General features: G+C 46.4%; 8 protein-coding genes, 5 long non-coding RNA genes, 9 other non-coding genes and 2 pseudogenes across 123 annotated transcripts, besides 42 other annotated features; 15 read left to right on the forward strand and 9 right to left on the reverse strand.

The window, feature by feature from the left end:
* KIAA1755 lies at window positions 11282–61514 on the reverse strand. 17 transcript variants are annotated; one of them, XM_024452012.2, is made up of 14 exons: window positions 61277–61514; window positions 46708–46905; window positions 42204–42708; window positions 40307–40504; window positions 31981–32104; window positions 28926–29019; window positions 27933–28019; window positions 26444–26560; window positions 24317–24415; window positions 23228–23376; window positions 20409–20547; window positions 19023–19145; window positions 18032–18253; window positions 11282–14522 (listed from the first exon to the last, which is right to left on the reverse strand). In XM_024452012.2, the coding sequence occupies exons 1-14, from the start codon at window positions 61277–61279 to the stop codon at window positions 13821–13823; spliced, it is 2760 nt and encodes a 919-aa protein (XP_024307780.1). In that variant the 5' UTR covers window positions 61280–61514; the 3' UTR covers window positions 11282–13820. The 17 variants fall into 17 exon arrangements, 16 of the variants coding, with proteins under 16 accessions (XP_024307780.1, XP_024307776.1, NP_001025035.1 ...); XM_024452008.2 differs by having other exon boundaries at window positions 40346–40504; window positions 41361–42708; NM_001029864.2 differs by having other exon boundaries at window positions 41361–42708.
* Window positions 18294–19493: an enhancer, noted in NCBI's record as "BRD4-independent group 4 enhancer chr20:36845917-36847116 (GRCh37/hg19 assembly coordinates)". NCBI's record gives its function as "activates an origin of replication core promoter dependent on BRD2, P300/CBP, MED14 and CDK7 cofactors, and independent of BRD4, by STARR-seq in HCT116 cells {active_cell/tissue: HCT116}" and the evidence as "EXISTENCE:reporter gene assay evidence [ECO:0000049][PMID:35650434]".
* Window positions 19908–20409: an enhancer, noted in NCBI's record as "H3K4me1 hESC enhancer chr20:36847531-36848032 (GRCh37/hg19 assembly coordinates)". NCBI's record gives its function as "activates a minimal SCP1, AML or CMV promoter by ChIP-STARR-seq in primed H9 embryonic stem cells {active_cell/tissue: H9 hESC(primed)}" and the evidence as "EXISTENCE:reporter gene assay evidence [ECO:0000049][PMID:30033119]".
* Window positions 47221–47721: an enhancer, noted in NCBI's record as "H3K4me1 hESC enhancer chr20:36874844-36875344 (GRCh37/hg19 assembly coordinates)". NCBI's record gives its function as "activates a minimal SCP1, AML or CMV promoter by ChIP-STARR-seq in primed H9 embryonic stem cells {active_cell/tissue: H9 hESC(primed)}" and the evidence as "EXISTENCE:reporter gene assay evidence [ECO:0000049][PMID:30033119]".
* Window positions 52742–58640, forward strand: LOC124904900 (uncharacterized). Its single transcript, XR_007067581.1, has 3 exons — window positions 52742–54049; window positions 57865–58042; window positions 58408–58640. It is a non-coding gene; the product is annotated as an uncharacterized LOC124904900 (long non-coding RNA).
* Window positions 53748–54340: an enhancer, noted in NCBI's record as "H3K27ac-H3K4me1 hESC enhancer chr20:36881371-36881963 (GRCh37/hg19 assembly coordinates)". NCBI's record gives its function as "activates a minimal SCP1, AML or CMV promoter by ChIP-STARR-seq in primed H9 embryonic stem cells {active_cell/tissue: H9 hESC(primed)}" and the evidence as "EXISTENCE:reporter gene assay evidence [ECO:0000049][PMID:30033119]".
* Window positions 60954–89726, forward strand: LOC149684 (uncharacterized). The gene is made up of 2 exons (NR_104170.1): window positions 60954–61135; window positions 89495–89726. It is a non-coding gene; the product is annotated as an uncharacterized LOC149684 (long non-coding RNA).
* Window positions 61272–61771: an enhancer, noted in NCBI's record as "H3K4me1 hESC enhancer chr20:36888895-36889394 (GRCh37/hg19 assembly coordinates)". NCBI's record gives its function as "activates a minimal SCP1, AML or CMV promoter by ChIP-STARR-seq in naive H9 embryonic stem cells {active_cell/tissue: H9 hESC(naive)}" and the evidence as "EXISTENCE:reporter gene assay evidence [ECO:0000049][PMID:30033119]".
* Window positions 80937–81046: a silencer, noted in NCBI's record as "silent region_12898". NCBI's record gives its function as "represses an Ori minimal core promoter by ATAC-STARR-seq in GM12878 lymphoblastoid cells {active_cell/tissue: GM12878}" and the evidence as "EXISTENCE:reporter gene assay evidence [ECO:0000049][PMID:35858748]".
* Window positions 87398–87899: an enhancer, noted in NCBI's record as "H3K4me1 hESC enhancer chr20:36915021-36915522 (GRCh37/hg19 assembly coordinates)". NCBI's record gives its function as "activates a minimal SCP1, AML or CMV promoter by ChIP-STARR-seq in naive H9 embryonic stem cells {active_cell/tissue: H9 hESC(naive)}" and the evidence as "EXISTENCE:reporter gene assay evidence [ECO:0000049][PMID:30033119]".
* Window positions 99156–99671: an enhancer, noted in NCBI's record as "H3K4me1 hESC enhancer chr20:36926779-36927294 (GRCh37/hg19 assembly coordinates)". NCBI's record gives its function as "activates a minimal SCP1, AML or CMV promoter by ChIP-STARR-seq in naive H9 embryonic stem cells {active_cell/tissue: H9 hESC(naive)}" and the evidence as "EXISTENCE:reporter gene assay evidence [ECO:0000049][PMID:30033119]".
* Window positions 104935–138284, forward strand: BPI (bactericidal permeability increasing protein). Of its 5 annotated transcripts, NM_001725.3 has the most exons (15): window positions 104935–105132; window positions 108346–108460; window positions 109709–109837; window positions 111270–111431; window positions 112653–112716; window positions 119192–119255; window positions 120962–121053; window positions 124649–124825; window positions 125553–125612; window positions 127044–127211; window positions 128367–128434; window positions 131827–131869; window positions 135209–135272; window positions 136377–136453; window positions 137925–138284. In NM_001725.3, exons 1-15 carry the CDS (start codon window positions 105003–105005, stop codon window positions 137961–137963), a joined length of 1452 nt encoding a protein of 483 aa, NP_001716.3. In that variant the 5' UTR covers window positions 104935–105002; the 3' UTR covers window positions 137964–138284. The 5 variants fall into 5 exon arrangements, with proteins under 5 accessions (NP_001716.3, XP_047296349.1, XP_047296350.1 ...); XM_047440393.1 differs by lacking the exons at window positions 128367–128434; window positions 131827–131869; XM_047440394.1 differs by lacking the exons at window positions 131827–131869; window positions 136377–136453; window positions 137925–138284.
* Window positions 135114–136313: an enhancer, noted in NCBI's record as "BRD4-independent group 4 enhancer chr20:36962737-36963936 (GRCh37/hg19 assembly coordinates)". NCBI's record gives its function as "activates an origin of replication core promoter dependent on BRD2, P300/CBP, MED14 and CDK7 cofactors, and independent of BRD4, by STARR-seq in HCT116 cells {active_cell/tissue: HCT116}" and the evidence as "EXISTENCE:reporter gene assay evidence [ECO:0000049][PMID:35650434]".
* Window positions 142980–143756: an enhancer, noted in NCBI's record as "OCT4-NANOG-H3K27ac-H3K4me1 hESC enhancer chr20:36970603-36971380 (GRCh37/hg19 assembly coordinates)". NCBI's record gives its function as "activates a minimal SCP1, AML or CMV promoter by ChIP-STARR-seq in primed H9 embryonic stem cells {active_cell/tissue: H9 hESC(primed)}" and the evidence as "EXISTENCE:reporter gene assay evidence [ECO:0000049][PMID:30033119]".
* Window positions 144537–145314: an enhancer, noted in NCBI's record as "H3K27ac-H3K4me1 hESC enhancer chr20:36972161-36972938 (GRCh37/hg19 assembly coordinates)". NCBI's record gives its function as "activates a minimal SCP1, AML or CMV promoter by ChIP-STARR-seq in primed H9 embryonic stem cells {active_cell/tissue: H9 hESC(primed)}" and the evidence as "EXISTENCE:reporter gene assay evidence [ECO:0000049][PMID:30033119]".
* On the forward strand, window positions 147261–177792 carry LBP (lipopolysaccharide binding protein). The gene is made up of 15 exons (NM_004139.5): window positions 147261–147419; window positions 150327–150441; window positions 151590–151718; window positions 155063–155218; window positions 156125–156188; window positions 161483–161546; window positions 164754–164845; window positions 165355–165531; window positions 167548–167607; window positions 169774–169941; window positions 171517–171584; window positions 172059–172101; window positions 173851–173914; window positions 174716–174792; window positions 177404–177792. The coding sequence occupies exons 1-15, from the start codon at window positions 147296–147298 to the stop codon at window positions 177446–177448; spliced, it is 1446 nt and encodes a 481-aa protein (NP_004130.2). The 5' UTR covers window positions 147261–147295; the 3' UTR covers window positions 177449–177792.
* Window positions 154691–155251: an enhancer, noted in NCBI's record as "H3K4me1 hESC enhancer chr20:36982312-36982872 (GRCh37/hg19 assembly coordinates)". NCBI's record gives its function as "activates a minimal SCP1, AML or CMV promoter by ChIP-STARR-seq in primed H9 embryonic stem cells {active_cell/tissue: H9 hESC(primed)}" and the evidence as "EXISTENCE:reporter gene assay evidence [ECO:0000049][PMID:30033119]".
* Window positions 155252–155811: an enhancer, noted in NCBI's record as "H3K27ac-H3K4me1 hESC enhancer chr20:36982873-36983432 (GRCh37/hg19 assembly coordinates)". NCBI's record gives its function as "activates a minimal SCP1, AML or CMV promoter by ChIP-STARR-seq in primed H9 embryonic stem cells {active_cell/tissue: H9 hESC(primed)}" and the evidence as "EXISTENCE:reporter gene assay evidence [ECO:0000049][PMID:30033119]".
* Window positions 158902–159403: an enhancer, noted in NCBI's record as "H3K27ac hESC enhancer chr20:36986777-36987278 (GRCh37/hg19 assembly coordinates)". NCBI's record gives its function as "activates a minimal SCP1, AML or CMV promoter by ChIP-STARR-seq in naive H9 embryonic stem cells {active_cell/tissue: H9 hESC(naive)}" and the evidence as "EXISTENCE:reporter gene assay evidence [ECO:0000049][PMID:30033119]".
* Window positions 163370–163539: a silencer, noted in NCBI's record as "fragment chr20:36991245-36991414 (GRCh37/hg19 assembly coordinates)". NCBI's record gives its function as "represses an EF-1alpha promoter that drives an FKBP-Casp9 reporter gene in an ReSE screen in K562 erythroleukemia cells {active_cell/tissue: K562}" and the evidence as "EXISTENCE:reporter gene assay evidence [ECO:0000049][PMID:32094911]".
* Window positions 190039–190240: a silencer, noted in NCBI's record as "fragment chr20:37017902-37018103 (GRCh37/hg19 assembly coordinates)". NCBI's record gives its function as "represses an EF-1alpha promoter that drives an FKBP-Casp9 reporter gene in an ReSE screen in HepG2 liver carcinoma cells {active_cell/tissue: HepG2}" and the evidence as "EXISTENCE:reporter gene assay evidence [ECO:0000049][PMID:32094911]".
* Window positions 213083–217791, reverse strand: LOC124904901 (uncharacterized). 2 transcript variants are annotated; one of them, XR_007067582.1, is made up of 2 exons: window positions 215885–217791; window positions 213083–214446 (listed from the first exon to the last, which is right to left on the reverse strand). It is a non-coding gene; the product is annotated as an uncharacterized LOC124904901 (long non-coding RNA). The 2 variants fall into 2 exon arrangements; XR_007067583.1 differs by lacking the exon at window positions 215885–217791 and adding an exon at window positions 214624–214635.
* Window positions 217792–221366: 3575 nt separating this feature from the next.
* Window positions 221367–236107, reverse strand: SNHG17 (small nucleolar RNA host gene 17). 67 transcript variants are annotated; one of them, NR_185950.1, is made up of 9 exons: window positions 235976–236107; window positions 235283–235405; window positions 231820–231891; window positions 227198–227282; window positions 226714–226827; window positions 224385–224538; window positions 222866–223020; window positions 221785–221877; window positions 221367–221679 (listed from the first exon to the last, which is right to left on the reverse strand). It is a non-coding gene; the product is annotated as a small nucleolar RNA host gene 17 (long non-coding RNA). The 67 variants fall into 67 exon arrangements; NR_185963.1 differs by lacking the exon at window positions 224385–224538 and adding an exon at window positions 228459–228545 and having other exon boundaries at window positions 222871–223020; NR_185936.1 differs by lacking the exon at window positions 224385–224538 and adding an exon at window positions 228459–228545.
* Window positions 222426–222553, reverse strand: LOC124904974 (small nucleolar RNA SNORA71). The gene has a single exon (XR_007067761.1). It is a non-coding gene; the product is annotated as a small nucleolar RNA SNORA71 (small nucleolar RNA).
* SNORA71B (small nucleolar RNA, H/ACA box 71B) lies at window positions 225974–226109 on the reverse strand. The gene has a single exon (NR_002910.2). It is a non-coding gene; the product is annotated as a small nucleolar RNA, H/ACA box 71B (small nucleolar RNA).
* Window positions 226820–227119: an enhancer, noted in NCBI's record as "tiled region #13566; K562 Activating DNase matched - State 14:Gen5'". NCBI's record gives its function as "activates a minimal TATA promoter and a strong SV40 promoter by Sharpr-MPRA in K562 cells {active_cell/tissue: K562}" and the evidence as "EXISTENCE:reporter gene assay evidence [ECO:0000049][PMID:27701403]".
* Window positions 228085–228222, reverse strand: SNORA71A (small nucleolar RNA, H/ACA box 71A). Its single transcript, NR_002911.1, has one exon. It is a non-coding gene; the product is annotated as a small nucleolar RNA, H/ACA box 71A (small nucleolar RNA).
* SNORA71C (small nucleolar RNA, H/ACA box 71C) lies at window positions 230446–230583 on the reverse strand. Its single transcript, NR_003017.2, has one exon. It is a non-coding gene; the product is annotated as a small nucleolar RNA, H/ACA box 71C (small nucleolar RNA).
* Window positions 231242–231742: an enhancer, noted in NCBI's record as "H3K4me1 hESC enhancer chr20:37059106-37059606 (GRCh37/hg19 assembly coordinates)". NCBI's record gives its function as "activates a minimal SCP1, AML or CMV promoter by ChIP-STARR-seq in naive H9 embryonic stem cells {active_cell/tissue: H9 hESC(naive)}" and the evidence as "EXISTENCE:reporter gene assay evidence [ECO:0000049][PMID:30033119]".
* On the forward strand, window positions 231572–237495 carry LOC124904958 (uncharacterized). Its single transcript, XM_047440636.1, has 3 exons — window positions 231572–231723; window positions 235242–235384; window positions 235621–237495. Exons 1-3 carry the CDS (start codon window positions 231572–231574, stop codon window positions 236265–236267), a joined length of 942 nt encoding a protein of 313 aa, XP_047296592.1. The 3' UTR covers window positions 236268–237495.
* Window positions 234500–234579: an enhancer, noted in NCBI's record as "active region_17856". NCBI's record gives its function as "activates an Ori minimal core promoter by ATAC-STARR-seq in GM12878 lymphoblastoid cells {active_cell/tissue: GM12878}" and the evidence as "EXISTENCE:reporter gene assay evidence [ECO:0000049][PMID:35858748]".
* SNORA71D (small nucleolar RNA, H/ACA box 71D) lies at window positions 234641–234778 on the reverse strand. Its single transcript, NR_003018.2, is given in 1 exon segment — window positions 234641–234778. It is a non-coding gene; the product is annotated as a small nucleolar RNA, H/ACA box 71D (small nucleolar RNA).
* Window positions 235860–236149: an enhancer, noted in NCBI's record as "active region_17857". NCBI's record gives its function as "activates an Ori minimal core promoter by ATAC-STARR-seq in GM12878 lymphoblastoid cells {active_cell/tissue: GM12878}" and the evidence as "EXISTENCE:reporter gene assay evidence [ECO:0000049][PMID:35858748]".
* Window positions 236170–236229: an enhancer, noted in NCBI's record as "active region_17858". NCBI's record gives its function as "activates an Ori minimal core promoter by ATAC-STARR-seq in GM12878 lymphoblastoid cells {active_cell/tissue: GM12878}" and the evidence as "EXISTENCE:reporter gene assay evidence [ECO:0000049][PMID:35858748]".
* Window positions 237496–242814: 5319 nt separating the features above from the next.
* Window positions 242815–242948, forward strand: LOC124904975 (small nucleolar RNA SNORA71). The gene has a single exon (XR_007067762.1). It is a non-coding gene; the product is annotated as a small nucleolar RNA SNORA71 (small nucleolar RNA).
* Window positions 247269–247318: an enhancer, noted in NCBI's record as "active region_17859". NCBI's record gives its function as "activates an Ori minimal core promoter by ATAC-STARR-seq in GM12878 lymphoblastoid cells {active_cell/tissue: GM12878}" and the evidence as "EXISTENCE:reporter gene assay evidence [ECO:0000049][PMID:35858748]".
* Window positions 247433–251700, forward strand: SNHG11 (small nucleolar RNA host gene 11). The gene is made up of 5 exons (NR_003239.1): window positions 247433–247791; window positions 248245–248402; window positions 249441–249509; window positions 251115–251226; window positions 251312–251700. It is a non-coding gene; the product is annotated as a small nucleolar RNA host gene 11 (long non-coding RNA).
* Window positions 248268–248822: an enhancer, noted in NCBI's record as "H3K4me1 hESC enhancer chr20:37076132-37076686 (GRCh37/hg19 assembly coordinates)". NCBI's record gives its function as "activates a minimal SCP1, AML or CMV promoter by ChIP-STARR-seq in naive H9 embryonic stem cells {active_cell/tissue: H9 hESC(naive)}" and the evidence as "EXISTENCE:reporter gene assay evidence [ECO:0000049][PMID:30033119]".
* On the forward strand, window positions 248862–248997 carry SNORA71E (small nucleolar RNA, H/ACA box 71E). Its single transcript, NR_002972.1, has one exon. It is a non-coding gene; the product is annotated as a small nucleolar RNA, H/ACA box 71E (small nucleolar RNA).
* Window positions 250148–250283, forward strand: SNORA60 (small nucleolar RNA, H/ACA box 60). Its single transcript, NR_002986.1, has one exon. It is a non-coding gene; the product is annotated as a small nucleolar RNA, H/ACA box 60 (small nucleolar RNA).
* Window positions 273343–273412: an enhancer, noted in NCBI's record as "active region_17860". NCBI's record gives its function as "activates an Ori minimal core promoter by ATAC-STARR-seq in GM12878 lymphoblastoid cells {active_cell/tissue: GM12878}" and the evidence as "EXISTENCE:reporter gene assay evidence [ECO:0000049][PMID:35858748]".
* RALGAPB (Ral GTPase activating protein non-catalytic subunit beta) lies at window positions 273622–379637 on the forward strand. Of its 13 annotated transcripts, none has more exons than NM_020336.4 (30): window positions 273622–273848; window positions 289182–289397; window positions 293709–293911; window positions 298132–298295; window positions 300226–300412; window positions 309856–309987; window positions 316971–317149; window positions 318285–318433; window positions 318563–318779; window positions 322276–322477; window positions 325557–325724; window positions 326183–326297; window positions 326674–326821; window positions 331946–332010; window positions 333509–333638; window positions 335853–335986; window positions 340555–340737; window positions 341820–341971; window positions 347022–347209; window positions 349468–349574; window positions 351850–352002; window positions 354646–354855; window positions 359074–359232; window positions 363311–363476; window positions 366138–366257; window positions 367875–368011; window positions 370667–370775; window positions 371548–371626; window positions 374929–375077; window positions 375553–379637. In NM_020336.4, exons 2-30 carry the CDS (start codon window positions 289212–289214, stop codon window positions 375744–375746), a joined length of 4485 nt encoding a protein of 1494 aa, NP_065069.1. In that variant the 5' UTR covers window positions 273622–273848; window positions 289182–289211; the 3' UTR covers window positions 375747–379637. The 13 variants fall into 13 exon arrangements, with proteins under 13 accessions (NP_065069.1, NP_001269847.1, NP_001269846.1 ...); NM_001282918.2 differs by having other exon boundaries at window positions 335865–335986; window positions 366135–366257; NM_001282917.2 differs by having other exon boundaries at window positions 273622–273706.
* Window positions 273703–273902: a silencer, noted in NCBI's record as "silent region_12899". NCBI's record gives its function as "represses an Ori minimal core promoter by ATAC-STARR-seq in GM12878 lymphoblastoid cells {active_cell/tissue: GM12878}" and the evidence as "EXISTENCE:reporter gene assay evidence [ECO:0000049][PMID:35858748]".
* Window positions 317342–317411, forward strand: MIR548O2 (microRNA 548o-2). The gene has a single exon (NR_039605.1). It is a non-coding gene; the product is annotated as a microRNA 548o-2 (primary transcript).
* Window positions 338529–339238, forward strand: RPS3P2 (ribosomal protein S3 pseudogene 2; annotated as a pseudogene).
* Window positions 361469–361985: an enhancer, noted in NCBI's record as "H3K4me1 hESC enhancer chr20:37189333-37189849 (GRCh37/hg19 assembly coordinates)". NCBI's record gives its function as "activates a minimal SCP1, AML or CMV promoter by ChIP-STARR-seq in primed H9 embryonic stem cells {active_cell/tissue: H9 hESC(primed)}" and the evidence as "EXISTENCE:reporter gene assay evidence [ECO:0000049][PMID:30033119]".
* Window positions 365653–366153: an enhancer, noted in NCBI's record as "H3K27ac hESC enhancer chr20:37193517-37194017 (GRCh37/hg19 assembly coordinates)". NCBI's record gives its function as "activates a minimal SCP1, AML or CMV promoter by ChIP-STARR-seq in naive H9 embryonic stem cells {active_cell/tissue: H9 hESC(naive)}" and the evidence as "EXISTENCE:reporter gene assay evidence [ECO:0000049][PMID:30033119]".
* Window positions 378511–378711: a silencer, noted in NCBI's record as "peak4208 fragment used in MPRA reporter construct". NCBI's record gives its function as "represses an SCP1 promoter by STARR-seq MPRAs in K562 erythroleukemia cells {active_cell/tissue: K562}" and the evidence as "EXISTENCE:reporter gene assay evidence [ECO:0000049][PMID:32103011]".
* A 2338-nt stretch (window positions 379638–381975) lies between the features above and the next one.
* Window positions 381976–389242, forward strand: ADIG (adipogenin). Of its 3 annotated transcripts, none has more exons than NR_172017.1 (3): window positions 381976–382153; window positions 386808–387036; window positions 388880–389242. NR_172017.1 is itself a non-coding variant. In NM_001393816.1 (3 exons), exons 1-2 carry the CDS (start codon window positions 382030–382032, stop codon window positions 386924–386926), a joined length of 243 nt encoding a protein of 80 aa, NP_001380745.1. In that variant the 5' UTR covers window positions 381976–382029; the 3' UTR covers window positions 386927–386940; window positions 388880–389242. The 3 variants fall into 3 exon arrangements, 2 of the variants coding, with proteins under 2 accessions (NP_001380745.1, NP_001380746.1); NM_001393816.1 differs by having other exon boundaries at window positions 386808–386940; NM_001393817.1 differs by having other exon boundaries at window positions 386808–386922.
* Window positions 401169–401710: an enhancer, noted in NCBI's record as "H3K27ac-H3K4me1 hESC enhancer chr20:37229033-37229574 (GRCh37/hg19 assembly coordinates)". NCBI's record gives its function as "activates a minimal SCP1, AML or CMV promoter by ChIP-STARR-seq in naive H9 embryonic stem cells {active_cell/tissue: H9 hESC(naive)}" and the evidence as "EXISTENCE:reporter gene assay evidence [ECO:0000049][PMID:30033119]".
* Window positions 402588–451432, forward strand: ARHGAP40 (Rho GTPase activating protein 40). Its single transcript, NM_001164431.3, has 15 exons — window positions 402588–402858; window positions 424138–424337; window positions 427774–427994; window positions 429706–429781; window positions 430281–430429; window positions 435399–435564; window positions 438487–438578; window positions 439540–439617; window positions 440006–440165; window positions 442505–442587; window positions 444483–444689; window positions 446826–446966; window positions 447736–447905; window positions 449422–449477; window positions 450536–451432. The coding sequence occupies exons 1-15, from the start codon at window positions 402722–402724 to the stop codon at window positions 450625–450627; spliced, it is 2028 nt and encodes a 675-aa protein (NP_001157903.2). The 5' UTR covers window positions 402588–402721; the 3' UTR covers window positions 450628–451432.
* Window positions 409062–409562: an enhancer, noted in NCBI's record as "H3K27ac hESC enhancer chr20:37236926-37237426 (GRCh37/hg19 assembly coordinates)". NCBI's record gives its function as "activates a minimal SCP1, AML or CMV promoter by ChIP-STARR-seq in naive H9 embryonic stem cells {active_cell/tissue: H9 hESC(naive)}" and the evidence as "EXISTENCE:reporter gene assay evidence [ECO:0000049][PMID:30033119]".
* LOC391247 (GINS complex subunit 2 (Psf2 homolog) pseudogene) lies at window positions 415150–416311 on the reverse strand (annotated as a pseudogene).
* Window positions 446996–447115: a silencer, noted in NCBI's record as "silent region_12900". NCBI's record gives its function as "represses an Ori minimal core promoter by ATAC-STARR-seq in GM12878 lymphoblastoid cells {active_cell/tissue: GM12878}" and the evidence as "EXISTENCE:reporter gene assay evidence [ECO:0000049][PMID:35858748]".
* Window positions 467252–467396: an enhancer, noted in NCBI's record as "145 bp enhancer 112/113 fragment used in the MPRA reporter construct; PK_construct_3170". NCBI's record gives its function as "activates an SV40 promoter by MPRA in K562 cells {active_cell/tissue: K562}" and the evidence as "EXISTENCE:reporter gene assay evidence [ECO:0000049][PMID:23512712]".
* Window positions 467315–467332: a transcriptional cis regulatory region, noted in NCBI's record as "GATA motif; enhancer activity is reduced when this motif is scrambled". NCBI's record gives its function as "necessary for full MPRA enhancer 112/113 activity {active_cell/tissue: K562}" and the evidence as "EXISTENCE:site-directed mutagenesis evidence [ECO:0005528][PMID:23512712]".
* Window positions 475236–475345: a silencer, noted in NCBI's record as "silent region_12901". NCBI's record gives its function as "represses an Ori minimal core promoter by ATAC-STARR-seq in GM12878 lymphoblastoid cells {active_cell/tissue: GM12878}" and the evidence as "EXISTENCE:reporter gene assay evidence [ECO:0000049][PMID:35858748]".
* Window positions 486722–486922: a silencer, noted in NCBI's record as "peak4211 fragment used in MPRA reporter construct". NCBI's record gives its function as "represses an SCP1 promoter by STARR-seq MPRAs in K562 erythroleukemia cells {active_cell/tissue: K562}" and the evidence as "EXISTENCE:reporter gene assay evidence [ECO:0000049][PMID:32103011]".
* Window positions 492641–493864: an enhancer, noted in NCBI's record as "VISTA enhancer hs2620". NCBI's record gives its function as "enhancer in: hindbrain (rhombencephalon)[4/6] | midbrain (mesencephalon)[6/6]" and the evidence as "EXISTENCE:transgenic organism evidence [ECO:0001131][PMID:17130149]".
* Window positions 514795–515296: an enhancer, noted in NCBI's record as "NANOG-H3K4me1 hESC enhancer chr20:37342659-37343160 (GRCh37/hg19 assembly coordinates)". NCBI's record gives its function as "activates a minimal SCP1, AML or CMV promoter by ChIP-STARR-seq in naive H9 embryonic stem cells {active_cell/tissue: H9 hESC(naive)}" and the evidence as "EXISTENCE:reporter gene assay evidence [ECO:0000049][PMID:30033119]".
* On the forward strand, window positions 525265–530151 carry SLC32A1 (solute carrier family 32 member 1). Its single transcript, NM_080552.3, has 2 exons — window positions 525265–525893; window positions 528231–530151. The coding sequence occupies exons 1-2, from the start codon at window positions 525504–525506 to the stop codon at window positions 529416–529418; spliced, it is 1578 nt and encodes a 525-aa protein (NP_542119.1). The 5' UTR covers window positions 525265–525503; the 3' UTR covers window positions 529419–530151.
* Window positions 527120–527657: an enhancer, noted in NCBI's record as "H3K4me1 hESC enhancer chr20:37354984-37355521 (GRCh37/hg19 assembly coordinates)". NCBI's record gives its function as "activates a minimal SCP1, AML or CMV promoter by ChIP-STARR-seq in naive H9 embryonic stem cells {active_cell/tissue: H9 hESC(naive)}" and the evidence as "EXISTENCE:reporter gene assay evidence [ECO:0000049][PMID:30033119]".
* Window positions 527872–528532: an enhancer, noted in NCBI's record as "H3K4me1 hESC enhancer chr20:37355736-37356396 (GRCh37/hg19 assembly coordinates)". NCBI's record gives its function as "activates a minimal SCP1, AML or CMV promoter by ChIP-STARR-seq in primed H9 embryonic stem cells {active_cell/tissue: H9 hESC(primed)}" and the evidence as "EXISTENCE:reporter gene assay evidence [ECO:0000049][PMID:30033119]".
* Window positions 527965–528259: a silencer, noted in NCBI's record as "tiled region #3832; HepG2 Repressive DNase matched - State 20:ReprD". NCBI's record gives its function as "represses a minimal TATA promoter and a strong SV40 promoter by Sharpr-MPRA in HepG2 cells {active_cell/tissue: HepG2}" and the evidence as "EXISTENCE:reporter gene assay evidence [ECO:0000049][PMID:27701403]".
* Window positions 529193–529852: an enhancer, noted in NCBI's record as "H3K4me1 hESC enhancer chr20:37357057-37357716 (GRCh37/hg19 assembly coordinates)". NCBI's record gives its function as "activates a minimal SCP1, AML or CMV promoter by ChIP-STARR-seq in naive H9 embryonic stem cells {active_cell/tissue: H9 hESC(naive)}" and the evidence as "EXISTENCE:reporter gene assay evidence [ECO:0000049][PMID:30033119]".
* Window positions 532283–532808: an enhancer, noted in NCBI's record as "H3K4me1 hESC enhancer chr20:37360147-37360672 (GRCh37/hg19 assembly coordinates)". NCBI's record gives its function as "activates a minimal SCP1, AML or CMV promoter by ChIP-STARR-seq in naive H9 embryonic stem cells {active_cell/tissue: H9 hESC(naive)}" and the evidence as "EXISTENCE:reporter gene assay evidence [ECO:0000049][PMID:30033119]".

Consider the following 543619-nt stretch of genomic DNA (forward strand, 5'->3'; position numbering starts at 1 on the left):
TTCTGGTCAAAACCAGCCCATGCTTAATCCTGGGTCTCCTTCCAAAGTAACCCTGAGCCATTGCTGCAGTAGGACTGTATTCTCAGTCAGAGTTAAGCCTTTTTTCTTACAAACAATGAAGGAGGGCCGGGTGCACGGTGGTTCATGCCTGTAATCCCAGCACTTTGGGAGGCCAAGGTGGGCGGATCACGAGGTCAGGAGTTCGAGACCAGCCTGGCCAACATGGTGAAACCCCCTCTCTACTAAAAATAAAAAGATTAGCCAGGCATGGTGGCAGGTGCCCGTAATCCCAGCTATTCGGGAGGCTGAGGCAGGAGAATTGCTTGAACTTGGGAGGCGGAGGTTGCAGTAAGCCAAGACTGTGCCACTACACTCCAGCCTGAGCAACACAGTGAGACTTTGTCTCAAAAAAAAAAAAAATGAAGGAAACATAAGCAAACAGCTCCCACCCACACGTCAGCCCTGGTGACCCCAGCATTTACAGTAGAGTTGGCCAAGCAGATGGAGAAATGTTGAGACAAAACTAGCTGGGAAATGCCTCCCAAGCCACAGGATGTGATTATGTGTGGTGGGCTGGAGGGTGGAGCTGGGGTCCTGGCATGGACCCCCAGAGCAGAGGCCTTCACAGAGCAGCTGGGTGGAATGGGGTCCCCGCCAGAGGCTGGGGTGCACCAGGGTCACGCGGCTGCCGCAGATGATTGCAGAGTGGAAGGAATCACTGAGGTCAGAGTTGCCGAGGCTCTGCGGGGAGATCTGAAAGCCTGAGCAGCCCCCAATCAAATTAACAATGGCTCCCTGACCTGGCTCATTCCTGAATTCCACCTCCTCCACCATCTGATCCTCTCCCCAGCAATGAGAGTGAGTTGGAGGAGGAGCCCTGGACTCCAGACAGGGAGGGACTCGCTGGGGTCTCACAATAAGCCAGAGGCTGAGCTGAGACTAGAACCCAGGGCCCTGCCTCTTCCACTGAGGCAGTCCAGCAGAGGCCTCTGGGGCTTCAGAATCCCTTGTATGTACATGGGTCTAGGCCGGACACAGTGGCTCATGCCTGTAATCCTAGCACTTTGGGAGGCTAAGGCGGGTGGATCACCTGAGGTCAGCAGTTCGAGACCAGCCTGGCCAACATGGTGAAACACAGTCTCTACTGAAAAAAAAGAAAATTAGCCAGGTGTGGTGGCACATTCCTATAATCCCAGCTACTTGGGAGGCTGAGGCAGGAGAATTACTTGAACCCAGGAGGCGGAGGTTGCAGTGAGCCGAGATAGCGCCATTGCACTCCAGCCTGGACAACAGAGTGAGACTCTGTCTCAAACAAAACAAAACAAAGCAAAACAAAACAAAACAAAAAGGGTCTAATATTAATAATCATGCCACCTCCCACTCATGGCACTCACATGCCAGTGCTTCACCTCACAGAACCCCCCAACAGTGCTAGAGGGTAGGACTCCTCTGTCACCCCCATTTCCAGAGGAGGATATGTGACTTAGAGAATGAATGGTGGAGCTGGGACAAGACCCCAAGCCTGGCACTTGCACTCAGGGGCACGTTTTGTGGGTGGGAAGCGGCCCTCCCTGAAAGTGCTGGCATGCTAGCATACCCCCAGCCCTGTTCAAGTGCTTGGAAGCTTCCTGACCCAGGCCACTGGCAACCAGAACTCCCAGGGCCCCTGGCTGAATCCGGCTATGTTGTCAGGAGTTCCTGGCAAGTGTGGAAGCAGGTGGGCCCCACAGACTTCCCAACCCCAGCTATCCTAGCAGCTGCAGCCAGGATAATTGTCCCCATTTTTTTTGGGGGGGGGGGGTGGGGAAACAGAGTCTCCCTCTGTTTGCCCAGGCTGGAATGCAGTGGTGTGATCTTGGCTCACTGCAACCTCCACCTGTGCATCAACCTCCAGGGTAGCTGGGATTACAGGCGTGCGCCACCACGCCTGGCTACTTTTTTGTATTTTTAGTAGAGGCGAGGTTTCACCATGTTGGCCAGGCTGGTCTCGAACTCCTGGCCTCAAGTGATTCACCCGCCTTGGCCTCCCAAAGTGCTGAGATTACAGGCATGAGCCACTGTGCCTGGTCAATTGTCCCCATTTTAACAGATAGGCAAATCGAAGCCCAGAGAGGAAACCAGGCCACCCTTTCCAGAGGGGTTGAGGCGAGGAGCAGAAGCTGCAGTTAGACCCTAGCTCCTTCCCCAGGGTGAGCTGGATGCGTGGGAACCATGGAGGAGCAGGCACGAGTGAGCGGCTTCCTCCCTGCAGATCTCAGCAGATCAGACAGTCGCCATGACTCATCCCCACATCCCATCGGCCCTGAGGCTGCCCTGGCCTGGGACTTCCTAGCTCCAGTCTTGTTGCTCAGGGGTGTGGAGGACACCAGATCTACCCTTACCCTCCACCCATGCCTGGGGAGACATTGTTCTTAATGAAACACACCAGATGGGTGGGGTGACCATGTCATTTATTGGCCAAACCAGAACAATTTGGAGAGCTATTAATAATGATGTGGTGATTGTTAGCATTAACCAGGACTGGCCAAGACAAGTAGGGATGTCTGGTCTCTCTATTGACAACTGCAATAGTCATTGCCTAACTCCAAGTACTAGACGCACCAATGTCAGTCACTCAGGCATCAGCCACAGGTTAGGGCCAAAGTGTTCCGGGGCAGGTATATTTTTGAGAATTCCTCAAGTCAGGGGGCACTCCTAGGGGAATTCAAGTCTACGTGTAGGACATACTTTGAAATGAGACTGCTGAGTTTGCATCTTGGTCCTACCATGTAAGGGCTGTATGAGCTCAGACCCGTTACCTATTCCCTCTGACCCTGAGTTTCCTGATCTATAGAACCAATTGACCCCCGTAGAACTGTTGCGGGAACAAAAAGAGATAACTCAGGGTAAATGACCCACAATGCTGGCACAGCATATATGCTCAGTAAATAAGAGGTCGTTATTACTTTGTATTAATGTGATTATTAACTATGCTGAAAAAGGCAGACCTCACACTTTCAGATATGGCCTTGCCCTGGGGTTACTCACAGTGTTGCGGGGAATGAAGTCCAGGCTAAGGGACTGAGTGCTGGGCATGAAGGACACACCGAGGGTTGTGGGGTTCGGAGATGTAGGAGAGGCTTGGGTAGGGGCATCAGGGTGGGCTTCCTGGAGGTGGCCCCTGGGCAGGGTCATAATCATGTCAAGATTAAGGTCCTAAGAAACACCTGTTTCTAAAGAGCTTATCGTGCTCCCTTTTCTCAGTATAACTACATAAGAGCTCACTGAAGTTCAGCTTTTTATCTTCATGACTTCAATGGTCTCTTTGGGATGTCAAATATCAAGTTCTTTCCCCCAAAAAGTTCATTGAGCTCACATTAAATCTGCTTATTGCTCCACCCAGGCCAGGAACAGAAGCCCTAGAGCTTGCTCAAGCATGAATGGAGGATGGAAGTGGAGGCTTAGGGGCAGGGGGGTGACCAGGGGAACCCTAGCGAGCAGGGCAGCCTGACCTGGGGGTGGAGGGAAGGGTCTGAGCCCGAGCCAGGGCCGTTGCTGCCTCTGGGCCTCTTGAGTCTGGCTCTGAGCCTGTCAGCTTTGGTTTTTCCTCAGTGGGGACCACCTTTCTGTTTTCTACGGACATAGCTGGACACAGTGGTCCTCCGCACATGCTCCCTCCAGAACCCACCTAGCATCTCTGATTCCCAAAGCCAAATCCTGGGAAAAAAGAATCTTATTGGTTACCTTGAGTCACGTGTCTATCGCCTCAACCAGTCAGCCTACAACCAGTGGCCGGTGGCACGGTAGAAGCAGAACTGATGGGTGGAGGTTGTTGGACATTTACTATGGATAGGTAATACTTTGACATGTAGAAAAGGGAGAAGCCTTTTCCAGGAGGAGGGTACAGCATGGGCAAAGGCTTTGGCGGCAGAGAATCGGGTGCTTAGTGTGGCGAACACCGAGTGGCTAAGTTCCTATTAGCCTTCCTGTGGCTGCTAGAAGGGCAGCTCCCTTAGCCACAACCCTGCCCCTGTGCCTGGAGCCACAGACACGGCCCAGAGAGGGCAGTCCGGTGAATCAGCAGCAGAACCCAAGCTCAAACTCCTACCTCCTTTTTCCCAGTCCATGCTTGAGTGTCTAAGGCATAGGAGGGAGTGGGGGGAGAGGAACAGGGAGAATGAAATCAAGAAATAACAGGCTTCACAGGAGCGGTAATGACATTTTAACTTAAAAATTGCAAGGAGATGGGGGCTGCGGAGGTGTATGCAAATTTCATGTAGATGAGATGCAAATGAGCCTGCCTGCTCCTGCCTGGCGCACCTGGATGTGGCTCAGTGACAAATCCTAATGGGCTCTGCGTGGCTGTGTGATTGATTAGCAAGGCCGGCTGGGATGACAACTGCACTCCTCTCCTGGGAGCTGGGGGAGAGGTGAGACTCTGTTTCTAGGCAGACCTGAACCCCCTCTGATAGGGGACCCTGAGGGGTGGCTCTACTAGTTCAAGGATAGCAAATTTAGGGCACATCTACTACTTATATCCCTGCCAGCACCCATGGCAGACATCATTAATCAAACATAGAATTCTTTCTTACTGAGCCAACCAGGTGCTGTAGGCAGCCCCTACTAATCGAAAAGATTTGGCATTCATCCTTTCATTCATTCATCTGACAAACTTTGTTAAGTTTCTTCCCTGTGCCAAACATACATTGAACAGGTAGACTCAATTTCTGCTCTCATGAAACTCACAGTTTAGTAGGGGATATAAGCATTAAATAAAATATTGCAAAATGGCAATCGAGATACATGCTATGAAGGAGAAGTACCTGGTTTTTAACAAAAGAGGATTTTGACCACTTCAGAGTGGTCAGGAAAGGCTGAACCTCTTGCTGGTATCTGAAGGATAAGGAGGGCTTAGCTAGTTGACAAGGCTGAAGCCTTAAGATGAGAAAGAGCTTGTAGCAGACACTGTCAGTGCTACACCCAGATACCCTATGATCACTTCTTGTTGCTGTGCTTCCCTCCTCTGGCTTCTCTGTGTGTGTATGTCTGTGTATTTTAAACAACTTATTTTGAGATATAGCCAATCCACCATGCAATTCACTCATTTAAAGTGTACGATTCAATGGTTTTTAGTATATTCACAGATATGTATAACCATCACCACAGTCAATTTTGGAACATTTTTGTCATCTCAAAAAGAAATCCTGTATCCTCGAGGGATCACTGCCATATCCTCCCACCTCCCCTATCCCCAGTCCTAAGCAACCACTAACCTACTTTCTCCATATATAGATTTACCTATTCTGGACATTTCTATAAATGGAGACATATAATATGTAGTCTCTTATGACTAACTTCTTTCATTTAGCATAATGTTTACAAAGTCATCTATATTATTACAGGTGTCAGTACTTCTTTCCTTTAAACAGTTTTTATTGTGGTAAAATATATATAACACTTACCATTTTGTTTTTAAGTGTGCAATTCAGTGACATTAATTACATTTGCAATGTACACCCATTACCACTGTCTCTTTTCAAAACTTTTTCATCACTCCAAACAGAAACTCTCTACCCATTAGGCAATAACTCCCCATTCCCACCTCCTCTCAGCCACTGGCAACCTCTTAACTACTTTAATGTCTCTATGAATTTGCCTATTCTAGTTATTTCATATAATGGACTCATACATATTGGTCATTTTGTGTCTGGCATATTTCACTTAGCATAATCTTTTCAAGGTGCATCCATGTCGTGTGTATCAGAACTCATTCCTTTTTATGTGGCAAGATAATGTTCCATTGTATGTGTGTGCGTGTGTGTATATATATATATAACAAAATGTGATTATATAAAACAAATGGAATTATATGTGTATATTTTGTTTATTCATTCATCTGTTAATGGACACTTGGGTTATTTCCATCTTTGAGCTATTGTAAATAATGCCGCAATAAACATTGGCATACAAGAATCTCTTTGAGTTTCTGTTTTCAAATCTTTTGGGTTTGTAACTAGGAATGGAACTGCTAGGTCATTCTATGTTTAACTTTTTGAGGAACTTCCAAACTGTTTTACACAGCAGCTGCACGGTTTTACATTCCCACTAACCATGTATAAGGGTTCTAATTTCTTCATGTCCTTGCCAACATTTGTTATTTGCTGCATTTAAAACATCATAGCCATCCTAGTAGCTATGAGATGGTATCTCATTGTGATTTTGATTTGCATTTCCCTATTGACTGGTGATGTATCTTTTCATGTGCTTGTTGGCCATCTGTACATCTTCTTTGGAGAAATAACTATTCAAGTTCTTTACCTAGTTGGTAATTGGGTTGTATTTTTTTGTTGTTGTAGTATAAATTCTTTACATATTCTGTATATTAAACTCATCAAATATACAATTTGCAAATATTTTCTCCCATTCTATATGTTGCCTTTTCACTTTCTTGATAATTTCCTTTGATGCACTAAAGATTTTAATTTTGATGAAGTCTAATTTATCCATTTTTATTTACGTTGATTGTATTTTTGGTGTCATATCTGAGAAGTATCTATTGGCAAATCCAAGCTCATTAAGATTTACCCCTACTTTTTTTCTATGATTTTTGTTGTTGTTGTTGTTGTTTTGAGATGGAGTCTCGCTCTGTTGCCCAGGCTGGAGTGCAGTGGCGGGATCTCGGCTCACTGCAAGCTCCGCCTCCCAGGTTCATTCCATTCTCTTGCCTCAGCCTCCCGAGTAGCTGGGACTACAGGCACCCGCCACCACGGCCATCTATTTTTTTTGTTTTGTTTTGTTTTGTATTTTTAGTAGAGATTGGGTTTCGCCGTGTTAGCCAGGATGATCTCGATCTCCTGACCTCGTGATCCACCTGCCTTGGCCTCCCAAAGTGCTGGGATTACAGGCGTGAGCCAATGCACCTGGCTTTTTCTGTGAGTTTTATAGTTTTAGCTCTTATATTTAGGTTGTTGATCTATTTTTAGTAAATTTTTTAATATGGTGTGAAGCAGGGGTCCAACTTTATTCTTTTATGTTTGGAAATCCAATTGTCTCAGCATAATTTGTTGAAGAGACTATTCTTTCTCCATTGAATGGACTTGGGACCCTTGTCAAAAATCATTGGCCATAGATGCATGGGATTATTTTGGGATTCAAAATTCTATTCCTTTGTCCATACATTTATCTTTATGGAAGTACCACACTGTTTTGATTACTATACCTTTGCAGTAAGTTTTGAAATTGAAAACTCTGGGTCCTCCAACTTTGGCCTTCTTTCCAAGATGTTTTGGCCATTTGGGGCCTATTGCAATCTGTTTTAAATTTGAGAAGTGGCTTTTTATTTCTGGACAAAAAAGCAGTTGGAATTTTGATAGGATTACATTGAACCTATATATTGCTTTGGGTGGTATTGACGTCTTAACAATCCTATCCATGAATATAGTGTGTCTTTCCATTTATTTAGGTCTTCTTTAATTTCTTTCAGTAATGTTTTGTAGGTTTCCGTGTATAAATCTTTCATCTCCTTGGTTAAATTTAGTACTGGGTATTTTATTCTTCTAGTGCTGTTGTAAATGAAATTGCTTTCTTAATTTCCTTTTTGAATTGTTTGTTGCTGGTATATAAAAACACAGCTGATTTTTGTGTGTTGATCTTCTAACTTGAAATTTCGCTGAATTTATTAGCTGTAGTAGCTTTCGTGTGGATTCTTTGGGATTTTTGAGATATAAAATAATGAGATCTGATCTTTTAAATATATAAATAGTTTTACTTCTGCTTTTCCAGTTGGATGCCTTTTTCCCCTTTTTCTTGTCTAACTGCGCTGGCTAGAACTTACAGTAAAATACTGAATAGCAGTGCTGCAAGTGGGCATTCTTGTCTTTCTCCTGACCTCAGAGAGAAAGCTTTTAGTCTTTCACCATTGAATTTGATGTTGGTTGTGGGTTTTTCATAAATGCCTTTTATCATGTTGAGTATGTTCACTTTTATTCCTATTTTTCTGAGTGTTTTTATCATGAAAAGCTATTGGGTTTTGTCAAATGCCTTTTCTGCATTGATTAAGATGGTCGTGTGGTTTAATTTCCTTTATTCCATTAATTTGGCATATTACACTGATTGATTTTCTTATGTTTAGCTATCTTTGCACTTCGAGAATAAATCCCACTTGGTCATGCTGTATAATCCTTTTAAGATGCTGTCATGTTTGGTTTGCTAGCATTTTGTTGAGGATTTTTGCATTTATATTCATGAGGTATATTCATAAGTTTAGTAATTTTCTTTGTGATGTCCACATTTGGCTTTGATATCAGGATAAGAGTGGCTTCGTAAAATGTTAGGAAGTGACTTCATTCCTTTTTAATGGCTAAATAATATTTCATTATGTGTATATTTTTAAAATCCGTTTTTAAAAAATCCATTCAACAGCTAATCAACATTTGGGTTGCTTCTACTTTTTGACTATCAGAAATAATTCTCAATAAGCATTCATGTATAAATTTTTGTGTGGATATGTTTTCATTTCTCTTGGGTATTGACCTAGTAATGGAATTGTTTGGTCATATGATAACTTGATGTTTCACAGTTTGAGGAACCGGCAAACTGCTTGCCAAAGTAGTTGCACCATTTTACATTGCCACCAGCAGTGTATGAGAGTTCTGATTTCTCCACATCTTCACCAACACTTGTTATACGTCTTTTTATTATAGCCATCTTTGTGGATGTGAAACAATATCTCCTTGTGGTTTTGATTTGCATTTCCCTGATGGCCAGTAATGTTGAATATCTTGTCATGTGCTTATTGGCCATCTGTACATCTTCTTTGGAGAAAAGCCTATTCAGGTCCTTTGTCCAGTTTAAAATTTACTATTATTAATAGTAGTATTTAGCTGTGAGAGCTTTTTACATATTATTGATACAGAATATTATCTTTTATGGGCCCACACTTGCAACTCTCTTCCAAGGTCTGCCCTGGAGCTACCAGACTCTGCTTTGTGCCACATGATTCTGCAGAAAGCCTGAAGTGCCTTGGAGGTGTAAAATGTCCTCCAGAGTTCCCCCACGCAGTCAGGCAGAGGCAGGGACTTGGTCTGAAATTGCACCTTGGCTTCCCTCCCTTCCCTGTTCTGCTTGCCTTTCTGGTTTCTCTTGTGATCACCTCTTCAATGAATCACCTGTACCTGAATCCTCACCCCTAGGTCCACTTCTGGGGAACCTGACCCCAGAAAAAGCTTGGAATGGCTGAGGAAATGAAAACAAGTTAGTGCTTCTGGAACTCAGAAGACATGGAGATTGAGATGAGGCTGAAGTGGAGGGCAGAGGCTGACAACACAGGCTTTGTAGATCACAGAAAGGTTGGATTTTCTATCTGGAGAGCTATGAGGTGCTACTGTTCAGGGTTAAGCGGGGCTGACATTATATTACATTTTGAAATACCCCTCTAGTTTCTGGGTGGAGAACAGATGAAGGGGATCCAAGTGACTGCAGGAAGACCACTGCGGACCCTGTTATAGTTGTCTGGGGCTAGAGGATGGAGGCTGGGATGAGGGTGAGGACGATGGAGGGAGAGAGAAGTAGAAGATAACAGAGAGATCAGGAGAGTGGATTTAGGGGTTAAGGGGAGGTTTGAGGACAACTTGCAAGTTTCCAGCCTGGGTACCTGGATGGATGGTCAGTGCACAGAGAGGGAAGCAGGACTGGAAGGGCAGGTCAGAGATTCCACATGCAAAACACCACCAGTTTTCCTTCCTGGTCTGACCTAATCCCTCCATTTCACAGATGGGGAAAGGAGGTCCTAAGGAAGTACCTGACTACCCAGAGTTCCCCAGCATGCCCCAGGCAGAGGGCAATGGGACCCCCAGAGTCCTGCCGCCTATCCAGAGCACTTACCCTACAGGGGACTCTCTGGCTCTGGCCTCAGAGAGCTATTTTCAGCTGGGGTTTGAGACGAGGCAAATTTGTCCTGGGCTGGAGGCCAATTCACAGCCCCTGGAGAACAGGACATCTCTGCTTTATGAGGTCAGACTGTATTCTGACCCCAGCCAGCCACCCTGTCTGGGTCTAAAGTGGGTGTGACAGCCACCCTGTCTGTGTCACAAGGGTGTGAGGGGCCTACCTCAAAGTGGCTGACAAAACACACGCTCATCCACAATCCTGGGTTTGGCATTGATCCAGAACCAGGCCCAGACCCTGTGCTTTCCCCTTCTTGGCCCCTTTCCTGGCTGTGTGACCTTGGGCAAGTCATTGCCCCTCTCCAGGCTTTAGTCTTCCCATCTGTAAAATGGGGCCATCTCAGAGTATGACTTCTGTGACCCAAAGGGTTGTAGTAAATATCAGATGGGAAATAGATGGACAAAAAGTGCTTTGCGAACTGTAAAGTGCCTAGACTTCTATTGGGGCTCAGTCCTATGTCTGCCCCACATCACTGCCCAGCAGTGAAAAGTCTTTTCAAAGCTTTGTTCCTTCACAAGATGGCTACTCCTCTGGAAAGGAAGAAGTCTTGGTGTGGAACACAAGGATCCAGAGATCTTATTTTCCTGACCCAGCAGGCTTGGCAAATCCAGTGGACAGATGGAAAAACTGAGGAGCACCTATCTACTCAGAGGCACTAGGCTGTTAAGCCTGGATTCAAAAGCAGGGCTCTCCAAGATGAGAAAGATCCTCATCCATCCAACGCCTCCATTGGAAAGATGGGGTAAACTGAGCACCAGAGAGAGGAAGCAACCTGCCTCGGGTGACCAGGCCATCAGCAACAGGGCAGAGTGGCACCTGAAGTGCCTGACTTCCAGGCTGTGCTTCTCTTTCTGTCTCTTGCCTACCAGCCCCTTGAGCTTGAAAAAAGTGTTCCCATCACAGTGGGATGTTGACAGTCACATCACTGGCTGACTTGGGGTTCCTTGAAAGCCCATCTTCTTCCACCACAGCAGGCTTCAAACTTTGTTTAAAAATCCCATGGAGGGGCACTGTGGCCTCTGCCTCCTCAGAGCAGTCTCTCAGGGGCTGAGGCTTTGCTGATTCAAAGCTATGTCATCACTCGCAGGGAATCTCTGGGGGAGGCCATGCCATGCCATGCCCCTACTGTGGGCATATTTGGGCAAAGTCAATAAACTAGGCCCAGATCAAGTCCAGCTCTGCCCCTCACTGTGGCACTGGGCAAGGTACCTCCAAATCTCTCTGAGTTTCAGCTTTGTCCTCAGTAAAATAGGGTGGAATCAGTCCTCATAATGTTGTAAAAAAAATTCAACAAGCCCTGTAAAGCTTTTAGAGGATTTAGCTCAAAGCTAGGCACAAAGAAAATGCAAAAGAAATGTTAGCTGTTATTATTCGATATTTTTATACATTGTTACTCATTATGACATTTCATTTCTGCATTCCCTTCTTCCCCAGGGGATGCAGTGAGGGGAGAGATTGTTGGGGTACAGTTCTTTCTGGGGACAGAGGGATGCACAAGGTAACCTTGGGGACTCCTCCCGCCCAAGTATTCTTAGATTACCTGTGCCCGCTTTGCCCCCCTTCCTTCTAGCAGTAGCTGTGGTCTCTCACAAGTCAGTTTCCATCCCAGCACCCCAGTTTCTGTGGCTCCCTGCCTGTGGTACCCACTGGCTGGATGCTGTTGCTATGGCAACAGCATTTTAAAAGCCGTCGGCCCTCTCTGAGGCAACAGGCATGGATGGAGATGGGCTGATCAACGCCTCTTGCATCTTTGGGCCTGTCTGGATGGAAGGCAGGGAGGGGAATGCAAGAATCAAACCTGGCTTTGGGTGGAGGACTCAGGCCCCAGCCCCGGGTGTTCCCCAAATGCACCCCCACTTTGCTGAGTCACACAGGAAGAGCACTTGGCTACAAACGCAGATTCCAGCCACCTGCCAGCACCAAGAGTCTATTTTAATGTCTGGGGTAGGATTCCCTAGGAAGCCTTTTGACCGGCTCTGCTCATGGCTCTGAGGCAGGCAGGCCCTAGACCACACCTGGGGAAGTCTTCAGTCTTGGAAGATTCCTGAAGCCATTTTAGGTATCAAGTGTGTGACTCTTGGCTGAGACAGCTCCTGAGAAGCCCTAGTTGTCCTCCTGTGCCTGGCCCAGGCCTGCCTCTCTCCCCTTCACAGCCTCATTGTGGGGGACCTGTGCCCCACAGCCTCTTTCTGGAGCCAGGAAAATTCAGAGCTAGGTGACCAAGAGGCCACTTCAGTAATGCATCCTACTGCAGAGGTAAGGCAAACACTTTCAGCTTAATGACACTCCAGAGAGGCGCTGGCAGGGGCCACTCTGGCCAGTATGAAGGGTGGGGCTTCTGGATGCTCCATCTAAGATCCGACAGATAGGCCCCTTCCCACGGTCCCCAACCACCAGGACCCAGCTGCCCACAGAACCCCAATGGTACTGGGCCACAGAGGCTGGGCATAGAGAAGTGGAAGTTGGGCAGGGAAGGGGACAGAAGACATTGAGTTCAGGGAGGCTTGGTGGGGAGGTGAGAGAGAGGAGGGACCTCTAAGGCGGAGAGGATTCTCTCTGGAGGACAAGGACAAGGTTCCACAGGGTTCCTTGAACTTGAGAATGAAGGTCCCATGCCTGCTGAAGAGGCCTTGTGAGACAGGGAGCACAGAAGACATGTCCTTCCTTTCTAAGCACAGGAACCGGCCTCTGGCTCCAGGAGGCAATTCTCTTTGCCAAGACCAATGGAGCTGGCTGTGCGTGCTGTCTACGAGTGCCAGCTCCTGAGGGTTGGCAGATAAATGCTCTGGATGCCTCACGCCTCAGGGGGTGTTCAAGGATTCCATGCTGTCTTTCAGAGATCTCCAGAAAGATCCAGCTACAGTTGCCAACATGGAAATTTGTATGAGGGTGGGGCACAGTGGCTCATACGTATAATCCCAGCACTTTGGGAGGCTGAGTCCAGAGGATCACTTGAGCTTGAGATCAGCCTGCCTGGGCAACATAGCAAGACCCCATGTCTACAAAAAATAAATAAATAATAAGCTGAGCATGGTGGTGCATAACTGTAGTCCCAGCTACTTAGGAGGCTGAGGTGGGAGGATTGGTTGAACCCAGGAATTTAAGGCTATGATTGCACCACTGCACTCCAGCCTGGACACCAGAGTGAGACCCTGTCTCTGGTGGGGTCGGGGGGGGTGGGCGGAAAAGGCAATCCCAGCACTTTGGCAGGCCAAGGCAAGAGGATCACTTGAGCCCAGGAGTTTGAGACCAGCCTGGGCAATGTAGTGAGGCCCCATCTCTAAACATAAAATACAATGAAGTTTTAAAAATTAAAAAAAAGAAAATTTGCTTGACAACATACTCTTTATTCCCTTTGCAGATTCGCCTCCTACTCCCCCAGCAGAGGTTCCTGGATCAGCACCAAACACACTGATCCTTAAATCCTCATCTCAGGGTCCATTTTCCTGGAATCCAAGACAAGGAAGCACTCCCGAATCTCCCCGAGGATTCTGCCTAAGGGCAACACTGGCCCTCGTACCCGAGGGGAGAGCTGTGTATGTTCCTGAGCTGCAGGTGGGTGTCTGCCTGCCTGCGAGCGAGACCTCTGGAGGGGTCTGTGCCGACAGGTCTTTCCACAATGAGAGCCTGGAGGGATGGAGCCAATCACACCATTTATTGTGCCCTGGTTCTGACGCCCACTCTTGCTATTCTGCATGGGTGAAGATCGGGTCTTCCAGGAGTTTTCTGGAGCCAGGGGCAGGTCGACAGTTCTCATCCTCCCAGCAGAGGCAGAATGTAAAACCAGTGCTCCATGGTGACGTCTCACTGGGACTGACCAGAGCTCCCAGCTACCCCTCCAGCTGGGCCCTGGCCCAGTGCTCCTGGAGGCTGGTGCGACTGAAGGGGCCTCTCAGCTAGAGGGAGGCAAGGGGACTTGTCTGGGGTGAGTCCTCAAGGGATGTCTGTGAGTCTGTCCCCTCTGAGGAGAAGCTGCCCCCAGTGAGGCGAGGGACCTGGCTCTGCCTGGGGGGCTGCTGCCGGAAGAAGGTGGTGGCAAGCAAATGCTCGCGGGCAGGGTCAGGCAGCTTGTGGGAGCCTTTGCCGTCTTCAGCCTCTGCAGCCTGGCCAGCTTCCTGGGGTGGAGAGCCTGCCTGGAAAGTTCTGTTCTGTTCCCCTCTGGGGGGCCCAGGAGGCCAATAGGACTTTGGCAAATGGTCCATGCCCAGTGAGTCTAGTGGAGGCTGATCCCACCTCCCCTTGGAAGTGACCTCTACACTCACACCCTGGCCCTTGGCTGCCACCCCTCTTCGTTCTGGGCGCGCTGAGTGAGCAGCTGGAGCCTCTGGGCAAGAGCTGTGGGTCAGTGCCTTCTCCAGGAGCATCCGGATCTCCTCATGCCTGATCCGGGCCTCCTCCCATAGCTCCTGGCCCAGGCCTGCCCGGCTCAGGGAGGCCACCTGCAGCCCCACGGCTGCGAGCTTCTCAGCAGGGAACTCAGATGCCAGTCGCTGCAGGTAGCGGTGGAGGCGGCGCTGGTCCCCAGGACTGACCCTTGAGGTCTTGTCCAGCCTGAGCTGGGCCATCAGGTCCTGACAGTCCATGTGGAACCAGGTCATCTGGGGGACAAGAAGAGAGGGAGGTGGGGGCTCAGGCTGGAAGTGGGACCATGGAGGACTGAATTAATAAGTGCCCAATGCCAGGGCCCCGCTCAGCTTGGCCATGATCTTCTCCACTGACCATGATGACCCTGGTTTCCCTCTCTTCCCTGGGGTGCACACACCTGCCATCTGGAAACAGCCCCCAAGCACCCTTAGAATCATCAGACACCTTTTTTTTTTTTTTGAGATGGAGTCTCGCTCCATCACCCAGGCTAGAGTGCAGTGGTGTGATCTCGGCTCACTGCAAGCTCTGCTTCCCAGGTTCAAACAATTCTCCTGTCTCAGCCTCCCGAGTAGCTGAGGCTATAGGCACCTGCTGCCATGCCCAGCTAATTTTTGTATTTTTAGTAGGACGGGGTTTCACCTTGTTGGTCAGGCTGGTCTCGAACTCCTGACCTCAGGTGATCCACCCGCCGCAGCCTCCCAAAGTGCTGGGATTATAGGCATGACCCACTGCGCCCAGCCCATCAGACACCTTCTAATAGACCTACGGGCCAGCAGGGACTTAGCCCTCTCTGGGGCTCAGTTTCTTCTTCTGTAAAATGGAAGTTGCACTAGATGATCATGAAAAGCCTTTTGAGAGGTGAAATTCCTCTCCATGGTTGTATTAACCCTTGAGAGTGCTGTGAGGGAGGAGTCTGCCTAATGCTTATTGAGCACTGACCGTTTGCCAGGTTCTGTGTGTCTCAGGCAGGATTGCACTGAACTGCACCAGCAGCCCATTTCACAGAGAAGAAAACTGAGGCTCAGAGAAGTGAACTCACTTGCCCTAGGTCACATAGCAAGTCAGGGAGGAGCTGGGATTCCACCTCTGATCTGTCCTCCAAGCACCTTCATGGGCAGAAGGAGAAACCGGCCAGGCAGGGGTGTGCCCTCACCATCACACCTTGAGACTGTCAGCCACACCAGGCCCGCAGGCCCCCTCCCTCCAGCCGAGCCTCTGCCTCATTTTGTGATTCTGTCTGTCCCCGCTTCCCCCACAAAACGTCTGCAGACTGCAAAGAAGCCAACACGTTCCCAGCCGCTCGTGAAAAACATAATCTTTCTCTCCATTAATTTAGAACCCGATAGCGAGCTGTTAGGCTGTAGGGATTGGAGAACCATTTTCTCCGAAGAGACCATCTTTCCACGGATTAAGGGAACTTGACTTTAGATAAATGGCTTCATATTCGTGCAAGCACACGGAGCTCATGGCCGGGAAAGAGCTCCATAAATCTCCGTTAGTGGCACCATTGTGTTATTATTATTTAGGACCAAAGCTGCTGCACACACGCTCCCCACCAGGGGCTGAGCCTGGTGCTGGGCTGTCCCATCATCTGTCTGTGTGTCCAGGACTTGACCTTCCAGGCTAAGCTGGACAGAGATGGATAGCACCTCAGAAATCATCTTGCCCAACCCCTTATTGAACGGATTGAAATTCAGGGCCAGTGAGGAAACAGGGCCAGCCCAGTTCCAACAGCGAGAGTTGGACTCAGAGTCAGGGTTGCTACCTCCCCCGTATGACTTCTAGGCCTGGCACAGACGCCACCTCCACACAGGCCATCCCCAGGCTTCCAGCCTATCCTGACTCCCCGCACAGCCTCCCTGAGACCTTGTGGGCCGAGCCCGTGCCAGGCACCATGGATAGAGCCAGGACCAACTCGAACCCAGTCCCTGTCTCAGGGAGCTCGCCTCGCAGGCACCATGCAAGAGACAAGCGAGTGACAAGGACCAGGACAACTTCAGGTCAAAGTGAGCACCCAGAAGCGACAAAACAGGGTGACGAGAGAGAACCAGAGTGGGCAGTCAGAAAGGGTGTCTGCAAAGAGGGGATGTGTGAGCTGAGAGCGGAAGAAAGACAAGAAGCCAGCCGGTCAACGGGAAGAGCTTCCCAGGCTGAGGGAACAGCACGTGCAAAGACCTCAGAGTTGGAGCACGTTTGATCGATCCGGGAAGGCCAGTGGGGCTGAAATTGGCTGAAATCAGTGGGCAAGGCAAAGAAGCTACCAGATGTCTTTAACCCTGGAGGCACTACTCCTCTTCTTCCTCCTCTTAATGATAATAATAATATTGATGTTAATAACAATTCTGAATTTGAACAAAGCCCTGTGCCAGGGGTTACTTCCATTGAAATCTGTCATTAGCTGGTAAGGCTGGCAGTAGAGCCAGATGGTCTGGGTTTGAATCTCTGCCCACTCAGTTAGCTGTGTGACCCTGGGTGAGTTATCTGACCTCTCTGTTTCCTTAGGTGGAAATGGGCATAATAGTAGTACCTGTCTCATAGGATCGGGGCGACAATAAAATGATACGTGAAATGACTAGAACAGGGCCTGGCTTGTCATAAGAACTACACGGCCATTAACTATGGTCTTAGCAAAGAGCTGAGGCCTAGAGCAGTGAAGACTGTGGTTGAGGTCACAGAGCTCACGCAAGGACATGAAGCCCCAGACTCCAAGGCTCGGATTCCGCCTGTATCGTGCTCTTAACTGTACACAGCTGGAACTGGGGGAGCCCTTTGCTGCCACTGCCAACATCTGCCTCCCTTGCCCACTGTCCCAAGGAGACAGAGAGTGCCCTGTCCTCCCAGGGCCCCAGGCGTGAGTTGACCAGAGTCCCTCCTGCTGCCCTCTGAAGCAGCCTGTGATCGCTGTGGCCTGCACGTGGGGCTGGCCTGACAGCTGGGAGGCTGGGGTCAGGTCTTTCTCATGCTTTGTCCTTGGTGACAAGTGCAAGGGGCAGCCAAGGGCACTGGGTCTGGGCCAGCCATGGGGGTCCCTGTCCCAGCTGGACCACACTCTCCCAGGCTGCTCCTTTGTCCCCACAGACCTCAGTTTTCCCATAATTTTTTTTTAAAGAGAGATTTGGCTACATGAATTTAGGACAGGTGGCAGCTCCTAAATCAAATCATCCTTCACCACTGCCCTCTTTGGGCAGTTTTCTCATCTGTAAAATGGGAACAACATTGGTTCCCTGTCATCAAAGAGGTATGGATAAGAATGAAGTCAAGTAAGGTGTGTGAAGTGCTCACAGGAGGTCTGGCATGGTGTACACACTCAGAAATGTGCACTCCCCTCCCAACAACCCCTCATCCTCACCATGGTCAAGCCTGCTTGGTGAAGGGATCTGTCGTCATTTCTCTTCTCTTTGGGGAAGCATATAAGGCATGTCACGGGGTACCACAGACACATCTATGTTCAAATCTCAGCTCTTCCCCTTCCTCTGTTTTTTTCCTGTTACAAGACTTGGGGAGTGAATCACGATGAGCCTCCGACTGTGTCTGGGTATCCCTGTCCCTGCTGTGCCCCCAGCCAGGGGATGGGGGTGGTGTCTGTGCAAGTGGGTGGGGGGGGGCTGTGTCTAGGTATCCAAGGGATGGGGGCGGTGTCTATGCAGTCAGGCCATGGGGCTGTGTCTAGGTATCCCTGTCCCCACCATAGCCCCAGCCAGGGGATCGGGGGGTATCTGTGCAGGTGGGCCGCGGGGCTCACCCTCTTGCAGAAGCGGTGCAGGTGGAGCAGCGTCTCGAGGTCCGTGCGTTGCCGCTCGGCCGCCATGTAAAAGTGGGTCAGCTCAGCCTGGAAGGCCCGCTGGGTAGAGGCAAAGGCTGCCAGCTCTGGGAACTCTGCACGTTCTGCCTCCCCAGCCCCTCTGGCTGTAGCTCCCAGCTGAGCGGCCTGCTTGGACAGCTCCAGGCCTCGGCGGTACTGGGCCTGAGAGGGGAGAGGAGGGGGCGCCCACTCAGCACCCACCTTGGCTGGGGCCTCCCTCGGAGGTCAGCAACCTCCAGCTGCCTTGCTGGCGAGCCAGGAGACTTCCTGAGCTTCAGTTTCCTCATCTGTAGAATGGGGACCCTAATAGCACCCACCTCACAGGGCTTAGCTCCTGGTGAGGGTTGAACAATTAAGAGCAGTTATCACGCTTCTGGAAGTCTCCAGGCCCTCGCCATGGCAGTTCACTTTGCCTAGCCGGGCTCTGCTTAGATGTTCCTTCTGGAAAACTTCTCTGACTCCAAAGGCTCCTGCTCTGAGTCCCCACATTCTCCCTTACTGTGCGCTTCCCTGTTTGTCCCCGCCCCCGCCCCCGCTCCCCACTGGCCTGAGAATTCCTGAGCGCTGATACGGGGCTGAATCACCCTGTGGTCCAGAGCCTTGTCACATCGCATCACGTTGATGCAGCTTCCCTGCCCTCCAACCCCCGGCTCTGTGAGGCTGAGTTATTAGGTCTAGGATGGGGCCCTGGAAACTGCATTTTAAGAAACCCTCTGGGGGATTCAGAATATTCTTTGGGCTTGGCCATCTGGTAAGAATCTCTGGGGGAGATAACATCTCAGCTGAACTCTGCAATCCAAGCTGGTTCCCTCACTGTCTCTGGAACTTTTCTTGCTCTTTCCCACCTCCACAGCTTTGCCCTGGCAGTGCCACCCCCTCTAACGCCCTCTCCATCTGCTCCAGTCCTGCTCCTCTGTTGTCTGGAACGCACTGCAGCCTGGAGGAAGAAGTTCTCAAATTCTGCGTGGGCTTTCTCCACTGTCTCCAAACTTCCATCCTTGGGGGTCAGTGATTGCAGGCACCGCCTTCCTTCCTGCTCCATCCAGTCGCTGACCTGGGGCAGGAGAGGCAGATTTGGACATGAGGGGCTGCTAGGAGACCTCCCTTGTCCAGCTCCCCCACTTCCTTGCAGGCTGAGGTCTTCTGTCTTCACTCATTCAGTGGCTAGGCCTGTGACCACTGGCTTGGACTGAAATTCTCCCAATTCTGGGCGTGGGAAGAAATGACTTGGGGAGGGGGAGTGTGTGGTCATGTTCTTCAAAGCGGGACCCTGGAGGGCATCTGGCCTGGCCAACGCCCTCAGTGCACAGTTATCTGAATGAAGGCACAGGGTGGTGAACTTCAGGCTACTCTAACCACTCAGAGACGCCGGATCATAAAAGGGGTGGCCTCAGGGGTGATGAGCTCCCTGTTCGGGTGTGTGTGTGTGTTTGTGTGCGCGTGCACATGCAAACAGTGCTGGAGAAGAAGCTGCAGGCTGCAGAGGAAAGTCCATGGGCCTGCTGGGAACTCACCATGTGAACATGGTAAGCCACTCCCCCTTTCTGGGCCTCAGTTTACTCAGTGGTAAAATGGGGTAGACATGAAGATTCAATGAGGGATAGAGGGTATATAATGGCTCTCAACCCCGAGTGGAAGTTCCTTTCTTATTCTGGGGCATCTTAAAGAGCCTATTCACTCACTTTATCTTCACAGATCCAATGTAGCACGTACTGATATTACCCCCCATTCAACAAATGAAGATACTGAAGCACTGAAGAGTTAAACATCTTGTCCAGGGCCACACCACGAGTAAGTGCTGGAGCCAGGAATGAACCAGGGCTGTCTGATGCAGGAGTGTGCCGTGCCCCACAGCTCCAGGCTGACAGGAATGTGTTGGTTCTCGGCACCGGCAGTCAGATGAAGCCACACCAGGTGCAGGTTCCAGAATCAGACCCCGAGATATGCAACCACAAGCAGGTAACATAATGTCTCCCAGCCTCAGTTTCCTCATCTGTGCAGTGGATGAAATCCTAGCACCTTCCCCATGAGTTCAGAAAGCAATGATGTTCACAACGGCTCTGGCCCAGGGCTTGGCACAGAGTTGGCGCTCAATAAGTGCAGCTCTTGGGGCTATGTTTTCACCCACTGAGCACTTATTGAGCACCAGGTCATGTGCTACGCCCCAAGGATGCCTGCCTGGCCTTTGAAGGATCGCCAGCTTGGTGTCCTTTCTCCAGAACAAAGCACCTGACTAGGGACGGGCCCAGAGTCGGGGCTTTCCTGTGGAATGTGGCCAGGCAGAACCCCCACACCCCAAGCCAGACACCCCTTTCACCTGGTGAATGGCAGCTTCCAGGCGGCCCAGGCGGACACGGAGCTCCAGCTTCCCCAGGAGGCTGTTGGAAGCGGTGACCAGAACATGAAGCTGCTCGTCCACAAGGCTGTACAAGGCAGTGGCTGCAGCCAGATGGCTCCTGGGAGGTGGGCGGAGGTGAGAAAAGGCCTCTGTTGCCCTCTTCACCCTGCTGTACTTCTGTCCCGCATAGGCCTGCCCCTCCATCTCTGTGGCCCCAGCCTGGGTTTCCAGCTAACTTGCTGTGTGACTGTGGGCAGGCCCTTCACCAAGGGCCTCAGCCTTGGTCTTCCATGGGACTGGGAGGACAAGAGAACACAGTAGGAAGTGAACTGACCCTCCCCCTTCCCTAGAAGGGAATGAAGCTGGCCGGACAGATCTGGGTTCAAAGCCCAGCTCTGCTGCCTTCTAGTAGGAGGCTCTGTGCAAATTTCTCAACCTTTCTATGTCTCTGCTTTTTATTCTGTGAGGTGGAGATAATCACAGAACCCACTTCATAGCATGGTTGTAAGGATTAAATGATCTAACGCCCTGGCCCTCAACTCTAGCTATACATTATAACCTGCCCTGGGAGCTTTAACAAATCTTAGTGCCCTGCCCCAGGCCAACAAAGTCAGACTCTGAGTGCAACCAACACACTGATGTTTCCCTTTTTTTTTTTTTTTTTTTTTTGAGACGGAGTCTCACTCTGTCACCCAGGCTGGTCACCCAGGCTAGAGTGCAGTGGCGCGATCTCCATTCACTGCAACCTCTGCCTCCTGGGTTCCAACGATTCTCCTGCCTCAGCCTCCTGGGTAGCTGGGATTACAGGCACGCACCACCATGCCGGGCTAATTTTTGTATTTTTAGTAGAGACAGGGTTTCACATATTGGCCAGGCTGGTCTTGAACTCCTGACTTCAGGTGATCTGTCTGCCTCAGCCTCCAAAAGTGCTGGCATTATAGGCATAAGCCACCACGCCCGGCTGAGACACTGATGCTTTCTAAAGCACCTCAGGCGGTTCCAGGGACAGCCAGGGCAGAGAACCAGCGCTCATGCGTGCAAAACACTTAACACAGTGCCCAGCGCACGATGTTTGTCAGGTCCGTGCTATTTCTATTGCAATGGTGGGAAGTAGCTGCAACATGCCTGCCGGCCCTGCCTCCATTTCACAGATGGGAAAACTGAGGTCAAGGGAGGGGAATCGACTTGCAGATGACAACCTGAGTTGGAACCCCACCCAGGGCTGTTTCTGCACATAATTTTAAAAAATGCTCAAAGCCACAAGTCACTAAGGAAGAAGTGTGGATGGGATTTCAGGCATGGTGATATTTGTGTGAAGGGAGGAATCTCCAACCCTGCTCTGCCCTCCTCTGCCTTCAGAGGGAAAATGGAAGAGAGAAGATGGAAGAAAAGCTTTTGACTTCCTGGAGGGTGCTTTGCTCTACCTCAGCCTCCCCATCTGACTGCAGCTCCCCACGGGTTGCCACCCTTGCAGGGAAGAGGTGTGGCCCAGGGTGCGTGAATAGGATAGAAAATCTCTGCCTGCCTGGAGAGGGAGGGACGGAGGGACGGGGACAGCCTAGGGGCTGCAGGGACCCGCTGCAGAACAAACGCCCACAGCAGCTCATGTGGGACCACAGTGACCCCTGCTGGAGATGCTGGTAGCTGCGGGTCTGCGGGGCCTCGGATGGACAGGAGGGGCCTGGGCTGGTGGGGCAGGTAAGGGTGGAAGAGGCTGAGAAAGGCAGTGCCAACCCCCACCAGGCACTGAGGGGCAGGGAGATGACCCCATACCAGTGCTGCCCGTGCGTCCATCTGTGTAAGCCTGCTCTCAAGTCTAGTGCAGCTCTGGGTGGTGTGTTCAAGATTCTGGGACCAGACTGCCTGGATTCAAGTCCGGGCCCCACCACATCCCAGCTATGTGACCCTGGACTAATCACTTACCTTCTCTGAGCCTCAGGTTCCTCCACTGTAAAATAGGCATAATATCTGCAGCTACCTCGGAGTGAATTAAGTGAGCTGGTATTTGTAAATCCCTGAGAAAAATGCTGGACACATACAAAGTGCTATTTAGGTCTTGGTTCTGTAAACAAAATGTTCTTAAAAGCTCATGCATACCAGCCCTTGACTTTGAATATAAGTAGCTGTGTTCTAAGAGGGTGAAAATACTTGCAATTACTGACCAATTTAATGACTGACTTTTCCCCACCCCCTAAATTTAAGAAAGCTGGGACTTTCCAGGAATGTCTATAATTTATTCTGGCTCTGAGACCCCTGAGACACCATGAGGTTCTCACAAGTGTGTCTGAGCAGCCTACCGGGAAAGGCAGGGCCGGGTAGGGGTTAAATGCCCAGAAGGCCTGGCTTCAAATCCCTTACCAGCCGCTGTCTAGCTGCTATTTCCCTTCGCTGAGCCTCAGTTACCCATCAGCCAAATGGACAATGTGGACCTCACAGGGTTCTTGCCAGAAATAAATGAGGCAGGCTCTTGCAGGGGTTCAGCGTGGTGTGTGGGTCAGAGAAAGTGCTTTTCCAAAAGGGTGACCAGAAATGGGTAGGCGACATCCTCTGATGCCCATCCCAGGCTCAAGATGGCTGGGGCTGAAGGAGGGAAAGCAGAGAAGGGGCGAGGAAATTGCCAGGGCTCAGGGCAGGTTTCTGTGACCAGGCGTCAGCCTGGGATACAGGCCCTGCAACTACTGCAAAGCTGGGCGCCCTCGGGGCTCAGCTATGTGTGCCCTAGGTGGTGTGGTCCCAGCTCCAAGCTCCTGGGCCAGAAACAGGATGGGGTGGAAGAGGAAAGGCCTGGACGTCTGTACCTGACATCAGGGCTGAAGTCCAGCCTGCTGGCATCATGCTGCAGCCTGGCCAGGGTGGCTCCACCTTCCCGCTGGAGGCCCAGTAGGCCGGGGTCCCTCAGCACAGCCTCCATCAGCTCCTTGGACTTGCTCAGGCACCTGGTAGCCTCCTGCCAGCGTAGGGAGGTGCCCTGAGGCCCCATCCCCACTCTCCCTCTGCAACCTTCCAAGGCTCCCCACACCCAGATCAAGTCCAACTCCCAGTTTGGCATTCAAGGTCCTCCAGAAAGTCTGTCATTTCTGTCTCTAAAACATCCCCTCTAGCCATGTCCCCTCTCGTCACCACGGCAACCTCATTGGTCCACCCTCCAGCATCTCTTGCTGGGACACCCATTCCAGCCTCTTCGCTGATCTCCCTGCTGCCCTCTGGCTCCCCCTACAGTCTGTTCTCCACATGGCAGTTGAACGGATCTCAAAGTGCAAATCTGATAACCCCTGGTTTAAAACTCTCCAGTGGCTTTCCCTGCAGGCTTCGAACTGAATCCCAGCCCAACTCTTCCTTGGTCCAGCTCCTGCTGCATCTAGAAGCTCCACTCATGCTTCTTTCCCACTCATTCTGCTCCACACTGGCCTCCTTGCTACTCCTGAACACCCCAGGTATAATCCCACCTCAGGGCCTTCACATGTGTTTGCCCCCTGCCTGGAGCACAGCCCCCCACAAAGGCAGGCTCCTTCTCAAACTTCAAGCCTCAACTTAAACTCCAGCTCTTCAGAGAGGCCCTCCTCCCTCCCTCATTATTCCCAATCTTACTTCCACAGGACTTGACACAATTTGGAATGACATACCCATTTATAATAGTTTGCTTTTTAAACTACCACCTCTGCCACAGCACCACGAGCCCCAAGAGGGCAGGGATAAGTCAGTTTGCTCCAGGCTGGTCTCCAGTGCAGGGTACAAAGTGGGTGCCCCTCAAATATGAGTCAAATGAATGATGAAAAACAGGAATAATGTCCTCCCCCTTTTCCCCAGGCCGTCCCCTTCTCGAAGCCCTTGGTCCATGGGGTCTGGGGTGTGATGTAGCTTCCCCAGTCACCATGCTCCAGGCTCACCTGCATCCCCCCAGGGGGGTCGGCCTTCTCGAATTCCTCGATGGAAGCTTGTAGCAGGGAAGAGGCCTGGTGGAGGTCAGCAAGGAAAGGGTCCAGCTTCTGCAGGACAGAGGACCAAAGGGCAGGTGTCAGCCCAGGCCAACCAGGAGGATGCCTCTTGCATCTCAGGAGCACAGAGGGGAGGTGGGAGGCAGTGGCTCTCCAACTCCAGGTGCATCAGAAGCATCTGGAGAGCTGGTTAAAACACAGGCTCTGGGCTCTGCTCCTGAGGTTCTGCTTCAGTTCCTCTGGGGCGAGGCATGGTAGAAAGTGCATTTCTAACAAGTTCCCAGGTGTTGCTGATGCTGCTGGCCTGGGGAACCACACTTTGAGAACCACTGGTGTTGAGTATGAGTGAGGGAGAAGAAAGGAGACAGGCCTGAGCGACTCCCAGGCCAGTGGGGATACCATGATTGGTAAGGAAAGGAAGAGGGCAGAGTTAGGGGAACATTTTCAGCTGAGTCCCACTTCGGCCCAGCTCCATCACTTACAAGCTGTGAGACCTTGGGCAAGTTACTTAACCTCTCTGTGTCTCTGCTTCCTCCTCTTTAAAATGGAGATCATAGTAGTTCCTGCCTTATAGGGTTGTGTGAGGATTAAACCCATTAATATATGCAAGGCACTTAGAACAGAGCCCAGCCCATACTGTGTTTATCATCATTCTCACTTCCATGTAGTGGGTCTACAGGTAAGATTTCATGTAAAGGAAAGGGTTTAAAGCTAAAATACAGTTCAAAAACCAGTGGATTCATTGGAGGCCTCTGGAAAGGGAAGCTAGGACCCTGGGGGACAAGCGGAAAAGGAGATTGTTCAGTAGGTATCTTTTTGGACCATTTGAAATGTGAATATACTTACTGCCTATTCAAAAACACACAATTTTAAAAAGATCACTTGGGCAAAAAGTAAATAAGCCACCATGTTACACTGTTAGTATAGACCGGCGGTTCTCAATGAGGGGTGACTTTGCCCCCGGGGACATTCAGCAATGTCAGGAGACTTTTTTAATTGTCATAATTTGTGGGGTGCAAACAGTGGGTAGAGCCAGGGCTGGTACCAAGCATGCCGCAATACACAAGACAGCTCCCAACAAAACAGAATTGCTCAACCCCAAATGTGAATAGGTTAAGGTTGAGCAACCCTGGTCTAGAGAGGACCCGGGGCGGGCATTGATGGGCATCGGTTTCGGTGTGGTTTAAGCCCACCGAAAGGCACCCTCGCCCTATGTGTCCTCGTGTACTAAATTGGGTATGAAATGCCCCCTCTTGGGGTTGTGGGGAGGAGGGACTGTGATTACACAGGAAAGGAGCCCAACACTGGCGGCTGCCTTATTTCCTCCCTCTTATAGGAGGGAACCAGACCCTGAGCTTCCTGAGTTGTGTGGGTCCATAGAGCAAGTGCCTGTAAATTTATTTTATTTTATTTTAAGATTCTTTTTGAGACAGAGTCTCACTGTGCCACCTAGGCTGGAGTGCAGTGGTGTGATCTTGGCTCACTGCAATCTCTGCCTCCTGGGTTCAAGCAATTCTCATGCCTCAGCCTCCCGAGTAGCTGGGACTACAGGTGCATACCACCATGCCTGGCTAACTTTTTCTTTCTTGTATTTTTAGTAGATATGAGGTTTTACCATGTTGGCCAGGCTGGTCTCAAACTCCTCACCTCATGTGATCCACCCATCTCGGCCTCCCAAAGTGCTGGGATTACAGGTGTGAATCACAGCGCCCGGCCCTGTAAATTTATTTTCAGTTAACATAGACCTAGCTCTTTACCCGTATTAACTAAATTAATCCTCACAAAAACCCCATGAGGAGGTACTATTATTATCCCCTGTTTAGCTGATGAGGAAACCAAGGCTCAGAGAAGGTAAGTAACTTATCCAAAATCACACAGCAGAGCTGGGATTGCAATGTAGGCAGCCTGGCCCCAGAGCCTGAGCTCTTAATCATTTGACTCTGTACCTTCACTGTAAACATTTGTTGAGTGACCGTTTATTTTTTAGCATAGCAGGGTTGATGGATCCATGGGACAGAAGAGTGAAGAGAAGAAGAGAAGGAGTGGGGGTCAGGGGCTAAAGGCTGTGACGGTAAACACCTGGAAGAAATGAACCCACTCGGTGTGGCAGTAGGGGAAGGGGCCTTCCAGGACTGCGGGCAGCTGGCTGGGGTCCACATGGTGGCTGAGGGCCTTCAATGAGGTCAGCACCTCCACCTGCAGACCAAAGAATCAGGAGAACCAGGGACTCAAAGTGAGGACAGTCATTTTAGAAGGTCCTGCCCAGATCCCTGCCCCAGCACCAGTTCATTTCCCACAAGTAAGGTTGACTCCAGCTTTAAAAGTTGCTTTGCCAGCAACCAATCTTCTCTGGAAACTCTGACAAATCAAAATTCAGAACCAGACCCTGGTTAGGGAATGGCAAATAAACAGCACTCATACTGCCACTCTCCTAGCTTGTGCCCAAGGCAGACATCATTAATCAATCATAGCACTCGTTCCCTCTGAGCTTGGCTCTTTCCCAGTACAGCTCTCCGGGCAATCATACAAACTGATGGAAGCTGGCCCTTGTGATGAAACTTCTTTGTAATCTTTGCACAGTTCCCTGAGGAGCCAAGAGCTGTTTCCTTCTTGGGGCTGGTGAGAAAAGTCACTAAATCCCAACAGTGTCCTCTAAGACATGGAAGAACTAGGTGACTGCTTCTGCCAGGCAGAGAAATTTGAGGTTTATGCTGGGAATAGCTCCAGATACCTAGGCTTGGGATTTGGTGGATTCTGTGGTTTTTTTGGACCCACCTGATATTCCTGCTACTCAAAGTGTGGTCCATGGGCCAGCATCGCCGGCATCACCTAGGACATGTTGGAAATTCAGAGTCCCAGGACCCACCCAGAACTACTCAATCAGAACCTGCACATTAATGTATTTCCCCAAGAGATCAGTAAGCACATTAAAGTTGGAACAGCACACCTCCAGCCCACAATCTGCCTCTTCACTAACCAGGAGGAAGGAGAGTTTTAAAATCACATCCCGAAGCAGGACAGAGGACTGACTGCCCTTACTCATTACTGTGGTGTATGGCACTAATTAAAGGGAGCTGCAGGGCTCTTTCCTGCAGAGTCCCGCTTCAGCTCCACATCTGTATTAATTAGGGCGAGAAATACAGGAAGAGCAGGTGTGACCGCAGTGTGAAAAAGGCACTGGAGTCAGGTGACTCCAGCTCTGCGTCTAGCTTGCTGTGTGGCCTTAGGCTTCAGTTTCCCCCTCTGAAAACAAAGGGAGGAGGGATGGACCAGATGAAGCTTTTCAAATAGGTTCTATGCCATGTGCAATTCTCGATCATGTGGCAGCACCCACCAGGAGCTGCTAGGATTGCCAGAGAGATATCACTCTGTGACTGATTTGACAATGCCTGCCACGGATCTATACTGGGGATTGGTAGCGCTTAGGCCTCGTATTTATTGCCTTACACTAGATTACCTCCAGGCCTCTTCTAGCTCATGAATTCTGCAGTTCTCCCTCTCCTTAACCCCAGCTCAGCTCGAGCCCAACAACTCCCTTCCTCAACCGCCGACCCTGAGTCCCCCTCACCTGGACGTCAGGTAATGTCTGCAGCTGGAGAGCCGCCTCCTTCTCCCCCAGGAAGAGAATAGCCCGGATAGAGGCTGGGACCTGAGCCTGTCAAAGACAACCACTGCAGAGTTGCTCTGCCCAAGGCTTCATGAAGCCTCACACACTTTGATTTCCTCCTTCATCCCCTGTAAGATGCAGGCAAATGGGTCACAAGGACAGAGTGGGGTCCCTCCATGACTGGAATCTTTGTGTGATACGTTTGGACCGTGAATCATTGGTTAGAAGTCATGAGAGCAGCAGGTTCAAGTTGTGTTGCAAATCTTTCCAGATGACCTGCCCCTCTGGGCCCCAGTTTGCCCATCTACAAAGCAAAGGAGGTCAGACCATAAGGTAAGCAGATGCAGAACCTCCATTGACTCTGCTGCCCATAATTGCTGGATAGGAATCTTCTCTCCTCCCTTCTCAGCTCATGAGCTTTATGTGATCTAAGTCTGAGCCAATCAGTGTGTTGCATTCACCCCCAGGCCACAGGGTTGGGTGTGGAGGGACTCCTGAATCCACTGTAACTGAGACACAAAGAAATTTTTGCTGAGACCTCTGGGAAAATAATCTCTTACTCTTTCCTAATGGATTTAAATTAGAGACCATGTGAAGTCAGAGCTGCTGGGAGCCATCCGGCCACCAAGGGGCGCGGGGTGCCAAGCGGGGTGGCTTGGCATCCTCCAAAGAGAACGGGGCCAGAAATGGAGAGAGAGGAACCAGGTTCTAATGATAATATCTGAGCCCTTGGATCAGGCCATACTTGAAGCTGGACTTGGCTCCTGGACTGTCCATTGACATGAACCAATGAGCTTCAAGCTTGTTAGGGCTGAGTTTTCTGTTGGCTGCAGTAAAAGTCCCTGCCTGAGAGTCCTGGTCCCAGCCTTAAGCACCCCCGGACTCTATGAATGTCAGGAGGCCCCTGGTGGCTCCCAGGACTTACTAGGCTAAGGCTCTCCACCTCCCACTCACCTGGGTGGCCTGCAGGGCGCTGACCAGACCGGGCTGTGGGGGCTGTCTCCTGGCGTCAATCAGGACCGCCAGCCCCTTGGCTTTATCTTCAGGCCTGTGGGTGGTAAACAGAATTGACAGTCTTGCTGGATGGCCTCGGACAGGGGGCAGGACCTAGTGGAAGGTGAGGGAACCTGGCTGCTAGAAACCTTGATTTACTGGTGAACTCTTCATCCTGTTAAGACCAAGTTCCAATGCCCCTTCTAGGAAGCCCTCCGTGGTTCTTCTCCAGGCAGAGCCTTTTGCTTCCTCTTTGGTGCTCCTGCAAGACCTCATACAGCCCTCGTTTATAGCCCTACTATTCCTAACTCTAGCAACTAACCCAGGTACAGTAGGCAAGTCACTTGGGACTCATCCACTTTTTTGTGTAGGCAGAATCCTTATTTTGCTCAAGAATCCAACTCCCTCCAAAAAGCCAAGTTCCCCCAGAGCCTGGCTTCTGATTGGTTGAGGCCAACAGTAGTGACGTAATTCCTCTGGCCAGTGATTGGTTTAGATGGGGAGGGTCATGTGACATTTCTGGCCAATGATATGTGAGGGAAAGTTTTCCAGGGAAAGAGGCTTCTGGGAAAGACATTCCCTCCTTTAAAAAGTTCTTAACAAAGAGATATGAGGCAGAGACATACAATGATACATTTCCTTAACAGATAAAACATTTTAAATGGGAATTTCTGTTGATTGCAGCCAAAACACCCTCCCTGGTTCAGCCACATTGCACTGAGCTTACAGTGGGCCACTTTTCAGTGACTATCTTAGGATTTTCCAAACTGGCACAATTTTCAAGACTTGTTAAAATACAGATTCCTCACCCTACTCCTCTCCCATCCCCACCCCTCTAGCCATCTGGCCAGTGGGTACAGGGTGGCCAGGGAATCTGTGTGGTTCCAAGCACCCTCGGCCAGTCTAATGATCAGGCAGGATTGAAAAATAGCCCCCAACTGCCCTCAAGCCTTACAACCACTCAGTGCACAGACAAAACCTGAGGTGGCCCAGTGGGAGGGTAGAGCTGTGGCACTGCCATTAGTACCTTGTGGTCTGGGCAAGTTATTTCATCTCCCTGAGTCAATTTAATAATGATAGTACCGGCCTTATGGGCTGTAGTGAGGACTGATGAATTCATTCTTGTAAAGCACTCAGTGACTGCACAGAGTAAATGGGATGTAAATATTTGCTATGATTATCCTAGAAGGGGAAACTGAGGCACAGAAAGGCCCAGTGGCAGATAGTGACAGGAGGCTCTGGGAGGTGATTTCAAGTCTCTGACTTTATGTCCTTGCCTCCCTCTGGCGATGCCCATGCTGGACAGTGATTTGTTTCCAGACCTGTCTCTGCTACCAACCTGGAGGCCCTTAAAAGTCAGGGCCCGGTGTGAGGTGCCTCTGTCCCTAGCACCATGTAGCATGAAGCCAAGCCCAGAGCAGGGGCCCAGCCAATGTTCATTCAGAGCACAAGTGGAGAAAACCAGCCCAGCACACAAGCACCTGGTGTGCACTGCACTCCACAGTTTACATCCTCTACACCCCCTCATCCCTGCCACTTGTGCCCAGCTTGGTCCTTAGAGCCCTCTTGGTCATGCCCTTTATTCAGGCGAGCCTTGGGGAGGGGAGATTATTTCCCTATGGTTGCATAGCCAGTCGGTGGGATCCCAGAGCTCTGTCTACCACACTAGTCACTTTCCACCACAGAAAAAGGGGGTCCCATCTCCCACTCAGTCCAGAAAAGCCACTCCACCTTGGACAAGAAGAAAAAAAATGTTAGTGACCAGCAGGTGGCAGTGATGGCTCCAGTGGGGTGGGATGCATGAAGATAGTTCCAGAGGGTTCCATCACCTTCCACCCCTTACCCCCAACAGCAGACCTCTAGGTTGAGTTGGGGCTTATTAGCCAGTCCTGAGCAGCATCCCCTCTAAGACTGCCCTGGCTAGGGGCTGGGTCCCGAGGAAAAGAGGGCGCCTCTTCCCCAGCCAGTCCATTAAGTCTGAATGGTGGCAGGGGTAGGAGTGTTAGGAGGAGCATTAGAAATCAGCCTGAGTCCACTCATCATTCATTCACTCACTCACTCACTGACTCACCCACTCATTCTTTCACTCTCTCATTCATTCATTTACTCATTCACCCCTTTCCTTTGTTTATTCAAATATTTATAATTCAGATGACAGCTCAATTATCACCTCCTCAGGGAAGCCTTCCCTGATTTCCCAATTGAAATTAACATCCCCTATTCTTCTTACTCTACAACAGTGGTTCTTAAAGTGTAGTCCCAGGCCCAGCACCTGTTATCACCGGGAAATTTGTTACAAATGCAGATTTTCAGGTCCCACCCACCTTCATCAACTGAATCAGAAAATCTGGGGGATGGGCCCCTGCAATCTGTTTTAACAGCCCACCAGGTGATTCGAATGCACCTTCAAATTTGAAAACCGGCCAGGCACGGTGGCTCACGCCTGTAATCTCAGCACTTTGGGAGGCCGAGGTGGGTGGATCACCTGAGGTTGGGAGCTCAAGACCAGCCTGACCAACATGGAAAAATGCGGTCTCTACTAAAAATACAAAATTAGCCAGGTGTGGTGGTGCATGCCTGTAATCCCAGCTACTCGGGAGGCTGAGGCAGGAGAATCGCTTGAACCCGGGAGGCGGAGATTGCAGTGAGCTGAGATTGCATTGTTGCACTCCAGTCTGGGCAACAAGAGTGAAACTCCATTTCAAAAAAAAAAAAAAAATGAAAACCACTGATCTACAAACATCACTGTTTTCTTCATCACACTGACACTCCTGAAAGTTTCTTGGCCATGGTTTGTTTCTTGCACTCTGTCCATCTCTCCCACCAGCCTGACAACCCCCCGATGGCAGGGACTGAGGCTGTTTTGCTTTCCCCCGGCATCTGTCTGGGGACTGGCTCTGTGAACAGACGACTGGATGGAAGGATATGGTGCCTCTCCACTCAGTGTCTGGTCCAGGGCTCTGGGCCCAGAGGGTTGAGGTGGGGATGGAGCAGTCAGGGTGGCCCAGATCCTTACCTGGGGATGGTACACAGGTAGGACAGTAGCTTGGTGACCTCTGAAACTGTGCACCATGGTGCCTCCCAGGCCCCCTCTGTAGTTGACACCAGAAGCAGGGGCCGCCCGGCCCTGTCCCGGCCACCTGGAGGACAGAGGGCACACGTGAGCAGTGAGAACTTGTGGGGGGCCCTCTAGGGACCTCTCCTGTGGCCTGCAGACCTTTGGCCGTAACGGTTCCTTTGCCTGGAACACCCTTTCTCTCCTTCTCCTTCTGTGAACTCTGACTTCTACTTATCCTTCAAGACCCAGCTCAAACACCACTTCGTGAGAAAAGTCTTCCCTGAATCTCCTCTGTGCAGAGCACTCCCTCTGTATAAGATACGTGGGCAGGCAAAGCTCATGGCATGAGCTCTGGGGTCACACAGAAAGGGGTCAAGTCTCTGCTCTGCAGTGACTCACTGTGTGTCTGTGGGCAAGTCAGTGCACCTCTGAGCTTCAGTTTCCTCATCTGTTAAACAGGGAGAATAATATGCTGAGCTTATTAGGTTATTTCAAGGATGAAATCAGACAGCTCCTGAGAAGCACTTAATACACAGCAAGAGCTCAGTGAATGATTGAGTTGCTCAATCGTTGGTCGTTACAATGATCACTGTCTCTGTTCTCGTCTCCAGTCCAAGGGGTGGTGAGCGTGCAGCCCTGTGGCCACCAGCACTATTTCTTCTTGCAGACTTTCAACCCTGGGTTTCCGACAGGCTATTTCCTGTTCCAGGAATCTGGGCGGTGTGCCTCACTCTCCCCACAGGAGTCATGAGGCTGAGGCTCCGGGAGCCAGTACAGCCCATCCTCATGGGGAGGAAAGGGGAGGGCAAATACAGCAGCAGGGAAAGAGGCTCGGGCCTTGGGAAACCACACCTGTCTCGCAGCCTGGACTCAGAGCCCTGCACTTCAGTCACCTCACTCCAGGATGCCCTGCAATGACCACCAGCCACTCCACGTGGGCACCACCCTCTGCAGCGTGCAAAACCCTTCACAGCTCACGAAGCCTTGGACAAACCTAACCACCTTCACAAGTGCCGCCTCACAGGGGTCCAACCACCTGGAACATTCTTTCACATATGTCTTAAAATCTGATATAATTTTTAAAATAAAAAAAAAATTTGTGGCTGGGCACGGTGGCTCACGCCTGTAATCCCAGCACTTTGGGAGGCTGAGGCGGGTGGATCACGAGGTCAGGAGATCGACACCATCCTGGCTAACATGGTGAAACCCCGTCTCTACTAAAAAATACAAAAAAATTAGCCAGGCATGGTGGCGGGCGCCTGTAGTCCCAGCTACTTGGGAGGCTGAGGCATGAGAATGGCGTGAACCTGGGAGGTGGAGCTTGCAGTGAGCCGAGATCTCGCCACTGCACTCCAGCCTGGGCGACAGAGTGAGACTCTGTCTCAGAAAAAAAAAAAAAAAAATTTGTGTGTATATAAATGTGTATACATATATATCAATGTTATCCTCTTGATATTATGGATTTGATCTTTTTCCTACTATTCACTTACAAATTTCGAAAGTAAAGACATTTTGTTGGGGATAAGAGGGGAGACTTGAACAGAAACTGGAAATTGATTAGTATGAGGACATTCTTTTTCATTTTGTTAGGGGGCCGGGTGCAGTGGCTCATGCCTGTAATCCCAGCATTTTGGGAGACCAAGGTAAGAGAATGGCTTGAGCTCGGGAGTTCGAGACCAGCCTGGGCAACATAGCAAGACCTTGTCTTTACTAAAAATTAAAAAAATAATTAGCCAGGAGTGGTGGTGTGTGCCTGCAGTCCCAGCTGCTCAGGAGGCTGAGGTGGGAGAATCGCTTGAGCCGGGGAGGTTGAGGCTGCAAGAACCATAATTGTTTCACTGCACTCCAGCCTGGGTGACAGAGTGAGACCTTGTCTCAAAAGAAATTTTTTTTTATCTGTTAAGTGTACTAAATGGTATTGTGATTATTAGGGAACACACTGAAGTATTTAGGTGATAGAATATGAAGATTTGTAATATTTTTATAAATACTTCAGAAACAAATAGATGAAGCATGACAAAATGTTAAGATTTATTAAATCTGGGTGATAGGTATGTGGGTATTCATGATACTATTCTGTCTACTTTTCTATAGGTTTGAAATTTTTCATAATATAAAAGTCCAAAAGAAGGTGAAGTCATTAAACCATGAAATAAATGCACAACTTGTGAAGGTGGAGGTGCGGGTACAGGTCCCTCCAAAATCCTATCGCAGCTGTTTGTTGGGTCCCTTGGGTCAGGAAATGCTACATCACATACCTGGGTCCATTTTGCTGATGAGGAAACTGGGGTGGGGAAGCAGCTTCCCAGTCCCCCATGGGCTCAGGTACCCAAACTCTCTGCAAGGGTAGAGACCATGCCTGATTCACCCCTTGAATTAGGGGTGCCTTTGTCTGCTACACACCTGAGGCCTGGAGCTCAATTGCAGCTCTGATGGTGCTGCACTCCCCTGCTCTATAACCTTCTATGGCTCCTTGTGGCCTTGAAGAGAAACTGCAAGCTTCTGGACCTGGCATTGAAGTGTCTCAGGCTCTGCACACTCTTCCATCCTCATTTCATACACTAGGTGTTAGGGGCGAAGCTGTGTCCCCTGCCCCTCCAAATTTATATGTGGAAGTCTTAACTCCCAGTACATCAGCATGTGACTGTATTTGGAGATAGGGTGTTTAAAGAGGTAATTCAGTTAAAATGAGGTTACTGTGGGCCCTAATAGAATATGGCCAGTGTCCTTACAAGAAGAAATTTGGACACAGAGGGAAGACCCCATGAAGATACAGGGAGAAGATGGGCATTTGCAAGCCAAGGAGAGAGGCCACAGAAGGAAACAACCCTGCCAACACCTTGATCTTGGACTTCCAGCCTCCAGACCTATGAGAAAATGAATCTCTGTTGCTTAAGCCACCCACGTTATGGCAGTCCTGGGACACTAATATACTAAGTCTCCCCTTGCCACCAATGACAGATGATACCACCCAGCTTTGTTCACCCTATTCCTTCTGCCAGGTATGCCCTTCTGTCCTATCTCTATCTGGTGAAATCCCCCTCATCGCTCAAAGACTAGCCAAGATGCCACCTCTTCCTGGAAGACCTCCTTACTGCCTTCCCTCTTTAGAAGCTCTTCCCCAGTCCCAGGTTCCCAAAGCAAATGTAGGCCTCTGTGAGATCCTGCAAGACTGAGAGCCCTTACGGGTGTGCACTGGGTCAAACTCATTGTTGCATCCCTGTGCTCAGCACAAGGCTGGATAATCAATGTCTGTGATTGATTCATGAAGGAATGGAGGGTTAGAGCAACACCTCTCAAACTTTGATGGGCCTGGGGATCTTGTTAGAATGCAGATGCCAGTTCAGCAGGCCTGAGATTCTGCCTCTCCCCCTAGCTCCAAGGTCACGCTGATGTAGGTAGTCCCCAGACCACACTTTGAGCAGCAAAGGGTTCACACACTCAGGACATTCCACACTGGGACACAGTAGTCATACGATTAGTTCACATGTCTGGTTCCCCACACTGCCTGGAACAGGGCCCTGCACACACCCAGTGCCAGCTGAGTTGATTACAGCAAGGGGCAGTTGTCCACCTGATTTGTCTTCAGCTGGGCCAAGGAGACCCTTTTGCCCCAAATGTTATCCTCACCTACCAGCTGGCGCCAGAAATACCATCATTAGCATCTCAGAACCGTGGCTTGAAGCTGTGCTGTTCACAGATATTGTGAGCCTCAGGTGAAAATGAGGATGGCAAAATGAGGGTGGTGGGTAAGTCGGGGTTGCCCAAAGTTGCTGAAAAATGTGTTGCATCTGCCAGCAGCATGAAGAGTCACTCCAAGTTTGGGGAGGGAGGAATGGTAAGTAATTGAATTTGCAAGCAATTAAAAGCATTTTTTCATATCAAAACGAGTGTGAATGTATTCTATTTATGGATATTTAAAATGTATAGAAATTTTAAAGGCAAAAAGGATTTCAAAGATCTATATGGAGCAACTGAGAGCTCAGGGTGAGGTCTCAATCTCAGGGGCTCTGTTCATTCTCTTCTGCATTAGGGATTTTCCAGTGGAAAGACAGGGAAGCCCTCTCCTAAGGCTTCGTGCCTGTGGCCCCAAAGATGTCCATGCCCTAATCCCCAGAACCTTGAATATGTTACCTTACATGGCAAAAGGGACACTGCAGATGTGATGAAGGGCAGGACCTTGAGGTGGGGAGATTATCCTGGATCATCCACTCTAATCATAGGAATCCTTAAAAGCAGAGAACTTTTCCTGGCTTTGGTAGGAGCAAGGTGCCAAGATGGATGGGGGGTGAGGGAGATGCAACATTGCTGGCTTTGAGGATGGAGGAAGGGGCCACAAGCCAAGGAAAGTAGTGGTCTCTAGAAGCTGGAAAAGGCAAGGAAATGGAGTCTCCCTTAGAGCCTCCAGGAAAGAATGCAGCTCTGCAGACAGCTGGATGTAGCCTAGCGAGATCCATGTTGAGCTTCTAACATACAGAGCGATCAGATAATACATTTGTGTTGTTTTACGTCACTAATTTGTAATAACTTGTTATGGCCACAATGGGAAACACAGTGCCTATTAAACAAAACCCCATCCCCAGCATGGGAGCAGACATTCACACCTGCATGTTGATCAGTTTCTTTCCTGAGAACAGATCTTTATGAAAACTTTACGGGGAGACCTGCTTCACAGGGCTGGCTTGGAGCAGATCTAGATCTTGAAGCACAGGCTCTGGGGACTGTTTGCCCTATAAGGAAACTCCAACAGAGGCCGGTGTGGACGCAGAGACACCAGCGAGGAGACCACTGCAGCAGGCAAGAGACCACGCTGGTTTGGACTTGGGTGGGGTGAAGTCAACAGATTCTGAATACAATTTAATGGGAGAGTTGACAGTTAACAAATTGAATGTGGGATGTAAGAGAAAGAGCAATCAAGGATGATGTGGTCATCTTTTACTGCCATGAGGAAAGACTGGAAGGTTGGGAAGTGTGGGGTGAGGGGATGTGAAGTCAGGAGTCCATATTTGGGCATGCTAAGTTAGAGATGTCTGTGAGACCTCCACGCAGAGACATCAAGTAGTAAACAGCTGGATGGATAAGTCTGGAGTTCATGGCCAGGGCCCAGGCTGGAAAAATCAGTGTCGGGGTTGTCAGCCTGGAGAGAGCATTTACAGAAAATATTCCACCTCCAGGATGAGATCGCCTAGGAAGTGAGTGTGGATGGAGAGGAGAAAGGGACCAAGGACTGGGCTTTGGGGGCCCTCCAGGATTTACAGGTTGTGGAGATGAGGAGACAGGAAAGGAGGCTGCAAAATTGTGGCCAGTGAGGTGAGAGGAGGACTGGGTGACTGAAGATCTAATGGCAAGTGAAGAAAGCCTTTCAACAGGAGGAAGTGGCCATCCATGCCAAATGCTGCGGAAGGGCCTAGGGTGATGAGGACTGAGAATCGACCCCTGGATCTAGAAACATGGAACGCAATGACGACCTTGACAAGACGTGTCTCAGTGGCACAGTGGGGAAGGGATTCTGATTAGAGTGAGTGGAAGAGAGAAGGTGTGGAAACAGGGAACACAGACAACTGCTTTGTGGAGTTTTAATGTAAAAGGGTGAGGGTGGGAACACGGGGGCCTAGAATAGCTCATTTCAAGCTGGGCAATATTGCAGCGTGTTCTCATCCTGATGGGAATGGCCCAGAGCCAAAGAGGAAAGATGATCCTGTAGGAAGGAGAAGAGAATCTTGCTGGAGGGATGTCTTTGAGGAGGTAAAGAGGAACAGAGCACGGGTTCAGGGTCAGCCTCAGGCACATGGACAATTCATCCATACTAGAATGCTGAGCCTGTGGGTACAGATGCCAGCAGGTAGGTGAATGACCTTCCTTCTGGTCTGACTGAGTAAGCAGAAGCAATTCATAGACTTCCTTCCAATTGCTTCTGCTTACTCACTCAGACCAGAAGGAAGGTCATCAGCTGAGATTTAAGTTGGGGAAGGTGGTGTTGAAGGTCAAAGGAGAGAGAAGGTGTGAAGTCATCACACAGGACTGTGGGGGAGTCATTCAGGACTCTGGAGGTGAAGTAGGATCCACTAGCACCATTGGGACCCCCAGAGGTCAGTGGTCAGGAATTCAACACAATTAGCCTGCACAATTGTGTGGATTTTTCCAGCTTCGTTCAGCTTGAGGGTGCAGGTGGAGAGTTGGATCTCACGGAGGTTGGGATTTATCTGGGTAAGTGTGAAGGTGGAAGAGGAAAGCAAGCGAGTGAGTGTTTGAAAGGAAGTGATTACAATGTGAGCCTGGAATCTAAGCTAGGAAGAAGGGATGTGAGGATGTGACAGAAGGTGGGGGAGACATAATGATGGGGAAGGGATGTGGTGGAGAGTGAGGAAGATATGATGATGGGGAAGGGATGTGGTGGAGGGTGGGGAGACATGCTGGAAAAGGGGAGTGAAAAGGTGGTTGAACCAATAGGTTCAAGGTTTTGGGAGGCCTGAAGATGATGAAACTTGGGGCAGTGGGTGACCTGGAAAGAGAAGCAGTGGTAATAAAGGAGAGGGAGCCTTAACATGAAAACCCGGCGGGGAGAAGTTGGTTACGGGGGATGCGATGGGGGGAGTCATGTGGGGAATGAGGACAAGATCACTAGAGAAGAGCAGGACAAAAAACGGACAGAAGGAGCACGCATGTGGACGTTGCTCATTCACACAGCAAATGCTTTTTGCACACATGCTACACATCAGGCATGTGCGAGCTAACAGTGCATGTTGCAACCCCCAAGAATTACAACAAAAGTAACTGAGGGAAGAGTGACAGTGAGCCAGGTCCTATCTGTCTATTCTCCTCCTCTCAAGGAGGCCCAGAGAGGGCAGTGACTTCTCCAAGGACACACAGGGAGCTAATGATAGAGTTAGAACTAAAACAAAGGTCACCTTCCTCCCATAGCAGAGCCTTCCATGGACAAAATCTGAGCCCTTGGCCCATGATGGCCCTAAGAGGATCATGAGATCCTTTGTGTACAATTAATATGGAACAAACAGCAGGAGCTTCAGCAAAGATGACCAGGAAAATGACAGATAAGGTCTCCTGGGAGCTGCAAAAAGACAGGGCAGTGCTCAAGGTCCTGAAGAGATATGGAAGTCTGTGAAGTAAAATAGTATTTCAGGACAATCAGTCTCCAGAAAGCACTGTGGTTCTCTTGTCTCTGGACCTTTGCACATGCTGTTCCCTTTGTCTGGAACGCCGTTCCCAACTCTTCACCTGGATAATTCCTACTCATACCATAGGACTGGGCTTTACGTTACTTCCTCCGGGAAGTCATCCTTGACCTCTACTACCCTAAGCCTGAACCAGGGGACTCATCTGTGCTCCCACAGCCCCCTGTCCTTCCCAACTGTCACACTTTGTTTACACTGGGTTTCAATAATCTGTTGTGATAACCTGTTGGCTTTTCCCCACCACTAGAATATAGGTTTCCTGATAGCAGAGAACACATCAGACTTGTTCTCTTATGAATCGCCAGTGCTAAGCCCAGGAACCAGTAAATGTCTGTTACAACAATGGGGAAATATTAAATACGAGTGATAAGACCTTCTGTATTGGATGCTGCTAGTACCCCAAACCCAGATCCCCTCAGCAGGCAGAGAACCCATCCCCAGAGTCTGAAAGTATCAGTTGTCAGTGGCTCACAGATGCCCCCTCTCTGAAGAAGCACTCTGGGCTGAACTGGATCACTGGCTCCCCCTGCCCCACCCCATTCCAGGATCAGCCCGAAGTTCCTGCAGTTCATTAATGACGGACAGACTGGGGATCAGCCCACAGTTAATGACTGACAGACAAGGCTTATAAAAGGCCAGTCCCCTACACCTTCAGCTGGAGCCAGCTCTGTGGGGCGGGTCATGCCCCAGTGCTCTCCTTGGGGTCAGCCCACAGCCTTGCTTGGCTCCTTCCCCTGCCTTGACCCTCTGTCCTTCTCCTCAGAGCCCTCCTCCAATAGGTCACTTTCCCAAAAATCTATGTCTCAGGCTCTGCTTCTGGGGAACCCAGTATCCACCTTGGCTGCTTCACTGATGGATGGACAAGTAGACAGATGGACAGACAGATAGATGGGTGGATGGATACCAACAAATTGCTTTCATCTATTCCAATTCTCCCATGGGAAAGATGAGGAAACTGAGGCCCAAGGAGGCTTGGTCTAGAACCTAGGCCTCCAGGGCATTCCCTGCCTCCCCTCCACCCAACAGCAGCTGAAGATGCTCTGGGGCCCCCAGCTCCCTCCCTACCACCTCCTGCTTGAATCCCCTGGAACCTGGCAGGCATGCTATCCTGGAGCGGAAAACCTTGACACCTAGAGCCCCAATCCTGGGCTCAGGCCCTGGGGGCTCCTCCTCCAGGGTGGGGCCTCTTTCTGGGGAGCCTGCAGAAGCTTCTGGCAAGGCAGCCTTTTCCTCAGTCAGTGGGCTGGGGGCAGTGGCTGGGCCAGATGTTTTGGTCTGAGTTGTTCCAGCTGGGAAAAAGCAACAACAAAGAAAAGGACGTTAAGCAGAAGATGGGCTTTCTAAGGGGAAAACGTCTCCTCTTTCTCTTTCTGACTAATAATAGCTTACAACTATTGATCTCTCCCATGTGCCAGGCATTGCGCTAAGCCCCTTACTTCTAGTGTTACCCCTCCCCACACCTCACTTTTTTTTCTTTAGTGACAGAGTCTCACTCTGTTGCCCAGGCTGGAATGCAGTGGCATGAACATAGCTCACTGCAGCTTTGAACTCCTGGGCTTGAAAGATCCTCCCACCTCAGCCTCCCGAGTAGCTGGGGCTAAAGGCATGCACCACGAAGCCCAGCTTTTTTATTTATTCCTTCCTTCTTTCCTTCCTTCCTTCCTTCCTTCCGTCTTCCTTCCTTCCTTTTTTCCTTCTTTTCTTTCTTTCTTGTAAATTCCTGGCCTCAAGCCACCCAAATTCTCCCGCTTCAGCCACCAAAGCACTGGGATTACAGGATAAGCCTCTACACCTAGCTTCTGGTGTCGCTTTGAACCCTCAAAATAACACTGTGAAATAGGTGACATTCCCATTGCACAGATAGGGAGAACGTGGACTCAGAGAAACTCAGTACTTGGCCAACGTCACACAGCCAGTGTATGGCAAAGGTGGAGTGTGAACTCAGGCAGTTGTAACACAGTCACAGTGCCTTGCTCAATTCCAGACACATGAGACTTCAAGCCCCTTAACATGCCACACTGTATACTAAACCCCTGAAGCTGAGCCAGCCCAGGTGGTCTCTATCACTTACAACCAAAACCACCTAAAATGTGATCTCAACCAGACAATAACCTCCTTGTACAGCTGAGCATGTGGGCATCTTACCTTTCCCCAAAGATTTGGCTCGGTTGGGTTTAGGAGAGTAGAGGGAACACAGGACTTTCCAGGGCCCATTGTGCTGGAGTGAGGCTTTCTCCGGGGTCACAGAGGGTTGCCTCTGCCCTCTCAAGAATGAGAATTTGAGCCCAGGAGTGGGGGGCTCAGGGGAGGAGGTGTTTCTGCTAGGGCAGGGCATGGGCTTGGGAAGTCTCCCATTTCTCTCTTTGGTCTTCACCTCTATCTTTGTTTCAGAGGCTGCAGCTGCAGGAGAAGCTGGGGACAGGCGGGGAGAGGAGGCTTGTCTTGGTCCAGGCCTGAGCTGCACCATATTCTCTGGGTTTCCTAGAGGTCCCTGCATCTTGGAGGCAGCTGGCTCTTGTGAGACACCTGCCCTGAGACCAGAGGCACAGTCCAGTGCGTCCTCAAGGACATTCATGTAGGAGCCTTGGGGCGGCCTTTCTGAGTTGTGGGTGGGTGCTTTAAGATTGACCTTTCTCCTGAAGCCCAAATTATAGGGCCTCTCCTCAGAGCTTTCTGGCTTTGTGCAAGCCCGATTTCCCAAGGAAGGTCCTTCATTGGCCTCTGAGAGAGGCAGTATCTTTTGAAATAAGGGAGTTTCCTTAGTTCCAGCTATCTCCTCTAGTGCCCCAGAAGTACACCCACTGGATGTGCCTGCCTCCCTACTGGGAGACTCTCCTCTGCTCTCTTGGGAAAAGCCTAGGAGAGCCACATAGTCTCCCTCGAAGTCCTGGCTGACCACCTCGTCCATCCTGAAAGCCACCTCCCCACACCGGGCTTGCTCCACCTTGATGAGTCCTGGATACTTGCTCCCATATGTCCTGCCCTTACCCTTGGCCAAACTCTGGGCAGGAAGCACCTGGTTGTCTGGGGAGCTGGCCTGGTGCAACTCTTGAGGGCTGCTCAAATCCAGTGCCTCTAATGGAAGGGGCCCCCAGGCTTGGCAGAGGGCATTCACTACTTGGGGTCTGTCATCCACAAACTCTGGGCTGGTTATCTTGGTCCAAGGCACAGGGGCAATCCCATTTTCTGATGCTACCAAGCAGTTGTGTAGGGGATTTCCCTCAAAGTCACTGTTGATGGCCTCCAGCCATTCTTGGGTGAAAAGTATAGGGTAGGCTGGCTCTGGAACAGGCTTCTTGTCCACTGTGCAGAGGTCCAGGGAGAGGCATTTGATCATGATGCAGACAGACTGCTCCTCCTGGGGCTCCACTTGGAGGTAGAAGTCACCCTGGCGCAATAAGAGAGGGTTGAGGGGTGCCAAGTGGACCACAACTTCATCCCTCAGACAGAGTGGCCAGCCCTCGTGTAAGAAGAGGCAGTGTGAGTAGGGAGCCTGTGGAGAGAAGGGGATGGCATCAGAGAACCTGGCCCTGAAAGGCTCCACCCTTGGATTTGCTCCTTTCCCTCTCCCACGTGGAATCTGGAACAGGTCAGGGACTAGGATGAGGCAGCATTTAGGAGGCACTCACTGTCAAGGTTGTGCAAAGGTTGACTCTCCTGCCCCACCCTCGTCCTGGCCCTGACCTTGGAAATCCTAGCCTACTGACCCAAGTGAGAAAGCTCAGAGCACCATGCACTAGTTAGCAATCGGCTTTCCCAAGTGGTCCCCTTGCTTGGCTCATGCTCCCTTCCTCTCTGCATCTATCCAGAACATTTCCCAACCCAATTCAAGTCTTAGCCCTCCATTTTAAAGCCAGGGAGACGTGGTTTAGACAAACGTCTATGTTGCTAATTTGTGCAAATTGCTTAACTTCTTTGAGCCCCAATTTCCCTATCTGCAAATAGGATAATAATACATGTCAGTATTACTGGGTTGGTATGAGGATTAAGTGAGATTATACAGATGGCCTCAATTTATGGTGGGGTTATATCCTGGTAAATCCATCATAAATTGAAACTATCATAAGTCAAAAATGCATTTAATGTACCTAATCTACAGAACATCATAGCTTATTTAGACTAGCCTATCTTAAAAGTGCACAGAGCACTTACATCAGCCTACAGTTGGCCAAAATCATCTAACACAATGCCTATTTTATAATAAAGTGTTGAACATCTTATTGAATTTGGATAGTGTATGAGGGTGAAGTAGAAACAGTATTGAATGAGAAGTCAGGAAATCTGACCCTGCCACTAACTTACTAGATGGCTGTCCAGTTTTTCCTGACCCAAAGGTTATTCTGGGCCTGAATGTTTATTTTTTATTTGTTTGTTTATTTATTTCTCATTAAATAAATGAAGGCTTATTTGTTTATTTTTTATTTATTTCCCATTAATGGATAATAACACGAAGGTGAAGCAAAACTTTAAAAAGAAATTTTTTTTTAACAGGAGTTGCCAGAAATTCCCTGTATAGGTGGGTACAGAGGGTCATTCTGGAACAGGCTGTGACCCAAGTGATCCCTCTCAGTTGAGCCTGTCCACTGGGCTGTGCGGGACCAGTGTTCAACAGTGACACCATGTGGCAACAACGGAAACAACAGCTCCACTGGGCTGACAACAGGTCTTTAACTGGCTTTTGGAAAAAGAGTCTGAGTTCTGTGGATTGAGTAAGTCCCAGACAATCTTATATAATTTGGATGTGTGTAGGGGAGATGTACAGAGAGTGAGACTGAATTTCCTGCTAATTAAACAGGTGTTTCCTGGAATTATTGATTGCGGAAATAGTGAGATCTGACCATAGTTATACCTTATGTTGATAAACCCATTTATATCAGTCATATTGTAGATTGGGCTGCCTCAGAGAAGCTTAATATCCATAAACCTTCATGAGTCTGTAGGTTTTCTCGACCCTTTTCACTTAGCCCTCTTGGGTTTGCAACATGCTTTCTCTCTCACCTTCTCATTGAATGAGAAAAAACAGCCCAGCCATTTTTTGCAAACAGCAAAGCACCAGAGTGATGATGGCTTTGCTCATCTCACTTGACTTTCACAGTAACTCAGTTTGATGTAGGCAGTCCAGGCATTATTATTTTCATTTTACAGATGATGCAACTGAGGCTCAGTGTGGTGAAACATTTGGCTCATAGCCACACAGCTGATAAGCATCAGGGACTTGGACCTAGGCCTTCACATTTCAAGTCAGCTGTATCTGTCCCCAAGCCCCACCAGACTTCATGTGAAGGTGGCTGCTTCTGGGTGATGGTGGCTGGAGAGGCAGACTTTGAGGCTGCCATGCTCTTATTTCAGATGGAGAAACAAGGAAGTGGGATAGCGATAGCCAATAGCTACTGGGCACTTGCTGCATGCCAGAGTCTTTGCTAAGCCATGTGTTGTCATCTCCATGTGTTGTCATCTCCATGTGTTAGGTGCTGTGTTATTAACGTTTCTGCTTGACACATAAGGAAACTGAAACTCAGAGAGGTGGCATGGATCTCCAAAGTTCACAGTGATGAGCTTGGATTTGAACCTGGGGCATCTGAACCCAGAAGCCATCCTGTTAATCACACATGACTTCCCATTGCTCTGAGATTGACAGATATTTGCCTATCATTACAATTAGATTAAACTCACCTACAAGGAAAAATAAAGACGCGGAAATGTTGTTACCTTGAGGAAGCGGCCAGTGCAAATGAAGTTTAAATGGCCAAATAAGGGAAGTGGGCAATTGTGTAGCTTGTCAGGGAGAAGAAATAAGGATGGGGGAGCATCTGCATGAAATAGTGTCATGTGGAAGTGGCTGCAAATGCTTCCATGAGAAGCTCCCTTCTTCTCCAATACTAGTTCCCATGTATTGAGCTATGATCTATGAGCCAGGCTCTGTGCTAAGCATGTAAAATAGATTATCTCACTTTCCTTCTGGTTCCTAACCCTGGACTTTTAGCTGCCACGTTCAATTTATTTCTACCACTGGAATGACGCACACAGTCCCCACCCTTCCTTGTTGCTTCTGATGAGCTGTGTCCCTGACAGGCAGTGGGCAACTCAGGACAGGCTGATGGGACCTTAGAACCTCTTTGTGATTCTTGAGGCTGAGGTAGCAGGAGGGTGGATGTTAATAACAACAGAGCAGGGAACAGTAGGGAAACCCATGAAGGGAATGGCAAGTTCCTGTGGTGGGCATTTGACGGCTTGGTCTCCTCAGGCTTCTCTCATCCTTTTCTGTTTTTTGTTTTTTGTTTTTTGTTTTTGAGACAGGGTCTCACTGTGCCACCCAGGCTGGAGTGCAATGGCGTGATCTTGGCTCACTGCAACCTCTGCCTCCTGGGTTCAAGCGATTCTCCTGCCTCCAAGCGATTCTCTTGCCTCAGCCTCCTGAGTAGCTGGGACTACAGGCATGTGCCACCACGCCCGGCTAATTTTTGTATTTTTAGTAGAGACGGGGTTTCACCATGTTGGCCAGGCTGGTCTCAAACCCCTGACGTCATGATCCACCTGCCTTGGCCTCCCAAAGTACTGGGATTACAGGCATGAGCCACCACTGCCGGCCTTCTCATCCTTTTCTTAAAACAGCTCCACCCTCTGACCATAGAGGTAGACACGTGACTCAAGCTTGGCCAATCCTGGTACCCCACTCCTCTGGCCACAGTGATTGGTCCAGGAATGGGCATATGACCCAAGCCTGGCCAATCAGGATCCTTCCTTGAGATTTTTCTATGTGCAGTGGATGGGAAAGAGTTTATTTTCCTCTCTAGGATAGAATATAAATCCTTGAGCTTCCCTGGGTTCCAGCCTTGTGGGAACACTTAGCCTGGAAGAATAATGCCAACAAGCAGCGCAAAGCAGAGACTAGGGACAGAAAGGATCTTCAAGGGATTTGATCAGTGGATCAACTTGGGCCTGAGGCCTGATCCACCCTTCCCTGGTTTGAGTGAGGATTCTGTCATTTGCAGCCAATGAGTCTGGCTAAAACACTTTTCTCTCCACTTTGCCTTGGCAGAGGCCTCCCTGAGATCTGAGTTTGAAGAGGTCACAGGGGAAGAAAGCAAGAGTCCTGATGCCTCAGGGGCTCCAGGGAAGCTCTAGGACCTTCTCTGCTATTTCCACTGAAGCTGCCTCACTTCACCAAAGGCACTTGGCAGTGCCCACAATGTCAGGCGCAGGGCAGGCTCCCCAAGACCAGGGAGCCCCCAAGGATGCCTTTACTCAGGCCTTCTTCTCTGCTGGTGACAGTACAATGTAATGAACTCATAGATGTCACAAGGTAAATCCCCTTCGATCTGGGGGGCTGATGTCTCCCCCTGGGCAAGCAATGATACTTGGAAAGTCCCCCCACACCCTCAGCTCCCCGTGAAACAAGACACAGGCCAGCCCACCTCCTTCTCTGCCCGCCTCTAGCCCCATGACTTTCTGGAACAGCTTGTTCCCTGTCCCTGTTTCCCTCTTGACTTACACAGGCTGCTTCTCGCACTTGCTCACACAGGCGCTTGGCAGGGATCAGGAAATCCAGAAGGAAGCTCAGCCCATCCCCCTGGAAGCCAGAGTCCAGGAGACGGAACACCTGACCCAGGACGGTGGGTGCTGTGGCCTCGAAAGGAGGATAGAGGCCCGCCAGGGCATGCTGGATGGCTGTGTCGAGGGATGGAGGGTCCTGTGGGGGACAGGAGGAGGGGGTGATAATAGCAATGATAATAAGGGCAGAGACCACTTCCCGTGACCTTCCAGGCCCCATATGCCTAAGGCCCCTGCTAATTCTCTGACCTCCTCTCCTACCCCACCCCCCTCACTCATCACTGCCAGCCACACTGGCCTTCTTTCCTGTCCCTCAAACACACTAGGCACAATCTCACCTCGGGGCCTTTGCACTGGCTGTTCCCTCTGCCTAGAATGCTCTTCCTCAAGACAGCCTCATTCCCACACCTCTTGCAGGTCTTTGCTCAAATGTCATCTGCTGATCCACGGAGACGTGGAGGAATAGGGGTGGGGGGTGGGCATTCAGGTCAGGGTCAAAGGGAAAGAGGATTTTGGCATTGCCCCAGTCTGACCGCCTGGCTGGCCTGCAGGCCTGCAGCCTGAAGCTGAGCCACGAGGGAAGCCCAGCCCAGACCAGACAGCCCCACTCCACATGCAGATGGGAGAGTGAGAATAAGTGATTGCTGTTTTGCCACTGAGCTTTGGGGTCATTTTTCACACAGCAATAACTGATACAAGTCCACGGCTGCAGACTGTACAGCCAGCTGCCTCCCATGGACCTCCTAGATGCCTCTCAGCCACCAACCGCCAACATATCAGACCCAACCTGGCAACTTCCCAAACCTGCTCCTCCCCCAGTCCTACCTCGGTGATGACCCCACCGCCCAGTCAGGCTCCTAGGCCAGAAATCTGCTCACAGCACTGCTTCTCCTCCTGCCTCCCAACCCACAATCAGCCCTCAGTGTGTCCCACACCACTTCCCCTCCACCAACAGCTCTCCAGCCAGGTGCTCCGCGCTGTCCCCTGCCCCCGCCCTGATCCAGGCTTCACCGCCTCTTCCAGGAAGGGATCCAGAAGGCAGTCAGCCCGTCCCCCTGGCAGTCAGAGTCCAGAAGAGGGAAAACTGGGCCCAGGACCCAGGATCACCTGACTCCTCTCTTTGGCTGCCAAATTCTCGTCTGCCTCACCCCAGCCATTTTCCACCAGGACCCCAGAGCGACCTTTCTCAAATGCAAACCAGACCTCATCAGTCTCTGCTCCAAACTCCTCAAAGGTTCCCACCGTCTTCAGGAAGCATCAGCCTCCAGGCATCCAGCTCCCCTGAGATCTGGCAGCTGCCCTCCGCCCCCGCCTCCCCTCCAGCCTCGCCACCCCTCTCCATGCTTCGGCCACAGTGGCACATGCCTTCCCTTGCTCACCTCGAGGCCACCGCACATGCAGTGGCTTCCTGCTGGAATGCCCTTCACTTCCACCCCTCCTCACCTGGCCAACTCCTCATTCAAGACTCAGGTCAGCTGTCAACTCCTCCAGGAGATTTTCTTGGGTGCCCCCAACTACCCCAGGGAGATCAGGTGTCCCCTTTTCTGGGATCCTATAGTACCCCTATTACAGCGGTTCCCATCTAAAGGCAGGTGTAATGGGTAGAATGACCTCCAATGACGCCCTCATCCTAATCTCTGGAACCTGTGAACGTGCTGTTACAAGACAAAGGGGAGTTAAGGCTACCAATGGAATTAAGTTTGCTAATCAGCTGACTTTAAAACAAGGAGACCATCCTGGATTAGACAAATGGGCCCAGTGTAATCACCAGGTGGAAGAGGATGCAGAAGAGGGAAGGGTAAGAGGAAATGTGACTATGGGCCAGGGGTGGTGGCTCACACCTGTAATCCCAGCACTCTGGGAAGCTGAGGTGGGAGGATCGCCTGAGGCTAGGAATTTGAGACCAGCCTGGGCAACATAGTGAGATCCCATCTCTTATTACATTAAAAATCGTAAATAGGCTGGGTGTGGTGGCTCATGCCTGTATCCCAGCACTTTGGGAGGCTGAGGTGGGTGGATCCCTTGAGGTCAGGAGTTCAAGGCCAGCCTGGCCAACATAGCAAAACCCCATCTTTACTAAAAATACAAAAAAGTAGCCCGGTGTGGTGATGCATGCCTGTAATCCCAGCTACTCGGGAGGCCAAGGCATGAGAATTGCTTGAACCTGGGAGATGGAGGTTTCAGTGAGCCAAGATGGCGCCACTGCACTCCAGCCTAGGCGACAGAGCAATAATAAATAAAATAAAATAATAAATAAATAGCGGAAATATGACAACGGAAGCAGGATCAGAGAGATGTGATGTTGCTGGCTTGGAACATAGAGCGGGAGCCAAGGAATGCGGGCGTCTCCTAGAAGCTGGAGAAGGCAAGCAAATGGATTCTCCCCTAGAGCCTCCAGAAGAGAAATAGCCCTGCCAAGACTTTGTTTTTGGCCCAGTGAAATGCATGTCAGGCCTCTGATCTTTTATTACCTGCAAGGTACTATACTTGTGTAGCTTGAAACTAAAGTGCATGATCATTTGCTACGGTGGCAACAGGAGGCAGGTACAGTAAGCACTGGCTTCTTTTCCTCTTTGGGGCCTCGGTGTCTGCACAGGACCAGGCACAAACAGGTGCTTCATAAATTTTATGGCAGAAGAAACAAAATGTCCCTCTCTGAATCACAATTTTTCTTTTCCTTTTCTTGTCTTCTCTTTATTATTATTATTATTATTATTATTATTATTTTTGAGACAGAGTCTTGCTCTGTTGCCCAGGCTGGAGTGCAGTGTTCCGATCTCTGCTTGCTGCAGCCTCCGCCTTCTGGGTTGAAGCGATTCTCCTGCCTCAGCCCGAGTAGCTGGAATTACAGGGATGAGCCACCGTGCTTGGCCTTTTTGTTTGTTTGTTTGTTTGTTTGTTTTTAAAGACAAGATCTTGCTCTGTTGCCCAGACTGGAGTGCAGTGGTGCTATCTCGGCTCACTGCAGTCTTGACTTCCTGGGCTCCAGCAATCCTTCCACCTCAGCCTCCCGAGTAGCTGTGGACCACAGGCACCCACCACCATGCCTAGCTAATTTTTGTATTTTTGGTAGAGATGGGGTTTCACCATGTTGCCCAGGCTGGTCTTGAACTCCTGAGCTCAAGCTAGCCACCCGTCTCGCCTTCCCAAAATGCTGGGATTAGAGGCATGAACCACCACGCCTGGTCAGAACCACCATTTTTCTGTCAAATAGACAAGTTGGACTAGGCCAGAGGTTTCCACCCAGGTATGGTCTTAGGACCCATAGGTCATGAGCCTCACGGGGGCCCTTCTGGTTGCCCCAGCCTGGTTGCAAGCTCCAGGTCCACCTGTTGCCCAGGGGGGCAAAGGGAGATGAGAATAAATAAGGACCCCACTCAAAGGGAGCTTACTTAAGGAGGGAAAAATCATTTTAGTAAATGAGGCCCCTGAAGAAAGAGAAATACAATAGGAACTCTGAGGAGGAGGAGGGTGGCATTTCTCAATGCCAGCAAGATTCCAATGCCAGGAGGCTTTTACAGAGGACTGAGGCTCCCTCCCACCCGTAGCCCACACAGTGCTGGGCGCAGGGGACCGCCATCACTATTTGTAGAATGAATGAGTGAATGAATGAGTGTCCACAGCCCATTGTGATGGAAACAGGGTCCGGGCACTGCCGTGGCAGTGAGCTCAGAGAGGATGATGGACCGACAGGCATCTGGTGCTGAAATCACATGTACCCAGGAGGTTTTACACTGAGGTGGAGGGAGGGGCCTTCAACTTGGCAGAACAGGGAAGGTCTCATCTGGCCCGGTGTCCTCTTCTAATCCCCCCCCAACCCCCACCAATCATGGTCAAACTCTGACATTTCCCACCCCATGCAATCCTGGGAGCAGTCCCTTCCCCTGCCAGGTGCCCTCCCCACTCCCTCCCTCCTCTCTCCTGAGACTTGGGCTCTGGCCTCTCTGTTGAGACGTTGGCTCCAGCCTCTCTGTGCAGCCTTGAGTAGGTCCTTTCCCTCTCTGGGCCTCTTTCCTTGTGTAAAGAAAGCATATTGAGCTGGGCTAAGCTTGATTTGTTTTGGTTTTGGAAATTTAATCATTCATGATGACTTTTATGATGTTTAGCATCTCCTCATACCATGCATACTATTAGCACTTACTATTTTTCTTCAAATCCACTCACTTTTTCAAAACTTACATAATTGTGTTTTTCAATGAGACTCTGTATCATCACAGTGGTTATGCAAGTGCAGCCAGACTGCCCGGGTTCAAACTCTGGTTCTGTCACTTACTGGTTGTGTGTACCTGGCAAGTCAGATTTAACTCGTTGTGCCTCAGTTTCCTCATCTGTAAAATGGAGACTGTAATTACACCCACCTTAAGGAGTTGATCAAGATTGGGTGTATTGAGGTAATACATGCGAATTCTCTGCACAGGACTAGAATTTAGTAGGTGCTCATTAAGTAAGAGCCATCACTACAATTTCTGTGGTCATATTATTATTATTATTATTATTATGGTGTGTGTGTGTGTGTGTGTGTGTCTGTGTGTGTGTGTGTGTGTGTGTGGTTTTAAGGAGCAGAAAGTTTAATAGGCAAGAAAGAAAGAAGGAAGAAGAAAACAGTTCCCCTGTATGGAGACAGAGGGAGGAGGATTCTAACAAAGAGAAAACCCCGTGTGCTGCAGAAAAGTGGCTGCTTCTACGAGGAGGTTGGAGGAGATGGTGTCTGATTTGCATAGGGCTCAAGGGATTGGTTTGACCAGGCATGTCACTCATGTAGCCCACGAAAAAACTGGCCCTACTACCCTAGCTTTTTAATATGCAAATGCAGGGCGCCATGATGTTCTACACAGGTGGGGATATGTGGGGGCGGCCATGTTACCAGGCACATGTGGGGGCAAGGGCAAGAAGAAGAAGGTAGGAATCACCATGTTTGGGTGGATCTGTGGCAATATTATAACTGTTATTACATCATCACTATAAATGGAGAAATAACTGTAAACTGGCATAAATCGAATGTAACTCCAAAAATAAACTGATGATGCATTGGATGGTTTTTGTATTATTTCATTTATTAAAATATATTTAAATATATTACTTATATAAAGTATATTTTTTGTTTACTGTTTGTATTTCTGTGAAAATAAACTACTTTAAAAAATAAAAATAAACAATGAAAACGAATAGTACCATTAAATTCTAGGGACATCTGGTCACCTCTTGGAGCCTAAGGGGGTCTTCTCCCTCTCTTTCTCCCAAATGCATCAGAGAGATGTTAAAGACATCTTATCCCCAGAGGAAGTCTTTCTCCTTAGGTCTGGAGAAGCTCAGGGAATTTGAAAGGGACTGATTGTCCATCACATGGTTCCATGTCATTTAGTTCCAGTCTGTGACATACCTTGTGTCTAACCAGGCCCGCATTCCTGGCCCCTATACTATGCTCATGACCTTCTGGACTGACCCAGGGAACCTTGTAGTGCAGAGGGACATAGAAAACTACCTGCTCACAGTGGTTATACCTGGGCAATGGAGTGGGGGTGGGGGGATGTGTATACTTCTATTTCAATGTCTTTGCAATGAGCCACTGCTATTATAGTCTTTTTTTTTTTTTTTTGAGACAGAGTCTCACTTTGTCACCCAGGCTGGAGTACAGTGATGCAATCTTGGCTCACTGCAACCTCCGCCTCCCGGGCTCAAGTGATTCTTCTGCTTCAGCCTCCCATGTAGCTGGGATTATAGGCACCCACCACCGCGCCCAGCTAATTTTTGTAGTTTTAGTAGAGATGCAGTTTCACCATGTTGGCCAAGCTGGTCTTGAACTCCTGACCTCAGGTGATCCGCCCTCCTCGGCCTCCTGAAGTGCTGAGATTACAGGCATGAGACACTGTGCCTGGCCCCATTATAATCTTAAGTATCATTTTCGTCAAGTAAAATAAACAAATTTAAAGGGCACAGGTTGATGCCTTTTTAACCTATGTATGAGCCCCTGTAACCACTTACCCAGATCAAGAGACAAAAGAGCTCCATACTCCAGAGAGAGGCCCCTTGCCAGTTGTCTATGTCATCACTGTGGTCTGCATCCTAACCTCAGGGAAACAGTGAGTTAAACTATCTTTCCCTGATGTGCCTCAGTTTCCCCTTCTGCACATAGATGGGATTCTGATTCCTATCCTACCTCACTCAGATGATTGTTCTAGACACACAAGGAGCTAATTAATGGATGTACAGGGTCTTGGGGAAAGTCAAAGGCATGGCCGCTGCTGTTATTGCTATTCATTCTTACTTATTTTCACTCATCCTGTCAGCCCAAGCTTAAGTCCCAGCCTCTGTGTGAAGCATCCCCCATCTCCTGGTCCCTCCCTGTGTCCACTACTGTCACCCCAATGATAACAACAGTCTCCAGGCGGCTACTGTGCCCAGGTCCCCTACTTGCATTCTCTTGCTTAGCCCACACAACGATGCCAGGAGCCAAGTAGGAATGACCCGTTTTGCAAGTCAAGAAACCGAGGCTGATCTTGCCCAAGACCGCACAGAAGAGAAAGACAGAGCCAGGATCCAATCCAGATTGGGGCCTGCCAAGTCTGCCCAGATCTTCCCCTGTTTCCTGCCGCCCCCTCTGCCTGGGGACCACCAGCTGTGGGGACTGACGATCCCAGCTGCCTGTCCTTCCCAGTTTCTAGTAGAGCCTGAAGAAACTGTTTACCTCTCACAGAGCAAGGCTCAGAGACCGGGACACCCTTAGCTTTCACAAATTGGCTTGGTTTGCCACACACTGTTACCATTTAAGGGGCAGCCAGTAAAAAGGAAGTATGTTCCGAGTTAACAGAGCTCCGAGCTCTTGGCCAGCACATTACCCACTACAGGCCTGAACCCCAGGGGCTCATAAGCCATCCAAGTATTGGAGGAAGCACACTGTGGTGGGTGTGGGGGTGCCCAGGCGGCTGCAGGAAGGAACGCTAGCCACTCTCATTCCCAATCCACCCGGCAGCCCAGCCTGGGACCACAGGAACCCAAACACCAGACGTGGGCCCCTCAGCATGATTTCCATGAAACTTAATAGATGTGTTTCCATTCCTTCCCAGTGAACACAGCCCGCAGCCCGGCAGGAGCCAGGCTGTTCCCAGGCAGGAGCCAGCGGGTGTGAGGCTGAAAAGGAAGAAGGTGAGACGAGCCACAGCCCCCTCCCCTGCAGCCCAAGGTCAGAGAAGGAGCTCATCAAGGGGACAGGCAGAACCAGGCCCGCACTGCTGGCTCCTATACCATGCTCACGACCTTCTGGACTGACCCAGGGAAGCTTGCAGGTTAGGAGGGACTACTTGCTCACAGCGGTTATAACCTGGGCAGGGGAGTAGGGGCGTGCGTATACTTCCATTTCAATGTCTTTGCAATGAGCTGCTATTATTATAATCTTAAATACCATTTTTATCAAGTAAAATAAACAAATATAAAAGGCATAGGATGATGCCTTTTTACCTATGTATGAACCCTGTAACCACTTACCCAGATCAAGAGACAAAAGACCTCCACCACTCCAGAAAGAGGCCCCTTGCCAGCCAACTCTCCCACCCCTGACTATTGGAATTTTTTTTAAAGAAAACAGTGTCATACCGTATGATCTATAGTATGAATAAAACCATGTAAGCCTAGAAAAAACTCCAAGTGGACATTAAGTAAAGTGTTAACTGCAGTTACCCCTGAGGGCTGTGCGGGGCAGGGGCCTCGTAAGGCAGCCTTTTAATTTTCTTCATAGTTTCCCGGATTTTCCAAACATTCCGTAACCAGCTTGTATAGCTTTTATAATTAGGAGGGGAAAAAATAAAAGTGTGAGAGTATGTGTTTTTAAGGCTGGTTCCCTTTGTAAATGGTCTCACCAGATGTTGTTAGCTGGACTTTCTGAGATGTGGATTAAGCTTTTCTTTTCTTTTCTTTTCAAGAAAGAGTTTTGCTCTTGTTGCCCAGGCTGGAGTGCAATGGTGCCATCTCGACTCACTGCAACCTCTGCCTCCTGGGTTCAAGCGATTCTCCTGCCTCAGCCTCCCAGGTAGCTGGGATTACGGGCACCTGCCAACACGCCCAGCTAATTTTTTGTATTTTTAGTAGAGACAGGGTTTCATCATGTTGGCCAGGCTGGTCTAAAACTCCTGACCTCAGGTGATCCACCCACCTTGGCCTCCCAAAGTGCTGGGATTACAGTCATGAGCCACTGCACCCAGCTGGACTGAGCTTTTCTTAAAGGTCCAGATTTATCCATTTACTGCAACGGGCAAAGATTTTAGTATCACTTAGCATCTGCCGCCTCCTTACTTGGGAAGAGAGGACTGAGAAAAGCCAAAATGGACAGAGTCCTAGGGCTACCTTCAAGCTCTGCCCTGTTCCTTGGGGAAAAAAAAAATGCCTAGGGAGGGTGAGATTATGCCCCTGACTCTCTGGGTGATCCTGGCCTCAGTTTCCCCACCTATAAAAGGGAGGCACTAAGCATATCTATCTCCAAGGGCCCTTCCAGTAGGGGCATTCTAGAATTCAAAGTATAATCAGGGGCCGGGTGCAGTGGCTCATGCCTATAATCCCAGCACTTTGGGAGGCTGAGACAGGAGGATCTCTTGGGGCCAGAAGTTCGAGACTAGCCTGGCCAACATAGTGACAGCCTGTCTCTATAAAAAATAGGAAAACTTAGCCAGGCATGGTAGCTCATGGTAGTCCCAGTTACTTTAGGCACTGAGACAGAAGGATCGCTTAAGCCCAGGAGGTGGAGACTGCAGTAAACTATGATCACACCACTGTACTCCAGCCTGGGCAGAGCGAGTCCCCAACTCCAAAAAAAAAAAAAAGTATAATCTATTTCAGGAAGGTTTGGAGCTGGGATGTGGTTTCTGAATGGGATCAGTTAATCCTCAGTTGGTGAGAAGGTTTAAAAAGATCTGTCTTGGCTGGGCACGGTGGCTCATGCCTGTAATCCCAGTACTTTGGGAGGCTGAGGCAGGCAGATCACCTGATGTCAGGAGTTCGAGACCAGCCTGGCCAACATAGTGCAACCCTGTCTCTACTAAAAATACAAAAACTAGCCGGGTGTGGTGGCGGGTGCTGAAAATCACAGCTACTCAGAAGGCCGAGGCAGGAGAATTGCTTGAAACTGGGAGGCAGAAGCTGCAGTGAGCAGAGATTGGGCCACTGCACCCCAGCCTGGGTGACAGAGTGAGATCTGTCTCAAAAAAAAAAAAAATCTGTCTCTTCCATCTTCCTGCCTCAGGCCTAGGGAGAGTCAGTCTAAACCAACAGCCACAGGTATAAATAAGTGCTTCCAGGGGCCTGACAGGTAACATGAAGACAGACACTGGCTGAGTGTGAGAAAGCACTCACTTCCACCCTTTGGAGATAGTCAGCCTCAGCACCAGGGAAGCAATGGGGAATAGAGGGGCTTGGGGCACACACCCCCTCTCATCAGCATCAGCTGAGTGTTGCTTTGGCCCAGCACCACCTGATCTACTGATTTTTCAGTAAAACCTCCCAATTTTGAAAAAGTTGGCCAAGCCAAACACATCTGTGAGCCAGATACGGCCCAGCGGGTGTCAGGTTGTAATTTCCAGTCTCAATGACCTGGGACACTCGTCCTGAACTTCTCCAGGCTGGAGATTCTAGAACCAGCATTCTGTGGCTCTGGCTGCCAGGAAGTTCTTGCTCACTTCCAACTAAAACTTCTGCTTTAAGTCCTTTTTATTTTTGTGTGGGTGGAGGTATGAGTGAGTATTGGCTCGTATAAAAAAACTTTCAGAAACTGGGAAAACAGCCCTGATGCAGTGAGCCGAGAAGCAAGTGGCTGTCAGAAGACCCACGTTATAGTCCAGCTCTGTCTGTATCATCTGCATGACCTCGACCCCCTGCCCCTCACTGAGCCTTAGTTTTGTATTTGTTCCTTTCTCTCCCTCTCCCCTTTTCCTCTGCCTTGGGCTCACCATCTCCCACCCAAACCACATCATGATCACAATTGTAACCAGAGCTGCTTCCTACTGTCTTGTGTGTTAGGCCCCTGCTAAGCATTTTTCATTAACTATTTTATCTCAATAATTCTATGGGCTGGGTATTTTTATTCCCATTTTACAAGTTAAGAAACTGAGCTCAAGGCTCTACTGCTACTAAATGGTAGCACTGGGGTATGACCCTGGGCACATAACCACCAGCTGTCCTGTCTCTTTCCCCGGGCTCCCTGCTACCACGCCAGGCTCCTCTTAGTCATCATAGTGGGCTTCCTAACACAGAGATCCAACTGTGACCCTCCACTGCTCAACAACCTCGGGTGGCTCCCTATTGCCTTAGCAACTCACTGGTCTGGTGCTGTGGCCCGTCAGTCAGCTCCCAGCTTACCTTCCCTACTTCTTCTAAACATACTTTATGCTGTAGCCCAAGGCTTTCCAATCATCATGGGCCCCTTTCATGAGGTTCTTTCTGCCATGTTCACATATTCTAATTTGTTATTGGCTTACTCTTTTTTATTAATTATTATTTACTTAACGTTTGACTTTTTGTCAATTCTTTTTCAACTTAAATCTATTTTTTGGCTGGGTGTGGCGACTCATGCCTATAATCCCAGCACTTTTGGGAGGCCAAGGCAGGAGAATCGCTTGAGCCCAGGAGTTCAAGACCAGCCTAGGCAACAGAGGGAGGCCCTATCTCTACAAAAAATAAAAAGTTAGCTGAGCATGGTAGCACGCACCTGTAGTCCTAGCTGCTTGGGAGGCTGAGGTGGGAGGATTGCTTGAGCCTGGGAGATAGAGGCTGCAGTGAGCTATGATCATACCACTGTACTCCATCCAGCCCAGGTGATGGAGCGAGACCCTGTCTCAAAACAAAAAATTATTTATATTTATTATTATGTGTTTGTGCTGTTTAAATTCCTTCCTAATACTCATTAAGATGAAAAGCTGTAAACTAAAAATTGTTCATCTAAGTGCCATCTAAAATCTCCCCTCCTGGAACCTTTGGTGGATGCCACATCTTGGAAAGTGCTGCCTGGACACACATCTGTGTCTCTGCTTCCACTGCCCCACTCCCTGGACTGAGCAACCTCCTGCCCACCCTTCAGAGCCCTTCCAGACTTGCTTCTCTTCTCTTTGCTTTTCAGGACACATGTGCTTCCAGGCAGAAGGATGGACCCCCACCACCCATCAGACACAGCCTAGAATTATCTGTGGATGAACCTGCCTTCTCCATGGACTGCCAGCCCCCAAAGCAGGAACCACGTCCTTATAGAGGGCCTGGCACACAGTAGGGAACTGGGGTGGGGTACTGCCATGCAGCAGGTATGTGGGCAATGTTGAATGGATTAAACTGAACTTGGCTAGGGTGGTGGCTCATGCCTGTAAACCGAGCACTTTGGGAGGTTGAGGTGGGAGGATCACTTGAGGTCAGGAGTTTGAGACCAGACTGGCCAACATGGTAAAACCCCATCTCTACTAAAAATGCAAAAATTAGCTGGGCCTAGTGTCACACACCTATAGTCCCAGCTACGCAGGAGGCTGAGGCATGAGAATTGCTTAAACCTGGGAGGCAGAGATTGCAGTGAGCCAAGACAGTCCCACTGCACTACAGCCTGGGCAATAGAGCGAGACTCCATCTAAAAAAAAAAAAAAAAAAAAAACCTGAACGTGACCAGTTTTTCTCACAGGTGGCCCACAAAACAATTTTGGGAGAACATAGATTGATGTGAAATCACAGCGAGAAAGTTACTCCAGTTCTCTTCCATTCCTCACGATGACACCAAGGACAATACCTCAGTCTGGAGCCAGTCTATCTCGAAGACCTCTCAGGCACTTACTCATCACTCTGTTTAACAAAAGAAAACAGTCCTCGGGCTTGAAATTGTTCACCACCAACCTCATCCAGCCAGAATTTACTAACACAGATTTGCCTTCATTGAGTACATATTTTTATAGTTACTTTTTTTTTTTTTTTTGAGACAAAGTCTCGCTCTTGTCCTCCAGGCTGGAGTGCAATGGTGCGATCTCGGCTCACTGCAACCTCCGCCTCCGGGGTTCAAGTGATTCTCCTGCCTCAGCCTCCCGAGTAGCTGGGATTACAGGCACCTGCCACCATGCCCGGCTAGTTTTTTCTGTTTTCAGTAGAGACGGGGTTTCACCATGTTGGCCAGGCAGGTCTTGAACTCCTGACCTCTGGTGATCCGCCAGCCTCGGCCTCCCAAAGTGCTGAGATTACAGGCGTGAGCCACTGCGCCCGGCTTAGTTACTTTCTATTTATGACAATGGATACTGATTTTTTCATGGTTGTGATATAAAATTTTCTATTTAAATATATTTTTCAGTGTACAAAGTAAGTTGATTTAAAGAAAAATATTGAGCAAATAATAAGTAGTAGATTTTATCATTTTCTTATATATTTTATCCAGTAAGTGGATGTGTAAAAGTTGTTTCAGTGATACTAACATTTGGGAACCATGGGACAGGATCAACCCTAAGCCCCTTTGCCATAAGATTCTCTGACATGGGGGTGCCCCCAAACACTAGACAGCTGTTAATCAAATGCCCCACAAAAATTACAGCTATGATGGGTTATCATAAAGGAAAGATACATGACATGCTAGAGTAAGAGTCAGGGAAATCAGGGAAGGCTTTCCTGAAGAGGTGACATTTGGGTGAAGATTTACCGGGTAAATAAGAATTCATTAGGTGAAGGTATTCCTCCAAGCAGGAACAGCATGTGCAAAGGCCCTGGGGCAGCAGGGAGCGTGAACCATAAGAGGCTCGCAAGCAAGGCTGGAGTGGCTGGAGCACAGAAGTGAGGCCAGGGAGGTAGGCTGGCAACAACCTTTATTCTTTAAAAAACAGGCAAGGGAAGGAAATCTGCACATTGTTCCCAATCTGGAAAGAGTTGCTCACCCTTTGACAGGGGGCAGACCAGTGCCTGACCCTTGATCTGAGGATCTGGGGTTCAATGAGGGGTTTCTAATGACTAGGTTAGGTGTGAAAGCAGGAGAGGCTTGGCAAACACCAGGTGCACGCTGTGGCCCTGGAGTGACCATGACCGCCGAGTGCAGGCTCAGAATTCAGACTGTCCTAACTTGCACTTTCTGGGTGGGGTGACCTTGGGCAGCTACTTAAGTTCCCAGAGCCTGAGGTCCCCATCTGTTGGAGATAGCCGCAGGTCTAATCTTAGAGTTGGTATGAGTTACTGACTCCTGGATGTAAATCACCTAGCACAGGGCCTTGCCTGTAGGGAGAGGTGAATAACCACTGGCTTATGAGAGTATTTTCAAACAGCTCCAAGAGCCATGTGTGTGTACACCTGTCCCCGCAGTGCATGGATGTAGGTGCCCGGTTTTGCAATATGTCTGTGGTGTGTATGCCAATGTATGCCCATAGTTTAGCAGTATGGGGGAGCAGGTGCAGAAGGCATGGGTGTATGAGAGGGTGTGAACATGTGTTCAGCTGTGTGAGTCAGTGGGAGCATTCAGGTGTGCTCTGTGCGTGCATGTGTATGTGTGTGTGCATGTGTACGTGTGTGTGCATGTGTACGTGTGTGTGAGTGCCTGCGTGTGTGTGTGTGTGTGTGTGAGAGAGAGAGAGAGAGAGTATGAACACCTCTATATGGAATTCTTCTGCTTGTGGAGATGCATTTGCTGTGAGTGAAAACCCACACAAATTCAACATGGTTGGTCACAGTCACAGGGTTAAAGCCTTGGCCTGTCTTCACAGCTTTTTTCAAAATCCTTACAGCCCCTGTGAATCTGCCTGGGGCTCTTGTATCTGTCTGGAGCTGGGCTGAAATCCTCCAAAAACAGACTTTTCTTTCATTCCCTGTTGCCAGATACTGGCACAAACGCATCCCTGCCACCACCACCACCACACACACACACACACACACACACACACACACATTCTCCCAGAATGTCTCAACTTTTTTCAAGGTTCCAGCTCCAAAAGTCCCTTCCTCTTCCCTCTCCCCAGCCAATTCCCATGGAAGCACCCTGGGTTTCAATGTGTATATCTGACTTTCCATAGCTGAGTCTAAAACAGCAAAAGCATCCCAAGTTTTGGTAAGCAGTTCTCTCCTTTTCACCCTGGACCCTTAACCCTCCTCGCCCTGCACTGCCTGGCTGGCCTGGGAGGGGACTTTAACCCCCACCACCACTCTTCCCCATCCAAACTCCCTGCCGGGACAATGTGCATATCACAGTCAGTTCCAAAACAAACATGCAAAACCACCCCGTTTCAGCCCTCAGCCTCAGGGCTGAGATTCAGGCTCAGGTCTAGGGGTTGGGGAATATTAAAGTTTACAAGTACAATCTTACTCCATCCATACACACACATGGAGAAGCCAGGAGAGGACGCGGCCAGAGATGGGCTCCTGCCCTTGAACCCCTGCTGGGGTGGAAGCAGGTAAGCACAACCCTGCCAAGGCACTGAGGGTCGTCTCAGTGTAAAAGGCCAGGGCCACCCGGGGCTGTTCTGCAGGGAATGGGGAGGGCTGTGCCCACTGAAAGGGGGCAGAGCGAGGTGGTCCAGGCCTTGGCGCGTTACCATGGTGACGGGCTGCCAGCGGCGGGCGGCGCGGCTCCTCTCCTGGGCGCGGGGTCTGTGGGTCCGCGGGTCCGTCTGTCTGGGGCAGCCCTCGGTCCCGCCTAGCCCTGGAGCCAGGGGATAGGGCAGGCCCGGGGCACCGACCCCGGCGTCATCTCGGAGGAGCGGCCGGGGAGGACAGGGAGAGAGACTGAGAGAGAGACAGAGAGGGACTGAGGCTGGAGACGGCGAGAGACATAAGGGAGCCGCGGGCGGCGCGGGTCGGGCCACCAGACGGGGGGCGGCAGCAGAGGCGGGGCGGGGCGGGGCGCGGCGGGACAGCGGCCCCTTTGTGCCTGAGCCCTTTGTGCCCAGCCCGCGCGCCCCGCCCCCACCGCCCCCCCTTCCCTCCGTCCACCCCCTCAGCAGCCAGCTGGAACCCGAGGAACCCGAGTCCGCCCCGCCAAGTTTTCCTCCCCGCTCCTCGCTCTTCCCACGGCGCACCCGGCCCGGACAGCCCCATTGTACAGACCCGCAGAGCGAGGCCTCGAGCCGCAGCAGCCGGGTTAAGCGCCCGCGGACCTCGCTGGCAGGCCCAAGTTCGAGTCTCCTCCTCCTACACTTCCCAGGGAGTCACAGACTCTCTTAAGCTTCGATTTCTTCATCTGTAAAATGGGGTGGGAGGAGGATGATGATGATGATGATGATGATGATGATGATGATGATAGTGCCTGCTGCTTAGATTTGGTGATGAGGAGTAAGCATCTGTCCCAGCGCCCTTGAATTCTCCCACATTATGCCCCATCATGACGGCCTAATTCAAGGCTTTGAGGTGATGATGGCTGTGTGCGAGTTCTGTTCTTGACTCTCAGATAATGACCTTGGCCAAGTCGGTATTTCCTACTGAGCCTCAGCTTTGGAGTGAGACTAAGAAACTAGATGACCGCTAGGGTCTATATGTGTGTGTCCCCTCCCAAATTCGTATGTCCAGACCTAATCCTCAGTATGATGGCATTAGGAGGTGGGGCCTTTGGAAAGTGATTGGGTCATGAGAGGACAGAGCCCTCACGAATGGGATTAGTGCCTCTCTCTATATATATATATACACCTACATATATATACCTATATATATACATATATACACCTATATATATACATATATACACCTATATATATACATATATAGGCACTAATATGTATAGGCATATATACACACACATATATATACACACACATATATATACACACATATATACATATATATACACACACACGCACACACATATATATTTGAGATGGAGTCTCACTCTGTTGCCCACCCAAGCTGGAGTGCAGTGGCATGATCTCAGCTCACTGCAACCTCTACCTCCCAGGTTCAAGCAATTTTCCTGCCTCAGCCTCCCGAGCAGCTGGGATTTTAGGCACCCGCCACCACACCTGGCCAATTTTTGTATTTTTAGTAGAGACTGCATTTCGCCATGTTGGCCAGGCTGGTCTCGAACTCCTGACCTCAGGTGATCTGCCCACCTCACCCTCCTAAAGTGCTGGGATTACAGGCGTGAGCCACCATGCCCAGCTTAGTGCCCAAGAGGCCCCAGAGAGCTAGCTGCCTTGCCCCTTCCACCATGGAAGGACACAGCGAGAAGGGGCTGTCTATGAACCAGAAAGGCCCAGAAACATAAGGTCCAGAAAGAAGGCTCTTACCAAACACCCAACTTGCTTGTGCCTTGATCTAGGGCTTCCCAGCCTCCAGAACTGTGAGAAGAGAATTTCTGTTGTGTATAAGCCCCTCAGTCTAAGGTATGTTGTTATAGCAGCCCAGACTAAAACAGTGACCAAAGTTATTCCTGGTTAGATGGCTCAGGGTTTTGTCCATTTATTTATCAAACACTGTGCACTGAGTCAGCCTGTCTCCCCCACTAGACTATACATTACTTGAGAGTCCCGGCCCTCAAGTAATGTACAGTCTAGTGGGGGAGACAGGCAAGGAGCAGATAAACAGGAAAAATAAAAAAATAATAACTGTGGTAACTGCTAAGAAGGAAACAAACAAATGTTGACATTGGGAACAGTAGAGGGATCAACTTATAGCTGGTGGTCTAGGAAGCCTGGGTCTGAAAGCCTAGATCTGAAAGGGGAGGAATTAGAAGAGTGGAGATGGGGAGACGCAGAGGAACCAAGTTCTAAGCAGAGAGAACCGCATATGCAAAGGCTCTGAGGCAATATTAAGCTTAAAGGAGCTGGGGAGTAAGTGAAGAACTGAAAAAGACGAGTGTAGTTGTAAGGGTTAGAGTTCAGACCCAAGCCTTATTCACAGCCCATCTCCCACCCCACATAGGTTAATCAGTCTTTTAGCAGAGAAAACCTGAATTAGGAGCCATCCTATCCCAACTTTTGATAAGTTCCTTCACATCCCCGACCTTCACTTGCTTATCACTAATTTGGGACTAATAATCCCCTGCAATATTTCCACAGCCCAGCAATCAAGTAAACTCTCTCTACAGGAGATGGTCTGGATGGTTTTAGTATCATGACTCCAGATGTGAATTTAGGAGAGAACAGACTTGATGTTCAGTACAGAATTCCACTGAGAGTTGTGGGGTCACAGCTTGAAGGTTTTAGAGTCCCAGGTTGCCATGAGACAGAATTGACATGACAGCCAGCGTTCTGGGGTTGCAGGCAACAGAAGCGGATTCTGAGTTAATTAAGCAGAAAAGAATGGATTGGCAGTCAGAGAATCAATGCGAAGGCTGGGGCCTATCCTCTGGAAAGCACTGGAGTAAGTAGGATGCTCTGGGGGGTCTCGTTATCGGAAAGAGTTGGAAACGTTTGAACACATGGAATTACATTAAGACAAACAAACACACCAAAGTAGAACTTTATATGTGTCAGGTAGTTTTCTAAGTATATAACAGTTATGAAGTAGATTCTATTATTGTCCTCACTTTACAAATGAAAAACTAAGGCACAGAGAGGGTATGTAGCCTGCCCAATGTCAGATAGCTAGTAAACTGTGGATTTCAGAATTGGACACAGCTATCCAATTCCGTAAGTTATGTTATTAACCACTTTGCTATGCTACCTGCATAAATCCTAACCATTCTCTCTGCCCTTGTGTTCCTCACTGATGGACTCAGAACCTTAAAAGAGCCAGGCATGGTGGCATGCTCCTGTAGTCCCAGCTACTTAGGAGGCCAAGGTGGGAGGATCACTTGAGCCCAGGAGTTCAAGGCTGCAGTGAGCTATGATTGCACCATTGCACTCCAACCTGGGAGACAGAGTGAGACCCCATCTCTAAAAAACAAACAAACAAAATAAAACCTTTATAGAGAAATTCTAATTGCGTCATGTGCCCAGGGCCTCACTAAGACTGCACCTACACATATCAGGAATAGTTGGTCACCCAAAAGGAAATTAAATTGCATAAGAAGGAGAAGAAATGAATATGAAATTGTCCATAAACAAGTGCAATTACAGCCTGGGCACAGTGGCTCATGCCTGTAATCCCAGCACTTTGGGAGGCCGAGGTGGGCAGATTGCCTGAGCTCAGGAGTTTGAGACCAGCCGGGGCAACATGGCAAAACCTTGTCTCTACTAAAAATGCAAAAAAATAACCAGGCATGGTGGCGCACACCTGTAATCCCGGCTACTGGGAGGTTGAGGCAGGAGAATCACTTGAACCTGGGAGGTGGAGGTTGCAGTGAGCAGAGATCACACCACTACACTCCAGCCTGGGTGACAGAGTGAGACTCTGTCTCAAAACAACAACAACCACCACCACCACCACAACAACAAAAAGGTGCAATTACGGTCTATCCATTGGGCCTCTCAACATACTTTATATCCTTGTTCACAGGCATGTTCTTCCAAAACTCCTCTCTACTGATGTGGTATAGCAGTTCCATATGCAACCAACAATGTGCACACACACATACACACACACACCTCTATGGTTTGTAGTCATACTGTGTGTGACCTCAGGGAGGTTCACTTTTCTGAGCTTCAGAATCGTCTTTTGTAAAAGATGGGTAAGATTCGTCATGGGGAAGAATAAATAAGTTAATGAATGTAAAGTGCTTTGCACTGTGTCTGGTACATAGAATTAACATGCGTCATATAAAATAGTGCTGTTATTCCAAAAAATAGGGAGGAGGGAATACTTCCAAACTCATTCTATGAGGCCAGTATTACTCCAATACCAAAACCAGACAAAGACACATCTAAAAAAGAAAACTACAGGCCAATATCTCTGATGAATATGGATGCAAAACTTCTTAACAAAATACTAGCAAACTGAATTCAACAATACATTAAAAAGATCATTCATCATGACTAGGTGGGATTTATCTCTGGGATGCAAGGATAGTTCAACATATGCAAATCAATCCATTCTGTTGTGATACATCACATCACATACATCACATCAACAGAATGAAGGACAAAAACCATATGGTCATTTCAATCGATATTGAAAATGCATTTGATAAAAGTCAACTTCCACTCACGATTAAAAACCCTCAAAAAACCAGGTATAGAAGGAACATACCTCAACATAATAAAAGCCATATATAACAGACCCACAGCTAGTATCATATGGAATGGGAAAAAACTGAAAGCCTTTCCTCTAAGATCTGGAACACAACAAGGATGCCCACTTTCGCCACTGTTATTCAACGTAGTACTGGAAGTCCTAGCTAGAGCAATCAGGCAACAGAAAGAAATACAGCGCATCCAAATTGGAAAGGAAGAAGTCAAATTATCCTTGTTTGTCGATGATATAATCTTATATTTGGGAAAACCTAAAGACTCCACCACAAAACTATTAGAACTGATAAACAAATTCAATAAGATTGCAGGATACAAAATCAACATATGAAAATCAGTAGCATTTCTATATGCCAACAGTGAACAATCTGAAAAAGAAATTTAAAAATAATCCCATTTAAAATAGCTAAAAATAAAATTAAATATCTAAGAACTAATTTAACCAAAGAAATACAAGATCTCTATAATGAAAACTATAAAATATAAAGTGAAAGAAATTGAAGAGGACACCAAATAATGGAAAGATACTCCCAAAGCAATATACAGATTCAGTGCAATCCCTATCAAAATATCATTGACATTCTTCACGGAAATAGAAAAAACAATCCTAAAATTTATGTGGAACCACAAAAGACCCAGAATAGTCAAAACTATCCTAAACAAAAAGAACCAAACTGGAGTAATCACATTACCTGACTTCAAATTATACTACAGAGCTATAGTAACCAAAACAGCATGTTACTGACATAAAAACAAATACATAGAACAATGGAACAGAATAGAGAACCCAGAAACAAATCTGCACACCTACAGTGAACTCATTTTTGACAAAGGTGCCAAGAACATACACAGGGGAAAAGATAGTCCAATAAATGGTGATGGGAAAACTGGATATCCATATGCAGAAGAATGAAACTAGACCCCTATCTTTTGCCATATACAAAAATCAAATTTAAATGAATTAAAGACTTGAATCTAAGACTTTAAACTATGAAACCACAGCAATAAAACATTGGGGGAACTCTCCAGGACTTCGGTCTGGGCAAAATTTCTTGAGTAATACCCAACAAGCACAGGCAACCAAAGCAAAAATGGACAAATGAGATCACATCAAGTTAAAAAGCTCTTGCACAGCAAAGCAAACAATCAACAAAGTGAAAAGACAACCCACAGAATGGGAGAAAATATTTGCAAACTATCCATCTGATGAGGGATTAACAACCAGAATATATAAGAAGCTAAGACAACTATATAGAACAAAATCTAATAATTTGATTTTAAAACATGCAAAAAGATTTGAATAGACGTTTCTCAAAAGAAGATGGCATACAAATGGCAAACAGGTATATGAAAATTGCTCAACATCATTGATCATCAGAGAAATGCAAATCAAAACTACAATGAGGTATCATCCCACCCCAGTGAGCATGGCTTTTATCCAAAAGACAGGCAATAACAAATGCCAGCGAGGATGTGGAGAAAAAGGAACCCTTTTACGCTGTTGGTGGGAATGTGAATTAGTACAACCACTATGGAGAACAGTTGGGAGGTTCCTCAAAAAACTAAATATAGATCTACCATATGACCCAGCAATCCCACTACTAGATCTATACCCAAAAGAAAGGAAGTCAGTATATGGAAGAGATCATCTGCACTCCCATGTTTGTTGCAACACTCTTCACAATAGCCAAAGTTTGGAAGCAGCCTAAGTGTCCATCAACAGATGAGTGGATAAAGAAAATGTGGTACTTACACACAATGGAATACTGCTCAGCCATAAAAAAGAATGAGATGTTGTTATCTGCAACAACATAGATGGAACTGGAGGTCAGTATGCAAAGGGAAATAAGCCAGACACAGAAAGACAAACATCACATGCTACACTTATTTGTGAGATCTAAAAATCAAAACAATTCAACGAATGGAGACAGAGAGTGGAAGGATGTTTATCAGAGGCTCAGAAGGGTAGTGGTGGGGGGTGGGGGTGGGGGGGGTTGGTTAATAGGTACAAAAACATAGTAAGAATGAATAAGACCTAGTATTTGGTAGCACAACAGGATAACTATAGCAAATAATAATGTAACTGTGCACTTCAAAATAACTAACGGTATAATTGGATTGTTTGTAACACAAAAGACAAATGCTTGAGGGGATGGATACTCCATTCTCCATTATGTGATTATTATACATTGCATGCCTGTGTCAAAACATCTGAAGTGCCCCATAAATATATACACCTACTATGTACCCACAAAAATTAAAATGAAAAATAAAAATAGAATAAAATAGTGTTATGTTAGGGGCCGGGAGTTGTGGATTCACCCTCCAAATACACAGGCTTAACTGTTGGACTGGACTTGGTTCATCTCTCTGGGACTTTCCAGTGGATCTTCCAAGGACTTCAAGCATTCACTTCCTTCCTCTCTCTCTCTGGCAAATGAATAACTGAATCATGTGCCAATTGCTACACTAAATTTTGAGAAATAACCAAATCCATCACTAGTCTTACATATATGGTGGAGTGAGAAAATGGGGAAGGGCTGTGGAAATGGGCTCTGTTACTGGTTCGCTGTGCAGCTCTCTGCATGGGGCCACAGTTTCCTCAGCATAAAATGGTGATTATATAATCTCTCCTCATGAGGCTCTTGTAAGAATCCAGTGAAATAATGCATTGAAAGGGTTTAACACAGTGCTTGGCATATAACAGGTTCTCAGCAAATGGAAGCTCTGCCTGTGATTTTGAGATTTCCAGGCCTAAGTGCCAGGACACCTCACCAGGGGACATGCTTACTTGGAGGAAGGGAGTTGCCTAATTTAAGCAGGATGTCATGGGATTCAGAATGCATTCATTCAATCATTTAATACATATTTATTTGCTCCTAGTATGAGGATGCTAAATACTTGGCAGGTGTGCATATACTCATCCCTCCCATACCCATGACAGATGTCACTAATCCATCATGGAACTTTCTGCTGAACCTAGAAACTGCCCCAGAGTCCTCCTCAATAGAAAGTGCAGGCAGCTGCTACCAATCAATACATGTTGACATGAAGACGATGCTTATTCACCATCTGAAGTTCACAATGTATGAGGAAATGGGCTCCAGAGGCAGAAGCCTCCAGAGACAGAAGGCTTGGGTTTGCATTTTGCCATAGGTCCTTATGATAATGTGTAGGCACTAAAGGAGCGTATCAGCCTTGGAGTGGACCACTCAGATCTCCCTTCAAGACAGAGTCTGTGAGCTGCAGATGTCTTCAGGATCTGCTTCAGCTTTTGAGCTGAGGCCACCTGCTTCCTGGGCAGCCTGCAGCTAAACACACTGTGAATGAGGTTTCGTTATTTCTGCCTAATATAGGATTTCTCTATGAATAATCTTTGTGCCAGAGTCCCCTGTTGGGCTGGCCAAGACCTTCTCAGAGCTGCGCCACAGTCTGAAGCTCTTGCTACCCAATCCTTCTTCATTCCCCCTCTCCTTTCCTAGTCAGACCTGCGTCAACATCCAAAGGCTCCCCTTTTTTCTCCTGCTCCCTCTCCCCATTATCCTTTGCAGGCATTACCCCCATGCATCTCTTGGCATTCTTAACTCTGTCTTTGGCCTCTGTTTCTCAGAGGACACAGGTGACCTCAGCACTGAGCTGCAGAAGACTGGGCTGGAAAGGAGTGGTCCTCATCTTCTCTGATGGGGAGAATAGGGGTGGCACAGAGGTTATTGTGAGTGCTAGGGGCAAAGAGTGACCCAGAACAGGGAGGCTGAAGGGCACCTCCCTCAGCACGAAATTGGCCTTCCCTATCAAGTACTCTTTTTTTATTTTTGAGACAGAATTTTTGCTCTTGTTGCCCAGGCTAGAGTGCAATGGTGCAGTCTCGGCTCACTGCAACCTCCACCTCCCAGGTTCAAGTGATTCTCCTGCCTCAGCCTCCCAAGTAGCTGTGATTATAGGCGCCCACGACCACGCCCAGCTAATTTTTGTATTTTTAGTAGAGACGGGGTTTCACCATGTTGGCCAGGCTGGTCTCAAACTCCTGACCTCAGGTGATCCACTCACCTTGGTCTCTCAAAGTGCTGGGATGACAGGCATGAGCCACCGTGCCTGGCCAAGGACTCTTGATTGCAAATGACAGAAACTCAACTCAATCTCAAAGTAAAAAGGGACTTTAAGCGCCTTATAATGGAGAAGTGGTGCCGGAGCTCTGTCATCATTCTAATAGCTTCTTCCCTATGACTAGAGAAGTTGGCCTCCAGGCCTATAAGGTCTCAAGCTGGCAATAATAGTATAAAGACATCATCAAAATAGTAATCTCAGGGAAGACCCTGATTGGCTTTGCTTGGGTCACATGTCAATTCTTGAACCAATCACTGTGACCAAGGTAATGAAGATATTCTGATTGGCTGGAATAGATTCTATGCCCACCCCTGGGTGGGAGCACATGATGATGGCTCTACCAGGGCTGCATAGAGAGAGGAGAAGCTCTCCAAAACAAACAGGGGGATGGGAACACAAGGTAAACAACAAAACCTTTGGTGATCATTATCCACTTCAGAAACACGGAGAAGGAAAAAGACAAAAAAGACAGCTTCTTCTCTCAATGACCTCCTCTTTTCACAGGGGAAAATCTGATGTTTAAATGTTTCCTGATGAGGTCCTAGGATGGGCTTTGGGGAGTGACCTGTGGGTAGGTTAGGGACCTCAAACACTGTCTCACCCTTTCCTAGGATGCCCACAATCTCGGTGGGAAGGATGAGATGGAAATAACCTATGGAAATAAAACCTCTTAGAGCTCCTAAAAAAGACTGAAAACTTACCTTGTTTAACTGTCCTGATTTATGCCAGGGAGCTTCACCCAGGGAGGAGTGACTCACGTTGTCACACTGTCCAGCCAGGACAACAATCTGTTATACTTCATCTGTCCTTAAATCGGCCTCTTGATGGAGCAGCCTGTGCTGTATAAGCGGAGACCTTGAGTTCAGGCCCCTCTCTACCCACTAACTCCGTGAGGCATCTTGGGGGTTTGCCTGAATTCTCAGAACCTCAGTTTTCTACCTGTAAAATGGAACCCATAACCTCTGCTTTGCCTGTTTCCCGTCTGCTGTGAGGCAACAACACACGCATTTGTCACGTCTCACTAGGGATGGAGGTCATAAGATGCATTTATTGAGTGTCCACTCTGTGCCAGAGACAGCGTGCTGGATGCTGGCCATATCAGGGTGAACATGACAGACAGTCCCTGCCTTCATGTAGCTCACAGTCTAGAAGAGAGTCAGATCTTAATAATGAGTGCCTTATACAAATGGTGGTAAGGTCTTAAAGGGGAAAAAAGAGCACAAATCAATGGAACCCACTGGAGGTCCAGGAGGGTGGCCCTGAGGGCTTAAGCTGGGATTCAAAGAGAAAACATAAGAAGTCAGGGAAGGCTGGGCTCGGTGGGTCACACCTGTAATCCCAGCTCTTTGGGAGGCTGAGGCAGGCAAATCACGAGGTCAGGAGATCGAGACCATCCTGGCCAACATGATGAAACCCCGTCTCTACTAAAAATACAAAAATTAGCTGGGTGTGGTGGCGCATGCCTGTAATCCCGGCTACTTGGGAAGCTGAGGCAGGAGAATCGCTTGAACCAGGGAGTCGGAGGTTGCAGTGAGCCGAGATTGCGCTGCAGCACTCCAGCCTGGTGACAGAGCAAGACTCCGTCTCAAAAAAACAGAAGAAGAAAAAGTCAGAGAAAAGCATTAAAGTCAGAGGGAACACCACATGCAAAAGGCCTGTGGCAGGAGAGCATGTTGGAGGCAGAAAAAAGCCAGAGAGTGATGGGGACAGGGACACAAGAGGAGGTGGGAGGCATGGGCAAGGCTCCGTAGACCAGAGAGTTTGAATTTTCTCCTTAGAGCCATGAAAACCCATGGGAAGGAATTCAGGAGGGAGTAATATTATCAGATTAGGTTTTTCTTGACCACCCCCCCGCCGGCTGACTCCCTTCAAAAGGTTCCTCCAGTGCCTGGGTGGAGGAGACCGTGGGAGGGGGCAGGGGCTACAGGGAGACCCACCAGCAAGGGGGCTGACATGGGGTGCTGGAGAAGAGTTGGGCTCCAAGGGTGGTGGAAGCCAAAAGCCAGGGCTCTGGGGGGACTTGGGGCTGGATACTCCAAGTCAGGGGACATAGAGGGCTGTGTAGCTCCCCCCAGCACATCCCTGAGCCTCTGGAGAAGTCCTTCATCTCTGGAGTTTCTCTTTCCCTTCCAGTCCAGCCCTTTCTTGTTATTGTAGGACAGACTCCATCGATGACTCATTCAGGACTTGGGTTTCTTGTTCCAGCAGTCTCCCTTCCCCTGATTACTTTGGGCTCCTCTGGGCCTGCAGGCCTCGCCCCTCATCATCTGGGGAGGCAGCCAAGAACCTTGCTGGCTGGGTGAGCTCTACGGAGGAAGGAGCCGGGACCCTCCTAGCTTCAGGCCCCACCCATGCTTTCCTGCCTCTGGTTTTGCTCTCCTCTTTCCCCCGCCAGGGGACCCCTGTTCTGCAAGTCCTGCTCCTCCTTCCAGGACCACCTCCCCTGGGAAGCCCTGCTAGGTGGCCCCGCACAATCTTCTCCACCCTGCTCAGTGGCACCTGTCTTTTTATTCAACCCCCAGGAGCCCACCTTCTGGTGAGTGAGGCAGGGGTGTATTGATGGAACTACAGACACAAATATGGTAGGAACCTAGAGGAGGGAACCAATAACACCCCCTAGAGATTGGGTCAGATGAGGTTTCCCAGAGAAAGGGACATTTACACCTGGGTTTTGAAGGAGGAATAGAAGTTCATCATGGGGAGAAAAATAAGAAGGCATTCCAAGCCAAAGAAACAGTGTGTGCAAGTTATTTCTGTAATGCATGAAAGGGGCCCAGTGCATGTAAATGTTTGTTGAATGAATCAATGTTTGGGGGAACATTGAGAAATTTGGTGTGGCTGCATCAGAGCTTGCAAACTGTCAGTGGATAGGCCAAATCAGGCAAAGAGAAGGTTAAAAAAAAAAGTGAAAATGGAATTAATTCTCAACATCTAAAAATTGGGAGGCTTCACAGACACTCCGGAGCTGGGCAGCATCCTCTGCCTTTAGGCGCATGCTATCCAGCTCACCAGAGTCCCCACCTGGCTCAGTTTACTCATTCATGCTACTCCTTGGGCCCTGTGGACATTTGAATTTGCACCCCTACCTACTTGTTATACTCCTCAAGGTTCTGGACTGTGAGCTACTCACAGGGCCAGGCACACAGCAGGTGCCTAATACATCTTTGTTGGCTAAGTGGATAGATGGTGTGATGATTTTAAAATATGTCCCCAAATTTCTTAACACTCTGGAGCCCCCTTCAGTGTGGGCTGAACTTAGAGACTCCCCTGTAGACAGCCAAATGTAGAAGAAGTAATAGCTTGTGATTTCAGAAACTAGGTCACAAAAGACACTGTGGCTTCTGCCTGGCTGTTTCTTGGATTGCTTGCTATGGGGAAAGCCAGCTGCCATTTTGTTAGGATACTCAAACAGCCCTGTGGAAACACCCAGGTGGCGAGGAACTGAGGCTTCTTCTTGCCAATGGCCGGCACCAACTTGCCAGCCATGTGAGTGAGTCACCTTGGAAGCAGCTTCTCCAGCCCAGTCTAGCCTTAGATGATTGCAGCCCAAGCTGACAGCTTGACTGCAACCTCATGAGAGACCCTGAGTTACAACCACCCAGTGAGGCTGCTTCCAAACACCTGATCTACAGAAACTGTGTGAAACAATAAATGTTTATTGTTGTCTCAGATGCTGAGTTATGAAATAATTTGTTATGTTACGCATCAATAGATAACTAATATGGATGGATGGCTGGGTATCTGGATGGCTGGATAGATTTATATAGAGCGCATTAGGTAATGGAGGAAGTCCCATTGGGAAAGAGGGTCAGAGCCTGGAGAGCCAGAAGAAGTTTGTAATCCCTGGTCATCTCTAAGCTTTAGGGAGGTTATTCAGGCAGCCAGAGGAGGAGAGAGTTAGTGAGTTTTGAAGCCAAGAGGTCATCAGAGGCTAGACCACTCATCCTGGGGAGACAGCCTGCCCTGTGTCTCCAAATCCAGCTTCCTCAAGCAGCAGTTCATACTAGTCCTTCCTACCCTGAGGTCCTGGCTCCATCATTCCTCGGCCCCAGCTGGCCCTCAGAATTGTGGAGGAGGTCAAGACTTCAGCATTTTTCAGAAGCCAAGTCATCCTCCTCACTCAGAGTCTTCTTTGTGTGGAGGAAGCAGTTTCTCGACTGGTGGGGGACTCAGGGCAGGGTCAGTAGCCTTCAGGAACCAGAGGAGGGTATTGAGAAGCTGGGACCCTCTGTGGAGACCCTGCTGGCCCCAAAGGCATGGTGGAGAGCCACAGCCACCAAACATCCATAGGATTAGGTCAGCCCTAAGATCCAGTATATTGGTATTGTTTGAAATGACCCAACACATGTCCTCGGGAAACATATGTACAATGGGCCTGGCACATATGAGAATTTTTTAAGTAAATCAAAACTGCACTGAAATGCCATTTTTCATCTATCACATTGGCAAAATTTCAAAAGCTTGACAATACCTGCTGGTGAGGCTTTGAGCAAATAGCTACTCTTATAAATTGTCAATAATGCCTGTTGGCAATAAAACTTCTAGGAAGGAATTTGTAATATAGAACAAAACAGGATATGCATTTACTCTTTGATCCAGGATATTTACTTCTAGGATTTATCCTAAAGATATAATTCCACAAATATGAAAAATGTGTATGCAAGGTTATTTATTGAGGAATTATTTATAATACAAAATGTTGAAAATACACAAATGCCCATCTGTAGAAAACTGGATGAATAAACTATGGTACCACATGAGAGAATGTTATGCAGCCATGAAGGCAAGAAGGAAGATCTCTGTAAACCTACAGGGAGTGATTTCCAGCATATATTGTTAAACAACAAAATAAGGTAAAAGCAAAATAAAGGACTACCTATACTATGCAAACTTTTAAGAAAATAAAAAAGAAAACATTTATTTATTTACATACATATTTAAATAATTATGCAAAAGAAACCCAGGAAGGATAAATCGGAAACTTATTGCAAATGGTTACTCATAAGAAGTTAGTGGGAATATCAATGGAGAAGAAAGAGATGGGAGTGAGATTCCTCTGAATATATTTGTACAGGATTTTTGACTTTTTAACCATGCAAATATTTTACATTCTCAAAAATAAAATTAAATAAAAAGATAAAAATGTAAACTGTAAACTTATAAACAAAGAGTAAAGAGATGAGCTTAACTAAATGTCAAATAATAATATAGCCACACAAAGAAAATAATTTAAGTAAGTGTAACCACAGGAGTCTAGGTATTTAGTGTTATAATTCTAAAACTACTATCTCTGTGTTGTATGATGGAAGAAATGAGTAAATGTGCTGATGTTTTGGGACTCAGCGTTCTCACTATGGGAAAAGGAAGTCAAAAATATGGAGTGGAGGAAGGATCTGTGGCTATGGCTATGAGTGTTAACTGGAGACATTGATATGAGCAGACCAGGGAAAAGCAACATACCTATAGCAATTAGCACACCCAGGGCCCAGATCTTGTCTCCTAAATGCCATCATTCCCTACTAAACAGAACTAGTGTCCTTAGAAAAATGGCTGATTCCAGGATTGGGCAGGGAAAGTGAATGGTGAACCTGAAGCATCTCATGTCAAAATGCAAGGAAACACTCAATGAATGATGAGGCCAAGTCTAAAGGAGCCAACTTAAAGGGGCTCCCACTAGCCAAAGTCCAGACAATTTGATTCTCAAGAGAAGAACGATGAGGTTTCTCACTGTTGGAGTGAGAGATTACCAACAAGCAAGGGACTAGAATGATCCATGTGGCAATGGATTTGACTTGGAGACAGTAGCTTCCCAATGCAGATAGGTAAGTTGATAGATAGTTGCATACAGAAATGTTTATAGGTATGTGTATATAAAGAAGTTCATATATACATATATTTTCTTGTTCTATCAGCTGAGAACACTTAGAAGCACTGACATTGCAGTAGCAACAAGCACACTTAACATCCAGGTTTTGGTGTCTAATTCCATTCTCCAGTAAAAGAAAACAGGGATCCCTGGAGAAATGGCTGATTCAGGCTGGACATGGTGGCTTATGCCTGTAATCCCAACACATCGGGAGTCTGAGGCAGGTGGATTGCTTGAGCCCAGGAGTTCAGGCCAGCCTGATCAACATGGCGAAACTCTGTCTCTACAAAAAATACAAAAATCAGTTGGGCGTGGTGGCATGTGCCTGTAGTCCCAGCTACTCAGGAAGATGACGTGGGAGGATGGCTTGAGTCTGGGAGGCAGAGGTTGCAGTGAGCTGAGATCACACCACTGCACTCCAGCCTGGGCAACAGAGCAAGATTCTGTCTTAGAGAGAGAAAGAGAGAGAGAGAGAGAGAGAGAGAGAGAGAAATGGGTGATTCAAGCAAGGACTGGGGTAGAAAATGTACAATGTACAAGATGAGCCTGGAGCATCATAAGAAAATGCCTTAAAAAAACAAAGAAATCCACAATGATGGAAGGATGTGAAAGGGACACAGAAAACAACTGAAAGAGCTTCTAATGACCAAAGCTGGATGGAACAACTTGAACAAGAAAATAAAGCATACACTGATATAAATAAATGAGTGCATAAATAAACAGTCACTTGTCCCTTATTGACAGGGATGCTTTCTGATAAATGCATTGTTACAGGGATATGTTCTGATAAATGCACTGTTAGGCAGTTTCGTCATTGTGTGAACGTCAGTGTACTTACACAAACCTAGGTGGTATAGCCAGCTACACATCTAGGCTATATGGTATAGCCTAGTGCTCCTAGGCTACAAACCTGTACACTGTGTTATTGTACTGAATACTGCAGGCAATTGTAACATAATGGTAAGTATTTGTGTATCTAAATATACAAAAGGAACCATTAACATACACTTACCATGAATGAAGCTTGCAAAACAGGAAGTTGCTCTGGGTGAGTCAGTGAGTGAGTCGTGAGTGAATGTGAAGGCCTAGGACATTACTGTACCCTACTGTAGACTTTATAAACATTGTACACTTAGATTACATGGAATTTATACAAATATTTTTCTTTTTCTTTTTTTTTTTGAGACAGAGTTTCGCTCTTGTCACCCAGGTTGGTGTGCAGTGGCACAACCTCGGCTCACTGCAACCTCCGTCTCCTGGGTTCAAGAGATTCTCCTGCCTCAGCCTCCCGAGTAGCTGGAATTACAAATGCCCGCCACCATGCCTGACTAATTTTTGTATTTTTAGTAGAGGTGAGGTGTCACCATGTTGGCCAGGCTTGTCTTGAACTCATGACCTCAGATGATCCACTCGCCTCGGCCTCCCAGAGTGTTGGGATTACAGGCGTGAGCCACCGTGCCAGGCCCTAAAAATATTTTTCTTTCTTTAATAATAAATTAAACTTAGCCGTAAATTTTTTTACTTTCTAAACTTTTTAATTTTTAAAACTTTTGACTCTTTTGTAATAGCAACTTAAAACACCAACACATTAAACCAGTGTACAAAAAATATTTTCTTTCTTTATATCTTTATTCCATAAGCTTTTTTCTATTTTTAAATTTGTTTTAATTTTTAAACATTTTTGTTAAAAACTAAAATGGAAGGCCAGATGCAGTGGCTGGTGCCTATAATCCCAGCACTTTGGGAGGCAGAGGCAGGAGGATAGTTTGAGGGCAGGAGGATAGTTTGAGGCCAGGAGTTCAAGACCAGCCTGGGTAACATAGCAAGACTATCTATTAAAAGAAAAATTAGCTGGGCATGGTGATGCATGCCTGTAGTCTCAGCTAATCTGGAGGCTGATATAGGAGGATGGCTTCAACCCAGGAAGTCAAGACTGCAGTGAGCTAGGATCCCTCCACTGCCTTCCAGCCTGGGCCACAGAGTGACACCTTGTTGCTAAAAATTAAAACAAAAAATAAAAATAACTAAACTGCAAACACAGGCCGGGTGCGGTGGCTCACACCTGTAATCCCAGCACTTTGGGAGGCCAAGGCTGGTGGATTACCTGAGGTCAGGAGTTCAAGACCAGCCTGGCCAACATGGGGAAACTCCATCTCTACTAAAAATACAAAAATTAGCCAGGTGTGGTGGCACAGGCCTGTAATCCCAGCTGCTTGGGAGGCTGAGGCAGGAGAGTCGCTTGAACCCAGGAGGCGAAGGTTGCAGTGAGCCGAGATTGTACCACTGCACTCCAGCCTGGGCGACAAGAGCAAAACTCCATGTCAAAAAAAAAAAAAATGCAAACACACATATTAGCCTAGGCCTACACTGGATCATGATCATCAGTACCACTACCTATCACCTCCACATCTTGTCCTACCGGAAGGTCTAGGCAATGGGAATTTCTCAGCTCCATTATAATCTTACGGGACCACCATCGTTGTTGACCGAAGTGTTATTATGCAGCACATGGCTGTAAGTGTGAGAGATTAGGCAAATTTCCTGTGCAGAAGAATTCCAAATAGTTTATGTAGATACTTCACCCCCAAGAAGACACAGCATAAATAAATAACTTCCACTCCTAAAGTGTGGACTGCACATAGTGACTTCCTTCCAAAAGTTACAGTATGGGAAAGAGGAGAAAGAGTAACTTTACCGTGGAGAAATCTGACAAATATGACCTCGGCCAGGTGATCAAGGCCAATATCAACAGTAATAAATTGTGTTAATGCTACATACTCTTGATATGCTGTGTAAGGATGGGGCGCTTCAGATACAGGCTGCCTTAGACATCTCTATTCTGCCCCCACCTGCCTTGCAAAGATGTCCTCAGGGAGAGAGTAACTGTCTTCTCCAGGGCCACACAGCATGCTGGGAGGGGCAAATACCTGACTGGCCTCTTCACAGCATCAACAGAGTTACCACACCTATTTCACAGAGAAGGTAAGGGGGACCCTGAGGGCTTGTACAATTTGCCCACATCCCCTTACAGTGGTCCAGCTGCAAAAAAAAAAAAAAATAGTAGAGGGGCTCCCCAAACCACACACACCCCAAATAGCCACAGCTTAGCTCAGCTTCCTCCCATCCCTGGATTCTCAGCACTGAGATGTCTCCCTCCCCGACATTCTAGCTTCCTCTCCCTCTTTTCCCACAGGGACGGCCCCTTTCCCTCTATGGCCCCACTTCAGAGCTCTGGGGCTACCCAAGGACACCCCAGGCCTCTTCCTTACGGTATGAACAAAACTGGGCAGATGCTATGGCGGTGGCGCCACGGAGGGGGCCGGGGTCATGTTGCGGCCTCACGCAACAGGCGGCTGGGAGCTTAAGTCATGGTGAAAGGGCTAAATTGTCCTGTGCAGCTGTGCTTGTTTTTCTTCCCCGTTTCAGTCCGCAGCCCTGATAGGGGAGGGGGTAAGCTGGAGGCGGTCACTTTTTTTCCTGCCTGTGTTCCCCCATCCCAGGGAGTCCTCCAAGACTGTCCTCCAGGAGCCTACACGTGCTGCTTTCACCTGGTTTCTTATAAAGCAGAGTCTCGGGTCTGCGGAGTGGGAATGGGTCTTCATGGATCTAGCTGTTGAAACATCAGAATGATCCATGGGGGTGCAATCCAGGCAGACATCTGCCTCCCCCAATAGGATTAGAACCCCAGGGGCTAGGAGCAGAATTGCAGTGTTAATAAACACAGATGGTTAGTTAGACCCAGCTTGACTATACAGATTGAGAAAAACTGGGGCCCAGAGAGGGACAGAGATTGCTCAGGGTCACTGAATAAGACCTATGGCTAAACCTAAGCTAACTCCATTCATTCATTCATTCATTCATTCATTCATTCATAAAAACATTCACTCAGCATTGACTACTTCCGGCCCTTTGCCAAGGGTTTAGCAGGGCGGGAGTTGGCTCACAAGATGCTCACAATAAGCAAGCATGTATACAACAAACATCCTTCAAAAGTGCAGTGACAAGTACTGCAATTGAGATGTCTGAGATACCACAGGAGCCCAGGAAGGGTACTTGACCAGGCAGAGGGGAAGTGGTCAGGGAGGGATGCCTAGGGGAGCTGATAACACAAGCAGAATCCTAAAGGAGCCATAGAATATATCTATGCAAATGGCCAGGCACTGTGGCTCATGCCTATAATCTCAGTACTTTGGGAGGCTGAGGCTGAAGGTTGTTTGGGAGGCCAGAAGTTTGAAACCAGCCTGAGGAAGGAGTTGGTTGAACTTGTTTGTTTGAGACCAGAGAAGCAAGACGTCATCTCTACAGAAAATACAAAATTAGCTGGGCATGGTGGTGTGCACCTAGCTACTTGGAAGGCTGAGGTGGGAGGATGGCTTGAGTCTAGGTGGTTGAGGCTTCAGTGAGCTATGATTGTGCCACTGCACTTCAGCCTGGGCAACAGAGTGAGACTCCATCTCTGGAAAATATGTGTACAAATAATTTTTTTAATTAAATGAAAATTTGAAAAACAAAGGAGGAAGGACCCTCCAGGCAGGAGGATCAGCATGAGCAGAGGTTTGGAGGTAAGAGCGGTGTGGGTGGGCAGCAAAAAGCAGTTCAGTGTTGCAGGAGCCCAGATTTGTGTGGCAGGAAGAGGCAAGAAGTTTATTGCACCTGCTGAGTGCTTACTATATGCAGGGCCCTATTCAGGCACTGGGTTTAGGCACCATGAGCAAATGTACACAAAGCCCCTGCCCTCATGGCTCTTCCATTCTAGGGGAAAGACAAGAAAAAAACCAAACCAATAAGCAAACCAAGGCATAATATTCATGAGGAGGTAAGTGCTGAGGGGGGAAATAATGCAGAGTAAGGGGCTCCTATTTCATGACAGGTAGCCAGAAAAGGCGTCTTGATGAACACATCCTTAGCGGAGACCTGAAGGAGGCAAGGTAGTGAGTGGCGAAGCATTTGGGTAAAGCATGTTCAAGGAGGAGGGAGCAGTGAGCACAAAGGTCCTGAGGCCTGAGCAAGGTGAGGCTGGAGAAGGTTGGCAGGAGCCAGTTCAAAAAAGGACCTTACATGACATGCTAAGAAGTCACTTTCCTCTTCTTCTAGTAAAGTATAAGAAGCCAGTGTTGGGGCTTTGTGTTAGTCCATTCTCACACTGCTATAAAAAAATCCCCAGCTGGGTGCAGTGACTCATGTCTGTAATCCTAGCACTTCGGGAGGCCAAGGCAGGCAGATCACTTGAGGTCAGAAGTTCAAGACAAGCCTGGCCAACGTGGCAAAACCCCATCTCTACTAAAAATACAAAAATTAGCCAGGCATCATGTCACAGGCCTGTAATCCCAGCTACTTGAGAGGCTGAGGCAGAAGAATCGCTTGAACCTGGAAGGAGGTTACAGTGAGCTGAGATCGTGCCACTGCACTCCAGCCTGGTGATAGAGCAAGACTCCATCTCAAAAAAAAAAAAAAGAAGAAGAAGAAGAAGTAGAAATACCTGAGACTGGTAATTTATACAAGAAAGAGGTTTATTAACTCATAGTTTTACATTGCTGGAGAGGACTCAGGAAATTTACAATCATGGTGGAAGGCAAAGGAGAAGCAGGCACCTTCTTTACAGGGTGACAGGATGAAGTGAGTGCCAAGCGAAGCGGGAAGAGCCCCCTTATAAAACCATCAGGCACACACTCACTATCACAAGAACAGCATGGGGGAAACTGCCTGCATGATCCAATTACCTCCACCTGGTCCTGCTCTTGAAATATGGGTATTATGGGGATTATAATTCAAGATGAAATTTTGGGTAGGGACACAGCCAAACCATATCATTCTACCCCTGGCCCCTTCCAAATTTTATATCCTCACATTTCAAAGCACAATCGTGTCTTCCCAACAGTCCCCCAAAGTCTTAATTCATTCCAGCATTAACCCAAAAGTCCAAGTCCAAAGTCTCATCTGAGACAAGGCAAGGCCCTTCTGCCTATGAGCCTGTAAAATCAAAACCAAGTTAGTTACTTCCTAGATACAATGGGGGTCCAGGCATTGGGCAAATACACCCATTCCAAATGGGAGAAATCGGCCAAAAAGAGGGGCTACAGGCCCCATACAAGTCTGAAATCCAATAGGGTAGTCATTAAACCTTAAAGTTTACTATGTAAACTTTAAGTAAACCAAAATGATCTCCTTTGACTCCATGTCTCACATCTAGGTCATACTGATGCAAGGGGTGGGCTTCCAAAGCCTTGGGCAGCTCTGCCCCTGTGGCTTCAGAAGGTACAGCCCCCTTCTCAGCTGCTTTAGTTGACTGTCATTGAGTGCCTGTGGCTTTTCCATGTGCATGGTGCAAGCTGTCAGTGGATCTACCATTCTAGGATCTGGAGGACAGTGGCCCTCTTCTCACAGCTCCACTAGGTGGTGCCCTAGTGGGAACTCTATGTAGGGGCTCCAACCCCACATTTCCCTTCCACACTGCCCTAGCAGAGGCTCTCCATGAGGGTTCCAACCCTGCAGCAGACTTCTGCCTGGACATCCAGGCATTTCCATACTTCCTCTGAAATCTAGGCAGAGGCTCCCAAACCTCAATTCTTGACTTCTGTGTACCCACAGGCTCAACACTACATGGAAGCCACCAAAGCTTGGGGCTTTCAGCCTCTGAAGCAATGGCGTGAGTGGTAACTTGGCCCATTTTAGCCACGACTGGAACTGAAGCAGCTGGGAAGCAGGGACGCACCATGCCTCAAGGCTTCACAGAGCAGCGGGGGCCTGGGCCCAGCCCACAAAACCGTTTTCCCCCCTAGGCCTTGGGACCTGTGATGAGAGTGGCTGCCATGAAGGTCTCTGACATGCCCTGGAGACATTTTCCCCATTGTCTTGGTGATTAACATTTGGCTCCAGGTTACTTATGCAAATTTCTGCCGTAGGCTTAAATTTCTCCCCAGAAAATGGATTTTTCTTTTTCTATTGCATCCTCAGTCTGCAAATTTTCCAAACTTTTATGCTCTGCATTCTTTTGAATGCTTTGCCACTTAGAAATTTCTTCTGTCAGATACTCTAAATCATCTCTTTGAAGTTCAAAGTTCCACAGGTCTCTAGGGCAGGGGCAAAATGCCACCAGTCTCTTTGCTAAAGCATAGCAAGAGTGACCTTTACTCCATTTCCCAAAAAGTTCCTCATCTCCATCTGAGACCACCTCAGCCTGGACTTCATTGTCCATATCACTATCAGCATTTTGGTCAAAGCCACTCAACAAGTCTCTAGATAGTTCCAAACTTTCCCATATCTTCCTGTCTTCTTCTAAGCCCTCCAAACTGTTCCAACCTCTGCCTGTTACCCAGTTCAAAAGTCAATTCCACATTTTTTAGTATCTTTATAGCAGTGCCCCACTCTTGGTACCAATTTACCGTATTAGTCTGTTCTCACACTGCTGTGAAGAAATATCCAAGACTGGGTAATTTATAAAGGAATGAGATTTAAATTGGCTCACAGTTCCACATTGCTGGGTAGGCCTCAGGAAACTTACAGTCATGGTGGAGGGCAAAAGAGAAGCAGGCACTTTCTTCACAGGGTGGCAAGATGGAGTGAGTGCCAAGCAAAGGGGGAAGAGCCCCTTATAAAACCATCAGATCTCGTGAGACTCACTCACTGTCATGAGAACAGCATGGGGGAACCCTCCACCTGGTCCCCCCTTTGACACTTGGGGATTATGAGGATTATAATTCAAGATGAGATTTTGGGGGGGACACGGCCAAACCATATCAGACTTAGAAAACAATACCCCAAAATGAAGGCCTCAGAAGTGAGTTTCTTCTCTGACCCCCTCCTGCCCTCCTAGCTCTCAGTCCTATTCCTGAAGGCTAGCCATAGAAACTAGCATGTGCTATAGAAACCAGAACCTCTTCTCCCCAAAGCTAGTCATAAAACCTAAAAATACTACTCTAATTTTCCCTCCAACTTTCTGTATAAAAACTGGCCATAAAGAAATGATCTTTCCTTTGACTGTAGGTCATAAGACCCCCCATTCCAGAAAAGGTCCTGCCCCATCCCCAGAAGGAAGGAGCACTGCTCAGAGAGGCCAAGAATAATCTAGATAGGCGGGTCATGCTGGGTTCCCACTCATTCTATCAGCATTCGATCAGACCTTTTTGTCCAGTCGTATTTCTACATGGCTGTTTATACTTCATGGAACCTAAGCATAAAAATGAACAATTTCCTCTGTATCTTTGGGTCTTCATTCTAAAGACTCCCGTGAATACACATTAAATACATTTGTGTACCTTTTCTCCAGTTAATGTGCCTTTTGCAAGGTGATTTTTCAGAGAACCTTTAGGGGGCTCTCCCTTGGCCCCATGCCAGCAAAAGGTTTAAACAGAGAGGTGGGGGCATGCCCCAGGTTAGATTTTCAAGTTCCTCTGACTTCCATGTGGAGAATGGACCAGGTGGCAGCAGGAGGGCCAGTGAGGCATCTGTTACATGGACCGGGCTGGAAGTGATGGTGGCCTGGATGGTGGACGGAGGGCATGGGGGGCTGAGGAGGAGAAATGGGGTGCTGAACTAACTAGCAAAGGGGCAAACCCATAGGGCTAGGCTGGTTGCTGTTGCTGGGTTGGTCAGGGTGATGGCAGGTCATGGGAGGAAGGCAGGCCCACCTCTTAGACAGAGGCAAGCAGGGATGAGCAAGGCTGGGGAAAAGACACATTTAGTTTTGAACGCCTGAGCCTGAGGCTCCTATGGGACATCCCTTCTCAGGGATGATGATCTGGGGCTCCAGAGAGATCTGAGCTGGAGAGGAGGTTGAGGAGTTGTCATCATGATGGGGGGTTGGGAGTACTGCCTGACCCACTTGTCATTTGCCTTGGCTCATGACTATTGAACTGGGAGATAAGGGGGCCCAGGACAGAACCCCAGAACCCAGGAAACCCCCAGGGTTAAAAGATGGAATAGAAGCTCACAAGGAAGGGAACCAAGGAGTTGTCTAGGCCCCAAGGAGAATGAGGGGAGTGCCAAAGGATGCTTCAGTGGGAAAGAGACAGGCAATGTTAAAGTTGTCCCCAGACCTACTAAATCAAGGACGAAAATATGTCCCTGGAATGTTGGCAGGCAGTAAACAGAATGACACTGCTCTCAACAGACTGATGTGGATCTATCTGCAAGGTTGGCATGTGTCTGTAGTCCCAGCTACTCAGGAGGCTGAGGTGGGAGGATCGCTTGAGCCCAGGGGTTTGAGGTTACAGTAAGCTATGATCGCACCACTGCACTCTAGCCTGAGTGACAGAATGTGACCCTATCTCTAAAAGTAAAAATTTAAAAATGCCAGGCACGGTGGCTCATACCTGTAATCCCAACACTCTGGGAGGCCAAGGCAGGCAAATCATTTGAGCCCAGGCGTTCAAGACCAGTCTGGGCAACATGACGAAACCCCGTCTCTACAAAACATACAAAAATTTGCTAGGCGTGGTGGCACATGCCTGTAGCCCCAGCTACTCAGGAGGCTGAGATGGGATGATCACCTGGGCCTGGGAAGTGGAGGCTGCAGTGAGCCAAGATTGCACCACTGCATTCCAGACTGGGTGATGAAACAAGATCCCCCCATCTCTAAAAATAAAAATTAAAAGAGGCCAGGTGCAGTGGCTTATGCCTGTAATCCCAGTACTTTGGGAGGCCAAGGTAGGCAGATCACTTGAGCCCAGGAGTTCAAGACCAGCCTGGGCAACATGGTGAAACCCCATCTCTACAAAAAATACAAAAATTAGCCAAGCATGGTGGTGCATGCCTGTAGTCCCAGCTACTGGGGAGTCTGAGGTGGGAAGATCACCTGAGCCTGGGAAGTCGAGGCTGCAGTGCATGGAGATCACAGCACTGCACTCCAGCCTGGGTGACAGAACAAGACCCTGTCTCAAAAAATAAAATTAAATTAAAAGAAAGGTTGTATTTGTTCCCTACTGCTAGGTACCAAATGACTCCACAGCCTAGGGGCTTAAAGTGGCAATGAACAGTTTCTGTGGTCCAGGAATTCCGGAATGGCTTAGCTGGGTGGCTCTGGCTCAGAGCCTCTCATGAGGTTGCAGTCACAATGCTGCTGGCCAGGGCTGCAGTCATCTGAAGGCTCAACAGGGGCTGACGGATCCACTTCCAAGATGGCTCACTCACATGGCTGATGAGCTGGTGCTGGTGTTGCCAGGAGGCCTCAGTTCCTCATCCTGTAGACCTCTCCACAGGGCTGCCTGAGTGTCCTCACAGCATGGTCTCCCCCAGATCGAGTGATCCCAGAGGGAGCACCATGGGCCACCGTGTCTCATGACCTAACCTCAGAAGTCACACACTATTTCCACAATGTCCTAGCACGGTCAGCCCTATCCAGTGTGGGAGGGGATATTCATGAAGGCAGGGATTCCTGGGGACCATCTGAGGCTGGCATCCCCAAGACAAAGAAAGTGTAAACATGAAGTTCTCAGCAGTATGTTTCATTCACAAAGATTTGTGGAAGCTTTTTAAAGGCCCCCCAACTACATAACACACGATAGCTGATATGGTTTGGATCTCTGTTCCCACCAAATCTCATGTAGAATTGTAATCCCCAGGGTTGGAGGTGGGGCCTGGTGGGAGGTGATCGGATCATGGGGGCAGAGTTTCCATGAATGATTATCACCATCCCCCCTTGGTACTGTATAATGAGTGAGTTCTCACAAGATCTGGTTAAGTGTGTGGCACCTCCCTGCTCTTTCTCTTCCTCCTGCTCCAGCCATGTGAAGTGCTGGCTTCCCCTTCGCCTTCCACCATGATTGTAAGTTTCCTGAGGCCTCCCCAGGAGCCAAGCAGATGCCAGCATCCTGCTTCCTGTCCACCCTGTGGAATCGTGAGCCAAATATCTCTTCTTTATAAATTATGCAGTCTCAAGTATTCCTTTATAGCAGTGCAAGAATGGACTAATACAAAATCTTGTGCTTATACTGTCCTAGAACATCTCTGGAAGGATGTACTGTTCACTAACTTTTTGAATCTCACATTTTTCTATTCCTCTAATAAATATATGTTTTAAAAATAATTATCGGATAATCAAAAGGAGTGTCCACTGAGTTTGGAAATACGTTTTTTCATATATCCAACCCACAGATATTTGCGAAGCTGCTACTGTGCATCAAGCTTTGTTCTTGGCACTGGAAATGGTGAAGGGAACAGAGCTTCGCCACCCTCATGGGCTGGGTTCTTTTCCTAGGGCTGCCATAACAAAATGCTACAGATGGAGTCACATAAGCAAGAGAAATGTATTGTCTCACCATTCTGGGGGCTAGAAGTTTGAAATCAAGGTGTCAACGGGGTCGGTTATGTTGAGGGCTGTGAGGGGAGGCTCTGTTGCAGGCTGGCTTCTTAACTTGCGGGCGGCCGTCTTCATGTTCACGTGGCATCTTTGCCATATGTACGAGTGCCCACATTTCCCCTTTTTATAAGGACACCAGGCTATTGGATTAGGGCCTACCCTAATGACCTCATTTTAATGTGGGTTCCTTTGTAAAGACTATTTATTCAAATAAGGTCACATTCTGTGATATTGTGGGGGTTGGGAATTCAACATAGGAATTTTCAGAGGAGGGACATAATTTAACTCGTAACATTGGCCTTACGTCGAGTGAGGGAGATGATAAGCAAAGGGGTCTATAGGGCCTCAGGAGCCCAGGGAGCTGGAGAGGGAGAAAGCAGCCCCGGGGGAGGTCCACAATGGGCAAAGGCAGGGTTGGCCTGTGGGTAGAAAGTGGGTGGGAGCAGAAGAAGTGGATGGAGGGTGGAGAGTCACCAGGAGACACGTGCAGCTTTGAGGAGCTTTGGCTGAGCAGGGAGTCCAGAGTGGTGGCTGGAGGGAAACCTGGGATCTAGAGGGAGTCTTATCTGATTTTATGATGAAAAATCTTGTAAGCTGAAAAGACAAAAAAAAATGCAGAAAAGGAGGGCAAGGCCGCAGGTTGAGGGTTGGGCCTCTTCTGGGTGCGGAGAGGAAGAGAGGGAGGGAGGAGAGGCAGGTGTGTGTGCATGGTGTGGGGTAGGAGATCTGCTGAGTAAGGAGGTGCCAGGCTGCAAGGGCCCTGAGGAGGGAGAAAGCTCAGGGTTTGGCTGAGGGACACAGGAAGCTTGCAGGGAGTGGGGGCTCCCAAGCCCTCTCTCAGCCCTCAGACCTCCCTCCCAATCCCCGACCCACCCCGGCAGCTTCTATCCTTCCGTTTCCTTCCCATCTCTCCCAGGGTCCCTCCTACGGCCCGTGGATCTGTCCCTCCCCACAGCTGTCCTGCTGATCAATGGATGCTCTGTTCTCTCTGGCTCCCCTCCACGTGTCCCCGCCTAGCAGGGGCCATGGCCTCACCCCGGGGGTGCACAGGCCTGTGGTCAAAGCAATCTCCATCTGGCCACAGGGAAGTTCCGCCTCCACAACTATGACAATATTTGAAATTCTTCAGAAGTTGCATTTTATGTTATCACACCCATTGGGTCCTGCCCACCTTTTGAAAACCCTCCAGGGACCCCCGACTGCTCAGAGAACAAAACCCAAACACTTTAAAGTGACCTCCAAGGCTCTGCATGCTTCAGCTTCTGCATTGCTTTGTAGCAGCGTTTTATCTTGAAATAATTTTAGCTTTACAGAAGAGTTGCAAAGACAGTATGAAAAATTCCAGTATTCCTTTTCTCCGGTTCCCCTCATGTTAACATCTTACATCACCATAGGACATTTATCAAAACTAAGACATTAACATTGGTACAATGATGTGTTACTTTTGTAGGAAATGATAGTAATTATGGATTTTTTTCATTTTTATTGTGGAACATGCCATAGAGACAAAGGCATATATGTACAGTCTGAAGAATAACAATAAATACCCTTGAACTCACCAATCCATTTAAGAAATAGAATACTGCTGTTACCCCCGACACTCTGCATGCTCCTTCCTGATCAAACCCCCCAGCCTCAATGATTGAAGCAGGGATGTTAATTTATGGGGGTGACTGATGACATAGAAAGAAAGAATTGATTACTTACAATTCCAAGACAAGGCATCACACAGTGCCACAGAGGGCCACGGAGGCAGCACCAGGAAGCCGTGCAGATGCCTGCGTCATGCTTCCTGCACACCCTGTGGAGTGTACACCCTTGGGTGAGGAGGTAGAAGCAGGGGCAAAGACAGCACTGGGCCAGAGGCTTTATTGGAGTTTCCAGGACAAATGCAAGGCAAGGCAGACTAAACATCGTGCTCTCAGAACGGCACACAATTTAAAACTCATTAATTGTTTATTTCTGGAACTTTTCAATTATTTTCGGACCGAGGTTGACCACGGGTAACTGAAACCACAGAAAGTGGAACCGCAGATAAGCGGGGGCTGCTGTATAGCATATGATCATCTTCATGTTACAACGCTTCTATTTTCTTTTTTGAGACAGAGTCTTGCTCTGTCACCCAGGCTGGAGTGCAGTGGCGCAATCTCAGCTCACTGCAACCTCCACCTCCTGGGTTCATGCGATTCTTCTGCCTCAGCCTCCTGACTATCTGGGATTATAGGTGTGAGCCACCAAACCCAGCTAATTTTTGTATTTTTAGTAGAGACAGGGTTTCACCATGTTGGCCAGGCTGATCTTGAACTCCTGACTTCAAGTGATCCGCCCGGCCTCGGCTTCCCAAAGTGCTGGAATTACAGGCGTGAGCCACCGCCCCCAGCCAATGTTTCTATGTTCGATTGTTAATGGCGATCTGGTTTCTCTCCAGGTGCACAATGCTTCTTTGAGTATCTCCGTGTCTGTGGCTGATATCCAGATGCAAGGCTTCTTCCGGGCATCCCTGGGAATGGGAGTGCATAGACATACTGGTCAAATTACAGCACAGCCTCTACACCTTTACTGAAGATGGAAAACTGTTTTCCAAAGTTGACTTGCCTAACATGATGTAACTATCATGCAAAAATAAAAATAAAATTAAGAATAAAAATTTAAAAATGAAAGTTTACGTGTTCACCAGCTCCCTCCAGACGCTCATCTGCCTTTGGTGCTGTCTGACTTTGTTTGTTTATTTATTTATAGAGATGGGGGCTCCCTATGTTGCCCAGGCTGGTCTCAAACTCCTGGACCCAAGCCATCCTCCCAAAGTGCTGGGATTACAAGTGTGAGCCACCACGCCAAGCCTGACTTTAAGATTTTTGCCAATCCAGTGGGTATGTAAAGATATCTCAGTGGATCTTAATCCACACTTCTTTGATTGATAATGAGATTGAGCATTTTTCTCATGTTTTTAAATCACTTATGCTTCTTTTATGAAATTCCTGTTCTTTTGTTCCCCAATTTCTATTGTGTTATTTATCAATCTTTTTCTTATCGTTCATAGGCGTTTTTCTATATTATGGATGCTACTCCTCGGTTAGTCATGTGTGTTTCAAATCTTGCTAATTGTGACTCGTCTTTTCATTCTCTGAATGGGGTCTTTTCATGAAAGGGCCCTCTAAATTTTAATGCAGTCAAATTTGTCAACTATTTACTTTATGGGTTAAACTTTTTAATCTCATTTTTTTAAGTTTCATTAAAGAATCTTTTCATAAAGATGCTCTCCTATATTTTATTATAAAGTTGTAAAGTTTTACCATTTATATTTAAATCCTTAATCCATCTGGAATGGATTTTTAATGTGTGGGATGACATACGGAATCATTTTCATTTTCTTCCATATGAATAGCGAGTTATTCTGGCACCATTTCCTGGGAAGACCATCCTTTTCTCCTGGATTCGCGATGCAGGCTGTGTTATCACCTTTTCATATATGCATGAGAAAAAAAAATGTTAAGGAAAAAGCCAAGTGAAATAAAATGGTAGGCAACACTTTGGCCCAGCAAGTCCATGTCTAAGCATTTATCCTAAAGAAATAACTGTAAATGCAAAAAAAAAAAAAAAAAAAAAAAGATTTGTCGCAAAGATGTGGTTTATAAGAGCCAAAAATTAGCAAACAATCTCATTGCATATGCAACAAAAGAAATTGTTTAAATAAATTTTTGTACATCTATACAATGGAACATTATGCAGTAATCTAAAAAGATATGGTAGATTTTAAGGAGGTGACATGGAAAGAAAAATTGAAAAGCGCAGACTATGGAACCACATACAGATACAGTATAATCCTCACTATGTAATCTAGAGGCATGTTCTTAGACAAATTACAAAAGAGGGACATGCAAGCAGTTGATCTATATTATCTGACTTTAAAAAAAATTTGTCATCCTAGCATCCCAGTATATTATCTGAATTTTTATAGTGATATCAGGCAATCATAAATAAAACATAGTTCACTTTCTCCATGTTAAAAAAAAATGATGTTGCATATGCTTAGGATAATACCATAAGACCCAGCAACCCATTCCTAGGTATTTTCTTAAGAATCTAAGAACATTTATGTTCACACGAAAGCCAGTATGTGAATATTCATCATAAGCCCATTCACCCAAAACTGGAGGCAACCCAGATGTCCCTCAACCAGTGCATGGATAAATAAGCTGTGGTTCATCCACACGATGGAATATTACTCGGCAACAAAAAGAAACATTACTGATGGATGCGACACCATGGATAAACTTCAGAACACTGTGCTAAGTGAAAGGAGCCAGACCCAAAAGGCCACATACATTATAATTCCATTTATATGGACATTCTGGAAAAGGCACACTTATAGGAGAGCAAAACATCAGTGGTTGCCAGGGGCGGGGATGGTGGGAGAGATTTACTATAAAGGGGCACGGGGACATTTTGGGGGTGAAGGAACTGTTCTCTATCTTGATTATGGTGATGATTACATGACTATGGGTTTGTCAAAACTCATAAACCTACTAACTACAAACTACCCACTAGAAAGGGAAAACTTTACAATATGTAAATTACACCTCAATAAAGAATCGCAAGCTATAAAAGGTGTTGCAGGTTATACCTTTGTAAATTAAAATACACCAACAATGTGAAAGCTAAAGAAAAATATGTGATGTAAGAACATTTAATGATATGGAAAAACATTCACAGTATCGTCAAATGAATATCCATGTTGCACAACGCTGTAATACACAAGTCTATGTACACAAAGGCATGCATACATGCACACACCGGTAGAAAGAAAAAACTGCTGGATAAACGCCGCAAATGGTGTCCACAGGTCTCTCTGAGTGGAGGGGTCACTGCTGGTCTTTATTTTCTTTCGCTCCCTGGGTTTGCTGTTTTCCCACGACGTTTCCCACAGTGTGTCCCCGCTGGAGTCCATGGCTGACTCAGGGAGGCTGGGAGGAGGTGGCCACTCCACAGCTGGGAAAACCGCAGCCTCCCGATGAACCCTGGCTGACGACCTGTCTATGTTTACTTTTTCTCCCTGGGCAGACAAGACAGGAGACTGGAAGAAGGGGCCAGAAATTCAGACTCAGAAGCCCCCTCCAGAGGCCACAAGGCAGCCTGGTCCTCTCTGAACCAGTGGCTCCCACTCACTGGCCCCTTGTCTCTGCCTGGACTCCTGCGGATGAGTGGAAGGCCAAGAGGGCGCCCTCTGGTGCCCACTAGATCGACTCCCAATTAATCACTTAACTGTGTGACCCTGGGCCAACTACTCAACCTCTCTGTGCCTCGGGTCCTCCTCTGAACATGGGGATAAAGACAGTGCTTGCCTCGTGGGGATGTTGTGTGTGTATACATGCATACACACGTGTGCAAAGAGCTTAGAGCCACGCCTGGTACCATTTACATGCTCAGTAAATGTTTAGGAGGATTGTTGTGATAACCCAGCAGACTGATGTGTAAGCCTATGGTCCCATCTCAGGGCATGTGGGTGTCACAGGATCGTAGTCCTAACAGCCCAAAAATAATGTTAAAATGACTCAAGGACTTCACTTATGCTTCTGAGCATCCTGAAGGAAATAGGCACAGTCTACAGAACTACTTCCTAATGCTCCCCTTAGTTCAACTGTCCACTTCCTCAGCACAGTCCCTGTATGTCTTTGGAGGTCCCCCTTCTCCAGACCTCCTTCATTCAGCCAACAGCGTTTATTGAGCACCTGCTCTGTGCCAGCCAGCTGCTGTTCTAGGCTCTTAGAATAAATCAGAAAACCAAATAGATGAAAAATTCTCATTGTTCACAAGTAGATTCTAGACGTCTCCCCAGAGCAAAGCCCAGGCCCTTGGCCTTCCTCTCCCCTGCCTCTTTCTTCCTCATTCTGCACCCAGAACCCAAGAAAACGCTGCAGCCCTTCCTGGGAGGGCAGGAGAGAGGAAAGATCTGAGTTGGCCAAGCCAGGCTCTCCAGCAGGCAGGGCTCCAGCAGAGGCTGGGCACCTTCAGCCATCAGCAACTGTGTCCCATTACCTGTGGAAAGCACCAGCCCTGGCCTGGAAAACAGTAGGAGTTCATCAAGAGTGGCTTTGTTGTACAGTGGTTGTCTTGTACCCAGTTGGATTGGCAGCAGCTTCGGGGCACGAGGAGCGACTGTTCACTCCTTGGGGAGCTTGCAGCACAGGGCAAGGTGCACAGTAGGCACTTGGTGGCTGGCAGGGCCCTCTGGGGCATCCTATGGGTGAATATCTTGCTGAGCCCATGGAAGGCCCATGTCAGAATCCAGTAATGTGCTGGGGAGGCGAGCTGGGGTGGGGTTGGAAGTGGTGCTCACCAGCCCAGCCAGGGTTCCTCTTAAAAGTCACAGTGCTCGAAGCCAGTACAGTGCCTCACCCCTTTTTATGCCCTCACCTGGCTCATCTCCCATCCATTAGTCCTCAAGGTACATCTGTGAGTCCCATGGGTCAGGTAGTGGGTGCAATGGGAGGAGATGAGGGTGTGGACTTGTCCTCAGATCTACCTCTTAGTACCTATGAGAAGTCAGCAACCACCCTGACCCTCTGTGTCTTCATCTGTAAAATGCATATATTAGTCTCTTCTTTGGTGGAAAGGATTAAATGAGATGTTGCATATGGAGGCATGTGAGGGTTTTGTAAGTGCTCATTCTCCCTTTTGCCTCAGGAAGAAAGCCTCCACCTTCAGACTATCAGGCACCTGGGGACAGACCCCAGGACACTGCCTTTTGTGGCTCTTGCCACCCATGGTCACCTCAGTTACTCAAGCCACACATGCATGTTCGTGCATCCCCCACATATACACAGAAACTCACGGGCGTTATATCAACCAGGGTTCCTAGCTGCAAGCAACAGAAAGCAACCATGACTGACTTAAGCAGAAAAGGAATTTCTCAAAAGAATATTATTTGATTTATGGAATCACAGGAAATCATCCAGGTCTCTACCTGGAAGGCAGAATGAACCTTATTAAAATCAGTTGAGATGCGCACTTAGCATTGTGCCTTGCACAGAGTAACTGCTCAGGAAAGGTTATCCAATAATAATGAAAGCATGTCTTATGGTGTGACACCTCTGCTCAAAATCCTTTCATAGATCCAATTGTCTACCATGGAAACCCGGCCTCTGGGCTGTGGATACTTGTGATGGGAGAGGTGGTGCGGGCTCCGAATTCTTTCCAATAGTCTGCAAACCCGCAGAGCCATGAAGCATTGTCTGTAGGCCAGCACTCATCCTCCACCCCTCTGCCTGCTTCTCCGCTCTCCTAGTTCCTTCTCCCTCCTCTAGGAATTCAGCATTGCCACTCTGATTGGCTGGATTTTGGGACATTGATTGAGCCTTGTTTTCTAGTGGGCAGGAGGCTCTGTGTCTTAAAGGCCACTGGCCCAGCTGCCAATGAATCAGTACTTTGTTTCCCCAGGTAGAGTGGGGGCAGGGGGCAGGGAACGGGCAGGGCAAGTTTGGGGCATTCTGCTCCGAGGTCCCTCTAGCCAAACGTTATCAAATCTCATCCAACATGCTCCTGGCTCTCCATTTCAGATGTCTGTAAACTGGGGACTACAAAATGCAAATATGTTTAAGAGTTGCTAAATTTGCAGTGACTTTTTCTCAATCAGTGTTTTGCAAATCTAACTACTATCATAGGAAGACCTTTATACTTGAAAAACTTGGCGGGTCACTCACCACCCAGATCAAGACCAAAGCATGGCTGTCAGTGCCTTCGCTTAAACAGTTCTCTCCACCTGGCCTGCCCTTCTGCCATGCCCCTCCTAGGCCATCACAGATGCCAGCTCAGAGGGGCAGTTCCTGCTGGCTGCATGGTGTCCCACCTGGACTGTGTCACCAGCCTCTTCACAGCCTCTAGCCTTCGGTGCTCCCTACCTGACCACCCATACGTCTAGCAGGCAGACGGACGGGTCCAGAAATGCACACCTGGTCACCTTGATTGCACTGAGCCCTGCCCTGCAGTCAGTTACCTGGGTTTTCCACCAGGCATCCATTTAGCTTAGTCATCTTCCTCTGGGACAGTGGCCGTTTGATGGTGACAGACCTAGGCCCAGGTTTCTAAGAATCAGGAAGATGAAGCAACAGGGAAAGCAGGTTGACCCTCGCTTCCTTCCCCTTCCACAGGACGGTCCTGCCCCGGCTGACAGAGGAGGGGTGAGTCCTGCTGCTTCCTGGCCTGTAAGATGCCCCTCAAGGTCGGGCGTGGTGGCTCACACCTGTAATCCCAACACTTTGGGAGGCCAAGGCGGGCAGATCACCTGAGGTCAGAAGTTTGAGACCAGCCTAACCAATATGGTAAAATCTCATCTTTACCAAAACGACGACGACAACAACAACAACAACAACAAAATTAGCTGGATGTGGTGGTGTGTGCCTGTAATCCTACTCAGGAGGCTGAGGTGGGAGAATTGCTTGAACCTGGGAGGTAGAGGTTGCAGTGAGCTGGGACTGCACCACTGCACTCCAGCCTGGGCGGCAGAGGGAGACCCAGCCAAAAAAAATGCCCCTTAAGTTTCCCAGCCTGAATATATTCAGTCACCTGAGCCACTGAGAGGCTCCCCCGTGGCTCCAGTCAGTGGCAGGAGCTGGAAGTCTCAGGAGAGAAGGAAAACGGAACCCAAACCTTTGCAAACACTCAGACCGGCTGCTAAGTGCCACGCACGCGTTTGATCACACTGACTCCTCCGGCGAGCCCTGTAAGGCTGGCGTTACTATCCCACTTTACAGATGAAGGAACTGAAGGTGGCTGAGGTAGCGACCCTTCCTAATGGGTGGGAGTGGGATTGAACTGAGCCACACAGTCAGCATTTATCCCCCCAACAAAGAGTAATAACTGCCCCCGTGGCCCAGGCCTGGCTTGCCAAAGGCTGTACATTCTGTGTGGAATAAACCTAAGATGCTGTGGGAGGGAGGGAGTTCAGGGAAGGCTTCCTGGAGGACACGGTGCTGCATGCCAGGCAATGGGAAATGCATCTTCAAAGGCATGGAGGTGTGACAAAGTTTCACATGTTCAAGGTTATTTCTCTAAGTTAGTGTTTCTCGAGGGGTGGCATCAACTGGGAGCTTTCCAAGCCTTGTCACCTACCCTGTACTCAGGATCAGGGCGTGGGGCTTGCTTTTGGAAATCTGCGTGGTCATAAGCTCCTGGGTGGTTGTACTTGAAAGTGGCAGTGCGAGAACCAATGGGGTGGGATGTGGAGGGCCCTGTGAGCCTGTTAAGGAAGTGGGCCTTGCCCCTTGGTGATGTGAAGCAGAGGGGGGATGGTGCTGGTGTCGGCTTCAGAGAGATCTCTTTGGCAGGTGTAGGTGACCAGCTTGGAGCCTGGGCACCTGAGACAAGGCCGGAGCAGCCATCAGGAGGCCAGACAGCAGGAATCAAGGTCTGGACTTCAGAGTGGTCAAGAGGATAGAAAGAATAGAGAAAGAGAGAAGGCAGGCTTGAGGAGGGCTTCCAGGTTCCAGCTTTATGGAGGAGGCGAGAGGGGGCTGGGTTTGGAGAATTGGTAGAGCCGAGACAGCAGTGCAGCCCTTACACCCGGGCAGGTCAGGACCCCACAGGCCCTATGCCTCAGGGTGCCCCACACCTTAGAGTGCCTTCCTCAGAACTTTCTAGGTCCCACCTGGCACCTAGAACCAGCTAGGCATGGCAGTGTCATCCGTGTGGGCACCCCAGGCCCAGGGTCAGGCCCCGATCTGCTGTCTCATTCCTCATTTATTCTCTATGGGACACTTTACAGCCCTGGACCCTGAGGAAGGGGTCTGCCAGGTGCCCTGAGAGCTCTGGGACTCATCCTATGAAGTGTCCTGGGGCCCTGAGGCCAGGTCCCAGTTTCAGGAGGGTGCCTGGAGAGCTGATCATCCCTGCTGGCCAGCGCAATGTTACTTTGGTGGGGTCATGTGAAATTGGGCTGCCAGAATGGTCCTCAAATGCTGATTTGAGGTGACTCCAAATATTTGCCTGCCCAGGGCTCTGCCTAAGGACAGCCGTGGGTGCAGGGACACTTGCTGCTGGTTGGTATCTAGACACTGCCCTGATATCCCTGGGTGCCTTCCTGCTACCCTGGCCACCCCAGATGGGGTGACTCAGGTGAGGTCCTTGGGGAGGCCACCCTGGCACCCACTGGCCAGTGACTCCCACCTGCTGGCCTCTCCTCATGTATTACACCTCCACCTTAATCACACGGCCAACCGCAATATCCCCAGCAATAGGGCCATTTGATGTCGCATGATCTGCTGCACTGAGAAGAACGCAGCGTCGCTTCTGTGGTTTCCCTGCTCAGAGGGCACGACCTGAATCCAGTCCCAAGGAAACAACAGCCAAACCCAAACCGACAGACATTCTGCAAAGCAGCTGGGTTGTCCTCTCCAAAAATGTCAAGTCATGAAAACACTGAGAAACTGTTCCAGCTTAAAAGAGACCAAGAGCCTGGGCACAGTGGCTTACACCTGTAATCCCAACACTTTGGGAGGCTGAGGTGGGCGGATCATGAGGTCAGGAGTTCGAGACCAGCCTGACCAACGTGGTGAAACCCTGTCTCTACTAAAAATACAAAAATTAGCCAGGCATGGTGGCGCTTGCCTGTAATCCCAGCTGCTCGGGAGACGAAGGCAGGAGAATTGCTTGAACCCAGGAGGTGGAGGTTGCAGTGAGCCGAGATCTCACCACTGCACTCCAGCCTGGGTAGTAAGAGTGAAACTCCATCTCAAAAAAAAAAAAAAAAAGACCAAGAGACATGAGAAGAAACTGCAACAGGAGGTCCTATATTGGACCCTAGACCCATTCACATCATTATTGGTACCATTGGTGAAATGGGAATGGGGTCAGTGGATTAGCTGGTAATACTGTATGAATGTTTGTGCTGTGATAGGCCGGGCACAGTGGCTCACACCTGCAATCCCAGCACTTTAGAGGCCGAGGCGGGTGGATCACAAGGTCAGGAAATCGAGACCATCCTGGCCAACGTGGTGAAACGCCGTTTTTACTAAAAATACAAATATTAGCTGGGCATGGTGGCACGTGCCTGTAATCCCAACTACTTGACAGGCTGAGGCAGGAGAATCACTTAAACCCGGGAGGCGGAGGAGGTTGCAGTGAGCTGAGATCGCGCCACTACACTCCAGCCTGGTGACAGAGTGAGATTCTGTCTCAAAAAAAAAAAAAAAAAAGTGCTGTTTGTGCTGTGATTATGCAGGAAAGCATCCTTGTTTTTAGGAAATACAAACTAAAATATTATGCGTGCACTTACACCCAAATAATTCTGGAAAAATATTTACATATATATATGTATACACATATATATTCATATATAGATACATCTGTAAAGATAAGTGTAGTAAAACATTACTAACTTGGACAATCTGTGTGAGATAAATATAGGAATTTTTGTACGATTTTTGAAACTGTTCTGTAAGTTTGGTATTATTTCAAAATAAAAAATTGAAAGCAATTTTACAGTCTCAACAACCACAAATTATAATAGACATGGCTACCATAATTGAGCATCTAGTATGGACTCCAATGCATTGGCTCATTTAATCTAACATTAACAACACAAGGTAGATATTATTCGTCCTGTTTTACAAAAAACGAAAGATCTCAGAGTGGTTAGTGACTTTCCCGAGGTCATACAGCTTGAAAGCAGCAGAGGCCAGAATTGAACCCAGGCCATACTGGCTTAAGAATCCGTGCTGTCAACCTCTGAGAGATGGAGAAATGAGCAAGTAAACAGACGACAATTACACAGGGTGGCAATTATGGAGACAGACTCTGAAGGGAGCCCAGATAACCTGGAAGGCTCCATGTAGGAGGCGATATTTGAACTGGGCCTTGAAGCATGTATAGAAGTTTTCCACTTATGGAAAGAAAGTCTCCAGGTAGAAGAAATGGCATAGTCAAGGGCGCAGAAGCTTGAAAGGATAGGTCCCTGGAGGTTGTTTTTCTGGGCCTCACCACCCTGTGGGTAAAAACGTGGTTACATTAAGTGTCACTGGCTTTTTGTCATTGCCTACAAAGTGCCCCTCATGCTTCTCCATGAGTCCACAATCCACATTCACCTCCGTCACATAACACAACAGGAGGTGCCCCTTCCCCTCATTTTGAAACCTTCAGCATCCCTTTGCCACTTTTCTGCTTGTGTGGCCTTAGGCAAGTTACATAACTTCTCTAAGCCTCAATTTTCTCATCTGTGAAATGGAGCCAATGATACCTACTTTCAGGGCTAGATAAGGATTAAAAGAGAATGTCAGCCAAGGGTTTGGCTTGGTTTCTGATATGGATTAAGCCCATCAAAGATGGTGGCTGTTCTTATGAATGAGGACCCTAGATCCCAGAGAGGGGCAAAGACTGGTCCAGGTTCACACAGCCAAGCAGAGGCAAAACCAAGGCTCCACCCCAGGCCCTGGTCCCCACTAACCTCCCCCGAACCCCAGCCTGCCAATGTTCCCAGCTCGTGCTCTCCCTAGCATAGGGCAGAGCCAGGCCACGAGCAGCTCTCTAGCAGCCGAGGTTCTCTCGGGGCTCAGCCTGTTGGGCCTTGGCTGGGCACATACGTATTTCCTAATGTGGCCGAGGGGAAACAGCCCCAAGTGTCAGAGGCTGTTGCACATTTGGCAACAGCCAACTGCCGGTATTGCTTTTCTTCCCGTGATCCTCCCTCGGGCTGGAGGAGGCCAGGCCTGCCGTGAGCCAACATTGTGACACAGGCGCAGCTCTCCAGTTTCCTGAGCAAAAGAAGCCAGAGAGGCACCCTCCCTTCCACCCACCCCTGGAGAGCTGCTCTATCTTGTTTTCCTTTCTCTCAGCCTTCAGCTTGTCCCAGAAACTGCCCTTTGTGCAGGGCTCAGGCCTTCAGTCTGAGAAACCACCCTCCTTCCATCAGCCCCCAGGCACCGATGCAGATGCCTCCCCCCGGAAGCGTTGGGGGTTTGCCAGGCCAGACTGAGCTTGTCCTTAGTCTCCAAGCACTTAGGGTCTAGAACTATGCTCTGACTCTTCTTTTAATTTATTCACTATTGAGTAAATCTTGTGTCCCACTCTGGGATTGCTGTGATAATAATAATTAATATTAGTATTAATAATAATGAGGAAGCTCAGCCCCTACCCTGTGCCCCTTGGAGGCTCATATCTTTCTGACCAGATTACTCAAAGGAGCCCTTTTATGAGACGTGAAGCTGGGAAGGAGACAGACAGTGTTTTTTAGCATAACAAAGCAGGGGAGACACCCTCTTAAGAGTTTATGCCATAATACAAAATTAATACAAATTGTACAAAATGTCTGATTCTCTTTTTTTTTTTTTTTTTTTTTTGAGACAGAGTCTCGCTCTGTCACCCAGGCTGGAGTGCAGATCACAGCTCACTGCAAACTCCGCCTCCCAGGCTCAAGTGATGCTCCCACCTCAACCTCCCAAGCAGCTGGGACTACAGGCGTGGGCTACCATGCTGGCTAATTTTTGTATTTTTTGTAGAGACGGGGTTTCGCCATGTTGCCCAGGCTGGTCTCAAACTCCTGGACTCAAGCGATCTGCCCACCTCGGCCTCCCACCATGCTGGCCTGATTGTCTTTTCCACACTGCACCTTGAGGCTGGATCTCCAGGTGGGCCTGCTTCTCTCCTCCCCTTCACCCTCCAGCATCTACCACAAGCTCCTCCTTCACCTGCAACCCCCTCTCAGGATGAAAGAATGGCTGGCAGCATAGCCTGGAAGCCGGACACACAGAGGAAGGGGGACCCTGGTGGGTGAGGGAGGGAAAGGGCTAGAAAATCAGAGCTGAGGGGAGGGAGAGTACAGGGCCTCAGGTGACCACAGAGGTGACCTCATGTTAAACCCAGGCAAGACCTGTGCCTGAGGATGGAGCGTGGGGACAAACGAGGAAACAGGTTCAGCAAGTTTAAGCAGCAAGCTCACAGTCACAGAGCGAGGAAGTGGCAGAGCTGGGATCTGGGCCCAGGTTTGTCAGGTTCCAAACCATGCCCTTAACAGCCTTGCTGTGCTGCGGGGGCTCACATAAGGCAGGGAGTGGCTGCTTCTCCTCCAAGCCCCTGGCGGAGTGGAAGGCTCACAGAGGCAATGTAAGCCACAGATTCCTCTATCTTTGCCCCTATCCAGTCCAAACCCAGAGGCCAGAGGGCCAAGAGCTCAGTTTCCAGTGCCCCTGGCTTGTTTTCCTGGGGGCTCTGAGGCTCTCCAGCCAGCTAGTGATGAAGGTTGACTTACGATTATTTACTGAGCACCTTCTCTGTGCAAATCGATTCACACCTATTATCTCATTTCATCCTCAGGAACAACTGCCATGATGAGCACTGTTTCCTCATCTTTAAATGAGGAACCCCAATTTCAGAAAGGTGGAGGAACTTGGCCAGGCTCACAGAATAGGGTAGCATGGCTGGGACTATGAACCCAGGACTGCCTGGCTCTAAACCCAATTCACTTTCTTCTGGAAAAAGTCGTCAGCCTAAGGACGGAAGAGCAGGAAAATAGACAGATCCAGCCCTTGAACTGACCAACTCTTGATCCACCCCATCTGTGAATTTCTACTGAGAAGAATATATTTTCCCTATGATTTAAGCTGCATCAAATTGAAATAGCAGGAGAAGAGTTTTGGGGGATGACAGGATTCTTCTATATCCTGATTGTGGTCCTGGTTACAACACATAGCTATACATGTATCAAAATTCCTAGAACTAAAAGGAACTCTAGGAAGCAAATATGGCAGAATGTTAAGGTTTTATAAACCTATGTGGTCTATTCTTTTCTTAGGTTTGAAATATTTTATAATAATTTTAGGGAAAAGAAAAAAACAAAAAGCAGGAGGAGGAGGAAGAGGAAAAGGATATTTGGGGAAAGTCTGTTTAGATGGGATGGCTGGAGCTGCTGCGGCCATCTTGCAACCATGAAAGAAGCCAGTGTAAGAGCAAATCTGAGACACGGGGATGGGAGAGCAGAGAGATGGAAAGATGATCCTGCAGATGTCGGTCAGTTGCTGAATCAATCAGAATCTCAAACCTGTCCTCCTCCCTCTGGACTTCCTCTCTGCCATAATAAATTTGTTTATCGTTGAAGCAATGTGAGTTGATGGTTTCTGATACTTGGGTTGAAGACACTGTTACTGATACAGGATACGGGGTCAGATCTGAAGCAGTGGGGCAGCCCCATGGCCAGCAGCAGTGCTGACAAGGAGACTGTGGAAAGTCACTGATGTGGCTCATCTAGATGTGGCTGGGCATGAGACATCGGGGAAGCCAGTGGGGTTGCTTGTTCAGAAACTTGCCAGCTGGGTTTTTTTTTTTTTTTGGTGGGAGGTTGTGGGGGGACAGAGTCTTGTTCTACCATCCAGGCTTGAGTGCAATGGTGTGATCTTGACTCACTGCAACTTCTGCCTCATGGGTTCAAGAGAGTCTCATGCCTTGGCCTCCTGAGTAGCTGGGATTACAGGTGAACACCACCATGCCTGGCTAATTTTTGTATTTTTAGTAGAGACAGGGTTTCACCATGTTGGCCTGCCTGGTCTCGAACTCCTGGCCTCAAGTGATCCACCTGCCTTGGCTTCCCAAAGTGCTGGGATTACAGGTGTGAGCCACCACCCCCGGCCGTCAGCTGGTTTTAAGATTCTAATTTTATAGCAATGTAGGTCATTGTCATGTGATTTCATCTTAATGTTCCTTTCCTAGCTGACACCCTCACGGATACCACATCTACCTGGGCCTTGGGGAACTCAGGAACTTCGAGCAACTAAGAGCTGGAAGTGTTCAAAAATGTGCAAGATAATTTTTCAAAAATCTAATTTTTGTGACAAGTCATCAATCTATGTGTTCTGGCTGCTACTTAGAGCAATCTTCCTGGTACAGATGCAGACATCTGAGTCTGGGGGCTCAAATCACTTGGAAAAAGGGAGAGCTGGGGTGAGGGCCTACAGTCATGAGTCCTCCTGGCACCTGCCTCAGGTAAGGGAAAATCTTCTCTGCGTGAAAGGAGGAATGACCATGACAGTGATGTGATCGCTGCATCTCAGTTTCCTTGTTTCCAAAATGGTGAAGAGGTCAGGCACGGTGTGGCTCGGCCTTAATCCCAACACTTTGAGAGGCTGAGGCAGGAGGATTGCTTGAGCTCAGGAGTTCAAGACCAGCCTGGACAACATAGTAAGACCTCATCTCAATAATAATAATAATAATAATAATAATAATAATAATAAAACAAAATGGGGAAGAATCATCCCTCTCTCAGGGTTGTTTTTTGGCTTGGAGATGATGCATATGAAGCATCTGGCACACAGTGGATGCTTCACACACGGCCACTGCTTTCATTCTGAAGCAAGCCAGAAGAATTCTAGTTGCTGCAGATGGAAGCAGGAGGGGAGACTCTTTTAGAACCAAACGAAGAGAGGAAGAAAAAAACTTTTAAGAAAAAAAGAAGAAAACTTCAGAAGGTCTCACGTCCTCCGAGCTCAGCGGACTTCATTAGACTTTCATAAAGTCCAAAGTCGGGGAGACAGGGCACTAGGGGGCTGATGAGGACCCAGCGGGAGAGAAGCTGGCTGCCCCTTCTGCAGCCCCGCCCCTCCTCTCATCACCATGGAGACGGAGCAGGCTGCCCAGTGGGGTTCCTGCCCACCCGAGGCCTGAGGCTGCTGCAGAGGGAGGGGCAGGGGCTGAGCAGACAGGGACCTGTCTGGAAAGCTGGGTTGGCGGTGGGGAGTGTCTACATCCCCCCAACTCCCAAGGCGCTGAGGGATTCGGGCTGGTGTGGGATGCATCTGGAGGGCTGTGTTTTGATCCTCGCTCTGCTAGCAGCTTGCTGAGTGACCGTGGGAAGAACGCTTCCCCTGGTGAAGCCTCAGGTTCTACATCTGCCAAAGGAAGGAGTAAAAATGTACAAAAACAGAAGCTTGGATAAGAAAGCTGTGGGATGAGGAAGCAATGAAATATTTAATGCTGGAGAAGAACATTTGCTACCTATTGTTTCTCGAAAAAAGGGAACTTTACCAAACTGACCAGGTGATCCCATATTGGTTAACAAACAAACATGGACTCTCTACCTATGCTTACCAACAAAAGAGGGAGAAAAGAAATACTCTAAAATACACTTTGGCTTGTCTCCGGAAGAGGGAGTTATATGTAATTTGTATTCTCTTGTTTCTTTCTCAAATTTTGGCCAATAAACATGGGTTACTTTTAAAATCAGGATAACATTAATAGCTAGCATTTGGATATTTATTTTGCACGGGCAGTATGCTAAATGCTTTACGTGGTTTTAAGCTCATTTTATCTTCTCCACAATCCAGAGAGGGAGCAGTACTATGTATTTCTCTTCTGCAGAAGAGAAAACCGAGGTTCAGAGAGGTTAAAGGGCTTGCCTGAGGTCGGACCACTAGAGAATGACAGGGCTAAGATTTAAAACCATAGCCAAGATACTAGACTCTAAAATGTGAGCATTGAATCATTACCACTACTGCCTCTCAGGACAAGAAAACACGAAAGCATCTGTTTTCTTAAATGTTTTACTATCAAAAATACAAAAGAAATCAAAAGTAGAAAGAAAAATATGAATCCTTATGTCTGTGCCACCCACCTTCAAGGGAGTCTGTAGATGGGGGCATTTGGGTGGGGACACAGAGCGGGGAATGGGGTGCCTAGGGAGGGGAACCAATCTACACACACACATACACACACGCACGCCCGCGCACACACACGCATGCATACATGGACATGCGAGCCTCCCAGGCTGCACTTCTCCCTGCCTGTGGGGCCCTAACCACAATGGAAAACCACAGCGGCCCTCCCTCTTTCCCACCCTCACCAGGTTCCTTCCTCCTTTCCACATTCTACTGACTTGCATTTCCCCAGCCGACTCTTTTATAGCTCCCTGGTTCAACCTCAAGGCCTTGAGGTTTTGGCAGCTCTGGAGGATGAGAGAGAACATGGCCAGGGGCCCTTGCAACGCGCCGAGATGGGCGTCCCTGATGGTGCTGGTCGCCATAGGCACCGCCGTGACAGCGGCCGTCAACCCTGGCGTCGTGGTCAGGATCTCCCAGAAGGGCCTGGACTACGGTAACTGGATGCCTCCCTTCCCTCCTCTCCACCCCTGAGGAGCACTTACTTAGCATCTACTGTGTGCACCCCTTTAGATCCAGCACCTGGCACACTCATAGCACCTCAGGGCAGGTCCCCTTGCCCCCATTTTATATATGAAGAAACTGAGGCAAAGCGAGTTGCCTAAGATTGCAGGGCTGGGATGGCAGAGCTGGGATTGGAGCACTGGTCTAGAGGACTCCAAGTCCAGTGCTCAGACCCCTGAGGGTCCTCATGGTCCCCTCCTTCCCTCTATGTAACCTCCACCTTTGACTTATAAGCCCTTCTCTTCTTTCCAAAGCCAGTTCTCAGCCTTGCCATTTGCCTCTCGTTGCTGAGGAGGCTGAGCAGGGTCAGAGGGAGAGTGTGGGAGGACCTCCCCACCCCGTGCTCTCCCCACTGCAGGGGCTGGCGGCCATACTGTGCACAGTGCTCCACTGGGTGACACAAAGAGGGTCCCCCCAGACCACTCACCCCAGCCCAGGCAGAGGAGAGAAAGACCTGCTCTAACCTGTGCCAGGCATTGAGCTAGGAACTTTACACACACAGTCTCTTTTACCCTCACTTCAGCCTTGTGTAAGACAAACTGCTGCTATCCACATTTACACGTGAGAAGTGGGCAGCCTGGATTTGAGCTCTGGTCTTGCCTGATGCCCCAGCACGGGGTTGCTCGATGCTGCCTCCCGATGGCAGAGAGATGACCTGCAAAACAGTGGGTGACACCCAGCCCCAGGGAAATCAGACCAAGGGGAAGGCAGAGCCTCACCAGTTGGGGTGCGTTGGGAAAACAGACAGGACTCAGGGGACCTGGTATCCCACCCCTGAATTCCCACCCCAGCCCAGCAGGACATCACTGAATCCTAGAGCTGCAGACAGAAGGCCACAGAAGACAGAAGAGCTAGGGGGAAGGAGTATGGCCCTGAAGCCTGTCGACACAGAGGCTCAGTCAGGGTCTTTAAGTTCAGTGGTCTTCATGCTCCGTCATAGCAGCCTGAGTTTCCCCTTCTACCCAGGCCCCTTGTGCCAATCGGAGTGAGTTTTCTGAAATGCAGCAAATCCCTACACATCCTCCCCTGGCTCACATTCTCCATGGCTCCCTACTGCCTTCAGAAGCTATCCTGACCCTTTGGCATGGCATTTGAGACCCTTCGAGGCCTGGCCCCTGTCAACTTACAGATCCTGGCCACTGCACATTTTTTTTTCCCTCCACACAGTGACCAGTTATGTGTCATTTACTTTTGAACCCCCAGAAAGCCTTCTCTAGGGCATGGGCTCTGGGACCAGAAGGCCTGGGTTCAAATTCTGCCCCTTGTCCGCTGTGTGGCCCCTAGCAAGTCACCTCAGCTTTCTGAGCCTCAGCTTCCTTATCTGTGAAATGGGGGTAGTGACAGGACCTACTTCCTAGGATTGTACAAATTCATACATATACGGAGCCTAGAACAGTGCTTGGCACAGAGTAAAGCTCGATACATTTCATTGATATTATTATTTCCTAACTGGCTCCGAGAAAACCCAAAGTCTGGGCTCCCTCATCTTACTACTTACTCCTTTTCAGGTAATGTGTCTGCCTTTTAATTGGTTCTTTGATGCTGTTAGCCACATTATAACTGGTGGTAGAATTCCTGCCATTAGGACATTATTTATTCATCTAATAAATCTTTTTTTGTTTTGTTTTGAGACCGAGTCTCGCTCTGTGGCCCAGGCTGGAGTGCAATGGTGCCATCTCAGCTCACTGCAACCTCTGCCTCCGGGGTTCAAGTGATTCTCCTGCCTCAACCTCCCAAGTAGCTGGGATTACAGGCGTGCACCATCACACCCAGCTAATTTTTTGTATTTTTAGTAGAGACGGGGTTTCACCATGTTGGCCAGGCTGAACTCTTGAACTCTTGACCTAAAGTGATCCACTTGCCTTGGCTTTCCAAAGTGCTGGGATTACAGGCGTGAGCCACCGCACCCAGCCTCATCTAACAAATCTTAAGTGCCTTCAAAGTGTCAGGCACAATGGGAATGTAAGGGACACACGAGTAAATAAAACAGATTGCTGCTGACTTCAGGGGGCTTACATGTAATAGGGGAGAGACATTCGTCAGAGTCACGTGAATAAATGCATAATTACAAATGGTAACAGGGGCTCCGAAAGAGCAGTCCACAGCATCATGAGAATAACACAGGGCGTTGCTCTGATCTACTAAGCCAGGGAGGGTTCCCAGAGGAAGTGATGAATGAGCTGACTAGAAGCTGACCGGGTGAATATGGGAGGGAAGAATTTCTTAGGGAGCAAGAATAGCATGTGCAAAGGCCCTGGGGAGACAGTCCAAAACCCAGAGAGGTGGGAGATCTGTGGGGGTGTAGCATAGAGCAAATAACAAATTAAGTATCCAACAAAAACTAGCAGGAGGCATAACTGGGTGTTTCAGGGGTGATATTTTAGACCAGGGGTCAGCAAACTACAGCCCTCCGTTTTTGTATGGCTTATAAGACAAAAATGGCCTTAATGTCTTTAAATGATGGGAAAAAAATCAAAAGGGCCGGTCATGGTGGCTCATGCCTGTAACTCCAGCACTTTGGGAGGCTGAGGTGAGAGGATCACTTGAGCCCAGGAGTTCGAAACCAGCTGGGCAACATGGTGAAACCCCAGATCTCTGCAAAAATGTTAAAAAAAAATTTTTAAAAAGTTAGCCTGGTGTGGTGGCGAACACCTGTGATCCCAGCTGCTAGGGAGGCTGAGGTGGGAGAATGACCTAAGTGCAGCGGGTCGAGGTTGCAGTGAGCCGTGATCATGCCTCTGCACTCCAGCCTGGGCGACACAGCGAGACCCTGTCTCAAAACAACAACAAAAGAAGAAAAATACTATCTCACAACATGTGAAAATTATATGAAATTCTCATTTCAATGCCAACAAATAAAGTGTTATTGGAATACAGGCACATATAAGAACATGATATTGTCTATGGCTGTTTTGTGCAGTAATGGCAGAGCTGAGTATTTGTGACAGAGGCAATATGGTTTCCTATAAAGGGTCAGTTTACTATTTGGCCTTTTCTAGGAAACCTTAATTGATCCCTGTTTTTGACCCTTCCAGTGCCACTGTCCATGCTACGAACAGGGGCCCAGGGTCCAGAGCCTGCCCTGCCCCTCTGTCCCCTGCTCCAGGCTGTGCCTCTCACTGTCACCCCTGCCTTCTCCCTTCAGCCAGCCAGCAGGGGACGGCCGCTCTGCAGAAGGAGCTGAAGAGGATCAAGATTCCTGACTACTCAGACAGCTTTAAGATCAAGCATCTTGGGAAGGGGCATTATAGCTTCTACAGGTGAGGCCTATCAGAGCTCAATCCTCGATTTGCAGGACTTGTAGTGTTCTGGGGACACCAAGAGCTAGAATGCAGAGCCACAAACTCCTCAACTCACAGAGTTTCATATCCCAAAGCCTGCATTTACATCATCCCAAGGGGAGGCAACCTCCCAGCTGAGCGTGGAGGAAGCCACAAAAACCACGACTCCCAGGAAGTGTGTCATGAACCCCCAAACTCTGCGCCATATGTCAATTAGAATGTGCAAGTTTTCAAGGTCAGAAAATCTTTTCTAAAATGGCTTAAGGCAGAATGCATTGGCTCACATGGCCGGAAAGTCTCTGGAAGAGTCTGGCTTCAGGTTCAGCTTGAGGCAGGCTTACATGTCACTGGGCCCTGTTTCTCTCTTGCCACCTCTCAGCATCACTTCCTTGGACAGGCCTAATTCGCAGGCAGTGTGTCCCCTCCAGAGGCAAGACAGCCACCAGTAAGTCTCTCTAGATCTCCTGCTCAGCACTCTGAACAAAGAGCCCTAAGACTCACTCTGACTGGCCCACCTCAGATTATATACACAGCCCTGAGCCAATCACTGTAGCCAGGGAATGAAATACACTACTTGGCCGAGCCTAAGTTGCAAGCTCCACCCCCGAAGATGGACGTGAGGTCAACTTTCTTTGGAGTGGCATGGAACAGATATGGGGAGGGGCTTCCCCTAAATAATCTAGTAGTTCTGTTATCACAAGAAGGGGGCTGTGCACTGGGCAGAAAACCCATAAAAGTCCTCTACAGTTTTATACACCCATTCATTCACAGATATTTTGAGCACCCACTGTGTGTCTGACACAGCAGGCTTTGGGGCTGCAATAGTGAAACAAGACAGAGCTATACAGAGCTCTTCTGTACAGAGCTTCCAGTGAAAGGGCCTTCTATTTTATCTTCATTGATTGCCACACACCCTGCAAAATAGCAATCACTGTGCCCATTTTACAGATGAGGAAACTGAGGCTGGGGTAATTATGCCCAAGGTAACCCAAGAGTATATTAAAGAGCAGGATTTAAATGCAAGTTTTTTCTGACTTCAAAACCTAAGCCACTCCAGTTGCCTACATATCTGCCAAGCCTGCTTTCTTAGCTTTGGGCTCCTCCTGGAATGGATGGAGTGAAGGACCAGGTGGTGGGGGACGAGTCTGCATTAACCATTAACGAAGTCCTCATGTGTGCACCTAGGAGTATATGAAATTATATGACATTCACATTTCTCCTTTGCAGCATGGACATCCGTGAATTCCAGCTTCCCAGTTCCCAGATAAGCATGGTGCCCAATGTGGGCCTTAAGTTCTCCATCAGCAACGCCAATATCAAGATCAGCGGGAAATGGAAGGCACAAAAGAGATTCTTGTGCGTTTCCATGCTTGCGGTTTGTTGGGTGTGCTCTTGGTGATATTTGGACGGGATTAGAGAGTCAGCGTCTCTGGAATGCCCAATTTTTGCCTTGCCTATTACCACCTATAGCCACAGCGTTCCTCAGGAAATTCTTCACATGAGAAGATTCAACATAACCCTTGATTAATAGCTGAGAATTTATCCACATCTCAGTGCAGGATACTGGCGAGGCTGAGTTGGTGTATGTGGCTTAGGGTGGAAATCTAAGTGGAACCTTTAATTTATCCCGTTTATCAGTTAGCTATTGCTGTGTAACAAACCATCCCAAATTCTGTGGCTTAAAACAACAATCGGCTGTCATCACTTATGTATCTGTCGGCTGGGGCTTAGCTGATCTGGGTTGGGCTTAGCAGAGGAGGCTTGGCTCCACCTGTGTCTCCTCCTCCTTGGACCAGTGGGTTATGCAGAGCATATTCTTGGTGATAGCAGAGGTGTAAAAAGGGAAAGCAGGAACACACAGGTCCTCTTAAGGCCCAGGCTCAGAATTTATATACCATGGCCAAATCATTTCACGTGGCCAAGCCCAAAGTCAAGGGCAAGCAAAGGCACCTTCCTCAACCCTGCCATGATAGGCAATGGCAAGGGTATGAATGCAGGGCAGGGTGAAAAATAGGGGCAAATAACCCAAACTACAACTCCAAATCTAAGTCCTGGGATCTCTCCACAGCTACCCTGCCCATTAGCAATAGTGGTTCAGACTGACCATCGCTTTAGGAAGGTCTCCTTTCTAGGGAATCTAGGGAGGAAAATGGAGGAGAAACCACCCTGGCGGATGAAAGGGGCGTGAGTCTGCCCGCCCTTACAAGAACTGCTGGATGTGTCTCCTCCCCACAATAAGAATCACTTAACTCTCTCCCTGGGCTGTTTTGCATCTGTCTTTTCCCTTAATGATCACACACAAAAACAAAAGAATGTCCACTGTCTCAACCAAAACCCATTTCATCCCTGAAGGAGGAGTTATTAACCTCATTACTGAATTAATGGGGGCATTAATGAATGAAAGTCATTGGCCCCAAACACCCAGCTTTTTAGTAGCAAAGCTGAGACACACACTCTGGTGTCTGACTGCTGATCCAGGGTCTGAGGGAGGAAATGGAAGCTCAGAGAGGTAAGAAACATGCCCAAGGCCACACAGCTAGGGCAGCAGCTGAAGCAGTGGTTAAGAGCAGGTTTCTGCCAGGCAAACATGAGTTCCGAATTCAGGTTGGATTCCTGACTCTCCCATTCGGCTGCTATGTGATCTTGGGCAAGCTGCCTCTTCTCTCTGAACGTACCTCCTCACCTGGAGTGGGGATAATAACAAAACCCGCCTTCCAGCACTGGGGCAAAGTTTGAATGTCAGTGGGAAGAAAGGACTTGTCCCACATTCCTCTTTGTTCTTCTTCAGAAAAATGAGCGGCAATTTTGACCTGAGCATAGAAGGCATGTCCATTTCGGCTGATCTGAAGCTGGGCAGTAACCCCACGTCAGGCAAGCCCACCATCACCTGCTCCAGCTGCAGCAGCCACATCAACAGTGTCCACGTGCACATCTCAAAGAGCAAAGTGGGGTATGGACTCCCGGGACTGTGGCTGGGAGGAGGGACTTAAAGAAGAACTCTCCCAATCATCCCTGTATTCCGAAAACACATCCAGAGTGCCACCTGCATGCCAGGCCTTGCTCAGAGGCCTCAGGCATGGTATGGGGGCCAGGGGCCCACAGATGAACCAGACACTGTCTCTTTCTCAAGGCATCATTTGTTCATTCCATACTCATCCAGCAGACTTTACTGAGCACTTACTATGTCCCAGGCTCATACTAAGCACTTTACATATGCACTAAATTATATCCTCATCACAAATCTGTAGGCATTCATCTATCCATCCATTCAACAAATACCTAGTGAGAATCAGCTCTGCACCAGGCTCGTGCAACATGGTCAGGAAACAGGAGTGACAAATGAAAACTTAGCAAGAGCTAATATTGGTCAGAGGCTGACTGTGCCCAGCACTGATTTGATCACACTCATTATCTCATTCAAGCCACACCATGACTCTGTGAGGTCGGTCTATTATTACCCCATTTTCTGGGGAGAAAACCAAGGCATGGAGAGATAGGCAATAACTTAAGTTGCTACAGCTAATGAGTGTTCAAGTCCAGGTCTATTTCACCCCAGACTCAGCCACACAGTCCTGTTCTCTTAAAGTTTTCAGCCCAGTGGGGAAGACAATCATTAACCAAAGCATTGCATGAATGAATGGCCCACACAGAATTACAAAAGGAGACAAGAATTAAGAAAAAGAGGTACAAACTTCTATGAACGCAGAGAACCAGAGGCTCTGACCGCATCTGGGAGCAGGCCAATTCTTCCTTGGTGAAATGACATTTGAACTGAGATGAAAGGATAAGTAGGCATTAGTTAGGGAGGTGTTGGGGAGGGGGGTGTTTTAAGCAGAGGGAAGAGCATGTGCAAAGGCACGGTAATGGGAGGACACACAGGAGAGAGGACATGGCAGGCCAGTGTGGCTAGTGTGCAGCAAGGGAGGGGACTGGTAAGGAATGAGACTGGGACGGGGGCCCAGCCATGCAGGGATTCAGGAAATAGCCTCATGAACAGGTCACTAAATCGGGGAGAAGTGTCTGATGGGGTGTGTGCAGTTAGAGCTCAGAGGAGAGGGTGCCAAAACCTGTTTCTAGGAGGGAAGAAAGCTTTTGAGATGAGGCAGCCTCCTGAATCCAGCCCAGGGACAATCAAAAAGCCTCATCTATGTCCCTACTTGTTCATCTCTAGGTGGCTGATCCAACTCTTCCACAAAAAAATTGAGTCTGCGCTTCGAAACAAGATGAACAGCCAGGTAGGAGGGGCTCAGAGCCCCATCAGCAAACAGAGGAGAAGGGCCCTTAGTAACCACACACCTCCCCCTTCTACGGACACTCTGCTGTCACTCCAGACCCCTTGGTAGTCCTTATGGCCCTTTGAAACCACAACCCCAGCTCTAAAATCCTGTCATGTATGTTTTGCTGAAGAGTCCACCAAGAGACCAAGAGACAATCACTTCCCACACTCCCAGCAAACTTTCCCTCATGCCAAGCTTGGGCCACCTCTGCTTTTCCCCAGCCTTCCTCCCTGCTGAGAAAATGCCATTCTCTTTCTGCCTCCCTCTCTTCCCATAGCCCTGCTAGCCTCCCTCCACCCCACCCACCCCAAGTTCCTTCCTTGATGCTCCCCATTCAGAACAAATGCCATTGATGAAGCTGCAATTCTGGCCTTTGGCCAAACCCCAGCCATAGCCCATTCCCTGAGGCTGGAACTAGTACAAGAGACGGGTATCAGCCAGCACTTCCCGAACCATGCCCATAGCCTAAACCCGCAACCCACATACTTCAGTTACGGGATGAGGCCATTCATTTGGCTGGTTTTCCATTAACAAATTATCAGTTTTTAAGAATCATCTGAGCCTGTCTCAAAAAGCAAAGAGTTTTGCCTCTCTCCAGAGGGCAATGGAAGCCACTGAAGGTTTTATGCAAATGGGTGACTTGGCCAGATCTGTGCTTTACAACAATTTCCCTGTCCACTGTGGGAATGACTGGAGGGGCCAGGAGTAGGAGCAAGGAGACCACTGAGGAGTCTCATGCGGTCTTCTAGGTGGAAGATGTTGGTTTCCTTGTTAAAGACACTGAAAATACAGATGGGGGGCATCAATCAAGTGAGATCATCTATCTGAAGATACTGTGTCAAAAGCTTAAAAAGCAAGAAGTCAATACATGTTTGTCAAAATGCATAACACAGTGGACTATAGAATGGGTTTTAGAGTCCCATGGCAAGAGTGGAGCCAGTGGCTCGGTTGGGATTAGATGGGACAGTTCCAATGAGCAGGACATTCCCCAGCCAAAGTCTCAGGGTAGGGTCTCAGGGAAGGTTTTGGCTTGGGCTCCAGGGCTTAACTAGCTGTGTAACCTTGAGGAAATTACTTGACCTTCTTGAAACTCAGTTTTACCATCTGTAAAATGGGGACATTAGGCCGGGCATGGTGGCTCATGCCTGTAATCCCAGCACTTTGGGAGGCCAAGGCAGGTGGATCAACTGAGGTTAGGAGTTCAAGACCAGCCTGACCAAATGGAGAAATCCTGTCTTTACTAAAAATACAAAATTAGCTGGGCATGGTGATACATGCCTGTAATCCCAGCTACTCGGCATGCTGAGGCAGGAGAATCGCTTGAACTTGGGAGGTGGAGGTTGTGGTGAGCCAAGATCATGCCATTGCACTCCAGCCTGGGCAACGAGAGTGAAACCCTGTCTCAAAAAAAAAAAAAAAAAAAAAAAAAAAAAAGGGTAGGGGGGACATTAATACCGTCTTCACCAAGGCACTGTAAGGATTCATGAGATAACCCAGAAAATGTGCTCACTCACTAGGCTAGCTCACCCACAGTTCAGCTGTCTGTATAATCAAGTAACAGTCTGAGAGGAGTGTTGAGATATATTTAACATTTGGAACAATTACAATGATTATTTCTTAGTACCATCTAAAGGTGGCCCCTCTATAGCAGCCAAGCTAATAAGTAGTAATGCTGCTGCTGCTGTTGATGATGATGATAATGGTGAGGTTGATGATGGTAATGGTAATGGTGGGGATGATGGTGATGATGGTGATGGTGAGGATGATAATGGTGATGGTGATGACGGTGATGGTGAGGTTGATGATGGTGATGGTGGGGATGATGATGATGGTGATGGTGAGGATGATAATGGTGATGGTGATGATGGTGATGGTGAGGTTGGTGATGGTAATGGTAATGATGGGATGATGATGATGATGGTGATTCTGAGGATGATAATGATGATGGCGATGATGGTGATGATGGTGATGGTGAGGTTGATGATGGTGATAGTGAGGTTGATGGTGATTATGTGGTTGATGATGGTGATAGTAATGGTGGAGATGATGAGGATGGTGATGGTGATGGTGGTGATGATTATGGTGAGGTTGATGATGATGATGGTGATGGGATGATGATGGTGGTGATGGTAATGGTGGGGAAGATGATGATGATGATGGTGGTGGTGAGATTGAGGATGGTGATGGTGGGGATGATGATAATAATGATGGTGATGGTGATGGTGGGGATGATGATGGTGGTGATGGTAATGGTGGGGAAGATGATGATGATGGTGGTGATGGTGAGATTGATGATGGTGATGGTGGGGATGATGATAATGATGATGGTGATGGTGATGGTGATAGTGGGGATGATGATGGTGGTGATGGTAATGGTGGGGATGATGATGATGATGGTGGTGATGGTGAGATTGATGATGGTGATGGTGGGGATGATGATGATGATGGTGATGGTGGGGATGATTATAATGATGATGGTGATGGTGGGGATGATGATAATGATGGTGATGGTGATGGTGGGGATGATGATGGTGACGGTGATGGTAGGGATGATGATAATGATGGTGATGGTGATGGTGGGGATGATGATGGTGGTGATGATGATGGTGGGGATGATGATAATAATGGTGATGGTGATGGTGGGGATGATGATGGTGGTGATGGTGATGGTGGGGATGATGATAATGATGGTGATGGTGATGGTGGGGATGATGATGGTGGTGATGGTGATGGTGGGGATGATGATAATGATGGTGATGGTGGGGATGATGATGGTGGTGATGGTAATGGTGGGGATGATGATGATGGTGGTATGGTGAGATTGATGATGGTGATGGTGGGGATGATGATAATGGTGATGGTAATGGTGGAGATGATGATGATGATGATGGTGATGGTGATGGTGAGACTGATGATGGTGATGGTGATGGTGATGGTGGTAAGTATACACCGATTTAATAGGCATTTTCTTCCTCCAAGGCAGGAGCTCATCCTGGGAAGTTTCAATGGTGATAGCGAGGTTGATGGTGATGGTGATGGTGGGGATGGTGATGATGTTGGCCCATATAATATACTGAGTGTTTACAGTGATCTGACACTATGCTAAGAACTTTTTCCATGGATTCCAGCATTTAATCCACACATTCTGGCATTTAATCCCCTGTGAGAGAGATTCCATGATTATCCCTATTTTACAGGTGAGTAAACTGAGATACAGAAAGTGGAAGTAATAGTGCTTGGATTCAAATCCAGGATACCCTGCCTCAGAGATGAGCCTCTCTCTTAACCATAAGATCCAATTTAGAAGCAAGTACTGGCCTGAATGAATGAATGAAGGAATGAAATGTCATGATGCCAGGAGGGTCTGGAAATGGTGAGAAGTGAGCCAGGGAGTCTGCCCCCAGGGAATACAGCATGTAGGGCTGGTGTCTGAGGGAAGGAAGAGCCTGCGTCAGTACAAAGTGTGCATGAAGGGAAGAGCAGGGAGGGAGCTGGGATCCCACCAGGATTTGCTGCGATCTGGAGCCATCTGTTGGCCCTGATGGGTGAGCAACACTGATGACAATGCCTGAGGGGCAGCTCAGGAGTCCAGCAGGGCCTCAGCTGCCAGCTGTGCTGTCCTCTGTTCCTGGGTCCTTTGGAAAAGAGGTGCAGGTTCCTTGGAGAATGCCAGTCCAGGTCCTCTTAGGACTTCAAGAGCCTTATGTGGTAGAAACACACTTCAGGGAAACCAAATTTTCTCCTTCCCTCCTTCTCACTGCTGTCTTCCCTCCTTCCTTCCTTTCTTTCCTTCTTCCCTCCTTCCTTCCTTCCTTTCCTTCTTCCCACTCTTCTTCCTTTCTTTTCTTTTCTTTTCTTTTTTTTTTTTTTGGTGATGAAGTCTCTCTCTGTTGCCCAGGCTGGAGTACAGTAGCACAATCTCAACTCACTGCAACCTCCGCCTCCCGGGTTCAAGAGATTCTCCTGCCTCAGCCTCCCGAGTAGCTGGGATTACAGGTATCTGCCACCATGCCTGGCTAATTTTTGTATTTTTTGATAGAGACAGGAATTCACCATGTTGGCCAGGCTGGTCTCAAACTCCTGACCTCAAGTGATCCACCCACCTCGGCCTCTCAAAGTACTGGGATTACAGGCGTGAGCCACCACACCCAGCTCTTCCTTTCTTTTCTCCCTTTCTTCCTTCCATCCCTTTCTCCTTTTCTCCCTTTCTTCCTTCCTTCTTTCTCTTCCCCTCTTCCCTCCTTCCCCTTTTCTTCCCTCCATACCCCAGGAAAAATAACTTGATTGGCAGTGTAGAAGAAGGGGTAGGGGAGGATAGAGGTGACCTCTAGGCAGATGGTGCAGCCAACCCTAAGGAGGATTAAGAACCTGAAGAGTTTGGTTTGGGATGTGCCAGCCTTGGGGACCAGTAGGACACACAGGGACAGTTGTCCTTGAGGCAGCTGGGTCCCCAGGCTGAAGCTCAGAGGAGAAGCCTGGGCTGCAAAGTAAGGCCTGGGTACTGGCCACATGTTGGGAGCAGTGGAGGTGACTCCGCCTGGGATCCCAAAGACAGATGCTGAGTCAGGGTTTGGGTGCAAGTCATTTATTGGGAGGGGTTCCCAGGCAGCGCAGTGAGGAGGTCGGGAGGCAGGGAAGGGCCTTTACTGAGTGGGTTGCTGCTATGGGCAACTGGGACTCAGTCCTGCTGGCAATTCTCAGAGGAATGGTGGGGAGCACACCTCAGAATTGTCCCAGAAGCGGGAAGAAGGCTGGGGTATTTGTCTACCACCTCCTACCCTTCTTTCATTGAAGGCTGTTCTTAGGGTCCTAACTGCTTGGCACTTCTGAGCACAGTCCAGAGAGTGTGGGTGAGGCGCTGCAGCATCTGCCACAGGGGCCATGGGGATGCCTGAAATGGCTCAAGAAGAGGGCCTAAGTGGAAGGGACAGGGAGCCAGGAAGAAAGCCCAGAGAAGCTCCCACATCTTCAGTGAAGGAGGAAGAGCTTGCAAAGAAGTCTGGGGAAAAGCCTGCAGGGGATAGGAAGAAAGTGGAAGGCCTTGGTCACAGGACTCTAGAAGGAGTGTTTCTAGAAGGGAATGGGCAACCACACCAGGAGCTACCCAGTAGTCAAGAAATGCAAGGACTGAAGAGACTGCTGGATTACTGAGGGAAAGGTCATTCGAGAGCAACATCAGGAGAGGGAGGGAAGGAGCTTGTCTGACCACCAGCCCCAGCCCCAATCTCTTAGTGAGGAGAAGCCTGTGGTTTAAATCCTATATTCTAGCTATCTATTGCTTGAAAACAAACAACTCAAAATTTGGTATCATAAAACAACCACCATTGTTAACATTCATGGATTCTGTGCATCAGGAAAAAGGCATGACAGGGATGGCTAAGCTCTCTGCTCCATGAGGTCTGAGGCCTCACCTCAGAAGACTCAAAAGTTCCATGTTAGAATTACCTGGAGAGTTCCTCTCTCCCATCTCTGGTGCCTGGGCTAGGAAGACTTGAAGGCTCAGCTCTGCTGGGACTATTGACCCAAGCCACTTCCATGGTCTCTCCACAGGGCTTGGGCTTCTCGTAGCATTGAGTGGGTTCTGCACAGCCTTTTATGACCTCACCTCTGAAGTTACACAAAGGTCAGGTGTATTGTTGTGTTCTGTTGCTTAGAAGCAAGTCGGCAAGCCCAGATTCTAGTGGCAAGTTCACAGACTCCATCTCTTGGTGGGGGTGTGGCAAAGCCACATTACAGAAGAGCAAATGGAATGGAAAATGTAATTTGCCATGTTCCGTTTTACAGATGAAGAAATAGAGGTCTAGATAAATGGAACAACTTCCTCAGTGTCAAAGTCAGTGTGTGGCCCAAGTCAGATTTTCTCAGGCTAGTGTTTGTTCCATTGTGAGTCATGGGCTAGGGGACAGGGGGATTGGGGTGGAGTGGCAAAGGCAGGTAGGGAATGGCTTCTCTGGCCATACATACCAAACATGAGGGTGCCCACCTAGACTTAAGCAGAAACACTGCCCATGCTCCCAGAAGCCCAGGTAAGGGAAGGCTGGCCATTGACTACCTCGTATTTGTTTATTACCTCATTCCACAAAGGATCTGAGACAGCAAAATCAAACAGAAACAAAAGAAAAAACAAAACAACAACAGCAACAAAAAAAAAAAACCTTATAAAATAGAAAACATAAACCCTCATCAGTTCCACACACCAGGGCAGGAAATAGAATGCAGTTATGTGGGCCATACAGTCATATACAGTTATTATTTCTAAGCTACATGTTCAACTCTGAGCTTCCTGGTGGCCAAAAAGAAAAGGGAAACTTGATTGGCTACATAATTTTCAAGAAAACATTCAAGGAAAGCAAGGCATATCTGGCCCGTTATTGTCAAGGGACATTTTTCACTATGGGAAGACCTTACTGATTACTTGTTTGGTTCTCCCCAGGTCTGCGAGAAAGTGACCAATTCTGTATCCTCCGAGCTGCAACCTTATTTCCAGACTCTGCCAGGTGAGGGCTGGATGAAGATCAAGGATAGAAAGGAACAGAAATGGGAGGGGGTGAGGACGTCAGGGTGGATGTGATGGGGCCGGCAAGTTTCCCAGACAGCCCTGGGCCTGGGTGGGAATGAGCAGAGTAGTACATTATTTTCAAGAGGCAGCTAGCATTGGGTCAAGTCCTTGTGCTAGGTCCAGAAGTGAGGAGGACAAACAGCCCATACTACCTCATTCCCTCAGCTCTGCAAGGGCCAAACAACAAAATACCCCCAGCTCTCTGAGGCCAGAGACACATGACTGGCCTGAGATCTGATATTGGTCACTTCTTTTTGGATCTCAGTTTCCATGTCCTTAAAATGGGGACAGTAATCTTCACCCCCAAGTACTTGGCAAGCTGCAAAGAACTGTGGCAGGCACTCAGGAAATTGTCCGCTCTCAGCCTCCCAACACTCCCCTGAGAGAGGCATTATTCTCCCCGTTTTACACAGGAGTAACCTGGCCGGGGTCACACCTGTAATCCCAGCACTTTGGAAGGCCAAGGCAGGCGGACCACCTGAGGTCAGGAGTTCAAGACCAGCTTGGCCAACATGGAGAAACCCTGTCCCTACTAAAAATACAAAAATTTGCCAGGCATCATGGCAGGTGCCTGTAATCCCAGCTACTTAGGAGGCTGAGGCAGGAGAATCACTTGAACCCAGGAGGCGGAGGTTGCAGTGAGCCAAGATCATGCCACTGCACTCCAGCCTGGGTGACAGAGCAAGACTCTGTCTCAAAAACAAAAAACAAAACAAAACAAAAAACACATGAGGAACCTGAGGCTCAGAGAGTAGGTGAGACTTGTCCAGAGTCATGAAGCCATCAAGAGGCAGAAGAAAGATACAAATCTGGAGCTAAGATTTCCTTCACTCCAGAGCCTGGGCTTTCAGCTGCTCTCAGGACTACCTTGCTGTAAAGCCTGGCATGGTTGGCACATAGTATATGCCCATTTAAGAGGCATTTTCTTCCTCCAGAACAGGAGCCCATCCTGGGCAGGTTCAATGCAGCTGCAGTGCCCAAGGTTTGGCCTCAAGAGGCAGGAAAAAGATTTTGGTCTGAATGCCAGCTTCATCACTCACCAACCATTGAACAACTTGGATTTCTGAGCCTTGGTTTCTTCCCTGCTAACTGAGAAAAGGGATATTTATTTAATTCTCATTGATTACTACTGGGAAACAGAGAAACTCTCCAGACTTGAGCCAGCCAGGGCTTAGCCTTGTCTATTATCAATGATCCTAACAATGATCCTCTCTGGCTTCTGAGCCTCTGCATGGACAGGGCATTGGGCATCCACCTCCTCTCAAAACCCTCCCAGCATCTGTGAGGTCACTAGGATTCTCTCTGTTCTACAAATGACAAAAAGTGCTCAGAGAAGTGCAAGGACTTGTCCAAGGTCATCCAGAGTTTGGTTCAAGCCTAGGTCTCTCTGTGCCCTTGACCCTGTGTCTTAGCGACTCATCTCAGGGCTGTTGGAAGAAGAGAGTAAGGGGGTGTCTGTGAATGTGGGGTGTGGGTTCATTTTCCCTTAAGGCGAGCTCCCTTAAGGAGAGCTCCCTGGAGAAGGTGGGAATGAAACTTGCACTGCAGCTCTTGATTCAATTTTAGGGGATTCTGATCCTGCATTTCAGCTTCCAGCGATGCTGCCGTGGGAGCCAGCTCATGGTCCATTTTCTTTCTCTCTAGTAATGACCAAAATAGATTCTGTGGCTGGAATCAACTATGGTCTGGTGGCACCTCCAGCAACCACGGCTGAGACCCTGGATGTACAGATGAAGGTGAGGCTGACACTGAGAATCATACACCCTCACACCTCTGTCTCAGACACTCCAGGGCTCCCCAGTCCTTGGAAACAAACTTAACAATGTCCCCTACTTCCTATCTGACTCACCACCACCCTCTCTACTCTCCCCGCCTCTCCCTGCTCCAGTCACACTGGCCTCCCCGCCATTCCCCGAAACACACCATGCCTGCCCCACCCCCCTCCAAAGGCCTTTGCCCTTGCTTTTTCCTCCGCCTGGGTACTCTCCCCCAGGTTTCCACACAGCTCTCCCTTGCTTCCTTCAAGTCTTTGCTCAAATATTCCCTCCCTAGAGAGACCTTCCCAGACCACTCTCGCTGAAATAGCTCTCTCCTCTTCCCCCACATCCTGCTTTATTACCAATACACACACACACACACACACACACACACACACACACAGAGTCTCTAGTCTGTCTCCCTCACTATGATGAGGGAGAAGGGGCTGCGACTATTTTGTTCACTACCACATGTGCAGCACCTAGACCAATGCTTGGCACATACTAGGTGCTCAATAAATTATTTGTTGGATGGGTGGATGGATGGATGGATTAGTGGATGGATATATGGATGGATGGGTAGGTGGATGGGTGGGTGGGTGGGTGGATGGATGGGTAGGTGGGTAGACAGGTGGATGGGTAAGTGGATGGGAGGTGGGTGTGTTGGTGGGTGGATGGATGGGTGGGTGGGTAGACAGGTGGATGGGTAAGTAGATGGGAGGTGGGTGTGTTGGTGGGTGGGTGTATTGGCGGATGTAAAGGTAGGTGGGTGGGTGGGTGAATGAATGGATGGGAGGGTGGGTAGATGAGTGGGCGGGTAGGTGGATGGGTGGGTGGGTGTATTGGTGGATGGATGGATGGATGGATGGATGGATGGATGGATGGATGGATACATGGATAGATGGGTAGGCGGATGAGTGGGTGGATGAATGGATGGGTGGGTGGGTAGATGGGTGGGGGTAGATGGATGGCTGGGTGGATGTATTGGTGGGTGGATGGATGGATGGATGGATAGATGGAGTTTTATTTCATGCTGCTCCCTCCCTTACTCACCACCCTCCAACCAGACACACTGGCCTTACACTTCCTCAAATAGGTTAAGCTTCCTCTCACCTCAGGGCATTTGTCCTAGCTGTTCCCCCTGCCTGGTACTCCTTTCCTTCCCAATGCCCACCTCTACCCCGCTGGCTTCTTATAGTACCATGTGGATCTCCACTCAGCTGTCACTCCCAGAGCAGCCTTCCCTACCACCCCAGCAAGAGTGGGTCCCACTCTGAAATTCATCCTGGATTGTGCCTCCTTCAGTCCTTCCATATTGGTGATTTGCTTGTTTGTTTACAGTTATTTGTTTGCTTCAAAACACATTCAATGTGAAAAAGAAACTTTAGAAACTGCAGAGGAATGCAGAAATAAATATAGGAAAGAAGGAAAAAAAAGAGAGAGAGAGAGAGAATTACCCGAGTCTACAACCTAGAGATAAGCATCATCAATAAATAAGTGTAGATCCCTCCAACCCTTGTCTTTGCAGAAACAGAGGAAGATACACACACACACACACACAGAGAGAGAGAGAGAGAGAGACAGAAACAAATGTACACATATATAGATACAAAAACAAATACACACAAAACCCACAATATAGAAACAGGAAAAAATGCACACATATGTACTCACATATAGACAACAAAATACACACAGACATATATTTTGCATGTGTCATATTATATATTCTGCTTTACAACTTTAAAAACTCAACACGTATCATAGGAACATCTTTGCCATCCATGAAATGTCCTCTTGCAGCCCTTTACTGGCTGCTTGGATTTTCAGCGGACAGCTTGTGGTAATGTACGAGGACAGTGCCCCCTCCTGGGACACTTGGGCTTTCCATTTTTTTTTCCACAAACGTAACCAAAGCTGCAGTGATCATCCTTGCAATCGTGTCTCTGTCTATCCTTGAGTATTTCCTAGAAGTGGAATTGCTAGACCAAATGGCATACTAAGAAAAAAAAATGAATACCCACATATATCTAAGTGATACAACAGACCAAAAGATTAAAACAATAAGTAATTATCCTCAGTGAATAAGAAAGGTCTTGTTTATCTCCTGGGCTCCTGCCCAGAGTTGATCACTGACAACCATGGAGTGTGTTAACCTCCCAGGTCCCTGGTTCTAAGCACTCACATAAATGCATAAGAAAATCCATCTAGATTTTGCTGATGCTCTACATGAATGGATACACACTGTTCTTCCACTTGCTTTTCTCACTTAACAATATGTATTAAAGATAAATCCTAGTCAGTACATAGGTCCATCTTTATTATTATTATTTGAGATGGAGTTTTGTCTTGTTGCCCAGGCTGGAGTGCAATGGCGCGACCTCCACTCATTGCAACCTCTGCCTCCCAGGTTCAGGCGATTCTCCTGCTTCAGCCTCCGGTCACTGGGATTACAGGCTCCCGCCACCACGCCTGGCTAATTTTTTGTATTTTTAGTAGAGATGGGGTTTCACCGTGTTGGCCAGGCTAATCTCAAATTCCTGACCTCAGGTGATGCACCTGCCTTGGCCTCCCAAAATGCTGGGATTACAGGCGTGAGCACTGTGCCCAGCCCATCTTATTATTATTAAGAGTTGCATGTATTCCATAATATGGAGGTTATGTTTGTTAATTTTAAGTAATAAAATAATTCTAAGGTACAGAGAATGCTATACACTTCCAAGTACCCAACACACAGATTTAAGAGATCTTACCATTTTGTCATATTTCCTTCTGATTTTTAAAAAAATTTAAAAAACTGTAGAAATAACTAACGAGGCCCCCTTGGGTGCCTCTCCCCCCACCCCAGAACCATGTTGATGATGTTGGTGTGTGTCCTTTTTGCCTGTGTTTTTATACTTTTTATGGGCCTTTAAATTTTACATAAGTGGTATCCTACCATATGTATCCATCTATAATTTGGTTTTTTAAGCTCAACATTTATTTGCTAAATAAATGATCTGCTTTTGCAACATATTGCCAAATTGCTTTTCAGAAACATAAAGAACAACCTTAACAGCTTATGAGTGCTCTCACCAAACACTGGGTAGCATCAGTTTAAAGCACACACGACTCTCAAAACAATTTTCCTCTTTTCCCATTTTGCTAAGTTTACCGACGAAACAAACAGGATTTCACTGTTCTTTTCGTAGGGTTTCTGTGCTTACTAGCAAGGTTGAGGTTGAGACAATGGAGTGGTTAGGAGAACGTTCACTGGACATTGGAGGCCTGGGTTCAATTTCTGGCTCTGCCACTTACCAGCTGTGTGACCTTGGGCAAGTCACTTCACCTCCTTGTGCCTCAGTGTCCTCTCCTATAAGATGAGCATAATTATACCTGCCTTCCCAGGACTGGCATGAAAGGCACTTAGAAAGTAATGCCCAGGAGGCTTTTGATGCTACTGTTAGTTTCTGGTCATTGCTTTTTCCTTTGCAAGTGTACAATTGGTGTCTTCAGTCCATTTTTTCCTGGATGGAGATGTTGACTTATAATTCCTGAAGAATATCTGGGCTCACTCTGTTGCCTCTACCCCCAGGGGGAGTTTTACAGTGAGAACCACCACAATCCACCTCCCTTTGCTCCACCAGTGATGGAGTTTCCCGCTGCCCATGACCGCATGGTATACCTGGGCCTCTCAGACTACTTCTTCAACACAGCCGGGCTTGTATACCAAGAGGCTGGGGTCTTGAAGATGACCCTTAGAGATGACATGGTAAGGCCGGGCTCTGGGTGGGTGTGGGAAGAGCACTGGACCCAGAATCCTGCAGACCTTCCAGACAAATCTGGAAAAAGCTTTTCTCACATTGGGGTAGGTTAAAGTGTTGACTCTAGAGTCAGCTAGAGCTGAGTTCCAATATCGGCCCCACCCCTCTCCAGCTGGGTGACCCAGGTCAATTACTGTACCTCTCAGAACTTGTTTTGTCATCTGTAAAACACCAATAACTGGCTTTCTCCAAAGGGTGTCATGAGGATTCAATGAGATAGTAATGCCTGATTAAATGAGATATTAGTCTATGAGAGGACCGAACACAGAGCTTTGAATGTAGGAAGTGATGAATAAGAAACATAAGGGCTACATTGATGAGTACTTGTCAGATTCTGTCATCCAGTCCTAGCACCATGCTAAGGCAGAGGCAGACTTCCTGGAAATGGGGCATCCTATGAGATTGGTTTGCAGGCAGATTGGGCTTTCTCAGGAGCAAAAAACAAGCAGGCGGTCACTGACCAGCTCCTGACCATTCTGGGCCAACTGCTGCAGAAGGTGTGGTTTGGCTTCCAGGCTGGTTGCTGCAGAATTTGTGGGTCAGTGCTCTGTTGTCACATAGGGGCTGGCCACTGTCTGTGTGTGCAGTCAGCCTCTCACCCCGATACAGAACTCACCCCCTCTGCTCCGTCTGTAACAGCATCCTCCGAGATCCTTTTCTCATCTCTTGCTACAGATTCCAAAGGAGTCCAAATTTCGACTGACAACCAAGTTCTTTGGAACCTTCCTACCTGAGGTATGGAAGACCTTGCTTTCCTTTAGTGAGCCCCGGGGGTTCTGGGAGGACAGGGCTTTGCTGAGTGGATGATGAGAGCCCTCCACCCAACATAACACACACAAGATCCAGAAACAACCCAGCATGAAAGGGTGGAAATAGCTTCATCCACAGAACAGAGAAAAGCTCCAAGCGCCCAGTTGACCAGGTGTGGGAGTAGATGCTGGCAGGAGGTGGAGGGAGGGTCTTTCATGCAATAAATTCTTATTGAATGCCCACCATGTGCCTGGGGCCCTGTGCTGGGAACCCAGCAGAATAGGGCACCTCCCTACCCTCCTGGAGCTCCCAGACCAGTGGAGAGAGAAAAATATCATCCAGATATCCAAAACAATAACAAAAATAGTGTGGACTGTTACCAGTGAAACCAACAGGTGGATGAGGTTACTTTAGACAAGGTGGTCAAGGACGCCTCTGTCTTTATCTGCTCAGGCTACCATAACAAAATGCCACAGACCTGGTGGCATAAACAACAGAATTTATTTCTCATAGCTCTCGAGACTGGAAGTTCAAGGTTAAGGTGTCAGCAGATTTGGTTTCTAGTGAGGGCTCTCTTCCTGGCTTGTAGACTGCCTCCTTCTTGTGTCCTCACAGGGCCTTTTCTCAATGCATGCATGGTGGCGGGTGGGAGAGAGCTCTCTGGTGTCTTTTCTTATAAGGACACTAATTCTATCAGATCAGGGCCCAACTGTTATGAACTCACTTAACCTCAGTTACTTCGTTAGAGGCCCTTCTCCAAATGCAGCCACACTGGGAATTAGGGTTTCAACATATGAATTTGGGAGGACACATTCTGTTCATAGCAGTGTCTCTGGTGGTGAAACCCCAGAAATTTCTATACAGAGAAGCTCTGGTTGGGGGGAGAGGTGTGGCTGCTAGGGGTGTCCAGGAGTGTTGTCTTGAAGCTTCATTTGCATAACAATCACATTATTTTTACTCAGACTGTGGGTTTACCTGGGGGAAGATCAGAGACTAAGAGAAAGGGGAAGAAGGTCACAAAGGCCCTCCTTAGTTCCCCCTTGAAGCCACTACTGCTGTCTGAGAAAGTAACATCTGCAGAGACCTGAAGGAAGGGAAAGAGCCGAGAGAAGAATGCGAGGAAAAGTATCTAACAATGGGGAACAGAGAGTGCAAAGGATTTTAGATGGCAAGAGAGCTTGTTGAGTTTGGGGCACAGAAAGAGTTCCATGTGGCCAGAGATGGAAGACAAGAGGCAGAGGTACATGTGGTGAGGTTGGCAGGGTGCCAGCTGGCAGACTGTGCAATCTTAGGATTTATTCTAAGAGCAATGGGAAGACATTGAAGGTATTTAAGTAGGGGCAGGCCAAGGTAGGATTCAGAAACATTTTAACAGAAACTCCTCCTTTCGTTGATTGTCTCCACTGGGGGCTGCAGGTGGCCAAGAAGTTTCCCAACATGAAGATACAGATCCATGTCTCAGCCTCCACCCCGCCACACCTGTCTGTGCAGCCCACCGGCCTTACCTTCTACCCTGCCGTGGATGTCCAGGCCTTTGCCGTCCTCCCCAACTCCTCCCTGGCTTCCCTCTTCCTGATTGGCATGGTAAGCAGTTCCTGGGTTGGACAGATGAGGAGCCCCAGACAGTCCCAACAGCACTGTCTTTGGAGTCAGGAGACCATGTGAATCCTGTCTGGATTCAAACCTGGACTGTGTCACTCCGGAGCCTGAGGCTTGAGTCACTGTACTCAATGGTGCCGACTCCTGGAGGTATTCATTCACCCAGCCATTCACTAGTGCGTTTGTTTACTTATTCATTCAATTATTCATTCAGTCAATTTCTCATTCATTCAATTATTCATTCCATGTTGGCTTGAAATATGTGTACTGTTCCAATTCATCCATTTATATCTTTAGTCATTCAATTATGCATTTGTGTATTTGTTCATTCATTCAATTATTAATTCATTCAGTTATTTATTAGATTGTTGACTTGAAATATGTTATACATTTTCTGATTCCCACTTGCACTCATTTATTCAATTATTCATTTACTTATACCTTTGTTCAATTGATCATTCATTTGTATATTTGTTCATTTATTCGTCCATCATTTATTCATTCATGCATATCTTTGTTATTCTTCAATTCACATATTTTTTAATCCTTCATTTGCCTCAGTTTTCACTCCATTGTTGATTTATGCATTCATCCCTTTGATCACTCCATCACTCCGCAAAGATTTGGTGGCACCCATATGGCCACTGAGGGTGTGGTTCAGACACTCTCTGCACCAGGAAGCACTTAGAGGCCTTAGGCAGGTCTACTGGGTCTCCCAAGCTGAGACCTGTTATTCCCACTTTGCAGACAGAATAGGTCCTAAGAGGTCATCCAAGACCACACAGACTGCACAGAACAGCTGAGGTGGGAACCGGGGACTTCCTTCTCATATTTTTTGAATGAATTAATGAATGAGGGATTGTGAGAATGGGGCTGGCCTGTCTTATGCAGCCTCTCCGAGAGTGGCCCAAGAACTCTGAAATGGTCCTGGAAGTAGAGAGAGAAAATGGAAATTGACAGTTTAGGACTCAACAGCCACAAAGCCAAGGGAAGTCTCCCCACTCCTCTGGCTCTGTGGGCCTGACCCCACAGTGTATGCTGCCCTGCTGAGCCGTTGTGAAGCTGACCCTTCTTGGTTTGGAGGCCTTGCAATCAGGTGCCTGGGTCAGGGCACTTCACCCTGGGTTGTTGTTTTGGCAGCACACAACTGGTTCCATGGAGGTCAGCGCCGAGTCCAACAGGCTTGTTGGAGAGCTCAAGCTGGATAGGTAAGTGGGCCTGTGAGAGGAGGAGGGGGCTGCCCCTCTGTCCTTGGTGTCTGTGGGATGACAGTGGTCCTGTGATATACAGAAGCACTGCATTGTTGTTTTCCTGTTGGCTCATCACATTAAAACCTCAAAGAGTGTGCGATGGCCACAGTATCCCCATTTTGCAGACCATGAAACTCATGCTCAGAGAAAAAGTGACTTGCTCGAGGTCACACATTGTAGGTGACCAACCATCTCAGCTTACCCATAAATGTCCCGGTTCTAGCAGTGACAGTCCTGTGTTCTGGGATATGGCCAGTCCTCATGGCTGGGAGGCGTCAGCTGATGATCCCCACTGAACCACAACAGCATGCAGCCACTGCACGTCCCTGGCTTTCCTTGACACTAGGAGATCCCGCTTCAACTTCTTCTCACCCCATCCTTGGGACTTTAACCACCATCCTCTGCTGGGAGACTCTGGAATCCACATGGCCCTGATTTGAGTCCCAGCAAGGGAGTTTGTGGTTAGGAGTGTGGCCCCAACATGAGGCTGCCTGCGTTAAAAGTGTGGCTCACCTTGGCAAGCACCAAAACGCTGCCAACTTCAGTTCTCCGACTGTCAAATAAGCCCAGTAAGGCCAGGCGCGGTGGCTCACGCCTGTAATCCCAGCACTGTGGGAGGCTGAGGCAGGTGGATCAACTGAGGTCAGGAGTTTGAGACCAGTCTGGCCAACATGGTGAAACCCTGTCTCTATTAAAAATAAAAAATTAACTGGGCATGGTCAGGTGCCTGTAATCCCAGCTACTGGAGAGGCTGAGGCAGGGGAATGGCTTGAACCTGGGAGGTGGAGGTTGCAGTGAGCCGAGATCGCCCCATTGCACTCCAGCCTGGGAGACAGAGTGAGACTCTGTCTCAAAAAATAAAAAATAAGCCCAGTAATTACTTTGCCAACAGCATTATTGTGAGCTGAAATGAGGTATTAATATGTGTTGAAGTGTTTAGAACACTTCCAGGGATAGAATAAACACTCAATATGCAAGAGGGAAAGAGAAACAGAAATGCAGAAAGAGAGAAATACAGGGCCAGGCATGGTGGCTCACGCCTCTCTCCCAGCACCTTGGGAGGCCATGGTGGGAGGATCGCCTGAGCCCAATAGTTCAAGACTAGCTGGGGCAACATAGTGAGACCTCGTCTCTACCAAAAAAAAAAAAATTGTTTTAATTAGCCAGGCATGGTGGTGCATGCCTGGGGTCCCAGCTACTCGAGAGGCTGAGGTGGGAGGATCACTTGAGCCTGGCAGGTCAAGGCTGCAGTGAGCCATGTTCCAGCCACTGTACTCCAGCTTGGGCAACAGAGCAAGACCCTGTCTCTAAATAAATAAATAAATAAATAAATAAACAAATAGATTTTTAAAAGTAAAAGAAATACAGAAAGGGAGTTTCAGACATAGAGAAAGAGACAGAGACACAGAGAGTGACACTCAGAGAAGGAGACAGACACAAAGGAAGGAAGGGAGGGGAGAGATGTAGAAAAGGAAAGGTAGAGAAAGAGGGAGACACTCAGAGAAACAGAGGGAGGGAGTCGGGGGGCAGAGAGAAAGAGACACCATATGCAAGCAGATGTGATGGCCCCCCGCAGTTAGACCTGGCACCCGCCTCTTCAGCACATTTGCGCTGTTTTCACGCCGCCTTGACCCACATCCCTGCCCAGTCCCGCCCTCTCCCTGGCACCAAGTCGTCCTTCTTCACCTTGAGACGAGCCCCAGAGGTTTATGTGCTACTCATTTCTCCTGGCATCATGTTGACAAGCATTACTGCTTCAGAAACGTATAGATTTAATTTCTCTTAAACACCCATGGGCCTCTAAAGTAAAGGAGCTGGAGAGGATACAGCTGGGTGTGGGCTGAGCACAGGCTTTCTGGAATATGCAGGGGATGGGGATAGGGTATGAGAATCCACGGAGCAGAAATCCTGGGGCTACTGACTCTTGAGGAGCAAGGGCAAGTTTTTAAGCTTTGTACAGTGTTGGAGACAACCAAGGCTTTGCCTTCAAGGAGCCCTGTTCGAAACCCTGCTTTATTTTATTTATTTTTTTTTAGACAGAGTTTTGCTCTGTCACCCAGGCTGGTGTGCAGTGGCATGATCTCAGCTCACTGCAACCCCTGCCTCCCGGGTTCAAGCAATTCTCCTGCCTCAGCCTCCCGTGTAGCTGGGACTACAGGTGCGCACCACCACACCTGGCTAATTTTTGTATTTTTAGTAGAGACATGGTTTCCCATGTTGGCCAGGCTAGTCTTGAACTCCTGACTTCAAGTGATCTGCCTGCCTCAGCCTCCCAAAAGTGCTGGGATTACAGGCATGATTCACCGTGCCTGGCCAAAACTCTGCTTTATTATAGCCTGGGCAACATAGTGAGACCCTGTCTCTACAACAAAATTTTTAAAAATTAGCTGAGCTTGGTGGCATACCCCTGTAATCCCAGCTACCTGGGAGGCTGAGGTGGGAGGATCACCTGAGCCCAGGGAGGTTGAGGTTGCAGTGAGCTGTGATTTTGCTGTGTAGTGCAGCTGTGACTACACTCTAGCCTGAGCTAGTGAGACCCCATCTCAAAGAAGAAAAAAAAAAGCAAACCGTGCTTTGCTAATTGTTAGCTGTGTGACCTTGGACCATTGTTTGATCTCTGAGTATGTTTCCTCATCTGTAAAAATGAGAGTAATGGCCCTTGCCTCTTGTAATGTTACTGGTATTCAGTGGGATAGAGCGCCCAATACAGCTAATGAATGGTTGGGGTTCAATAAACAGCCATATGTTCCCCCCTTCCTCTGAGATCACTGTTAAAAATGTCATAAAGGCCTTAAAGGGAAAATAGTATATTGGCTCAGGTAACTGAAAAATCCAAGGCTTTCAGTCAAGGAAAGACCCAGGTGCTCAAATGATATCCTTAGGAATCTGTCTCCATCTCTTGGCTTTGCTATCCTCTGTGCTGGCTTCATTGCCCAGCAGGCTGTCACCAAGTGGTGGCAAAATAGTCACCAGGAGCTTCCTTATTTTCCCAGAGAAAAGAGAATACCTTATTCCCAATATTCCCAGCAGAAGTCCTGGGACTGACTTTCATTGGGCCAGCATAGGTCAGAGGTACATCCTTGCAGCAATGACTGTAGCAGAAGAAGTGGACTATGCCCTTTGGTCAGCATGGCCCAGAGCTCAGTGTGGGGTCAACGGCACTAACAATGCAGGGAATGTGTGAATTCTCCAAAGGCAACATCGGGGGGCTGTGACCCGTGGAAGGGGAGTGGATACTGGGTGGGAAAACCAGACAGTATCCACCAGAGTGGGTCTCTCCTCTCTAGAGACTGGGTTCTCATGCTAGTCAGGCAATTGGTGGTCTCAGTCCCCTCCTCCCCCTCTCACAGGCTGCTCCTGGAACTGAAGCACTCAAATATTGGCCCCTTCCCGGTGAGTCTGAGGCCCTTGGTGGCTTCTTCCTCCTTCTGACCTGGCGGCGGGGAGGGGGACATGTCATAGGCTCAAGGCATTATTTAAGAGGCTACTGGCTCATTTGCATTTAATTTGGTTGTGAATTAATAGTTCAAGGAGCTTCGTGGGCAGAGGGACCTGAGCCAGAATCCCTGCTCCATACTTACTAACTGTGAGGCCTTGGGCAAGTCACTTCCCTTTTCTGAACTCCAGACCTTCCCCACCTGAGTGAGTGTAGTATGGTTTAAATGGGATTAAACATGCACAATCTGGTAGAGAAAATCTGCTCAACAAATGTTTGTTGGATGAACAAATGAATTACTTTATTGAGCACCTATTATGTGCCAAGTACTCTTCCAAGTATGGGGTAGGCTGATGCATCAGACAGGGAAGTGATGCCTTCTCAGAGCCTTACATGGCAGTGGGAAGACAGCACAATAAGAAATGAAAGGCCAGGCATGGTGGCTCATGTCCATAATCCCAGCACTTTGGGAGGCTGAAGCAGGAGGACTGCTTGAGGTTAGGACTTCAAGACCAGCCTGGGCAACATAGCAAGACCTCATCTCTTATAAAAAATAAAAATTAGGTGGGTGTGGTGGCATGCACATGTAGTCCCAGATACCTGGGAGTCTGAGGCAGGAGGATGGCTTCAGCCCGGGAGTTCCAGGTTACACAAGCTAAGATCATGCTACACTGCACTCCAGCCTGTGTGACAGAGTGAAATCTTGTCTCAAAAAAAAAAAAAAAAAGAGAGAGAAGATCGTTTCAGTCACAATCAAAGCTATAAAAACCAAAGCGGGGATGGGCGGAAAGTGATGAGGGAGAATGAAGAGTCAGAAGATGTGATCAGGGAGGGCCTCTCCGAGGAGGTGACGTTTGGACTGAAGGAGGAGAAGGAGCCAGCAGAGGAAACAGCAGGGGCAAAAGCCCTGTGGTAGAGACAAGCTTGGTGCGTTTGGGGAATGAAGGGAGCCTGTGTGTCTGGAGCAGAGCAAGTAGGGGGCATCGGAAGAGATGTGGCCAGAGGGGCAAGCACAGGCTAGCTCATCCAGGGTCTTCCGGGCTGAGCTAGAGGAGGGGAGATTGTTGTGTTGCACAGGCAGTGAGAAGCCGGTGCGCTGTTTCCCTGCAGGGAGTGCTGTGAGTCTATTTATACCTTTGTAAAAGCTTCCCCTGGCTGGGGTGGGGGGATAGATTACAGACAAGGGGTCATTGAGGAGGCTGGTGTGTTTGTCCACGTGAGATGCTGGAGGTTGGGACTCAGCCAGGCAGAAGAGAAAGATGGTGGATTGGAGATATATTTTGGAAGTAGATTTAGAGAGACCTTAGTGAGAGATATGAGCCTCTTTTATAAAGTGCATTTAAATATTTAATGAATATTTTGCACACCTTCTTTTGCACCCAGCACCATACTAGGCACAGTGGGGTATAACATGTGGTCAATGTCTGGCAGATTTAGACACAGCACAGAAGCCTCCCTCATGGCTGTGTGGTGAGGGAAAGGATTGTCCAGGTGACTTCTAGGGTTTTGGGTGGAGCAGTTGGATGAATGGCAGAGCTACGTACTGACATGGAGAAAGGGCTGGTAGGAGAGGGAAGAGCAGGGAGAAACCCAGCTCAAGTAGGTGGTTCGCCTGCCCAGGAATCACTGCTCATCATTAAGTAGATTTGCCGCTACTGCCCTCACGAGGGGCATTGATGACGAGTTGCCCCTGTTAGTAGTAAGTAGTCGCCCATGCTGTTCAACACCAGCCACACAGAGCACCTGCCCTGTGTCTAACGTCAGAAGCTGCAGTCTGCTGATCCTGTCCAGCGTCTTGCTACATTGACCTGAATCTCCTGGTGGGCTCTGGTTGAATCCCAGTTTCTGCTGCTCTGGAGAACATTTCCTTAGATTCCCGAGATGCCCCCAAGTTCCCCACCAAGTGAGTGCCTTGTAAGCCCTCCAACCCCAAAGTCATACCGTCCCAGTGTCCCCTTCAAATCTGATAAAAATCCAGCCAGCCATTTCTACCAAATGAGATTCCAAATGAAAGGACCAAATGCAACCTCACTGTATTTTCATGGACTTACTGGTTCCAAGGCTTTCTTGGTGGCTTGACTAAGTCCATAACTAATTTCTACTTCTGTAGAAACTAGAAATTTTAAGTTCCCAGGATTCATAGGAAGGAGGGCACTGCATTTGGTGAGGCCAGGGAATAACAGGCCAGGAAAAGAGACTCAGTTGTTCCAGAAACAAAAATGTATATATTTACAAATTGTAAATGTCACAACTACAGGCAAGCATCTTGAGGGTTTTACACTATTTTTAATTTTTTTTATTATTGCCAAAGAAAAATATATGCACTATAGGGCAATCAGAACCTACAGATTTGCAAAAGAAAGAAAATAAAAACCATGCATATTTTCATCACTTAGTTAATAATTTGGAGTATATCCTTCCTGACCTTTTGCTATGCCTATTTAATTAAAAAATGGAATGATGTGATTTCTATAGCCTGGTTCTCCTCACTCAAAAACATATCATGGTTATGTCTGTGTTGTTACTTACATTTCTACAATATCATTCTTAACAGTTGCATAATATTTCCTTGTATTAAAGTATTACCATTTTCCACCAAGTGATTCCCCTATTGTTGGACATGGAGATTGCTTTTAATTTATTGTTTTGGATAAATTTGTTGCTTTGGTCAACATTCTTGCATCCACATTTTTTCCTACACCCTACATTATTTCCTTAGGATAAATTCCTCAGAGGCATGTTTGCTAGCCCAAAAGGCACACGGGTCTTGCTGTGTTGCCCAGGCTGGTCTTGAACTCCTCCTGGTCTCAAGTGATCTTCTCGCCTCAGCCTCCCAAAGCACTGCTGTTACAGTCATGAACCACCAAGCCCAACCAGGCACACACAGGCTTTGGAAGAACATTGTGCCAAATAGCCGTCAAAGAGGTTGATTTGATTTGCCCTCTTACTGCAGTGTCTGAGAGGACTCATTTTTTAAGCTAAGCTTTTCCCATTTAAATACTCTCTGATGAGCTTCCTCATGATTGTCGTGAGTTGTAAGGCCTTGCACCTTACAATTGAGAACATGCTTTACATCTGGAACCATTGGAGCAAAAGAAACCACTTCCATGACCTTGATTGGGCTGCCAAGTATTCACATATCACTTGCGTCCACCTCTCAGCAGTTTTCCCAACTGCGCGGTTGCTGAGCAGCGCTAGGGGAAAGGAGGGTGACAGAGGTGGGGTGATGAGGACTGCTGGACCCGCAAGGTTCTGGCGATGCAGGGCCATCCTCCCATCCTCCCTCTGATTTCCAGGTTGAATTGCTGCAGGATATCATGAACTACATTGTACCCATTCTTGTGCTGCCCAGGGTTAACGGTAAGGAACTTTGAAGAAACCATTCATTTTCAGTCATGGGGGAAGAGGGTGGGGTTGATTACCCACAGCCACCTGTTACCTGGCCCCAGGTATGAGGGCTGGGCAGTGGTGATGTCAAGTGAACTTCAAATGGCATCTGACCCAGAAATGAATGCAACAAAAAGGAACTCACATGAGTTGACTTACTACACATGGGTTGATTCATTATTGCGTGAGTTTGTCCTTACAAAACCCCCATGAGATGAAGGATTATTAACATCTCCAACTTTTATGGCAGGAAGCGGAAGAACAGAATGGTTTAGTGACTTAGGTCACAGAGCAGGCAAGAGATGGGGCATGGGTTTGATCCTAGCAGTGAAAACAAAGCCCATGGTCTCTTTCCAACTTTGGAAGCAGGATGAGGGGGTTCCCTGATAACCCCTCCCAGAGCTTAGATCACCACGCTGGTAAGAGCTTCAGGCAGGCCGGCCCCTGACCTTTGAGAGTGAGGGGCAAAAGTACTAATAGAGGCCCATATAACCTGTGACTAGGATATTTAGAACTTACCAATTAATCCAACAAATTATCATATGAAATATGATACATCAGTCCTGGGATCTGTCCTCCTACCTTGACAAATGTAGCTTTGTAATGACCTGGGAGGCCACGTTCTAATTTAGAGTTCTCCAAAGTTCCGTGTCAGAATGTGGCAGTATGTGGGGGGCTTGCCCTGGCCACTGTCCACCTCTGGCTTTATCCTAAATGTTGAGGGGTTTCATGCTCACATGCATAAATACCCCTATTACACACCACGCTCTAGTCACACCATTGCAAGCAGCAGATTTTTGGTTTAGTGTATACCAGCAGTGCTGCACCCTCAGGAGGGCCATCATGGGGATGGAGTCCACGCAGGTGCTAGAAGTGGACTTGGGGTTGATGGACAACAGGTGGGAGGTACGGACTCTGGGGCAGCCTTCCTTTCAGGCATGTATGCCCATGCCAGTCCCTACCTAGGGCCAGGCATGCTGGTTCAGGGAGGCTGTCTACCCAGGCTCTCTGGCCCTCCCTCCTCCCCTGCCCTTCTCTTTCTTTTCTCCTGGTCCTCACCATCGGTCTCTGTCACAGAGAAACTACAGAAAGGCTTCCCTCTCCCGACGCCGGCCAGAGTCCAGCTCTACAACGTAGTGCTTCAGCCTCACCAGGTGAGTCCCGGAGTCTTTTCCACAAATCTCCCCTAACGATAGTGACCAACAGCAGCCTATGGCTGCAATGCTTCCTGCATGCCAAGCCCTGTGTGAAGCGCCTTCTACCCTTACAACAACTCTGGGATGTGGGTGCTGTTAAAAAACAAAGAAAGACCAAGGTTCAGAAAAGCCACACAGTGTTAAATGAAGTCCAGATTCAAAGCCAGGCTCCCGGCTTTGAACCATCACTGCATCGTTCCCACGCTACACTCGGCAAAAATGAAATGCATTTGTGGGCCAAAGAGCCTCTTTTTTAAGGTGCATTTAAATATTTAACGAATATATGTTGCACACCTTTTGCACCCAGCATCATACTAGGCACTGTGGGGTATAACATGTGGTCGACGTCTGGCAGATTTAGACACAGCACAGAAGTCTCCTTCGTGGCTTTCGCCCAGGCTGACTTCCGTCTGCATTTGACACTGATGCGCTTCCTGGGCATGCTTTCTTCTCTTAGTTTCCAGCACTCCCCTAGCTCTTGGTTGTCTACCTGCCACCTCCTCTGCTTGTTCTCCTGCCCCTTCTCTGCAAGCTGGAGATCTCCAGGACCCCTCCCCAGGCCTCTTCTCTTCCCCCGCCATTGGCAAGCCTTCGTCACTCTTGTCAACCTCTTCAGGCTTAGCTGCCACCTGCGTGCCACCCAATGTCCCAGACATGCTTCCAGTCTTTTTATTTTTTCCAAACTCTCAGCTTGTGCATTCGCAGGCTCCCTCAATGTCTCCACCCTGAGGCCTCTTAAACCCAGCATGTCCCCACAAAGCTGTCACCTCCGCAGCGAAACCGTCACCCAGCTTGCATTTCTCACCTTGGTCAAAGGCTTTCCTGATAACTTGTGGCCCTCCTGGGGAGCCTCGCATCACCCAGATCCCTCCCTCTCCCTTTCCCCCAATGTCCAGGCCATCAATCCTCAATTCTTTAGACCAGGGAGCTAATTAATGGGGCTGAGAGACTGTAGAAAAATAACCAAGAGTGCAGAGGAAACACATACCGCATATTCCTCACATTTTACCAAGTTCGTGTTTTAAAAAAAATGACCCATGGCACAATTTAATTTCTTCATTTCTAAAAATCCTGAGTGAAGGACACAAAGAAGCAGAGAGAAGTGGTTTTGCAGCCTTGATTGGAACAAGCACTCCCTTGAGCTGCCATGAGGCAGGGACGACAAATGAAGGCCTCTAAAACAGCCCGGGGGGTCTCCGTGTCTAAGAAGGAGGCAGCTTCCAGGGAAGCTGCTGACAGATTCGCAGATGTTGGCAGCTGTGGATGTGTAGATCCGGGCAGCGAAACACTGAGTGACCCCCACTGGCCCTGCCTTTCTCCTTCCTAAGAGGCAGGCTCCCAAAATGTCCTTCTTAAAACTCCAGTAGCTCCACACTCACAAACAAGGGGTGCATCTTCAACTGGTGACAACATTCTCATCTCTCCCTAGAACTTCCTGCTGTTCGGTGCAGACGTTGTCTATAAATGAAGGCACCAGGGGTGCCGGGGGCTGTCAGCCACACCTGTTCCTGATGGGCTGTGGGGCACCGGCTGCCTTTCCCCAGGGAATCCTCTCCAGATCTTAACCAAGAGCCCCTTGCAAACTTCTTCGACTCAGATTCAGAAATGATCTAAACACGAGGAAACATTATTCATTGGAAAAGTGCATGGTGTGTATTTTAGGGATTATGAGCTTCTTTCAAGGGCTAAGGCTGCAGAGATATTTCCTCCAGGAATCGTGTTTCAATTGTAACCAAGAAATTTCCATTTGTGCTTCATGAAAAAAAACTTCTGGTTTTTTTCATGTGGATTCTGTGTGCTGGTATTGTTTCTTGTTTTATGTTCATTTATTTATTATTCATTGGCTGTAACCAATGTGGCCGGCAGTGCCAGTTTACAGCACAGATACAATCATCTCTTTTTATTTCTATAATTAATCTCTGGAATCCCCACAGCCTCCATTAACAGAAAGTCTCATTGTTCCAAATGTCCTTGTGATTTTCTTAGTCCAAATTCCTAATGTCACACAGAGAGGGTCTGGAGAGTGGGTCAGTCCACTATGCTGTTGTTCTTTCCACTACCACATGGTGTGGCTGTTGACCCGTCATTCTGCACAGCCCATTGTCCTGTGTAGTCACCTGTCCACTAGGACTGTTGCTCCCGTCACTACCACACGGTGTCGCTGTTGAAAAGCTAGCCTGCACAGCCCACCTTCCCTGCCCCACACTTGGGCTCCCCGTTTCATCCATGTTCTCCTGCCCAGCCATTGTCCCCAAAAGCAGAACAATGGGCCAGGTGACAGAGTCCATTGGGGTTTTCTGCTTCAGTCACATCTTTGGGTGCAATTAGCACTTCCCCATGACTCTCCCAGCTCTAGTGTGGAAGCCAGATCACCAACCCAGACTGTCTTTGGAATTCTGGGGAGTTTCCTTGGGGGCTTTGGGCCATTTCCTGCCATGGGACATCAGAGGGGGCTATCTCAGCCCATGAGATGGGGTTTTATGGATTGTACTTCAGATTGATTGAGGAGTCCTGGAAGGCCTTTCTACACTGCTGACATGTGCTCTGAGACCATAAGGATGAGCAACAACACACTGGAGGAGTTCGATGCAGACGGTGGAGTGGGGGACCACATGACCAGATTTAGTTTTTAAAATGTTTTATTGTGACTTCTGAAAGCATCAGAAGGACAAGAGGGCAAGGGATGAGCACAAATTAGGAATGTGTTGTTATTCAAGCTTCAACCAGATTGGTGATGGTAAAATTGAAGAGAAGCATTTGTAGCGAGCAAAAGCAGATAAAAGGTATTTATTTTATTTATAAAGAAAAATGTACACACTTCTGCTGACATCATTGATTCTCTGTCAAATGGAGTTAAAGGCTCTAGGGCCACACAAGAAGGGAGGGCCATTGATCAAACACTCTCAGGAGTCAAGCAAAGGGCATGAATGATCTAATTTAATCCTGATAGCATTCTTCATCCCCCAAGATGGCAATTGCTCAAACTTTTTTGGTTGTTTGTTTTTGAGACAGAGTCTTGCTCTGTCACCCAGGCTGGAGTGCAGTGGCACGATCTCAGCTCACTGCAACCTCTGACTCCCAAGTTCAAGCGATTCTCCTGCCTCAGCCTCCTGAGTAGCTGGGACTACAGGCATGTGCCATCATGCCTGGCTAATTTTTGTATTTTTAGTAGAGATGAGGTTTCATCATGTTGGCCGGGCAGGTCTCAAACTCCTGACCTCAGGTCATCTACCTGCCTGGGTCTCCCAAAGCGCTGGGATTACAGGGGTGAGCCACCGAGCCCAGCTGTTCAAACATTTTAAATTGAGTTACCCTTCCCTGATCACATAGCCAGCAGGTGGCAGAGTTGGAATTCCCACCTTATCTATTCCCACATGTCAGAGCCCATGCTTTTTTTGCTCCTCCCCGATGTCAAAATGTTGTCTGTTCTGGGGGACTTGGCACGTTTAAAGCAGAACTTCTTTGTTCTGTGGCATAGGTTGTACACTGTAAAACATAGGTTGTACCAGGTTGAGGAAACAAAAGTCTTTCTCTAATTTGTCCACCAGTAGTATGCATCTTTTTCTCCACTAGCCAGGGGCTATGGAGGCCCTGAATAGAACAGAAGAGCAGCTAGCAAGGGCGGAAGGAAGAGAGAGAAGGGAAGCACAGCGTGGGATAGACTGGGAGGCCATGAGGACTGTTAAGGGCTCTAGGTTTTGTTCCAAAAGATAAGGCAAGCCACTGGAGAGTTTTGAGCAGAAGAATGTTACAATCCAATTCACATTTGTAAAAGAGCCCTCTGGCTGCTGGGGAGACTAGCTGGTAGATATGGACACACACCTGCCATCCCCCACCCTCATTCTCTTTGGAGTTAACCCCCTTCTACACCTGCCCTCTACTTTCTGTAACATATAGGCACCCCCTGCTCCACACTCTATAGAAAAAAAAAAAAAAATGCAATTATTAGGTTGGTGCAAAAGTAATTGCGGTTTTTGCCATTACTTTTAATGCAAAAACCGCAATTACTTTTTTTTTTTGGAGACAGAGTCTCGCTCTGTCACCCAGGCTGGAATGCAGTGGTGTGATCTTGGCTCACTGCAACCTCTGCCTCCCGGATTCAAACCGTTCTCCTGCCTCAGCCTCCCAAGTATCTGGGATTACAGTCTCACACCAGTACGCGCGGCTAATATTTTGTGTACATATATTTTTAAATATAGACAGGGTTTCTCCATGTTGGCCAGAGTGGTCTCCAACTCCTGACCTCAAGTGATCCACCCACCTTGGCCTTCCAAAGTGCTGGGATTACAAGTGTGAGCCACTGAATCCAGTCTTGGCCGTTACTTTTAATGCCAAAAAAAATAATTACTTTTCCATCAACCTAAATCTTTCTTGGACCTGAAGATTGGTGCATGAAACACATTGTGCCTGCGAACTTCTCTCTAATGGCTGAGGAAAGGCAGTTGCTTGGGGGTTAGGGTTTGAGCAGCATTCCCCAACACACTCCAAAGGTTCTGCCAAGTTGGCTACAGAACCACTATTTGAGCAGCTTCTCCCTTCAGGCTAAGCATTGTCTGCTGCAGATGACTGCAAATGTGTGTTTGGGGTTTCTTTGGGTGACGTTGAAAATGTTCTAAAATTAAATTCTGGATTGTACACTTTAAATGGGTGAATTTTATGTATATGAAATATATGTCAATAAAGTGGCAAAAGACAATTGAAGAAGAAAAAAAAGAATTGTTCACTCCAAACTGCCTAAAAGCTCACCATCAGAGCAGCTTCCCTTCTGGGATAAGCACAGCCTTCCTGGGGTTCCTTTTGGAAATGCTGACTTATTAAATAAATATGAGGGAGGAGTACCCTCTGCAAGGAGAGAAGGTGGGGAGGGGCACAGGAAGACTAAGCACTGTCTTCATCATTTTGCCATGTCCCGCTAGTGGCCATGAGCAGCCCTGTCCCTGGGTCTATCTCTTCAGGCTTATGATCCTATTTAATCCTCATGACAACCGCTAAAGGTAGCCAAGGTTGCCCTTGTTTTTCAGATGAGGAGTCTCTAGAAAAGTCGTGTGGCCTGCTAAGCTAACTGTTCAGAGCCTGGGCTCTGGAGTCACCTGGCGGTGGTTTCAAACATAAATCCGGCCCCCTCAAGAGCTGTGTGACTTTGCAAATGTTCCTTAACCTCTCTGGCCCTCTATTTCCTCCTTTGAAAAGGAGAGTTAAAATCTTGCCCTCTCGGCATGAGGTTATTGGGAAGAATCAGAGGTATGATTGATAGGGTCATGGCACAGTGGTTAAGAGTATGAACCATGATCCCAGATATCTTGGGTTTAAATCCCACGTCTGCTATTTACCAGCTGTGTGACTTTGGGCAGTATACTTAATTCTCAGGTTTTCTATTTCTCATCTATAAAGGGAACATCATTATAGTACCTACCTCATAAAGTTGTTATGAGAATCAAATACATGTCAAATCCGTGGTACAGGGGTTGACAACAGTAATCCAAGTTTGCTCTAATTTGAATAAACGCAGTTCTTCTTACTATACTGTAAAGACTATATCTGACCAGGTGCAGTGGCTCACGACCTGTAATCCCAGCACTTTGGAAGTCTGAGGCAGGTGGATCACTTGAGCCCAGGAGTTCGAGACCAGCCTGGGCAACATGGCGAAACCCAGTCTCCACTAAAAACACAAAAATTAGCCGGGCGTGGTGGCACACACCTGTAGTCCCAGCTACTCAGGAGGCTGACGCACGAGTATCATTTGAACCCAGAAGGCGGAGGTTGCAGTGTGCTGAGATCACACCACTGCACTCCATCCAGCCTGGGTGATGGAGTGAGACTCTGTCTCAAAAAAAAAAAAACAAAAAAAATACTATATCTGGCTACAGTAGTATTCCCAATGCCTGCCACATAGTTGGTGATCAGTAAGTATTTATTTTAAAAATGATCTGGGATTTCAACCCACATCTGCATAACTCAAAACATTTATGCCAGTGATTCTCAATGTATGATCCAGGGCTGTCTGCCTGAATGGGCCTGACCCCAAGAATCAGAGCCCCTGGCTGGCCAGAACTCTGGATTTATCCTCTCCAGTTCAGCAATAGGCTCACAGTGTAACCTGGGCCAGTTCTCCCTCTCTAGGTCTCAGTTTCCCCATCTGTAAAAGTAAGGGCTCTCTGGGGTGAGGAGCTGTTTATCCACATGACCAGCCCTGCTCCATGGGGGCTCCTGGTATCTCAAGACACGCAACCTTCAAGCCACAAAGGATCGTCACTGACGTTACTACTTTTATTTTGTAAGCCCGCATGTCTCAGGGCTCATGTGTGTGTGTCTGTGCGTGTGCGTACACAGGCACACATTCAGATCTGCAGGTGATGTGGCTTGGGGAGAGGCTGCCATAAATATTAAACTCCCAACTCCAAAGTACCCTGCAGAGATTCAGAACTGCAGGAATTCATAACATCATTCTCTTTCAAGAGTCAGTGTTCTCAGGAGTGTGGGCACCGTCATAGAAAACTATCGAAAAGGAGAGTGAAGCATTAGAGAACTGCTGAGCTTGGAGGGAACTCGGAGCTCATTTAGTCCCTTGTTCCCGAAGCTCCAAGCACAATCCGTGGTCAGCAGCATCACCCTCACCAGGGAGCTTGTTAAAATGCAGAGGCTCAGCCCCAAGAGGAACATGATGGATCAAGATTTGCATCTAAACAAGATCCCTGGGGGACTTGACTGCACGTCTTTGTTTCTGAAAAGCTGTCCTAGTCCCCAGCCCTCATCTGCATTTGGGGGAAACATGAGGAACAGAGAGGGGTGGAGTTTGTTCCAGGTCCCCCAGCCCATTAGGAGCAGGGCCTTGACAAAAAACCTGTAAGACTTTGGAAAAGGATTCAAAGCTCTCTGCGAGAGGCAGGCGTTTGCACAAAAGATGAATAAGTGCAGAAGAAATGCTCAGTGTTGCTAATTGTGTCCAACAGGGTTCAGGCAAGAAAAGAGAATCCAACTGCATTGGTTCTTGGGATTTGAATAAAGTGGCTATTTCTAGAGTTGGGGGACAAGCTTGAGGAAACCAACCAGGGACTGTTTTTCCTAAGGCTCAAGCAGCAAAGAAAAGCATCTGGGTATCCCAGCCCAAGGAGATAATAGGAGCCAAGGACAAGGCCTTATCAGGAGGGACACAGCCAACTGCCACACTTGTGATCTAGAGAAGACAGCAGGGAAAAGTGCCCTGACATCTGACCTCCTGCCATGCCACCCTCTGGCTGAACCCAAGTAGAGATGAGGAAACTGAGTCACAAAGTGCCCAAAGTCACCCCGTGGGGGAGTCAGGATTCAAATCCAGGCCATCTGGCCCCAGAGTCCATAAAGATAAACATAAGGTTTGTTTATTCCTTTGGCAATTATCTACTATTTGCTGCTCAGTATTCTAGACACTATGGATTCCAAATTCTGGGTTTTTCAAAATCTTTTCAGTAACACTTTTGTAGTGAGAATATTATCGGTGGCGAGTCCGCAACACTCCCAGCCCTTGTCTTCTCAGAGGAAAGAATTCAATTGAGAGACGCAGGCAAGTTTTAAAGCAGAGGCAAAGGTTTATTGAAAGAAGCAAAGTACAACTGAGAGATCAAGTGCCCCGCTCAACCTTTGGCTCGGGGCTTTTATACACTGGCTTGGTTCTGGGGTTTCTTCTCCTCCTTGATTCCTCCCTTCGGTGGGCTGCTGCGCCCTCCCTGCATGCGCAATGGCCTGCCAGCACTTGGGAGGGGCCGCATGCGCAGTGTGTTTACTAAGGTTGTGCGCATGCTCACTTGGGGTGATTTTCCCTTACTGGTCCGTCGCCGCAAGAAAAAGGTCATATACAAGTCAGACTCCAACATTTGCCCTTCTGCTCGACCTTACCAGGGAATTGTGGTTTGCTGGCTCCAGATGATGTCAACTATCTGTTAGGGAACTCCTCTCCCTCTTGGCGCCATTCGTGGCCACTTATCATGTCAGAGGGACAGTTTTATGATCGCCTGTCCATCATTTGATGCACTGCCATTTCTGGGGGCCCTCTCCTGCACAAGAACACAATAAACAGCCTTGTTAAAAGAGTCCCTATTTCACTGCAATAAGACTGAGTGGTGGCCAGAGTGGTAGCAGCTGTTGCTTTTGTGGAATTGGATGGACAGCCTGGTAGGAGAAAGGCCCAGGGGTTCTGACCAGCAGTGGGGTCGTGCTGCTCCCTGAGGCCTCTGCTGGGTCCTGGGCCATCAGCAGGGACCTTAGCCAGCAGTGGGCACCTGCAGGGGTGGAGGCCAGGCCTGGGCCATGTGGCAGCTCTAAGGTCCAAAGATTGCTGCTGTGGGAAATTCCCACCCCTGCAAATGACTCCCAGCCAGGGACATCCTTAAACTGCTGCCAGAGGAAGAGTGACATCTATGTCCCCATAAGATCCTTATGCTCCAGAATGTCCTCCCCCACTCTCCTCCCCTCCTGGGCAGGCTGAGGTCCAGGAAGCAAAGGCCCCTAGGCACACTGGGGATGCACCTGTGAGCCCTTTCCTGCTCCAAAGCCTCCCAAAGGCTGGCTCCTTACCCTGAGGCCTCTGCTCAGCTTGTTGCCTCCCAAGAGAACCCTGCCCTGACCAGAGTTTTGGAATGGCATCCTGCAGACCTGGACTTAAATTCCTGCTGGGTGACTGCAGCCTACATCACTTCACCCTGCCAAACCTCAGTTTCTTCATCTCAAGACAAGACTAAAATATCCACCTGGGGTTGCTGATGCAAGGATGAGAGGAGACGTGCAGCTTAACCAGCACAGCGCCTGCACATAGTAGGTGCTCAATAAATATCAGTTTCTTTCCAATTTCTGCTGGGTGCTGCAAGGATCTCAGGAAATGGAAGACTCAGCCGTGCCTGCAAGGAGCCATCAGACTGGTGGTGTGGGGACTGAGGGGAGGGACGGATGAGGATCCCAACAAACCTCAGCCCCAGTGACAGGAGCAACACGGTACAGAGGAGCAGAGAGGCCTGGACTGTGGGGTTCCCTGTGCTTAACGTGGGACATTCTGATCTTAACCTCAGTGCCTGCCAGTGCTGTTTGTGACCTATTGGGAGTCACCCTGTTAATCCCACCACATTCAGTTGGTTGAGGCCATCATGAAAACCTGCCCAATTTCAAGGGAAGGGGGCAGAAACATTACCTTTTGATGGAAGGAATATCAAAGAATTCGTGGGCATATTTTTAAAGGACCACAATTATCAAAAAGCAGAGTGGTTAATGCTGTGGTGGGGAAAGCGCAAAGGGTTCTGGGACCTCAGAGGGGACCCTTTCTAGAATCCAGAGAAGCATGGGAGTGGTCAGGGAAGGCTTCCTGGGGGTGAGGGCAAAGCAGAACTCACAAATGTAAGCAGGGCTGGGGCAAAACTCTAAAAATTAAACACAGTCTGTACTATAAATTTTGTTTTCCAGAATGAAATTTTACTATCTTTACTTACTGCGAATATATGCCCGGGACCATACCCCCAAGAAAATAAAAATTTTAGAGGCTGGGCATGGTGGCCCAAGTCTATAATCCCAGTATTTTGGAAGGCCAAGCGGGAGGCTTACTTGAGCTCAGGAGTTCGACACCAGCCTGGGCAACATAGCAAGACCTCGTCCCTACTAAAATACAAAAAATTAGCTGGACATGGTGGCTCACACCTGTAGTCCCAGCTACTTAGGGGGCTGTGGTGGGAGGATCACTTGAGCCCAGGAAGTTGAGGTTGCAGCGAGCGATGTTCATGCCACTGGACTCCTGCTTGAGCAACAGAGTAGACTTTGTCTCAAAAAATGAAAAAAGAAAAAAAAATTGTACGTATCAACAAGCAAAAACTTTTTTAACACTTATAATTCTACCCCCACAACCAGAGACAATGCCTCATGACTCCTTGCTAAATATTTTCCAGATTGTTGAACATAGAAGCCTATTTTGAACCCCCCAAAATAGAACCTTACTCTATGGTGCCATCGGAAACGGATGCCTCATGACATCCCTTTCCTTGCCAAGAAATACCTTTATTTCTGCAGCCTCACTTTAAGGGGCATGTCATAATTCATTTAACCAATGCCCTTCTGGTGGATACATGAGGTTGGGTCTCACTTCTCCTGTCCTGTTTCCCACAGCATAGCAGTGGTATCTTGGAGCAGTGATTTACTGGCACACTGACTCAATTATGTATTTAAGGGCAAGTCCCTGAAATTGAATTCCTGGGTCACAGGGCATGCAACTGTTTAAACATTTGCCAATTGCCTTCCAGAAAATTTCACCACCAGCAAGGTTTGAGAAACACTGTTTTCCCATTGGGGGAAACATTTATTTTTTAAATAAACGAGCCAATATATTTTAAAAAAGAGAGTTTGGTTGGTGCCAGATGTAGCTTCACTCTCAACCCTGCCCTCTGCTGGGGGTGAGATCTCAAGGGAGCTATGTGGCTTTTTTGAACCTCAGTTTCCTCATCTGCTAAACCAGGCCTTCCTAGCCGAGCTCTTAAGAGACTGGCTGAGATGAGGCAAGATGAACAGTGATGAATATGGGGTCTTTCTGTGGGGAGGGTGGACAGGGATGATCATAGGAGTCAGGCTTCCTCATCCACTGATCTGGGCAGTGAAAACTGGCTTCTAAGTATGACCTTATGACTTCAGTGATGTCGCAAGCAGGTTCCAGTCCCTGTGCCTCCCCTTCCCGCTCCCAGGAACCCATCCAGCCTCAGGAACTGCCCCCAGCCATCGAGCCTTGGCTACTTAAGGGACCTGGGCCCAATCCACAGCTGGGACAGTCCTGGCCCACTGCACTGGGAATCTAGGATGGGGGCCTTGGCCAGAGCCCTGCCGTCCATACTGCTGGCATTGCTGCTTACGTCCACCCCAGAGGCTCTGGGTGCCAACCCCGGCTTGGTCGCCAGGATCACCGACAAGGGACTGCAGTATGGTAAGAAGCCACATCTGCTGGCTGGACTTGGCAAACCCACGCTCCAGGCTGCTCTGGGTACAGTGGGGACAGGGAGTGGGGACACAGACCGGACCCTCTCCCTGGGGCAGTGCCACCTTCTGGGTCAGGTGGCTCTGGCTCCTATTCTGGCCTTACTGCCCACCAGCTGAGTGCCCTGGGCATGTTATTTGTGGTAGTGAGGTCCTCCACCAGCCAACAGAACACAGCTTTGCGTGCAAGTAGTTGATTTGGGAAATGATTCCAGGAAACACTGTAGGGAATCGGTACTGAGATGAGGAAGGGAGGGCAGCCAGGAGAGAGTGTGCAATTAAACCAGCCACCACCTCTGATGATGGGAACCACTCAGCTGGGAAAATTCTGCGTAAAGTTTGGAAACACATGCCTCTGAACTGGAAGTCAGAATTGTGGTCACCTCTAGAGGCAGGCAGAGACCCTGAAGGGCATGAGGGAGGTCTGCCGGGGTGCTGGAAGTTGCCATATCTTGATCCAGGTGGTGATCACATTCCTGTATAAACATTAAAAATTATTTAGCAATACCTTTAAAATTTGTGCCCGTTAGGTACTTTATGTATATTATTCCTCAATTTTAAAGAATGGGCAGGCCAGGCACAGTGGCTCACGCCTGTAATCCCAGCACTTTGGGAGGCCGAGGTGGGTGGATAGCTTCAGGCCAGGAGTTCGAGGCAAGCCTGGCCAACATGGTGAAGCCTCGCCTCTCCTAAAAATACAAAAATTAGCCAGTCTTGGTGGCAGCCAACTGTAATCCCAGCTACTTGGGAGGCTGAGGCAGGAGAATCGCTTGAACCCGGGAGGCAGAGGTTGCAGTGAGCCGAGATCATGCTGCTGCATTGCAGCCTGGGCAACAGAGGGAGACTGTCTCAAAAAAATAAATAAAAATAAAACAAAGAATGAGCAAAAGTAGGAGTATTTTTTTTTAAATACTGAAACAAAGCCTCCCGACTATCCAGGTGGCATGGGAACTGGGATATTTATACACCACAGTGATTGATTGAGGGCTTCTGGGCCGGGGGTTTGTCAACTCCCCAGCACTTCTGTCCTGTTGCATGTACCTGCTTTCTGCAGTTCCAGGACAAAAAGCCTCGGGACATACAGGCTCAGGGAGGCAGACATTGGCAGCTGGGAGTCAACTGTCACTCACTGGAAAGACTCAAGGATATGGACAGGCACTGACCACATGTCTTCTCACATCCCTAGAGCCTCAATTGCCTTACCTATTAAATGAGATAACAACATTCCCTTAGATAGGGTTGTTGGGAGCCCAGACTGGCTCGAGACAGGCAGAGGGAAATCAGGGAAGGATTCCAGGATATAGTAAAATGGAAAAGACAGTGGGAATTACCCAGGGACAAGGGGTAGCGTTCCAGGCGGAAGGACCCCAACATGTGCGTTTGCTAGAGGGAGAAGAGCAAATTGGAAAGAGGTGAAAGGGGAGGCTGCTGGTCATCTGTGTACCCATGTCTGCCTTGGGGACAGAAACCTGGGCCCCTCAGATCTCGGAACAGTGGGACCTGGTAACTGCTACTTGCATTGAAACTGTAAATCAGGGAAGTTTCTCTTTTGTTCCTTTGCACTGTGCACACACACCATGTTTATGTAACCAGTCCTCTGAGGTTGGACATTTTGGTCCTTTCCATATTTTTTTTTTTTTTGAAACGGAGTCTCACTCTGTTGCCAGGCTGGAGTGCAATGGCACAATCTCAGCTCACTGCAACCTCCGACTCCCTGGTTCAAGTGATTCTCCTGCCTCAGCCTCCCGAGTAGCTGGGATTACAGGCACATGCTACCACGCCCAGCTAATTTTTGTATTTTTAGTAGAGACAGGATTTCACTATGTTGGCCAGGATGGTCTCGATGATCCACCCGCCTCGGCCTCCCAAAGTGCTGGGATTACAGGCGTGAGCCACTGCGCCCGACCCCTTTCCATATTTTTAATAATATAAACCCTATTTGCTGTTCCAGGCATTTACTGAGTGCCTGCTGTGTGTCAGGCACCAAGCTAGGAGTGCTTGTTATCCTCACAGCCCCCTTCTTGCTTTGCAGTTTCAATGGCATGCCAATGAGGAAAGTTTAGTTTAGTTTAGTTTAGTTTAGTTTAGTTTAGTTTAGTTTTGTTTTGTTTTGTTTTGTTTGAGACAGAGTCTCACTCTGTCGCCCAGGCTAGAGTGCGGTAGTGCGATCTCGGCTCACTGCAATCTCTGCCTCCCGGGTTCAAGTGATTCTCCTGCCTCAGCCTCCTGAGTAGCTGAGACTACAGGTGCCTGCCACCATGCCCGGCTAATTTTTGTATTTTTTAGCAGAGATGAAGTTTCACCATATTGGCCAGGCTGGTCTCGAACTCCTGACCTCAGGTGATCTGCCCTCCTCGGCCTCCCAAAGTGCTGGGATTACAGGCGTGAGCCACCACGCCCAGCAAATGTATTGTTGTCATTGCTATTTGACAGATGAACAAAGTGAAGGTTGTTTGGGGACTTTGTCAAAGTCACCCAGCTAGAAAGATGCCCTCTTTCTCTAGCCCCCAGATCCTTCCAGTTTCTTCTACACAGGCCAGATGTCATGGAGAACAAGAAGGAGGACTATCCGTCCAAGCGCACAGCACTTTTGCCCTTGGGGATTTGTTGGCAAAGGCATTCCATTTCCTCATCAGTAAAATGGGCATGAACCTAACAATGCCACAGAAATGCAGGGACACCTCTGAATGTCCCTCATGCTACCTGGCACACAGAGGGGCTCATATCCTGTCATTGTACTTAATGCTAATAAGGATGTTGGCCCCTCTCTTGAGGACAGGTGGGAGCCACCGTAGGGTTTAGAGCAGGGGAGGAGGCAGGCAGATCAAGCTGACTCCCAGCTATTTCCTTTCCACAGCGGCCCAGGAGGGGCTATTAGCTCTGCAGAGTGAGCTGCTCAGGATCACGCTGCCTGACTTCACCGGGGACTTGAGGATCCCCCACGTCGGCCGTGGGCGCTATGAGTTCCACAGGTGGGGCTCTCCCTTCTGCTGCGGCTCTGAAGTGGCTGGAGCTGGCTGTCAGGGGGAATTGGAGAGTGAGGAAGAGAGAGCCTCAGGATTGGGCTGTGGGGGGACCTCTCCGGGGCAGACAGTGGGATAGTTCCCTGAAGAGCTCAGAAGGAAATTCTGGGAAGGAATTGAGCTCCTCCACTCAGTCACGCAGCAAATATTAAGGAAGACCTACTGGCTGTGTGATCTGAGCCTTGATTTCCTTATCTGTAAAATGGAGTTGATCTACTTCCTCCTTCAGAGTGCTCATCCAAGATCCAATCTGGCCACTAGATATAGTTTGGAAGAGAAGATAGACCTTACACTTTAAATGTAGTAGCCCAACGGTTAGAGCTGAAGTTTGTACTTGGGGGAGTCAGGGAAGGCTTCCAGGAGAAGGTGGCATTTGAGCCAAGTCTTCAAAAGATTACTAGACTTGAGCAGCTGATGCTTTAAAAGAGCGTGAACTGCTTTTTGAGGGATGGGCAGTGAAGAAACGACAATCAGACTCGTAGCACATTGTACCCCTCCCTGCTCACTGCTGTTGGGCGTTTCCTTCATTCCTGCCTTCTTTTATTCAGTCCATCAGCAAAAATCTATTGGGCACCTACTATGTGCCCGGCAAATAAAATAGAACTTGACCGTTCTTTTCCCACTGTGACAACCTTGCTGACTTTTTTGGGGTCTTATCTTAAGGCTGCCACCATCTTCCCTGAATCTGTTTCCCCCCTACCTGGATGTATTGAGAGAGAGGAGGGTTAGCAGGAACTGCAAACCCAAAGGGATATGTCTACGGACCTTCTCAGGATGCCACCGGGGGTCATTAGATTCATGGGTTCTGATGCAGACTGCAAAACCGTGAGCAATTGCATCCCTTCCTCAAGGTTCTATTTCCCCCTTTGTGGAAAGGGAGCAAGAACACTGCTGACCCCTTCAGTGTGGCCCATATGGCATGAAGAAAGTAACGTGCTTAGCATGGTCATAAGATCGATGCCTGGGGCACAGCAGGTGCTTACCTGGAGCAGATCCTGCTGGTCTAGTCCCCACTGTGGAGAGGGGAGGCGCAAGGTCCCTGGTGAGGCTGGGTCCAGGCCCAGGGCTGACACCTCCTTCCATGTCTCTCCCTTCAGCCTGAACATCCACAGCTGTGAGCTGCTTCACTCTGCGCTGAGGCCTGTCCCTGGCCAGGGCCTGAGTCTCAGCATCTCCGACTCCTCCATCCGGGTCCAGGGCAGGTGGAAGGTGCGCAAGTCATTCTTGTAAGTTGGCTCTGCTCCCAGGCCCTGGAGCTCTTGGCCTTGGCCTTCGCCCCATCCTTCTTAGGTCCAAGGTGTTCCTAGCTTATCAGAAAGGCCACGTGATGGACAGATGGAGTCCAAGCCCGGAGGTGGCCTGGGGATTGAGTCCTGGCTCTTGGATGAGTGTCTTTCTGTCTCTGAGTCTCTACTTCCTCATCTCCCAAAGGGGACGGGCCTGCTTCCTTGATGGAGTCATGGGAGGGCTAAGTGCGGTAATATCATGTCTCCTTGGTTTGCTTCCCACAGAAGCAGACTTTAGGGCAAGAATTCCAGTGCAATACTTTATCTTGGAAGCGATCTGAGGAAACCCACAGGGGAGTGGGGAAGTGAGGAAGGGAAGGGAAGGGAAGGAAGTCAGCCTGGTGGGCAAGTGAAGCTCTGTCTAGCTGGGGAACTCAGGGACAGCGGAGAACACGCCTCTGAGTTACTCCAGCCCCACGCTGTCACCCCGTCCTCCTGCTTGCCATTGGCCAAGGGCTGCTTCCAGGGGCTCTGGCTCTCAGGCACTTTGAACAGTTCTCTGACCTCAGAGGCACTTGGATGGAAGGGGTATTCATGTGCTAGGGCTGCCATAACAAGCATAGACTGGGTGGCTTAAGCAGAAATGTGTTTTCTCACAGTTCTGGAGGCTGAGGGCCAAGGTCAAGGTTTTGGCAGGCCTGGTTTCTTCTGAGGCCACTCTCTTTGGCTTGCAGATGGCTGCCCTTTGGCAATGTCCTCACGTGGTCTTTCCTCTGTGCTCAAGAAATCCCATTTCTGAGGCCATGCACGTTGGCTCACCCCTGTAATCCCAGCACTTTGGGAGGCTGAGGCGGGAAGATCACTTGAGGTCAGGAGTTCAAGACCAGCCTGGCCAACATGGCAAAAATCAGTCTCTACTAAAAATGAAAAATAAATTAAAAATTTAAAAATTAGCCAGGTGTGGTGGCAGGTACCTGTAATCTCAACTACTCAGGAGGCTAGACAGAAGAATCGTTTGAACCCTGGAGGCAGAGGTTGCACAGAGCTGAGATCATGCCACTGTACTCCAGCCTGGGGGACAGAGCGAGACTCCATCTCTAAAAAAAAAAAAAAAGAAAAAAGAAAGGAAAGAAACCCCGTTTCTCTCTGTATGTCCTAATCTCTTTTTATAAAGACACTAGTCACATTGGATTAGGGCCCACCCTAATGGCCTCATTTAAATGTAATCACCTCTTCAAAGGGCCTATCTCCAATACTGTGACATTCTCAGGTACTGGGGATCAGAGCTTCAACATCTGAATTTGGGAGGCAGGTGGTGACACAGAGCAGCCCATAGCAGAAGGAACAGCCCAAATATGGGTGATATGACCATATTTATACTTCAGACCTGCACTGCCTAAAATAGAAGCCACCAGCCATGCCTTTACTGAGTACTTGAAAAGTGCCTGGTACAAGTTGAGATCTACTCTAAGTATGCAACACTGGATTTGAAGATTTAGGATTAAAAAACAAACAAACAAACAAAAAAACAGCAGCTGAGCACGGTGGCTCATGCCTGTAATCCCAGCACTTTGGGAGGCTGAGGCAGGTGGATCATTTGAGGTCAGGAGTTCAAGACCAGCTTGGTCAACATGGTGAAACCCCATCTCTACTAAAAATACAAAAATTAGCTGGGCGTAGTGGCGCATGCCTGTAATCTCAGCTACTTAGGAGGATGAGACAGGAGAACCGCTGTAGCCTGGGAGGCGGAGGTTGCGGTGAGCCAAGATCACGCCACTGCACTCCAGTCTGGGCAAGAGAGTGAGACCCTATCTCAAAATAATTAATTAATTAGTTAATTAAATAAAATAAATTAGCCACCACACCTGGCTAATTTTTAAAATTATTTATTATAAATAAATAAATCTCATTAATATTTTTTATATTGATTACATGTTGAAATCATACTATGTATTACTAAAATTAATTTCAGCTCTTTCTTTTTATCTTTTTAATGTATCTTCTGGAAAATTTAAAATTACATGTGTGGCTCTCATTCTATTGCTTTAGAAAGACGGCTGGTTTATATGTTACCTACATATGCACATTTGTTCTAGTTCCATGAAAGGAACTGGCCACACTCTCTTACCCTGGCTTTTGTCACTGAAGTATCTTAAATATCTCTTTCTATGGGCATATGACTATCTACCTCATTTTTTTTCACTTTTTTGAATGTGCTTTTAAAAATTGATAGGAAATTCACGGAACATAAAATTGATTATTTGAAAGTATACATTCAGTGGCATGTAGTACATTCACAATTTTGTGCCATGTCCACCCCTATCTGACTCCAAAACATTTTCATCATCCCAAGAGAAAATTCCTTACCCATTAAACAATCATTCCCCATTTCCCTTCCCCCAGCTCCAGACAACCACCACTGGGGTTGGAGACTCCTGGAATAGACCACATTTTGCCCCATTGTTCTCAAAGGCTGCATAACATTGGGTGCCCACAGCTTATTCAACCTGTCGCTGCTAGCGGACATGTAGGCTGCTTCCTTTTTTTTTTTTTTTTTTTTTTTTTTTTGCTACTGCCTATGATGCTTCAGTGAGCTGCCCCACACCACGCGTATATCTTGGCAGGAAGAGCTACGGGATAAAGGCTTAGAAGTTAAATTACTGGGCCAAAGAGTATGTATGTTAGAACGAGGAGAGATCTCACTGATTTGTGTTTCAGAAAGCTTGTGCCAATGTGCACTCTCCCAGCCACAGTGTCTGGGACTTCTGTTTACTCGTACATTCAATAGCATTGAGTACTAAAACTTCAAAAGTTTTTTTTGAATCTGATAGGCGAGAACTGGTGTCATTGTTATTTTCATTTTTAATGACTTTTACATGCTTATTTTGTACTGCATTTCCTGTTCATATCTTTTTTTTTCTTTTGAGTTGTTCTTTCTTTCCTTGTTAATTTATATTGGCTTGTTCTTTGTATATTAGGGAAATAAGCCCATATATTAAGGAAATTGGCTCTTTAGATGTCTCATACTGCAATTTTTTTTTTACTTTACATATGGCATTTTTTTTGTCCACTGAAGTTTTAATTTTCTATGCCGACAAGTTTATCAAGGATTTCCTTTATGGCTTATGAGACTTGGATATTGCCTAGAAAGGCCTTCATCCAGCCCTGCCTGGAAATACTGGATCTGGGCTTTCTTCTAGATCTTTTATGGCTTTATTTGTTATTCTTAAATCTCTGCTCAGCTCCATGTATTTGGAGGTCAGAACTGAGCCTTCTATTTTCCCCACAAATGGTGGCAGACCCCTGGTCTAGGAACTAACCATGGCTTCTCTTACCTCCTCCAGCAAACTACAGGGCTCCTTTGATGTCAGTGTCAAGGGCATCAGCATTTCGGTCAACCTCCTGTTGGGCAGCGAGTCCTCCGGGAGGCCCACAGTTACTGCCTCCAGCTGCAGCAGTGACATCGCTGACGTGGAGGTGGACATGTCGGGAGACTTGGGGTAGGTCTCCATCGGGGCACTGCCAGCTGGACTCCTGGTTGCAGCTCCCGGCCAATCCAGCGCTCAGCCTGGCCTCCGATAATTGCAATGATCCAGGTGGCTTGCACAGGCACTTGAAGATCATTCTCTGGGGAACCCTGTTGAGATGAACAGACTTAAGCCAGGAATATTGGTGCATCATTTTCATTAAAAAAATAAACTTTCATTCACCTGACAAGGGGACCCTTGTCAGGTGAATGAAATCTGGCTATTTGGAGGAACACAGAAACTTTGGTTGAAGGAGAGTTTGCGAAAAACATACAAGTCCTTGGACAAGTCATTTCATCTCTTCTAGTCTCAGTTTCCTTGATTAGAAAAGTGTGACCGGGTGTGGTGGCTCACGCCTGTAATCCTAACAATTTGAGACGCCAAGGCAGAAAATCGCTTGAGCTCAGGAGTTCAAGACCAGCCTGGGCAACGTGGTAAAACCTGTCTCCACAAAAAAATACAAAAATTAGCCAGGCATGATGGCACATGCCTGTAGTCTCAGCTACTTCAGGGGCTGAGTTGGGAGGATGGCTTCAGGCCAGGCGACAGAGGTTGCAGTGAGCTGAGATTGTGCCACTGCACTCCAGCCTGGGTGACAAGGTGAGATCCTGTCCCCCACCCCCCCGCAAAAGAAAAGAAAAATGTGGATTCTCAAGCCGCTTCCCCAAATCTGCTGAATGTGATCATGCGATTGGGTGCCGCAGGCACTGGGAAGCCAGACACACCGAATCAGGCTGGATGTGCTGGGACACAGCAGGGCGCCGGGAAGGGGTGGAGAGGGCTCCCTTTGTGGACTGGCCTGACCAGGGACCAGGGCCTGGCTTTCCCAGGCACCCGGCCATCCCCAAGTTCAGTGGCAGACTGTGCTTCTCTCCCCAGGTGGCTGTTGAACCTCTTCCACAACCAGATTGAGTCCAAGTTCCAGAAAGTACTGGAGAGCAGGGTAAGAAGGTCCAAGCCTCTGGCCTCCCCCGAGCTTGGCGAGGGCTGAATGGAAGACCTCACTGACCAATGGCCCTGGACCAGGCCATGGGGGCTGGTTTAGACGTACTTGGGCCCAAAGCCCAGGGAGGACAAATCATTTGCCCAGGTCATGGAGCTGTTGTGGGGCACGCTGGGGACAAAGCTCCAAGTCCGTTCGGTTGGGCAGAAAATGGTCAACTGCTTGACCAAGGGTTAAACAGCAGGGGCTAAACAGAGACTCCAGCCCCTCCCTCTGCTCCACCTTGCTCAGTGCCCCACACTGCCCTGCATTCCACCAAGGTCCGAAAGGAAACCATTCCTCAGGCGCCTGCAAGAGACCAGGCAGGAAAGCTCAGCGAGGGCGTGGGCCAGGTGGGAACTGGGCGAGCTCATGAGCACCAGCCCTGGATGGGGAGGCAGCAACACTGTCAGACTGGCCTGTTAAAAAGGAGTATGTGAAATCTTCAGAGTGTATCATCTTTGACTAAATCAAAAAGATGTCGTGTTAACTTTCAGTTCCTCTAAACACTCATTCATCCCAAAATCCCGTTTCTGAGATATTAGCCAAATGGTATCTGTAGCAATGACTGTGGGAAGGGAGAAAGTGATGGAGGAGGAAAGGGAAAAAAACACACACACAAACACACACACACCACACCCCACACACACTCCCTCCCAGCACACACACACCACACACACATCCTACACACAAGCACCCCCCACACACACGCACATACCACACCCCACACAAACACACCCCACACACATACCATACCCCACACAAACACACACACCCCACACACACACCCTACACACAGACAGCACCCACACACACCACACGCACCCCCTACACACACACCACACACACCCTACACACACAAAACACACCACCCACAGACCACCCACACCCCCTACATGCACACACCACACACACCCTCCACACACACACAAACACACCACCCACTCACACCCCCCACACCACACACACGCGCACACACACACACACACACACACACACACACACACCCTCGTCTGTAGGTCCAACCTCTGGTTTGGCTTTGAGTGCCCCCTCGTGGTTGAAACAGGAACAGCAGGCAAACCCCGCATTTTGGGTGTGGCCAGCTGTGCTCTTTCTTTTCTGGTTCTGGGTCCCTGGGATTAAGTGACCCTGAGAAATATGCCAATCTACTCAGGCACCCTGTTGCCATATTGCTGTGCATAACAATAGTAATGTAGCACAATTATAATTATCACAGTAATCACATACCATAATTATTGTTTTGATAAATGTATATAATTAATGCTGTACAGAATATATTATTGTATAACTATTCTGATTTATAACAAAAATGGCTGCTATTTCTTGAGCCTGTAGCTTGGCCAGGGATAATGGGCTCAGCAGTTCACGTGCACAGTCCCTCTGGATCTCTCTTTTTTTTTAATTGAGACAGAGTCTCACTCTGTCGCCCAGGCTGGAGTGCAGTGGCGCGACCTTGGCTCACTGCAACCTCCACCTCCCAGGTTCAAGCAATTCTTCTGCCTCAGCCTCCCGAGTATATGAGACCACAGGCACGTGCCACCATGCCCAGTTAATTTTTTGTATTTTTAGTAGAGACGGGGTTTCACCATATTGGCCAGGCTGGTCTTGAACTCCTGACCTCATGATCTGCTCACCTCAGTGTCCCAAAGTGCTGAGATTACAGGCGTAAGCCACCACACCCAGCCAGTCCCATTGGATCTTAACCTCGACCTTGGAAGGAGGTGCCATTTTCCACATGGACAGAGGAGGCTGAGGGGTGGAGTAGCTTTCCCAGTGTCACCTTGCTGGTGAGAGGCTGAATCAGGATTGGAGCTTCCTAGAATGTGGAGCAGCTTGTACCAAAGCCCTTCTAGGGCTAGGTGTCTTGGGAAAGATGGAGATCTCACCTGACCCCTGATCCTTAGAGATCTTCGAATTATCTTCCAGAAAAACTAAGAGCCTGACGCAGGCCTTTCTAATTCCCCACTCAGGGTGGGATGTGGTACCTGGACCAGCAAGGCTAAGGAGAAGAATAAGCACTCACGAATGCTTGCTCTCTGGGCGATATATACTCACTATCTCTATCCCCAACTTCCCAAAATATTACCAGAAAGGGGTCCTGATCCAGAACCTCAAGAGAGTGTTCTTGGATCTCACGCAAGAAAGAATTTGGGGTGAGTTCATAAAGTGAAAGCAAGTTTATTAGAGAAGTAATGACGGAAAAGAATGGCTACTCCACAGGCTAAGCAGCAACATGGGCTGCTCAGTCGCGTATACTTGTGGTTATTTCTTGAGTCTGTGCTAAAGGGGTGGATTATTCATGAGTTTTCCTGGAAAGGGGCGAGGACTTCCCAGAACTGAGGGTTCCTTCCCCTTTTAGACCATATAGGGTAACTTGGAAATTGCCATGGCATTTGTAAACTGTCTTGGCACTGGTGGTCATGTCTTTTAGCATGCCAATGTATTATAATTAACATATAATGAGCAGTGAGGATGACCAGAGGGCACTCTCATCGCCATCTTGGTTTTGATTGGTTTGGCCAGCTTCTTTACCGCATCCTGTTTTATCAGCAGGGTCTTTATGACCTGTATCTTGTGATACCAGTCCTGCTGACCTCCTAGCTCATCTGGTGACTAAGAATGCCTAACCTCCTGGGAACGCAGCCCAGCAGGTCTCAGCCTCATTTTGCCCCTGTTCTAGATGAAGTCACTCTAGTTATAACACCACTGACAAAAACACCCTGGGAAGCACTTGGCCTTGCCATTGTATCTTGTGAGTGAGAACCAAAAAGCAGAGAGAGGTTCTGCAAAGGTCAAACAGCCATTGGGGACTGGGCAGGATTTGAATCCAAATTTACCTGGCTTTCCTGCTGCACCCCTAACCACTACCCCAGTCGCATCCTCAGGAGGCCCTGCTGTGTGTCTGCAACTCAGGCATCCCATGCCTCCCCTGCCCAGTCCTTCGGGTCCCTAAAGACTGGGGCATCCAGGCTCCAGGCTTTTGGGATGGTCTGATGGGCTACTGTCTGAAGGAAAGGCAAGAAAGGAGCGGTCTTCAGGGAGATGGATGGAGTTTCTTGGTTCCCTTGCAATCAACCACGAATGTTCCTCACCACACTTGACCTTGCTTTCTGGCAGCTCATCGCTGCTAAACTCCTCTCCCAGAAAATGGAGCAGCTGCAAAGAGAGGTTAAGATACAGCCCTTTGCCCTCCCAGCCCCCAGCGTCACCCTTCCATCAGCAACCCAGCGTCTGATGGATGGTGCCTGCTTACCCTTCAGCACAGAAGCCATCTGTGACCCCTGCACTAGGCCAGGGCTCTGCATGTCCCTCTCCTTCACTGTACATGTGGATTCATTGCACAAGAGGTGGTAGCTGGCTAACAAAAAGAGCTGTTTAAAGTGAGGACTTTCTCATCGCACATCAACAAAGAAAATATTGACGTATGAACCCAAATGTTTTAATGGTGGAGTTTCAGGCAGCGTCTCCAGTGCCCCCTCTTCGAGCTGTGTCAGTGAAGGCCCACAGCTATTCTTTGAAAATGGTCTCTTGATTGACATTGCCCTTGGTCTTTCCTGCATAAAACATTAAACTGCTACAAATTCCATCCCAGGTTTCTTTAACTGCAATGAGAATTTAAAGACATTTGCAAAGCCATCCCAGTGTAGAATCCTTCTTGATCTTTATGATTTTTTTTCCTCCTAAGATTTTCTGTTGTCTGTTCCAAATTTAATCTTGCTTTTAGAGGGGTTTTTTTGTTTTTCGTTTTTTTGGTTTTTTGGTTTTTTTTGCACCTCACCTTTCCAGAGTATTTATCTTAGGTTTTCATAGAAAGAACCCTTATAGCTGGGGCCGGGCATGGTGGCTCATGCCTGTAATCCCAGCACTTTGGGAGGCCGATGGGGGTGGACCATTTGAGGTCAGAAGTTCTAGACCAGCTTAGCCAACATGGTGAGACCCCAGTCTCTACTAAAATTACAAAAATTAGCAGGGTGTGGTGGCACATGCCTGTAATCCCAGCTACTTAGGAAGCTGAGGTAGGAGAGTCACTTGAACCTGGGAGGCAGAAGTTGCAGTGAGCTGAGATTGTGCCATTGCACTCTAGCCTAGATAACAGAGCAAGACTGTGTCTCAAAAAACAAACAACAACAAAAAAAAAAACTCTTTTCTCAATGATATTGCATTAGTGTACATAATAAATAATTCGAGTAATTACAAAAGCAAGTACAGCAAACAGGTGGTAGGCTTTCATGTGGACTCCAGTAGGGCCCAGTTGGACTTTTCAAAGTCTATCCCAAGGCTGCATCATAAATAATTCGGGTGATTACAGTGGCAAGTACAGCCAACAAGTTTGGAAATGCACATTTCCTTCTCTTGAGAAGCAGGCCGCACAACTGGTGGCAATTGTGTGTGAGTAGCCTACAGACCCCAGCATTCAGTCTTCCAGGAGTACCAGCAGGAATGGGGAATACTGATCAGTCCAGCCAATCTGTTCAGGATGACCATTAAGAACTATCTACAGGCCGAATGTGGTGGCTCACGTCTGTAATCCCAGCACTTTGGGAGGCCAAGGCAGGTGGATCGCCTGAGGTCAGGAGTTCAAGACCAGCCTGGCCAACATGGTGAAACCCCGTCTCCACTAAATATATAACAATTAGCTGGGCGTGGTGGCACATGCCTGTGATCCCAGCTACTTGGGAGGCTGAGGCAGGAGAATCGCTTGAACCCAGGAGGCAGAGGTTCACCCAGGAGGGTGAGCCGAGATCGCAACACTGCACTCCAGCCTGGCCAACAGGGCGAGACTCCATCTCAAAAAAAAAAAAAAACAAAAAAACTATCTACATTAACTGTATGTTTATTTGTGTTTATTTCTAGTTAGTGTCTAGTTCTGCTATTAAACTCTAAATTCTGAGAGGCCAGGACCTCCCAAAGGAAAACTTTGTAATGGTGGAGTTTCAGGCACTGTCTCCAGCCAGTGCCCCCTCCTCAGGCTGTGTCAGTGACTCCCTAGCTCAGGTGTCCAGCCCTGGGACAGACTGAAAAGTCCAACTGGACCCTAGTGGAGTCCACATGGGGGCCCACATAGTTTTATTGTTTGTATTTCCTTGGTACCTGGCTCATGACAAGCACTTATAAATATTTGTAAATCAGTGATCACTGAGCACATGTGTGGAATAATGTGACTGCAGTGATCAGCACGGGGCCAGACCAGAGCTGGGGAACTCACTCAGTCATTCTCTTCCCATGTTTTTCAGATTTGCGAAATGATCCAGAAATCAGTGTCCTCCGATCTACAGCCTTATCTCCAAACTCTGCCAGGTAGGACACCCCATCCATCCCGGGACACTTTTATTTCTGTTAATTTCTATAAGAGCATATATATATCTTATAAAATAGTAAATGGGGCAAAAATATAGAAAGTAAAAATTAAGGGCCAGGCGCAGCGGCTCACACCTGTAATCTCAGCAGTCTGGGAGGCCGAGGCGGGTGGATCACCTGAGGTCAGGAGTTCGAGACCAGCCTGGCCAACATGGTGAAACCCTGTCTCTACTAAAAATACAGAATTAGCCGGGCGTGGTGGCGCATGCCTGTAATCCCAGCTACTCGGGAGGCTGAGGCAGGAGAATTGATTGAACCCAGAAGGTGGAGGTTGCAGTGAGCCAAGATCACGCCATTGCACCCTACCCTGGGCAACAAAGACCGAAACTCTGTCTCAACAGAAAAAAAAAAAAAAAGAAAGTAAAAATTAAAAGTTCATTTTTCTCCCCCACTTTTCTTCCAAGAAGTAACTTCTGTTTTGGGTGTATCTTTTCAGATATTTTCTTTGTATGTACAAATATAAATACATGTAAGCATATAAATAGACATTCATGTATGTATTATTTTGTTCATGAATCTATGTGTATATGTATTATTTTAAATATATATGTTCATATACATATAGTATAGGCATTGTTCCAGATTTCTTTTTTTTGAGATGGGGTCTCACTCTGTGTCCCAGGCTGGAGTGCAGTGGTGTGATCTCGGCTCACTGCAGCCTCAAACTCTTGAGCTCAAGTGATCCTCCTGCCTCAGCCACCTGAGTAGCTGGGACTACAGGTGCATGCCACCACACCCGGCTACTTTTTGTATTTTTTGTAGAGACAGGGTTTCTTTATGTTGCCCAGGCTGGTCTCGAACTCCTGGGCTCAAGTGATCTGCCCACCTCAGCCTCCCAAAGTACTGGGATGACAGGCACGAGCCACTGTGCCAGCTTGATTTCATTTTTAAAAACTTTTTATTGAAGTATATTTATAAAGAAAAGTGCTCAAATCATAAGTGTGCTGTTAAAGAGTTTTTACATGCATGTAACCAGCTCCCAACCGAGAAACAGAACACGGCTGGTTTTTCAGAGCCCCTGGTGTCCCCCTCGGTCACTGCCCAGCCCTCCAGGGTCACCACCATCCCAACTTCTACCAGCAAAGATTAGTTTTGCACTTTGCACATGAATGGAATCAGACAATATTTTGAGTCTCTTTTCAAAAGCCAGAAGGCTTTCTTTGTTCAACTTTAAAATATGAGGTCAGGGCTGGGCGCGGTGGCTCACGCCTTTATTTTTTGTTTTCTTTTTTTTTTTTTTTTTTTTTGTGAGACGGAGTCTCGCTCTGTTGCCCAGGCTGGAGTGCAGTGGCGCAATCTCGGCTCACTGCAAGCTTCGCCTCGCGATTTCACGCCATTCTCCTGTCTCAGCCTCGCGAGTAGCTGGGACTACAGGCGCCCGCCACCACGTCTGGCTAATTTTTTTTGTATTTTTAGTAGAGACGGGGTTTCACCATGTTAGCCAGGATGGTCTTGATCTCCTGACCTCGTGATCCGCCCGCTCGGCCTCCCAAAGTGCTGGGATTGCAGGCGTGAGAGCTCACGCCTGTAATCCCAACATTTAGGGAGGCCGAGGCGGGTGGATTACCTGAGGTCAGGAGTTCGAGACCAGCCCAGTCAACATGGTGAAACCCCGTCTCTACTAAAAATACAAAAATTAGCCAGGTGCCGTGGTGGATGCCTGTAATCCCAGCTACTCGGGAGGCTGAGGCAGGAGAATCACTTGAACCTGGGAGGCGGAGTTTGCGGTGAGTTGAGATTGTGCTACTGCACTCCAGCCTGGGCAACAGAACAAGACTCTGTCTCAACAAAGAAAAAAAATAATAAATAATAAATAAACAAAATAAAATATGAGGTCAGGTCAGGCTTGGTGGTGCACACCTATAATCCCAGCACTTTGGGAGGCCAAGGAGGGAGTATCACTTCAGTTCAGGAGTTCAAGGCCAGCCCGGGCAACATAGCGAAACCCCATCTCTACAATAAATACAAAAATTAGCCAGGCATAGTGGTGTGTGCCTGTAGTCCCAGCTACTTGGGAGGCCAAGGTGGGAGGATCGCTTGAGCCCAGGAGGTCAAGGCAGCGGTGGGCTGAAATTGTGCCACTGCACTCCAGCCTGGGCCACAGAGTGAGATCCTATCTCAAAAAGAAATGAAATAAAATAAAACATGAGGTCCATGCATATTGTTGCATGCACCTGTAGTGTAGCTGGTTTATTCTCCTTGCTGCATAGTATATCACCATGTAGATGTTTCCCCATTTATTTGTTCATTCTACTGTTGAAGGCCATCTGGGGGGTGTTCAGTTTTAGGCCATTATCCGTAGTGCTGCTATAAATGTCCTAGTACCTATGGTCGCATGTCTTTGGGTATATATCTGGGAGTGAAATTGCAAGCTCGTCATATCATGTGATATGCCCAGATTCAGCATTATAAGATCCTGCCAAACAGTTTTCCAAAGTGGTTGTAACAGACCTTATTTGTTAACAGCCGTGTAGTGTTCCATCACATGGATGTGTCTTCATTTATTTAATAAGTCCCCCACTGATGGACATTTAGGTGCTTTGCTGTCCCTTGCTATTGCCAACAGGGCTGCAAGGAGCCATCTACAAGTGGAGTCTCTGGATCCAGGGTGCACACATTAAGCTCGGAGGGGGAGACCCTGGCAAATTATCTGAGATGTTCTCTGATGCCTTAGCTCCTAAGCCCCTATGCGGTTATTTGCTGACATCACCTTTACCAGAGGTCCAGGTCGGCAACCCGGTACTGGGACTTGGAACATTCATCCATTCAGGGTTTTGGAGGGGAGTGTCTGGGCCCTCTGGACATGCCATGCCTGACCTTCCTGGTTATTGGCTCAGCATTAAGCTCCAGGTGTGGCTGGAGAGGTGAAGCCTGGACTCATGGTGTGTGTGTATGTGTGTGTGTGTGTGTGCTTGTCTGGAAACTGCTTAGGCCCTAGGCTGAGCATACACCCCCACCATTGTTAACTCATCCAAGGGAATCCATGTAGTGTCTTTCTTGAAGAAGCAATTCTTTGCCTCAGGGCCGGGCTAGTAGGGGGATTCTGAAGAAAGTCACAGGGAATGTGAGTCAGCCAGAGCCCTTGCCCCTCCTCCAGCAGCTGAAAGTGTCATCTGGCCCCTAATTCTGCCCTGTCCTCATTCACAGTTACAACAGAGATTGACAGTTTCGCCGACATTGATTATAGCTTAGTGGAAGCCCCTCGGGCAACAGCCCAGATGCTGGAGGTGATGTTTAAGGTGAGGGTCCTGGGGCCGGGCTGCGTGGGTGAGGCTTTCCCTCAGGGTCAGCCATTCTTTGGGCCACCTGTCCCCCCAACTTCAGATCTGTCCTCATCCTCCCAGTGGTTCCCGCTTTGTCAAGGGCCGGGTGATATGGAGTGGTGGGGAGTGTTTCCAGAGCTAGGATTCTCCCACGGCTGTCTTACACCTCTCAGGTCTTAACGCTTCCCTCCTCCTTCTTCCCCTACTTTGCCTTGCCCATCATGCAGAAAAGGCCAATCAGAGCGGGTCTTAGGGAGTGTAGATGGGCCTAGGGCATATAGAGGGGCTGGCCAGGACTTCCTGTGGGTTAATGTAGCAAAGCTTCTGGTGAGCTTTTCATTAAAAGACATAACACTGCCTTTAATGGTGGAGTTTCAGGCAGTGTTCCAGCCAGCGTCCCTTCATCGGACTGTGTAGGGGAATACCTAGCCCCTGCCCCACGATAGGCTTTGAAAAGTCCAATTGGACCCTATTTCCCTCTCCAGGGTGAAATCTTTCATCGTAACCACCGTTCTCCAGTTACCCTCCTTGCTGCAGTCATGAGCCTTCCTGAGGAACACAACAAAATGGTCTACTTTGCCATCTCGGATTATGTCTTCAACACGGCCAGCCTGGTTTATCATGAGGAAGGATATCTGAACTTCTCCATCACAGATGACATGGTGAGGATGGTGGCAAACAGGTCTCTCAAATGAACACATAACCTACCGCTCCTTCCTTCTTTCCTTTTCACCCCTGTTGACATCAGTCAAATAGTGAGTTATAGCTAAGAGAAAAATCAACACCAAGAAAAATATGTTAGCACAATCTCCCTTTTTACTTTGGCAACCAAGAAACTCAAAGCCAAAGTTCTTTCTCCCATGGCTGGGTGTGGTGGCTCACGCCTGTAATCTCAGCACTTTGGGAGCCTGAGGCGGGCGGATCACTTGAGGTCAGGAGCTTGAGACCAGCCTGGCCAACATGGCAAAAACCTGTCTCCACTAAAAATACAAAAATTAGCCAGGTGTGGTGGTGTGCGCCTGTAATCCCAGCTACTTGGGAGGCTGAGGTGGGAGAATCGCTTGAACCCAGGAGGTGGAGGTTGCAGTGAGCCAAGATCATGCCACTGCACTCCAGTCTGAGCAACAGAGTGAGACCCTGTCTCAAAAAAAAAAAAAAAAAAAGCTCTTCCTCCCTTATAACAACTGTGGAAGACTTTGCAGCTTACTTATCTGTGTTTTGCTTTTCTAGACCTGTTTACTAGTCTAGACTTGTTAGTCTAATTCATATTTTCTCTCATCCTGATGATTTCTGGAGGTTTATTAAAAAATATTTTAGTGAATGAGGCCGGGCAAGGTGGCTCATGCCTGTAATCCTCGCACTTTGGGAAGCCAAGGTGGGCGGATCACCTGAGGTCACGAGTTCAAGACCAGCCTGGTCAACATGGCAAAACCTCATCTCTACTAAAAATACAAAAATTAGCTGGGCATGGTGGCACATGCCTGTAGTTCCAGCTACATGGGAGGCTGAGGCAGGAGAATTGCTTGAGCCCAGGAGGCAGAGGTTGCAGTGAGCTGTGATCTCACTACTTCACTGCAGCCTGGGCAACAGAGTGAGACTGCATCTCAAAAAAAAAAAAAAAAAAAAAATATATATATATATATATATATATATATTTATATGTGAATGAGGCAAGATAATACATGCACTGATAAATGCATATATTTTCAGAGAAAAGGAAATAAAGACCAAGTGAAAATAAAGCACAATTATAAAGACACTGAGCCCTTAAATTAATTTCTTTAACATCTCAAACCTGTCGGGGAGCTTCCTTGTAGCTAAAGTGAAAAAGATACATGATTTCATGATTCATGGTGAAAAGGAGAGACAGTCTTCCTCACACCCCCAAAACAACTGTTTCCAATGTGGCTTTGTATAAGGGAGACTGAATTTTACAGTGGATCTCACCTTTAATGGTTCTCCAGTTTATCTAATATTTCTGGGTTTCAAAAAGTTGTTTCTTGAAGCACTTCATAAAAGTTGAGGCCTCATGAATAATGTCAGGATGGTGGGAGAAACAGTGTGGTTCGGCTCAGACGGTCCAGCTTACCCTGGTATAAGTCAGGGGCCGTCTGGTAGATCGAGGGTCATTTTGTCCTTCTGATGGCCTCCTACACCTGCACAGGCCTTCGCTTCTGGCATCGTGTTTGGTTTACCCATCCTACTGCGGCACGGGCCTCTCTTTCAATGGGATGATAATAGCTACGTTTTATGGAGCACTCACCATGTGCTGGGCCTTGTGCTAGGATGTTCGTTTAGGCCTCACAGTGACTCGAAGGTGGGGACTATTGTTATCCCCATTTTATGGATAAGGAAGTTGAGGTTCAGGGAGATGGAAGGGCTGGCCTGAGATCACAAAGTCAGGACACAAACCGAAGTCTGTGTGACCGCAAACCTCACCCTCGCAGACCCTCTGAGTGGGAGCCACACATCAGCTGCCCCCCGGGGAGAGCGGGCAGGATGCTGAAGTCCCATGTGCTCTCCTTGGGTGAATGCAGGACAGGCATCTCCTCCCTGCCAGGGTAACCCAGGCTGTGGAGAAGCGACAGTCTTGCACATCCCCCTGTCTCCCCAATCTTCTTTAGACCTTCAGCTCCAGCGGGAGCACCCTAAAACTTCTTCATGTCTCTTTGCTGCAGATACCGCCTGACTCTAATATCCGACTGACCACCAAGTCCTTCCGACCCTTCGTCCCACGGGTAAGGAGTCCCTTAGTTCCCCATGAGTGCAGACCGAGCCTACTAGACTCCAGAGGTTTCTCTTTAAAACCTCTGCATCTCTCAGCTTGACCAAGAGTGAGAAGGCCGGGATGAGACTCCCACTGAAGGCTGGGGTGCTGCTCCTTTCAAAGCCTAAATAACAGAGGCCACGCCCCATATCTTGTGGGACCACAGCTTGTCCAATCTTTTATTGGTGTTATCTAAGAATCCCAAGGAATGCTGGCATAGTCCATAAAATGTACCCTAATGAACAGCAGCTAACAATTACAGGGGGCTTCCTAGGTGCCAGGCATGTTCTTGGTTCTTTAAAAAATTATTTTTTGGCCAGGCATGGTGGCTCATGCCTGTAATCCCAGCATTGTGGGTGGCCAAGGTGGGTGGATTGCTTGAGTCCAGGAGTTCAAGACCAGCCTGGGCAACATGACGAAACCCCATCTCTACAAAAAATACAAAAATTAGCCAAGCGTAGCGGCACATAGCTGTAGTCCCAGCCACTGGGGAGGCTGAGGTGGGAAGATCACCTGAGGCTGCGAGGTTGAGGCTGCAGTGAGCTGTGATTGCACCACTGCACTCCAGCCTGGGCAACAGAGTGAGACCCTGTCTCAAAAAAAATTATTAAAAATGTTAGTTTTTGAATGGGAAATAAATTCTCAAGGTTCAACATTCAAAAGATCTAGAAGGTTATAGAGTGGAAAGTCTCACATCCACTCCTATTCCCTAACCACCCAGTTCCCATCTCAAGTTTGCCAATATTACCAGATTTTACATATCTTTCTGATGATATTCTATGTATATACAGGTTCACTATCTCTTATCTGAAATGCTTGGAAAAGCAACTCTGCCTACCTTCTTAGTGAAGCATTTTACCCCCTCAGCCTTCCAAATGTCTCCCTTCTAGAAGAGGATGTAGGTTTTACATATACATAACCAAAAGGTTCATGGGAGTGCTGTTTTTCCACGAATAGCCTCCTAAAAAGGAAGAGTCTTGCCCCAAATTAAACTCTGTACCTATCTCTAGTACACAGAAAATTAAGAGCACTTTTGAAATGGTGGAATCTAGGGCTGGTCGTGGTGGCTCACACCTATAATCCTAGCACTCTGGGAGGCCAAAGTGGGGGGGTAGCTTGAGGCCAGGAGTTCAAGACCAACCTGGACAACATAGCAAAACCCTGTCTCTATTTTAGAAAGAAAAGTTAAAAAAGAAAGAAAGAAAGAAAGAAATGTTCTGTGGAATATCATATTAAAAGAGTAATACGAGAAAATTAAATATTTTTTTTAAAAAAGAAATGGTGGGATCCAGCTGTGTCATATTTCGAAAACACTGGCATCTGACCTCAGCATGCCCAATTAGCAGAATGTGATGAGGGGATGGAGAAACCTTGGGAGAGGTAGGGAGGGAGAAAAAATGGGCCCAACTTTTCTGGAGGACAATTTGGCAATACCTGCCGAAAGTTTTAAAAGCATTGCTGGCCAGGTGCGGTGGCTCACACCCGTAATCCCAGCACTTTGGGAGGCTGAGGCGGGCAGATCACCTGAGGTCAGGAGTTCAAGACCAGCCTGGCCAACATGGTGAAACCCCATCTCTACTAAAAATACAAAATTAGCCGGGTGTGGTGGTGCACACCTGTAATCCCAGCTACTTGGGAGGCTGCAGAAGGAGAATCGCTTGAACCCCAGAGGCAGAGGTTGCAGTGAGCTGAGATGGCACCATTGCACTCCAGCCTGGGTGACAAGAGCAAAACTCCATCTCAAAAAACAAAACAAAAAAAGAAAGCATTGCTGTCCTTCAACCCAGCAACTCCACCTCTAGGAATGTTTTCCTGAAAAGAATAGCCAAGGGTGCTCACAGGAGGTGGTCATTATAATGGCAAAACCCTGGAGACAACTTGATGCCCAATAGAGTTTAATCCATCGCAGGACCCATACATAACGAAATACAACACAGCCGTGAAATAGATGGTGCAGACTCTGTGTCTGACATGGAGAGATGGCCAGTTTTGCCACTAGGAGAAAAAGGCACAGAGAATTTTGTTGGAAATAAAATCAATCGAAAGCAACTTCCAGCTTTATCTGACTCCCTCAGGCCTCTCCTGGCAGACTTGTATATTTTCTTCTCTTGATGTAATCTCCTAATTCTGCTCCCAGTTAGCCAGGCTCTACCCCAACATGAACCTGGAACTCCAGGGATCAGTGCCCTCTGCTCCGCTCCTGAACTTCAGCCCTGGGAATCTGTCTGTGGACCCCTATATGGAGATAGATGCCTTTGTGCTCCTGCCCAGCTCCAGCAAGGAGCCTGTCTTCCGGCTCAGTGTGGTAAGGTTCAGAGCCTTTGCAAATGCTGTTTCCTTTTCCCCACATGCTTTTCCCTTTTCCCCACATGCTTTTCTCCCCACTCACCACCTGGGTAATTCCTCCAGGTCTCAACTTAAATATTACTTCCCGAGAGAGGGCTTTCTTGCTGGCCCTTACCCCCAATCTACCTTACGCCCCTTGCCACTTTTTCTTGTAACACCCCATTATCTTTCTTCTCAGCGTTTACTACAAAGATACTTTGTAGCTGTCTGCAGGTGTATTTGTTTAATGCATGTATCTCTCACTATGTGAGTCTGGGCTATTGTGGGGAGAAAGGTATACTGGTGTTTGTCTATTTGTCTATTTTGACCTTGGAAGACTACATTTCCCAAGCTTCTTTGCACTTTGATTTCCACCCAGGTCAACCAATGGGAGGTACTGTCAGGAGAATGATGGCGGGGAGGAAGGATGAAGCCAGAGTACTATTTCCTCTTTCTTTACCACGGCAGAGGCTCTGGCTGTGACTATGTCTCCTCATGGTGACTTCCATAATTCCACCTCCACTCTTTGTTCCTCTAGTCCTGGGGTGGATACAGCCTCCTGTCTCTGGATAATCTCTGGGTGGCCTCACCAACTCTTTACTAGCTTCTCAACAATTCCATCACTTGTATAACCAATTCCCCGTATTAAATTCCCTCTGCGTTAAACATTGAGAGTCAGTTTTCCTTTTTTGATGGACTCTGTCTAATAGGGAAGGGATGTTGGGTCCTTTGGGGGCCTTGCTCCCTGGATGGAGAACTCTGCTCTCTTGTTTCTTGACTTTTGAAATCAACAAGTCAAATCTCTACCAGGGTAATTCTTCCTAGAGGCTATATCTGCAATTTAATATTGTTGTTATTGTTATCAAAAGTGTCATTATTAATATATTTTAAATTAAAATATAATTTACTGTCTGGGTGTGGTGGCTCACATCTGTAATCTCAGCACTTTGGGAGGTCAAGGCAGGAGAATCACACAAGGCCAGGAGTTTGAGAGCAGCCTGGGCAACACAGCAAGACTCCATTGCTACAAAAAAGAAAAAACAAATAGCCAGGCCTGGTGGCATGCACCTGTAGTCCTATCTACTCAGGGGGTTGATGTGGGAGGATCGCTTGAGCCCAGGAGATTGAGGCTGCAGTGAGCCATGATTGCACCACTGCACTCCAGCTGGGCGACAGACAGAGACTCCATCTCTAAAACAATAATAATAATTTATTAATGTTGTTACTAGGGCTGAATCTTGACCTGAGATAACTAGAAATGATCCTTTTTAGAGCTTTCCAAGGGTAGGTACTCTATACCTTCTCTTAGTAGTCTGTTCAAAGTTTAACTGCTAACATAAACAACAATTTCAAGTAAAAATGTTCAAGTCCAAGTTCAAATATTGTTTGAGCACCTACAGTGAGCCTTCTGGGAGTCTATGATCTAGTGGGCAAATTTCCTGCTTTAGCTCATTGAGCTGTTTGTTGAGAGGAGACAGTTGGTCCCTCGTCATCATCCTTCCTATACATACAACCTTCATCACTTACACCTGCTTCCTTCTTCTGGCATTTCCAGGCCACTAATGTGTCCGCCACCTTGACCTTCAATACCAGCAAGATCACTGGGTTCCTGAAGCCAGGAAAGTAAGTTGGCCTCCTACCTACATGGGGGTGCCCAGCTGGACTCCATCTGTATGCTGTAGCTGCTTCTCTGTAGCTGGTGGGAGGGGGGGCCACCATTTGGAAAGGACACTTACATTTCACCCCAATTGGCCCAATTCTTCTGCCCCACTGGTCCTGCCCCCACAAATCTCAAATTGTTAAAGAATTCACTAAGACTGTTACTTCTTAATGTATGAATTTTAGAAGCCAGCTATATGAACTTCCTGAAATGATAAAGAGTGAGCTTTTTGACACTATCTCATCTGCCCTGTGACAGTCTTCCCGATGTCATTGTATCACTGCTTTTAGTTCCTCAGTCATCTTTTCCACTCCTGCTCCCGCCCTACCTTTGGCCCTGTGCCTTCTCAAGCCCATCCTTTCTCGCTTCTGGGGACCCCCGCATTGCTTAAACTTGCATAAAGCCCACACCTTTTAATCTTCTCTGATTCATTACAGGGTAAAAGTGGAACTGAAAGAATCCAAAGTTGGACTATTCAATGTAAGTTGTTTTTATTGATGACATGATTAGAATGTTAATTAATTTGGGGTGTTTCCTAAGCAATTGCTATGGCACCTATAATAGGAAATACAAAAGGAGAAGAGTTGATTTTTTGCCCTGCAGAAGTGTAAAAGGTCTCGAAAACACAAGACATAGGGCCAAGGAACAGTTATATCCTAGTATAAAACAATATATAATTAAGTCATCTACTGAACAGAATTCTCTTAACTGCAAGAGACAGAAAGCCAATTGAAATCATCTTAAGCAAAGAGGAGAAATATATAGGATTATATAATTGAAAAGCAAAAATAAACGAAAAAACTAAGACCAGAGGTTTCAGGCATAGCTGGATCCAGGTGTTCTAATTAGTGCATCAAGAATCTCTCTCCATCTCTCTGTTCTGTTTTCATTTGTGTTAGCTTCACTCTCAGGCAGGCTCTTCCAATTGGTAGCAAGCCCCAGAGTTTCCTACAGTTTCAGTTTTTTAAAAAATTTGCACACACACACACAAAATCTCTGTGCTAGCTCTCATTGGACTAATCTTAGGCACCCAGTCTTAAGCCAAGCACTGTGGCCAGAAGTCAGCCCAGCATGGATCTCATCTACACTCCAGGAGGCAGGATTTGCAGTCAGCTACATCCAAAGCACATGGACCAAGACTGGCAAGGAGGGTTGTTCCCTGGGGGAAAATAGACTCCGTTATCAAAACAAGAGGGATTGAGTGCTGAGCAGGTAAATCCAAGAAGTGATTTCCACAAGGTAGAAAAAGTGGTGAAGTAGACGGCCCCAAATAAAAGGAGGAAAGAGAACGTGAAAATCAGTGTGGGCCAAAGTTATGGAGAAGAGCTTTCTGGAAAGAGGGAAGGAGGAGCTGGGTAGACTTTAATGTGTAGTCGTTGGCTTCTCTTTTACCATTCCATGATGCTGGCCTCCACTGACCACCTCCACCTGTGCCCTGCCTCCCAGACTTTCCCGAAGCACTTATGAAGTGGAAACAAACACAGAGGCGGTGGGGAGAGATGCAGGGACCCTGAAGCTAACTCCTTTCAGAGAATAAAGGGTGGAGTGAATAATGGTGCACTCATATTGTATCTGTGCGTGTTTACTGCAAAGTAAAACATTCAAGTGAGAAGTTTCACAAAAATCCATCCTGTCGGGTTTTCAGAGCATGAAATGTAAAAACAAAAACTACAGACTCAGATACATTTAGATTCGAATCCTGATGCTGCTGCCCAGTTTGTAGTAAGTCCCTTTCATTCTGTAGGCCTCAGTTTCCCGATATATGGAATAGGGACATTAATATGAACTTTGAGGGGTTGTTGTGAAGATTGAATCAGACATGCACGTAAAGCTCTGAGCTCTCTGCTTGGCATATAGTGGGGGTTAGAAGTTGTGTTTCATGATTTTGGTAGAGAAGCTTATTTTGTTTTTATTAAATTTTTTAAATTATGTAGGTAGTTCAGGAAAAACATTCTCACTGTAAATAAAACCGATACTAAAGATAAGGCTAAGGACATGTCAAATGTTGATGTTCTTCCTTTAGAGGAAAGACTGTCGGGTGTGTAACTTTCCAAAATTTTTCTATTCACTTGCATACCAAATGTTCATCTCAAAAGAGTTTTATCTTATAAAATAGTAGCATGATGTAATACTAGTTTGCTTTTCCCAAGCGTTTTGCTATGTTGGCACACACAGAACCACCATGTGGCCCTGTGGCGATGTAAATATATCTCTCCTGTTCTCTTCCAGGCAGAGCTGTTGGAAGCGCTCCTCAACTATTACATCCTTAACACCTTCTACCCCAAGTTCAATGGTAAGAATCACTGTGGATTTTTCCAAGTCAAAAGTGAACACTGCTGTCTGGAGGAAAGAGAGTTGGACTTGGAAAACAGGGCTCTCCTGGGGGCTGTATGACCGTGGGCAAGTCACTTCTCTCTGAGCTTAGTGACCTGCCTGTGACATGGGATCGTTGAAGTTGGCCTCATCTCCCTCCAGGGCTCTAATGAGGGTTGGGGGCTGGGACAGCTCTTTGGAGCACGGGAAACCTCCTTATAAGCGGGACAGAGGGACACATGGAAGTGCCCCACATCCTGAAGAGGCAGGTCAAAGACTGAGGACCAAGTTAATATAGAAGGCACAAGGCAGCCGCCTCTGAACTCACATCTCCCAGTCAATTGCCCAACTGCCTAGTCAAAAAAGAAAGCAAAAAACTTAAATCCTGTTTCCATGAAGCTTTGCTTCTTTTGGCTGCAACAGAGAACAGGACGGGCAAAGGGCAGGGAGTGGAACGCCCTGTTCTTTATCTTATCATGAATGTGTGCTTCCTCCAGACAGCACCATGCCTGATAGCTTAGGCTCCCAAGTCAGCCTCCCTGGGTTTAAATCCCCTTTCTGACACTTCCTGTGTGACCTAGAACAAGTTACTTGGCCACTCTGTGCCTCAGTTTCCTTATCTGTAAAATGGAAAGAATAATCACACCTACCTCATAGTCTTGGAAATCACTAAATGGGAATATACTGAATATAGAGTTTGCAGAGAACATTTTCGGTAAAAATCTGTCTCTAATTATTATTTATTCACCAATCTCTTTCAATGTTGTGCTTCAACCTCTAGATAAGTTGGCCGAAGGCTTCCCCCTTCCTCTGCTGAAGCGTGTTCAGCTCTACGACCTTGGGCTGCAGATCCATAAGGTCGGTGGGTTCAGGGGGGCTCTGAGGATGTGTGAGGGAGGAGGTGGTTTGCATGCTAGCTTTGGGGCCATGATTCATGGGTGACACCCAGCCCAGCCCTGCAGCTGGGAAAGTCTGGCCAGGGGCAGGACGGGTGCTCCTGGGCCTTGCCATATGCCACAAAGCCATCCACATGTCCTTCAGAAGTGGCACCTCTGCTGGTGCAGGTGGCATTTGACACAGCCCTATGCCACCACCACATCCCATCCCTACCATGAGGGGCCTGAGGGAAGCTCAAGACCAGCTCGTTTTGAAAATACTGCGGGCCGGGTGCAGTGGCTCACGCCTGTAATCCCAGCACTTTGGGAGGCTGGGGCGGGCAGATCACGAGGTCAGGAGTTTGAGACCAGCCTGGCCAACATGGTGAAACCCCATCTCTATTAAAAATACAAAAATTAGCTGGACATGGTGGCAGGTGCCTGTAATCCCAGCTACTCAGGAGGCTGAGGCAGGAGAATTGCTTGAATCCAGGAGGTGAAGGTTGCAGTGAGCCGAGATCACGCCACTGCACTCCAGCCTGGGCAACAGAGCAACACTCCGTCAAAAAAAAAAAAAAGAAAGAAAAAAAAAAGAAAGAAAATACTGTAAGTCCTAGACGTAGCATTAGGTCAGGTTCTGAAAGTCATTTGTAAGTTTTAAGCTTTTCTTCTAAATTTTAAGGTTGAAGAGCTTTATTATAAATACCTGTTTGGCATGCCTCCCCATTTAAACAAGTACTACAACCATATATACTTTTTTTTTTTTTTTTTGAGACAGAGCCTGGCTCTGTCACCCAGGCTGGAGTGCAGTGGTGCGATCTTGGCTTACTGCAACCTCTGCCTCCCAGGTTCAAGAGATTCTTGAGCCTGAGCCTCTGGAGTGGCTGGAACTACAGGCTCCCGCCACCACTCCCAGCTAATTTTTTTTTTTTTTTTTTGTATTTTTGGTAGAGACAAGGTTTCACAATGCTGGCCAGGCTGGTCTCAAACTCCTGGCCTCAAGTGATATGCTCACCTCAGCCTCCCAAAGTGCTGGGATTACAGGCATGAGACACCATATACAGCCAACACTATATATGTTTACAAAAATTATTCATAAACCTATTGCTCCACTACAAGCACAGTTTGAATTTTGGTGTACTTCTAGTGCTTTTTGTTTTAAGGGTTTTTTTTTTTAAGTTTGTTTGTTTTGCACAGTTGCATTACTAGTGCTCATACCTGTTTTCTTTCTTTCCCTTTTTTTTTAAAACTTAAAACAAATTTTTTTTTAGGCCAGGAGCGGTGGTTCATGCCTGTAACCCCAGCACTTTGGGAGGCCAAGGCGGGCAGATCATGAGGTCAAAAGTTTGAGACCAGCCTGGCCAACATGGTGAAACCCCATCTCTACTAAAAATACAAAAATTAGCTGGGCATGGTGGTGCGCACCTGTAATCCCAGCTACTTAGGAGGCTGAGGCAGGAGAATGGCTTGAACACGGGAGGCAGAGGTTGCAGTGAGCTGAGATCATGCCACTGCACTCCAGCCTGGGCGACAGAGCAAGACTCCATCTCAAAAGAAAAAAAAAATTAACTTAAGGTTCTTTTTAAAGCTTAACTTAAAAACTATTTTAATATCAAGTGAAATAGTGAAAAACTATTTTCATTATTCAAACTATTATTCTGACCAAGCATTTTGTGGTCTATCTGTGCTTCCAATTTTCAGGTTATCTTTTGAGGTGAGATGAACTGGGTTGGCGGACTCATTAGCAGGAGGGGGATGCTGCGCTGTGCCTGGTACATTGTTAACAACAGAAAATAATAGCCATTAAAGGGAATGAAGGGCAGGGGGGATGATTAGGGACCTAGAAACACTGGCCAACTGTTCTATCTAAAAAACAAATGTCGAAAGCCCTTTTGGGCTCTGAGATACTCAGCACTTAACTGCTCTTGAGCATTTATAAGTAGTCAGACAGATCGTTGTTCAAAGCAAAGATTGAGTGACAGTTCATACCATCGGCCTCAGTTTTCTCCTCTGTAAAACGGGACATAACCGAAATGTCAGTGGGCTTTTGTGATGATTTAGAGGGCAAGTATGATAGCTTCTAGCTCAATGTTTGACATGTGGAAAGTAATTAGATTTATTATATATTATAATATTCATTAGAATTTTGAGGTCAACTCTGCCCATGTGTCTAACCGTCTAAAACAAAGGATGGATCACTGTGGGAAAGAACTGAACTTGGCCTTCGGTTCAGAATTCCTGCCCCTCTGGGTGATGGAAACGTAAGAAGAGCAGGAGAGTACACCCTAGCAGTTCACAATTTTTCATTATTTGCCAAAGAGAGAAAATTTAGGTGACGCAAAGGACACTTAGAGGCCTGCCGGGCAGCAGCAGCTCGGGGAATGACAGATCGATCTCTACCTTGGAGAAGGTAGCTGGGAAGAGCTGTGCTTTACGGAGAGCTTGGGGACTGAGGCACACTCGCAATTTATGCACTGACCTGGATTCTGGCAGAGCTTGTGTTTCGTGAGACGTGGGCTCCCTTTCAATCGCAGATGCATCTTTTTGGAGTAGAGGATGCTCTTTACCATCCTGTCCTGTCCTGTTTTTCCTAGGACTTCCTGTTCTTGGGTGCCAATGTCCAATACATGAGAGTTTGAGGACAAGAAAGATGAAGCTTGGAGGTCACAGCTGGATCTGCTTGTTGCATTTCCAGCTGTGCAGCACGTCTCAGAGATTCTTGAAGAATGAAGACATTTCTGCTCTCAGCTCCGGGGGTGAGGTGTGCCTGGCCTCTGCCTCCACCCTCCTCCTCTTCACCAGGTGCATGCATGCCCTCTCTGAGTCTGGACTTTGCTTCCCCTCCAGGAGGGACCACCCTCCCCGACTGGCCTGGGATATCTTTACAAGCAGGCACTGTATTTTTTTATTCGCCATCTGATCCCCATGCCTAGCAGAGTGCTGGCACTTAGTAGGTCCTCAATAAATATTTATTAAATGATGAGATGATGGAATCACCTGGTATTCTAGCTGAGCCTCATCACTGCCTGCCCTCTTCTGACCTCAGGGGTCTTTGGATAGTCAGCCACATCTATGGTCTCCAAGGCCCCTTTCTCATCGCCGCTGCTATGGGAGCCTCAATGAGAGAACCAGGGATTCTGTACATCATGTAGCCCTGGATCTGGCGCTGGTGCTCCGTCTCTAAGGCCCTTGTCCTGTCTCAGGCAGGGGCTCACTTCGACATCGCTCCCTCCCTCATTTCTTGCCTGCTACAGCCAAGGGAGCCAATGATCTCCCGGAGCAAAAACTCAGCCTCCCGCTGCTTTTCCCTCATTGAAGCAGGTGTAAATTAGGAGGAAATGGATCTGTCTAAGTTTTTGGTCCAACCCCAATAAAAAGCTCATCCAACTGTTGTTTATGAGCCCCAAGCCTGGAGGGAGAGGCCGTGATTTCTAATTACTGAACAATGAGCCTTTGATCAGACTAATAAAGAGTCATTTCCAAGTTATGTAGTTGGGCTCCCAGGGACTGGGAGTCAGAAGACTCGTTTGATAATTTTTTTTATTGTGTTAATGAGCAGATGGATGGAGCTTCAGGCTAGCAGATAATTCACAGGGAATAATCCCATTTACCCTGTGTGTGACAGAGATGTGTTCCAAGATGGGACGATGTGTTGTCGCCCAGCTGGTGGCAGGGTAAGCTGTGGCTTCAAGCCCTCTCTCCTCTCCATTTTTGTTCATTTGTTTGCCACCATCCATCCCTATGACCGACTGGCAAAGGACACAGGCTTCATCCAGTACTAGCCATGTGGCCTTGGGAAGGTCACTTTCCCCCTGGGGTCCTCATCTATGAAATGATGATGATGATTATAGTAGTCAATTCCTGGGACTGCTATAATGACTGCATTGGGTAATCTATGTGGAAGGATTTATTTAGCCAAATGGGGATTCCATATTTATTGGCTGGGTGTGCTTACTAAGCACCTCCTATTTGCCAGGCTTTGGGGTCCTCATGGGGAGAAATACATGGAGCATGGGCTCCATTCCTGATCCTGCTTTTAAGAGTGATACTTCCTCTCCCTCTCCCTCTCCCTCTCCCTCTCCCTCTCCCTCTCCCTCTCCCCACGGTCTCCCTCTCCCTCTCCCTCTCCCTCTCCCCACGGTCTCCCTCTCCCTCTCCCCTCTTTCCACGGTCTCCCTCTGATGCCGAGCCGAAGCTGGACTGTACTGCTGCCATCTCGGCTCACTGCAACCTCCCTGCCTGATTCTCCTGCCTCAGCCTGCCGAGTGCCTGCAATTGCAGGCGCGCGCCGCCACGCCTGCGTGGTTTTCGTATTTTTTTTGGTGGAGACGGGGTTTCGCTGTGTTGGCCGGGCTGGTCTCCAGCTCCTAACCGCGAGTGATCCGCCAGCCTCGGCCTCCCGAGGTGCCGGGATTGCAGACGGAGTCTGGTTCACTCAGCGCTCAATGGTGCCCAGGCTGGAGTGCAGTGGCGTGATCTCGGCTCGCTACAACCTACACCTCCCAGCCGCCTGCCTTGGCCCCCCAAAGTGCCGAGATTGCAGCCTCTGCCCGGCCGCCACCCCGTCTGGGAAGTGAGGAGCGTCTCTGCCTAGCCGCCCATCGTCTGGGATGTGAGGAGCCCCTCTGCCTGGCTGCCCAGTCTGGAAAATGAGGAGCGTCTCTGCCCGGCCACCATCCCATCTAGGAAGTGAGGAGCGTCTCTGCCCGGCCGCCCATCGTCTGAGATGTGGGGAGCGCCTCTGCCCCGCCGCCCCGTCTGGGATGTGAGGAGTGCCTCTACCCGGCCGCCCCGTCTGAGAAGTGAGGAGACCCTCCGCCTGGCAACCGCCCCGTCTGAGAAGTGAGGAGCCCCTCCACCCGGCAGCCACCCCGTCTGGGAAGTGAGGAGCGTCTCCGCCAGGCAGCCACCCCGTCCAGGAGGGAGGTGGGGGGGTCAGCCCCCCGCCCGGCCAGCCGCCCCGTCCGGGAGGGAGGTGGGGGGGTCAGCCCCCCGCCCGGCCAGCCGCCCCGTCCGGGAGGGAGGTGGGGGTCAGCCCCCTGCCCGGCCAGCCGCCCCGTCGGGGAGGTGAGGGGCGCCTTTGCCTGGCCGCCCCTACTGGGAAGTGAGGAGCCCCTCTGCCCGGCCAGCCACCCCGTCCGGGAGGGAGGTGGGGGTGTCAGCCCCCCCCCGGCCAGCCGCCCTGTCCGGGAGGTGAGGGGCGCCTCTGCCCGGCCGCCCCTACTGGGAAGTGAGGAGCCCCTCTGCCCGGCCAGCCGCCCCGTCCGGGAGGGAGGTGGGGGGGTCAGCCCCCAGCCCGGCCAGTCGCCCCGTCGGGGAGGTGAGGGGCGCCTCTGCCCGGCTGCCCCTACTGGGAAGTGAGGAGCCCCTCTGCCCAGCCGCCACCCCGTCTGGGAGGTGTGCCCAGCAGCTCATTGAGAACGGGCCATGATGACAATGGCGGTTTTGTGGAATAGAAAGGGGGGAAAGTTGGGGGAAAAGATTGAGAGGTTGGATGGTTGCCGTGTCTGTGTAGAAAGACGTAGACATGGGAGACTTCTCATTTTGTTCTGTACTAAGAAAAATTATTCTGCCTTGGGATCCTGTTGATCTGTGACCTTACCCCCAACCCTGTGCTCTCTGAAACATGTGCTGTGTCCACCCAGGGTTAAATGGATTAAGGGCGGTGCAAGATGTGCTTTGTTAAACAGATGCTTGAAGGCAGCATGCTCGTTAAAAGTCATCACCACTCCCTAATCTCAAGTACCCCGGGACACAAACACTGCGGAAGGCCGCAGGGTCCTCTGCCTAGGAAAACCAGAGACCTTTGTTCACTTGTTTATCTGCTGACCTTCCCTCCACTATTGTCCTATGACCCTGCCAAATCCCCCTCTGCGAGAAACACCCAAGAATGATCAATAAAAATAAATAAATAAATAAAAAGAGTGATAGGTGTGCTGAAAAGAGCCAGTATTGATTCCAGCCTACCTGTTTTGGGTCCCTGGGCAAGGTATCTCCAAGCCTCAGTGTCCTCTCCTGTCAAATGAGGCTGGGAAGAGCTCTTGGCGGGATTATTTTGGAAATTGATGGGTTCAGGTTAAGCTTCCGTGGGTGCCCAGAGAATAACCAGGTGGTGGTCAATGGATGACACAATTAGATCACCTGTCATACTTGGTGTCCCCAGAAGCAGACCCTGAAGAAAAGAGGTGAGTACAAGTATGACGGTGTTGCAAAAGTAATTGTGGTTTTTGCTGTTACTTTCTTTTTTTTTTTTTTTGAGGTAGAGTCTAGCTCTGTCGCTCAGGCTGGAGTGCAGTGGTGCAATCTCAGCTCACTGCAAGCTCCGCCTCCCGGGTTCACGCCATTCTCCTGACTCAGCCTCCTGAGTAGCTGGGACTACAGGTGCCTGCCACCACGCCCAGCTAATTTTTTGCATTTTTAGTAAAGGCAGGGTTTCACCATGTTAGCCAGGTTGGTCTTGATCTCCTGACCTCATGATCTGCCTGCCTCAGCCTCCCAAAGTGCTGGGATTACAGGCGTGAGCCACCGCGCCTGGCCTGACTCCCAGTCTTTTCTCCAGTTAATCTTTCCTGGGTTTTTGATGAGATTCCTAGGAAGGGGGTCTTAAGATAATTGCATTTCTTTTGGAAAGAAGTTTTCTTATTCAGAGAAGGAAATTCCAGACAGAGTCCCTTCTGGTGCTTCAGGAAAGAGGATCAGAGAGCTAAGGAGGTGAGGGAAGATCAGAGGGAGACCTTGAGTCTGCTTTTTTAGTTCAGCATATCAATGTGCCATATATTGGCGTATTGTTTTCCGAGCCCCAACAGTGTTATATCTCGATGGGGTAGTACAGGACAACACAGCTGGCCCTAGAGTCCCATAGCAGGTTCTGACGCCCTGAAATCTGACTGTAAACATATGAGTATCCTGGACAGCTCCAACCTGTAGAGAAGGACTGGCCTTGGGACAGGAGGTTCTGATCTCAATAACCGGAAGAACTGGACTGTCAAAGAACCTTCAAGAGACCACAGACTCATTGCTGTGTAGATCTCATTCTCACACAAAACCAAGATGCCACCTTGGAGCGCCTCCTCTTGACTACAACCTGTTCCTCCCTTCTGCCCTTCTCTGATTTCCCCTCTCCTCTCCTCAACCTGATCAAGACCTCTAGCCTCACCGGTGTCTTCCAGGCCGCTATTCTGATTTAATTTGTCTCCATAACTAAGCACAGTTCATCATCTCTAACAGAATCCTTTCATCTCCTGACAATCCTACTTTCCACATCCCCAGCCTGGGGCCTAGGCGTAGGTAAGAGAATTAAATTACTGGAGGAAAAGGCAGGCAGGCTATAGCCAGTTGAGGTCTCCTTCCATCACCAAAACCATAGTTCTGTCTGAATGGCCTGAGCAGCAGCAACAGCCTAGAAATTGGAATACATGATATTTCTAATGAGGCTCTCAGGTAAGGTCTCAGAACCCATTCAGTCTCAAGACATGCTTTTTGTTTTTGTTTTTGTTTCTTTGAGACAAGGTCTGGCTCTATCTCCCAGGCTGGAGTGCAGTGGCACAATCTCGGCAAACGACAACCTTCACCTCCCGGACTCAAGCCATCCTCCCACCTCAGCCTCCAGCATAGTGGGACTACAGGCATGCACCACCATGCCCAGCTATTTTTGTGTGTGTGGGTATTTGTTGTAGAGATGGGGTTCTGCCATGTTGCCCAGGCAGGCCCTGAACTTGTGAGCTCAGGTGATCCGCCGGCCTCAGCCTCCCAAAGTGCTGAGATTACAGGCAGGAGCCACCATGCCCAGCTGCATTTCTTCTTTCTTTTTATTTATTTTTTTTGAGATGGAGTTTCTCTCTTGTTGCCCAAGCTGGAGTGCAATGGCATGATCTCGGCTCACTGCAACCTCGGCCTCCCAGGTTGAAGTGATTCTCCAGCCTCAGCCGCCTGAGTAGCTGGAATTACAGGCGCCCGCCACCATGCCCAGATAATTTTTGTATTTTTAGTAGAGACTTGGTTTTATCATGTTGGCCAGGCTGGTCTCAAACTCCTGACCTCAGGTGATCTACCTGCCTTGGTCTCCCAAAGTGTTGGGATTACAGGTGTGAGCCACCATGCCTAGCCTGCATTTCTTTCTAAGAGCCCAAGATGTAGCTTAGAAGAAAAGACACTAGCATGCCAGGATAGTCCATATTGTGCTGTAAGTGAAGGCAGCATGGAGAAGTCTTGGCAATATAGGTAACAAGGTCAGGGGCAGCCACAGGTCTGAATAGGTGGAAAGATGAGAGCTGCTGGGTATAGTATCAAAGGGTTAGGCAAACAATAGAACCAATAAGTGTGCGTGTTTGGAAAGGACAGAAGAAGAAAACAAAATAAACAAAACCAAAACCAAGTACAGCATTGGGCCCCAGGGATTAGAAAGTCAAGCAGGAGCTAGCACGGCCAATGCACTTTGCTTCTTTCACTGGAAAAGTCCAAAATATATTTTCCTATTAGTACACAGAGATCTTCTGCATTTGATTTTTAAAATTTAACACAGCTACATAATATTCCACATTTGTGTATGTACAAAACAACTTCTTCATTCTTATTTAAAGATGCATAGGATCTCCTGGTGAAAGATACAATTTATTTAACCAGTTCCTACTTATGGGTCATCAGGTTGTTTTAAAACTTTTGCTTTTATAAATAATGTTTCAGTGAATACCTGTATTCATATGCCAATTCATACGTGTGGAGGTACATTGTAGAATAAATGCCCAGAAATCAAATCCTATAACTCTGACTCTTTGGTTAATTTAGCAGATTGTCATTTGCTCACTTTCTCTTCTTTCCAGACTTTCCCCTTCTCTTGAGGTGGTGCCTGGGTATACAGGGATGTTGAAGGGGTCCACATGGCATCATGAGAGTGGAGTGAAGCAGGACATAGTAAAGAATTTAACCTTGCTCAAAGAGAGACATGGCTTTTGTCCTTGGCCCCTGGAAGGTAATCTCTAAGCCCTTGGAATGCTTGCCTGGTAAGAGTGCCTTTGTTTACCTGGGGGCATTGGTCCATAACAGATAGTCTAACAAGGGGAGCCACGGCAGGGCTTTTGTTCACATCATATCAGCTTAATCTCTGAAGATGCTGAAGACTGAGCCCAGCCACATGGGCAGCCAACCAGATTGGCATGATCAAGGCCCCAAAAGACTCTGGAGCTTTTCAGATGATTTTCAGGAGAAATGACTGAGCCCAAAGAACAATAGCCTGGAAGGAAGTTCCTATGAGTGCTGTGGGAAGTGGTGGGAAGGTGAGGGGCGGAACTTCACAATGCACAAAGGTTGTCTTATTATGCAGATGAAGTCTCCCCGGTAATCTCTGAGCTGCACTCAGAGGATAGATGAAGAAGTCTGGGCGTGGCGATTACTCCAAGTCTTTTCTCTGGTTAATCTTTCCTAGCTATTTGATGAGATTCCTAGGAAGGGGACCTTAAAATAATTGCTTTTATTTTGGAAAGAAGGTTTGGCTGAGTGTCCCCAGTTGGCAATACTTCATGTGTATTGTCACACATCAATGCTAGAAAAGTGATGCTGTCCACGACCCCAGGGAGAGAGGGCAGCTGGAAGCTCTGCGTTAGAACTTTCTTGGACTCTGCCCTATGTTGCTCTTCCCTTGGCTGATTTTAATTGGTATCTTTTTGCTGTAATAAAATATAACCATGAGTATAACAACTTTAAGTGAGTTCTGTGAATCTTTCTGGCACATTTTCACACTTAAGGGTTGTCTGGGCCACTCCTGAACTTGCAATTGGTGTCAGAAGTAAGAGTGGTCTTGTGAGCAATGCTGCCTCTAACTTCACACAAGGAGTCTTCTCCTCCTCAGCTCCTTCACTCACTGGACATCCTGCTGGCCACAGATGCTGCCTGAGCATGAGGCCAGTGACACAGAGACCTGTTCCCTGTGGCCTGGTCAAGGCCTAAAGTCCCTCACCTCCTGCCCCCAGCTGCTGCATCTTCAGATCTGCTACAAACCCTGTATTGATCAGGCTTCCTACCTGCAAACTTTAGCATCCACTCTGGGTAGTATAGGCAGAAAGGGGTTTGTTAAAGGACATTAGATTGTTCTCAAATGGTTGGGAGGAGAAACAGAGTTGAGGCTGAGCTTCCAAACTGGTCACAGGGGTTAATCAGATGCAGACCACACCAGGACATATAAGCTCACTTTCTCATTAGCCCCACTGATTTTTTAAGGTATTCTATCATACACCAGGATCAACATATACTTATAAAATTCCTTTGTCTTTACTATTTAAGATTGCAACACTTATTTAGTGTTCAATTATCTGCTTGTGAAATACTTCTTAGCCCAGTGCTTCTCAAACTTCAATGTGCCTATGAATCCCCTGAGCATCTTATTAAAATGCAGATTCTGATGCAGCAGGTCTGGGGAGGAGCTGAGAATCTAACCATCTTCCAGGTATTTCCAATGCTGCTGGTCCTTGAGTAACAAGATCAAGTAAACTTTGTGGGAGTAAGAAATTTCTCACTGCTATATAACCCCCTAGAACAGCACCTGGCACATAGTAGGTGCACAGTTAGACATTTGTCACATGAATGGATTTGGCCCATAGATCCAACATGGTCCAGCTTCGCCCTCCATCCAGCACTGTGTGAATTGTTGGTCTACAGAACGTTCAGTGGTCTGGAGCCCAGGAGAGAAAACTGGAAATTTCTCAAAAGCCAAGTAGTGACAGAAAATGATTCAGTCGCTGATATGGTTTGGCTGTGTACCCACCCAAATCTCATTTTGAATTGTAGTTCCCATAATCCCCAAGTATTGGGGGAGAGACCCAGTGGGAAGTAATTGAATCATGGGGTGGCTACCCCCACGCTGTTCTTGCAATAGTGAGTGAGTTCTCATGAGATTTGATGGTTTTTTGTTTGTCTGTTTGTTTTTTTTAGATGGAGTCTTGCTTTGTCACCCAGCCTGGAGTCCAGTGGCACAATCTTGGCTCACTGCAACCTCCGCCTCCCAGGCTCAAGTGATTCTCCTGCCTTGGCCTCCCGAGTAGCTGGGATTACAGGCACCTGCCACCATGCCCAGCTAACTGTTTGTATTTTTAGTAGAGACAGGGTTTCACCATGTTGGTCAGGCTGGTCTTGAACTCCTGACCTCAAGTGATCCACCCGGCTCAGCCTCCCAAAGTGCTGGGATGACAGGCGTGAGCCACTGCACCCAGCTGAGATCTGATGGTTGTATAAGGGGCTTTTCCCCTTCTGCTCAGCACTTCTCCTTACTGCTGCCCTGTGAAAAAGGTAACTTTCTCCTCCTCCTTCTGCTATGATTCTAAGTTTCCTGAGGTCTTCCCAGCCATGCAGAACTGTGAGTCAATTAAACCTATTTCCATTATAAATTACCCAGTCTTCGGTGTGTCTGCATAGCAGTGTGAAAACAGACGAATACAGTCACCTTGTTGAGGTCAAGTGGCCAATTTTTGCAACATTGCTAGATCAGGGTCTCAGTGAAAAACCCCCTTTTAGGAAGAAGGCACAAATTTCCCATATAGAAAAATTCTAAGTAATGTATGTAAACACTGCCCTGCAAGAAGTTGGGAGCACAGCTCTCTGCCCCTTAAGTATGGGCTACACTTAGTAACTTGCTTCCAAAGAATAGAGTATGGAAGAGTGGTGGGGAGTAAATTTATCGAGAAACCTGACAAATACTACATTAGCCAGGTGATCAAGGTAAAGATACTCAGTGATAAGTCATGTTGATAGTAGGCATCTTAGTTCAGGCTACTCTAACAAATTACCATAGACTGAGGGACTTAAACCACAAACCTTTGTTCTCAAGTTTTAGAGGCTGGAAGTCTGGGATCGGGATGCCAGCATGGCCAGCGAGGGCCCTCCACTGTGTGGCAGGCTGCTGACTTCCCACTGTCTCTTCACGTGGTGGGGAGCAAAGAGAGGGAAGCAAGCTCTCTCATATCTTGTCTTCTGATGGCACTGTTTAATCCAGGTTAGCGTAAAGCTGCCTTATTTTGAAGTTCAGCCTAAAGATTCCTCTGTACATCGTGAACTATAACCTAAATGGAGTTGTAAACAGACCATACCCTACTCTTGTGCCAATCACCGAGTTTTGGCCAATCAAAAGTGGCCAACTGTTTAAACCGTTCAAATAAGGCAAACATAGAGCTGTAACCAATCTAGCTGTTTCTGTACCTCACTTCCGTTTTCTGTACCTCACTTCCGTTTTCTGTACATCACCTAACTTTTTCTGTCCATAAATCTTTTACCACCACGTGCTATGCTGGACTTTCTTGAGCCTGCTCTGGTTCAGGAAGCTGCCAATTCGTGAATTGTTCTTGTTCCAGTAAACTCTTTTAAATTTAATTTAGCTTAAGTTTTTCTTTAGGCTGGATGCGGTGGCTAACGCCTGTAATCCTAGCACTTTGGAAGGCCAAGGCGGGCAGATCACTTGAGGTCAGGAGTTGGAGACCAGCCTGGCCAACATGGCAAATCCTGGTCTCTACTAAAATACAAAAGTTAGTCGGGCGTGGTGGCGTGCATCTGTAATCCCAGCTACTCAGGAGGCTAAGGCAGGAGAATCGCTTGAACCCAGGAGGCAGAAGTTGCAGTGAGAATGAGAAGAGATCGTGCCATTGCACTCCAGCTTGGGCGACAGAGTGAGACTCCATCTCAAAAAAATAATAAATTAAAAATAAATAAATAAAATAAAATAAAGTTTTTATTTTAACAGTGCTAATTCTATTCATGAGGGCTCCATTTTCATGACCTAATTACCTCCCAGAGGCCCTACCTCCAGATATTATCCTATTGAGGATTTAGATATCAACATATGAATTTGAGCAGGAAACAAATATTCAGTCCATAACAGTAGGTGTCTCTGACATGGTGAGATGAGAATGGCACTCAATGGTCTTCCTCCCCAAAACCCGTGGTGAAAAACATCAGACAAACCCAAATTCAATGGCATTCTACAGAAACTGTTGGTCAGTTCTCCTCAAAACTGTCGAGGTCATCAAAAACAAGGGCAGTGTGAGAAACTGGCACAGCCCAGGGGAGCCTCAGGAGACTTGAGGACTACATTCAGTGTGGCATCCTGGGTGGGACCCTGGAAAATGAAAAGGACATTAGGGAAAAAAATAATAAAATTTGGATAAAGTTATATGGTTAATAAGAATATGTCAATCATTAGTTATAATAAATGTAATATTAATATAAGAAGCCAACAGTAGAGGAACTGGGGACAGGATATATGAGAATTCTCTTTATGACCTTTACAAATTTAAAATTATTTAAAAAAAAATTTTATAAAGAAATTGAAAATTATTTTTTATTTATTTACTGAGACAAGGTCTTGCTCTGTCACCCAGGCTGGAGTACAATAGTGTGATCACAGTTCACTGCAGCTTCCACTGCCCAGGCTCAAGCAATCCTCCCACCTCAGCCTCCCGAGTAGCTAGGACCACAGGTGCTTGCCACATGCCCAGCTAGTTTTTGAGTTCTTTGTAGAGACTGGGTTTCACCATGTTGCTCAGGCTGGTCTCAAACCCCTGGGCTCAAGCAATCCACATGCCTTAGCTTCCCAAAGTGCTAGGAGCCACTGCACCTGGTCCGCTTTAGTATTTTAAATCTAAAACTATTAAATCCTTTACTGTAAATCTAAAACTATTCCAAAATAAAAAGCTCATTTAAATCTTTTTTTAGGCTGGGCATGGTGGCTCACGCCTGTAATCCCAGCACCTTGGGAGGCCAAGGTGGGTGGATCACCTGAGGTCAGGAGTTAGATACCAGCCTGGCCAACATGGTGAAACATTGTCTCTACTAAAAAAATACAAAAATTAGCCAGGTGTCGTGGTGGGTGCCTGTAATCCCAGCTTTGTGGGAGGCTGAGGCAGGAGAATTGCTTGAACCCAGGAGGCAGAGGTTGCAGTGAGCCAAGGTCACACCACTGCACTCCAGCCTGGGTGACAGAGAGAGATTCCGTCTCAAAAAAAAAAAAAAAAGTTTCTTTTAAACTTAGAAAAAGTTTTTCATCCATTGGCAGAATGTAGACGATCAGAAGTCACCAATTATCTGCAGAGGAAATCTTGGGCCAGAAAGAAAGGTCATCAGCTCAGTCCTCCCCAGTAGATGGCAATAGCAGTTAATTTGTTGGTGGCTACTTTGAACTTGGGAGCCAACAGAATCTACATAATAGGGTTTCAAACACCTTTCAGAACCGATCTTGTATCGCAGATGCAGGAAGAGAGTTTAGGTTTTCCTCTTTAGTGTGTCTTCTTTAGGAATGAAATCTTCATTGACACATTAGTGGGTGACTGGTATTTAATGAGAGGCATCAGAATGCTGTGATTGAAGAATTTAAATTCCCCATCAGGGCCAGGAGCAGTGGCTCACACCTATAATCCCAGCACTTTGGAGGCCGAGGCAGAAGGATTGCTTGAGCCCAGGAGTTCAACACCAGTCTGAGCAACACAGCAAAACCCTGACTCTTAAAAAAAAAAAAAAAAAAAGGCCCCATCAGGGAAACACATCCCCAGCTCAGACTCCTCACACAATAAAAATAACACCAGGGCTGGTCCCCACACTCCTCCAGCAATGCTCCCAAAGGCTGCTGCCTGTCTTCTAATGGACTTCGCTCTGCTCCTGAACGCAGGGCTCTGTGAAGGTCCCTCAGGCTCAGTCCTGGGCCCTCTTCTCTTTTTCTGCCCTCTGGCTGTTTTTAAAAAGATGTTCTCACATTCCTAGGGGATGTCCGCCTCCAAAACTTTGAAGACTATCCCCAATTATCCTGTTTCCAGTCCAGCCTTCTCTTCTGAGATGCTGGCCTGTCCCCTAACTGCAGGCTTGATGTCCCCTTCAGACTAACTGGATTTAGGGAGCTGCACCCAGTTGGTGTGCCAGGGGAAAGGTAGAGGCATCCTGGGGATTTCTCCTGGAGTCTGGTGCGTAAATTCCCCCACAGCGCATCCAGCTGGGCCTGCATCTCCCAGCCCGCAGAGGAACGCTGGTAGTAAAACACAGCAGAACAGATGGCTGCTTTATGGGCCAGAAGAAAACGATTTCCCACTTGAGGCCACTAAAGAATCCAGGGCTCAATTCTCTACTTTCCCTTAGAGAAGGCTTTCCTCCCATCTCAAGTGATCTCATGGGGCCATTAGTACAGACGGAGCGGAGAAATCCCAGGGCCAGGTGGGCTGTTTTTAAAATAATGTTCTCACCATCCCACCTTGGAACGGAGGGTTCGGCCCAGAGCTATCACCTGCATCCTCCAGATCCCATCAAGCCCGGCTTTCAGTCCCACCCTTCCACCCCACAGCTAGCTTTCTAGGACCTGCAGTTCAATCAAAAGTAGCTCTCACCCCGGAGGTGGAGGTTGCAGTGCACCGAGATCACACCATTGCATTCCAGCCTGAGCGACAGAGCAAGACTCCATCTCAAAAAAAAAAAAAGTAGTTCTCTAAGAACTGCCCCTGCGCACTGCCACATTAAGAGTCAATATCAAATGGCTGAAATGAAAAACACAGATAAAATCAAAGTGTTGGCAAGAACATGGAATAAATGGAAAGCGTGTGCCCCGTTGGTGGGAGTGTATCCTCATTAGTTTGGGCTGCTATAACAAATTACCATAGACTAGGTGGCTTAAACAACCAACATTTATTTCTGATAGATCTAGAGGCTGGGAAGCTCAAGATCAAGGTGCTGGCAGATCGGGTGTCTGGTAAAGAACATCTTCCTGATTTGCAGATGACCATCTTCTCATGGTATCTTTACATGTCAGAGAGCAGAGAGAAAGGAAGCAAGTTCTCTTGTATCTCTTCTTATAAGGGTACTAATCCCATCACGAGGGCCCCATCCTCATGACCTCATTACCTTCCAAAGGACACATCTCCAAATACCATCACATAGGGAGTTAGGGTTTCCACATATGAATTTTGGCTACAGTCTCAGCTACTCTGGAGGCCAAGGCAGGAGGATCATTTGAGCCCAAGTGTTCAAGTCCAACCTTGGCAACATAGTGAGATCTTATCTCTTAAAAAAAAAAACCACTGCATAATATTCCACTGGATGACTATTTCCCAGTTTGTTCAACTATCCCCCATTGATAGACATCCAGTTCTTCACCACTATAAACATATGAATTGAAACATAAACACTTAGTCCACAGAATATTTGTAATTTGCATAGTAGAGTGCAAAGTGGTACAACCATTGGAGGACTGTTTGGCAGGATGTATCCGCTAAAGTTGAACATGCATGATGAGCCCCATGACCCAGGAACTCCACTTTTCAGTATGTACTCAACAGAAATGCCTACATCTATTTAAAAAAAGATGCATACAGGTATGTCCATAAAGCAGTTTTCGTAATAGCCCCCAGGTGGAAATAACCCAAACATTCAGCAACAGTAGATGGATAAATGGTGGCACATTCACACAATGGAATATTAAACAGCAATGAGCATGAATGAACTACAACCACATGCCACCACATGGGTGACCCCTGCAAACAGGATGCTAAGTGAAAGATGCCTGGCATGATTTCATTGATACAAAATTCAAAAGAAGGCAAACCTAACGTATAGAAGCAAAAGTTAGACAAGTGGTCAGACTTCAAGGTGGGGTGGGGGATAGTAACTAGAAAAGGATATGAGGAAGCTTCTGGGGTTTTGGTGATGTTCTGCTTCTTGATCCACGTACTGGTTACATTGGTGAGCTCACTTTGAGAACATCTGTCTCTCCATATACTTGTCTGTGTATATGTTATACTTCAAAATAAAAGTATCTATCTGAAGGGTATGTCTGTATTTATGAGACTCCTTATAGTGTCTTTGCTCACGATAAACAAAGCACCATTTTTCAGATTTTTTTCATCCATATATATGAAGATATACATTGTGTACAGCTGCTTATTATGGCATTGCTTGTAATAGCAAAATAATAACAAAACAAAAATGAAAGAAACCTGTATGGTCCTTAATAGGATACTGGTAGTTATATTATGGTATATAGCCATGCAAAGGAATACTATGCAGCCATTAAAAAGAATGAAAGAATGAGGCCCATCTATGTGTGCAGACATAGAAGAATGTGAAGAATTATTAGGTGGAAATAGTAGACTGCAGAACAGTAGGTACAGTATTATCTTCTTTCATGCATGCATGCTTATATGTGTACAGGAAATTGCTAAGAGGTTACCTAAGATAGTGAAACAGAAGTTACCTCTGGAGAATGGAAATGAAGCATTGGTAAGGCTGCAAAATTTTTACTTTCCTTTTTGTGCCATTGTACATTATTTGTATATTTTTAAGCAAGCAAATACTACTCCTTAAAAGTAAATTATCTGGCCAAATGCAGTGGCTCACACCTAGCATTTTGGGAGGCCAGGATGGGATGATTGCTTGAGGCCAGGAGTTTGAGACCATCCTGGGTGGCATAGGGGGACCCCGTCTCTACAAAAAAATAAAATAAAATTTAATTTAATTTAATTTAATTTAAAAATGAATTTTTAAATGTATTAATTTCCTATTGCTGCTGTAACAAATTAGCCACAAACTGCGTAACTTTAAACAACATGAACTTATTATCTTTTAGTTTTGGAGGTCAAGAGGGCTGCATTCCTTCAGGAAGCTCTGGGGGAGAATCTGTTCCCTTCTTTGTTCAGCTGCTAGAGGCTGCTTACATTCGTTGGCCTGCAGCCACTTCCCCCATCTTCAAAACCAGCAGCAGAGCATCTTCTCTCCTCTCTGACCTCTACTTCTGGCCTTACATCTTCTTTAACTCTGATCCTTCTGTTTTTCTCTCATAAGGACCCTTGTGATTGCACTGAGCCCACCCAAATAATGCACGATAATCTCCCCATCTCAAAATCCTTAACTTAATCACACCTGCAAAGTCCGTTCACCACGCGAGGTAACATACTCATAGGTTCAGGGAATTAGGACATGGACATCTTTGGTGAGCCCATTGTTCAACCTGCCACAAATGTATATCAAAGCAATTAAGGCACACATTTTAAAAAATCAAATGTGCAAAAGGGCTTATCATAAGAAGCAGTGGTCTCAGAGGTACCACATTTAATTCCTGAAATGTTTCTGGTTTTAGTTCCTTTGATGGCTAGCTCAAGATCTCAAATAACGTTCCTACATCATTTTTTAAATTTACCAATTTTCTAAAAATTTGCTGAGTACATGAGGACTTAGCTTGTCACCCCATTTTCCTTTCCTCTCTCAAAATACTATGTAACATAATATTTTTTGTTTCTCTATTGGTGTGTTTGTAATTTTAGATAATACATTCACACATATTTCGTGCTCTATCAACTATACCTATATGACTTCCCTTTACTCACTGTGTGACCTTGGTGGGTCTCTCTGAGCCCAAGTTTCCACATCTAAAAAAGTCACAAATGTGCAGTAGTCTCACTAGCTGGCTGTCCACCGAACCATTTCTCTTTCCACCTGGACACATGGTTGAACTACATTTCCCAGCACCCCTTGCAATTAATTGTGGCCCATGTGACTGAGTTCTGACAAATCCATAAACACCACCTGTATGATCCCCCACTACATCTTTCTCTCTCTCTGTCTCTGTCTCTGTCTCTCTCTCTCTCTCTCTCTCTCTCAATCTCTCTCTCTCTCGTCCCCCCTCAGCCAGCTGGATGTCGATATATTGACACCCAAGGTGACTTGGGATAAATGTGTTGAAGATGGCAGAGCCTCCAGCAGCAGTCTAGGTCCCTGAATGATTGTATGGAGCAGAGCTTCTCCCATCCCCAACTGTGGCATGTGGGCTTTGCAAAAGCAGAAATAAACCTGTCAGTCACTGAGATTTGGGGATTTAAACATTAAACACGAGCTAGTGTTGGTTTTAATTGGTACAGAAAGTATAGCAACCCATGAGACTACTGAATTACTTAAACGTATGTAAGTATATTAAGGTTTGTAAGTTGCTTAATCAGTAAATGCTTAACAAATGGAAACTATTATTATTAGTAACACATTCCTTGGACGTCAGGGTTCTCCCCTGCTTCCCCTCCCAGAGACTTTCTAGTTTGCCCTGTTCAGTTAACTCTTCCTTTCCCTCAGCAAGAAAATACGTGCCTATCTAACACCATAAATAATCAAATAATCTCTCCTTGTTCAGAACTCAGCTCCACAATTCAATTGGCAACCGATCATGTGGTATTTTCAACTGCTATTTAAATATTTTGCTATCTAATTTCTCCTAGTTTTATGTCTAACCTCCCTAAGTAGATTATAATTGCCTTGAGGGCAGGAAACAGATATTACATGTCTTTGTATCACCCACGGCTCAATGCAGTACTGAGTCAGGCACTTAATACGTATCTGGTGATTTGATTTGAAGTCTCTTGTCACTTAACCTAGTGATCCAATCTTTTCCCAAGTTATGGGCTGCCCTAGGCTTTTATCATATAGCTCCTTCAATTTATAGCCAGCTGTTAATTATCTCCAGATCTTGCCACTGCGCTTCTGTGCATGCTCAGCTGTCCCCACCTTTCACTTTAATTTCTCCTGTTCAGATCCCAGAGCCGCCCGCAAAGGATATCTCACCCTGTTCTCACTGATGATGGTTCTAAGCTGCCCACTGGGGCTTTGAAAGGTACTTGGAAGGTAAATGAGCCACAGAATGTTAACCCAGGAGGGCGGAAACCCAGGGCAGCAGGAAGTAAGAGAGGACCTTGAGGGTCTCCATTTTGCAGGGTGCTCAAGGGCCAAAGGGAAGGGAGGCCCTGGCAGGTTGAGGTGACCTTTACACTTTAACACTTTGGTGAGTTTCCTTAACACCTTCCCATTTCTGAAGAGCCTGGACGTGGTTGAGGTCTTGCAGAGAACGAGTAGAGAGTGCGGTGGTTTCAACTGAAATAGTCCCTGTCAATCTAACAGTCCAATATTTGTAGTTACTTCTCACTATGGATTCAGTTGTGGTACCCCCAAAAAAGATATGCTGACCAGGTGGGGTGGCTCATACCTGTAATCCCAGCACTTTGGGAGGCCAAGGCAAGTGGATCACTTGAGGTCAGAAGTTTGAGACCAGCCTAGTCAACATAGTGAAACCCCGTCTCTTCTAAAAATATAAAAATTAGCCAGGCGTGGTGGCGGGCATCTGTAGTCCCAGCTACTCAAGAGGCTGAGGCACGAGAATCGCTTAAACCTGGGAGGCGGAGGTTGCAGTGAGCCGAGATCACACCACTGCACTCCAGCCTGGGCGACAGAGCAAGACTCCATCTCAATAAATAAATAATCAAAAAAGATATGCTGAAGCTTTAACCTCCAGGACCTCAAAATGTGATCTTATTTGGAATAGGCTCTTGATAGAGGTAATCAAATTAAAATGAAATCATCAGGATGGGCTCTAATCCAATATGACTTGTGTCCTTATAAAAAGGGAAAATTTGGACACAGATGCAGCTACACGCAGAGGGGAGGTGATGTGAAGACAACTATGTGATGCTGGAGGCAGAGATTGGACTGATGCAGCTGCCATTCCAGGGATGCATGAGGCTGCTGGAAGCTAGGAAGATGCAAGGAAGGATTCCACCCAGAGTCTCAAAGGGAGCATGGCCTGTGGGCACCTTGACTTCTGACTTCTAGCCTTCAGGACTGGGAGACAATCCATTTTTGTTGTTTTAAGTAACCCAGTTTGTGGGGACGGGGAGGTGGTTAAGAAAGGGTCTCACTCTGTCATCTAGCAGGCTGGAGTGCAGTGGTGCAATCACGGCTCACTGCAACCTCAACCTCCTGGATTGAAGTATCCTCCAATCTCAGCCTCCTGAGTAGCTGGGACTACAGGCATGTGCCACCACACCCAGCTAATTTTTTGGTGTTTTGTAGAGATAGCATCTTCCTATGTTGCCCAGGCTAGTCTCGAACTCCTGAGCTCAAGCTATCCTCCTACCTCGGCCTCCCAAAGTGCTGGGATTACAGGCATGAGCTACTGTGCCTGGTCTAGCTTGTGGTATTTTTTATGGCAGCCCAAGAAAACGAATACACTTACTTTCCCTTATCCATGCTTCCCTTCCCATATCCATAAAGGGGCACCTAAAGTCAACCTCTCAAGAGTGGGAGGGTTTTTAGCTGAAATAAAGATTTAAGTTAGCCATGCAAAAGTCAGCTTCTCACTGAGTTTCCAAAATAACTGCAGCTGTTCCAACTATTCTTCTGAGAGGAAAACCTTTAGAAATGTTCCCTGGGAGATGGGCTCCCAGGTTGCCAAGCCCTTTTCTGGAGGGAATGTTCCAGACTCAGCTCCCTTGGGACTTTCCCTGCTGTCTGTACGAGTCTCAGACGTGCTGAAGCAGAGAATCAGATGGTAGTGGCTGCTGATGTTTGGTGCCCAATGGTCTGGATAAATTCTTTTTGTTTCCATTAGAACATTCAGTTTCCCCAATCTATGTGCTCTTGGGAGGTGGAGAGAGAAAATCCACTCATTCCACAAATATTTATTGAGCCAGCACTGTATGCCAAGTGCTGTCATTGTGCTTGGGATTTATCAGTAAACAAAACAGATCCAGAAAATTCCCACCTTTATAAACATTACATTCTAGGATGGGAAGAGACAGGCAATAATAAATGAGAACAAAAGTTAATTAGATAGTAGGTTAAGAGATGATAATGGTTATGGGAGAAAATAGAACAGAGTTATAATCCAATCTTTATCCATTTTGTTACTCAAATTATCCCAGCTTTAGTCGTTAGAAATGACTTCAGGATGGCCCCTACATCCTTTGGCTATGTCCCTGTATTTGCCTGTTTTCATACTGCTATAAAGAACTGCCCAAGACTGGGTAATTTATAAAGGAAAGAGGTTTAATTGACTCACAGTTTGGCATGGCTGGGGAAGCCTCAGGAAACTTACAATTATGGTAGAAGGCAAGGAGGAAGCAAGGCACCTCCTCCCAAGGCGGCAGGAAGGAGAAGTGCTGCGCAAAGGGGGAAGAGCCCCTTATAAAACCATCAGATCTTGTGAGAACTCACTCACTATCATGAAAACAGCATGGGGGAACTGCTCCCATGATTCAATTACCTCCACCTGGTCTTTCCCTTGACACATGGGGATTATGGGGATTACAATTCAAGATGAGATTTGAATGGGAACACAAAGGCTAACCATACTAGGCCCCATTATTTTCTGAGCACTTCCTCACTCTAGCACAACAGTATGTGTGCCAGGTTCATCTTTTACTTCCCCTGCTAAAGACTTGCAATCTCCAAGGAACTCTAGTTCCTTTTATTGAAAAATGGTATTTGGAAACCAAGATTTGGGTGCTAGATGTCTAGATGTGCTCACTGCTACTGGGATGCCATTGCCTCTAGGGCTTCTGAGAGGACAAAACTAGAAACTTTACATAGGACAATTACTAACAAGCATACACATAAAGCCATATTTATTTCTATATTTATGCATCTGTATAATTGTTCAAAACCATGGGTTCATACTGATATTTCTGATTCTCATCCAACACCACACAGGATTCATTCTAGCTCCTTCCTTATTTCTAACTTTTTTTCCAACAGTGAGAACCCTGGCTCTAATTATCCATAATCTGCTTTCCTTTTTGTTCAATCCAAATAGACACATATTGACTAAACAGAGCACAATATTTGTATGCAATTCTTTTTATCTTTGACCTTACAATATACAGTAAAAATGCTGTCTTCCAGAGTTGCTTAGTTCTTTTATTCCCCACATCCTTCAGTGGGATTATCTCAGTCATTTGTAACACAGGTTCATTTGCTATAGCTTATATGCCATTTGGGGTTTCTCCCACATATCCTGGTTGGTTTTGATGATTTATTTGTTTACTGGGCATGTGAAACATTACTATGGTTCTGACAGTCAAGGCTATACAAAAAGGTGTACTCGCCAGCATTTGGCATTACATTTTTTTTTTTATTTTAGCCATCCTAATAGGAGAATAATGGTATCTCATTGTGGCTTTAATCTACATTATCCTAAGAGCTAATGATGTTGAGCATCTTTGGTGAGTTACCTAATCAAGTCTTTTACAGATTTTCTCATTGGATTATTTATTATCTTAAGGTTGAGTCTAAAGAGGTTATGTGTGTATGTGTACATATACATATATATATATTCTAGATACAAGTCTTTTGTCAGATACATTAATTGGCACGTTTTCTCCCAGTTTGTGGCCTGCCATTTCATTCTCTTAACAAGGCTGTTCACAGATTACAAGTTTTTAATTTTGATGAAGTCCAACTTATTATTTTTCTTTCATGGCTTGTGCTTTTGGTGTAATATCTAAGAAATCTTTACCAAGACCTAGGTTTTCTTTTGTGTTTTCTTCTAAAAGTTTTATAGTTTTGCATTTTATATTTAGATCTATGATTCATTTTGAGTTAATTTTTGCATACAGTGTACAGTTTGGGTGAAGGTTTATTTTTTGGCCTGTGGATGTCCAATTATGCCACCAATATTTTGGGGGAGCACTATTCTTTCTCCATGGAGTTGCTTTTGAAACTTTTTCAAGAATCAGTTGCCCATACTTGCCTGGATCTATTTCTGGACTCTCTACTCTGTTCCCTGGGTCTGTGAGTCTGTTCCTCCAATACCACTGTCTTCATTGCTGTTGTTATTACACAGTAAGTCTTAAAAACAGGTAGTGTGATTTCTCCAACTTTATTCTTCATTTCCAAAATTCTTTTAACATTTCTAGCTCTTTTCCCTTTAAGAGTACACTTTAGAATCAGCTCATCTATATTTACAAAAACTCCTGCTGGAACTTTGATCGGAATTATATTAAACATATAAATAAATTTGGAGAGGACTGTCATCTTTGCTGTGTTGAGTCATCCAATCTGTGAATGCAGGTTGTCTCTCCTTTTATCTGGGTCTTTGATTTCATAGCACTTCATAGTTTTCAGCACACAGATGCTGTACATGTTTTGTTAAATTTATACCTAAGTACTGCACCTTTTGGAGCTGTTATAAATGGCACTGCATTATTAATTTCAGTTTGCAATTGTTCATTGCTAATTTACAGAAATATGACTGATTTTTCCATGTCAACCTCTCACTGTCTGACTATAATTTGTTATTCTCTTACTATACTACTGGATTCCATTTATTAATCTTTTATAGAAAAGTTTTGTTTCAATATTCATAGATGAAATTAGCCTGTGAATTTCTTTCTGCTATCTTGTCAGGTTTGGATATTTGTAGCTTCATAAAAATAACTAGGCAGTTTATCTTGTTTCTCTCTATGCTCTGGAACTTTGATGAGCTTTGGAATTACCTTACTGAAAGAAACTATGAAGTCCTCTTGGATGACTTCCTCAACTAATTCCATAGTTATCAATCTGTTCAGGTTTTCTGTTTCTTCTTGAGTCAGTTTTTGGTAATTTGTATTATTTAAGCTTACTTCGGTTTTAAATCAAGTTACATTTCAAGGAGACTAACATTGAATTGTGTTAAATATGTTTTTATAATTTTTTTCTCCCTTTTATCTTTATACTGTATAATATCATGCAACAGTTAAAAAGAAAAAGTGAATCTATATATGCTGACACGGAAAGATCCACAAGACATAATTTTTAAAAGCACGTTTCAGAAAAACAGAGAATCAATTTTTTAACAGAAAATCTTATTTTGAAATTAGAACTCTGATTTTCATATACAAAATTGACGTAAAGGGGTCTGAAAAGATACCCACGAATAACTACTTGATAGCAGTATCATCTTTAGACTGAAGCCAGAAGGATCCCTGCCTTGGGCTTTGATTTTGGAGGAACCCACTCAAGTTCCCTCCAGATGCACCGTATCCCACAGGGAATATGCCAGAGGGACATGCCCGTCTACAGCCACCACCCTCCTCCCAGAACAGGCCTCATGTGCCTGGAACCCTAGAATTCCTTTCCAGGGCCTGTGAGGGGCTCACCTCATTATGTCCTCTTGGGAATGGAGTGCACCACTGTCGTGACCACTGCTAGGCCCAACCGGTAACTAATGGGTGGCTGTTTGAGGAGGGTGTGGAGGAATTTGAATGTGCAGGTTGGAGTCTCCATACACATGTGCATAAGGAGGCCATCATGGTGTAGACAGAGCTGGGCGTGGGAAGGAAAGGGAGGCCTTATTGCCACATCCTGGCAAGGAACTGGGGAAAAGTCCAGACAGTCTAAATCCAAATCTGGCTCTCCAGCTCATTATGAAGGTATATTTGTCCAGATAGGAGGATAGAACATTTTTATTCAACTATTTGTTAGCTGGGTTTTCAGAAACTATCTAGACATATATAGGAATTACATTAAACCTACCCACCCTCAGTTTGACTGCCCCACCAATGTCACAAGCACGTCTTCTTTATCACGTTACTTCTGGGGAGAGGTTGGGACTTGAGGGCAAACAGGAGAAAAGGGGTGTTATGGGTTGAATTATGTACCCCCAAATTCATATGTCAAATCCCTAAATCCCAGTACCTCTGAATGTGATTGTATTTGGAGTTGTGGCCTTTAAAGGGGTGATTAAGTTAAAATGAGGCTGCTAGGGTGGGTCCTAATGCAATCTCAGTTCACTGCAACCTCTGCCTCCCTGGTTCAAGTGATTCTTGTGCCTCAGCCTCCTGAGCAGTTGGTATTACAAGCATGCACCACCACACCTAGCTAATTTTTGTATTTTTAGTAGAGACGAGGTTTCCCCATGTTGACCAGGCTGGTCTTGAACTCCTGACTTCAAACGATCCACCTGCCTCAGCCTCCCAACATGCTGGGATTACTGGCATGAGCCACCGTGCTTGGACATGATGTCCTTATAAGAACAGGAAATCTGGGCACACACAGAGATGTCAGGGCACTTGTGTACAGAGGTACAACCCTGTGAAGAGGCTGCAAGAGAGTGGCCATCCACAAGCCAAGGAGAGAGGCCTCAGAAAAAAACCCAGTCTCTATCATAGACTTCAAGTCTCTAGAACTCTGAGAGTATAAATTTCTCTTGTTTAAGCCACCCAGTGTGGTATTTTGTTAGGGCAGTCCTAGCAAACTAATACAGAGGACTTCAGCTTTTTGCTTTATTATTTCTTATTTGACTTTTGTTTCTTAGGCACATATATCCATGCATTATTAATGTAATTAAGAAATAACATTTGTAGGAGTAGGTATGAAAACGAAATACATGTTAAAATGTTCTCCTCATGCTTATTTTTCTATTCTCATTTCTAATTGTGCCTTCTACGCCTGTGTGTGTGTGTGTGTGTGTGTGTGTGTCTTGATTAGGCTAGATAGTGGCCTATCTGTTCCACTATGTGGTTTTTTTCCACTATGGGTCAGCTCTTCAATTGATCAATTCTACTTTTATTTTGTTTTCTGATTCATTAACTTCTGCATGCCTTCATTCTGTTCTTCTTTTCTTAGATTTATTTTATTGCTCATTTTGTATCTTTCTCGGTTGAATGCTTGATTCATTTATCTTTTTCTTTTTCTTTTCAGAAATACATGTTTAACTGATGAATTTTTCCCAGGACTTTTTCCTCCCCCTTCAAACCCTGGTTCCTTGGACAGATTTGGCAACAGCTTTGTAAGTGATATTAGAAATAGTTGGCTGGGCGTGGTGGCTCATGCCTGTAATCCCAGCACTTTGGGAGACCAGTGCAGGTAGATCGCTTGAGCTCAGGGGTTCGATACCAGCCTGGCCAACATAGCGAAACACTGTCTCTACAAAAAATATAAAAATTATTTCCCGAGCATAGTGGCAAGCACCTGTAGTCCCAGCTACTTGGGAGGCTGAGGCGGGGGGATGTCTTAAGCCCAGGAGGCAGAGGTTACAGTGAGCCATAATTGCACCACTGCACTCAGCCTGGGTGATAAGAGTGAGATGCTGTTTCAATCAATTAATAGAAATAATTGTCTATGATAATTAAAAACAGGATTTTTATTTATTTATTTATTTTTCATTTTCCCTTTAGGCGTATTTAATATTTTCCCCCCAGGCCGATCATTCTCAATGTACGAACATGTGTGCACATGTTACTAAGACAATTACCATGTTAATGAAATATTCAATTTGAAAAAGAAAAGGAAATTAAGTGTTTAATACTGAATTTTCCTTTCAATATGATTTTAGCTCTATCTCATCACTTGACACATATTGTTTTCCTTTTTTTCCTCAATCTGGCTCGAAATGGCAATTTCGACTTACTCTTGTTCTCAAATGGAGTTGAAGAGGGGGTTTTAAATTTTTCATGTGGTTGGGTTTTTGTCTCATTTCTACTTTTGTTTTAATTTCTGGTTTTATTGCTTGGTGGTCAGAGGCCTCTACTATTTCTATTATAGGGAAAGCTACTAATATTTTCTTTATAACCATAGTGTATTTGTCCATTTTCACACTGCTATAAAGAAATAGCCGAGACTGGGTAATTTATAAAGGAAAGAGGTTTCATTGACTCACAGTTCTGCATGGCTGGGGAGGCCTTAGGAAACATACAATCATGGCAGAAGGCGAAGGGGAAGCAAGCTTGGACCTTCTCACATGGTGGCAGGAGAGAGAAGAGTGAGGAGTGAGGGGGGAAGAATCCCTTATAAAACCATCAGATCTTGTGAGAACTCACTATCATGAGAACAGCATGGGGAAAACCGCCCTCATGATCCAATCACCTCCCACCAGCTCTCTCCCTAGACAGATGGGGATTATGGGGATTACAATTCAAGATGAGATTTGGGTGGGGACACAAAACCTAACCATTTCCACAGTCAAATTTTATCAATGCTTTCATGGGTGTTTCAATAGAAGGTGTATTTTCTCTTTTTTTTTTTTTTTTTTTTTTGGAGATGGAGTCTCACTGTCACCCAGGTTGAAGTGTAGTGGTGTGATCTCGGCTCACCACAATCTCCACCTCCTGGGTTCAAGCAATTCTCCTGCCTCAGCCTCCTGAGTAGTTGGGATTACAGGCGTGTGCCACCACATCCAGCTAATTTTTGTATTTTTAGTAGAGATGGGGTTTCACCATGTTGGCCAGGCTGGGCTCGAACTCCTGACCTCAAGTGATCCACCCACCTAGGCCTCCCAAAGTGCTGGGATTACAGGCATGAGCCACCACACCCAACCCAGAGGTATATTTTCTGATTGCGGGATACACAATGCAATATTATCTCTTACATCAATCTGATGAGTTATTTGATTCAGATCCTCCGTATTACTGTGTGACCTGTGGCTTATGCTAAAACTTTGGGCCACCCTTTATCCAATGTGGTTCAGTCCATTTACCTCTGCTCAGCCGGCCTTGTGCAAAGGTGACGTCAGTGTGTGGTCCCATCTCTCCTCTCTCTACCTTACCCTCAGGCTGTTGGTTTGGGTTAGCAGCCTAGCTCAGACAACATAAGGGCTGCAAGATCACTGGATCCTCTTGACAGCCCAGGTTCCCGCCATGCTGGGGCTTGAAGACAAGCTCAGGGAGTGACCTTCTCTGATTCTCCAAGCCCACCTCTGCCCTAAGTTATCATATTTCTGGTAAAGGTGTGGGCCAGACCCTTCAGGACTCTGCCACTTACTTTTCAGGATCCTGTGTCCACTGAGATCTGGGGGATAAGTAGGGGCAGTTGAGATCTTCCTTAAGTTTTTCTCAAGTATCTATCTCTGAGTCTGCAAAGGTACGCTTGCCAATTTGCTCAGATCTGCCACATTCATTATAGATGGCATGCTCTTCCATAATTTGCTCTGCTATTTTGTTGTTGTTGTTGTTGCTGCTGCTGCTACCTGCAACAAAACAGGGTGGGGTGGGGTCTCACTCTGCCATCTTTTGCTCCTCATATTTATCTCTGCCAATTGCTTCTGACTGTTGCCACAGTCTACGAAAGCTGACAGCTGGATTCTCACCAAATTGAGAGACTGTGTGTTGAATCGTCTGATTCAAAATAAATGCCATTCATTCTGTGTATAGCTGGAGCACCTCAAAGGTCACTGAAACTGGAGTTCAGCAGGAGGCCTGTGTGCCTGCTGGTGACGACAGACTAGGCATGCGTGTTAAGATGCGGTGGAGAAAGAACACGGTGGCTTCACATCATAAGTCAGAAGAATAGAGATGCTCCCAATTGTGTCTCACACGGGCGATTCTGCATGGCCTCCAAGTGAGCAGCAGCCAGGCTTTACTGGCTTAATGATGTTCTTTTTCACTTCCTCTGCAACATCAGGGAGTTTATGGAGTTGTATATATATACAGTGTTCTCACTGGTCATGGCAGCTCATGCCTGTAGTCCCAGCACTTTGGGAGGCTGAGGTGGTGGATCACTTGAGCCCAGAAGTCCAGGAACAGCCTGGGCAACACAGTGAGAACCCATCTCTACAAAATAATTTTAAAATTTTTTAACTTAAAAAATTTAAAAATTAAACATAGTATTTTCAAAATTTCCTTGTTTTTCCTTTAATGTTTTACGTTTCACTTTCTCCTTTCCATTTTGTTCTTTTTATTCTGTCTCCGGATCGTGTAACAAATTTGTAAGCACCAGTATTTCTAATGTCCAGGAGGTACTTTTATGATTCCACTTTCCCTTGAACAAGACCTTATTAGCTCTTTCATTATAATATATATATATATTTTTTGAGATGGAGTCTCACTCTGTCGCCCATGCTGGGGTGCAGTGGCGTGATCTCGGCTCACTGCAAGCTCCACCTCCTGGGTTCATGCCATTCTCCTGCCTCAGCCTTCCAAGTAGCCGGGACTACAGGCGCCCGCCACCACGCCAGGCTAATTTTTTGTATTTTTAGTAGAGACGGGGTTTCACCGTGTTAGCCAGGATGGTGTTGGTCTCCTGACCTCGTGATCCGCCCACCTCGGCCTCCCAAAATGCTGGGATTACAGGCGTGAGCCACTGCGTCCAGCCTTTCATTTTAATTCTTACCTCCTCCTCACAGTCTGTCTTTTACAAAAACATCTATTTTTAAAAATTATTTACTATTATAAAAAAAGCCTAGAGGGCTTAAATTTATCTGATACTTGACCATGCAGAAAGTTGACTTTTGATATGGGTACAAGTCAGATTGCACCCTACCCCAGTTTTTCTAGTTAATTCCAAAGTCCCTTTACAAAGGAGAAACTTGAGGCTAGGTGTTTGTTAATTGTCTTCCCTTCACCTCCTTATCTATAGAAGTTGGTATTAGCCCAGAGGACTCTTTTGTTTATTTTAACTGGCAATTACAATGTGAAAACCTTCCATATGTGTATCAGTCAGGTTTCACCAGGTTATGCTGCAGGACAAACAACCCCAAGATCTTAGCACCTTCCCACCACCATGGCCTATTTCTCACTCACATTATACATCAGCTGTAGCTCTGCCCCATGCCCTCTTCATTCTGGGATCCAGGCTACAGGAGCAGCTGTTACCTGGAACATTGACATTATCCTGGCAGAGGGAAAAGAGAAATGGCAGAACCATCTTATTGCTCTTAAAGTTTCTGTTCAGGAGCACCAGGCCACTTCCACTCATCTTTCAGTGGCTAAAGTAAATCCCATGGCTGCACCTAATGTCAACGTCATGGGAAATAGAATCCGCCAGCAAGGGTGATTTGTAGGGAAAGCCCAGTAGGAAGGACTGATATGGAGTGGCTGCAAATGTTTTGAACAAATAATGCAGTCTACCAGAAGAACAAATAAGCAATCTACTATCTCTGCATTAACCTTGCACTTATTTCATTGTCCCTTGCACGTGTGTTTTTATTATGAAATATTACAGACATACAGAAAAGTGCATAAAACATCACTATATACTACAATGAATATGAATCAAAGGGCTGGTCCATATTGAGTTGAACACATCTTTTCTTTTTCTTCTTTTTCCTTTTTTTTGAGATGGAGTCTCACTCTGTCACTCAGGCTGGAGTGCAGTGGTGCGATCTCAGCTCACTGCAACCTCTGCCTCCCGGGTTCAGGCGATTCTCCTGCCTCAGCCTCCCGAGTAGCTGGGATTACAGGCACACGCCACCACAACCAGCTAATTTTCGTATTTTTAGTAGAGAATGGGTTTTGCCACGTTGGCCAGGCTGGTCTCGAACTCTTGACCTCCAGTGATCTGCCCGCCTCGGCCTCCCAAAGTGCTGGGATTACCAGCATGAGCCACCATGCCTGGCCGAACACACCTTTTTATGTACAGAGGGTAGAACTTATTTTCTGCAAAGTGCCAGAGGATCATTACAATGATTCAAGAGGTTTGTGAGTCCAAATGATACTTATTGTCTAGAGAATCTCAGCTGTCCTTCTGACCCCAGAGCCTTGACTCTGTGTATCGGAGTTGCAGATGAGCTTCCTGATGAATGTGATGGGCTGGCAGCTACACAACCTGGCCATGGATCACCTCCTCCCAGCATGCACCAGTGAAAAGTAATGCCTGTTCATTTCACATGCACCATTTCCCTCCAGCTGCTCCTCTGGATTTGAGCTTGGCCTGTGTCTTCCCAGGACAATAACATGAAGGAATTCACAAACATAATGTTGACAGAGGCCAGACACAAAAGACCACATGCTATACGATGCCATTTATGTAACATTCAAAAATAGGCAAAACTAATCTGTGTCATTAAAAGTCAGTTAGCAGTTTCCTTTGTAGGAGTGCTGACTGAATGGGAGATTGAGGGGGTGCTTCCAGGGTGCAAGTAATGTTATTTCTTGATCTGGGTGGTTACATGTTTGTGTCCACCTTGTGAAAATTCTTTGAGCTGTACAACATATGATTTGTGCATTTTTGTATATGTGTTAGATACTAAACTTTTAAAAAATATATTGGGTAAAAAGTGCTCAGAAATGCTGCTTTTATAATCATTACTTACCTGTCATCTAAGAAAGTCAATGTGTGTAAATTATGAAAAGTGATTTCTGGCTGGGCGTGGTGGCTCACATCTGTAATCCCAGTGCTTTGTGTGGCTGAGGTGGGAGGATGGTTTGAGCCCAGGAGTTTGAGGCTGCAGTGAGCTATGATTGCGCCACTGCACTCCAGCCTAGGCAACAGAGACCACAGCAAAAAAATTAAAAAAAAAAATTATCATAATTTCTGTTTATTGGCTGAAGTGATCTCATGACAATCATACCCAGTTGAGCCTTTGCACTAAACATAATTATATCAGTTGGGAATTAAATTCAACTGCAGGGAACCAAAAAACAAACAAACAAAAAAACAAATAAAAGCATATCAGTCAAGACAGAGGTTGTTTTTCTTAATAAGGAATTTGAAGAAAGGCAGTCCAGAGCTAACAGGGCAGCACCACGGACATCAGGTACCCAGTCTCCTTCTAGCTTTTTTCTCCACCATCCTGAGAATGTGACCTTCTTCCTCATCCTCCCAAGGGGGATGCTGTGCTCCAGTCATCATGACCACGTTCCAGGAGGAAAGAAAGAGAAGATCAAAGAGCAAAATGGACAAGTTAGACAAGTCTAATCCCTTTTAAAGAGTTTTTCCAGGAGCCCACCTCTTCCTGATTCAGATGTGGTCGCTCAGCAGCCTCCTACCATGCAGGCAGCTACTCCAGGACCCAGTTCCTGCAGTGCACGGCAGCCAGCAGCACCACAAGGCCAGCAGCTTCCCGCAGTGTCCCCACCTTTGGCGATTTTGTAGCAGAGTGCCTCTAGTGAGACACCACTCTGTGAATGGCTTTCTCTCACTCCGTAGAGGACAGTTTCCTGGCAAGTTCCAGAGGACAGATTTCTAGCAGATTCTACCAACAAACACTGCAGTGGCTTCTCTGCCATCCAGGGAACCACAGCTGTGCCCTCTGCAACAAAGTCTGGATCTCAGCCTTGCGAGAATGGGGGAAGGGAGTTGGGGGGAATTTTATCTTAACCCTAAGAATGGTGGCTGCTCTTTATTTTTGTATTTTATTTTTGAGACAGGGGCTCTCTCTGTCACCCAGGCTGGAATGCAGTGGCACAGTCTTGGCTCACTGCAACCTCTGCCTGCTGGGCTCAAGCCATCCTCCCACCTTAGTCTCCCACGTAGCTGGGACTACAGGCACATACCATGCCCAGCTAATTTTATTTTTTGTAGAAATGGGGTCTTGCTCGGGGTTTCGCTGTGTTGGCCGGGCTGGTCTCCAGCTCCTAACCGCGAGTGATCTGCCAGCCTCGGCCTCCCGAGGTGTCGGGATTGCAGACGGAGTCTCGCTCACTCAGTGCTCAATGTTGCCCAGGCTGGAGTGCAGTGGCGTGATCTCGGCTCGCTACAACCTCCACCTCCCAGCCGCCTGCCTTGGCCTCCCAAAGTGCCGAGATTGCAGCCTCTGCCCGGCCGCCACCCTGTCTGGGAATTGAGGAGCGTCTCTGCCTGGCCGCCCATTGTCTGGGATGTGAGGAGCCCCTCTGCCCTGCCGCCCAGTCTGGGAAGTGAGGAGCGCCTCTTCCTGGCCGCCATACCGTCTAGGAAGTGAGGAGCGTCTCTGCCCGGCCACCCATCGTCTGAGATGTGGGAAGCGCCTCTGCCCGGCAGCTGCCCCGTCTGGGAGGTGAGGAGCGTCTCTGCCCCGCCGCCCCGTCTGAGAAGTGAAGAGCCCCTCCACCCAGCAGCCGCCCTGTCTGTGAAGTGAGGAGTCCCTCCGCCCGGCAGCCGCCCCGTCTGGGAATTGAGGAGCGTCTCCGCCCAGCAGCCGCCCTGTCCGGGAGGTGGGGGGCAGCCCCGCCCCCCCGGCCAGCCGCCCCATCCTGGAGGGAGGTGGGGGGCAGCCCCCCCCCGCCAGCCGCCCCATCGGGGAGGTGGGGGGCAGCCCCCGTCCGGCCGCCGCCCCGTCTGGATGGTAGGGGGCGCCTCTGCCTGGCTGCCCCGTCTGGGAAGTGAGGAGCCCCACTGCCCGGCAGCCACCCCGTCTGGGAGGTGTACCCAACAGCTCATTGAGAACGGGCCATGATAACAATGGCAGTTTTGTCGAATAGAAAAGGGGAAAACGTGGGGAAAAAATAGAGAAATCAGATCGTTGCTGTGTCTGTGTAGAGGGAAGTAGACGTAGGAGACTCCATTTTGTTCTGTACTAAGAAAAATTCTTCTGCCTTGGGATGTTGTTAATGTATAACCTTACCCACAACCCTGTGCTCTCTGAAACATGTGCTGTGTCAACTCAGGGTTAAATGGATTAAGGGCAGTGCAAGATGTGCTTTGTTAAACAGATGCTTGAAGGCAGCATGCTCCTTAAGAGTCATCACCACTCCCTAATCGCAAGTTCCCAGGGACACAAACACTGCGGAAGGCCGCAGGGTCCTCTGCCTAGGAAAACCAGAGACCCTTGTTCACTTGTTTATCTGCTGACCTTCCCTCCACTATTGTCCTATGACCCTGCCAAATCCCCCTCTCCGAGAAACACCCAAGAATGATCAATAAATACTAAAAAAAAAAAAAAAGAAATGGGGTCTTCCTATGTTGCCCAGGCTGGTCTGGAACTCCTGGGCTCAAGTGATCCTCCTGCTTCAGCTCCTAAAGTGCTGCGATTACAGGCATGAGCCACTGTGACTGGCCTATTACTATTTTAACAGTTCTTGGTTTGCTCTTCAGAAAACTGGGAGGGGTTTTCTCTTCACCTTGCAGAGTGAATCATCTCTGGCTTAGGAACCCCAAAGTGAATTCTAACTCCTGTGAGGTCCTGGGGCATCCAGAAAAGTCACTATGAAGTGATAGGAGGATAGCGGTGGGAAAGGCCCGGTTCCAAGGAGCAAACAGGAGGTACCAAGTGTTCCTGGTAGATGTGAGCTTGAATTCACCAAAGCCCAGCTGTTTCTCCAGAAAGGAAACTCCGTTGAAAGTGCAGTCTGCAGCGCCATCTTTTGGCCACGCCTGGGAATGTCACAGCTGGAAGGAACACTGTAGACAACTGGTCACCTAGTATGCTGGTGAACCCTGCAAGTTCTTAGGCACACTCTCAGAGGTACGACTCAGCAGGTTTGGAGGATTCACATGTTTATCAAGTCCCTCAGGGTGTATGTTCTCATGTAAGTCGTTCAGTAATTCCTTACCTTCCCCCCATCTGGAAACCCCATTTAAAGTTGTCAACAGGCCAGGCGCAGTGGCTCATGCCTGTAAATCCTAGCATTTGGGAGGCCAAGGTGGTCAGGAGTTCAAGATCAGCCTGGCCAACATGGTGAAACCCCGTCTCTACTAAAAACACAAAAATTAGCCGGGCGTGGTGGCACATGCCTGTAATCCCAGCTACTCGGGAGGCTGTGGCAGGAGAATCGCTTGAACCCAGGAGGCGGAGGTTGCAGTGAGCTGAGATCGTGCCACTGTACTCCAGCCTGGGCGACAGAGTGAGACTCCATCTCAAAAAAACGTAAATAAAATAAATAAATAAAGTTGTCAACAAAAATGTGCACAAGACTGTGATGCAGTGTGTAGGTCACCGTGGTGCTCCTGCCCAAAACGCCTAACCCAAATCTAACCATGAGGAAACATCAGTCAAACCCAAAGAGGAACTTTCTACGACGTGACTAGCCTTCACTCTTAAAAAATGTCGAGGTCACGAAATACAAAGAAAGTCTGGGGAAATGTTACCGACTCAAGGAGACTCAGAGACAGGGCAAATGAATGCAGGAGGTGATCAGAGATTTTGTTTTGTTATATAGGACATTGTGGGAAAATTGACAAAATCTGAATATGGTCTGATCATTAGATAATAGTATTGTACCAATGTTAATTTCATGATTTTGATAATTTTACTATATTTGCATATTTGTATTAATTTGTACCAATTGTGCTATATTTGTACAATTATAGTATAATGGTATATAGGAGAATGTCCTTGCTTTTAAAGAATGCACACTGAAGTATTAAGGGGTAAAGGGCCAACAAGTCTGCATTTGACTCACAAACACTTCAGGGGGAAATACGTATATACATGTTTATATGTTTCTATGTGTGTACATATATGTCAATATATATTTTTGTTTTGTTTTGTTTTTTGTTTTTTTTTTTTTGAGACAGAGTCTCACTCTGTTGCCCAGGCTGGAGTGCAGTGGCATGATCTCGGCTCACTGCAACCTCCGCCTCCCAGGTTCAAGCAATTCTCCTGCCTCAGCCTCCCAAGTAGCTGGGACTACAGGCGCGTGCCACCATGCCTGGCTAACTTTTTTTTTTTTCTTTGTATTTTTAGTAGAGGCGGGGTTTCACCGTGTTAGGCAGGATGGTCTTGATCTCCTGACCTCGTGATCCACCCGCTTTGGCCTCCCAAAGTGTTGGAATTACATGCGTGAGCCACTGCGCCCGGCCCTGTTTTTTTCTTTATGTGTATATTTGTAATCTTGGTGAAAGGTATTCAGGAATTCTTTGTGCTACTTTTGCAACTTTTTTAAAGTCTAAAATTATTTTTTTAATGAGAAGTTATTTTTTTCACAAGCCTCCTGAAAAATAGCGTTATAATGCCACCATTCAATTACACGGTAAGACAGTAATACCCCACCTTTCTATGGAGCCCTTGGAGGTGCCAGGCATGTGCTAATTTGAGGTTTATCTCATTGAATCCTCACAGCAATCCTAAGAAGGAGATGCTATCATTACCCCCAGTTTTCAGATGAGGAAACCTTCAGCTCAGAGAGGTGAAGTGACTTGCCCAGGGTCACACAGCCAGTAAGTGATGAAACTGTGTGGCTGTGCTCTCTGAATCCAGAGTAATTTAAAAAGTCCAAGTAGCAGCACATAGGATCCACAACACTGGATGACAGGGGTCGCGCTGTTCAGAGGACTGGGGGCCACTCCCATGGCTGCAGATCGAACTCTACAATCACCTTCAAATGTGCCTGGGCCTTTGCTATGCCTCTGCCCACCCTCCTGCTGCTCCTGGCATGTGCTGCTCACTGTCTCCACCAGTCCCTCTCCTACTTCCTCTTCTGGAATAGACTATCTCTTCCTCCATGTCCGCTTCCCAAGCCCTCTACCTGGGAGAACACTCTCCGTGCTCTGTGGTTCCACAGCCCTATACCTATCCCTTTCTCAGGGACTATCCCACTCTTTTTTTTTTTTTTGACAGAGTCTTACTGTATTACCCAGGCTGGAGTGCAGTAGTGCAGTTTCAGCTCACCACAACCTCCGCCTCCCAGGTTCAAGTGATTCTCCTGCCTCAGCCTCCTGAGTAGCTGGAATTACAGGCACGTGCCACCACGCCTGGCTAATTTTTGTATTTTTAGTAGACGGGTTTCGATATGTTGGCCAGGCTGGACTCGAACTCCTGACTTCAGATGATCCGTCTGCCTCGGCCACCCAAAGTGCTGGGATTACAAGCATGAGCCACCGTGCCCAGCAGACTATCCCACTCTTCACCTCCTGCTGCAATTCCCCTGGCAAAGCAGAAGAGTGTAGCTGTAGCTAGCTCCAGCTGGGGACTCAGCCAGGCCTGGAACCAAAACCTGGCTCTACCCATCACTGGCTGTCTGATCTTGGGCAAGTCACTCGGCCTTTCTTAGCATTTGTGTTAGTCTGTTCTGCATTCCTATAAAGGAATACCTGTGACTGGGCAATCTGTAAAGAAAAGAGGTTTATTGCCGGGTGCAGTGGCTCACGCCTGTAATCCCAGCACTTTGGGAAGCTGAGGTGGGCGGATCATGAGGTCAGGAGACCGAGACCATCCTGGCTAACATGGCGAAATCCCATCTCTACTAAAAATACAAAAAATTAGCCGGGCGTGGTGGTGGACGCCTGTAGTCCCAGCTACTCGGCAGGCTGAGGCAGGAGAATGGTGTGAACCCGGGAGGCGGAGCTTGCAATGAGCCAAGATTGCACCACTGCACTCCAGCCTGGGCGACAGAGCAAGACTCCGTCTCAAAAAAAAAAATTAAATTAAATTTTAAAAAAGAGGTTTATTTGGCTCACAGTTCTTCAGACTGTACAAGCATGGCACCAGCATCTGCTCAGCTTCTGGTGAGGCCTCAGAAGCTTCCGATCATGGCAGAAGGCAAAGGAAGAGCAGGCGCATCATATAGCAAGAGAGGGAGCAAAGAGAGAGAGGAGGAGGTGCAGGCTCCTTTAAACAACGGGCTCTCTCGTGAACTAACAGCAAGAACTCACTCATTACCATGGGGAGGGCACCAAGTCACTTAAGAGGGATCTATCCCAATGACCCAGACACCTCCCAGCAGGCTCCATGTCCAACATTAGGGATCACATTTCACCATGAGATATGGAGGGGACAAATATTCAAACTGTATCAGCATCTTTTAAGTCAAACAGAGGTATTATAACCCAATTCATTATAAAGAGTTTTTGGGCATTTAATATAACATGTGACAAGCAACAAGTACTTAATAAGTGTTAGCTACTATTTTTATGTCCTATCTCTATAATGACTGTTTTACATTTTTTCACAAAAATTAATTATAAGCATGTGTTGAAGTTTTATTTTAAGCTTGTCACAAAGCCAAGTCAGTAGTTCCCTTTTGTTATGGATATTTCAAAGGAAAAGAGAATGGTTGGATAATCATTATTAAACTGAATACAAGACAAAGAATGTATGATAATCATCCAAATGGTTTGGGTAGCTAATTTCCCCAAAGAGGTTTTAATCTTGTTAAAGTTTATCAGAAAATTGCTTCAGCATTTATCAGGAATGCTCATGTCCTCCCAGAAGGAGGTTGTGAATTGTATCACGAAAGTGTTCTATTCCAGGCTGTGATTGGGATGTTCTTCTTAATCATACCCATAAGAATCGGCAGAGCACCGTGTCTCACTCCTGTAATACCAGCACTCTGCGAGGCCGAGGCAGGCAGATCACTTGAGGCCAGAAGTTCATGACCAGCCTGGCCAACATGGTAAAACCCTGTCTCTACTAAAAAAGAAATACAAAAATCAGCTGGGCGAGGTGGCATGTACCTGTAATCCCAGCTACTGGGGAGGCTGAGGCATGAGAATCACTTGAACCCGGGAGGCAGAAGTTGCAATGAGCTGAGATCACGCCAGTGCACTCCAGCCTGGGTGACAGAGTGAGACTCCGTCTGAAAACAAAACAAAAGAATCATGGCCGACATTTCCTGAGCCTTCACTATGCATCTAGTCTGGAGCTGTGTCACAGGCCTGGCCTTGAAACAGGTTCTGGATGCATTTCATCATTGTCACCCCCCACCCCCCAGCATGCTCAGTTCGGTGTAGGACTCTGCAGATGTCTACAACATGCTGATGAGATGGGTGAGTGGGAGCAGCGGCCATCATGTCCCAGGCCTTTGCACAATGTGCAACATACAACACCCTCTCCACACCACCAAGATGGAAATAAACAGGTTTCTGAGAGTAGAAAGAACCACCCGTTGCTCCCCCAGTTTCATTGGGTATGAGTTTGTGCTGTTTGGGAGAATGACGTGCTAGGTGTTTTGTCCAACACCATAAAGTAGGCTCCTTGTCAGGGAGATAACAAGGCGCTTTGTTCTGGCCACAGAGCCGGGTAGAGCATCCAAAGGCTCATTACCAAGCATGGATGCCTTTCCTCTGACAGACAATGAAGAATTGGATCCAAGTTGCTCATTAAGTTCCTTAGGGAGTTGTTGGACATCTTGCTACTGTATGAACAAACAGATGGACCTGGCTGCTGGCTGCAAGGATATTTTAGAAAAAGCAGGTCTGCCTACCCATTATGAAGAGTAAAATATTATACTGGGATGGGGTGCATCATCTCCAAGCTGGTTTGGGGGTGAGGTCAGTGGTTCTCAAAATGTGGTCCTCTGAACAGCAGCATCAGCATCACCTGGAAATTTGTTTGAAGTGAGAATGTGCCCGGGTGCGGTGGCTCACACCTGTAATCCCAGCATTTTGGGAGGCCGAGGCAGGCTGAGGTCAGGAGTTCAAGACCAGCCTGGCCAACATGGCAAAATCCTGTTATCTACTAAAAGTACAAAAATTAGCAGGGTGTGGTGGTGGGCACCTGTAGTCCCAGATACTCCAGAGGCTGAGGCAGGAGTATCGCTTGAACCCGGAAAGCGGAGGTTGCAGTGAGCCGAGATCGTGCCACTGGACTCCAGCCTGGGCGACAGAGCGAGACTCTGTCTCAAAAAAAAACAAAAAAAAAAAAAATGAAGAAGTCAGGATGCTTGGTCCCCATCCCAAATCTGCTGAATCAGAAACTCAGGGGAGGGGCCCAGCAATCTGTGCTTTAACAAGCATTGTAGGTGATTTGGATGCATACTTAAGTTTGAGTTGAACTGAATTTTTTTTTTTTTTTGAGACAGAATCTCACTCTGTCACCGAGGCTGGAGTGAAGTGGTATGTGATCATGGTTCACTGCAACTTCTGCCTCCTGGGTTCAAGTGATTCTCGGGCCTCAGCCTCCCGAGTAGCTGAGATTACAGGCACACACCATCACACCCAGCCAATTTTTTTGTACTTTTAGTAGAGACAGAGTTTCACCACGTTGGCCAGACTGATCTCGTCAGGCAATCCACCCACTGCAGCCTCCCAAAGTGCTAGGATTACAGGCATGAGCTGCTGCGCCCAGCCCTGAGTTGAATTAAATGGTAATATCTTTTCCTCTTTCCTTCTTATTTCACTTCCTAGCATCTTCTCTTTCTCACTATCCTCTCCCATCCCTTCTCCCTCACAAACCAGCAACACGTTCTCAGAAGCCACTGGGATTTGATCTAAGCGCTCAGGTGGGTTGCAAGACCTTTTGAGAGATCACCAGGATGGGAGATGATCAAGCTCCAGAACACTGTTACATTCTCCCAGTGGAACCTGAGAGCAGACCTGCCTGGATGAGCTAGGAGACATCTTGATGGCCATCTCCGGCCATGACAGCACGTATTTCTGAGGCAGAAACAAATCCGGCCAGAGTGTAGAGCCTGTGCTGCCCTGGAGCCAGCTTTAATTGATCATAAGAATGTTTGGGGCAAAATGGCATAGGAAAAGAACAGCAGTGGGAGAAAAGGTGAAAACCATAGGTAACCACAGAGAGGCCTGGAGCAATGGAGCTATTCAGAGAAAAATACAACAAACAGCCACCAGGATGGATTTGTTAGAACACATCAGCATTGGCCGGGCGCGGCGGCTCTCACTTGTAATCCCAGCACCTTGGGAGGCCAAGGTGGGCAGATCACCTGGGGTCAGGAGTTCAAGACCAGCCTGGCCAACATGGTGAAACCTCGTCTCTACTAAAAATACAAAAATTAGCCGGGTGTAGGGGCACATACCTGTAGTCCCAGTTACTCAGGAGGCTGAGGCAGGAGAATCGCTTGAACCCAGGCGGTGGAGGTTGCAGTGAGCAAAGATCACGCCAGAGTATTCCAGCCTGGGAGTCAGCAGCGAGACGCCGTCTCAAAGAAAAAGAACATATCAGCATTTACTGAAGACTCAAGTGGACTTCCTACAGATCTGGGGCTGATATTCAGAGGACGTTCAAGGAAAGGGTGACTCCTGAAGGCTGGAGAACAAGGGACACTCCTATTACACATGCAAAAAGAAGATACAGCCCAACGGCTCATTTCAATAAATATTTGCCAAGTGCCAGCAATTCTCCAGGGTGCATGCTGGATTTTTAAGCAGGATGCAGGTCTGGTACCTCACTCTGGTACTGTGGCCCCTGCTAGGAAACTCTTCAGCCACATCCTCAGCCACCTCTGGGTTGACGTAGACCATTCAGGATCCCAGGGCAGCTCCAGGATGCTAAATTCCAAAGGACTGAATTGCTATGGACTGAACTTTGTACCCCCAAAAGTCACATATTGAAGCCTGATGTGGTTTGGCTGTGTCCCCACCCAAATCTCACCCTGGATTATAATAATCCCCATGTGTCAAGAGCAGGGCCAGATGGAGATAACTGAATCAAGGGGGTGGTTTCCTCCATACTGTTCTCATTGTAGTCTCAGGAGATCTGATGGTTTTATAAACGGGAATTTTCCTGAACAAGCTGTCTTGCCTGCCACCGTTAGTAAGACGTGACTGCTCCTCATTCCCCGTTCACCATGACTGTGAGGCCTCCCCAGCCATATGGAACTGTGAGTCAATTAAACCTCTTTCTTTTATAAACTATCCAGTCTCAGGTATGTCTTTATTAGCAGCGTGAGAACAGACTAACACAAAGCCTAACCCTCAATGTAACTATATTTACAGATAGGGCCTTTAAGGAGGTAATTAAAGTTAAATGAGGTCATAAGGGTGGAGCCATAATCTGATAGAATTAGTGCCCTTATAAGAAGAGACACCAGGGAGGCCATTCCCTCGCTCTCCACCATATGAGGACACAGCAAGGCAGCCATCTGCAAGCCAGGAAGAGAGCTCTCATCAGAAATTGAATCAGCCAGCACCTTGATCTTGGACTTCCTGGCCCCCAGAACTTTGAGAAAATTAACTTCTGTTGTTTAAATCACTCAATCTATGGAATTTTGTTATGGCAGCCCAAGATGGCGAAGATACGTCCCTCTGCCCAACCACACCAAGCTGTCCAGTTGCCATGGCTATACTACAGTTTAGGGCAGGGGGCAATTCAAGAGGTGGCCTCTTGCACAGTGTTAAATGGGAAGCAAAGTCAATGTCTCCTCTCTTGTTCTCAGTGTTCTCTCTAATGTACTTGCACCCTCTCCAAGTCAAAGTCCAGAGAAGGGAAATTGGGACACCCATGTGAGCCTCTTGTCATCTGCTTCTCTGTTCCCCTTCTTCTTCCTTAATCCCTCAAGGTCAAAAAAACAAAAACAAAAACAAAACAACAACAATAACAAAAAAAAGAGCATCAGGTAAAAACCTTTTGTGACCCCTAATTATATCTTTCTTTCTGACTCCAGCTAAGCCTTAATGGTAGACAAAAGTGTCTACTCCACATCCCTGTAAAATTTTTGGGAATAGATTCTCCAAGTTTGCTTACTGGTATAAAGGAGTAATTAAAAAAAAATATTGAAGAATCCTGCCTTGCAAGCAAGGCTACTGTCCTGCTGCATAATCCTATTTTTGAATGACAAAGACTGACTAACACTGTGGCCTTCCTTGGCATTCAAATCTCCCCCTAGCCAAAAGGATGCCAGGGATATATTAGAGAAACTATGATGTTCTGGGAAAGAAAAAAGAGAAAAGCATGTTAAAATAAAAAAAAAAAAAATCACCCCAATTTGCATATATACATATAAATCTTTTTTTTTTTTTTTTTTGAGAGTTTCACTCTCAAAACTCCTGGGCAATAGGAGTTTCACTCCTGTTGCCCAGGCTGGAGTGCAATGGCGCGATCTCAGTTCACTGGAACCTCCGCCTCCCGGGTTCAAGCGATTCTCCTGCCTCAGCCTCCTGAACAGCTGGGATTACACGCGCCCACCACCAAGCCTGGCTAATTTTTGTATTTCTAGTAGAGATGGGGTTTCACCATGTTGTCCAGGCTGATTTCGAATAAATCTTCTTTTAACCAAAAAAATGGTATATCACATTTTACATACTTCCCTGCTCTAAGCTTCATTTGCCTAAAATTGTATCTTCATCTTTCTATCTTGGAACATAGACATCTATCTTGCTGTCTACCTCTATCTCCCTACTCCAAGTCACCAATATCTGTCACCTAGACAACTGCCATAATCTTCCAACTGGTCACCTTGCTTCCACTCTTGCCCTGGTATAATCCGTTCTCCAAACAGAGAGAAAAACATTTTTTAAGTAAAATCTGCTAATGTCAAGATTTCTGCTTCTAAATAGAAGGGAGTAGTTGACAGGCCAATGTTTCTGCTAAGAACTGGAAAGGGTGGATAAAATAGAAAACCATCGTTTTAAAGGCATTGGAGAGCTTTGGAGGCAAAGGACTGGAAGCATTAAAATTCCACAAAGGGGACCAGGGGTGGTAGCTGACACCCGTAATCCCAGTACTTTGGAGGCTGAGGTGAAAAGATAGCTTGAGCCTAGGAGGAGTTTGAGACCAGACAGGGTCTCAACATAGCAAGAACCTATCCCTTAAAAAAAAAAAAAAAAAAAAAAATTAGTGGCTGGGCGCAGTGGCTCACACCTGTAATCCCAGCACTTTTGGAGACCAAAGTGGGTGGATCACAAGGTCAGGAGTTCAAGACCAGCCTGGCCAAGATGGTGAAACCCCATCTCTACTAAAAATACAATAGCTGGGCGTGGTGGCGGGTGCCTGTAATCCCAGCTACTCGGGAGGCTGAGGCAGAGAATTGCTTGAACCCAGGAGGTGGAGGTTGCAGTGAGCCGAGATCGCACCACTGCACTCCAGCCTGGGTGACAGAGCAAGACTCTGTCTCAAAAAAAAAAAAAAAAAAAAAAAATTAGCTGGGCATGTTGGTGCACAGCTCAGCCTCCCAAGCAGCTAGGATTAAAGATAACCATTAGCATTCTTTCATAATATTTTTAAATTAAGGTATTTATATTGCTTTGGACATAATGCTATTGCACAGTTAATAAACTACACTATAGTGTAAACTTGATTTTTTTACACAAGGGTCTTCACTAGGTTGTCCAGGCTGGCTTTGAACTCCTGGGCTCAAGAAATCCTCTGCCTTAGCCTCTGGAGTAGCTGGGACTACAGGTGCACGTGCCACCACACCTGGCTAAAATAACTTTAATGCACTAGGAGACAAGAAAATGTGTGCAACTCACTTTATTGCAGTGGTCTGGAACCAAGCCTCTGAAACACAGCTACATATATTTATCTGGGCTGGGATCTCCTTGAGGACACAAACTGCCTTACTCACCCTTGTATCCTTTTCTCCAGCTTAGCGTCTGGCTCCCAAGTAAATGCACAATGCTTTTTGAGTGAATGAGCCTCACTCTCCCAGCTCTCCATTCTCCTGGCTGTCAGTTCTGCTGTGGAGTCTCCAACCAGCTGCTTCCTCAGGCCCTCATACTGGGCACATATCCCAGCAAGGGCCACGCCTCCTTGACCTAATCCTGGCTCTTGGGCCACCTTGGTTAATGGACTGCTCTTCTCAGAGTTCCTCAGGCCCTTAAGACCTGGGATGGCTCCTGCCTCACATGCAACAGTGGCGAGAGGCACCCATGATGATCTGATGCCGGATGAAATATGCAGACTTAGGTACTGTATTACTGCTTAGACTTAGGTAATGTATTCTACTGCTGTCCCCTCCACTGTGGCAGACATCTGTCATCAGTTACAGCTTCCTCAAGTGGACCCAGATTCCTTCCCCTGGCATCTGTTCAAGCAGCCACAGCCAGTTGGCAAAAGGTGGCAAAAAAGTCAGGATGGTCCTCAAAGGCCAAGGCAGAAAAAGGACCTGTGACTTCTGGATGCTTCTGCAGGGAACTGACTGCTGGTATGGTGCCTTTAAACATAAATGCCTGCCCCTTAGGCCAGGCATGGTGGCTCACACCTGTAATCTCAACACTTTGGAAGGCCGAGGCGGGTATTTACTTGAGGTCAGAAGTTCGAGACCAGCTGGCCAACATGGCGAAACCCCATCTCTACTAAAAATACAAAAATTAGCTGGGCGTTGCGGCACATGCGCATAGTCCCAGCTACTTAGGAGGCTGAGGCACAAGAATCACTTGAACCTGGGAGGCAGAGGTTGCAGTGAGCCAAGATCACACCACTACACTGCAGCCTGGGCAACAGTGAGGCTGACTCAAAAAATAAAAAAACAAAAAACATGAGAAAAAAAAAAAACAAAGAATGCCTGGCAGACCATTAATGTGCCAAATTCATCAAGACAGGCTTACCAGCGTGATTTTTGCCCCAACTCCAGCCAAGGTGGTTTTAACTTCAAGTGGGGAGATTAACTGCACCTTTTCACCATGGCCCCTGGGACATGTGTAGATTCCTCCCTCTGTGAATCAGAGATGACAGTTCATGCGTGCACATCCTTAGATCATGTCATTGCTGCAATTTTTCTTTCTCTTAAAAACAGGTCTCACTCTGGCACCCAGGCTGGGCTGCAGTGGTGCCATCATTAACTCATTGAATCCTCGAATTCCTGGGCTTAAGCAATCCTCCTGCCTCAGCCTCCTGAGTAGCTGGGACTACAGGAGTGCGCTACCGTGCCTGGCTAATTTTTTGTGGAGACGGGGTCTGCTGCCTAGGCTGGTTTTGATCTCCTGGCCTCAAGAAATCATCCCACCTTGGCCTCCCAAAGTGCTAGTAATACAGGCACAAGGCACCATGCCTAGGCCTTGCAATAAGTGACTTTACCCTAATCTCCAAAGCCTGAACTTAAGAGTACCCCTCAGTTCCATCAATGGCAGCTGCTCCATGTTCACCCTACTCCCACTGTTACCCCATAACCTGTCCTCTCAAGCTGACACCATGGATTTTTACATCCCACACATGCTGACCAACTTGTCCCAGTTTGCTCAAGATCTCCCTGGGTTTAGCAATGAAAAACCCACTTTCTGGGAAGTCCCTCAATCTCAGGCAAACTGGGACAGTTGATCTCACAAGTAGGCATTTACTTATGAGCCACGTCATCCAGGACACTCCAGCCTTCCTGAATGACATCAGACCTGTCTCACTCCATAATCTACCCTGACTATTCTGCAATGCCCTGAATTATCATGGGTCCTAAATGCCTAAATGTGAACCAACTACCAGCACTTGTTCACCTCCTAGTTCCAAATGTATACCTCAAACAATATCCTCTGAGCCAAGGAAGAGTGAAAATCAGATCTGGCCTATGGCCTACCTTCTCCAAAGCCAGCCTGGCAGGCTCACAGGTTGTCACTGATTTAAGAAGCACATGGAGCAATTCTGTAAGGTTTATTGAATGGGTGGGTAAAAAGTGAACGACAGCTACAAATTCAAAAATAAAACTCTTGGTTATTAAAGTCATTCCAGGCATGGACAGAGGGATGCGAGGCTGGCCTTCCCTGTCCACGGTCCTCTGAGGCAGCTGAAGTCTCCCATGTCTGGACCCCGAATCTTGTGCAGATTGAACAGTGGATCCGGGGTGCTCTGAGCAGGCAGCAGGGAGCAGCTCTGGTGACGCTTCATGTGGTAGCCTCACTCTCCATTCTCTGCCCCTCTCGTGCCCACAAACACCACCAAGAGATTCTGAAACAAAGGACAAGTGAGACCAGTGATTTGAGGTTCCCATCTGCATAAACACGGACCAGCTGAGCCTCTGGCTGTGGGTTCTGGCTCTTGGCATCAACTCACCACGGTGAGAAATATCAGCAAACCCAGATCCCAGATCACCAACTCCATGGTCTTAGGACTTCCTTGGACTGTCCTTGGATCTAAGGCTGAGACCTAAGAGGGTAAGAAAGCATACAAGTATTTAGTCTCCAGGGCCATCTCCTCCTCCCCAAGCTGACACCACTGAGAGGGGTCCCATTCAAGCAGGGCGAAGCTCCTCATTCACGCACACCAAATAAAAAATCCCAACAGAAAGGACATGAAAGGACAAACATCTTAGAAGTTTCGTTTTTCTTTCAAGCAGTTCACAATCGGGGCAAATGACCAGCTAGAGTAATCCACAGGAATACAGCTTTCCTAGCCCCACCTGCAACTTTCTCCATTTGTTCGACATTACTGATGGTGCCTGTGGAAACAATGTGGATTTCACATTTCATGAAGCAAAGCCCGTGATTCGCAGTTCTCACGTGTGCCCTTCACTGCTATCTGAATTCATTCCAGCGTGGGGCCCAGAGAGAAATGCAGACTGGTTTCTGGCAGGAGGATCCCTAACATGAAAAGACAAAATGAACCCTCAGAAGTCAGGGGGTGGGTCTAGTCACCACATCACATGGGCCCACAAAGGCCCAAGCTCTGAAAGCCTAGTTGGAAAAAGGCTGCAGCGTGGGAAAGCTCCAGGGTTTGAAAGGGAAGGCTGGACCAACGCAGGGAAGATGTCTTTCAGCACTCCTACCCCTGCACTGTTAATGATCGGGACACAGGCAACCCATGATCACTTTTGGATACAAGAGCAGGGAAGGACAGAAAGAGAGCCAGCAAGGGAGGGAGGCTGGTGTCAAGGGCCTGAGGCAGGGAGAGCAGCCCAGCTGAGCAGAGGCCCAGCCACGGCCACCGTGTGTCCTTCTAAGACCCCAAAAGGAGTTAAGACACTTCCAGCATTAAAAAAATGGAAACGCTTTTGGGTTGGAAAAGGTCAGGAGCATATGGTCCTAACATCATACACACACACCCTGAAAGAAAAACTCACTGCTAATCCAGATCACAGCACACTATGGACACACCAGCGCTCAAGGGAGGAGGACGGTTCCCCCGGGGAGCTCACTTTACCCACGCAGATTTCCGGAGGCTCTTCCTCTGCAACAGCCACTGAAAGCATGTGAGGGACAGCCCCACAGCAGGACAGAACGTGGAACCACGGGATACCACTTTCACCTTGCTTCCCCTACATCATCCAAGCCCCAGGAACAGCACATGACTCTGCAGGATGCAAAGAAACATATTCCAGACAACAGTCCAAAAATCCCACCTTGCGGACCCATGGTCCAGCGCCCTGCTACTATGAAGACAACACATCCCATGGAGCCTCTGCACACAGCAGACCCATCTGAAACAGACACAGAGAACACTTAACGCAGGGGCTGGCAGATCATAAGCAACCCACAAATGCCACTGTCTCTATTAGTACTTACAGCCACATTATTGTCTCAGGAACAAGAAAAACGTAACTCTAGGAAGAGGTCGGCAAACTATCTGTGAGAAAAATGGCATCTATGCTATCCTATGTGCCCACTCTGTGCTGCTTATCAGTATACATTACATAGACCCAGCTATCCCTCTTCTGGACACATACTCAATGGAGATCAAATCACACCTCATAAAGACATCTGCACTCCAATATTCACTGCGGCATTACTCCCAATCGCCAAGATACGGAAACAATCTAAGTCTCCATCAACAGATGAATGGAAAAAGAAAATGTGGCATACGCACACACACACACGCACACACAACAAAACATTATTCACCCTTAAAAAGAAGACCCTTGGCCAGGCGCGGTGGCTCACACCTGTAATCCCAGTACTTTGGGGGGCCGAGGTGGGTGGATCACTTGAGGTCAGGAGTTCAAGACCAGACTGACCAACATGGTGAAACCCCATCTCTACTAGAAATACAAAAAATTATCCAGGCGTGGTGGCATGCACCTGTAACCCCAGCTACTCGGGAGGCTGAGGCAGGAGAATCACTTGAACCTGGGAGGTGGAGGTTGCAGTGAGCTGAGATCGCACCACTGCACTCCAGCCTGGGCAACAAGAGCAAAACTCCATCTCAAAAAAAAAAAAGAAGACCCTGGGCTAGGCATGGCAGTCCATGCCTGTAATCCCAGCACTTTTGGAAGCGAAAGCAGAAGGATGGTTTAAGCCCAGGAGTTGGAGACCAGCCTGGGCAACATCGCGAAACCCCATCTATACAAAACATACAAAAATTAACCAGGCATAGTGGCATGCACCTGCAGTCCCAGCTACTCAGGGAAATGAGGTGGGAGGGTCACTTAAGCCCAGGAGACAGAGGTTGCAGTGAGCAAACACAGTTCACTGCAACCTCTGTCTCCTGGGCTTAACTTCAGCCTGGGTGACAGAGGGAGACCCTGTCTCAACCAAAAAAAAGAAAAAGATAGAGAAAGATCCTGTCATTTGCCACAACATGGATGGACCTGGAGGATATTATGTTAAATGAAATAAGCTAGACACAGACAAACAGTGCATATCTCACTTATGTGTGCAATGTTAAAAAAAAAAAAAAAAGGTCAAGCATACAAAGATAGAGAATAAAATGGTAATTACCATGGGCAGGAGCTGAAGGAAATAGGGAGATGTAGGCCAAAGGACACCAAGTAGCAGATATACAGGATGAGTAAGTCTAGAGGGCTCACGCACAACATAAGGGATTTCTGTGAAGCAGGTTTCAGCTGCTCCTCACACACACTAAAAACGGTGACTATGTGAGATAACAGACATGCTCATCGGCTTCACCATAGTAACCACTGTGCTATCTATATCTGTCCCATTATTCTATAACATCATGTTGTAAACTCAAATATAGACAATAAACATTTTAAAAACAGGTTGGGTGTGGTGGCTCACGCTTGTAATCCCAGCACTTTGGGAGGCTGTCCCAATTATTTGTATCACATAAGGCCAGGACTTCGAGACCAGCCTGGCCAACATGGTGAAACCCCATCTCTACTAAAAATACAAAAATTAGCTGGGCGTGGTGATGCACATCTTTAATCCCAGCTACTCGGAGGCTGAGGCATGAGAATCACTGAACCCAGGAGGCAGAGGCTGCAGTGAGCCGTGTTTGCACCACTGCACTCCAGCCTGGGCAACAGAGCAAGACTGGGTCTCAAAAAAAAAAAAATTAAAAAAAAAAGAAAAAAAGGATGCCAAGGCAAGAAGGCTTTTGGAGCAGGCCATGCCTGGCAGTGATCAGCACAGACCTGGGATGGGTAATGAACAGGTGGGGTGGGAGAGCCCCGCACCTACCATCTAGTGTGTAAGAGCTGCATTCATACATCTGACTATACCTATAGCATATTGTCTCCCCCGATTACTACTCTAGCCCTTGCCACCTTAATCTAAGGCCAGAAGGAAAATCCACCTCTGGTAGACCATGGACGCTCCTCACAGCCAGGACTGAAGGTGGACTGTAACAGCTGGCTTGTTCTAGGACATTTTTAACCCCAGCACTGCTCAATGGGATAAGCCTTGTCACCTTACAACAATGTGTCTTCTCATTTACTGTTTGTCCAGGTGCTACATGTCAGTTACCAGGCACCATGTGAAACAAGACAGAGGCACTGCCCTGAGGAAGCTCACAGCACAGTGGGCAGGAGAAGCAAACCAACAATTCCCAGACAGTGTGACCAGTGCTGAGAGGTGGGAAGGAGTGTGATGGGGAGGCAGAGAGAGCTTCTGGGGGGAGCTCTAGGAAGGGGTAACCACTACTGTGGCTCCAAAACTAGCTCAGAGACATAAACTCAGTGTGGCAGGTCCCTGCTTCACTGTCCTTTGACAGGAGCCTCTGAGTCCCATGCTAGGCACAAGGGACACTCAATGAACCATACAGCACCAGTGTATGGTAGATGCATGTAACAATAGCTTCTTAGGAAATGAGGGTTGCCATGTGGAGGTTACTGGGGGAAGGTGCTATATAATCTGCATGCATTTTACAAGTGGATGAGGTGCCCCCATCCAGCCCCCCACCACTAGACTGCTGACTGCCCTCAAGTTCCCCAGATAAACCCTGTTTCCTTCACTGGCTCCAGGTCTCTTCTCCGGCCTGTTGAACCTGGTGCCATCCCTAATGAGGTAAACAGGGGTCTGGCACGACAACCAGGTACCAGGAGGTAACATCACTGGTGAGAATAAAGGCATGTACGAAAGCTCCAGAGTTTGGAAGGGATAGGAGTGGACCCTTCAAACACGGGGAAGCGCTTTCATTGATTCCTCTCCCTGCACTATCAATGACCAGGGCAAAGGCAGCCCACGATCACTTTCGAATACAGGGACAAAATAGGGCAGTGAGTGAGTTGAGAGGGGAGGCACTGACAGCAGCTTAGGAAGGGCCCAAACTAAGAGACCTGGAAACAAGTCAGTGACCAGATTTGCAGCCTAGAATTGCAGCAGCTGCTTCTGATTCCCAAAGATTTCTAACATGGTTTGATTTCCCAAACTTTAGCATGAATACGAATCACCTGGAGACCATGTTAAGCCAGATTGCTGGCTCCAGATCCAAAACTTCTGATGTAGTAGGTTGGGACAGGGCTAAGAACTTGCACTTCTTACAAGTTCCCAAGTAATACTGATGGTACCTGGTTCTGGGACCACAGTTTGAGAACCACTACTCAAATGCTTCCCTCATAAGAGAATGAGATGGAAGATCAACTCTGGGTGAAATGTTGAGAATTCACTGGATTAGGAAGTCAGGGATTGTGTGATACTATCCACACGTCGGCCAGGCCTGGACTTACTATCCATAATCCCAGCACTTTGGGAAGCCAAGGTGGAAGGATTGCTTGAGCCCAGGAATTCAAAACGAGCCCAAGCAACATGGTGAGACTCCGCCTCTACAAAAAATTTCTAAAAATTAGCTGGGTGCAGCAGCACGTACCTGTGGTCCCAGCTACTCAGGAAGCTGAGGTGGAGGATCACTTGAGCCCAGGTCGAGGCTGCAGTGAGCCATCATTGCACCACTGCACTCCAGCCTGGGTGACAGAATGAGACCCTGCCTCAAAAAAAAAAAAAAAAAAAAAAAATCCATAAATCACTTCATAACAAGGATCGCCACCAAGTCCAGAGAAAACCACTAGCTAATTGCCTGCCTCCAAAATGCAGTACTCCTCCCACTTCAACAAACTATGCCAATCCACACTAGGATGACTCAGAGCCCAAGGGGAGCTCTGTAAGCCCCACCGTGATTCACACAGTGGAGTCGCAGAGTTCGAGGAAAAGAGGGTGTCACATGTCCCTGTGGGCCTCAGTGGAAGAGCAAGCAATGGGAAGCAGCCTCTGCCTCCCCTCTAGTGACCTCAAAGCCTTCGTCCTTGCGGCCTGAACACCAGTGCATTCTCTAGAGAAGCACCCAGGATTCATACCTTACAAGCACCGCAGCTCAGCCTCTTCTTGAAGACACGTCACCTGGGGCCACTGGGCACACAGGACAGAGGTCAGCTGACAATCCTGCAATGACAAGAAGCCACACATATCACTTCTTATAACACATTCCACTATCCAACATGTTCAACAGGAAAAAGCGACCTCTCAATCGGGGTGGGATGGGCTAGACGGCGGCTGCATCAGTGACTTCCCCTTGGTCCTCCCTCTCTAGCTTTATTCCTGATCTTACAACTCCACCCATTCCTCCAGGGGCAACCTGAGAACCAGTCATCCTCAGGGGAGCCCCAAAGGCCAGCACAAAAGGCAGAGGAATTAAGAGCTGGAATGGTGGCCAGTGAGTGACACCAATGCACACCTCAGAGGGTCGAGAGAACAGGCGAAACTCTTGGGTGGGAAGTGAGGGAAGTGTTTTGCCTCTCAGAACCCGGCTGTGCTCCCCTTGCAGCAATGAGCACTTTCTCTTTCTTACGACAAACCCTTCAGGACCCCCTATTCCAGGCCAATGACATGTAAAGATGTAAAGATGCTACCCTATCCTGTCCCCAAGTTACACATACACACACACACACACACACACACACACACACACACACGGGGTCAGCCCTGCTCACCCCAACCTCAAAGTCTCCCTCATGTTTATATGCCAATATTGCACTTATTCGAAACTGTGCTATCCACTGCGACACACCATGACTCATTACATATCACATTCCCTTCCTGATCTACCCCTCAGAACACAGAGCCTGGTTTCTGCAAAGAGAGGTCAAGCTGAGAAAGACTTAAGCATGATGCCCCCCCGCACTGACTTTCATGTGGCAGCCAAGCAAGCGCCGGACTCCTCAAGGGCTGGCAGGAGAGCAACAGGAGTTGTGTGAAAGCTTCAGGGTTCGGATGGGATAGGGTGGACCCTCCAAACACGGGGACAACCTCTTTCAGCGTTCCTCTCCCTGCACTATCAATGACCTAGGCACAGGCAGCCTATGATCACTTTCGGATGCAGGAGCAGAAACAGACAGGAGAGCCAGGAAGGGCAGGAGGATGGTGCCAGGGCCTGTGGGATGACCCAAGTCAGGGACAGTACAAGACTCCTGCAGCTGCCATCTGTCCTGTAAAATCCCATAAAACCTAACCACCAAGGGGAATCAAAGGGGAAACACCTCTGACAAAAGCCCTGGAAAAATCTGGGGACTAGAGAGCAGGATCATGGGGTCACGTCTGTAAAAATCAATTATGCCCTACCTTTGTTTTCTGTATCAGGAAATTGAGATTCAAAACAGGTCAGATGGCCCTTGGCTGGCATCTGGGAACTTGGCTCTCGGGATGTTCCTAGTCAACAGTTTACTGATCAGAACCGTTCACTGGACACAGTCTCTCCGTGCAAATAATGTGGCACAGGCACCTGTTTTCCTGAAAGTCTGGAATTTTGGTGCGTGCTAGGCAGGTGGTGTCTACATAACCAGATCCCAGTAAACACCCCGGGCATGGAGGCCCTACTGGGCTTCCCTGGGCAGAAACACTGCACACAGGCTGAATGCATTTTCACTGCTGAGGGGAGAATGGGTTCCATGTGATTTCTGAGAGAGGGAGGGAGCATGAGGAAGCTGGCACAGGGATTCCTCCAGACTCAACCTGCATCTTTTTTCCTGAATCATTTGGCTGTGTACCCCTACAATGTTGCTAGGTTAAATCTTAACCATTGATTACAACTGGAAAGAAATCCAGCCACTTTCCATTATGACATGCTGCTAATGCACTGCAGGAAAAGCCCCCAGCGCTCGCCCCAGGCAGCTCCCTGCAGGGGCCTCCTCCTCCACAGCCCCTGAAGGCACAGAAGGAGGGGCCAGCTCCAATCCAGCTTTCCCAGGGAAGAGGAGTCTGGATCTGGGAATCCATAGGACATGGCTCCTCTTCTCATCCTCACCTCTCCCTACGTCACCACCAAAGCACCAGAAAAAAAGGGGACGTGACTTTACAGGGTGCAAAAAGCCAAAATTCCAGAGATGGACAAGAAACCTTACCTCGGGCCCTGCGGTCTGCCACTCTCCTGCAACACCTCTCACTAAGCATCTCTACAGTGTTGCATAGATGCTGACTAAACCGTTCTTCTCACCTGAACAGCCATGACTTCTTTTAGGAATGAAATAGCAGCTTATCTCTAAGAAAGGGGCTAGAGAACTTCTAAGGCAGGGATGATATCCGCTTCATCTGTCAGGCCAACTGTTACTAAGTTCAAGAGGATGCTGGGGCCATGATGATCTTGGGATGTGCTGTTTCTCCAGCAGCGTCCAGCAAGCAGCTGGGGAGGTCGTGGGGAAGCCGTGCAGAGGCTGCTGCCGTAAATCCCTCAGTGATCTTCTCCCCTGCCTGTCTCTGGTCCTTGATTCCTTTCCCACAAGCTGGAGGGAAAATCCTCCCCATACAAGGGAAATCCTCCCCATACAAGGCTGGAGGGAAATCCTCCCCATACAAGGCCAAGGCCAACAGAAATGAGTTACCTCAGAATCCTGTGAAGGGGTGGAAAACACCAAATCTGCTCCCACCAATCCCACACAGGTGCTGACTCAGTATTTTTCTCCAACACCCCAAAATGTAATGAACCCGATCTCCTTACAGTGGAGGGACTCTCCCTTTCTCGTTTTTCTTTCTTGAGACAGGGTCTCACTCTGTTGCCCAGGCTGAGTGCAGTGGCATGGTCATGGCTCACTGCAGCCTTGTCCTCCCGGGCTCAAGAGAGCCTCCTGCCTCAGCCTCCTGAGAAGCTAGGACTACAGGGGCATGCACCGCCATGCCTGGCTAATTTTTTAGTTCTTATAGAGGCGGGGTTGCCCAGGCTGCCGTTTTTCCTTTGTCCCACACTGTCAGAATACTGACCATCTGGCAGACATAACAAAGTAGGGAACAAAATTCAGACACTGCCCTTGAGACCACAGCAAAGAGAGCCAGGAAACAAGTCAGGCAACAATTTCCACAGGTTCAGCTTGGTGCAGGGGCTGGATAAGGACGTGGAAGGAGAGGTGTGGAGGCAGAGAAAGCTTCCGGGAGGAAGGAGCAGGGCAGCCCTATCTCAGCTCCACACCCAGCCCTTCTGCTCCATGAGGCCAAACCCATCACCCCACACCCTTCCCTCATGTCTCACAATAACTGCCCTGGGCCAGGGAGAAGAGCAACACAACCCACTAGATGATGCCAGGCACCAGGAGCCATCTAAGACGTGGTGGGAGGGAGGAGGTGTGGGAAAGCTCCAGGGTTTGGAAGAGACAGGAGTGGACCCTCCAAACACGGGGAAGTGCTCTCGGCAGTTCCTCTCCCTGCACTACCAATGACCAGGGCACGGGCAGCTCATGATCACTTTCGAATGCAGGGGCAGAAAGGGCAGAGGGCAAGCCCAGAAAGGAGGCCAATGCTGGCATTCCGGGCAATGGTCTCACCTGGAACAGAACAGCTGACAGGGCAATGAGCAGACTTACAGCCTAAGATTACAGATGCTGCTTCTGACTCCCAGAGATCACTTACCACTCCCTGCCAGAAGCAGAAAGGAAGGCAAACATGGGCAGAAATATTGAGAATCCTGGGGCTCTTCTCAAAGACTGGGCTGGCCGGGTGCAGTGGCTCACGCCTGTAATCCCAGCACTTTGGGAGGCTGAGGCAGGTGGATCATCTGAGGTCAGGAGCTTGAGACCAGCCTGTCCAACATGGTGAAACCCCATCTCTACTAAAGATACAAAAAAACATTAGCCAGGCATGGTGGCAGGCACCTGTAATCCCAGCTACTCGGGAGGATGAGGCAGGAGAATCATTTGAACCCGGGAAGTGGAGGTTGCAGTGAGTCAGGATCACGCCATTGCACTCCAGCCTGGGCAACAGAGACTCCGTCTCAAAAGAAAATAAAAATAAAAATAAAAAAATAGGCCGGGCACAGTGGCTCACACCTGTAATCACAGCACTTTGGGAGGCCAAGGCGGGTGGATTGCCAGAGGTCAGGAGTTCGCGATCAGCCTGGCCAACACCATCTCTACTAAAAATAGAAAAAATTAGCTGGACATGGTGGCGGGCACCTGTAATCCCAGCTACTCAGGAGACTGAGGCAGGGAGAATCACTTGAACCCGGGAGGCAGAGGTTGCAGTGAGCTGAGATCATGCCATTGCACTCTAGCCTGGGCGACAGAGCAAGACTCTGTCTCAAAAAATAAATAAATAAATAAATAACAGACTGGGCTGGAGGGTATCAATATTGGCTATCTGTTCCACTGAGGCTTACATAAGACTGCTCAGCCGGGCACTGGGTATGAATCCAGGCTTGAATCTGAAACGCAGCCCCTCTGTCCATTCCAACACATGGTTTTCCTCTCAACATGACAGGGTCTTTGTCAGGGACTCTCAGAGCCCCAATCAAGCTCAGGGAGCACCTTCTTGGCAGCAGCCCCACGAAGGCAGAAGAGGGCCCAGGCCTGTCCCTGCCTGCTGAAGGAGCAAAGACAGGAGCAAAGGGAAGCAGCCTTCACCGGTGTCCTCACTCCCCACTCCTCAGCACCCAACCACCTCTGGCCTCACAACCTGCAGAGAACTTGAGCTCTAGAGGACTGAGCAGGACCCCACTTACCTGGGACCTCAGGATCCATGCTCTCCCAGAGGACGCCTCTCACACACATGGGGCGGCAGTCATGTGACACTCCTGCAGGGCACAAGAAGCCAAGATGTGACTGATGCACTTGGCACTGCTTATGGCAAGTCCAGGAAACCACGATATTCACCCACAGAAAACACACCAGGGGAATCAGTGTCTCAGGAGGTGAATGTACTGACAGCTTGTCTAGCCCATCCTGGTCACTGACACAGTCCCCTGAGGTCATCCCGTCTGAAATGGACAATGGTGCCTCTACACAAGAGGAAAACCTTGTAACTTTTCCTTTATTACCAATAACCAAGACACAAGCAGCCTGTAATCACTTTGCACACAGGGGCAGAAAGAGATCCAGGGCTTGTTGAAATTGGAGACCAACGTCAGAAGCCTGAAAAATGGCCTGAGCCAGGACAGTGGCACAGCAGAGCACAGGATGAAGCAGCTTCCATCTTGTCCCACATAAACGGAACCTGCCCCAACCAGGAGAAGTAAAGGAAAGACCCTCCAGATGAGAAAGCTGGCAGACTTCTTCGGACGTGGAAGATAGGGACGGTGTGATCCTAAGAAAAATCACCTCAGCGTACTCCTGTTTTCCAGACGAGAAAACTGAAGATCACAAAAAGAACCAAAGCTAGGGAGTAGTGGTAAAGCGTTTGGGACCAAGGTACAGGTAGGTTTGATGCCAAAGCCCTCCAGCTTTTGAGTCAGATATTCCAAGACACAACAATGATAAGGGATCCCTAAAGATGCTAAACCCAAGCAGGCACAAGAGGAACCCAATGTATTCATGATGGCCCCAAAGAGGGTAAAACTGGGGCCAGCACAAAGACACTCTTACCTCACCTCTCTCTACTTCCCAGACATCACGCCCAGGGAACCTGCATGCACCCACCCTTGTGGGACACAAAGCCCCAGATCTCCAGAGGACAGACCTCATAGAACACCATGGTCCACCTGCTTCCTGGCAGGGTGGAGATACCTCTCATGGGCCTCTCTGCACCAATCAGCCTCCTCTGCCAGAATCAAGAAGCCCTGGATGAGCTATCTAGACATCACCTGGTCAAACCCGTTCTGGAAAGGACAAGGAGAGTACTGGCACAGAAGCCACCAGGTGGTAAACATTTCCTAAAAGTTGGCTAGTGTTAACAGTGGTCTACGGTCTCAGCAACACGAAGAGTTCATCTAGAGAAGAACCAGTCATCAGGGACAGCTTAAGTCTCATCTTATGCACATATTGTTGAATTTGTGATCCTGAAGCAGTACACTGAAGGGGACTCTGAACCTAGGACAGGTTCTGGTGTGGCACACCAGCGTGGCGCAGTCTAGCATACACAGTAAGGGCTATGATGGGCAGGATGGCCCATCTGTCATCTGCGGGTCAGGGCTGATTACACATCTCACTCTTCTATCAGCCATGCCTAGCTATACCTCTGGCTTTGGTCGCTGACATCACAATGACAATCCTGTGGGGAAATTAATCCTGGTGGCCCACGGACAAGACCGTCAAAGAGAACACCATGGGATGACCACTGGGCCAGTGGGAAATAGCTCTGACCACCCCCACACAGGCTGCCTTGCTCAAAACTACTTCCCTGACATGCATCAATGTGCTAAGCCCTGTCACCTTACAACTGAAGTCTTTTTTGTTGTTGTTGTTTAAAGACAAGGTCTGGCTCTGCAGCCCAGGCTGGAATGCAGTAGCACAATCTCGGCTCACTGCAACCTCCACCTCCTGGCGCATGCCACCACACCTGGCTAGTGTGTGTGTGTTGTAGACAGGTTTTTGCCATATTGCCCAGGTTGGTCTTAAACTCCTGGGCTCAAGCGATCCACCCACCTCAGTCTCCCAAAGTGCTAGGATTACAGGTGTGAGCCACCACGACCAGCCACAGTTGTCTTTTTCCAGCTCCTGTTTTTTGTTTTTTGTTAGGGACATAGTCTCACTCTGTCGCCTAGGCTGGAGTGCAGGGGCATGATCTTGGCTCACTGCAACCTCCACCTCCCAGGTTCAAGCGATTCTGGTGTGCCTCAGCCTCCTGAGTAGCTGGAATTATAGGCGTGTGCCACCACACCTAGGTAATTTTTGTATTTTTTAGTAGAGATGGGGTTTCACCATGTTGGCCAGGATGGTCTTGAACTCCTGGCCTCAAGTGATCCACACTCCTTGGCCTCTCAGAGTGCTGGGATTACAGGTGTGAGCCATTGCACCCGGCCCATCTCCTGTTTTTCATTTGTTCCATAACTGCTGAAAATCAACCATCTACCAAGCACCAGGTAAGTCAAGAGACAGGACTCAGATACTGAGACAGGCGAAGTGGCTCACACCTGTAATTCCAGCACTTTGGAAGACTGAGGGAAAATCACTTGAAGCCAGGAGTTCAGGACCAGCCTGGGCAACATAGCGAGACCCTGTCTGTCCCAGCTATTTGGGAGGCTGAGGTGCGAGGATCACTTGAGTACAGGAGTTCAAGCTATGATCACGCCACTGCACACTGCACCTCAGCCTGGACAACAGAGTGAGATCCTGTCTCTAAAAAAATACAATAAAATATTAAACAAAACTCAAGACACTGTCCTCAAGGTCACAATAGAGAGAGGCAAAGACAATCAAGCCAGTAATTGCCACAGGGTGTGACTAGTGGGGGCTGCAGCTGTGGTTTCACCACCAATCCTGAGGCAGGGACTCACCCCTCATAGACCCTGGTGAACGCCTCATGGAACCCTGCACTGAGCCTTGCACAGGGAGCACTCACTAATAAGACACCAAGTGCCAGGAGGCATTTGAAAGATGGTGAGAAGGAGGTGTGAGAAAGCTCCAGAGTTTGAAAGGGACAGGAGCGGACCCTCCAAACACGGGGAAGCACTTTCCGCGATTTCTCTCCCTGCACTATCAATGACCAGGGCACAGGCAGCCCACGATCACTTTCGAATACAGGTGCAAAAAAGGGCAGGTGAGCCCACGTCAGCGTGTTAGCTGCCAGATCTCCAGAGGGAGGCTCACCCCCCAGGGAAGAGAAGGGTACCCAGGACCCTGAGAGCCATCATCACTTCACAGGCAGATTCCATCTGTCCCCACCCAGAGTCCACAGGAAAACAGACTTCTGGTAAAAATGCCTCGGCTGTACATTCAGCCCACCAGTTCTGAGTATCTACACGTGGACAGGCACCGTGGGTTCAAAATCAAGAAAAACAGCCAAGGCCTCTGCCCTCAGAGAGCCTTTGCAGTTTCCCTACTTTACAGAAAGTCAACCTCAGGGGAATGAAGGAACTTAGCTAGCATGTGACCCCAAGCGCAGCCCGTCTCCTAAGTCACGCTTTGCTCTGCACCCGCTTTGCCAGACAGTTCTCAGAACTCAGAACTGGCTGAGCTCATTGACTGTCCCCTCTACTGCGTCCCACAGAAGGGTCCTTCCCCAAGGTGCGCAGAAGCAGCGGCACTTACCCAGGGGCATTCTCACCCCGCGGACAGTGGAAGCCCCTCAGGGGGTGCAGATCAGAGTGCTGCAGGAGAGAGAGGGCGCTGGCTGGTGCGAAGCCGTCCGAGGTGCAGCACAGCCCACAAGGCCTAGGCAAGGAAAAAGCACGGGGAGGGGGCTTTAGTACAAGGCCCGGGGACAGAAGTCCAGACTCTGCCCCACTGGAGTGCTGGCAGCGTCTTCCATTTAAACCACAGCTAACTGGTCTGTAAAATGAAGGTTCTAACACCTACTTTTAAAAGTTATTGAGGGGAAAACGAGTTAACGGTCTCAAGGACGTGGCACAATGACTGGCACTTTGTAGGCAACAGTCAAGTGGCTTTGGAGGCTTCCAATGCCAGGAGTCGGGGGCGGGCAGCTAAAGTCGCCGAGCCCTGTTTCCCGCCATCCAGGGGCACTAAGCCTCCCCGCAGAGTAGCTGCGCGGACAGGGGGTCTGACGACCGCACGTGGCCCGCTCAGCACTGCCGCGGCCAAGGGCGCGACTCACCTGCCAGTGTCTTTCCCGAGGACACGCGAATCCTGGGGGGCTCACTCCGGCAAAGAGGACGAGACACTGCACCAAGGACAGGGCCTGACCTCTCTGGCCGCCTTCCCCGGGGCCTCAGTTTCCCCCGATGGTGAGAGTGGAGCCGACCATGCGCCCTGCTGTGGACTCACCCGGCGCCCTGGCGTCGAGTGGCGGCGGAGACCTGACAGACAGCGTGGGAAAAATCAAGATGTCTGCAGATTTCGAGAGATGGGGTGCGGTGGCGTGCGATGGCGAAGGACGGCGAGGGACGGCGAAGGACTGAGGCCACACGACAAGGAAGCTACGCTCGTTTCGCGCCGGCGGAAATACAGACGAGAGCGCGAGCTGCGGCCTAGAGCGGTAGGAACCGACGCGAGCAGTCCTGCAGCGTCCCCTGGCGGAGCGGAGGCTCAACGCCAGACTCTGGAGGACTTGGGATAATTTTCGAAAACTATCTGGAAGTTTAGAAGTAAACTTCTCCCACTTGCTTTGCTTTTCTGTTTGTTCTGAAGATGTTCCTTGGTCACTGATTCATTATTAATCTGTAGGAATGGCCAATTTTCCATGATAGGAGCTGTTACTACGATGAGGGGACTGTGCTTAGTTTGGACTTCTTTCTGCAAGGGTCCAAAGGCATCTGTCTTTGATTCACCACTGTACTCAGTACCTAGTTCAGTGACTAGCACAGTTGAATGAATGAATTCTACCCCCGCCCCATTCCTTTTTTTCTGAACAATGTCAGACCGAGATGACTGAGTCATGGCCTGAGACTGGAATGTGAGCGTGAGAAGATGAGCCAAGAGAGATGCACAGCGGGTAACTGCTTTGCTAAACTCCAGCCTCAAAGTACACGGGATGGAGGGTGGAAAGAGTCTCTGAAGCAGAAGAGACCTGACCAGACTGGCATCTGAGGAACCTGATCAGATTTGCACAGTGACAGAGACTGTAGACAGATGTCCCATGTTCCCTGCAACATACTGGAGACAATCTTGGGAGGGGACTCATGGCCCACAAATCCTCATAAGCATTGGCACTGCCTGCACCCTGGGCAGGATGTGCCTCTTCGGCCTGAGACAGCCCTGCTACTGACTCTGCCCATGTTCTGGAGTGCAAGCAGCCCACCCTTGGGCCTGATGAGGAGCCCACGCCCCACCCTCCGCCCCGCTCCAGTCAGATTCTTGGTACTCAATAGGTCAGAAGGACAAGAAAATCCAGTCCTGATCTATGCAACCATGAGGGAAATGGGGGTCCCTGAGGTGAGATCTGCTCCATATTTTGTACCTGGGAGAGGCCCATGGGATTCCCAGACTGTGAGAACACTGGGAGTCTCTGTGATGGGGAGGGGCTGTGGGATGCTGCTATGGTTTGGCTGTGACCCCACCTAAATCTCATCTGGAACTGTACTTCCCATAATTCCCACCTGTCGTGGGAGGTAATGGAATCATGGGGGTGGTTACCCCCATGCTGCGGTTCTTCTGATAGTGAGTGAGTTCTCATGAGACCTGATGGTTTTATAAGGGGCTTTACCCACTTTTGCTCTATACTTCTCCTTGCTGCCACCATGTGAAGAAAGACATGTTTGCTTCCACTTCCGCCATGATTGTAAGTTTCCTGAGGCCTCCACAGCCATGCTGAACTGTGAGTCAATTAAACCTCTTTCCTTCATGAATTACCCAGTCTCAGGCAGTTCTTTATAACAGTGTGAGGATGGACTAATACAGATGCTGTGGCTGAGAGGACACTGGGCAGGGTGGTCAGGTGTGCCCACTTGTGGCCACACAGCCCTGGTGTCCTCTTCTGCCTCCCACTCTTGCTGTTACTCTCCATGTGACTTTGGCTAAGTGACCTAACTTCTCCGCCCCGCCTCAGTTTCCAGTTATGGAAAATAGGCAGTCATAGTTCCCTGCTCATAGCGTTGCTGTGAGAATTAAATGGAATGATTTATATCAAGACCGTAGCACAGAACAAATATCCAAGGCCTAGTAGTTGCTATATTATAGTATTTCTGAGAAAGCTGAGGGCTTCTGTCACCGTAAGGACTCTGGGATTCTTTATGAAGCAGAGGAAATGTGCTGTGTTTGAAAAGTCTAAGATGGCATTGTCAGCCCGGTGTGATGGAGCAGTCCTGTAGTCCCAGCTACTCAGGAGGCTGAGGCAGGAGAATCACTTGAGCCTGGGAGGTTGAGGCTGCAGTAAGCTGAGATCACACCACTGCATTCCAGGTTGACAGAACGAGACCCTGTCTCAAAAAAGAAAAAGAAGAAGAAAGATAGCATTGTCCAATAGAAATATAACACAAGGCCGGGCATGGTGGCTCACGCCTGTAATCGCAGCACTTTGGGAGGCTGAGGCAGGTGGATCACCTGAGGCTGGGAGTTCCAGACCAGTCTGACCAACATGGAGAAACCCCGCCTCTACTAAAAATACAAAATTAGTAGGGCATGGTGGCACATGCCTGTAATCCCAGCTACTTGGGAGGCTGAGGCGGGAGAATCGCTTGAACCCGGGAGGCGGAGGTTGCGTTGAGCCGAGATCTCGCCATTGCACTCCAGCCTGGGCAACAAGAGCGAAACTCCATCTCAAAAAAAAAAAAAAAAAAAGATAAAAAGTAAAAGTAAAATTAATTTTAATAATTTAACTGAATATAACCAAAATATTATCATGTCAGCATGTAATCAATATTTTATAATTATTCATGAGCTATTTACTATTCTTTTTCTTGTATGAGATCTTTGGAATCTGGTGTGTGATTTACATTTATGGTACATTACAATTCCGACTGGCCACGTTTCCAGTGCTCTGTAGTCACATGTGGCTGGTTGCTGCTGTGCTCCCCAGCACAGATATAAGGCAATCTGGCTCTCATCAGCCCTTTGGAGCTGGAAGAGACACAGCAAACAGTAGGCTGAGTGCATCCACAACCCACACCCACCTCCGCCGCCCTACCTATGAGCCTGAAAGGGCTTGGCCTCCTGCATATTCAGATTGAGGCCTCACCAGGCTGAATCTTCTGGGCTGGCAATTAAGGCCAAGGTGCCCTCAGAAAGCTGGGAACGGGCAGAACTGCAGATTTTCTGTAGTTCCAGATTTTCTTTTGCACTCCTTATTCTCATAACACTAAGGAGGGCACCTTGGCGGGTTCATTCCTGCAGCCCCAGTGCCTATAGGAGGATGGACACCTAAGAGGAGTGGTTCATGCTTGTTCCACGGTAGTGGAACAGGATGTTAAATTAGCCGGGCGTGGTGGCGGGCGCCTGTAGTCCCAGCTATTCGGGAGGCTGAGGCAGGAGAATGGTGTGAACCCGGGAAGCAGAGCTTACAGTGAGCCAAGATGACACCACTGCACTCCAGCCTGGGTGAGAGAGCGAGACTCCGTCTCAAAAAACAAACAAAAAAAAGGAAGTTTCAGCTGACAAATGACAAGGTCAGGAGTTCGAGACCAGCCTGGCCAACATGGTGAAACCCCATCTCTACTAAAAAATACAAAAATTAGCCAGGCATGGTGGTGGGTGCCTGTAATCCCAGCTACTCGGGAGGCTGAGGCACGAGAATCACTTGATCCCAGGAGGCGGAGGTTGCAGTGAGCTGAGATCACACCATTGCACTGTAGCCTGACTGACAAGAGTGAAACTCCATCAAGAAAGAAAGGAAGGAAGGAAGGAAGGAAGGAAGGAAGGAAGGAAGGAAGGAAGGAAGGAATTGAAAATCCAATAAAATTGCTGTTGTGATAAGCAAAAATTGATTTGAGTATTGGCAGTTTTTGAAGTTTCCGTGATAAAATAGCAGCTGCCTTCCAAAGAAGGTGCTGGACCAAATGCAGAACTGAGGAAGGAGATAACCGAAACATCGTTGCTTGTGACTCTTGAATCTTCTCTTCCAATTGGAGGGTAGTAATGGTACAGTATTAGAAATGAAAAAGAAGGCGAATGATGAATTGTATTTCTTATGAAAAAGCAAGAGCTGTGAGTCTCACCCCCTGCCCCCAAAAGGGAGAGACAGGGAGGGAGCCCGTGCATCTCACCTTAACTCATTAAGAAGCACTTTAGCAGGTCACAAGGGAGCTTGACATTTGTCACTCAAAGTTGGGGAGCACAGGTGACTGGGGCCCAACCCACTCCTGAGTCAAAGGTTCATAGTCTCTTTCTGTAGGAGTAGAATCTGTGGTATGAATGTCTGCCTGGGACCCAGGAGGTCCCATCCATGAGGGAACCTGCTAGGGTGAGGGAATTCCAAGAAGAGGGTCTGTGCACACATCAGTAGGGATGCAACAGGCAACAGGAGGAGTCTCTCTGAAGAGCCCATGAGAAAGGCCACAAGATCAACCTCTGAGAAGCCTGGGATTGATAGGGAAGGCCACAAGAGAAATAATCAGGATTAAACATCTCCCTAGCTTGGAGAGGGCGCGGGCTTCTTACAAAAGCAACAGACAAGAGACGTCTCCCCGCTCCTTACCCTTTACTCTACCTGTTTTTATCCTGGAAGTATTGAGAGTGGGTAAGTGGACAGAAAATTCCTGTTGAAGAGAAACATATCTGGATACATGAAGAGAGAAGCCCCACGTCCCTACCCCAGCCTATCCCGTACTTAGCCCCAGCTGGTGGAGAGAAGTCTTACCTATGGAAGATCATTGAAAACATAGTAATGCGTTAGACTGAACATTTAAACTTGTTGAATGGATTCAGCAGATCCTTAACTAATCCTGGTGGGGTTTTTTTATTCTTTTTTGAGACAGATTCTTGCTCTGTCGCCCAGGCTTGAGTGCAGTGGTGTGATCTCGGCTTACTGCAACCTCCGCCTCCTGGGTTCAAGTGATTCTCCTGCCTCAGCCTCCCGGGTAGCTGGGATTACAGGCATGTGCCACCACGCCTGGCTAATTTTTGTATTTTTAGTAGAGATGGGGTTTCACCATGTTGGTCAGGCTGGTCTCAAACTCCTGACCTCGTGATCCACCCACCTTGGCCTCCCAAAGTGCTGGGATTACAGGCGTGAGCCACCACGCCTAGCCTTTTTTTTTTTTTTTTTTTTTTTGAGACTGAGTCTGGCTCTGTCGCCCAGGCTAGAGTGCAGTGGTGCGATCTCGGCTCACTGCAACCTCCCACTCCCAGGTTCAAGCAATTCTCCTGCCTCAGCCTCCTGAGTAGCTGAGATTACAGGCGTGCGCCACCAAGCCCGGCTAATTTTTTTGTATTTCTAGTAGAGATGGGATTTCACCATATCGGCCAGGCTGGTCTCAAACTCCGACCTTGTAATCCACCCGCCTTGGCCTCCCAAAGTGCTAGGATTACAGGCATGAGCCACCGTGCCTGACCCTACTGGTGTATTATTAAAAAATAATAAAATAAAATTGTTGAATGGAAACTGTGTTTTCCATTTTTAGTGATTGCAAGACTTTTTATTACCTAAGAATGATCAGAGAAATTCTAAGGCTTTTGCCTTATATTTTTCTAGGGGCAGGGGAGAGACGCTCCCACTTAGCAAGTCTAAGCAGACATATCAGGAGTCCTGCTTTCAACATACTCGTTGCAAAGGATTGGACTGTAGCTGGGAAGACAAGGTTCCACCACAGGAAGTCTGTGACCTCATAGTGGCTGAGAAATCCCTGGGGCCTGGAGCCCCTTCACCAGAAGAGATGGAATCATGGCTGGCTGGACAGCTTCTTCCAAGGAGTTGGTGCCCGGAGTCTAGGTGGGAAGTCAGCAACTGACCATGCAAGGCCTGCAGGAGCTCCAGACCCATCTCCACACCAAGAGTGACCACCGTGCTGCAGATTTTGTTGTATCTGTCCATTCTCCTCCTCGGCTTCTTACTGCTCCTCTGTTACTGCGTCTTTCAGTAGCCCATTTGGGTGATGAGCACTCTCTGGGGGTGCTATGGGGGCATCTTTGGAGCTTGGCAGCAGTGTGCTGTGATAGAAAACAGGTAGATGGGCTGGGCGAGGTGGCTCACACCTGTAATCCCAGCACTGGGGGAGGCCAAGGCAGGCAGATCACTTGAGGTCAGGAGTTTGTGACCAGCCTGACAAACATGGTGAAATCCCATCTCTACTAAAATAGAAAAATTAGCCGAGCGTAGTGGTGGGTGCCTGTAATCCCAGCTACTCGGGAAGCTGAGGCATGAGAATCGCTTGAACCCAGGAGGCAGAGGTTATGGCAAGCCGAGATTGTGTCACTTCACTCCAGCCTGGGCAATAGAGCGAGACTTTGTCTCAAAAAATAAAATAAAATGAATAATAAAAGTAAATTAAATTAAAAATGAAAATAATAAAAGTAAATTAAATTTAAAAATAAAACAAAATATAAAATAAAATAAAAATGATGGAGCATCAGAGACGCTTGGGTCCCAATCTCCTCTGCCACAATCTAGCTCTGTGCCCTATTCTTTTTTTTTTTTTTTTTTTTTTTTTGAGACAGAATCTCGCTCTGTTGCCCAGGCTGGAGTGTAGTGGTGCAATCTTGGCTCACTGCAAGCTCTGCCTCCCGGGTTCACGCCATTCTCCTGCCTCAGCCTCCCGAGTAGCTGGGACTACAGGCGCCCACGACCACGCCCGGCTAATGTTTTTGTATTTTTAGTAGAGACAGGGTTTCACCATGTTAGCCAGGATGGTCTTGATCTCGTGACCTCGTGACCCGCCCATCTCGGCCTCCCAAAGTGCTGGGATTACAGGCTTGAGCCACCGCGTCCAGCCACTCTGTGCCCTATTCTTAACCTCAATTTACTCACCCCAAAAACAAAGCTGTGAGAGAAAGGAATTTCTACTATTGTTGTTGTTATTGTTCTTATAACTACAATCCTGATCTTTTCCAAAGCCAAGATATTTCCCTCTCTTTTACCAGAAGTGTGTTCCCTTTAATTCCCCAGCAAGGAAATTTTACAGGGTTTGGAGAACAGGGTGGCCGTTGCTGGGCTCTGTGCTCACTGGGCTGCTCTTTCCCATGCTGGCCGTTGGCATCTGCCTCCCGCGCTGTCTCATGCTGTGCTCTCTTTCTGTGTCTGCATTTGAAAGTGATCATCAGCTAGCCTGTGTCTTCGTCATCGATAGTACAGGCCGGTGAACTGCGCAAAGCATTTTCTGCATTTGGAGGGTCCATCTCTATCCTTGGAAATGCTAGTGCTTTTCTCACATTCGACTTCTCTTCTGTGAACACTCTCAAGCCTCTGGGGCATTGTGGGCTGTCATTTTGTTTGGCCTTTCTCAGCTTGACTTCTTGGCAAAAATTAGGCTGTGTATATCTGGGACTATTTGTTGCCCAGGACAAGATTAACTACTCAAGGGATGGCTGAGGCTCACAGAGCATGAGCCCTGCACAGAAGAGGTAACATTTCACCAGCCAGGTGAACTGTACGGAAATTAACAATTGAGTGTATGAATACATACAACATTGAGTATAGATCGTGATTATGATAGGATTTAAAGAAAGATGGCTTCTTGGAGATGGTGTGCTTTGGTGGTTTTCTGTTTGTTTGTTTTTGTTTTTTGAGACATGGTCTTGCTCTGTTGCCCAGGCTGGAATGCAGTGGCACGATCAGAGCTCACTGCAGCCTCAACCTGCTGGGCTCAAGCGATCCTCCTGCCTCAGCCTCCCAAGTAGCTGGGACTACAAGCACATGTCATCACACCTGGCTAATTAAGAAAATTTTTTTTGTAGAGATGAGGTCTCACTATGTTGTCCAGGCTGGTCTCCAACTCCTGGGCTCAAACGATCCTCCCACCTCAACCTCCCAAAGTGCTAAGATTGAAAGTGTGAGTCATCGTGCTTGGACCTTGGTGGGTTTTTCTTTTTTTGGAGACAAGGTCTTGCTATGCTTCTCTGGCCTCAGGGGACCCTTCTGCCTTAGACTCCCTGGTAGCTGGGACTACAGGTACACACCAATGCATCTGGCTCTTGGTGGATTTTTGAAGTACTCAAATAGGAGTCCTTTAAAGTTGCAATGGGAAGGCTCTTAAGGGTCAGGGGGAGAAAGAGGAAGACTCTGAAGCTGAAGAGGAGGAAGGGATGGGAAGTGGACACCTGTGCTGGTATGTGGATAAGTTAGGAACCGGAGGGGGCAGTATCCCCCCATCTCATTGCATGGCCTGTAATAGATGATCTTTAAATGTTGATGCAAAAGAAGAAAGGGAAATGCTCATTGTGGCAACAGGAGAGGGCTCACTTAATTCTGAAATGTAAGAAAAATTACTTGTGTCCCAGTCTGCTCTTGGCTCTGAGGGCTTAAAAAAAATGAAAAAAGGCTGGGCGTGGTGGCTCATGCCTGTAATCCCAGCACTTTGGGAGGCTGAGGCAGGTGGATCACTTGAGGTCAGGAGTTTGAGACTAGACTGGCCAAGATGGTGAAACCCCGTCTCTACTAAAAATACAAAAATTAGCCAGGCATGGTGGTGGGCGCCTCTCATCCCAGCTACTTGGGAGGCTGAGGCAGGAGAATTGCTTGAACCCAGGAGGTGGAGGTTGCAGTGAGCGCACTACTGAACTTTAGCCTGGTCAACAGAGCAAGACTCCATCTCAAAAAAAAAAAGAAAGAAAGAAAAAGAAAAAAAAGAAAAAAGCAGGACAACTTAACTGATTCGAATAAAATAAAATTAGGGCCAGGCATGATGGCTCACACCTACAATCTCAGCACTTTGGGAGGCTGAGGCAGGTGGATCATTTGAGGTTAGGAGTTCAAGACCAGTCTGGCCAACAGGGTGAAACCCTGTCTCTACTAAAAATACAAAAATTATCTGGGTGTGATGGCGTGTGCCTGTAATCCCAGCTAATCGGGAGGCTGAGGCAGGAGAATTGCTTGAACTCGGGAGACGGAGGTTGCAGTGAGCTGAGATCACACCACTGCACTCCAGCCTGGGTGACAGAGCGAGACTTTGACTCAAAAAACAAAACAAAACAAATAAATTAATGAAATAACAAAAGCAGAAAACGAGCATAGGGCCAGGCCTGGTGGCTCATGCCTGTAATCCCAGCATGAAAGTACATCAATAGGAAATGTATGTCAGTGTTGTGGAACAACATCTCAAAAACCCTTGGAGGATGTTATGGACTGAATATGAGACCAAGGCAAGAGGATCGTTTGAGACCAGGAGTTGAAGACCAGCCTGGACAACATAGTATGACCCCATCTCTACAAATTTTTTTTTTTTAATTAGCGGGGCCTGGTGGCATGCGCCTGTAGTCCCAGCTACTCAGGAGGCTGAGACAGGAGGATCGCTTGAGCCTAGGAGGTCAAGGCTGCAGTGAGCCATAATTGCACCACTGCACTGCAAGCTGGATAACAGAGCAAGACCCTGTTTCAAAAAAAAAAAAAAATTGGCAGGCTTCAGTTGGAAAGTCTTGGCCTCAGTGCCCTTGAAGGGCAGGAGTAGTGCTTCTGCCTTGTGAATGCCTTCTGACCCCACCAATGGGGAGAGGTGGACACGAGAGCTGGGCAGATGGAAATCAGTTGTATCTTTATCAATGGTGACAGCTGGATGTGACCACCTGCAGGCTCCCTGACACCTGCTCCTCCTTCCTTTACCTCTGTTGCAGCCCACCCTCCAACCCCTACCACATACACTGCCATGCTGGATAGTGCCTGCCGGGTGAGCTTACTCAGGAAGGAGTGGGGACTCAGCCAAGGATCCCATGAACAAGCAAAGCACAGACACCCTGAGGGGTGTGCAGCCTCAACAAGTCCTAACCCACACTCAAGACAAATTAGATGAGGGACCTCAGAGATGGGTGACTCCTCCCAGAGCTCCAGAAAGGGTGGAAGTGCCTATCCTTGGCCCAGAAGGTAATTTTGAGAATTGAGAGCTTGAGTGTGAAAGGTTGTAAAAATCAGGCCGGGCACAGTGGCTCACACCTGTAATCCCAGCACGTGGGAGGCCGATGTCAGGCAGATCACCTGAGGTTGGGAGTTTGAGACCAGCCTGGCCAATATGGTGCAATCTACTAAAAATACAAAAATTAGTCAGGCTGTGGTGATGTGCGCCTGTAATCCCAGCTACTCAGGAGGCTGAGGCAGGAGAATCCCTTGAACCCGGGAGGCAGAGGTTGCAGTGAGCTGAGATCACGCCACTGCACTCCAGCCTGGGTGACAGAGCAAGACTCTGTCTCAAAAAAAAAAAAAAAAAGTTTGTGGAATTCAGAATAGCATTTCTCAGAAAGCCCCGCTACTGCTTGCAAACCTTTTTTTCTAATGACCGTGCACAGGTTTCACTGTCACAGGTTTAATTAAAGTCTTCTGCTTGATCTCAAGTAGCGTGGAGAAAAAATTCCTCAAAAGTGTTGCCATTCAGAGATATTTTCAAGGGACTTTATTAGAAGGACCATCATTTAAGGATGAGATGGTATGACAGAGGGTGACTCTGCTACACCAGGGAAGAACATGCTAGGGAAAACACCTTCTTTCTTTTAAGTCAAGTGTTTTCTGTGTCATCAGATTGCCCAATCATCCCTGGCATCTCTGCTTCTCAACCATAGGCTATGATGTGTATGGTGCTCCCATGAGTTGTGCAGTACACGACCTGCACAACCATATGTGGCAGTCCTGCCTACCCTCAATGGAAGCAGGATGGAGATGTTCCCCTGGGTAAACGTGGCATATGTCCCTCACTATAAGCAAAAAATCAGAGCAAGTGTGAAGTCAGAAGTCCACCCAGAGAGAGAGGCAGAGTTGCAGGACAGGGATGGAATTCCAGTTCTGGTGTTTGTTGTCTTGGAGGCCCAGCTTGACCTCTGCCCTTCCCTTCGCTTGATTATATAAGTTTTCCAATAATGTATTTTATTTTTAAAGCGTAAGTTAGGTTTCTATCACCAACACATTCTATCTAAAAGCCCAAGTCTTTTCCTTAACTTGTCCTAAATGGCCAGTTATTAAGAAATTCCATTGAGGGTTTGGCTGTTGCATACAGCCTTGTGGGCATTTTGCTTATCCACGTTGACTTTCTCATCTGGGACACTGGCCTACGTAGTACGTGATTCCAGCAAACAGGGCAGTATGTTGAGCTCTTGAAATAAGTATGTTGTGACAGCCTTTGTTACAGCATTAAAAGAACAGTCTACTCTCAATGGCTGACCCTTTATTTGTATGCTGACGTCAAAAACAAAACAAGACTGCAGACACACTCTTGCCAATGCTAGAAAGGATGCATGTTTGAAGTGGATTTTTTTCTATTTTTTTGCTTGGAGAGGAGGGTGTGTGGACACCAAGCTGGCCATGGTCCAAGCTGACCTATTTGCCAGCCGACCCCTGTCTGGGCTGCCATAACAAAGTGCCATCATGAACTGGGTGGCTTATAAACAACAGAAATTTATTTCTCACAGTTCTGGAGGCTAAAAGTCCAAGATCAAAGGCACCAGTAGATTTGGTAAACTAGGAAGCGGTGAGGGCCCACTTCCTGGTTTATAGACTGATGGCTGTCTTCTCACTGTGTCCTCAAATGGAAGCTGATGTTTCACAAATATTTTCTGGGTAAATGGATGGGTGAGTGAACTCATGAAGGGATGCTCCATTAGATGAACGCTTGGATAAAGGGCGTTAGTGGAGGGACAGAATTGCAGCTCCGTCCTCCCAGGGGGCGCTGCAGGCACGTCTGCTTGGGCAGGGGCCCGGCGGAAGCGCCGCTCTAGGCTGCAGCCGCGCCCCCAGCCGTATTTCCGCGGGCGCTGAGCACTAGAGAGAGCGTCTTGTGGCTGCGGCCTGCCCCTCAGCCTCCTCCGCGCGGTTACCCCTGTACCCGCCGCCATCCGTCCTGGCGCTCCGGATGAGTCAATGAGGGGCAGGGCCCGAGGAGTGGTCTTCCCAAGAACCCCTGGTGGCCTCCCAAGGCCGGTGCTGTGTACCTCCTCCCCGACAAAAGGGGAAACTGAGGCCCCGAGGGGAGTGGGAAGAGCCGGCTGGACGTCAGGCCCAGCCGCTGGTGCAGTGGTCCGTCCCCTCTGCCGGGGTGGGCCCCTCGGGTTTCGCGTGTCCTCGGGAAAGAGACTGGCGGGTGAGCCGCGCCCTCGGCCTTCGCTGGGCTAAGCCGACCCCATGCAGACGTCAAACCCCCCTAGGTCGGCACAGCCTCTCTGCGGGGAGGCTTAGTGCCCCCTTGAGAAACGGCTTGGCAACGCTGTGCCCGGGGCCTTGCACGCGGGCTGAGGGGGCTAGAGACCTCGCGACTTTTACTCCCCCGACCCCGATCTCCGACTCCTGACTTTGGAAGCCCCCAAAGCTGCTTTTCGGTTGCCTACAAAGTGTCGGTCATTGTGCCACGTCCTTGGAACCGTGAACTCATTTTCTCCTCAATAACCTTTAAAAAGTAGCTGTAAAACCTCCATTTTACAGACCAGTTGGCTGAGGTTTAAATGGAGGACGCTCCCAGGGCCCCAGAGGGGCGAATTCCAGACTCCTTTGCCAGGACCTTGTACTAAGCCCCTTCCCTACGCTTTTCCCTGCCTAGGCCTCGTGGGCTGTGCGGCTATCCTGGAGACAGATGACAGCTCTCCCTTGGATGGCTTTGCTGGTTCCGCACCAGCCAGCGCCCCCATTTTTCCTGCAGCACCCTGATCTGCACTCCCTGAGGGGCTCCCACTGTCCGCGGTGTGAGGATGTCCCTGGGTAAGTGGTGCTGGTCATGAGCACTTTGGGGGACCCTTCAAATTCCCTTCTGGGGGACCCCAGCGGAGGGCATGGTCATGAATTCCGAGAACTGTATGGCAAAGCCGGGTGCAGAGGAGAGCCTGGCTAAGTTCTTTCATTCTCCTGAGCTTGACTTTCTGTAATGTAGGGAAACTGCGAAAGCTCTGTAAGTGGGGAGATCTTGCACGTTTTTCTTGCTTTTGAACCCATGATGTCTGGCTACTTGTAGATACTCAATATTTGTGGGATGAATGAACAATTTAAGCCTTTTTTTTTTTTAACCAGAAATTGGTCTTCTGTGACTTTCTTGATGGGGGCAGATGAGATCTTTGTACTGCATTAAGTGGATAGCGCTCAGGTCCTTTGGGCTTGGCGCTTTGGCAATCTCCAGGCAGCTCACTTTGGCCTCTGTTCCTGGATCCCCTTTGCTCTTTTCTGCGCCTGCATTCGTAAGTGATCACGGGCTGCCCGTGTCCTGGTCATTGGTAGTGCAGGCAGAGGAAATGCGGGAAAGGTTGCTGTGTTTGGAGGGTCCACATCTTCACCCTCCTGTCCCAGGAGCTTTCCTACACTCCTCCTTCTCAAAGCTGCACACACCTGGGGCCTCCAGGGGATTGGGGGCTGCCGTGTGTGTTATATCATGATTAGAGCTTTCACTTCCTGCTCCCTGCTGTTGGGAACCAGGCTGTGTGTGTTGCTTAAATTCCCCTTGATGACCAGCAGAGTCACTGCCACTCAGCCATGGCACACTGCTGTAAACCTGGTTTTGATCTCCTTTCAATCTTTTGCTGATTAACTACACATTGATCAGTGTTGGCCACCCTCACCCTGCCATAGACCATCCGCTGTCTTCCTCTGTAGAGTTAACTATTTTCTCTTTTATGAGGAAATAGTGTGTTTGCTTAGGAGTGTTTACTGTCTGGTAACTACTGTGCTAAGCCCTTTCCTGTTGCCTGCCATCCCTGCTGCGAGCAGGGACAAGCTGGGTGCTCACTCATGGCATCTTATCTGTTGCAGATAGTCCACTGTGTGCAGAGGCATGGGAGTTGTCATGTTGGGAACATGCTAGACCTCAGTATCCTTGAGGTAAGATCTCTGGTTCATTCTCTGGAATGTTGGTTCCTTGTATCTAGTACAGTTCTGTACATGTTCCCAGGGGCTTTGGGGTTGGTGTAGGGGAGCTGAGAGGTGAGATGAGAATGGCACTGTGGGTCCCCAGATCCGCTGTCCACCCAGCCAACCCAGATCACCTCTGGCCTTTCCTGTGCCTTCCGGGCTTGCTGCTGGGGGGAAACCTCCAGAGTCCCACTTTGGTAATAAGAGGTCTCTGCCCTTTCTCCCTGGGCAGCAGGATGTTGTAATGGAAAATGAGTGGACCTAGGCTTCAGAGACTCTGGTCCCCTGGCTTTGAATCCCCTTCTGCCACTATCCCAGTCAAGGACTGATTCAGAACCTAATTTTCTTCATTTGGAAAATAATGTTCTGATAGAGGTGACTTTTGTGGTACTTGAGACCATATGATTCCTATCATTACCAACCAATATTTTCCGATTGTTTTTGCCCCATGTGACTTCTCTGTGATTCCTCCTGGCAAGGAAGTTTTACAGGAAAGCAGGGCCACTTTTGGGATCCTGTGCTGGGCTGGATCATTTTCCTGGACTGGACCTAGTCCACAAGCTGCTGGCATCTGTTTCTCCTCATGGATCTCTCTCTGCCCTTGTATACACCTGCATTCAAAAATGATCACGGGCTGCCTGTGCTCTGGTCATCAATAACGCAGGGAGAGGAATTGCTGAAAGCCGTTTCCCGTGTTTGGAGGGTTCACACCTGTCCCTTTCAAATGCTGGCGCTTTCACACACTCCTTCTCTCCTGCCAGCACCTTCTGGTCTCAGGAGCATTGCAGGATGTTGTGTGAGTGAGTGATGGGAGACACTTTAGTATGGCTTTTTTCAGCTTAGCCTCCTGTTATCAGAGAGCAGTCTCTTTCAGTGTCAAGGTTTGAGTACTAGATGGTGGAGAAAGCCTGTGTGAATTATTTTTAATGAATAAGTGTGATGATGGGTGGCATACAGTCACTGCCTTAAGATTTTCAAAGAGAAGCAGCCTTTTGGAGGTGGTGGGCCTGGGCAGGTCTTTCAAGGAGTGGGATGTGATGGGCAGTAGAAAGGTATTCCAGGGAGGGGTAGCAACATGAGAAGGTCTTTCAAGGATTGGGATGTGATGGGCAGTAGAAAGGTATTCCAGGGAGGGGTAGCAGCATGAGAAGGTCTTTGAGTCTGGGATGAGCAAGAGTGTCTAGTCCCACCAGGGAGACAGATGTGTAGGCAAGTAATGACAGCATGGAGGGATGGCTGCTGGGGTGATCCTTGGCTCCCAGCACGGCGAGGTGGACATCTATGGGAGGGGCCCTGAGAGGTCTCTTGAGCTGTCTTTCTGCCAGTTGCACATCTGCTCAGTTGCCTGTTAAGACTCTTAAGACAGTTTTGCTGGACTCTTAAGTTTTTATTTTGATATTCTTTGGGAGCATTGAGATTCCTTTTTGAGATGAGTTTGGTATGAAAGAAACTGGCAACTCATACCTGATTGATTAACTGGGGGCATTCCCATTGACATCAGCTTGAAGAAAGACGACAGAACACTGGAGACCAAGTACTTACAGCCTTCTGCTCTGTGGCCCCTCCTCACTCCAGGGATGCTGCCTTGGGTCTGGAAACTGTTAGAGGAAACCCCAAGAGGTGCAGGCACTGAGCCTCTCAGGACAATGACCTGGGGTCCCAGCTCCCCTGGAGGGGCCTCCTCATGGTAAGTGAATGCCAAGAGGTTAAGTTGGCCTGTGTTTCCGAGGTGGAAATTCCAGGTCGCTGGCTTCATTTGTCTTCTCTTTTAGATTGTTTGGGGGTTGATCACAGACCAAGAGTGACGAGTGATGTCACCCTGTGACTCATGGCTGGACCTTCTTGCCCCTATTGTCTCAGCACAACATTATTCGACTTTTCCCTCAGCGTGGGTGGGCAGAGGAAAAGCCCTGTGGCTCTGGGGACTTGGGATCCAGAGTTGAAGACCCTTCAGCTGGCTCTGCCCTGCCAGTGCCACAGAGTGCCATGGCCCAGGAAGACAGGTTTTCTTCCATCTAGGCCAGGCCATCCAGTGGCCATCCTCCGTGTCCTCCCGCCTCCTCCTGGTGTGACTTCTGAAAACCAAGAATTTGTTCCTGTTGACTTTTTCTGTGCTATGGACCATTGTCCTCTCACCCACTCAATAAATCTTGAAACATGCCCTGCTGCTTGTTCTTTCATTTTTGTGTGTTTGGTTTTTTTTTAATCAGTATCTCCGTGTGCCAGCAAGACTGGGTGTAGAGAGTGGGTCACAAGGGCAGGTCTTCTGGTTCTCACTCATTAAGACTTTCCCCTTGACACATACCCAAGGCTTGACCTAGGGAATGTGAGATGGGACGTGGGATTTGGACCGGGGTTGAACAATAATCCCAAGTGCATCTAGGGGTGGGGGGGTTCAGGCTTAGGAGAGAAGGGGAACTCTTAGGATTAAGTTGGCAGGGGAAACATTTGAGCCAAGGCTTTGGGAGAGAAGACTATGACGGGATAACTTAGGGATGGAGGCAGGGGCTGGAGTCCTTGAAGAATGCAAGAGTGCCCTGAGCTCAGGTGGTGGATTGCAGGTGAATGTAGGAGTTGGTTTTGAGCAGAGGAGAGAGTGGAGTATATGAGGAATAGCTGCACTTGGAGAGCTCTGGGGGTGTGGCAGGCAGTGCCAGCCGCTGGGGCTTCTGTTACCATGAGATAGATTTGGTCTTTGGGGATTCTCTTTGGTAGCAGTGATCGCAGTGATGTGCTTACGTGTGCATTGTATGTGTGTCACCACCTCCATATGTTGCTCTGTCCTCATTTTTCAGGTAAATTTCACACAAGAATGCTCCCAAAGGCTATGGTAGAAAGTTGGGAGTCAGTTGGTCCCACTCCTTCAGTTGAAATAGAAATCACTGTGACTAAGCCGGGCATGGTGGCTCACGCCTGTAATCCCAGCACTTTGGGAGTCTGAGGCGGGTGAATCACTTGAGGTCAGGAGTTCGAGACCAGCCTGGCCAACATGGTGAAACCCCATCTCTACTAAAAATACAAAAATTAGGCATGGTGGCAGGCACCTATATTCCCAGCTACTCAGGAGGCTGACGCAGGAGAATCATTTGAACCCGGGAGGTGGAGGTTGCAGTGAGCCAAGATTACGCCACTGCACTCCAGCCTAGGCAACAGAGTGAGACTCTGTCTCAAAAGAAAAAAAAAAAAAAAGAAATAACTGTGACTAGGGTTGAGGGAAACCAGGCTGTCAGGCATCTCTGATGACCTCTGCCAGCAGGAGACATTCTTGGCTGAAGAGTCCGCTCTGCCAGCCATCTCTGGCGAGGGCCTTATTTCTGCATTGCCCCCCTCCTTATTCCTACCCAAGAACCACCTGACACCTCTGGTTTGCTCTCTTGAAGATCCCCCCACCTGCTGCAACCCCTCTCTAGCCGGTTTTATCCAACTGTGGCCTTTGTCCTTTAGTGAGAAATGACCACATTTCCCCCACCAAAGAAAGGGGGCCAAAATTCTCCCCTTTTCTGAGTCCACTATTTTTAGTGAAGTTTTACACTGGTTGGTGCCTTGAATTGGTAGACCTGTCTTTCCTTAGCAAACTGACCCCTCTCATAGCTAAGCAGGTTCCTGTCAGCTAATAGGACAAGTGTCTACACTACACTCCCTTCTTTAATCTCTCGTTCTCTTTCTCTCTCTCTCATGCTCTTCTTGACCCACTACCTCAATCCTGCAACCTGGGGGTCCCTTACGCCCTTTTTAGTTTGTTCTATGGGAGGCAACAATGATGGAGTACTGAAAAACAAGGGAAGAGGTGAGATTGCCACGCAGTGGGGGAAGAGAGTGTCAGCTATAGAGATAGGATCACTTACTGTGGCTTGGCCCCCTGGCATAAAAGTTTTCTTACTAAGCCAGACTGGTTGATTTGTGGAGGGTTCCCTCATTTATCACCCTATTTTCATGCATCCTAGTGGTTGCTGGCTGGATGTGAAGGTTGGTGAACTAATATGTTAGAAGCTCTTAGCATAGCACTTGGCACATAGGAAGTGCTCGATGAAGGATAGCTCCTCTCAATCACTAGAACTTCCTTTCCAATTGTAAATGGTCCTCATCGCTGGCCCAGCCTCTTAGGTCTTTCTTCTCCTGCCCTCTGCCACCCTCGCCCGACCCTACCCTCAGCCTCTAGCCTAGACTTCCCATTCTCCCGAGGAGACAGCAAGGCCCTCCTCACTCTGCCTGTGGCCTGCCTGTCCACCCTTTTCTCACACAAGCACCCTAGGCCTCAGCCACCCTTCTGCTTAAGGTCCCTGAACATGTTCTTTTCCCGGCCTATGCGCCTGGAATGCATCCTCCGCTTCAAGCTCAGCTGACTCAGCTTGTGTCACTTTCTTCAGGAAGCCTTTGCTGGCGGAACCTCCACCCAGACTGGATTCCCCGCCCCTCCTTCCATTCATATCAATTATCAGTTCTGTGCAGGCACAATTCTAGGAACTGGTAAACAAAACAGGCAAAAGAGCAAATCCCTGCTTTGTACTTACATTTTGGAGGACAAGGACATATCATAAAACAAAGTACTAAAATAGGTAGAATGCTTGAGAAATGTTAAGGAAAAAAAGTCATAAAGCAGGGAAACAAGATAGGAAGTTTGGGGACCAGCAGAGGGAGTGGCATTTTAAATTGAGTAGACACGACGGCCTCCCCAGGAAGGTGAGATTTGACTAAAGTGAGGAGCTCTCACTGCTGGGCGTTCACTGCAGGCTGTTTAAGCCGCCATCACTGCATGGACCATGGACAATAGGAAGCTTTTTCCTGGCCGAGCGTGGTGGCTCACGCTTGTAATCCCAGCACTTTGGGAGGCTAAGGCGGGCGGATCACGAGGTCAGGAGATCGAGACCATCCTAGCTAACACGGTGAAACCCCATCTCTACTAAAAATACAAAAAATTAGCTGGGCGTGGTGGTGGGCGCCTGTAGTCCCAGCTACTCAGGAGGCTGAGGCGGGAGAATGGCGTGAACCCGGGAGGCGGAGCTTGCAGTGAGCCGAGATCGCCCCACTGCACTCCAGCCTGGGCAACAGAGCGAGACTCTGTCTCAAAAAAAAAAAAAAAGGAAGCTTTTCCTTTGGATACCAGGTTCAGTGAAGTGGGGAGACAACAGGCATCTGAGGCCACTGCAGTGCTGCTTCTGATTATGAACGTTTCACCATGTTGTGAAGGTGCAGCTGAATCAAGCCAGGATTAACTGGTCAGCACCTGGATGGGTGTGTCTAGAGGCCAAGCTCTGCACCTGTCAGCTCCCCATCCCCCTCACCTCCAACCATAGCTCAGTGGTCTAGGGAAGCTCAGTCACCCAAGGACAGCCTTGATAGGCCTAACCCATCACCTTGGTCCAGGACCCATAGCAGTGATCACTGAGCCCTGCAGTGTTTCTGCTGGGAGAGTTCTGCATGTCAAGAGACTGAGTAATTGGTTGCAGAAACAGGAAGAGACAGAGTAATTAAGTCTTAACAGCAGCCTAGGAGCATAGAACATTGAGCTCCTGTTGCAAGTTTCTAGAACTCACAGGTGGAGAATGAAATTTCAGTTTCCAAACCACGTTCGTGCTCCTCCAGGCATGACTGTGAGCAGTATTCTGATTTGCCATGAGGCCTGGGGATTCAGTTTTTTCTGAATTTTTATAAGGCATGGCTATGTGACCAAGATTCCTTTTCGTTTTTTTAAAAAATTTTTTAGTTTATTTTTTGAGACAGTCTTGCTCTGTCACCTAGGCTGGAGTGCAGTGGTGTGATCTTGGCTCACTGCAACCTTTGCCTCCTAGGTTCAAGTGATTCTTCTGCCTCAGCCTCCCGAGTAGCTGGGATTACAGGTGTGCACCACCACACCCAGCTAATTTTTGTAATTTTAGTAGAGACGAGGTTTCTACTAAACCCCCGTCACGTTGGCCAGGCTGGTCTCAAACTCCTGACTTCAAGTGATTCTCCTGCCTCGGCCTCCCAAAGTGTTGGGATGACAGGCGTGAGTCACCATGCCCAGCCTGTTTTTAATTATTTATTTATTTTAAGACAGGGTTTTACTCTGTCGCCCAGTCTGGAGTGCAGTGGTGCAATCTGGACTCACTACAGCTTCAACTTCTTGGGCTCAAGCAATCCTCCTGCCTCAGCCTCATGAGTAACTGGTACTACAGGTGTGCGCCATCAGGCTGGGCTAGTTTTTGTATTTTTTTGTAGAGATGGGGTTTTACATTGTTTCCCTGGCTGGTCTCGAAATCCTGGTCTCAAGTGATCCTCCCAAATTGGCCTCCCAAAGTGGTGGTGTTACAGGCATGAGCCACCACACATGGCCTCTTTTTTTTTTTTTTTTTTTTTGAGAGCCCTTACATTCACTACTTCCATTACTAAAGGGAGCAAAATGAATCTTTTCTCATTATAGTCAAAAAGCATACCAACATAATGCCTGACGGGTGGAAGGTGCTCAGTCAACATTTAGGGATGAGGAATGATACCAGCAGATGCCTTGATAGTGTGCGCCAGAAATGACTCATGCAGGCCCCTCTGCCTCTGTGGGTACGACTGATAATAGGTGGGCCTGGTGAAGTCACTAAGAATCTGATGTGGCTGGGCAAGGTGGCTCGTACTTGGAATCCCAGCTACCCAGGAGGCTGAGGTGGAAGGATCACTTGAGTCCAGGAGTTTGAGACCAACCTGGGCAATACAGTGAGACCCTGTCTCAAACAAACAAACAAAAACACACGAAAACCTGATGCTGTCACTTAATTGCTATGGGGCCTGGAGCACATTATTTTGCCTCCCTGACCCTCAGCTTCTGGCTGTCTAATTTGACCATCAACATAGCACTTACCCCAAATAGCAATGATGAAGATGATGCATGTTAAATGCGTAACATAGTAACTGCCTTGCACGGAGTGCTTGATAAATGTCTGCTGTTTTTATTTGATGAGCACATATAGCTTGTTGATAGTTAAAATGAAGAACAAATATAAAATGTCATTATGACAGGCTCATCTGCTAAGGCACCACAAATACTTTCTTCTTTCTTGTTTGCTAATTTGCAGACATCCCAGCGGGGTTGGTGTTAGTCACTGCTACCATTGATTGAAATTCTGTTAAGTCCCACGCACTGTATTAAGCCTGTATGTATAATTACCTCACTTAATCTTCACAACAACCCAGTGAGGTAGATTTAATTATTTTCCATTTTACAAATAAGGAAACCAAGGCTCAAAGAAATGGAAGAGACCTGTCTCACACCTAATGAGTGGCTCAGCTAGTTTTCCATTTCCTGCTGTATTAAATAGTGAAAAATGTTTCAGGCTGACTGATTTCATAAATAGCATAAGCATACCAAGCTTATCAGATGCTTGTTTGTACTGGAATACTGGAAATTAGGATATTTTACTATTTGTTCCATCTGCTTCAAATTATTGCCTATTATTTAGAGTTGCTGAAATAGTCTTCATCTAAATCAGTGGTTTTGCAGATTGAACTTATGAACCTGACATGTACAGGGACAATAGCCATGTTTTAGCCAACACCAAAATATCAAGTGTCCTTCCCACTACTGTTGTGTCTGAAGCAAGAGTCATCCAAGACCCACAGAACTTGAGGAAACTTGAGAAGGGTATCACCAATGTGGCCCAATAACCAGGATTAGCATCAAGAAGAGCCACGATCCTACCAGGAAACTGTTGCCTGGCACCAGAGTCCCTGTGACACAGTGGGTGGGAGATTCCACGGCAGAATTGAGCCAGGAGAATGAAGAACTGGACAGAATGAAGGTTCATTTGTCCATCCAAAAGATATTTATTAGGCACTGTGCTGGGAATAGAGATACCATGATGAACAAGAAAGTTGTTGCCCTCAAGAGGATCGCATAAACGTGTATAGATGATAAGTTATATGAATTCACACTCCAGATACTTATGGAACAATCACTATGTGCTGGGCCTTGCTCTCAGATGGGCATTTGGGTCTGAACAAAGCAAATGAAGGAGTTTATAGTATAGGACAATGCTGTCCAGTTAAAAAAATAATGTGAGCCACATATATAAAATTTCATAGTAACCTCATTAAATAAAAAGCAGGTGAAATAAATTTTGGTAATATTTATATATTTTATTTAGCCCATTACATCAAAGAATGTTGTTATTTCAACACGTAATTAATATTAAAAATTATCATTATTATTATTTTGAGACAGAGTCTCGCTCTGTCACCCAGGCTGGAGTGCAGTGGTGTGATCTTGGCTCACTGCAACCTCTGCCTCCTGGGTTCAAGTGATCCTTCCACCTCAGTTTCCCAAGTAGCTGGTATTACAGGCATGTGCCACCTTACCCTAATTTCTGTATTTTTAGTAGAGATGGGGTTTTGCCATGTTTGCCAGGCGGGTCTCGAACTCCTGGCCTCAAATGATCCACCCGCCTTGGCCTCCCAAAGTGCTGAGACTACAGGCATGAGCTACCTTGCCCAGCCAATATTAAAAGTTATTAATAAGATTTTTCCCCAAATGAAATCTTTGAAATCTGGTATATATTTTATACATACAGCACATCTCAGTTTAGACTAGCCACATTTAGAGTGCTCAGTAGCCACATATGGCGAGTAGCTATCTTACTGGACATCATAGATTTAGACAATAAGGGGTTCAAGGATGCCTCCTTTACAGGAAGGCTGCTGCATCTTGTGGGGGCTTAATGAAGCTGCTCCAGCTTGGATCCCCCATTCTCTGGTATCCCCTCTCCTCCATCTTGGCAGAGCAGGGCGAGGTATATATCAGGCATGCCTGATGGAATCCTGCCTCATGTTCCAGAGCCTTCTGGAGGCAAGACACCGAGTCCTGGGTGTGCTTCTCTAACACAGATCCTACTGGAGTTAACTTTAGTGTACCCAGCGTTTGTTATTCAGTCAGTCACTACCTGTTTACTAAGTGCTGGCCTCTGTGCTAAGCACTGTGAATGCACGCCAGTGAAAACAGACATTTGTTAGCTCATAATTTCATCAAGATAAACAAGATGCATAAATTGTTAAAAACTCTGAGAAATTCTACAGAGGAAGAGGGAAAGGTGCTGCAAGAGTAAATAGGGCACCTGACCTCTTGGGAGTCAGGGAAGTAGACTTAACTGAGCAAAGGAGGAGAGTGGTCCACATCCAAAAGCTGCGTGGAGGATGCAGGGAGGAGCTCAACGGTGGTTGGTGTGGCTGGCATGCAGCCCGGAGTGGTGTGAGCACTGGCTTTGGAGTCACAGATCTGGTCCAACTTAACTGGGTGACTTTGATGACAAGTTTTAAACTCTGTGCGCCTCAGTGACCTCCTATAGAGGGATGTGGTGAAGATTAAACAGATTGATGTTTGTTTTTTTAAGACGGAGTCTTGCTCTGTTACCCAGGCTGGATTGCAGTGGTGCAATCTCCACTCACTGCAACCTCCACTTCCCGGGTTCAAGCTATTCTCCTGCCTCAGCCTCCCGAGTAGCTGAGATTACAGGCGTGCACCACCACACCTGGCTAATTTTTGTATTTTTAGTAGAGACGGGGTTTCGCCATGTTTCACCAGAGTGGTCTCAAACTCCCGAACTCGTGATCCGCTAGTCTTGGCCTCCCAAAGTGCTGAGATTACAGGCATGAGCCACCACGCCCTGCCATGAGCAGCTATTTTTTTTTTACATAAAACTTTTATTTTGGAATAACTTCAGATTTACAGAAAAATTTAAAACCTGGTACATAGAGTTCCCATATGCCCTTCACCCAGCTTCCCCTAATATTAGCATCTTATGTAACCATGACACATTTGTCAAAATTAAGGAATTAACACTGATACATTACCATTAACTGAACCACAGACTCTATCTGGATTTCGCCAGTTTTCCCATTGATGTCCATTTTCTCTGCCATGCAGAATAGCACATTACATTTAGTTATGTATCCTTAATCTCCTCCATCTGGAATGGTTTCTCAGTCTTCCTTTGTTTTTCATGACCTTGACAGTTTTAAAGTGTTGGTAAGATATTTTGTAGAATGTCTCTCAATTTGGATTTTTCTTTTTCTTTTTCTTTTTTTTGAGATGGAGTCTTGCTCTGTTGCCCAGACTGGTGTGCAGTGGCACAATCTCAGTTCACTGCAGCCTCCATTTCTCAGGTTCAAACGATACTCATGCTTTAGCCTGCCGAGTAGCTGAGACTACAGGTGCGTGCCACCATGCCCGGCTAATTTTTGTATTTTGTTTTGTTTTTTTGAGATGGAGTCTCCCTCTGTCATGCAGACTGGAGTGCAGTGGCGGGATCTCAGCTCACTGCAGCCTCTGCCTCCTGAGTTCCAGTGATTCTCCTGTCTCAGCCCCCTGGGTAGCTGGGATTACAGACGTGCGCCACCATACCTGGCTAATTTTTGTATTTTTGGTAAAGATGGGCCTTCACATGTTGGCCAGGTTGGTCTTGAACTCCTGACCTCAGGTGATCCACCCGCCTCGGCCTCCCAAGTGCTAAGACTGCAGGTGTGAGCCACCTCACCCGGCCTAATTTTTGTATTTTTAATAGAGACGGGGTTTCACCATGTTGGCCAGGCTGGTCTCATACTCCTGGCCTCAGGGATCTTCCCACCTTGGCCTTCCAAAGTGCTGGGATTACAGGCATGAGCCACTACACCCGGCCCTCAATTTAGGTGTTCCTAACATTTTCTCATGATTAGACTGGAGGCTACGGGTTTCTGGGAAGAATACTCCAGAGGTGAAATGCCCTTCTCATCACATCATATGGGGGGTACATTATATCAATGTGACTCATGATCAGTGACATTAACCTTGATCACTTGGTTAAGGTGGTGACTGCCAGACTTCTTTGCTGTGAAATTCTTATTTTTCCCTTTTCGTACCGTAATATTTGGAACATAGGTTTGATTTTAATAGATATTTTAAAAATATATATTTAGAAATCTTTACCCACACTGAGAGAATGTATATATTTTTCTCAAGCACCTTTGGGGTATGTATTAATATTGTTTGCATATTTACAATATTTACAAATATCATCTACAGCATAGAATGTGGTAACTTTGATGCTGCAAAGCAAGTCTCAAATATTAATACCAGCACATCAGTATCAGGAATAAATGGGCTGGGCGTGGTGGCTCACGCCTTTAATGCCAGCACTTTGGGAGGCTGAGTCGGGTGGATCACCTGAGGTCAGGAGTTTGAGACCAGCCTGGCCAACATGGTAAAACCCTGTCTCTACTAAAATTATAAAAATCTTCCAGGCATGGTGGCGCGTGCCTGTAGTCCCAGCTCCTCAGGAGGCTGAGGCGGGAGAATCACTTGAACCCGGGAGATGAAGGTTGCAGTAAGCTGAGATCTTGCCACTGCACTCTAGCCTGGGCAACAGAGCAAGACTCTATCTCAAAAAAAAAAAAAAAAAAAAGGAAAGATGACGACTGCAATATGTCACTACAATGTAAAGTCTAAATAAAAACAAAACAAATGTTAAAAATACTCAGACCTGAAGGGTAATGAAAATACTGTATTATCAAAACTTGTATGATGTATAGCTAAAACAGTACATAGGAGAAATTTATAGCCTCAAATGCTTTCATTGGGAAAGAACTTCCCACCAGTAAGGGAGTGTGTGACTCATTACACAGGTTAGACGGAAGTTCAGAGAGTTCTCCCTGGTGTCTTTGGCATTTCTCCAGGATTTTTGCAGCACTCCGAGGGAATCAGAGCCCCAGTAACTACTGAGATTGAATGAGCCACTAGTGCAGTACAATGCAGACACAGAACAGATTATATTTTATTCCACAAAGAAAAGGAATGAGATCTTTTCCCACCTTACCTTTGTGAAATATGTTCCATTTCCATTGGAGGTGCTGAAGGAAATCAGGTTTTAAGTCATGTTTTATTTAGATCTGCTAGAGAGACTGTGTTTTGTTTTTCTTTTTTTTTTTTTTTAATTGATCATTCTTGGGTGTTTCTCGCAGAGGGGGATTTGGCAGGGTCATAGGACAATAGTGGAGGGAAGGTCAGCAGATAAACAAGTGAACAAAGGTCTCTGGTTTTCCTAGGCAGAGTGTTTGTGTCCCTGGGTACTTGAGATTAGGGAGTGGTGATGACTCTTAACCAGCATGCTGCCTTCAAGCATCTGTTTAACAAAGCACATCTTGCACCGCCCTTAATCCATTTAACCCTGAGTGGACACAGCACATGTTTCAGAGAGCACAGGGTTGGGGGTAAGGTCATAGATCAACAGGATCCCAAGGCAGAAGAATTTTTCTTAGTACAGAACAAAATGAAAAGTCTCCCATGTCTACTTCTTTCTACACAGACACAGCAACCATCCGATTTCTCAATCTTTTCCCCACCTTTCCCCCTTTTCTATTCCACAAAACCGCCATTGTCATCATGGCCCGTTCTCAATGAGCTGTTGGGTACACCTCCCAGACGGGGTGGTGGCCGGGCAGAGGGGCTCCTCACTTCCCAGTAGGGGCGGCCGGGCAGAGGTGCCCCTCACCTCCCGGACGGGGCGGCTGGCCGGGCAGGGGGCTGACCCCCCACCTCTCTCCCAGACGGGGCGGCTGGCCGGGCGGGGGGCTGACCCCCCCACCTCCCTCCCAGACGGGGCGGCTCGCCTGGCGGGGGGCTGACCCCCCCACCTCCCTCCCGGACGGGGCGGGGAGCTGACCCCCCCACCTCCCTCCCGGACGGGGCGGCTGGCCGGGCGGGGGGCTGACCCCCCCACCTCCCTCCCGGACGGGGCGGCTGGCCGGGCGGGGGGCTGACTCCCCCACCTCCCTCCCGGACGGGGCGGCTGGCCGGGCAGAGGGGCTCCTCACTTCCCAGTAGGGGCGGCCGGGCAGAGGCGCCCCTCTCCTCCCAGACGGGGCGGCTGGCCGGGCGGGGGGCTGACCCCCCACCTCCCTCCCGGACTGGGCAGCTGGCCTGGCGGGGGCTGACCCCCACCTCCCTCCCGGACAGGGTGGCTGCCGGGCGGAGACGCTCCTCCCTTCCCAGACGGGGTGGCAGCAGGGCGGAGGGGCTCCTCACTTCTCAGACGGGGCGGTTGCCAGGCGGAGGGTCTCCTCACTTCTCAGACAGGGCAGCCGGGCAGAGACGCTCCTCACCTCCCGGACAGGGTCGCGGCCGGGCCGAGGCGCTCCTCACATCCCAGACGGGGCAGCGGGGCAGAGGTGCTCCCCACATCTCAGACGATGGGTGGCCGGGCAGAGACACTCCTCACTTCCTAGATGGGATGGCGGCCGGGAAGAGGCGCTCCTCACTTCCTAGGTGTGATGGCGGCCGGGCAGAGACGCTCCTCACTTTCCAGACTGGGCAGCCAGGCAGAGGGGCTCCTCACATCCCAGACGATGGGCGGCCAGGCAGAGACACTCCTCACTTCCCAGACGGGGTAGCGGCCAGGCAGAGGCTGCAATCTCGGCACTTTGGGGGGCCAAGGCAGGCGGCTGGGAAGTGGAGGTTGTAGCGAGCCGAGATCACGCCACTGCACTCCAGCCTGGGCACCATTGAGCACTGAGTTAACGAGACTCCGTCTGCAATCCCGGCACCTCGGGAGGCCGAGGCTGGCGGATCACTCGCGGTTAGGAGCTGGAGACCAGCCCGGCCAACACAGCGAAACCCCGTCTCCACCAAAAAAATACGAAAACCACGCAGGCGTGGCGGCGCGCGCCTGCAATCGCAGGCACTCGGCAGGCTGAGGCAGGAGAATCAGGCAGGGAGGTTGCAGTGAGCCGAGATGGCAGCAGTACAGTCCAGCTTCGGCTTGGCATCAGAGGGAGACCGTGGAAAGAGAGGGAGAGGGAGACCGTGGGGAGAGGGGAGAGGGAGAGGGAGACCGTGGAAAGAGGGGAGAGGGAGAGGGAGAGGGAGACCGTGGAAAGAGGGGAGAGGGAGAGGGGAGCTTTTTTTTTTTCTTTCTTTGGTTGGCTGATTTTGAGACAGAGTCTCCTCTGTCGCCGAGGCTGGAGTGCTGTGGTGCAATCACAACTCACTGCAGCCTCAACCTCCACTCAGCAATCCTCCCGCTTCAGCCTCCCAAGTAGCTGGGATCACAGGCACATGCCACCATGCCCAGCCAAGGGTTTCACCATGTTACCTAGGCTGATCTTGAATTCCTGGGCTCAAGTGTTAGACTCACTTCGGCCTCCCAAAGTGTTGGGATTACAGGCGTGAGCCACTGCACCCAGCCTGTTTTGTTTGGGGCAAGGGTTTTAACATTTATATATATATAAATATATATATATTTTATATATACAAATATATATATAAATATATATTTATATATATTTATATATAATATATTATATATAAATATATTTATATATAATATATTATATATAAATATATTATATATAAAATATTATATATAAATATATATATTTATATATATAAATATATATAAATATATATATATATAAAAATACCAGCACATCAGTATCAGGAATAAATGGGCTGGGCAGTATATATATATATATATATGTATATATATATACTGTTTTTCATATATATATACTGTCTTATATATATATATACTGTTTTACATATATATACTGTTTCATATATATAATGTTTTATATATATACTGTTATATATATTATATGTACTGTTATATATTTTTTATATATATACTGTTATATATATTTTTTATATATACTGTTATATATTATATATATACTGTTATATATATATTTTACATATATACTGTTATATATATATTTTATATATATATACTGTTATATATATATATTTTATATATGTATACTGTTATATATTTATATTTTTTATATGTATACTGTTATATATATATTATATGTATACTGTTATATATATATTTTATATGTATACTGTTATATATATATATTTCATATATATATACTGTTATATATATTTTATATATATATACTGTCATATATATATTTTATATATATACTGTCATATATATATTTTATATATATATACTGTCATATATATATTTTATATATATATATACTGTCATATATATATTTTATATATATATACTGTCATATATATTTTATATATATACTGTCATATATATATTTTATATATATACTGTCATATATATATTTTATATATATACTGTCATATATATATTTTATATATATACTGTCATATATATATTTTATATATATATACTGTCATATATATATTTTATATATATATACTGTCATATATATATTTTATATATATACTGTCATATGTATATTTTATATATATACTGTCATATGTATATTTTATATATATACTGTTATATGTATATTTTATATATATATACTGTTATATATATATTTTTATATATATACTGTTATATATATTTTTTTATATATATACTGTTATATATATTTTTATATATATACTGTTATATATATATTTTATATATATACTGTTATATATATATTTTATATATACTGTTATATAGATACTGTTATATATATACTGATATATATACTGTTATATATATACTGATATATATATACTGTTATATATATACTGTTATATATATATACTGTTACATATACATATATATACTGTTATATATATACTGTTATATATATTGTTATATATATACACATATATATATACATATATATATACATATATATATACATATATATATACATATATATATACACGTATATATATACATATATATATACACATATATATATATACACACACATATATATATATATATATACTGGCTGTGTGTGGTGGTGCACACCTGTAATCCCAGCACTTTGGGAGGCCAAGGCAGGCTGATGGCTTGAGCTCAGGAGTTCAAGACCAGCTAAGCAACATACTGAGATCCCATCTCTAAAAAAAATACAAAAAGGCCAGGCACAGTGGCTCACACCTGTAATCCCAGCACTTTGGGAGGCTGAGGTGGGCAGATCACGAGGTCAGCAGTTCGAGACCAGCCTGGCCAGCATGGTGAAACCCCATCTCTACTAAAAATACAAAACATTAGCCGGACATGGTGGCACACACCTGTAATTCCAGCTACTCAGGAAGCTGAGGCAGGAGAATAGCTTGAACCCAGGAGGCGAAAGTTTCAGTCAGCCAAAATCACACCACTGCACTCCAGCCTGGGCAACAGAGCAAGACTCTGTCTCCAAAAAAAAAAAAAAAAAAAAAAAGCCGGGCATTGTGGTGCCTATACCTGTATTTGCAGCTACTTGGGAGGCTGAGGTGGGAGGATTGCTTGAGCCCGGGAGGTTCAGATTGCAGTGAGCCAAGACTGCACCGCTGCACTCCAGTCTGGGTGACAGAGTGAAACCCTGTCTCAAAAAAGAAAAAATACTGTCCCTGCCAAATCCAAGACAGACAGCTTTTCTTTTTCTTTTCTTTTCTTTTTTTTTTTTCTTTGAGAGAGAGTCTCGCTCTGTCGCCCAGGCTGGAGTGCAGTGGTGTGACCTCAGCTCACTGCAACCTCTACCTCCCTGGTTCAAGTGATTCTCATGCCTCAGCCTCCCGAGTAGCTGGGATTACAGCCAGTTGCCACCATGCCCAACTAATTTTTGTATTTTTAGTAGAGACGGGGTTTCACCATGTTGGCCAGGCTGGTCTCAAACTCCTGGCCTCAAGCGATCTGCCTGCCTCGGCCTCCCAAAGTGCTGGGATTACAGGCGTGAGCCACCGTGCCTGGGTCAGACAGCTTTTCTATAGTGAAACAAATCACACAGGAATATAATTATGACCATTTTCCCTGGCAAATATCTAAGTAACTTTAAGGTTTGTCGGGTCCTGTGTCATAGGTGTTGCCATGTGTGCTACCTTTTTCAGAAGGCCCCATTTACCTTGTAAACCTCTCTTCATCTCTAATAGGCCCTGTATGGGCTCTGCTGTCTCAGTTTTAACTGTCTTCTGCTTGATGTGAGTTCAGCCTGGGGATATAAAGCTTTGCAGAGCCAATGCCTTTGCATTATTCCCTGAAAGCTTGACTAGGGAGGCCAATCATTATGGGCCAGGGTGGGATTCCTTGAACTCTCTTGGAATGGGCTCACCAAGGACTATCTTTGGTTCTAGGAAAACCTATCATTTTCTTTCCTTTAAATTAAGCGTTTTCAGTGGCATTGGCTCAGCCAAGCATCCCTAGCATTTCTACTTCTCAACCATAGGTGAGTGGTGCTCCCATGAGTTGTGCAGTACACAACCTGCACAGCCATATGTGGCAGTTGTGCAGGGGTGGCAGTTCTGCCTACCCTCAGTGGAAGATGGATGGAGATTTGTTCTAAGGTAAACCTGGGATGCATTCCTCACATATGCAAGAAAGCTGAGTGAGTGTAAAATTAGAAGTCCATAGATGGAGAGAGGCAGAGAAACAGGACGGGGAGTCTCAATGGAATTCCAGTTCCTGGTGTTGTCTTGCAAGTCTGACTTGATCTCTGCCCTCCCCCTCATTTGATTATGTAAGCTTTCCAATCAATATTACTCTTTATTTATTTCTTTTTAGCATAAGTTAGGTTTCTGTCACCAACACATTCTGGCTAAAAGCCTGAGTCTTTTCCTTATCTTGCCCCAAATGGCCAGTTATTGTGGAATTCCACTGGGTTTTGGCTGTTGGATGAGGCACTGCGGGTATTTTGCTTATCCAGGTTGACTTTCCCATCTGTGACACTGGCCTACCTAATGAGGGATTCCAGCAAACAGGATGGCATGCTGAGCTCTCAAAATAAACATGTATGGCAGCCTTTGCACACAGTATTCAGAAAACAATCCATTATCAGTGGCTTGCCGTTATTTTTTGGTCCCTAAATGTATTTTCTGGCATTAAAAATAAAACAGCAGGTATGCTCCCTCCAAGAAGGAGAAGTGTGTGTGTAAATTGGGCCTTTTCTACTGGAGGGGGTGTTCTGGGGTACAAGTGAGGGCCCAGTGAGGGCTCAGGCTGACAATCAGGACTACTTGGAAAATAGTGTTCTCAAGAGTGGAGGAAGTGGGCTCAAAGGAGCTTGAGGAGACTATAGGGGGAAGCGCAGGACACCAGCCAAGGCAGTCCTGGAGTGTGCAAGGCCCAGGACCAAGATTTTTGGCGTGGCCCCTGTCTCTTTCTGTTCTAGTCCAGGAACCATCTCTTCATCTTTTTTCTGTTTGTTTATTTAATGTAAAATGTGCCATTCCTGCTTACTCTTATATTCTCATCACAAAAAATGGTACATTGTTTGGAACCTGTTACTATTGAAGATCTTGCTTTTGCAGTTCCCTAATACATTTATTTAATGCTGGATATATCATTATGTACGATGCTATATCATCTATGGGTGGCTGACTTGTTCTCAAAGATAGTTACTGTGCCTTACTGATGAGAACTACAAATATAAATGTTGCCAAGAGTATGCAGGAAAATGTGCATGATAATTTATTTTCTGGTCATGTTAAATTTACCACTGGGAATTTTTTTCTTCAATGTAGGACAACGCCTCTTACAACTGTATCTTGACCTCTTGAGGCCCAAATCGCTGCATTCCTATAATGTGGTTGCTTTCAATGATGACTGCACCCCTGCCTTCCACATGCCACCATTAGCAGGGAGCACAGCAAGAGGCCTGTGAGCAGAGTGAGAAGAGCAAGCTCATTTAAGCAGGATACTTCCATCTCTTATTCTCCATGGCTTAAAACCGGTGAGAGAATAATGTCTCAACTGGAGGTGTGAAAGTACATCAATAGGAGGTGTATGTTGGTGTTGGGGAGCAACATCTCAAAAATCCTTGGTGGATGTTATGGACTGAATATGTGTTCCCCCCACCTCCCGGCCCCAAATTCATATGCCGAAGCCCTAACCTCCAATGTGATGGTATTAGGAGGTGGAGCTTTGGGAGGTAATTAGGTTTAGATAAGGTCGTGAGGGTGGAACCCCCATGATAGGTTTGTTTGTTTGTTTGTTTGTTTGTTTATTTATTTGAGATGGAGTCTTGCTACCTCTATCGCCCAGGCTGGAGTGTAGTGGCACAATCTCCGCTCACTGCAACCTCCGCCTCCCAGGTTCAAGCGATTCTCCTGTCTCAGCCTCCCGAGTAGCTGGGATTACAGGCATGCGCCCCCATGCCTGGCTAATTTTTGTTTTGTTTTTTTGTTTTTTGAGACAGAGTCTCGCTCTGTCGCCCAGGCTGGAGTGCAGTAGCGCGATCTCGGCTCACTGCAAGCTCCGCCTCCTGGGTTCACGTCATTCTCCTGCCCCAGCCTCCCGAGTAGCTTGGACTACAGGCATCCACCACCACGCCCAGCTAATTTTTTTGTATTTTTTAATAGAGATGGGGTTTCACTGTGTCAGCCAGGATGGTCTCCATCTCCTGATCTCGTCATCCGCCCGCCTCGGCCTCCCAAAGTGCTGGGATTACAAGTGTGAGCCACCGCTCCCGGCCTAATTTTTGTATTTTTAATAGAGACAGGGTTTTGCCTGTTGGCCAGGCTGGTCTCGGACTCCTGACCTCAAATGATCTGCCCGCCTGGGCCTCCCAAAGTACTGGGATTACAGGCGTGAGCCACTGTGCCCAGCCGGGTTTAATGCCTTTATAAAAAGCAGAAGAGACACCAAAGCTTCCTCTCTCCAACATGTGAGGACATAGCAAGAAGGCAAGTGGGGAAGAGGGCCCTCACCAGGAACCAAATAGGCCAGCACCTTGATCTTGGACCTCCCAGCCTCCAGAGCTGTGGGAAATAAACATCTGTTGTTTAGACTGTGGTACCCAGGCTGTAGTATTTTGTTATAGCAACCTGAGCAGACTAAGACAGAGGACATAGGCATGGCCAATCCTGGAGGACAGACTGACAGCTGATCCGGAGTCTGCCAAAGTGGTGAGGTGACTGCCCTGGAGTCAGCTGGGGAAGGGGTGCACAGGTAAAGGATGCCTGCCACACGTATCCCCCTCCCCAAGATCACCCTGGCTGCAATAAGCCAGAGGTGGTACTCTGGTCTGAAGACAGAGGTATAAGCCAAGGCATATATCCACTCAGGCAGCTCAAGCACAAGCATTTGCAGAGCCCAGATCCTTGAACTCGTGCTGTGTCCAAGTGAGTGAAAGCATGTCAGCAGCATTTCTGACAGCCTAATCTCATATAATCTAGTGAAAGAAATTCTACACCAGGCAGCAGGAGTGAGCTGCTTGCAAGGCTGCTCTCAGAACCAGATCTGGCCATGACGACTCCATAAACATGAATTCTGGAGCTTCTCAGGGCATCTGGTTGACCCTACATATGTGTGAGAGATGGGTAGGGGTAAGAGAGAGGGTTGGAGAGCACCCTGAAGAGGAGAAACAGCAAATGGGACCCACAGGGAAAGGACTTGGTCTGGAGCTCGGTTGCCCTACCTAGATGGCACCACTCACCCTAGCTAGTCCCAGCCACTGGAGAGAGACTTAGAAAATTTCAAGGTAGAAAATTGTGGTCAACAAGAGTCACATGGGATCTGGTCTAGACAGAGACACCCTTCCTAAATGGCATTGCTAGCCCCAGAAGGGCACTTACAAACTTTTGAGGAATACAGTCCAAAGTGCAGGACCCTCTTAAGGCACAGAGTCTGGCACAAGGGGCCTCACTTGCCTGAATCTAATGGTGTTACTACCATCAACCACTGGATACTATCCACTAAGAATTAACAGTAGGAGCAAGAAGGTGGGTTCAGCACTGAGCCAATGAAGTTTCTATCCGTCCCCTCATCCATCCATCCATCCATCCATCCATCCATCCATCCATCCATCCAACACATGTTCATTGAGCACTTAACACCATGCCAGTATTGTTTTAGGTTCAGGAAAACAGCAATGGGTCTGACCAACTATTTCTACCCCAAGCTGGTACTGCACAATTAAAAAAGAAGGAAAAATAAAACAAGAAAAAAATGGCCACAGACGTATCTCACATACAGCTGTTCATTTACAAACTTTTCTCAATTATGGTTCTTGAAAAGTGTTCCAATTACTGCGACTGTATACAATTTAACCCAAAACTTAGTGGTTGGGGTAAATGACAATGTTTATTTTACTCATGAATCTGCTATATGGACTGCTCAATATTTTTCATGGATCCACATCTCTTATGGGCTGCTCTCAATAGGGTTAGTTTGTCCCTGCTCAGCTTGGTGTCAGGTTGGGGTGGAGGCTTGAAGCCTGGGGGCTGGAATCATCTGAAGGCTTCCTCACTCATATGTCTGGCTATTGATGCTGACTGTCACCAGAAACTTAGCTAGGGCTGGTAGCTGGAACACCTCTTCATGTTTTCCTTATGTGGCTTGGGCTTCCTCCCAACATGGTGGCTGGGGTCCCAGAGTGAGCATTGTGATAGGGAGCAAGCCAGGTAGAAGCTGTGTCTTCTTTATGACCTAGCCCCAGAAATCACATAGCATCACTTTTGCCCTATTGGTTAGAATGGTCACAGACGCAGCCAGACTCAAGGAGAAGGAACATCAATCCCACTTCTCAGTGGGAGGAGTGTCGGTTACATCATAAGGAGAACCATGGGATGGATCATATAGATTGGTATGGCATCTCCCAGAATGATGCTTTCAGGGTAAATAAAACAAAAAAGACTGGTGTAGTGATCTTTGGAAAAAAGTCTGTCACAAAAGCTTATACCGCTGCTCCTCTTTTTTCCAATTCTGTGCCTTTCCAAACACACTATACACAATGATATTTTGACATTACAGTTCAGATGAAGACATTCCCCAGTTTAGTCGATGTTTCTAGTTAGAGATCATGCCGTGGAACAAATTTGAATTGTGCACTATGTTTGGAGATCCAAAATGTTTTACTATGTGTAGCATCTCATGTGTCTCTTAAGTTTATTGTACATGTGTGCTTTTCTCAAATGTTTCAAAGTGTTCTAATGTTTAGTCTTTAATTTTCCCTCAAGGTATATGTGCGTATGTGTGTTTTATTTTTATGTTTGTTTAAGTGAAGACTTCAAAAGTTTTAAAAAATTAGCAAAGAGTGCAGAAAAAACATATCTTTTATGCCAGGCACAGTGATGTGTGCCTTTAGTTCCAGCTACTTGGGAGGCTGAGGCAGGTGGATCGCTTGGGCCTGGGAGTTTGAAGCCAGCCTGGGCAACATAGCGAGGCCCTGTGTCTTAAAAAAACAAACCATCATTTAGAGAACCACTCACTTGCATCTCTCCTCCACCAACTTGCACCTAATATTAAATCTTGTCTTTCTGTCCAGAGCAGTAAGTCTTACTGCCTTACATGTTATGTAAAAACCATATTTTAAGCAAAATTATTTGTTTGTATAATTTTCTGTTGCATCAATATATTTTTTCTGTTAAAAATATTTAGGTGCCTTAGGCTGGAATTGAACACAATTTTGCCCATTTTAATTAATGGGAAAAATTTAACAGCTTTCCACTTAGAAGCAGAATTTCAGGAATGAATTGAAACCACTAGAAGGGTGATAGCTGTATTTTCATCATCTCCCCAAGGGCTTTGGGACAGCTTTCCCATCCTCTGTGCCTGTCACTTTTCCAATTCCCATCACCCGTTGTTCTTCCAGTTAGTCACCCCTCCCTTGTCTGTTACAGGGGTTCAGTATTAATTGTGTTAGAATGCATCTGGTTGCAAGTAACATAAAACTCAACAAACTCTGGTATATATAAGATCCCTCATCCCGATAAGACAGGAAGGTAGTACAGGGTTTGTGTAGCTGCTTGAGTATGACTTAAACAAACAGGCTCCTGTCTTTCTGCTCCACCTTCCTCAGCACAGCCCTCCTCATGGCCTCTAGGCTGCTGTGCTCCCAGGTGTTACCCAGTTCCAAGCATGAAGCAGGGGAAAAGTGAAGGACACAAACTTCTCCAAGGGAAGAAGGAAGGGAAGGTCTCCTTTGATACTTCTGCCTACATCTCAGTGGCCAGGACTTTGTCTCACTGCCACCCTTAGCAGCAAAGAAAGTTGAGAGTTGTGTGCTTTGCTTTTCAGCCCCTGTAGTATAGAAAGGCAAGGGAGTGGTTGAAATAGATCTTGAGTTAGCCAACTACATAATTTGTCACACTGTGTTTAATTGAAATGTATTGCTTGGATCCAGTGTCCTGGACATAGCCTCGTTCCTGTCCTAGCACATTCTTACCCTCCTTTTCCCTCTTCCTTCCTGTAGCTATTTTTCTGGGGGGTGAGGTGTGGTCTTGAGGAAACACTCTTCAGTTTTACCCTTTCTGTGAGGATACTAGTTCCCTTATCACTCATTCCTCCATAGTCTCTTCTAACTGAGGTGAGGAGTCAGAATCTTCTTTGCTCCCTTCTGCTTTTCAGACAACCGTGCCTTCACCTCTACTCAACACCCTGACCCCTCCTCCCTCTCTCAATACCCAAGGTCAGTCTCAAGGCCAGGTCCTCCGTGAAGAATTCCACCATCCCTCCCTCCTCTTCTTTCTCAGTCCAAGTTTCCTCCTTTAGATTCTCAAAGCACTTAAGCTGTACCTCTCCAATGGTATTATTTTCTTCGTTGAAGTGAAAGCAAATTATTGAAAGTGGTACTGTTTACAAAATGTCTAGCGCATGGCAGGTGCTCGAAGTAGTATCTCTTAGTATTATTACTACTGTCTTATCTCGATCAGATTCAGCTCTTTAATGAGAGGCTCTAAATCTTATGTTCGATTCACCTTTGTAACCCACACCGGGCCTGGAATAGAGCACTGTTCATAATTAATGCTGTGCCCGTGTAATAAGACGGCGGCGAGCAAAGGGCATCATTTCAGAGGAAGAGTGCTGTAATGGTGGGATGGGAGAAATTCCTAGAACCTAGGTGGGAGCCAGAATCTTGCAGAGAAGCCCCTTATCCGTCTGCACCGAAAGCAGGTAGAGTGGATGCCGTAAGATTCCTAAGGACGCAGGTAGAGCGCCTCCTCTGTGCCGCGATGAGGTAGGTGCATCCGTCACTTCACTCCTCCCTCTCCACTTGATCCGGAATGGGAGGAACGCAATGCGTCCCGCGCGGCGATCTGGGATAGCTGCGCAGGCGCAGCTTCCGGCTCTGTGTCTCGGGAATTATTTGACGCCACCGGTTCAGCCCCGTAGAAAGCTCTGATTAGGCGCACCGCGCACGCGCAGTGGCCCACTTGGCTGGGGAGTTATTTGACGCCGCCGCCCCTGGCAGTCGGAAGTTGCCTGAGCAGATCCCAGCCGGCTGGCTCGAGTGGCCTTCGTCGTCCCTTGGCGCCCTGGGAGAGTCGCTGACGGGTGGACTGACGGACCGCCTGAGGACGGCCGGCCAGGGCGGTGAAAGCGCCAGCCCTATGGCGCGGGTCGCGTGAGGCGGAAGGCCGAGGACGGCCGGCGGCGGCGCCCGCCCCGGCGATGCGGGCCCCGCCCGTCGCCTCAGGTAACCGGGCAGCCGGCCCCGCCGCGGCCGGACCCTCCCCTCTCCTTCCCTCTCTTCCCCACCTGGCGGTCAAGGGACGGCTGAGGCTTGTTTCTCGGCTCTGGGTGCTCCAGGGGCCCGGCCTTTGGAAGCTCATCTGCAAATTTTTGGGAGACCCACGGGGGCGGGGAAAGCTTGGCCCTGGAGTGGGCGGCTGCTGTCGAGTCTGTGTAAACCCGGTCTAATCCTTGGGAGCTACCCCGGCCAGGCGAAGCTCTCTCCTGGCAACCTGGGGGAGGGGGCGGGTCTGGAGCGGAGCTAGACAACTCCCGCAAAGAATTTGGTCCAGCAGAAAGGTTAGGCAAGTTGCTGCCGCCCAGTGGGGACGATGCTGCCCATTGCACAGTGACACTTTGATGAGGGAGAGTTGATGATGGGAGTAAACAGCTAACCCCCATTAAGCGCTTCTTATCCGCCAGGCATCATGCCAGGCCATTACGTTCTCCACGTCTAACTTCACAGCAACCCTGTGAGGTAGGATTGTTGTCCCCATTTTACTGACGAGGCAACTGAGTCCCTGGGTGGTTGGGTGACTTAATTACCCAAGGTCACATAGCTAGTAATTTGAACCGGAGCATCCGACCCAAGTGCTTAACAATTAGGGCAGTGGCTCTCCAACTTTGCTACACTGTAGAATCACCTGGGGGAAATTGTAAAGGTTTCTGATGCCCATGTGGCATCCCAGACCAAAACAATCAGAATGTCTGGAGTTGAAAGCCAGACTTCAATATTTTTTTTTTAAAGATGCCCAAGTGATTCCAGCTTGCAGCAAAGTTTGGGAACCGCATGTAATTTGATAATTCTGCATCTCAAAAAGCATCTCTCTTTCTCCAGCTTAAGTGTGCAGGAGAATTGTCTGGGAGCTTGTTAAACTTGCAGGTTCCACCCGCAGAGATCTTTAGGTTGACTGACCACTACACCTTGTGAAAGACTGTTAGGGATGGAATTCTCTGCAGGGATTCTGAGTCATCTGGAACATTTAAAATGTATGCATCTTATGCAAACTGCTCGTTTGCAATTTTCCTAAATATACAGTACTTATAGGTGTAGCGTCTGTAACCTCTGGGTCGTTTTTACATATGCTGGAAGTCTGCCTAGACCATCCTCTGAACGTTCTGGCCATCCCACCCAAACGCACACACTTCTGCTCTCTCCTATATGCATATACACACCCTTTTCTTTTCTTTCTTTCTTTTTTTTAGACAGAGTCTTGCTCTGTTGCCCAGGCTGGAATGCAGTGGCATGATCTTGGCTCACTGCAACTTCCGCCTCCTGAGCTCAAGCAGTCCTCCCACCTCAGCCTCTCAAGTAGCTGGGACTACCACGCTTGGCTAATTTTTGAATTTTTTTTGTAGAGATGGGGTTTCTCCATGTTGCCCAGGCTGGTCTCAAACTCCTGGGCTGAAGCAGTCCACCCACTATGGTCTGCCATAGTGGTGGGATTACAGATGCGAGCCACTGTGCCAGGCCTACATACCCTTTTCTTCCTGTCTCTGGCTGCATTAGCTTTAAGCATTCCCTTCAAGATACCTCTGTCCCTGACCCCTACCCACCTTGAGTCCTTCCAATTTGCTCTTTAGGAACATCGTAGTGAAACTTATCAGTTATTTTTCTGAGTTGTAGTTCTATCCCTACTTCTAGATTATGAGAAGCTTTAGGGCAGGGACTATGTTTTCTTCATCTCTGTATTCCTTCCAGTGCTTTGACATACAGACTCACAAAGCTTTTACTCAGTGGAATGTTTGGGTCCTTTTATGTCATAGATAGATCATGTTGCGAACAGATTCTTCTCTATTTCCATTTTTGTAAAAGATGTTTGGTAGTTCCCAGCTTATAGAGTTTTGTTCTTTTTGCTTAGGAGTGAGTATTCTAGTTATGTTCAGCAATTTGTCCAGCAGTTGAACACACACATTGAGTTCTTACCAATTGCAAGGCACTCTGTAACTAACCATGTGCAATCAACATTGTTTGATTTTTAATGTCTGATTCTATCACAATCGGACGCAATCATGTCTGTAGGGAAAGTCTTTTTATTACTGTTAGACCTTTGCATGTGTTCCCTACTTCATTGTCCAAAAAAGTGTTTAGTTGTCATCCACTAAATGCCACTGCCTTGTTGGTATTTGGTAAATACAAGCAGATGGGATTGCCATTGGTAATGTTTGGTCCTGTTCACCAGGAGAGAGGACGTTAAGTACTTAATGAAGAGTAAAATCATGTTGTCACAGGAATTGACAAATTTAGCACATATTTATTGCAGAATGCCTGAACTGCCATTGCCCCATTTGCCATATTTACAAGTTTAAAGGAAGGCAGACCAATAATTCAGATTGGATTTGTTCTTGGTTGGTCTTAAAACCATGTAAGGATTTGCAAAAGTTAGTGAATATGTGTGTGAAGGTCATTATGAGGAGGTTTTTGGACAATAAAGATTTTTTTTTGTATAGCAATTAAACATGACAAAGTATGTAGACTGAATTAAAAACACATTTCATAAAATTTTTTTTTTCTTTTTTTTTTTTTTGAGATGCAGTCTCGCTCTGTCCCCCAGGCTGGAGTGTAGTGGCGCAATCTCAGCTCACTACAACCTCCGCCTCCTGGGTTCAAACGATTCTCCTGCCTCAGCCTCCTGAGTAGCTGGGACTACAGGCACCCACCACCACACCTGGCTAATTTTTTTGTATTTTTAGTTGAGAGGGGGTTTCGCCATGTTGGCCAGGTTCATGTCGAACTGCTGACCTTAAGTGATCTGCCTGCCTAGTCCTCCCAAAGTGCTGGGATTACAGGCATTAGCCACCGTCCCCAGCCCATAAAATATTCTTTATAAGGATTGTTATAGAAAAATTTTCTTGGTTCCGTTTTGTATTATTTGGTCAGTTTTTAGGCTTAGCACTAATAGAAACTGATGGGACAACTTATGTTAAATTCAGATACTCAAGAAACTTGTCCTTGTGTGTCTGATCAGATAGGGACACAGTATCCAGTTCTTGCTTTAGCACATGGAAGAAACTCAATCTTTAAGGCTGAAGGTTTAAGTCTGTAGTTGTGCCCCAAAGTAAAGGTGAAAAATTCCACATGCTCAGAGAACAAAAGTGACTCTAATCATGATAGCTTGGGACCTAGAAATGGATTCTGTTTAATACGAGGTACTCATCAGTGTTAGCAGGTGTGTTTCCTGACATGTGCAAAGACTTTTTGGGCAGAATAGTTGATTTTCTTTGGTGCGAGATGATTTAAGTTTTAAAATTAAGGTGCATGGAGTTTCATTCTAACTTTTTATAGATGCGGAAAGTAACTTGGTCAAGGCTACATGGTTAGCTTCTAGCACCTCCAGGACTAGAAAGCAGGCCTCCTTCCTCTGGACGGTGTCCCCTTTCGCCCCCGACCCCTTCCCCATGAGAAAGGTTGTCTTGTGTATTGTTGTGTTGTGTTTGCCTGTCTGTGTGTGCATGGGATAGGGAAGGGGAGAGAGTGATCTGCTATGTTTGAGAAACTCAATTAGATATCTAGAGGCCCCTCGACTTATGATGGGATTACTTCCCAATAAACCTATCAAAGTTGAGAAGATCGTAAGCCAAAAATGCATTTAATATACCTACTGAACAGAATAGCTTAGCCTCATCTACCTTAAACATGCTCAGAACATTTACATTAGCGTACAGTTGAGCAAAATTGTCTAGCACAAAGCCTATTTTATAATAAAGTGTTGAATATTTCATGTAATTGATTGAATATTGTACTGAAAGTGAAAAACAATGGTTATGTGGATAATCAGAGTACGGTTTTTACTGAACGCATATCACTTTCACACCCTGGTACAGTTGAAAATAATAAGTTGAGGATAGTGAGTACTTGGTGTGTGAAATGCACTTAGCTATATAAACTGGGAATACAAAGATAAATAAGACACGGCCCCTGTCCTCAAGGAGTCTAATCAAAGTTATAATAAAATAATAGTGTAGTATCTGAAGCAGCTCTGTCAAATAGAATTTTCTGCAATCATGGAACTAAATCTTACTTGCTCTAATATGGTAGCCACTGGCCACATGTGACTTGTAAGCATTTAAAATGACTAGTGTAACCAAGGAAGTGATGTTTGACTCAAATAGTTTAAACTTAAAACTATTAAAATTAAAAGTTTTTAAAATTTAAATAGTTACATGAAATAGCTGCTGTATTGGACAGAGGTCTGTTTTATGCCTCAGAGAAGGTCTCAGGCATAAAAGATGAGAACTGTGGTGGTGCTGGTAGGGGGCAGACAGGGTATTCAAACGTTCTTTGGGTAGCTTACCAAAAACTACCATTTTCCATGTTTTGGGAGAGATGCAGGCAGAACCTGTCTTTGTTTCCTGTAATTCAGGTGTTTGATAGGATCTCTAATAGCATCTGGTACATAGGTGAATACCTTCCTTTTTTGCCAGCTTTATTGATGTTTGCCTTATGGGGTCAATGGGACTGCAACAGCAATATGAATCATGAGGTTATATGGATGAATTTGGTGCACCTTAAAAAAAGCACAGTTTATTTATTTGCTCAGTGTTTTAGCACCCTGTATCCTATTTTTCCCAAGAGAAATAGGCATGTCTTATAATGTGTACCTTCCATTGGTACATTTCAAAGTATGTCAACTTAGGTTGCTTTATTTGATCCTTCTCCCAGGTCACTCTAGATAGGCACTGCAGGTATTCTCCCTGTTTTACAGATGAGGAAACTATGACAAAGAAATGCCAGGTCACCGAGTGCGGTGGCTGACTTGTAAACCTAACACTTTGGGAGGCCGAGGTGGGAGGATTGCTTGAGCCCAGGAGTTTGAGGCCAGCCTGGGCAGCATAATGAGACTTTGTCTCTATAAAAATTTTTCTAAAAATTAGCGGCGCATGGTGACACACACCTGTGGTCTGTTACTTGGGAGGCTGAGTGGGAGGATTACTTAAGCCTGGGAGGCAGAGGCTGCTGTGAGCCGAGATCGTGCCACTGCACTGTAGCCTGGGCGACAGAGTGAGACCTTGTCTCAAAAAGAGAAATGCCAGTTGACTTATCCAAAGTCATATGGTGAGGTATGGAGTCAGGACAAAGGGAAGTAGCATTGCACTTTGAGGCAAGAGGTGGAGTTTCTTGTCCCAGATCCGCTGTTACTTGATGTGATCCTGAGCAAGTCATAGCTTTACTTTGTTTCCTTACCTAGTGGTTAGTGACGTCTGTCTTACCTAACCTTCTAGGGTTGTTATTGGAATAAAATGAAGTAACATGTAAAAGCTCTTTGAAAATGATAAATTATGCAAAGGTACAATGTGCTCAAGCAAGACCTCAAGTAGTTTTTCTTTTTTTTTGAGACGGAGTCTCGCTCTGTCACCCAGGCTAGAGTGCAGTGGCGTGATCTCAGCTCACTGCAACCTTCGCCTCCCAGGTTCAAGCTATTCTCCTGCCTCTGCCTCCTGAGTAGCTGGGATTACAGGCAGCCGCCACCACACCCGGCTAATTTTTTTATTTTTATTATTATTTATTTTATTTTATTTTTTATTTTTGAGACAGAGTTTCGCTCTTGTTGTTCAGGCTGGAGTGCAGTGACGCCACCTCGGCTCACCGCAGCCTCCACCTCCTGGGTTCAAGTGATTCTCCTCCCTCAGCCTCCTGAGTAGCTGGGATTACAGACATGCGCCACCACGCCCAGCTAATTTTGTATTTTTAGTAGAGACGGGGTTTCTACATGTTGGTCAGGCTGGTCTCGAACTCCCGACCTCAGGTGATCTGCCTACCTCGGCCTCCCAAAGTCCTGGGATTACAGGCATGAGCCACTGCACCCGGCCAATTTTTGTATTTTTAGTAGAGATGAGGCTTTGCCATATTGGCCAGGTTGGTCTCAAACTCCTGACCTCAAGTGATCCACCCGCCTCGGCCTCCCAAAGTGCTGGGGTTACAGGTGTGAGCCACCACATCCAGCCTCAAGTAGTTTGTTTTGTTGTATTATGCTGCTGTCGTAACTCATCAGTTACCATATTGAATACTACTGTACCATGGTGTCATCTTTGATTTCTCTTGTCTTCCTCACTATGAAACTTTCTCTTGGGCAGCCATTGTGTTTTGTTTATATTAGGATTTGTCCTAAATCCTAGGACAAATTTGACATGTAGCTGGTGTTTAATGTTTGTTTAATGAAATAACTGATGTCTGGATGTACTTTACAAAGTTTTAAAGAATTGTTTTTTGTAATGAGACTTGAAGCTCCTTGGGAACAGGGATGTTGTTTATTTTCTGTGCTTGTTGCATAGAAGGCATGTAATAAATATTGTTTGAATCAATTGATGTAATTAATGTCAGGCTATGGTCTTAGAGTGTCCACCATTGTATTGATTATTTTGGTAATTTGTCATTTAGACCAAACTTGCATGTTATTTTGCGGTGGTGCTTACAAGCCATAAGCTGTTACCCAGCACACACAACCTCCAGAGAGAATACCTAGAAAATGAGTACATATAGAGTTGGGAAGGAAATTAAGGGATCTGCAGGGGAGCACTGTTGACTTCTTCCCCTTCTTCCCATTATATTTACTTCTGGAGCATTGAAGGTAGAGGTTTCTCTGCTAGCAGCTCAGGTTGATAGCAGACAGCCACCTGGGGAGGGGACTCAGGATCCCTAATATAGCAGTTGAAGTCCTTAATCATCTAACTTGACAGTTATATCATTATATCTCACTACAGTGCCTGAAACCTCCCTGTTACCCCCCTGACCGCCCTCAACCTTAGCCTATATGGTAGCCACATTGGAGTTTGCTCTTCTACTATCCCTTCAGTGTATCTTGGACACTTCCATCAAATTGCTTTAATGGAAATTTAGTTCCCGATGTGTCATGCCTGTGGTAAGGTTAAACTTTCTTCTTTTTTTTTTTTGTTTGAGACAGGGTCTTCTTCTGTTGCTCAGGCTGGAGTGCAGTGGTGCGATTTTGGCTCACTGCATCCTCCACCTCCTGGGTTCAAACGATTATCATGCCTCAGGTTCCCGAATAGCTGGGATTACAGGTGTGTGCCACCATGCCCGGCTAAGATAAGGTTAAACTTTTGCTCATTTTCTGCCTCCAGTTTTACTGAATTAATTACAAATATTCAATCCTAACATTCAGAGTCCTTCAAAATTGGTCACTGCTTACCTTTGAAACCTTACCACCTTCTACATATAGCTTTCTTTCCTTTGGCTCTGGGTTTTCGGTTTCTAGTGCTTTTTTTTTTTTTGCTACCTGAAGCAAGTTTCCTTTCTTTTATGTATTTTCTTTTCTTTCTTTCTTTTTTTTTTTTTTTTTTTGAGATGGAGTCTCGCTCTGTCACCCAGGCTGTAGTGCAGTGGCGTGATCTTGGCTCATTGCAACCTCCGCCTCCTGGGTTCAAGCGATTCCTCTGCTTCAGCCTCCTGAGTAGCTGGGATTACAGGCGCACGCCACCATGCCCTGCTAGTTTTTGTATTTTTAGTAGAGATGGGGTTTCACCATGTTGGTCAGCCTGGTCTTGAACTCCTGACCTCAGGTGATTTCACCTGCGTCGGCCTCCCAAAGTGCTGGGATTACAGGCATGAGCCACCACACTTGGCTCTTCTATGTATTTTGTTCTCTCTTTTATCTGTGACTCCCCCACCCCCGCCCCCCCCTTTTTTTTTTTTGAGACGGAGTCTCGCTCTGTCACCCAGGCTGGAGTGCAGTGGCGCAATCTTGGCTCACTGCAAGCTCCGCCTCCCAGGTTCACACCGTTCTCCTGCCTCAGCCTCCTGAGTAGCTGGGACTACAGGCGTGTGCCACCACGCCCGGCTAATTTTTTTTTGTATTTTTAGTAGAGACGGGGTTTCACCGTGTTAGGATGGTCTTGATCTCCTGACCTCGTGATCTGCCCATCTTGGCCTCCCAAAGTGCTGGGATTACAGGCGTGACCCACTGTACCCGGCCTCATCTGCCCCTTTTTACCCTCAGTCTTATCACCTCAATTTTCTTACCTCCATCAAAATTATACCCTTCCTTCAATGCACAATTCGTATGCTCTGTATCTGTAGTCTTTCCTGATCTTACCCTGTTGTTTTCCAGCTCAGCCTATCTTTCAATCAAAAGTAATCTTTTTCCTTTGAACTTCCGTGGTGTCTTGCCTATAGTTTTTAAAAATATCACATTCAACATTTTAATGTTCTAACTTATGTTATAGTTATTTATGGTAGGTATTAGTCTGTTTTCATGCTGCTGATAAAGACATACCCAAGACTGAGCAGTTTACAAAAGAAAGAGGTTTAATGGAGAAATCCTAGTTCCACGTGGCTGGGGAAGCCTCACAATCATGGCAGAAGGCAAGGAAGAGCAAGACACATCTTATGTGGATGACGGCAGGCCAAGAGAGAACTTGTGCAGGCAAACTCCGGTTTTTAAAAAGCCATCAGATCTCGTGAGATTCATTCGCTGTCATGAGAACAGCGCAGTGAAGACTTGCCCCCATAATTCAGTCACCTCCCACAGGGTTCCTCCCATGACATATGGGAATTGTGGGAGTTACAATTCAAGATGAGATTTGAGTGGGGACACAGAGCCAAACCATATCAATGTATACATCTTAATCTCCTTAATTAAGCCATAAACTCATTGAAAACAGGAACCAAGTCCTATTAATCTTTCTTCTTCATGGTTTTAACACTGCATTGGACAAAATAGATGGTTAATAGCTGTTTATTGAATAAGTCTACTTGGTGGTCCCCGCCAGTGTCTCTGAATGTTCATATGTATAGTCAGGATGCTGACATATACTTACCAATTCTATGACATAAAGATGTAGTAATAAAAACATATTACATTAAGTTGTACCAACATTTCTACCACTAAGTTAAAACTACAGTTGACTCTCGTACATCATAAGGGTTAGGAGCACTGACCCTGTGCAATCAAAAATTTTCAAGTAACTTTTGACTCTGCCAAAACTAGTAATAGTCTTCTGTTGACCAGGAGCCTGGCCAATAACATAAACAGTCAAATAATACATATTTTGTATATATATTATATGCTATATTCTTAAAGTAAGAGAAAAGAAAATGTTATTAAGAATTAGAAGGAAGAGAAAATGTATTTACTATTCATTAAGTGGTAGTGGATCATAAAGGTCTTCATCCTCATCATCTGCATGTTGAGTAGGCTGAGGAGTAAGGGGAGGCATTAGTTTTGCTGTCTCAGGGATGGCAGAAATGGAAGAAAATCCATATGTAAGTGGACCTTAGCAGTTGAAACCCATGTTGTTCAAGGGTCAACTGTACTTGCATTTCTCTACCATCCTTCTAATCTTTAGTCACAGCTGTATGTTTATCTTTTTTTTTTTTTTTTTTTGAGACAGAGTCTTGCTGTGTTGCCCAGGCTGGAGTGCAGTGGCGCCATCTCGGCTCACTGAAACCTCACCCTCCCAGGTTCAAGAGATTCTACTGCCTCAGCCTCCCAAGTAGCTGGGATTACAGGCACACACCACTAAGCCCAGCTAATTTTTGTATTTTTTAGTAAAGACAGGGTTTCACCATGTTGGTCAGGCCGGTCTCGAACTCCTGACCTCAGGTGATCCACCCACCTTGGCTTCCCAAAGTCCTGGGATTACAGGCGTGAGCCACCGCGTCTGGTGTATGTGTTTATCTGGTTGTAATTATGATATATATGTTTTTCTTTCTCTAATAGTTATTTATTGATTGCTTACATGGACAAGGGCATGTTTCAAACGGATTACATATGTGATTCTTTAATCACCACCACAAGAAACACAATGTGTAGGCTCCTAATCTACTATTTGCTTTTTTTTAGACAGAGTCCCGCTCTGTAGCCCAGGCTGGAGTGAGTGAAGTGGCACAATCATGGCTCACTGTAGCCCCAACACCAGGATCCAAGTGATCCTCCCACTTCAGCCTTCAGAGTAGCTGGGACTACAGGTGTGTGCCACCACGCCTGGCTAACTTTTTTGTGTTTTTTGTAGAGTTGGGTTTTCTCCATGTTGCCTAGGCTAGTCTCAAAGTCTTGGACTCAAGCAATGTGCCCGCCTCCGCCTCCCATGGTGCTGGGATTATAGGCGTGAGCCACCATACCTGGCCTTATTCTATTATTATCCCCATTTTACAGATGAGGATGTTCCAACACAAAAGTAGAGTAACTTTTGCAACGTTACCCAGCTTGCAGGTAGAGCTGGGATTTGAATCTATGAAGCCTAGTTCCAGAGCACTGGCTCTTAACCACTCTCATCTATGTTTTTATGCTTCTCTGTAATCTCAGTGTTTAATGGCTACATAATAGTATATAGAATTAATATGTCCTAATTATGAAATTTTCCCATTATTGATGGAAGTTAAATTACACCCACTTCCCCATCTTATATGTAATACTACAGTGAGCATCTTGTACATTTTTAAAAATTGAGCTGTTTTATAAGGATAAACAAGTCAAATTACCGGGTCAAGGCACCCTTTGTCTTCTGCTTTGTACTGGCAAAACGTTCATGCTATCCTTGGGTGAATGTTTAGGAAATGACATATCAGCCTGAGGTGCCTTACAAGTGTGCCAACTTACTAACGGGATGGAGCTACAAACAACCCCATGGCAAGTAGACTAAGACATGGCAAGTGTGATCAAGACATGTGAGGGTTCTGCCATGGTGCTATCCTGAGAGGTTGATTCTTGCCTAGGAGGGCCTAGGTGGTGCAGCAGTACTGGCTCCTGAAAGTAACGTTCTCCAGGATCTCCAAGGTTTGTTGCTTTGGATAGCCTAAGCCGCAACAGCAAGAGGAGGTTCTTATTTGTGTGTTTAAGAGTAGGCTGGGCAGGCGCAGTGGCTCATGCCTGTAATCCCAGCACTTTGGGAGGCCGAGGTGGGTGGATCACAAGGTCAGGAGTTCGAGACCAGCCTGGCCAATATGGTGAATACTAAAAATACAAAAATTAGCCAGGTGTGGTGGTGGGCGCCTGTAGTCCCAGCTACTCAGGAGTCTGAGGCAGGAGAATTGCTTGAACCCAGGAGGCGAGGTCACAGTGAGCCAAGATGGCGCTATTGCACTCCAGCCTGGGTGACAGAGTGAGACTCCATCTCAAAAAAAAGAAAAGAAAAGAGTAGACTGGCCACTGACAATACTGGGCCTAATGGAACTCCCTCTACCAAATCTGTCACTGCACTTTGCCTTCATCCCTTTTTTCCCTAACAGCAACCACGATGAAATAAAGTGAAGTTGTAGGACCTCCATAGTTGGGTTATAAGCCCAGCCCCAGCAACAAAGGTGGGTTGGGGTGACTTCTGGGGCACCAACAGCTTATACAAAGTATACACTTCACTATCCTCTTTCCACAAGGATTTTGCTATAATTCAGTTACCAAAACTAGTATATGCCTTTATCTGTGATCAGAGGCATAAATTGGACCATAGATAAGTTCTTTTTTAGCTGACATTGTGTTTTTTTGTTTTTGTTTTTGTTTTATTTTGTTTTGAGTTTAGTTGATAACATTTAAAGAGTAGGAGACTGTAGAAATGTCCAGATTTTCTGTGTCTCTTCAAAAATTGGATTATCTGGCAAGTCTAGGTCTGCATTCCTTCTAGGTGACAGCTAGAACTGTGTAATAGCTGTAAACAGAGCTTGTATACTAGCTCTTGTTGCCCAGGCTGGAGTGCAATGGCGCGATCTCGGCTCACAGCAACCTCTGTCTTCCAGGTTCAGGTGATCCTCCTGCCTCAGCCTCCTGAGTAGCTGGGATTACAGGCATGCACCACCATGCCTGGCTAATTTTGTATTTTTAGTAGAGTTGGGGTTTTTCCATGTTGGTCAGGCTAGTCTCCAACTCCCAACCTCAGGTGATCCACCCGCCTTGGACTCCCAAAGTGCTGGGATTACAGGTGTGAGCCACCACCACACCTGCCTGGTGATGTGATTTTTCTAGAGTTGTGAACAGTTCTTGGTTCTAAAGATAATGAAGCTTAGTCTTCCTCAATTTATATGATTAATTGCATTATTGGAAAATTCAGTCTATTAAAATAGCACAATATATTTTGTATTTATATGTAAATGAAGTTAATTTTTAGGCTCAGACAATGGTTTTCTAGCAGATGTTCAAAAGTCATGTGAGATGTGGCATAATTGTTCATTGTGCAGGACTGTCTCATGCAGTACAGGATGTCTAGATTTCCTGACTCTGCCTGTAATACCAGCAGCTTGCCCTACTCATTGTGCTAACCAAAAGTACACTTATTTCCACAGTGCCTCTAGGTGACAGGTTTTTCTATTAAAAATCATTGCCCTAATCTCTCAGTTGGGTCCTTACCTCCTCATCAGAGTTGAGTTTTTTGTTTTTTTGTTTTTTCTTTTTTTGAGATGGAGTCTTGCTCTTGTCACCCAGGCTGGAGTGCAGTGGTGCGATCTCAGCTTACTGCAACCTCTGCCGCCTGGGTTCAAGCCTCTCCTGCCTCAGCCTCCTGAGTAGTTGGGAATTACAGGTGCCCGCCACCACACCCGGCTAATTTTTGTACTTTTAGTAGAGACGGGGTTTTGCCCTGTTGGCCATGCTGGTCTCAAACTCCTGACCTCAGGTGATCTGCCCGCCTCGGCCTCCCAAAGTACTGGGATTACAGGTGTGAGCCAGAGTTGAGTTTTATCGCTTGTTTTGTTAGTTTAATAGGTACAAAATGATACTTTAGTTGCCTTTGTGTTTTTTCCATGTTTGTTTCTAATGTTTATGTTCTCTTCATTGTTTTACTTAATATATCCGTAATTATAATGCATTTCTTTGTTTTAATGTTTTTTGTCTGCATTTTGTTAAAGTTTAGCATCTTTTTTCTGTTACATATATTTTGATGTTTTAGTTCAGCTTTTTCATTGTATCCTTTCTATATCTTTTTTTTTTTTTTTTTTTTGAGATGGAGTTTTGCTTTTGTCGCCCAGGCTGGGGTGCAATGGCACCATCTCTGCTCACTGCAGCCTCCACCTCCCGGTTTCACGTGATTTTCCTGCCTCAGCCTCCCAGGTAGCTGGAGTTACAGGTGTGTGACACCATGCCCAGCTAATTTTTGTATTTTTAGTAGAGACAGGGTTTCACCATGATGTTGTCCAGGCTGGTCTCGAACTCCTGACCTCAGGTGATCCACCCACCTCAGTCTCCCAAAGTGCTGGGATTACAGGTATGAGTCACCACGCCTGGCCTATATCTTTCTATTTTACATGTTTCTTGAAAGCATTTTTTGGTTTCATTTAATCATTTAAACATTAATACATTTAGAGAATGAAAATTTCTTACATTTAAAAACTTAAAAAAAGTTTGTCAGAAGGATTTAATAGCTATTAAACCTATTTTGATTGGTCTTTCATAAGGTATACTCCTCTCTTCAGAATTGGGAGGGTAGTGGCCATTTCTTAAAAATGCAGATTCTCAGGCCCCAGCTCAGACCTGCAGAATTGAGCTTTTTCTGAATGGGGTCTAGGAGTCTGCATTTTCAGCTAGACCCTTTCCTCCCCTGATGATTCTTAAGTGTACAGTAGAGTTTGAGAGCTAGTTTGTCCTTTTTTTTCTTCTTAAAATCTGTTTTCTTCCAATAATATGCTGTGATGGATCCTGAATATTAAATATTCATTTAGTATTTGGAAACCATCCAACTTTTATTTTTACTAGTAATTAGCTTCAAACAAGTGAACATTTTTAAATTTTTATTTGAATATAACATACAAAATTTTGGACACACTTTAGTGGAATAGAGGGAATACCTTCTGATATCTTCCTTTTTCCCACTGGTAAACCTTGACACTCTCAAACACATGGTCAATGTCCACTGTGTGCTAGGGACTCAGAGGTTCAGGAGGCAAGGTCCCCACCCAAAAAAGGCTGACACTTTTGTGGTGAATGTATCCGTACACCACTAATGAATGAGCTAATGGCAGCTTTATATGAACATCCGGTAATAGGCACTCAGCTGAGAGGAGTTGGTCTAAGGAGTCAAGAAAGGTTTTACCAAAGAGAGGACATTTGAGTTGGGCTTTGAAGGCTGAGTACTTCATAAGATGGATCAAGGCAGGGAATGGCAGTTCAGTCAGTGGGAGCAGCATGACCAGTGACTTAGGGTAAGAAAGGATTTGCTGGGCTTGAGCAATCATCAGTAGTTCTTTGTGGCCATTGCTTGGGATGTTTGTGGGAAAGTGGCAGTAGAAGATGAGGCTGGCAAGGTAGTGTATGCAATTCCCATTAGAATTGTAGCAAGGCTTTATTGTTGATTTTTTTTTATTTGGATAAAATAATAAATCGTATACTGAAGAATAAATGTCTAGAGAAGACAATAAAGTTTTGGAAAAAACATTCTATAAAGCCACTGAACTTAAATCATTATGGGTTGGCATGGGAATAGACAAGTAGTTGAGTAGAACAGAAGTTTCATAGATTCTAGAAGAAATGAAAATTTAATATATGACAGAATTAGTATTTCAGTTTAGTGCGAAAAGGATGTATTTTTAAGAGGTGATGCTGACACAACTGACCATACATTTAGAAGAAAGTAAAATCAGACCTTTCCTACACCACTTACAGAAGTAAATTCCAGATGAATATACAAGTTAAGTGAAAAATTATGCAATTATCTTGCAGGAAAATCTAGGAGACTACATATTCACATTAGGGTTATGTTTTCAAATTTTTGGACTAAGACCTATCATAACAAATGTATTTTCCGCTGGGCACGGTGGCTCACACCTGTAATCCCAGCACTTTGGGAGGCTGAGGCGGGTGGATCACCTGAGGTCGGGAGTTCGAGACCAGCCTGACCAATGTAGAGAAACCCTGCCTCTACTAAAAATACAAAATTAGTCGGGCATGGTGGTGCATGCCTGTAATCCCAGCTACTCAGGACGCTGAGGCAGGAGAATTGCTTGAATCGCGGAGGTTGCTGTGAGCCAAGATCACACCATTGTACTCCAGCCTGGGCAACAAGAGCAAAACTTCGTCTCAAAAAAGAAAAAAAATGTATTTTCCATTGTGACCCAGAACATATGCATATATTACAAAGGAAACAAGTTTCACAGAAACATTGCTTGCCTTTATTATGTGTGATGCCTTTATCATACATCCTATACCATCTAATTAAAACAAGTATTATCCATAACATTTATTTCATGACCCATAGTTTGAAAAACATTGATAGTTTCATGACCCACAGTTTGAAAAACATTGATAGAGGCAAGATGTTTGCAGCATTCTTTATCATGCCAATAGTCTATACATCTGTTTTATTTATTTCTGTTAATTTCCAATAGTATAATTTGACATGCATTTCTGTTTTGTCTTTTCAGGTGCCATTTGGATTGTACTTTAGTGGCACGATGTACTCTGAGTGGAGGTCACTGCATTTGGTGATTCAGAATGATCAAGGCCATACCAGTGTGCTGCACAGCTATCCAGAGAGCGTTGGACGAGAGGTGGCAAATGCTGTAGTCCGTCCTCTTGGGCAGGTGTTAGGTACCCCTTCAGTGGCTGGTAGTGAGAATTTGTTAAAAACTGACAAAGAAGTAAGTGTTTCTAAATTTCATTCTCTTATATGAAAATGTACATTTGTTCTTGAAGAATTTGTTTAATGTTAACTTTTTTGTTCTTTTTTCTTTGAAAAGAGCTGTAGTAGAATAACGTCAACTTTTTAATGGATTTCTCCCCAACGTAGTATGACTTCTCAATTTTGATCTTGTTTGAGTTGAGGGCTGGGACTCGGAGTTTGTGGAGGTTATAAGGAGTGAGTTGTACTGTTTTGCTGCTGGGACTTTTTACTAGTTATGGTCAATTCTCCACTTGAGCTGAAGGCCAAGACAAAGACTTGAATGTCAAACACTTCCCCCAAAGATCTAGGCTTAGTCTTCTGATTTCCATTTAGAGTGTGTTTGGAAGGCCTCATCCCTACCTCTGGATGGCCCCTGACTGAAGACTCATGTCAAGTTTTCAGGCTATGTGTATGCTGTGCTTAAGCTCTCCCCTGTCCCCATCCCTACCTACTCCTTCCTGGCTTCCAGGTTTAAGAGTGCTGCAGAGAAGCCAAGCCCTTCTGGCCTAAGCCTAGGTGATTGGAATTGGGGTTGTGTTTGCTGTTTCTTTTTTTTTGACAGAGTTTTGCTTTGTCACTCATGCTGGTGTGCAGTGGCACCACGGCTCACTGCAGCCTCAGTCTCTCTGGGCTCAAATGATTCTTCCACCCCAGTGAGTCCCCAGTAGCTGGAACTACAGACACATGCCACCACGCCAGGCTAATTTAAAAAATTTTTTTATAGAGATGATGTTCTTACTATGTTGCCCAGGTTGGGTGTTTACTGTTTCTAAAGATAGGGGCTCTTGGAATGGCTTGCCCTGAAGCTGGCCCTTTGTTCTTGGGTTCAGCGGCCCAGGCTGAAGTTAAAAAGTTGCCATTGGGAAGTCATGAAGGGGCCCTGAGAATGGAGTGATAGAGGAGCTTGCTAGTATAAATTCTGGCTAAGATGCAGGATTAAAACTTTGTCCCTTGTGTTGAAGAAGCTCATGCAACCTTCAGACTTCATGTTTAGCAAAACCTGTACCCTATTTCTCAGACCCTTTTTTTCTGTTTGCTTTTTGGTTTCCTGTGAAGGAGAGATTAGACTTAGATATAAGACTAAAACTTGTAGCTCTAAGGGTAGGATCCTCCTTCAGCCATGGGTCTCTGAAGAGTAAAGGTCTTCAGTCTGAGGAACATTTTTCTCTCTTCAGAGGACCCTAGATTTATCCCCGAGGACTAGCACAGGCCCTAGTGTTTCTCTTCCTGGTGCGTTTGTGATCCCTTGTTGCCTTCTCCTGGGAAGAGATGGTACGTGAGTAGATAGAGGTGCTCTGATGCAGCCCTTTTTTTTCTCCTTTCTCACCATTGAAAAGAGATGAGAATTCCTGTTTCCTCTGGAATTATACTTTTTTTTTTTTTTTTGAGACGGAGTCTCGCTCTGTCGCCCAGGCTGGAGTGCAGTGGCATGACCTCGGCTCACTGCAACTTCTGCCTCCCGGGTTCAAGCGATTCTTCTGCCTCAGCCTCCTGAGTAGCTGGGACTACAGGCACATGCCACCATACCTGGCTAATTTTTGTATTTTAAAAATGTATTTTTATTTATTTATTAATTATTATTTTTGAGACGGAGTCTCGCTCTGTTGCCCAGGCTGGAGTGCAGTGGCATGATCTTGGCTCACTGCAAGCTCCACTTCCCGGGTTCACACCATTCTCCTGCCTCAGCCTCTCGAGTAGCTGGGACTACAGGCACCCACCACCATGCCTGGCTAATTTTTTGTATTTTTAGTAGGGACAGAGTTTCACCGTGTTAGCCAGGATGGTCTCAATCTCCTGACCTCGTGATCTGCCCGCCTCGGCCTCCCAAAGTGCTGGTATTACAGGCGTGAGCCACCGCGCCCGGCCTATTTATTTATTTTTTGAGACAGAGTCTCGCTCTTGTTGGCCAGGCTGGAGTGCAATGTCGCAATCTTAGCTCACCGCAACCTCTGCCTCCCAGGTTCAAGCGATTCTACTGCCTCAGCCACCCGAGTAGCTGGGATTACAGGCATGCACCACCATGCCTGGCTAATTTTGTATTTTTTTTAGTAGAGACAAGGGTTTCTCTGTGTTGGCCAGGCTGGTCTCGAACTCCTGACCTCAGGTGATCCACCCACCTTGGCCTCCCAAAGTGCTGGGATTACAGGTGTGAGCCACTGCACCCGGCCAATTTTTGTATTTTTGGCAGAGATGGGGTTTTGCCATGTTGGCCAGGCTGGTCTCGAACTCCTGATCTCAGATGATCCACAGTCCTTGGCCTCCCAAAGTGCTGGGATTACGGTTGTGGGCCACTACGCCTGGCCTAGAATTATAAAATTAAACAACTGTGTGAAGATGCCACCAAAGATATCTTCTTGGTTTTTCATCTGATAATTAGGGACCTGCAATGTCTTTTAGAATCTCTTCTCTTATGTGGCTAAATCTTGCTACACCCTGCTCCAAATTTGTCACAGCTTCACTGTGCTGTTATAGGCTTCTTTAACACTTACTGCAGTTAAACCATGTATTTCCTACCCTTAACCTTTGTAGTTGCTTTTGAGCTTAACAAATTTAATACATATATTTATCTTGTTAGATTTAACTTTGGTTTTAAGCTGTTGAAGCCTTTTTGAATCCTGAATTTCTGTCCAACAAGTTGGCCATCCTTTTTAGCTTTGTGGTATCTACAGATGATCAGCATACACTGTTTTTCTTTTTTTTTTTCCCCTAAGTTAGAATCTTGGCAGAGCCTTTGGCATGCCACTGAGCACCTTTTTCCAAAATGATCTTGGCATGTTAATCTACTGTTACTCTGTCATGTGATGTCTTGACCAGTTGTAAATCTAGCCATTCTACCATCCTCTGGGCCATATGTCTCCATCTTGTCCACAAGGAGATCCTGGGTCTGTCTAGATTTCTTGCTAACACCCAGATACCCGTTTGCCGGAGAACTCTGTTAATGGTATGGAGAGAATAGCTTAAAATTTCTAGTTGGAAGACCAGGGTTCAAGTTTTCAGCTCCACCTTTTATAAACCAGTGACTTATGCCAAATTGCTTAATCTTGCTAAGCTTCTGTTTTCTTATGTGTACAGTAAGGATAGTTTACCCTGTCTACACAGAGTTATTGTGATGGCTAGATGATATTTATGAAAGTGCTTTGTAAACTGCAAGGACTACACTGTTGTCAGCCCTCTAAATAGTAACCCTATTAATAAAGGAATGAAGCTCATTTGGCATGGCTTGATCTTATTGAGCAGGCTGGGTCTTGGTGATCATGCTTCTCTTTTGTGAGTGTTCACTGATTGCTTAGTAATTTGTCTCAAAGTTTTGTCTGGAATTCACTTAAACTTTCCAGTTTACAATGTCTGGAATACAGTTTCCTCCCTTTTTTGCAAATTGGGGTTTCTCATAGATGGAGACATATAGCTCAGATGATGGTAGAATGGCTGGATTTATAATTGGTCAAGATACCACATGACAGAATAGTATTAGACTAATGTGCCAAAGTCATTTTGGAAAAAGTTGCCCAGTGGCACCTTCTAGTTGGAAGACCAGAATTCAAGTTTTCAGCTCCACTTTTTATAAACCAGTGACTTGGGCCAGATTATTTAATCTCTACAATTACGACTGCCGGCAGCCTAGTGGTTCAGCCGTCTCTTAGGCAAGTTCTCTCAGTCCTTAGGATGTGATTCAGCTAGGTCAGGAGGCTGGGACTCATTCAGTGCAGCTAAATGCCTTGTTAAGATCTTACCCAGCTTCAATCCTTTTTCAGATGTGTTTGTTCTTCATTTTAAGTATTATTATTATTTTTTTTTTTGGCAGAGAACAGTTGTAAAGTAAGAGTAAACAGTTGATCTTTCTTCCTGTTGTTTGTGCATTTGCATAATCTGGAGATGGAATGTGACTGACTTTATATGATTTTCTAAATGCTACACATACTTAAACATTAAGTGGAGAAAAAACTCTAAAATGTTCTATTTTGCATATCTAATCTCTATGGAAATTTGAAATGACCTGTATTTACTTTTTAGTTCACAGAGCAAATAATAATAATATCTAAAGGGTAAAAACCAGCATAGGCTTGATATTCAAAAATAAGTAATTTATTTTCTTCTTAAAGCTTTTGCTTGGGAAATTGTATGTTTGATATGTGAAAAATGCATTATCTAAAATAAATCTGATATTTACGTTGAGACGAATATACTGTCAATTTAGAGGTTTTTGGCAATAAAAGAGATTGACATTTTAAATCAGTCTACTGAGATAGGAACGTGTAATAATTCTATATGGATATTTTCTTTTGTCTAGGTAAAATGGACCATGGAAGTAATTTGCTATGGACTGACCCTTCCATTGGATGGAGAGACTGTAAAATATTGCGTTGATGTATATACAGACTGGATTATGGCTTTAGTGTTGCCAAAAGATTCTATTCCATTGCCAGTTATTAAAGAGCCTAATCAATATGTTCAAACTATACTAAAACACCTACAGAATCTTTTTGTACCAAGGTAAGCTATACCTGTCTATCTGGCCCATTATCAGGGTCATAGTAAAATATTCATAAACGTTACTATAGTATAGGAGCTGATTTCATTGTTAGTCCTCTGAACAGTGACTTCATGTGTTCAGTTAAAGATTGTATTAATGTGAATGTTAGGAGAGATGGGCTTATGTAATGTTTACTAGGAGTTTTTAACAGGTATGTGTTCTTTAAAGGTTTTTAGCTTTGCTTCTAAAATCTCATACCTGTTAGATATTAAAATACTGTAACATCTTTCCCTTCTACTCAAAAAAATATACTTTTGCCTATCACAATTCTTGTTTCCATTTAGGCTAAACACAACTAAGGGAGATGCATCTACCTTAATAGGCATCTTTCCTATGAGAGAGTGAAGACACTTGAAATGATTATGGGCAAATTGTTAGTAAGCCAAAAGATTCCTCTTGATAGTTTGTTTCTGATTTTTTTTTCCATCTTAGGCAAGGGCCTTAAATATCATAATATAGGGATACCTTCAAGGAGCAGTAGAACATGTTTCCTTTTGGTAAAGTTCTGGTTAGAGCTTTTGGTCTGTCATACGGTGAGGGACTTTGAAAACCAGCTCTGTAAGTTTTTAACTTTCTAAATATAGAAGGGAGATTACTTTGGAAAATCTGAATTAAAAAAGAGAAGTCTCCAGAACTCTGGTCTGTAGGCTCAGGTGTAAACAGCATACCATGCATGAAATGCCTGGTGTAGTCTGGCCCCTAACTAGACTAGCTGTTCTGAATTCTGCGTGAGTGCTGCTCTGTAGTCAGACTCGTAAGTCAGACATTCCTCTAAGACCTCCTAAAGATCTTTCCCATCATGATGTCTTTTTGTCTTCTTCCTCTTCCTTCTCTCCATCACCACATCTCATTCTTGTTGGTTCTTTAATTCTGCCTTGTGAGGAGAAGTCCTACCTAACCACTCAGGCCCACAGCGATCACACCTTCTCTGAACCTATATGATACTTTCTGCATCACTCTTGTATCTCTCACTGTTTTATTGCTTATCTTTTAAAATGTGTGTCTCCTTTCCCCATCTAACCAACTCAAAGGCAGGAACTCTGTTGTCTCTATTTTAGGCTTCCACAGTATCTGGTGCAATACTGGTATTTTAATACTTAGTACTTATCTTAGGTGTCAATTAAATGCGTGTTGTTTGTATTTATTGATTTCACATGGAATTAAAAACAGGAAATGGGCCGGGTGCAGTGGCTCACGCCTGTAATCCCAGCATGTTTGGAGGCTGAGGCGGGTGGATCACCTGAGGTCAGGAGTTCCAGACCAGCCTGGCCAACATGGCGAAACCCTGTCTCTACTAAAAATACAAAACTTAGCCGGGTGTGGCGGCATGTGCTTATAATCCCAGCTACATGGGAGGCCGAGGCAGGAGAATCGCTTGAATCTGGGAGGCGGAGGTTGCAGTGAGCCGAGATTGCACCACTGCACTCAGCCTGGGTGACAGAGCGAGACTCTGTCTCAAACAAAACAAAACAAAACAAAAAAAACAGGAAACGGTTGGGAGTACTTAGAATATTGTTTATAAGCAGGTTCTTCTAAAATGGTGTAATAGTTTTAATACTTTCTTGTTATCTTATTTAGGAGCCTACTAGGCTTTTTCTTCGTGCCTGGGATAGTCTCATGAGTAGTATTGTCACTGTGTCTCTTTCCTCTTTGTAAGCCTACTACCTTTCAGTGCTCAGTTAATTTGTATTGATGAAAAAAAATTAATGGCATTTGAGTTAATTAGGCTTGTGCCTTTACTTTTCTCTTTTGAGAAACATGACTACCTTATAAATGGTTTTGCTATTTGGTAATTACCTTGTTTTCTCAAAAGTATGTGTGCATAAGTGTTAGTAAATTCTGAGAGGGTACTCAACTGAGAATTAGAGTTCTCTTCCTGGCTAATGTTTTAGGAAAATTAGCTGAATATTTTCAATGGTAAGTATTGGTGTTATGATCTCATCTCCCATTATTTGAAGTTTTAGTTGTTTATTTGATTCTGATAGTTCACAAAACTGTCATCTAAGTTTACTTAATTAGTTGTTTTTATAAAAACTGACATTCAAAATGGAGGGAACTGCCTTTGCCATTTTGCTAGAGATTATGTCAGAATGAATGTAACATTTCTCTTTTGCCCATCAGTTTGATTTTTTTTTTTAAGATTGAGTGAAGAGTAAATCATCTTTTAAAGTTGGTTAAGGTTTTAATTGCTCACATATACTATACTGTACTTTAGAAAAACATATTATTGTTCTGAAGCAGGGTTAGCAAAGAGTCAGATAGCATTTTAGGCTTTGCAGGTCATATAGTGTTATAATTAGTCAGTTCTGCTGGTGTGGCATGAAAGCAGCCATAGACAATATATAAATGAATGATCATTACTGTGTTCCAATACAACTTCATTTACAATATAGATAGTAGGCCAGATTTGTAAACTCTATTTACAATAAAAGATGGCAGGCCAGGTTTGACCCATTGGCCAGCATTCACCACCACTGTTCTAAAGCAGTTTTTCTGAAAATCACAAGTTACATTTTAAAAAGTAACTTGATATTTTTGAAAGGGAAATCTCTGGTGTTTAGCTCTTCTGTTTTTTTTTAATGTAAAGGTTACCTTGTTTCTTTTAGCTTTAGAACTTTGGACCCTGCCTCTGAATTTAGGCCTTCTGAATGAGGAGGAAGGAGCCTCAGTACCTGAGGAACAGGTATTTCCTTTCCTGTCATTGGGCAAATACCTGGAAATGGTAGGTAGACCTAAGTTACCATGTAGGAGGCATGCACTCTTGGAAGGGTGTCAGTCCCAGGGCCATTAGTGGTATTTTTATTTCTTATTCTGGGCTTCCTCTTATATTACTTGATTAGGTTTGGGGCTATGCTATAGTTTTTTATTCTTCTTCAAGTAAGCCAGAGCAATAGACACAAGCTTGAGCCTTAGGGCTTTACATGGACTAGATCCACCTTTACTAGATCCACCTTTAGCTGAATGTGGAACATCTCCCCGCTCCTGGAGGTGCTTGGCTCTTCCTAGGCAATTTTCTCATCATTTTGCTTTAGGTCTGACTTCTTTAGGGAAAACTTAGTGGTGTCATTTGCTTGCAACTCTAGGGTAAGTGTCGTTTTCTGCATCATAGCCCAGAATCTGAGAATCTCTCTTCTAAGGTTGGGTTGACAGTTCTAAGGGAACTCACTTCATTTTCTGGAATTTCTTGAGGAAACTCCCCAGTCTGATTCAGGTATGTTTCTATCAGTTCTTTGTGACAAATGACAATATGTAGAAACTTGGCCTCAAGACTTTTTTCAGTAATATTAGATACTTCTCTTGGGTTTCCCATAAGAGATCTGGAGGCCAGCTTACCACTTGCTAATACAATGGGTTTCCTACTATTCTCAAAATTCTCAGTGGTCTACTTTGGAAAGTGAGGGTAAGGGCTGGGACCTGGACCTCTATCTTCATCTTCAGTCCTAGCCAAAATACTTTGATCTGTTTTATAGATCATTCTTCTTTATAAGATTTCCCTTGGAAAAAATGGTCCTGCGGTGAGTTTTAAAACTGTTGTTCCGGGGTATCCTGGGAAACTTGGAGCCTCCATCTTTGGCTAAGTGTCTTTTTCTAAAATTAGAGCAGCAGTAGCAGGTATTTATTTCTGAAGCAATGCCTGCATACCTCATTAATTTTGGGGACCTATTAGGCTATTCCTTCTGGCTTGTAGGCCCTTCTCTAACAGACCTTAGCTTCAGAGGGACTATGAGCACTGTAAAATCACATGCAGAATTCTTGCAAATATGTGTTTAAAAAAATTAAAAAAGAATACCAAGGCCATTCTGCTTCAATGTGAGCAGCAAGGGTGGCGGTGGGTATTTACTTGTTCATTCAACAAAAACCTATTGAGTGTCTGCTATTATGTGTTAGGCACATGTTAGACATAGAAAATCCAGAAGTGAAGTTTATGTTCTAGTATTCCCGCCTTCCTCCCAGAAGCTTTCGAGTTCTCATAGGAGTGGTAGGTTTAGATTCCAGAGTGCTTAACTTTACGACGAGTAAGAAGTAGCTTTAAACTGAAGACGGTATGCCTAGCCCTCTCTGCTGATAATATTAGGGAGCTTCATTGGACCACTGCTTGCTACATCCATAAGTCACCTGTCCTGAAGCTGTTGCTGTCTCTCCTCCAGGCTTGTCAGTGATATCTGTCTGTCTTCTTCAGACAGGAACAGGGTTCCAGTCAGATTCGACTATGCTTACAGGTCCTGAGAGCCATTCAGAAACTGGCCCGTGAGTCATCTCTCATGGCCCGAGAAACTTGGGAAGTCTTACTGTTGTTTCTTCTGCAGATTAACGACATACTTCTGGCCCCACCAACTGTTCAAGGTTTGTTTATTTTTTTTTTTCTAATTTATTTCTGAGCTCCAAATACAGTTCATCTTTAAACTCAGTGAGCGGTAGACTCATTGGGGATTTAAATTTTGGCATGATGGTTTACAAACAAAGGTTAACAGTTCTTAGAATGGAAACTCTCAGGCACAATATAACTTTAGCCCTGATGAAGTTATTTTACCTTCAGTCATGATTTTGCTAATGTAGGGAGGGACTCAGTGAATTATGCATGTTTGATAGTGATGGGAGCAGTAGCTTGTTTAATAGGATAGGCCAGGCGTAGTGGCTATAATTCCAGCACTTTGGGAGGCCAAGGCAGGTGTATCACCTGAGGTCAGGAGTTCAAGACCAGCCTGGCCAACATGGCGAAACCCCATCTCTTCTAAAAGTAGAAAAATTAGCCAGGCGTGGTGGCACACACCTATAATTCCAGCTACTCAGGAGGCTGAGGCAGGAGAATTGCTTGAACCTGGGAGGTGGAGGTTGTAGTGAGCCAAGATCGTGCCACTGCTCTCCAGCCTGGGCGACAAGAGCAAGACTCTGTCTCAAAAAAAAAAAAAAAAGAAAAGAAACAATTAACCAATTAAATTAGAGCCTATAGATAATATATTACAAAGTAGTTATCAAAGTAGAGTCTGAAAACTTGGTAGTGACAAGATATTTTACTCAGCAAATGAAACCTCCAAAGTCTTTTAACTGTTCTATTTGGAAGTGTGCCAGTTTGCTATTCATTAGCTAGCCATTAAATGCCTCCAGTTTTATAAGACTTTACAGTGTATTTCAGAATCCCTGCTTTGTATATAGCACAGTGTATATAAACTATAAGTTGATCATCTAGTTCCAAGTTCTCTTGTTGCTTATTCATTGGTGTACTCTGTTGACTAACACATGTGAGTGTGCTTGTGTTCTCACACAGATGCAGTATTCAGGGAAATATCTAAAAGGAAGCATGGAATTTCAGTGTGGGAAGGGATGCAATGATAGTAATACTCTGTCTGGTATTGACAATAGCTGGACAGTCATTGATTCATCACCTCTCTGCTACTTACTCCCCATGCCAGGGGTCTCAACAGCATGAGGCAGACAATTCATCCCCCTCCTGGGCTCTTTGTTGTTGAAACTTTGGTTTTGCTCATTTGAAACACACATTCTTACAACTTTTCCTGTGAGTCCCAACTTTGCCTTCTGGAGCTATGCGGTGTAAAGACCACTGCTGTTTTTCCACCTGGTTCCAGGGCTTAGAACAGGGGAACAGCCCCATTTTCATGGTTAAGGCTCTGTCCTTCCCAACACCAGTCCTTTTGCTCCATTATTTGTCTCTCTGTCTCTCTCCCTTGAAGGGTGGCTTTCAAATACTTGGAGCATTGTATGGCAAAGTTTGGAGGTAAAAAGACATGGGTGTTTGTTGTGATTCCTTCACTTACTGGCTGCATGAAGTCGGAGAAGTTACTTAAACTTTCTGAATCTAAGTTTTCTCATCTTCAAAATGGGTATAATTAGCAGTTGGTATTAGGTATTACAGATACCTACCCTGCAGAATTAATGTGAGGATTATATGAGGTCATTTGTATGAACTATTTGGCATAGAAACTGACTCATAGTAGTCAGTCATCATAGGCAGTCATCCTTTTCCTTCTCCCCTGTGTCCCTCTGTCCCCCTTGCTGGAGGATTAAGGCCTTCAATAAGAACTGAACAGGGCAACTTGAAATCTTTCAAAGTAAAAATTTTTTGATGTGTCTGTGATTTTGGGTACAGGAACTCCTAAGAATTGCTTCTCATTTTTACTATTAAATGATTATTTGAAAGTCAAAACTTAATATTGCACTTATTTTAATTTTTTGACCAGTTCTCCCAAATCAGTGTCTTAAAGATTCTGCTTTAAAAATAAGTTTGCCAAAGATGTGTTTTCTTTTTGTTGGTAAGGTGGCATTGCTGAGAATCTAGCAGAGAAGTTGATTGGTGTTCTCTTTGAGGTGTGGTTACTAGCTTGTACTCGGTGCTTCCCAACACCTCCTTATTGGAAAACAGCCAAGGAGATGGTGGCTAACTGGAGGCATCACCCAGCAGTGGTGGAGCAGTGGAGCAAGGTCATTTGTGCACTCACTTCCAGGTAGGTTATTGTCATTGCCCTGCCTTCCTTCACCTGTCTGACCTTAGGCAGCTTTCTGGCATTCATGGAATACATTATAACAAAGGCTGGGTCTGTTATTACTGTACTTTAGATACAGAATTGAGCCACTTTTTAAATATAGATATAACAGTTTGGCTAGTGCCTGTTTAAAACATTTCAGAATAATCAAGTATTCTTGAGAAACAGATAAATTTTATACCCTACTTCCCCCACAAAAAAATTCCACTCTTATTTTGATCATTAAAATATGCATGATCATTAAAATATGCCTAATCATTATTTTAAAGAAACAAACCATAGAAAGATATAATAGAAAAGTTCTCCTGAAATCCTACCATGTATATTTATATATAATTTTACAGGAATGGGACCATATTATACATGCTACTTTATAACCAAAGTAGGCAGTTTTTTTATAATAATAATTTTACCTTTTTGCCATTTATATTTAATACCATCGCTGTTTTATAAGTACACTCTTAGGTTCATTTTTTTCAGACTTATTTTTTCATTTCAATCGTGATTTTAATATGCAAGCATACCTTGTTTTATTGCACTTGACTGTATTGAGCTTCACGGATACCATGTTTTTTTTTTTTTCCAAATTGAAGGGTTGTGGCAACCCTGCATCAAGCGAGTCTGTCGGGTGCCATTTTTCCAACAGCATATGCTCACTTTGTGCCTCTGTCATATGTTGGTAATTCTTGCGTATTTCAAACTTTTACTGTTATGGTGACCTGTGATCAGTGATCTTTAATATTACCATTGTAATTGTTTTAGAGTGCCACGTACTACACCTATATAAAATGGTGAACTTAACTGATCAATGTTGTTTGTGTTCTGACAGCTCCACTGACCAGCTGTTTTCCGTCTCTTTCCCACTCTTGAGACACAATGATACTGAAATTAGGCCAATTAGTAACTCTATAATGGCCTCAAAGTGGTCGAGTGAAAGGAATAGTTGGATGTCTCTCACTTTAAATCAAAAGCTAGAAATGATTAAGTTTAATTAGGAAGGTGTGTTGAAAGCCAAAACAGGCTGAAAGCTAGGCCTCTTGCACCAAATGGTTAGCCAAGGTGTGAATGCAAAGGTAAAGTTCTTGAAGGAAATTAAACATGCTACACCACTGAACACAGGAATGATAAGAAAGCAAAACAGGCTTATTTATGATATGGAGAAAGTTTGAGTGGGCTAGATAGGAGATCAAACCAGTCACAACATTTTCTTAAGCCAAAGCGTGATCCAGAGCAAGGCCTAACTGTCTTCAGTTCTATGAAGGCTGCGAGAGGTGAGGAAGCTGTAGAAGAAAGCTTAGGAAGAGGCCGAGGTTGGTTCATGAGGTTTAAGGAAAGAAGCCATGTCTATAACGTGAAAGTGCAAGCTGAAGCAGCAAGTGTGATGGAGAAGCTGCAGCAAGTGATCCAGATGATCTAGCTAAGATCATTGACGAAGGTGGCCTCACTAAACAACAGATTTTCAGTGTGCATTAAACAGTCTTGTATTGGAAGAAGACACCATCTAGGACTTCTATAGCTAGAGAGGAGAAGTCAGTGCCTGGCAAGCTGAAGCCAGTGCTCATTTACCATTTGGAATATCCTAGGGCCCTTAAGAATAATGTTAAATTTGCGCTTGCCTTGGCAGCCTATATACTAAGAATGATGTTAAATTTATTCTGGCTGTGTGCAGTGGCTCACACCTGTAATCCCAGCACTTTGGGAGTACGAGGTGGGCAGATTAGTTGAGCTCAGGAGTTTGAGACCACTCTGGGCAACTTGGCAAAAGCCCATCTCTACAAAAAATAGCCAGGTGTGGTGGCTTGCGCCTGTAGAACACACCTCCCAGGTTCAAGTGATTCTTGTGCCTTAGCCTCCCGAATAACTGGGATTACAGAGGTGTGCCAACATGTCCTGCTAGTTTTTGTATTTTTAGTAGAGGTGGGGGTTTCACCATGTTGGCCAGTCTGGTCTCCAACTCCTAGTCTCAAAACAATCCACCCATCTCAGCCTCCCAAAGTGCTTGGATTACAGGCATGAGCCACTGTGCCCAGCGTGACTTTCAAATCTTAAGAAATACAGCTGACCATTGAACAACATGTATTTGAACTGTGTGGGTCCACTTACATGTAGATTTTTCTCAATTAAAAATAGTGGAAAATTTTTTTTGAAATTTGAGACAATTTGAAAAAATGTGCAAATGAACCGTGTATCCTAGAAATATTGAAAAAATTAAGAAAAAATTAGGTATGTCGTAGGCATAAAATATATGTACATGCTAGTCTTGTATCATTTACTACCATAAAATACACACAAATGTATTATACTAAATTAAAATTTATTAAAACTTATGCATACAAATGCTTATAGACTATATACATGATACCATTTGCAGTAATGTAAACAATAGGTAAAGAAATGTAAACAAACATAAAAGCTGCAGTATTAAATCATAATTGCATAAAATTAACTCTGGTACATACTGTACTACTGTAATAATTTTGTAGCCACTTCCTGTTGCTATTGCAATGAGCTCAGGTGTTGTGAATATTCACTGAAAACTCCATGTGACACTAATCATCTCTGCTTGAGCAGTTAATCTCTTCAGTAAATAGTGTATCTCAGTAAAAAGTGATGTCTCAGTTTTCATTTATTTTTCGTCATATTTAATTTACAATACTGTAAACCTGGAATAAGTAATACCATGAGACCCATAGGAAGTGCCACCAGTGGTGCTGGAAGTGCTCCCAAGAAGCAGAGAAAACTCATGACATTACAAGAAAAAGTTGAATTGCTTGATACGTTCTGTTGTTTGAGGTCTGCAGCTGTGGTCACCTGCCAGTTCAGGCAGACAATTGACTTTGTAAACAGATGACATAAACTTATGGTATCAATAAACACAGTACAGTGCTGTAAATGTAAATGTGTTTTCTCTTTTATATGATTTTTTTTTGTTTGAGACAGTCTCACTTTTTCACCTAGTCTGGAGTGCAGTGGTGCGATCTCAGCTCACTGCAACCTCTGCCTCATTGCAGCCTCTGCCTCCCATGCTCAAGTGATTCTCGTGCCTCAGCCTCCCCAGTAGCTGGGATTACAGGCGTGAGCCACCATGCCCAGCTAATTTTTTAGTATTTTTAGTAGAGTCAGGGATTCTCCATGTTGGCCAAGCTGGTCTCTAACTCCAGGCCTCATGTGAGCCGCCCCACCTCTGCCTTCCAAAGTGCTGGGATTACAGGCATGAGCCACTGCGCCTGGCCCTTTTTTATGATTTTTTTTAAAGAGGGGGTCTTGCTGTGTTGCCCAGGCTAGAGTATAATGGCTATTCACACCTCCTGGGCGCAAGCTGTTTAGATTGGTGCAAAAGTAATTGCGGCTTTTGCCATATTTTAATTACTTTTGTACCAACACAATATCTTCTGCTTCAAGCCTACAAGTGTCTGGGACTATGGGTGTGCTGCTGCATCTGATTTTCCTTATGATTTTCTTAATAACATTTTATTTAGCTTTCTTTATTGTAAGAATACCATATATAATACACATACAAAATATGTATTAGTTATTTGTTATTGGTAAGGCTTCTGATTAGAAGTAGGCTATTAGTAGTTAAGTTTTGAGGGAGTCAAACATTATACATAGATTTTTCAACTGTATGAGGGGCCAGCACCTCTAGTCCCTATTGTTCAGGGGTCAACTGTACATTCTGTAAGGTTATAGCTACCATATCAACATTAACAGGAGTTTGGAAGAAGTTGATTCCAACCCTAATGAATGACTCTGAGGGGTTCAAAGCTTCAGTGGAAGAAGTCACTGCAGATGAGGTGGAGAAGTAGCAAGAGAACTACAAATTAGAAGTATAGCCCAAAGAGATGACTAATTGCTGCAATGTCATGATAAAACTAATGGTGAGGAGTCTTATGGATGAGCAAAGAGTTTCCTGAGGTGGAATCTACTCCTGGTATAGATGCCATGAACATTGTTGAAATGACAGCAAAGTATTTAGAATATTACATAAGCTTAATTGGTAAAGTAATGGCAGAGTTTGAGAGGATTGACTCCGATTTTGAAAGAAGTTCTACTATGGGTAAAATGCTATGAAATGGCATTGCATGCCACAGATAAATTTTTTGTGAAAAGAAGAGTCAGTCCATGTGGCACACCTCATTGTTGTCTTATTTTTAAAAACTGCCACAGCCACCCCAACCTTCAGCAGTCACCTTCCTGATCAGTCTGCAGCCATCAATGAGGCAATACCCTCCACCAGTGAAAAGATGACTCTAGATGACGCAAACAAATGGAAAAACATTCCATGTTCATGGATTAGAAGAATCAAAATCATTAAAATGGCCATACTGCCCATAGCAATCTACAGATTCAACACTATTCCTGTCAAACTACCAGTGCCATTTTTTCACATAACTAGGAAAAAACCTATTCTAAAATTCATATTGCAACCAAAAAAGAGCTCTAATAGCCAAAGCAAATCCTAAGCAAAAAGAACAAAGCTGGAGGCTTCACATTACCCACCTTGAAACTATACTAGAGGGCTACAGTCACCAAAACAGCATGGTACTGGTACAAAAACAGATATATAAACTAATGGAACAGAATAGAGAACCCAGAAGTAAAGCTGCATAACTACAGCCATCTGATTTTTGACAGAGTCAATAAAAACAAGCAATGGGGAAAGGACTCTCTATTCAATAAATAGTGCAGGGATAACTGGCTAACCATATGCAGAAGAATGAAACTAGACTCCTACCTTTCACCATATACAAAAATTAACTCAAGATGGATTAAAGATTTAAATGTAATACCTCAAGCTATAAGAATACTAGAAGAAAACCTAGGAAACACTATTATGGACATTTGCCTTGGGAAGGAATTTATGACTCAGTCCTCAAAAGTAATTGCAACAAAAACAATCGACAAGTGGTACCTAATTAAACTAAAGAGTTTGCACAGTAAAAGAAACTATCAACAGAGTAAATGGAAAACCTACAGAATGGGAGAAAATATTCACAAATTATACATCTGACAGAGATCTAATATCCAGAATCTATAAGGAACTTAAAGCAATTGAACAAGCAAAAAACAACCCCGTTAAAAAACAGGCAAAAGACATGAACAGACACTTATCAAAAGAAGACATATAAGTGGCCAAGAAACATATGAAAAAATGCTCCACATTACTAATCATCAAACAAATGCAAATCAAAACCACAATGAGATACCATCTCACACCAGGCAGAATGGGTATTATTAAAAAGTCAAAAAAACAGTAGATGCTGGCAAGACTGCAGGGAAAAGGGAATGCTTATACTCTGCTGGTGGGAATGTAAATTAGTTCCAGCTACTGTGGAAAGCAGTTGGGAGATTTCTCAAAGAACTTAAAATACGACTACCATTCAACCCAGCTATCCCATTGCTGGGTATATATCCAAAAGAAAACAAATTGTTCTACCGAAAAGACACATGCACTTTTATATATTGCAGCACGATTCACAATAGCAAAGACATGGAATCAGCCTAGATGCCCGTCGGTGGTAGACTGGGTAAAGAAAATGTGGCACATATGCACCATGGAATACTATGCAGCCATGAAAAAGAATTAATTGTGTCCTTTGTAGCAACATGGATGCAGCTTGAAGCCATTATCCTAAGTGAATTAACACAGGAACAGAAAACCAAGTATCACATGTTCTTACTTATAAGTGGGTGCTAAACATTGGACATAAAACTCATGGACATAAAGATGACAACATTAGAAACTGAGGACTGCTGGTGGGGGAAGAGGAGCAGTGTTGAAAAGTCCAGATGATGGGATCATTTGTACCCCAAGCCTCAGCATCATGCAGTATACCCAGATAACCTGCACATGTACCTCCTGAATCTAAAATTAAAGTTGGAAAATTTTAAAAAGGGAAAGGATTATGACTTGGTGAAGGCACAGATAAATTATTAGCATCTTTCAGCAGTAAAATATTAATATTTTTAAATTAAGGATGTGCATTGATTTTTAAACATATAATCCTATTGCATACTTAATCGACTACAGTATAGTCCAAACATAACTTTTATATGCATTGAGAAACCAAAAAAACGTGCATGCCTTGCTTTTTGCAATGTTTGTTTTATTAGGGTAGTGTGAAACTGAACCTGCAAGATCTCGAAGTTATACCCGTATAACTCTAGATATAGATAAGGGTTCTTTAAAAAATATAATACCCTTATCACACCCAAAAAAGTTGACAATTCTTTAATACCGGTTAGCTAGTCAGTGTTCAAATTTCCAGGTACAATTGACCCTCTGTGGGTTCTGTATCCATGGACACAGCCAGTCAGAGATCAAAAATATTTGGCAAAAAATTTCACAAAATTCCAAAGAGTAAAAATTGAATTTGCCTTCTACTGCCTGAGTACTGCATCGAATCTGTGCAAATGAAGGGATGTGTATGCATTGTATTAGGTATTATAAGTAATCTTGAGACGATTTAAAGTATATAGGAAGATGTGTGTAGGTTATATGCAAATACTAAATTATTTTATGTAAGGGGGCTTGAGCATCCGTGGATTTTGGCATCTGAGGGGTGTTCTGCGTCAATCCCCTATAATTCTGAAGGACAACTGTATAGGTTCCTGCTTTTTTCTTTCCTTTTTTTTTTTGACAGGGTTTCTTACTCTGTCACCCAGGCTGGAATGCAGTGGTGCAATCACAGCTTACTGCAGCCTTAATCTCTTAGGCTCAAGTGATCCTCCTGCCTCAGCCACCTGAGTAGCTGGAACTGCAGGCGTGCACCACCATGCTTGGCTAATTTTTATATTTTTGGTCAAGATGGGGTTCCTCCATGTTGTCCAGGCTGGCCTTGAACTCCTGGGCTCGAGCAGTCCTCCTGCCTTGGCCTCCCAAAGTTCTGGTATTACAGGCCTGAGTGACCACGCCTGGCCTAGGTTTCTGCTTTATTTTTCTTTGCAATTTTTTTGTTGAAGAAACTGGGTTGTCTTACAGAGTGTTTCACATTTTGGATTTGTCCACATTGTTAATTACTATATTCCTCTGCCCCGCTGTATTTCCTATAAACTGGTAGTTAGATCTAGAGACTTGATCTCATTCAGGTTTGATAGGGGGCAAAGAGAGGGGGTGACAGGAACAAAAACTTTATAGGTAGTGTTATGTATCAGAAGGTAGACTTCTCTTTTTCTGAGTTAATGTTTAGATCTTTATTATTATTTAAACTAAAAAATGAAGCTTTGGAATATTTTGTTAATTCTAGTATATCACAGAGAACATGAATATTATGAATCTAGCCATGAGCGGTGGCTCACACCTGTAATCCCAGCACTTTGGGAGGCTGAGGCAGGATGATTGCTTTAAAAAAATTATGAATCTGTTTTTAAGTAATGCTTTTATCTTGATTATAATCACAGTACATGCTTATAATAGAAAATTTGGAAAATGTAGGGACAGATACCTATCATTCAGAGCCAACCCATGTTAACATTTTAATGTATTTTTTCCATTTAGTTCCCTTTTTAAAAATGCCAGTTTGAAATTATTCTATATAATATTATCTACTTTTTTCATTTGATGTCTGATTCTTGTCACTTTAGTTACACAAACTTTTTCTCATTAAATAGCTGTTGAGATCATATTTTTAATGGTTTTGTAGTTTTCCATTATATAATTGGAATTATAATTCATTTAATAATTTCCTTGTTATTGTTGTTGTTATTTTTGTTTTTTTGAGGCAGGGTCTTGCTTTGTTGCCCAGGCTGGAGTACAGTGGTATGATCAGGACTCATAGCAGCCTCAACCTCCCCAGGCTCAAACAATCCTCTCACCTCAGCCTCCCATGGCAGCTGGGAGCTACAGGTTCATGCCACCACGCCCAGCTAATTTTTGTATTTTTTGTAAAGATGAGGTTTTGCATATCGCCCAGGCAGGCAGGACTCAAGCTCCTGGACTCAAGTGATCCACTAGACTTGGCCTCCCAGAGTGCTGGGATTGGAGTGCAGGCGTGAGCCACTATGCCAGCGTTGTTTTTTTGTTTTTGTTTTTCTTTTTTTTTTGAGATATGGTCTTGCTCTGTTGCCCAGGGTGGAGTGCAGTGGCGCAGTCATGGCTCATTGTAGCCTCGAACTCCTGACCTCAAGCAATCCTCCCATCTTCCCCTGCTGTTTTGATATTTATGTTGTTCCCATTGTTTTATTTTAAAAATATTGGTGATATGAATGCTTTATACATAGTCTTTATATGTGAGAATATTATCTCTAGGTAGAGAATAATTGAGTTAAAGGGCTTTGAATAGTTTTAATACATTTAGAATATTAAGTAATTAAGTTGTTGAGTTATTTTTATGGTATGTCATAAATTCTAAACTTCATGTAAAACTATTATAACTTAGTTATATGGCAGAAATTTGCAGTGAGATGAATCTTTTAAAAAATTTACATATTGTATGATTATATAATTATATAAGTATAATTACATATATAAATAGCTATAATTTATAAGTAATATGCAATGTGTATATGTCAAACATATTACATATAAACATATAAATGTCACAGAAAGACATTTAAAAACTAAGATCACTGACAGCTGAAAAACACAAACTATAACTACAAAATGGGAAGAAATGATAAAAAATGATTAACATACCTAACCTATAAAAAGGTCATAAAGAATAATTCAGAATCACTGATACACAAGTAGAAAAATTAGGCTAGTCAAACCAGAAAGAGAAGAGATGCAAGGAAAAACTTTAAGAATCAGTTTACAACAGAATAAATGTCCCACAGAGCACATGGATGGGCCTGGAAGAGGGACAAGTAAAAAGTGATGAAGCTGAACTGAAGAGAATTACTATATAAAAGATAGGGACAGCAGGAAGTAACAGTATTTTAATACTAATTATTTTAAATTATTTAAGTATCTTAAATAATTTAAAACACTCTTTTTTTGGTATACTTGTTTATTTTACCCAAAAACTCATGTATCTTGTAAAGAAGATGCTGATAACAACACGTGTATTACATATAAAATATATACAACAGCATATACTCTTCTTCCCAGCTTCTTTCCATTAGAAATCATCTTGAAAGTCTCCAATTTGTTTTCAATGTAAAACTTCTTTTTAATGAACGCATAATAGTTGTACATATTTGTGGAGTACATAATGATGTTTTGATATATATATAAAAAATGTGTAGTGATTGATCAGAGTAATTAGCATATCCATCATCCCAAACATAAAAAAACTAGAAATCCTCTTTCAGTTTGTCTGTTTTATAAATGAGGGTTTCCATATGTCTTGTTCACGTATGTGAGGTACACATGTTTCATCCATTTTCTCTGTCTTCTTTCTATGCTTGAGTGTATTTTTCAATCTGTTAAGAAATGGACTCAGTGGTGTGCATTTATTTTCTAGATTGCTACGCTTTACATATGGTCCTTCATTTCCTGCATTTAAAGTTCCCGATGAAGATGCCAGTCTGATCCCTCCAGAAATGGATAATGAGTGTGTTGCACAGACATGGTTTCGCTTTTTACACATGTTAAGGTATTGTTATTTTATTATTTCATGTGCCATTTACCTAGTAAGTATCTTAGGGCAGGAATCATGCTGTAAGTCTCTTGTTTGAATTCAGAAGGTGGACACTAAGCCCCATTCATCAAATGGAATCCAGCTGGACAACAAGCACATTTCTGTCCTGTGCCTCCTGCTCTCCCCGTCCCAGCAGGGTTAGGCTGTCCTCAGCCGCTCTTGGTTTACACGCTCTAGGAACGCGTTCCCTGTGGTAGATGCCGCACTTGTTCTCTTGCCTGTTACTGCAGCCAGGCTGATGATCTTTCTCTTGGGATTTTGTCACATTCTGTGGGGACTGGAGGTTGCCTTGCTCCTCTCTGTGCCCAGCACTGACTGGTCAGTCTGCCTCTCAGAGCCCTCCTCCAATAGCCTGTTTAAAGTTTCAATGGGAGATACACCCTAAAATTTCACAGAGGGGTATACTGCTACTTCCTGCTGTCCCTGTCTTTTATATAGTAATTCTCTTCAGTTCAGCTTCATCACTTTTTACTTGTCCCTCTTCCAGCCCCATCTGTGTGCTCTGTAGAACATTTATTCTGTTGTAAACTGATTCTTAAATTTTTTCCTTGCATATCTTCTCTTTCTGGTTTAACTAGCCTAATTTTTCTATTTTGTGTATCAGTGATTCTGAATTACTCTTTATGACCTTTTTATAAGTTAGGTATGTTAATCTTTTTTTATCATTTCTTCCCATTTTGTAGTTACAGTTTGTGTTTTTCAGCTGTCAGTGATCTTAGTTTTTAAATGTCTTTCTGTGATCATTTTCTATTTCCTTTGTGTTCTTTGATCAGATAGTCACCTATGATTTCTTCCAATGTTGTTTCCTTTGTAATAGTAAGTTCTTTTATATACCTCAGGATCTGTCTTTATATGTATATAAACACACACACGCACATACACACACACACACACACACACACACACACACACAGACACACGCATGCATGTAATTTGCAGAGATGGGGTCTTCCTACGTTGCCCAGGCGGTCTCAAACTCCTGGACTTAAGCAATCCACCCACTTCAGCCTCCCAAAGTGCTAGGGTTACAAGCATCGAGCCACCGCACCCAGCCTGGAATTTGTCTTTAGTTCACATATTACTGCATTAAATTCATTTGTTTTTATATCAGATTCACACTCTTATTTTAACTTTATAATATTTACTGATATTTAGTAGGTCTAATGTCTTTTTCTCTTTTTCCTTCTCTTAGAATATTTATCTCTTCTTGCCTGTTTAACATTTCAGATCAATTTTAGAACCAATTTTTCAAGTTACAAAACATAAGCAAACAGAAGGAAAAACCTCAACGAAACCTTCTGGGGTTTGGATTGTGTATTATTTAGGGTAAGGAATATGTGCTGCTTTAGCAAATGAACTTGAAAATCTTTTATAGGGCCGGGCGCGGTGGCTCACGCCTGTAATCCCAGCACTTTGGGAGGCCGAGGCGGGCGGATCACGAGGTCAGGAGATCGAGACCATCCCGGCTAAAACGGTGAAACCCCGTCTCTACTAAAAATACAAAAAATTAGCCGGGCGTAGTGGCGGGCGCCTGTAGTCCCAGCTACTTGGGAGGCTGAGGCAGGAGAATGGGGTGAACCCGGGAGGCGGAGCTTGCAGTGAGCCGAGATTGCGCCACTGCACTCCAGCCTGGGCGACAGAGCGAGACTCCGTCTCAAAAAAAAAAAAAAAAAGAAAATCTTTTATAAAGTCTGGAGTCAGGACTGGCTCTGCTCACATAGTCGTTCAGAGACCCAGCTGGCAGAGGCTCTTTCATCTTCAACAGATGACTCCATTAGGGCCTCAGTGTTATAAGCAGGATTCTCGTATCTGGCTAGCAGATGGGGAACAGAGAGCAAGGAAAATTTTGTGGGAGGGTTTTATGTGTCAGGCCTTGAAGTAATATAAATCACTGTTACTCATATTCCATTAGCCACAACTCAGACACACACCACACTTAATTGCAAGAGAACAGAGAAGAAAAGAGAAAGTGGTGAACAGCTAGCCAGACTCTGCCGAAGATGAGAATTGTATTAAGCTTGTATTTATATTTAGGAAACGCTGATATCTGATATTGAGTCTGCCTTTCTTTTTTTTTTTTTTAATTTTTTTAGTATTTATTGATCATTCTTGGGTGTTTCTCGGAGAGGGGGATTTGGCAGGGTCATAGGACAATAGTGGAGGGAAGGTCAGCAGATAAACATGTGAACAAAGGTCTCTGGTTTTCCTAGGCAGAGGGCCCTGCCGCCTTCCGCAGTGTTTGTGTCCCTGGGTACTTGAGATTAGGGAGTGGTGATGACTCTTAACGGGTATGCTGCCTTCAAGCATCTGTTTAACAAAGCACATCTTGCACCGCCATTAATCCATTTAACCCTGAGTTGACACAGCACATGTTTTAGAGAGCACGGGGTTGGGGGTAAGGTTATAAATTAACAGCATCCCAAGGCAGAAGAATTTTTCTTAGTACAGAACAAAATGGAGTCTCCTATGTCTACTTCTTTCTACACAGACACAGTAACATCTGATCTCTCTTTCTTTTCCCCACATTTCCCGCTTTTCTATTCGACAAAACCGCCATCATCATCATGGCCCGTTCTCAATGAGCTGTTGGGTACACCTCCTAGACGGGGTGGCGGCCGGGCAGAGGGGCTGCTCACTTCCCAGACGGGGCGGCCGGGCAGAGGCGCCCCCCACCTCCCAGACAGGGCGGCGGCCGGGCGGGGGCTGCCCCCCACCTCCCGGACGGGGCAGCTGGCGAGTCTGCCTTTCTAAGAGCATGTCTTTTTCTTTTTTTAGAATTTTGCGTATCTTCTTGAAATGTTTTACAGTTTTCTTCACAAAGATTTTTAATATTTTCTTTACCATTATTTCTAGGTATTTGTTGCTGATGTTTTGAAAAGCTAACTCTTTTCTGCTATTCTGTCTTCTAGATGGTTATTACTGCTGTAAAGAACATTTTTTACTGCATGTTATTTTGCATATTATATATAGCATTTAAAAGAGCTCTGAATATTTCACTGATTCTTCTGAGATATGGGCACATATCTGCAAATAAGAAGTGTCTCTTTTCTAATAATTCATACTTGTTTTGGTGACTAATTAAAAGTACTTCGGATGCAGTAAGACTTGGACCTGACTTAAATTCTGCTAGTTTTTTCTTTGTGAACTTGAGCAATTTATTCTCTCTGTGCCTCAGTTTCTTTTTAATCTACATAATGGGAATAATGATAGTACCATCTCGTTATAAGTATTGAAGAAGAAAAAGCATGTAAAACGGCATGATGCCTAGTGCATGGTAGGTGCTTGAAAGTTGCTATTATTACAGTTATTTCTGTATATTATTTTACTGCATCCATCAGAAGTAGAACACTGTTGAATTAAAGTGATACTGTTTTGGCACCTTTTTTGGTCTGATTTTCATCGGAATGCCTCTGATATATGGAATTTTGAGTAGGATGTTGGTTGTTGATATTAGATGTTCTTTTTTATGCTCCTGGTTTCCTAAGCAGTTAAAAATTTTATTTATTTTTATTTATTTATTTTTTGAGATGGAGTCTCGCTCTGTCACCCAGGCTGGAGTGCAGTGGCGCAATCTCTGCTCACTGCAAGTTCCGCCTCCTGGGTTCACGCCATTCTTCTGCCTCAGCCTCCTGAGTAGCTGGGACTACAGGCGCCCACCACCATGCCTGACTAATTTTTTGTATTTTTTAGTAGAGACGGGGTTTCACCATGTTAGCCAGGATGGTCTTGATCTCTTGACCTCATGATCCGCCTGCCTCGGCCTCTCAAAGTGCTAGGATTACAGGCTTGAGCCACCACGCCCGGCCAGCAATTAAAAATTTTTAAAAATATAGGCCAGGCACGGTGGCTCACGCCTATAATAATAGCACTTTTGGAGGCCAACGCGGGTAGATCACCCAAGCTTAGGAGTTCGAGACCAGCCTGGGCAACATGGTGAAACCCTGTCTCTACTAAAAATACAAAAAATGGGCTGGGCGTGGTGGCTCACGCCTGTAATCCCAACACTTTGGGAGGCCAAGGTGGGCGGATCCCTTGAAGTCAGGAGTTCGAGACCAGCCTGGCCAACATGGTGAAACCCTGTCTCTACTAAAAATACAAAAATTAGCTGGGTGTGGTGGCACATGCCTGTAATCCCAGCTACTTGGGAGGCTGAGGCAGGAGAATCGCTTGAACCGGGAAGCAGAGGTTGCACTCCAGCCCGGGCGACAGAGCGGCGGCGGTGGGGGGTGGGGGGGAAGCAAAAAACAAATTAGCTGAGTATAGTGGTGCACCTGTAATCCTAGCTACTCAGGAGGCTGAAGCACAGGGATTGCTTGAACCCGGGAGGCAGAGTTGCAGTGAGCCAAGATCATACCACTGTACTCTAGCCTGGGCAACAGAGCAAGACTGTCTCAAAAAAAAAAAAAAAATTAAATTAAAATATAAATAAACTATAGTACCGAATTGTTTCGAATAATATTTTTGGATCCATTTAAGCAATTAAGTGGTTTTTCTTCTTTCATCTGTTGATGTGAAATATTAATTAATTTCCCAATGTTGAACCATCTATCATTCCTGAAAGAAAAGTTTTGCTTGGTTATGGAATGCTTTTCTTTTAATGTTTTTCTGAATTGTCTGTAGTTCTATCTTTTCATGAATTGGATAGGAAAACTTTCTGTCCTTTTTTATGGTCTGTTGTGTCAAAGTTTTGTGTTCCTTAAGAGTTTGAAATAAATGAACAGTAAAACTCTAGTCGAGTCTTTTTTAGAGGTAGTACTTAGATAGTCTTTCTTCTTGAGCTGACTGTGGTACTTTAGTCAGAGTTATTTTGGATGGCAAAAAGAGGAGCCAACTTAAGCAAATGCAGGTGAGAAAAAGAGATTATGTGAAGATAGAGCAGTCTTACTAGGCTCCATGAAGCAGCGAACAACCCTTTCTCATGTTGGGGAGGGATGAAGGCAACCTCGGGACAAGCCACTCTGTCATTTGTTTCTCTTTGCTTTTTTGATTCTCTTGTGCATGCACATTGTTCTTTCTCCAGCAGGCTTGCTCCTGGGTCCCTTTTTCCTCCTGCCTTTGAGAGGGGGACATGCAGTCTCTTGATAACTGCCCAGTGGTGTAAATAGCTGTGATACTGTTTGACTTCAGTGTTTGTCCTTTCAGTTCACGGGGGCTTTCCCTTTGCTTAGTTTCTCCAAAGGGAAAATTGGATCAAATTATCTTCGTTAATTAGGTCTCTGGCAGGCATCTGGATACCTCCTTTAGGACAGTTTTACCTCCTTTCTTAAATGAGCTGCGACTGGGTAGAAGGCAGGTCATGAGGATTTTTTATGATTGTGATTATTTGTGATTGTTGGCAGATTTCCTAGGATGAAGGTTGAATATGATGGGGAGATAGGCATCAACATTTTGTCTTGTGTGTTAGTGATTTATCTTTTTCCAGGAAAACCAAAAAATATTTTTCATTTTTGTTTCCATACTGTTGTCAAATGCTTGTCTTTGGACTTGTGTATGCCCACCTGCCCTTTAGGCCCCATCTGGAGATTGTTTCAGTAAATTTAGGTCTAATCTGGATTTTTTAACAGGTTCCCCAAATGTGTCAGGTACACGGGGCATTGGGAACTGCAGGAATGCAGTTGCTTTTAGTTTTTCATATCCTTTGTTACCCATTCTTATTTCAAGTTTTACTTACTTTCTTGAGTCTGTTCTCTAAATATTTGGGAGCCAATAAAATCATTCCTGGTTTACCTCTGGAGAAGCTGGTATGAATCTTTCTCTCTCCAGTTTTTGATTTACAGTAGACATGAATTTAGCCAAGCTCTGTGGGACTTAGGTGTAGTTCCATTTCAGCTTTACTCCTTGTTCTTCTAATTTCTGAATAGTTGAACTACAGCCCCCAGCAGGCACTGCTGCTGGAGACGAATCTCCCTTCCTCTGTCTTACTTGGTGGACTAGTCCAGTTCTATGGAAACAGTGTGCTACCACTGGAAGCCCATTTTTCTTACATGCACACACGTTCTCCTTTCCGCAATTACAGTTACTTGAAATTAAGTCTTTTGGTGGGTGGAAAAAGAGGTTTTGAAAGGCAGAGCATGTATAGATCACTGATTCCTATTTCTCAGCCTAGTTCTTTTGCCTTGTAGCTAGTGGAAATTCTGTTTACCGGCTTTAGATTATCAGTATTACTTTGAATTGGAGAGGCTTTTTAATGGAATGCTAAGCAGACCATTTGAGTGAAAAATCATAATCTGTTTTTTAATGGAAATATTTCAAACTGTTTGTACATAAAATGTAATTCAAACACAAATACACCGTTTTGAAATTTATGGCTTTAGTACATACACATGAACACAACATAAAACTATTAACACTAATCCTGATTTTCAAATATAGTTGTTTTTTTTTAATTGAAAATGTTAATATTAAAGTAAAATTTTCTCCTTGGAGCTTTTGTTGACATATTTATAGCTTTACCATTCCATTGCTTTTTCTTTTTTTCTTTTTTTCTTTTTTTCCTGAGATGGCATGTTGCTCTGTTGCTCAGGCTGGAATGCATTGGCATGATCATAGCTCACTGCAGCCTCGGCCTTGAACTCCTTGGCTCAAGTGATCTGCCTCAGCCTTCCAAGTAGTTGGGACCATAGGCACGTGCCACCATGTCCATCTATTGCTTAATTCTTAACATATTAGAAAAAGCATCTATGTATACTCTCAAAATTAAAATTTTTTCTAGTCTTACTTTGATTCTCATGCTTGGAGTAGGCAATGTTCATGTAACCACACTGCAGATCTTCTGTAAAGAAGTGTTGAGATTTGAATCGCTGGCCCATTAAATACAAATCAGTCTCTTTTCTGAATCAGAGAAATAGGCACAGTCCTATTCTTAAATTAGATTACGTGTATTTTATTGCTATAGAAATTTCTAAATTTGTGATTAATTCTTTCCTCTCTTTTAATAGTAATCCTGTGGATTTGAGTAACCCAGCTATTATAAGCTCTACTCCCAAATTTCAGGAACAGTTCTTGAATGTGAGCGGAATGCCGCAAGAATTGAATCAGTATCCCTGCCTTAAACATCTGCCTCAAATATTTTTTCGTGCCATGCGTGGAATCAGCTGTCTGGTGGATGCATTCTTAGGTGAATTTTGTGTATGTTGCTAGATGTATGAAGAGCTTCATTTAGATAACTCTAGAGGCTAACCCTAGGAGTTATTAGAAAACATCCGAAGGAAAAGATGAACAGATTTGATGACAAATAACAAGCGAGGAAAAATTATTTGCAACAAATAAAATAGCCAGAGGGTTATCGTTTCTATGTAAATATTTAGATTGGTGCAAAAGTAATTGCGGTTTTTGCCATTAAAAGTAATGCGGCCAAAACTGCAGTTACTTTTGCACCCACCTAATACATCAAACAAAGTGCTAAGAACAAGAATTAGGCCTAGTAGATAAATGGACAAAGGATAAGAGTAAATGATTGCAAAAGAAAAGAGTGTTCATGCATACTAGCTATCCAGGAAAATACAGATGAAAATGCATTTGGGACCATTCTCATGTATATCATTAAAAAGCAAATTATACCTTTAGTGAGCCATTCTTTTAAGCTGTTTTTCACATTTTAGATATATGAAAAGTCAATTTTTTAACCTGTTGAAAGGCAGTGATTTATAATATTTTCTAAAATATTTATGTATACTTATTAATGTACAGTTAATATGTTAGCTCTGATTAAGTTTGGCTGCCACGTAACAACCAAAAATCCTATTGTAAACAAGATAGCTTATTTTCACATATGTTAAATCTAGGGCTAGGCAGTGTAATGGTTCCATCACCAGCAGGGATCCAAGGCCCTTCCATCTGGTGGCTCTCCATTCTTTGCACAGTGCCTCATGGGCCATGATGGTTGAGTGAGTTCCAAACATCCTGTCCAGGAATTAGGAAGGAAGGAGAGTCTGCATATAATTGGTCCTTTAAGAAGATCTCTTAGAAGACCTACCCAACAGTCACCAACTTCTTTATGGTCAAAATATGGCCACATCTAGGTGCAAAGGGAGTTTGAAAATTGAGTCATTTTTTTTCTGGGTAGCCATGTCCATCTAAAGTTTGTGTTCTGTTACTCAGGAAGAAATAGTGAGTAGATACTGAGAGGCAACTAGCAATCTCTGCTATAGTCTATGTGTCCCAAGCCTTCACTAGGTTACTGGGAGAAATTTTCTGATCATATATTTTGACCTATGAAGAATAATTTCATTTGTCTTTTTTTTTTTTTTAAGGTATTTCTAGACCCCGATCAGACAGTGCTCCCCCAACACCCGTGAATAGATTAAGTATGCCTCAAAGTGCTGCTGTCAGTACCACCCCCCCACATAACCGGAGGCACCGGGCTGTTACTGTGAATAAGGCCACCATGAAGACAAGCACAGTAAGAGTTTACATCACCATTGTTATGCTATATAAGGTTGGCTTTTTAATCTGCCATTCTTTTTATAAAGTCTTGCTATTTTCTCAGACTTTTCATTGGTATGGGTGTATTCTTGTGTTCGTCTAATAGGTTAGTACTGCTCATGCCTCTAAAGTTCAGCACCAGACGTCCTCCACCTCTCCTCTGTCAAGTCCAAATCAGACTAGTTCAGAACCCCGGCCACTGCCTGCCCCTCGGAGACCAAAGGTTAACAGCATCTTGAATCTCTTTGGATCATGGTTATTTGATGCAGCATTTGTTCACTGTAAACTTCATAATGGGATAAACAGAGACAGCAGCATGACTGGTAAATATTACTCAAGAAATATGTTATCATTATTTTCCTTTTCCTTTTTCTTTTTCTTTTTAGTCTTTCCTACCTGCAAGATTAATATGTATCTTAAAAAGCTCTCTGTTTCTGACCAAGCAATGTCTTGTGCTTAACCCCTTCCAGCTGAAGTAACAGAACTTAAGAAGTTTTCCTCCCTGTTCTTTTTATGTATGTTCTATGAGGTTTGGCCTTTTGTCTGGTTTTATTAGACATACTTAAGGTTAGTCACATTTTGTTGAATCAGATTTCTTTCAGTAGGTGACCTGGAAGTTCCCTTCATGTCAGCCAGGATAATAAAATTTATATAAAGAATTAAAAATTCGAACTGGAAATTTACAAGAAGTGTTTTCGATTTTGACAGCCATTCACTCATTAGTATATGTAAACATCAGAAAATTTTTGCTTCACACTACACTCTGACCTCTCAAATTTTAGTCTAGAGAACTTTATTTCAAGGGCACACTTTCAAAAATATTATTTGCTTTTTAACTTAATAAAATTGATTGGTGGAGAATTAATAACTCAACCCTGATATCTTCATTTAGATTTTATTATAAAAAGGAAACTGTCTAAGAGCTGGTGGTTTTTTTTGTCATCTTAACTATTATATTTGAAAGTAATGGCATAGGGTGCAGGATGGATGGGTGGGGTAGGGCACAATGTTTTGAATATTTATAATATGTCTTAGAGAGCTGAAAAATGACAATGGCTGGCATTTATTGAGCTGCTGTTACTATTGGCCAGGTACTGTGATATATGCATTAATGAGTGTATTGATTGTTTGGTAAGAAACCACTCTTCTACTGGGGTTGGAAATAGATCAAGACAAAAAGATGTCTAATTAGTTTATGTATCTCTAGGGAGACTGTCAGTTCCAAGGATAAAACTAATACAATGACCAGAAGGGTCTCTGCTTTCTCTCAGAAATGAATTCTTAGCTGTTACTATAATTCTTAGCTATTATTATTATCATCTCAGAACTAGGATCTATGTCTGTGAACATTATACTCGTAATTATTTTGAATATTCTTACAAATCTTTAATTTAGAAAAGTTGTGAATATAAAGATTTTTGGGAATATAATTTGAGAATGCCATGGTTGAGTTTAGGGATGTCTTTGCTTGCTTTATTTTGTTCAAATTCAGACACTTTATATTCTTCCATTTTCATATTATAATTTTATCCACAATTTGAAAGTAGTGCTTCTGGGATAGGTAAATGTGCTTACTTACAATAAGTGAAAACTTTAAAAAAATGACTATTGGGTTATTCTTGTCTTTATGTTCATGTACCTTGTATTTTGAGTTTTCTGTACCATGTTTATATTTATTAATTTGCATTTTCTAGAATGAATCAGTCCTATTTTTCTTTTTTCTTTTTGTTAAGATGTAATTCTTACAATGTAACTTTTGGGTATAGAGCTGTTGACACTGAAATCTGTGAATCTAGAATGGCTCAACCTGTTGCTTGGTTGGTGGGCTTGCTTAAAGGGAACTTATAGATCTTTTTGCTCTCCAGGGAGTTTGTAACAGCTTTGCTCACCCTCTTGCACCAGAAGATAAAAACCAGACTTCAAATCATACGTGAACAACATCTTACTTTAAAATTTTTCCTTGCTGGGGAGAGGATAGAAGCTCCTTTTCTCCTCATTGTGTTCAGAGATGATAAAGGCTGTTACATTACCCAGGAGATATGAGGTGTCCAAATAGTTAAAGGGGTTAGAATGCTAGGTGCCAATCTTGAGGTCTCAAGTCTGGTGGGAGGCATGGGTATATTAACTGTTTTTTAAGTACTGGCTGCCATCAAGGAATTCTGCCATGCAGTTCACCTCTAACTTAAAGTGTTTGCTTCTTTGAACTGGTTAGCTTTTGATTTACATGACAGTACACTGTGCTTTGTAAAAGTAACATTGAGCTGGGAAGGGTTAATGAACTAAAATTTTAATGCACGTTATGGGCACTTCAAAACCTCAGTTCTTTGTAGTTGTGTAATTTTCTTCGTTCATTGTTTTGCATGATACAAAAATCATAATTTTGGACCTGAATGCACAATTTCCTATGTTTTTGAACTAGCTTGTGGTATCGTAAAGCTTTTAATTTAACTTTTAAAAAGCTAAAAAGCTTCTTAATTTATTGTAAAATTTCACCATCTTTAAAGTATTTTATAATTACTACTGTCCTTTGATTTGTTTCCATTTATTTCTATTATCTTGCAGCATCTTTTATCCAAATTCTTCTTTCTTATAAATCTTGTAAGTAGGAACCAGAAGCTTCTCCTTAATTGCAGTCATGTTTTTATTTTTTTCATAATTCCATTAAAAATTTGATTGTCATTGTCTCTTGTAGTTTTTGCACTTGGGAAGAAAAATACTTTTCTGTGTTTTGAATGGGGAAGATTGTTGGCAAGAGCAAATTAATCTGCCTGAATCAGTCCCATTATTTCTGTATACTAGTCTGGTCATGTCATGAATTCCAGGACTTTGCACTAACTGTGTTTTGGCTTTTTTTTTTTTTTTTTTTTTTAAAGCTTTAAGCTTATTTTTATACAGATTTAGTGTTTGATTTGTATGCATTCTGCATGTAGTGTTTTTCAAATGTATTATTGCTGGATAGCTTATTTAGGACTAAAAATGGCTCATGGGAAGTTGCATAAAGATTTATGCTTGACTCTGTATTCTATTAAATCTATTATAAAATAATTTAAGCATTTCATGTAGAGTAATAAAAGATTTCAGAGTGATTTTCAATACACTGTGAAATCTTTTGTTAAAAATAAAAGCAACTTTCAAAGGGCTTCTGTTTCAGTGATAACAAATGACCATGATAATCTTTTTTATCAATCCAATTTTCTGATTTATCAGCCTCAAGTTAGCTGCTGTCTGTGGTTGTTAAAATTCATTCTCATTTTGCTTGGTTGAGCGATTCTTTGGTGTGTGTTTTGGAGTTGGGTGGGTGGTGGGAATGCTCTCTTTTTCTCCCTGCCCACTTCTCATCCTTACTTTGCCCTCTCCCTAAAGTATACAGACTGGCATAGGGTTGCCCATTTAATTAGGATGTCCATCTGGGGTAATGTGTAAATTGCAGTAGCTATTTTTCTTAACGTTTAAGCATCATTCTGTAGGGGGAAGAAAAAACAGAAAAGAAATAATAGAAAAGCCAAATTCTGTATTATATATCTGTATGTGGATACAGATATATACAAATGTACTCTGCTGATCAAAAATTCAGTTGAAAAATGCTTCTTGTACCATCTGTTAAACTGACAATGCCACTGTAAATTAATTGTAACCTATTTTCAAAGAAGATTTCAGAGAGCCCTTTTTAAAAATATTAAGACATAGTTGCTAAACAAAAGCACTTATTGGATTCAAGTAGCTATTTAATGACACCAATATTTGATCTTTGTGTCCAGGGTCCCATGAGCCTACGTGGCATATTGCAAATATAATAAAACCCTCCTTTTCTCTCCCCAGCCATTACAACACAAGCTAGCATGGAGTTTCGACGGAAAGGGTCACAAATGTCCACAGACACCATGGTTTCCAATCCTATGTTTGATGCAAGTGAATTTCCTGATAACTATGAAGCAGGAAGAGCTGAGGCTTGTGGGACACTGTGTAGGATTTTTTGTAGCAAGAAGACTGGAGAAGAGATTCTGCCAGCTTATTTATCCAGGTCTTGGAATTTTTGTTTGTTTTTTCATTTATATAGTTTTGATAGTGAAGCCATTGTTGGTTGGCCGACTGAACCGATGAGTGATGTTGGTCTGAAATACCTACAGATGTCTGTAAGTGATCGACATTTGCCTGAAATCTTTCATTTTACCTGTCTCATCAGATTTGGTAAAGACCCTTAAGACCCTTTTTGTTTTAGAAGTGCTATTTATGTCATCTTATTTGAATCTTTTTAATATGGAGAGATTTCGAAGGACCACAATTATTTGTTAACAAATTTTTAGCACAGTATTCCCATGTAGGCAGTCCAGAAATAAGTCAGCTGTAAATCCTGCCTCCAAGGAGCTTATTTTCTGGGCAAAGCCCCAAACAAAGCCGTGTACACATGTAACAATGATCCAGCAGGAATTAGGATATTGATGGGAGAGGCACAGATAATGTGCTGTGGGCATTCAGGGGAAGAAGCAGCGCACATTTATTTACTGTAGGGGATTCAGGAAAGAGTTTTGGGGGATTAAATGATTATGCTGGACTTATAAAGGATGAGTAGCATTTAGCCTATGTTAGAAAGTTGGTTAGGGTCATCTTCTCCAAATCTATGGCTTCAGCCATCTTTGTTAATGCCTCTGCCATCCATTCAGTTGCTCAGGCCAGAAACGAAGAGTCATTTTAGAATCCTCTTCTTCTGTATCTTTAGTTGATCAACCGATCAACCAACTCTTGCCTTCCTGCTACTTAACTCTCTTTCTGATCTCTCTTTTCACTCTATCCCCACCATTATACTTTAGACTTTGTCACTTTTCTCCTAAATTAACTCATAATGGCCTCCCGTTCTTCTTGACACTGTTTTGCCTTCCTTAACTGATCATTCACACAAGTGCAGAAGTGAGGTTAATATCAACAGAGTATTTAGATATCTGCATACTTGCTAGGTTCTCAGGAGATAGAATTAAACTGACCCTATCAGAGGGAACCAAGTACAGAATTTTATAGATATGAAAAAGAATGGTATATACAGGCAAATAGGCAGGGTTATCATAACTATCGGCGCTTGGTTTAAGCAACAGAAACCCTCTCAATCTGACTTAAGTAAAAGGAGAAGAAGTTGTGAGAAGCTAGTGATATTTATTAAATTCTAAGGTCAGGAAATGCAGTATGGCCTCATGAAGAGCAGATACTCAAGGACCAAAACAACTTTATTCCTCTCTCTTTCTCTGTCTTCCTGGTCTGCCAGAACTGCTTCATTCTTCTCTTCTCTGCAGATCATTTTCTCTTATTGTAGTGTGCTTCTGAGTTCCCAGTTTTCATTAGCCGGGCATGATGGCATTTGCCTGTAGTCCCAGCTACTCGGGAAGCTGAGGCAGAAGAATCGCTTCAACCCAGGAGGCGGAGGTTGCAGTGAGCCGAGATTGTGCCACTGCACTCCAGCCTGGGCGACAGAGTGAGACTCCGTCTCAAAAAAAAAAAAAAGTTCCCAGTTTTCATGGCCTTGGTCTAGGTGACCATCAGGACCAATTAGTATCTCTGAATTTTAATTATAGACTCCTGGGAAGGAGGATCTAATTAATCTGCCTGTCTCTGGTCTAGTCAGCTACAGTTGTGAAGGTGGGTCACATAAGGGTGTTGGAGCTCACCCACTTGTTGTGGGGGCATGTTTCTCAGGAACTCTGGGCTGGGGAGATATCCTAAATGGTACTTTGGTAGTAGGGGAGAAGGCTATCACCATGAACTTTCTGACTGAGCCATAAGACTGAATGGGTGGTAGTAGGACAAACCAAAACAACAGATTCATGAGAGGGCAAGTTATTAGTTTAGTTTTGAATCGATTGAATTTGAAGTGCCTATGGGATATTTATCAACAAATATTTATTAAGTCCTACTTTGTGCCAGATATTGTGCACAGAAGTACCATAATAATCACTAGACATCCAGATATCCAGTAAGCTTTTGGGTAATAGATCTGGAGTTCAGTTGAGAGGTGTGGGTTAGAATGATTTGATTATATTTAGTGACTTAAGAAGTGTTTAAAATCAGGTTAGTAAAAGAGAGAGCTTTGAGAACTAAGGTTGTCAGACTGAGGAACACCATCTTTAGGGGGCAGGTAGAGTAAGAGGACCTGTAAAAGAAAATGGTCATAGAAATCAGGGAAGAGCAAGGAGAGAAGGGAGTAGTTAGAGGGCTGAATGCTTTCAAAAGGCAGAATGAGTTAAGACTTAGTCATGTCTCTTGGATTTGGCAATCGAGAGCCCATTGGTTATTTGCTAGTATGGTTTTAGTTGAGTTCTAGGGAGAGAGATAGATTGAAATGGGTTGAGCAGTAACCAGTAGGTGATGAAGTTGTTTCTGAAGAGTTTTGCAGAGAAGAGAAACTCACCTCACAATAGAAGAGTATAACAGTGCAGCTGCTGTTGAATAACGGGAGATTGAATGCTTAGTAAGTTGATTAGAGGTTGGGGGTGGAGTTAAAAACTAAGCTATATTCAGGTATATTCCTAAAAGGAATCTTATTCAGGTGACCTTCATGATGAATACAGATGATCGAATGCAGGTTTCTTTCTTTCATTGTCCCCCCAAAAATAATGGGGAAGGGACAAAAATGTAAACACACCTTTTTCCCTAGGAATTACTAAATGTTGCAACATTTTTCTCTTACGGAATTTAACTCAGCAGTTCCCCCAGTTTATTGAAAAGTACTGCAGCCTGTTGTTTTGTTTTGTTCTGGTTGCCTTATTTGCAGGCCCCTAGAACTTTGAGTTGCAAGGCTTAAGGTTTGAGAAGGTGCAACAGACATGAATTTTTTTTTTTCTTCATTAAGAAAGATGATTTGGGTCTTAGTGTATATGATTCAGAATTGTTCTAATTCCAGTAATATCCTTTAAAGGGTAAAATTCCAGTAATTCCAGTAATAACTTTTAAAGGGTAAAATTCTAATAAATTCCAGTAATTCCAATAATGTCCTTTCTTTAAAGGGTAAAAATAGTGATGAGTGGAAATAGACTTTCAGTTAACTATGTAGCAAATAATAATTATGAAAACTTTTGATCAGCAGTTTGTTTAAAATTTTTTTCTTGCTTTCCTAGATTTTACATGCTTTTAATTCAAGGTTTGCAGATAAATGATTATGTGTGCCATCCTGTCTTGGCCAGCGTTATTCTAAACTCTCCTCCTTTGTTCTGCTGTGACTTGAAAGGGATTGATGTTGTGGTTCCTTACTTTATTTCAGCTCTTGAAACCATTTTGCCTGACAGGTAAGCTATCATTCTCTGCTATTATATCAACTGTCTGATTTGGCCTGGTCTGTTGGTGCTTCCTCCCCAGTTTCCTAATGTATCCTGTCCAGTTGTCTTCATAGTCCAAGAGAACTCAGGCGACATTAAATGAGTGTAGTGTGTCCAAACCCACCTCATCCCTGAAATCCTTCAGTTCTCATTTGTCTGTGGGCTTGTTGAATCGTTTTTGGCCTGGTCTAGAAGGGTAAGAACAACTCCAACACAGAGGTCTTACCTTTGTAGAGTAGGCCTTACGTTTTAGGTAAAGAAATCAATCAATCAACTTCTAGTTTAATTCAGTAACAGTTTAACTTAGAAATATACAATATACAAATACACAATGCTTGGATTTGGAAAAATTGGCATTATATGTATTTGGCAGTAGCTAAAAATGTGCTTTAGTTCAAAAATACTAATAGCTTTTTATTTTTTGGCAGAGAACTCTCAAAATTCAAAAGCTATGTAAATCCAACAGAATTGCGAAGATCCTCCATTAATATCCTGCTTTCTTTGTTGCCCCTCCCTCATCATTTTGGCACAGTCAAATCTGAGGTAATGTTTTGTTAAAGTTTTTTTATATCCTATATTCTGTTTTTTGTACTAATTTAAGTCAAATCGAATGTTAAAAATGAAACAGGAGCTTTTTTTATTTTTCAATTCAAGTTATTTCATCAAGTTATTTCAAGTGAATTAACAAAGTTGACTTGTGATTTTTTTTTTTTGTTCTGTCAGTTTTTCTACCAGTTTTCAAGCAGTTATAGGCTAAGGACATCTATTAACATATTGTTAGTGACAGATTCAGCACAGTGGCTAATATTAGACTGAAAGCCTTTCTCATTATACTGATCCGTTCCTCCATCTAGCTGTTCCCACATGGGCATCATAAGCTGCAACAGCTGATGTTAAATATTATTTGTTTTTTCCATAGGTGGTCCTGGAAGGAAAGTTTAGTAACGATGACAGCTCTTCTTATGATAAACCAATAACTTTTCTGTCCCTGAAGTTGAGACTTGTGAATATATTAATAGGTGCCTTGCAAACTGAAACGGACCCCAACAACACCCAAATGATATTAGGTTTGTATTCACACGTTATTTTGTAAGTGAAACCAAAGTACTGTTGACTACAGGCCTGCTGAGGAGGCGGCAGTCGGTAATGGGAGCCTAAACCTAATGTAGCTCTACTTACTCTGAATCAGAGGCACAAGTTAGTTTTTTAATGTAAAAAAATTTAAAGCAGTGAGATGAGGGAAGTAAAGTGTTACAGTTGTCTTGGTTGGTCATTTATTTGTGCTTTTGCTTTTCTTTCTCTTCTCCCTTCTCTCCTTTCTCCACTCTTTGCCTCTCCTTCCCATCCCTCTCTTCTTTCCTCCTTTCTTCCTGCTCTCCTTCCTCCTGCCTCTTTCTCTTCCTCCCGCCTCGTCCTCTTCCTCCTGCCTCTTCCTCTTCTTCTTGCCTCTTCCTCTTACTCCTGCCCATTACTTACAGGTCTCATCAGTCTGCACTTTCGTCCTAGTCCTTTTTTTCTCAAACACATCAGCTAATGATTTCTTCAGAACCTTACTTTATATCCCTCCTGCTGGGGTGTTCTTTCCCTAGATTTTTGTTTAGCTTTTCTTCATCATCTTCTTAAGAGAGAGCTTCCCTAACAATACTTGCTAAAGATTATCTTATTTCATCATTTTTTTCACAACACAAAACCTGAAATTATCTTGTTTGCTTAAATGCTTAAACTCCCCGCTTTTTACATGTTTTTCAAAATATATCATAAGGTATTTGGTGATTGACAAATCTAGTGTTAGCACTAAGGGACAGTCTTATCTCCCTGAAAATCTTCAGAGAGACCCTGATGAACAGAGGAGCTCTTCTTTTCTTCCTCTAATCTGATGTTCAAATTGGGTAAACAGCAATGTATTACATTTGAAAGCAAAGGGTTTTCAGTTGTTGCTTCTGTGTCTCAGTGCCACTAAAGTGCAATCCTGGGTATTGAGATCACCACCCTTGACAGTGGAAGCTCTTAGGAAAGTAGGGCTTTCCTCAGCCACCTAACAGGAGTCCCCACTGAACCATGTGAATGCAAATACCATCCCAGCCCACAAACCTGGGTGGCAGTTAGAACTCCCCGCTTATGGAGCAATTGATCTCTGAGGATGACTTGACCTTGGCAGTGGTTAGAGGCTTTCTTTCTTCTCTTCATTAGCAAGACTAGAATTCAGCTTCTTCCTAGCATCTTAGATTTTTATCTGTTCAAAAGTGGGATCAGACATTCCCTTTAAGCCCTTATGCCCCCAGAGGAGGTGGGGTGTATGTCCTTCCAACAGGAACACAATCCTTGAAATGGTTTCTAAAAGGCCTCTAAAACTGAGGGACAGATCCTGAAGAGATGGGTCACAACGGCCAAGAACCATATTTATCCAGAGACACCTAATTAGTAGGTGACTGGAGTTGTCTGTAGCTGGGCAAAAAGTTTTTTAGGGTTTCGTAAGTCTCAAAAGCCATTAATTGTGGACATGATTTTCTAGACTCACAAATGGAGTTTTTTGCTCTTTACATTCTCAGTTATGATGTATAGCTATATTCTTGTTCAGGCTGGGCTTTTAGAGACCTTCTGAAGTTAATGTGGTCAGTCTGACCAAGGTTTGGAACCAGAGTCTACCAGTGGCATTGATAATATCTCAGATACATTCTGAACACAGAGGGTGGTTTATGTGGAGGGGGATGTTTTGATATGTGAGAACCTCCAAGTTACAATGTTTTAGGTTATTTAAATAACATAATTTTGCTTGAAATTATATAATTTCTACGATTGAAGCAGTATTTGGTTTTGTTACACCCTTGCTCTGAGGCACTCCCTATGTACTTTCCAAGGAAGAGTCAGTTGTTACTCTTGCCATAAAGTGGCAAAGCTCTTTCCATCTTCTCTTTATCCATAGTGGGCAAGAGTACCTCCCACGGGGATGAGAAGCAGTGTGTTAGGCTCACCATCTCATTTCTGTCCTAGCCTTTCCAGGACAATGGTTTCCTTGATAATAAATAAATGAAGCTTACTTCAGGGTATGCAGATGTCAACAAGCCCCAGACTGTGTGGCTTTAATCATTCTTAAAAAGCAGTGTGGTCAGAAAGCTATTGCTGTGACTTTATTTTGTAATTTTTGTTTTATTTATTTGTTTCTTTTTCCCTGTAGAAAAAACAGACAGTAATGTTTGTTTTATTTTTAAGACTAGAACCTAGTTTTGAAAGTATTCCATAATATTTTCCTTAGTTTATATTACCCTTGAAATTGAGATGCTTACATCTGGTCTTTTACACCAGTTAAAAAATATCTGATAATGAGCATGTTTTTATATAAAGCAAGTTTGACCTTCACATTCATTTTATTTTTATTTATTTATTTATTTATTTATTTATTTATTTATTTATTTAAATACAAGTTCTTGCTCTGTTGCCCAGGCTGGAGCGCAGTGGTGCAATCATGGGTCACTGCAGCCCAAGCTCCTGGACTCAAGTGATTCTTCTGCCGCAACCTCTGAAGTAGCTGGGACCACAGGCGTGTGCCACCACACCTGGCTAATTTTTTGTTGTTGTTAGAATAGGGTCTTGCTCTGTTGCCCAGGCTGGTCTCGGACTTCTGGGCTTCTCCAGTCCTCCCTCCTTAGCCTCCCAAAATGCTGGGATTACAGGTGTGAGCCACTGTGCCTGGCCCACATTTATTTTAGGGAATTTTTTTTTTTTGAGATGGAGTCTCGCTGTGTCACCCAGGCTAGAGGGCAGTGGCATGATCTTGGCTTATTGCAACCTCTGCCTCCTGGGTTCAAGCAATTCTTCCACCTCACCCTCCTGAGTACCTGGGATTACTGGCACCCGCCACCACGCCCAGCTAATTTTTGTATTTTTTAGTAGACACAGGATTTTACCATGTTGGCCAAGCTGGTCTTGAACTCCTGATAGCAAATGATCTACCTGCCTTACCCTTCCAAAGTGCTGGGATTATAGGCATGAACCAATGCACCTGGCCAGAATTAAGGAATTTTTAAAGAGTCTCTTCTGACCAATCAGTGGATTTATTAGTAGAGTTGACCCTTGAACAACATGGGTGTTAGTGATGCCAATTCCCTGAGTAGTTGAGATCCACATATAACTTTTTGATTCCCTAAAAACTTAACTACTGATAGCCTACTGTTGACCAGAAACCTTACCCATACCAGTTGATTAACACATATTTTGTATTTTATGCATATTATTAATATATACTGCATTTTTACAATAAAGTATGCTGGAGAAAAGAATATTTTATTAAGAAATACATGTTGTAATCCCAGCATTTTGGGAAGCTGAGGTGGGTGACTCACGAGACCACCCTGGCCAGCATGGTGAAACCCTGTATCTACTAAAAATACAAAAATTAGCAGGGTGTGATGGCACATGCCTGTAGTCTCAGCTACTTGGGAGGCTGAGATAGGAGAATGTTTGAACACGGGAGGCGGAGGTTGCAGTGAGCCAAGATCATGCCATTGCACTGCAGCCTGGGCAATAAGAGCGAAACTCCGTCTCAAAAAAAAAAAATAAAATAAAAATAAAAATAAAGCTTGGGCGTGGTGGCTCATGCCTGTAATCCCAGAACTTTGGGAGGCCGAGGTGGGTGGATCACGAGGTGAGGAGTTCAAGACCAGCCTGGCCAAGATGGTGAAACCCCGTCTCTACTCAAAATACAAAAAAGAAAAAAAAAATTAGCCAGGCGTGGTGGCAGGCGCCTGTAATTCCAGCTACTCGGAGGCCGAGGCAGAGAATTGCTTGAACCCGGGAGGTGGAGGTTGCAGTGAGCCAAGATCACGCTACTGGACTCCAGCCTGGGTGACGGAGTGAGGCTCCATCTCAAAAAAAAGAAAATCATAAGGAAGAGAAAATACATTTACAGTACTGTATTTATTGATACCATAAATTGTCTGTTTATAAGATAAATCGTCTCAACTGTTGGGCAGTTGTAGCTGTAGACCCCAATCTACAGTACATATCAAGCAACTCAGCTTTTTCTTGTAATGTCATGACTTTTCTCTGCTTCTTGGGAGCACTTCCAGCATCACTAGTGGCACTTCCTATGGGTCCCATGGCGTTAGTCAAGGTTCATGGTGTTGCAGTAAACATGATGAAAACATGTGAGAACCATGGTATGCAATTTACTGCAGTGTTCAGTCTGTTAGAGAGATGAACTACTCACATGGAGATGGTTAGCATCACATTGTATTTTAAGCAGCATACTCATTAACACTTGAGCTCACCCCAGTAACAACAGGAGGAGGCTACAAAATGATTACAGTAGTGCAGTATGTACTACAGCTAATTTTATACAGTTATTTAATACTACATCTTTGTTTACATTTCTCTGGACTGCAAATGGCATCATGTATGGTCTGTAAGTGTTTGTGTACGTAAGTTTTTTGATAAATTTTAGCTTTTTATTTTTTATTTATTTTTAGAGACAGGGTCTTGCTTTGTTGCCCACTCTGGTCTCAAACTCCTAGGACTTCAAGCAATCCTGCTGACTCGGCCTCCCAAAGTGCTAGAATTACAGGCATGAGCTAGTATGCCCGGCCAATTTTAACTTTTTATACTTTTTTAAATATTTCTTTTCTTTCTCTTTTTTTTTTTTTGAGATGAAGTCTCGCTCTGTTGTCCAGGCTGGAGAGCAGTGGTGCAATTTCGGCTCACTGCAACCTCCACCTCCCAGGTTCAAGCAATTCCCCTGCCTCAGCCTCCTGAGTAGCTGAGATTACAGGCGCACACCACCATACCCGGCTAATTTTTGTATTTTTAGTAGAGATGGGGTTTCACCATGTTGACCAGGCTAGTCTCGAACTCTTGACCTCCCGCCCCACTTCGGCCACCCAAAGTGCTGGGATTATAGGCATGAACCACTGTGCCTGGCCATTTTTTTTTTTTTTTAATATTTCTAGGCTATGCAGTTTGGGAGTTTTTTCAAATTGTCACAGATCTCCAAAAAACTTTCTAACATGTTTATTGAAAAAAACCTGCATATGTACAGTTCAAGCTCTTGTTTAAGAGCCAACTATAATTTCATGGGTATTTCAGGAATGCTCAACCAAAATTATATTCTTATCTGTACTATTAATCATATAAAATGTCTTACGCATTTTAGTGTTCTTGTGTATTTTATATAAAATACTGTTTTATTGTTGTTGTAGGGGCAATGTTAAATATTGTTCAAGATTCAGCACTTTTGGAAGCCATTGGTTGCCAGATGGAGATGGTAAGAAGCATACATGCAATCTGTCAGAGAATATCACTTTTGAATTTCATGTAAATTATATTCCAGAATGTCCATCTTTGTGAATTTTAAAGGCCTTTGGTTTGTAAATCCTGCTCATTGGCTCAGAAGTTTTCTTTTTAAAAATAATGTATATTTTGAGGTTTGCTTTTCAGTGCCTCTTCAGCTGTACATCAGGTTCCCGAGATATTCTGTATGAGAGAAACTACAGCTAAATCCAGTCTTTATTCCTGAACAGTGTCTGCTTAAAACTGTTACTTGTTTTGCTGTGGTGGCAAACTTGGTTGAATAACCTAGGAAAAGCCCTAGCCAGCAAGCAACTAGTTTAACTTTTTCTTACCCATCAATTCTTTCTAACCCCTCTAGACCTAAGTTTGCAGGTCCCTCAAAGCACCAATGCTTCCAAATCAAAAATGCTTCTCAGAGACTTCCAGTGCTCTCTGCTTTGTCTTCAAGATATATCATCCCTATACTTGGAGTATAGGCAAGACAATGGAGGGGTTAATAGGGTATACTGGGGTAAGTTGGGTAGATGTAGTAAGCTGAGTAGATGTAAGATGGGTGATCAAATTATTATTACGGAAATTACATTCGTGTCTCAGTAGATGGTGAATAATAATTTACTGATCTGAATATAATGAACTGTGTTTATATGGGGAAAAATGAGGGAAGTCTAACAGATAGGTTTATTAGCCCCTATACATACGGGAGTTAAAACTAACCCTAGTATTGTTTGTGTTTTCTGATATAACTGTATTTGAAAGTTGCCGTTTGTTTATTCATGCCTTTTTGTTTTTTGTTTTGTTTTGTTTTGCTTTGGTTTTGAGACAGAGTCTCGCTCTGACTCCCAGGCTTGAGTGCAGTGGCGCAATCTCTGCTCGCTGCAAACTCCGCCTCCCAGGTTCCTGCCATTCTTCTGCCTCAGCCTCCCGAGTAGCTGGGACTACAGGCGCCTGCCACTGCGCCCGGCTAATTTTTTTGTATTTTTTAATAGAGATGGGGTTTCACTGTGTTAGCCAGGATGGTCTCGATCTCCTGACCTCGTGATCCGCCTGCCTCGGCCTCCCAAAGTGCCGGGATTACAGGTGTGAGCCAGCGCGCCTGGCCTTATTCATGCTTTTTAAGCTTATATTTCTGTTCTGAGGTTTTGCTTGGGAGGCACTAGGGTATTCTTTTTAAGGACCTGGAATCTAGTGAAGTCTAGTAAAGATGAAAAAGCTGGGCCAGCCCTTTGTAAATAGTGGCAAAGAAGACCCCAGTATGGGCACTTGTAGTAGTACAAATCCTTCATACCCTCCAGTAGATTTGTGTGTGTAAAAATACCACAGTGGTTTTAATCCCTTGTCAATTTCTGTTACTATCAGTTTGTACTATTCAGTTGGCACATTCTGCTTTATCAACATGGTTTTTAATGATTGACCTTTATTTATGCTTGTAAACTGTGATGTAATCCTCACTTGATTCATTTTCATTTGACTAGGGTGGTGGAGAAAATAACCTGAAGAGTCATAGTCGCACCAATAGTGGTATTAGTTCAGCAAGTGGTGGAAGCACGGAGCCCACGACTCCCGATAGTGAGAGACCTGCTCAAGCTCTCTTAAGAGATTATGGTTAGTCGTGTTTCTTTTGAAATTCAAAGTTTAATAGAATGACTTTAATGCTTACATTTATAAAACAAAAACATTAAAAATGTTAATGTTCATGTTTTTTATATACTTAAGTATAATAGAGAGGATGTCAGTCTTAAGAAGCTAAGAAAAAACAAATCTTTTTGATTTAGCTGTATAGCTTTTGGGTAGTATATTAGATTTGGGGTAGTATATTAGGTTTTATAATTGATAGTAATGGGTGATCAGTAAACATTTCTGAATTCTCTACCATGTGTGGTGGTAGAGAACCAAATAAGATGTGGACTCTGCCTCAGAGCTCACAGTGTAGTGGCAGAGATGTCCAATAAGCCAGTTATTGCAGTGTGGCAAGGAGGGTAATGGGGGATGGATTAGATAGCAGCCCAGAGGAGAGCATGTCTTCATGTTAAAACCTGTGTACCCCCTACTGTAGCTCACTAGATTCTTTAGCCCTGAAACATTTTTATTTTCTGCCCTGCCAAGTAAAACATTTGCCAGCCAAGCATCCTATACAAGGTTGTCCCCTACCTTGGGCAGTTGTTTTATGGATTCTGTGAGTTTGTGGGTACCTTTATGTTTTTCTACACAAGTACTAACAGTGTATTAAATCTGTGAGCACTTATCCAGCTAGATTGGAGTGATATCTAGATTCTTAGATGTGAGTTTAATCCTTTAATCATCTGGAGAGTTCATGAGCCATGTTCATGAGGTTCATGAGGCATGTCATGAGCCATGTTCATGAGTTCATGAATTCATGAGGCATGTTTCTATGGTTTAAGTTTGCAACAAGTATCCTTGAACATGTCAGATATACATAAAGCCATTATGTGGATATTTGACACATTTAAATATTATATTCGTGAAGAAGTTATTTAAATTATCTTATTCACTGTGTATGTAGATTTAGGTATTCTATAGGTTGAAAATTATTTTTCATGCTTTCTGAAACACATTTAAGCTAAATAAATTTTTCAGTACTGGCTGGGCGCAGTGGCTCACTCCTGTAATCCCAGCACTTTGGGAGGCCAAGGTGGGCGGATCACCTGAGGTCAGGAGTTCGAGACCAGCCTGGCCAACGTGGTGAAACCCCATCTCTACTAAAAATACAAAAATTAGCTGGGGGTGGGGGTGGGTGCCTGTAATCCCAGTTACTCTGGAGGCCAAGGTAGGAGACTCTCTTGAACCTGGGAGGCAGAGGTTGCAGTGAGCCAAGATTGCGCCACTGTACTCCAGCCTGGGCAACAGAGCGAGACTCCATCTCAAAAAAAAAAAAAAAAAACAGAAAACAAAAACAAAAAAAGAAATTTTTCATTACTGCATGTGTTCTAATATAAATGTTTTAAGTGATTATTGTTTGTTTCAGCATTTTGAGCTGGTGTTAGTGAGCTCTGCTTGTAATGTCGTAAAATATTTTTTACTAAGAAATCCTGATTTGTGTTAGTGTCGCATGAGTGTCTCTCTTTAATGATCATTCCTTTTTCTGTTGTCACTGCCCTCTTTCTGATAGGATCGACAGGTATAATGTCCCTAAAGCTTCCTTTATAAATTCAGTTTAATTTGTCTTTATTTAATTTTTCCTAATTTCCTATTAGCTAACTAGTGATTGCTTTTACATATAGATTGGAGCCCAAATAAAAATATGGTGGCTTGGTTATTTAATTTTTTTAGAAGTATTAAAGTAATCCTGGAGAATTAAATGTTAAAGTATGTTTGAAAAGGCATTGCATGTGAGTTTTGATGGCTTAAACCCTGTAAGTAATTTCAACAGATGCTTGCTTCAGAGTAATTCCTAGCATCTGAGGAGGCCGTAAAATTAGAACTTTCCTCTGTAAAGTTTCAAGGAAATAATTGATAGCCTTTTCATCACTCTTTTTGAAAATGTAGCTATGAGTTGATAATTTAGAAACTTTAAATTACGTTGTTATGAAAATGACACTGAAACTGCCAAATCCCACGGTTGTGTCAAAGTGCGTGAACCAGGAACTAGAAGCTGCTCTGGTCTAGCACATGTGCCTGTGCACCGTGTAGTCAGGCTTGGCACTCAACCCAGTGGGGTGGGGAGCGTAGCACTGTGTGGGTGCCCGTCGTTCTCACTGTGGCTGCTGTGGTCTGTGCCTAGTGGATGCTGTGCTTCTCGTTACTAATGCTTAGTTGTTTTCCCTCCCTGTGGGATGTGGCATTGGGGTTATATCCTAGCTCTTAATACAGATTCAGCTGCTGGGCTCCTGATTCGCAGCATTCATCTCGTCACCCAAAGACTCAACTCCCAGTGGCGCCAAGACATGAGCATATCACTGGCAGCTCTAGAGCTCCTCTCTGGCCTTGCAAAGGTGAGGAAGACAGTCCTTTTATTTTAACCCAACAGCCTTGGGCCTTGGCTGTTTTTTCTGTATCTCTTAACCCCTTGTGTGGGTATTTTAGTGTTGATCATGCTCAAACATAGTTTATATTATATCCAAAGTGTACAAAATTTAGCCTCCAAGTGATATTCTATGCAATGAACTTTACTTTTTAAAAATAGGTTCAAAGAGTATGAATGAGATTTTTACCGTTAAATTATAGGAAACATTTCAATACTTGCCATTTATTTATTTGCATATAATACTAGAATGCATATTGATTTTGTAAAAAATGATTATCCTAATGTATGCCATTTGGGATTACCTGTGGCTCTGCCATCCTCCATTATCAGAGATAAGTGAAAACTGGCTACACCTTTTTTTTTTTTTTTTTGAGACGGAGTCTTGCTCTGTCGCCCAGTCTGTAGCGTAGTCGTGCAAACTTGTTGCACTGCAGCCTCCGCTTCCAAGCAATCCCCCTGCCTCAGCCTCCAACTAGCTGGGATTACAGGCATACGCCATCACAGCCAGCTAATTTTTGTGTTTTTAGTAGAGATGGGGTTTCACCATGTTGGCCAGGCTGATCTCGAACTTCTGACCTCAGGTGATCCACCCGCCTTGGCCTCCCAAAGTGCTAGGATTCCAGGTGTGAGCTACTGCACCTGGCCTTGGCTACACTTTTTAGATTTCTTTCCCAGCCGTTACTTCAGTTTTTTGGAAACTTAGAACTTGGTGGTCATTTGTGCTTCTCTAAGTGTATTCTTTTGAGATGAAATTTGTGTAATATAAAATTAGCCATTTAAAAGCAAACAATTCAGTGACTGTTGGTACATTCACAATGTTGAGCAACTTCTACTTCTAGTTCCAAAATGTTTTTATCATCCCTAAAGGAAACCCCATACCCATGAAGCAGTTTTGCTTCAGTCTCCGCACCCCCTCCTCTGACAACCACCATTTCATCTCAATGGGTCTACCTATACTGGACATTTCATATAAATGGAATCATACAATGTGTGACCTTTTGTGTCTGGTTTCTTTCACTAAATGTAATGTTTTTGAGTTTCATTTATGTTGTAGAATGTGTCAGAACTGTATTCCCTTTTATGATTGGATAATATTTCATTGTGTGTATATACCCCAGTTTACCCATTTATCACTTGATGGACATTTGGGTTGTTTTAATCTCTAGGCTGTTGTCAGTAGTGCTGCTGTGAACATGTATGTACATGTATTTGTTTGAATACCAGTTTTCAGTTCTTCGGGTGTACACTAGGAGCAGAATTACTGGGTCATATGGTAACCCTATGTTTAACTTTTTGAGGAACTGCCAAACTGTTTTTCACAGTGACTGAATCATTTTACATTCCCAGTGTATGAGAGTTTCACTTTCTTTGCATTTTCTCTAACATCTAGGTGTTTTCTTGACAGTAAGATGAGCAGGATTATCTTACATATAATATATAATTGAGGAAATACGTAAAATATTTTGTGAACAAAGAGCCGATAACCAGGTGCTACTGTCTGGGATGATATGGTTCAAATCCTTATTTTTCAGTTATGGGAATAGTTGTCAGAGGCTGTGACTTACCTAAGCTGTAAGAAACAAAATAAGCAATAAAACCTAAGGTGTTCTTACCACCACTTAGAGCTTACCTCAAAGATCCTCCAGGATGGACATCATAACTTTGCGAGAAGCAGTTACTGGTACAGAAAATAAAAAACAGCCATTTGTGAGACATACAGGACCACACTGTCTTTGAGAGCAAGGTACTGTTTCCTGTGACCTTTAGTACACTCAGTAGTAAGCAATAATTAGTCCTAAATGGAGCACTGCTCTGGACCTGCCTAACAATTCATAAAGGGCTAACACTACCTGATTTGATGATTTACTGTAAGGCTACAGTAACACAACAGCCTGGTATTGGCATAGGGGTGGACAAATTGATCGGTGGAAGAAAATAGTATATCCATACTTAAGTGGTCATCTGATTTTTGACAAAGGTGCAAAGGTAATTCAAAGGAGAAAGGGTGGTCTTTTCAACCAGAGGTACTATAAAACAATTGGATAGTCATACACACAAAAAAAAGCCAAAAAATTTTGATTCATACCTTGCACTATGAACAAAAATTAACTCAAACTGGCTGGGCATGGTGACTCATGCCTATAATCCCAGCACTTTGGGAGGCTGAGGCAGGAAGAGACCAGTCTGGGCAACATAGTGAGACTTTGTCTCTATTACATAAAAATATATATATAAAACCTAAACAATAAAACTTCTAGAAGAAAACAAGAGAAAATCTTTGTGACCTTGGGATAGATTTCTTAGGTGTTACGCTAGAAGAACAAACTGATATGTTGGACTTCAAAATTTAAAACTGCTGTTCTTTAGTAAACACTGTTAAAAGAATGAGATGACAGATCACAGGCTGGGAGGAAATGTTTATAAAGCATATATTTGATGAAAGATTTGTATTCAGATTACATAAAGAACTCTCAGGACTCAATAATAGCCTTTCCTTTTGGTGGTGCACAGCAGCAATATGGTGGTGAAAATTTCTAAGAAGAGGAAGTTTGATAGCATCTTCAGAAATAAACTGAGCGAATTCTTCACTCAGAAGCTTGCAGAAGGTGACTACTCTGGAGCTGAGGTCCAAGTTATGCCAACCAGGATAGAAATCACTACCTTAGCCTCCAGGATGCAGAGTGTTCTTGGTGAAAAGAACCACCGGATCTATGAATTGGCTGAGATAGTTCAGAAGAGGTTTGGCTTCCTTGAGGGCAGGGAAAGCTTTATGCTGAAAAGGTGGCCTAAAATAATTCTCTATGCCATTGCCCAGACAGAGTCTGTGCTGTAAACTACTATTAGGGTTTGCTGTGAGGAGAGCCTTCTGTAGTGTGCTGTGGTTCATTATGGAGAGTGGGGCAAGAGCTACGAGGTCATGGTGTCAGCGAAACTCTAAGGACAGAGAACTGAATTCATGAACTTTTGTGTGTGATCTGATGATCCACAGCAGAGACCTTGTTAACTACTGCATTGATACTGCCATCCACCATGTGCTGCTAAGACAGGGTGTGCTGGGCATCAAAGTGAAGCTCATGCGTCCTGGGCCCAAGTGGTAAGATTGGCCTTAAGAATCCCCTGCCTGACCACGTGAGCACTGTAGACCCTAAAGATGAGATACTATTCGCCATGCCCATCTCAGGACAGATGGTTAGGAAGCCATGCTCTACCCAGCCCCAACTGTGTAATAGGGTCTCCTTGGCAGCTGGATCTGGAGTCTGGATGTTGCCTTGTAAAGACCTTTAATAAAATCTTTTAAGACAACAAAACACAACAACAAAAGCCCTTAATAATACAACAAACAACCCAATTAAAAATTGGGCAAAAGATTTGAATAGATGTTTTATCAGAGATGATATACAGATGACAAATAAGCACATGAAAAAAATACTCAATATCATTAATTATTAGGGAAATTCAATTAAAACCATGATGAGATACCACTGCAAATCTATTAGAATGGCTGAAATATAAAAGACTGGTCATACCAAATGTTGGTGAGGATGTGGAGGAACTATTGACGAGAATGTTAAATGGAGCCACCATTTTGGAAAACAGCTTGGCTGTTCCTTAAAAAGGTAAGCATACACCTACATATGACCCAATAATTCCACTCCTAGGAGATAAGAGAACATTTATCGATATAAATACCTTGTACATGAATGTTTATAGCAGCTGTATTTATAATATCCAGAAGCTGGAAACAACCCAATGTCCATTAATAAGTAACTAGATAAATTGTGGTATATCCATGCAGTGGACTACTATTCAGCAATAGAAATGAATGAACAATTGATACACCCAAAAGTGTAGCTAAGTCTGAAAATAACTATGCTGAGTGAAAGAAACCAGACCAAAAAAAGTACATATTGTATGATCTTTATATGACTTTATTTATTTAAACTCTAGAAAATGCAAGCTAATCTATCGTGACAGCAGATCAGCAGTTGCTTAGGGAGAGGGGCAAAGAGGAGTGGGAGGAAGGATTACAAAGGTGCATGAAGAGATTTGGAGGTGATAGATACATCCGCTGTCGATTGTGGTGATAGTTCACAGGTGCATACTTATGTCAGAATTGACCAGTTGTATACTTGAAATATTGGGCAATTTATGACAATTATGCCTCTGAGCAGCTGCACAGAACTTTCTGCAGAGCCTAGTGCATCACTGTGAGGTTGGGTTAGGGGTTTAAAAATGTGCCCATGTTCTTTCAGTCTCTGGGAATGATGAACAGGTATACCCAATGGGTTTGGGTTTTAGGGCATGAAAAACTATGCTAATGAAATACTGTTTGAGCACTTGAAAAATGCCACTATTTTTTGTGGAGTATTACAATACATCTGAAATAATCTGTTCCTGTATATAAATAATATAAAAAAGCAAGGCTTCCTGTAGTGTATGACATTGTCAAATAGGTCAAGCTTCAGTGCAAATGCTTTGAAATTGGTACAGTAATTCCTGGCTGATTGTTTTTGTTCTCCAAATGAATATGCTCAGGTAAAAGTGATGGTTGACTCAGGAGACCGGAAGCGAGCCATCAGTTCTGTGTGCACCTACATTGTTTATCAGTGTAGTCGGCCAGCTCCTTTACACTCCAGGGATCTGCACTCCATGATAGTGGCAGCTTTTCAGTGTCTCTGTGTCTGGCTGACAGAGCACCCTGATATGCTTGATGAAAAGGTGAGTTTATTTTATTTTAAACCATTAAGTAAAAACAAAAATGTATGCTAGCAAAATGCCTTTTGAAAGAGAATATCTAAATTTAAATACAGTATTGCACACTTTAAACTGAAAATACTTGTTAGATTACAGTGGAACACTTGTCCTTTTGGGTACAACTTGAAAACTGTCATTTTGCTTATATTTGGTTGCAAATTAACTCATAGAGAAATTGTTTAGAAAGATGAGACCTTGGCTAATTTATCTGAGCTATCAAGATTGTTCTTTCTTGAAAGGATGGTAGCCTGGAGATAGCTAGTAGGCACTTTGGTCACCCTTCACCAAACAAAGAAGGGCAGATGATTGCCAGGCTGCAAACCTAGAGCACAGCTCATCTATAAAGGTTGCTTCTATCGAAAAATGTTACTCCATACTCATTTCTTCATTCTCAAGTGGATGCAGATAACTAGTCCATGTTCCCTACCATTGTTCTGTGTAATGTCTTCCTTATAGGGAAGCAGGTGTTATAAGGAATTCACAGTGCAAATCAAAGGAGAGATCATTGGATATTTATAGAAACCTTTATGTAGTTTAAGGAATAATATTGTTGATTAAATCTTAGTCATTTTCATTATGGCTTCTGAAGTTGTAATACCAGAAATTACTTAAAAATGTCAATGACAAGATTTCCTTTGGATATTATAATATGTCTTAAACCATCCCCCTCCTTTGATAGCTAAGTCCAGAGATGGTGTCTGTCTCTCTGTGGTTACACTATCCCAAGCTTAACTGAATTACTATTTAATCTCTTAGATTTGTGCTTTTGTGATTTATAGTCTTCAGTAATTTCACAAGAAAGTTGAATTGAATTTATTTATCTAACACTCTAAACACCAAAATTTAGTTCTTTAATGAGAAATTGGGGGGAGGGGGTGTAAAGTTTATTATATTACTATGAAGTTAATATATATCCATTAAAGAAATTACCAAGAAACTGGAGCCCTTCCACCAAAACGCAACCACTGTTAGCATTTGGATGGATTTCCTTGTCTTCTCATGAGAAAGGTGTGTTCTAAAAATTGATCTGCCTTTCCTGCTTTTAGGACTGCCTTAAGGAAGTACTGGAGATTGTGGAACTGGGTATCTCAGGAAGTAAGTCCAAGAACAATGAGCAAGAGGTCAAGTACAAAGGAGATAAGGAGCCAAACCCTGCATCTATGAGGGTAAAGGATGCTGCTGAAGCCACCCTAACATGGTATGGAAGTGACCGCACAGGGATTGTGCCTAGGAATTAGATGGGGTTAGCAGTGATCCATGTTGTTTCATTTCCTTCCTGATTGTTCAGCATTGCGTGATGCAGCCCCTTTAGAATATACTTTTTCTCCAGAAATAAAATGGGAAGAAAATCTCTATTTTTTTTTTACGTGTTTTGTAGACCAAAAGAAACTAGGAACTTGGGGTTGAGAGTTTGAGTCCTTTTTCTATACCGTTTGATGTTAATTCAAGTAATACTGTGTTAGAGCTAGACTTACTGTACCCCCTCACTTTGATAGCTAAGTCCAGAGATGGTGTCTGTCTCTCTGTGGTTACACTGTTAGATCTGCTTTCCAGCTCAGTGGTCTGTATTCTCTGCTATACCATTTATATTACATAGTATAGGTTCATTCAACCAAGATTTATGAACTCTCTTAACAACTGAGAATAGGATCTTAAAGATAAGTCTGATTTAGTCACCACTACGTCTACCATCTTGTCTGGTAGGGAAGATAAAATATGAACACAAATAGCTATAATATTAGGTGGAAAATAAGTGCTGCAAAAGAGGTATAAATAAAATGCTGGGGAGTTGAAAGGAGAAAATGAATACTTCCAGATAAGGGGAAGTCAGAGTAACATTTCTTGAGGAAAATGACACTGGACCTGACTCTGGGAGGATGGGTCAAGTTTGAGCTGCAAGCCAGAGTACAGGGTGGGTAAAAAGGCACCACGACTGCTGTTTTGAGAATTTTGGTGTAGTAAAGTGGTAAAGACAGGGAGTTTGGTACCTTGAAAAAGAGTAGCAGAGAAAGTTGAGAGAGTTTTTGTTTGGCTTGTAAGTGAGCATACTGGAAAGAGGGAAGGAAGGCAGCTTAGCCACATTTGTGGACTGAATGGAACAGTTAGTGGAAATTAGGTGGAACCATAGTACACGTGGAAAGATGGGGCTTATGAAAGGATATGTGCAGATGAAGGCTCAGAAAATGTAAAAGCAGAAAGGAGGAGTGGCAAGTTAGTGTGGGCTGGGGCATCTTGGTCTTAGTAAAGTAGCAGGCAAAACCGCTTGAAAATTCGTGTGTAAGTCAGCCCTTACCAAGATCCCAGCATCTTCTGTGAGTTCAGTGGCCTGTTGCTTGCTTGGGACATGCACAGTGAAGTTGGATTTGTTTCTATTCCTGTGGGCTTAAGTCATTCAGTGAATTTTTAGAAGAATGCTTTCTGTCATTTAGTCCTGCTCACTATGCAAATGCTGGACTTTCGGTGACTTGATGGAGGTTTGGCTAATAGCTAGAAAATTAAAAAAAAATGTGAATACAGCTACTGAAGCATGTGCTTATGCTGATGATGAATACTAGAAGTAATATAAGTTCAGAAAGAAGACCATGTGTGGGCCAGGGTACCCTTAAAAGTGTCATAGGGCTGGGCGCAGTGGCTGCACTTTGGGAGGCCGAGGCGGGTGGATCACAGGGTCAAGAGATCGAGACCTCCTGGCCAGCATGGTGAAACCCCACCTCTACTAAAAATACAAAAATTAGCTGAGTGTGATGGTGCACACATGTAGTCCCAGCTACTCAGGAGGCTGAGGCAGGAGAATCGCTTGAACCCAGGACACGGAGGTTGCAGTGAGCCGAGATCACACCATCCTGGCAACAGAGTGAGATTCCATCTCAGAAAAAAAAAAGTGTCATAGAACTAAAACTTGATGCATGTCTTAAAGAGTAAGAAGGATATGGAGAGAAAGGAGGGGACATTTCTCACTAGAAACTCTTCATTATACAAAAATAAGCTTGCTCCATCCTAGCCTGGATGGGGTGTTCTTTGAGTGCATGGCTAGCAGTGAGGATTGGATATGTGCTCAGGGTGAGTAGAGTCTTGGGATGCTTCTTCTCAACCTCACCAGTAAGCTACATGGCTCATCTGTTTCGCTTCAGCTGTCTTGTCTCTGCTAGCAGCTTGACAAATGGTATCTCCAGTTTTCAGTCTTAACTGTCATCATGAAACGTGTCTCTAACCAGATTTCTCTGTTCTCTCACAATTGCTGCTTTATGTTAGTATCATTGCTGTTTGCCAGTTATGCAAACACAGAACTTTGGCTGTTTCTCTGATTTATCTTTCTGTCATTCCCCATGTACATGAGCCAGTGACTGAGTTAAACAGACTTTATTTTTGTAAAGTATTTCCTCCATCCCCTCCAACCTGGATAGCATCCTAGTCCAGGCCCTCCTCACTTCTTGCCCAATTGCCCTATTTTCGATCTCTTAGCCCTTCTTGTTCATTTTGTATTCTATTGCAAAACTCATCATCCTTAAGCACAATTTTGATCCTGCTGCTTGAATGATTGAAAACCTTGAGTAGATCTGTTTCCTTCCTTGTTGTCTAAACTCCTCAATCTGGTTTTTAAGGGCACCATCTGATCTTTTCCACCACTGCTTTGCAACTTGTCTGTTTTGCCGTTGTCAGGCCTGACAGAGCACTGTGGCTATGAACTAGCCATGCTTATACCTGCTTATGCTCTTCCCCTGGGTTTCAGGACCTCTTTTTTCTTCACTTGGCTACATCCTCCGCTGTTCAGTGCTTATAGCAAATCTATCTACCTCCATGGGGCCTTTGGTTATTCTGCTTCTGAAGATGACTCTTTTCTGTACTTCCGTGCTCATTCTGTCTGACCCTGCTGCACGGCATGGAGTTTTATACTGTCATGATTGTACCTGGTTACATGTGATCCGTGCTAGTGTTGTCTCGCCAGTCTGGGGAGCACATTTACCTCTTTGCCAACACAGTGCTGAACACGTAGTAGAAAATTATGGAGTGCAGATTAGCTGGTTAGGTTTTTTTTCCTCTCTGTGTACACTAATACAAATTCAGGATTAGGGCTCTTGGAAGTCATTTCAACAGTCCCTTTGCCTGTCACCTTTAAGACATGTGTACCAAGTTATTTAGCCTCTAATTTGGAGATTTTCTAACCCCCAAGGTTGCCCATTTCATTTTAATTGTTAAAAACTTGATACTTTACATTGAGCTAAAATCTCTCCCACTTCTATGCGTTGGTTCTAATTCATACATTTGATCGTTAAATCCTTTTTGTCCAGGCAGTAGCAGTATCCAGAAGCAGTCTTCATGTTCTCTCTGGTTCATTTCTGCTGTTACCTTCAGTTTTTTTTTTTTTTAAATATTACAAAGATTCAAGTACCTTTATCATCCTGGTTATTCTCAACTGGCATAGATTTGACTATGAGCCTCTTACAGGTGGTTTACAGAGTATAATACTCTATTATTTTGTATTTTTTTCTTGAGACGGAGTCTCGCCCTGTCACCCAGGCTGGAGTGCAATGGCATGATCTTGACTCACTGCAACTGCCGCCTCCCAGAGTCAAGCAATTCTCCTCCCTCAGCTTCCCGAGTACCTGGGACTACAGGCACGTGCCACTACACCCTGCTAATTTTTGTATTTTTAGTAGAGACGGAGTTTTGCCATGTTGGCCAAGCTGGTCTTGAACTCCTGACCTCAGGTGATCCATCCACCTCGGCCTCCCAAAGTGCTGGGATTACAGGTGTGAGCCTTCTGCACCCAGCTGAGTACAGTATTCTAGATATGATTTGATGATCTTTAAACTCTATATAATACTACATTTTCATTAAAATGTACTCGGACTGCATTGCATTTTTGAGAACTTGATGATTTGCATTAAGTCAACTAAAATCCTTGAGTTTTTTTTCACACGTTTACCTTTCATGTGTTTTTCTCATCCTGACTTGTTTGGGAGTGTTTGAAAGTAATGCACAGAACTTTACATTTAAACCTGAAATTTCTTCATCTAAGATTTACCTCATTATTTTTAGTCTTTAAGATTCTTTTGGATCTCAACTCTTTCTATGGTATATTATCTCTGCAGCTCTGCTTTTGGGCAACTGGACATTTAATGAGCATATCCTGTGTGTTCTAAATACCTTGATAAAAATATTGAACAGATAGACTCGCAAAGCACATCATCAGAGCACTTCCTTCAGGTCCACAGGGATTTTTAAATTTAGCTACAAGTTCATGATATTATATGAAATGTTATTTCATATAATATGAAATGGGAATAATAATGGTATATGGGAATAATAGTGGTACCTATTGTTAGGATATTATGTGAATTGTTGTGATATTATGATACTATATCACATAATATTATAACAATCCTATCAGATAGGTACCATTATTCCCATTTTATAATGAAGGAACTGTAGCACAGAAAGAAAATATCTTAAAATGAAGATTTTATCTTGTGGTTCTAATATCATCTGGCCCTTCATATGCATCTCAATGGGAAGACCAGTATTCTACAGCACCACATTTGTCATCTCAACTCTCAGCTTGAATGGCCTCTCCTCTTTCACTCTAAGGTTTGAACCTAAAGCTCTCTAACAATGGAGAGCAACATTGCTCAACAGATTATTTTTCTTCCATTTCCTCTCCTCCTAAAACGAAGACTGTCTCAGAACTTCAGGGACCAGGAGAACTTGGCATTAAGTTCAGGCCTCTAATGGTTTGCAGAAAATAGGAGAAACACCAGGAGATCAATAATGAGAAAATATGGCTTTTAAACACCAGGAGATCAATAATGAGAAAATATGGCTTTGGTTTTCTAAAATGGGATAGAGACGGTTGTCACAAAGCATATGGAATATGAGCTTGCTGTGTTCCATGCAAGATTCTAAGATATCAGATAGGTTGCTGGTAAGGGAGTAGGTCACTAAGATCAAATTATACCAGCCTAACTGCATTTTCTGTTCCGGATATTGACCAGACTGGAAAGGCAGATTAAATGTCTCTGAAATAAAGACATACAGGTATGCATCTGGGGTAATGGGCTTTTTAATCTTGGAGGGGAGAGTCTGGACAGCATGCCATGGCATTCACCACAAGGAGTAAATCTGACCTGTCAAGAAGCATGGCTGTGGTCAATTAAAATTCAGAAGAGTGGAAGGGGACACATTGATGCACAAGGTAAACTGAAGATTTTGCTTTGGGAATTAACTGTTATCTTTTCCATTCTCCATAGCATTATGCAGTTGCTCGGCGCATTTCCTTCACCTAGTGGTCCTGCCTCTCCTTGTAGTCTTGTGAATGAGACCACTTTGATTAAATACTCCAGGCTGCCAACCATAAACAAGCATAGTTTCCGGTACTTTGTCTTGGATAACAGTGTCATCCTGGCAATGCTGGAACAACCTCTTGGAAATGAGCAGAGTAAGTTTATAGTACTTTGAGCCTTCTCTACTGCTTAATCAGTGTTACCAGTACCATGAAGCTGTTTCCAGGATCAGGGAAGGACAGCCTACAGATTCTAAGTAGGTCAGAAAGATTTCTAGCTGTGGGACAATAGCACCTGAAAAATAGGGGGGCAAAAAAATAGAATATACATATTACATAGAGTCTTTTAAAGGCTCTTGATGTGCATCTGAACTAGCTCTGTAGTTTTATAAAAGGTGGTGTTTTAGTGGGTTCCATTGTGTTGTTTATCTTTGTCACTTTTTCTTCCCCCTTGAACTTCGGATCCTGCCCCTCTGCTCCCCTCCCTCTCACTCCTCATGTTCTGTATCAATTGTTGGTGCTACCTACACAGGCTAGAAACTTGAGGAGTTATCTTTACCTGCCCCTTCCTGTTACTCACTTATATAATTAGTTTCTAAGTTTCCATCTTCCCAGGGACCCTTGAATTTTTCCTTTCCTCTGTATTTTCCCAATACATCCAAGTGCAGGTCCTTATTATTTCTCACCTAGATTATTACAGCTGTTTCCTACCTACTCTGATTCCCTCAACCCCTAAACCCCTTGCCAGTTCTAACATGTGTTTTCCCTACTTTCATCCTACTTGCTGCCACCATAGTATTCATCTTCAACCACAAATGACCATGCCAGTGCCCTACTGAAAATCCTTCAGTGATTTTCCATTAACACAACATGCACTGTTTTCCTCCTTTCCCTCCCCCTCAGTTATAAGCCATCTCACAATATGTGATTATCACTGCGACCCAAACTATCCACAAGTACATTTTTTTTTTCTGATGGTAATTGGCATCAGCCAGTATGTAAAAGAAGCATGTTCTCAGACCCTTATTGCTGGGAAGGGGAAGGAAAGTGAAGGTTACAGAATCTGTGGGTATAAAGTGACCCATGGAGTCACCTGGTATACAATTCCCTTAGTTATGAGTGAAAAAACTCAGGCTCACAGAGGGTATATGACTTGCCCAGGGTTACTTGGGACTAGAGCCCAGATTTTCTAAACCCTGTATTGTCCCTTTCTATTATTATTGTCGCACAGTGATAGGATTTGCTCAGTGATTAAAGATTTGCCTTCTTGCCTTTGTAAAGGTGAAGAGTTCTGTGCCAGTTTTGTTGATTATATGAGTAAGAGCTCATAAATCCATGAAGTGAAAGTGAGACATTTCCCTGCAGTTTGAGATGAAAAGAATACCATCATAAACTTCTGTTGTGTTGTGGTGAGATGCGGTGACATTAATGTGAAATGGAATGGTGCCTTTTATTATTGTCTAACTTCAGAACTGCTACTCCCAAGTCTTTTCTACAGGCATCTCATCCTTCTCTACCCTAGACATGGAGCTTGCTTGGCTTTCTTTCCTAGCCTGTGCCTGTTCATGATTCCTCCAGCCTCCTACTCCAAGCCATCTGCTGAGGAGTCTGCAAAATCCCAGTGTCCCCTTCAGGCTTCCTGGCCTTTTTCCAGCTTTTTAAAGACTCTCCTACTTTCATTCCAAATAATTTCATTGCATAGGAAGTGTACCAAAAATACAAGCAATTGGAATTGTATAGATTTACAAGGACATTTTAATAGTTTATTGTAATAATAAGAAATTATAGAGAAGTTTGAAGGCGTTTGACTCCCATATCTGAGACGGAAGAATAAAAAAAAGGATCTGGGTCACTCGGGAAGTCCATCCTGAGTGTTTTTTTTAACACCCCCATCATGTCCCTGAACTTCTGCTGAGATGGAACAGTGCCTGCCTGTGGTGGGCAGTGGTACACAAAGGCATGGGCAGATATAACACTAACACTGCAAACACCCAGTCTGTCTTTCTACACTTAAGTTGTTCCCAACATTGGGAGGTTAAGAGTATTTACTAGGACAGTGTTTCCCACAAATGTGTACATGTACCATTGGAGGTATGTGAGATGATCTTAGTTGATACATTAGTGAACATTATTTTATGTATTTTTAAGCATGTGCTTTAAAATTATATAATTAGTACATGCCAAAATTCATGATTTTCCATTTAGAGATGCACAAGAGTGGTTGATACAAAGTAATAGTACTTACAGTACACGGGTATGGGTACGGCAGAAACCACAGAAGTGGTACACAAAAGATCAAAGCTTAGGAAACACTGTTGGGCCTTTGATTATGAGAAGCTCTGCAGTTGATAACAAGTTTATTTTAAATGGTTGTTGTCTGAAATTAAAACTTTTATATACATATTTTATTCTAGATGATTTTTTCCCCTCTGTCACTGTGCTGGTCCGGGGAATGTCTGGAAGACTTGCTTGGGCACAACAGCTTTGTCTTTTACCCAGAGGAGCAAAAGCAAATCAGAAGGTATTCATCAGAAGTTACAGGGAAGTGTGTGTGTGTTTTGTAATTTAAAGGTTAGGTAACATTCCAACAGAAGACACAGATCAAATAAATATTTTTGATCCCTAGCCAGATTCTCAGTCAGTGGGTTCATATCAGAATCATCTAGGAACCTAGAATTCCAGATGTACTCAATTACTCTTTAAAGACATGTTCAAGGCAGGTGTCTTTTCAAAAAGCTTTCCAGGTGATTCTGACATCTACTTAGGAGTAATTGCTGTTGTGGACAATGGCCCCAGTTTTTTCCATGTAATTTTACAAATGTAATAAAAGTCAGATATATACCATACGTGAAAAAAATTTGGTGGGACTTTTGATTTGTCCGCAACAGGACTTAGTTTGAAATTGTTTTATATGATTTGTTCTTATATAATAATTGGTAATATATTGTATAAATTTTATTTTTTTTATAAAGAGTCAGGGTCTTGTTCTGTTGCCCAGACTGGAGTGCAGTGGTGTAATCATAGCTCACTGCAGCCTCAAGCTCCTGGGCTCCAGTGATCCTCTTGCCTCATCCTCCTGAGTAGCTGAGACTGTAGGCACATGCCATGGCACCCAGCTCATTTTTAAAATTTTTTGTAGAGATAGGGTCTTGCTTTGTTGCCCAGGCTGATCCCAAACTTCTGTCTTCAAGTGATCTTCCCACCTCAGCTTCCCAAAGTGTTAGGATTACAGATGTGAGCTGTCACACCCAGCCTAATTAAAAAAAAAAAAAAAAATATATATATATATACACACACACACACATACATATACACACACACACACACATATGTATGCTGTGTATAATTTAATGAAATCTTTTGGGGTGCAGTTTATTTTATTACATTTGTAATTATGTGAATAATACTTGAGAAGTTGGAAAAATTCAGATAACGAAGAAATTTTAAATCACCTTTACTCACTATCCAGAGGAATATAACCACTGCTAATATTTTATTGGATTTCCTTCCCTTTTTTTCTTTTCATACACAATAACACTTGAATAGAATTTGAGTCATTTTGTATACTGCTCTTTTCATTTATAACATTGTAAGCTTTTATTTCTGCTATTAAAAATATAAAATGTCCAACAATGATAGACTGGATTAAGAAAATGTGGCACATATACACCATGGAACACTATGCAGCCATAAAAAATGATGAGTTCATGTCCTTTGTAGGGACATGGATGAAATTGGAAATCATCATTCTCAGTAAACTATCGCAAGAACAAAAAACCAAACACCGCATATTCTCACTCATAGGTGGGAATTGAACAGTGGGAACACATGGACACAGGAGGGGGAACATCACACTCTGGGGCCTGTTGTCGGGTAGGGGGAGTGGGGAGGGATAGCAATGGGAGATATACCTAATGCTAGATGACGAGTTAGTGGGTGCAGCGCACCAGCATGTCACATGTATACATATTTAACTAACCTGCACATTATGCACATGTACCCTAAAACTTAAAGTATCATAATAAAAAAATGTGATTAAAAAAAATTTAAAATGTGACTTAATATTTCACTAGCATTTGAGAGACACCACAAAATTGGAGCATGTGCCTAAAATCATTTAATATCTTAGATGTCTCTGTTAGATGTGATGTGTTTATCACCCAGTCCTCCATTTTTTTGGAGGGGGCAGTACAGAGCACATCCTGTCATCAACTCTGTAAGCCAGTAAGTTAGCATTGAAGACTGAAGAGGAAGGGGACCAGGAAAGGAGCTAAAATTTGTTTAGGGTTCACCATGTACCCATATACATATTAAAGCATGGATTTGGAGCTGTGAAGACCTAGATTTGGTGCCCATACTCTCAATTAAGCCGTATTAAGATTCTTGTTAAAATCACTTTCTAGAGATGCCCAGTGAAGCCAAACTTGTCTTTAATTATATTGAATGATGTGAGAGCCCCTGGGGAAGAGAGTTTGAGTCTTAAAGCTCCAAAATGCTATACCCATTGGATAACCACTGAATGTGGGAGATTCAGGCCTGCAGCAGTAGAGGTCCACAGCCCATTTGTCAGTCATTAGATCTATAAGAAGTCGATGAATATTTTTAGAAAAATAGAGTACACAGGGGCACAGGCTGCTTCCCTTTGCTGTTATCTGTAGCATTTGCAGGTTCTGAGTGAGTTTTTGTGACATGTAATCCTAGGGAAACACAGGCATCTAAGAGACCAGGGAAATACATGTCATTACAGATGGGTATTGGACCCTGTGTAATAAACATAATGTTACTTGTTTTAACAGCTTTTTGTACCTGAACCTCGCCCAGTTCCTAAAAATGACGTTGGATTTAAATATTCTGTGAAACATCGGCCATTTCCTGAAGAGGTGGACAAGATTCCTTTTGTGAAAGCAGATCTCAGCATTCCAGATTTGCATGAAATAGTCACTGAAGAAGTAAGTACATTATTTTTAGCTGTTGTCAAGGGGATGAATAGAAACATTCTTACGACTTCCTTGGTCAAGACAATGCTTTTAGTGTTGTTGGAGATGATTTTTAAGATGACATGGGCCTCCATCATCCAGGAGGTTGCCATGTTTAAGACGAATATAGATTGTGGCTGATCGAAAGGAACTGCATATCTCTTAGAGGTGTTGCTGGGCTGCCTGGCTGTTCGTGGTAGGTTTCAGTACTGTAGTGACATGATCAGACTCTGGTAGTAGAGTTATTTGGAAAAGGAAGACCAGTTCAGAGACTATTATGAGAATCTAAGTCTTTATAAGAAAGGAAGGACTATTTCACTCATATGGAATTTTAATATATAAAATGTATTGTGGAGGTAGATCCAAGCAGTCTTGAATTGGTGAGGGAAGGAAAAGAGCCAAAGAATTTCAGATTTTGAGCTTGAGTGACAAAGAGATATCAGTGCCATTTACAGAAATGCAGACATTAGGAAGAGGATAGATTTGGGAAGATGGGAAAAATTTATTTGGCTTTGGATTAATTTAGAGAGTTAATTAAGATAACTGTCTCTTAGGTCAAGGGAGAAGAATTTTAAGAAGTCGGGGACAGAAGTATGTCAGGACATGAGAGAACAGAAGAGCAGGAATGGAGGAAGGGCTACACTCTCCAATGCTGGAGAGACCAGGGAGAAGAAGGAATAGAAAAAGTCCCCTGAATTTTGGCATGAAATTTAGGTGACCTTTGAGAACAGGTGTGTACAGTAGGAGGGATAATTCAAAGGGCTGGGGAGTGAATGTATTGAGGGACAGGCAGTGAATAGAAACTACACTGTTAACAGTAAAGGCAAGGGTACAGAATGGGTAATATTATAGCTTAAGGAAATGGCCTCGTTAAGGAAAGAAAAGGCTGATTTTTTTTTTTTTTTCTGAGATGGAGTTTCGCTCTTGTTGCCCAGACTAGAGTACAGTTGTGCATTCTCAGCTCACTGCAATCTCCGCCTCCCGGGTTCAAGTGATTCTCCTACCTCAGCCTCCCAAGTAGCTGTGATTACAGGCGCATGCCACCATGCCTGGCCAATTTTTGTATTTTTAGTAGAGACGGGATTTCACCATGTTGGCCAAGCCGGTCTCGAACTCCTGACCTCAGGTGATCCACCCTCCTTTGCCTCCCCTCAAAGTGCTGAGAATTACAGGTGTAAGCCATCGCACCCGGCCAGAAAAGGCTAGTTTTTAAATATTTTTTTACATTCAAGGATGTGAGGATTATGAACATGCTTATAGATTGAAAGGAAGAAACCAGTAGAGAGGAGTCTGGCTAACACTGTAAGATGGGCAGTGGGACTTACAAGTAATAGAGGCAGTAGGGTCAAGAGTCTAGTCTAGAAAAGAGATGCTTCTAAGACAGAAGGAGAGAGTAGGTGAAGGTTCAGAGACATTTAGAGAGGAAAGGAGGGAAATTGAAGAAGTTTATGAAAATTTTAATCCTGGTTCTTGGCAGTGTAATAGGGGATCCCAGACAGTTCTTAAGAATTGCCAGGCAGTGCAGCTGAGGTTAAGTAGCATTATCTATAGTGAAGTTATTTAACTCACTCTGCTGACTTTCTTCAAAAGTCCTTGGGATCTGGAAGCATAAGTAAAGAATTTGACTGGTGTGGAGATTGACAGGTGTGGAAATTTGGAAGGAGGTTCAACACAGCCATTTAATGTGCTTAAGGAGAGGGTATTTAGCTGTTAGATGTGGGGGCTTCAGTTTAGTTGGGAAGCAGATAAAGCCAGAAGGATGCTAATGGAGTGGGAAAGCAGGGGGAGGGATTGAGTGCCCCACCGCAATAGTAGAGCACGAGCTCAGGAAGTGAAGGGATAGGAGTTGCACAAGGGGGCTTATGATTGGAGAGGGAATTTCAGACTTACAGCCCTGGAAAGCAGGGCACATATCAGGTTCAAGTTTGTTTTCATGGATGGCCAAAATTGTGAAGGTTGAGGAGCTTGTAGAATTCTGAGCCAGGTTGTTAGAAGGATCGTTACTCACCCGGGAATGGAACTTTAAACAAGGATTGATCAGAAGGAAAGGTGGGAGAAGTCTCTAAGAGTACAGTCATGTCATCCATACAGATGAGGAATTAAACACAGGGAGCACGTCAGGGTGAAGATGGACAGTGATCTGCAAGCGAGGGGTGAGAGTGACAACTCTGCCCCCTTTCTTGCCTATTTGAAGGGAACCAGAGACTGAATGTTTTCATTTACAGTGAAAACATGAAGGAGCAATTGTTGAAGGTATAGGGAAGTTTTTTTGGCATTTGTTTTAACCTTGGACCATGTTTGCTTAATGGCATACTCTACATTGAACTGAATCACAATGTTGATCACTGAAAATTATCTTCATTTTCTTTGTTGCTTGTAGCTTTATTTTCATTTTAAAATTAAGATTGACTTAGCTAGGTGCAGTGGGGCTCATGCCTGTAATCCCAGCACTTTGGGAGCCTAAGGCAGGAGGATCACTTGAGCCCAGGAGTTCAAGACCAGCTTGGTCAACATAGAGCCCAGTCTCAAAAAAAAAAAAAAAAAAAAAAAACACTTAAGATTGGCCTTACTAGTTTGATAATAGTTTCAAAAAATGAAATATTTGGTTTATTACAGTTAGAAGAGAGACACGAAAAATTAAGGAGTGGCATGGCCCAGCAGATTGCTTATGAAATACACCTTGAGCAACAGAGTGAGGAGGAATTGCAGAAGAGAAGTTTTCCTGACCCAGTTACGGATTGCAAGCCCCCGCCTCCTGCCCAGGAATTCCAAACAGCCCGCCTTTTTCTCTCACACTTTGGATTTTTGTCCTTAGAAGCACTGAAGGTAATTTTCATGAACTTTTATGAATAAATATATTCACAAGTTAACATTCAGCTGACAATAGCTAAAATATTTTTATCAGGATAGAAGCGAATTAAAAAAAAAAAAAACTGGTTAAAATTTTAGCCTGCATACAAATAAATGAAATTCTGTGCTGCTGTAGGTTATAGTTTGTGCTCCAGGACAGGTCACCCCATGAATGCATTCAGAGTTCTGTCTGAGGGGACTGGTTTGATGATACATCTAACTCTGAATTTTCCTAGATAACACAGTACCCATATTACACAGATAAATGAAATCTATAGATAATTAGAAGAAGAATGTTAAAAATCTTCCCCTAGTAAGCATTATTACTAAAAATATAAGCTACAATTAACTTTGCTCTTTCATGCCACTTTTAGAAAAGAATGAAGTTAATACTGTAGTATTTGTAAGTCAAGCACTTCTTATGTTGTCCAGTTTGTAAGATCAAACTGTCTGGCTTTATGTCCTGGAATCACTGCTTGCCAGCTATGTGGTCTTTGGTGAGTTTCTCATCTTGTCTTAGTTCCTCATCATCTATAAAGTGAGGATGATAAAAGTATCCATCTCATTGATCATGTGAAGATTAAATGTGTTAACTCATAGAAGATACTTGGTATAGTACTTAGCACAAAGTAAGCCAGCCTATAAGATAAATATTGCTATTATTCTTAATTCCATTAGCCTTAAAACAATTTTACAGCCAGGTGCGGTGGCTTATGCCTATAATCCCAACACTTTGGGAGCCCAAGGCAGGAGGATCACATGAGGCCAGGAGTTCGAGACCAGTCTGGGCAACATAGCGAGACCCCCCCATCTCTATGAAAAATTGTTTTTAAAAATTAGCTGGATGTGGTGGCACACCTATAATACTAGCTTCTCAGGAGTCTGAGGCAAGAGGATTGCTTGAGCCTGAGAGTTCGAGGTTACAGTGAGTTATGGTCACTCCACTCCACTCCAGCCTGGTTGACAGAGTGAGACCCTGTCTCTTGGGAAAAAAAAATGTACAAGACAAGTGATGCAATTCCTGTTTTATAGATGTGGACATAGAGGCTTAAATATGTGAAATAACTTGTCTGGAGGTGGACTTGGAATTTACTCTAAGTCCTGTTTGTTTTGAAAAGTACAACTGAAGATTGCCAAGCAAGAAGTTGCTTATTGCATAACTTGTCCCTTGCCCTTACTGCCTAGGAACTACCTGGTTATAGGCCATTTAGCTTTGTAGGAAAGTAATGGGGACATTGCTGTTTGATTTTGTATTTCAGCATGTAGCGGGAAAATTTTTTTTGTATTTTTGTATTTTTTTTGTAGAAAATTGAGTTTGATGCAGCATATGAACATAAAAACTTAAAATGCAGAATAAAAGAGCAGAGAGAGGAAAATTATAAGAAACATAGTGGTAAATATGGAAGGCAAGGAAAAAAGACACAACTTGCAAATCATTAGTGATATTCCTAGTGGAGAAAATTGAACAGAGTAGAAGCAGTAAATAAAAATATACTAGAAGAAAATTAATGCTTCCTATGGACTTCAGGGACACAAGAAAGGCCCTAATAGCCTTGTTTCTGAGATTATAGTTTTCCACTTCTGTTATCTGTTCTAGTTGAAACTTAAGCTTTTAAGAAAATAATTATCATGCTTTCTCATCTGTATGAGAACATAGGAAAAATAAAGTTACCTGGTTTATGAACCTTAGAATATTTCTAATAACTTAAACCTGACAGCTCATACATACAGAACTACAAACCAGTTTTACTTATGAATGTATGTACAAAAGTATTAAAGGGAATGCTAAGCAGACTTAGTTCTGAATTAATAGCATGTTAAGTGAATTGTTTTCCATGATCAAATAAGGTTTATCCCAGGAACTTAGCAATTAATTACCAGGAAATATTAATAAAGCTATTAAGAAAATAATTTGGTCCCATTAGCAGTTCAGTCAGTGAAACAGTAAGTCAGTATTTACTAGAATCATATTCTGATTCTTAAAAAAATAACAAACTAAGCCAGCACTACTAGTGTAGGTTCTTACTTTAAAAGATTCCTCTAATGAAACCCAGGAGCAAACTAGAGGAATCTTTTGTTAAAATCAGAGGTAAAAGTTATCTATCTTGACTACTATTTAACAAAGAGAATTTTTTAGTCAATGACGTTTTTTAAACTTTCTAGTTTTAAATAATTATAGATTAGCAGGAAATTGCAAAATAAAGACATGAGGACCTTCCTGCGATGATAAATTCTTATATAACTACAGTACAGTATAAAAATGAGGAAAGTCAATGAAATGTTAAACTAAGAGGTAAAAATCATTGGAAATGAGAAGACAGTTTGTAGGTAGTATGACTTCTAGTTTGACAACCGTAAGAAAATCAATAAAATATTTAAAATAAATGAGACTTAAGGTTGCCATACAAAAAAGTACAAAAATTAATGATTATGTCTATGATATTCAGTTAAAAATACAATGCAAAAATGCCCCATTTACAGCTGTGATATTGACAAAAGTTACCTTAACAAACTATGTACAAGACCTAGAGGAAGAAACTTTTAACAATTATTAAGAGATATAAAATATGTATGAGTTATGTTCCTGGATTAGAAGATCACACAGAAGAACAAGCTGAGGAAATACCTTACTTTAAAAAAAAAAGAAGAATGGGGACATTCTGATCTACAAGGTGTATTGCAACATGCTTCAGGTCCACAGTTCCTTTTCCATGATTTCAACGTAAAAACTGAAAACTGGAAAATTTTTTATATATTTGTAGTAAATTCATTTAGTGGCAAAATTGGACCTGAATTGACATGAGGCTGTTTGTAGTTTTATGTCACTTAGTGTGAATACACTTATGTTTGACTGCAGAAATATTAATGTCTTTTATTAGAATATTGCCCTAGACCTTGCTAGGAATGTTATGTAATTGACTAGAAGGCTAGACTCACAATCCTTGTCAGTGTGAAAGACAGTCATTCTTGCTTTCTCTGGAGGATGCTTTCCTGAAAGATATACTATGGTTAGCAAAACCTTGTTTGGCAAGATCAAGATCTCAAAGAAGATAGGGGATTAAGAGGAAAACAAAACAAAAATGCATTTTTGAAAAATGTGTAGACTTAATTTTTTTAGAGAAGATTTAGGTTTTCAGAACAATTGAGCAGAAAGGGTAGAAAGCTGTCATACACCTTCCCCACAGCCCAGTTTCCCCTGTTATCAACATCTTGCATTGATGTGGTGCATTTGTTGTGACTGATGAACCTGTATTGGTGCATTACTCACCGAAGTCGGTGATTTACAATAGGGTTCACTCTGTGCTGTACAGGTCTCTGGGGTTTGACAAGTGTATAATGACATGTGTCTACCATCAGTTGTACAAATAGTTTTACTGCCCTAAAAATCCCCTGTACTCCACCTATTCATCCCTCCCTCTTCACTCCTCACTCAACACCTAGTAGCCACTGGTCTTTGTACTGTTTCTCTATAGTTTTACCTTTTTCAGAATGTCATATAGTTGGAATCATACAGTATGTAGTCCTGTCACACTGGCTTTTTTCACTTTTATCAGTATGCATTTAAGGTTTCTTCATTCAGTATGCATTTAATGTGTCTTTTTGGGTTGGTGGTTTATTTCTTTTTATTGCTGAGTAATACTCCATTGTATGGATGCACCACAGTTGATTTATCCCTTCATCTATTGAAAGACATCTTGATTGCTTCCACGTTTTGGTTATTATGAATAAAGCTGCTATAAACATTTGTGTGCAGGCTTTTGTGTGGATGTTTGTGGGAAAATACCAAGGTGTGCAGTTGCTGCATTGCATGGTAAGACTGTGTTTGGCTTTGTAAGAAACTGCCAAACTGTCTTCCAAAGTAGCTGTACCATTTTGCATTTCACCAGTAAGGAATGAGAAAAAAAGTACATTAAAAGTAAGTTCTAGAAAGCACAATATTATAGAGAAAACTGGATCCAAAAATTATATACACAATATAATCTCAGTTGTCTTTAATTTAAAAAGAGGCAAATAAAAGAACTAAAAGGAAGTATGTTAAATAGTTTCTTTAGTTTAGGATTATGGTTGTGTTTATTCCTACCATTCTATATTTTTTAATTTTATTTTTATTAAACCATGAGCAAGTATTGTTTTTATAATTATAACAATGAAAGAAAATAGGTAATAATTGCTCCTTTCTTCTTTTGGTGGCAGGAACCTGCAAATAGTCGTCTACCTCCTCACCTTATTGCACTTGATTCCACGATACCTGGATTTTTTGATGACATTGGGTATCTGGATCTCTTGCCATGTCGTCCTTTTGACACAGTTTTTATTTTCTATATGAAGCCAGGTCAGAAAACGAACCAAGAGGTAAGAGTTACGAATTTTTTTTTTTTGGTATGTTTTTGTGCTATAAATACACGTCTAAAGAAAAAAATTGAGGCAAAATTAATATGGAGAGTTTATTTGGGCCAGAGTTGAGGACTGCAGCCTGGGAAGTGCTGGAAAGTGCTTCCAAGAACAAAGGAGAGGCTCAAGTTTTTAAAGATAAAAAGGATGAGTCAGGAGAGTAGGCAATTACAAAAGTTGTTTTTCAGGACTTCTCATTGGTTTACAGAAATAACATTGATTAATGAGTGGATATAAATTATTGAACTGTAGGATATGAGCTATGGTGTCCAGCACTGTTAGATTAGCTAATGAACTGTTGGTGGTGACACACAGTCTAGAGTCCATATAGCACGCAGCTTCAAAGTGATTACTTAGCTCAAGCGGGAGTGAGATGTGACTGCTATCAAAAAAGTGCCTTTCTAGGCATGATAATTTGAGGGAGACTCACATTCCTTAAAAAGTTTCATTTTCATATACAAAATTTTACATGGTATGCACTTGTCTATGGTAAGAAGTATTTTGTACTTGATGCCTAAAGACTTGCTATGAACCAGTTTGAAAACAGAATTAATGAAAACTATGATGCTTAGAGTCCTGAGTCTTTTGACCCTTAAGGAATGTGATTTAAATAGGAGCTGTAGGATATCTTTCTTCCCCTTAAGGAATTCAGATTCACAAGACAAAAGAAACTGAAATAACGAAGGTTAGTCATAAAAGTTAAAGTAAGGCTCAAGAAGAATAAAACAATAGCAACAAATATTTATGGAACATCTTCCCTGTGGCTCAGCATCCCAGGATATAGAAGTGAGTAACAGTTTCCTTTTTGAGAAGCAGCTCACCTTCCTAGTAATTTCAGAAGCAAATCATTTCAGTTGAGGAATGCATAGTGTGCAGTGGGAGAAATAACACCTGAAATAAAGGAGAAAAACAGAAGGACTGGCCGGGTGTGGTGGCTCACGCCTGTAATCCCAGCACTTTGGGAGGCCGAGGCGGATGGATCACCCAAGGTCAGGAGTTCAAGACAAGCCTGGCCAACATGGTGGAACCCTGTCTCTACTGAAAATACAAAAATTAGCCAGCGTGGTGGCAGGCACCTGTAGTCCCAGCTGCTTGGGAGGCTGAGGCAGGAGAACTGCTTGAACCCGGGAAGCAGAGGTTGCAGTGAGCCAAGATTGCACCATTGCACTCCAGCCTGGGCGAAGAAGTGAGACTCCATCTCAAAAACAAAACAAAACAGAAGGACTAAGTAAAACATACCTGGATACGTGGAACAAAGAGACTAAGAGAAGGACGAAGAAAAATGTAAGATAGGTGAGAATGGAAAACTGAGAGCAAAATGGCAGGAGACTTGAAGTGCTTTTTGGAAAGGAATAATTGAAATATGGAATAGGCAGGAAGTTACTGACTGTAACTAGGAAAGAGCCGAAGGAAGACTTGTAAAATGTCGTATTCAGATGTGTAGGGCACTGTGACTACATGATCCTGGAATTTTACTGTAGTCATTTTAAGACAATCAGCTAATCAAATTAGCATGCCTAAAGAAATTTACCAAAGTTTCCAAATGTTTACACTAGAAGCACTGTTTCAAATGATTTGTGAGCTCCTAGAAAAGAACACTGATTTATGAGAAAGTTTTTTTTTTTTGTTATTGAGTCAATAAAGTTAAGAAGTGTCTGTTGTTAGGTACCAGGGTTATAGTGCCGAACAAAATCTACAAGATTTCTGGCCCCCTAAAACTACTGCATAGAAGGGAAGGCAGATGATTAAATAAGCAAACAACCATTGTAAAGGGTGTTAATAGGGTCATTAAAGCATGTTATAGGAGCCATAGCAGGAAAACCTAATCTGGTTTTAAGAAGGTGGCCTGGAGGAAAAGATATTCTAGCTGGTATTTAAGGTGTGCCTTAACTGTAGGTAAGGAGGTAGAAGCAGATTGTCACTGACAAAATAATAATAACGTGTAAATTCTTCAGGGTAAAGAGAGCATTTCTTCATGAATTTCATTATGGGGTCTAATATGCTTGGAGCTTAAGAGAAGGTGGGCTGGGGGTAGCCAGAGATGAGACCGATGGAGTCAAGTGTTTTAGAAGAAGCTCAGTAAAATTGGATTAATTATGGAGGTGGGGATCTGTTTTGCAGCAAATCAGTGCATTGTTTTGTATAAGAATAATGGAGCCACTTTTCTCCTGCCTGTACAAGAAGACACAAACCCTTGAGGCACCTCCTAACCCAGTTCAGTTTCCTTAGCTTTTTAGAAGCTGAGGGTGACTAGGAATTAATGAAGATTTCCTGAGATCTCCTTTGGAATGTCTAAGACCTGCCTTCCCTAGCCGTAGGGTAGATTAAGATTAATTTCTGTCTGCCAGCAAGTGGCATGAAAGTTGAATTTGATTCACTTACTGCTTCTTGACTAAATTTTCAAAAATTGTTTATTTAAAAGTTTTACTTCTAGATAAAAATTTGAATTGCAAAAACTAGAAATGGTTGTTAAGTCAGTTTCTTGGCGTCCATAAGAATGTGAAGGGATATGGGTAAACTAAATAGGTTCACTTCAAAAGAGACTGGTTTTAGGCCGGGTGTGGTGGCTCATGCCTGTAATCCCAGCACTTGGGAGGCCGAGGCGCGCGGATCACGAGGTCAGGAGATCGAGACCATCCTGGCTAACATGGTAAAACCCGTTTTTACTAAAAATACAAAAAAATTAGCTGGGTGTGGTGGCGGGAGCCTGTAGTCCAGCTGCTCGGGTGGCTGAGGCAGGAGAATGGCGTGAACCCGGGAGGTGGAGCTTGCAGTGAGCAGAGATTGCGCCACTGCACTCCAGCCTGGGCGACAGAGCAAGACTCCGTCTCAAAAGAAAAGAAAAAATAGTCTGGTTTTGTGTTTAAGAGGTAATGACCTTGAGATGATTTGCAGTGGGTCAGATGTAATGAATGTAACTTCCTATATTTTGACTTTCACAGGCCTCTGTATGATCTTGGTATAGATTAGCATTGTATGAATGACATCAGTGATTTGTGGACTGGCTGCATCACAGTCATTTGGAGGAATTTTTAGAAATAGTGATTCCAGGATTCCGCCTTCACTGATTTTAATGTAGAAGGTCTAGAGCAGGCGAAGAGAACCTTATTTTTAGGAGATTTCCCAGATGATTTTGATATACTCTGCTCTCTACCCTCCCCCTTTTATTTTTCATTTGCAAGGGAATTTCTTAGTTTCCTTCCTTTAAAAGTGAGTTTTTCAAGAGCAGCACTATTGCCATCTTGGGCCAGATAAGTTCTTTGTTACGGGGGCTATCCTGTGTATTTTAGAACATTTAGCAGCATCTTTGGCCTCTACCACTAGATATTTGTAGTGTGCCTCACCAGTTATGACAACCAAAAATGTCTCCAAATGTTGGATGTCTGCTGAAGAGCAAAATCACCCCTAGATGAGAAGCACTGTTTTAGAATGAAGGACTCTTTGTGAGGCCAGTAGAAACCCCACGCATTACATTTAGTGCTTAGTGAAGAGGAGAGAACTTTCTGGACACTTCATTTTTCCTGGAATTCTCTTCTTTGGCCTAAGAAAAGGATATTTTCATACTCATTTATTAATTACACCTAATGTTTATTGAATTTTAGTAGATTTTATAGCATTTATCAAGATTTATAGTTAAATAATTGCATACCTATGTAATGTTTCTCATTAACCAGACAGTAAACTCTGTGAAGGCAGGGACATAGTGTCTTTTAGTAAACATGCCTGGTTCAGTAATTGTTTTGCCAGGAAGAGAGCTCAGGGCTTTTCTTGCATTACTTCACAACCATTATTATTATCTCTACTTTATGGATTAAGAAACTGAGGCAGTGGGGTTAAGAAACTTGCCCAAGGCTCAGCCAATCCAAATCTGTCTAACTCTGGAGAATGCATTTTTCTCTATAGTGATATATCCTCAAATTTATTCTGAGCTTGGACATGATTTGTCAGAAGCTTCAAAACTAACCAATTTTTATGAAGATTTATTTTGATATATTATTTTGTTTCCTTCATTATAGCTGATGATTGGTATGTATTTCAGATTTTAAAGAATGTGGAGTCTTCCAGAACTGTTCAGCCACATTTCCTAGAATTTTTGCTTTCCCTTGGCTGGTCAGTAGATGTGGGCAGACACCCTGGTTGGACTGGGCATGTTTCTACCAGTTGGTCTATTAATTGTTGTGATGATGGTGAAGGATCTCAACAAGGTAAAACTCACAGTGTTTCAAATGTCAGTTGTTTCTTGTTTGTTAGTCTTGTTTTTTTTTTTCCCCCTTTACTGTGATTTATAGTCTTGTTAAAAATACAAAACCAGGCTGGGTACAGTGGCGCATGCCTGTCTTCAAGAAGCCAAGGTGGGAGGATCGACTGAGGCTAGGAGTTCAAGACCAGCCTGGAAAACATAGCGAGACACCATCTCTACAAAAAATGAAAACATTTCTAGGCTTGAGGGCCATGTATTTGTAGTCCTACCTGCTCAGGAGGCTGAGGTGGGAGGATCACTTGAGGCCAGGGATTGGAGCTATGATCATGCCACAGCATTCCAGCCTGGGTGACAGAGCAACTCCCTGTCTCTAAAAACTAAACAGAGGTATATAGAGGAAAAGTATCCTTCCCCTAATCCCAGTCCTGACAGGGTAACTTAGTAACAGTTTATATATTCTAGACATTTTCAGTGTATATGAAAGATATGTATACACATAATGATAGAGTTAATACAAAATGACTGGCTTATTACAATGCTGATAAGTTCCTTTTTTATAATATGCATAAGATTCAATTTTCTATACAAATGGTGTAATATAGGTCATCCATACAAACAATACAGCTTCCTAACAAGCATGTTTTGTCTAATAAGTAGTTTTCTATTAACCAGTGTGTTTTACCAACTGTGGCTATCAAAACAGTCACACTTAAAGGTTATATTCTTGGGATATTATACCAAAACCTTTGTAGTAAACAGCTGACCATCTCTGAGGATTCTTGCCCATCCCCGCAGATCCTCTGAGGAACTGTAATCAGGATAACAAGTAGCAGAGCAAGTATAAACTTAAACTTAAGACCTTTGCCCCACCTGGCTAATGCTTTCTGTTCCTGGGCTCCTGAGGTCACTGGAAAGTTAGTGTTACCTCTCTAAAGTGGATAATGCCTATGCCCAGTGCACATTTTTCCTTTTGATAAATATATCAGTTGGATACTTATGGTTGCAAGTATCAGAAAACGTGACCCAAACTGCCTTAGATTTTAAAGATAATTTATTGCCCATGTAACTAAAAATTCCAGAGGTTGGTTAAGTTTTTGGTGTCATTTGATTAGCATTCCTGTTTTATTTCTTTACAATTTTCCTTTAGCTTTGCTCTCCATATTTTGGCTTTGTCCCCAGCCTGGCTTCTCTAATAGTGCAGAAAGGCAATTCCAGGCTTTACATTCACATACCACAGCAGCCTGAAGAGGAGAGATTAGCCAGATCTCAGAACTCCCTACTCCCCGAATCCGGAACTATATGGCGATTAGACTATCCCAAGCCTGTCCTTATGGCAAGAAAGATAGAATGACTCTGGTAGAGAGATACAGGCAAGCTAGAACTAGTATCAGAGGTCAGTCCCACCTGCACATTTTGCCTGCTGCAGAATAGGGGTGGATAGAGTGGCTATTGGGATAGTAACCACAGCATCTACTACATCAAATACAAAGTGCCTGCCCGGAGCCCACACCAGGAGTCAGAAAACTAAAGCCCTGTTTTTGTAAATAAAGTTTTATTGGAACTCGGTCACACTCTAGATTATACATTGTCTATGACAGCTTTCATGCTACAATGACAGAATCGAGTAGTTGTGGCAAAGACCCTGTGGCTTACAAAGCCTAAAATGTTATCTGTCTGGTCCTTTACAGAAAAAGTTTGCTAACCTCTTGTCTAAAGCTTCCTATTTGCCATACCTTCACCAGAATTAGGTATCTTCCAATTTTTTCGGTGAGAAATTTTTAATTTTTAATAATGGTTGAGCATATCTTATCATATTTTTATTTATTCCCTGAGAAGTACTTGTCCATTTCCCCTTTCCAATTTTTGGTCCGATTGTTGGTCTTTTATGTATTGCTAGTAGGACACTGAGTTCATTTTAATTGAGAACTATATAGCTCTCATGAATGTTTCTTTTGTTAATTCAGTCTTCCTGGCTTAGAGCAGATACTATTACTAAAACTGGCTGTACATTTTTATACAGTGTCACTGACCATTGAGGAAGGTGGAACATAGGCCAACTTGAGGAGCCATAGAGAGAGACCAGGGATAGAAATGCCTTAAAAGCAAGAGTCCAGAGATAACGCACATGTGCACTCTCTCTCTTCTCTCTCTTCTTCTCTCTCTCTGTCTCTTCCTCCCTCCTCCTCCTCTTCCTCCTCCTCTTTTCCTCCTCCTCCTCCCTTCTTCTTCTTCTTCTTCTTCCTCTTCCCCCCTCTCTCTCTCTCTCTGTCTCTCTCTCTCTCTCTCTGCCTGCCTGCCTGCCTGCCTGTCTCTCTGGCCCAACTCCCTTCTGAGGGACTGGGATGGTCTTCCTTTTGATTATTTATTTACTGGATCCAAAGGACTGCTCCCTTAATCTGCTTCATACACTTGAATTAAAAGCCCTGCTAATCAGAAGTGGTCTGATATACAGTCGTTTCAGAAATTATGAAATTAAGATTTTATTATTTAAAAATAAAGACATCTAATAAGCATTATATTTTATTCTTTCATACTAATTGGTTCTTGTTGAAAACATATATTCTATTTATCACTTTATTAACCAGTTAACATTTCATGTAGCAAGATGATACTGGTTTTTTCCTACTTTTTGAAGCGGTAATGTAGTGTTTCTTTTTCCCAGAAGAAGTGATTTCCTCTGAAGATATTGGAGCTAGCATTTTCAATGGACAGAAGAAGGTGCTGTATTATGCTGATGCCCTTACAGAAATTGCTTTTGTGGTTCCTTCTCCTGTGGAGTCCTTAAGTAAGATGATTTTTGCATGGTCCTGTTTTAGGATCTATTTTTATATTCCTGGGTTGTGTGATATTACTGCATTGGAAGAGATTTTGAAGTGATCTAAGGCATTCTTTAGCTTCTAAGGCATTATAACAATATGCAGAAGCACAAGATGTCTTCTCTTAACTTTTTTATGGAAAGTAGTTAAAGACAAGCAGACTGACCCTCTAATAATCTTTAAATAGTGAAGGAATCCCATTTCAACTGATATTTTGCTTTCTTTAATCTAATTAATCAATACATAGGCTTATTTTCCAGTTCATTTCTTTCTCTAATTACGAGTGATCCCTCACCTACTTTTCTATTCCCATATGAGAGCCTTTGCATGGAACCACCTAGAATCCTACAACTGGAAGTATCTCATGATAGCATATGGCCATTCTTCTAACACTGAGCAAGAGAAACTTCAGCAGCCTAGAAAAGATGGTGGTCCAAGACTTTTTAAGAATTGGGAGTAATTATTACTTCTTAGTCTGAACTCACAGTTTTATTTTGCCCAGAACCTTTGCTCTTTGCAAATTAAGCCTGTTTGTTCATGCCTGACCGAGTAGGTGGTCTGGCAGTAGGTGGGAAACTTCACCTTCTTCTTTGAGATCATTTGTAGGATGGGATACTATACATCACGATTTCAGTCTTATTTCCAGACTAATGACTTTTGTTGTGCCCTACCTTGGTAGCTGCCTAACCTTTGTACTTGGACCCTTGATTTCTCACTCTAGGCCCCTCCCTGTCTTACTCTCTGGGGCCGGCTGTGTTCCTGGAAGGTTGGACCTTCCATGGTTTAGGTTTGAATTATAACAGCTGTTGGGCTTCCCGTCAAGGTTCTGGTTTACTACTTATAATTCCAGAAGCCAGAACCTGTCCGTCCTCTTTGGGGACATACCTGCCTGGTTTCTCTGGCCCAGCCTGTTAGTACCAGACAAGTCCTCCCAGAGCTAGAGCCTCGTCCTTATTCTATAGCTCCTGCAATTGGGTCTTTGTCTCCTGTTGTGAAACATCTCCTATGCCAACTGTGCCCACTCCAACTCAGCTTCCTCCTATTTCTGATATTTGGGGATTTTTTTGGATGGGGTGGAGGATAACTTTCTGTGTACTTATCTCCAACCAGATTGCTCTTAATCACAGAGACTAGATCTTCTGTAGCTTCTGGATGTCCCAGTGCCTATTTGGCACAATGCTACATGATTGAATATATAATCTAAATAATTCAGAGAGTAATAATGGCATTTATTATATTCTACATCTGAAACGTCAAATATTTTCTAGTCTTATTTTGGTTATCCTTTAGAGCAGGAGCTGGCAAACCACAGTGGCACAAGCCAAATGCCGCCAAGAATGGGTTTTACATTCTTAAAGGGTTATAAATAAAATATAAAGAAGAATATGCGAGAGATCTGTATAGCCAGCAAAGCCTAAAATACTTAGTACTTGATCCTTTACAGAAAAAAGTTTGTCAGCCCTTGCTCTCGAAGCAATGCTTTGTTTAAGTGATTTAGGTTAGACTGGTGAGCATAATTAGTTTTAACAGCCTTGCTCCAAATAAGTGGTATGTATTATAGTTGCTTTTTTTCCTTTACCCCATAGCTGATTCATTGGAAAGTAACATCTCGGACCAAGATAGTGATTCAAATATGGATCTTATGCCAGGAATTCTGAAACAGCCATCCCTGACACTTGAGCTTTTCCCCAATCATACAGACAATCTTAATTCCTCACAGAGGGTAAGTTACTTTGTTGATAGGTCTCCAAAATTTTGTAGTGAAATCAGGGTAATTATAGAATCCTGCCTGAAAAGCTTTTAACCCAGAGAGTATTTATATCAGAGTACTGATTCCTTAGTAACTTAATTTTTTAAAATAAAATTCTCACGATTTTCTCTTTTTCAGCCTGTAACAAATAGTTCATTCTGAGACAGCCTTTGTGGTTTCTCTTGATTTCACCATTCTGGTCCCGTACTTGATTCTCTCATCTGTTCCTTTTTAAGCCTAGGTTTTAATTTTGTCCCTGAAATATCCACTAAAGTTACTGCAGTAACTACATGTTTTTTTATCTTTAATCTTGCAATGTTCATCTTAAACAAGTCTGACCATATAAAAATAGGAACATTAGGGAGAATAACTCAGTATATGGATAAATATTCTGAGTGAGGAACACAGCACCTACTACAAGAGGAGCTTTTTGCTTTATCTTTTTTCTTACCTTATCAGCAAATGTTACTTTATCTGTGATCAGGTCAGAAGTGTAGGAAGATTGACTTAGAACAAAACATAACAAAGACAGAAGTGTCAGCTTGACTAAAGGTGTTCCTCCATTGTACAGGATTTTAGGTTAGCTTCCTTCCACAGTGAAAGTTATTTTTAATGTAAGTGTATGCTTAAAAGAGAATACGGGGAGGTTTTTACCTTTAAAATTGATTTAGGAAAAAAATGCCAGGTGGTGTAATAGTCCCTGGAGTAGATTGATTTGAGAATCAGGAGTTTTTAAAAGGTTTTACAGAATACAGTTTAGAGATGATCAGTCAGTATTGCATAGCAATGCAAGATTTTAGCCAAATCTAATACTTACTTTAAAAGTTTTTTTTATTTGAGATTTGTGGACAGAACTAGTATTCAGTGATTAGCTGCCCTTATACTCATTTTCTGAATGCCAGCATAGTTATTCCTTAGAACCCAGATAAAGCACCATGTTTTTGTTTCTCACTTATACTGTACTTTGCAGACACTAACAGACTAAAAACAAAAAAACAAAAACAAAAAAAAAACAAAGCAAAACCATATGGTTATCTCAATAGATGGAGAAAACGCAGTTGACAAAAATTCAGTACTCATTTATGAGAAAAGTTCTCAGCAAACTATGAATAGAACTTTCTCAACTTGATACAGAGCATCTACTAAAAACCTACAGCTAACATTATACTTATACATTGTACATTATTCTTGAATGCTTTTCCTCTGAGGTGGAGAACAAGGCAAGGATGCCTGTTCTCACCACTTACGTTCAACATGGTAGAGGAGGGGCCTACACAGAGAAATAAGACAAAAGGAAACATAGTACATAAAGATTAGAAACAAAGAAGTAAAACTGTATGTATTTGCAGATGACATGATCATGTAAGTAGAAAACCCTCAGGAATCTTTTTAAAAATCCACTAGAACTATTGAGGTGAGTTTAGCAAGATTGCAGGAAAAACGCCAGGGTGTTGGGCAAAATTTTAAGGTAACCCCCAGCGACGTTTGCCTGTGTACAGTGTCCTCTCCTTGCGTGTGGGTGGAACTTGTGACTATGATAGGATAACTGTGATTATGTTACATTATTTGGCAAAGGGATCCTGTGGGTTTAATTGGGTTACTTTGAGTTAATCAAAAGGGAGATTTTCCAAGTAGACCTGACCTAATCACAGGAGCTCTTTAAATCTAGGGCTAGAGGTCAGAGATGGAAGAAGTTAGAGAGAGAGTCAAAGCTAAATAGGGACCTTGATACTAAGAAAGTAGTCTGTGAATATGGCCAGATGTTTGTCACTAGTTTGGGAGAAATCTCTTGGTCTGGACATTTTCTGTGAATGTCAGAGTAGATATAATTATCCGGGGGGACTTGCCATGGACTCTGGTCATCTGGTAAAGACATGTATATTTCTGTGCTAATAAAGTAGTTTTAATTTTAAAATTCACCTCAAGTATGAGATTCTTCCCTCTGTACACATGAGCTTTGTTTAGGGCTTTAGCACAAACTTAGCTCTGCTGCATGCCTCAAAAGAGGTGCAGCTCAGGGTACCAGTTTGCTAAAGGGGAGCCACATAGTCCTGTTAACCTTGCAGTGAAACTTAAGAGTTGATTAGGGTGGCAGGAAGCCAGAAGCACACTGCATGGTAATGAAGCCCCAAACAACTCGTTTTTCTTTCTACTGATGAGAAAAAGGAATTAAGCATAAATTGCAGTAGGAGACATTTGGTCTGGAATCTAGGAATAACTTGCTGATGGGACATTTTAGAGATTAGGATCCCCAGACAAGTAGTGATGTTGCTGTGATGGGGAAGGATACTGCTTTCTGGCCCTAACAGAGATAGACTCAAATCTTTTAAGCCCTCATTAAGATACTGTGTGTAAATTTTGTTTTTATTAATGCAAATTATAATTATTCAGTATTCCTTCCTTTTTTTTTCTTTGACAATTTTAAGCCTTGTCCTAGGTTAAGACTGATGAACAGGAGCCAAAGAAGAGCTTTGTTGCAAATGTATACACTTTTTCCTAAAGTGATTTTCCATGACCTGATACTTGGTCACTGAGCACCTTGACAAATGAATGACTGGGTAGTTTTATTAAGCCAGTTTTTTGTTGCTGTTGTTTTTCCCGCTCTCTGTCTTCTTCTTCTTCATGTAGCTCAGTCCCAGTTCCAGAATGAGGAAGCTGCCTCAGGGTCGCCCTGTTCCTCCCCTTGGACCTGAGACAAGAGTTTCTGTAGTCTGGGTGGAACGCTATGATGATATAGGTACTGTATGAGGACTTTGTCCATAAATAAAATGGCAATATATGACAGTGACTTGCTAAATGTCTACAGGGAGTGGGCACATAAGCCTGGTGTGGCCAGGAGCTAGTCCTGGAGTTCAGCAAGCCTTGGTTTGTACCCCAGCTCCACTACTCAGTTTCTTTAAGCCTTAGATTACTCCTCTGTTAAATCCTGGTACTTTTTTCATAGTTGTGAAGATTCGATGAGACCAGTAGATACAAAGCTTTTGGCTATTCATGTTGGCATCACAGTCAGTGGTTTGTTGCCAGTTGGTCTCAGTCATCCCAGGACCTTTGGAAAGGGGAAGGGGAAGCACTTCACTTACCCTCTCTCCACCCACATGTCCTACTGTCTCGTTTTAGTATAAAGCTTAATTTGTCCTTAAGAGTTGCACTCTGGGTAAGTTTCTCATGATTTTTACATAAGCAACATTAGAGCATTAGAAATATATACTTGCCTAAAATCCCATCCAGCCCAGAGTTTGTGGGAAAGTGTGATAGTTACTTTTCAACCAAGCCCTCAAAGATCACAGAACATATTTTCTAAAAACTCTTTGCTTTAGATGAAATTAGCTAAAAAATGTCTTGAGAGAGAATTTTTTAATTTGTAGAGAATAATTAAGATGATATTTCAGGACAGCACAGTCCATATATTTGCCACTCACTTATGTAAAGCGATTAGAAAATTAGATTTCCTATTATCTGTTTGGGAAAATGAGGGAGATATTAATTGTAATGCTATTATTTTCTTCCAGAAAACTTTCCCCTCTCAGAGCTGATGACAGAGATCAGTACTGGTGTGGAAACTACTGCAAATAGTAGCACTTCACTGAGGTACACTCTATTTGCTTGAAGTTCATCAGCGTGTCTTTTTTTAACATATTGATTGCAGCTTAATAAATAAGGAATTATGAAACGAAAGAGTTGTAGACAACTAGAAATAAAAACAAAAAAGATCAAAGAAAGAAGTTTGTATACAATGTACAAGGTTATCAAATTATTATAGCATGGATTTTTTTAAAACCACTTTATTGAAGTATAACTGATTGACTTGTTAAAAGCTATACGTATTTAATGTATACAACTTGATGAGCTTGGAGATAAGTATATATGCATGAAACCATCACAGCAATCTATTCCTGAACACTTCTACCATCTCCAGAAGTTTTCTCCTGCCCACTTAATTCATTATTATTATTATTTTGTAATAAGAACCACTTAACATAAGATCTACCCTCTTAGCAAATTTTTAAGTATACAATACTGTATTATTAGCTGTAGCCACTGTACTATACTGTTGATCTTTAGGACTTATCCTGCATAACTGAAACTTTATACCACCTTTTGGCTAATACCTCCACATTTTTCCCTCCCTGCAGTTCCTGACAACTAGAATTCCACTCTCTGCTTCTCTGAGTTTATTTTAGATTTGTCATATAAGTAATATCATGTGGAATTTGTCTTTTTGTGCCTGCCTTAGCGTAATGTACTCTAGATTCACCCATGTTGTTGCAGATGGCAGGATTTCCATTTTAAGACTGAATAATATTTCATTGTATGTGTACACCACATTTTCCTTGTCTATTCGTCCATTGATGGATATTTAGGTTGCCTCCATATCTTAGCTATTGTGAAGAATGCTGCAGTGAAAATGGGAGTGCTGCTATCTCTTTGAGATCCTGGTTTCAGTTCCTCTGGATATACACCCTGAAGTGGGATTGCTGGATCATATGAACATTCTATTTTTAATTTGTTGAGGAACCATACTGTTTTCCACAGTGGCTGTACCAGTTTACATTTCCACCAACAGCATACAAGGGGATTCCCTTTTCTCCACATTCTCGCCAACACTTGTTTTCTTTTGGTTTTTTTGAAAATAACCATCCTACCTGGAATGAGGTGCTATCTCATTATGATTTTGATTTGCATTTCCCTGATGACTGGTGATGTTGGGTGCTTTAGCAGGAGTTTTAATAGTATAATTAATTGCTATTTTACATTTATCTAGAGCAAAAAGAAAAATGGAGAAGTAGAGGCAATTAAATATTAATAAAGACCGTAATAGTAGGGCAGCAATATTAGATTGAAATAATGGAGTTAAATTGGCCAAAACAGTGTGGCCAAATAGCAGTTAAAATATCCTAAATCATATGAGCTAATTAACGGAAATATGTTTCTAAGCAAAATGTAATACTTTATAATTGGGTTAAAATTTGTTTTACCTGCCCATACACAAGAAGGATAAAAAGAGAATAATCTGATTCTAAGAATGGTAACAATGTATTTGTATAGGCTTTGTAGTTTTCAAGGTTTGCTTACTTGTTTTTGGTTTATAACTCTAAGAGTTCAACAGTTATTTTCTGTTTTACTAGTGGGATAAAATAGGCTCAAAGAGGTTATTCCTTAGTATCACACATCCAGTAAATGCAGGAGAAAGCTACCTGAATCTAGGCCTTTGACCCCAAATGCATTGACCCTGCATCTCTCTCATCACAGAGCTACCCTGAAACTTGATATTTTAAGTTCCTTTTAGTTATGTGAGCTGATTCAAATTGCATATAAGATGAATTTATTCTAATATTGTTAGGTGATTGTTGTTGAAGTCAGTAAAGATGATTTATTTTAGCATTATCATTTTAAACTTCTAAAAGAGGGCAAGTCATTCTTAAAACTTCCAGGTTTTATATGCTTTGGTGTTTTAAAACAAATCACAGATATCTTAACGTTCCAAATACATCAGTATGCATCTGAAAAGTAAGAAACTTTTCAGATAGCTAAACAACATCGCAATAATAAAGTTAGTAATACTTTCTTAATATTATCTAATAGCCAACATTCAAATTTCTTCATTTTTACTAAAATATTCTTCACAATTGGTAAAGAATTCACTCCAGGACTATATATCTGGTTTTAATTCCTTCAGTCTCTTTTAATCTGGAACAGTCCTTTTTTCTTTATGACACTAACTTGCTAAAGAAGAGACTATAGAATAGTCATGAGTAGACTTTTCTGGAACTAATTAGAAGAGACTTACTTATCATTTACTGTCTTTGTTGTTTTCATCTTTTTTTTTTTTTAATTTAAAAAAACAAAACAAAACTGGGCACAAGGTATCACCATGTTACCCAGGCTGGTCTCGAACTCCTGGGCTCAAGTGATCCTCCTGCCTCGGCCTCTCAAGTTTTCATCTTTTTAGGTCAAAGGTTGTAATACAATTTGACAGTAAAATGTATATTTTATTGGTAGATTAGCAAAGTTTATAATTTGTCTTGGGGACAGAATTACTCAAGGATTGATTTTTCTTTTTTTTTTTAATGTCTTGAAAGATTGATTCAGTGTTGCTTTGGCCAAAATCACCTTACCTATATAGAAAGAAAATTCATTGGGTTGCAAAAAGACCCCAACATGTAGCATCACAAATAACATGTAATATTAGATGGGTTGGCCTATCCCTGGTGTGTAATGAGTAACTCGCCCCTCCATAGGAGCAGTTGCCAACTTTAGCATCTGCTGCCTTGCCAGAGGCTGTGAGGGCTTTGGCCCTGCCACAGTGCGGCCATTTATCACCATAGCCGAGAAGGACATTTGCAGCTGGCTTAGATTAATGGCTCTCCCAACGTCCTTCCCCACCCTGAAAAAAAATTATATCGGGGATTCCTGTCATGGGCCGAAGCTGTGTTCCTGCTTCTCCTCTGGGATTATCAGCCTTGACTATGCTGAAATTCCTTGTACTCTGGCCGGCCACACTTTTGTTCCCTATAAGAAGAGGAACTAAAGTGAAAGTCCCATAGCTGGTTGCTAAATTCTTAACTCCATGCAGCAGAGTACTCTTGGCCTCTCCTTCCACCCAGTGTCCCTATTGGTTTTCCAAGCATATATATTTTTTCAGCTCCTTTCTGTTAGCTTAGAAAGCTTGACCCAGTAATGGACCTTTAGGACCAGATGTTATAGGGGGTAGCAGCATAGATTCCCAGAAAGCAGATTCTGAGCACACTGACCCCTTGGCTTTTCTCAGACCACTGCCAAGCAACAGGTCCCTTTACTAATCTTAGGCTATATGTGGGGGACTTCAACTCTTGGGTGTCTCGGGGACTTCAACTCTTGGGTGTCTGAGATAACAATTTTCTTTTCTTAAGATCTACAACTCTTGAAAAAGAAGTTCCTGTCATCTTCATCCACCCTTTAAACACTGGATTATTCCGGATAAAAATTCAAGGAGCCACTGGAAAATTTAATATGGTCATCCCTCTTGTGGATGGGATGATTGTCAGCAGGCGAGCTCTTGGTAAGGTCTTCATATGTGGCCGAAGAGTTAAATTTTCTTTTTCTTTATCATTTTTATAAACCAAAAAGAAGTAAAAATAAGGAAATGGTGATAATTAATAGCTTCCACATGTAGGAAATGGTATGGCTCTTGTTAAAAAGGGAGCATGTTTCGTTCTTTTTAAATCTGTCCTTAATCTAGTAAGTGTAAGTAAAACCTCACTAACTTCTAGTATTAAAATATTGAAGATAGCTGTTTGTAATCCAGGACAGAAAATAGGTTTTTAGAATAGATTTTGATTCTCCTTTTCCTTGTCATTGTGTGTTTCTTCTGACAGTTTTATCTTAGCACTATGTCTATCTCTCTGGGGATGGGAAGTTTGCAAATTGAATGAAATAGTTTTGAGTATGCGGAGAATAGTTCACCTGAATACTTACAGTTCACCTACGTAAGTGACTAGTTTCTAACGTTTATTTTAAAACTCTCTATTTTCAAGGCTTTCTGGTGAGGCAGACTGTAATTAACATTTGTAGAAGAAAGAGACTGGAAAGTGACTCCTACAGTCCCCCCCATGTCCGCCGGAAACAGAAAATCACCGACATTGTCAACAAGTACCGGAACAAGCAGCTGGAGCCAGAGTTTTATACTTCACTTTTCCAGGAGGTTGGACTCAAGAACTGCAGTTCTTAGACCACTGAATTTCTAAGACTGTTGAACTCCAGTTTGGGAACTATAACACAGCAGAACAGTTTGATAGGTGATCACTGTAAAAATAAAAACAAATCACTCCCAAGAGCTTACTGTTTAATCACCAGAATAGAAGAAACACATTATAACCCATTTGATAGAAGACTTTGGGCTATCTAGTGAAATGGGCTCCCAGACACAATCACACTCCTGCTGATAATGATGATATACATTTTAGCCATAAACTTTCTTTTAAAAGTGACAATTTTAGTTAAACATAAGCCTTTTGAGGAGAAAGGCTTTTATGCATCTCAGTTAAACACGTGCATTGGTAGTATCAACAAATTTGCAATATAGAAGTTGAAGATAGTTTTTTACCTCACTTTTTAGGAGGTTGTATTCAAAATTAAAATCTCAGAATCTTACAGGACATTTAAAGACTCATGTTGATAGCATGGAGGAGAAGGAAAGAAGTCACAGCCTTCTACTCAGTTGTAGGTCTTCTTGTCATCCAGCTGTCACACTGACAAAAAGAAAAGATGATACATGTTTTTTGCTCAGATAAGAAGCCTGACATTAAAAGATGTCATATTTTTTTCTCCACATTTCAAAAAGTTGTCCTTCTCATCACTGCACAGATCTGTCTGAAAGCCTCAGTTTCTGAGTGACCCAGGAACAGATCAGAAATGGAGCATGGCCTTGTCCTTTAATGGGGATGCAAATAAAGTTTGTGGGGTTAAAAGTTATAAGACAGCAGTGATACCCCACTCTCTCCATTATTGTCCAGCGGGGTGACATAATGACAGGTTAAATATTTGTGATTCATTGATTAAATATTATTTAAAGAAATGTAAATTCACAATAAGGGTTGAAAATTATTTGGTTTCATCCATTGTCTCTTATTTCAGGACCAAGCAGCAAACTGCAGTAGTTTGTGAAGGATTCTAATATGGGGTTCAGGAATAGCCTCTCAACGCTACTAATTCAGATCTCTCCCAGAGAACTACTGGATTTCCTCATAATTGACAAACATGAGTGACCACCTCTTTGGGTGGCTACTGTTAGAAATGGCTGTTGTCATGTTTTCTGGACTTTGCCAGCCAACAGATCCCTGCCAGGTTTTGGAAATACTTCTATTACCTCGCTGCTACTTTTCTGCAGGGATAAAACTTTTGAGGTGGCCAGACCCAGAACATCCAAGGATTCCTGTTACAGTGCTACAGTATACACTGCTCATTTATCCTATTCTCATGTGCTTTCTTCTTTAGTAAGATTATTTTAAGAAAATAAGTGATATTTAAAGTCCAAAGAGGAATGATCACAGTTGTATAAGGGGTGTTTTCCCACTTGAACTCTGATGTCAGTCGACTGTGGGTCAGAGCTACAACCATCTGTTTGGTTTGATGTTTTGGTGGTTTACTTACGGAGTGGGGATAGTGTGAGACCTAATTCCCTGTGCAAATGTCTCTTATTCCAGAAATGTGCATTTTGTCATCTATAAGCAAGAAATATGGGCATAGCAGCTCTTGGTTTAAAGTTTGCCATAACCTGTTCATGTTTGTTTTAAGCTCAGGTAAAGATAACCTCCTCTTTCTATGACTCCAGTTTCCATTCAGGTTATAGTATTATTCAATAGTTGATTTTCTTTTTAAGCTGGGCAATAAATTGATGTTTCCAGATGGTAACATGGGAGAGGGCATATAGGATAAAGATGAGCAAATTCTACCCTAAAAATGTTCTAGTAGTTCACAGGAAGAAGATGAGGTTTAATAACTTTCAAGGTAATTCTAGATTGACATTTTGAGGGGAAAATGGGCTCTTGTTCTAGTTGAAGTGAGCAGAGAAGGCTATAAATTAATATGTAACTTACAGCATTCCAGAGGTTAAAAATAACTGATGCAGATGTACTTCTTCAGTGTGATTCTTCAGATCAAACTTTTACTTTTGGCATAGTTAATTTCAGAAAAATGTGCTGTATGTGTGTGTGTATGAGGGTTGGTCTTGCTGATCCTTCAGTTAGCTCTAAATTCTGGCAACTCCTTGTAATTCCAATGTATTTGATACATGAACAATCATGTTGAATGCATTTGTGATCTGGGAGACTTCCTCGTCTTCCAGGGAAGGAAGGATGTGCAGCCCCTGAAGGCATGAAACTCCCAGTGTGTACGGAGCCAGTGGAATATGGGATACCCATACCTTACCAGGCGCTGGTTCCTTCTGCTCACAATAACATCTGCCCAAAGAGGGAGTGGGAAGAACGCTTAGCTCTTTCACTAGTATGGATTTGAGTTCATGGTCACTATTTTTACCCACCTGCCTTTGTTAAAAATCACTTTGAGTAGAATAGCACTGGAGGAACATATTTAGCACCTAATATTAATATTTAGTAGTCCATTGATAAATTTGCCAGCATATGTTCTAGCCTCTGGGGGGAAACCAGGACCACTTTTGTCTGTGGCTTAAACAGTTCAGTTGCTATATCTGTTGGGTATGCCGGGGGTGGATGAGTGTGGCATTCCGTGAAGAGGAAGGTGGTAAGTAAGGTTTCCCTTCTACTGCCTTCTTAAGTTGCAGGAGGGAGCTTTTCTCCTCCCCTCTGGTTGGGAGCACTGAGGACAGTGAGGAGGGCTTTTACCTTGTTAATCCTTTCCTTATTTAGCTAGCTTTCCTTTTTGTCTAGGGCTTCCTCTTGAGACCCTCTTCCATCCATTGGGCCTTTGAAAGGACTAATCAGACACACACACACACACACACACACACACACACACTCGCATACTCATGCACATTTTCCTTCATTTCCAGATCCTTTATTTCAGAGCAGCCCATTTTCCTCTGGATTCATTGATGAATACAAGTACCCACACCTTTGGCCAGTAATGTCAGTTACCTGCTGCAGGTTCTGTGTATGAGGCCTTCATGAACGGTTACCTTCTCCATACACTAGGGAAGCATTTGTCAGACTCTGCAGACTGGGTTCTAGAGAGGCAGAGTCTTTAAGAGTATTCATTTCTTCTGGAAGGTGGAGCTTTACCCAAAGTGGAAGTTAGCCTTGCTCAAAGATGTGTTTTGTGGTAGGTGGTAAAAATAAATAAATAAATAAATAATAAAAAAAGAAACATGTATTGGAGGTAATTTGACACTGCTGCTGGCAGTAGTTCTCTATTCACCATTTTAAAGCCCATTCAGGTTCTCTCTTCCTGAAAAGAACTGATTGCTGTGTTTACATGAAATGACATTGGAGTCAGATGGTCTGTTTTAAAGATTTCCATGACAGCCTCTTTTCCTGAGTTGGAGAGATTGGAGGTGGTCTATCCGTACGATGTGGAATCAAACGGTGGGTTTCTTAGTAGCTAAAGAAGCCATGTACTTCTAGTGTGTTTCTCAGAATATCAACTCATGTTCTTCAGATGCTTTTCTTTTTTTAATGGTGAGGGAAAAGGTATAATTTGGGATTCCACAGTGCCTTGCATATAGTAGGCGCCCAGTAAATACTTGTTGAAGCAAACCAAGTTTCCCAAGTCCTCATCTCTTATAGTGACCAAGACATCTTTCTCCTCTGAAGGGCTTGGCAGTTGTGGCTAAAAAATAAGCAGTATCATTATTTGCTTGAAATCATATATACAGTTTGTATGAATTTCAGTATGTTGCCAAGACATGATTTTTTCTTATTGTATTTTCTGTAAATATTTCTGGCACTGAACTGTAAAGTAAAGGCAAAGTGTAAATATGAAGGCGTGCCCGTGCCCCTTGCCTCCTGTGTTTCATCTTCGTCGGTTAGGGAAGAAGGTCCAGAGGTTTGTTTGTATTTATGCCGATCCTTTGTCCAGAAGAAGCCCATGGAATATTGAATGTAATACATTTAGTCAATTAAATTTTAAGGAGATTCTTATCTAATAACTTTGTGTGTGCTTTTGGATACAGGCTGAGGCTTTACTCCTACACTGGTGCTGTTAATTTTACCCTTTCAGGGGATGTCTGCTCGGCTTTGGCTGCCCTTTATAATTTAGATCTGTAGTTTAAATGAACATTAAATGAGTATTTCATGAAATACTCAAAGTTTGATTAATTTTAAGAAAAGTATTTGGCCTTCTCTGCTGGAAGGAGCTTGTATAATTAAAACACTGCCAATAGAGGCTCACCTTTCAGGGGCTGCGAATTGCTGAGGAGATAGATGCTTATGTTACGGGAGCAAGAAAGTGCCAGCTGTGCCCTCTGCTTGCAGAAAATTTGAGCCCTAGTAGGACTAGACAGTCAGGAAAGGGGGGAGGTGCAGAGATCATCCCCTGCCGCCCACTGCCCCCTTTGTGAAGGGCATCTTGGAGCCAGATGAGTGCCTTCAGGCCTGGATCACACATAGTGGAGTGAATGGACCACTTGAAACAATCATGAGAACCATTGTGGCCATGCCTCTGCCAAGAGCTGCTGACGTGTGCCCTCTGAACTGTGCCTGGGAGCTGCCTACCTTGCACTGTGTGTTCTGCCTGCTCTGCCCACGCACAACAGGACCTCCAGCTGGGCCTAGTGGCCAGAGACGCTGACTGCACAGTAGCCCTGTTTTGGTGTCTGGAAAGGTTTTGTAGCCAGAAAAAAAATGTGTGCTCAAGCCTTTCCCAGCTATGCTGCTCAGCTCTCTCTCTGACCGCAGCCCCTTCAGGACCCAGTTCCAGGGAATCACCCCCAACCCAGACCACCTGCTCCTCCTTCTCTTGGCCTCTGGGCCCTGCATCAGGAGCACCCTGCCAGAGCACTGCTCCTCTTGGACACTCATTCTAGTCCATTTTCCCAGACTTCCTCTTGTAGGAATTCTGGCCTTCCCACAGCTGGGCTAGGACTCTTGAAACCATGCCCCAGCTCTCCCAGCCCCTCCCATGCTCTTATTTTTTCCTGTTGCTGGCCCCATGCGCCCTTCTCCTTGAATCGGTGTCTTTTCCTATAAGGGGGTTTTCTACTCCATGTTTTTCCCTAAGTTTACCACCCCCTTCCTGCAGCTGCTCCCCCGCCTGGACCTGGTTTGCCTTTTCAACAGGTGCTTTTAAGTCATGAGATGCTGTAGTCTCAAAATCAAGCCTGCATCAGAATCATTCTAGTTGCTTATCAGTGTGTTGAATCCCAAGCCACACCCCCACCCCCAAGAGGTCTGAGGAGACGAAGGTGAGCCTGGGAATTGGCATGTTTAATAAATACACTCCAGCACCCACCCACCTGCTGGCAGTCACAGGCAGGTGGTCCAAGGGTCCTCTTGGAGAATACCATGCAGCAGCCACTCCAGTGGGAAGCCCGAAGCCTCCTTTCTGCCATGGTCTGGCACATGGAGGTTTACTGAATACTTGATGAGTGAACGGATGACAGATAGGAGAAGATGAGGATGACATGTGGAAGTGTTCTGGCCACTCAGGAGATAAAGGAACAAGATTCAAGTCGTTAGAAGCCCCTCACTGAAAACCCTAATAAGGAGAGGCACAAGCTTTCAGATTAAGTAATAATCATTTATAGTCATTTAATCTAGTAATAATTAGAATAATCTACTATGTGTTAGATTTTAAAAGTTTTCAGTGGCAGCCCAGTGACCAATCCAGCCTGGCAGACGTTTTGTTTAGCCAACAGTGCTTTGACAAGGTCTGATCCGACATTTTAAACTTGGGAGATTTCACAGAAATCCAGACTTTTTGCCTGTCTTGGGAAAGTTAGGAGTCCTGCAATAATGGACCTGCATTTCACTTGTAGCAGTTATTGGTTGGAGCTGCCATCACTGCATGCTTAGGATGCAGTAAGCTGCATCCAGTTTGCCGCAGTCCCCAGCACCCCCACCAAGTGTGGACGTGGGCACCCACAGCTGGTATTACAGGACCTGGGGACCCAGCTGGCTCCTGGAGGGGGTCTGTGACTTCAGATATATGAACACCGATCCTGGGGGTAATTTTTGTCCCATCTATTTTTCTAACTTAACAGAATTATCTCCATCTTACAAGAAAAAGGGTCAGAGGGGTGTCATGAACCCAATAGCTACTGGACTGAGATTCAAGCCCAGGCCTGCCTGGAAACCTGGGCTTTTTAATTCTCAGCCAGACTGTCTGTCTCACTGCCTCACTTCCCACCCTTTCATCCAGAACAGCTCTCCCTCAAAGTGTCCCCTGCATGCTTTGCCTGAAGTACACTGTGACTTCTTTGTTATGTCACAGCTTAGTCACAGTTGGGCTGAGAGCAGAGCATGGCCCAGCCTGCCAGGTCCCATGGGGCAGCCCTGCCAGCCCAGCCCAGGCTGGCCCAGCTTAGCCACACATGCGCCATGAAGTACCCTTTGATGCCGCTGGTGAACGACCTCACATTTTCTTTCCTGGTTTTCTGGTTCTGCCTCCCTGTGGGTTTGCTGTTGTTATTGATCATCTGGCTACGCTTCTTACTTAGCCAAGGTGAGCTTCTTACCCCGTCCAGGCAGGACCCTAATCCTGGAGCTAGGCAGGGGGCCAAATAGGCCAGTGTGTCCTGAAACAACTGCAGAAGGGGCTTCCTTCAGTCATTTTAAGTGCTCGCTTAGATACAAGCAGTCAACTCTTAAGTGGAAAGGATTGGTTTGGTTGTTTAGGGTTTCTTAACCTAGAGTTCGAGAGTGAGTCCTAGAGTTTGAACCTAGAGTTCGAGAGTGAGTCCTAGAGTTTGAACCTAGAGTTTGAGAGTGAGTCCTAGAGTTTGAACCTAGAGTTCGAGAGTGATCTTTTGAACAAATCAGAGGTTATCGCTCCAGGCAGATGAACTTCCAGGTGCCCCTTTCAGCTGGGGTGCAAGGCTCTGTGAGCAGAGCGTGGGCTGGATTTCAGCCCCGCTCACCCTCTCAATTGGCTGCTTTTGTGCAGTAAACAGCTTGCACGATGGGATACAGCAGCCTTAGGCATTTTTCAGATACCTGCAGACCACTCACTGTTTCTGCCTAAGCCATGTATCAGAAAGGATCTGGCTGCTTTGGGAGACAGGCTCATGGAAGCCAGCTGACATTCACCCTGACCTCAGCATGCCACCAAGAGGAGCAAGAGGTGGGACGAAGCTGGCTGTGGAGGAAGCTGGGGGTGGCTGGATCAGGATATGGCCTGGCTGTGTGGCAGGAGTGGGACTTCTGCTCCTCTGGCATGTGTCTCCCTGAGCATCCCCTTCAGCAAGAGGTCTCTTCCTGCTGGACACAGTGGCTCACACCTGTAATCCCAGCACTTTGGGAAGCCAAGGTGGCCAGGTTGCTTGAGCCCAGGAGTTTGAGACCAGGCTGGGCAACGTCCCTACAAGGAATACAAAAATTAGCCAGGTGTGGTGGCATGCATCTGTGGTCCCAGCTACTGAGGAGGCTGAGGTGGGAGAATTGCTTGAGCCTGGGAGGTCGAGGCTGCAGTGAGCCGAGATCACACCACTGTATTCCAGCAGACAGAGTGAGACCCTGTGTCAAAAAAAGGCCTCTTCGTGGGGACCACTTGACCTCCTACCTCCTGCTGCTGAGTGCCATGACCTTTGGCAAGCTAGGCAGGGAGGGCGCAGCACATGCCGCCAGCAATGGTCAGATGTTGTTGAGGCAGGGTGAGAAGTCCCTCCCCACACCCCTGCTAGCCCCATGATCTCAAATGTAGGGGCTTATAATTATGTAATTATTGGGAGTTCCTGGCAAGAACTTGGGATGTCCTTTTGTTTCTAGAAAGTGTTTATTTAAAGTATATTCTCCTCATAGTCCTAGGGTAGACCACAGCCCTCCCTGAGGGGCACGGTTTAGGCATTGGGCCCCACAGCTGGTAGGGAGTCAGCCTTGTTTGCATACTGGCGATAAAAGTTGTCTCTCTGGAGTCTGGAAGATATGAGTTCAGATATCATCCTTTTTTTTTTATTTTTATTTTTTGAAACAGAGTCTTACTCTTGTCAGCCAGGCTGGAGTGCAGTGGCACAATCTCGGCTCACTGCAACCTCTGCCTCCTGGCTTCAAGCGATTCTCCTGCCTCAGCCTCCCAAGTAGCGGGGATTACAGGTGCCCGCCATCACACCTGTCTAATTTTTGTATTTTTAGTAGAGATGGGGTTTCACCATGTTAGCCAGGCTGGTCTCGAACTCCTGAGCTCAGGTGATCCACCCGCCTCAGCCTCTCAAAGTGATGGGATTACAGGCATGAGCCACCGCACCCAGCCTCATCCTTGCTTCTTAATAGTTCCTAATAATAGTGAACCTGTTTGGAACACTGACTATATACCAGACCTTGTGCTAAACACTGGACTTGCATAATCTTATGTAATCCTCATAATAACCCTGCTTAATAATACTTAATAATATCACAATTGGGGAAACTGAGGCTAGGAGAGGAGAAGCAACCTGTCCAAGGTCATACATCTGTGAACTACTTAAGAGAGCCAATTGTCTGCCTTCAAATCCTGACTCTGCCACCTACCAGCTGCATGACTGTGGACACCTCTCTGAGCCTTGCTTTTCTCATCTACAAAATGGAGACAACACTAGTACCTGCCCCTTGGGGTTGTGACAGGCTTCAGTGGTCGATGCATATCGGGTACTTACAGGGCAGGGCACACAGTACGCATACACACCTGGCACATCGTAGGTTCCTGTAGGCTGAGAAAATAGTCCAGCCAATGCTGGTTTTGTCAATGTGGGAGGAAATGCAGGTGGTGTGGCTTTGGATGCCTTCTCCAGAGAGGAGACATTTCTCCTACCACCCAGGCCAAGGCCTGCAGCATGAGTCTCCTCCAGCATTCACTCTGCTTGGAGGCCCAACTCCAAAACCATCCACAACCTACCCCACTCCAACCCCTCCGCAGACTTTCTCCTGAGAGGCTGTTTACTGGTGTCATGTGGCGTTTTGAAATAAGTCATTTGTTAATTTTGCAACGAAGAGAAACCGTCCTTAAAGTGAGGTGGGCATTCCTCCCTCAGGTTCTCCGTCTTCTAAAACTCCCAGTATTATTGTGCGTGTTTTGCCCTTGTGCTGGGAACTGACCCAATGTCAGGGTTTGGGGGGCTAAGGGGTCAGGACACCCAGACCTGCAGTTTTCTATTCTGCTGCAGATCCCTTTATTGGAATCAGTTTGCCTGAAATCCAGTTTGAAAAGCAGACAGGAGTAGCTCTGCCGCCTCCTCCCCACCACCCCCCAACACTCCTGCTGGCTCCTCAGGGCAGTTTCAGGCCTCAGAATACAGAGGGTTAAGCGTGGAATACCCGACAGGATGCACTTTCCCAAGTCGAAGGAGGAGCAAATGGGGAGGAAAGGAGAGCTGCCTGATGAAACTGGCACTGAGGCAAAAATGATAATGGGCAGCTCAACTCCTGCAGAAGCTGGTCAGTGGGGACAGTGCTACTGTCTGGCCATGACATGGCCATAAGGTGGAGGAAGCCACACACACCCTTCAAGGGGAAGATGCCCTGCTGCCGGCATTTTCCTTTTGCGATTTGAAAGGAGTTTGCAGAAGGATGAAGGGAAACCTCCAAAGAGATGGGTTTGGGGCTGAAACAGAAGAGTGGCGCAACAACCCCTCATGGTGGGTCTTGGAGCAAGATGTTCAATTCAAAGCTGCCTTTAAATCCTCTGAGTCCAAACACACCCAATGGAACCGTGGAGTGGGGAGGCTGAATTTGCATCCAGTAGCACCACTCCCTGGCTGTGAGCCTGGACAAGTGATTTCACCATCCTCATCTGTAAAGTACAAAAAATACTAGTAATTGACTTCAGGAAGGTGTTAAGAGGATCAGATGAGAAAATGAATGTAACAACACTTTGCACATACTCTATGTTCAAAAAATACTCTCTCTAGTGAAGAACAGTCACTTCACGCTATCCTACTGACTTTTTTTTTTTTTGAGACGGAGTCTCGCTCTGTCACCAGGTTGGAGTGCAGTGGCGCGATCTCGGCTCACTGCAACCTCCGACTCCCTGGTTCAAGCGATTCTCCTGCCTCAACCTCCTGAGCAGCTGGGACTACAGGTGCGCACCACCACGCCCAGCTAATTTTTGTACTTTTAGTAGAGACGGGGTTTCGCCATGTTGGCCAGGATGGTCTCGATCTCTTGATCTCATGGTCACCCGCCTTGGCCTCCCAAAGTGCTGGGATTACAGGCGTGAGCCACTGTGCCCGGCCCCTACTGACTTTTAAGACATACTAACTGCCAACACTGTTGAAGGCCTGTGCTAAGTCCTGTGCTGAGTTTTACATGTCTGCCTTCGGTTAACCCTCATCCTAGAAGATGCTGATATTATGCCCATTGTACAAAAACCTTTGTTACTTCTCTGCAACTAGTGAAACAATGCAAGAGTTTAGTAAGAAAAATAATCTTCCCCATCCCTCTTTTTTTCTCACCCTACCTCCCCAAGATGAGTCTGTTAGCAAACTCATTAACGTGTGCAGGTTTTCAAAACAAATTGGGGAATGGTGCAGCATTTGCTTTTCAAAACAAAAAGATCCTACATTTCTTTTTAATTTGCTTATAATATACCGTAGATATTCTGCAAGTCAGAAGATACAGATATGATGCAAACATTTTAACAGCTTCATGACAAGCCATCAGACGGAGGGTCCGGGTCTCCATGTGGTGTGACTCTCCCACAGCTTAGTCACCCAGATCTCTCGTGATCTGTGGACGTGGACACAGTTTCCAGGTGTTTTATTGTTCGTGTGTGCGTGTTTCATCACAAAACAGGGCTACAGTGGAGATCATTGTGCCTTTGTACTCAGATGTTTGTTAATGAATGAACTAGTGGACTAGTGGCCTGGATGGGTCAATAACTGTGTCTCTTCACTGCCTCTTCCTGGACCATGTCCAGTACAGTATGTCATTTGCTCACCTCTGTGTCCTCCCCTCTAGATACGGCCATTTTCCAAGTCACAGGAGCAGCCTTCTTTCTTGGTCCCTGGTCACCCTTTAAGGCCCTGAAGTCTTCCTGAGGCCTCAAGGCTGGCTCATAGGATTCTGCCTTGGCCCTAGCCTCAGGCAAGGCTGCAGGGATACCCAGGCCTGGCAGGGGACTCCTTCCTGGGTCAGGGGTAGGAGACAGGATGTGACCATCCAAGAGGCCTTGCCTCGTATCTCCACAGATTCAGAGGAAAATGACTCCAGTGTGTGCTTGGATTGGGAGCCCTGGAGCAAAGGCCCAGCTGAGTTTTGCTGGAAGGGGACACTCCACGGCCAAGAGAAGGAGAGGCCCTGCTGGTGAGCCTGCTGTGCCAGGTGAGGCCCTTCCAGGGGCCAGGGGGAGCCTCAAGGCCCACCCAAAGCCTTGGGCAGCTGCTATGTGGGCAAGAGGCTGCCTCCACCATATTAGAGGTATGCTCCCTGGCCATGCTGGATGACGGGTTCTCTCCAGCATGTGAGAGCCTTCTGCTTCATTGTGGGGGAGACCTGGTGTTGCCCTGTTAAAGGGCCAGCCCCCTGTGCCACAAGGAGCCTTTACAAAGGTCCCCTACCCTTTACCCTAGGGCCTCACCCCCCACCACTTTCCTGATGGTCTTTGGCCAGCTGTTCCCTCAGACGTCTGCGTGGGGCACTCCCTCCCCTCTGAGGGCTTGCTCTAATGTCACTTTTTCAGCAGAGTCCCACTGGCCACCCTATTCGATATTGAAGCCCCCACCCTATCCTCCGCATCGTGCTGCTTACCCTGCTCTGCTTTCCTTTCACTGTAGTACTTACCGCCTTCTAACACGTTTGATCGTGGCTGCATCCAAAGCCCCAAAATACTGCCAGACACATGCTAGAGGCTCAATACATGTTTGTGGAAGGATGACATGATATTATTATTATTATTATTACAATGGCTGGTATCCTTGGGGGCTCAATAGGTACCAAGGCCTGTCTGAACCGTTCCCCTTCCACAAGCTTACTTATGAAATCCTATGATGAGGATATGATTCTCACCTCCATTTACAAATGAGGCACACACACATACTCTCATGTGAGGTGTCAGGGCAATCAGATGCTGTACCCAAAGGCCCTTGCACCCATTGAATTCCTAGGAGACCTCAGCCATTCCAGTGGGGTTAGATGCCATCTCTATACCAATGGCCCCAAAATGTGTGTGTCTCATCTAATCTCCTCCCAAGCTTTATTATCTGTCTGCTTGACACCCTCTCATGCCTAGAATAGGAATCTTGATTCCCATTGTCACCCAGCCAAGCAAAACAGCACCCTGATCTTCTGCTAGCTTTTCTTCATCTCCATGAATAGCACCACTGTGGATTGATTCTGTTGCCCGAGTCACGAACCCGGGAGCCAGCCTCTCGCCTCTCTCTCCCAACTCTAATCTCCATCTCTCACGTGTCCGCCTTTCTCTGCCCTACTCTGAAGTTGGTTCATGCAGTGTGTTCACTAGCCCCCGACCCTGTCTGAGTGGAGGGAGGAGGTGGTGAAAAGGAGGGCCCCTCACTTAACCTAAGTTGTAATGATTTTTTAGCCTTTTGGGTCCCACCTTGACCACTGAGGGCCCTTTTCCCAGGAAAACTCCTCCTATGAATGCCCTCAGAGATTTGTGTACGGGGCCAGCTCCACAGGTGTGTAACCTGCAGTCCCACAAGGTCCCAGGCTTGGTTTCATGCTTGGCTATTGCTGTCTTGAAATTCTTAATTTTTGAACAAGGGGCCCCACGTGTTAATTTGCTATTGGGCCCTGCGAATTATGTAGCTTGATCTGTTTTTATATAATTTGTGGCATGAGAAAAGATTTTCGGACGCTGCACAAGAACCCTATCCCATTTATGCATAGCCCTTCCCTTCCCACCCCCATCACTTACCCACCTCTTTCTTTCTTTTTTCCCTTTTTTTTTTTTTTTGAGACGGAGTCTTTCTCTGTTCCCCAGGCTGGAGTGCAGTAGCGCAATCTCAGTTTACTGCAACTTCTTCCTCCCCAGTTCAAGCAATTCTCCTGTCTTATCCTCCCGAGTAGCTGGGATTACAGGCACATGCCATCACGCCCGGCTAATTTTTCTATTTGTAGTAGAGACAAGGTTTCACCATATTGGTCAGGCTGGTCTTGAACTCCTGACCTTAGATGATCCACCTGCCTCGGCTTCCCAAAGTGCTGGGATTACAGGCATGAACCACCACGTCTGGCCTTACCCACCTCTTTTTTCTCATCCCAATGGCATCCCTAGTCCCAACCTTCCTTTTGTTTCTAGTTTGGTTTTCCTGGAGTCAGCAGGGCAGTGGCAATGGCAGAAGTGGATGGGAGAGACTTGCCAGGGAGGCAAGAGGACTTTGGCAACTGTGGTGCCTCCCTGGAACCCCCAACTCATCTCCTCTTCAGACCGACATGTGAAAGCCTCCAGAGGTCCCAGCCCTTCTCCAGCATCACAGATGACCTCCAGCCCTGCAGGGAGCCGCTCAAGTCTGGGAGGGCATGGGAGCAGTGAGCAGGCCCATGGGGAGAAATTGGCCAATTTAATTCAGAGGGGTCTTAAAGCAGGGCTGGGCCGGAGGGTGTGGGTCCATATTAAAGAAGCAAGGGTCTTCCCATACCCGGGGGACCCCTGACAAACCTACCAGGCCTGACCAAGTCATTCATTCAACCAGCGTAGGTCCGAGACTCAGCCCTGGCCCTGATTCAAGCCATCTAGGACCTTCTTGGGAATGCCCAACCCTCTTCCATCTGTTCAATGGGGATGGGGGGCTTGCTCTGAACTTCCATTCTCTGATTTCAAATTCGCTCCTTGATTGGACTTCAGGCTGATCTTAATAACAAATATTTGATAAATAGCTGCAGAGTGTCTACCAAGTGCCTAGTTTGGTAGGAGCAGGAATAGCTATAGGAGTAGCTCAACATTTAGTGAATGCTTACTACACGTCAGGCACTTTTCTATGTGCTTTATACATACGATTGCTGGCCGAGCACGGTGGCTCACACCTGTAATCCCAGTACTTTGGGAGGCCAAAGCGGGTGGATCACTTGAGGTCAGGAATTCGAAACCACCCTGGCCAACATGACAAAAACCCCATCTCTACTAAAAATACAAAAATTAGCCAGGTGTGATGGCTCACGTAGTCCCAGCTACTCGGGAGACTGAGGCACAAGAATCGCTTGAACCAGGGAGGTGAAGGTTGCAGTGAGCTGAGATCGTGCCACTGCACTCCAGCCTGGGCAACAGAATGAGACTCGGTCTCAAAGAAACAAAAACAAAAACAAATACATACGATTGCTTTTAGCCCTTGTAAGAATTCTGCAAGGTAGGTTGGTTACCTCTGTTTTACACATGGGGAAACAGGCACAGAGCAGTTAGTAAGTTGCTCAGAGTCACACTGGGAGAGTTGGCATTTGAACCCAGGTTCCATGACTCCAGAACCAGGTCCCACTCCACTGTGCCAGTTCTTCCCCAGGTGGGGTGCTGGGGGAGGTATGGTGGGAGGCGTAAGTTTCCAGAGGCTGCAGGATGATGGGGGTGGGGGGATAAAGGGACAGGCCCTCCAAGGTACCAACTGGGCATCATCTTTATCCCTTCTTTCTCTCTCACTCCACACCCCACCAGCCACCACGACTTCTAAATGTCCAAGGAGAGAGAATTGAGCCTGAAATCTTAGCTTGTCTCCTGGCCTTTGGTCTCCTGGCCTTGGTCTCTGCTCTTTCTGCCCTGTTGGAGTGATCCACCCAAAGCACAAATTGGGACATGTCCCTTCCTGGCTTCACGTCTTCCATGCTTTCCGTTGTCCGTGGGCTAAAGTCTGAGCTCCTCATCAGGTGCAGAAAGCCACCTTTTGGGATTTGAGCCCCACTGAATTTGCTGGATGAGGTTTCTATTCTTACCCACAGGCTACAATGAACACTCTTGAACCTAAATCCTTGCCCACAAGTGTGCTTCTATCCAGAGAACACATTCTGAAAGGAGAAATTGTTGAATATAAGACATGCATTTACATTTTGCAGAAACTAAGTTGCTCGACCAAAAAGTGGCCCCAAGGGTACATTAGAAGTACCTGTTTCCCCAGTCCTTTGCCCCGCTGTGCAATCCCAACATGCTCTCTTACATACAGACACACACACGCATTATCACACACTCACACACACCCTCATACACACACTCTCATAGACACACACAGACACACACCCTCATACAGACACACATACACACACACACCCTCATACAGACACACATATGCACACAGACACACACCCTCATACAGACACACATACACACACTGTCACACAGACACACCCTCATAGACACACACTGTCACACAGACACACATACACAGACACACACCCTCATACAGACACACACATACACACACACAGACACAAACCCTCACACACACTCATACACTCACATACATATACACTCACACACACCCTCACACATACACACTCATACACTCACACATACATATACACTCACACCCTCACACATACACTCACTACACCCACATCCACATGCATACACACACATATGCTCTCAGACACCCTCACACATACACGCTATCACACACAGACACACACACTCTCATACACTCACACACATGCTCACACATATCCACTGACACAAACACCCTCACACGTACAGGCACACTATCACACACAGACACACACACACACTCATACACTCACATATACACACTGTCACACAGTCACACTCATACCCACACACACATATACACTCACTCATACAGACACACATACACACACCACCTTATACACACAGACACACTATCACACACTCTCACAGACACACATGCACACACGTATTCTCACACATTTAAATATTTTGTTTTCCATCAGGCTGTGGCTTTGAAATGAGAATGAGAAGGAAACCTGGGCTAGACACACATCCATAGACACGCGCACTCACACACACGCACACACACCCACAACCCTCCCTTCTCCACACAAGCCTTGCTCCAGCTGATGAGCTTTTGTCACCACGGGGTTTTCCTGGGAGCTGCAGGGGTGGCGTTGAATGAACCCTGTTGGCAACTCCTCCCTGTGGTGGAAGCTCTGCCTGGCATTGTCTGCATTTTTGCCAGATGCCCCGTTCTGTGGAGTCTCTGTGCATTGCTTACTCGGCCCTGCCCCACTGTGCTGTGAGGGGCTGCTGGGCCATTGTTCAGCCTCCCTTCTGGCCTAGAAAAGCCAGCAGAGCCCCCCAGCCCTCTTGCCCCACCTGCTGAGGAGGCAACCCCGAGGAGAGTGAGTGCAGTGGGCCCTGCACTGGGGTCTGGGGAGAGCATCTGCCATGCCCCTGGAACCTTTGAGGCAGAAGGCAGATGAGGCCGCTCCTCAGGGCCCCGGGCAGGTGACAGCTCTGGAGAACAATTGTGGGGAGTGTGGGGAGACGCCTTCCCTGCTTTGGTGAGGGCTGAGACCCCGGGCCTCTACGGATGTGGACGAGGTCCCCATTCTGGCACACACAGACACACACACGCACACATGCACACTCATACAGAGGAGATGGGCATGTGACTGGTAAACACATCCCATGACACTCTAGTCACAGGCTCCCGAGAGACATCATCCCCACGTAGCAGCCACGGCTGAGTGCCCATGCATTATCCCACTGGATCCTCACAACAGCCCTCTCAGTCGCGTCATGGTTCCATTTTCAGACGAGGAAACTGAGATTCAGAGAGGTTAAGCAACTCGCCCAAAGTCACACAGCCATGAAGTGGCTCATTTTTCTGACTCTTAACTGGGATGTGTGTCTCCAGATCCACGGGGATGCCCCTGGCTCTTCCTAGAGCTGAATGATGGAGCTTAAGGCTGTGCGGTTGATGTTTGTAGGAAACTCAGGTGCACTCGGGACCGCAAACCTGTCTCCCCAGGCTGAGGGGCGCAGGGACCCTGCGAGGACAGTCACCAGCATGACATGGGAGCACCGCAGGGGCATCAGCAAAGCAGGGTGTATCTGACTGTCGGTGCATCTCATTGAAAGCCACACCCCTTGTCACAGCATATCTTCTAGGCACAGGCTTATTTTCTACCCCTAACCCTGGGGCCACAGGCCTGGACTCCCGAGTGCAAGCCCATCACCATCCCATTCAGCCTCAGTGTCATCGTCTGCAAAACGGCCAATCCCCTCTGCATTTGCTTCCAGGAGCTCCCATGACAGAGTGTCACAAGCTGGGTGGTTTAGAACAACAGAAGCGTGTGGGCTCTTACTTCTGGGGGCTAGAAGTCCACAGTTATGGTACTGGCATTGCCAGGCTCCCTCCAAACCCTGCAGAGGAAGGAGCCTTCCTTGCCTTTCACAGGTTCTGGTGGCTCCAATGTGCCTCAGCTTGTGGCAGCATCACCCAGCTGCGGCCTCTGCCCTCACATAGTGTCCCCACTGTGTGTCTTCCCATCATCTTCTTGATATGCACACCTGTGTCGGGGACCGATTTTCCCCTTTCAGAGGGACACCAGTCTTATTGGGTTAGGGCCCACCCTACCAACCACATTTTAACTTGATTATCTCTGTCAAAACCCTATTTCCAAATAAAGTCACTTTCATGCGCGTCCATGTGAAGAGACCACCAAACAGCCTTTGTGTGAGCAACAGGGCTGTTTATTTCACCTGGGTGCAGGTGGGCTGAGTCCGAAAGGAGAGTCAGCAAAGGGAGATGGGGGTGGGGCCGTTTTATAAGATTTGGGTAGGTAAAGGAAAATTACAGTCAAAGGGGGGTTGTTCTCTGGCGGGCAGGAGTGGGGGTCACAAGGTGCTCAGTAGGGGAATTTTTGAGCCAGGATGAGTCAGAAGGAATTTCACAAGATAATGTCATCAGTTAAGGCAGGAACAGGCCATTTTCACTTCTTTTGTGGTGGAATGTCATCAGTTAAGGCAGGAACAGGCCATCTGGATGTGTACATGCAGGTCACAGGGGATATGATGGCTTAGCTTGGGCTCAGAGGCCTGACATTCCTGTCTTCTTATATTAATAAGAAAAATAAAAGGAAATAGTGGTATAGTGTTGGGACGGTGAAAATTTTTGGGGGGTGGTATGGAGAGATAATAATGGGTGATGTTTCTCAGGGCTGCTTCGAGCGGGATTAGGGGCGGCGTGGGAACCTAGAGTGAGAGAGATTAAGCTGAAGAAAGATTTTGTGGTAAGGGGTGATATTGTGGGGTTGTTAGAAGAAACATTTGTCATTTAGAATTATTGATGATGGCCTGAATTGTCATTTAGAATTATTGCATGAATTGAAAAACTAAACGGAATAAGAGAAGGAAAAAAACAGGTATTAAAGGACTAAGAATTGGGAGGACCTAGGACATCTAATTAGAGAGTGCCTAAGGAGGTTCAGTATAGCCTTGCCAGCAAAGATTATTTATTTACTTTAAGAGTTAAGAGTGGCGGTTTGGGGATAGCACCAGGAGATATCAGCTGTGATGGCTTGAAGAAACAGTGTAAACTGGCAGTGTAAACAAGAGCAGGGCATGTATGAGTAGTTGAGAACAGTGAATAGGAGTATGACTAGATAGTAGGGATGACAAGTTTTTTGGGGCACAGTCCAAGTTGGTCTGGTGTCTGGAATGAGACTGGGGCCTAATAAAAAGGAGCGTCCATGCAGAAGCTCAAATGGGCTGTACCCTGTAGCATTCCGAGGACAGGCCTGAATTCTGAGAAGGGAAAGTGGTAAAAGTATTGTCCAGTCCTTTTTAAGTTGGTGGCTGAGCTTGGTGAGGTGTGTTTTTAAGACTATTAGTCCGTTCTACTTTTCCTGAAGACTGAGGACCTTAAGGGATATAAAGGTTTCACTGAATACTAAGAGCCTGAAAAAATGCTTGGCTGATTTGACTAATAAAGGCCGGTCTGCTATCGGACTGTATACAGGTGGGAAGGCCAAACAGAGGAATTATGTCTGACAGAAGGGAAGAAATGACCGCAGTGACCTTCTCAGACCCTGTGGGAAAGGCCTCTACCTATCCAGTGAAAGTGTCTACCTAGACTAAGAGGTATTTTAGTTTTCTGACTTGGGGCAAATCCCTGAGCTTGATGTGTAGGGAAGGGAGGGGGCCTGAATAATCCCTGAGGAGTAGTAGAATAGCAGATGGAACACTGAGAAGTTATTTCCTTGAGGATAGATTTCCACGATGGAAAGGAAATGAGAGGTTCTAAGAGGCGGGCTAGTGGCTTGTACTATAGCATAGCCTGCCTTCGCTGGTGTGTGGCGATTAGGCCTGGTGGAACTGCCATCAATAAACCAAGTATGATCAGGGTGAGAAACAGGGAAGAAGGAAATGTGGGGAAATGGGGTGAACGTCAGGTGGATCAGAGAGATGCAGTCATGAGGGTCAGGTGTGGTATCAGTAATAATGTGGGAGGCCAGATTGAAGTCCGGGCCAGGAACAATGGTAATTGTGGGAGACTCAACAAAGAGTGAGTACAGCTGAAGGAGCCGCGGAGCAGACAGTATATGCGTCAGGTGTGAGGAAGAAAACAGATTTTGGAAATTATGAGAGCTGTAGAGAGTGAGTTGAGCATAGTTTGTATTTTAAGGGCCTCTAAAAGTATTAGGGCGGCAGCAGCCGCTGCACGGAGACGTGATGGCCAGCCTAAAACAGTAAGGTCAAGTTGTTTGGACAAAAGGGCTACAGGGCGCGATCCCGGTCGTTGTGTAAGAATTCTGACTGCACAGCCTTGCACTTCGGCTGTGTGTAATGAAAAGGGCTGGGATAAGTCAGGGAGAGCTAGGGTGGGGGCAGTCTCTAAAGCTGTCTTCAAGGAATGGAAAGAGGTGTGGGGAAAGGATTTAGGATTTATGGAGTCAGCTAGGTTTCCTTTTGTGAGTTTATATAATGGTTTTTTTAGGATGGCAAAACCAGGTATCCAAAGGCGAAAGTATCTAACCATGCCCAGGAAGGAAAGGAGTTGTTGTTTTGTAGAAGGGGTTGGGGTTTGAGAGATCAGTCAGACACGATCGGCAGGGAGAGCACATGTGTTTTTATGAAGAATTATGCTGAGGTAGGTAACGGATGGAGAAGAAATTTGAGCTTTGAAGGGGGATACTTGGTATCCTTTGGAGAATAAATGCTGAAGGAGCAGAAGTGTGTCTTGTTGAGAAGATTCAAAAGAGGGGCAACAAAGAAGAAGCTCATCAATATATTGAATAAGGTGAGAAGCGGAGGGGTGGAAAGAAAGTAAATCATGAGAAAGCTTGGCTGAAGTAATGAGGGCTATCCCTGAAACCTTGCGGCAGCACAGCCCAGGTAAGCTGCTGGGACTGATGGGTGTCAGGGTCAGTCCAGGTGAAAGCAAAGAGAGGCTGGGATGAGGGGTGTAGGGGAATAGTGAAAAAAGCATCTTTAAGATCAAGAACAGAATAGTGAGTTGTGGAGGAAGGTATTGAGAACAAAAGAGTGTACAGGTTGGGCACCACAGGGCGGATAGGCAAAACAATTTGGTTGATAAGGCTCAGATCCTGAACTAATCTGTAAGGCTTGTGTGGTTTTTGGACAGGTAAAATGGGGGAATTGTAAGGAGAGTTTATAGGTTTTAGAAGCCCATGCTGTAGCAGGCGAGTGATAACAGGCTTTAATCCTTTTAAAGCGTGCTGTGGGATGGGATATTGGCGTTGAGCGGGGTAAGGATGATTAGGTTTTAATGGGAGAGTAATGGGCATGTGATTGGTTGCCAGGGAAGGAGTAGAGATGTCCTATACTTGTGGGCTAAGGTGGGGGCATACGAGAGGAAGACACAAAGGAGGCTTTGGGTTGGGGAGAAGGGCAGCAATGAGATGTGGCTGTAGTCCAGGAATAGTCAGGGAAGCAGATAATTTGGTTAAAATATCTCGGCCTAATAAGGGAACTGGGCAGGTGGGGATAACTAAAAAAGAATGCATAAAAGAGTGTTGTCTAAGTTGGCACCAGAGTGGGAGAGTTTTCAGGGGTTTTGAAGCTTGGCCGTCAATAGTTACAGCAGTTATCAGGGCAAGGGAAACAGGCCCTTGAAAAGAAGGTAACGTGGAGTGGGTAGCCCCCGTATCGATTAAACAGGGGATGGACTTACCCTCCACTGTGAGAGTTACCTGAAGCTCGGCGTCCATGATGGTCCGGGGGGCTTCCGAGGCGATCGGGCAGCGTCAATCTTCAGTCGCTAAGCCGAGCAGATCTGAGAAGGAGTCAGTCAGACAGCCTTGGGCTAGAGCTTTAGGGGCTCTAGGAGTGGCTGCCGGGCGAGCTGGGCAGTCTGCCTTCCAGTGGGTCCTTCCACAGATGGGACATGGCTTGGGAGAAATCCTGGGCTGCGGGCATTCCTTGGCCCAGTGGCCGGATTTCTGGCACTTGAAGCAAGATCCTGATGGAGGAAGTCTTGTAGGAATGCTTGACTGCTGCGGCTTAGGTGTGTGCGGCTTAGGCATTTTGAAGTTCTTGTGTGCTGGAGGTGTGGCTGGGTTTTGTCTCACAGCAGAGGCAAGTAATTGTAACTCAGACATGCGTTGCCGTCTGGCTGCTTCCTCTCTATTACTGTACACCTTGAAGGCGAGGTTGATGAATTCCTGTTGTGGGGTTTGAGGGCCAGATTCTAATTTTTGAAGTTTTTTCCTAATGTCAGGAGTGGATTGGGTGATAAAATGCATATTAAGAATAAGGCGGCCTTCTGGCCCCTCTGGGTCTAGGGCGGTAAAGCGTGTAAGGGTCGCTGCCAAGCGGGCCATGACCTGGGCTGGGTTTTCGTCTTTACCTCGGGTAGTTTCTCTAAGTTTGTCAGAATTACCAGCTTTGTAAGCTGCCTTTTTAAGCCCTTCAACTAGGCAGGAAATCATGTAATCTCGCCTAGCTGTACCTGGGGAATCTGCCTGATAGTTCCATTGGGGGTCCTCTCGGGGAACTGCTCTACTGCCTTCCTGGAGGTCAAGTTCATGAAGCCGGCGGTTATCAGCGTGAGATTGGGCTAGAGAAAAAACTCTTTCCCGTTCATCTGGGGAGAGGGTAGAAGTCAGGATGACATTTCAGTCACTCCAGGTTAAACTGTAGGACAGAGTTAGATATTGGAATTCCTGTATATGTTTAGTGGGGTCTGATGAGAAAGAGCCTAAATGCTGGCTGATCTGAGAGAGGTCTGACAGAGAAAAAGGTACATGTACCCTGACTATGCCTTCAGCTCCAGCCATCTCTCTAAGAGGAAATTGTGGGTAGGTGGGGAAGAGCGGAACTAAACTGTAAGCCGGACCGGGTATGAGGAAGGGAGGTGGTAGAAGGATTATAGGGTGGAGGAGTGGAGGCTGAGGAAGAATTGGGACTTAGCTCGGCCTGGCGACGAGCAGCCTGGGGAGGAGGGGAAGAGTCAGATGAATCTGTAGAAAAGGAAGACTGGAAAGACTCAGCGACACTTGGGGTTGGGACTGAGGGGACAGGCGGGAGGGAAAGAAGGAGGATTTGGGAGGAATCGCATTGGGAACAGAGACTAGGGAGGGAACGAAGTGTGAAAAATGTCTGGATGTAAGGCACCTGGGACCATTTGCCTATTTTTCAACAAAAATTATTTAGGTCTTGTAGGATGGAGAAATTGAAAGTGCCATTTTCTGGCCATTTAGAGCTATTGTCAAGTTTGTATCGGGGCCAAGCAGTGTTGCAGAAGAAGATAAGGCATTTAGGTTTTAGGTCAGGTGTGAGTTGAAGAGGTTTTAGGTTTTTAAGAACACAGGCTAAGGGAGAAGAAGGAGGAATGGAGGGTGGAAGTTTGCCTATAGTGAAGGAGGCAAGCCTAGAGAAAAGAGAGAGTAGAGACATGGAGGGAAGGGGTTCGGGGGTTCTTACCTTCCAGAAAAGCGGGAAAGGGGTCAGCGCGCAGAAATAAGGGGTTGGGGCACAGAGACAAGAGGTTGGGGCACAGAAATAAGGGATTGGGGCATGGAAATAAGGGATCGGGGCACAGAGATAAGAGGTCGGGGTATGGAAATAAGGGATCGGGGCACAGAGATAAGAGGTCAGGGCGTGGAAATAAGGGATCGGGGGGTTCTTGCCCCCCAGAAAAGCAAAGAAGGGGTAGAACACGGAGAGAGGGAGTTGGGGGATTCTTGTACCCCAGAAAAGTGGTACTTGCTGCTAAGAGTGAAGGACCAAGGCAGGTGTCCCTGTGTGGTCAGACACCTCTGAAATGTGGGTGAATGATCAGAGAGGCATCCCTGCAATGATTAAACACCAAAGGAAGGCTGCCTTCCCGAGTCCATGACCGGTGCCGGGATTTTGGGTCCATGGATAAAACGTGTCTCCTTTGTCTCTACCAGAAAATGAAAGGAATTGAAATTAAGAGAAGGGAGAGATTGAAGTGTGGTGCCAAGATTGAATGGAGAAAGAGGTTGAGGGATAGTGAGGGAGGTTGGAGAAGAGAGTAAAAACAGGCTGCTTAGCGGATTTAAAATTGGTGAGATGTTCCTTGGGCTGGTGGGTCTGAGGACCCGAGGTCATAGGTGGATCTTTTTCACGGAGCAAAGAGCAGGAGGAAAGGGGATTGATCTCCCAAGGGAGGTCCCCTGATCCTAGTCATGGCACCAAATTTCATGTGCATCCATGTGAAGAGACCACCAAACAGGCTTTGTGTGAGCAACAAGGCTGTTTATTTCACCTGGATGCAGGCAGGCTGAATCCGAAAAGAGAGTCAGCAAAGGGAGATAGGGGTGGGGCCGTTTTATAAGATTTGGGTAGGTAAAGGAAAATTACAGTCAAAGGGGGGTTGTTCTCTGGCGGGCAGGAGTGGGAGTCACAAGGTGCTCAGTAGGGGAGCTTTTGAGCCAGGATGAGCCCGGAGAAGGAATTTCACAAGATAATATCATCAGTTAAGGCAGGAACAGGCCATTTTCACTTCTTTTGTGGTGGAATGTCATCAGTTAAGGCAGGAACCAGCCATCTGGATGTGTACGTGCAGGTCACAGGGGATATGATGGCTAAGCTTGGGCTCAGAGGCCTGACAGTCACATTCAGAGCTACTGGGGCTTAGGCATTCACATGTTTTTCATATGTTTTTGGTAGGACACTTGAACCCATAACACTCTCTTGAGAGTTTATCATGAGGATTGAATGTGGTAATGCATGTAAAGCTGTGATCACAGTGCTTGGCTGGCACTTCATTCCATAAATTACTTTTGAAAGAAAAAATTGGCTGGGCATGGTAGCTCATGCCTGTAATCCCAGCACTTTAGGAAGCGGAGGTGGAAGCATCACTTGAAGCCAGGAGTTTGAGACCAGCCTGGGCAACATAGTGAGACCCCTGTCTCTACAAAACAATAAATAAAAATGGCTGAGTGTGGTGGCACACGCCTAGTAAATCCTAGCTCCATCCAGAGACTGAGGCTGGAGGATCGCTTGAGCCTAGGAGGTCAAGGCTGCAGTGAGCTGTGATCACACCACTGCACACCAGCCTGGGTGATACAGTGAGAGCCAGTCTCAGAAAAGAAAAAGGAAGAAGCTGAGCACCTGGAAATTAGATGCTCTATGTACATTGTGTGCCAGGCCCCATTTAAGTGCTTGATGTGTATTATCCCACCAAATCCTCACAACCACCCCTCAAGCCAGGCAAGGTTTTCATTTAAATGATGTGGAAGCTGTGACTGAGAGAGGTTAAGGCATTTGCCTGAAGTCACACAGCCTAAGTGGCAGAGCTGAGGATCAGCCTGAAGCCTATGAGGCTCCACCTCATCACACTACATAGGACTGTGCTGTAGTGTGGAGTGGGGGCTGCTTGGAGGGGCAGAAAGCCAGGGAGGAAATGCTGAGCACACAGCACACAGGCCCTGGGGGGCTTTCTGGGTCTGAGGGACCTGGAATGAGTCTCTGCGATAGTGAGAGGCCTAGCTGATGGCAGGCTGCCTGGGGAGGTGCTGGCGAGCTGCCAGGGTGCAGGGCCAACAGGTCTGAGCCACTCCACTGTGACCTAACCGGCCTGGCCGATACTGCAGGTGGGGGGCTGGGACAGGGCTCAGCCGGGGGTGAGGAATGTTGCCCTGAGCGTGGGTACACTCACTTCTCCAGGCTTCATTCTGAGTATACGCGCGGCTCTCCCGGAAGCGAAGAGGGCACTTCCTTACAGAGGCTTGAAAGTGTGGTCATCCAAGATTCAGGCCACTCTCTCTTCCTTCCTGCTTTCTTCTGAAAGGTTCCTTGCACCTAAGGAAGGTAACAATGAACTATGTTTTCAGTCTGGACTAGAAGTTCATTTACCCAGGTACTAACTTGTTTACTCACTCAAGCATTTATTCATTCATTCACTCATTTACTCTTCCCCCCATTCACCTAATGGCTCACTGATTCATTCATTCACTCATGCTCTCACATATTCATGCCCACAGCCATTCACTCTTCCACCTACCCATCCACCTACCCATCCATCCATCCATCCATCCATCCATCCATCCACCCATCAAACCAACCATCAACCTCTTATTCAATTGCCTTCCCATTCATCCCTTCTCTCATCCCCCATTTTCCCAACCAATCTTTCATTCTTTCTTCCATCTATCTATGCATCCATCTATCCATCCATCCACCCAACCTTTATTAAGCACCTACCATGTTTCCCACCCAAAACTCCCTATGGCTCCCAAAGTAGTTCTGCACCCACTTCGGCTGACAATTCACCTACATATTGGACCCCAGCTCCTTGGCCTCACAGTGGCATGGTTCCCTTGTCTCCTCCTCAGGAGGAGGCTCAGGAGAAGTGGATGGGTGGTCTTCTGCACAGCCCTGGTCTGCAGGTTCCAGCCAGTGACAGCCACCTGAAACTTGGGGTTTTTCAGGACCCTTTGTGTTGCGAGGCCTTTCCCGTCTTTAATGCCAGAACCATGCATGCTCCTGGGCTCTATGGCTCCCGTGGGGCCCTGTTTTCAGTTTCTTGGGGCCCATTTCTTGCCTCCCTAAGGCCAGAACAGAGCTTCAGACTGTGGGGACCCATAGACTTGGGGGCCCTCCTTGATGAGGACTCTGGGGCCTCTCTTCTTGGAGTACAGGTGAATATGCTTCCTGGAAAGATTCACTGACACCCGGAGGCTTAGAGGAGGGCAGGGCGGGCCCGGGCAATCTGGGGAAGTCTATGGCATTCAGTCCTGGCCAGAGGGCAAGAGAAGGGGCTCATGGTCCAAAATGGATGCAGGGAATAGGACACCGCCAGGGAAGCTGGCAGGAGCGCTTCTCATACGTTCCCCAAATGCCCTACTGCAACACCTTGGCTTGTGTCCTTGTTGGCACCTGGAAACCCCTTCCCACTCCCCACCCTGACACTCAGCCTCTGCTCTCCTCTCAGCTGAGTCCACACTCTCCTGCTCTTTGCTTTCAGACACTCTGGTCGCCTTCCCCCAGGGCCCCTACAGAGCTCCATAAAGATTTGCTAAGTGAATGAATGAGTTCTCATTTTACAGAAGAGGGGGTTAAATTCCCTGGGTTTTCCCCTTACCCAGCCTTTCCCCAGCTAGTTCCTCCTCCTTTACATCCCAGCCAAAAGACCAATCCCGGGAGGCTCTCCGGACGCCCCCTCACTTTGCCACTCCCATTTCCTGCTCCCTTCCTATCCTCCCGCCCCCGTGCCCAGGTCCTGCTCTCTTTACACCCTGACATCTTCCTGCTTGCTTTTTTCCTGTCTCCTGGCAAATGTCACCATCCCCATTTCACAGAGGAGGAAACCGAGGCTCAGAGAAGCCTCAGAGGGAATAGCCCAGCCAGATAAAAACCCCTGGGTCGTGAGCACGTTCTTCCACCCATAGTAGCCAGGTGCTTTATTCATGTGGTTTTACTCTGAAATCGGGATGGCTGTAGGTAATAATAGTGGCCATGCAAATCATATTTCATGACAGTTTTTGAAAGGCGCCGTTTCCACCTCGCAGTTCCAGTGCAGGCGGGTGGGACTCAGTGGTGTGTGTGTGTGCGGCGAGTGCCTGCCTGTAGGTGGCCCCGGCCAAGCCAGCCCCGCCCCAGGAGGAGGCTGAACATTAGTCCTGCATGAGGGTGTCTGGGAACTGGGTGCGCCACGGGGGCCCTACCTCACTCCTCCCTCTCACATTGCCGATCGAGTCAGCCCCACGGCGGCAGCACCACGACCGACCGGGATCCTCGAGGTGCCAGCCCATGGCCGAGCCTGCCCTCCTCCCCGCCGCCCAGATGGAGAGGCTGGCCCCAGGGCCCCTAGCCTCACCGTGTCCTCGGATCCCGCGGGCCCGCATTGCCAGGCGCTGCGCCCAGCGCTGGGCCGACCTGGGCTGCAGGTACAGGGGTCACGGGAGCGGGAGGGAAGTTGGCCCTACTATGCACCAGGGGCATGTGCGGTCTGTCTTCACAACATCCCTGTGAGGCAAGAATCTTCCTCCATCGTACAGATGAGGAAACAGAGGCTTGGAGAGCCCGGTCACCTGGCTGTCAAGTGGTGGAGATGGCTTTTAGCCCTAGTCCATGGGACTCCAAACCCAGAGCCTTCCTGGGACACAGCATTGCCCTGGGTTCAGGCTACTGGCCTCCTGCAGGGGTCACTGATTTTCAGATTCTTAGAGACCGTGAGTGACGCCAGTATGTGCCATTTCCTCTTCCTCTGGGTGTAGAGTCTTAGGGGGCCCAGGGGCTCAAGATTCAGGAGTCTCTGGGTCAAGTTTCTGGGTCAGTGTGGCCGTGTGGTCACCTCGGCTGAGAACTGGTCACCCCTTATTCCTGCTCAGCCTGCCACTGACAGCCAGACCAGAATTTTCAAATAGTCATTTCCCCCACTCTGATTACATCATATTACAATTTGATTATTATAGAAAGTCAAACAGTGCAGGAATACTGTACAGGAATACATATGTTCATTCTTGAAAACTTACTACTGTTAAAGTTTTGACATATACCTTGGGAGAACTTTTTGACATATGTAAACCTAAACTTGTATAGTTTTACACAAATAGGCTCTTGTGTTACATGTGCTTGTAAGGTTTTCCCCTGCAACCCCTCAATTAATGTTATGGACATATTTACATGTCAGTAACATAAAGATCCAATTCATTCACTTTAGTGGCCTGCCAGGATCCAACTTTATGGATATCTTTGGTTAATTTGAATCAGTTCCTGGCTAATGGACATTTAGGTTGGTTCCAATTTTTAACGATTCTAAGCAATACAGCAATGAACATCTCTGGGGACTTGCATGGGTAAAATTCACATCCTAGACTTGTAGTTGCAAGTTTAAAAGGAATGTTAGAATCTGAATAGACCCTGCCCTCCAAAAGTGTTCTAGCTTGGAACACACCTGCAGCAGGAGACCCCCATTGCCCCATTCATTTGCCACCCAAGGACCTGAAGACTAGACGTGGTCTGTACTCAGAAAGCAGATTCAGGGAGCAGGTGATCCTGATCGTAGGACAACTGAGTCCTAGAATTCCCTTAAGGGAACAACTTCTAGGCTCAGGAAAGGGAGGGGGAGCTTAGTGAGACCATTTCATTCATACAGCATGTTCGCTGAGCTCCTATGTGCGTGGGGCTCTGCCCCATCACAGGCAAAAATTACTCAGGATAGGATTTTAATAAGAATCAATTTTAAGAAGCCAAAGACAAGTTTGTTTATCTGTCTATCTATCTATCTATCTATCTATCTATCTATCTATCTATCTATCTATCTATCTATTCTATATCTAATCTATCCATCTATCTATCTATTCTGTATCTAATCTATCTATCCATCTATCTATTCATCTATCTATGTTTCCTATTGCTGCTATAACAAATCACATAAGCTTATCTATCATCTCTCTCTCTGTCTCTCTCTCTCATTTATATTAGTTTTCTATTGCTGCTATAACAAATCACATAAACTTAGTAGCTTAAAACGACACAAATGTGTTATCTGACAGTTCTGAATGCTGGAAATCCCCAAATCGAGGAGTCTGTAGGGGTGCATTCTGTCTGGGGGCTCTAGCAATCTGTTTCCTTGCCTTTTCCAGCTTCTGCAGCTGCCCACATTCCTTGGCTGATGGTCCTCTTCCGTCTTCAAAGGCAGCTCTGTAACATCTTCACACATCTCTCTGACTCTGACCTCCACAGTCATCCCCATGTCTCCTTCTCTGACTCTCCTGCCTCCCTCTTTCATTGATAAGGATCCTTGTGATGACATTGGGCCCACTGGCTAATCCAGGATCGTCCCCCCAACTCAAGATCCTTAGCTTAATCACATATGCAGAGTCCCTTTGCCTGATAACATATATTCACAAATACTGAGGATTAGGATGTGGACATCTTGGGGAGCTGTTATTCAGCTGATCACACCATCTATCCAACCATGCGTCGTCCGTCCATCCATCTATCTACCTATCTACCTACCTATTATGGCTGTTCCCCTGACTCCACCACCACCCTCCCTTAATCTCCTGGTTCCTTGTGATCTTTGAGGCAATTAATATTGAATTCACTATAAGAGCTCGTGACCCATTGAATGTGCTTAATAGCTACTGGTTGAATGAACAGATGAAAAATACTTAAGAGAGTTTAAAATTTGAACCATTCTGTTTATTACTGAAAACAAAACAACAAAAGCAACATTTTTACTTCCAGAACAGTGGTGTTTTTTTTTTTTTTTTGAGATGGAGTCTCACTCCGTTGCCCAGGCTGGAGTACAATGGCACGATCTCGGCTCACTGCAACCTCCGCCTCCCGGGTTCAAGTGATTCTCCTGCCTTAGCCTCTTGAGTAGCTAGGATTACAGGCGTGCGCCACCACGCCTGGCTAATTTTTGTATTTTCAGTAGAGATGGGGTTTCATCATGTTGGTCAGGCTGGTCTCGAACTCCTGAGCTCATGATCCACCCGCCTTAGCCTCCCAAAGTGCTGGGATTACAAGCGTGAGCCAATGCGCCTGGCCCAGAACAGTGGTTTTTAAACCAGGGTTCTGCAAACATTTTATTTGAATTTAATTTTTATTATATCTTTCAAGTATTAAACATCTAGTAAAAATACTACCTCCACTCAGGTATCCCAAATGTTTTTTGTCAACTAAAATTATCTTGATTGTATGATCAGTAAATGCTTTAAATTAAACTTATAAAATCAGCTTATAATAATATCACCGTTACCTCTTTTGTTTATTGAGAAGACATTCCACTGCCAAAGAAAAAAAAAAAAGCGAAAACTACTTCCCTGGAACAAGGTTGGTCTGTTTGCTCCAGGCTAATGTTCTTGTGTATTGGCTCACAAGGTCACTAGGTCAGCTCCCCCAATCCTTTGAGTCTGTTCATCTCACTGGTCCCTTGCTTGTGAGTCATTTAGTTATTCAACAAATTCCAGCAGGACGGCAACCTTCAGGATGTAAGCCCGGATCTGTTCTGTTTACCCACAGCTCTCCAGCACTGGCACAGGGCTGGCTTGTTGTAGGTGTTCATGAAATATTTCCCTGATGAATGAAATGCTCACTGCCTCTACATGAAGTCCTGTGATGGATATGAGGGTGTGGGCATGAATAAGATGCTCTCTCAGCCCTTAAGATGTCCACAGGCTGGTCCAGGAGGAAGACATAACACTGGTCACTACCACATAATACACTAAATGCTGACCTGAAAGGCCTGAGCAGGGATGAATAGAGTCAATGTTGTCATCAAACAGAACATCCCATAATGTGAGGGGGACACCGAATTCACTGTCTATGTGGACTTCATCTTAAAACCATGCAATATTGGCCTTGGGAGGTGCCTCAAAGACCCAGTTGGAGTGAGGTGACTCTGTTGGGATTCCCCTTATCCTTGCTCCCTGTAGAAATATATTTTCTGTTAATTCATGATTGGTATAAAAATGCAAAAAAAGTAGCAAGTGAAATCCACCTGCCCCTCCCACCTCCAACCCACAAGAACAGCAATTGTGAGAAGTTAAGTGTACATCCTATAGGATTTTGTGCTTCATAAATATTTACATACATGTATACGTAAAATGTATCTATGATCCAATCCATGCACATAATTGTACTTACATACGTGAATTGGTTTGTATTATGTATACTATTTTATAAATGACATTTCCATCTTTATAATATCTTTTCCTGGAAAGACATAGAAATCAACATTATTCTTTTTTTTTCTTTTGGAGACAGAGTCTTGCTCTATTGACCAGGCTGAGGCTGGAGTGCAGTGGTGGAATCACTGCAGCCTCAACCTCCCAGGCTCAAGTGATCCTGGGACCACAGGCATGCACCACCACGCCTAGCTATTTTTTTCATTTTTGTAGAGACAGGGTCTCCCTATGTTGCTCAGGCTTGTCTCAAACTCCTGGACTCAAGCAATCCTCCTGCCTCAGCCTCCCAAGTAGGTGGGACTACAGGCATGTGCCACCACACCTGCCCTTACGTTATCCTCTTTAAAGACTGTGTGATGTTTCATTTTATGACTGGACAGTACTTTTGTTAACTAGCCTCCTGTTGATGGAATTTTAGGTTGCTTCTTTTTCTCTTTTGGTTGCTATTATAAACTATACTGCAATGTTCTTGGACATATATCTTTGTGTACTTATGATACATTTTCAGAATAGGAATCATGGAGTCCAAAGGTGTATACATTTAAAATTCTGAAACATATTCTGGGTGGTTTTCCAGGAAGGTTGTACCCAATTAGACTCACCAAGTGGGTGTGAGCTTGTTTCCTAATATACATGACATTCTTGACCAGACATTATTGTTCATTTTTAGTCTTGGCTAATTGGATTGGGAGAAACCTGTCTCTTGTTTTAATTTGCCCTTTTTATTATTATTAGTGAGGCTGAGCATCTTTTCACATGCTCAGTGTCTGGCAGAGTTCAAAGGCAGATCAGAGAGGCAGAAAGACCCATTTTGAGTCTAGTGCACCAGCCAGATTTCCTTAATCAATAATGGGTTAAATGACTTGGCTGATTGCACACAGATAGCTTGTAGAATCAATCACCTTTACAAGGTTCACCTTCACTCATATTTTGCTCATGTGTAGCTCAAGTCTCTGCCACTGGGGTCAATGTCAACTGATCTCTCCAGACACACCCCCTTGTATGTGAACGCAACCACTGAATAAATCACCTACACATGGTTTAAATATGTCAGGGGTAGAAGGACAGCCTGAATCTGAAAGCCCAGCTTCACCACTTATCAGCTGTGGACCTCTGGGGAAGTTACTTAACCTTTCTGAGCCTTGGTTCCTTTTCTGTAAAATGGTTGTGAACAGCGGTACCTGCTTCATAGACTTGTTGTGAGGATAAAATGACATTAATGCATGTGAGGGCTTAGTACAGTGCCCACCATTTAGAAATGGGACAATTTGTGTCAGATATCAGTGGTCAAAGGGCAAGTTCTTGGAGCTGACTCCAAATAGCACAGGCTTGTTTTCATGGGACAAGTACATTCGGGACTCCTGACTCCTTGGCATAGCAGAAAAATTTGCATTTGAGTCCTAAATCCTCCACTCATCATTGGGAAAGTTCCTTCATTTCTCTGGGCCTGATCCTTCATTTGTGGAATCAGTGCCATTCAGATAGTGGCTGCCGTTCACACTCACACATCCTCCTGGTTCGAAACCCGGAACGGCCACCTCAGATCCGCAGCTCAGGGGACCAGGCTGCCGCTGGGGGCTTCTGACCAGCTTTGCAGGAAAAAGTCCTTGCAAACCACTTTCCTCCAGGGCTCTCCAGCAGGAGGGGCCTCCTCAGATCCTGCTTACAAACCAGCGAAGGGCAGGTCCCTTCGGATGGAGCTTCCTATTTTCCCTCTTTTCTCACAATGAAGCAGAGGTGAAGGTGTTAATTACACCAAGCAGTTAGGCTGCCGCCCTTCACAACCCTGGGGTCCTCACCCTGCCTGCAATGTGGAGGCCGCTTCTCCACCTCCCCTCCTGTCAGGCGTCACCGACTCTTCCCAAATTGACCAGCAGATGCTCATCCAAGTGTGAGAAGGTCTTTTCTCGATACTTGCCAGTACTGAGTGTTGGCAATCTTTTCTGTGTTTGCCAATCTGATAGAGTTCATCCTTGTTTTATTTCGCATTGCCCTGATTACTTGCGAGGCTCCACATCTTTTCACATAGGGCATTTGCATTTTATCTCCTGTGACTTGTGGATTTCTATCTGCTGCCAACTTTCCCAGTAGATTTTTTGGGTATTTTTTTTCTTGTTGCTTTCCAGGAACTCTTTATATATATAGACTGAATAGTAACACTTTATCATTTGTTGCAGATATTTCCTCTCAGTTGAGGAAAAAGGTCCTATGACATTTTTTATAGTGTCTTTTGTCATACAAAAGTTTTAAGTCTTGATGTAATCAACTCAGCTTTCTTCTGTTATGGCTTCTGGATTTTAATTTGTTTGGAGAGTTGTTCTGCACTACCATTTATTTCTTACTGACTTTGTTCTCATTAAACCCTAATACAGACTTCTATCCACCCAGGGAAAACTTTGCACTTCCCAGCATAAAGACCTGCTCCCCTTCCTGGGAGATTTGCATATCTCATTTCCTCCCAGACATTCACTGACTTGTTTCTTTAAAACTGAGTTTCAACACCACCTCCTCCAGGAAGCCTCTTCTCAGCCCACTCCCCCTTTTGTTCTCTAGTTACTACTCTGTCCCCTCGGGCTGTTTGCCCCATCTTAAGAGGACTGTTGGCTGCTGGCTGCTCGTTGGTCGGAAGGCAGCCTTGTGTTTTCATGTTTTTGGAGTACTTACTATGGGCTGAATGTTTTACAGGCCTTACTTTATTTCATCCTCACTGCCTTCTGTATACTATCACACAATCACCCTGATTTTATAGGCCGCACATCAAGAGGACAGACCTAGGCCCAGACAGTGTGACTTCAGGGCCTTGGTCCTTAGCCACTATAGTGGCTAAGGTGACTTAGGGCCACAAATTTAGTGGCCCTAATTTGGGCCGTTGGGGCGGTGAAAAAGGGCCACAAATTTAGTGGCTGAAACAATACAAAGGTATTATCTTAGAGTTCTGGAGGTCAGAAGTCCAAAATGGGTCTTACTGGTCTAAAAATCAAGGTGTCGGTAGGACTGTGATCCTTTCTGGAGGCTCTCGGGGACAATCAATTTTCTAGCTTCAAGAAGCCACCTGCCTTCCTTAAGTTGCGGTCCACCTGCATCTGCAAAGGCAAGAGTGGCCGGCTGAGTCCTTCTCATGCTACCATCTCTCTGGTTTTCACTCTTCTGCCTCCCTCTTCCCCATTTAAGGACCTTAGTGGTTTCATTGGGCCCACTCAGGCAACCCAGAATAATCTCCCCAAAATCAGCTGATTAGCAACTGTAATTCCATCTGCAACCTTCATCCCACCTTTGCCATGTAACACACACATTTACAGATTCCAGGGAGTAGTGGGTAGTGGGGGGGTTATTCTGCCTACCCGCAGTCACCCTTCCATATTGCTTTTCCAAACTTCAGTCCCCTGCCTCCACCCTCAGGAGTCATCCTGCCTCCCTCCAACCTGGGGCTTAGATCAGTGCCTTGGAGTCACCTGGAAGGCTTGTGCAAACACAGATTGCTGCACCCCACCCCCAGAGTTTCTAATTCTGTAGTTCTGAGGCGAGGGCTGAAAATGTGCACTCCTAACAGGCTCCCAACTGATGCTGATACTGAAGGTCTGGGGCCCACACTTTGAGAACCACTGGGTTAAGTTTATTAATCCTTCAAATATTTATCAATATCTGCTCTGTTTTGGGAGCTGGGCTTATACAATAATAAAAAGAATGTCTCTGGTCTCAAAGAGATCCCAGACTAAAGGAGAAAACAAACAGGCAATGACCATGGAGGGCGGTAAGTGCCAGGACATCAATGAGCCCAACGCCTCTAGGAGGGCTGCAGAGAAGGCTTCCTGGAGGAGGTGATGCCTGAGCTGAGTCCCAAAGTAGGCACTGAGCAGGCCAAGGATGGGAAGGAGAAGGGTGTTCCTGGCAGTAGCTGCCAACTGGGCAAAACTCCAGGGCAAGAGGGAGCCTGGTGCCTCTGAGAGGTACACGTAGCTCACACTGGCTGGAGCAGAGAGTGGGGCAGAGGAGAGATGGGATTGCAGTTTGCTTTCAAGCCCTGAGCCCGGCTGCAACCCCAGGGCCAGGAGACCTGAAGGTAGGATGACAATCTGGCTCTTAAGCCCTTGAGTGCGTAATGGAAGAGTGAGCAATGAGGACCTCCCTGTGAAGATGTGCAGCAAAGACAGGGATAATGAGGCCATGCCTCACCCCTAGGCCAGCCTAAGAGGAGGTGTAACCATGGCAACCAGCCTGATGCTCTTCCTGCTGGTCTTTTTTGAAGGCTTTAAAGACCAGATGTTCTTAATCTGGGGCTCAAGGATGGACCTTCAAAGATCCGAGAACCACTAAAATTATTTGGTAAATGTTATGCATCTCTGTGTGTGTGTGTGGTTCTCCGGAGAGAGGATCCACAACTTACATAAGATTTTAAAAAGCTCCCCCCACTGTGCCACCCCCCTACCCCAAACCAGCTAGGAAGATGTTATAGACCAGGAGTTGTAAACTCTGGTGCCTACAAGGGTTAAGTGGGACCCTCAGGGAGTCACGTGGCAGAGTGTAACATCTCAGGGCATGGTGAGGATTGTGGAACCAAGGTGTGAATGGGAAAACCAAGCTCTGTAATATATTTTAAGGTTTATTCTGAGCCAATGTAAGAGACCCTGGCCTGGGGAACACAGTCTCAAGAGGTCTGAGAAGGTGTCTCCATGGCAGTCAGATTACAGTTTGGTTTTATGCATTTTAGGGGAGACAGGAGTTATAGGCAAAGACATAACTCAAAGCATAGAAGCTGTATAATGGTTTGGCTGGAAAAGGCGGCATATCTTGAAGCCGGGGCTTACAGATTATACGTGGATTCAGATTCTTTAATTTGCAATTGGTTAGAGGAGTGAAGCTTCGTCTAAAAATTTGGAGTCAGCAGAAAGGAATGTTTAAGAGAAGGAAGTCTGTTAACCAATATACCAGTTCAGAGTTGCTCGTAGGGGTGTGTGAGTTCACCTTTGTCTGGCACAGCCATAGGTCCTGTTTATAATTGGTTATCTTATTGTCACAAAAAGTCTGTTTTGTCAATCTTGTGATGTCTTTTCTTTTTTTTTTTCTTTTTTTTTTTTTTGACAGAGTCTTGCTCTGTCACCCAGGCTGGAGTGCAGTGGCAAAATCTCAGCTCACTGCAACCTCCACCTCCGGGGTTTAAGCGATTCTCCTGCCTCAGCCTTCCGAGTAGCTGGGATTACAGGCACCCACCACCACACCTGGATAATTTTTGTATTTTTAGTAGAGATGGGGTTTCACCATGTTGGCCAGGCTAGTCTCGAACTCCTGGTCTCAAGTGATTCACCTGCCTCAGCCTCCCAAAGTGGAGGCAAGGCGTGAGCCACCATGCCTGGCCATTGTGATGTCTATTTTAACATTAATGCTGGTCAGATGCTGTGCCTAAACTACAAAAGGGAGGAGCGTATAATGAGGTGTGTCCAACTTCCCAACCCATCATGGCTACGAATTCAGTTTTGCAGGTTTCCCTGCGATTCTCTTGGCCAAGAGAGTGGATCTGTTCAATTGGCTGGGGGGCTTAGGATTTTATTTTTGGTTTATGGAGGGCACTAAGCCTATTTAAAACTTTTTTTTTTTTTTTTTTTTTAGAAACAGGGTCTCACTCTTTTACCCAAGCTGGAGTGCAGTAACACAATCATAGCTCACTGCAACCTCAAACTCCTGGGCTCAAGCAATCCTCCTGCCCACGCCTCCTGAACGGCTGGGACTCCAGTTATGCACAACCACACTTGGCTAATTTTTTTTTTTCAGACGGAGTCTTGCTCTGTCGCCCAGGCTGGAGTGCAGTGGCACCATCTTGGCTCTCTGCAAGCTCCCGGGTTCACGCCATTCTCCTGCCTCAGCCTCCCAAGTAGCTGGGACTACAGGCGCCCGCCACCATGCCCAGCTAATTTTTTTGTGTGTTTTTAGTAGAGATAGGGTTTCACTGTGTTAGCCAGGATGATCTCGATCTCCTGACCCCGTGATCCTCCCACCTCGGCCTCCCAAAGTGCTGGGATTACAGGCACGAGCCACCGTGCCTGGCCACACCCGGCTAATTTTTGTAATTTTTTTTTTGTAGGGATAGGGTCTTGCTGTGTTGCCCAGGCTGATTTCCAACTCCTGGGCTCAGATGATCCTCCTGCCTCAGCCTCCCAAAACGCTGGGACTACAGGCATGAGCCACTGTGCCTGGTCTAAAACTTCTAATATGATCAAATTAACAACATTAATACTTAATGTTATTTTAATAAAAACAACATTTTATGTAACCCAATATGTCCAGAATATTTTCACATGTAATCAATATGAAACATTAATGAGATATTTTACATTTTCAAATATGAAGTCTTCAAAATCCAGTGTGTATTTTTCATTTCCAGCAATCTCTGATAGGATGCTAAATTTTCATCAGAAATCCTTAATATATATTTAGATTTCATAAAATATACAGCCAGAAAAGTAGATTTGTGTACCCAAGTTGTTCTAAACATATTTAGGCCTTTTCCAGTAACTGAAACAAGTATGTAGTTTTAAATTTAAATTGGTTAAAATTAAATAAAGTTGGCTGGGCACGGTGGCTCACACCTGTAATCCCAGCACTTTGGGAGGCTGAGGAGGGCAGATCACTTGAGGTTGGGAGCTTGAGACCAGCCTGGCCAACGTGGAGAAACCCTGTCTGTACTAAAAATACAAAAATTAGCTGGGCATGGTGGAAGGTGCCTGTAATTCCAGCCGGGAGGCTGAGGCAGAAGAATCGCTTAAACCCAAGAGGCAGAGGTTTCTGTGAGCTGAGATTGCACCACTGCACTCCAACCTGGGCGAAAGAGTGGGATTCTGTCTGAAAATGAAAGAAAAGAAAAGAAAAGAGATAAGAAAAGAAAAGGAAAGGAAAGAAAAGAAAAGAAAGAAGGAAGGAAGGAAGGAGTTAAAAATTCAGCTCCTCATTCATACTAAATACCATATTTCAAGGGCTCAGGTGGCTAGTGGCTACAATATTGGCCAGTACAAATCAAGATGACAATCTAAGTGACTCAGGAAGGGACACACAAATGTCTATAATCTTGTTCGAAGGAAGGATCAGGGAAAGCCTACACAACTTAAGGACTTTCGAAGCTTCTCTGGCAAGCACCACAGGGCTGCGCTGCTGGCTGGAGGCCTGTTTTAAGAGGCAGCCACCACTTGGCTTCAGCCAATTGTCACTTAGAGACACAGACCCAGGATTATCATCTCTACTGATTATTTTTTCCCAAGGGAAATTGGAAATTAGAGGACTTAAAAATGTGAGACCTCCTCATTTTCAAATGATGGCAAGCTATTTAAAAGGTGTGAAAATCCATTGTGTGTGTTGGGGACGTGGTGGGGGGATGCAGTTTGCTATCTCAGATGGAGATTGGTAGATCCTGATCTTCTGTTGGGAATATTTGTCGTCTCAGAGGTCATGGGCAGTACCTTAATCTCCCCCATCCATCTAAAAAATGCAGGCTGCCCCTCCCAGAGTGCTATGTGAGAATTCTGATGCAATCCATCAGTTCCCACCCAACTCTTGAAACCTATGCAATTCTCTGAACCCCAGCAACATAATGATACTCCTGGCTTTCCAACCCTGGTTGCACAATGGAATCAACAATAGGTGCCCAGGTCCCATTCCCAGCAGTTTGGGTGTCATTGGTCTGGCTGGGGCATTGCTTGGGCATAATGGCCTGGCAAAGCTTACTGGGAGATTCCAGCCCATGGGCAGGGTGGAGAAGCACCCTGCCCTGGAGAAGGTCTCTGGGCCAGGTCTCCACACCTAGGATGCAGCTTCTTGGGCCCAGCGTGGGTCCTCTGTTCTGATTTGTGCCCAACTTGAACAGCTAAAGGGGGCACCCATAGCTGTGCCTTCCCTGTCTCTCAGCCCAGGCTCCTGTGTGATTCAGGAAGCTAAATTATATTAATTACATTTCAGAATGTTTTATTCTTGTTGTCTATAACACAAAATAGCCATGCTTGTGACTTTCATAACCCACAGATCGGCTCTAGCAGAAATGCTGTGTGAAAGAGATATGGCGAGCATCGTTTAATAATTCAAAGAATGGTCACACTGTCCAGAATGAGCCAGTCTTCTTTGTCTTAATGGGAAAGTTGTAGCCATAGAGGGATTTTAGGAGCTCAGTTAAGATGATACTCAAAAATGTAAAGGTAAGATTTACCTTTTATAACATCTCATTCCCACCCATCCCAACCCTGTTGCCACAGGGGTTGCTTCGTAGATGTGAGTGTTGCTGTGTCCCGATGTTCAGGTTGTGCACTGCATGTGAGTGTTACACTCAGAGGGGCACCATTTACGTAGTCATCATGTACTAAGTTATGTGAGTGATATGGGTAGGCATGAAGAATCCAGACCTCCTGGCAAGTCCTGAGGCAACAGAGGAGAGACCCTCTTCATAGGCACACATGGCTATGTACACATTCATGAGTGACTGTGCACCCACGATTCCCTGGCGTACCCATACACACATGGCTGTGCCCTGAGATTGCCTTTCTTTCTTTCTTTCTTTTTTTTTGAGTTGGGTCCATTTTTATTGTGGATCGGGGCTTAGAGCATAAGCACTGGTCAGCATCATTAGCTGCACCATCTACCATCCTTCTCTGTGACCCATCTCTATAGGAGCGTCTAAATTTAGCCCAAGAAATCAGGATCAAGAAGGGGGAAAAAAAACCATTGGCCACATGGCCACTCCTGCTATATCTACACCTACCAGTCACTGAACACTTACCCAAGGTGACGGTTTCCATGCAGGAGACCCAAGCGGCTCTGCTAGGGACAATAACTTATTTGCCTAAAGCTTTTTTCTTTCTCAAAAGAGGGGGCAGAGAAGGCTGATTTCTAGAAGTAGATGTGGAATTGAAGAATGTCCCAGGGAGCTAAGTTTTAAGGACTAGCCACAAACTTGTTGCTTCTCCAACAATGTCATGAATCCATTCCTTGCACCATCGCACGTTTTTCATGCATTCAAAAGTGTCTCTAGAGCTCCAGAACCATGAGTACCTCATCACGTCCTGAGCGTCACATCCCCCAGCAAGCTGCCTGCACCAGGCCTTTCTCTAGAAGTCCTGAGACTGAGTACTCTCCGAAGGCTGGAGGTTTGTGCGAGTTTGTACGTGTGGTTGAGCGCTTGTGTGAGGAAAGTCCCGCTGGGGTTGATCTCCATCAAGGTCAAGTTATCCGGCTTGGCATGTGCCTCCTGTTGCCTCACAAAGCTGTCAGCAGACACTCGGAGTTTGGCTATACGAGTGTCCCATATATCCTTGACCAGGGTCCGGATTTCGTCTGCCTTCGGGATGTTGTCTGAAGCATGATTTAATGGGAGCTTGGTAAGTTCCATGTAGTAAAGGCTGGTGGGCATTGAGGTAAAAAAGTTTCTTCCTTTCATTCATGATCCCTCATCTTCTCCAACTTTTCTATGTTCATCCACTCCGGAGGGAGCAGTCGACATTTCTGCTTTTGTTTCAGGTTAATTGCCAGCCACGGGGGTACTTCCACTGGTAAACCAGGGTTAAAAGGCCCCAGGTACCCACCCCAATGAGGTAGCTCTTGTCCAGACTGAAGTTGGGGATAATGGTAACCAGCTCCTTCTCAGCCAGGAACTCGACCTCGGCCACGTCCATGGCGGCGCGAGTGGCCAGCTCGGGCCTCACAGTCTCCTTGGGCCCTTCAGTGTCCCGGAGGAGGTGCCGCAGCCACTGTTTTCCCCGAGATTGCCTTTCAATCTCTGCTCTAAGAGGTCCAATTTCTATCCTTTATTGATTCCTGACTCAGAACCGGATGTGTCTCTTTATCTGGGGGTTGGAGATAGGGTGGAACATGGAGCGTGCACACAGCCAGTGGCGTGTGCACCTGGCACCTGGGAATGGTGTGAGTGGCAGAGAGTGGGCTCACCGCACCTCTGGCAGAGCTGCTGGGGTTGTGCGATAGCGTGCTGTCCCTGTCAGCTATCACTGTGTGACAAATGATCCCCAAACCCAGCAGCAATCATTTCCCTAAGCGACGATTGTGTACTCCCGCTCCTGTGTCTGAAGGTGGCTGGGGATTAGTTGCTCTACCCTAGGCTCTGCTGGGCAGCTCCATTTCTAGCCATGGGTCTGGCTGAACTTACTCCTCCCTGCTTACTGGGCTGTGGTCTGTGCCATAGGTGTTCATTCTGGGACCCAGGCGGCAGCTGTCCAGGGACGGCTCTTCTCATGGTGTTGATAGCGGTGTGAGAGGGCCACCCCACCACCCAGGCACATTGCATACCTGGGCTTGCCCAGAGCCAAAGGCACATGGCATCCCACACAGCCACTCCCTGATGGTGGCTAGCTCTCTCACCCACCTCTCTCCCTCCTTTCCCTTCACCCCAAGCTTCTCACCTTCCCCCAGATTCCCTGCTCAGCAAAGTAAAGCTTGGCACTGCCCAACAGCGGCTGTTGCTCTTCCAGCCTTCCCCACTGGGGACAATCTCAATTCATTGCTCCACAACATATCATTACCCAACAACAATTATGGGACAAGAGATACGTTCAAAAGAGTCCAGGAACTCTGTGGCTCAGGTGATAGGGATAAGAGCTCAGCTGATCAGAGGCAGAGCTGGGGCTACATCTGGGCTGGTGGTATTCCCTCACCAACCACAGGCTGCATCCAGCCAGTGAAAGAAAAGAAAACATTCACAATTGAGGAAAGACCGTTGTACAAGCGGCTTATTACACAGTGGTTGAGAACATGGACTACAGAGCCAGACTTCCTGGGGCCAAATGCAGTTCTGCCATTTACTAGTCAGGTAACCTTGCAGAAGTCACTTTATCGCTGTGCCTCTGTTTGACCATCTGTGAAATGGGATGATAAGAAGTTGTGAAGAGTAAATGAATTAATCCATGCTAAGCAGTGTTTCTCAGCCAGAATGATGGTGTTCCCCAGGGAACATTTGGCAAGGTCTGGAGACCTTGTCATTGTTAAAACTGAGAGGGATGCTTTGGCGTCTAGTGGGTAGAGGGCAGGGATGCTGCTAACTTACTACAGTGCACAGGACAGCCCTCCTTCACAGCAAAGAATCATCCTCCTGACATGCTGTTAGTACTGAGCTTGAGGAACTTTATTTATTTATTTATTTATTTATTTTGAGACGGAGTCTCACGCTGTTGCCCAGGCTGGAGTGCAGTGGCACAGTCTCGGCTCACTGCAACCTCCACTTCCTAGATTCGGTGGAACTGAAGGCTGCCCCCAAAGCCCTATTCACCACTTTTGGGGGAAGCCCTTGGCTGGGTTGCTGAAGCCAGGCCACGCTCCCTGCCCCAGCAGGTCCAGGCTGAGCTGACCTGGTTTGGCTGCTGGAGAGGAGGCTCAGCCACACCTCCACCGACTCATCCCGATGGCCCGCATTCTTGCTCCCTCGGTCATGCTGGCTTTCGGCTTCCCTGAACAGGCTCTCGGCTTCGCTGAGCAGGCTCTTGCTTCTGTGGCTCTCAGCTTTACATGGGTTTCTGCAGCCCTGCCCTTGGGAAAGGCCTTTGCTCCACTGTCATATTATTCTCACTGCCTGCTATGACCTCACGGGCAAGGGTCTCGCTAAGATCACCTTGCAAAGCCCCCTTCTCTACCCCTGTCTTCCCATTTTATGGACTTGGAAGCTGAGGTCCATCGAGAAAAAGGGACGTGCCCACAGCTGCACAGAACATGAGCAGGGGAGCTTGGATGGGAGCCGAGGACTTCTAGGACCTGCCTCATCTTTCAGGCCACCTAGGGGGAAAGTTCATGTGTGTGGAGAGAAGGGCTTTGCATTCAGGAAGGCTCTAAGCCTCTGTGAGGGCTCCGGCCCTCTGACTCACTGCAGGAATATATTTCTTCATGCTCTGTGCTTGTAAGCCCCTGCCCACTCTGCAGGACAGGAACTAGAGGCCACTCACTGGCTGGGCAGTCTTGGGTGAGCCACTTGCTGTGTCTGAATCTCAGATAGGAAGAGTCCAGAAGCAACATATATTGATCAAACTAACATTGACTGAGGACTTCCTATTCTAAGCACCTTAGGTGTATTAGCTTCCTAGTAACTGGCCATAGTAAGGGCTCGATAAACATTTGCTGAATGAGTGAATTGGCTCTTACACTACACTGCCCCAGGTAGTCTCTGTTAGCTTCATATTAAAATGAGGAAGCTAAGGTCCAGCCAGGTTTGGGGACTCCCCAAGGTGACGTTGCTAATAAACAACAAATCTAGGATTCAAATTCAGACCCAGTTGACACTAGAGCCAAATTTCTTGACTTTTTTTTTTTTTTTCTGAGACGGAGTCTCACATTGTCACCTGGGCTGGAGTGCAGTGGTGCGATCTTGGTTCACTGTAATCTCTGCCTCCCAGGTTCAAGTGATTCTCCTGCCTCAGCCTCCTGAGTAGCTGGGATTCCAGGCGCCCGCCACCACGCCCATTAATTTTTTGTATTTTTTACAAAATACAAAAGAGACGGGGTTCACCATGTTGGCCAGGCTGTTCTTGAACTCCTGACCTTGTGATTCACCCACCTCAGCCTCCCAAAGTGCTGGGATTACAGGTGTGAGCCACCGCACCCAGCCCAAAGTTCTTGACTTCTAAATTTACAAATCTGTTTATCTATTGCTTAGTGGCACATAACAACCATCATTTTATTCCGCTTAGCGATTCGATGGGTAAGGAATTGGGACAGAGCGGGCAAGAATACCTGCTCTCTGCTCCATGATGTCTGGGGTATCACCTGGGAAGACTGAATGGCTGCGGGTGACTTCATGCTGGGGACTGGAGCCATCTGTCTGGAAGTTTCTCCACTCATGTGTCTGACACCTACACTCAAATGATTCAAGGGTGAGGTTCGGCTAGGGCTGTTGACTGGGGCACCTGCATGTCACCTGGCACTTGGCCTGAGCTTCTCAACATAGCAACCCCTTCCAAGGAGCAAGCAGAGAGTGAGAGAGCCAGGTGGGATCAGCTTGGTCACTATGACCAGACAGAGAAGTCTCATCGCTCGACCTCTGCTGTGTCCTCTTAGCTGAAGCTGTCACAGCCTGACAGATTCAAGGGGAGGAGACATAGGCCCCACCTCCCCATGGGAGGACTGTAAAAGAATTTTGGGACCATACGTGATATCCACCACAACTACTGTATTCTAGGCAGTGTTCTAGGCACTGGGGAGACAGCAGGGAATAGAGAAGCCAAGAAAGAAATAGTTCCAGCAGAAATGAATGTGTTATGGAGAAGCAGATGGCAGAGACGTAATCCAGGTTAGGGATGAGAAAGGTTGTATTTGAGGAAGTGACTTTAAGTCTGAGACAGGACATTCCAGGCAGAGGGAAGAAGGAGGTACGTGAGACGAGGCTAGAAGCATGGGCAGGTCAGTCCAATGCCTTCGTAAGGCATTTGGATTTTATCCTCAGGGTCCTGGGATACCATGAGGATTCCTAGATGCGGTGAAAGGCCAGTATTGTGAGCTTGGAAGATCTTTCTGAACCAGAGAAGGGTATCTAGACGAAACATGGGAAGACTGCGATGAGGCTGTGGTCCAGGCGAGAAGTGATGGTGGCTTGGACCAGAGTGGTGGTTCAGAAGTTGGTGGATAGAAATGTTGTATGAAAGGTAACATTCATTAGGGGTTCATGGGATGTGGAGACACCAAAAAGGGTGTGAGGAGTGGCTCTCAGAGTGCTTGATGGAACCATCTGATGAGACAGGGAACTCTGAGAGGGGCACAGTGTCTACAGTGGGGAAGGAAAAATGCATTCAGATTACTTCATTTACACCTGGGGCCTCCCTAAATCATCTAGTATGGCAGTTAAGTGCCCTGGTAGTGGGGCTTTCAACCTGGGTTCGTATCCGGGCTTTGTCACTTGCCAATGGGACAAGTCTTGGTGGGTCCCCCAATCCCGTTGGGTCTGTTTCCTTGTCTGTAAGTTGGAAACAATAGCACCCCTACATGGCACTGATGTATTAAACTGAGGTTTGGCCAGGCTTGATGGCTTACATGTGGAATCTCAGCACTTTGGGAGGATCACTGGAGTCAAGGCATTTAAGGGCAGCCTGAGCAGCATAGCAAGACCTCGTCTCTACTGAAATGAAAAATTAACTGGGCATGGTGGCATGTGCCTATAATTCTAGCTACTTGGGGGGCTGAGGTGGGAGCATCGCTTGAGCCCAAGACTTCGAGGCAGCAGTGAGCTATGATCGCGCCATTGCCTTCGAGACAGAGCAAGACCCTTTCCAAATAAAAAGAAATAAACTGATGCTTGAACATGTTTGCCCCTGGGCATGTAGTAGGTATTCAGTAAAGGTTTGAAAACCAAATTACAACTGGAGGCCACGCTGTATACTTAGCACCTGAGTACTTTTCTGCATGCGCTATACCTCAACAAAGCGCTGGAAACAAAACAAACAAAACATCAGCTATATTTGTGAGGTTCTGAACACCTTTTGTGGATGCGTTCTCTTCCTATCGTTCTCTTCCTAGAAGGGGGTACTCACCGCCATGCTGCAAAATGTGATGTTGGAACAATGACACCTTTAGCACTGCGGGTGTTTCATTTTGTTTCTGTTCTTTCCCCTCTCTGACCTCCTCAGAATGTTCTTCCAAAGAAATAATTGCTGCCCCCTCACTGCTTAGCTATCAAATGGTGATAGTGTTGACAATTTTGCTTGGGTTTAGTCGCTGCAGTTTTCAAATTGTCACGAAAACACACAGATGCTGGTAATTTCAAAGCGAATCGCAAAGCAACCAAAGAAACGGAGCTGTGCCCCCAGCATGGGGTGCCAAACAGATTCGCAGGAGGCACTGACTGGCAGTTTTCTTGAAAAGCATAAATAGAGCAGAACAGCCAATTTTATAATTAACTGGGACTTGGTCTCCAGTGAAGCTTCTGCTCTGTGCAAATGCCGGAGCCGTTGCCAGGAGGTTGTGCCCTGTCCCTTCCTTCAGGCTCTGGCCGACTGGAGGTTTCTTTGCTTTACCACATTTTGAGTCTGTTTCAGGATGGAATTGTTTAGGACTCGGAGTTGAGCTCTGTGTGGGCAGGACGCTTGAGAGGAAGCCACAAGCCAGGGTCTACGGTAAAATCCTGGCAGGAAAGGCCATGTGCAGAAAGAACATGGGTCCCTCATTCAAACATTGTTAAGAATTTTGAGATGGTGACAGCAGTTCTCTGAACGAAGTGTGGGCTGCTTCCAAACCTGGGCCCTGTGTGACTGCACAGGTCGCACATCCATGGAGCCGGCCCTAGGTCCTGGATTACACCTCCAGAAACTGGGGGGACAACAGTGAGTGAGGTCATAGGCTGAGGGCAAAATACAACTTCAGGGACTCCAGGGGATGGGATCCCACAAGATGGGGGCTAAGCAGGCAGCAGGGGTAAAATCAGAACAAACAAACATCCAATAAAATAGTCCTTTTTTAGAGGCAATGTGATAAGAGTTCACAAACCCTTTGATTCAGCAATTCTACTTCTAGGATTCTCTTCTACTGTACAAAGGAACAAAGGTAACAGATGGTATTATTTGTGATATTGATGAATAGAAACAACCCAAATCTCCATCAAAAGGAAATGGGGATATTTCAAATAAATGCGCTGTGTGGGGGACCTTCCTGTGAGCATCCAGCTCCTCAGCAAAGAGCTATCAAATGCTTAGCATGCATGGGACTCTTGTGGGGCTGGTGGAGGACTTGAGTTCTGTGTCTTGGCTGACATGAGCCCAAAACAATGTCCCCTGAGTGAAGAAGAGAGTGCCTGCCTTTAGGTTAAATATGCCTGGGGAGAAACATGAGATGTCTGCACACCAAAGTGTTAGCATGGAAAACGTGGTCGTAGCCACAGGAGAATGATTGATATTCTACTTTGCTCACTTCTGCATTGCTGGGAATTTTTACAATAACTGCATATTGATTTTATAAGGGAAAATATAGCTAACAAAAATGTTTTAAGGCCGGGCTCAATGGCTCATTCCTGTAATCCCAGTACTTTAGGAGGCCAAGGCAGGCGGATTGCTTGAGCCCAGGAGTTCGAGAACAGCCTGGGTAACATGGCAAAAACCCTGTCTCTACAAAAAATGCAAAAATTAGCCAGGCATGGTCATGTGTGCCTGTAGTCCCAGCTACTCAGGAGTCTGAGGTGGGAGGATGGCTTGAGCCTGGGAGGCGGAGGTTGCCGTGAGTCATATCGCACCACTGCACTCCAGCCTGGGCCATAGAACCAGACCTTGCCTCAAAAAACAAAAACAAACAAACAAACAAACAAAAACAGAAAAGCACATATATATATATTTTTTTTTTAAAAAGGCAGCATGTGGATGACTTTTCCTTTTTAATCCAAATGAGTCTTGTTTTTTAATAGGGCAGTTCAAACCACCTATGTTTATTGGTTTTCTTTGCCTTTTGTTGGTTTCCACATGGGAGCTTAAATATCTATAGAACTTGCAGAATATACATTTTTCCCACTTGAGGAAACTGGGGAAATGGATTTCTTCCCTCTCTTCTGGCAGGGGTAGTTTATGGTCTATTTGCTGGCATGTGTCAGGGTCTAGGTGATTCCAGTCTAGTATTTTTGCCATTATGACCAACCCTACCATTTCTCAAGGATTTGGGCCAGCAACAGGGACATTTTGTCCCTAAGCTCATCTGAAGTCCTGGACTTCATTTATATGGACCAGGAGACTTGCACTGTCTTACCCTGAGATTCTTTGATTGCATGAAGCAGAAATTCATTGAGTGTAGCTTGGGAAGAAGAGGGGGATTAAAGGGAAGGATGTGGGAGTCAGGGCTCTAGGGGTAAACCACATAGCCTGGATCATGAAAGGCTGCAACTGGGACCTGGAAAATCAAGCTTAGGTTACCCCACATCCCTCCATGCCTGCAGAGGGTCTCCTCTCTGCTTCTTTTGGAAGACTGGCCACTCCAGCCCCACACAGCTTCCAGTTCACGTGCCTGATACTGACCCCTCTGCCCTTGGTTCAACACCTTGAGAGAATGAGATTGGCTCAGTGATGTATAGCACCTCTGTGATCAGGTACCTGCTCTGTTCAAAGCTGGCTGGGAGAGGGGAGGAGATGAGGTGCTCCTGTGATACAAACAGGAGACCCAGGGCTTGGCAGCCAGACTCACAAAGGAGGAAGTGTGAGGGAAGGAGACAGGAGACTTTCTGGGTAAAAATTCAGTGAGATCCACGAGACACTGCCCTGTCATTTCCTCGCCTGTCCTGGTGTTTAATCCCCTCTTGGGAATGCTGCCTTTACCGTAGGTATGTCCAAGACTGTTAGCCTTGACCAAGAAGGTGGAAGCAAGCAGAGCAGTCTGGCCCTGCTCTGTCCCCTGCAGCATTGCTGGTTTCCAAGGATCCCGCAGGGGTGATGGGTCACCAGTCAATTTGCTGAGATCACCCTGAGAAACATGCCTAGGAAGCTTGCTTAGCCCCCAGGGGCCCAGGCTGATTTCTGGAGAGCCACAAGCCTCAGCACAACCCCCATCATAAGCAGAGACTTGCTGACCTCCCTGCACCTTCCCCACTTGCTACAGCTCTGGCCCCTCCTCAGGCCGAATGGATCAGCTTCCCCAGAAGAATCTCCTGCGACTACACCCTGCTGGCTCTGCTGGCTGTTCCACTGGAGTGGAGAGCTCCAGCATGGATGGCTTTTGGATGGAGGTGGAACAGATCCAACAGAGAGATGAGCTGAGGGAAGAGGACAGTGGCGGGAATGAAGGCCAGCTTCCAGAGGGTGAGAGACCCTGGCGGGGGCCTATAGGGGTGGTGGGAGGGCTTGATTCCAGGCAGAGAAATGTCAGAGGATCCAGATATGAACCAGAACATGACAGCATTTTCTCTGTTGCCTGGACTGGTGCAGTATCCTCTTCACTGCTCTCCCTGCTTCACCCGTGATCCTTACTGTCTGTTCTCCATGCCATAGTCAAGACGATCTTTTAGTAATGTAAATTAGATTATGTCCCTCCTTAGAGTAAGTCCTTCAGGAAATATTTTTTGAGTGCCTATTATGTGCCAGGCACTGTTTAGGCACTGGGGATACAACAGTGAACACAAAACAGTCTCCTATATACAGACCTAATGTTCTAGGGAAATTCTAAGCCCTCTGCTCTAAATCCTCAAATATCTCTCCATCTATCTCAGAGTAATAGACAATTATGTGTCCCTATTATCTACTACTATGTAACAAACCACCTCAAGCTTAGAAGCATAATGCAGCAATAATCAATTATTATGACTATTACTATACCTCACTGTTGGAGGGGTTGAGTGGGCTCAGCTAGGTGGTTCTTGCTCAGGGCCTCTCATGCAGTTACAATCAAATGGTAGCTGGGGCTGGACTCATCTCAAAAGATTTCTCATCTATGTGCCTGGTGGTGGATGTGACCATCAGGGGGCCTCATCTGGGATTATCATCTGGAATACCTGCATGAGGCCTCCACATGTGGCCTGGGCTTCCTCACAGCATGGCGGCTGGGTTCCAAGCACAAGACCAAGAGAGAGAGCTGGGTAGAAGCTGTCTTGCTGCTTATGACCCAGCTTTAGAAGAAAGACAACATTGCTTCTGCTGCATTCTGTTACCCTGCATGCAGCTATGTTCAAGGGGAGGGGAATTAGACTCCACCCCTTGATGGGGTGAGAGTCAAAGAATTTGGGGACGTGTAATAAAGCCACCAGATCATAACTTACCAGGCTTTACATAATTGGCTTCGTGCCTCCTCTCTGCCTCTTCTCCTCCCACCCTGACTGGCTGTCACTCTACTTCTGTCCTCGGGCCTCCTTGCTGGTCCTTGACCCTAAAAGCACTTTCCTGCCTCAAGTCCTTTGGTTCTCTCTGCTCCCTTGGCCTCAAATGCTCTTGCCCCAGGCATCTGCATGGCTTGTTCTCTCCAGTCAGGACTGGGCTCAAATGTTACCTCCTCAGAGAGGTCTTCACCAGCTTCCCTACACAAAATAGCACCCCTGCCCCATCACTCTCTAGCCCCTGCCCTACTCTGTTCGTTGCTGCAGCAATGATCACTGCCTGACTTTACCTAGTGCACTTCACTGTGCATGTGTCTGTGACCCCCACTAGAATGTAACTTCCATGAGGCCAGGGACATCATCGGCCCTTTTCACTGCTGTGTCCACAGTGCCTAGAACAGAGCCAAGCACATTCCCCTCCTCCATCCTTACTTGTTCAGCAGATGAGGGAATGAAAGGGCTCCACATGGAACCCTTCCTGGTTTGGCATGTAATTCAGCTGGGCTTGCCCCTGGTTGGCAAAACAGACCACGTGGTGATGCAGACCTCCTAAGGGCCTAATAGTCTCATGCAGTGCCTCCAAGTGTAAATGTAAAAACATCCCTGGTTACACTAGAAGTGGTTTCAGGAGATGCCCTGCATAGGAGGTCCTCCATGTGGCCTCTCTGGAATCATGATGTGGCCAGCAATCTAATTTCCCACAATACACAGGGAGTGGAGTCAGAGTGGGTCAGAGAGAAGCCACTTTGAGCAACCAAATAAACACAGGAGCTTTTTTAGACTCACAGGGCTGAGGGATCCTGAGTGGCATGGAGCCAAGACTGGTTTTTTTTTTTCCTTTCTTTTCTTTTTATTTATTTATTTAATTTTTGAAACGGAGTTTCACTCTGTCACCCAGACTGGGGTGCAGTGGCACAATCTCAGCCCACTGCAACCTCCATCTCCTGGGTTCAAGCGATTCTCCTGCCTCAGCCTCCCAAGTAGTTGGGACTACTGGCATTCACCACCACACCCGTCTAATTTTCGTATTTTTAGTAGAGATGGGGTTTCGCCATGTTGGCCGGGCTGGTCTTGAAATCCTGATCTCAGGTGATCTGCCCACCTTGGCCTCCCAAAGTGCTGGGATTACAGGCATGAGCCACCATGCCTGGTCATCTTTTCTTTTTATTCGGACACCAACTTGAACCAGAGGGATTGTTAATAATTTATTTTTCCCATCAATGTCTACTCATGGCAGGTGATGTTGGATGCTCCATTTATGGTGGGGATCTTGTTTCCTTTTAAAATAGATGTGTTTTAGTAAAAAATGTAGCCCATGATTAAGGGGATATATTTGGTAAGGAATTTTACAGGGACAATTAGATACAGATAAAAATTATAAAGGTGGTTGGTGAATGCCTACATTTCAAGAAACAGTGGCTCATTGAAAGGATCCTGTACAAACAAAAAAATGTCTGGCATCATGATAGAATCAGTACCTCCACCAGCCAGCACAAGTCAGGAATGGACCCACAACATTGCAACTGCCCTGGAGGCATCTGTTCTGGTTCCCAAGTGCAGGGAAAGTGTTGGGGGAAGACTTGGATTATTTGCAAAACCCAGGCTGCCATAAAAGCAGTTTTGTTTGAGTTTTTAAAACACTTATTACCTTGTTGACTAACTGGGTCAACACTGGGTACAACTGTACACCCCACCAATCCTCTCACACATGTGTTCAATTTCCAGTAAGAGCTCTTGTCCATTTCCCCCATGATAAGGCCAGTGTTTCTCAAGTGTGGTCTGAAGACCCTATTGCATTAGAATAATCTGAGGAAGACATTCGAAGTGCAGATTCTCAGGCCCGAGGCCTGAACTCCTGGAACAGAATCCCTGGAGGTAAGACCCGAGATCCTGAAATCTCAACACACCCTCCCATTCCAGTTAATGGTTTTGCTATGGGACTATGAGAGTTTCCTTAGGAAGCACAGTAGAGGGGACAATTCCAACACAAATAAGGTCTTGAATATGGAGGACTTCCCAAAGGGACATCAACACCCAGCACCAACTTCCCAAGGGGACACCATGTGACCCTGTAGTGGTCTCTGCCAGATTTTGGATAAGTGGGTTCATTACTTTGGAGAGAAGTGGGTCCAAAATCTGAACATGCAGGGCCCTTCACCCACCTCTGTTTTCCAGGGATTGCTATGTTATGGGTTGACATCCATACACTGGCTAATGCTATCAGTACCCCCCACCCCGCCCCCAGTTCTCAGAAGGCTCATTAGATCTTCTCCCCCGGAGAGTCTGGTTGGTGTTAATAGGTCTCACGATCAGATATGCAGAAACTCCTGTGTCCAGGTGAGTGTGTGCTTCTATGCAGAACTTTGGTTAGCACGAGTGGCTGAGTGCAGAGCTGTGTGTGTTCATCTGGGTTCTACTTCTGTTGGCAGAAGGGGAAGCTGAATCCCAGTGGCTGCAGGACACAGGCCTGTCGGGCCTCCTTGGTGGCCTGGGCTTGGATGGTGATCACCAGGAGCTCCTGTCCACCCTGACACAGACCCAGGTGGCCGCTGTGTGCCGCCGGCTGGACATCTATGCTCGCTCAGTGCGAAGACAACACAAGACACCTGTCAGAGATGTCAGGGATGTCTTTGGGGTCTTCAATTCAGGGGTAAGTGGCATATGGGTCATTGCAGGCCCCGTCTGACTGGGATCTCTGTGCTGCCGCCACAGCCTGAGAGATGCAGTGATCCTGCTGAAGGGCTGTGTTGGTGTGTGTATGTGTGTGTTGGTGTGTGGGTGTTGGTATGTGTGTTGGTGTCTGTGTGTTGGTGTGTGTGTTGGGGTGTGTGTGTGTTGGGGTATGTGTGTTGGGGGTGTGTGTGTTGTCTGTGTTGGGGGTGTGTGTGTTGGTGTGTGTGTTTTGGGGTGTGTGTATGTTGGTGTGTGCATGTTGGTGTCTGTGTGTTGGTATGTGTGTTGGGGTATGTGTGTGTGTGTTGGTGTGTGTTGGGGTATGTGTGTTGAGTGTGTGTGTTGTGTGTGTTGGGGTGTGCGTTGGTGTGTGTGTGTTGGTGTGTGTGTGTTGGGGTGTGTGTGGGGTGTGTTGGTGTGTGTGGGGGTGTGTTGGTGTGTGTGTTGTGTGTGTGTTGGTGTGTGTGTATTCAGAGTGCAGTGGCTTGCACACGTATGTCTCCCTGCCTTCCACTATGTCCCTATGTTGCATGTAGGTCTTCATCTCCCATGCATGCCACTGCATATATGCCTGTTGCCACTGTGTGTCCTTGGGTGAGCCTGAAAGCCTAGGTTCTTTCTATATAATTGTTATTGATGCAGGGCAGGCAAGCCCCTAAATTGGGGATTAGCTCTGGAAGCTTTTGGTTTCACTCAGGAAAGAATTCAAGAGTGAGCTGGTGGTAGAAGAAAACAACACTATGGAGGCAGCAGTAATACAGTGGCGTGACTGCTGCTGCAGAGCGGGGCCACCCGATAGGCCGTGTCCAGGACAGCAGCCCAGGGGCAGGACCACCCTATAGGCTGTGTGTCCAGAGCAACAGCTCAGGAGCAGTTCTGCCTTTTAATTACATGCAAATTAAGGGGTGAGTTATTCAGAAATGTCTAGAAAAGGGGCAGTAATTTCCAGGTGTTGCCATGGCAATGGTAAACTGTCATGGCACTGTGGGCATGTCTTATGGAGAGGTGTTTTTGCCTCTTCCTTGTTTCAGCCAAAGTCCCACCTCCTACCTCATTATCAGTACAAAATCCTTTTTTTTTTTTTGAGACTGAGCCTCGCTCTGTCGCCCAGGCTAGAGTGCAGTGGCGACATCTCGACTCACTGCAAGCTCCGCCTCCCGGGTTCACGCCGTTCTCCTGCCTCAGCCTGCCGAGTAGCTGGGACTACAGGCGCCCGCCACCATGCCCGGCTAATTTTTTGTATTTTTAGTAGAGACGGGGTTTCACTGTGTTAGCCAGGATGGTCTCTATCTCCTGACCTGGTGATCCACCAGCCTCGGCCTCCCAAAGTGCTGGGATTACAGGCGTGAGCCACCACGCCCGGCTGGCACAAAATACTTTTTTATTGTCACTGTGTATCCTGCTGACACTTGAAGCCTGATAGGTTGTGGGCATCATCTTTCTTGGAGCACCTCTGAAGTGGCATAGCAGTGATTAAAACCACAGGCTTTGGAGCCAGCCAGACTTGGGCCCCAGTGCCCATTCCCCGACTTAGCAGCTGTGGGACTTTGGGCAAGTAACTCAGCCTCTCTGGGCTTCAGTGGCTCCATCTGTGAAAAGGGGTTGTGGGTGGCTTCTGTCTCCCAGGGTTGTGTGAGCATTGTCAGCTTCCCACATGAGTAATTGGGCACTGTCTGTAATTTGCATAGAAAATGTCGTCAGAGAATGGCGACTCCGGTATGAAGGGGGCCCAGCTCAGTTCCGGGGCCTCTAAGTTTCCTCCAGGTAAGTGGTCTTCATTCTCCAGGGCCCTGAGAATCCTCCAGGCTGCATAAAGGGCTGCTCTGTGAAGTAAGAGAATGTGCACACCTCCCAGCATTTCCTGCTTCCTGCTGACTCCCTGCCTTCCCTGCTCAAGGGCAGTAGGGAGGAGCCCTGAGGGGACAGGTTGGGCCCTTAAGTGAGCTGTTGCCATCAGGCCCATGGGGCTCAAGATGGGAAAATTCTCTTCCTGGGCAATTGGCCTTAGCTGGGAAATCACTTCCTGGGGCAGTGAGGGTCTTAGCTAGGAAATCATTTCCTGGGGGCAATGGGCCATAGCTAGGAAATCACTTCCTGGGCAATGAGCCTGAGCCCTAAACCTAATGATTTGATCCTGGGGCTTTGAACTTGAGCTTGGGAGCTCACTTCTTAGGACTAAGGGCCTAAGTCCCGAACCCAAGCACTTGCTTCCTGGCAGCCAGTTCTCACTGCCTTTCTCTGCTTTGTTTCCCCCGCCCCGCAGCAGCAGAGCCTGGGGGGCTGCAGGAGCAGGCTGGGAGGGAAGAAGCCTTCAACATGGACTCTGCCTACTCAGAACAAGCTGCGGTGCTCCTGCAGAGGAGCAGGCCATCCCGGGGAGGCACCTCTGCCTGGGGCAAGTGTTCCCTGCCGGTGAGGATGCTGTCCACAGGGCTGGTTGGCTAGGTCCCCCTGTGCTCAGGCACCAGCACCCATCTCTTCACACCTTCCACACTGACAGGCATCCAGCACAAAAGTTGTTAATTCATTCATTCATTTAATTCGTACCACAAATATTTACTGAGTGACCGCTGGGTATCAAGACTGGGGAGCAGGATGCTTACAGTCTAACAGTCCTGTCAGTATTGTCTCCATGCTCTTTGTTTTTATCCTTAGAAAGCCCTCCCTCCTCCAGCAAGCTCATAACTGTCCATCAACATGTTTTTCTAGTTACTTTTAAAATTAATTTTAGTGCCTGGAGTGACAGAGAGAGACCCAATATTTTAGTTCTGTTCTTTCCTCCCTCTCTCCCTCCCTCCCTTCCCTCCTCCTCCTCCTTCTTTTTTCTTTCTTTCTTTCTTTCTTTTTCTTTCTTTCTTTCTTTGTTTTTCTTTTCTTTCTCTTTCTTTCCTTTCTTTCTCCTCCCTCCTTCCCTCCCTCCCTCCCTTCCTTCCTTCCTTCTTTCCTTCCTTCCTTTTCTTCTTCCTTTCTTTCCTTCTTTCCTTCTTTTTTTTTTCTTTGAGACAAGGTCTCACTCTGTCACCCAGGCGGGAGTGCAGTGGTACCATCCCAGCTCACTGCAGCCTCAACCTCCCAGGCTCAAGCTATCCTTACACCTCAGTCTCTCAAGTAGCTAGGACTACAGTTGCATGCCACCATGCCCAGCTAATTTTTAAAATTTTTTTTAGAGTTAGGTTCTTCCTACATTGCCCAGGCTGGTCTCAAACTCCTGGGCTCAAGCAATCCTCCAGCCTCAGCCTCCCAAAGTGCTGGGATTACAGGTGTGAGCCACTGCACCTGGCCGTTCTTTTTTCCCAAAATATTCAGTTATCCCAGCATAGTTCCTTCCAAATAGGATGTAATCATTGATAGTTAGGTTTTTAAAGATTGAACTATAACTCGCTGTTAAGTGCACAGATATTTACCAGGTACAGCTTGGTGTGTATGCCCGTGTAAATACCAACAAATGAGTACAGAAACTTCCTCCCTTGCTTGATGGCTTGTAATATGGAAAAAGAAAGAAAGAAAGAAACTTCCTACCCCACCACCCCCTCAGTGCCCGCATGCCCTTCCCAGGTAATTCCTTTCCCTGCAGAATAACCACTATTCTGACTTCTCTCATGGAGTAAATATAGTCTTTCACAGTCCCTCTATTACTAAAGGAAGTGTTTCTTCTTTGACCACGTGATGATGCAGTCGATGCAATCTTAGGTAACATTTTACTGAGGGCTGCCCTGGCCCAGGGCATTGTTCCCAAGGCTTCCAGTGCCCTCATTGCTCCCTGACTATATGATAGAAAGAAAGAGAAGTAGGATCGGGCACAGTGGCTCACGCCTGTAATCCCAGCAATTTGGGAGGCCAAGGCGAGAGGATTGCTTGAGTCTAGGAGTTTGAAACCAGCCTGGGCAACATAACAATACCCCATCTCTACAAAAAATTTTTGAAATAGCCAGGTGTGATGGTGCAGGCCTGTAGTCTTAGCCACTTGGGAGGCTGAGGCAGGAGGATCACTTGTACCTGGAGGTTGAAGCTGCAGTGAGCTATGATTGCACCACTGCTCTCCAGCCTGGGCCACAGAGCAAGACCTAAAAAAAAAAAAAAAAAAAAAGAGAAGTGGCATATGTTAGTCTGTTTTTACACTGCTGATAAAGGCATGAAAGAGGTTTAATGGACTTACAGTTCCACATGGCTGGGGAGGCCTCACAATCATGGTGGAAGGTGAAAGGCACGTCTCATGTGGCAGCAGACAAGAGAAGAGAGCTTGTGCAGGGAATCTCCCCTTTTTAAAACCATCAGATCTCGTGAGACTTATTCACTATCACAAGAACAGCCTGGGAAAGACCTGCCCCCGTGATTCAATTACCTCCCACAGGGCCCCTCCCACAACACATGGAAATTCAAGATGAGATTTGGCGGGGGACATAGCCAAACCATATCATGGTGCTCAGAGAGGAGAAGTGACAGAATTGGCTCCCACAAAGGCCAGGACAGGAACACCTGGCAGCCTGACCCTGGAGCCTTCCCAACTGACCACCACTCTCTACTGCTTAGGAAACCAACCCCACCCCCTGCAGTAGCCTCTATTCCAATGTGAGAGTACTTTCACTCATTCAAATGGAATTTTCTTAGGTCCACAGCAAGTTGCAAAAACAGAACTCCCACGTACTCTGCACCTAGTTTCTCTTAGTGATAATATTTTCCATTAATCATAGTACATCAAATAACATTTATATTTATTTATTTATTTATTTAATTTTTTCTTTTTTGAAACAGTCTCACTCTGTTGCCCAGGCTGGAGTGCAGTGGCAAAACCTCGGCTCACTACAACCTCCACCCCCGACGTTCAAGTGATTGTTGTGCCTCTGCCTCCCAAGTAGCTGGGACTACAGGCATGTGCTACCACACCCAGCTAATTTTTGTATTTTTAGTAGAGACAGGGTTTCTCCATGTTGGCCAGGCTGGTCTCGAACTCCTGACCTCAGGTGATCTGCCCGCCTCAGCCTCCCAAAGTGTTAGGATTACAGGTATGAGCCACTGCACCCGGCCTAAATTTTTTTTTTTTTGAGACGGAGTCTCGCTCTATTGCCCAGGCTGGAGTGCAGTGGTGCAATCTTGGTTCACTGCAAGCTCCGCCCCCTGGGTTCATGCCATTCTCCTGCCTCAGCCCCCGAGTAGCTGGGACTACAGGCGCCCGCCACCATGCCTGGCTAATTTTTTGTATATTTAGTAGAGATGGGGTTTCACCGTGTTAGCCAGGATGGTCTCAATCTCCTGACTTCGTGATCCGCCAGCCTCGGCCTCCCAAAGTGCTGGGATTACAGGCGTGAGCCACCGCGCCTGGCCTAAAATTTTTTAATAATGAGTTTCTATTTCTAAAACATCAGAGATAATTAATATTCAACATTATCTTGTCTTTTTCTTTGACAGTGTTTCTCCATTAAATTATGAATGATGATAATAATTAATCACGCTAAAGGGCCAGGCATGGTGGCGCACACCTGTAATGCCAGCACTTTGGAAGGCCAAGGTGGGAGGATCACTTGAGGCCAGAAATTCGAGACCAGCCTGGGCAACATAGCAAGACCCCATCTCTACAAAAATTTTTTTTAAATAATTGGGTGTGGGCCAGGCATGGTGGCTCATGCCTGTAATCCCAGCACTTTGGGAGGCCGAGGCAGGCAGATCACTTGAGGTCAGGAGTTTGCGACCAGCTGGGCCAACATGGTGAAACCCCATCCCTACTAAAAATACAAAAGTTAGCTGGGTGTGGTGGTACACAACTATAATCCCAGCTACTTGGGAGGCTGAGGCAGGAGAATTGCTTGAACCTGGGAGACAGAGATTGTAGTGAGCAGAGATCACGCCACTGCACTCCAGCCTGTGTGGCAGAGTGAGACTCCGTCTCAAAAAAAAAAAAAATAGTTGGATGTGGTGGTGTGTGCCCGTAATCTTAGCTACTCAGGAGGCTGGGGCAGGAGGATCACTTGAGCCGAGTTCAAGGTTACAGTGAGCTGTGATTGTGCCCCTGCACTGCAACCTGGGTGACAGAGCAAGACTCTCCTCTGAATAATAATAATAATGCTAAAGACATCACATATTGATCTTTTACCACACACTAAGCATTATGCCAAGTACTTCACATATTTGATTTAATTTCATTCTATTAAGTTAGTGATAACTGTGTTAATAAACTAAAAAGTAGTAGTAAGTATTGAGTACTCACTATGTGTCGGGCACCATGTTTCATACACTTTATTGAATTTAATCCCACCAACAGTCTTGTGAAGTAGATACTGTTATCACTTCCACTTTGCAGATGAACACACAGGTAAAATTATTTGCGTGCACTCACAGGTAAAGTCAGGATTTGAACCCCGGGGGATGTGACTCCATAGCCCATGCCGCAAGCACTAGGCTGTATTATAAGCATCAATTACTATTTCTTTCCCTTTGAGCACTCGAAAGGGGCACTGGGAAGTGGTCCAGCCACGCCCTCCAGGCAGTGCTGAGCAAGCCTGGCCCTCCCGCTTGCCTTCTCTGACCTTGGGCGGCAGGAAAGCCTGGAGCTGCCTGCAGATTCCCAAGGTGGCCTCTAGATGGCACGGTTGAGCATTCTTTATTTCTGCCGGTGGCATGGCCAAGGCTGGGGACAGAGCCGGTGAGGCAGAGGAACAAAGGACCAGAGTAGAAGCAATAATAAGAAGCCCATGGGGTGATCCCTCTTCTCCAGGTCCTCTTGTGGAAGGGCAGGCAGTGAAAACAGTTTCTGTTTCTTGGGGCTTCGCTATGTGCTTGGGACTGTACCAAGCACTCTATATCCATTAGGTCATTTGCTCCCGCTAAAATTTTATGAGGTCGTTGCCGTGGCTCATGCTTGTAATTCCAGCACTTTGGGAGGCTGAGGTGGGAGAATTGCTTGAGCCCAGGTGTCTGAGACCAGCCTGGGCAACATAGAGAAACCCTGTCTCTACAAAACATACAAAGATTAGCCAGGTGTCGAGGTGCACACCTGTAGTCCCAGCTACTCAGGAGGCTGAGGCAGGAGGATCAGTTGAGCCCAGGAGGTCGGGGCTGCAGTCAGCAGTGTTCATGCCACTGTACGCCAGCTTGGGCAACAGAGCAAGACCGTGTTTCCAAAGAAAAAAACAAACAAACGTGCAAAAACCTTCTGAGGTAGGCTCTATTTTATGATTATGGATGGAGAATCAGAGCCTCAGAATGTCACTCCGTTTGCAAGAGGTGGAGCTTGGACTTGACTTGAGGATGGACTCCTCTTGAGTGCTTGCTCTTATCCACGCTGCTCTTCCTTCTGCCTAAATGCCCTGGGGAGAAGGGGGAGCCCCAAAATACACATCAGACTCATAGCCTGACAAATTGTCTTTACTTCCCTCTCTATTAATAGAAGTTTACCGTCCCCAAAGGCAGACTTGGCGTGACGAGGATAGGAGACTTGTCCCTGCAGGATATGAGGAAGGTACCTTCTCTGGCCCTCATAGAGCTGACCGCGCTCTGTGACATCCTCGGCTTGGACCTGAAGAGGAGCAAGGCGGGGAAGTGGAAAGCGGCAGGTGAGCAGCCCCAGCCCAGGGAAAGCCCTGTGGCCACAGTCCTCATAGGGAGCTGAACACGGACTCTCCCAGCAAGAGATGCTCAGCTTTGTCTTTCTTTCTTTTTTTTTTTTTTGAGACGGAGTCTCGCTCTGTCACCAGGCTGGAGTGCAGTGATGTGATCTCGGCTCACTGCAACCTCCGCCTCCCGGGTTCAAGCAATTCTTTTGCCTCAGCCACCCGAGTAGCTGAGACTACAGGTGCGCACCACCATGCCCAGCTAATTTTTGTATTTTTAGTACAGACGGGGTTTCACCATGTTGGCCAGGATGGTCTTGGTCTCTTGACCTCGTGATCTGCCTGCCTCAGCCTCCCAAAGTGCTGGGATTACAGGTGTGAGCCACCACGCCTGGCCAGCATGCTCAGCTTCTATATTCCTTCTGTTTACATTTTTTTTTCTGCATATGTAAACAATTCCTGCTCATTGTGGGAAATTTGTGAAATAGAGTAAAATACAAAAAGGAAAAAATATAATTCAGAAAAGCACTTTTAGTGTATTATCTTCCTTTGTGTGTATATGTGTGTATCCTTTTTTCACCTAATATTATATAATTATGGTTTGGGAGCAGTGGCTCACACCTGTAATGCCAACAATTTGGGAGGCCGAGGTGGGAGGCTCACTTGAGCCTGGGAGTTTGAGACCAGCATGGGTGACATAGTGAGACCCTGTCTCTACAAAAAATAAAAAAGTAGCCAGGCGTGCTGGTGCACACCTCTAGTCCCACCTACCTGGGAGGCTGAAGTGGGAGGATCACTTGAGCCCGGGAGGTGAAGGCTGCAGTGAGCCTTGATCATGCCACTGCACTCCAGCCTGGGTGACAGAGACAGACTCTGTCTCATTCTATATATATAGAACTATGAGACCCTGTTTCATAATTCCATTATATATAATAGAATATATTATAGTTATAGATCTATATTATAGAACATTATATATAATAGAATTATGGACATTTTCCAGTTATTGTATCATTTAGTGGTTGTCATGATAATGCTACATAACAAACAACCCCCAAACTCATGACTTAAGAATTCTTTACTCTTGCTCACATGTTTATGAGTAAACTGGGCGTAGCTTGGCTGATCTAGGCTTAGCTCCAAGTTGTTGGCTGAGTGTAGGTCTGCTCACAGGTCTCTCATCCTCCTGGGACCAGCTGGCTGTCTGGAGGATGTTCTTATGGTGACAGCAGAAGCTCAGAGGGCAAACTGTACCGCATTTTAAGCCTCTGCTTGCATCTTGTAGGTTACCATGCCATTGGTCCAAACTAGTCACATGGCCTAGCAAGGGGTGAGGAAGTACGCTGTGCTTCCCTAATGGGAAGATTTGCAAATTCACATGGCAGAGGGTGTGGATACAAAGAGGGGTAATGAATTTAGAACAATAGTGACATTTACCACAACTATTAAATATTCCTTGAAAACATGATTTTTATTTATTTATTTTTTTTTTTTTTTGAGAGAAAGTCTCTCTCTCTTGCCCAGGCTGGAGTGCAGTGGCATGATCACAGCTCACTGCAGCCTCAATCTCCCCAGGCTCAGGTGACCCTCTCACCTCAGCCGCCTGAGTAGCTTGGACTGCAGGTATGTGCCATCATGCCCTGCTAATTTTTGTATTTTTTGTAGAGATGCAGTATTTTTATGTTGCCCAGACCGGTCTCGAACTCCTGGGCTCAAATGATCTTCCCACCTCAGCCTCCCAAAGTGCTGGGGTTACAGGCATGAGTCACCTTGCCTGGTGAAAACATGATTTTTAATCACTGCACTATTTTCCTCCTCGTGGATGTATTCTAATATATTTAACCATTTCCCTATTAGTGGACATTTTTGATGCCCATGTCTTTCCTATTATAAGACACAATCATTACTGCTGTATATATGCTTTTGAATGCATCTTAGCTTACTTTAGATTATACTTATGAGTTAAGTTCCTGAGATAATATTGCCCTTCAGCAGTGTATGAAAGTGTTCATTTCACTGCAGCATTGTCAACATTATGCATTGTGATTTTTTGGTTTGTTTTGGTTTGGTTTTTTGGTTTGTTTCTTTAAAGACAAGAGGATGGTGAATAAAAAAAGACCAGGGGGAGGAATCTAGCAGAGGTGGGGTAGGCCAGAGAAGGGAGAAAGAAGGAAGGTGTGGAGAAAATGTGGAAGGAGGAGTTTGCCTGAGAAGACCTCAAGCCAGGGTGGTTAAGATTGACCCAGGGAATACATTCTCTAGGACCTGGCCCATCCTGCAGAGCCAGAGCTCTATCCAGGACTGCTGTTACATTTTTATACCTGGTGCCTTCTGGAGCAGCAGCGTGCTTCCCTTTCAATACTTTTTTTTTTTTTTCTGTGAGACAGAACTTTGCTCTTGTCACCCAGGCTGGAGTGCCATGGTGCAATCTTGGCTCACTGCAACCTCTGCCTCCTGGATTCAAGCGATTCTCCTGCCTCAGCCTCCCGAGTAGCTGGGGTTACAGACACCCGCTACCACACTCAGCTAATTTTTTGTGTGTTTTTAGTAGAGACAGGGTTTCGCCATGTTGGCCAGGCTAGTCTCGACCTCCTGACCTCAGGTGATCCGCCTGTCTCAGCCTCCCAAAGTGCTGGGATTACAGGCTTGAGCCACTGCACCCGGCCCTTTCAATACTTCTTTAACCAGCTAAGATTTTCTGCTCTGAGACATATCTCCTCAGCAGTAATGTTTTAATGAAAACATTACTGCTGAGGCCTAATGTTCTGCTCAAGAGGAGCGGTTTGGGTCCAACCATTCTCTAGAGAGCTCAGTCCTTCCACAGGAAAAGGGGTCTGATTCTAGTTGCCCAGGAGATCCTGTAGGTCGGAGCCCAGTGATCATTCCAAGAAGTGAAATGTGCCTCTGCTCTTTGACTTTCTGCAGAAACTCGCCTCTTTGGTGTGCCCCTTGACAGCCTGCTAGAAGCTGACCACAAAGTCCTCCCCAGCACACAGGTCCCGCTGGTCCTTCAAGCCGTAAGTCGCCCCTACCCCAGCTTGGGTTTATTTAATCCTTCAGAGGCTGGCTCAGGGGACCATTGTCAGGAGACATCCAGCAAAGGGGTGAAAGGATGTGCTTTAGAATCAGGCAGACTTGGGTTCAAATTCTGGCTCTGGCACTTGCTGGCTCAGAGACCTGGGGTGGATTTTTGCTGTTGTTGTTGTTGTTGATGTTGTTGTTTTTATTTTATAAATTTTTGTCTTGGCTGGGCGCCGTGGCTCACACCTGTAATCCCAGCACTTTGGGAGGCCGAAGCGGGTGGATCATGAGGTCAGGATATCAAGACCATCCTGGTTAACACGGTGAAACCCCATCTCTACTAAAAATACAAAAAAAAAAAATTAGCCGGGTGTAGTGGCGGGCACCTGTAGTCCCAGCTACTTGGGAGGCTGAGGCAGGAGAACGGTGTGAACCCAGGAGGCGGAGCTTGCAGTGAGCCGAGATCGCGCCACTGCACCCCAGCATGGGCAACAGAGAGAGACTCTCTCAAAAAATACATAAGTAAATAAATAAATAAGTAAATTTTTGTCTTAATTTTTTTTGTAGAGACAGGGTCTCACTATGTTGCCCAAGCTGGTCTCGAACTCCTGGCCTCAAGTGATCCTTGGGGTGGATTTTCTTTTCTTTTCTTTTTAACTTCTGAATCTTAAAGTCAAGGGTAGATTTTTGAACTTTCATTAGCCTCCCTTTCAACATCTGTAAATTGGGATGATGATAACAGTATCCTCCTCTTATCAATGATTAAATGAGAAAAATGTGTATGAAGCTCTCAGAATGCTGGGCTCATGGAAGTGGTCACAAAAACTAATATTATTCCGAAGGAAACCCTTCTCCTGGTACTCCCCTCTTTCTGATTTTCATGGGAGACAAACACACCATTTTGAATCCTGCTTTTCAGCGGTTCCTGGTTTAAATGCTGGTTTCTCTTTCTGACAGCTGCTGTCCTGTTTGGAAAAGAGAGGACTGGACATGGAAGGCATTCTCAGGGTGCCCGGATCCCAGGCCAGGGTCAAGGTAATGGTTTGGCTTCCTGGCTTCACTGAGGCTGCATCTCCCCCATGCTCACATGTGTGTTAAGCCGGGAGGGAAACCAGTCCCTGACTCGCCAGTGATCTGTCTTTGGTCTCTGTGTGGGTCGAGGGTTTGAGAGGCTGAAGGTGGCATGATGAGCATGGTGGCAGAGAGTGTGGGCCCTGGAGTCAGGCCACCAACGTTTAATGAGCAGAGCTCTGTGCTCAGTGACACGCACGTTAGACCATTTCGTCCTTACTTCAACCCCACGAGGGAGGTGCTCTTGTTGTCCCCACTTTGCAGATGAGGAAACCAAGCCCCAGAGAAGTGGTAGAGCGACTTCTACCAGAGCCCTGGGCCAACTGTGTTTTCATGCCCCGCCTTCCTGTAGGGGCTGGAACAGAAACTGGAGAGAGACTTCTATGCTGGCCTTTTTAGCTGGGACGAGGTTCATCACAATGACGCCTCTGATTTGCTCAAAAGGTTCATCCGGAAGCTGCCGACACCTTTGCTCACGGCTGAGTACCTCCCGGCCTTCGCCGTGGTGCCTAGTGAGTGTGCCCAAGCCCTTAGCCTGTGCAGGGATGGAGAGTTGGCTCACTGGCCTTGGTGGAGAGGGGAAGCCATGCAAAGGCAGGACTCCGTGTTCCTGGAAATGTCTGTTCCAGAAATGTCCAACTGATGGGGGAAGAAGCAAGTGTGAACATGTGAGCCCAATGTGTGCACATACACATGTGCACGCGTGTCCTGCGTGTGTTGTATGGCATGTGTGCAGGTGTGTGAGGAGAGGAGGCTAAGGTTTTGCACACTACAGTCCCTATTAGTTCTCACATGGATGAGTGGACTAGTTTCCTTCACATCTTGACATCCATGGGGTTGAGCTTATCAGCATCATTACCTGTGTATCTGTGGGCACACATGTGTGTGCATGTCCATCTGTGTGCACATCTGCAGATCAGCATGTGTTGCACGGACCTTGCTGTATGTATAGTCTGCATATATATGTTCCTGTCTGGACTTCTTCACAATCCACAATGAACAAAGATAGTCACTTCTATTTTTCTCAAAAAAATACAGCAGCTCTCCTGAGATCTCACTCACAACCGTGAGGTTCTCCCTGTCTCTCTGAATTCTCCAAAAAGCTCCAAGGCTCAGGCAGTCTGATTTCTACCCCCAAGCTAGGGACAGGGATCCTGAGAGGTCCTCTCTGACCTTTGATTCTCACGACCGCAGCGTTTTGGTTGTTGTTGTTGTTCTTCTTCTTCTTCCTCCTCTTCTTCCTCTTCTTCCTCTTCTTTCTTCTTCTTTCTTCTTCCTCTTCTTTCTTCTTTCTTCTTCTTTCTTCTTTTCTTCTTTTCTTCTTTCTTCTTTCTTCTTTCTTTCTTTTTTTTTTTTTTTAGAGATGGGGTCTTGCTCTGTCACCCAGGCTGGAGTGCAGTGGCATGATCCTAGCTCACTGCAGCCTTGAACTCTTGGGTTCAAGTGATTCTCCTGCCTCAGCCTCCCAAGTAGCTAAGAATATAGGCACATGAGACCACGCCTGGCATACTTGTTTAACATTTTTTTGTAGTGACGGGGGTCTCGCTATGTCGCCCAGGCTAGTGTCAAACTCCTGGCCTCAAGCGATCCTCCCACTTTGGCCTCCCAAAGTGATGAGGTTACAGGCATGAACCATCAGGCTTGGCCTCAACCTCATTGCAAAACATAAATCAGATTCCTTCCCTATGCTGTTGCCCACCCTCCACAGCACTCTTGTAATAAGATTCCACTTCTTACTAGGCCCACCTCCTCCGGCTCAGGTCCTGCCTATTTCTGGCCCCCTTTCCTCCTGGGCCCCTCCTTCCCCACTGTCTGGCCAGGCTCTCTCGCTTTGCTGTTCCCCCTCCTCTTTCCTTCCCTGGGGCCTCTGCACTTGCTGCTGTGTCTGAATGGAACCTCCCTCCACCCTCATTTGGCTGCTTTCTGCCATTCAAGTTCCAGCTGGCTGTCATTGCCTGCGAGGGGCCTTCCGTGACCCCACACATCATGCTGCCTGCCAGCCTCTATAATGATGCAATGATGCCCATCATACTCTGATTTATTCTTTGCTTGTGTATTATGTCTCCTCTCTGAAATGTAAGCTCCATGAGCCTGTGACTTTGTTTTCCTCCTTTACTATTGTGTCCAAGATTCCTAGACTGAGCACAGCACCTGACAGGTACTTGATAGATATTTGTTGATAAGTGAGAGAAGGAAAGAAGGGAAGGAGGGAGGGAGGGAGGGAGGAAGGAAGGAAGGTAGGTAGGTAGGTCATATGGGGTCGCAGGCCTGGCGCCCAGGGTGCTCAGCCTCTGTCTCCTACGCAGCTCTTCTCCAGGTTCCAGCCAGCTCTCAGCTGCTGGGTCTTGTCTGGCTCTGATGAACTCCTTCTTTGAATCTATAACTACTACCTCCTCCTACCTACCTCCTCTCCCCGGAGATCCTGACACCAGGTGTGAGACAGCTTTTCCTTTTCAACCCTCACAACACAGAGGGTTTCATGAAAACCTTCTATCTGGGCCCATTGAGCTCTCTGTCTCCCTTCCTAAGGGTGATTTGCTGGTTCATTGCATTTCTGACCCTGGGCTGCAGCCTGGACTGCATCTAGGTCTGTGCGGCATGTGCTTGCCTGCACATGCATGCGTGTGTTTATTTTGTTACACAAAGTATAGCGAGTGAACCTCCCACGAGCACTGGTCAGGGCTCTGTCTGAGCCAACATTAGACAAGGAAATAGTCCCACACCTTATGAAAAAAGGGATTCCTGGCTGTCCCCTGGCTTTCCAGCTCTGGAATTTCCCCAAGAAGAGACCAGACTGAGGGAGGGAGTCCCTGAGCCTCCCATGGAGACTGAGGTCCCTCCCTTCCCGCAGACATCCCCAACCTGAAGCAGCGCCTGCAGGTTCTTCACCTGCTCATCCTCATCCTCCCAGAACCCAACAGAAATGCCTTAAAGGTAAGAGTTACCATGCACCACCACCACTCTGCCATCTCAGCCCACAGCCACAGCCATGGCTTCAAATGTGCTCATTCATTCATTCATTCATTCAACAACTCTGCCAGGTGCTAGGGTTCAGTGATGACCCACACAAACCTCTCTTGAGACTTTTTCTTAAAGAAAGTAGATGAGTCCTGAAAGGGGATAGTCCCGGAGTGGGCACTGCAGAGCGTCAGTTCCACGTGGTGCTAACAGGTGTTAGCACCTTGTGGCCAAGCATGGATGGGTAAACACAGAGTTCATGAAACAAGGTTAAGAATACTTTTCTCCCCAGGACTTCTCAAAGCCTTTGGTATATTGAGGCTTTAGAGAATCTCCAAGTGGGATTAGAGTATGCAGCACTCTCCAAACTCAGTTGATCACAGACCTCTTTTGTTGTGGAAAGCATTGCATGGCACTGGTGTTCCATGCAGAACCAGTTTGGGAAACAGACCCTTAGCAAATTCTCCTTGTCGTATGGGAATGGATGCAGGGCCTTGGCCCAGCTCCCTGTACCGTCTTGACTGTCCTTCAGTCAGACTCAAGATGTGCCTCCAGGATCAGCCTGAGGAGGCCCCGGGTCTTCCTGTTTGAGTTTCTGCTTCCTTTTCAGTAAACTGAGGATGATAATAGCATTAATAGCATCTTGTCTAATTGTTTTGGAAATCATAAAAGCTAACTCATGAGGAATCATGGGGTAGAAGATGATGCTTTGCAGGGTACTCAATATGTGTCCTCTTTTCCTATCCTCTCTCCCTCCCTCTCTCCCTTCCTTTCTTCCTCCCTCCCTCCCTCCTTCCCTCCCACCTCCCTTCCATTTATTCTTCCTTCCACCACCCATTTATTCTCATTCGTCCATCTATTAATCTTTTCTTTCTCCATTCATCCATCCATCCATCCTTCCATCCATCCATCCCTCCCTCCCTTCTTCACTCCGTCCCTTTGTCCTTACTGGCTATATGACTCTTGGCACATTCTCCAAGCTTGTTTCCTTATCTGTAAAACACATGCAATAATAAGAGCTACCTTGGCCAGGCACAGTGGCTCATTCCTGTAATCCCTGCACTTTGGGAGGCCAAGACGGGAGGATCACTTGAAGTCAGGAGTTCGAGATCAGCCTGGCCAATATGGTGAAACCCCGTCTGTACTACAAATAAAAAAATTAGCTGGGTGTGATGGTGCACACTTGTAATCCCAGCTACTTGGGAGGCTGAGGTGGGAGGGTCACTTGAACCTGGGAGGCAGAGGTTGCAGTGAGCTGAGCCAAGATCACACCACTGCATTCCAGCCTGGGAGACAGAGTGAGACTCTGACTCAAAAAAAAAAAAACAAAAAACAAACAAAAAAAACCTACCTTATAAAGTTTCTGTGAGGATTAAATGAGATGTACCAATTAAAGGCCCAGGAACACAAAGAATACATAGTAAGTGGTAGCTCTCATCACTTTCTGCTGCTCTTCTCAGTGTCTCTGCTTCTCCCAGCATCTCTGCTTCTCTATTCCTTCCTTTGCATTTTGGGTAGACCCAGACTCCAGAAAGAAGGAGCTATCCTGGGCCTCACCAGGAAATGACCCATGTTCCAGACCTGTGGCCCTTTTCTACCTGGAAGTTGAAGTCTGACCCAGTTGTCTCATTAGTCTCTGAGGGAGCAGGGGAGGGAAAGAGTCTTGGACACACTGCAGAGCAGGAAACGGAGACACAGAGAGGTCATGGAGTGGGCCGGTGACACAGCTGGAACGGGAGCCCCTCTTGCTGCCCTCCCAGCTCCTGGCTCCTTCCTAGCACCCCCTTATCATTCATCAGAATGCCCTGGGGATGGTGGGGAGGCGCCAGGGATGGGCTGAGATTTGAGGGAGGCTCTGCACCCTTCCCTAGGCACTGCTGGAATTCCTCAGGAAGGTGGTGGCCCGGGAACAGCACAACAAGATGACTCTGAGGAATGTTTCCACCGTGATGGCCCCTAACCTCTTTCTGCACCAAGGGCGGCCCCCCAAGCTCCCCAAAGGCAAGGAGAAGCAGCTGGCAGAAGGGGCAGCCGAGGTGGTGCAGATAATGGTGCACTACCAGGATCTGCTGTGGACGGTGAGTGCTGCTGGGCGCTGGGTATCCCTCTGGGTGCAGCTGCCGTGCCGCCCCTGCTCTCCAGGAGCCTGGGCATTGTCCTTTCAGTTCCCTAGTGTGTCCCTTCCAGGACCTTTGTTGGCCTCTGCACAGGCCTGTGTTTTCTTCCTCCCCCTGCCTTAGTAACCAAGAAGAAGTGTCTTCACTTTCTGTCTCCACTGCCATGCCTCTCAGTCAGTCTGCTGCCATCTGGTCTACCCCAGATTGCAGGAGTTCCCCCAACTCCTGCAAATAATTCCTTCACATCAAAGCTTTTATGCTGCTGAGAAAGCCCCATCCCTGAGGCCCAGGATCACAGGGCCTGCCTAAGACAGAGCCCAGAACCAGATAACAGGGATACCCCTGCCCTCCTGCCCCCACCGTGAGCTTTGCCCTGAGTAACAAGTGACAGCAAGGGGAGGAGCCAGAGCAGGAGAGAGGCCCCTCTGCGGTGTCAGCATGCATGGTGCCCCTAGCACTGAGACCCCTCCAGCTCTTGAGACTCCTGTGAACACAAGGCAGCACCATCTACCACTGCTGACCAGGCTGCTTTCTCACCTAGCGATGCGTAGCCTCTTCCCTCCATCTGTTCATTCATCCTTCCATTCAGTCTCCCATCCATCCACCCACTCACCCACCTACCCATCCATCCATCCACCCACCCATCCATTTATGCAACTGCCCGTCACCCACCCACTCACCCACCCACCTATCCCCCCCACCCATCTACTTACCCACCCATCAATCCATTAATTCCTCCAACTCCCCCATCCACCCATATGCCAATCTATCATCCACTCACCCATCCACCAATCATGCATCTCTCCACTCATCTACCAATCCATCCATCCACCCACTCATTCACCCATCCACTCAACCATGCATCTATCCAACTAAACCACACATCTATCCAACTATCTACCCATCCATCCATCCACTCATCTACCAAACCATGCATCTATCCCACTATCTACCCATCCATCCACCCACAGTCCTTCCCTCTATCCCTTCCTTCTTCCATGGTCATTAGGTTAGATTTCCTATTCCAGAAACCAGCAAGTGAAGCCCTCTCTGACTGTTCCCACTTTTCTTCCTACCCTGCCTGGGCACTCGTCTGTGTTCTAAACACAGCAAACGCCAGCTGGCACTCCAAACTCATCTAGTACTTCACACTTCTGAATTTTTGCTTATGCAGTTTACTCTGCCTGGAATTCCCTTCCCTTTTTTTTTTTTCTAAGGGCAGAAGCCTGGTGTCCTCTGCTCATTCTTCAAGACCTCCTAGTTCAAAAGTCAACTCCTCTGTCGAAAGTCCCCTACTCCTCCCTCATACACCCCTTATACCCCCATAGTTCCTTTCTTCTCTGCACTCAGCCCTTTGAGATAATGTTGCTACTGAAAGACATTGGATTGTAATACTTCTTTTTATTGGAGGATGCTTTAAAAATTCAAGAAATTCTTGAATGTTTTCTTGTTAGAAAAGCTTCAGAAAACATAGATGTAGAAAAAGTGAAAGGGGAGAACCCCCATCACCCTCGCTCTTCCCCGTGTGTGTCACCTTTAGACAGCACACACATAGCAGCAAAAAGGGGAATTCAGAATCGACTCCAGTTTCGTCAGACCCTGGGAGACAGAAACATGTTATTAGCAGGGTCCATGGAGTCTGGGTTCTCTGACTCTGCTGGGTTCGGATCCCACAGAGAGGCATGGGTTGATCTGGAGGTCTCTGTAGGAATCCCCCAGTGTGGGCTCTCTGGGGGTTCTCAGAGCAGAGCCTGCTCCAGGTGTGTTTTGGGGACACCCCTGCCTGAGTGTGCCAGTGAGCAGCTATCCCTCAGCAGGTGCAGGACCCTCCAGCTTCTGTCGAGGGGACCACTATCCACTAAGCCTCAGGGTGGGCTCCACTCTCAGGGTCCCCTACTCCAAGGTCCACTTTAGGGGCTGAATGCCCCCTCCTCATTCCACCAAACCAGTGCTTCCGTCCCGTGTCCAACAAATGCATATTTCCAAGCCCTGTGGGACGCTGGGCCAGGGAAGAGGCCACGATGACCCTGGAGAGGGCTCTGCCTCTCGCCCCCAGAAGTCCTATCCCCCTGCCAAAACTTGATCCTTTCTGGCCAGGTCGCCTCTTTCCTGGTCGCCCAGGTGCGAAAACTGAACGACAGTAGCAGCAGGCGCCCCCAGCTCTGCGACGCAGGCCTCAAGACTTGGCTGCGGAGGATGCACGCAGACAGGGACAAGGCGGGGGACGGCCTCGAGGCGGTGAGTGCCCCCGACCCCAGACAGGTGGAGAAGGGCCGAGGCGACAGGAGGGCACCTGGGGCGCGGTGCTTCCCTTCCTCCAGGTCCCCGCTACCGGGCTGCCAGCAACGGCCCAGTGAGGCCACCAGGGGGCGTTGCGGCGCCGTCACGGGGAGCGAGGAGGCGTGGCTGCGAAACGAGGGCTTAGAAGCGGGTTGGGGAGGGGAAATGGAGTGACTCGGAGACTTCCCCTAGAAACCGTCACCGCCGCCCCATTTTTCGGCAGCCCCTGGCCGAGGGTTGGGAAAATGGGAGTCGCTCTGCGGGGTGTGAGGTGATTGGGGCTGGGTGGGGGATAGTAGAAGGGAAGAGCCTTCCAAAAATACTGAGTATTCCTAGGAGGGGTCCTGAACACGGTTCCTTATTAAAGTCCCGATTAGAGAAATTGATGAGCGTTGAGGCTGCACCGTGCACGATGTGTGGGTGATGGGTCTTTATACAAACCTACATGTCTGTGTTTGTGGGTGCGTTGCATGTACTCCTGCTGTGTGTACAAGTGCACCGACACAGGCATAGAAACACAAACATAGGCATAGAAACACAAACACACATCTGGAATGTGTATGTCTGTGATCTGTGCCCAAGTGTCCGGTATGCGTGTGTGTGTATCTTGTGATTTTCAGCGTGGGCATTTGCGTAAGTGCCATGTATGCGTGTTTATGCATCCACGTTGGAACTCCAGGCAAGCTGACTCTTATGTATATGGATCTTTCTCTCTCTCTCTCTGCAGACTCCCAAGGTGGCAAAGATCCAGGTGGTCTGGCCTATCAAGGACCCCTTGAAGGTGCCTCTCACCCCCAGCACCAAAGTGGCCCACGTCCTGAGGCAGTTCACAGAGCACCTCAGCCCTGGTTCCAAGGGTCAAGAAGACAGTGAGGACATGGACAGCCTCCTTCTACAGTAAGAGGCACCTCCTGGAGGCAGGAGCCTCTTCCCTGCAGGGAGGGCTCTGCACCCCAGAGCTGAAGGCCACCAGGGGGTTACACATACTGTTGGCCTGACCTGGCCTTCCCTTTCTGGGGTGGTCAGATGGGTTCTCCAATCTTAGAGAGTTTCTTGGCTCCAAGTAATAATCATGATGACCACCACTCACTCATTCACTTTAATAGGTATTTAATGAATGCCTACCACCAGGCACCATGTTTTTCTGTTGGTTTGTTTGTTTGTTTGTTTGTTTGTTTTGAGATGGAGTCTAGCTCTGTCACCCAGGCTGGAGTGCAGTGGCTCGATCTTGGCTCACTGCAACCTCCTTCTCCCAGGTTCAAGCGATTTTCCTGCCTCAGTCTCCCAAGTAGCTGGGATTACATGCACCTGCCACCATGCCTGGATAATTTTTTTGTATTTTGAGTAGAGACAGGGTTTTACTATGTTAGCCAGGCTGGTGTCAAACTCCTGACCTCAAGTGATCTGCCCACCTCAGCCTCTCAAAGCGCTGGGATTACAGGCGTGAGCCACCGCACCTGGCCCACCATGTATTAAGAGAATTATAGACTAGCCATGAAAAGAACAGACAGAGGCCCTGCTCTTAAGAGCTCACAGTCCTGAGGAAGACCTGGATATAAAGCAGATAGTCACGAATCAAAGATCAAGTTACAAACTGTATTAGGTTTCATAAGAAATGCAGGGAACAATGTGTCTGGAAGCCAAGGAAGCTGGTGTCATCTGGGAGCGAGGTGAGGCTTCCAGGCACAGAAAACTGCACAGTAAAGGTCCTGCAGCAAGGAGCAGAGCCTGGCCAAGGATCTGGAAGAAGGTCGGGGGCTGATGTGCAGCCATCATTCCTAGGGTACAGGAAACAGCCTGAGACCTCAAGAGCTTCCTTGTTGGCATTGGCACAAGGGACCCTCAGACTGTCATCTTCAGCAAGTATCTGATCCAGCTCCTCCTTGAACAGATGGGAGCACTAAGACTCAGAAAAGAGAAGGGACTTGCCTTAGGCCACATGGCAGAAAAGAGGCCATGGAATTGAACTCAGGATACCCATAATTATCATATAATAATTGTGATTCTTACATGATAGGCATCATTATCATATGTAATCATACAATGTCCATAATCCATCTTGACTCAAAATCTTCCCCTCACAGCAGGCTCCTGTCCCCATCTGTCACCACTCATTCCCTTGCCTTCGCAGTCTCCATTCTGATGCCCAGAAGAAAGGGGCCTCGCAGCGGGGTGCACCCCTGGCTGAGCCTCACCACGTGCCCTCCAGCTACCTCTCCCCAGCCCCTGGGTGCTGGACTCTGTCACTGGCTCCAGCTCTCTCAGGAGGGTCCTTATGCTGCTTCTCCCCAGCAGGACCAAAAATCAGTGAGGACTGCCCTTTCCAGGGCTGGGGGCCATGCACAGTTGTTGGTCTTGATGTTTCCAGAAGAAAAAGGCAGTAGTTTTTTTTTTCTCTCTCTCTGTTTTACAGCCATAGGTCCATGGAGTCAGCCAACATCCTCCTCTATGAAGTTGGAGGGAATATCAGTAAGTTCCACTGTGGGAAACAGGAACAGAGCCCGGGTCCCTGGGAGTTCTTCGACCTCAAAGGCTCACTGGGCCCTTCTGTGGGAGGCCAGAGTAGGCCTGCAGATGAGCCCTCCCTTCAGGTCTCTGTCTTCAATGAAACCAGGTGGAGTCCTGCTGTAAGGTTAAAGGTTAGCCTGTGCAAGTCTTAGGAGCCTATCCTGGAGTTTGGATTTTGCCTAGAGCTGGCCTCAGGCTTGCAGAGAGATGCAGAAGATTTGTTTAGTGTGAAGGTTCACAGTAGCACCAGTGAAACCGACGCCTCTGGGACACCCTAGCTGGGATGGACTTCATCCCTGGCCTAGGGGCCAAGGAGTCCTTAAGGAATTCTGCAAACACATATCCAGCTCTGGGAGTTCCCTGGCTCTGTGGGAACCAAGGATGGGCCGCTGTTTCCCTTTGCATTCTCTAGAGTAATGATCCTCAGACTTTACCAGAACCTCAGGATCCCCTGGAGGGCTAAGACACAGATTGCGGGGCCTAAGAATGTGTGTTTCTGATGAGTTCCCAGGAGTTGCAGATGCTGCTGGTCGGGGGGCCACACTTTGAGGGCCACTGGCCAAGAAGCAGAAGCTAAGACATGTCTTCAGTAGTACACGATGCATTGAGGGGGTGCCCCTCAGGAAAAGGGTTCCAAGGGACAGAGTGAAGGAGGATAGGGAAGGGGCAGGGGCCAGGAGTGTTCGCATCCTGGAGCTTGGCCTGATCCACTAGGTGGCTCTAGAGAACAAATCACATCAGAGTTGTTGCATTCTGAGGCAAGGGCACTGGTCTTCAGTACATCTGTGTCCGTCAGTCATCGACCGTGGGCTTCCCAGGGGAAAGGGGGTGTCACTTTTCTGGCAAGGCATCTTCCCTCAGCGGAGCTCAGTTCTCCAGCAAAAGAAGTAGCTGTGAGCTGTAGCAGTCAAGATGCATACAGCCAGGGGACAGTGCACTGCCTGGTGAAGGGCTCTGTGCAGGGGAACAGCATCTCCTACAGCCTCCCACTCAACCTCCTTCACCCCTTCTTCCCACAGATGAGCATCGCCTGGACCCAGATGCCTACCTCTTAGATCTGTACCGTGCCAACCCGCATGGTGAGTGGGTCCTTAAACAGAACCCCACCTAAACCCTGCGAGTCTCAGGAGCAGCCTGGATGCCTCCTCCTCTCCCCTGCTGGCTCTGTGTCCATGTACCCAGCATGAGAACAAAGCTATTCCAGGGGAGGGTCTGAGTTTTATTCCAAGGCTTCCTTTTCTGAAATGCCTCTCAGACCCCTCAGAAATAGACTCAGGGGTGGTGCTCTCTCCACTCAGAGGGGATGAGGGGCTAGGGCCTCAGGGAGGGGAGGCCAACACTGTAGCCATGATCAGCCCTGGAAGAACTGGACAGAGGAAGAACTTCCCTTCACAGCTCTCATGTTTTAACCGTGCACACAATGCCCTCACTCCCCTCCACCCTCCAGCCCTCCAGAGAGTTGCTTCCTACACCAAGCTTGCTGTATGACGCCACCACTTGGGGCGCTTGGATCTCCATGGGCTTCTGTCTGTGGCTTCCAGACTGGAGGAAAATTAAAAATGCAGTACCTTTATCAAGAGGTAGTTGGGGTCTTTTCCCCCCAGGCAAAATTGTTTCGAAAGTGGCCCTACAATGTGTAGTAGCAGCAGCACCAGAGACAAAACCAGGAGAGCTCTGTGACCTTGGACAAGCCCCTTGCCCTCTCAGAATCCTTTCAGGATGAGGGGCTAGGGCCTCAGGGAGAGGAAGCCAAGATTGTAGCCATGACCAGCCCCGGGAGAAATGGACAGAGGAAGACTTTGCTTCACAGCTCTCATGCTTTACATGTTGATTTGTACAATCTTGTCATTTTGTAATATGATATAATATGTAAACGTAATTGTTTAAACAGTAAAGGCACAACAAGTTCAATGTCACATTTACTTTGCCTGTTTTTCTCTCCAGTCCAGTGCTCGGTAGGTGTTGTCCTTCCAGCGAGTTGACGTGGGAGCTTGGTGACGAGAGCATCTTGCTGAGCTGCTCAAAGGGCTCTGGCCCATGTGATCCAGCCACGCCTTGAACCCACAACCACCGGGGGCGGGAGGGCAGGAAGAGAACTCAGAATGGGGAGGCATGGAGTAATGATACCCATTGCTGAAGGGTGGGGGCATTGCAGGGACAGCCTCTCTGGGAATCCTCTCATCTCCTACAGTCCCAGGTCTCACCCTTCCTCTTCTCCTCTGCCCTGGGTCTGTATCCTCAGGCCAGGTGAGGCTTCGCTTATTTGTTCACTTAACAATGAGTTTACTGAGCATTTAATTATGTGCCAAGAGGTTCACAAATTTAATCTTCACAATAATCCAGTGTTTTCGGTTTGGGTTCCCCCAGAAGCAAAATGTGAGGCAAAGACTCAAATGCAAATAGTGGTCCTAAGAAATGCAAGAGAGTGGGGATATGAGAGAAAGAGGGGGAGGCAGTCTATAAAAGGGTGCCCAATCACAAGCAAGCTACCACTGGGGGCATCTCGAGCTTAATTCCACTGGAGAACTCTGAGAAACAGTATGGAAGATGTCCTTCAGAGTTACCCTACCCAAGGGTCAAGGGAGCCAGTGTGTTTATTCAACTCCTGTGAGTCATTGGTTGACAGCTGCTCCTGAGGAGTATAGGTATTTGTTTCCTGGTACTTCCGCCTGCCAGAGTGCAGGCACAGTGTGCTCCAATACTCAGAGAAAGCCCTCAAGAAGAGATACAGATACTGGCAAGTAGACATTGGCCACTGTACACAGATGGCAAGTGCTGAAGGGATATGGGTGGGCATCAACAGAACCTGCTTCATCCTGTGAGGCAATGATGGTGAGATACTGATGCTGATGGTGATGGTGATGCTGCTGATGGTGGTGATGGTGATGCTGCTGCTGATGATGATGGTGGGGATAATGATGGTGATGCTGCCGATGGTGATGGTGGTGATGATGATGGTGATGCTGCTGATGGTGTTGATGGCGATGCTGCTGATGGTGATGATGGTGGTGATTACGATGGTGATGCTGCTGCTGCTGCTGGTGGTGATCCTGCTGATGGTTTTGATGGTTATGATGATGGTGATGCTGCTGACGGTGATGATGGTGATGATGATGATGGTAATGATGATGATGGTGAGGGTAATAATGGTAATGATGGTGATGGCGATGATGGTGATAATAACGATGATGCTGATGGTGATGATAATGATGGTGATGCTACTGCTGTTGCCACTGATGATGGTGATGATGCCAAGAGCTTGACAAGTTTGATCTTCACAATAATCCAGTATCTTAGTTTGGGCAATGATGGTGATGATGGCAGCTGTCACTAAGCAGTTACTACGCACCAGGCATTTTACAGATATTAATTCCTTTGATTCTCACAACAACCCTATGTGACACGTTATTATTCCCTTTTTATAGGAGAGGAAAAACCAAGGCTCAGAAAGTTAACATTACTTGTCTGCATGGCTGATAAGTGACAGGTTAATCTGGTGTCAAGATGCAAGCTCTACTATTTTAGACCATAAATATGAACTGTTTTGCCATAAATACCCATATTTAAAAGTGTTTTGGTAATGGTCACTTCCTCAATGTCCCCTCTTCCCTCCCTCATCCCACAATACAAATAATCTCAGAATGAGAGAAGGTATTTCTCTTAAACCAAGGAGACCTAGTAAGGAGGGATTGACATTTGTCCTGGAATTCCTCAATAGAGCATTTGAAGCTTGTAGCTGGTTAAGAGCCTCTGAGCGGCCTCAGTTTCCCTAGCAGCCCCATCTGAAGAGCCAAGATGTGATGAAGCATGAATTTAGCCTAGCATTAGCCCCACAATCCTATGAGGTGAGTGTTACCATAGTTCCACTTTACAGATGAAGAAACTGAGTTTCAGACAAGTTAAACCATGGATTCAAAGTCACACGCAGGGTGAGAAACTTGGATGCCTGATTCCAAATCCAGGGCTTTTTCAGTCACACCATGATTTCCTGAAGCAATATCAAGTGCCTGATAGGTGACAGCAAGAAGAGTCAAGAACAGCAGTAGGAAAATTGGACAAATTATTTAAGTTGGGGAGATACCAAGGGATTCAGCCAGAGTTGCTACTTCTGTTCACCAATGTCCTCTCTACCTCCCATGGTCTACCTACAAGCCTTTTGGACCTCCCTCCAAAATATACTCCAATCCATCCACTTCACTCCTTTGTTCCTACTACCATCCTAATCCAAACTACTACCATCTCGATGCCTTGGATAATAGTGATCATGATGGTGGTGGTGGTAGTGGCGTTGATGATGGTGATGGTAATGGTGATGATGGTGGTGGTGGTGATGGAAATGATGATGTTAGTTGTGGTGTTGATGATGGTAATGATAATGATTGTGATGGTGGTGTTGGTGGTGCTGGTGATGATAATGATGGTGGTGGTGGTGGTGGTGATGATGGTGGTGGTGGTGATGGAAATGATGATGATGTTAGTTGTGGTGTTGATGATGGTAATGATAATGATTGTGATGATGGTGGTGGTGGTGGTGATGATGGTGATGATGATTATGATGGTGGTGTTGGTGGTGCTGCTGATGATAATCATGGTGGCAGTGGTGGTGATGATGGTGGCGGTGGTGGTGGTGATGATGGTGGTGGTGGTGGTGACTGATGAGAATGATGATAATCTAAAATAGTTAAGAGTTTACATCTTGACACCAGATGGTGCAAGGCCTTGATGGCCTCCATGCCTCTTAACTGCTCTCCCTTCTTGCTTTCCTCTCTATTCATATATAGCAGCTACTGTGGGCCTTTAAAAATATAAATTCAATCTTACTGAAAGCCCTCCTGCTGAAAACTTTCCAGAGGGATCCCATTAAACAAATATCCCAACTCTTTACCCTGGCCTATGAAGCCCTATGTCTGTGACACCACTTCACTCATACTCCCTCCCACCTTACTTTGCAGAGCCAGTCAGTCACATGAGCCTCCTTCCAACTCCTCAGACATCCCAAGTTCATTCCTGCTTTGGGCTTTTGCACCTGCTGTTCTCTCTGTCCACAACACTCTTCCCCCAGCTACTTCCATGGCCAGCTCCTTTCGCCTTTGGATCTCAGGTCAGATGTCCCTTCCTTTGAGAGGCCATCTCTGACTACCCTATCTGAAGTTGCTTCTTCTGTCACTCTCTCTGGAATTGCCTTGGTGAATTTTCTTCCTAGCATTTATTACTATCCTAAATTATCTTATTGAGTCAGTTTTTTATTTTCTGTCTCCCTGACTAGGATGTAGCCCCATGAAGGCAGAGACTATGTGGGCTTTTCTCACTTCTATGGATATGATGGATATGATGTGGATATAATGGTACTAGCAGATGCTCAATAAAAATTGGCTGGATGAATGAATGAATGAATGAATGAATGGATGGATGAATCCCTCTCTGTCCCTTTGTTTGCTCTGGAAGCTGTTGCCCTTATCACCTTATTTAACTCTCACTTCCCTGGGTTCATGTATGAAAATGAGAAAATGCATCTGAAGTACTTATAGCAAGTGCTCAGCCAGTGCTCTCATTATTATTATTAATTATTAACAAAGGCCAGACAGCCTAAAATAGTGACTAATGGTACTATCCTCTTGTGCTTCCCAGCACCTGCGGTGGTCCCTTTGCACACCTCATTCACTCATTCCCAGGGTCTGGATGACAGGATGCAGTGTGGTTGGAGGGAAAATCCTTTACCCTTGGCAGGAGGTGAGGCAGGTTCCTCTGTGAGTGCTGAGAGCCCAGGCCCTGCTGTGCTAACTTTGCACTCAGAGTGGGCTGTCAGCCACCAGCAGAGGGTCCCAGTTTAATCACATGTCAGTTTCTCCATTCATCTTCGGTGCTATCTGAGGGCTCATCTTTTTCTACTCTGTGGCATCGTCATGATTGATGATCCTGCACCAGCTCCACCGCCGGGTTAGCTATATTAGCATAGCTCACAGTGGGTGCCCAGCTCCTCCGGGCTCTTTGTGGTCTGGGCCAGCATAGGGTGGCATCATGTTTCTCTTAAGGAGCTCTGTTGTGAATGGAATCGTGTCCTCCCAAAATTCATATGTTGAATCCCTAATTCTCAAGGTGACTGTGTTTGGTGATAAGGCCTTTAATGAAGTAATGAAGGTAAAATGAGGTCCTAAGGGTAGCACCCTCATCCAATAGGGCTGGTGTCTTCACAGGAAGAGGAAGAGACACCAGAGCCCCCTCTCTCTCCCCACGAGAGCAGAGAGGACAGGCGGCGCGAGGACGCAGTGAGGTGGCAACTGTCTGCGAGCTAGGAGAAGCCTCACCAAAACCCACATTTTCTGGTACCTTGATCTTGGGTTTCCTACCTCCAGAACCGTGAGAAAATAGACTTCTGTTGTTTAAGCCACCCTGTGGTGTTTGTTATAGGAGTCTTAGTAAGCTAATAGAAGCTCCTAGCTGCCTCCATCTTCTGAGAGGAAGGAGGATGGAATTTGTAAAGATGTCTTCAACCAGGAGAGTTTCCTTGGACAAAGGGTGGAAATGAGCCTCAGCAGGGGCGGACTCTCACCTGGCCCTCAGGTGTGTGCTTTCCTGGGAGAGGCTGCATTTATTGCTATGGGGCTGCAGGTAATTTGCCCAAACCAAAATTTGCAGGTAATTTGCAAACTGAATCTCTATGCTCCTAGAGATTCAGTTTGCTCTTTCTAGATCACCAAAGAGGATGATGAGGATGAAATGAGGAAACCTACAGTCACGCAACAATTATATCAAGCACCTACTGTGTGCCTGGCACTGGGCTAGGCTGGGGCCACAGTGATGAGCAAATCAAGGAAGGTCCCAGCCCTTGTGGAGCTCACAGTCTAGCGAGCGAGAGATATACTAACCTAGAAATGAAAAGATTTTATATTGTAATACAATTCTGCTGAGAAAAGTAAAACAGAGACGAGAGAGGACGTGGGGAATGTGGGCGAATCTTTGCTTTGAGGGGCCAGGGAAGGGTCTTAGATTGAGTGCCCTCAGAATCAGACCCTGAACGAGGAACCAGAGGGCAGGGTGCTTATTTGGGAGGTGATCCCAGAAAGACGCAGTGGAGGAATGGGGAAGTGAGGCGGGGAGGGGAGAAGCCAGTGAAGGTGTGCTAAAGAGCAGGTTACGGCTTCGGGCAACTGGGACTCCACGCTGCAGGGGTTCCCGGGAAGCCGCGTAGAATACGCCGCTGACACGTGGAGTAAAGAAGGGAGAGTGTTAACCACCAACCCCCACCACTTACTGGTGGAGGACTACTCCCAGGGCGTTTGCCCCCCGGCATTTCTACCTGGTCCCCCAGGCAGGCTCAGCACCCTCCTCTGCCAGAGGAGGATCTAGGCAGAGTCCTAGGTTCTGGCAATAGAAAGCCATCAGCATGGACAGGAGCCATGGGTGCTGGGGTGGGGCAGATGTGACCTGTCTGAGGAGGCGACCCTTGAACCGACACCAAAATGATGAGAAGGGGCCAGCCACGGGATGAGCTGGGAGAGGAGCTCTGCAGATAAAAGGAAGAGAAAGATCTCGGCCAAAGCCCTTGTCGACGCTTTCGTTGTGTGCAGGTCAGAGGGATTGTTGGGACAGCCTGGGCTAAGGGATGAATCAGGTTCCCCAGGAGCTGAATCAGGTTCCCCAGGAGCTCTCTCTAGTCTCTCTCTCTCTTTCTTTCTTTCTCTCTCTTTCTTTCTCTTTCTTTCTTTCTTTCTTTCTTTCTTTCTTTCTTTCTTTCTTTCTCTTTCTTTCTTCTTTTCTTTCTCCTCTCTCTCTCTCTCTCTCTCTCTCTCTCTGTTTCCACCCAGACCCCTCCCTTTGTACCCATCTTCAACGGAGGCAGTGATTGGCTGGCCAGAACTGTGGGCGGGGCCTTTGGGGTCCAATCCTAGGAGGATCTGGGCCATTCATTGGCCCCTGTGGGAGGTGGGCGAGGTGGAGAAATGGGACCCCCAAGGAGGGAGGTGAGAAGCAGGACAAGTTGACAAATTCCGCAACTACGAATGCCCTCCACTTCCCTAGTGCTGGAGGACAGGGCTGAGCCCTCTGGCCATTCATTGATGCTCCCATGTCACACTGGTCATGCCTCTTGGTGGCCCGAAGTGGCCTGCCCCCAACAACTGCAGGTAGCCCCAGGACACAGGGAGCACCAGTCTGGCCTAGTGTCGCAAAGGCCTAGTGCCACAAAGACCACAGTGAGGCCAATTGGCACATGTGGACCACACAGAGGGGTGCTCTGCCTGTAGTGGCCAAGGTAGTAGTGGAGCCCAGGCCTTGGATGTTCCATTAGGAAGTCCCTAGAGTGCCCTGCGGGCATCCCCTGGCTTGGCAGCGTCTCAGTGTGGGTCCCCAGAAGCAGGCAGTGAGACAAGGACTCCAGTGAAAGTCATTTATGTGGGAGGCGAAGGAAACAGCAGCAGGGGAGTGGAGACATGAGACAGGCAAGGGAAGGCGCCAATAAGCAGCGCATCATCAAACCAGCTACCGCATCACACCAGCTACTGCATCACACCAGCTACCGCATCGCACCAGCTACTGTGTGGGTGACTGGAGCTGAATCCCACTGGGGAACCCAGGGAGACCATGGAGACACTTCTCAGGGTTGGTTACCCCTGGGAAGCAAGGAAGCAGGAGTATTGAAAAGCCCACTCTGGGCTGGGCACGGTGGCTCACACCTATAATCCTAGCACTTTGGGAGACAGAGGCAAGAGGATCGCTTGAGTCAAGGAGTTCAAGACCAGCCAGGGCAACAAAGAAGACCCTGTCTCTACAGTTTAAAAACATTAAAAATTAGCTGGATGTGGTAGTACATGCCTGTGGTCCCTGTTACTCAGGAGGCTGAGGTGGGAGGATCACTTGAGTCCAGGAGGTCAAGGTCGCAGTGGTTGCAGTGAGCCATGATCACATCACTGTACTCCAGCCTGGGTGACAGAGCGAGATCCTGTCAAAAAAAAAAAAAAAAAAAAAAGCCCCCATCATGGTCAGTTACTGCTCAAGGCTGCTTTGGGTGGTCATACCCCTGAACGTCCAGCCTGTGTGTGTTGGAGGGAAGACTCCATCCGCGGGACTTGTTGGAGCACACTGAAGTCACAAGCTTGAGAGATCTGGATTGGGTCGACAGTATCACTTCACTTATTTGGAAATTCAATTAACTAGAGTTATGTTCTCAGTAATTTCTACAAACCCGTGGGGCTAATGTAGGGTACCATGTCCCTTATCTGACCTTTGATTCCTCCACCCTTCTCCCAGCCCCTAGCTCCCCAACTCAAGCATCCCTTTGCTCCAAGGCACAGTGTCTCCAGGAGACACCTTGGAAGGAGATTCACTCTCGCCAAGGTTCCTCATCACTAGCAGGGGCCACCCAAAAGCCCAGCCCTAACTCCCATGAAGCAGAGAGAGCCCCTCCCAGCTATTCTGCCTGCCTCCTTGTTCCCTCTCCCCTCCCCTTTTTGGCCCCAGTGTCCTCTGAACTCACTCTGTCTGCTCCTGCATCACAGCCTCTGCATACGTTGGCCCCTTTTCTTAGAATGCATTCCCACCACTCCAGTTTCTGCCTGTTGAAAAGTTTCAACGTGCAATCAACAAAAATGTCTATTGAGAGTTAGGCACTGGGAATGGAACATTGACTCAACACCACACAGAACTTCCTTTTGGAGTTTGCACTCGGGTGGAAAAAGAAATCAGTCATCACACACATTTTTCTATACTCACAATACGGTAAATGCAATGAAGAAGGACAGGGAGACACAAACATATAGGGTTGGGGGGTGGTGGCTGGACTGGATCTGGGGTTTCCCAGGAGGTTTCTGGGGCAGTGATATCAAGCTGAGGCTTGAAAGGTGAGTGGGTGAGAGGTGGAAGGGAGCATCCCAGGCAGAAGGAACAACATGTTAGGCCCTGAGATGGACTCTGCATAGCTGGTGTGGCTGGAATTGAGAGAAGGCAAGCGGGCAGGGGGCAGAGTGGGCAGGGGCTGCAAATGGATCCTGAGAGATTTAGGAAGACAGGAAACATTTACATCTATCAAGCCGCCCTGCCTGGGAATTCTGAGAATGCCCTAGGCTTACCCTCAGCTCCCCTAAATGCAGCCCCCAAATCCTCCTTTAGGAGACTGTGCTGCTAATCTGTTCCAGAGACAGGCTTGGGACTCACTGCCCCCGGCACGCCAAAGGAGTCTCATACATTCTTCAAGGCCTAATTCAAGTTGCTCCTCTCTGAGAAGCTCTCTAAGCTGATTTCAGCTTAGAGAGCTTCTCCCACCTCCCAAGTCCTCCACCTCCGAAGTCCTCCTTAGCTCTTGGCTCTTTGGCATCTGAGAGCACTGGGACAGGGGTGAATATTCCTTAGTCTGCCGCTTGGGGCAGGGCAGCCCAGGCTCTTGCTCCAGGGACGGTGGACGATGCTGCCTGGTACCTGGCTGTGGGCAGGTGTGGGCCACCACCTCCAAGGACCCATCATTCCTGCCTGCTCCTCACACCTGGAGATCACAGGATATGTGGAATTGAAGCTTTTAGGGATCCATAAGGGACTTCATCCACAGACTTGCAGGGAATGATGGTGGGCTGGGGGAGGGGGTCATCCCCTTTTCTTGGTTTTTCCAAGGCTGGGGTGGTAGAAAGGAAAATGATTCCTGGCAAACCCGTGCTGCTGTCCCGTGCCTGCCTCCCAGGGCTGCTGAGAGGGTGGGAGATGCCTTCTATTGAGAACTCCCCACCCCCATCCCCAACCACTTTGCATTCTGGGGCAGGGGAGTGGGAGCCACTTGTCATTGTTCCTGTACGTTGGCTGGCAGGAGGCCCAGGGAGGGGGCTCCCCAATAGAAAATCTGCAGCTGCCTGTCTTTAAGGTAAAATTACCGTAATTACCCCAATTACTAAATCCATCAAGAGCTTTGGACCGGAGGCCTGGAGAACAATTGGGCCCTGATGGATCTGAGGAGTATGAGTCACGGGGGTGGGGGCACAAAGCACATGGGATGAAGGCGAGTGGGGGCGGCAGCTGATGTTAAACCAGGGGTGGGGATGGGGAAATGCAAAGAGATTATGATTAGCCAAGACCCCACTTTCCTCCTTCAGTGAGATTTTTCTTCTCTATTGGAAAGAAAAAAAATACCCCAAATTCTGTCTGCCTTTTCCTTTCACAGAACCCTGCACCTTGGGTGGGCGTTGTGACTCACGCCAGTAATCCTGGCACTTTGGGAAGCCGAGATGGAAGGATGGCTTGAGGCCTGGAGTTTGAGACCACCCTGGGCAACAAAGGGAGACCCCGCCTCTACAAGAAATTTAAAAATCAGCCGGCCATGGTGGTGCGTACCTGTAGTCCCAGCTACTCCGGAGGCTGAGGTGAGAGGATCACTAGAGCCCAGGAGTTCAAAGCTGCAGTGAGCTATGATCACACCACTGCACTCCAGCCTGGGTGACAGAACAGGACTCTGTCTCTAAAAAAAACACAAAAACAAAAGAACCCTATACTCTATGGCCACCTGACTTAGACCCGCTTTGACCTTTTATGAGAGCTAAAATGTAAAGAGTTGAGAGCAATGGCTAGCATCTCCTGGGTCCCAGCATGGACCAGGAACTATGGGAAGAGCTTTTCAGGCTTCCTCCCTTTCAATCCCATGAAGTGGGTTTCCTCCTGCTTCACAGACGTGGGTGCCCACATTTCCTCTTGGCCTGGGTTCTGAGCAGACCAGCCCCTGGGCCTGGTTGGCTTCTGTATTCCTCACCATGCTTGGTAAAGGAAGTGAAGGACAAGGTTGGCAGATTAGGTGGGCTACTGGGAAAAGCACCTTATAGGACATGTCCCCTCTTTTCATTTCTATTAGAACTTTACTACATTCAAAGAGTAGTTAAAACATTCAGATTCTTCCTCTCAGTTGATCTGGATTTGTAGCCTAAGGAAATAATCTCTAATTGTGGAAAGGCTATATCGTGAAGCTAATTCTTTCAGCATTGTTTATGCTGGCTGCACAATTTCACTTTAAGAGAAGATCCAGGCTGCTGATGCCTCTGTACTCCATTGCCAGGAGGAGTTATGTCTGCAGGACCCCAGGCATAGAAGAAAGAGATCCCCTTGGCTGAAGTAGACTTAGACCAGAATTGGGAGGCAGATCTGGGTTTCCACAGAAGTCATTGGGACCAAAGCCCCCACAAATTATAAAATTTAAGTATGACCTGGCTTGTCCCTGGTGCCTGTATCTCCAAGGTGACTTTGCAGGGCTTGTAGGTGTTGCTCCAAGATTTAGGATGTCAGGGTCCAGGCCAAATAGCTTCCTAACTCATCATAACTAATATGGTTAACATGGAAAATTGTGAAACAATTTAATGTCAAAACATAAGGGCCAGCGTGGTGGCTCATGCCTGTAATCCTAGCACTTTGGGAGGCTAGTAGGGAGAATGGCTTGAGCTCAGGAGTTTGAGACCAGCCTGGGCAACATAGTAAGACCTCGTCTCATCCAAATATCAAAAAGTTAGTCTGGCATGGTGGTGTGCACTCAGGAAGTGGAAGGAGGATCACTTGAATCCATGAGTTTGAGGATACAGTGAACTATAATTGTGCCACTGCACTCCAGCCTGGGTGACAGAACGAAACCCTACCTCAAAAAAGAAAAGAAAAGAAACGAAACGAAACATAGGGAGACTGGCTGAATAGATGAAGTTTTGTGCAGGCTTTTAAAATAATGAGTAAAAAGATTCCTTTGAAATCTGGGAAATTACAATAGAATGTTTATTGTCATGCTGGTTTTTTGTTTTTTGTTTTTTGTTTTTTGAGACAGGGTCTTGCTCTGTTGCCCAGGCTGGAGTACAGTGGAGCCTAGAGAAGGGCAGGAGAGCCCTTGACCATCACCCAGGCTGGCGCCAATCCTCAGGGGCTGAGCCACTCCCTCTAGAAGGCCTGGGCTCAGGAAATGCCCCTGAGTCAGAAACACTGTGGGACAATATTCCCTGACATTTTCCCAAAAAAGGGCCCTAAGGGAAGAGGAAAGTGCAGGTGAGCTTGGAGCAAACATGAACTCTACCCATTGGCTCATTCAATTATTCATTCATCCATTCAAAACACTATTCTTGCTATAATCCTAAACAAATTAACCCAGGAACGGAAGACCAAATACCTCATGTTCTCACTTATAAGTGGGAGCTAAGCGTTGAGCACACATGGGCATAAATATGGGAACAGTAGACACTGTGGCCTACTATGGGGGAGGGGGAGGGTGGGTTAAAAACTACCTATTGGGTACTATGCTCACTACCAGGGTGACAGGATCCATACTCCAAACCTCAGCATCACATAATACTCCCGTATAACAAACCTGCACATGTACTCCCTGAATGTATCTGAAATAAAAGTTGAAGGCTGGATGCCGTGGCTCATGCCTGTAATCTCAGCACTTTGGGAGGCCAAGGTGAGAGGATTGCTTGAACCCAGGAGTTTGAGACCAGCCTGGGCAACAGGACAAGACCCTGTCTCTACTAAAAATAAAAAATAAAAATAAATTAGCCAGGCGTGGCAGCATGTGCCAGTAGTCCCAGCTGCTTAGGAAGCTGATGTGGGAGGATCACTTGAGCCCAGGAGGTTGAGGCTGCAGTGAGCTATGATCGCGCTACTGCACTCCAGCCTGAGCTATAGAGCAAGACCTTGTCTCAAAAATTAATTAATTAATTAATTAAAATATGAGTTGACATTTCATTTAAAATCAAATGTTCTCATGGTGTCCTCTGTCTACAGCCCTGTGATGGGACCTGGGGATACTGCCATGAATGAGACAGAACTAGCTGCCATTCCAAGCTTCCAAGGCAGCCACACAAGTTGCTCTTTTGTGAAATTTTATGATTTCCTCTCAAATATTCACATGAATTTTACATTTTATTTTGTAATGTAGCCATGCTTGTTTTTGTAATTTTAAAATGATGTTTTCACAACAATATGCATGGACTTAATGCCACTACTGGATTGCACAGTCAAAAGGGCTAAAACAGCAAATGTTATGATATGTATATATGTGTGTGTGTGTATATATATATATATATATATATGTATTTTAGACAGAGTTTCGCTCTTGTTGCCCAAGCTGGAGTCCAATGGTGTGATCTCGGCTCACCGCAACCTGCACCTCCCAGGTTCAAGCGATTCTCCTGCCTCAGCCTCCAAGTAGCTGGGATTACAGGCGTGTGCCACCACGCCCAGCTAATTTTGTATTTTTAGTAGAGACGGAATTTCTCCATGTTGGTCAGGCTGGTCTCGAACTCCCGACCTCAGGTGATCTGTCTGCCTGGGCCTCTCAAAGTGCTGGGTTACAGGCATGAGCCACCGTGCCCGGCTGGTATGTATATTTTTATTGTGGTAAAATATACATACAAAAATCTTACAATTTTAACCATTTTCGAGTGCACAATTCAGTGGCATTAAGTCCATTCACATTGTTGTGCAACCGTGACCACCTCCAAAACTTTTTCCTCTTCCCAAACAGAAATTCTGTACCCATTAAACACGAATTCTGCATCCCTCCCTACACCCACCCCGGGAGCCATCATTGTACTTTCTGTTTCTCTATTTTTATTTTTTATTTTTTTGAGACAGGGTCTTGTTCTATTGCCCAAGCTGGAGTGCAGTGGTGCAATCTCGGCTCACTGCAACCTCCGCCTCCTGGGTTCAAGCAATTCTCCTGCCTCAGCCTCCCGAGTAGCTGGAATTACAGGTGTGTGCCACCACATCCAGCTAATTTTTTGTATTTTTGGCTATCATTCATTCATTCCACAAATATTGGCTGGTTATCTGCCATGTGCCAGGAACTCTACTAGATGATATGAAGATGAACAAAACTGGACAGAACCCCTGCCTTCATGCCCTTCCTGCCCACAGGGGAGGCAGGCATTGATCATGGCATCTCTGTCCTGTGGTACTAAAGGTCCAGCAGCCCATGCTGGGAGGCAGCATTTCAATCAGCAGTGGGGATTCTGCTTGGTGGGCTGGCCCAGATCCCAGTGTCCCATCACTTTTCTGAGCTCGGTTTTCTCATCTGTGAAATGGGAGTGATCACTCTCCCCATCCAACCTTTTGGTGTGGCAGGATGAGGTTCTCTGTTCCTCTCACCCTCTTCTTTCCTCCCTCCTCTGTGAGATCAGCAAAGGCAAATTCTCATCCCCATTTTGCAGATGAGTAGACTGAGGATCAGGGAGGCAGGGCAGAGTCTTCACCAGAATCTTTCCCAGGATGGTCCCTGTCCCTCACTAAGTCACTGGATCTGCTCTCCCCAGCCTGGGGGCACTGCCACCCCTCCAGCTGGGCTCCTACCGAGTGCCAGTCAATGTATCCTCGTGTCTGAGGGCAAAGACTAGAGGCCTGGCAGGACTCTCCCAGGGTATCTCCTTTTTACCTGTGTCCTCCCACCAGGCAGGGTTCCCTGGGCTCCAGCAGGTGCAGGCAGGAACCCCCCAGGGCACTTTACTTCCCCAGCCTTCAAAAGAGTTCTCTGCCTATGTTGTTTTCTGTCCAGTTGGAGCACAGGTCCCACAGTCACACAGACCAGGTCTTAGTTCTTTGCTGATCTGTGGGACCTTAGCTGGGGTTCTCTAAGTCTCATTGTCCTCACCTATAAAACCACTCCCTCTGGTTGATAAGGAAACTGTGCTCACCTGGTGGGACACTGCTGCATTCACCAACTCAGGCTGCCATAACAAAACACCATAGCCTGAGTGGCTTATGCAACAGAAATGCATTTCCTTCCAGTTGTGGAGGCTGGAAGTCCAAGGTCAAAGTGCCGGTAGGGCTGGTTTCTCCTGAGATCTCTTACCTGGGCTTGCAGATGTGTCTTCACATGGCTTTTTCTCTGTGTGCCTGCATTCCTGGCATCCTCCTCCTCTTATAAGGACACCCGTCCTATGAACCAGGGCCCAGCCCTTATGATGTTCCTTTTACCTAATTACCTCCTTAAAGGTCCTATCTCCAAATGCACTCACCTTGGGGGTTAGGGCTTCAACCTACAAATTCTGAGGGATTGAGGAAGACACAATTCAGTCCATAACTACTCAGCAATTAAAAGGAACAAGCCACTGATGAGCAAGAGAAGCCAGACACAAAACGTAGACATGTATGATTCCATTTATATGAAATGCTGGAAAAGTCAGAACGAATCTACAGTGACAGAAAGCACAGCTGTGGTTGCCTGGGGCTGCAGGAGGGGAGAATTCTTGGGACAATCCGTGGGAGAACTGACTCCAAAGGGTTCCAAGGGGGCTTTCTGGGGTTGATGAAAATGTTGCCTCTTGATTGTGGTGATGGTTGCATGGAAATATACATTTGTCAAAACTCATTGAACTGGATGCTGAAAATGAGTGTGTAAATTGTATGCATGTAAACTATACCTTGCTAAAATAAAATTTAAAACCCTACCTCAAAGGGTTAAAAAAATAAGACTCAAGTTAGGTGGTTGTTAGGAGTAAATGAGTTAATGCCTGCAAAGTGCTTAGCTTGGAGCCTGGCATGGTGTAAGTGTGCAAGTAAATGGTAACCATGGTAACCTGAAAACAAGACTTTTGCCCAGTAAGTGGGGCAAGAAAGAGAAATAAACACAGAAGGCAAGGGGTGGGGAGTGATGCTTCTCCCATGCCCAGAGCAGACAGGCAGGGGCTGTGATCTCAGCCTCCTGGAGTCATCGGGTCACTCTCCCGGCCCAGGCGAGGATTCCTATAATGCCTGTCAGCATCTTTTGGGCCCTGGGGGCAGCCAACTGCAACTTAGCCCCTGTTCAGCCCTGATCCTGTTTTTTTTTTTTTTTTCATTCATTCACTGAACATGCACATTGGACCACCTAGCACAACAAAAGACAATAATAGCTGCTTCTGTTTACTGAATGATCTTATGTGCTCAGTGCTTGACATTTTGGGCTGAACCAAATGAAAGAGCCAAGATTCCACCAGTTTTTACCCACAAAATGCCAGTTTACTGTGGTTCAACCTGATACATGATCTCTTTCATTGTTATGACAAATCTGAGAGTAGATATGATTATTTCCATTTTGTGGCTGAGAAGATGGAAATTCACAGAGGTGAAGTGCCTGGCCCAAGGTCACACAGCTGTGAGTAGCTGGATTTGAACACAGGTCTGACTCTGAATCCCGTATGTTACATGTTCCTTGCCCTTAAGGAGTACCGGTCTAGTGTAGGGATGAACACATTAAATACGGCCCCCGGGGTCTCGCCCACTCACCCCCTGAATCCCCCCAACAGGCTGCCCTCAGCTTTTCAGACACTGGACATGAGTGTTCTTGGTCTTCCAATGATGCCAAAGTCCTGCCGCCCTGCAAACAGCTCCTCTGCCCACCAGGACATCTTGCCTTCTCCGGACCTGCTTCTCCCCGGACCTCGGGGGTTGTGTGGTCAGTGCTGGCTGGTCCCTGGTGAAGCTGTACTTATGTGTCTCTGTTGCCCCAGGAGTTGCCCTCATTCTGCCCATCTTGTCCTCACTCCAAGCCCGCCCCTTCTTAAAGACTCCCTCTGAGTTCAGGTTCGTCTTTAATTCACAGCTCATTAGTAGATCAAAGAGGACAGAGACACCCTGAGTCTAAGGGACCCTCAGGCAGCCCCATCCTCACACTGTAACAAGGTGCCCCCTTGGCAGGAGACAAGGGGATCTCCCTGGCTGCTCTTTGTGAAGCAAGGAGAGGGGGCTGGGACCTGGCTCCAGGCTCCCCCATTTATAACAGGGCCAGAGGTTCAGCTGGCAGGGCTGAGGCAGAGGCATTGGAAAGCCGTCAGCCCCTCCTCCAGAGCCTGAGCAGGACAAGGACAGTTAATTCCTCTGGTGTTATCAGCTGGGCACAGGCTCTGGTTGCATAGCAACCCGGATTGCTCTCTGCCTCTAGTGTTCCAAAAAAAAAAAAAAAGCATTTTCTCCAACTCCATGAAATGGAATTGGGCCCAGGGCAGCCCAGGCTCCCTGCCCCCAAGTGTGGCTCATTTGTAGGAAGCTCCAACCCATGCCCTGCTGTGGGATCCCCACTCTTAAGGCCTTCATCCCCGTCTTGCCTCACCCATGCCAGGCTGGGGGTAGGAATTCACCCACCACCCTACTGCTGCAATGTGAAGCTGGGTCAGAAGTGAAGTCTCAGTTTGTCCAAGGGGATGCTGGACAGGCCTGGGATCTGGGTGAAAAGGCATGAACTGGGGGAGCCCAGCCAGTTCTGGCAATGCAGTTTACTTATTCATTCATTAAGAAATATTTATTGGGCACCTACTGGGTCCCATACCCGTAAACTCCCCAGATTTGGTGAGTTAAAGATGGCTGCCAACTCTTTGCCACTCCTTCCATGAAGAAGTGGAATCCAGGCCGGGCGCGATGGCTCATACCTGTAATCCCAGCACTTTGGGAGGCCGAGGCAGGCGGATCACGAGGTCAGGAGATCAAGACCATCCTGGCTAACACAGTGAAACCCTGTCTCTACTAAAAATACAAAAAATTAGCCAGGCGTGGTGGCGGGCGCCTGTAGTCCCAGCTACTTGGGAGGCTGAGGCAGGAGAATGGAATGAACCCAGGAGGTGGAGCTTGTAGTGAGCCGAGATAGCGCCACTGCAGTCCGGCCTGGGCGAAAGAGCGAGACTCCATCTCAAAAAAAAAAAAAAAAGAAAGAAAGGAAAAAGAAGTGGAATCCATTTCCCTTCCTCTTAAATTGGGGCTGGCTCTGTGGCTGGTCTGGCCAGTGGAATGTGACAGTAGTGACACCGTATAACTCTGAGACTGAGCCCTAAGAAATTAGCAGATTCTACCTTTGCGGCTTGAAATGCTCCTTCTTGGAACACCATCACCATGATGTGAAGAAGCCCAAGCAGCCACGTGGAGCGGCCCTCTTTAAGTCTGTATCATTTACCAGTTGCATGAGTAAAGCCATATAATACCATGTGAAGCAGAAGAATCCTCCAGCTGAACCCTGACCAGGTCCTTGACCCACAGAATCATGAGCAAATAAAACTATTCTCCCTTTAAGCTAGTAAGCTTTGAAGTAGCTTGTTATGAAATAATAGATAACCAAAACACCAGGAGAGCTTAGTTTTCCATTCATAGATTCTCAAATACCAACACATGTGGTTTAAGTACCTGATGTATGCTAGACCCTGTGCCCAGTTCCAAAGCAAAATGCCACTCACGCTGGGGAACTGGAGGCATCAGGAGACGGCACAGAGGCAGAGAGCAGAACCAAGAGCCCAGAGATAAGAGCAGACAATTAAATAGAAACCACCTATAATTAAAGGGGTCACAAAATAAGGTGGGGAAGGCAATTTTCATTGCTACTCAGACCACACAGTGTTGAATTCAGGTATCAACTCTGCATATTTGGAAATAGGTGCCTGGGCCACATGGGAGGGATTCTGAGGTGAAGTCTGAGCTCCGGGGTGATGGATTCATGGTGTCTACAGTAGTTGGGGAGAGGAGAATGCAGGTACCTGTCTCATGCCTGTGCTTCTTGAGCCCATGCTGTCCGCTGGCCTCTGTGACTAACTCTTCTGCACCTACTTAGACAAGGAGAGAGGCGGGAAAACAGGTTGTTCAGGCAGGCTTTGTGGGGGCTAGAGCAGAGAGGACCCCAGGCATGCATTCATACTTTTCAAACTGGAGTTATAGACCTCCTTATAAACCAGCAGGGCAGCTTCAGAGGGTTAGTTTTTAGTTTAGTTTAGTTTTGTTTTAAAATGTCTTCTAGTCAATTTAGTTCAAAATTCCATCATCTTGTTCTGTATTCCTGGGTCAGACTTTCACCTGGCTCTTTTTTTTTTTTTTTTTTGAGATAGAGTTTTGCTCTTGTTGCTCAGGCTGGAGGGCAATGGCGTGGTCTCAGCTCACTGCAACCTCCGCCTCCTGGGTTCAAGTGATTCTCCTGCCTCAGCCTACCAAGTAGCTGGGATTACAGGCACTCGCCATCACACCCGGCTAATTTTTGTATTTTTAGTAGAGATGGGGTTTCACCATGTTGGCCAGGCTGGTCTTGAACGCCTGACCTCAGGTGATCCGCCCGCCTCGGCCTCCCAAAGTGCTGGGATTACAGGCATGAGCCACCGTGCCCGGCCTCTTTTTAATACTGATGTCTGGGCTCTACCCACCCACCCGCTTCATGCTTGGGAGTCACTATTTTACAACTCCTCAGCTGATTCTAACATGCAGCCAGGGTTGAGAAAATAGCGCCTAACCCTTGGAGACACACAGCTGATAAAAGGAAAGTCTTCGTTCTCAAGAAACGTCTAGGTTTGGGGTGGGGAGTCGGGGGTAAGTAGGAGGCAGTTGTGTGCTGAAAACGTTTCTGTGTTCCAGGGAAAAAAGGCTTGATTTTTAGCATTTGCTGATTTTTGTGATATAGATACTTTCACTATGGCCGATTTCAAGCCACCAATGTGATGTAACTGAAAGCTGGGTTGGGATGAGAGGCACAATGGCACACCACATACTAGAGGCAGGCACATCCACAGCTCATGACAACGCTGGGTGAGAAGGGCTGCAGTTACTTTGCACTGGACCAGCATCAGACCAGCAGCCTTGGCACCACATGGGTGCTGGTGAGAGAGGCAGAAGCTAAGGTTCACCCCAAATCAACTGTATCAGCATTTGTGCTTTAACCAGATCTCCAGGCGATTCATGAGCACATCCAAGTTTGAGAAACTCTGCTCCAATAAATGGATCTGTAAAAACCTTTTCTGGGGCCTGACATGGCATGGTGGCTCATGTCTGTAATTCCAGCACTCTGGGAGGCCAAGGTGGGAGGATCACATGAGGCCAAGAGTTGAAGACCAGCCTGGGCAACAACATACTGAGACACCTGTATCTACAATAAAATAAAATAAAATTAGCTGGGCATGGTGGTGAGTGCCTGTAGTCCCAGCTACTCAGGAGGCTAAGGTGGGAGGATCCCTTGAGCCCAGGAGTTTGCGGCTGTGACGATCAATGATTGTGGCAGTGTACCTCAGTGTGGGCAACAGAGTGAGACCCTGTAGAAAGAAAGAAAAGAAAGAAAGAGAGAGAGAGAGAGAGAAAGGGAGGGAAGGGAAGGATGGGAAGGAAGGGAAGAAAGAAAGAAAAAGGAAGAAAGAAAGAAAGAAGGGAAGAAAGAAAGAAAGAATGAAAGAAAGAAAGAAAGAAAAGAAAGAAAGAAAAGAAAGAGAGAGAGAGAAAGCAGATGGAAATAACCATACCTAGAAGGGTCAGAGAAACCTTCCCAGGAAGAGTGGCATAAGAATTGGGTTTCAAAGGATGAGTAGGAGTTTTCCATACAGATAAGAGGTAAGAATGGGGAAAGGAATTGTTGAGAGGGATGAGTATGGACAAAGGTATAGAGTGGGGAAAAAGTGGTGTGGAGAGGGCATGGGGTGTAGTGGGAGGAGACGAGGCTAGAGAAGTGGGTTCCCAAAGTGTCACCTGACCAGCAGCATCTGTGTGCTGGAAACTCTTGTGAAATGCAAATTATGAGGCTCCCCTCCTAAATCTACTGAATCAGAAATTCTGGAGGTGGGACTAGAATCTGTATTTTTTATTTTTTATTTTTATTTTTTGAGACTGAGTCTCAATCTGTCACCCAGGTGGAGTGCAGTGGTGCAATCTCGGCTCACTGCAACCTCCGCCTCCCAGGTTCAAACGATTCTCCTGCCTCAGCCTCCCGAGTAGCTGGGACTACAGGAGTGCGCCACCATGTCCAGCTAATTTTTGTATTTTTAGTAGAGACGGGGTTTCACCATGTTGGCCAGGATGGTCTCAAACTCCTGACCTCAACTGAGTCCTGATTTCTGAGAGACAGACAACGGCATGTGTGTGACTGACAAGTGGGCTCTGCTGAGCACCGATGGGTTTGCTGATGGGACAGTTATGGAGAAGAAATCTCCTGAAAGCATCCTCCACCTTGAACTCAAACTCACTAGTGACCTTGGCTGAGATGTCACTTCCTCTGTAAAGCCTTCTCCCTGCCAGCCACTCTCCATCGCTGTGACCCCACTGCCTCCTCAGCCCTCCCCATTACCTCTCAAGCTGTTCTCTAATGGCTTAGCTGTCCTTCCAGCACAAGGCCAGGACCTTGTACATCTTGGTATGACATCCCCAGCACACTGCCTGACGTTACCCCCATTCCAGCAGCTCACTCTTGATTGAGTACTTACTGAGTGTGAGCATCATGCCACGGGCTTTACCGGAGCTGTGTCATTTAAACCTGAGAACTGCCCTATGAAATGGGTACTATTGTTGTCAACCCCATTTTACAGATGAGGAGACTGAGGCACAGGAAATAAAATACACTGCTCAAAGCCACATGGCTGGTAAGCCACAGGCAGCCTGCCTCCAATAGACAAACACATTTTGTTGTTGTTATTGTTTTTGTGCTTGTTGCAGGAAGGGAGGGAAAGGGGGAGGGAAAAGTGGGATTTCCTGAGCATCTTTATCACCCATGAGGTCCACAGTGCCCTCCCAGACTGCTGGCTATTCTCCCTTCACTCTGAGGGACACTGCGGAAGGACCTGGAAGAGCTGAGCCTTGTCCAGGAGCAGTGGCTGCTTTATTTAGGGCCTAATGAGCCAGTGTCTCTGCTGTGACTCAGCCACGGCCCAGGGGTCTCCAGGGAGAGGGGACTGTCTGCAGGCCCTGGCTAGCAACTCTCTGCTAACAGCACCTTTCAGCTCCCGCTCTCTCAGCTGCTGTAGCCATTAGTGCTGAAATTAGCATCGTAATTGCCTTTTAACTATTCTTAGCTGTGAAAGAGACCAGGCTGCCCCGCCTCTCCCTCCCTGCCTAGAGAGCAGTGTTGGCTTCCCTTCCTGGATCTAAGGACCACCCCCTGTCCACACTCCCGAGCCTCAGTTTCTTCATCCTCCAAGTGAGGGTGATAATCCAAGCTTCAAAGGCTTATTGTGATGCATATAAAATGCTTGTCATAGTTCCTAGCACACTGTGAGCAATGATGCCAGTTGTTGTGTTTGGAGACCCAGGAGTGCAAGGATATGTATGCAAGTCCATGTCATAACCAGCGTTAGTGCTCAGGTCCTTTTGACTCTGAGCTTAGGGCTCTTCCTGTCCCACCGTGTCAATCCTTAAAATGTGCCTTTCCCTGCCAACAATGGCTTGTTTGTAGGCTGGGCAGTCACTCTTGTAATCCCAGCATTTTGGGAGGCCAAAGGGGAAGAATCACTTGAGGCCAGGAGTTGGAGGCCAGCCTGGGCAATGTATCGAGATCCCACCTCTACAAAAAATTTTAAAAATTACATGGGTGTAGTGGAGTGCTCCTATAGTCCCAGCTACTCAGGAGGCTAAGGTGGGAGGATCACTTGAGCCTGGGAGGTTGCAGTGAGCCAAGGTCACACCTCTGTACTCTAGGCTGGACAGCAGAGTGAGATCCTGTCTCAAAACAAAACAAAACAAAACAAAACACAATCATATGAGATGACAGTAAACAAGATCTTGCCTGAAAACATTCAGCTTTGTCATCATAATTAGAAGATTTTTACTACAAAAAAATCAGGCCTCGGTGAAGAGAGGGGACTCACCCCAAAGGAGTTGCAACCACTGGGTCATCTAGTTTGCCCTCTTAAAAGTGTGAACACTAACTTTTGATATGCAGCAAAAGGTTGAAGGGACGGATGATGAAGCCCAGCTGCCTGGTTCCAGTCCAGTTCTGCCACTCCCCCCAGGGTGACCTTAGGCCAGTTACTTAACCTCTCTGTGCTTCGGCTTCCTATTCTGCAAAATGAGGATAATAATGCCTTTCCGGCAAGTGTGTTCTGAGGTATGAATCAGTCAATGTAGTGAAGCACCTGGCACAGCAGTAAGACACAGTGAGAACCAGGTAAGTGTTTGCTCTTATTACTCATTAGGCATCTTTACTTACTTGCTTGTGTGGCTTCTAAACTGCAGTTTGGGGAGGGGGTTCTGCAATCATCAGCAGCAAATTGTTTTTAGGCCAGTCACCATCACATGGACGATGTTTTCTTACCCTTGGTTTAGACTTGAATCCCAATCAGGCCAGGAGGGGAGATCCCCAGGCTGACCCCGTTTAAGGTGCAAAAACTGAGGCTTGAGAAAGTTAAGTAACTTTCCCAAGATACACACATTATAAAAAGAGGAGCCTGGCCTTGAATTCGGTCAAGTCTCCAGTGCTGGGCACCAAGTAGCAGGCCCCTCAGCTGGCCCTGCATCTTCTTGGGCCTCCCCATAACCCCTGTCAGCAATCCCCGTTTAATGCGAACACCATATCCTTCCCTCCTGGCGGAGGCATATCTGGCAGTGCTTAAAAGCACAAATAAGCTGAGATTGATATGAGGATGAATTGAATTAACATTTATACGACCAGTACAGGGCGTGGCACAGGATGAGTGCTAAGTTAGTAATATTTATGATGATGATGACTATTACTATTATTATTCTGAGACAGGGTCTCACTCTGTTGCCCAAGCTAGAGTGCAGCGGTGCAATTAAGGCTCACTGCAGCCTCCACCTTCAGGGCTCAGGCGATCCTCCCTCCTCAGCTTCCTGGGTAGCTTAGACTACAGGCGCGTGCCACCATGCCCAGCTAATTTATTTATTTATTTTGTAGAGAAGAGGTCTCACTGTGCTGCCCAGGTTGCTCTCAAGCTCCTGGGCTCAAGCGATCCTCCTGCCTCGGCCTCCCAAAGTGTTGGGATTACAGATGTGAGTCACTGCACCTGGCCTATTATTATTTAGCTCGGAAAATCAACCCTAATGACCTCACCGGATACACCACTTCCAGGCTTGGATTTTAGGTTCCCTACACAATTTAGGGCTGTGTCCTGGCTTTAAATATGTAAATGCTGCTGTGAGAAACACATCCTCGGGAGGGAGAAGGGGTGGGCTCAGAACCTAAGACTTTCCAGGAACTCAGATGGGGACTTGGGAAAGCTGTAAAGAAGAGGTCCCTGATCTTATGAAGTTTATGGAAAACTACCTAATTACAAAATTACTTCACGCCTTGAAAAAGAACGGAATGAACAGGACGCTATCATACAGAATAACGGAGGGGTGGGGCTCCACTTCTGATCAGAGGGTCAGGGAGGACCTCTTGGAGGCGGTGATAGTTAAGCTGACACCTGAAGAAGCCAGTCATGCAAAGAGTGGGTCAACAGCTTTCCAAGGCAGAGGGAATCAGGAAAGCGATGGGCTTGTCTGAGGAACAGAAAGGACAACGAACGTGTGAGTCACACTAAGGGGCGCCGTGGTGCGGCATGAGGCTGGAGCCTGATCACTCGGGGTCTTACTGGCCACGGTGAGGAGTCAGGGTTTCATGCGCCCCTGCAGTCAGAAAGCATGGCCCAACCCCAGTGCCCTAAGTCCGGAAACATTCAAAGCTGGACCCAGGGTAGCGGGATCCGGGGCCTCTGGGGACCCGAGAGGGACGTTAAGTTCAGGGCTTCAGGGTGCAGCCCTGGGGTCGGTACCCCCAGCCTCCAACCCAGAGCTGGCAGCGCTCGCCCCCTTCTCCGCGCGGGCCCTCAGCTCAGCTCCCTCTTCGCTCCCCGTGTCCCCGCGAGCGGGAGGGAGGGGATGCTAGGACGCCCTGTCGGCGTCGTCGCCGCTTTCCGCCATTGTTTAGTCGTGATGCTCTCATTTTCTCTGAATCAACAATTTTCTGCTCGGCTCCGCGCCGACCGGCGAACGCGGGGCTTTTCCTCGCCCGCCTGATGACAGCAGAGCGGCGCGGAGCAGCTGGTCCGGAAGGAAGCGCCAGGCGCCTGCCCGGTCCCAGGCGTCCGCTGCCGCCCACCCACACCAGACCCCGCCCCCGCGCGTCAAGCCCCGCCCATCCATACCAAGTCCCGCCCCCACACCCTCACCCACACACCAGGCCGTCCCCACCCCGCCCCCAGAGCCCCGGGGCGCCCCGCCCGCTAGCCGCGCACGCGCAGTGAGCACGGCGACCCCCGGTGGTCGGGTGTCTCCGCAGGCCGAACACGCTGCTCGCCCAGCTGCGGATCATTACCGCCCTTTTGTTCTCCGTCGCGCGCTCGCCCCACGCTAGGAATGCAAACTGTAGGCGCCGCCAGCCCCCCCTTCCTGTTTCCCTGGGTGGGAGTGGGAAGGGAGTTTTAAACTGAATTGTGCTCAGACTCCCAGCCCAGTCTTCCCGGAGCCATCCGTTCCTTCATCCAATGCGGACACCCATATCTAAGGTTCGGGCAGGATTTCCGGGGCACCCTCAAACCCAGCCCGTGGGATCCGGGAAGGCCTCCTGGAGGAGAGTCCACGAGGCACGGAGCCGAGGATGGGGTTGGGGTTAGGTCTTGGAGGGCTTCGAATTTCCGGCAAAGGGTCTGGGATGGTTCTTGAGGACAGCAGGGATTTGCAGGGAGGCTGGGGGTGGAGGTGGGCAGAGGTCTTGCTCACATTTGTGTTCTACAAAGGTCCTTTTGGCTTTTGGGAGGCGGAGACTGAGACTGGAGTCCAGAGGACCAAGGAGGACGAGGTAACTGCCGTGGTCCAGGTGGGAGAAAATGTCGGTGAGGTCTTGGGGGATAGAACGCAAAAGAAGACTAGGGAGTAAAATTTACAGAACCAGTGGCTAGTCAAGTTTAGGGGTGAGGGGGAAAATGAGGACACCCCCAAGATTCTGACTTCCGTGACCATATGGGCGGGGGGACGTCTCCTGAGAAACTGGGAAGGAATGAGGGTTGCTGGGCTGAGCAGATGAGGGAGACCTCGTTCTCCCACCCCCTTCCTAACCTTGTACTTTCCACACCTACGTAAGTAGGCCCTCGTTTCACACAGGCCTCTGTTCAGCGTCCCTTCCTCTGAGAGGCCTTTGCTGACCACCTTTTGTAAGACCCTCCCCATCCCCATACCCTACCCACTGTTTCTTCACGGCACTGACCACCCAAAGTTGTATTTGGATTTGTCTATTGGTTTCTTTTCTGTCTCCCCCACAAAACTGTGAGCTCCTTGAGGACAGGGGCTTTGCTCGGTTCTTTGCAGTATTTCCAGGACCTGGGACACCATTGCCTAGTCTCTGCCTAAAGAATGCATGAATGAATGAATGAGGCAGTGCAGGGTCCAGGCCTTGCTGGTTCATCACTGCATTCTGAGCTGAGCACTAAATAGCAATTTGCTCAATAAATGCATGAATGGATGGATAGTTGCTTCACAACCTAGTAGATAAAATCTAGGCCGGGTGTAGTGGCTCATGCCTATAATCCCAGCACTTTGGGAGGCCGAGGTGGGTGGATCACTTGAGGCCAGGGGTTCAAGACCAGCCTGGCCAACATGGTGAAACCCTGTCTCTACTAAAAATACAAAAATTAGCCAGCCGTGGTGGTGCGCACCTTTAGTCCCAGCTACTTGGGAGGCTGAGGCAGGAGAATCACTTGAACCCAGGAGTCAGAGGTTGCAGTGAACCAAGATCACACCACTGCACTCCAGCCTGGGTGACAGAGTGAGACTCCGTCTCAAAACGAAACAGCCTGGTAGGTAAAATCTAGAGTCATAATGTGAGGAGCAGTACCGTGAGATACCATCAGGATAATGGATTAATAATAGCCCATGTTTATTGAGCGCCTCCTTCACACCAGGGCTGTGTTGCCTGCTGCAGATGGGTTATCTCAGTTAGTCCTCATGTCATCCCTATGAAGTAAGGACTCTTGGTGGCTCCATTTACACACATGAGGAAAATGAGGCCCAGAGAGGTTGAATGATATGCCCAAATTCACACAGCTAGTAAACGGCAGGGCCAGGATCTGAACCTAAGGTGGTTGCACTATTACCAAGTCACAGCACAGTACATGGATGCTATGGCTTGGTGGAAAGGGTCAAAAGCATCCCCACACCCAGTCCAAGGCTCCTCCTAACTTAGATGATTTCTTCTCAAAGGGTCAGAGGCTCCATGTTGCCCCAGCCAGGCCCAGAACAGCAGCAGAGGTCTGGCTGAGTAGAGAGATGCTGATACTAAGTCTACCTGGCCAGTCCTCGACTGTGGGACCAGCACTCCACTTCATGTGTGTGTTATAACATTCGATCTTCAGAGCAAACTTGGTGAGGCCCTCGCGGTAATCATTCCCATTTTCCAGATGGAGAAAGTGAGGCGTAGTGAGGTAAACCAGCTTACCTAGGGCCACACAGCTATTGTGTGGGACAGCTGGTGTCCAAACCCAGGCAGGCTGATTCCAGATCCCACCTCTGTGCTTCCTTTAAGCTGACCACAGCAGGAGGCTGGATGAGGCCAGGCCAGCTCAGGCTGGCCATTCTCAGTGCCAGATGGTGGCTGCCAGGCATGGCTGGAGCGGTGTTTACCCTGTGGCCATTCTGCCTCTGCCCATTGAGAGGGCAGCCCTCTCAATCATCATAAACCGAGGCTGAACCAAGATAGCAAATCCGCATCCTCCATCCCCTGTCACTGGACATCCTGTATTCAATCACCCACATATTCATTTCTTCTAATCTTTCTCTCTTGACTGTGATAAAGTCACTTTTATAGTGCTGAGAACGTGCAGTTCATTTGAATTAAGTCTGCTGGAGTAGATTAGTTTGTGTGGGAAAATCAGGGCTATAAAAGAAGGCATATTTCAATGGTTCTTTTAACTGATTATGCTCTAGGGTCTTATTGTAAGAATCTCATTTGGGGTGTGGGGTGTGTGTGTGTGAGAGAGAGAGAGAGAGAATTGCACACTCACTTCTAGAACCCTGGAGTGCTGAGGAAGACCACCTAGAAGCCTCCCTATAGGAAGGGTCTGGGCTTCCCTTAGAGAAATGATGAAGGGAACTCTGCTATTATCTCCATCAGGTGGTGGCTGCCCAACCTCTGGGGAATGGGGCAGATAATTCACTCTCATGTAGGAGGGCCCTAAAAGACTTGGGTGCAGCTGAAGATGATCAGCTCATGCCCAACAGAGTGCAATGGCAAAGAAAAGTGGACTGATTTGAATGCCTCCAGAGCCCCATCTGGGAGGAGAGGGTAGGCAGACATTGCCAATCTGAGGGTTATTATGCAGTTACTGTCTGCCTTTCCTGGGAGCTCTTTGAAGATAGTCCTGTTCATCACTGTCTGCCCAGTGCCTGACCCTTTGGAGGCCCTCAGTAAACATTTGGTGAATGAAAGGATGGAGAGAATGAGGAGAGCTGGCCATCAACACCAGCTGTCTACCTGGGCCAATAGAGAAGTTGCCCCTAGGAAGGGTAGACCCAGCAAAGGTCCAGGGCATCAGGGTTTCCAGACCCAGCAGCTCATGCTTGACATTCAAGCCTCAGAAGCAACTGTCTTCAAGGGACTATGTGAGTTTGGACAATGAGCATTTCAGCAGTGGCCAGTGGAAATGGAAGAAAAGAGGATTCTCCCCACATGACCTGCTCTGGATAAACCCTTGTGACCTTTCTTCCACTGGCAGGGGTAGGGGTGTGGTGAAGAAGCTTCATTAGGACAAATTAATTTCCTTCTTGGCCAGGTGGATGGGGATTTAAAACTGACCCCATTTGATTCAAAGAAATAAGTGATGGGATGATTCTGGCTCCTAAAATTATGGGGTTAATTCAACTTATTTCAGGAGTATTAAATGGGGTTGTACAAGTGCCCCTGGTCCTAGGAGAACCTCTTTTAAGTTCCTCCACCTGTCAAGATGACTACTTTGTTACAAGAGCTAGAATCTACAAGAGGCCAGGTCTGCTAGGGCCTCCCAACTGATGGTACAACAGACAACCTGTGGCTGAAGGGAGAGACCTTCTAAAACAGCCAGCCTTGGCCAGAGCTGTCATGTCTAAGGACAGCATGTCACTAGTTCCCCCAGGCCCCTCTGCCTCAGCACCCTCTCCTCTCCAGTTACCTCCTACTCTCTCCCTCCAGAGAGGAATTGCAGCATGGGGTGATTGATGGCTATCAGGTATGTGATTATGCATGTGTGTCCAAACCCACCTATGTGGGCATGCTCTGTGCGTTTGTATGTTTGCTCTCTGTATATGAGAATACGCGTGTACATGAACTTGCATGCTCTGTTAGGGATGTGCTTATGTGTGTGTGCACATAGAGTCTAGGTTCTGTGTATGTGTGTGCATGTGTCTCTGTGCATGTATGGACTATCACATATAGTCACACTGTATGTGTGACTGTGTGACCACAGGATACAGGGCCCTTTGATGATAGAGGGAACTCCCCCACCACCTCCCCTGCACCCAGAGCAAGAGGGCTTGTGTTGGCAATGGACTGGCCTTCTGTAGGAAAAGTCCACCCACTGAGGGGCCTAGGTAGATCTAGTCACAGCCTCGCATTAGCTGCTTCCCTGCCTCAGAATTCTCCTGGGTGGTCAAGCCACGGAGAAGCAAGTGGCTCCCATAGCAGGAAGAAACAGTGACAATCTCAGGTACCCTGTCTGAAGGGACAGTGTGGTCCTGGCCTGTGGTTGTTCAGGATTCTAGTGTATAGATGGGGTGGTAACTTCCAAGCCATCCACCACTTTTCTCTCCTCCACCAATGCAGGGGTAACATCCATCAGGCAAGGTGCTGGCAGTTTTCATCCTGGCTCTAAGTCCTTAGGAAAGTCATGTCACCTCTCTGAGCCTTACTTTTCTCATGAGATAGAAAACCTCACAAGATTGTTAAGAATTACATAAAAATTAAATCCTGTGTAAAATGAGAAAATACCTTCTGACTAGCCACTTCCTGAGGGCATGGGCATGTCAACTTATCTTCGTGTCCTCGTGCTTTGCCTGGGATCTGGTGTATGGCAAGCTCTCACCTCATATTTCTATAAACAATTTTGAAATATGTAAGCCTTTGCAGCTTCCCAACATAAATTCATTCACTCATTTATTAATTCAGTACACTTTTATGGAGCATCTACTATATGTTTGACACTATTTGGGGTATTGGGAATAGAGCTGTCAATAAAAGGGCTTACTTTCTAGTGCACATTAGCATACTAAAGGCTCTGAGAAGTCCAGCAGTACCAGGTTTCTGATAAACTTTGTTTAACCCAGCAGTCTCTGTGTTTAATTATGGAATTCCCCACACCTCTTTCAACCTTTTTTTTGCTAATATGCAAATTTAATCCTGTTCCATTCCTCATTACCTGTTACACTCCCAACTCTAAGCCCCTTCAGAAGGGCTATGGAATATAATAATTAAAACAACTACTCTGGAGCCAGACACCTGTGTGTGTGATCCTGGGTAAGCCTCAATTTATTCATGTGTAAAATGGTGATAATGGCTAGGATTAAGTGAGATAATGTTGCATCTCCAATGCTCAGCATTGTGCCTGGAATGTAGTATAATTCATTTAAATAACACCTATCACTCCAGGTCTCCTCAACACCTATGAGGTAAGGCCAATTGTCCTACATGATACCCAATGCCCTAATTGCCTCCCCAGAGTTATCTGAAATCATTCTCCTCCAACTCTCTTTTATGAGCTGGTCATTCGGAACCACTTGCCAGTTCCCATGGCTCTCAAACAGCCGCCTGTTGTTTCATACCTTTGCTCTCATGTTGCTTCCTCTTCTTAAAATTTTCTTCTCAGTCTTTCCTACCTGGAGAACATACATTACATTCATCTCCCGAGTCATCCCCTAATCACCTCCTCCATTAAACACGTACTCACTGCCTGATCCTTCAGCCCCAACTGATCCACCAGCCAACTGTATTTGCATGAGTTATCCAGGCAAGACCAGTAGAGGAATCACCCAGTTCATCTACAGAATCATGAGAAAATAATATGTCATTATTGTTTTAAGCCTTTAAGTTTTGGAGGTAGTTTGGTATGCAGCAATAGACAACTAATGCAAGCTCCTTGAGGCCAATAATAACTAACTTCAACTCATCTTCATCTCGCACCTTGTCATTCAGAGGAGTACATGGGGACCCCTAGGACCATTGGTGAAGCCAGGAGAGAGTGAATGCCCTTGGTTGTCTCCATTCCAGACTAGAGGGGGGATAAATGAGGGACCTCCACTAAAACATCAGTGGAAGGACCCTAGGAAGAATGAACTGTCTAGAGAACAGACCAACAGATCCTCAGCGGACACTGTGAGCTGTCCAGGGTCCTGAGTATTCTGTTCTAGGGGAACACAGTGCCATGCTCTGATCTGCCCACTCCTGTGCCAGGGTCACCCTACTCAAGACCCGCCCTAGTGATTGTTATGCTGACATCTGAGAGAACCAGCCTTATAGTGGGAATAGAGGATTTGACATCTGCTCAAATGGAATTGAAGTTGATTCTTACACCTTCACCCTTCCTTCTCCCTTCCACCCTCCCTCTCAGGAACGATTTGACCATTATAATAAAAATCCAGCTTTATGTAAATACCCTATCCTCCAAGTAATAAATGCCATTAGCTGAGCCTGACTGAGCAATCGCATGCTTTTAAACATCCATTTGAAGATCTTTGAAAGCTCTCTCGAGGCTCTTGCTCATAATTCACTAAGTGGGAGTTGGTAATAACTGTGTTAAATGGCCAGGCCCTGCAATTCGCGGAGGTGTGTCTGTTTGTGTGTTGGTGGTGGTAGTGGCAGGGGGTGCTGGGAAGAGGATGCCCTTCCTTCCATGCTGATCGGTTACTTATTTTTAAGAGTCCCACTGGGGGCTCACAGTCCTTTGATGAGCTACTAATGAAAGAGCCAGATCTAACAATTAATTTCCCCAGAGTTATTATTTATTGTTTTGGCAACATTTCTCTGAAAAGCCTTAATACTCACCTGGCTTCCTGATGGTTGAGGAGAACCATGGGTTGAGAAGAGAAATTAGTTTTACCTGTTTATTCAACAATCATGAATTGAGCACCTGTGTGTGCCAGGCACTGCACTGGAGCAAGATACACCCCTGCCTTCAGAGAGTCCCCAGTTTGGTGGGGGGCAAGATAGGGAAGGGAGCAGGCATAACAATACAGTCTAATACCTATGATAGAGGGGACAATGTAGGGGGCTGTGGGAGCCAGGGGTGGCACATAGCCAAGATTGAAGGAGTCAGGGAAGGCTACAAGAGGAAGAGTCCTTAATGATGACCTAGAGCTAACAAGATAAATAAAAAATAGGGAAAGGAAATACTGTGAGAAGAAGGACCAGTATCTTCAAAGACTCTTAGAAGAGAAAGAGCATCCATAAAATTCTGGTGAGATAGTGTAGTACTGAGAACTTTGTCACTGCTGGTGGGAGTGTAAATTTGTATAGCCATTTGGGTAAACAGTTGGACGCTATGTAGTAAATTTGGAGATATGCAAGCCCTTCAACCCAGCAATTCCATTTATGTCTAGAGATACTTCTGTATGTATACAACATTAGGAGACATATACATAATAATCAGAGCAGCATGGTCTGTAATAGGCAATGACTGGAAACAACCAAAAACCTATCAAAGGCAGAATGAGTAATTGTGGTGTAATCATACAACAGAATACTATACAGTAGTGAAAATGAATGAACCACAGTACACTTCACAACATGGATAATTTTTATATTGACACAAATACATACAACATGACTTCATTTATATTAAATTCAAAGCAGATAAAGCTGAAATATTGTCCTGGGATATTTACTAAGGTGGTAGATATATAAAAGAAAGCAACAAAATGGTTGACCATAGTGTTTTATTTCAGGGGGAGGAAGGGACATGATTGGGGTGGATCACATGGGGAGTCTCAGGCGACATATATGTCTTGATTTGAGTGGTGCTCACATAGATGTTTAGAATTTTTAAATAAATTGTGCACATTTATATCTTTTATATGTTTCTAAGCTTGTGATATATTTCAATATTTTTGTTAAAAGAGGCAAAAAAGCATCATTGTAGCCTGAGTCACTGGGTCCTTCTCTGAACATAACTGTGAGAAGCCTGGCACACCAATGGGAGGGCTGAGGGTGGCTCTCAGGGGACCCTCTGGTGCCAGCATCCTTCTTGGCTGTGTTTCTGTGTGGTGAATAGGCAACCCCACAATGGCAGTACCAAGGGCCACATAGGATCTGAAGTTCTTTTGGATGCTTCTTAGATCATCTCCATGAGATATGGCATGGCTTTGTCATCCAGAAGACCACCAGATGGCTAAACAGTAAAAAAGAGCTTTATAGGTAATATCAGTTTGTAAGCTGGGAAGAGAAAGTCTCCAGCATGGATTAAAGGTGCTCTCTCTTTGAAGAGAGAAAGGACAGGTTGGATTTTCTGCCTCACAGCGTCCATGTTACACAATAGAGTCATACATAGTCAGCAGGTTTAGGGGAAAAGGTATATACATTCATGAGGGGAGCTGAGCACATCCACGCACACTAGGTAAATATGTATGTAACATACATCCCATGTTCACTTTGGGGTGGGGTTTTAGCATTAAAATGAGGTAGAATTTGGCTCTTTATATCAAAAGGTGAACTATAGGACAGAAAGATAGTTTGCACACAGCCTCTATAAGCTAGCTGAAAATGGCTTAAGGTCTGCAATTGCTTATGATAAAAGAATGCAAGCTCAGTCCTCTGTCTAGTCAGAGCTGTAGTGGTCTGGGTTGTAAATCAGAGCTAGGAGGGGTCTGATAGCTCCTATTGTTAGGGAGCTTAGAGCTATAGGAATTTAGAAATGTGCCAGGCCAGTCAGGACCTGAACCCTTAACCAATAGGTAACTTTGTTTCCTTAACGTTTGGGTTCATCTTAGTTGATAAAGGGGCATCTATTTTGGCCTCTCAGATCTCTCCTTAGTTTCCAGAGGACCCCACATGGGCCTGGGTGTGAGTTTCACAGGGTAAAATGGAGTCAGGTGATGCTCTGGGAGAACCTGAGAAGAGAGACAGCATTGCTTTGTCTTTCCACTTGCAAGTCCCCAGGATGGGTTAGGATTGTAAGGTGCTATCTGGCCCCAAAATCCAACTTCAGGGCAGGGTCTCTCCTAGATGGACTCTGCAGTGGGCACACTAGAATGAACATTGCCATGAGGATCTTGCCTGGTTCCAGGTGACTCTGAATCTTTAACATAAATGGACCTTGATCCCAATCTGGGGAAGAAGATGGGTGTTCCCAGGTTGTAGCAGCTGGGAAGGATCTCAGTGGTCTCTTGTATCCAGCCCTTAGGACTTTTTGGCTTTTGATTAGCTCTCAAGCCAACTTTATAGTTGTTCATTTATAAGAGTAATATATTCTTTCAGAACAATTATACAATGTGGAAATGAATATAGAAAGTATTATGGTTTCCCTTATAATCTCATGTTGCAAACAAACAAACAAAATAAACAAACAAACAAAAAACAATATTAAGGCCGAGCTTGGTGGCTCATTCCTGTAATCCTAGTACTTTGGGAGGCCGAGGTGGGAGGACTGCTTGAGCCCAGGAGTTTAAAGCCAGCCTGGGCAACATAGAGAGACCTGGTCTCTAAGAAGAATAGAAAAATTAGCCAGATGTGGTGGCGTGCACCTGCAGTCCCAGCTACTGGGAGGCTGAGGTGGGAGGATCGTTTGAGCCCAGGAGGTTGAGGTTGCAGTAAGCCATCACACACAAAAAGTAAATAAAAATAAGAAAAGAAAAGAAATCAATATTAATAGTCTGGCATATTTTCTTCCACACATTATTCCAAGCTCATACACATATGTACAAACACAGTCTGGAGCTCATACACATATATACAAAAACAGTCTGGAGCTTTCTTCTTTTTTGTTTCGAAAAATGGGATCATGCTACGCTCATTACTCTGTGATTTGACATTTCACATTATAATAGATCATGGATATCATTCAAGATCAGCCCTTCCAGATCTAATAGACTTTTTTTTTTCAATAGCTGTATAATATTCCCCAGTTTGGATGTAGCAGAATTTACTCAACCTGTCCGCTGTTGATAGACTTTTAAGTAATTTCCATTTTTTGCCACTACAAATAATGTTCAGGAAACATCCATTGCTTATATCTACATGTCCTAATGCATTTCTTTGTGTAGGATAAATCCCCAAAGCTAAACTGTGAGTGAAAGAATGCACTTTTCTATTTTAACAAGTCCTGACAGATTACTTTCTCAAGATGTTGTAGTCTTTCACACTTCCACCAATGACATAGGACATTCTCATTTCTCTACACCCTACACTGGCTGCTATCAACTCACAACGTTCTCTTCCCTCAATATGATGAGCAGATGAGCAAAGCAGAAAAACAGCAGAAATAAAAACAACACCAAAACTTATTTTATTCTATTTGCACTTATCTGATTACTATTAAGGTTGGTTATTTTCTCAAATGTTTGTTCATTGTTTGTATTTTCTTCTCCAAGAAATGCTTATTCATATCACTTATCCATCTTTGTATCAGGTGGTTTCCCTTTTTATTACTGATTTGCTGAAGATCTTTGCATATTAAGTGATTAAGTGTGTCTCTTGCATGATCCTTCATTTATAAAGATAGAAAATGATAAATGATAACAGAGGGGAAGTGAGTTGTCCAAGGATATGAGAATGCAAGTGTCAGTGCTAGACAGGGTCATGCCTCTAGATTCCCTGCCCAGGGTTTAATCCCTGGCCCGCTCCATAGCTCAGACCCTTGTGGACAACTTTCTGGGAATTACCAGAACACATTTTCTCAGAGTATGAGCTAAAGACTTCCTTCATCAGAATTATCTGGTGCTTCATTAAAATTCAGATTCTGGGACCACATCCCAAACCTATTTATTGAGTCAGAATCTCTAGAAGTGGGGCCAAGGAATCTAGATTTTAAGAGAGCTTTTTAGATTGTCCTTGTATCCACCAAAATTAGAGAACAATTACCCCAGAAACTCAAAGTCCTTGCAGAGGCACTGAGTGGGAAGAGAGGGGTAGGAAAGCTAATGGGAACATTGTGTAGCGACTCCCACCACCACCACCACCATCACCACCAGCTGAAGAAAGAGCCCTCAAGGTTGAAGCATCAAAACAGAGCTATCACTGGGGACCTTTTGGCCTAATTCTGCCCTTAAGCCACAATCAAGCCTTTGTGGCAGTAGGGGTGAATGTAATATATCACTTTCTTATCGGTATAAAGGTGTAAATGTCAATTTCTCCTCCTTTTTGTGAAGATTTGACAAAGCACTTAGAGCGACACCCATTTTAATCAACAAAGCAGCCAGAAAGATCACAGGGCATCAAGTGTGCCATATCCTATCTGAGCTTTGGGTGGATTTGAAAATTGCACTTTTAATTAAAATTGGCATTTCCGCAGCTCAGATTGGAGCTCGCCGTTTTGCTAGGGAATTGCAAACTGCGAGGCAAACAATCTGAGAGGGAGGTTTAAGAATACGAAGAGGAAGGCTTGTGTATGAACAGGAGGCGCTTGTTTAAATAATGAAGCGGAGAAAAGATAATGTAAAAATGCCTTTGTCTATGTTTAGTTAGGTTTCCTCAGAGACCCGGGTAATTGCGGCTGAGCTGTCCGAGGTGCTGACGGCTGGGCGAGAGGAGCGGTTGAATGTATGCACAACGCCCAGAGGTAAATGCCTGGTCCACAGTTCTCAGCCCAATCAAGTTTGCCCTGCTTTATGGGTTTCTTCTTGGCCAATGACAAACAAACTTCCAGGCAGGTGATTAGTAACTTTTGTGGATTGAACGAATGAATGATTGCTGACCACCTACTATGTATAGTATATGGTGCTCTGAAAAATGGGAAAAATGTCAACCGAAATTGTTGGATCCTTTTCTTGTGATGTTGCAGTCAACCTCACAATTGATCTTGTTGTGAGATTTCAGGATTTTGTGAACCAGAAAAATTGCAAGCCATCAAGGACAATGCCAAGCGAAGACATTTAAGAGTAACAACTATCACCTGTTCTCTCCAATGCTTGAATAAAACAAAAGGCATTTTAAAACTTAATAAGTAGGAAAGCCATAATCTCAGAATAAGGAACAGTTATTTAGAATGGTTTTGTAAAAACTTCCTTGTTTGCCCTTTTTTCTAATTTCATTGAGAAACACAGGAAACATCACCATGCATTGTCATCAGCTTCAAAACTGGCATTTGGGAGTCATTGATCTGGGTCCTCAGGAAAGAAATAGAATCTCTCAAAAACATGTTAATCAGAGGCGCTCTGACTTCTGGCTGCACATCTGATCTCCAGGGTTAGCCTGTTTTACAGTTTTATTAGAAAGTTCTTTCCATAGTTACAGTGCCTTAAATATGTGTGGGAGAGGGTCTGGGGGGTAGGCGGATGGATTAAAATTGACACTTGTTGAGAACCCACTGTGTGCAAAAACTTAAACTGTCTTAAGATGCTACACTTACCTTATCACACATAATCTGGTTTTTGCCCTCATTTGTTAGATAGGCATCATTAATAACCCAATTTAAGGATGGGAAAGTTGTTACACATCAGAATTTAATTTATAATAAAAGAACTTTCAAAGATCAACTTAGAAGGGAACAATTTGTCAATAATGGTATAAAGATAATTGATGAGAAAAAATTATTTTGACCTTCACACCAGAGCAGTCATTAAATACATTCCAACTGAATTAAATGCCTAGGTGTAAATAATATAAACATATAACATATTTTTGTGCTTCTTTTTTTTCTTTGTTTCTTTTTTTTAAAAAAGGGATACATTTGCAGAACGTGCAGATTGGTTACATAGGTATACATGTGCCATGATGGTTTGCTGCACCTACTGACCTGTCCTCTAAGTTCCCTCCCCTCACCCCCCACCACCCAACAGGCCCTGGTGTTTGTTGTTCCCCTCTCTGTGTTTGTGTGTTCTCAATATTCAACTTCCACTTATGAGTGAGAACATGCAGTGTTTGGTTTTCTGTTCCTGTGTTAGTTTGCTGAGGATGATGGCTTCCAGCTTCATCCATGTCCCTACAAAGGATATGATCTCATTCCTTTTTATGGCTGCAATAAAATATTTTTTAAACATAGATAAAACCCAGAAAACATAAATGTGGGTAGTCATCAGATATCATAAGGTAAAAGGGCTTTTCAAAACTTAGCAACAACTGAAAAAAAAAGGAAGAATGAACAATGTTAATTGCTGGGATGAAAGGATTCTATTAGACTTAAATCTCCTTTTGTAAAAGTTGATATTTTGCAAAAATGAACATTTCAAATTAAAACAGTGAAATCCATAGTGGTTACTTCTGGGGTAGAGAAGTTGAATAGGAATCTTATGGGGAAAATGTTCTCTATTTCCATATGGGTGAAAATTAATTGAACTAGATATATATTTGAAATAAGCACACTTTACTGTGTACTTATACCTTGATTAAAAAGTAAAAACAGAAAACAAAGTGAAAACCATTCTAAATGCAATATCTCTGTTTTGAACTACCGAGGGGAAGGATATCAGGTTCCCAGGGTAGTAAAACCTCTTGAAACCATTGTGTGTTGTGTGAATACAGTCCACTGATTTAACCCTAGTCCACATGAAAAAGATTTGAAGATTCTAGTTGACCACAAACTCTAGAATGTCAATCATGCAACTCAATTAGTATCAAGAAAGCACACAACCCAAGGTTTTATTGCTAAAGGCATAGAGCTCCCAACAAAGGAAGTAAGAGACACCTAGCTTAGGACCATTTCTCTGACAGACTGGGTAATTTTTGAATAAATTAATGAAACTGATTGTCTTTCAAGACAATATGTAAGGACAGAGGCAATCCAGCCTAGACGTTGGAGTAATATTGGCCTGGATTTCAATTCCAGATCTGCCAACTACATGTTGTGTGACCTTAAGAAAATAATGTCATTTCTATGGGCTCAGTCTCCTCATCTGTAAAATGGGGATAATAATAATATAATCACTGAAAGGCTGTTGTAAGGACTAAATGAGGTACTATATATAAAACTCTCGGTGTAGCGCTTGACATATTCTAACTCTCCCACTTCAGTGACAGTTTTTACTAGTGGTATTAACAATGAGTTCCAGGGTGGGACCCTCCTTGTATGTCATCTCCATGTGATTCCTAAGGAAGTTTGTTTTCTGGGGAGCTGGGGAAGTTGTACAATCTTTGCTAAGAAAACCAAGTTGCCTCCTGCCACCCACATCTCACCACTGCCCTAGAGATACCCCAGATCTCTTGTGGTCTTGTTTCCCAGTGTGAACTGCTGCAATCAGTGGCCAAGGCTGCAAGCCAGGCAGGGAAGGGGACTGTGCAGGAGACAGAAGATGAAGAAATCGGGAATCCGGCACAGCAGCGACAGGAGCTCATTGACTCCTCCCCAAGGGCCAGCTCGGGAAGCTGGAGAGGCCTGTCATTAACTCTCTTTATTATCTACATTTTCTGCCTCACTGGCTCATCTGAGGCTGCAAATGGGACTCACTCCTTGCACGAACCTTGCTTCATTGGATTCTGGAACTGGGAGGAACTGAATCACGGAAAACATTTATCAACTTGGGGGTTAAATGTGGGAGATAGGGAACTGGGTGTGCACATAATATGGAGTTTGTCCTTGGAACTTATCCTAAAAGGATCATGGTAGTTTCTACCCTACCATGGCTTCTTCTGAACCCAGAGTCTCCTACCACTGCCATTTGGAGGATCAGCCATGCCCTTTCTAGCCAGATTCATATAGCTCACCTCTTGCATTTTAAGAACTGTGTCTATATGGTAGTCTCCTACAAGAACAGGAGCAGTGTGGCATGGGTTTATAGATAGTCATGTGCTGCTTACAACTCATGAGACCTTAGACTCTCTGAGCTTCAGTCTCTTTCTCTGTAAAATGGGGATGATTACATGAGCCTTGAAGTGCTGGGTAAGGATTAATAATATCATCCTTCTTTATTAAGCATTTACCAGACTGTAAGTGCTTGAACATGAGCTATCTAAATCCAATTCTCAGAACAATAGGTAAATACTATTATCATCCCCATTCTGCAGATGAGGAAGCTGAAACACAGGTTAAATAACTTGCCCAAGATAACACATCTCTCTCCTAACCTTCCTGCAGGAAACTCATCTATTCCCATGACTTACAAGATCATCCATAGACAACAGCTCCTATGCTTATTTTTTCAGTCCTATTCTCTCTTCTGAGGCCCAGCCTACTTGACTTGTCAACTTGGAGGTTTAACAGATCTTTCAAACCCATTTCTCCCAAGCAGATGAAGACACTGAGGCAACTTGTTCAAGGTCAAACAACTAGAGTCATCAAGCCCGAATTTGAACCTGGATCTCTCTTTATCTGCAAAGGTTACACTGCTGAGCACATTCTATCTCTCTATGAGTTGGTACTCTCTTCAAAATATCCCTGTCAGTCAGACATAGTGGTGCATGCCTGTATTCCCAGTTATTCAAGGGGCTGAAGCAGGAGAGTCACTTGGGCCCAGGAATTCAAGGCTGCAGCAAGCTATGATTGTGCCCATGAATAGCCATTGCACTCTAGCCTGAGCAACATAGCAAGATGCCATCTTTATTTTTACTTTAAAAATAAAAATAAGTTTAAAAATAAAGAAATAAAAGAAGACCCTTTTCCATTCTGTAGCTCATACCCTAAGTCATATCTACCAGACTGCTGTGATACTCACTAAACCATGCCAACTGCTCTCTCCCCCAAGCTAAAGAGGCCCTGAGCACCAGCCTCAGGATGTGCCAAGAAAGAAGCTATCCATAAGGACAGAGGGAAGCCCCAAAGAGGGCTCATCAGAGAAAGTCATGGGGAAGAAGAGCTGTGAAGCCATCTTATCTCCTTCCATCAAAAGCCCCTGTTCTGGCTGGGTGCGGTGGCTCACGCCTGTAATCCCAGCACTTTGGGAGGCTGAGGCAGGCAGATCACGAGGTCAGGAGATCAAGACCATCCTGGCTAACATGGTGAAACCCCGCTAACACGGTGAAACCCTGTCTCTACTAAAAATACAAAAAAAGTAGCCAGGTGTGGTGGCACGTGCCTGTCATCCCAGCTACTCGGGAGGCTGAGGCAGGAGAATTGCTTGAACCCGGGAGACGGAGGTTGCAGTCAGCTGAGATTGTGCCACTGGACTCCACCCTGGGTGACAGAGCGAGACTCTATTTCAAAAAAAAAAAAAAAAAAAAAAAGCCCCGTTCTGTAGCTCAGGAATTATGTCCTTGAGGATTTAAATGTGTGTGTGTTGGGGGGAGGGGGAAGGGTGCCTTAGGGAGGATCTCTGAGCTTCCCCCAAAGAGTTACAGTGTATGGCAACTCTTATTTATCAAGGCTGTGTAAGCCTTCCTCCATCTGCCAATCATCTACCTTCTTCCCATCCAGTGTTAATCTCCCTAGTAGCACATGCTCTGTCATCTCCTTGTACACTGAGTGTTATCTTCAGTGTGAAACACAGGCTCAGGCACTCAGATCAGGCTATGCTACAAAGTAATGAAGCACTTCTTATTTCCAAAGAAAAATAGATGGAGAAAACTCATCCTTAATTAATAACATGTGGCAAGTATCTGCCCTGTGTGACCACATGGGGCCTCCATGAGTTCCCTGTATGGTCTAGAGAGAAAAGGGGATTTTCCCAAGGTCATGAAAAGTTGACAGCAAAGCTGGAGCTTGACTTTGGGGGCTTTCTGATTATTATCTTTACCTCAGATCAGCCAAACACACAAGGAGTTTCCTGAGATAGCCTTGCATGTGACAATCTCAGAGGTCCATTTTCAAGCATTCAAGTCTTGCCCCCTCCTCAGGAATCAGCCACAGTATGACTATGGGCAGCAAGTCAGACCTCAGGTCTTCCCCAAATAGCCCATTTTTTGCCTCATGGAAGCAAACCATGCCCTAGCTGGAAAATCCAAAAAAGTGTTTTAAGCTAAAAAATGAAACCCAGTACTCTCCTTTTGCAAACATAGGGGCATGTAAACCAGTAAGTTTAAGAAGCCAACTCATACTAAAAATTCAAAAAGATACTGGATACTCAAGGTGAAAGGAGGAGATCAGAAAGGAGTGAAATGGAAGGAAAGTTAAGCTGGGATCTACTTCCTCCCAAGGTTACAGACATTGCTATCAGCTGGCAGTGCAACTTCAGGCTAGTTATTACACCTCATTCATACTCTGTTTCCTCATTTGTAATATGGGGAATCTGATAGCAACTATGTCATAAGGGTGGTGGGTGGGCTAAATGAGTTGAGTTCTGGCATATAAGTAACTTAGCATGGAGCACAACAAATGCTTACTTTGTGTTTGTCGTCATTGCTTCCAAGTTCCTTCTTTGGTCTCTATTGGTGTGGAGTATCTCATTGCTTTTTTTTTTCACAGATTTTCATTCTGTCACTTAGGCTGGAGTGCAGTGGCTCAATCATAGCTCACTGCAGCCTTGAATTTCTGGGCTCAAGAGATCCTCCTTCCTCAGTCTGCCAAGTATCTAAGACCACAGGTATGCACCACTATGCCCAGCTAAGTTTAAACAAATTTTAATTTATTTTTATGCTATTTTATTTATTGTGTAGACAGGGTCTTGCCCTGTCACCCTGGGCTGGAGTGCAGTGGCAGGATCTTGGCTCACTACAGCCTCAATCTCCCAGGCTCAAATGATCCTCCTGCCTCAGCTCCCCAGTAGCTGAGACTACAGGCATGCACTACCATGCCCCGCTAATTTTTGTACTTTTTGTAGGGATGGGGTTTTGTCATGTTGCCCAGGCTGGTCTCATCTGCCTTAACTCAAGCACTCCTTCTGCCTCAGCCTCTCAAAATGCTGGGATTACCGTTGTGAGCCATCATGCCTGGCCACATATCCTTCTTTATCTAAGGTCAGAAGAACCTTTAATTTCAATTAACCTTCCTTGGTCAAATAGTCTTTTCTTCAACCACTGGCCAAGCTGAAAGTAGAGACTAAAAAATACCACACCATTATTTGGCCAGCAAAGAAACTCTCCCTCCCCTACCATCACCATTTCCTCTCCTTTTCCTTTTGCCTCTTCCCCCTTTCCCTCCCTTTCTCCTCCCTCCCTTACCTTCTCCTTTCCTCCTTTCTTCCCTGCTTGCTTTGGCTTAATGAAAGGCCTCACAGGACGCTGTCCGTGGTGCTGACTTGTTTTTCTGTCTTGTTCAAACTCTGTATGCAAATGAAAAGACAACACAGCTATTGAATGTTGAAGCTGGGGACATTCCCCAAGCTAATCTCTGTGCCTGTGGTGTGGCCACGGCTCTGGCCATTATCTCTGGCCACAGTGCCCCGGAGATGCTGATGCTGACCTGGACCAGAGGTGCCAGCCTGGGCACTGCCAGTCCCCACAGCCATTGACTAGAGCCCCAGGGCACAGGCAGCTAGCAACTTATCTGGGTGCCCCAGGGACTGCTATTGGCAAAGTGATGGCCCCACAGGGACCAAATGTGAAGCTAAAGCAGGATACGCAGGTCGGAGATAAGGCCAAGAACAGATTCCCTTTAGCGCTCAAGTGCTGTTTGTCAGAAATTGACAGCCCCACGGCCCTGGCCGGTGACAGGCACAGGGTGATAACAATACCATATGATCAGCATCATTGGAGGACAGGCTGTCACTGGCTCCCAGAGATAAGGAAACAATGGGCGACCCCTCTGCCTAGGGAAAGGCCTGCATGGAGCCCCCAGGGCAAAGCAGCAAGATCTAAAGTGTGTCTCTGACCCCTGGCACCTCACCAGCACCCCCTCCTCCCAGCAGGCCCCCAGAGCTCCTTCCTGTCACCCAGGGACCCGTGGCCTCCATTGTGCACCCACTATTCTGACCCCTGTTCTCTGGAGTTAATCATGTTATCTCTAGAGCACAGGTGTTAGTGGATGATAACAGACAAGCAGTTCCCTCCCCAGCTCCCTGCACCACAGACGCTGCTAAGGGAATGGAGTGGGAGAACAGAGCTTTCTCGAGGTGGTTTATGCAGGCCATGGATTCAGCACTAACAGCCTCTCTCCAGCACTGGATTCTTGAGAAATAAAAAGGTTGGGTGTGGAGGGGCTCCCACATTTTCTAGTGTCTTCCCATTCCACCCCACTGGAGCAAAGCTGTTGACCCTACACTTGGGGACATATTTTGGGATGGGTTCCACTGCCCTGGCTTGGCTATATCCCTTCCCCCACTGCTGCGCAACCTTTCCCTACCATAGCCCCAATAGCCATGAAATGGGGACTCAGCACACCTAGGTCCTAGTTCTTTCCCTGACCCCAGCTTGATGAATGATTTAGGGATCATAGTCAAGTCACTTCACTCCCTGGCCTCAGTTTCTTCAACTGTAAGTTGGGGCTACTCATCTGTAACTATCAGATCTGCCAGGTGGTATGAAGTTCCAGTGAGATAAATATATGTGAGGGCTGGGCGGTGGGAGATCTGAGATTTACCCCCCACTAACCAGGCCCACTGAGTACAGTGTGGAGCACTGCTGGGTCTCAGCTTGGAGGTCTGCTCTGCCTGACTCCCCAGGTGGCAAGATCATCCCCCCGTTCCCCTCCTCTTCTATGCTTAGGCTGTGATTTCTCATGGGCTCACCTCTCATACCCTCCTGTTTTCTTTCTCTCATGTCTGTCTCTCAACTGGTTCTTGTTCTTGCCTTTTTTTCTGATCTTTTACGTATATCTGCAAACCTCACTCTGCTTCCTCATTTGTTGCTGATGCAGAAAGAATGCAAAGGATTATTTATTTAGCTTGTATTTTGGCACCATTATGGATGACTTTGATGTTGCTTTGGACAACCATCCAGCACCCTGGCTTCGTAGTTTTTTTTGACCCTGTCAACTCCAATGACCTCCACCCCCTTACCCCTTCAGTTCGTGCCTGCGGACACATTCTAGACTTTGTCATCACCCACAACTTACCCGTCTCGAAAATATTAAACTTTCTGGTGACAGCTCCTGTGTTCTTCATTCTCTAATTCCACTCTGCCTTCTCTTTAGCATCACTAAGATCTCTAGTTCTTTCTGTCTCCATTTCCTACCAAAATGCTTGCCCTTTGCTTGGTCTGTTTCTTTTCTAACTGGCCAAGATCCCCTGACTCATGTCAAATATGTCCCTGCCCATGCGTCCTTTGTCCCTCTGCTGCCCTCATTTATTTACTTCATTCATTCACTCATTCATTCATTCATCCAATACATTTTTAGGGCTGGTCAAGGGAATGGGTGGTATTTATACAATTTTTTTTTTTGAGACAGTGTTGCTCTATCACCCAGGCTAGAGTGCAGCAATGCAATCACGGCTCACTGCAGCCTCGACCTCCTGGGCTCAAGCTATCCTCCCACCTCAGCCTCCTGAGTAGCTGGGACTATAGGTATGCACCACCATGTCCAGCTAATTAAAAAAAATTCTTTTGGTAGAGACAGGATCTCACTGTGTTGCCCAGGCTAATCTCAAACTCCTGGCCTCAAGTGATCCTCCCACCTCAGCCTCCCAAAGTGCTGGGATTACAGGCATGAGCCATTGTGCCCAGCCCCAGCACATTTTTATTGTGCATCTACTATGTGTCAGGCACAGTGCTAGGATCTAGAGAGCCTATGGTAAGCAAAATAGATAATAGTTATCCCCTTGAGCTCTAGAATTCAATCCAATTGAATTCACTCTTGGCTATTATATTTGGGGTGCTGATGGTTCCCTGTGAATTTCTGGTTTCTAACATTCTCTGGACCCTCATTGTTACTGTCCAATCTTTTATTTTTTTATTTGTTTGTTTTTGTTTTTTGCTGTCCAGTCTTTTAAATGGGTGCTACATTGGGTCAGTAGTTCTAGACATTTTAGTGTCCTGACACATTTACAATCCCCCCTTTATTTTTGAGACAGGGTCTTGCTTTGTTGTGATCCTCTCACCTCGGGGCATCCCAAAGTGCTGGGATTACAGACATGAGCTACTGTACCTGGCCTACAAATCTTATTGAAGTTATAGGCCTCTCCCCAGAAGAGTGTCCTTGCATATACATTCCACTGACAATTTTAGAAGTCCATGTACTCCATAAGCCCAGTCAAGAGCCCATAAATTAGACAAATTCTGCAAACATATTCAACTTTTTGGCCTAAGAATTACTAATCTCATCTTGCCTTCAACCCATACACCAACATTTTTCACATCAGGGGCACAGAGGGTAAGGGGCAGAGTTCGGGAGCTCAATTGTGGAAACAGAGATATGAATGAAGATGAGGCAGGTCTTGTTCATTCTCTCTAAGGTGTATAATAGCATTAAAAAATCTTTCTTCCTTAGTCACTTCCCAAGAGTGTTGAATTGGAAAATGTGGGTGTATTATCTTCTGCTGGGCAAAAAAAAAAAACAAAAACAAAAGCAAAAAACACTCAAAACCTAGTGGCTTAAAACAACAATAAATATTTATTACCTCTCACAGTTTCTATAAGTTGTGAGTTCAAGAGTGGCTTAGCTGTATGGTTCTGCTTTGGGTCTCTCATAAGTTTGCAGTCAAGATGTCAGCTGTCTTCTGAAGGCCTGCCTGGGACTGAGGGTCTGCTTTGAAGGTGGCTTACTTACCTGGATAGCAAATTGGTTCTGGATGTTGTCAAAAGGCCTCAATCCCTCCTCACATGGATTTCACTCTAGGGCACCTGAGTGTCCTCACAACATGGTGACTGGCTTCCCCCAAAGCAAGCGATCCAAGAGAGAGCAAGGTAGAAACTGCAATATCATTTATGAGATAGCTTTGGGAGTCACATCTCATTATTTCTACAATGTCTCATAAGCTTTTTTTTTCTTCTTAAGCGGCAGGATATTGCTGTGTTGCCCCTACTGGACAGCAGTGGCTCCATCATAGCTTATTGTAACCTCAAGCTCCTGGCCTCAAGTGATCCTCCTGCCTCAGCCTCCTGAGTAGCTGGGACTACAGGTGCACACCACCATGCCTGGATAATTTTTTCTTTCTTTCTTTTTTATTGTTGGTAGAGATGGGGGTCTTGCTATGTTGCACAGGTGGGTCTTGAACTCCTGGCCTCAAGCAATCCTCCTGCCTCAGCCTCCCAAAGTGCAGGGATTACAGGCGTGAGCCACTGTACTCAGCCATATCCTGTTGCTTACACAGGTCAGTCCTGGTCAGTGTGAAAGGGGACTACCCAAAGGCATAGATACCAGGAGAGGAGAATCACTGGGGCCATCTTGGACACCGGCTACAATTATGGGAGATATTCCCAGTGGGGAAACCGTGATATTTGTGTATAAGTTATTCATAAGTTGAGACTTTCTCAGTCACCTCTGCCTATGCTTTTGAGGGCATCTATTAGTCTTCAATTGTTCATTTTACTTTGCATTCCAACACACAAGGTTAGCTAGCAAAGCATATTTTTCTTCTGTTACAAGTGCAGGTGTGTAAGTTATCACTACATTGGGAGTAATGAAAACAGCCATCCTTTATGTAGCAGTTACTAAGTGCCGGGCACTCTCATAAGCACTTTATATATATATTAATTCATTTAGCCATTAAAGAACCCTATGAGGTAGAAGTTATCCTTGCCCCCATTTTACAGATGAGAAAACGGAGACACACAAAAGCAAAGTAACTTCTGCAATGCCCCACAGCTAGCAAGTGCCAAAGGAGGGATTGAACCATAGCAGTCTAGAGAGTCTGTGCTCTTAATCACCACTCTTGACCACCAGCAGAAGGGGTTGTAGATGGTGTGGAATGTAGACGTACCCAAGTTCTCCTGGGGGCATTCAGAGAGAGTCAGTGACTGAGAGCCAGAGAGTGTCGACATCAAGGGCAGAGCATGGGAAGGAGATGAGAAGAGGCAAACTAAGAGGCAGGAAAAGAAGCAGGAGATGGGTGTGTGCTGGAAGTCAGATGTGAGAGGAGCAAATGTGGGCAAGAGCGAGCGGCCCAGGCCACAGAGTCGGTGAGCAGAATGAGGATGACATCGGAGGTCCTGGATGAAGCAGTTTGGTGGAGTGACGTGTGGCAGCCAGGTTAAAGTGGGTTGGAAGTGGATGGGAGGTGAAGTGGCAGGTGGACCACTCTTGGGACAGCCCAGCTGTGAATGATGGGGGAGGCATGGGGTGAGTGGAGGGAGAGAGAAAGGGCCCCCCAGCCAGCAGGAGATGGGGATCCAGGAGAGATCCCAGCCTGAACCCAGGCCTCTCACCCAGGCCAAGCCGAGCAGAATCTGTTCTTCCGAGAAGGAAGCTCCCATCACAGTAAGTGCCAAATGAGGCCTGAAGACGCAAATATTTGTTCGGCTTCTGCCCTTCTTGTTCAAATAGGGCATTCTCTTTGGGGATGGAGGTTGGCTGCTGCAGCGAAGAAGTGAGAAGTCAGTAAGGGTGGGAGGGTGTAAAGGAGGAGCAAGTGCTCTGGGGGCCACTAATGAATTCCCCAGGCTCCTGAGCCACTGGAATCCATTAGCTCATGAAAGCAGCTAAATAATACCCCGGCTGCTTTATGAGACATCTGTTCAAATAAAGCCTACCTTTCTCCTCAAGATCAGACTTCATCCCACTCCCTGGTGCCCATCCTGCTCTGTCTGACTGCGGCTGAATCAGGGGTTGTATGATACTGCCTCTCTGCACCCCCGCTACAAGACTGTGTGTTATTGTGTGAGGGTGTGTGGTTATGCCATGACCGTATATTACTCTGGAGCTATGCTCTGTGTGGGTTTCTTTTTGCCAGTGTATAGGAGTCCACTCATCGACTGAATTACTCTGTGTTTGTGTGTGTGTACACATATGTGTTTGTGACACTGTCTCGCTGTGCAGCTGTATTATGTGGTTTGTGACTGTGTTACCCTAAGGCTACATGTCTGGGATCTTGTGTTGCTCTAAGAGTTTCTTTCTGTGCTGTGACAATTTTTGCCTGTGTGTTATCGTGATACAGCACATTACTGTATGTAATTTGGTGGTCCACTGTGAGAGGCCACCTCTGTGTGTGTGTGTTCATGTGCACATGTTACCGGGGGAGGTCCTTGTTTTTAGAGCTCCCAAAATGGTGGTGGGCCACTTCCAAGATGGTGGCAAGCCTCCTGTTCTCTGACCTGGGGTTCTTGGCTTCCCGGATTCCAAGGAATGGAATCTTGGGCCATGTGGTGAGTGTTATAGCTCTATTAGAAGCCGTGGGTCACAGAAGTGAACCGTGGAACCCAGCGACTAGCGTTCAGCTCAATTAGGACGAACCCAGGCACTTAGCCATGCAGGAACAATGGCGAGCCTCTAGCCCGATCAGGAGCTCTGTTTTCACTCTGCTAAATCTTGCAACTGCACACTCTTTCTGGTCCGTGTTGGTTAAGGCTTGAGCTGAGCTTTCGCTTGCCATCCACCACTGCTGTTTGCCGCCCTCGCAGACCCGCCGCTGACTTCCACCCCTCTGGATCAGGCAGGGTGTCCACTGTACTTCTGTCCGCTGCACTTCACAGTCACCTTCCCCAGCTAGGCTTAGGAATTCTTAGTCGGCCTAAGAAATCCAGCTAGTCCTGTCTCTCACACACACACTGTAAATTTATCAGTGACTTCGCACGTGGCTATATTACGCTGTCTGGTGTACAAAGGTACACGTAAATGATGTGCCTGTGTGTTACTCTGCAAATTGGGTATTGTGCTACACACAGTGAAGTCATGGGACACTGTGTTTTAGTGGGACACTTTGTTGTGACTGCTTGTGTGCACAGAAGGACCTAAATCTCTGACTTCCCCTCCCAGTGGACCAGGACCATTCTGAGGAGCACCTGGACAGATGTGGCGAATGTGAATGATGGTATGTAGGATGGGCACCACTTCTCAACTGTTGGATAAAGGTCTAAGCCTTAAATCTCAGAAAGGATCAGTCCAGGGCAGAGGCAACACCCAAGAGGCAGCCAGTCCAGTAGCTGGGCAAAAGAAGGAGCCTAGGCTGGGTGTGGTGGCTCACGCCTGTAATCCTAGCACTTTGGGAGGCCGAGGCGGGTAGAACAAGGTCAGGCATTCGAGATCAGCCTGGCCAACATAGTGAAACCCCATATCTACTAAAAACACAAAAAATTAGCTGGGCGTGGTTGTGGGTGCCTGTAATCCCAGCTACTCAGGAGGCTGAGGCAGGAGAATTGCTTGAACCTGGGAGACGGAGGTTGCAGTGAGCCGAGATGGCGCCACTGCACTCCAGCCTGGGTGACAGTGTGAGACTCTGTCTCCAAAGAAAAAAGAAGAAGAAGAAGAAGAAGAAGAAGACTTCAGGGAAGCAAGGTGGTCAGCTGGTAGCATCCAAGCCCAAGGAGGCAGGTGGACAGGTGGGGGCAAGGGCAGAACCTGGGATTCCAGAACCTGCAAATCCCTGCTGTGTCCATGATGCAGGGGGGTTAGACTAGCAACATCCACATGCATCAGAAGCACTGGGGAATTTTATCTAAATGGACCACAACCAAAGATTCTGATTTACTAGGGCTGGAGCAGGGCCCTGGGGTCTACATTTATACCAAGACTCCTGGCTAGTCAGGGGACCTCACTTTAAGAAACACTGGATCCCAGGCTCCACAAGGAAAAGGTGAGAAACATGAGGCACAGTAAGAATCTAGAGGGGGAAAGGAAGAAAACAAGAGAGAAAAAAAGGAGAAAGGGAAGAGGAGATGGAGAAAGTGATGTGGCGGGCATCGTTGGTGCCCTGCCCATATCTCCTGAGCACTGGTCACTCTAGTTTGCACCCTGAGTCCTATGGGTTCTTCACTTGAGGACTCTTGGATTCTCTCTCTCTCTCCCTCTCTCTCCGCATCCCCCCACTGGAATCATCTGCAAAATCAGCTATTAGCACTCACATTGTTGTCTCAGTGTTGGCTTTTCAGGAATCTTAAGACAGGCGAGGGAAGAAATCCAAAAACTCCTCAGCCTGAAGCATCCAGCTGACCAGCAGGAGCAACAACAAGGGTGTGGGGTGGGGCTGCCAGGCTGCTCCTCCCATTGGCTGTTTGAGCTTCTTCCCCACTTCGGGAGGTTGCAGCTACTTATTCAGGTGATGGCTCTCTCAGTAGACCTGCTTCCTCTCTGGTCTTTTGGATGCCTGATCATTTTAATTGATTGTCAGAAGTCTCCACTTCCAAAGCATTGTTCTTGAGGCCACAGGCTGTTGCCGCCATGCCTGGCAGCCAGCAGTTCCACTCAAAGGCCCCTTAGCCCCGGCCAGGGGAGGTAACAGCTGGCCTGGGCAGAATCTGCCGAAACCCCCGCCCGGCAACTCCAGTTCTGGAGGCCTCTTTCCAGTGCCATCTGGATGGAATTCCTCTGCTCAGACTGTGTTTGGAGCAATGTCGGCATGGTCAGGTGTTGCTGCTCTTTGATAAACCCAGCCTGTCTCCCTTGGGCAGCCCCACCATCTGCTTTGTCTATTTCCTGCAGGAATGTACTGCATGAATAAAGACCCCTCTGTGGTGGGACCCAGCTGCCCGAAGGTCAGCCCCTGTGAATAGAGAGCCTGGGCTTTGTTCAGGGGTCAGTTTGATGACAGCCTCTGACAAGTGCCCAGCACTTCCCAGTGTATAAAGCACCATTCCAGCCTTTCCCCCAGTGCTGGAAGGTGGGGATTTTGGGTCTGACCCATGGGTCCATGGATCTTCACTACAATAGCAAATGAATTTCATTTTGAATGGTGACCCGATGATGGGTAGCTACCCAGGGCCCCACAGTGAGGATTCTGAAGCTGTCTGGACCCAGAAGAAAAGATTGTGAAGTGACTTGACGCAATGTCCTGGAGCCTGGAGTGGGGAACGGTAGCAGACTGCTGATGCCCTCAGCCACCTCCAAGTTCTTCTCAGGCCTGGGTGGACAGTCCCAGGGCCTGCTAGCAGCTGCCCATCTTGGATCCTCACTTCATCCTTCTCAGCCTGAGGTCTTCCTCTGGTGCCATGAGAGCTAGTGCAGTCCACTCACAGGGCAACCTGGAAGTGCCAGAGATTTTAACAACCCCGCCCCCAGGGTGAGGGCAACCTCAACCTATGAGGGATGGTTGGTCAGTGGCTAAAGGATCCAGGTTCTCTGCCCCTTGCTGGGCCAATTCTGAGGCACATTCTGCAATATTGCTCAGAGTCTCCAATGTGATTGAGCCCCAGTTGCCCACAGCAGTGACTCGCTCATTAGTGCACCTTGACTGGCTATATTCCCCCTCCCCTGCCCGGTCTCCCTTTCCTACTCCCTCACCATTCTTTCTGCCATCACCTCACAAACAAACCACCTCCACTCAAGTCCTGGCTTTGGGGGGAACCCAAACTAGAGCAAGAGTGATGGCAAATGTGTCCACCTCCCACCCCATAGTGGGCAGTGACAGTATTTAGTAGCATTGACCTTTTGCCAGCACTAGGAACTAAGGTTGGGAAATGGGGAAATGAGGCCAATGGGTCGGGACCATAGCCTTTGTTTTTTTGTTGTTGTTGCTTGTTTGTTTGAGATGGAGTCTCGCTCTCTCACCCAGGCTGGAGTGCAGTGGTGGGGTCTTGGCTCATTGAAACCTCTGCCTCCTGGGTTTCAGTGATTCTCCTGCCTCAGCCTCCCGAGTAGCTGGAATTACAGGCACCTGCCACCACACCCGGCTAATCTTTCTATTTTTAGTAGAGATGGGGTTTCACCATATTAGTCGGGCTGGTCTCAAACTTTTGACCTCAAGTGATCCACCCACCTTGGCCCCCCAAAGTGCTGGGATTATAGGCGTGAGCCACCATGCTGGGACAGGGCCATAGCCTTTGAAAGGCCCCATCTGCTGGGGCTGGTGGACACCCACATCGGTAGCATCAGGAACATACTGTGTAGTACAGAGCAGGGGGCTGTGGAGAAGGATGCACGTGCCTCCACATGGAGAGGCCAACGGAGGCTTTCTGGAGGGGATCAAGTGGGCTGAGACTTACTTTGGATGGGAATCAGTCCTTGGCCTTTGTGTCCATGAAGTGTCAGCTCTTCTTCCAGGAGGGCTGTCATCACCTCCTACTTCCTGGACTGGATGGCTTTCCCCTTGCATTGGCTGCTACGGCACCTGAACCTCTCTTTTGTGGCACCCCATGGCCAGGGGGCTATTTGCTGGATTATTTGACCAAATGTCTAGCTCCCTGACTAGATTACAAGCTTCATGTGGGCAGGGACTAGGCCTGGTTTTGTTGACTTGTCAGTTCCCAGCACCAAGTGCACCTCCCTCCTGTGTCCCCTCTGCCATTGCTCTGGCCCCAACTTCATTGCCTGTCATTTGGATAATTGTACTAGTCTCCTCACTGGTCTCCTTGCACCTAAAAGCCACCCTGAAGGGACTGCTGTGTCAGCCCTGCTTTCCCAACCCCCAGCAGCTATGGTCAGTCCCCCTCCTCTGTGCAGAGGGGCCAATTCTGACCCAGATCAAAAGGTCTGGGGAACTCCGCTTCCACCCACGGGACCAGAATGTAAGAAATGGGATTATTTCAACTGCGTGAATTGTTCCCAGACACCCCAGTAAGTCCTGACACCTTCATCACCCACTGAGCCACAGCCTTGCCCCAGTAGTGTCCCAGTGTACAAGTTGGGGAGCTGAGTCGGAGCTGCCTCCTTTTGAGTTTCCTTCTCCTTGGATTTCTCCTCCTCCAGGAAGCTGTGTTAGATGCCTCCTTGGCTGCACCAAGAAGGTAGTATTTGAGTAAAAACTGAAGGGGTGAGGGAGTGAGCCATGTGGATGCTGGAGGAGAGGGTTCTAGGCAGGGGGATAGTCAGTGCCAATTCCTGAAGCAGGAAGAGAACCAGAATGACAAGTAGCAGCAAGCTGGGTATGAAGAGAAAGATAAGAAATGAGGTCAGAGTAGGGGAGGCAGATCCCACAAGGCCTGGTGGGCCACCCTGAAGGTCTTTGGCCATTGCTCTGAATGAGATGGGAGCCACTGAAGGTCTTTGAGCAGGGGAGGCCAGGATCTGACCCATGTCATAACAGCCTCACTCCAGATTCTGTATTGTGTGGAGATTGCAGGAGGGGTTGGGGCAAAAGCAGGGAGTCCAGACTGGAGACATTGGCCAGAATTCAGCTAAGAGATGCTGGTGTTAGTAACATGATGGGGGTGATAATGACATGAACTGACCAAAATCTAGATCACAGATTCATGGAGTATAAAAAGCTGACTTTCCCAGGCCCGTCTTTTCCTGGGGGCAGTCTCCCTTTGGCCCGATGCCCTGGCCCACCCTATATGGTGGGTTGATGGCACTGTCACTCCTGCAAACCCTGCTCCTGTCCTCACTCCACCACCCTGCTGCATGCCCTGGAGGAGACTTCTGGGACACTGAGCCCCTGCCCATCAGGCCCTTCCAGATCTGAAGTGTCTGGCCCTGTAGCAGCCCAGCTCCCAAATTCTCACCCCTCCTCTTCTTTAACCTTAGCTGCCTGACCCCCTTATGGACAGGAGTCCCTGCTCCCCTCTCCGGCCTGCCCCAGGCTCCAGCCACATCAAAAGGCTTGCAGTTGCAGTTGCCCAAATGCACCAGGTCTTTCCCATCTCTGGACCTTGCTAGAATGCCCCTCCTTCACCCTTTTTATCTAAACAACTCCTTCTATTTCCTCAAGACTCAACCCAAGTGTCATCCCTTCCAAGAACTCTTCTGAGGCCCCTTCAAATTGGGACATCCCTTTCCCCTATTCTCTTAGCCACAACACTTTCTCTGGGGAACTATGTCTCCCTCACATAACTCTACACCTAAGCTACCTGAAGTGAGCCCACCTCCATGAACTTGCTCCAGTCCGTGGCTCCCTATGCCTGATGTTTAGAACACAATGCAACTTTATCTTACCTTCCAGCTCTATCTTCCACACATGCCTTCTGCCTTCTCCAGCTCCTACCACACTTGACATCCCCCACTCCTTCGCCATGAGTTTTCCCCTTTCAGTGGATGAGAAGTGGCCCAGGATGTTCCCAGTGACACATTAGCATGTGCCCTATGCAGAGGGGCAGGATGGACTTTCAGATGCCTGGGGGATGACAACGAGGCACATGCCTGGGAGTGAGATGAGGCTGTAGTGCTCTTGAGCTCCTAGTCAGACAGGCCTGGGGTTGAAACTCGGTGGTGACACCTACTAGCTATGTGACCTTGGGCAAGCCATTTCAACTCTATGAGCCTTGGTTTTCTCCTTTGTTTCGTTGTTGTTGTTGTTTTGTTTTGTTTTTGTTTTTTGTTTTGAGGCAGAATCTCACTCTGTCACCCAGGCTGGAGTGCAGTGCCATTATCTCAGCTCACTGCAACCTCCGCCTCCTGGGTTCAAGCGATTCTCCTGCCTCAGCCTCCCTAGTAGCTGGGATTACAGGCACACACCACCACACCCAACTAATTTTTGTATTTTTAGTAGAGATGGGGTCTTACCATGTTGGTCAGGCTGGTCTCGAACTCCTGACCTCAAATGATCCACCCACCTCAGCCTCCCAAAGTGCTGGGATTACAGGAGTGAGCCACCACACCCGGCCAGTTTTCTCCTTTGTAAAATGGAATATGAATACCTGCGTGGCAGGGGTGTCATGAGAGCCCAGTGAAATAATGAACACAAAACGGTTAGCACGTGACTGACATTTCATGAAAGCATCACCAAATTGCCATAATCATTGTCACGAAACAGATCAAACAGAAAACCTCTGCCATTTTTCTAACCATAGCAGTGACAGGGGAATGTACTTTTTGCTCAGACCTGACAGTGCCTGGCTTGTCAGGATAATTCAGGATCCTCCAAGACCCAGCTCTGGGTGGTTCATGACTAGTCAGTTGCAGTTTGACAATTTTGTATTGAGGACCTGAGTCATAGAGGTCCAGGGCTGATGAGACGGTTGTTCTCTGTGGCCCAAGACAGGGCCATGGGAGACCTTGGCCTTAGGGTTGCAGAGGAAAAGCCTCCAACTTCAGCCTTTCTCTCAGGTGTCCTCATCAGAACAATTCTCAGTGGCAGAATTTTCAGGACATCAGCCTTGTCCAAAATGCAAGTTCCAAGGTGATGGAGGATGTGAGTCCAGACATCCCTCAACCAGCAATGGCAGAGCAGATGGGTGTTCCACACAGGCAAGGGGGCTCAACTGAAGACCTCTGGGGCCAGATATATCCCATTGTCCCCTTTGAGCTCCCTGCCAGTTCTGCTCAGGACCACTCCAGGTCTTAAGTACGTAGCAGCTTCTTGGGGTCCTTTAATTCCCCTCTCAAGTCCAGGCCAATCTTCCAACTTTTGGTGCAGGAAGGACTCTGTAAGCTCTGGTTTCGATTGGGTAAATTTACACCTGTATCCTATGGGTCCTTGTAAGTCTCTAGTTTGAGATTCCATATTTGCTTCCAATACCAGAGGTGTCAATTAACCCTGAGCATTCATCTCCAACCCAGAAGGACTGAAGACAGCATGACCAGTCCATGGCATTCTGTCCTCCTGTGTCCAGGGGAGACGTCACTAAGTAATCATGATATTCCCTCCCACTAAGGATACACTCATCATCAGAATCCAGGGCTCCTGCGAGCCACTGCCAAATGATTGGGAACCCTATTTGCATTTGAGCAAATGTTTTGGGGCCCAGATGATAGCAATGGTGTTGGTAATGGTGGTGACAGTAATGATGGTGACAGTGATGATGATCCTATTTGCAGATGAACTTTGTGGTTTGAGGCTTGCAAAGTCCTGTCAGCTATATGGCTCCACAACTCATTCCTACAACTGTCAAAGACAGGTAATTGTATTATTCAGTATTCAGGCCTCTTTAGGTTTTAAGTAACAGAGTATTTTTTATCTCAATCATGTCTACACCTGGGTCACCTCTCAGGGTGGGGTGGGGGAGGGGGCAGATGATTCTCCAAAATAATGGATTCTAGGGGTACAAAAAGCACAAATCCACAAGAGTATAATTGCCCCCACCTCACCATTTTATAGAAGAGAAAAGTGGTTGTTCAGAGATGCCAGGTGCCCTGCCCAAAGTCACACAGCCAGTGAGTGGAAAAGCCAGGACTAATACCCAGGGTTCTGAAGCTTTGAGTTCAGGATGCTTTTCTCATCCCTAGCACTGCTTCTCAGAGGCTAAAGCAAAGTTACCCTCGCTACCTCCAAGACAGCCCCCACAGCAGAGCATTCTGAGGGCGTCTTTAGTAACACTGGTGAGGACCTCGATGTGGACAGATGGGGCTTCTACTGCTGCCAGTTCCGTCCCAAACTGGCCTGGGTACAGATTCAGAGGGGACAGTGGGGGCAGGGCAAGCAGGGACTCTCCTCTCCCAGTCATCAGCCGGCCCAGGCCCAGGCGCAAGCTGTCCTGCGTCCTCCCAGCTAGGCAACAGCAGGAGTCCAAACAGGCAATTAATTACTGCCTGGCTGCTGCCGGCTCTCCTCCTCCCTTGCTCAGCCAAGTGTGTAATGAAATGGAACCAAAACAGACTCCCCTGCCCAGAGGGACCCTGGCATGCCCAACAGAGGATGAGCTCCAGGGAAGCAGGGAAGGGGCCTGAGACGCAGAGGTGAGTTTATTAACACAATGAGCTTCCCTGAACCCTTCTCCCTCACCTTTCCCTGCCTGTTGGCTGCAAAAGCAGTCTTTACAGACAGCACTGTGATCCCAAGTGATCCCTCCCTGGCAGCCTGAGTATAGTGGTATTGTTGGTATTAATCTTATAATATTAATAACAGTGAAGTAGGCAGTGTCCTACATACTGTACAGGCATTACCTCTTTCTTTTTTTTTTTTTTGAAATGGAGTCTTGCTCTGTTGCCCAGGCTGGAGTGCAGTGGTGCGATCTCGGCTCACTGCAACCTCCGCCTCCCAGGTTCAAGCAATTTTCCTGCCTCAGCCTCCTGTGTAGCTGGGATTATAGGCGCACACCACCATACCTGGCTAATTTTTGTATTTTTAGTACACATGGGGTTTCACCATATTGGCCAAGCTGGTCTTGAACTCCTGACCTTGTGATCCGCCCACCTTGGCCTTTCAAAGTGCTGAGATTACAGGCATGAGCCACCACGCCCGGCCGGCATTATCTCTTCAAATCCTCAAATCAGGCTTTGATGTACTTTTTATGCCTATGTTACCAATGAGAAAGGCGGAGACACAGAGAGGTGGAATGGGCCCTAAGGGGGTGATGTAATGTAGTGGTCAGAGCACAGGCTCTGGAACCAGATAGAACCATTTAGGTCACTTACTAGCCATTTGGCCTAGGCAAGTTACTTAACTTCCCTGTGACTCAGTTTCCTCCTCTGCAAAGTGGTGCTGACGGTTGTATCTACCTTGTAAGGTCACTAGGACAGTGTTTGACGTGAAGCCCGATCCATGGTAGCTCTGTGGCTTCAGAGGGTAGGTGCTGTTATCCTTGTTCTACTATTTTACATTAAAATAGTAAATGATTCAGTGCATAAAGTACACCCTATGCACATGACAAACATCACAAGTGACTAAGAAACTTTTCATCCACAAAATTTCAGGCCCATTCTGAATCCTCTCACTCTGGCTTCTGCATGCCTTGCCAGGTAGCAAGTTCAGCTGGGCATCATCTTCTGTTCTTTGTATTAAGGACGTAATGGGAGTTTTTGTTTGTTCCTGGAAGAGCCATGGACATTCTGATGGTGAATATTCTTTTATAAAACTTAGACACACTTCCCTGCAAGAGATCCTTAGGTGTTCCCCAACCTAGTTCCAAAAATCACTGCCCCTAGGGCCGGGCGGGGTGGCTCACCCCTGTAATCCCAGCACTTTGGGAGGCTGAGGCGGGTGAGAAACCAGGAGTTTGAGACCAGCCTGGCCAACATGGGGAAATCCTGCCTCTACTAAAAATACAAAAATTAGCCGGATGTGGTGGTAGGCACCTGTAATCCCAGCTACTCGGGAGACTGAAGCAAGAGAATTGCTTGAACCTGGGAGGCAGAGGTTGCAGTGAGCTGAGATCGTGCCACTGCACTCCAGCCTGGGTGACAGAGTAAGACTCTGTCTCTAAATATAAAATAAAATAAAATAGAATAGAATAGAATAGAATAGAATAGAATAGAATAGAATAGAATAGAATAGAATAGAATAGAATAGAATAAAATAAATAAAATAAAAAAAATCACTGCCCCAGACTGGGGGAAATTGATCCTCCCTAGACATCCAGATGGGCAGGCTGGCCAGTGTGGGGCCAAAAGGAAGAAAAAAAATCCAACTGAGACTAACGGCATCGAAAAGGCAAGGTACAGACCTAAAATGAGTCAGGAACTGCCCCCTCACTCATTCATGCCCCCTGTCTCCCCACAGCCTCTGAGCCCTGGGGAAGGGGTAGCTGGGTTAATTTATTTCTGTAGCACCAGCACCTGGCAAAGGGCCCAGCACAAAGCAGGAGATTGGTGAATGCTGAATAAAGGAACCAGCAAATGAATGAATGAATGGCATAGCTATTTGGGGAAAGATATAGAGTATAAAGCTATAGAGAAAAGAAGAAAGGAGAAATACAGTGCTGTCCATTCTCAGCTCCTTACAAGTGCTGAATAATCTCTACATTCTGCTGTGAAAGATCTAGAAAGACATATTGCTAAGTGAAAAAAAGAGCTAAGTATACAACAGGGTGTGGAATCCTTTATCTTTGTGTTAAAAAACAGAACAATAAGAATATACATGTGTATTTGCTTATATATTAATAGTTGTACTTGTGGTATAGGCAGATAAGAGGCAACTTAAGAAACCAGTCACTGGCCTGTAATCCCAGCACTTTGGGAGGCTGAGATGGGTGGACCACCTGAGGTCAGGAGTTCAAGACCAGCCTGGCCAACATGATGAAACCCCATCTCTACTAAAAATACAAAAAATTAGCCAGGCATGGTGGAATGCAGCTGTAATCTCAGCTACTCAGGAGGCTGAGGCAGGAGAATCCTTGAACCCAGGAGACAGAGGTTGCAGTGAGCCAAGATCATGCACTGCACTCCAGCCTGGGTGACAAGAGCGAAACTCCGTCTCAACAATAACAACAACAACAACAAAAACCAGTCACTGTGTTAGGGACAGTCAGAACATGGGGGGATGGGAAAGAGGAGTTACAGGGAGACTTCACCCTATATGCCCTTTATATATTTTGTAAATTTCTAAATCATGTGAAGTTAAAAAATAAATCAAGAAAAGGAAAACAAAAAAATAGAAAATTTCTGCTCCAAGAAAATGTTGAGTAAGATCTACCTGGCTTAATGGCTGAGGAGGGAAGGGAGCGTGCAGTGAATACCTAGTTACAGCCCATCTTCTCAAGGAGTCAGTATAATTAAGGGCTTGGAGTTCTCCAACCTATTGATCTTGGACCAGAAAACATTAGATGAATTCCCAGGGGCCTCGAGCTTTCCGAAGTTGTTTCTCTAAATTCCACATCTCTCTTGTTGATAGCCGGTAGCCTCTGAACGCTCCCACGATGGCTGAGGGGTACAGTTGGTGTGGGCTATTGGGACTAGAGACGTTAGGAAAGACCTCATAGAGGGGCTGGAGACTACCCTGGGGTGGAAGGGGAAGAGAAGCCTAAAGGCCTGGATACAAAAGGCAAAGGAGGCAACAAAAACAACAACAACAAACAAACAAAAAAAAAAAGAAAGAAAGAAAAGAAAAAGCAATATTGTCCCTGCTTTCTCCTTGTCATCTCTCCCTAAGACCCACCTCCTGAGAAACATCACAATATCCAATATCTTGTAGAGAGACTTCTATAAGCCATGACATTGGGGAAGGCGTAATCACTCTGACATCAGGATTACATTTGTAATTGACAAATGTGGGCTGGGTGCGGTGGCTCACGCCTGTAATCCCAGCACTTTGGGAGGCCAAGGCTGGCGGATCACTTGAGGTCAAGAGTTCGAGACCAGCCTGGCCAACATGGTAAAACCCCGTCTCTAGTAAAAAACTACAAAAAAAAAAAAAAAAAAAAAAAAAAAAAATTAGCTGGGCGTAGTGGTGCATGCCTATAATCCCAGCTACTTGGGAGGCTGAGGCAGGAGAATCACTTGAACCTGGGAAGTGGAGGTTGCAGTGAGCCCACATAATGCCACTGCACTCCAGCCTGGGTGACAGAGCAAGACTCCATCTCAAAAATAAATAAATAAAGACAGACAAATGCGGAAATAGCACAGATGCTTTCAGGGAGCAGTGGACGCTGAGAGCCCCAGCACAATGGGCTGGGAGGACCGGGGTAGGGGGAAGTCTACAGAACTGCACCTAGGGTCAGAGTTGATTCTGGAGCCAAAGGAAGGAGCCAGCAGCTGGATGTGGCTGGCCCAACTCTGAGGGGCTTGGGTGCTGTCCAGGCACAAGAATATCTCCTTGTCTTTGGGATCTAGACTCAGAGATCCCACAGTAGGAGGCCTGTGTCCTGTAGAGGGACATCCTCTATAGGAAGTCTTTGATGAGCACATTCATTTGGCTTTTACACCTGAAAGGCCTCCTAACCTTTTGATGACCTTCGTGTTGATAGACAAAGCAGCCCAGGCTGTGAGTCCCCAAGAAGAAAACCCCAGCCCTGGTCTGCAGCTGCAAGGATCAAGGGCAGAGGGAGGTCTCCAGCAGGCTGTACAAAGCTCAAATAATTTTGAGCACTGCCCTGGAGCCTGGTGACAGGCTGGTCCAGGCCATGGCCTCCTGTGCCATCAAATGCCCTTTTCTTAACAAGGTTTCCTCATGCTAGGAACAGACACTTTTCTTTGGCCTGACCTCTCTCAGGGGCTCCTGCCTTGCGTACCCACCTGTGAGTACCACCATCCTTTTAGGCTGAATATGGTCAATGTTGATAATAATAAGTATACCAACAGCAATAACAATGTTATCAAAATTGCCATTTACTGTGTTTACTAAAAGGCATAGGACTTTACCCACATTATCTCATTTAATCCTCACAACAACCCTATGAGGAATGTACTATTATTGACCCATTTTATAGACTGAGAAAAGGGCACAGAGAGGTAAAATAACTTCTCCTGGGTCTCACAGCCAGCAGAGGTAGTGCTGGGATTCAAATCAAAGCAGTCTGACCCTAGGATGGGTTCCATTAATGGCGATGTGACACCAAGCTCTTGTTGGCTTTCTTCCCCAGTCGGCCTTTCCTCCCAAACTCCCTGCATCAGATGTGGCTTCTCTGGGATCCCTGTCATTGGCTGTGGAACCTCAGAATCACCTCTGATACGTAGTTTGGCTTTGGTGACAGACAGATATGGGTTTGAGTCTTGACTCTGGCTCTTGTTGCTGTGTGGCCTGGAGGAAGGTGATCCTGCTCTCTGTTTCTTGGTCTCCAGGTGTGTGAAATGATCTGGCAATATCTGGTGGGCTTCTGTCATTGTCTGTCCAGTGCCTGTGCTTACTCTGAGAACTCTCTTCTCATCCCCATCCACAGGGCCATCATTGGGTTGCCACAGTCTTATATGACATTGACACTGACATTGACTCTGACTATAAGACTGTGGCAACCCAGCAATTGCATGGTTTTTTGTTTTTGTTCTTGAGATGGAGTCTCACTCTATTGCCCAGGCTGGAGCACAGTGGCGCAATCTCAGCTCACTGCAACCTCCATCCCCTAGGTTCAAGCAATTCTCCTGCCTCAGCCTCCTGAGTAGCTGGGATTACAGGCATGTGCCAGCATACCCAGCTAATTTTTTGTGTTTTTAGTAGAGATGGGGTTTCACCATATTGGCCAGGCTGGTCTCGAACTCCTGACCTCAGGTGATCCACCCACCTTAGCCTCCCAAGGTGCTGGGATTACAGGTGTGAGCCACCACGCCCAGCCAATGATTCCATATTTATTGGAGTTGGTCGGTGGGTGGGGGTGCGGTGCTTGATTTGAGCTGGCCACAGTCCTTCCCCAGGACTTTTCAAGCCAAGCTTATGACAAACAGCTAGTTCCACTCCAGCAGTAATAACTATGAGATGGGAAGCTTGGAAGCGGTTAGCATCATGTTTACTTCAATATGGAAGAAGTTCACAGCAGAAGAAAAGATGACATGCTGAGAGCACAGAAATGAGAAGAGAGGGGTCTCTGGTCCTGGCTGTCCTGAGGCCATGCTCCTGAGGTCTGCCCCTCCCATAATTACCTGAGACCACAGCATTCTTCCAGTAATGCCCTGTTGAACCTAAGCTGAGGTTGAGAATACATGAGGGGCACTTAGCACATTAGATGGAAAAAGTAAGCCCTCAATAAGTGGTAACTATTATGACTATTTTTTTTTTTGAGGCAGTGTCTCTCTGTTGCCCAGGCTAGAGTGCAGTGGTGCTATCTCAGCTCACTGCAGCCTCCACCTCCCGGGTTCAAGCGATTCTCCTGTCTCAGCCTCCCACGTAGCTAGGACTACAGGCGCCCGCCACCATGCCTGACTAATTTTGTATTTTCAGTAGAGACAGGGTTTCGCCATGTTGGCCAGGCTGGTCTCAAGCTCCTGACCTCAGGTGATCCACCCGCCTCGGCCTCCCAAAGTGCTGGGATTACAGGCATGAGCCACCGTGCCTGGCCTATGATGACTATTATTAAGACAGCACAAGCCTGGGCAACATGGCGAGACACCCACCTCCACAAAAAATGTTTTAAAAATTAGCCAGGTGTGGGGCGGACGCCTGTGGTCTCAGCTATTTGAGAGGTTGAGGTGAGAGGATCGCTTGAGCCCGGGAGGTTGAAGCTGCAGTGATTGTGATTGTGCCACTGCACTCCAGCCTAGGTGACAGAGCGAGACCCTGTCTCAAAAGAACAGAAGAGCACAGACTCAGCTCAAATTCACACCTTTAGAGGCAGTCGATGGAAGGAGAGAAGGTTAAATTCTATTTTCTGTATACACCACTGTGAGCTGTGGGGAGTCCAGGAAGCCTCCTCGGGAGGAGCTTGAGAGGAGGGTGGAAGACATCTTGGCAGGGGCTGGAATGAGGAGACAGGTCTTGCTGAAGCAAAGAGCTGGACAGTTTGAGGACTCAGCCCCGCCTCCCCTGGTCAAGGCCCTTAGAGGCATCTCTATCTGTTCCTTGCTGTCAGCACAGTGGTTTGTCCACAGGCCTGTGGACAGCCTCCTTTATAGAAGCCTCTTGCTGAGCACCAGGATAGAAGGATGAGAAAGACGTCAGCCATACCCGCATGGATGTGCAACATGCCAGGGCAAAGCACAGAGGGTGGCAGGAAGACTTAGGAGGGGCATACCCAAAACTTGGGGAATCGAAGAGGGCTTTCTGGAGGGAATGACATCTAAGCAGTGACCTAGGAATGAATGATGATACTAGCTAATATCCATGAAGGACAGATTGCATGTGAGGTGTTTTAGATGTATTATCACCTTGAATGTAATACTCTCCGCCACCTTGAGAGGGAGGACTGATTATGCCCACTGAGCAGATTAGGTAACTGAGGCTCTGCTAGGTGAAGTGTTTCCTGGTCACACAGCTACAAAGCGGTGGAGCTTAGATTTGAGTTCAGCTCTGTCTACTATAAAGTGTGTTCTGGGGCCGGGCGTGGTGGCTCGTGCCTGTAATCCCAGCACTTTGGGAGGCCGAGGCGGGCAGATCACGAGGTCAGGATATCGAGACCATCCTGGCTAACATGGTGAAACCCCGTCTCTACTAAAAATACAAAAAAATTAGCCGGGTGTGGTGGCGGGCGCCTGTAGTCCCAGCTACTTGGGAGGCTGAGACAGGAGAATGGCGTGAACCAGGAAGCAGTGAGCTGAGATCATGCCACTGCACTCCAGCCTGGGTGACAGAGCAAGACTCCGTCTCAAAATAAATAAATAAATAAATAAATAAATAAATAAATAAATAAATAAAGTGTGTTCTGAACCACAGAAATGAGAGTAAATGAGAGTCAGGGTGGGAAGCAGATCAACCCCTGCAGCTGGAACTAAGGAGATCTAGTTGAGTTGCTGGATAGGAGGCTACTGAAGCAGGCAGGGGCTGGGACACATGAGGCCTTGCAGGCTGAGGGTGGGGGGAGTTTGTGCTTCATCTTGGGAGCAGCTGGATGACGGAAAAGGCCAGGGCTGGCTCTAGAACTCTACAAGGTAAGCATCCTGCCCACAGATGCAGACTGAAATGCTAGTGCATGAGCCTGTGGCCCATCCGCCCTGGGTGACAGGCTGCCTCCTGTGTCTCACCTGCCTGTTGCAGCCCCCCTCTTGTCCAGGCACTGGAGAGAAGGAGCCCAAGGACTCAGGCCCTCTTCATCTGGAGCGAGGAGCAAGCTGAGGATTCTCAGCCAATCACCAAGCTGTCCCTAAATGAGCCATAATCACCCCTGATTGCTCCTTTGTCAGGCCGGCTCTCAGAGCCACTTCCATCTGAGGCTGTGGGGAGGGGCCCTTCAGACCAACGTGCACTGCTGGTTTCCTATTTTAGAATAAACATGTGGGGGGCGGGGGGCTGGGCACCTCCTGAGCTCTCAGAGATCCAAAAGGCAGGCACAGATGAATGTGGGGGTGAACAGAACCAGTCCCCACAGTGGGCAGGAGTTTACAGCTGGTGAGCCACTTCTCTGGCCCTTGGGGCCAGATCATATCCCTATTTGATGAATGAATAACAGGCTCAGAGAGGGATTAGTGTATTCGATCACAGAGTGCAGACAATGGAGCCAAAGGACCTTTCATTCATTCATTCACTCGCCAAATATGTATTGAGCACCTGCTATGTGTCAGGCACTGTGCTGGGTGTTCAATATAAACCCAGACCTTTTCCGATCATGACAACAATAACAATAGCCAGAGGTTATTGAGCACTTACTAAGTGCCAGGTGCTTCACTACCTACATTCCATGTGATGTCTCGTCAGTCCTCCCACCAGCACTGTGAAGTGGAGTGATGCAGGCATGCCAATGGGGCAGGAAGGGTTTCTCTCTGTCTCCATCCCAAAGGTTGGCATATGCCAAAGGTGACTCACAAACAGTGGCATTTGAAGGAGACAGGAACTGAAGAGCTGAGGGGATGAGAGAAGGGGTCCAAAGAGGAGGGGTGGCTTCAAGGTGGTGACCACATGGTGACTGCAGGGGATCAGATCAAAGAACTCACGCTGCAGAGGGCAGGAAGCCCAGGGAGCTGATTAGGTACAGCCACAGATTGCACTGTATTGAGAGATCCTGCTTAACGCGAGTAAAACCCTCCTCTATGCCTTCCTTTGAATGCTGTGTGCAGCTCCCAGCTCTGACCAGTTTAACAATGAATGACCCATCCCTTCTTCCCCCCGCTGGGGCACAGTTCTAGGGTGATCATTTTTATCCCCATTTAATAGATGAGTAAACTGAAGCAGAGAGGCCGTGAGTCACCTGCCAAGGGTCACTCAACCAGCAATGGCAGAGTTGATTCCAGAGCTGAACCCTGAAGCAACGTCCGCCTCAGGCTGGTCCTAGACCCAGTGGTCATGAGTCTAGCCTGGGGACCCCTCGGTACTTGGCAGGCAGTGGATAAAACAACCTCAGCCCCTCACTAAGAAACAGCAAGCCCCTCCCCCTCCTGCATCTCACCCTCCCCACGGCCCAGCTCCTCTCAGAGCTATTAACCAGGTCACGCTGGCTTGTCCCAGTCCAATAGTTCCCTTAATTGCCTTTTTATAGCACGTCGTACAACTGTTCATTACGCTGTCATATTTCCCCTCGAAGGCAGCAGTGGGGGAGCCAAACTGAGGACGGGGACCCATCCAGGTGGCAGGGGCTGTGTGTGGGGCACCAATGTGTGAAGCTTATTTTCTACTTGGTCAGAATGAATTAAATGCATGCTTCTCACCCTTGAGTAATACAGGAACCACGTTTAAAGGGGAAAAAAGTCACAGCCCCCTGTCAACAATTGACAAATTATCTTTATTACAATTTTATGAAAATATGTACAGACAGAAAGCTAGCTCTACACAATTGGAAAAGCGGAGACAATATACCATTGCAACAAAAACAAAGCCTCAATATCAGACATTTCAAAAGAACACGAATAATTTAACGTGATGGATAGTGTGTAGGTGAAATGAAATCGCACTTGCACAGTGAATATGGTTCAGCATTTAGCCCCCCTCTGTTCTTTTGTCATAAGGCCCATAACAATTAAAGCAGTATTTGGTCATCCAGGAGACCTAGAATCCGCTGGTAGGTTTTTTAGATATAAAATAATATAATATAAAATTGGCCAGGCGCGGTGGCTCACGCCTGTAATCCCAGCACTTTGGGAGGCTGAGGCGGGTGGATCACTGCAGGTCAGGAGTTTGAGACCAGCCTGGCCAATATGGTGAAACTCCTCTCTACTAAAAATACAAAAATTAGCTGAGTGTGGCAGTGGGTGCCTGCAATCCCAGCTACTCAGGAGGCTGAGGCAGGAGAATCACTTGAAGCCAGGAAGTGGAGGTTACAGTGAGCCGAGATCGCACCACTGCACTCCAGCCTGGGCAACAGAGTGACTCCGTCTCAAAATAAATAAATAAATAAATATAAAATAATATAATATAAAATTAACCAATTCTGAGAGAGAGCTCTCACAGCCTAGGTTGAGAAACAATAAATGTGTCCCGGGAGCCTCTTTTTTGAGATGTAGTCTTGCTCTGTTGCCCAGGCTGGAGTGCAGTGATGCAATCTCGGCTCACTGCAAAGTCCACCTCCCGGGTTCAAGTGATTCTTATGCCTCAGCCTCCTGAGTAGCTGGGACTATAGGCACACACCACCAATTTTTGTATTTTTAGTAGAGACGGGCTTTCGCCACGTTGGCCAGGCTGGTCTCAAACTCCTAACCTCAGGTGATCTGCCTGCCTTGGCCTCCCAAAGTGCTGGAATTATAGGTGTGACCCACTGCACCAGACCAAGCCTTTATCAGCTGTGCAGGTCTAAGACATCCTATGGGGAAGAGCCATGTGTTCTTGGGGCTGGAAAGCCAGGATACAGGGCCCAGACCACTGAGGCCAGATCTCACCCAGACTTTAATGAAATCCACAAGGTCTTCCGAGAGCACCTACTATGTACCTGGCCCTATGCCTCCCACCTCCCTGTCCCAGGAGTTGCCTCAGTAGTCAAGAGGGAGACAGGGGTGCCTCAGAATAGATGTATATACCAGTCAGTGCAGGGAGCATTCTTGGGAACTGACACAAAGAGGTGTTTGGCCACGGGGAGTCAGATCTGGATTGCAGTGCTTCTCTGGAGCCCAGAGACCCAAGCCCTGCCCTGCAGACTCACCTAGAGTGCTGAGGTTATAAGGACAGCTCTGATCCTGGGTTCGACTCCTGAATCCGCCACTACCTAGCTGTGAGACCATGGGCAAGTCACTTAACCTCTTTACATTCCAGGGTCCTCACCTATAAACTAAACATAAAACCAACCCATGCTCATGGAGATAGTGAGAGGCTTGTCCATGATGTTGTGACACAGGGAAAGGAAGCACTTAGCTTAGAACCTAGCAGAGAATAAGCATTTGGTAAATGTTAGTGTTGATATCTTTCCCGATTCCAGCTCTCAACAGAATTTGAAGAGAACAAAAATGTCTAGATTGGGCTTTTAGGCTGGAGGCCATGGACTCACCATGGGTGGGCTTAGGGATATGAAACCTTGTGCAATATTGTGTGTGTGTTTCTAGAAGAAGGATCTGCAGCCTCACCAGATGTCCACGGGGGCTGTGACCTAGAAAAATCTTTGGTCGCTGAGCTAGGTCAGGGCTGGCAGAACCACTCAGTCTTAGCTCAGGCTGCCATGATAAAGTGACAAAGCCTGAGTGGCTTCAGCAACAGAAACACATCTTCTAACAGTTCTGGAGGCTGGAAGTCCCAGATCATGGTCCAGCAGGATTGGTTTCTGGGGAGGGCTTGCTTCCTAGCTTGTAGACAGCTGCCTTCTCCTTGTGTCCTCATGTGGCAGAGAGAGAGAGAGAATGAGAGTGAAAGAGAGACACAGAGAGAGAGAGAGTGAAGAGAGAGAGAAATCAAGAGAGAGGACACTCTAGTGTCTCTTCTTATAAGGACACTGATCCTATCAGATTGGCATCCCACCATTTTTACCTCATTTAACTTTAATCACTTCTATAGAGGCATCTCCAAATACAGTCACATTGAGGGGGAGGGCTTCAACATATGGATTTGGGGGTCATAATTCAGTCCATAGCAGTCAGTGAGATAGATTATTCTAGATCTCGGTGGAGGCAGGTTTTGACCAGCAAAGGCTGACCCTTGAGGCTTCTAACTAAAGCAAGGACCACCTGCAGCTCCCCTGGCCCCAGTGATCATCACTCCTCCCAACCGTCCTCTTCCCTGCTTATGCCCATCCAATTATCCACTTCTCCAAGTCCATTCCTGCAGGCCCTGCCTGCAGCCTCCTAAGATGACAGTGGGCTAGTCTCAGGATTGTGAGAATTTAAGGAAACAATCCTGAGAGTGTACTTTCAGCAGTGCCTGGCACACAGAGAGCACTCAGTAAAGGCGAGCTCTGCACCTAGAGAGTGTAGGAGGTCAGACACACAGCCCGTTTGCACTGCTGGAGCCCAGGATCCCTGTCCCAGGGTTTGCTGGAATCAGAGCCCCCAACACAGCTGTCTCTCCCAGTTATAACCAGTGACCCACAGATTCCTAGAGACCTAGAATCTGCTGGTAGTTTCTGAGTGTTCTTGCAAGGAATCCCTGAATCTGGATGTGCATCCCAAGGCTTAGATTAACAAAAATCACATCTCACACACCTATGTAGGACTGACTTTCAATTACATAAAAGATGATGTGAGCACAAAAGACAAATCCATTCAGAAGAGCTACAGTATTCATAATTCAGACCTGGATTTTGGCTGTTGTGTGTTTCTTCAGAGGGGGGAAATGGCTTTGTAACATTGACTTAATTCATCTCCATGAATGAGCATCTAATGTGTGCTGGGAACACAGTGGGGAATACGGCTGACATGCCCCTGCTTCCCAGCATAACTGAAGCTGTGTTCTCAGGAAAGGGCAGGAACCATTGGTCTAACCCACCAAGTCAGGTCCAGGGCCCCTCCTTCAGTTCTAGGTAGCTTCTGGTTTTAAAGGCTGCTGAGGGCAAGACCTGGGTCCTCATGTCTCCCGCTCTCTGACCCCTTCTCAGAGCTGTCAGCCCAGAAAGCATGAACCTTGAACCCCAGAAGTCATGAAATGCAGCCTCCCATACCCTGAGGCAGGACTTCTCTAGACCTTGTCTCTGATAGGACATCCAGCCTCTGCCTGGACACCTCTGGAGATGGGATGCTCATTATGTGTGCAAGGAAAACTGCTACTACATACACAGTCATGAATGTATTTTAATATGTCTTACCCTGAGCTCACAGGGGCAGCACCTACATGGTCAATGGCCCCACCTGATTTGTCCCATTGAAGGGAGAAGAATCAGGGTCTTTGTTCCATGCATAGGCTCCCACCTGGCTCCTCAGCCTTGCTGCGCCTCTCCTCCCTTGTGCCCAGGGACACAGCATCAGGAAATTGGGTTTTGATTTGGGGAAAGGTGAACATGGCTCCCTCCAGCTATAGGAAAACCTCACCAATGTCCCAGCCCCAGGATACTTGGGGGTGGGAGTGGTTTATGAAGCCAGTGCCTGTCCCCTCAGCAGGAAAAGACTTGCAAGGCTGACTTTGCTCTGGAAAAGGAGGGCTCTGAGCTACAGGGGAGGGGGAGGGGGCTATCTGTGATCATTCAGCCCCGAAATGATGCTCATGATGTTGGCTTTCCAGGCCATTAATTCAAGGGCTCCATGCCTCCCCTTCCCCCATGGTGCTGTCTGCTCTGGGAGATAAGCCCAGTTCTATTTAACCCTATTTATTCCCCCAAAGTGACTCCCATCTCTGTTAGCCAGGCATTTAACCCCCTGGGTACTGAAGGCATCAAAGGCAGAGAGATTGAGCTCATGTGTCAGGAAGGGGTGCGTGCATTTCACCTGGGCCCTGGCTTCAGGGAATCCGATCCAGGTCCTTCCTAATCCAAACTCCTCATCTGGAAGTCCTTGCTTCACAAGGCTTGGTGGAAGTCCTGAGAGAAGGTAGGAACCTGTGTGGCCCTGGCAGGAGAGACCCTCTGACACCCCCAGGTTGGGTAGCGACAGCTCCTGCTCTCTCCCCACATACCCTCCCAGTCCCTAGTTTCTTAGTCACAAGATCTGGGTTCTGGCATCAGCAAAAGAGAAAGGCTGTGGCATCTCTGCCTCTTTTGTGTCCCACTGGCTGGTGGCTGCATTCAGCAAGCCCTCTTCCATCTCCATCTCCCTGCTTGGTCCTTTTTACGTCCCCTGCCCCTTTCTGCCCTTTGTTCTCTCCTCTTTTCCCCTTCAGTGATCACACAAGAGTAGTCCTGACTACTCGTCTCGGTGTGTGTGTGTGTGTGTGTGTGTGTGTGTGTGTGATTTCTTGTGTCTGGGGGCTTGTCAGTGTGTGTGTGTGTTTACCTGTTCTTGCACTGCTGTGTGTCTGAGCCTGTTATCCAGGTGCCTCTGCCCATGCAGAGGGACCCACCAGTGTCTGTCCTGATTTCTTTGTGTGGCAGGCAGTCTTAGTACAAATCTTGCATGTGTCTGTCTGTGTGCTGGCCTGTTCATGACCTGTGTGTTGCTCTGTCAATGTATTAGAATGCTCTGTTCAATCTACTAGAATCTCTATGTTGTCCTCATGTTTTTGTACATCTATCCATCGGCTTGTCATGCTCTGTGTGAATGTATGTGTGTGTTGTGCTTCAACTCAGGGGACCAGTCTACTGCAAAATCCTCTCCTAGGGAACCCTTCCAGAGGAGCTATTTGGGAGAATTTGGAGGTTGATGGCTTCGCCAGGGCAGAGCCCAGCTCACTACCAGCAAGGGAAGTCATCCTGTTGGTCTCCTGGGCTCTTCCCTCTCCCTGCTCCTGACCTCCCTCCCCTTCTCTCCAGGTCAGCTTGCGACTGTGAGGAGCAGGGACAGAGAGCTTCAAAGACAGAAGAGCGTACATTCCAACTCACTCAACCCCCAGATCCAATCGCAGGCTTTTTCTTGTGCACTCCCATTTCCACCCCCAGCCCCACAACGAGAACTGGCTGTTGAGTATAGTCACTACAACAATCACAAAATAATTGCTATCACGTATTGGGCATGCAGCACCTGTTAAGCATTTCATATATGAGATCTCATTGAATTTTCTCAATAATTCTATGAGGCCGTTATTCTTATTTTCACATTTTAGAGATGAGGAAATGGAAGCTAGGAGAAGTCAAGGAAGTAGTCAATGTCATAGAATTAGTATGTGATGGGGTAGAATTATTCAATAAAGTGTGGGTTGTTTGAGAGTTTGCCACACCTGCCTTCAGCCTGGGAAGAGGCATTTATTACAAACAGCAGGAAAGGAGGGAAATATGGGAATTCCTTTCCCAACTGCTGGCATCTAATTATAGCCAGCGGGACTAGAATCTGATTTTGAATTTCATCTCTTTGGACAATGAGGTGGCCAAATACCAAACGACAACCAGGGAGAAATGATGTAAGGACAAGACGAGGTAGTGCAGGGCAAGGCATGCTGGAAAGAGCCTTAGGATTCCTGGGGGTTCTAGCCTGGCTTTAACCTGGATTCTGTGTGACCTTGGGCAGGACACTTCCTTGCTCAGGCCTGAGTTTTCTTGTCTGTAAAACTAGGATAAATGTGAGGTTCTGTTGGGATGTTTGGGGGAGGTTTAAACATTGCAGAAAGGAAAATTGGACTCAGGGCTTTCTAAGTTCCCTCCTAGACCCAAGAATTGGAGTGGGGAGTATAGGAAGAGACTATGCTTGTGTCATCTTGACAATTCCTGGAATAGCCAGAACAGAATCACGTGCACAGGAAGGGCTGTGAAAAGGTTCACTGAATGAAGGAATAAATGACCCCATCTCTCACTGATGAAAAAACGTCACAGCCCACTTTAGACTCACTTGTCAGAGAAGGCATCAGTGGCCATCCTAAGGTCTGGGTGTAATGCTGTGGAGGAGGCACTGGGGAATCCTACAAAGACCCAGCCTCTGCCCAGATCATCTCCTGTGGGCCAAAGAATTTCACCAGAAACAGAAGGGGAGAGGATGGCAATTAGGATGTGGAGATCTTTGTCTATAGGAATCTGTAGGGAAAATTCTCTCTCTCTGTCTTTCCTGTATCTGAGAATTGGGGTGGGCCGAGGCTCTCCGTATAGGGCAAATTTCGGATGGGGGATCGCTTCTATTTAGAAGCCTCCTTGGAGGAGAGGATCTCTGTGTTTGGAGGAAGAATCTCTTTCCTGTCTTTGTTCTGGGTCCTGTCATGACTTGGAGTGTCTGTATTTGGAGGACGGTTCTATAGAGGGGTCTTTTTTTGTTTTGTTTTTTGTTTTGCTTTGTTTTGTTTTGTTTTTTGGTCTTAGTAGCTGGAGGCTAAGAAGAGGATTTCTGTCTTGGTTTCCACCAGGCAGGAGCTAGGGGCTTTCCAGAGCTTCTGGGGAAATTAAGGGGGTACCTGGGGAGAGGTTAGGAGCATCTCTGTCCAATGTGGTGGAGGTTCCCTATCTGGAGAGAAGCCTCCTCCGGGAGACTGGGAGGGGCTTGGGATGGGAGGAGGTGGCAGGAGGCGGGAGGGTGTAGAGAGGGAAGCCTGTCTTGTCCTGGCAGCTCCAACTCTCTGGCCAAAGCCCTCGGGCCGCCCTACTTGTGCGCTGACGTGAGCTAATCTAGAAATACTGCAGAGAAAGAGTGGCTGGGGTTCCCAGGGAGAAAGGGCCTCGAGAGAGGGGAGATGGGGAGCTGCTTCCTTTTTTGTTTCCTTCGGTTTTTCCGTCCGCCCCCGCCCCCACTTCCAGTCACAGCCGCTACTTCTCCATTCAGGCTGGGACTGCCAGGTGGAGCCCTGCGGTTTACTGCTCAGGAGGAGCCCGGCCAGGACATCAGCTGGGGACTTACGCAGGGACCCATTCAGAGCAGCGGACCCTCACGGAGACTACTACAAAGGGACTAACACAGGCACGAACGCAGGCAACCCCATTCGGGAACACATACGTAATCCAACACACTAGCTCTGGCACACACACTGGAATGCGCGCAAAACCACACAGACACAGAACACACGCGGTTACCAAACCTCATTCTCAGAGGCCACACTGATCCAACCTCAAGCAGAGTCTGATACAGCATCGGTCTTTGTCTCTGGGTCTCTCCCTTACTCGCGCTCACACACCCGTACCCCAATCAACACAAACAGCCCAAGCTTTCACAGCCTGGAGGCGGCCGTCGGAGCAGGGCCCCAGCGCACCGCGAGCCTCTGCTTCCTCCGCCTTGCAGCGCCGCGAGCCCTTCTTTCCTCCGCGCCTGGCCCCGTCTGCGCCCCTCTCGGCGTGGGCATTCGCAGACCCGCTAGGAGGCTGACGAGAGGTGTCCTCATAGAGTCCTGCCTTCTTCCAGACCCCCAAACGAAAAGAAAGAGAAAAGCCAACCTTTCGCCTCCATTCTGCACGCATTTGGAGAGCGGCTGGTGGCGAGCGATCCGCACAATCGCTTCCCTCGCGGCGTCCCTGGACGGGCGGAGAGAACCCGGGTGACTGAGCCTGAGGCTGAGCTTCCTTGGGAGCGATCCATGCCAGCCACTTCTACCTTCAAGGGGGACTCGCGGCCGGGTTTACGCGCGAAGGATGGGTGCCAGGGAAACTGACTTATAGACGACCCGCTCCGCGAGAGACTGACAACTCAGTCCTGCGGGCTTTCGGGGCGCCCAGACCAGTCCTTAGCCAGAGGATCTGGGGCTGCACAGCTCCCGGACCCTGGAGGGGGTGGTCCGGGGGTGGGAGACTGCGAGCATCAGCCCACGCCGGCCCCCTCCCACCCTGCGGCGGCGAGGTGGGAAGGGCCAGGATGCGAGCTTAGCACCTCCCCTAGAAATGCAGCACTTCGCCCCCCCACCTCCCCTGCCCTCGGCGCTCCCTCTTTCACGCGCTCCCTCCCGCCTCCTTCCCAAGGGCGCCCTTCTTCTGCCCCCAGCTCACGTCTGAATCCCTCGGCGCCCCCTTTCTCTTCTCCTAGCCCCTTCCTCACGTCCCCTGCCTCCGGGTATTTCCTCTCTCCAATCCCCCACCCCCGCACCGCCTGATTCCGAGGGGCGGGAGCGCATTGGGCTGCGCACGGGTGGGGGCGCCGCGCCAGCTTCGCGTAGCTGCTCTGACGCCGCTGCCGCCGCCGCCGCCGCCGCCGCCCTCCGCAGCCCAGCTCGCGCCCCGCGGCAGCTCCGCAGTGCACTAGCCACCACCGCCGCCGCCGCCGCTCCGCCAGACCTGCTGCCAGCTTGCCCGGTCCAGCCCTGAGAGAGCCTCGAACGCCAGCTGCGAGGGTCATGAGCCAGAGAGCCCCGGGGCGCCGCGCGGAGAGCAAGCGGAGATAGCGACTTTGCGCCCCCCAGCCCTCGCCTTCTTGCATCGCGTTCCCCGCATCCTCGGGTCCTTCTGTCCTTTCCGCTGTCCCCACCGCCGCCATGGCCACCTTGCTCCGCAGCAAGCTGTCCAACGTGGCCACGTCCGTGTCCAACAAGTCCCAGGCCAAGATGAGCGGCATGTTCGCCAGGATGGGTTTTCAGGCGGCCACGGATGAGGAGGCGGTGGGCTTCGCGCATTGCGACGACCTCGACTTTGAGCACCGCCAGGGCCTGCAGATGGACATCCTGAAAGCCGAGGGAGAGCCCTGCGGGGACGAGGGCGCTGAAGCGCCCGTCGAGGGAGACATCCATTATCAGCGAGGCAGCGGAGCTCCTCTGCCGCCCTCCGGCTCCAAGGACCAGGTGGGAGGTGGTGGCGAATTCGGGGGCCACGACAAGCCCAAAATCACGGCGTGGGAGGCAGGCTGGAACGTGACCAACGCCATCCAGGTAAGCGCGGGATTCCCAGTTCTGCCTGTCCTCCCCCCTCCCAGCTCAGCGTGCCGGGCTCTGCCCCCGACAGTCGCCCGGTGATCTCGGCCTGGAGACCCCCTCCTGTACCCAGGAATCTCCCTTTCTCCATCCCTCCCAGCCCTGCGCGGGGACCTACGCCCCCAGGCGGTGTTTTCCGCCCTAACCCACGCTCCCTCCCAACGGCACCAGCTGCAAGACCGCTAGGCTGAAGTTCGGTCTGAGACACCTGTCCGGAGACACTGCAAAAGTGAAGGAAATGGGGGGAGGGAGCAGGAAGCGATGAGAAAGAAAGAAAATCAGGATTGGAGGGCACGGTTTGGTCTTGGACTCTGGAACGGATTCACAGCTGCATTTTTGGGAGGAAAGAAGAAGGGGAAATCGCTGAGGTCGGAGTCTCCTCCCCCCGCACACACGCATAGACACGCACACGTATATAGGCAGGCACACCACATGCCCACAGCCCCCCTTCCCACGAACAAAGGCGCAGGCACAGGCGCACACGACATGTATCTATATATAGACCACAGTACTATCCCCAAATGCACCTGCGTACACCCCTACAGCTCCACAAACAAAAGCATATACCTGCACATACCAAACACACGAATATTCGTTTGAACATATGCACACACACATGCACAGATGCATGCAGACAGGAACCAGCCTGCTCCCTTGGGTGCGGCCCTGTTGGAGACATACAGGTATACACACACGAAAGCACACACATGCTCCCACACAAACACATTTAGTCCGCAATAATCCAGCATTACCTGTGCACAGACTCGCCCCTCTCGCCCGAAATCCCGGCTGCACCGCAAAGAGGCGGCCAGCTCCTCCCCGTGTGACCCTGGCGAAGCCCTCTCCAGAGGCTAAGAATGGCCCCTGCTCTCTAGGCCCTCTCCCCTTATTCCTAACCCCCCACTCCCCACCAGGCGGCGCAGGACTCCTACATAGGGAGCAGGTTTGGAGTCTTGGCAACGACCTCCGAGCTAGCAGGGGCTGGCAGGCCGCAGCTTTCTGGGCCGAAGGAGACTTCAGCTCTAGGCAACCCCGGTCCCTTACAGCTTGGCCCCGCGGCGTCCCTGGAGCGCACTATCACTGGGGCCACGGAAGGCAGGTTTTCTGGGAGCAGAGGCCTCCCAGGGGTTGTTCCATGTATCGGGGTAAGCAGGACTCCACCGGGCCCCGAACACCAGATGGCCCGACCCAAGGCGCTTTCCGCTCCGGGGCCCGGCGAGACGGCCTTGCTGGATCACGGACCCGGGGCTGCTCCCGCCTTCGCTGTGCCCCGCGACTTCCCGGGGCGTCTTTCAAGGCTCCGTTTGATAGGCCCCAAGGGAGGCCAGGGCAGGAGGCTGGAGGCTCGTAGGCCTCCGGGACCCTGGATTTCGTTAGCTCTTAGTCCCCGTGTGGATTCTAAACCCTACAGCCCTGTCCGCCTGACCCTGAAGCTTCTGGTTCTAGACTCTTGCTCGGTTCGGCTTTCTGGCCTCCCTGGCGCCTTCCCGCCAAGCTCCTCCTCCTGCTTGCCTCCCCAGCCTCCACTTAGTCCCCTTCCTTAGGTCTCGCCCTCGCCTCACTCTAACTCCAGCCTTGTCCTAAGACTCTCAATTTCCAGCCCTGCTTCCTCCTCCCCGCGCGCTGCTCCCCAAGCGTCTTCACATTGTCTCTGTTCTTGCCTCCCAGGGGCTTTGCCCCACCTTCAGCCCCTCTCCCTCTCTACCCTATTTCCTTTTCGCCTCACAACTGCAGCCTTTAACGTTTCCTCCTCTGGTCTGAGCCTGAGACGCCCGAGTTTTCCTCTTTAGCTCCCGTGCCCCATTCCAGCCCCACCACAAATCCCGTGCCCACTCTTTCCACTGGCCCAGGCCCAGCTCACTACCTTTCTTAGAGCCCCTTTCCGACTACGCTCCCTTCTGTCCCTTCTCATCTCCTCCCCCAACTCCTCATTCTGTTCCTGTCCCCAGAAACCATCCCGAAGTATCTCCCTTCCCTCCTGTGGCTTCTCCCTATTCTCAGCCCTCTCCCACCCTAGCCCTCTCGCTATCACCAGCCATTAGCGCACCTTTCCTTCTCAGATCCGTCCATACATCCCTCCCTCTCCATCTCTGGCTCGACACCCGGGCTCACTATTAGTTCCCCTACATCCACCCCGCAGCCTGCTCTTAACCTCTCCTCCCCGGCGGCTCAGACCCAATTCTCAGTGTCCTTAGCGCCCCCTTCGGGCCACAGCGTTAAGCCACGCCCCCCGGGCCCCTCATCCGTTGCCAAGTTCGCTGAGCGTCCGCGTCTGGTTGCCTCTCCGCCCCACAGGGCATGTTCGTGCTGGGCCTACCCTACGCCATCCTGCACGGCGGCTACCTGGGGTTGTTTCTCATCATCTTCGCCGCCGTTGTGTGCTGCTACACCGGCAAGATCCTCATCGCGTGCCTGTACGAGGAGAATGAAGACGGCGAGGTGGTGCGCGTGCGGGACTCGTACGTGGCCATAGCCAACGCCTGCTGCGCCCCGCGCTTCCCAACGCTGGGCGGCCGAGTGGTGAACGTAGCGCAGATCATCGAGCTGGTGATGACGTGCATCCTGTACGTGGTGGTGAGTGGCAACCTCATGTACAACAGCTTCCCGGGGCTGCCCGTGTCGCAGAAGTCCTGGTCCATTATCGCCACGGCCGTGCTGCTGCCTTGCGCCTTCCTTAAGAACCTCAAGGCCGTGTCCAAGTTCAGTCTGCTGTGCACTCTGGCCCACTTCGTCATCAATATCCTGGTCATAGCCTACTGTCTATCGCGGGCGCGCGACTGGGCCTGGGAGAAGGTCAAGTTCTACATCGACGTCAAGAAGTTCCCCATCTCCATTGGCATCATCGTGTTCAGCTACACGTCTCAGATCTTCCTGCCTTCGCTGGAGGGCAATATGCAGCAGCCCAGCGAGTTCCACTGCATGATGAACTGGACGCACATCGCAGCCTGCGTGCTCAAGGGCCTCTTCGCGCTCGTCGCCTACCTCACCTGGGCCGACGAGACCAAGGAGGTCATCACGGATAACCTGCCCGGCTCCATCCGCGCCGTGGTCAACATCTTTCTGGTGGCCAAGGCGCTGTTGTCCTATCCTCTGCCATTCTTTGCCGCTGTCGAGGTGCTGGAGAAGTCGCTCTTCCAGGAAGGCAGCCGCGCCTTTTTCCCGGCCTGCTACAGCGGCGACGGGCGCCTGAAGTCCTGGGGGCTGACGCTGCGCTGCGCGCTCGTCGTCTTCACGCTGCTCATGGCCATTTATGTGCCGCACTTCGCGCTGCTCATGGGCCTCACCGGCAGCCTCACGGGCGCCGGCCTCTGTTTCTTGCTGCCCAGCCTCTTTCACCTGCGCCTGCTCTGGCGCAAGCTGCTGTGGCACCAAGTCTTCTTCGACGTCGCCATCTTCGTCATCGGCGGCATCTGCAGCGTGTCCGGCTTCGTGCACTCCCTCGAGGGCCTCATCGAAGCCTACCGAACCAACGCGGAGGACTAGGGCGCAAGGGCGAGCCCCCGCCGCGCTTCTGCGCTCTCTCCCTTCTCCCCTCACCCCGCCCCCACCAGCCCAGTGCGCCCTGCCGCCGCGCTTGGGAGGCCAAGCTTTAAACATCTCTGGTTCCTAGTTTCTGATTATTCGGGGATGGGGGGGATGGGAGGGGACAGGGATTCACGATCCATCGCGTCTGCGTTTCTGTTGTCCTTTCTTTTCCACAACACCCTGGTTTTGGGGGGAGGCGGGGTGCATTTGCGGGCAGGGTTCTCTGTCCTTCCAAGTGGGGCCCCGACACTTTGGTTCCAGTCATCGAGGGGGTTGGGAAGGGAGGGAGAGGGGGCGCAGCTCGCAGGCGTGGCAACTTGACCTTGGGGGAATATTTCACATCCATCCAGAGCTCGGAATCTACAGCGTCCAGCCATTTCCAGCAAGAGCGCTTCCCATTCCGGAGACGTTTCAACCCTGCAGCGGGAAAGGCTGACTGGGAAATCCATTTTGGGTGGGCAATTTCCTTCAACGAAGCCGGAAGGCGAGAAGCCGCGGCGGGGCCAGCTTGCCTGCCGGTTTTCAGGAATCTAAACTCTCATCTTGTGCAATTTATCAGGTGTGGAACTGTTCTACTGTGCGTGTGGTGTGCTCGTGGTGAATAAGATGAAATGTATATCAGAAAAAAATCTATCTCTAATTTAGAGTGCGGTACATAATTATATCCGCAAATAAAGAAGAGACAAAGGCTTGCGCGGCCCGGTGTCGGGTTTGTGTGTTCGTACCAGCCGGGATCCCCTGGCGCTGGGAGGCGTGGGAACTGGCTCCCGCCGGCTGAAACCGGAGATGGTGAGCAGCTGTGGTTAAAGGGTCCGGGGAGGGCTCTAGGGAGTACAAAGATTAGTTGGCGGCGAGGAGGCTCCTCAGGTGTGAGGAGGAAGCTGAAGACGGAGAGTGCTGTAGCGGCCCCCTCAGCTGCCAGGTCGAGGTTTGTTCGAATCTCTCCCCTGGGGGCGGGTCCATCTGAGAATTTGGTGGAAGCTCTCAACTTCCAACCTCAAAACAGAGAGGGACAGGGGGAGCTTTTATGTACCAGAACTTTATAAATTTGTTCAACAAATATTTATAAACAGCCAATCAGGGCTGGGGCAGTGTTGGAAACCTGGGGAAAGAAACTCAGCCTTGCCTTCCGGGAGCTTACAGTCTAGTGAGGTGGAGACAGGCAATAAACAAGGACAGGCAGGAATCCACAACGTGACTTCAGATTGTGAAGAGGGCTACAAAGGAAGTCAGAAGTGGGCTGTGCCTTTCACCAGGTCCCCAGAGCCACGAGCCAATCTGGCCCGGCAGGAGGCATCTGCCACCCAGGAGAACCCTGCCGTGCAATCCAAGGTGGGGTTTGCACAGCCATAGCAAAGAGATCTGACTCTAGAATCAACAGCCTCAAGTTGTAGGGTCCCAGTCTCCCCCTATCTTGCGCAGCCTGTCTGATAAAGTGTTTGCCTGAATTACCCGAAAGATCTAGTCTTTTTTGTGCTGATCCCACTCCAGGCGCAGCACCTGCACTGACTCCAGGAGGGCCAGTCCAGGGACTGTTGGGAAAGGTCAGAGTCAGACTTTCTGGGTGGGAGCTGGGAGTGCAAGTCCGCTGGGTGGGTTCCAGGGTCCGCTGTCACCACGGAGGCAGAGGCTTCGTTAGGAACGACTTCTCCAGGTGCGAATGGTGCACGGGAAAGAAGCCAGGGAGAATGCCTAAGTAGGGTGTGTGTTGCTCCCCGCCCGCTTGCAAGGGGCATGTGAGAGGCTAGGTGAAGATATGCGTGTGGGGTGGGGCAGGCTGCATCGTGTGTTGTGAGAACCTTGGTAAGTGTGTGTGCGTGTGTGCGTGTGTGCCGAGCATCCGGGTGGGCGTGCTCCCTAAAGCGCCTGCGACAGAGGTGACCTCGCATCACCCTGGTTCTGCGGCCACAGACCTGGAGTGGGAAGGGAGGAGGGATAGGACCCGGTGTCCTCAGCCATCACTGTGGCTCTAATGCTTTAAAACGGGCCATCTGAGAAGTCCGCTACCTTCGGCCTAATTCCCCGGGGTCACTATTGTCGCGTGTTCAGGATCCGGCACTGGCTGAAGGGTCCTCAGTTTCTCGTCTTCCCATGACCACTGACGTCTCCCAGGCCTGGGGCCGAGGGGTGGGGTGGGGAGCTGATTGTTCTTCCCCCGCCCCAACTCCCAAGGTTTCTCAGCGGGTCCACGGACCCTGGGGTGCTCTCCGAGTCAGTGTGTCGCCTTCAGAAAAATCCCGGACTTCTATGGTGGAAGGGAAGGTGGGAGCGTCACGCTGCACCATCTCTGTCCTTCCCGTCTTTAAAAGGTCGAAGGAGACACTAGGCAGGCTCCGGATAGCGGCGCCAACTCTGCGGGCTCGCCTGGATCCGCTCCACTAATCCTGGCTCCAGGTTTTGTGCTCAGCTTGCAGCGTCTCTTGTCCTAGGGGGCGAATCCTGAGGGTGGCAGGGGCGGGAGAACTAGCACCCTAGACGCCCAAGGGAAACCCGAAACCCTGGTCGGTAGGACACCGATACCCGGACTCGCATCCAGGCTACTGAGAGAAATAAGGAGGAGGAGTGGATGGCACCCGTCTCTGCACCTCTCATCTCCCCCACCCATCTACCCCCACCTCCACCATCACTAAAGCGTAAAGGTAGATGTTGAAAGGAAGAAGTCCCAGCTTTCCTCGCAGTGGGCTCGCTGTGCAAGTCCAAGAGAGCAGATAGTTCTGGCAAGGCTCATTCTGGGATCGGATTGAGAAGGAGAGGAGGAATCCGCGTCAGCCCCACAGGGCTCACATCAGTTCTTATGGGGCACCCTAGCTGGACGTGCTGCAGACCCTGTAAGCTGTCCCCACCTGGGTCCGCAGCATAAGTGTGTAGGTGTACCTGGCCCCTTGCCTTGGGGCCAGGACCTGGAACCACCAAGACCCACGTGCGCCGGCGGAACCCAGGATCGCGATCGCACGGTCCCAAGACCGCCCTGCCTCGCCCCCTAGCGGTGAGAGCGCAAACTGCCGGCCCGCAAGGACGGTTCTCCACCCTAGTCCTAAATGCTTCTTGTCTCCCCCTACCCCACCTCCTGCTTAGTTGATAAGCATTGCTTCTTTCTAGTGCTTTATTTCAGGTCCTCAACATTACAAAAGTTTTTAGTCATTTTTCCCCAAACATGGATGGATGCTTATTATTGAACATGTTTTGTTATATGACACCGTCTTATCCCAGGGACTGAGTGTTCCTCACTTAAAGACCTGGTAGGGAGGGAGCCAAACAGGCTCCATGGGGGCCATCCAGGAAGTGGAGAGGATCCAGGCCTTGCTATTCTAGAGGGGACTTCAGGGACAAGAGCCAGAGAGAGGCTTTGGTCAAGGAGGGGGCAGGTCCCTAGGTGGGCTCCATCCTCACCATGAGTGAGGGTGTGGTAGGGTACTCAGTCCTGGACAGCCAAGGATTCATTCGTTGCACTTGTTTGACCTCAGAGAGCCAGCCTTGGGTGTCCTTCTCATAGCTCTTTCGTTTTTTCCTTTTCAAGATTATGAAGAATTTCTAATGTATAGAAAAGGTGAAAGAATTCCACACTGAACATACATACACCCACACCCACCGCCGCCTAGACTGGATGATTAACAGTTTAAAACACTGTATCTACCCCATACCTATCCATCTATCCATCCAACAGTCTACCTGTAAAAAAAAAACAACATTCAAAAGTTGCAGACATCAGTATATTTCCCTCCCAAATAATTATTATCATTTTTGAGACAGGGTCTCGGTCTGTCACCCAGGCTGGAGTGCAGTGGTGAGAACACAGCTCACTGCAACCTTGACCTCCTGGGCTCAAGTGATCCTCCCACCTCAGCCCCCCGAGCAACTGACACCACAGGCAAGGCATGTGCTACCATTTTCAGCTAATTTTTAAATTTTTTGTAGAGACAGAGTCTCATCATGTTCCCCAGGCTGGTCTCAAACTCTGGGCTCAAGCAATCCCCCTGCCTTAGCCTCCCAAAGTGCTGGGATTATAGGCATGAACCCCTGTGCCCAGCCACCCCTCCCAAATTTTTAAGCTTTCAGGACAAGTAACAGTGACATTCAGATAGCACAGCATCAGTACAGCACTAATCTGAGCCACACTGGAGACCAAGGCAAAAAAAGCAATATCCATCCTTTCTTTACCTCAGATATTGTTATTTTGCTTACATTATTTTGAACGTTATGGTTCACTTTTGCATTAATTTTGATTTTTAAAAAATATTGCATTAAAATTTTATTTATATTGCTTTCTGGATTTTTTGCACCCTCTTAAATTTTGCTACCAAAGGAAATGCCTCACTTGCCTCATGCTAATCCTGGTCCTGGATGTGAGGCCAGGCCTGGGAGATGAGCTCTGCCCCCCCGGGAGATTTGGATTGAGATTTTTCAAGAGTCTGACTATAGCTGGTTCCACAGTGATGCTTTGGGCACCATCTCTGCCAGTTGTGGAGTCCAGGAAGGCACAGTGAGAGCAGAGCCTCTGACCAGGGACACCCAGCAGCATGGTCCAGCAGAGTCACATAGCGGGTGGGGTGGAGGGAGCTTTACGATTCCAGAAGCTTCCAGCAACCCTCTTGGGGGTGGGATGGAAACAGGGTGAAAAGGCTGAGGATGCTATAGAGGGGTTGGTGGTGTCTAGAAGGGAAGGCGGTGCAGCTAGAAGGGAGAGCACAATTAAAGGAATTGTTAGTGTGATTCAGTTCCTGTTTCAAGGTCTGGTAGTTAAACAAGATTTATTTATCAAATATTTGTTAAGCACCCACTCTAGGCCACACACTAGGCTAAGGTCTAATGTGTGGGAATGCAACAGGAAACAAGACAGACATGGCCTCTCTGGTAGTTGTCAGTGCCCACCCTATGTTCCCTAGATGCACCTAAGTTTACCTGAAGCTGTGGAACATGAACCACTGCCAGTGCCTCCATCTCTCCTCATCTCCCTGAGGGCTTTCTAGGCTACCTTGGGAGCATGACTTGGAATTGTCGGGCAGCTAACAGCCCCTAGTGCTCAATCAATTGGCAATAAATGCCTGTCTCCTGTCCTGTGATGGGACCATTTTAGGTCTATTCCACAAGGTATCTTGGAGGGTCCCCAGCAGGATTGAACCTCAGGTGTCCACAAGCTCATCAAAGCAATCTTTATTTGGCCTTTCCCCCTTCCTTTTCTTCCTTTCCCTACTTTCAAGGTTCACCTCCCACATAAATTGACTGCATCTGAATCTTTGTCTTAGGGTCTACTTTTAGGGAAAGGTAAATGAAGATCCTATATTCACAGTGCTTCTAATGTAATATAGTGGTCCCCAAATATCTTTCCATAGGCAGGTGCCAGGCTGGGTGAATCAGAATAAAATGGGGAGCTTTCTAGAAATTCCTGCTCCCCACAAAACCCCTAGATTCAGATTCAGAAAGACCTTTCTCCTCCTTCTCTTCCTCCTCCTCAACCCCCTCCTCCTCTTCTTCCTCCTTCTTTCAAGTTCCCAACGTGCCACTGGCTTGGGACCACTAATATTGAGAAGGTTTGGTCAATGGGAGGGTGGTGGATGGATGGATGAATAGATGGATGGATTAGTAAATGCTTTGAGGTCAAGGGTTGGATGGTTGAGCCAATGAATAGATGAATCAGTGAGTGAAGGAAAAAAATGGATTATAGATGAATGGTGGACCAATAAATGGTCCATGGATGAAAGGAAGAAAAGAAGGAAACATAAACAGGTCCATAGCAACAAACTTTAGTAAACTCCACAAGGGCAGAGATATTCTCTGTTTGGCACCCTACTGGATCTCCACTATCTAACACAGACCTGATATACAGAATGTTCTTAATAAATTATGTTCAAATAAATAATGTATTTTCAGAAAACTATCGACACATTAATAGTACTAAAGTCACAGAAACTATGAGGTCAACCAGGAGAGTGCATGAACATTTAAAAAGCACCGGGCCAGTGACCTTGGATAACAGCAATATTTAAAGGTCAGGCAGGCCAGATGTGGAGGCTCACGCCTGTAATCCCAGCATTTTGGGAGGCCAAGGAGAGCGGATCACCTGAAGTCATGAGTTTGAGACCAGCCTGGCCAACATGGTGTAACCCCGTCTCTACTAAAACTACAAAAATTAGCCGAGCATGGTGGCGTGTACCTGTAGTCCCAGCTACTCGGGAGGCTGAGGCAGGAAAATCGCTTGAACCCAGGAGGCGGAAGTTGCAGTGAGCCGAGATCGCACCACTGCATTCCAGCCTGGGGGACAAGAGTGAGACTATTTCTCAAAAAAAAAAAAAAAAAAAAAGTCAAGCAAATGAAGAGAAGGAGGAAAAGAATGAGGAGTCAAGATTGATAAAACATAGTCTGACAGGGAGGAGAAGAATATAAAGAGAATGATATCCTGGAATTGAGGAAGGACAGGTTGCAAGATGGAGAAAATGATAAGAATTTATTTATTTTCTTTCTCTGGACACATATCATCTTGATTTGAGGCAGGCATGGAGATGTGATGATATAGTTCGGATGTTTGTTCCCTCTAAACCTCATGTTGAAATGTGATTCCCAATGTTGGAGGTGGGGCCTCGTGAGAGGTGATTGGATCATGGGGAAGGATCCCTCATGAATGGCTTAGCACCATCTCCTTGGTGATAAGTGAGTTCTCACTTTGAGTTCACGTGAGATCTGACTGTTTTGTTTAAAAGAGCATGGCACCCCACCCCCATCCCTCGCTCTTGCTCTCACCATGTGAGGTACTTACTCCCGCTTCGCCTTCTGCCATGATTGAAAACTTCCTGAGGCCCCATCAGAAGTGGATGCTGGCACTGTGCTTCCTGTACAGCCTGAAGAACTGTAAGCCAATTAAATCTCTTTTCTTTATAAATTACCCAGCCTCAGGTATTCTTTTATAGTAACACAAATGGACTAATACATGTGTGTACTCTTTGTTTCTAAATTTTGGAGTAGAAGAAACACACCTAGAAGCTTCTCAAAGAAGAGTGAGATCAGACTTGGAAACAATTGTCATGGAGCCTTTACTCTGAAGAGGTGTTCAAAGCGGGAGAGTTGAAGAATACAAGTAAGTAAGGCCGACCAAGAGAAGCTGAAGAGAGAGGAAGCTGACGAACAAAGATGAGGACTGAAAAGAGGCTGCCGTCGGTTAGATTCCCCCAGCAACAGACCTATTTGACTGAAGTAGTTCACATGAGAGCTGATACCAAGAAGTACCAGTAGCACAGTGGAGAAGTGAGACGGGGAAGGAAAGGAAGAATGTCAATTCAGGAAACTTTATGGGTAGGGAAGCACCTGTCAATAATGGGAGCTTAATCCATCTGAGACGTCTGGGAGGTGAGAGTTTGCCACTAACAGCCTCTCATTGAAATAACTATCAAAGAATAGACTTCAGGAAGAAAGAAACTTAACCCACAAGGAAGGACTATGTAGGAAGCAAATCTGTGCCTGAGCAAGTACTGCCCATAGAAAACAATATTAACAATAACCAATTCTTGGGATCTAAGGTGGAACTAAAATTTTGGTAAATAACCTCTAAGATGGGAGGGAATAATTGAAGTCTTATCTTCTATGGCTTTCTAATTCAAATATAGGGAGAAATACCATTAACTTTAGGCTTAATGATGAGCAAGAGTGTTACTCATACACCACCACTATCACAACCATCAATGACAAGAACGACAACAAATGGATGGAGAACGTGTAACTTCCAACCTAGTAGAAGGAAAAGAGCAAATAAAGAAAACTTGCACGGATCTGGGTGCGGTGGCTCATGCCTATAATCCCAGCACTTTGGGAGGCCAAGGTGGGCGGATCATGAGGTCAGGAGTTCGAGACCAGCTTGGCCAACATGGTGAAACCCCGTCTCTACTAAAAATACAAAAATTAGCCAGGTGTGGGGCATGGTGGCTCACGCCTGTAACCCTAGCACTTTGGGAGGCCGAGGCAGACGGATCACGAGGTCATGAGATCGAGACCATCCTGGCTAACATGGTGAAACCCCGTCTGTACTAAAAATACAAAAAATTAGCCGGGTGTGGTGGCGGGCGCCTGTAGTCCCAGCTACTCATGAGGCTGAGGCAGGAGAATGATGTGAAAGTGGGAGGTGGAGCTTGCATCGCGCCACTGCACTCTAGCCTGGGTGACAGAGTGAGACTCCATCTCAGAGAAAAAAAAAAGCCAGGTGTGGTGGCGCTTGCTGGTTGTTCCAGCTACTTGGGAGGCTGAGGCAGAAGAATCGCTTGAACCTGGGAGGCAGAGGCTGCAGTAAGCCGAGATCATGCCACTGCACTCCAGTGTGGGTGACAGAGCGAGACTCCGTTTCAAAAAAGAAAGAAAGAAAGAGAGAGAGAGAGAGAAAGAGAGAAAAAGAAAGAAAGAAAGAAAGAAAGAAAGAAAGAAAGAAAGAAAGAAGAAAGAAAGGAAGGAAAGAAAGAAAGACAAGAAAGAAAGAAAACATGATCAATGTAGAAGTCAGGGAAAAAGAAGGAAATGAAAGAAAAGGAAAAGAAAGAAAAGGAGCAAAATAAAGGCCCTTCCAGTCAATACAGGGTAGTAAAAATAAATGAATAAGTAATAAAGATAAGTGGACTAAACTAGCCAGTCAGAAGACAATGATTCTCAGATTGAAATTTGAAAGTCCATCTATACACTCTTTGCAAGGTATATATCTAAAACAAAAGATGGAGAAAGATTAAAATAAAAAGATGGAAACATTTGCCAGGCTAATACTAATCAAAAGAAAGCTGCCAGCGGGGCACAGTGGCTCAAGCCTGTAATCCTAGCACTTTGGGAGGCTGAGGTGGGCGGATCACCTAAGCTCGGGAGTTTCAGACCAGCCTGACCAACATAGAGAAAACCCATCTCTACTGAAAATACAAAATTAGCAGGGCGTGGTGGTGCATGCCTGTAATCCCAGCTACTCAGGAGGCTGAGGCCAAAGAATTGCTTGAACCCGGGAGGTGGAGGTTGCAGTGAGCCGAGATCGCGCCATTGCACTCCAGCCTGGGCAACAAGAGTGAAACTCCATCTCAGAACAAACAAACAAACAAACAAACAAAAAATGACAAAATATGCCAGGATGATTATTCTAAACTTGGTGTTTTTAATAACACAGGTTCCAAATATAGAATGTAGAGAAATGGACTAATTTACAAACATAGTAGGAGAGTTTACTTATTTTTTATTAAAAACAATTTTTTTGAGATAGTGTCTCACTCTGTTGCCCCCGGTGGAATGCAGTAGTGTGATCATAGCTCATTGCAGCCTCAAATTCCTGGACTCAAGTGATCCTCCTGCCTCAGTCTCCTGAGTGGCTAGGACTGCAGGTGTGCACTGCCATGTCTGGCTACTTTTTTTATTTTTATTTTTGTGGAAATGGGGTCTCACTATGTTGCCCAGGCTGGTCTTAAACTCCTGGCCTCAGGCTATCCTTGCACCTCAACCTCCCAAAGTATGGGATTACAGGCATGAGCCACCATGCCCAACCAAGGAGAGTTTAACATACTTTCTCTGATATTCAAATTAACTTGCCTTTTTTTCCTTTTGTTTGCTTTTGTTTAATATGCCTTTGCCCATACTTCAATTTTTTATTTTTTATTTTTATTTATTTTTTTTATTTTTGAGATGTAGTCTTGCCCTGTCACCCAGGCTGGAGTGCAGTGTTACAATCTCAGCTCACTGCAGCCTCCACCTCCCAGATTCAAGCTATTCTCCTGCCTCAGCCTCCCAAGTAGCTGGGATTACAGGCATGTGCCAAAACACCCAGCTAATTTTTGTACTTTAAAAGAGACGGGGTTTCACCATGTTGGCCAGGCTGATCTTGAACTCCTGACCTCAGGTGATCCTCCAATCTTGGATTCCCAAAGTGCTGGGATTACAGCCACTGCACCTGGCCATACTTCAATATTTTAAGTTTTATTTTTTGTATTACATATACACATAATTTAAAGAATCAATGAATTCTACAAGTTAACTAAAATAGCACTCTGTAGCCCCTTCCTCCAATTTCTCCTTCCCCAGAGGCAACTACTTTCAATTCTTACACTTGATCCCGTTTTATTTTTTTTTGAGACTGAGTTTCACTCTTGTTGCCCAGGCTGGAGTCCAATGGCGAGATCTCGACTCATCACAACCTCCACCTCCTGGGTTCAAGCGATTCTCCTGCCTCGGCCTCCTGAGTAGCTGGGATTACAGGCATGTGCCACCACGCCCGGCTAATTTTGTATTTTTAGTAGAGATGGGATTCTCCATGTTGGTCAGGCTGCTCTCAAACTCCTGGCCTCAGGTGATCCACCCGCCTTGGCCTCCCAAAGCGCTGGGATTACAGATGTGAGCCACCGCACCTGGCACTTGATCCTTTTAATATTTATCTCCACATCTCCAAATAACATGCTTATATTGGGCCAGGTGTGGTGGCTCACACCTGTGATCTCAGCACTTTGGGAGGCCAAGGCAAGCAGATCACTTGAGGTCAGGAGTTCAGGACCAGCCTGGCCAACATGGCGAAACCCTGTTTCTACTAACAGTACAAAAAATTAGCTTGGCATGGCGACAGGCACCTGTAGTCCCAGCTACTCAAGAGGCTGAAGCATAAGAATTGCTTCAACCTGGGAGGTGGAGGTTGCCGTGAGCTGAGATCTCACCACTGTACTCCAACCTTGGCGACAGAACAAGACTCTGTCCTCCCCCACCCCCTGCCCCCACAAAAAATGCTTTTATTGCAATTTCTTTATTTTTCATTTTGGACCTTAATTATTGACTCCCACTCAGGAAGGTGAGGTTTTAGTCCATTTCCTAATTCTTCTCCAGTCTACATCCCCGCCCCTTCAGTTTCCCAGTATAGTTACATGATCATTTTAGTTAGCTTAGTACTCAAGATTTACATTGTATGATATGTGTACTAATTAGAGCTGGGGCATGTGATAAACTATGATTACAATTCCTTTCCTGTACAACTTTTTATTGTATAAGAAGTTGCCTTTTTGTTTGTTTCAAATTCCTTTTTTTTTTTTTTTTGGAGACAGAATCTCACTTTGTCTCCCAGGGTTGGAGTGGTGTGGTGTGATCATAGCTCACTATAGCCTCAACCTCCTGGGCTCAAGCGATCCTCCCACCCCAGCTTCCTGTGTAGCTGGGACCATAGGCATGCATGCACCACCATGCCCAGCTAATTTTTTGATTTTTTTTTTTTTTTTTTTTGAGACAAGCTGTTGCCCAGGCTGGAGTGCAGTGGTGAGATCACAGCTCACTACAGTCTTGACGTCCCAGGCTCAAGTGACCCTCCCAGCTCAGCCTCTTGAGTAGGTGGGACCACAGGCACACACCACCATGCTTAGATGATTTTTTTTTCCATAGATGAGGTCTTGCTATGTTGCCCAGCCTAGTCTCAAGCTCCTGGGCTCAAGCAATCCTCCTGCCTTGGCCTCCCAAAGTGCTGGGATTACAGGCGTGAACCACTGCACCTGGCCAACTGTTTTGATTTCTTGTAGAGACAGGGTCTTGCCATGTTGCCCTGGCTGGCGTCAAACTCCTGGGCTCAAGTGATCCTTGGCCTCCAGGTGTGAGCCACTGCTCCCAGCCTCAAATACTTTTTAATAACTGAACCCCAAACTCTCCTCCAATTGTCTAAACACCCCTCAATTGTTTCATTCACACAAAATATGGTATCAGTTTCCCTTTCCTGAAGAAGTCTCTCCCAAAGCAGACCCACTCCAACCTGGCCAGCACCCCATATGCCTGTAGCACAGCTGTCCTCTTGGGATCCGGCTTTTCAATCACCTCAGGGTTCTCTTACTTCACTTGTATGTTGCAGCTCCTGTCTCCTGTCTCACGTGATTTCTCTTTCTTGGTTTACTCCCTTGTTTTGAAGCAGATTCCACAATAGCTTCTGGAATATAAGGGAGGTTATGGAAGGTACATTTTTGAGGCCTTGAATAACTTTAAATGTCTATATTCTACCCCAGTTCTTGATTGAGGGTTTGGCTGAATTCTAGTTTGGAAACCATTTTTCTTTAGACTTGAAAGCACTTTCCATTTGTTTTCTAGTTTTCGATGTTGCCAAGGAGAAGTTTGAAATTGATCTTTGTTCTTTTGTATGCAAACATTTTCTTTCTCTTTGGAAACGACTGGATGTTCTCATTGTTTCCAGGGAACTGAAATTTCATGATGTGTGTTCATGTAGATCTGTTTCCTTTCATTGTGGCTTCTTCCCAACACAGCAACTCAAGTGCTTCAATTCTAGGAAGTTGCCTTGAATTGGGATGGCCCTCTGTATGTTTTCTGTTCTGTCTTTTGGAACTTCTATTATTTGTAGATTAGAACTGCTCCTCTAAATTTCTTATTTTTCTTTCCTCTTTCCCTCTTTCTCTACACACACATACTTTATTGGAGATTTTCTCAACTTTATCTTCCATCTACGAAGTTTTTCATTTCTGCTATCTTGTCCCTCACCCCAAGCCCCCGAAACCTTCTTTTGGTTCTCTTAACCTCCCTGTTCTATAGCAAACTTTTCTTGTTTCATGGATACAATATCTTCTTCTATCTCTTTGAAGATATTGTAGTAATAATGAGTATTTTAAGGTTTCTCTTTTTCACGTAGTCTCTATTGCCTCCTGGTTGATTTTCTTCCCTCTTTGTATGCTTTAACCTCTGGCTTTCATGTTAGAAGCGTACCTCATTTTAAAGACTGGGGTAGTACAGGCTGATTGGGCTAGTAGAGGCTGATTGGAGGTGCAGAGTCCATGGAAGAGTCCTACTGACTGTGAGTTTCATCGTAAAATGATCTCAATGGGCTGTTTGAGGGAGAACATCCAAGACCAATTCACTTAGAGTTTTCCTCTCAGGTTGGATAAGAATCTCAGGGAAGATTCTTCCATTCTTTCGCTGAAGGGTAAAAACTTGGGAACCTATAGAGTATCAGGAACAAAGTAGGGGAAGAGACTGGGATCTTAGCATTCATTATGTATATTGACTTAATCATTTTGTTCTCAGTTGATATCCTTGTTTAGAGACTATTTGTTTTACTCTTTGCAAAGAGTCAAACCTCCAGTCTTTTTGGGGAATTCTGGAGGCAGTTAGAAAGAAGAGCACCTATAGACTTCGGCAGGCTTCTTCATAAAATAGTTTTAACAAGTTCTCCTTATTTTGGCCGTTCCACTTTTACTCTCTTTTCTAGAAGAACCTTGTGCCACTAATTCCTGAGACTTTTCAGCATTGTACAGTGTGAAACAGATTAGTGTTCAGCTTTTCCCAGAGCAGCTGGGGAATCAGGTTTTCTAAACTAGATACCACTTGCATGTATACTTTCCAGTTCTTGAAATCTCTCTCTCCCATTCTCCTATTCTTGTAGGGTTTTCCTTTTAAAAAAATCCCCTTATTGAGGTGTGAACTGTCAGTCCCCTGCCCCCTGCTCCATCTACTTAACCTGAGGGCTTAGAGGAGGACATAGCACTAACTTACCTAACACATTCTCACCAACCAAGGCTCTCGTCACCTGTGATCAAGGGAACCTGCCCCATAGTAAGCACCTTATGGGACACTCTGCTCTATTCCCCAGGGAAGGAAGACCAAAGTGACATCTGAGCTGGCCCTTAATGAGGATTCTAGAGGCAAACGATGTAGGGCAGAGCATCTCGGTCTGCATCAACAATACATATGTGCAAAGGTACAGGCTACTAAAAGGCCACAGCATGCCCTATATCTGATTATTCCAACCAGTGGGTTAGCAGGATCTGGGATGAAGTTGGAGACCCTGTGCTAAATCACCTGCCCCCAGTCCTAGTCTGCCACCTGTCTCCTCAGTTACGTGGATATCCTTTCTGTTTCCCAGGCAGTTGGCCCAACGAGCCCTGAACCAAGTCCAGCACAAGGCCTTGGTCAGCCATGATGAATTAAGGTTCAACAGCCTAATTTGATACCTGTTCTCATCACATCCTCCCCACCAAGCTGCAGGCAGAATGCATGGCACATGGTTTCCTTGGAACAGTTTTCTGATAGTTCTACCGTCTGAGTCCTGTCATGAAGGCTCTCTAAGGAACAAGACTAGATACATCATATGATCACCTGTGTGTGTGTGTGTGTTACTTAGGACAGGAGCCAACATGGCCATAACTTAAACCAAATAGAAGGTGTATTTAATGTGGGTTCTGATTCACTAC

The sequence above is a fragment of the Homo sapiens genome, chromosome 20 (genome assembly GCF_000001405.40).
Source record: "Homo sapiens chromosome 20, GRCh38.p14 Primary Assembly".
NCBI classification, from domain to species: Eukaryota; Metazoa; Chordata; class Mammalia; order Primates; family Hominidae; genus Homo; species Homo sapiens.

Coding starts and splice junctions, on each gene's coding strand:
- KIAA1755 (NM_001029864.2), bottom strand. Junction 26,561..27,932: donor AGACATTACCTGACGTCCAG/GTGAGGGGGACT, acceptor TTTGGTCTGCAG/GTGGAGGTGCTGACCTCATT. Junction 20,548..23,227: donor GACTTCAGCCCTGATGTCAG/GTACAGACGTCC, acceptor CCCACCTCCCAG/GAGCCATCTGGCTGCAGCCA.
- BPI (NM_001725.3), top strand. CDS start 105,003: ATGGCCAGGGGCCCTTGCAACGCGCCGAGATGGGCGTCCCTGATGGTG. Junction 105,133..108,345: donor CCAGAAGGGCCTGGACTACG/GTAACTGGATGC, acceptor TTCTCCCTTCAG/CCAGCCAGCAGGGGACGGCC. Junction 136,454..137,924: donor TAGTGCTTCAGCCTCACCAG/GTGAGTCCCGGA, acceptor ATCTCTCCCTAG/AACTTCCTGCTGTTCGGTGC.
- LBP (NM_004139.5), top strand. CDS start 147,296: ATGGGGGCCTTGGCCAGAGCCCTGCCGTCCATACTGCTGGCATTGCTG. Junction 150,442..151,589: donor GGGCGCTATGAGTTCCACAG/GTGGGGCTCTCC, acceptor CTCTCCCTTCAG/CCTGAACATCCACAGCTGTG. Junction 173,915..174,715: donor CTTCTACCCCAAGTTCAATG/GTAAGAATCACT, acceptor TTCAACCTCTAG/ATAAGTTGGCCGAAGGCTTC.
- LOC124904958 (XM_047440636.1), top strand. CDS start 231,572: ATGACAGGGTCTTTGTCAGGGACTCTCAGAGCCCCAATCAAGCTCAGG. Junction 231,724..235,241: donor AAGGGAAGCAGCCTTCACCG/GTGTCCTCACTC, acceptor TGCGTCCCACAG/AAGGGTCCTTCCCCAAGGTG. Junction 235,385..235,620: donor CTGGTGCGAAGCCGTCCGAG/GTGCAGCACAGC, acceptor GGCACTTTGTAG/GCAACAGTCAAGTGGCTTTG.
- RALGAPB (XM_005260462.4), top strand. CDS start 289,212: ATGTACTCTGAGTGGAGGTCACTGCATTTGGTGATTCAGAATGATCAA. Junction 300,413..309,855: donor ATTTGTGCACTCACTTCCAG/GTAGGTTATTGT, acceptor TTTATTTTCTAG/ATTGCTACGCTTTACATATG. Junction 318,780..321,018: donor CAGAGACAGCAGCATGACTG/GTAAATATTACT, acceptor ATTATCTTGCAG/CATCTTTTATCCAAATTCTT.
- ADIG (NM_001393817.1), top strand. CDS start 382,030: ATGAAGTACCCTTTGATGCCGCTGGTGAACGACCTCACATTTTCTTTC. Junction 382,154..386,807: donor ACGCTTCTTACTTAGCCAAG/GTGAGCTTCTTA, acceptor GTATCTCCACAG/ATTCAGAGGAAAATGACTCC. Junction 386,923..388,879: donor GAGAAGGAGAGGCCCTGCTG/GTGAGCCTGCTG, acceptor TTTTGTTTCTAG/TTTGGTTTTCCTGGAGTCAG.
- ARHGAP40 (NM_001164431.3), top strand. CDS start 402,722: ATGGCCGAGCCTGCCCTCCTCCCCGCCGCCCAGATGGAGAGGCTGGCC. Junction 435,565..438,486: donor GGGGAAGTGGAAAGCGGCAG/GTGAGCAGCCCC, acceptor GACTTTCTGCAG/AAACTCGCCTCTTTGGTGTG. Junction 447,906..449,421: donor ATGGACAGCCTCCTTCTACA/GTAAGAGGCACC, acceptor TCTGTTTTACAG/CCATAGGTCCATGGAGTCAG.
- SLC32A1 (NM_080552.3), top strand. CDS start 525,504: ATGGCCACCTTGCTCCGCAGCAAGCTGTCCAACGTGGCCACGTCCGTG. Junction 525,894..528,230: donor ACGTGACCAACGCCATCCAG/GTAAGCGCGGGA, acceptor TCCGCCCCACAG/GGCATGTTCGTGCTGGGCCT.